At 41.9% G+C, this 576,716-nt stretch overlaps 2 protein-coding genes, 1 long non-coding RNA gene and 2 pseudogenes across 3 annotated transcripts; 3 read left to right on the top strand and 2 right to left on the bottom strand.

Annotated features, from left to right (window-relative positions):
* The first annotated feature begins 29,492 nt into the window (after positions 1-29,492).
* RBMX2 (RNA binding motif protein X-linked 2) lies at positions 29,493-39,401 on the top strand. The gene is given in 7 exon segments (XM_008153887.3): positions 29,493-29,568; positions 29,775-29,890; positions 31,608-31,659; positions 35,834-35,963; positions 37,680-37,857; positions 38,533-38,990; positions 38,992-39,401. Coding segments are annotated over 7 exon segments (1,044 nt in total). The 5' UTR covers positions 29,493-29,503; the 3' UTR covers positions 39,037-39,401.
* Positions 39,402-57,136: 17,735 nt separating this feature from the next.
* Positions 57,137-71,205, bottom strand: LOC129147178 (uncharacterized). Its single transcript, XR_008554507.1, has 4 exons — positions 71,152-71,205; positions 70,514-70,587; positions 69,397-69,526; positions 57,137-57,614 (listed from the first exon to the last, which is right to left on the bottom strand). It is a non-coding gene; the product is annotated as an uncharacterized LOC129147178 (long non-coding RNA).
* An 87,589-nt stretch (positions 71,206-158,794) lies between these two features.
* On the top strand, positions 158,795-160,130 carry LOC103297204 (nuclear prelamin A recognition factor-like; annotated as a pseudogene).
* A 49,181-nt stretch (positions 160,131-209,311) lies between these two features.
* Positions 209,312-531,009, bottom strand: ENOX2 (ecto-NOX disulfide-thiol exchanger 2). Its single transcript, XM_028128851.2, has 15 exons — positions 530,887-531,009; positions 529,075-529,134; positions 401,145-401,288; positions 292,603-292,737; positions 281,106-281,261; positions 272,826-273,032; positions 265,217-265,450; positions 262,394-262,606; positions 260,585-260,691; positions 244,861-244,975; positions 223,830-224,011; positions 221,411-221,518; positions 217,297-217,405; positions 213,432-213,517; positions 209,312-210,794 (listed from the first exon to the last, which is right to left on the bottom strand). Exons 4-15 carry the CDS (start codon positions 292,697-292,699, stop codon positions 210,663-210,665), a joined length of 1,746 nt encoding a protein of 581 aa, XP_027984652.1. The 5' UTR covers positions 292,700-292,737; positions 401,145-401,288; positions 529,075-529,134; positions 530,887-531,009; the 3' UTR covers positions 209,312-210,662.
* Positions 266,122-267,518, top strand: LOC103297225 (inhibitor of growth protein 1-like; annotated as a pseudogene).
* Positions 531,010-576,716: the final 45,707 nt, after the last annotated feature.

The following is a 576,716-nucleotide window of genomic DNA, read 5'->3' as shown; positions in this document are numbered from 1 at the left end:
TGGTGTACACTATCACCAGGCTCTCTCTCCTTTCACTGATGCTTCACAGACTTTGGAGGGACTGGAGCATCAGCAGATCGCATGTCTGGCAGATGATACAAATGACTAACCACACCTTTTCTTCCTCCACAGCTTGATGTTAAATTTCCACTTCTTTTCTTCCTCAGCCTCAAGCTTAACAACTAATCTCATCTTAATCAAGCATTTGCTCAATAACTGATTCTCAGTTACTATAATGACTGCTTTTAATGAAGCAAGATGATCATAATCAGTTGAAGTGGGAAGTGAGGGCAAGCAAGCTATTTCAGGGCCCAGCACACTTCCAGGGGATTTATCATACATTTAAGCTGTTTCTTATCTTTTGCTTCCTAATGCCTCAGATTCTAATTTTCTCAAACAGGGTGTTCTGTTTCCCTCTTTCTCATCCCTCGGAATTCAGTCAGTTTGGGATTTAGAAGGGAGAGAAAAATCAAGCTGAGAACTGTAAATAGCCTTCATTTCGTTTAGAATAGAGCCCATCCCCGTCTAAGGCTGTGTCTGTGAGATATATGCACTGAAAAATTTTCTGCACCATGAATGTCAGGCCATGTTTCTGGTCATGAGTAGTAGCTGCCAGCCTTGCCTTTATCTTGTAACCTTTTATTTCTTTAAAAGTTGTTTAAAATAGATTTTTGTTGATTTCAGAGAGAAAGGGAGAGGGAAAGAGAGATAGAAACATCAATGATGAGAGAGAATTATTGATTGGCTGCCTCCTGCGCACTCCACACTGGAGATTCAGCCCACAACACAGGCAAGTGCCCTGACGGAGAATCAAACCGTGACCTCCTGGTTCATAGGTTGACCCTCAACCACTGAGCAACACCAGCTGGGCTAACCTTGCCTTTCTTGATCTTTGTCTTTCTTGATCCTGTAGACCTAAGATATATCTGGGACAGGAGAAGAGGAGGTGGACTGCATTCTAGAAAGCATCTGCTCTAATGTTTGTGGAATTTTCCATTTTCCAGGGATAGAGTTAGGTCAAAGGGTGATAGTGTTGTTGAGGCAGGTGAGATAGGCTCAGGAAGGGCAGCTGTGTAGGTCACTCCTATTTTACCGTAGGTTGTATATTATCCATTTGCTCAGGTACATTAGAACTAACCTTTTGCCTGCTGCTCTCTTCTTGGATACCAAGAAGAGAGGGGTGGGGAGAAGAGTTGTTAGAAGCTTATTTACACAGTTCAGGTGACAGCACAAATGGGAAAGGTTATTTTAAGTGAGGGAGTGGAGCAAGGTGCAGAGTTGGAGGCAAATATATTCAGATGTTTTGACAGACTGAGTGGGCCTTTGGCAGATGTTTTTCTTACAAAGGATCAGAAAGGCTGTGGCGTGGGGACTTGATATTTCAGTTGCCAGCCTGAGAACTGTTCTTATTCTTTGTTACATCCATTAGGCGGCTGATTTCAGTTGCTTGGCACCTGGCCTAATTTTATACGTGGATCTAAGGTGTGCTTGTTTCCCCAGCCCTAGACTCCATTCATGGAGTCAAGATGGCCCAATATGCTCAAACCTGAGAGTGCATCAGAATCCCCTATGGGGCTTGGGCCTCATCCCCAGAATTTGGGATTAATTAGGTCTGCGGTGGGCCTGAGAATCTGCATTTCTAACAACTTCCCAGGTGATGCTGCTGCTGCTGGTTCAGAACCACTTTGAGAACCACTGCTCTAGTGAAATGATTCTTAACCTTAGCTGTGTAGTGGAATTCCAAAACAACTGACATTTGGGCCATACACCAAGAAGTTCTACTTTCATTAGTCTGGAATATGACCTATGCTTCTGGAGTCTCAAAAGTTTCTCAGGTGATTCACATATTCAGGCAGAGATGAGAACTACTGTCCAATGGCAAAAACACAGGCTTTGTAGTCAGGACACCAGGGGTCTGGCCTGATACTATCTGTGATTTTTGCTTGGCCAAATAACTTCACCTCTCTTAGATTTGACCACCTCATATGTATCATTGGAGCAATAATAGCTACATGACAGGGTTGTGGGGATGATAAAATGAGTATGATGGATGTGAAAGGGCTTCATAAACTGTAAAATGTTACACAGGTATTTTTATTGCATGTTTTCTAGTCTCTTGTTAATCAAAGTATTTATCAAATCAGGTATTGGTATGACATGAGATCTTGGTACAAATACAATTTCAGGTCCTACCCAAGACCTACTAAAGCAGAGCTTCCATTTAAATAAGATTTCCAGGTGATTTATATGCACATTAAGGTTGTACTTTTCTCTTTCTCACTCTCAGGTGCCTGTTTGTATTCATTTCCTCTCCTGCAATAACAAATTGCTGAGAACTTAGTAGCTTAAACAACACTAATTTATTTAAATTCTCCAGGTCAGAAGTCCAAAAAGGGTCTTAAGGGGCTCAATTCAAGGTGCTGACAGGGCTGCATTCCTTTTAAGAGGCTCTAGGGGAGGATAACTTGCTTGCCTTTTCAGCTTTTATTTTTTTTTTATTTTTTTTATTTATTTTTTTTTATTTTCTTTATTGATTAAGGTGTCACATATTTGTCCTCATCCCCCCATTCCCATCCCACCCCTCTCCCCACGCATGCCCCAATCCCCTGTTGAACTTAACCGTTGGATAGGCTTATATGCATGCATACAGGTCCTTTGGTTGAACTCTCCCCCTCCCCCCACACTCCCCCTACCCTCCCGTATCCTCCCTCTGAGGCCCGATAGTCCGATCGATGCCTCCTTGCTTCTGGTTCTGTTCTTGTTCCTCAGTCTATGTTGTTCATCATTTCCTCTAGATGAACGAGATCAAATGTCACTAGATATATACTAATAAGAACTGAATGTGAGACGAGCAATAATATTTATGCTGACAGGCAAATGAATCAATCTGTAGCGAGCTTCCCCCTGGACCAACAGTTCTTTTGAGACCCAATTTCGATGTCCAGTAGTTCCTTATGTGTACATGTCAGCACTGACCCCTCAGCTCTGGATGGTGGACAAATGGTGGTAATGGAGGTCTGACTCCCTCTGGTTTGGTCTCGGCCGATCCCAGGGGCATGGCGTCACCTGGACTAAGGGGCACGTGGCCTCACCCATATCCAAGGGGCGCGTGGTCTCACCCGAGCCTGGGACCCAGCCTCACCCGGATGGATCCAGGGGCGCACGGCCTCACCCGGACCCAGGATCTGGCTTCACCCGTACCCAAGGACACTTGGCCTCTCCCAGACCCAGGGGCACGTGGCCTCACCCGGGCTTAGTTGCACAAGGCCTCACCTGGATCCAGGGACACATGGTCTCTCCCGGACCCAGGGACGCTTGGCCTCTCCCAGACCCAGGGCCACTTGGGCTCACCCGGGCCTAGGTGCACGAGGTCTCATCCGGATCCAGGGACGCATGGTCTCACCCGGACCCAGGGACGCTTGGCCTCTCCCAGACCCAGGGGCACGTGGCCTCACCCGGGCCTAGGTTCACGAGGCCTCACTAGGATCCAGGGACACATGGTCACACCCAGACCCAGGAACGTTTGGCCACTCCCAGACCCAGGGCCACTTGGGCTCACCCGGGCCTAGGTGCACGAGGCCTCATCCGGATCCAGGGACACATGGTCTCACCCGGACCCAGGGACGCTTGGCCTCTCCCAGACCCAGGGCCTCTTGGGCTCACCCGGGCCTAGGTGCACGCGGCCTCACCCGGATCCAGGGACACATGGTCTCACCCGGACCCAGAGACGCTTGGCCTCTCCCAGACCCAGGGCCACTTGGGCTCACCCGGGCCTAGGTGCACGAGGCCTCACCCGGATCCAGGGACACATGGTCTCACCCGGACCCAGGGACGCTTGGCCTCTCCCAAACCCAGGGCCACTTGGGCTCACCCGGGCCTAGGTGCACGAGGCCTCACCCGGATCCAGGGACACATGGTCTCACCCGAACCCAGGTACGCTTGGCCTCTCCCAGACCCAGGGCCACTTGGGCTCACCCGGGCCTAGGTGCACGAGGCCTCACCCGGATCCTGGGACACATGGTCTCACCCGGACCCAGGGATGCTTGGCCTCTCCCAGACCCAGGGCCACTTGGGCTCACCCGGGCCTAGGTGCACGAGGCCTCACCCGGATCCAGGGACACATGGTCTCACCCGGACCCAGGGACGCTTGGCCTCTCCCAGACCCAGGGCCACTTGGGCTCACCCGGGCCTAGGTGCACGAGGCCTCACCCGGATCCAGGGACACATGGTCTCACCCGGACCCAGGGACGCTTGGCCTCTCCCAGACCCAGGGCCACTTGGGCTCACCCGGGCCTAGGTGCACGAGGCCTCACCCGGATCCAGGGACACATGGTCTCACCCGGACCCAGGGACGCTTGGCCTCTCCCAGACCCAGGGCCACTTGGGCTCACCCGGGCCTAGGTGCACGAGGCCTCACCCGGATCCAGGGACACATGGTCTCACCTGGACCCAGGGATGCTTGGCCTCTCCCAGACCCAGGGCCACTTGGGCTCACCCGGGCCTAGGTGCACGAGGCCTCATCCGGATCCAGGGACACATGGTCTCACCCGGACCCAGGGACGCTTGGCCTCTCCCAGACCCAGGGCCACTTGGGCTCACCCGGGCCTAGGTGCACGAGGCCTCACCCGGATCCAGGGACACATGGTCTCACCCGGACCCAGGGACGCTTGGCCTCTCCCCGACCCAGGGCCACTTGGGCTCACCCGGGCCTAGGTGCACGAGGCCTCACCCGGATCCAGGGACACATGGTCTCACCCGGACCCAGGGACGCTTGGCCTCTCCCCGACCCAGGGCCACTTGGGCTCACCCGGGCCTAGGTGCACTAGGCCTCATCTGGATCCAGGGACGCATGGTCTCACCCGGACCCAGGGACGCTTGGCCTCTCCCAGACCCAGGGCCACTTGGGCTCACCCGGGCCTAGGTGCACGAGGCCTCATCCGGATCCAGGGACACATGGTCTCACCCGTACCCAGGGACGCTTGGCCTCTCCCCGACCCAGGGCCACTTGGGCTCACCCGGGCCTAGGTGCACAAGGCATCACCCGGATCCAGGGACACATGGTCTAACCCGGACCCAGGGACGCTTGGCCTCTCCCAGACCCAGGGCCACTTGGGCTCACCCGGGCCTGGGTGCACGAGGCCTCATCCGGATCCAGGGACGGATGGTCTCGCCCGGACCCAGGGACGCTTGGCCTCTCCCAGACCCAGGAGCACGTGGCCTCACCCGGGCCTAGGTGCACGAGGCCTCACCCGGATCCAGGGACACATGGTCTCACCCGCACCCAGGGACGCTTGGCCTCTCCCAGACCCAGGGCCACTTGGGCTCACCCGGGCCTAGGTGCACGCAGCCTCACCCAGATCCAGGGACACATGGTCTCGCCTGGACCCAGGGGTGTGTGGGCTCTCCCAGACCCAGGGGTGCTTGGCCTCGCCCGGGCATGGGGTCCAGCGTCATCCGGGTCCAGGGGCACTTGGCTTCACCCGGACCCGGAGTCCGGCCTCACCTGGACCCAGGGGCATGTGGCCTCACCTAGACCCAGGGACGTGAGGCCTCACTTATACCCAGAGGCGTGTGACCACACCCGAGTCCAGAGGCGCGCAACCCCGCCCGCACCCGGGTCTCAGCGGGGCCCCGTCTTCCCGATCCCAATTCCTGCCGGTCAATCCCCCCTCAGCAATTCCCCTGGCCATCCTTCCAGAGCTCCAGTATGGCTGCTGCAGAACTCGTCGGGCGGCGGCTCGGCGAAGTTCCGGTGCACCCGGTGCATGGCGGTGGGCCAGTCTGGCGTCGCTGCGTCGGCCCTTGGGTCTGCATAGGTGGCCGGTCGCCGAGCATGCGCACCTGGCCGCTTCCGGGGCGTTGAGATTCTTGACGGACTCAGAGGTCAGCAAGCGCGGAGTCTCCCACCCCATGTCTCATAGGGGCTCGTCTGTCCGTGCTTGGCTGCCAGTGGAGCCGTCCCCTCAGCCGGAGACCGCCGGGGGAACTGCGCCGAGCACGTTCCAGGCCGCTGTTGTATCGCCTGAGCCATAGTTCTTTTGTGTCGCCTGAGCTGTAGTTCTTAAAGTGTGGTCTTTGGGTCACCGGCATCAGCATCATCCCACATACCCCTCTTTTATTCTAGTTGTAGAGCATCTACTCAGCCAGCCCTATGGTGGTCTTGGATGGTGTCTGCTCTGCTCTCTTGTCGTAGTCTCAAAGTTGTTGTGGTAGGCAACAATCAGGCTTCCGCCCTATGCCTCCATCTTGGTCCTCCTTTGTATAGTTAAGTTTTGATTGTTGTTGGTGTCACTGGGGGGGCTCTCTTTGTCTATAAAGGAAGAGTTGCTGTGCAGGAGACACGTTTATGGGCCGGGTCTTGGTGCAGCAAAGCTTTGGCGCTCACTGAATATTCCCGTTGAATGTGTCCCTTATGCACGTGGTTGAAATCTGGTGTCATCTCCCACAGACCACTAGATGCCCTCGTTTCTGGGTCTCCAATGGGGTGTAGATCAGCTACTGCCTTAGGCACTCAGCAAGGATTACAGCAAAAACTGTAGTTTCTTCCTCCTGTCTGAGTGGCCCTGGAGCAGTCCGACTAGAACAGCAGATCATCTGGTCCACTGCCAGAGGGCAGGCCACCCACATGCATAAGCCGTTGCTTGGGGCGCAGGTGTGCCTGCAAGACTTGCGGGGCAGGTCTTCAAAACATGTGGGGCGGGTCCCAGGGCGGGGCGGGGTCTCAGGGCGCCAACAGGCCATGGTGCGGCGAGCCTCGATGGCTGTGAGTCTGGTCCTTCTGCCTTCCATGTATCTAAGTCCCCTCGTTCCGCACTCCAGCGCAGCAAACACTGATTGCTGGGCGCACCTCTGCAAGAGTCCCGCCTCTCCCCGCAGGCATCTGGGTCTCCCGGGGTTCGCCAGAAGATGGGTTTCAGGGTGATGGAGAGCTAATCTCCCTTAGGTTTGGAACAAAAGCCCCTTTCCCCCGCCACCAGCCAGACCCACGCACCTCCACACCTCATCCCCTCCGATTTCGCTGGGTGCGAGGCAACAGAACAGCCTTTAACCTCCGCCGCCATCTTTTTCAAACTTCTCAATTTGTACTTCTTAATCCCTTCATTTCAGTCAACTCTACTGAAGTCTAGCGCCGCCGGGAGGTGCAGGGAAAGGGCGCCCGGGCCTCCGTCCGGTGCGCGGTGCGCGCGTCCCGCGGAACCAGGCGCGCGAGGGCTGCGCGGCTGGGACGGGCGCTGGGCGGCCGCCGAGCTCCAGGCACCGCCATCACCGTGTTCCGGACGTCGCCGCCGCGGCGTCCCCCCAATTTATACTTTTTAATCCCTTGAATTCAGTCAACTCTACTGAAGTCTAGCGCCGCCGGGAGGTGCACGGAAAGGGCGCCCGGGCCTCCGTCCGGTGCGCGGTGCGCGCGTCCCGCGGAACCAGGCGCGCGAGGGCTGCGCGGCTGGGACGGGCGCTGGGCGGCCGCCGAGCTCCAGGCACCGCCATCACCGTGTTCCGGACGTCGCCGCCGCGGCGTCCCCCCAATTTATACTTTTTAATCCCTTGAATTCAGTCAACTCTACTGAAGTCTAGCGCCGCCGGGAGGTGCACGGAGAGGGCGCCCGGGCCTCCGTCCGGTGTGCGGGGCGCGCGGCCCGCGGGACCAGGCGCGCGGGGGCTGCGCGGCGGGGACGGGTGCTGGGAGGCCGCCGGGCTCCGGGCGCCGCCGCTGCGGCGGCGTCCCCAGCGTCCCGGGCCGGGCGGCCTGCGGGGGCGGCGGAGTTGCGAAAGTGAGTGAGTTTCCCAGGGTTTCGCCCGGAATGGGGTTCAGTGCAATCGGAGCCGGTGCTCAGCGCACTCCGGAGCCTTTATCTCCTTCCTGCCAGTGAACTCCGGCCAGGTCATCAGCCGCCCCCTCCTCTCCGGTTCCATCCTCCCCGCAGGCGCGTGTGCTCGTGTCTCCGCCCGTTTCTCCATACCTCAGGCTTTTACGGCTTCCCCGACTGTCCCCGTGGCCTTCTCCTTCCCCCCAGCTGTGGGCATTTCAGTCCGCCAGCTCTCCTGTGGTTCTGGACGATGTCCGTTCTGACCTCTAGTTGTATTTTTGAAATTGTTGTGCCTGGCTGCAGGTTAGGTGTTTAACCTATGCCGCCATCTTGGTTTCCTCAATCCAGCCGCCTTTTCAGCTTTTAGATGCTTGGTACATTCCTAGGCTCATGGCACATCACTTTGATCTCTGATTCTTTAGTCACAACTCCTTCTCTTACTCTGATCCTCCTTCCTCCCTCTTTAAAGACCCTTGTGGTTACATCAAGCCTTCCTGGATAATCCATATCTTCCCCATCTCAAGACCCTTAACTTAAAATACCTTTTGCCATGTAAAGTAAAATATTCACAGGTTCTGGGTATTAGGACATGCACATCTTTGAGGCGGGGGAGCATTATTCTACCTACCATATCACTATTCTCTGCTGCCAGGTCTCTTCTCCCTCCACCCCATAACAGATGCTTTTCTCAGTCTGCTATTTCTTTGCCCATACCCTAAACATTTATTTCTCTTCCTTTAACCATAAACATATCCCTGTTTCTGTCTTGTCCTCTCAGGAACCCACAAGCTGATTCAAACTAGTATAGGCAACCTTGTAAAACACTGAGCTCCCTGTCATTGGGAATATGCAAGCAGAGGCTGAATGCTCACCTTCCTGGAGGACCTTAGATGGAATTCCTGCAGTGGTGCAAAACATCATTACTCTCATTGAGTTGTCTTTCAGTCCCTACACAATCTGTTTTTGATGGGCCCCTGGAGTCTTTTCTCTCCCTCAGCTACCTCCACTTCTATATCAGCCTTGGTCTTTTATACCCCTTTTCTGACACTACCACATGGTCTCAACTGTGCATCCTAGATGTGTGCCCATGTAGTGAGGTCAAGGCCACAGATAATGTGGTTCCTTCTTGGGAGGTTGGTGGCTGGAGCTTACAGTTCTGCTCCACTGGAATTAGCTGAGGGCTTTCACAGTCTCTGGAATGGAGTGTCAACGAGGCAAACAAATGGGGGATTGATAAAGGGAAGGAAGGAAAAGGATGAGAGGGTTTATTCTCTGGTCAAACTATCTCATAATGAATGCATTAAAGGCTGGTCATACTGGATTGTCACCAAGCATGCAAAAAGATGCTTCATCCACCCTGAGGGCTTGAGGCTGAGGACCAGAGGTTTTGGCTGGAATGGGAAAGGAGGAGACACCTGGCTTCAACACAGCCCACCTTCAGAGCCAGGCCGTTCGAAAAGGAGCTCTAGGAAGATATCCAAGGCAAGTTGTGCCTGATTTCTCATGGTTCCTAGACCAGCCATCTGCCTGTGATGGTTTAGTAGCATCTTGCCCAAGGACAAAGGCAGCAGTAACATTTAATATTTTTTTCTGAATGACTAGACTCCTACATCCATTACTATGAAATATTATGCAACTGTGTGAAAAATATGGGATAAGGTTTATATGCAGAGAGACCTCCAAGCTATGTTGTTGATTGATAAATCAAGTCACACATCAATATATAGATTCTGGGCTCACTTATGAAAATAAAACCCCAAACCCCATCTATATGTGTGTATAAATGCACAGAAAGGAGATTGTTAACAGACAGTGAATAATTTTTTAGGAGGGGAGTGGGATTGGTGAGGGAGGGTGAAGACTCACTGTCACAATTTACTTTGAATACTTTCTGACTTGTTACATATTTTCATAGTGAGAATGTAGTCAAGTAATTTCAAAAGAAAAAACCTCAAAACTCCCCCTTCCTATTCTAGCTTAGTCATTAATTTGGAAAGGCCTTTTACAGACCACAGAAAAATGCAGTGTATATTTATATCTGTATTTGTAGATATATTTATATACATGTGTATATATTTATGTGTGCATATATAGTTACCTATCCTACCTAATAAAATGGTAATATGTAAATTACCATCACTCCGCTATGCCCACGATTGGTCCAGCGGGAGGCACAGGGAGTGGGACTCGGGGTGGCCGGGGTAGCTGATTGGGCCAGCCAGACGCTGAGCTCGCGTTGCGTGAGCTCAGTGTCTGCGCCCTGGCTGTGCTGCAGAACAGAAGGGGCCTCTGGGGCAGCGAGCTCACATCCCACCGTAGACCATCAAAAGCGGGGGAGCTGGGTGCCTGTCTGCTCCGGCACCAGGCCTTTCAGAAGCCTCCGCAAGCCAGAGGCTTCTGAAAGGCCTGGTGCACCAGCGGACAGGCACCCAGCTCCCCCGCGATCAAAAGCGAAAGTGTGTAGGGGACCCTACACGTGCATGATTCAATCATGCACTGGGCCTCTAGTATTTATATATTCTTTGCTCATATTTTTACCTTTGTGTGTGTACTGGGAGAAAGGGTAGGGCAAGATAGGGTGGGAGAATCAGTATTTGAGGCTTTAGTCACTCCTTGAAGTGGGAAGTGCTTTGAGGAAACAGACCTAGCCTTCTGGGGTCATCTGAGCCTTCTTGTAGCAATGATGATACCAGCTAACATTTGTGGGGCCCTTAAGTGCTGAGTACTGTGCTAAATATGAAACATGGATTCTTGTTTCATCCTCACAACATTTCTAATACCTCAATTTTACAGTTGAGGAAACCAAGGCACAGAGTGAGTGAATTATTTGCCCAAGGTCACATAGCTTGTAAGCCATAGATATCGGAAATTGGCATACAAGCCATCAGCTTAGGTAGGACAGCCATCAAGAGTTTGTCCTAGAGGCCAAGCGTCCCTGGGTCCGGGTGAGACCATGTGTCCCTGGATCCGGGTGAGGCCTCGTACACCTAGGCCCGGGTGAGGCCACGTGCCCCTGGGTCTGGGCGAGGCCAAGCGCCCCTGGGTCCGGGTGAGACCATGTGTCCCTGGATCCGGGTGAGGCCTCGTTCACCTAGGCCCGGGTGAGGCCACGTGCCCCTGGGTCTGGGAGAGGCCAAGCGCCCCTGGGTCCGGGTGAGACCATGTGTCCCCGGATCCGGGTGAGACCTCATGCACCTAGGCCCAGGTGAGGACACGTTCCCCTGGGTCTGGGAGAGGCCAAGCATCCCTGGGTCCGGGTGAGACCATGTGTCCCTGGATCCAGGTGAGGCCTTGTGCAACTAAGCCCGGGTGGGGCCACGTGCCCCTGGGTCTGGGAGAGGCCAAGCGTCCCTGGGTACGGGTGAAGCCAGATCCTGGGTCCGGGTGAGGCCGTGTGCCCCTGGATCCATCCGGGTGAGGCTGGGTCCCAGGCGCGGGTGAGACCACGCGCCCCTTGGGTAAGGGTGAGGCCACGTGCCCCTTAGTCCGGGTGACGCCGTGCCCCTGGGTCCGGCCGAGACCAAACCAGAGGGAGTCGGACCTCCGTTACCACCATTTGTCCACCATCCAGAGCTGAGGGGTCAGTGCTGACATGTACACATAAGGAACTGCTGGACATTGAAATTGGGTCTCAAAAGAACTGTTGGTCCAGGGGGAAGCTCGCTACAGACTGATTCATTTGCCTGTCAACATAACTATTATTGCTCGTCTCACATTCAGTTCTTATAAGTATATATCTAGTGACATATGATCTCGCTCATCTAGGGGAAATGATGAACAACATAGACTGAGGAACAAGAACAGAACCAGAAGCAAGGAGGCATCGATCGGACTATCGGGCCTCAGAGGGAGGATAGGGGAGGGTGGGGGGAGGGTGGGGGGAGGGGGAGAGTTCAACCAAAGGACCTGTATGCATGCATATAAGCCTATCCAACGGTTAAGTTCAACAGGGGGTTGGGGCATGCGTGGGGAGAGGGGTGGGATGGGAACGGGGGGATGAGGACAAATATGTGACACCTTAATCAATAAAGAAATTTAAAAAAAAAAAAATAAATAAAAAAATAAAAAAAAATTTACCCCCCAAAAAAAAAAAAAAGAGTTTGTCCTATCTCATACCAACCATAGAGACCACATATTGTCCTCTTTTCTTGCCAGTTATGTGCTTCTGTGCCTTTGCACATCCTATTACCTGTGACCTTCAACTTGACACTTCTATGCTTTGGGTTTTTTAAAAATACATTTTTTTTAAACCTTTTGTAAGCTGACTTGGCATAAAGCAAAGCACTTACCATTTATTTTTATGGAAAATATTTTGAACATTCCAAGACAAAGCATAAGCCACCAATAAATACCAAATATGCTTCATTATGTCGTTTTATACTAAGCATAACACCTTTATGAGCTCTCTTAGGCTTTTCTGATACCTTAGGACACACCTTGCTAACAGATGCACAAAATAAAATCGAGGTAAAGCACAGATGTTCATAGATGCAGTTCAGAGCTATGGGGCTGGATGCTGAGATGCTGGGTGACTTCTGGGGGAGGAGCTTGGCGGGGTCACTCTCATTGCTTCTGGTACTTGCTGCCTCTATAATGAATGCCTTCCTGCAAAACAAATGCTGTTTTCTTTCTTTTTTTTTTTTAAATTTCTTTATTGATTAAGGTGTCACATATTTGTCCTCATCTCCCCATTCCCATCCCCCCCTCCCCACGCATGCCCCAACCCCCTGTTGAACTTAACCGTTGGATAGGCTCATATGCATGCACACAAGTCCTTTGGTTGAACTCTCCCCCTCCTCCCACCCTCCCCTATCCTCCCTCTGAGGCCCGATAGTCCGATCGATGCCTCCTTGCTTCTGGTTCTGTTCTTGTTCCTCAGTCTATGTTGTTCATCATTTCCCCTAGATGAGCGAGATCATATGTCACTAGATATATACTTATGAGAACTGAATGTGAGACGAGCAATAATAGTTATGCTGACAGGCAGATGGATCAGTCTGTAGTGAGTTTCTTTCTGGACCAACAGTTCTTTTAAGACCCAATTTCAATGTCCAGCAGTTCCTTATGTGTACATGTCAGCACTGACCCCTCAGCTCTGGATGGTGGACAAATGGTGGTAACGTAGGTCCGACTCCCTCTGGTTTGGTCTCGGCGAACCCAGGGGCACGGCTTCACCCGGACTAAGGGGCGCGTGGCCTCACCGGATCTAGGGACACATGGTCTCACCCGGACCCAGGGACGCTTGGGCTCTCCCAGACCCAGGGGCACGTGGCCTCATCCGGGCCTAGGTGTACGAGGCCTCACCCGGATCCAGGGACACATGGTCTCACCCGGACCCAGGGACGCTTGGCCTCTCCCAGACCCAGGGGCACGTGGCCTCACCCGGGCCTAGGTGCACGTGGCCTCACCCAGATCCAGGGACACATGGTCTCACCCGGACCCAGGGACGCTTGGCCTCTCCCAGCCCCAGGGGCACGTGGCCTCACCCGGGCCTAGGTGCACGTGGCCTCACCCAGATCCAGGGACACATGGTCTCACCCGGACCCAGGGACGCTTGGCCTCTCCCAGACCCAGGGGCACGTGGCCTCACCCGGGCGTAAGTAAACGAGGCCTCACCCGGATCCAGGGACACATGGTCTCACCCGGAACCAGGGACGCTTGGCCTCTCACAGCCCCAGGGGCACGTGGCCTCACCCGGGTCTAGGTACACGTGGCCTCACCCGGATCCAGGGACACATGGTCTCACCCGGACCCAGGGACGCTTGGCCTCTCCCATACCCAGGGGCACGTGGCCTCACCCGGACCCAGGTGCACGAGGCCTCACCCGGATCCAGGGACACATGGTCTCGCCCGGACCCAGGGGTGCTTGGCCTCTCCCAGAGCCAGGGGCACGTGGCCTCACCCGGACCTAGGTGCACGAGGCCTCACCCGGATCCAGGGACACATGGTCTCACCCGGACCCAGGCGCGCTTGGCCTCCCCCAGACCCAGGGGCACATGGCCTCACCCGGACCTAGGTGCACGAGGCCTCACCTGGATCCAGGGACACATGGTCTCACCCGGACCCAGGCACGCTTGGCCTCCTCCAGACCCAGGGGCACGTGACCTCACCCGGGCCTAGGTGCATGAGGCCTCACCCAGATCCAGGGACACATGGTCTCACCCGGACCCAGGGAGGCTTGGCCTCTCCCAGACCCAGGGGCATGTGGCCTCACCCGGGCCTAGGTGCACGAGGCCTCACCCGGATCCAGGGACACATGGTCTCACCCGGACCCAGGGATGCTTGGCCTCTCCCAGCCCCAGGGGCACGTGGCCTCACCCGGGCCTAGGTGCACGAGGCCTCACCCGGATCCAGGGACACATGGTCTCGCCCGGACCCAGGGACGCCTGGCCTCCCCCAGACCCAGGGGTACGCAGCTCCACCCGGGCCTAGGTACACGAGGCCCCACCCGGATCCAGGGACACATGGTCTCACCCGGACCCAGGGATGCGTGGCCTCTCCCAGGCCAGGGACACGTGGCCTCACCTGGACCTAGGTGCACGAGGCCCCCCCCGGATCCAGGGACACATGGTCTCACCAGGACCCAGGGGCGCTTGGCCTCTCCCAGACCCAGGGGCGCTTGGCCTCTCCCGGGCACGGGACCCAGCGTCATCCGGGTCCAGGGGCACTTGGCCTCACCCGGACCCGGAATCCGGCCTCACCTGGATCCAGGGGCACGTGGCCCCACCCAGACCCAGGGACGCGAGGTCCCACCCATACCCGGAGACGCGCGACCACTCCCGAGCCCAGAGGTGCGCAACCCCGCCCGCACCCGGGTCCCAGCGGGGCCCCGTCCTCCCGATCCCAATTCCCGCCGGTCAACCCCCCCCAGCAACCCCTCGGCCATCCTGCCAGAGCTCCAGGACGGCTGCCGCAGAACTCGTCGGACGGCTGCTCGGCGAAGTTCCGGTGCGCCCGGTGCTTGGCGGCGGGCCGGCCCGGCGTCACCGCGCCGGCTCCTGAGTCCGCAGCGGCGGCCGGTCACCGAGCATGCGCACCGGGCCGCCCCCGGGGCACCGAGATTCCTGAAGGACTCGGAGGCCAGCAAGCGCGGAGTCCCCCACCCCACGTCTCACAGGGGCCCGTCTGTCCGTGCTCGGCAGCAAGTGGAGCCGCCCCCTCAGCCAGAGACCGCCGGGGGGACCGCGCCGAGCACGCTCCAGGTTGCCCCTGCGTCGCCCAAGCCGCAGATCCCAAAGTGTGGTCCTTGGGTCATCTGCATCAGCATCATCCCGCATACCCCTCTTATTCTAGCTGCAGAGCATCCACTCAGCCAGCCCTACGGTGGTTTTGGGTGGTGTCTGCTCCGCTCTCCAGTCGCAGCCTCAAAGTTGTTGTGGCAGGCAACATCCAGGCCTCCGCCCTATGTCTCCATGCCGGTCCTCCCTTGTATAGTTAAGTCTTGATTGTTGCTGGTGCCACCGGGAGGGCTCTCTTTGTCTATAAAGGAAGAGTTGCTGTGCAGGAGATTCTTCTATGGGCCGGGTCTTGGTGCAGCAAGGCTTTGGCGCTCACTGAATCTGCCTGTTGGATTTGTCCCTTATGTGCGTGGTTGAAGTCTGGTGTCATTTCCCACAGACCACCAGATGCCCTCGTTTCTGGGTCCCCAATGGGGCGGAGATCAGCCACTGCCTTAGGCACTCAGCAGGGATTACAGCAAGAACTGTAGTTTCCTCCTTCTGTCTGAGTGGCCCTGGAGCAGTCTGACTAGAACAGCAGTTTATCTGGTCCGCTGCCAGAGGGCAGGCCACCCACATGCATAAGCCCTTGCTTGGAGCGTAGGTGGGCCTGCAAGACTTGTGGGGCGGGTCTTCAAAACGTGCGGGGCGGGTCCCAGGGCGGGGCGGGTCTCAGGGCGGGACGGGTCCCAGGGTGGGGCGAGCCACAATGGCTGCGAATATGCTCCTTCTGCCTTCCAAGTTTCTAAGTCCCCTAGTTCCGCGCTCTAGCGCAGCAAACACTGATTGCTGGGCGCACCTCCGCAAGAGTCCCGCCTCTCCCCGCAGGCATCTGGGTCTCCCGCGGGTCCCCAGAAGCTGGATTTCAGGGTGATGGAGAGCTAATCTCCCCTAGGTTGGGAACAAAAGCCCCTTTCCCCCGCCACCAGCCCGAGCCACGCGCCTCCGCACCTTGTCCCCTCCGATTTCGCTGGTTTCCTCTTCCCTCTTAGCTGTAAATCTCTCCTGTAGTTCTGGGCTGCAGACGCTCCGTCCTCCAGTCGCGCCCCTGAAACCGCTGCGCGCGGCCCAGCCGTCCTCTTGATTCTCCTCCGTCAAAATGGCTAGAGGATTTAAAAGTAGGATGAGATCTCTTAAGAATCCTCCAAATCGGTGTTGGCGGCGTCCGGGGCCCCGTGGATCTCAGTGCGCAGCTCGGCCAGGTCGGTGGCGCGGGTGAGCCCCTCCTGCAGAAAGATGGTCTCTTTCTTCACCGAGAGCCGCTGCGCGGAGTCCGCGGCCGCCGCCACAGCAGCTGCGGCCCCCACGAGCCCATGGCCCCGGCTGCGGTAATGACTGAGGGGAGCAGCTGCCCGGTCTGGGGAGACGCGAGCAGCAGTCGCCACCCTCAGCAGTCCATGTTTCAGTTGTATTTCCGAAACTGCCATGCGAGGCAACAGATCAGCCTTTCACCTCCGCCGCCATCTTTTCTCAGCTCCCTGCTCTTAAAAATACATTTTTATTGATTTCAGAGAGGAAGTGAGAGGGAGAGAAAGATAGAAACATCAATGATAAGTGAGAATCATTGATCTACTGCATTCTGTATGCCCCACACTGGGGATTGAGCCTGCAACCCGGGCATGTGCTCTGACTGGGAATTGAACTGTGACCTCCCGGTTCATAGGTCAGTGCTCAACCACTGATCCACACTGGCTAGGCATATGCTTTGGGGTTTTCTTTAGGGTGCTTGAGCTGAGATTAAATAGAAGCCCTTATTTTTGGTTGTTGCTAAAGCCCAGTGATTGTGGGAAATGAGGATAATTTTTACCCTAAGCCCAAGGAAATATATAAATCTGGACTCATATCTATATACCTCTCTGTTTATCTTCCTGCTCCTTCTTTCCACTCTTGCTATTGCCTCTCTTATCTTCATCCGCACTATGGTTATGATCTCTTAACTGCTCGTCCTGTTTCTCCCCATGCTAACATCCCTCTGCTAGCATGTTTATTGAGTGCTTACTCCATGCCAGTTACTATGCTTGGAAAGAGCTTTTCATACATTCAAGTAACATCTTGTGAGCTAGATGTTATTATCCCCAGTTTACAAATGAAGATGAGGCAAAAGGAACTGCCTGAGATTATGCAATGGGGAAGGAGTGACAAAACTGGGATTGAAATCTAGTTATCCTCACTCCTGGCCCAGGATTGGAATCCAGTTATCCTCACTCCTGGTCCAATGGACTTTTTGCTACTTGTGTTGCAGAAGCCTGTGTGTGGTAGGGTGAAAAATGACCCCCAAAGATATCCATGTTCTAATCCCTGTAACCTGTGAATATGTTACCTTACGTGGCAAAAGGGCCTTTGCTATTGTGATTAAGGCTCTTGATATTGGAGATTATCCTGGATTTTCTGGGTGGGCCCAATGATAAAATCATAAAGGTCTATATTAGAGGAAGGTGGGAGATCAGAGTGAGCAGTATTAGGGTATATGACCGCAGAAGCAGGATTTTGGAGTGATCAAGGAAGGGGTCACAAGCCAAAGATTGCAGGCAGCCTCTAGAAGCTGGAAAATCCAAGAAACAGATTCTCCCCTAGAGCCTCCAGAAGGAACCAGGCCTGCTGATACTTTGATGTTAGCCAAGTAAAACTGAGTTCAGATGATTGATTTTGAGAACTGTAAGCTAATAAATTAGTGTTGTTCTAAGTGCTAAATTTGTGGTGATTTGTTAGAGCAGTAACAGGAAACGAATAAACTGAGCTATAGGGTTAATATGAGGAGACAGTTACAAAAACTGTGTCCTGGTTATATTGCTGCTTGGCAGTGCTTACTGACTAAGAGACATTTGGTTGCAATACTACAAAAGTTCCTACTTAGCCAGGAAAGAGAAGCTTGAAGGCCAAAATGCCAATGACCAGGAAGCCCAGCAGAGGGCAGGCACTCTGTAGGGAGAAAACAATCCTTGGAGAGGCTTTGCTCCCATGTAGCTATATAAACAGGTAGGTCTCTAAAAGGAAAGATCCTTCCAGGCACTTCTGGATTTCTGTGATTGTGTTGCATCTTGGCCAAGCCTTCATGCAGGCCAGAGGAGCATGGTGAATATGAAAACCTTTTCATTTGCCACTCGGGTACAGACCTTTTTTTGCTCCTTTTATTTATTTACTAGAGGCCCGATGCATGAAATTTGTGCATGGGTAGGGTTCCTAGGCCTGGCTGGCGATCAGGGCCAATCAAGGGGGTGACCAGCAGGGCGATTGGGGGGGGTGGCACTGGCACCCACCTTGGCCAGCCTGGTGCCACCTGCTCGCCGGTCCCACCTCCCCACCGCTGCCACTGGTCACCTCCCTCTGCAGGGCGACTGGCGGGGCAATTGGTGGGGCCCCTGCTAGCATCCACGTTGGCTGGCCTGGGGCCTGCGGGCTGGGGGCAGCTCCTGTATTGAGCGTCTGCCCCCTGGTAGTCAGTGTGTGTCATAGTTACCAGTCGTTCCACTGGTCGTTCCTCTATTCAGTTAATTTGCATATTAGGCTTTTATTATATAGGATATTGTTGGGCTAGTACTTTGAAATCCTTTCCTCTCATGCAGAGTAGGAGTTGGGTAATGAAGCATACACATTTTTGATTCATTCCCATGGCTTATGGAATGGAGTGAGGCAAGAGTTGAAAATACATGTCCAATTAATACTTCTTGCATTTTTCATTGAAAGTAGTTTTTGAAAGCTATTCTTCCAAAAAGACTGCACTGAAGGGGTCATGCTAGCCTGAATTGTGTATTGCAGCCATCCATATCTTAGCTATTCCAACTTTTCCCTGAAGAGGTAGTGGTAAAATTTGGGGATTAAAACAATTTGGGGGTTATAACAATGGCTGGGGATATTTAGAACATGAGAAGGTTATTATTAATATTAGTAATACCTACCTCTGATCAGACAAACATTACATGCATGATATCATTTAATTCTCACAACATCCCTATGAAGTGATATTATCACCAATGCACCAAGAAATTATTGAAGCCAACTAAATTGATGAAGGTTTTACAGCTAGCAAATGGTGGAAGTGGGATTTGAACTCAAGTCTGTCAAGACTCAGAGTTTATATTCTTCTAATTTGCTACCTGTTCTCTCCGGAAGGTAAGTTGCTGAACAGAGATAGAATAAAAATGTGTGGCATCATCCTATAGCTTTGAAAAACTGTGTTCAGCCTCTTGAGGGATGCCAAACCCCAGCATCCACGAGAACAATGCTGCCAGCCAACATGCAATGTCATTGTGGCATGAGCTAAGACAAGCCTGCTCTGTGCTTCATCTCTGAGGGCTTCGCTTGCCCCTCAGCCTGTCTCTGACCACCTATTTGCTCTTCACAATGATATGTCTCAGTGATCTGGCTTCTCTGCCTCATGGCCCACTCACTCCTTTCCCTAATCTGCACTATCTCCTATTCCCTGGATCAGTGTTTTACCTGGCACTCCTGGTAACTGGCTTCTTTACCTTTGTATCAATATGGCATCCTATGATCTTTCTCAGCAATAGTACACCCCAGGAAAAGTCTGACTTGGGACAGTGAAAATGACTGAAAGGAGGGCAAAAGTTGACTATGTAAGGAATCTTTTAGAGAATAGGGGGTGGGGCAAGAGTCTTTGGCTTATCGAGTGCCTACTCTGTATTTACCTGCTTAGATGCAATTGTGATTACCATTTTGGAACTCCTGCTCTAGGAAGGCTCCTGTCATCCCTTGAATATTCTTTTCCATTCAGCTCCATTTAGATTGGCCTAGCTCTACTCCTCATCACACCTGCTCCGTTTATTCTACTCAGTTCAGTTTAGCACACATGCTCCATAGGCCTGCATGCCAATGGGGACTTCACATTATGAATTTAGAGTAAATGTGATTTGTGATGACAGGTAGATTCCATTTGACTAGAGCCATACACTCCTCAGCAACTTCTTCTCTATTCTGTCCTTTTCTTAGTTGGAACTAGATTCTGCCTTTTAAGTCAGCTCATCAAAAACTTTGGCAGCTTCTGAAATGTGTGCTGCTTGAGGTATGGCAAACTGCTGTTTTGGCCTGGACAGTGGAGGAAGGGTGAAAAATGATAGCCAGGTGGTATGAGAACATCTGTTGTGTGTTTTCTAGAAGGCAAACTTCCCCCTGGCCTCCTCCTCCTCAAGAGTTTGGTATTCTCTATCCAGCTCCTCAAGTTTCTACCTAAATGTCAGATTGCTGGGAGCAAGCAGCTGTGATGAGCCTGGAGGGGAGTCCATGGGGGTGCAGTTGTGCTTCCATTTCATCAATATTTGATTTATATAACTCATGCACGTTTTCCTGCAACAGCTTCCTGCTAAGCTTTGCAAACTGCTCTCAATTATCTGTGGATGACAGTATTCACAGATAATCCTTAGATGCTCTAAGGCAGTGGTCCTTGGCTGTTGTTTCTGAACCATGGAAACTTTTAATTTTTTTACTAGAGGCTCAGTGCACAAAATTCGTGCACTGGGGAGTGTCCCTCAGCCCAGCCTGCACCCTCTCCAATCTGGGACCCCTCGAGGGATGTCTGACTGCCTGTTTAGGCCCGATCCCCCTCACAATCCAGTACTGCTGACTCCCAACCACTCACCTGCCTGCCTGCCTGATTGTCCCTAACTGTTTCTGCCTGCCAGTCTGATCACCCCCTAACCACTCCCCTGCCATCCTGATTGATGCCTAACTGCTCCCTGCTGGCCCAATTGCCCCCAACTGCCCTTCCCTGCAGGCCTGGTCCCCCCCAACTGCCCTCCCCTGCAGGACTGGTCGCCCCCAACTGCCCTCCCCTGCATTCCTGGTCCCCCCCAACTGCCCTCCCCTGCAGGCCTGGTCTCCCCCAATGGCCCTCCCCTGCATGCTTGGTTCCCCCCCACGACTGCTCTCCCTCCCCTCAGGCCTGGTTGCCCCCAATTGCTCTCCCCTGTTGGCCTGGTTGCCCACAACTACCCTCCCCTGCCAGCCATCTTGTGGTGGCCATCTTTGACCACATGGGGGTGGCCATCTTGTGTGAGAGAGTGAGGGTCAATTTGCATATTACCTCTTTATTATATAGGATATTTTTTTATTGATTTCAGAGAGGAAGGGAGAGGGAGTGAAAGATAGAAACACCAATGATGAGAATCTTTGATTGGCTGCCTCCTGCACACCGTCTACTGGGGATCGAGCCAAGCCAGGCAAGTGCCTTCACCAGGAATTGAACGGTAATCTCCTGGTTCAAAGATTGATGCCCAACCACTGAGCCACGGTGGCTGGGCACATGCAACCATTTTAGAATCTGATGTAAGCATGGACCTTCTAAAAAATGTGCATGTTCATTACATGCACATCATGACTTTAGGTTTATATCCCTGGAAGAGATCCTCTGTTGTTAACACAATACATAATTTCTTACTCCCTTTATTTCTCCAGGTAACCTGTAATTAAGAAACAGATCTTTAAACAAAACATTTAATCAGTTTTTTTCAACTAAAGGAAAGTGTGGTCCACACCTACCCTTTTAGGTTTCTATTTTGCTTCCATCAGATAGCATTACCCCAAAGTCTTCAGTATGGGGGCAGGTAAGTACAGGATAGATATACCAGTATGGGTCCTCTGGAGTCCACTATCCTTATGGGGACATTGTTTGTGGATCAACTGAAATAAGTGGTGGAAACACTGAAAAATTAAAGGTGCTTATATCAAGAACACTTTTTTGCAGTTTGACAATATTGGTCACCTCTTGCTCTCTTCTTGAATTCTACTTTCTCATGATGCTTCATTCTCATTTTTCATCTTCCTCATCAGTCTCCTTTGTTGGCTCCTCAGGCACTTTTGACTCAACAATTTCCAAACTGAATTAATCAGTTTTCTCCCAGAGCAGTCTTCCTTCCTGCCTTTCTTAGTTTGGCAAAGAGGGTTACTGCCCAACTAGTCTCTCAAGCCAGAAACCCAAGCACCCTTCTCAGATGTTTTCTCACTACCCACATTTGATTTAGTCAACCTGTTATGCCACTGAAATCTGTTCACTTGGTTCCTGCTAACCACAGTCAACTGCTCTCCCAACATCAAGATTTGTGTGCATTAGTCCATCCTTTATACTGATTCCAAGGTGATCTAAAATAAAATGACCATTGTATTCCCAGAGTCAAGGGAGCATATTTGAATTGTCTTTTTTCACATATGTTTTCCCTTGAGACTGAGCATGTTTACCTTTGTAATCTCAGCATCTAATGCAGTGTTTGCATATAGCAGTTCCTCAACAAGAATGGCTGCCTTGTTGGTTGGTTGAATGACTGAATGATTGAGCTGTATGATTACTTATCATTGCCTATAAGATGGAATCTGAGCTTCTTGGCTTAATCTATAAGGCCTTTCATGAAATGGCCTGAATTCTTCCATCTTCCTGGGATGCCCCACCCCATTCTATCCTCTAGTCACACCATACATTTTTCACACTTTTATGCTGTTGCCTCTGGAGGCTCTTCTGCTGGTTCCTCTGCTCGAAATGTTCTCTCTGCATGGCACCCATCCTCTGTCTTCTGTCTACATGGTGACTGTCATCAAGACCCAATCCAACTGCACTTATCTCTCTAGCTCTCCCCCCCAACAATCTGCTTTCTACCCCCAGCTCCTTCTACCCTCAGTAGTCTGAATGAAATAATTTCTCATCTGGTTTTAATAGCATTTCACTCATACCTTCATTATGACATTCATCACTTTGTATTATATTTATTCACACACACACACACACACACACACACACACACACACACACACATACTGAGTGGCCAGATTATTATGACCACCTGACGTTTGTAGGCAATTAGCCATACACTGCATCCTATGGGATATGGAAGCCAAAGGCTTGTTCGGACACCTTTGCTGTCTGAAGTTACCAAGATAAAACGTCTCCAATTTGCACAGGAACAAAAGGATTGGACAGTCGAGCATTGGAAAAAAGTCATGTGGTCCGATGAATCACCTTTCCAGTTGCACTCCTGGAGTTCATGGAGATTGGCTCCAGAGCATGTCCAGCCAGTGTCACCCAGTCCCGCCCCTCTGGCCACCTTCTAATTAATTTATGGCAGAATGAGAATTTGGTGGAAACAGCATGAAAGCATGCACCCCACATGCATGAGTACAACCCTTCAAGCTGGTGGGGGCAGTGTTATGGTTTGGGGCATGTTTTCCTGGCATGATTTGGGCCCTTTAATTCGTGTGGAACAATGTCTGAATAGCATAACATACCTAAATATCGTTGCTGATCAAGTTCATCCTATCATGTTGATTGCGTATCCCAATGGAGATGGCTTCTTCCAATAAGACAATGCACCATGCCACGGTGCTCATATTGTGAAGGAGTGGTTTCAAGAACATGAGGGAGACTTTACCTTGCAGTCTGCAGCCAAGGTGATCCTGCTAAAATGTAAATCAGAATAAAATCCTTCCATGGTTTCTTGCCTCACATTGAGCAAAATACAAAGTTTCTACTCAACATGGCCCTGCCTTATCTGTTCCTCTGCCCCCACTTATCCTGTGCATAGTGGCTAAGGATGCAGATTTTGGGTGACACTACCTGGGTCCAAATCCTGGCTCTACCATTTACCATCTGTGTGACCTAGGGCAAGTGAATTAATCACTCTGTGCCTCAGTTTAATCTGCAAAATGGGGATAATAGTGTCTACCTTATAGGGTCATTGTGAGAAGTAAATGAGTTAATGTGAGTAAAATACCTAGAAAAGTGTCCGGTACATATTGGCTACTAAATTAGATTTTGTTAAATAAACAAAAATCTCCTGTCATTCTCCTCCTTGCCTGCTCCTCATCAGCCACTCTGGCTTCCTTATTGTTTCTCAAACACACTCCTGTCTCAGGACCTTTGCACTTACTGTTCCCTCTGCCTGGAATACTGTTCTCTCAGATATCCCATGGCTTGCTCCCATCTTCTTGCAGGTCTCTGCCTTCATGTCACTTTATCAGGGAGGCCTTCTTTGATTGATCACACTTTATAAAATAGAAACACTCTGTAACTGCCTGTATCCTTACCCTGCTTTATTTTTCCTTCATAGTACTTATCAACATTGAATATATATTTATACTAATGACTTGATGCACGGATTCATGCACATTGAAAGGAAATTAATTAGAAGGTGGCCAGAGGGGCGGGACTGGGTGACACTGGCTGGACATGCTCTGGAGCCAATCTCCCATGGTCCCTCCCTGGCTGGCCACACCTGAGGTGGTGCCATGGCTTGAAGGGCATCTGTGGAGTGAGTGGGGTCCCTCTGGCAGGTAGGGTCTCTTGGCCTGGCCTGCAGGGATTGGGCCCAAACCAGCTCTCCCACATCCCCTGAGAGGTCCCAAAGTGCAAGAGGGCACACTGCAAAGTTGTTGTAGTACAGGGTGTGGAATGCAAACATAAGTGTGTAGTAAACCAGATTTGGGGCCGACGGTGTCCCAGCAACAACATAACCCACGGCCTAAAGGTGGAATTGCGTGTCCTCACAAGGAATTGGACTACCTCCTTTCTGGTTTTGGGGTATGTCACCCAAGAACCACCCCTGCCAAGCCACTGCAGCTCGGTAGCTTCTGTGTTGAGTGTCTGTCCCCTGGTGGTCAGTGTGCATCATAGTGACTGGTCAGGAGGTTGGACACCTAGCATATTAGCCTTTTATATATATATATAGACTTGAGACCTGGTGCACAAATTCATGCATGGGTGAGGGCTGGGTGGCCCACCCCAACTGGGGCCAATCCGGCCAGGCCTGCCAGAGGGAGGAGATGCAGGAGGTTGGCTGGCTGGCCCCACCCCTGATTGGTCCTCCCCCCATCCCCCGATTGGGGATGAGGGTGGACAGGGGGAGGGGCCATGGGTGATTGGCCTGCCAGTCCCGCCCCCTGGTTGAACTCCCAGTCAGTCGAACTCCCACCCGAGGGGACAATTTGCATATTAGCCTTTTTAAAAATATATATATATTTTATTGATTTTTTACAGAGAGGAAGGGAGAGGGATAGAGAGCCAGAAACATCGATGAGAGAGAAACATTGATCAGCTGCCTCCTGCACACCCCCCACTGGGGATGCGCCCACAACCAAGGTACATGCCCCTGACCAGAATCGAACCCGGGACCCTTGAGTCCACAGGCCGACACTCTATCCACTGAGCCAAACCGGCTAGGGCCATATTAGCCTTTTATTATATAGGATGTTTCTTTTCCTTTTTCCCAACAAGAATGTAAACTGTAAGAAGACAGGAACTCTGCTTGCCTTGTTTACTGTTATAACCCCAGCACCTAGAACAGTATCTAGCATATAATAGCTGTTCAATAGATATTTGAATGAATGAGTGAAAGACAGAAGTGAGAATATAAAGTGTAGAGAGCACCTGGGAAGGCACATTGAGCATTTCTTTAATTATTTCTTTAGTTATTTCTTTAATCAACTGAGTCCAGTGGCATTGGCAGAGCCATGTCCTGGAGACGTACCATGCCAGAGGCAGGTACGTCATCAGCCTGACCCTTAGCTCAGGTGCCAGGGAGTGGGTTTCATTATCTAAGTTCAGCCAGTCGCAAGGAACACACATAATTATCTGCACTTAGCCAGGAGTGACGATTACAAAGAAGCCACAAAGAATAAAAAATAACAGCTTGATCTTTAGCCATGACTATAGCTTGATCTTTAACCATGATTTCACATAATTTCCTTTGTTTTAAACTCTAGTAAAACTTCCTGGAATTATACTGTATATAATAAACACGCTGCACCGGCTCTGGGTCACTGTCTCTTTATCAGAGGACAACTGTCCCACCCAGTCCCAGCATTCTCTACTGTCTCTGTGTCTGTCTCTTTCTTTCATTTTCTCAATCCTCAGCTGCCCCTACTCAGGATTCGTGGACCACTCTCTAGCTGCACTGGTCGCAGTCCAAGAGAGAAATACTTAATAATAAAGGTCATGATTTATCTTCCAAGATAACATGGCAATACAAATGTAAGCAATATCTGGATAAAGGTAAGAAAATTCTCACAGTATAGAAAGGAAAAAAGGGAAAATAAAAGTCTTTCTCCCCCTATGCTCATCTGTTTCCCTAAAGGTAACCATAGTTGTGTATATTTTCAAATTAATTAACCAACTAGTGGCCTGGTGCACAGATTCATGCACATTGAAAGGAAATTAATTAGAAGAAATATTTTAACATAGCTATTCACCCTTTATAATAGAAGTGTCAGAGATTAAAGAAAATTAGTAAAATGTATATGAAAATCCTATATAATAAAAGGCTAATATGCAAATTGTCCACATGGGCAGGAGTTCCACTGACCAGCAATTAGATGTTTGCTGACCACCAGGGGGCGGCGAGGAACATGGCAGGCATCAGGATTGCAGCGCTGGCAGTCGGCGGCAGTGGAGGCACTGCCGGCCCAATGTGCCCCAACGAGACCATGGCAGGATGGTGGAGTAGGTGAGCCGGCAGCACCAGGCCAAGGCAGGTTCAAAGGGAGGCCCCGGCCTGCAGCAGTGGCAGGCAGCCGGGGAAAGAGAGGCCCCGGCCAGCAGCTGGCAGCCACTAGGGACCCTACCCATGCACGAATTTTGTGCACTGGGCCTCTAATAATATATAAATTGATTAATAAATAAACAATAATATGATATAACAACAACAAAGACATGATATAAAAACAACAAAAACATGATATAAAAACAACATTGATAAAAAATGACTGATAAATTGATTAAACTTATTCTAATATCTCCCTGTATACCATATTAAGAGTAAAAACACTTTCAGAGTGCTTGACTAATTTCCCTTGTGATGAAGTATTTACAATTTAAACTTTAAGGTCACATGCTCTGCCAATAGTTGGTCTTCAGACATATTCTGTCGACAATGCCGCTTTCTTTCAGCTTCAGAATGTCAACAAAAACAACCAAATTCATGAACGACAATGACAGATCGAAATACATGCGTGCAATTGGTGCCAGTGAGAGCTTTATATGTATCGCACATGTGCGAGTCAACGTTTATTTTTAAATTGCCAGTGCACTGTCATATGTACCGGCTGGCCAGTCAGTCAGTTGGACAGTCAGATGGATGGACAATTTGTCACTTAGCCTTTTATATATATATATAGATAAGTGTATTGGATGCTTACTTTGTGTGCAGGAAAATGTTTGAGGGCTGAGGTGCTGAGGGCTTAAAAATGCAGAGTCTTTACCTTCTAGGATCTTACAGTCTTTCTGTGGGGAGAACATAAAAGAATTGGGATGTACTGCAGAATTCAGAAGTGGGAACCATCATTGTGGGCTGGCAAGGTCAGAAAAGGTTTTCTGCATGAGAGATGCCTTGATGTGAGTTTGGGAACTGGGGCAGGTTTCATTCAGCGGGAGGAGAGTGGCCCTGGGATATGGAGCTCTCTCAGCAGAGGTGTGTAGTTTGCATAATGAAAGGGGCCTTTGAGCAAATGAATAGAAGTGGAGTCTGGCTGAAGTTGAGGCTTCATGTTGGAGACCAGTGGGAGGAAAGACTAGAGAAGAGGGGCTGGGCAGTTATAAGAGTACTGAAAGAGTTAGGAGGCATGAGATAATAACTCGGAACAGAAGAACTATGAAGTGAAGAGATTAATTTGCTAGACATTTTGTTCAGCCTTTCCTTGAATGTGGGGACTGCATTTGGCTTCTTTAGCATTGTCTGCAGAATCTAGAACTGAGCTCTGCATACAGTGGGTGCTACATGGATATTATTGGTGGATATTACTAATAGCCACCTTGGGTGACAAGTTTAGAGGGCCCTATGGACCCTCACCTCCTTCCCATTCACTTATGAAAATCTCTATATATCATTTTTCATACCAATTCCTAAAAATTCCAAGCACATCCATTGAGACATCCCAGGCAAACTGGGACAGTTTTCAGCTCTCCTAGCTTCAGAAAATTTCTGCTGAACCCACCAACTGCATAGTATCAGTCTTGTCATATTCTCCTCAACTTAAATTGTCCTCCCTTTTAATTGGTCTTACTCTTCTCTTTTTGCTTCAGCTTCCTTTGGAACTGTGATGACAAAGGCACAGCTGGTTTGAAGAATCCAACCAGATAATGCTGCATCTGCAGGGGCTACTTCAACTGTACAACTAAGCAACCCAAGATTTCTAGGAGCAGATAAAACCCATGTGCAATCTGTCACTGTTTAGCTTTCATTGCCAAGATAATTTTAAAAAGTTAATGAATAGCTGGTTTAGAGTGGGGGAGAGGCAGAGAATGAATGAAGCCTCTGTTCTGCTTCTTGGCAGGACATTGAGTTAACATGGTGAGCCATTGAGGGTATAGTTGTCATCACCACTGTAATTATCAAAGTGCTTTTATGAAAGCCTTAGAGCTAAGTCTGCACAGAACTACATAGCTCTGAAACTTCACTTTTAGACCATGCATGGTTTGAGACAAGATATTGATGTGGACACATGCAATTTGTGGATTCAAATCTTTAATATGGCTTACATCACATTATATGCCACCATCTCTTTTATGGGTTCCTGATGACTTCTAATATGAAATTTATAAAGTAAGTATATCTTACCTCCTCTAGACTATTATTAGCTCCTTGAGGGCAGAGAACCCAACCTTACACTCATGTCTACAGATTTGCTGTACAGGACAAATATAGATTCCCAGTAAGGACTGATTAAGTCAACCAGAACCCATGGGTAGAGGCAGAGTACCTTTCATGCTAATGAATTCCATTGAACCTCAGTTTCTTCTTCTATAAAATGGGGATGGTAACTAAAGACTTTATGGGGTTATTTTGAGGATAGAGGGGTCAATACATGCAAATTACTTAGCACATAACCTAGCATTATCTGCTTAAGTGTTAGGTATTAATTTAACAATATTAACTTCTGCCTTCTGCTTAAGTAGGAGAGAGACTAAGGAAAAGGGTGAGTATAGCAGCTCTCACACAAAACTGGGTATTCAAGTAAGCCTATAGAGGACAACTGGTCAGTTATCTATGCATTGGAACTGAGGGACAAAAGAGATTTACCCTCTAACATATCTGCTTTATTTTTCTGCCTTAACCCCTGAACAGGGATGCTTTGATATATGTGTGTGTGCGCGTGCGCGCGCGCGCGCGCGCGCGCGAGCACTTGGCCCGAGTGGGGATTTGCACTGCAGCTAACTAAGGCAGGCGCTACAGTCCTTACAGCAGGCACCTTTTCAAAGTCTTCATTCAGCAAACATTTTTAGTTAACCGAATCACTGCCAGGTGTCGTCCGTCCAGGAACTGGGGGTTTTGTAATAGACCAGGCTCGCACCCTTGCACTACTTCATAGACGAAGGAAACTAGGTACTAGAAAAAATTCTGAGTCAGAATTTTTTAAACTTTAACCCAATCCAAAGAATAAAGTCGCTTCCTGCACTAGTGCGCAGGCGCTGAGCCCCGGTGAGGCGGAGCTAGTCTGGAGCAGCGGAACTCCGCCTAGTCCTATGGGCGGGTGGTGCCAGAGCCGCACATGCGCCCTGCAGCCTCTCCCGGTAGTGGATTCCTCTGTGTTGAGCGCGAAATCGCGGAGATGAAGTAAGACATCAGCTTCTTTCTGAGAAGTGGGGAGATGGGGATCGGTTGGGGGCGGGCTGTGGGGGTGACCTACTGGGCTGGGGTGGTCTGCTCGGCCTAGGGGCGGGAGAGGCTCGAATTCTAGAAAACTGGTCCCCTAGTTTTGCTCTCCCTCATCCCCGGACAGGCCGCACTTAATTTGTCTACTCTTCCACCCCCCTGTGCAGCCCTTTAACGAAAGTGAAGCTGATAAATGAGCTGAATGAGCGAGAGGTCCAGCTTGGGGTGGCGGATAAGGTGTCCTGGCATTCCGAGTACAAAGACAGCGCCTGGATCTTCCTGGGTGAGGTTCCCATCTTTCTCCAGCAGTGCTCCCCAGGCTCTACTGCCATGCTTCCTAACATTTCAGCTTTTCCTCCCTTCATACCTCCCGACATTCTTCACCCAGTTTTATTTCTTTCTGTTGTTTGCCTATAAATCTGTTTTCCATATTTCTTTTCTCCCCTGTCTAGTTTGCTCTCCCTGCAACTCAGTGCTGATAGTTACCTTCTGCCATTCACTGTACTAAGAGTCTTGCCACTTTGTTTCTCAGACCGTTATTATTTGTATAGTTGTTTTTTTTTATTTTTCAATTACAGTTGCCATACAATATTGTATTAGTTTTAGTTGTACACATAGTGATTTGACATTTATAATAACTTACAAAGGGATCACCCCATTAAGTCTGAAACCCATCGGACACCGTACTTACTTATGACAATATTATTGGCTATATTCTCTCTTTTTAAAAATATATATTTTTATTGATTTCAGAGAAGGGAGAGGGAGAGAGAGATAGAAACATCAAAGATGAGAATCATTGATTGGCTGCTTCCTGCACACCCTCTACTGGGGATCGAGCCCAAAACCTGGGCACGGAGTCTGAAACCCAGGCATGCGCCCTTGACCGGAGTTGAACCCAGGATCCTTCAGTCCCCAGGCCGATGCTCTATCCACTGAGCCAAACCAGCTAGGACTTGGCTATATTTTCTATGCTGTATTTCACATCCCCATGACAGTTTTGTAACTATCAATTTGTACTTCTTAATCCCTTTTCTTTTTCACCCATCCCCCACTAACCTCCCTCTCCTCTGGCAACCATCAATCTGTTCTCTGTATCTATGAGTCTGTTTCTGTTTTGTTTTTCCATTTTTGTTTTTTAATTCCACATATAAGTGAAATCTTATGGTGTTTGTGTTTCTCTGTCTCAGATCATTATTATCAGCTGAGGAAACTGAGGCACTGAGAAGTTAATGATATTTTTAAGGTCACATAGCTAGTAAGTGGAACAGCCAGAACTATGGGATTCTAGAACTCATGGTATTAACCACTATTCCATATTACTGCTAATTCCTTCCCACCCTAATCTCCTTTCTTCAGAATTCATTTTCCTCATCTGATTAGCTCTGGCCTTCTGTTCAAGTTCATATTACCATCTCTCTATTCACTTTGTGTCACATCCAGTAATTTGACAGTTTGTTCAAAGAGGTGATTGCACCAGTCATGGTGCTAAGCACTTTATATTCATTGTTTTATTTAATTCTTATAACAATTCTGTGAGGTAAGTACTAATATCCCCACTTTATAGATGAGGAAGGAAACTTTTGCAGGGGAATTTATTTCCTATGAAATGCTTAACGATTGACTAATCCTTAGTCTATGTGAGGTGGAGTTAATATTTGCATATTTAAACTGATTTTGGATATTAGTGGTAAATTTGTGAGTAAGGAGCAGATAAGTTCAAGATACGTTTGTGGAAGCTCTTCTTTTTCCGTAAGAGTTTACCTGTGAGGAGAATTAGTTTGGTTAGTGGCAACTTTGACCTTTCTACTCAGTCACTCCTTTTTCTGTACTGTTGTTGCAATCTATATGCACTTCTGTCATTGCATCAGACTATGAGTTCTCTGGCGGCAGACCTGGTGGCTTACTCTTTTTTGCACCCTCAGTGCCTGGCCTAGTGCATGGTATTAATAGACATTTGGTAAATGTTAGTTGAACTGAAATGTGTTTTTTTCTTCTAGGAGGACTTCCCTATGAACTTACTGAAGGAGATATCATCTGTGTATTCTCACAGTAAGTCTCCTTTCATGTCCTGCCTTCTGGGTTGTCAGACTAATTTGCTTCCATAAGGTATTTTTGTGGCATCACAAAAGCCATTTGTTTTCATTCTAGGTTGATGGCCGGCCTGCATGGTGAGGGCTGGAGTTCCTACTCTAGTCTAGGTCAATCACAGGACATGGTTCTAGAACTCTCCCAGTGTGGAAAATTCCAAGAAGTTGGATGTTTTAGGAGACTGTCTTGGGAATTCTGGTCTATTTTTACTTCTTTTTCACTGAGGATTGTTCAGTGTGGGCCTACAGTGGAACAGACTGCAACTCCCAGGAAGATACTATGTTGGCCCATCTCCTTGGGCTCTTATAAACTAGGGGTATTTCATGATCACAGGGCCCTTCTGGGCCCACACCTGTGTGGCCTTGTAGAATTAAGGCAAAGCACAGTAGAATTGGTGAAAAACAAAACAAAAGTTTTAGGCAGTAGTTTGCTTTCTTTGTTTCTAGATGAGTGTAAGGATAGTGAGCAGAGTCTGTCTCTTTACCCAGAGGCTGAGAATCAAAGGCTGATGAGGAACACAAATGAATAGGAGAACCTTACATTTTTCATTCTATGAGATGATCGCAGCAGCACTGGGTGGGAGAGGGTCTTGGCAGCTCACACTGGTAGTGGCAGCAGATTTAGGAGCAGGGCTGGGTACAACCCTAGAGCTACACAGAGTGATTAGACAGTCCTTAGAGCCAGGGGGCCTTGGCAGCTCACAGGAACAGAGGTCCATGGCCTCTGGGTTGTGTAGCAATCAGGGGCAGAGGACTATTGCAGGGAAGTTGGATAGCATTTACAGGTAGAGGACCATGGCAAACAGGATGTAGCAAGCAAACATAGCCAGCACACCCTGGCAGAGACATTGCCATGGCAGGGATCACCCCATAGGCAGAAGGCCATGGCTTAGTGGTTGGGCAGCATTCAGGGCAGAAGTCCATGGGAAAGACATTGGGCAATACATGTGAAAGGGCCATGGTGGAGGGCCTGGGCAGTCCACACAGGCAGAGGGCCATGGCAGGGATAGAGGTTGCTTCTTCCAACTTCTAAGCATCAGGAAGTTCACAGAAGGTGCAGCCTATAATGTCTACCTCTTCATGGTACCTCTACCTGCTCCACCCTTCCATCTAGGAGCTGTTTTTGTCTTATTTGCATTGATGATCAGCTAGTGTGTGGATTTATTCCAATTCTCTGCTATGGCTACACACATTGCTCTTCATGAAGATTGCCTTTGTCACTGATAAAGTGGCTTTCAAAAAATAGTTTGTTTTCTGATTATCAAGGTAATGTATGTCATTATAGAACATTTGGTGAAAAAAGGTATAAAGAAGATAATAGAATGTACTTTAAGGAAAAAATGTTAATTTTCTTTACTTCTTTATCATTTTTTAAAATTGCTGGGCATAATTTCCAATATTTGCTGCTATAAATTATACTGCTATGTTCATCGTGGTATCTATATCTTTGTATGTATTCCTGATGGTTTCCTTGGTGAAATTAGGGATCCATATGTTAGCATTTTTAAGATGTTTTATAAACATTGGATATTGCTCTCTGAAAAGGTTATAGCAATTTCCATTCTCACTAGAATGCCCATTTTTCTGACTCCTAATCAGCAATCATTATCTTAAAAATATTTTCCATGTGGTTTCTCATTGTTATTTTACTTTGCCTTTATTTCATCATCAGTGAGGAGTATATTTTTTCATAGATTTATAATCCATTATTGTTGTTTTTGTTTTTTTTTTGTCAATTGTCTGTTCATATCCATTGCCTATTTTTTTCTATTGGTTTGTTCCTCATTTTCTTACTGATTTTATAAGAGCCCTTCATGTATTAAGGATATTAACTCTTTATTATAACACTTTGTCATGTATTGTATTACTATGGACTTATTTTATTAAAGTTTGATGTAATATACTACATTGCCATCATTATTATTTCTTGATGTTCAAATTATTCCAATGTGGTTTGTTAGGAGTCCCTTCAAGCCAGCTTCTATGTTCTTTTTTTCTTTTGAAAGAATTTCAGGCTTAAAACTTAAAAGTTATAAAATAGTATACAGAATACTTTTATCCCTTTTATTCAGAGCTCCCAGATGTTAGCATTTTACCATATTTGCTTTATTGTTATTTTTCTCCACATATACATATTATTTTTTTCTGAACCATTTGAGAGTCAGTTGCAGACATGATGCCCATTTATTCCTAAATTCTTCAATGTGTATTTCCCAGAACCCAAGGACATTCTCTTGTTTAATCTCAGTATAATGATCAAATTCAGGAAATCAACACCAATACAGTATTATTATCTAAAGACTTTATTCAGCTTCACCAGTTATCTTGATAATGTTCTTTATAACAAAAGGGAAAGAATACCTTTCTGGTCCTTATCTGTGATGTAAATTGCAAATAATATTTTCTCCTAGTTTGTCATTTGTCTTTTGACTTATTGTGATTTTTATGCTATGCAGGATTATTATTTTTATGCATTCATTTGTAATAATGTTTAAATTATCTTATGGTAAAATGGGCTTTTTAGGAATTTTAATACATTTATAGATTTGTGTAATCACCCCCACAATTAGGATGAAAAGCAGTTCCAAAAACTCCCTCATGCTGTCACTTTATAGTCTCCTCCTCTAGTATTCTATGTGGCCAAATTTATCAGTCTTTTTTTTTTAATTGCTTCTGGATTATGAGTCATAGTTAGAAAGTATTTCTCCCTACCCAGCCATCTGTGTTCTTGTCTAGTACTTGTGTGGTTTCAATTTTATGCATTGAAATCTCTGATCCATCTATAGTTATCTGGTATATAGTGTGAGATAAGGATCCAATTTCATGTTTTTTTCAAGTGGCTATCTAGTTGTCCCAACAATATTTATAAAAATGCCCATATGTTCCCCAGCAAAGTGGGATGTCACCCTTATATATGACTAGAGGCCTGGTGCACAAAATTCGTGCACTCGGGGGTGTGGTCCCTCAGCCCAGCCTGCACTCTCTCACAGTCTGAGAGCCCTCGGGGTATGTGCAACTGACAGGGAGTAGGCCTAAGCCAGCAGTCGGACATCCTTAGCACTGCTGTGGAGGTGGGAGAAGCTCCTGCCACTGCTGCTGTGCTCGCCAGCCCTGAGCCTGGCTTCTGACTGAGCGGCGCTTCGCCCTGTGGGAGCGCACTGACCACCAGGGGGCAGCTCCTGCATTGAGTGTCTGCCCCCTGTTGGTCATTGCGCATGATAGCAGCCAGTCATTCCACCGTTTGGTCGATTTGCATATTAGCCTTTTATTATATGGGATTTTTCCATATATACATGAGTCCTACTTTGAGACCTATGCTATAGTCAATTTTTTAGAATATAATTTTTTTCTGATTTCAGAGAGGAAGGGAGAGGGATATAGAAATATCAGCGATGAGAGAGAATCATTGATTGGCTGCCTCCTGCACGCCCCTACACTGGGGATCAAGCACACAACCCGGTCATGTGCTCTTGACTGGAATCGAAACCGGGACCCTTCGGTTTGCAGGCCAGCGCTCTATCCACTGAGCCAAACCAGCTAGGGCTGCTATAGTCATTTTTAATACATGTTTCAAGGATTCTTGAGAAGAAATTATCATCTTTTTATAAGATTTGAATATATCTCTATATCTACTAGTCTGACATTAATATTTTGTTAGCAATTTAACTGTTATATTATTAATTGCATGTTTACTTGTATTTATGTTACATAACTATATATCAGTTACATTAACTCTCCTGGCCTTTTTTTGTTAACTTTGTGTTATAAATTTAAAGTGGTATGTTAAAATCTCTCATAACTTTCATTATGTTTCTCTTTGTATTTCTAAGTTTCATAATTAAAATTTTTTGATTTGTCAATTTATGCATAAAATGTCACAACTTGTACTTTTATTATGTATTAGGACCTTTTTGGGGGCCTTAAATTTATCTTCAATCTTAATATTACCACCCACTTTTTAATTGGGTGTTCTTGTTATATCCTTGTCTAACTTTCAATTTTTAACCTTCCTATGTTATCTTGTTCTAGATTTATTTCCTATACAGATTATATTATTTGAATTTTATTTTGTCATCCCATCTGAAAATTTTTGCATTTTAAATCAATAATGTTTTACTCTTTTATAAAATAAATAGATATGGGGAGATCGTTAACATTAATCTGGTGCGGGACAAGAAGACTGGGAAATCCAAAGGATTCTGTTTCCTCTGCTATGAAGACCAGAGGAGCACAATTCTGGCTGTTGACAATTTTAATGGGATAAAAGTGAGTGTGGTTACTAAGCAGGATTTGGCTGGACTTTTACCATGTAGGGGTTTGATTTCATTACCCACCTGATCTCCACAGGCTCAAGGACAGTCTGGTCAGCTGAGTATTTTGTGAGGGTTGTAGAGTTATGGGGACATACTGACCAACAAATGATCCCAGGAAATAATTCCATTGGCTCATGATCCTTCTATCCTATTCCCTTTTCCCATCTCATACCAACTTATCTCTCTAGGAGCATAGATACCATGCCTCCCTCCCCCCCCACACCCCCCCAAGCCTCTATTTCTCACCTTTTCCTCCTCACACTCCACTCTTATCTCAGGTGTATTGGAAAACAAAGAGACTAGCAAACACTGCTCTTCCATGCTGTCCTGTGTTAGGGGATTTGGTGCTCTATCTTGGTTGCATGACCTAGAACATAGCTGTCATATGCCTCTACTGACTTAGCAATCAATACTGGGCCCTGGATATTCTCTAGGTAAAATCTAATGACAAATTCTACAGAACTAACTCATTCTGAAGTTTTCTGTCCTCCTTTCCCCTAATACCAACCCCTATAAGTGAGACATTGGGCTGAGATCAGGCATACTTATGCTCCACATGGTCCCTACGCTCATTTAGGAAAAGCATTGCAGTTGAATGAGCATTGTCACAGGCTGAGAGTTGACACTTGACTTGGAGAGTTTGTCACTGATTGCACCAGAATTGAACAGTTGGCAACTATAGGATAGGGTGGAACAAGGTTCCATGCTTGATTTTTAAGAGAGTCAGCAGTCAAAGGGAGTCACTATAAAAGGTTTTCAAAGATGTTTTGAAATGGGGAACAGGATAGATGACAGAAGCTGATTAGGCCAAAGATAAGAATAAAAATCTGCTTTTGTATTAGAATTATAAAAGCCAGACATTTTTCAAATTTCAGATGGCTTTGCCTATAGAATAAGTATGTATCTGCCTGAATGTTTTTGTTTTAAGTGAGGGGTTAATGTTTTTGTTGCTCACCGGGAGAGTGATTTCAGTGAAAGTATTAGTGTGAGCCAGTTGTTCTGGTAGGGTGGGGGTGGGACAAAGTGTGAGGGCTTAAGAAAAAAAAAGAGTGGTCTTTTCAGGACTGGATGAAATAACCAAGTGGTTGAATAGAGCTAGAAAACAACAAAGTAAAACAACACAACGGTCTTTCTAGATTCCTCCCCCGCTCCCAACTGTTGGTCTGCCTTAGCCTCATTCTAATTGCTGTGTCGAGGAAGCAGCTGTAGCATTGGGCTCGATTACAGGAATTTCTTCTAGCTGCCATGGTATATTACACTATAAATTATTGTTACACATTGAAGGTAATTCACTGTTTGTGCATATAAATTATGTACTTTTCTCTGCTGCTTGTGGGCAGAACTTCCCAGTCTTTTTCACTTCACAGCACATGTAAAACATTAAGATATTTGTATGGCACCCTGGGGTAAGCTGAGGAGGCTACCTAGTACAACTGCTCCATGGGCTCCAGCTGCCCCAGGCCCCACTGGTTGTCCTGAGAGCTGAGGGAATTAATATCTAGGTATATGTGCATGACACACCAGTTGGGCAGGTCTGTTTAGAGATTTTTCCAGAAATAGAATTAGCAGTAAGGTAGTGGGTTTAGTACAAACTATGGTTCTCTGCAGCTGGGTTCAAATAGTTTGGTAGGAGTGATGTCTTTGCTGAAACATTGCCTGTCTATCTTAGATTAAAGGAAGAACTATCCGAGTGGATCATGTGTCTAACTATCGGACTCCTAAGGACTCAGAAGAAATGGATATTGTGACCAAAGAGCTCCAGGAGAAGGGCTGTGGGGCTCACACCCCCTCATCAAATTCATCTGAGGGCTCTGAAGAGGACAAACCCACCAAAAAACACAAAAAAGGTAAAGCGTTAGGGCCTAAGAGAAGATTCTGGGTAGTGTTAGTGTTTGATCTGACTAGCATTCACTGAGACTTGATAACCAATTCTTATATGTGGAGGGGGGAGGGAGGTGTGGGGAACCTTACTTTAATTGGGAAAGGAGAGATGGTATCATCAGAAGGCTAGTGCTATGGGTTGCACTGTGTACCTTGAAAATGCGTATGTTGAAGTCCTAATTGCTAGTACCTCAGAAAATGACTGTATTTGGATCTTTAAAGAGGTAATTAAGGGTGGGAATTGCCTTATACAGTGACTTGACATATCAAGGGTGACAGATCCAACTTGGCTTCCCAGAGGCACTTTTCTGGAAGGATAGACTGACTGCTTTATGCTACTGCCAAGGATGCTTTCCTTTTGCATATCCCCCATCTCCTCCAATTCCCTTTTCTTTTTTTATTAAAAAAATATTTTTATTGATTTCAGAGAGGAAGGGAAAGTAAGATAGAAACATAAATGATGAGAAAGAACCATTGATCGGCTGCCTCCTGCATGCCCCCTACTGGGGGTCAAGCCTGCAACCCGGGCATGTGTCCTGACCTGGAATCGAACTGTGACCTCCTGGTTCATAGGTCACTGAGCCATGTTGGCCAGGCAATTTCCCTTTTCTTATAGATTGTACCTCTTTTTTTCCCTCCAGACAAAAAGGAAAAAAAGAAAAGAAAGAAAGACAAAGAGAAGACTGATCAGGAGGAACTGGCAGAGCAGCCAGCCTCCTCTTCAACTCCTAGAAGCAAGATGATAAAGGAAAAGGAGGACCCTGGCTCTAAAAAGCACAGCAGCAAGAACTCAGAGAGGGGTCAGAAGCCAGAGTCTAGGGAGGTGCGGAAGCACCACCCCAGTTCCCCTGAGGTCAAGACAACCTGCCAAGGGAGAGTAGAGGACCATGAGCGGGAGCTGAAGAGGGAGAAGTTCAAGCACGAGCACAAGTCCTCAAGCAGGAGGGAAGAAAGAGAAGAAAAAAACAGGGATAGGGACAGAGGTCGAAGCTCAGACACACATTCTAGCTGGCATGAGGGGCATTCTGAGGGACATAGCCGTAGAAGTAGAAGTAGGAGCCGAGATAAATCTCATAGGCCTAAAAAGGCCCGGCACTCTCCGAGACCTGGACCCCTCAAATCCCAGTGACAGCCAGCATCACTGAAGCTGAAGCCTGGGCAGCTACTCAGTGGAGTTAGAAATGAACTACATTTTTAAAATGCAGTCAAATTCAATTATGCTTTATTGTTTCTGTGTGTAAAATCTCTGAGGTTGCATTCTTTAATCCCTAGAGTATTAGAGTTATTGAGAGTGCAGTAGTTTCAACAGCCAAATGTCCTGGAGTTTGACTTAAAACATTTTTAAAAAATACATTTTTATTGATTTCAGAGAGGAAGGGGGAAAATACATAGAAACATCAATGATGAGAGAGAATCATTGATTGGCTGCCTCCTGCATGCCCCACATTAGGGATCAAGCCTGCAACCAGGGTATGTGCCCTGACCAGGAATTGAACTGTGATCTCTTGGTTTACAGGTCGACACTCAACTACTGAGCCACACCGGCCGGGCTGTGCTAGAGTTTTGAGCAAAATTCATTGTCCCTGAGAATATGCTTGGTGTTTATCAGAGTATGTATCCTAAAATAGGGTTTTTAAGTATGGCCCTTGATTTTATGACTCCAATTAGTGAAATGTCCAGGAAAGAGGAAATACCAGGGAATTCTAGAATTCTAGTCTTTGTGATAGAAATTTAGATCTCTTGCAGTGACCTTTCCAGTTGACCGGTAGACCCATAGAGTAGAGAAGTGCGGCTTAACTAGGTTTAGATAGCTTGATGTGAATGTGATAATGATTCATAACATTAGCTTGCTTCTGCCCCACCCCTTCCCGATTTTGAAAATTTAAACATCTTTTGCTTTTTTGGTTGATAAATGTCTCCACATTTTTTCCTTGCAATTTATTTATTTTTATTGAGGCGAAATACACGTAACATAAAAGTAACCATTTAAAAAAAAGTAACCATTTTAAAGGGAACAATGTGGCACATTCACAGTGTTATCTAGTTCCAAAACATTTTCATCACCCTACTGTGAAACCCAGTACCCATTAAGCAGTTATTCCCAATTTCCTCCTTCTTGTCCCTGGCAACCACCAGTGTGCTTTCCATTTCTATGACTTTACCTATTCTGGACATCTCCTATCTAATAATAGACAAATATGCAAATTGACCATACCTCCAACACGCCCACAAGCCACGCCACCATCCAATCAGCGAGTATGCAAATTAACCCAAACCAAGATGGCTACAGCCACAGAGAGCAAGGTTTCCTAGGTAACAGAGGAAGCCAAGCTTTCTGCCTGCCCTTGCCAGGCCTAAGCCTCCACTCAAGCTACAAAGTTTCAATTATAGAAGGTAAACAAATTCAAACAAATGGCGGCAGAATGGAGCTTGAGAGAGCAGGCCAGGGTTGCCGCCGGCAACAGGGGAAGCAAAGCTTCCTGCACACCCTGGCCGGGACCACCCGCTTAAGGCAACAAAGTTTCAATTATAACCCCAACACAAATGGCTGCTGGCCTTGGAGGGAGCCCCAGGCTTGGCTCCGCTCCAGGCTACAAAGTTTCAATTGTAGAAGGAAAATAAATTCCAGATACCAGGGCCTCTGCTTGGGTTGCCAGGGGGTGTGGCTGGCCTGCAAACCACCACAGGCCCCTCGCTCAGGCTGCCCCACGCCCCAAGGAAACCCCCACTTGATCAGGGACTCCCCCCCTGTACCAGGCCTCTATCCTATCTAATAAAAGAGTAATATGCAGATTGATCATCACCGCAACACACAATATAGCTGCCCCCGTGTGGTCAAAGATCCTGCCCCCATGTGGACACAAGATGGCCAGCAGGAGAGGGCAGTTGGGAGGCACCCGGCCTGCAAGGGAGGACAGTTGAGAAGGACCAGGCCTGCAAGGGAGGGCAGTTGGAGGTGATCAACCCTGCAGGAGAGGGCAGTTAGGGGTAACCAGGCTGGCAGAGGAGGGAAGTTGGGGGCAAACAGGCTGGCAGCAGAGTGGTTAGGGGGTGATCAGGCTGGCAGGCAGAAGCGGTTAGGGGCAATCAGGAAGGCAGGCAGGCAAGCAGTTGGGAGCCAGCAGTCCTGGATTGTGAGAGGGATGTCTGACTGCCCGTTTAGGCCCGATCCCTAATTAATTAATAAAATTAAACAGGTTTTAGGTATACAATCCTACAGTATATTATTGGTATATTGCATGGTATGTTTACCACCCCAAGTCAAGTCTACTTCCATCACCATTTATCCCCCTTTATTTTCTACCTACCCTGATCCCCACTTCCCTCTGGCAATCACCATACTATTGACTATGTCCATGAGTCTTTCTTTTGTTTCTTTGCTTAGTCCCTTCACCCTTCTCACCCAGCTCCCAATCTCTTTCCCACTGACAGCTGTCAGTCTGTTTTCTGTATCCATGAGTCTCTCCACTTTATTTTGTTCATTAGATTCCACATGTAAGTGAAATCATATGGTACTTGTCTTTCTCCCTTTCCATGTTCCAGACAGATCAGGCTACTTTGAGGTTTAGTCTGCTTTTCAAGGAGCTGCTCTTGCTGAGATGAGAACACTGTCCACTCACTGCATATCTATATGGTCTGCTTGGCAGTTCTTTCCCATTTTGAGAGTGTTGTCTTTCTGTTTTAGCAATCAGTCATTTATGAGTTGGTAGGAACTAGTTCACAGGATCTTAGCACCCCTGCTGAATTATTAAATTGATTTTCTACCCTACAAAACAAGACTAGAGCTTTAATAGTGAATGAAGTTAGGGTCCTTGGTGTGTCAGTTGGCTACTAGATTAGATGTGCAAGAGGTTTTTTGGGGGGAAAATGCCCAAGAGGGAAAATGAGGAGGGAGCTGGAGGAGTCAGGGAAAGCTGTCTGACTGATGTAGGTCTGACCTCTGGAGAAGAGAGGGAAGGAAAGAAAGAAGGTTGGGTAGGAAAAGTCCTATACTGCTGTGGAGTTCTAAGAACATTTTAGCAAGACCAGTGGTGTGTCCTTGAGCCAAAATTACTTGTCAGAGGAATTCTGCTAGATCAGCCTTGTTAAGCAGGACCTTCATCAGCCATGTGACCACTTTGCTTGCGTGTCCATCGTGCCAGTTGTTTGGTAGCAATTAATGAAGGCCCATTCACCTGCCTGAATCATTTTGCCTGCTTGGTGGCTTAGAGCCTCTTCCAGTGGATGCTCTCTGATAGGTGTTATCATGTGATGCAGAAATCTTCACACTTAGCCTGCTCTCACATGTAAGTCCACAGCCTTTACACCAGACCTCCTTGTCTCTAATCTTCCACCTTTTTCCTTCCAGGCTAAACTGCCAGGCCATTCACTACTGCCCAGGAATCTATATATGCAATAGTCTCATGTCAGACCACTTCCAAACCAAGTCAAATGCACTGCTTGTGTTTCTCTTCAATTTTCCTTCACCCCTGAACGTGGCTATAATGCAGATACTATCCTTCATTTTTCACTCACAAACTGAGCTGACCTATCTGTAAACTAAGCTGAAGCTGATCTCTCCTTAATCTGGTCATATAGGAACTCCCAAATAAGTTTTCAATAGTGGCACTGATCTGCTCCATATCCCCTGGGATGTTATTTATATATAGCAAAGAATAGATCTTATGCAATTGTGGGGACTGGTGAGGCAAATCTGGTATTTATAAAGGCAGGCTGGCAGGCTGGAAACTCTTGGGCAGGAGCTGACACTGCAATCTATAAGCAGAATTTCTGCAAGGAAATCTCCATTGTGCTCTTAAGTCCTTTGACTGATTGGATGAGGCCCACCCAAATTATCCAGGCTAATCTCCTTTACTTAAAATCAACTGATTGTAGATGTTAATCTACAAAATACCTTTACAGTAACACCTGAGTTAGTGTTTGATTGACTAATTGGATGCTATAGCCTAAGCCAGTGGTTGGCAAACCTCGGCTCTCGAGCCACATGTGGCTCTTTGGCCCCTTGAGTGTGGCTCTTAGACAAAATACCACATGCGGGTGCGAACGTACAGTGCAATTGAAACTTCGTGGCCCTTGCGCAGAAGTCGGTTTTCGGCCTGGGTGAGTCTATTTTGAAGAAGTGGTTCTAACGCCCAGCCACACTCAAGGGGCCAAAGAGCTGCATGTGGCTCTCGACCCGAGGTTTGCTGACCACTGGCCTAAGCCAACTTGACACCAGAAAGTAACCATCACAATTTACTCTCATTGATGGTGATAGGGGGGCAATTTTAGAGGTTTCCACTTGGCTTTCCTCATTGTGACAGCTCTTAACCTATAGGCTAGGGGTGGGGAACCTTTATTTCTGCCAAGGGCCATTTGGATATTTAACATCATTCGAAGGCCATGCAAAATTATCACCCTAAAAATTATCCTGCTATATTTGGTCAAACATTTAATTAACTCACCACTAATGCCTTGGCAGGGCCAGACCAAATTATTTCATGGGCCTTATATGGCCCAGGGGCTGGATGTTTCCCACCCCTGCTGTAGGCCAAGAACCCACTTGGTGCCCTAACTGGTTTGGCTCAGTGGATAGAGCGTTGGCCTTCGGACTGAAAGGTCCCGGGTTCGATTCCAGTCAAGGGCATGCACCTTGGTTGCGGGCACATCCCCTGTGGGAGGTGTGCAGGAGGCAGCTGATCAATGTTTCTCTCTCATCGATGTTTCTAACTCTCTATCCCTCTCCCTTCCTCTCTGTAAAAATGAATAAAATATATTTAAAAAAAAAAAAGAAGAGCCCACTTGGTAGTTACTCTCAACCATCAGCTCAATTCCAGTTACACACTTAAGGACTGGGAAATAACACTGGTTAGGCCTGCAGGGCCACTGTGAGTCCTATTTTAGTCAGCACTTCAGTTATTACTCAGCCCTCAAAACCCCTATTCTAACAAGGGCCGTGATGATAATTTGGGTTCTGGTATCAATGTCAACTTTGATTTTGACTCCAGTATGCCTCAAATGTCTGGCTGTTCTTTCTCCAGTGTATATATAGCCAAGTGAGTGGCTATAGGTCCCTTTGGGAGAAGTGCTAGGGAAATCATCACCTACTTCATTGCCCTTCCTTCTAGGGACCCAGCTATCTCTTCCAGATCTGGAAATGGGCTGAAGTCTGGATATTGAGCAAGGAATTAGGCCTTTTTATTGACCTTCCTCAACCCCTTGCTTCTCTACTCATGTCTTTTTCAGCTTGTTGGTTGTATGTCTGTATTGTTCCAAAGGGTACCGTGGCCCACTTGCCATCTCCACAACTCCCTGTGGGTAAAACCCCCTTGGATGTCCTTCATACATGGTTCATTTTGGTATTTGTGGTCTCCTGGCTTCTGGTGAATAAGCACTTCTACCTAGTGTCTATTACTCTGGGATCCCATCTTTGTGATGGTCTCTTACTGCCATCTCTAGCCTGCAGAGGAGGCCACTTCTGGATGTAGTGATGTTAGTGCCCCTTTCACCAGTGACTTCCTGATGGAGTTGGTGAATAGTGTATCCTCTGGGCTATCCTGTGGAACAGGATCCTCTGGTGCACTTTTCAACCTCATAATTATCCATTCTATCATGCCCACTTCCTTCTGCCTTTTCATTCCCTTTTTCTTTTTCTTTTTCTTTTCTTTTTTTTTTTTTTGGCCATTTGTAAGGAAAACTCAGGTATTTCTACTTTGTTCAGTGGTGGCCATGATTTTCTCCGGGCCTTTAAGAGCCACCTTAGTGGCGATTTCTCCCCCCTTCTGGTTGTTGCCAGGGCATTAATCCTCTGTTTGGAGAAAGTGCTCCTAAGTCTATAGAATTCTCACTTTCTTGGCCCTCTTGATATAGCACCCTCAAAATCCAAACCCACTGTTTCCTTGGCTCCTGGCAATACCTGCCAGCTAATTCTTGCAGCTCTTCAGGATATACTCTTTATTAGGCTCAGGCGCTTTCCCAGCCACACTATGCTGGGCTTTAACCCTAGTTACCAGCTTAGTTAACAAGAGGGAGGAGCATCAGTGGGAGAAGCAGCTTCTGCAGCATCTACGAACACAGGGCAAGTGCTAGCTCTTCCTAGGGAAGAGTGGCCAGATGTTCCCACCCCATGCCTCAGGGTCCCAGGATTTTTCAACCACATGAAATCATGTTGTCCTGACTTGAGCAAAGCAGACCTGCAATCTTAAATATTGAGTGTTTCCCTGGAGTTTTGAAACTCTATTATGTTCTCTCATTGTTGCTCAGCTGTGTCTGCTGTACCACAAAGGGCCTCTTTGTAAACACCACAGAAACCCACTGGCTCTCACACTTAGTTGTTAGCTATTTATTAACTGTCATCCATTTCTCATTACCCTATTGTTGGGCAGTGTCCAGCCATCTCCACTGTCTCTGTAGACCTTATTCCTCTCATATTTTTCAAAAGTTTGAATCACCACTTCTGCAAGGCCATTTTCAATTTTCCCAGGTCATCTCCAAAGAAATCTTTAGCAGTTGGACTGTAACCCTATACCTGGGACTATCCATGTCCCACACACCCCTCAGGACAGTGTCCATTTTGCCCACCAGGCAATGACTGAATTAGTCCCAGAACCCCACCTCATCACAGTCTGGTTTTTTGGACCACCACTGGCACCATTTGTGTTAGTTTGGGTCCTCCAAGAAGTAGATGCCAAGATAGGACTAAACATAAGAAATTTATTAGGGTAAGCAGCTGTGAGGGAAAATGGGGAGGGAGTCAGGGAGATCTGTCAGACTAGATGCAAGTTTAACCCCTGTGGAGGAGAAAAAAGAGTATATAGGAAGAATCTTAGACTATGTGGTACAGTTTCAAGAATATTTTGGCAAATAGTCTGTCTGTATCCGGTGGGGGAGACATCCCTCCATGGACCCTGAGCATCCCTGTACGTTCTTGGTCAGGGTCTTTAAAGCAGGGCTTATCTGTCTCTTGTTACTGAACTATTTCTGTAGGGAAAGGTGACCACAGTGTGACTAACATTTAACGGCTCACTTCCTAGGGGAGGGGCATTGGCTTGATTGCTCATTGGTCAAAAAGTCCCAGGCCCTTGACCCCAGATTCCTCAGCTGTGTGGTACTTCCCACTGTATGGGTAGCATCCCCCGGAGCCTGTTGCATGGCCTGGGGGACTTGGGGGACAGGGAAACTGGCAAAACTACTCATATTCATGCTGTTTGTTGTGTTGTAATAAACTGTCTTGTTCTAACCCATTAAGTCTTACTATTTTCTACACCTGTGAAGCAGTGTCAAGTCTACTCTGTGCTATTCTTTGTGAGGTTGGGGTTCTTCCCTGACAGCATCTCTGACCCAAAGTTGCCTGTTAGGGGAATGATGTGTCTCATAGGAATGGCCTTTCTTAATATCTATGCCACATTTAGATATTGGTTTAGAGCAGCCCGTGGGAAATGTGGCCTTAGTGAAGATGCAGTGATAGTGTATCTCAGCTGCTGTAGTGTTGGATTTCAGAGCGCAGCAGCTGTGCCAATCAATCACTTATGTTCTCTGCAATTAGAGATCTGTGAGGCACGTATACACCCTGCACTAGGCCCAGCTTAAAACAACCAACTAATCAACGGTTTTAGTTGATCTTTGGGAACAGCAAATGCTTACTGTTTCTTTCCTGGGTTCACTTCACAGAAGATAGTTGGAATTCATTGGTGGAAAAATTCCTCAAAGCTGAATAGCCACATTGAATGAAGTGCTCCTTTAAGAATGCTTTTTAAGTCTAGCCAGCGTGGCTCAGTGGTTGAGCATTGACCTATGAACCAGGAGGTTACAGTTTGATTCCAGTCAAGGCAGATGCCCAGGTTGTGGGCTCAATCCCCTGTAGGGGGCATGCAGGAGGCAGCCAATCAATGATTCTCTCTCATCATTGATGCTTCTATCTCTCTGTTCCTCTCTGAAGTCAATAAAAAATATATTCTTAAACAAAATAATGCTTTTTAGTTCTTGGCATATCAATATTTCTCTCATGTGGCCTAATTAACACCCTAGTCTGTCTGTTCTTTTTCTTTCTTCTTTTAACCTATTGAGATATATATCTAATAAGTATCTGTCTTGGAAGTTTATGGACTCAATTGAATCCTAAATTGGAAATAATCCTTATTGGGTATAGGGCATCCCTTCTGTAAACATGTTTTGAAGCTCTTTGAAAGGAATAACCTGATTAATTATCTAAATGGCATTCTAGTGAAGTATACAGTGCTCCACAATGTAATGTTATGAATAAAGAATAAAGTTAAATATTTCCCCATGTCTTTTATTTTATCTGAAAATGTAAACTTGGAAGACATAATGTTGGGTGTGATTATTTGCACTAGAAGGATTTAACCTAGCACTCTTCCTTTACTAAATAAGTTTACCCTGATTTCTGTAAGTGTTGTTAGAAACTATGTCATAAAATAGATAAGAACAGGTTATATTTTTTTCAATAGGAAATAATCAGCAATTACATTTGTGATAAGCAATTGGTATTCTATAAATTATGACCAATAGTATGTCATCAAAGACATATTGGTCCCTAGATGAATCATTAACAATACTGAAATTATGTGCCAGGTCCTGGGACAAAACCATATGACACGTTAATTAAGTTACTTGGAAGTGTATGCTTGCACAAAGATATATAGTTGTTGTAATTGTAAATTTAGTTTAAGATCAATATATTCTCTATAATGAACATCAGTCAAAAATTTAGTTACTTTTTGCCAGCATAGAATTTAGAAGAGTACTTTGGAGATGACTGAAGATGACCTAGCCTCTTCAAAGAAGCCACTGAAAACATGTCTGAACTAGTGCTTTTTTTCCCTCATGCCTCATAAGCTGAGGCATTTGATATCATTCCATTCACTTTAGGTTATGGTTAGAATTGGCTTACGGAATGATGTGGATGATTATGATGATGTTTCTTCAAGATAAAGGCATTTATTAGCAAGCAGCTAACAATAGCCAAGAAAATCTTGATGATTATTAATTTAAATCTCTAAGTTTGGGAGAAAATGGGAGACATCTGTAATACTATCAACAATAAAAAATATATATTTTTAAAAATAAATGTTTTAAGTTCTTTGGATTTTTATTAGTATACCATATGATTACTAAATCATAAATATTGTTATCAGAGTGTATATCTTATTTTGTGAGATGATTTTTCTTATTTTATATGTGCATTTCTATGTGTTTATACTTTCACTATCCTTTTCATGTTCAGTGACTGTATAGCATTCTTCCCTATTATTAATACACCATACCAATTCCTCACTTGGATTGTTTTAATTTTTTATCGTAATTAATAGTACTTCTATGAACATTTTTATACAGATTCCTTTGTACAGTTTTCCTTTTTTTTTTTTTTTAAAGATTGATGGATTTTGTTGCTGGCCGACGCTCTATCTACTGAGCCAAACCAGCTAGGGCTCCTTTTGTATTATTCCTTTGGACCACATTCCCCAAAATGGAGTTACCAGGCCTAAAAGTACAGATAGAACCACAGCTTGTCTTATGATTATTAGATAACTTTTCAGAAAGGTCAAATTTGTGAAACTATCAGCACTGTAGAGTGCAAATGTAATTCTTTCCCTACATTCTGGACAATACTGGATTTTTATCATTTAACTCACTTTTTCTTCTCTGGAAGGAATACTGTGATACCTTCAGGTTTTTCTAATTTGCATTTTCTTTTATTGCAAGTGAAGCCATGCATTTTTTTCTTTTTATTGAACTTATTGGTGTTACACTTGCTTACAAAATTATACAGGTTTCAGGTGCACAATTCTACAACACATAATCTCTACATTGTACTATGTGTTCACCACCCCAAGTTAAGTCTTTGTCCATCAACATTTTTGCCCCCTATGCCCTCCTTCACCTCCCTGCCTCCCTCCCAGCAATCACCACACTGTTGTCCATGAGTTTTTTCTCTTATCTTTTTTGCTCAATCTCTCCACTTCCCACACCCAGCCCCAGCCCCCAACAGCTGTCAGCCTGCTCTCTATGAGTTTGTCACTATTTTGCTTGTTAGTTCATTTTTTTAAAATATATTTTATTGATTTTTTACAGAGAGGAAGAGAGAGGGATAGAGAGTTAGAAACATCGATGAGAGAGAAACATCGATCAGCTGCCTCTTGCACACCCCCTACTGGGGATGTGCCCGCAACCAAGGTACATGCCCTTGACCGGAATCGAACCTGAGACCCTTGAGTCCGCAGGCCGATGCTCTATCCACTGAGCCAAACCGGTTTTGGCCATTTTGTTAATTAGATTCCACATATGAGAGACATCATATGGTACTTGGCTTAGTTTACTTAACATAATGCTCTCCAGGTCCATCCATGCTGTCACAAAGGGATGAGGCCATGCATTTTTTTTAAATATATATTTTTATCTCAGAGAGGAAGGGAGAGTGAGAGACAGAAACATCAATGATGAGAGAGAATCATTGATCAGCTGCCTCTTACATATCCCCTACAGGGAACTGATCCCGCAACTCAGGCATATGCCCTTGACCGGAATCAAACCTGGGACCTTTCGGTCTGCAGGCCGACACTCTATTCATTGAGCTAAACCGGCTAGGGCCATTTTTATTTTTAGTGCTTTTGTCTGTTTATTTATTTTTCTTTATATTTAAATGGCTTCATCTCCAAGGATTATAGATACTAGCTTATACATTCTTAATGTATTTGGGCCAGCAGGCTTTGAACAGCTGTGATAGGCACCTTTCCTCCCATTTCAGTGTTTACCTTTTGAGATTTAGTTCATTAGACAAAACACATCTTTAAAAATGAGGACTTACTTAAATTGAAGCTCCAAATGCAACCATAGAAACAGATCAAAGCAGTGGCGCCAGGAAATAGTAGCCGTTAAATAGCACTCCAGCATTCTCTATCTCTTCTATGCTCACTTCCCTCCCTCTCTGCCTATCTCTCTTTCTGCCTTTTTGAGGTAGGATATTCAGTTAGACTACTTTTAAAATCATATGTCATTATAGTTGTTATCCATAGAATATCTTAGGAAGGATACTTGATCCATTTTAAAAGAGATTGCTTCTGGAGAGAACCAGGTAGCAGCTGGGTGAGGAAGGGGCAAGAGGCTTACTTTCCACTGTACTGTTTGTACTTTTGAAATCCGAACTAATTATTATTATTAAAATACTAGAGGCCAGATGCACGAATTCATGCACAAGTGGGGTTCCTCGGGGTGGCCTACGGGGTTAGGGCCCCAGTTTGCGCCCCCAGGTTCACAACCACAGCTCATACCCCCAGCCTCACAGCCCCGCAGCCCCGCCTGGCACCCCACCTTAGCCTGGCTCTGCCCGCTCACCTGCTCCACTATCCTACTGTGGTCCCGCTCTCGTTGGGGACCATTGGGGCTGGCAGCACCTCCACTGCCACCAACTACCAGCACCGCATTGCCAATGCCAGCCATGTTCTGCGCCGCTCCCCGGTGGTCAGCACACGTCAAATGACCGCCCAAGGGGACACTTTGCATATTAGGCTTTTATTATATAGGATGCTTTAGTTGGTCCTAGCTAGTTTGGCTCAGTGGATAGAGCGTCGGCCTGTGGACCAAAGGGTCTCAGGTTCAATTCCGGTCAAGGGCACGTACTTGGTTGCAGGCTCCTCCCCAGCCTGGCCCTGGTCAGGGCTCTTGCAGAAGGCAACCAAACGATGTGTTTCTCTCACATTGATGTTTCTCTCTGTCTTTCCCTCTCTCTTCCACTCTCCCTAAAAATCAATGGGAAAATATCCTTTGGTGAGGATGAAAAATAATAATTAAAAATATGTTTTAACTGATTTTTAGAGAGAGCGGAAGGGAGAGGGATATAGAGATAGAAATATTGATGAGAGAGGGACATCATTGATCAGCTGCCTCTTGCATGGCCCCCATGGGGGATTGAGCCCACAACCTGGGTATGTGCCTTGACTGGGAATTGAATTGGCGACCTCTTGGTTCCTGGGTCAATGCTCAACCGCTGAGCCCCACTGGCTGGACAGATTTTTATTATTTATTAACAAATTAAAGCTGTATGTGTAGGATCTGTGTTTGTCATTATTGTGAACCTTTAAAAAATGATTTTAAATGTTAGGCTGTTGCATGTGATGAACTTCAGTACATAAGGACAGGAATGACTGAGCAGATGAAGGCAGCCAAATTTATAGGTAATATTTGGGCAGAACTGCTTGCTCTTCTGTTTGCTAAAGTTCAGTTAACATTCATGGACTATATAGGTGAAGCATAGAGGGAATTTATTTGTCTAGAAGCATTTCCCTGGGAAGTTTTAGATAAGGCTGGGACCTTCCTCTGACCTAACTTCTTGGATAAACCTGGGGTATAAAAATGACTACTTTAGTGATCATCCTGTGCACTAAGGGGATAGAGGAAGGCCAGAGGGGTGGTTTCAGTACCATAATGGTATTTCTGTCTTATGGAAGTAGTTTCTCACTAATCTCTGTGTTTGAGGCTAGCTGGCACGTAAAAGTTCTGATTTACCCATTGTGATTCCTTGACTATGTGTCCTAGATGTGGTGTTCTAGATCCTTCCTCCATCAATTGAGTTTTGGCAAGTGCATGAGCACAGGTATTACTGGAAAGCATGAGTTTCCCCCAGCCATATGGGTGGCATGTGTGTCTTAAAGAGGCCAAGAGGATGTCTGGAGGCCTCAAAGCTCCTCTGAGGAGTTAGATCACTGAATTGGCTAGTGCCGGTGAGGCCATGTACTAACTTGACTGAACCACTAGCCCTATGTGGCTATCTAAATGGAAATAAAATGAAAAATTCAGTTCCTCAATTATACTAGTGACTCAGTAGCCATGTGGGGCTAGTGGCTACTGTACTGGATCATGTATTAACTATTTCCATCATGGCTATTAGACCTCATTGAATTAGACCTTTCAGTCATGGCAGCATTTTATGCAGTTGTGTGACCTGTAGTGAATGTCTCACTGGCGTTTTCCAGGCCTACCCTAATCCTCCCTGTCCTATGGAAACTTAACCTGACCTCTCCAGTTCACAGCGATGGCTCCCTTCTTTGAACCCCTATAGCACTCAAAATATGTGATGACACACTGACTTATTGGTATCACACTTCTGCTTCTAAGTTGGTCTTGTCTTCCCAGCAAGAGTAGAGCTGAAATCCCACACTGCTTGATAGATGTGTCTACATGTGAGGCACAGCCCCTCTTCTCATGCCAAAAACATTTATCAAACCCTCCTTTTCCCAGCTGTCTTTTTATACTATCTTTGCTTTTATTTATAGAACTAGTGGCCTGGTGCACAAAATTCATGCACAGGTAGGGTACCTAGGCTTGGCTGGCGATCAGGGCAGATCAAGGCCTCCTGGCTGCCGGCCGAGGCCTTTCTTCTTTCCGCACTGCCCTCTGGTGGTTAGCGCATATCATAGTGAGCGATCGAGCTACCAGTCTCCCAGTCGAACTCCCAAGGGGACACTTTGCATATTAACCTTTTATATATATATAGAAACCATTTATATATATAGATAAGCATGTAGGACACAAATGTCATGCTTCAAAAATCATTCATCTGTTGAGGAATTTCAGCAGGCTTATTAATGTCTGGTGTAGCAGCCTCAGCTTCTGTCCTGTGGCAGGGGCAAGGGTGAGGAAGATTTAGGAACATTGTTTTTAGATCTTGAGAATACTTTGGACAGAGCTGAAGATACTGTCCTCTTTATTTCAGATCCCAAAGTATTGGGCTTATCATTGTGAACAAATCAAATGAGAAACATGGTCATTTATTGGGTTTTCCAATTGAGGCTGTCAGGCTAGGGAACTGATCATTTATGATTCAGAAAGAAGCATTTACATAATACCTTTTGTGTTTTAAAGTGCTTTCAAAAGAGTTTTTATTTGCTCCCTCTGACACCCCTGGGAAGGAAGCAGAAGAAATTCGGCCAGGTCAAATGCCTCGTCTAAGGTCATATGGGTAGGAAGTGGCCAAGTTGGCACTAGGGCCCAGGCTTTCTGATGTGCAGCTCAGCTCTGCACTCCCTGCACTCTGATGCTTCTTCAGCCAGCTCAGCAATGCCTATCTGCCTCATGCTAGCAGATCACTATCTGAAAAAGCCGGATGAGCTAATTCCACATGAAACAGTAACTTTCAACTTTCATCACTGTGGGCGTCCATGTCAGAATGTTCAGGTAGAAGCAGCAGTGCATTGAGAAGGCTATCACTTCTCATTCACTTTGGGTAAATTTTCAATTGACTGAATCTAAGTGATCTGTTTGTTGTGTGAGCTATAAAGGACTTGTGTGGCCAGTAAGAGTCTCCATTTGACCCATTTTTCTGCACCACTTGTCTTATCCAAAGGGCTCTTAAAACATATCATAGTTGACGTTAATACAATGATTATTGTACCTGTAAGGACAGAAATGAGGATTTATCTATGTTGCTGATGCATCATGACAGGATGTCATGAAAAGGCAGAGGGCAATAAAGCATATACTTTATTTCCAATAAAAGACAAAGTTCTCCTATTCTTCCTGCAGTTACCTAGTTTTTATCTTATCCAGCAATAAAACCTTGAATCCATGATTTAAAGTAAGGTAGCACATAGCAAATTTACCCCCAAATAAAGGGAAAAAAGTTTAGTTTTCCAAATTAATGACTTCCTGGAATGTGCTGGTAGTTTTAAAAAAGTAAGAAAAACCATCCCTGGCTGGGTAGCTCAGTTGGTTAAAGCATTGTCAAGGTTGTGGGTCAGGGCACATACAAGAATCAACCAATGAATGCATAATAAGTGGAACAATAAATCAATGTCTCGCTCTTTCTCTCTCTTCCTCTACCTCTCTAAAATAAATAAAAATTAAAAAATAATAAAAACCTAGAAATCCTACCTAATAAAAGAGTAATATGCTAATTGACTGTACCTTCGCTATGTCCACAGCCAATCAGGGCACTATGCAAATTAACCCAGCAAAGATGTCGGCGCCCATATGCTGCCCCGCCCCCAATCGTGCGAGTCCAGCTGCCTAGGCCTCCCGCCACCCCATCGGCCACTGATGAGGGGGAACTAATTGGGCCAACAGGAGGCGCTGCTGAGGGGGGACCGATTGGGCCGGCGGGAGGCGCAGTCGGTGGGACTCTGGGCGGCCGATCGGGCCGGCAGGAGGCACGGGCGGCAGGACTCGCAAGTCCTGCCCCCCGCGCCTCTTACCGGCCCCATTGGCGACCGCTGAGGGGGGACTGATTGGGCAGGCGGGAGGTGTGGGCAGCGGGACTTGTGAGTCCCGCCCTCCCCCCCCCCCCGTGCCTTCCGCCAGTCCCATTGGCCGCCACTGAGGGAGGACCGATCGGGCCGGCGGGAGGCATGGGCAGCCCGGGAGGCGCAGGCAGCGGGACTCGCGAGTCCCATCCTCCACATCTCCCTCCTGCTACTCCAATCGGCGGGTGGCCAGAGCCAAGGCCTGGGTCCCCGGTGCAGGAGGAAAACTGGTGCCGGCAACCCGGTGAAAGAAGGTCTATTGCACGAATCTTCATGCAACGGGCCTCTAGTTAATAAATAAAAAGCAAAATCTGCAGAGGCAAAGACAAGGCTTGAATAGAGAGTTATACAGTATGAAAAAGCAAGACAGAGACTTAGTTACAGGATTGAGGCATGTGCTGCAAGGCCATGCTCTGAGAATCTCATTGGATTGGAAAAAATGAAGCTTTGATTTTGCAATTTGAATATCTTCTTAATAATGCAGATGTCTGGACACTATTTCCTGGGGATACTAACTGGGCAGATCTGGGATGGGGGCAGGATTCTACATTCTTAGTAAGCATCCTGGGTGATCCTTATGCAAGCAGTCCCTGAATGACATTTTGAGGCATTGCCCCCAATTTGCAGTAACTAGTAGATGCTGCATATTGTTCAAGATTGTCATTGGCTAGAATAATAGCACATGCGAAGTTCATCCCTAGGAGCACAGTGAACCATCTGGCTAATAATTCATACTTCTTTATAAAAATATACTTTTAATGATTTCAGAGAGGAAGGGAGAGGGAGAGAAAGATAGAAACACAAAGAATGATGAGAGGGAATCACCAATTAGCTGCTTCTTGGTTGCCCCCGAGCCCACAACCTGGGCATGTGCCCTGACCAGGAATCAAACTATGACCTCCTGTTTCATAGGTCGATGCCCAACCACTGAGCCACATCAATTGGGCATTCATACTCCTTTCAAAGCAAAACTGCTGAAAAGCTAAATCAAGCAATAAATGTGGTATTCATGTGTACTGGAAGTAGGAGTTAGATATGTCAAAATGAAGTCAGCTTGGTGAGACCAAAGATACTGCTTTGATCAGTTTGTGGGCAGTGTAGTGGGGTTACCTGGTTGGCACTGGTCACTGAAGAGAGAGAAAAGTGCCTGGGTGAATGGGCCATAAAACATGCCAAGTGCTACAAATGAACATTTTACACAATGAGCTGATTTAGAGTCCCAGTAAAACCATATTTGTACAAAATACACTATAAACTGCAATGGGCATATGTTAGTCCAGAAGTCAGTCCCCTTTGTCTTGTGGGTTTTCATAAACAGGCATCGTTGTAATCATAAACAGGCATCATTGTAATTTCTAATAAATTCTCCTCTGTGGGTCTTTTACTACTTTGACCATCTTGTGCAAGGTTGGGGTTTTTAGGGAAGGCCTCAATGAGAAAGTGACCTTTGAGCAAAGACTGGAAGGAAATAAAGCAAGACATGCAGTTACCTGGGGATAAAGTGTTCTTTGCAGAGGAAAACCAAGTGCAAATTGCACCTGAGGTGGGAGTGTACTTGTTATGTAAGAGCCATAAGGAGGCCAGTGTGGCTGGAACGAGTGACAGAGTTAGTATACATAAGGGTAACAGAATGATAGAGGGGTAACAGGGGATGTGGGAGAGAGGATAGGTAGCTCATATAAGACCCAGTAGACTATGGTAAGGACTTTGGCACTAAAGAAAACATGATGGCTTTTGTTTCTGTGTCTGACACTGGAGATCATTACGTCTTCAGATATACAGGGTGGGGCAAAAGTAGGTTTACAGTTGTTCATATGAAAATTAATATAATAATCCTATCTAATAAAAGAGTAATATGCAAATTAACCATAACTCCGCTACACCCACAAGCCACGCCCACCAGCCAATCAGGAGAGAGTATGCAAATTAACCCAACCAAGATAGCTGTGGCCACGGAGAGAGCAGGAGGGAGGCTTGGGTTTCCCCGGCGATGGAGGAAGCCAAGCTTTCCACACACCCTGGCCAGCCCAGGCCTCTGCTTAAGGCTACAAGATTTCAATTATAGAAGATAAATAAATCCCAACAGAAATGGCTGCCACCATGGAGGAAGCAGAAGGCTTGGCTCCGCTCCAGGCTACAAAGTTTCAATAGTAGAAGATAAATAAATCCCAGATACCAGGGCCTCCACTTGGGTTGCCGGGGGTTTTGGCCGGCCTGCAAACCACCACAGGCCCCTCGCCCAGGCTGCCCCACCCCCCAAGGAAACCCCCACCCTGATCCGGGACACCCTTCAGGGAAAACCAGCTGGCCCCCACCCATGCACCAGGCCTCTATCCTATCTAATAAAAGAATAATATGCAGATTGACCATCACTCCAACACACAAGATTGCTGCCCCCATGTAGTCAAAGATCCTGCCCCCATGTGGACACAAGATAGCCACCACAAGATGGCCAGCAGGGGAGGGCAGTTGGGAGGGACCAGGACTGCAAGGGAGGGCAGTTGGGGGCAATCAAGCCTGCAGGAGAGGGAAGTTAGGGGTGACCAGGCTGGCAGAGGAGGGAAGTTGGGGGCAAACAGGCTGGCAGGGGAGCAGTTAGACATCAATCAGGCTGGCAGGGGAGTGGTTAGGGGGTGATCAGGCTGGCAGGCAGAAGCGGTTAGGGGCAATCAGGAAGGCAGGCAGGCGAGCAGTTGGGAGCCAGCAGTCCTGGATTGTGAGAAGGACTAAACGGTGGCATCGGGCCTAAAGGGGCAGTTGGACATCCCTCGAGGGGTCCCAGATTGAAGAGGGTGCAGGCTGGGCTGAGGGACACCCCCCCATGCACAAATTTCGTGCACTGGGCCTCTAGTCAATAAATAATAATACAAGGATAAACTCTGTTTCATGTACTCACATCTGTAAACCTACCCAACATATATTAATTGGAATAAGTTTATAAAACTCTCTACTCTTTCCATAGAAAACCATTCACTGATAATCATATTTTTCACTTACACTTAGTTGTGTCTTTTTCTCCTAAAAGCAAGAGTCTGTGTCAGTCAAGGATTTTGAGGTACTCACATTAGCCTTAGGCATAATTCTTCTCATTTGTGTCTCCTCACATGCTGTCCATTGAGTTGGTGATTCTTCAGTATTTGTTGTAGTTACACTGAATTTGGGATGACAACATTTTCCTAGTGACAAAATATTTTTCAGACTGCTCTTGCACATCAGTAGCTTGGGAAAAGCCACCGTGCATTCAATGGGCTTCACATCTTCTTTTACTTGATCTTCTAATGGGTCTTCTGGAGACTCTTCTTTTATGACCTCTTGTAAAACAACTCCATTTTCATCAGAAGTTAAGTTCTCTTCTTTATTTTCTGAAATTTCTTTATTAATATCATGAGTTACCAACTGAATAAGATTGTTTTGCTTTGGCCATCTTTTTAAAGTTCCACTTTGCTGATATCAGGCTTTATTAAATTCTGAAGTGAATTCCTGCTAGCAGTCTGGAATTGAAGAGACAATGAATATTAAAAACAATTGCCTCATTTTTCCTGTAGTTTTACTGTAACAAGATAATTTTCATATAGTTTCTAGTTTCAATTTAGTACATTTACTTTTCAAATGCCATTTACTTATATATGAGTGATATGTATAAAAGAAGAAATAAAAACAAGCAATATTTACTCATTTCTATAATTTTTTTTTTGCATTCAAAAATATCACTCCAGTCCAAAGAAGAGAATCTGACTAAGGTTCTTTCTTTTGTTTCAAACTATTTTTAAAAATATATATATTTTACTGATTCTTTACAGAGAGGAAGAGAGAGGGATAGAGAGCCAGAAACATTGATGAGAGAGAAACATCTATCAGCTGCCTCCTGCACACCCCCACTGGGGATGTGCCTGCAACCAAGGTACATGCCTTTGTCTGGAATCGAACCTGGGACCATTCAGTCTGCAGGCCGACACTCTATCCACGGAGCCAAACCGGTCAGGGCGTCAAACTATTTTTTACTTGCCAAGAAATTCAAAGTACACAAATTATTTACATTCTGTTTCATCATTTATCTTGAAAGTTTTTTTTTAACAGATTTAGACACAATAACATGTTTTTCTAAACTTCTTAGTAGGGAACTAATTACAAAGCAGAAAATACAGATATTTTCATGAAAAAAGATAAGGTATTGCTGATCTGGATTTTTAAATATGAATAATAGCCAAAAGTGTGAAGGACTTTGAATGTTCAATTCTCACCTAGCCATACCCTAATCCTTTGAACATATTTTCCAAAGGGAGCTTCAAAGAGTAAATCTTAATTTATCCTCACCTCTCTAATCAAATGTCACTTTCCGTTTTTGTAGTGTTAAAGATAGATCAAGGAAAAGGCAGTTATAGTTACATGAATGACTTTCCCCATTTTTGTAGTCTTTGATGATGCCAGAGAACCTTTAAATTAATTTGAGTTATCAATCTTACATCTCTTTATAACACTGGAAACCAGATTTTCAGATAAATGCTGCCTTAAAGTAGTATCTTTTGTGCAAAACAAAATGAAACAAGAATTTATGTAGGAAATGGAAACAATAATTTTGATTATCTGTGATGATGGAGGTTAACAGTGGTTCAAAATAAATCACAAGTCATTCTACATGGCTTTGGAATATGTCACTGTATAAGCCTTTAATAGACATGGGTCTGGTGTGTTGGGAAGCCTTAGTATCTCAAAATAGCAAATGTAGCCCTGGTTGTGGAGTCCTGACTGAGGAATACCCTGGGAGTTGTCTGGGTTCCCTGAACTGATTTACTACTCTGTTTGCAACTGCCATCCACATCCTGGGGATGGATGGCACTGTTATCCAGATACCCACAAAACATCTGTCTTGGCTGATCCATCTATGTCTGCTTACAGAGGTAAGTGGTTTGAATTAGTTATTCTCTTCCAACTTCATCTGGGATATAAAGAAATAAAGTTCTGCTAAAGGATATAAAAGAAGAAATCAAGTATTCAAAAAGAACTGATGGATACTTCTGCAGATGACTAAGAGGTAATGAATTGGGGTAATGTTCTACAGTTTAGACACACAGATCTTATGCCAAAGAAACACTTATATATAAAAGAAGACTATTAAGTAAGGACCTATATAATTTTGGGAATCCAGAGAGAAAAGGACATTTTAGAACTGGAAAGGACCTTCATCTGGTCCAAGAGAATAAGGACCAAGGATATTTCATCAGTGTCTATGACAATCTCAGTATTTAAAACACACACAAAAGTACTCTTCAATGTATTCATCAGCTCTGAGACATAGTTCAATGGGTTGGAAAATAATGCTAAGGAAAACATATTCCTAGGCTTATGCTCTAGGTAGGTTGGTTCTATAAAATTTTGCTCAGTTTGTAAGCCATGGCTATATCATATCCCTAGCGTGAGTGCACACCAGTGCAAGAGGCTCATTTATACTGAGGGACTTTGGTATTAAATGAGAACGTGAGGCTGGTTCAGTGTAACTTCATCTCCTGGCAAGACCATCTCTATGCTTTTGTGCCCTAAGATCAGTAAACAGAACTAAGTACATTTTCAATAGATGCACTGTACCAAGGACAGTATTTGGCATTTCAAGTGCCCGTTATTTAAATACATTTGGATCCCAAATATGGGACTAAAGAGAACCTAGTTCACAGAAGTAGCAGCATGAAGACTGGGTTTAGGACAAGTGTAGTATAAGAAGGAAACTGGATATGTCCTGAGAATGTAATTGGGAAAGTGTTAAGAAAATGTAATGAAAGTGAAATAAGAAACAAATGAACTCTAAAAATCTTGTAGTCCAATGTTGTGGAAGACTGCTAAATAAAAACAATACTATTGTGGAAGCTTAAGTTTGAGGATTTCAATCTCTAAAGTGGCTGGTTTAGCTGATATTCTAACTGGCCATTTTGGACCCATATAATACTACTAGAGGCCCAGTGCATGATTGAATCATGCACGTGTAGGGTCCCCTACACGCTTTCGCTTTCGATCACGGGGGAGCTGGGTGCCTGTCCGCTGGTGCACCAGGAGCAGACAGGCACCCAGCTCCCCTGCTTTTGATGGTCCACGGTGGGACGTGAGCTCGCTGCCCCAGAGGCCCCTTCTGTTCCGCAGCACAGCCATGGCACTGGCGACATGAGCTCAGTGTCCCGCTGGCCCAATCGGCTACCCCAGCCACCCCGTGTCCTGCCCCCTGCGCCTCCCACTGGCCCAATCATGGGCATAGCAGAGTGATGGTAATTTACATATTACCATTTTATTAGGTAGGATGATAATGAATATCTATGAAAAAGAGCTGCGGGATTGTAAACATTGTGTTTATTCTGAGTTGCCAAATTAGGACTATAATTCCAGTCAGTCCTGTTTTCTGTTAAGGCTATTTCCTTGTATTCCCATTTTATAAGAAATGACAGTTCAGTCTGACTGACTAATGGGAACTAGCCTGCCACCTTTACACTGAGCCAGAAAGAGAAATGAAAACAATAACAATCCCATTACCATTGCAACTACAAAAAATAAGATACCTCAGAATAAACTTAGCCAAAGAGGTACTCAGAAAACTACAGGACACTGAAAAAAAGAAATAGAGGAAAATACAAACAAATGGAAGAATATACCATGTTCATGGATTGGTAGAATTAACATCATTAAAATATCCATACTATCCAAATCAATCTATAGATTCAATGCAATCCCTAATAAAATACCAATGGCATATTTCACAGACCTAGAACAAATACTCCAAAAATTTATATGGAACCAAAAAAGACCTCGAATAGCTGCAGCAATCTTGAGAAAGAAGAACAAAATAGGAGGAATCACAATACCTGATATGAAACTATACTACAAAGCCATTGTAATCAAAACAGCATGGTGCTGGCACAAGAACAGGCATATAGATCAATGGAGCAGAACAGAGAACCCAGAAATCGACCCAAGCCATTTTGCTCAATTAATATTTGAAAAAGGAGGCAAGAGCATACAATGGAGTAAAGACAATCTCTTCAATAAATGATGCTGTGAAAATTGTACAGGTACATGCAAAAAAAAATGAAACAAGACCACCCACTTATACCATACACAAAAATAAACTAAAAATGGATAAAAGACTTTAAAATGCCATGAAAACATGGAAATCATAGAAGAAACCATAGGTAGCAAAATCTCAGACATCTCCTGTAGCAATATGTTTGTAGATATATCTCTTAGGGCAAGGGAAACAAAGAAAAAAATAAACAAATGGGACTACATCAAAATAAAAAGCTTCTACAAAGCAAAAACAAAGCAAAACAAAAAACCATCAACAAAATGAAAAGGTATCCCACTGTATGGGAGAACATATTTGCCAATTATACATCTGATAAGGGGCTAATTTCCAAAATATATAAAGAACTCATGCAACTCAACAAAAGGAAGGCAAATAAATTTAAAAAATGGGTAAAGGACCTAAATAGATACTTCTCCAAAGAGGTCATACAGATGGCCAAGAGACATATGAAAAAATGCTCAATGTCACTAATCATCAGAGAGATGCAAATTAAAATGACAATGAGGTGTCTCCTCTCACCCTTCAGAATGGCTACCATCAACAAATGAACAAACAAGTGCTGGCAAGGATGTGAAGAAAAGGGAACCCTAGTACACTGCTGGTGTGAATGAAGACTGGTAGAGCCACCATGGAAAACAGTATGTAGTTTACTTGAAAAATTAAAAATGGAACTGCCATTTGACCCAATGGTTCCACTTCTGGGAATATATCCTAAGAATCCCAAAACACCAATGAGAAAGAATCTATGTACCCCTATGTTCATACCAGCATAATATACAATAGCTAAGATCTGGAAACAACCCAAGTACCCATTAGTAGAGGAGTGGATAAGAAAGCTGTGGTACATTTATACCATGGAATACTATGAATCAGTAAAAAAGAAGGATCTCCTACCCTTTGAGACAGCATGGATGGACCTGGAGAGTATTATGCTAAGTGAAATAAGCCAGTCAGAGAAGACAAGTATTACAGGATCTCACTTACCATATTTTCCAGCCTATAAGACGACTGGGCATATAAGATTTTCCTGGGTTAAAAAGTAATTTTATATGCTGGAAAATACGGTACCTTATAATTCTTTTGATGTATGTATTGAGACCATATTATTAGCAACATGTACTGTATTTTCCGGCGTATAAGACGACTTTTTAACCAAGGAAAATCTTATACACCCAGTCGTCTTATACGCCGGAAAATACAGTATGTGAACAAAATAAACTGGTCAACAAAATATATCCAGAGACATGGAAGCATGGAACACACTGAGGAAGGGGGGAGGCATAGGGCATGAAGAGATTAACCAAAGAATATATTCATAACCCATGGACACAATAGTGCAGTGAAGGCCTAGGGGTGGGGGCAGGAGCAGGGTAGAGAGGGTCAATGGGGGATAAAGGAGGACATCTGTAATATTTTCAACAATAAAAATAAATTTTTGAACATCAATAGAAATGGTTAAATTGTAGCTAGCAACTTTTGCCATATGATGGATATAAGCCATTCTAATGAAGACAAAATAATTTCTGATTTTCAAAAAATCTGATAAAACTATACTAATGATTCACAATCTTTCTAATGTTTACCTTCTCAAAGAACTGTTCAGTAAGATAAAAATAAACTGAGAGTAAAGTAGAATCAAAACTGAAAAATTACAAGATGCTGCTATAACTTATGTTAATGCAAGCAATGCAAGAAATATATTGAGTCCTTTCCATATCAAAAAGTTTGTATTCTTAAAAGAAAATTCTGGTGCCGACATTCTAGGAACTTCTACCTTCTTCTAACACTAAGAAATATAAAGAACTAAGGTGGCTAAAAACTAGCAACTGAATTCTGTACTGTTTTAAACTTCTCTCTGATATTCAAGTCAAAGCAAGTATTTGTCCCTTAAGTATTATTACAAAAAAGCTCAGTCAATGGACTCTACTAAAAGTCAGAGCCAATGTTTGATACAATAGTCAATAACTGTCACCATCAGTGTTTCCATTAACAAAGGAACATTGAAATGATGTTCCTTGAAGGCTAATCATGAAATAATAGAAACTGAGCATTAAATTATTAAAGGTTAATTTATAATCTCTTTAACCAATTCTGAAAAGCCACACTGAATAGAAAAATGCTTAAAAATACAGTTAAGGAAGATATATTAGTTTAATCTAATAAACTTCCCAGGTTGCTTTGAATATCTACCTATTTTTTCTTAATAGAAATTATAGTATAAAAAAGTAGGTTGACATTTGTATGTGTTTAGATCTTATATATGTGAATAATAATCGATACTCATGGAGAAGTCTATTTCATAAAGATAATATAGGCAATTGAAATTTTCCATAAATATTCATACACATGTAAATGTGTATATAAAATATCTCTATATGTAGAATAATTCCTGTTAATAAAAATTGATAAAGCCCTGAAAAAAAAGATTGACTTCAAAAAACAAGTAGATTTGAATTTCCTTTAAAAATATGTGGATACTGGCCTCTCTGTAATTTCCAATTCCTTGAACACCCTTTTATGTATAAACTAGTGGCCCGGTGCACAAAATTCATGCACATTAAAAGGGAATTAATTAGAGGAAATATTTTAATATTGCTATTTGCCCTTTCTCTATAATAGAAGTGTCAGAGATAAAAGAAAATTAGTAAAATGTATATGAAAATCTTCCTCCTGTCAGAGTCTGGGGCACACCGTGGGACCCAGAGTCAAGTCCCTGCCCACCCATGCGTGCCTCGAAATTGTGTGAGACCCAGACCTTGCCGGCCCCACCCCCATCAAACCCTGCTGGGCAGGGGGGCACAGCCTCAGGTCCCCTGGCACACCCTCAGGTCTCCCAGCCGGGGGCAAAGGGTGCGGCCTGAGGTCCCCCAGTCCAGCCCCAGGGGTGGGGCGTGTGCCTTGAGGTCCCCTGTCAAGCCACGCCAGGCAGGGGGCATGGCCTGAGGTCCCCTGTCAAGCCCCGCAGGTGGGGGGCGCAGCCTGAGGTCCCCCGTCAAGCCCCACCAGGTGGGGGGGCATGGCCTAAGGTTGGGGGGCACGGCCTGAGGTCCCCTGGCCCGGCGCTGGGGTGAGGGGTGTGGCCTGAGGTCCCCCAGCCCAGGGTGAAGGGCACAGCCTGAGGTCCCCTGCCCAGTCTGGGGCACATGCCTTGAGGTCTCCAGTCAAGCCCCGCTGGGCGGGGGTTGCAGCCTGAGGTCCCCTGTCAAGCCCCACTGGGCGGGGGGTGCGACCTCAGGTCCCCTGCCCTGGCCCGGCATCATGCAACCTCAGGTCCCTGCTGATCACTCATTATGGGAACCCCACCTCTGCTGTGGGCGCAGCCATCTTGTGTTATGGGAACCCTACCTCCGCTGTGGGTGCAGCCATCTTGTGATGGAGTGAGGGTTAATTTGCATATTACCTCTTTATTATATAGGATAGGTCTGCAGACTACCAGGCTGAGACTCCAGAGGATCAGTATGTATTCTGGCATATGACATGAATCCATGGAATATAAGAGTCAGGTGATGGAGAACTGGCCTTTACCGCTGATAAAGGAGAAAGAGAAAGAACTATAACTCATTCCTTTGCCTCCTGAGGCCTGGGTTTGGCCTCTGAATGGTAACATTGACTATGTGTGGGCAATAGCTCTATGAACATATACAGTTGGTTGGGGAAAACACCTGTTTATGTTAGCATACATTTATAGCAATTCTCCCTTTTTGACCTTGCAGTAATTTCCTTAAACATAAGGTTGAAACATGCTAAAGATACTTCCCCCCTCTCTGGTTTGCTACTATTGGTTTGTGTTTTCCAAGCTCAGGAATTTGTACATTGGATTTCTTCTTCAAATATCAGCTTACCTCTTGGGCTCCTAGTGACCCTAATTACTCAGGAAGAAACTCTCCTCCATAGCCTTGGAACCAAGGTTTCCAATCCCATTTACCTCTTCATTCCCTTTCCTTTCTCTCCAGGGTGAAGACTATAGGAAGTTAAAGAGTGTCTAATTGTTTTCATCTTGATTTCAATTCTTTCTAGTACTTTCACAACTTTCTGGGGTTCACAATATATCCCCAAAATGCGCATTAACTTGGATTGTACCTGTTCTATATTAATAGTTTTTGGTCTGGAATTGCTTGTGTTCTTTCCTGTAAAAGCCATTCATGGAACCGTGCATTTTTATGGGCTCTCTTGTCTTCAAAAATTTGTTTACTTGTTTTATAATTATTTTCTAAGAGAAAAAAAGAATTAAAGTTTTTATATTGGCCAGAAATAAACCTATCTTTTGATATGATTTCTTATGTTTAAGCCTAGGTAAACTTCCTGTACTTTACAAATGATTATTTTGTCAACTTGCATTTAGACTCCAGGGGCTCCATTCTAGACAAGTGAAAATTTCTCTCTGGAAATGAAAGGCAAAGGTCTTATTTTTATCTCTTATAGCTTTCCGGAGATCTTATTTAATTTGTTACCTTAATTTTTCTAGAATACTATAAGAAAATATTCTTCAGAGGACCAACTTTTTCTTCCAAATCCTACATAAAAACTTTTTTTACAGTCCCCCAAAACAAATTTAAGTATTTAATTTATGTGTTCTTTTATATAGTTTCTTTCAGTCTAATTTTAAACTGGTCAGATAGTGCCTGGACTCATTCAAATTCATTCAAGGTATATACAACCTATAAAAACAAACAAACAAAAAACCTCTCTCATAAATAGAAAGTTGTAATAATCATAAAACTTTCCAGAAAGTCATAAGAACATTTATTTAGTAATGATTTTGGAATCAAGGGTAACAAAAACACATTTTGGTAACAATTTGGAAGGCAGTATCTCTATACCACCAAGAAATTTCTATATAAATAATAATGGTATTTTTTCAGTAATATGATTCACATCATAATGAAGAATTGACTATTCCCTATGAATTTGTTATTTAAACACCAATATAATAATGAAGTTCAAGCCCAGCTGGTGTGGCTCTATAATTGAGTGCCAACCTATGAACCAGGAGGTCATGGTTCAATTCCTGTCCAGGTTGTGGGTTTGATCCTCAGTGTGGGGCATGCAAGAGGCAGCCAATCAATGATTCGCTCTCATCATTGATGTTTCTCTCTCTCCCCCTCCCTTCCTCTCTGAATTCAATAAAACAATATCCTATCTAATAAAAAAGGAATATGCAAATTGACCATCACGCCATAACAAAAATGGCTGTGCCCACAGCAGAGGTGGGGATCCCGTAATACAAGATGGCTGCGCCCACAGCAGAGGCCGAGTTCCCATAACGAGCCTTAACAAGCAATCAGCAGGGATCTGAGGCTGCATGGTGCTGGGCCGGGTCAGGGGACCTGAGGCTGTGCCCCCCACCTGGTGGAGTTTGACAGGGGACCTCAGGCCACACCCCCTGCTTGGCAGGGCTTGACGGGGGCTCTCAGGCTGCACCCTCCACTCAGCGGGGCTTGACAGGGGACCTCAGGCCATGCCCCCAGCCCAATGGGGCTATATGGGAGACCTCAGGGTATACCCCCTGCCCTGGCACCAGGCCTGGGGACCTGAGGCCACGCCCCCCTCCCAGTGGGGCTTGACGGGGACCTCAAGGTGTGCCTCCTGCCTTGGCCCAGGCTGGGGGACCTTAGGCCGTGCAACCCACCACATCGCCAGGCTGGGAGACTTGAGGCTGCGCCCCCTGCCCAGCGGGGCATGATGGGGGACCTCAGGCCGCACCCCCTGGCCTGTGCCTGGTGACTTCAGGCTGTGTCCCCCGCCCCGGTGCCAGACCAGGCGACCTGAGGTCATGCCCCCACCCAGCGGGGCTTGACAGGGGTGGGGTCGGCTGGGTCTGGATCTATCCCAATGGGGGTGGGGCTGGCCAGGTATGGGTCTTGCATGATTTCGAGGCACACGTGGGTGGGTGGGGACTTGATTCTGGTTCCCATGGCGCGCCCCAGACTCTGACAGGAGGAAGATTTTCATATACATTTTACTAATTTTCTTTCATTTCTGACACTTCTATTATAGAGAAAAGGCAAGTAGCAATATTAAAATATTTCCTCTAATTAATTCCCTTTTAATGTGCATGAATTTAATGCACTGGATCACTAGTATCCTATCTAATAAAAGAGAAACATGCAAATTGACCATCACTCTGCTACGCCCATCAGCCAATCAGAGCGAGTATGCAAATTAACCCAACTAAGATGGCAGCAGCCATGGAGCTGGAGCAAGCAGGAGGCTTGAGTTTCCCCCGGCGATGGAGGAAGCCAAGCTCCCCACCTGCCCTGGCCTCTGCTCAAGGCTACAAAGTTTCTATTATAAATGATAAATAAATCCCAACAAATATGGCAGTGGCCACGGAGCTGGAGTGAGAAGGAGGCCCGCCCTGGCCGGCCCTGGCCTCCGCTCAAGGCTACAAAGTTTCAATTATAGAAGACAAATAAATCCCAGTTACCTGCTTCCAGTCAGCCCTGGCCTCCTCTTGGGTTGCTGGGGGGCGTGGCCGGCCTGCAAACCACCACAGCTCCCTAGCCCAGGCCACCCCATGCCCCAAGGGAACCCCCATCCTGATCCAGGACACCCTTCAGGACAAACCAGCCAGCCCCCACCCGTGTACCAGGCCTCTATCCTATCTAATAAAAGAGTAATATGCAAATTGACTGTCACTCCAACACACAAGATGGCTGCCCCATGTGGTCAAAGATGGCTGCTCCCATGTGGACACAAGATGGCCACCACAAGATGGCCAGTGGGGGGGGCAGTTGGGGGCAATCAAGCCTGCAGGGGAGGGCAGTTAGGGGTGACCAGGCCAGCAGAGGAGGGAAGTTGGGGGCGACTGGGCCTGCAGGGAAGGGCAGTTGGGGGGGACCCAGGCCTGCAGGGGTGGGCAGTTTGTGGGTGGGGGGACCAGACCAGCAGGGGAGAGTAGTTAGGGGCGATGAGGCTGGCAGGGGAGGGCAATTAGGGGTGACTGGGTCAGCAGGGGAGGGCAGTTGGGGGGGGACCAGGCCTGCAGGGGAGAGCAGTTGGGGGGGACCAGGCTGGCAGGGGAGGGCAGTTAGGAGTGACCAGGCTGGCAGGGGAGGGCAGTTAGGGGCAATTGGGCTAGCAGGGGAGCAGTTAGGCATCAATCAGGCTGGAAGGGGAGTGGTCAGGGGTGATCAGGCTGGCAGGCAGAAGCAGTTAGGGGCAATCAAGAAGGCAGGCAGGCAAGCAGTTGGGAGCCAGGAGTCCTGGATTGTGAGAGGGATGTCCGACTGCCCGTTTAGGCCTGATCCTACTGGCAGTCGGACATCCCTGGAGGGGTCCCAGATTGGAGAGGGTGCAGGCTGGGCTGAGGGACACCCCCCCCATGCACGAATTTCGTGTACCGGGCCTCTAGTTAAATAATAATTATAATAATAATAATAATAATAATAATAACATTCAACACCCCCAAATAATTTATTTTCTCAAGCTGTATTCTGCAAGGTTTCCATTTTGTCTCTAGTCTTCTCAAAGGATATAGGAAATATTCCTTGATAGGTAAACTTTTAGAGCTATAGGAGAGGCACTACAATAAAGCTGAGAGAAAATATGTAAATAAATGTGTGTATGTATTTACATACTCAAATCATTTGGTCTTTATATTTTGCTGTTACCAAACAAAAAAGTTTACATGGGAACATTAGTTTAATTTAGAAATAAGTCCCTAGGTTTTTGCTGGTTAACAGGAAGTAGGCTTCAACCTATTTACATTAAATGAATGAAATTACATTTTGAACCTCAATTGGCGGAAATGATTAGGCTGTTCACTGAAAATAAAACATGCAAGAAGCATCTGAAGTGAGGGAATGCATACAATGGACTGATTGGAATAAATCTTACTGCCTTTCTCTTCCTCTCTTCTCTACCAGAGCTGTCTTTAGGCTGGAGGTCATAACCTCAACTTCAGTCCAATTCCTGAACACTGAGGTGTGGCCCTAAAACTACTTTACAAAGTAGATAGAATACTTCATATGTGGGCAGAGGGGCAGACTGAAAGGCACTATAGTGTTCTAGTTTTCTTTTTCCATTTAAAAGCTTCCTTTGTAAGTTTCTGACCACTTTATTGATGACATCCTCGTCTCTCCCAAGGGACCTACTTATATCAGGAAGCTGTATTCCCTGACAAGCAATGTTTCCTTAAAAAAGGTAAAGAAAGACATCCTTCTGGGCAATGATTTAATTTACAGTAAAATTAGACAGGAAGCCCATACCTTTTCTAGAAGAGAAACAATCATCAGTGATGGCAAAACAATGCTGCAATTATAGTGGATTGATTATTGCTTCTTTTATGTTTACTTTTGTCATTGACAGGCATATGTTGACCAAACCTGGGCTACTGACCTATCAAGAAAGAACAAATTCATGTGTTAAGGGCAGGGTAAGCTGTCTTGCATCAATTAAAATAATTGGTTTTCCTGAACTGAAGAGTGACTCTATTATATCATCACTACCTGTTATAGGGTAGTTTTTTAAAAGTATGCAAATGGATCGCCTGGCTGGTGTGGCTCAGTGTTTGAGTTTCGACCTATGAACCAAAAGGTCATAGTTCGATTTCTGGTCAGGGCACATGCCAAGGTTGCAGGCTCAATCCCCAGCAGGGTGCCTGCAGGAGGCAGCTGATGGATGATTCTCTCTCATCATTGATGCTTCTATCTCTCCCTCTCTCAAATCAATAAAAATATACTTTAAAAAAGCATGCAAATTTCCTTTTCACTTAATATTTTATCTTTCCTTGAAAGCAAAATGTTTATATTAATTGGAAAAATATTTATTAACTTTACAATAAAACAAATTTATGGAGTTTGTGAACAGTTGCTAACCAAGTATAGTAATACAAGATGGTAGAATATGATAATTTTTCTTCCACTTGCATTCAAAACAATGTGAAAGACCTTTATTTTTTATTTAAATATATTTTGTTGATTTCAGACAGGAAAGGAGAGGGAGATATTGAAACATCAATGATGAGAAAGAATCATTGATCTGCTGCCTCCTTCACGTCTCACACTGGGGATCGAGCCTGCAACCAGACCAAGAATTGAACCTGACCAGGAATTGAACTGTCACCTCCTGGCTCATAGGTTGATGCTCAACCACTGATCTGCACTAGCTGGACTTTAAAGACCTTTAAATTCCCATTTCTGTAGTGTTCTACTAAAGCGGTCTGCAATTCGGAGAGCAGGAGGGGCCAGGTGAAGGAGTTTGGCCAGGAGACTGTGATTTTTCGTCTGAACTGTGCTGTTATGTACCTGTGACATTAGATAAATCATAGCTTTAGGGTAAAACAAAATATTTAAAAAAATGAAAGGTGTAAATATAAAGTCTTACTTCCTTGAGGAGATCTTGCTAAAAGACAAAGAAGGATCCCAGAAAGTTAGTCTTCAGAGAAGCTGAAGTAGTGCCTGGTTAAGATAAAATGCATAAACTTGGGGGTAATCAAAATAATAAAGTATAGAGAGTATAATTAAGCATAGAAAAATCTGGAAAGAAGTAGCTAACAAGTGAATAACAGAATCACAGAATAGAAATATGGCAACTGAAGATATTTGAGGAAGCAACCAACAGATAGGGCTCCAGTTACAAACTAAAAAGGAGTGTTATTACTAGTAGTGAAATAGGTTCTGAGTATGTTTTAGGAAAGCTAATTTGTGGGAGTGTGACTCAATTTATGTGAGGTTGGCATATACTTAGTAAACATGTTGGTTTTCAAAAGAAATTATATTGTTTCCCAGCAATAAAACTTAAAAAATCATATGTATTAGGCAAGTATCAGAAATACCAAGCAGCCCCTACTCATACTTGATGACACCCTAGACCAGTGATGGCGAACCTATGACACGCGTGTCAGCACTAAATATTTAGTTTTTGGTTTATTAAAATACAATTATATGTAACAATTATACATTTATGTTATTTAAACTATAAATATCGCAAAATAATGTTTTTTCCTCAAAGTGACACACTACCTGAGTTATGCTCAGTTTTTTGGCGAAGTTTGACACACCAAGCTCAAAAGGTTGCCCATCACTGCCCTAGACAGTGGAAGGGTAAAGATGTCATAATTATTCCTGTAGAACCTTTTTCTTATTGTGATCAAAGCACACATCAACCAGAAAGTTCTAAACCTCTTTCAGGTTTGGGCTAGCTAAGGACAGGGTGGGGAGTATTAAGACAGAGGACTTAAAATGTGTACAATGTGAGTGAAGCACAGTGAATTACTAACAGTACTGATTCAGTGCTGAGTGTAGACCAACAGCAATGTAAATTCTAAGGAAAGATAATTGGGGGGGGGGGGAGGGTGACACCTGGGAAAGACTTCATATAGTAGCTCTTGAAAGATTGCTCAAATTGAAGGTCAGGAAGGAGAAATGGAGAGCGCATGCTAGATGTACTAAGGTACAGAAGTAGGAATTAGCATGGTATGTGTGGATAGGTAGAAAGACCCCAACCTTTTGAGCTAAGGCTCTGGGTTAGAGGTAAGGCTGAACTGGGTGGCTGAGGCGTATCATGGGGCTTTCTACCATTAAAATTAGGTTCAGACATTAAACACTTCAACTAATTTAATTTCACTTGGTATGTGAAATTGAAGATGACTCAAAGCAAAACCACAAAATTGTTTTCAAGTTTAATATCCAGCTGAAAAGGGTAAAAAAAATCACATAAGAACCATTAAAACTTAGTTTATCTTGTCACTTACATTTATAGTGTAAAATATATTATTGCTTCCCGGGAGAACAGGCAGCTTGACCTCAAGAAGCAGATCTAATAGATGAGATAGATGTTTCTACCCTGCAATGGTTCTCTCCCCCCACCCCCCCGCCCCAGATCTGTCGGATACAATTAGAAATTCTGTCTTTTTTTCTTGAACTAGTCTTTTAGTTAAACCAAAGAATCACACACTCTGGATTGACAGAACCCGCCCTGCGGACACCCGGGAAGACCTCCCAGCTTTCCGGGTTCACCAGCTCTCTCTCTTGGCCCCGCCCATGGCTAGTCAGGGCCAGAGAAACAGTCCCTGGCTGCCCTGGACCTGGGAATCCGAAGCTGAGTCCTCAAGGACCCGCCCTTCCCACAGTCCACCCACTTCTGAGGTCTCCGCCCCTTCCGTCAGCCCACCTTCCCGACTCTCCGCCCAAGAGCCTGAGGAGAGGACCAGGGACTAGCCGCCACTAACGAGGCCACACACCTCAGTGTCATGAGTTAGGCTGCTGGCGGCCGCCTTGGTGGCGGAGGCTTCGGCAGCCTTATGGCAGTTGCTGAAGTACAGATCCATGGCTTGCCATCAGCCTCCAGTAGGCCGGGGGCTGTGCAGCAAGCCGTAGTCTTTTCTCCTTTTCACGCACATCTTTACCATTCTAGGCATTGTTCAAGTTTGAGACACCAAGACGGTGGTCGCCACGGAAACGCATCATTTAGGCCGCGCCCCTCTTGCGGCCTGCCAAGCGCGGCCCTCTGACGTCATCGATCTGCGTCTACCCAACTGGTACCCCACCTCTAGGGAGGGGAGAGTGAGAGGAACTATCCACGAAGCCTGAACCTTCAGCGCGTGCGTAGTACCCAAGCTCCAAGATTTAAGTACCTGGGAGTTAGAAAAGTGGTCTAAAGGGCCTGGTGTCAGGGCCACAGCTGAGAGTCCATTTCTTTCTGAAACTGACATACCTTATTTAAACTAAACCAGAATGTATCAAGCTTTGCTAATGGTATCTAGCTGTAATTCTAATTCTTCCTGGCTCTTAAGGAGCTATGATTCTGTTCATCACATGTCCACGAGTAATTGTGGTAGTTTGTACAAGGGACAGAAAGCTGGCTTTCCACATCTGCCCCCTTTATAGACACTGTGACCCTCCCCTCCCTTCTCCTCCCCATACCACCCTCCAGGTCCCACTTAGGACACATTGTTTTTTCCAGGGCTCAATACTTTTCTTCCCATGTCTTGCTCTGTTTTGTCTTGAACTCTTCATCTGTCTACCTTCCTCTCCCTACCTTTACCTTTCTTTGATTCCTTTCTTTCTATCTTCACATTAGATTAGCCGACATTTATTGAGTGCTTGCTGTATGGCAGACACTGGGTGTGAGGGTACAACAATGAGTAAAAAACAGTCTGCTGCCTAGGAGGTCACTAGACTGTAAATACATTAAGTTCTGGGACAGCACCTGAAATTTGTGTTAGGGATAGAAATGGAACATTGGGGATTAGCTATGAATTATAAGAAAGGTTAACTATGCTCTATTAATTGTGATTGTTTTGTTTTGATTAAAGAAAGCACATTCTAACCTGGTTTGGAGTTAGTTGTTCGTGGGACCTAGGCGGTCACCCGGAAATACAGCACATCCTCCTCATCCTGGAGCTGCCTATTATGAAAAGATTAACAATCTTATTGTGGAAACTGGAGGCCCCAGCCCCTTTGCAAACCCTCGGCCCTTTGCAAACCTCCAGCTTGCATTGCCTGTAATCTGTAACCATTATACCCTTTTTAGTCTGCATCCCCATTCATATTCCTTTTGCTTACTTCCCCATATAATCTTTGTCCTTCTACCCCATGTAAGCATCTGGTTTATAGGGGGGAGGTTGTGCAGAGCAGACTTTTGTGGATGACCTGCTGCTCTCCCATGCTGCCAGCATTATTGGAATAAACCAATATACCGTATTTTTTCTGTGTATAAGATGCTATTTTTTTTTCTAAAATCATTAGACTGAAAATCAAGGGGCATCTTAAATAGGGAAGTCAGCAGAGGAGGGAGTAGCTGTCCATTCCTTGTCAAATAGGCTTCCTCCAATCATGAGCCTTATTGTTACTGATGTCAGCTGATGCCGTAATTGAAGGTGGAGGTGGAGAGTATGCAGATGCAACAGGGACCGGAGAGTTCTGAGCCCATAAAGATGTCAAAAAATAAAAAGATAAATACCAGTAAGCAATTGTCTTACTCTGCAAAATTCAAACTGAATGTAATCAGCTATGCAAAAGAGCATGGAAAAGAGCTGCAGAAAGACAATTTGGACCTTCTCCCACTGAGTGTATGATCATACAGTGGAGAAAACAGGAAGAACAACTCTTTAAGATGCCAAAAAAGAAGAAGGCCTTAAGAGGAAAACCAGAAAAATGGGCAAACTTGGAGCAGAGGCTTAAGACTTGGATTATGGAGCAGCACCAGAGTGGCTTATGTATGTTAACAAAGCTTATTCAATGTCAGGCAAGAATGTTTGCAAGCAAAATGAACATTGTGATTTTACAGGAAAGGCCAAATGGTGCTTCAATTTAATGAGGAGAGAAGGGTTGGCCATGAGAACATGAACAAAGTTAGCTCAGAAAATGCCACCAGTTTATGAGGATGATCTCACATATATAGACAGTGACTCAGAAGACAGCAGTGATACAATAGAAATTGAAGAAATTGATATGTCTGGAACTATTAGTGATAAAGAAGAGAGCAGTAATGCAACAGAGGCTGAATCAAGTGATATGCTGCATAATATCATAGTACTGGTATGTAAACATTACCTGCGGTAATCTATATATATAAAAGCCTAAGCGACTGGCTGACTGGCCAGTAGCTATGATGCACACTGATCACCAGGGGGCAGACGCTCAATGCAGGAGCTGCCCAGTGACAACAACTTTGCAGAGTGCCCTCTAGCACTCCGGGATCCCTCAGGGGATGTCAGACTGCTGGTTTCGGCCCGATCCCTGCAGGCCAGGCCAAGGAACCCCACCGGTGCATGAATCCATGCACTGGGCCTCTAGTTACTAAATAAAAATGTGTTCTGTTTTATGTTTAAAATATTGATTTCTTAATTTTGGGTTGGAAAAGTGTGTGGGGGGGATGTCTTATACACGAAAAAATATGGTATGTGATTCAACCCTGTCTCTTCCCATGTCTTAACTGGCTCAACTAGGGATAAGCAGCTGGAACCCATTGGTTGTTTGATTTCATTTGCACTTTGTCTCCTTGTTTTTAATGCATCTATTTATTGTGCTAAAAACTACAGAACATAAAATTTCTGTCTTAACCACTTTTAAGTGTACAGTTCAGTAGTGTTAATTATATTCACATTGTTGTTGTGCAACAGATTTCCAGAACTTTTTCATCCTGAAAAAATTAAACTCTATACCCATAAAACAACTCTTCTTTTCTCCCTTTCCTTCAGCCCCTGGTAATCACCATTCTACTTTCTGTTTCTGTGAACTTTAGTACTTTAGATACCTTATATAAGATGTATAGTACTTGTCTTATTGTGATTGGCTTATTGCATTTAGCATAATGTCCTCAAGGTTCATTCATGTAACATGTGTTAAGATTTCTTCCCTTTATAAGGTTCTGAATAATATGTATATACCACATTCTCTTTACCCATTCAACCATCATAGACATTTAATCTGCTTCTACCTCTTCACTATTATGAATAGTGCTGCTATGAACATGGATGTGAAAATATCTCTTCAAGATTCTACTAAATTTTTTTGGATATATACCCAGAAGTGTTGTTGCTAGATCATATGGTAATTTTATTTTTAACTTTTTGAGGAATATATTTTTTTTGAGGAATCTTTATACTGTTTTCCATAGTGGTTGCAACATCCACATCCCGACAACACTTATTTTATGTTGTTTTTGTTTATTGATTTTTTTGGATAGTAGTTCTCCTAATGGGTGTCAAGTGATATCTCATTGTGGTTTTGATTTGTATTTCTCTGATGATTAGTGATTTTAAGTATCTTTTCATATGTTTGTTTGCCATTTGTTGTCTCCAAGTTTTTGGCTCACATCTTTGTTATCTTTTAGCCATTTAGTAACAATACCTACCATTTATGGAGAACTTAATTTCAGATGCTATGCTAACCACCTCATTAAATCCTCAGAGCATCCCAGGATTTACTTTATCTCTCTAGTCAAAGAATTTACTCACAATGGCAATGGCTAATATGTGACAGAGCTGATATTTGAATCCAAGTTAATGGACCCCCCATAACTGTATTGTTAATCAATACCCTGACTCTTACATGTGTTGTTGTTTTGATTCAGTATGTATGATTATGGCTCCTGTATTTAATATTGTAGCCTGGTGATATACTCTAATGCTAGTCAAACAACTCTGTATGGTTGTCTGGCAAACAACTGAAATCAACTGAATTTGAATACTCAAAACTCAACTGAACTTCCCCGCACTGAAACAAAACAAAACAACAGCCTCATTATTTTTCCTGTATTTCTTCTCAGTGACAGGTACCACTTCTACCCAAGCCAGAAACCAGAGAATGCTCCTAGATGCCTCTTTCCCCTGCAAGCTTGACATTCAGTCAATCCCTAAATCCTACTCTTTTTTTTTAAATCCTACTCTTTTGACCTTTTAAGTATTTCCCACGTCTCTCTCTTCCTTATAATTTATTCTACCACTGTTCTGATAAGCCATTCATCAATTCTTGTCCACAGTAATATTACAGCTTTCTAATAACTTCCTTAAAATTTTCTCCTCTCCAATCCACCTTTCATATTGCCACCAAAGTGATCTTTTTAAACTGCAAACTGATCATGTCACTTCCCTGCTTGAAACCTCCAATGACCTCCAGGAAGAATGAAAACAAAGCAAAAAATATCTTTGTGACTTGGTTCCTGTCTACATCTCCAAGACACTATTGCTATACCACCTCAAAAACTTGACCCTACAGTAATATAGAACTGCTTTTAATATATATATATATATATATATATATATATATATATATATATATATATACTGAGTGGCCAGATTATTATGATCTCTGAATGCATAATAATCTGGCCACTCAGTGTATATACTATATAATAAAAGGCTAATATGCAAATTGTCTCCTTGACCAGGAGTTTGACCAGCAGGCAGGCCGGCCAACTGCCCATGTCCCCTCCCCCTGGCCAGGCTGGCTGGACCCCACCCATGCACGAATTCACGCACCGGGCCTCTAATATATATATATACACTGAGTGGCCAGATTATTATACACTCAGAGATCATAATAATCTGGCCACTCAGTGTATATTCTCTTATTGATTTCAGAGAGGGGAGAGGGAGAGAGAGGTAGAAACATCAATGATGAGAGAGAATAATCATTGATGGCTGCCTCCTGCACCTCACCCACTGGGGATTGAACCCTCAACCCGGTCATGAGCCTTGACTTGGAATTTAATTGTGCAACTTCATGGTTCATAGGTCTATGTTCAACCACTGAGCACACTGGCTGGGCAAGATAGAACTGTTTTTACTTGGTCCTCTGAACACAGCCTGCTGGTTCATGGCTCTGTTCATTGCTTATGCTGTCCCCTCTGCCTTGCATGACTCTGCCCCTTTTTTGCTTGGCTAATTCTGGGGCCTCACCTGGAATGGCTGTGATATTTGGACTCTCCATGAGACTTGCATTTTCTATGAGTTAAAACCATGCTTCTTCACAGAGTGATCTTAGGGCAAGAAAGGGCAAGCTCCAAAGTGGAAGTACATTCAAGATTTTGTTTGCATCACATTGGTCAAATAAAGTCACATGGTCAAACCCAGAGTCAATATTGGAGATAATTAACCAAGGGCATGGATACAGAGAGGTGTTGTTCACTGGAGGTGAGTAATATAACAATATAGCACAGTCTACACTCTGTTACCTATGATTTTTTTTAAAATATTTTATTGATTTTTTACAGAGAGGAAGGGAGAGGGATAGAAAGCTAGAAACATCGATGAGAGAGAAACATCGACCAGCTGCCCCCAGCACACCCCCCACCGGGGATGTGCCCACAACCAAGGTACATGCCCCCGACCGGAATCGAACCTGGGACCTTTCAGTCCACAGGCCGACGCTCTATCCACTGAGCCAAACCGGTTTTGGCTATCACCTATGATTTATATTTCTTCTATATGCAAAATATACTTACCTTTTTATCACCCCAAACGTTTTATCCAGATACAGAATCAGCTCAAAGTCCAAGATTTTGTCATCCAAAATCATATCCAGAGGTAGCTTCTTGTTATTTCAGAAAACTATGGACTCAAATAATTTGCATTAGTTATCTATTGTAACAAGTTACCCCATACTTAGTGGCTTAAAACAACACAAAATTGTTTTGGAGCCACTAAGTTAACTGGGACTCCTCACAACATAGTATCTGCAGTCCAAGGATAAGAGGAGAGAAGGAGGGAAGAGAGAGAGAGAGAGAGAGAGAGAGAGAGAGAGAGAGAGAGAGAGAGAGAGAGAGAGAGAGAGGAGCTATGTTGTCATTTATGACCTAGCTTCACAAATCATGCAGCAGCATCTCCCCCCATTTTATTGGTTGAGGCAGTTACAAAAGTCCATCCAGGTTCAAAGGGGAAGGAGGGAAGGATCATAAATGCCATCTTCTTGATGGAGGGCTATTAATGTCACATTGAACAGCATGTGGGATGCTCTATATATTGGTGTGGCCATCTTTGGAAAAATAGAATTTTCCATACAAGTTATCTGCACCACTCTGCAATATACAGTATAATGGTGATACAGGCACAGGATAACTGTAATAAACACTTCCATTTGAAAATGGAGGTACAAAAGAGGCATTGGCCCATAACAACTTTGGAATCCACCTGGAAATAGGACCCCTCCCTATTATTGCAGCAGAGAAATTGTTGATTAGATCCTGATTCTTCTCCCTGAGAGTGGTTTCCTTGTCCCTTGTTATCCATAGGTCTTATTTCCATCCTCTGGATTCTTGAGTTGGCCCTATAGGCCATTCTTTTCTATAAGAAATGGCCTGTGTTTGCAGCTGAGTGGCTTTCTCAGCCTGCTCCCTGCCTACAGAAATCTGGGGGCTCAGGGAAAATTTGCAAATTGAACAATCTCAGTTCTTCTTAGGTCAATTTTAAGGTGTTTTGCTAGTTCATCTCTCAAAAACTTTGTGGGTTTTATATGAATCTTATTGAGTCCACTACATTGGACTAAAGTTATACCCATAACTCTTGTTGATATGGGCTTCTCTACTTTGGGTAGCATACCAAGGGTTGTGGGACAATGTCCTTTGTCTATCTAAAAGGGCCTCTTCAACAGTGATATCTTTCTGGTGTTTTCACAAATGATCTTAGTACAGTTACACTCTTAATTTTTTCTGGCTTGGAAAACTAGAGATGTGAAACAGTTTTATTATCTGATCTAGAAAATTCTGGATCCTCTATATTTCCTCAAAAATTCTGCTTGCATATTCTGCTGAGTACCTCTCTCTTCTGTACATTATGAAGTGCAGCTAAAAGTCAAATGGCACTATCAACATTCTGCATGACCAGACGTTCTTCTTTGCCACATACATAAGTTCATTAGGTACATTATTTTCCATATTCCAAGTTATTGCATGTGACAGTTTTGTGAGTCACGACATGGAATGCCAATTTTCCAGTCTTCTATTGCAGTTTCCTCGTCACTTTTTACAGCTTCTACTACGGTTTATTCAACCATTTTCCAGCCTTCGCTAATAGTTTTCTTGCCACTTTTTTAGCCTCCAACCATCACTCAATCCCAAAGTTAGTGCACCTGCTTTAGGTTTTTCTGTGTGTGTGTGTGTGTGTGTGTGTGTGTGTGTGTGTGTGTTTTACAATAGCACCTTACTTCTAAATACTAATTTCTACTACTGGAAAGATAGAATAGATATACTTTTCCCTATTCCTCTTATTAAGTATAGCTAAAAACTTTGAACATCCTATATAATAAAAGGCTAATATGCAAATCAACTGAACAGCAGAACGACTGGTTGCTATGACACGCACTGACCACCAGAGGGTAGACGCTCAACACAGGAGCTGCCCCCTGGTGGTCAGTGCACTTTCACAGGGAGAGCACTGCTCAGCCAGAAGCCCTGATTAGGGCTCATGGATGGTGAGCGCAGCAGCGGTGGCGGGAGCCTCTCCCACCTCCACAGCAGCACTAAGGATGTCTGACTGCCAGCTTAGGCCCGCTCCCCATGAGGAGAGGTCCTAAGCTGTCATTCAGACATCCCATGAGGGCTCCCGGACTGTGAGAGGGTGCAGGCTGGGCTGAGGGACCTCCCCAAGTGCACGAATTTCGTGCACTGGGCCTCTAATTATATATAAAACAAACACGGGAAGACACTAAAAGATCTTCTCTGAAAGGGACTTCAAACCTTGAGGTGAGTTCGCTGGGTTTTCTTTTTTTCAACTTTACAGGAAAAGTTGAAATTACTCAAGTTAGTGTATTAGATTTAAGGTACCTGTTCATTTGTAAGTTGTTGCTATAATCACTAGAGGGCGCACTCTTATCAAAGACCATACAAAGTTCTGAAAATATTATAACGTTTTTGAAATCTTAAAAAAATGGCTTCAAATAAACTTGCATCCTTCATTTAAAACACCAGTATCATTTTAATTTATCTTATATCTACTTACTTTACTTTTAGAATAATAAGCTGTGGAATTTACTGTTGTGTACATAGTGGCTTTCAAAAGATTGGATTTTCTCTAAGTTTAATTCTACCTCTTTGTCCTAGGTAGTAGTACAAACCCTTTTGAGGTTCTGTAGTTTCTCCCTACAATTTCCTCACACTTCCAAAGAGGTGGAATTGTCAGAGCTACCCTGTCAGTGGTCCTGTCCTAGATATGTCACCCTCCATTTGGAGTTATGAGACCGGGTTTTATTTTTATAGATTAAGAGTTTTATTTTGTGAGTTTGATAGTTTTGAGAAAAAGGTAAAGGATTTTTTCCTTGTTCGAAAGCCAAATTAATCTTGATATTGGGGTGTGTGGGAGGAGAGTAGGATCTGGGTTTATTTGAGGATGTGTTTTGGGGTGGCAATGTTTGCTGGCAGATCTTTGGCCATGAAGCAAACTCTTTGCCAGACCCAAGATTGTGCCACTTCACTGTTGCTATGATGAATACATCATTGAGGCATGGAGGTGGAGATTGTCAGCAGTGAGAGAGACCTACACAAACAAATCATTTCCTATCAGTATTTAGTGAAGTCCTAGGGTTCCATAAATGTTTGGTGTGAATTTTAAGTTTTAAAGCCCAAACTTGCACTAAAGGACAATGTGTACACTCAAATGCCAAGCTAGTTTATTCTGGGGTATACCTCAAAATAATTACTCTTGGTATCTCAATACTCATATTTAAACTTCTTTTAAATTTCATTGATTAATAATCATAGCTGATATTTGCTGAATGCATACTATGTTGCAAACACTTTGCATTCATCATTGGATTTAATAGTGTGGTTAACATTGTTACTTTCCCACTTTGTAGGTAAGGGAACAGAGGCTCAGGGGGTGATTTTAAAAAGAATTTATTTTTCAATTATAGTTTACATTCAAGATTATATTGTACTAGAGGCCCGATACACAAAATTCGTGCAAGAGTAGGCCCTCGCAACTCCGGCTGCCTCAGACCTTGCAGCCCTCGCAGATCCAGCTGCCTTGCAGCCCTGCCTCCCACCCACTTGTTGTTCTGGAAGGTCATTCCACCATCGGGTCTAATTAGCATATTAGCTCTTTATTATATAGGACTAGAGGCCCGGTGCACGAAATTCGTGCACTGGGGGGGGGGGGGGGGGTGCCCCTCAGCCCAATCTGCACCCTCTTCAATCTGGGACCCCTCAGGGGATGTCCAACTTCCAGCAGTCGGACATCCCTCTCACAATCCGGAACCGCTGGCTCCTAACCACTCACCTGCCTGCCTGCCTGATTGTCCCTAACCCCACTGCCTGCCTGCCTGCTCGCCCCTACCTTGATCTCCTGCCAGCCTGATTGCCCCTACCTTGCCCTCCCCTATCAGCCTGATCACCCCAAACTGCCTGTGCCTTGGCCCCCAGTCTGGCCTCCCTCTGGAGGCACCACCCCCATAACCCCAATGCTGCTGCCACTGCAGCTGGTTATGGCTGCCTGAGCCTTGGCCTTTGTAGCCACTGCGGCTTTGTCTGGAAAGATGTCCGGAAGACAACCACTCTAATTAGCATATTACCCTTTTATTAGTATAGATTTGGGGACCATTACAACCACGCAGAACTTGAAGAAAACACATGGCCCTGGTCAGTTTGGCTTAATGGAGAGAGCATCGGCCTGTGGACTGAAGAGTCCAGGTTTGATTCTGATCAGGGGCACACGCACACATGCCTGGGTTTCGGGCTCAATCCCCAGTAGGGGGCCTGTGGGCGGCAGCTGATCAGTGATTCTTTTTTTTTTTAAAAATATATTTTATTGATTTTTCACAGAGAGGAAGGGAGAGGGATAGAGAGCTAGAAACATCGATGAGAGAGAAACATCGACCAGCTGCTTCCTGCACACCCCCCACCGGGATATGTGCCAGCAACCAATGTACATGCCCTTAACCGGAATCGAACCTGGGACCTTCCAGTCCGCAGACTGACGCTCTATCCACTGAGCCAAACCGGTTTCGGCTGATCAGTGATTCTTATCATTGATGTTTCTATCTCTCTCTCCCTCTCCCTTTCTGAAATTTTAAAAATATATATATTTTTAAAGAAAACACATGATCTTCACTTTGGGCTTTGTCATCTTACAATATCCTTTGTGCAGTGTTTTAACTTCCCTCAACTTTCCTTTACCCACCTTTAAAGTGCAATCTATTTTGGGGAAGATGATCAGGAAAGTGATTCCAGTGGGTAGAAGTTTTTTTTGGAGGGGATGGGTCATGAAGATATTTAAAAATTGAGCATGGTGATGGTTGTACCACTCTGAATTTAAAAAACCAGTTCATTGTACACTTTAGGTGACATGTACAGTATATGGGTTATATCTCAACAAAGCTGTTCTTTTATTTCTTTTTAAATAAAGACCAGTCTTATAATCAATTGCAGATGTTTTCAGAGGCCCCTCAAGATTTGCTCACCATATCCCAAATCACGGCTGTGATTCCCAGTTGCCTCCAGTCCTGGTGGATCTGGATGGTGTGGTTTGCAAAGGAGAAGGTGGCAAGAGGCTTATGGAATTTCGGCAACCCCATTCCCCCGGTCTCCTCATAGGGCACCAGGGCCATTCCCACTGTGCCAGCTCTGCTCCCTTTAACCTGTTGGGCAAAAGAATCCTGCGTGCTCTGGCCAGAAAGTGCATTCTTTCTTAGGTGGCCCGAATGCTTTTTTTAAGGTCGTTTTATGGATTCAAAAGAATAAACAGAGATGTGGAAAGTTTTTGTCAAAATCCTTTTACATGGTTCTTCCAGTCTCATGGGAAATGAGATGTGGCTCTGAATTCATCCCAAAGTGTGTCTTTGGGCAAAAGCACCCAGAACGGCACAACTCCTGCAGAATGCCCCACACACTTTGTTGTCAGGACTCAGGGGGGCTTGAGGGTGAGCGAGGCGGAGGTGCCAGCACAGGACCTGGGAGAAGGTAGCGCTTTCTGCACTGCCCAGGCCACGTGGACTACAGCAGTACCCGCCCAGGTGGGCAGGGTGTTTCTGCTGTTTTGTTTTGGTCTGGCCTCCACCCCGTCAGCCACGGACCTGTGCCTGCACTGAGACTGAATGGTTTGATGGCCCTACTTTTTGGTGGACAGTGGATGCACTCCCAGAGACTGGCAGTTAGACTCTGGCGGCTTCTGAGTCCCTTGCGGGGAGAGCCCGGCCCTAGGTCAAGAACAGACTCAGGCGTCCTCGGCCAGGAGGCCTCCTTGGGCTAGGGGCCGCCACAGTTTGAAGGCTGGCCATGACCCCAATCCTGGCAGGGGTCTCCTCTGGGGTGCTGGCAGGCCTGGGCTAGGGCTGCGGGCGGTTTAGAGGCTGGTCAAGCCCCCGATCCTGGCGGGGGTCTCCTCTGGGGCGCTGGCAGGCCTGGGCTCTGGCGCCGCAAAGGGAGAGGTTCCTGAACCTGCTTCCCACACACCTAGGCTAGGATACATCTTGTAGGAGGCGGCTTCATGCCGGGGGTCGGTGACCAGGTCCTCCGGAGCCTCGCTTTCTGGGCTGCAGTCCCACGTCTCCCAGTGCCCCAGCCTCGGATGCGCCCACGCAGTTGCCCCCACCACCAGCCACTTCAGCGCAGGCCACAGCAGCTGAAGCCAGCCTCTTGGAAGCCAGGCCACCACACCCACCACCTCTAGTAGCTCTCTGCTGCTCGCTCTCTGTGCCCTGTCCACTGGGGTGGGGGAGTGCTCCCAGCCCAGAGGCTCTCCCTCCCTCCGCAGCCTGGCTTGGGAAGCTGGCCTCATGCTGGGGCTACTATGCCAGCATGCCCACTCGGCTACTATGGGTGCGACACAGGCCCCACGAAGGCCAACCTGGAGAACTTGGACCCCAGCTCTGCATCCAGCTGCTGCAGATGGCCTCGGTGGTCAACTACCACCTGCTCCTTCCACTGGCCCTATTGATCCCTCTCAGCACCAGCCATTTAGGCCAGGGTGGCAATCACCCGGGAACCCCGCCCCGGGAACGGCCGGCTGGGCCCGGCCACGCCCCCCCCCCCCCCCCCCCCCCGGTCGCGATCCAGCCCGGGACCCCCGGGAGGCTTCTGGCTGTGCCCGGCCACGCCCCCCCGGGTCGCGATCCAGCCGGGTACCCCCGGAACTAAGAGGATTTGGCGCCGCCATCTTGGTTTTCTCAACGGCCAGATAGGCCACCCGGAGTCCCGCCCCCAGCCTCTCGCAGGCCCAATCATGGGCATAGCGGAGGTGCGGTCAATTTGCATTTTTCTCTATTCTAAGGTAGGATTAGTTTCAGATATATAACATATTGGTTAGACAATCACATACTTTACAAAGTGTTCCTCCTGATATTTCCAGTACTCACCTGGCACCATACATTAGTTATTACAATATTATTGACTACTAGAGGCCTGGTGCACAAATTCATGCATGGGTGGGGTCCCTCGGTCTGGCTGGTGATTGGGGCTGATTGGGGGCCATCTCATCCAGTCCCGATCAGGGCTGGCTGGCCGGCCAGGGGGAGGGACTGAGGGAGGTTGGCCGGCCGTGGGAGGTTGGCTGTGGGAGCACACTGAGTTGTCCCTGAGGCTCCTTATACTATTCTCATTTTTTTTGTATTAGTTTTTTTTAATGTTCTGATTGGGTATTTTTGGCTTCCTTATATTTCAGATATGCTGATTTGATTTTCAGTGTCTTCTACACTACTGTTGATTCCCTGTAAATTATTATTTTTTTCATCATCAAGTATTTCTTTTTATTATTATTATTGATTTGACATAGAGAGAAACATCTATTTGTTGTTCCACTTATTTATGCATTCATTGGTTGATTCTTCTTTTTTTAATTTAATAAATCTATATTGTTCAGATTATTACAATTGTTCCTCATTTTTCCCCCCATAGCTCCCCTCCACCAGGTTCCTACCCCACCCTCTGCCCTTACCCCCCCACTGTCCTCATCCATAGGTGTACGCTTTTTGTCCAGTCTCTTCCAGAACCCCCCACACCCCTTTCCCCCCAAGAATTGTCAGACCACTCCCTTTCTATGCCCCTGATTCTATTATATTCACCAGTTTATTCTGTTCATCAGATTTTTAATTTACTTGATTTTTAGATTTACTTGTTGATAGATGGGTATTTGTTGTTCATAATTTTTAACTTTACCTTTTTGTTCTTCTTCCTCTTCTTAAAGAATACCTTTCAGCATTTCATATAATTCTGGTTTGGTGGTGATGAACTCCTTTAGCTTTTTCTTATCTGGGAAGCTCTTTATCTGACCTTCAATTCTGAATGATAGCTTTGCTGGGTAGAGTAATCTTGGTTGTAGTTTCTTGCTATTCATCACTTTGAATATTTCTTGCCATTCCCGTCTGGCCTGCATAGTTTCTGTTGAGAAATCAGGTGACAGTTGTATGGGTGCTCCCTTGTAGGTAACTAACTGTTTTTCTCTTGCTGCTTTTAATATTCTCTCTTTGTCTTTTGCTCTTGGCATTTTAATTATGATGTGTCTTGGTGTGGTCCTCTTTGGATTCCTTTTGTTTGGGGTTCTCTGCACTTCCTGGACTTGTAAGTCTATTTCTTTCACCAGGTGGGGGAAGTTTTCTGTCACTATTTCTTCAAATAGGTTTTCAATATCTTGCTCTCTCTCTTCTTCTGGGACCCCCATAATTCTGATGTTGGTACGCTTGAAATTGTCCCAGAGGCTCCTTACACTGTCTTCAAATTTTTGGATTCTTTTTTCTTTTTGCTTTTCCAGAAGAGTGTATTTTGCTTCTTTGTATTCTAAATCTTTGACTTGATTCTTGCGATCCTCTAGTCTGCTTTTAGGTCTCTGCATAATATTTTTTATTTCAGTCAGTGTATGCTTAATTTCTAGTTGATCCTTTTTCATATCCTCAAGGGTCTCGTTAAATTTATCGGCCTTTTCTAGGAAATTCTTGAAAAACCTTATAACTGTGGTTTTGAACTCTGTATTTATTTGTTTTCTTTCCTCCATTTCCTTCATTTGTGACCTGCCTCTTTGTCTCTGCATTTTTGCTGCTTCCCTGAGTTGATGGAGTGGCTTTGTGTGCTAGCAAGGCCCAGTGGCTCAGCCTCCCCAGTTACCTGAGGTGGACACTCTTGGTGTGCCCCTTTGTGGGCTGTGTGTTCAGACTTGTTTTAGTTAAGCCTAGATTATTGTTAGTATCACTGGGGGGAGTTGACCTCCAGGCCAACTGGCTGTGAGGATCAGCTGTGTCTCTGCTGGAAGAGCTTCTGTGCTCAGCTTGGATGAGGCGGAGTCTCAGGGTGGAGCAGACAGACTTGGTTTCCAGTCAGCTCTGCCCTACGAGGCCCCTGTGTCTCAGTGTCCAGAGGCAATAGCTGCACACACCTCTGAGAGAAGGCTGCTTTTGAGTTTCGCCCACTGCCCGACAGTCCAGTTTCTCCCTGAATGATTCTGGGTATCCAAACCCTCACCCAGAACTGGATTTCAGTGCAGTAGGGAGGTTTTGTTTCTCTCCTGAACAAGAAAGCTAGCCATGCACTTGCTGCCCGCCCTCTCTGCACACCTTGAGAAAGCCAACTGCATATTCTGCCACCCACCCTTTCCACACATGTGGGTCTCCACACCTGTGTCCTCCACAGCTCCTCTGAGTCTCAGTTTCCTTTTCTCTTTCCTTCTAGTTGTAGAATTTCCACTCAGCCAGCTTTCCAGTGTTTCTAGACGATGTCTGCTCTGTCTTCTAGTTGCAGTTTTGAAATTGTTGTGCGAGGCAGCAGTATAGGTGTTTACCTATGCCGCCATCTTGGTTTCTCCTATAAATTATTTTTTATTTCAGTTAGTGTATCCTTAATTTCTGACTGGTTCTTTTTTATGCTCTTGAGGTTCTCACTAAGTTCCTTGAGCATCCTTATAACTAGTGGTTTGTATTTTGTATCTAATAGTTTTCTTGTCTCCACTTTCTTTAGTTATTTTTCTGGAATTTTGTTTTGTTTCTTTTTCTCCTCATTTTGGCAGCTTTCCTGTGTTTGTTTCTATGTATTAGGTAGAGTTGCTACATCTCCCAGGCTTTGTAATATGGCCTAATGTATCAGACATCCTAAAAGGTCCAGTGGCACACACCCCTGATTACTCAAACTGGGTACTCAAGGTGCACCCCCCATGTGACTATATACTCTCCTGTTGTTGTTGAGGCTTGATTGCCATTGGCCTGACAAGAGGAGGGATTTACCTAGGCTGACGAGCTGCAAAGAGTAGCTGTGACCACTGATCACTGACCTCCTACCACCTTGTAGGATCAGCTGTGAAGGGGTTCACCACACAGAGCAGTACTTACTTCAACAGAACTCTAGTACCCACTGAGTCTGTCCCTTGAGTGTGTCACTTGTGAAGGTGGTTGGGTGGTGGTGCTTCAATGTGGTCTGAAGCTTTCCAGTGAGAGCACTGCCTCTGTGACCTCCTGGAAGGTGCAGGCTAAGGTCATCTACCACCTGTGTTCTGCCCAGGGCCACCCAGTATAAGCTACAAAGTGATCTGATGATTGCTTCTTGTGCTGGGCTTGGAGGTACCCAGGAGAGGCCATGCTGTTTACCAAGGACAGCTGGTGCTAGTGCCAGGCCTGGGGCCAGTTATTAAGAGGTATAGGCTATGCAGAGTCCAGAGGCTGCTTGATTGAGATTTTAAGAAAGTCTGAAGCATGACCCAAGACAGGCTATTCCCATGGAAAAGCTACTGGAAACAGTTTGGGTGGGACCACAAGTTGGGTGAGGCGGACTCTCAGGGAATTACTGGAATGGGGCGGGGAGGGTGTGAACAATGTGAGCCAGATTGATGGAGAGTCAGATATGGTGCCCACTTCCAGCTATGTGGGAGGAGGGCTCAGCATAGGAACAATGGCCTCTTCCAGCACTTCTGTCTGGGAGAAAGCTGCTCCTCCATCTCTCGCCCTGATACCAGCAATTTAGTTCCTCCCTCTATGTCTCTGGTGCCTTTAAAACTGCTGTCCCAGCAATGGAGCTCAGAGTGAGTTTGAGTAAATCTGTTTACGGTCACTTTAAAAGGATCACCTGGCACTCTCACAACCTCCATCTCACTCAGCCACAATCCCCAATTGTTTTTATAGCCAGAACTTATGGGGGCTTCTCTCACTGGCAATGGAACCCTTGGATGCAGGGTCTGGTGTGGGGCTGAGACCCCTCACTCCTCAGGAGGTCCTCCACAGCCAAGACATCCCTCCCGATTTTTAACTTCCACACCATCCCATTCTGAGTCTCTGTCCCTTCTACAAGTCTCAATGTGGCTTATTTTTATATCCTAATAAGTCTTAGGACCCACAGGTTGAGAACCGTTGCTGTAGAGCCTAAGACCATCGGAAAACACAGATATTTACATTACGATTCATTAACAGTAGCAAAATTACAGTTATGAAGTAGCAACGAAAATAATTTTATGGTTGGGGGTCACCACAACATGAGGAACTGTATTAAAGGGTCGCAGCATTAGAAAGGTTGAGAACCACTGTAATAAGACATCTATTTATCTAGATTTCAGCAGTTCTGAATTATGGTTGTTTGTGATTTTGATGTGGTTATGGGAGGTTCTGAGTACTACATTTACCTGTGCCACCCTCCCAACCAGAACTCAAGGTATGACTACTTTTTAAAAAAATAGATTGCTGTTTTTTTATTTTATTTTATTTATTTATTTTTATTATTATTTTTATTTATTTATTATTTTTTTTAAATTTCTTTATTGATTAAGGTGTCACATATTTGTCCTCATCCCCCCATTCCCATCCCACCCCTCTCCCCACGCATGCCCCAATCCCCTGTTGAACTTAACCGTTGGATAGGCTTATATGCATGCATACAGGTCCCCTGGTTGAACTCTCCCCCTCCCCCCCACCCTCCCCCTACCCTCCCCTATCCTCCCTCTGAGGCCCGATAATCCGATCGATGCCTCCTTGCTTCTGGTTCTGTTCTTGTTCCTCAGTCTATGTTGTTCATCATTTCCCCTAGATGAGCGAGATCATATGTCACTAGATATATACTAATAAGAACTGAATGTGAGACGAGCAATAATAGTTATGCTGACAGGCAAATGAATCAATCTGTAGCAAGCTTCCCCCTGGACCAACAGTTCTTTTGAGACCCAATTTCAATGTCCAGTAGTTCCTTATGTGTACATGTCAGCACTGACCCCTCAGCTCTGGATGGTGGACAAATGGTGGTAATGGAGGTCCGACTCCCTCTGGTTTGGTCTCGGCCGAACCCAGGGGCACGGCGTCACCCAGACTAAGGGGCACGTGGCCTCACCCCTACCCAAGGGGCGCGTGGTCTCACCCGGGCCTGGGACCCAGCCTCACCGGGATGGATCCAGGGGCGCACGGCCTCACCCGGACCCAGGATCTGGCTTCACCCGTACCCAGGGACGCTTGGCCTCTCCCAGACCCAGGGGCACGTGGCCTCACCCGGGCCTAGATGCATGAGGCCTCATCCGGATCCAGGGACACATGGTCGCACCCGGACCCAGGGACGCTTGGCCTCTCCCAGACCCAGGGCCACTTGGGCTCACCCGGGCCTAGGTGTACGAGGCCTCACCCGGATCCAGGGACACATGGTCTCACCCGGACCCAGGGACGCTTGGCCTCTCCCAGACCCAGGGCCACTTGGGCTCACCCGGGCCTAGGTGCACGAGGCCTCAACCGGATCCAGGGACACATGGTCGCACCCGGACCCAGGGACGCTTGGCCTCTCCCAGACCCAGGGCCACTTGGGCTCACCCGGGCCTAGGTGCACGCGGCCTCACCCGGATCCAGGGACACATGGTCTCACCCGGACCCAGGGATGCTTGGCCTCTCCCAGACCCAGGGCCACTTGGGCTCACCCGGGCCTAGGTGCACGCGGCCTCACCCAGATCCAGGGACACATGGTCGCACCCGGACCCAGGGACGCTTGGCCTCTCCCAGACCCAGGGCCACTTGGGCTCACCCGGGCCTAGGTGCACGCGGCCTCACCCGGATCCAGGGACACATGGTCGCACCCGGACCAGGGACGCTTGGCCTCTCCCAGACCCAGGGCCACTTGGGCTCACCCGGGCCTAGGTGCACGCGGCCTCACCCGGATCCAGGGACACACGGTCTCACCCGGACCCAGGGACGCCTGGCCTCCCCCAGACCCAGGGGCACGTGGCCTCACCCGGATCCAGGGACACACGGTCTCACCCGGACCCAGGGACGCCTGGCCTCCCCCAGACCCAGGGGCACGCGGCCCCACCTGGGCCTAGGTGCACGAGGCCCCACCCGGATCCAGGGACACATGGTCTCGCCCGGACCTAGGGGTGCGTGGCCTCTCTCAGACCCAGGGGCACGTGGCCTCACCTGGACCTAGGTGCACGAAGCCACCCGGACCCAGGGGCGCGTTACCTCTCTCAGACCCCTGGTCGCGTGGTCTCACCCGGGTCCAGGGGCTCACGGCCTCACCCGTACTCGGGACCCAGCCTTACCCGGATCCAGGGGCCCACGGCCTCACCCGGACCCAGGGTTCAGATTCGCCCGGACCCAGGGGCACATGGCCTCACCCGAACCCGGAATCCAGCTTCACCTGGACCCAGGGGCGCGTGGCCTCACCCAAACCCAGGGGCGTGAGGCCTCACCTAGACCCCGAGGCGTGTGACCACATCTGAGCCCAGAGGCTCGCAGGCTCGCCTGGACTCGGGTCTCAGCGGGGTTTCGTCTTCTTGATCCCAATTCCTGTTGTTCAATTCCCTCTCAGCAATTCCTTCGGTCATTTTCTCAGAGCTCCAGGGCGGCTGCCGCAGAACTCGTTGGGCGGCGGGCTCGGCAAGGCTCCGGTGTGCCCGGTGCCCGGCGGTGGGCTGGTCCGGTGTCGCTGCGTCGGCCCTTGGGTCTGCAACGGTGGCCAGTCGCTGAGCGTGCGCACCTGGCCACTTCGGGGCATTGAGATTCTTGAAGGACTCGGAGGTCAGCAAGCACGGAGTCTCCCACCCCATGTCTCCCAGGGGCTCATCTGTCCGTGCTCGGCAGCGAGTGGAGCCGTCCCCTCAGCCGGAGACCGCCGGGGGAACTGCGCCGAGCACGTTCCTGGCCACCATTGTGTCGCCTGAGCCATAGTTCTTAAAGTGTGGACTTTGGGTCACCGGCATCAGCATCATCCTGCGTACCCCTCTCTTTTATTCTAGTTGTAGAGCATCTGCTCAGCCAGCCCCCCGGTCTTTCTGGCTGGTGTCTGCTCTGCTCTCCCGTCGTAGTCTCAATATTGTTGTGGTAGGCAATGATCAGGCTGCCGCCCTATGTCTCCATCTTGGTCCTCCTTTGTACAGTTAAGTCTTGATTGTTGTTGGTGTCACTGGGAGGAATTGTCCTCCAGGCCAATTGGCCGTGAGGACCCTCTTTGTCCATATAGGAAGAGTTGCTGTGCAGGAGACATGTTTGTGGGCCGGGTCTTGATGCAGCAATGCCTTGGCGCTCACTGAGTCTGCCTCTAGAATGCCTCCCTTATGCAAGTGATTGAAATCTGGTGTCATCTCCCACCAACCACTAGATGCCCTCGTTTCTGGGTCTCCAATGCAGTGTGGGTCAGCCACTACCTGAGGCACTCAGCAGGAAAAAGCTTCTGCTCAGCTTGGCTGGGGCGGAGCTACAGGGTGGAGCCTACAACCTTGGCTTCCTGTCAGCCCCGCCCTATGAGGCTCCTGTGTCTGTGTCCCTCTGTATTCCTTGCAAACACCTCTGAGAGAAACGCGCCCTGGAGTTTCGCCCACTGCCAAACAGTCCAGTCCCTCCCCTAATGAATCTGGACTCCCAGATTCTCGCCTGGAACTGGGTTTCAGTGCAGTTGGAACTGGGTCTCAGCGCAGTCTGGCGTCCCTGTCTCCTTCCCAGCAGGGCCACCCAGTGGCGCAGGCAAAAGTCCGTCCTCTGCGCACCTTCCAGTGCGCGCGTCTGGAGCCGCCGCTTCTCTGTGCCTCCGCCACCACAGCCCAAATTCATTCCCCCAGCGTGCGCCTGGCTTCCCAGGGTTTCGCCCGGAACTGGGGTTCAGTGCAGTCGGAACTGGGGTTCAGCACGGTCCTGAGCTTATGTCTCCTTCCCGCTAGGGCAGTTCAGTGGCGCAGGCAACAGTCCGTCCTTTGCGCCCCTTCCCGTGCGCGCCTCTGGAGCTCTGCCTTCCCCCGCTCCTCTGTGCCTGCGCCCCATAGCCCAGATTCTTTCCCCCAGCCTGCGCCTGGCTTCCCAGGGTTTCGCCCGGAACTGGCGCTCAGTGCAGTCGGAGCCGGCGCTTAGCGCACTCCGGAGCCTTTATCTCCTTCCTGCCAGTGAACGCAGGCCAGGCCGTCAGCCGCCCCTTCCTCTCCGGCTCCATCCTCTCCGCAGGCGCGCGTGCTCGTGTCTCCGCCAGTTTCTCCATACCTCAGGCTTTTACGGCTCCCCCCGATTGTCCCCGTGGCCTTCTCCTTCCCCCCAGCTGTGGGCATTTCAGTCCGCCGGCTCTCCTGTGGTTCTGGACGATGTCCGTTCTGACCTCTAGTTGTGCCTTTGAAATTGTTGTGCCTGGCTGCAGGTTAGGTGTTTCACCTATGCCGCCATCTTGGTTTCTCCTATTTATTTATTTTTAAAAATATTTTTTATTGATTTCAGAGTGGAAGGGAGAGGGAGAGAAAGAAACATCAATGATGAGAGAGAATCATTGATCAGCTGCCTCCTGCATGCCCCACACTGGGGATCAAGCCCATAACTCAGGCATGTGCTCTGACCTGGAATCAAACTGTAACCTCTGGGTTCATAGGTTGATGCTCAACCACTGAGCTATGGCAGCTGGGCAAGATATGACTACTTTTGAAGATGGTCTATAGCAAGGCTAACTATGGAAATGAATAAGAGCACATCCAGATTTGGGTTTCAGTCCTAGCTGTGTCATTCACTAGCTGAATGACCTTTAATAAATCATTTAATTATTCTGTCTCGGTTTCTTCCTCTGTAAAGTGGGGTGTGAATAGAATTTAATTTAGAAGTTCATGTGATAATACATATGAGATAATAATAAATGTGAAGTAACGTTAGAGTGTCTTCCACCTAGTAAATGCTGTTGTTATTATCATTAATATTCCAACCACACTACAAAGTAGGTATGAGTACCCCCATTTTACAGTTTAGAAAAATCAAGACTTAGAGGGCTTGTTCAAGGAACAATTAATAAGCTCACAGTGCCGAAACCGGTTTGGCTCAGTGGATAGAGCGTCGGCCTGCGGACTCAAGGGTCCCAGGTTTGATTCCAGTCAAGGGCATGTACATTGGTTGCGGGCACATCCCCAGTAGGGGGTGTGCAGGAGGCAGCTGATCCATGTTTCTCTCTCATCGATGTTTCTAACTCTCTATCCCTCTTTCTTCCTCTCTGTAAAAAATCAATAAAATATATTAAAAAAATAAGCTCACAGTTAGAATTTGAACTATGATTAAACTGCCCAAAGCCCGTGATGTTTCCAAGAAATGTTATTCTTATTAATTTTTAACAATCATAAATGAGAAGACAAGGTTAGTTATCACCTTAAGATAATAACTTCAAATCCCAAACATGCTCCTTAGCCTTTGAGGTACCCTGGCTGTTCATTTCACTTGCTTTCAACTCCAGGGTAAAAGAGCTATTTGTTATCTACAGTTTGGTGGCATTATTTTTTCTTCTTCTTCAAAACCCACTTCCCCTTTTTAGTAAATTAGTGTTATTTCCGTGAAACAGAAGTGTTTCTGATGTTTCAGCCTTTTCATCTCACTAAGCATCCACCTTTTGGCAGATTTTTATTTTCAGTTAGATGACTGACTGCTGCCCCAAACACAAGGGCCTCAGGTCTAAGGATTTTCTGGAGCCTCAAAATATTTGTGAGAATGATGCTAGTGCTGGGCTTGGATTATTGTCCCACTTATTTATTGGTCGATTCTTGTAATGTGCTCTGACTGGGGATTGAAACTACAACCCTGGCATGTGGGGAGGACTCTAACCAACTGAGTTACCTGGCCAGGGCAGTGGGAATCATTATTAATTGCATGGTGTGAATTCATTTGGCAGAAAATTATTGCATGTATATTATTAGAAAAGCATTATGCTAGATACTGCAGGGATAAAAAGATATGGTCTCTGTCCTTATGAGTTAATAGAGGGCTAAAACAACCTTTAAAACCTTTTTAGAATTTGAAGCCCCCAAGGAAAATACAAAAAAAAAAAACAAAAAAAAAGATTGGGAATACAGTGTCTGTAGGACCAGAGAAAGCCTCACAAAGGGAGTGATATCTGGCTCTGGCACAAAATATGTGCTTAAGAAATAGTTATTAAATTTTAGTTAGAAATATAAAATATGAAAAAGGGAATTGTAAATGGAGGGAATAGTGTGAGAAATATTGTTGAGGCAAGAACAGTTGTAATGTCAGGATGACTATTATAAAAAAAGTTAAGTGATAGAGAGGATGTGGAGAAAGGGAATCCTTGTGCACTGTTGGTAGGACTGCAAAATGGTGCAGCCATTATGGAAAACATTATGGAGTTTCATTAAAAAATTAAAAATAGCATTATCATAATGTTCAGCAATCCCACCTCTGTGTATTTATTTAAAATAATTGAAATCAGGATCTTGAAGAGATATCTGCAACCTCATCTTCACTGCAGCACTATTCACAATAGCCAAGAAGTGAAAACAACTTAATGTCTATTGACAGATGAATGGCTAAAGATAATGTGGTATATACACAAATGAAATGCCATTCAGCCTTTCAAAAAGAAGGAAATTCTGCAATATGTGACAATATGGATGAACCTGGAGGTTCATTTATGCTAAGTGAAATAAGTCAGTCATAGACAAATACTGCATGACTCCACTTATATAAGGTAACTTAGGAGTCAAATTCATAGAATCAAAGAATGAAATGTTGGTTGGGGGGTGGGAAATAGAGAGTTACTAATCAAACTGTGTAGTTTCATTTCAGTTAAGCAAGATGAATAAACTCAGGAGATCTGTACAACTTAAAATTTTGTTGAGGGTAGATCTCATGTTGAGTGCTCTTATCACAATAAAGTAAAATAAAATAAAAAAATGATCATAATGTATACTAAAAGTAGGAAATGGTTTTGGACAGTGTAAAAGGTGAGTGAGGAATGGGGAGGGAGGCTAGTAAGGAGGATCAGGCCCTGAAATACCAGGCTAAGAATTTTGGCTTTTATTTAGCAGACATTGGGGAGCCACTGAAGATTTTTGAGCACTAGAATAATAACATAGATTTATTTTAATAACATAGCTCTGATGACAGAATTGGTGGCGATTTTTTTAAAAAACAACAGTTAGAGAGAGGTCAAGAGAATGAGCATGAAGAAAAAGGCCACTATATTTGGTGATCAGGCTGCATTCAAGACTTCCCCTAAATAATACTTTTTGTAGAATGGTGGGAGTAGAAGCCAGATTTCAAAGATGGGTGTAACAGTGGAATTCCGGGAGGTGAGCTAGCCTTATCAACTTATGGACCCAGGGGCCCGAAGGGATGGCTTGTGGAGTTGAGCATCTTTGAAGGTGGAAAGGAAGGGGGCCTGTGGAGAGGGAGACCCTGGAAATGTGGGAGAGATTGGCTAATTCATACAAAGAGATCACAGGAAGATGGCTGAGATGGGAGTTAGTGGAAGTGTTTTCCTTAGATAGGAGCATTGCTTTCTTTTTGAGATATGGGACTAAAGAAAGAGAGATGAAATGTTTTGAGGAAGAGAATGAGCCACAAGAAAAGGAAAGATTAACAAAAGTTTTTCAGGCCTACATATAGAGCCTCACTCCTGGAAGAATGCTCTGAACACACTTCTCAAATCTTGCCCATCATGCAGGCTTCTTCCAAAATATTTATAGCCTGATTGATTCTCTTCAGGTCAGTCAGAGACAACTTGACAGCTGCAGTTAGCTTAGTCCTTCTTGCAGTGAGTTGACACCCTTTCTGGTGGGCTTCAAAGACAATATAAATAGCTCTCCCCTGAAAGCAGCCTATGTTCAACACCTAGGCAGCCTCATTACACAACTAATTAAACTGCTATCACTTGAAAGGAATCAATGGAAATTCAAGGTCTGCTTGAGTAGACTTTGCATTTCCACACTCACACATATTGCAGTCTTACAGTCAAGGAGTTCCCTACCACTGCAAGGGGAAGATGTAAACATGAGCTTAGAAACAGTAGATTCACTTTTTCTAAGGGGGAGTCTCAGAAGATCTGACTCATTATATGGTAGGCAAGATTCCTTTAATCTTTCTGAATAGAAAAGAATCCAGGAAACTCTTTAAATGGTGGAAAGCTCAAGTTTTTTGCTCTGTTACACCCATCTGGAACGGGCACATCAGTTCCTCAGTATTTGTCCTTCCTGGAGGTTTGTAAGTGAGGTCCCTGGTTGTTGAGCACAGTAAACTAAAGTTTGGGTTTTCCCTTTAGAAAGCCTGCAGTCTTCTTGCAAATATATCTTTCAGAAACTACTTTAGCTGGTTCCACTAAAATGAGCTGGGAAATGACCCAACAGAAGGAGGAGAGTAGGAGGATGTGTGTCAGTTATACCACTGAATCAGGAGCGGCCACACTGGGCCTTTTGCTTTCTGAAGGAGAATGTTGACTTTCTGAATGGATTACAATTTCCCATCTACTTAACTGTGTTAAAGTAAGTTACTTTGCTATTGAGGGACCTTTTACTCTTTGGCTCAGTAGAAGCTGGTGGATTGGAGACTGGAGGAGCTGTCAATGTGGAACCTAATAGAATTTCATGTGGGAATATTAGGGGTCAGGCACAATCTCACAGTTATCACATCTTGTCATTAGATGACATGGATATTACTATAAAGAGTAAATCTGTGGGGAGCATGAAGATTAAAGCTATAAATTGGCTAGAAGAAGTAGGAGGTTTCAATGTGCAAGCAAGCACTTCTATTCAAGACGTGAACACCAAACCACTCTGAGAGTGGCTCAAACTCCCTGCTTTACTCTAACCTCAAAGCACTTTTTACTTTTGAAATACTGAAAAGTTTAGCTATTGTAAATAACTCCGCGATGAATATAGGGTGCATATATTTTATCGGATCAGTGTTTCGTGTTTCTTCGGGTAAATTCTCAGAAGTAGAATCTCTGGGTCATAAGGCAGTTCCATTTTTAATTTTTGGAGGTATCTCCATACTGTTTTCCACAGTGACTGCACCAATTTGCATTTTCACCAACATTGCATGAGAGTTCCCTTTTCTCTACATCCTCACCAACACTTGTTGTTTGTTGATTTATTTATTGATGATAGCCAATCTGAAAGGTGTGAGGTGATAACTCATTGGGGTTTTAATTTGCATTTTTCTGCTGATTAGTGACGTTGAGCATCTTTTCATATGTCTATTGGCCATCTGTATGTCTTCTTTGGACAAGTATCTATTCAGGTCCTTTGCCCATTGGATTGTTTTTTGTGTTTTTGTTTTTGTTTTGGTCTTGCGTTTTGTAAGTTCTTTATAAATTTTGTATGTTAACCCCTTATCAGATGTATCATTGGAAAATATGTTCTCCCATTCAGTTGGTTGTCTTTTCATTTTGTTGATGGTTTTCTTTGCTGTGAAAAAATTTTTAGTTTGATATAGTCCCATTTGTTATTTTTTCTTTTTTTCTCCCTTGCCTGAGGAGATATATCAGAAAAAATATTGCTATGAGAAACATCTGTGATTTTACTGCCTATGTTTACCTCTTGTATTTTTAGTTTATTTGTTTGTTTAAAGTATTACATATGTCTCCTTTTCCCAACATCAACCCTTCCCCAGCCACTCCCATCCCTCAGGCAAGCCCCCACCACCCCAGTGTCTGTGTCCATTGGTTATGCTAATATGCATACATACAAGTCCTTTGGTTGATCTCTTACCCACTCCCCACCCTCCCCTGTCTTCCCTCTGAGGTTTGACGGTCTGTTCGGTATTTCTCTGTCTGGATCTATTTTTGTTCATTAGTTTATGTTGCTCAGTATATTCCACAAATGAGTGAGATCATGTGATCTTTATCTTTCTCCTACTGGCTTATTTCACTTAGCATAATGCTCTCCATGTCCATCCATGCTGGGATAAAAACAGACATAGATCAATGGAAAATAATTTGTCAACTGATTTTTGGATATTTATTTTGTATCCTGCTACTTTACTGAATTCATTTATCAGTTCTAGTATTTTTTATGGGACACTGTTTTTGCTGTTGAATAAGAGTGGTGAAAGTGGACATCCCTCTCCTTTTCCTGCCAAATTTATAAAAAAGAATTCCTTTTTTATAGCAGCACAGTATTCCATTGTGTAGATGTACCAAGGTTTTTTAATCCACTCATCTGCTGTGGGTACTTAGTCTGTTTCCAAGTCTTAGCTATTGTAAATTGTGCTGCTATGAACATAGAGGGGCATATGTCCTTTCTGATATGTGTTTCTGGTTTCTTGGGATATATTCCTAGAAGTAGGATTACTGGGTCAAATGGGAGTTCCATTTTTAACTTTTTGAGGAAACCCCATACTGTTTTCCACAATAGCTGCACCAGTCTGCATTCCCACCAGCAGTGCACAAGGATTCCTTTTTCTCTGCATCCTCACTTGTTGTTTGTTGATTTGTTGATGATAGCCATTCTGACAGGTGTGAGAAGGTACCTCGTTGTTTTGATTTGCATCTCTCAGATGATTAGTGACTTTGAGCATGTTTTCATATGTCTCTTGGCTTTCTGTATGTTCTCTTTCAAAAAGTGTCTATTTAGGTCCTTTGCCCATTTATTTTTTGTATTCAAATGTATTTTAATATTTTTCTAGTGGGGAATCTGCCTACTGAATGATTAAATTACATGGCGATAAATACAATATTCAACCTAAAGAGACAAAAAATACAGAAGGGCACAGAACAGTAGTCTTTTCAATGTGACAGATTTAAAAACTTACTTTCACATGCTTAATCAGAGGAATTTAAGCCTAAATTAAATTAGTTATTTTTATATCTACAGTTCTTTAAACTTTGAGTTATTTTTAAAGGCCAACAGCTAATATTATCAACATGCAATATTTCAAATCACAAATACATCTTAACTACTTGGATTCTAAAGACATGGGCCAATTAAAAATCACAGGCAAACACACTCACAAACACACATACCTACCACAGAAAGTTAGATTGTCAAGCTCTGACAATTATTTTAATTAAACAGTAGGCAAATTCGAGCTGATACATATCTTAATGAAAAATAAGCAGCCAGAAAGAAACCTATTTTAAAAATAGATTAAGGGACAACAGAGACTAAAATCTTTTAGTCTTGCCAATGGAAAAGAAACAGTTCCATCTATGCCTTGAGTAACAGGATGTTCCAATTAAAAGAGACTAACATCTTTCCCCCTGAAAAACTTCTCATTTACAATGGCATGGTGTTTTAAAAGGGTAAGGTAAAGGAGGAATTACACATACATGATTAAATTTTTTGTTTGTTAAATCAAGCTTTATTGATAAAATGGAATTCAGAATATCTTACTAGGAACAGCAGCAGGCCCAGCCAATCATGATAGCAAAATGTGGCAGTCTCCTACTATCTGTAGGAAGCTGCTGCTTATCAATTAATAATTAAATGTAAGGACTTGTAAAAGAGGTGCAAAGAATCAAGGCATTTTAGCCCCAAGACTGATATTCTTATGAATATACTGTATAACCTGCAATACTCATCCTTTGCCCATTTTTTTATTGGATTGTTTATCTTCCTTTTATTAAGTTGTATGAGTTACCTGTAAATTTTGGAGATTAAACCCTTATCTGTGATAACATTGGCAAATATGTTCTCCCATGCAGTGGGCTTTCTTGTTTTGTTGATGGTTTCTTTTGCTGTGCAGAGGCTTTTTATTTTGATGTAGTCCCATTTGTTTATTTTCTTCTTAGTTTTCATTGCCCTAGGAGCTGTATTGGTGAAGATATTGCTATGACATATGTCTGATATTTTGCTGCCTATGAATTCTTCTAAGATTTTTATGGTTTCCCATCTTATGTTTAAGTCCTTTATCCATTTTGAGTTTATTTTTGTGTATGGTGTAAGTTGGTGGTCTAGTTTCATTTTTTTTTGCATGTATACGACCAATTTTCCCAAAACCATTTATTAAAGAGATGGCTTTTACTCCATTGTATGCTCTTGACTCTTTTGTTAAATATTAATTGAGCATAATGGCTTGGGTTGATTTCTGGGTTCTCTATTCTGTTCCATTGGTCTATATGTCTGTTGTGCTAGTGCTAGGCAGTTTTGAGAACAGTGGCTTTGTAATATAGCTTGATATCTGGTATTGTGATCTCTCCAACTTTGTTCTTCTTTCTCAGGATTGCTGTGGCTATTCGGGGTCTTTTTAAATTATTTTTATTCCGTATGAATTTTTGAAACATTTGTTCCAGGTCTGTGAAATATACTGTTGGTATTTTAATTGGGATTTCATTGAATCTATAAATTGCTTTGGGTAGTATGGACATTTTAATGATGTTGATTCTACCAATCTATGAACATGGTATATTCTTCTATTTGTTTATGTCTTCTTCTATCTCTTTTATCAATGTCCTGTAGTTTTCCGAGTACAGGTCTTTTACCTCCTTAGTTAAGTTTATTCCTAGGTATCTTATTATTATTATTTTTTGGTGCAATGGTATCCTCTGGGATTTTTATGGTTTTGAGTCTAACATTTAAGTCTTTAATCAATTTTGAGTTTATTCTTGTGTATGGTGTAAAAAGGTGGTATAGTTTCATTTTGTTTTTTTGCATGTATCTGTCCAATTTTCCCAGCACCATTTATTGAAAGAGACTATCTTTACCCTATTTTATGTTTTTGATTCCTTTGTCAAATATTATTGACATAAAGGTGTGGATCTATTTCTGGGCTCTCTATTCTGTTCCATTGATCTATGTCTGTTTTTATTACTATGGCCTTGTATTATAGTTTGTATCAAGTAATATGATTCCTCCAATTTTGTTCTTTCTCAAGATTTCTGGGGCTATTCGGGGTCTTTTGTGGTTCCATATACATTTTTGAAATAATTGTTCCAGTTCTGTGAAATATGCCATTGGTATCTTGATAGGAATTGCATTGAATCTATAGATTTCTTTGGGTAGTATAGATACTTTAATTATGTTAATTCTTCTTATCCATAATCACCGTATATGCTTCTACTTATTTCTATCTTTTTCAATTTCTTTCTTCAATGTCATATAATTTTCTGAGTACATGCCTTTTTCATGCTTGGTTAAATTTATTCCTAGACATTATATTCTTTTTTAAAAATATATTTTATTGATTTTTTTACAGAGAGGAAGAGAGAGGGATAGAGAGTTAGAAACATCGATGAGAGAGAAACATCGATCAGCTGCCTCCTGCACAACTCCTATTGAGGATGTGCCTGCAACCAAGGTACATGCCCTTGACCGGAATCGAACCTGGGACCTTTCAGTCCGCAGGCCGACGCTCTATCCACTGAGCAAACCGGTTAGGGCGACATTGTATTCTTTTTGAAGCAATTGCGAATGGAATTATTTTCTAAGTTTCCCTTTCTGATAGTTCGTTATTGGTATATAAAAATGCAACTGATTTCTGGATATTTATTTTGTATCCTGCTACTTTACCGAATTCATTTATCAGTTCTAGTATTTTTTATGGGACACTGTTTTTGCTGTTGAATAAGAGTGGTGAAAATGGACATCCCTCTCCTTTTCCTGATCTTAAGGGAAATACTTATGGTTTTTGCCCATTGAGTATGATGTTGGCTGTGTATTTGTCATATATTGTCTTTATCACCTTGAGGTATGTTTCCTCTATGCCCACTTTGCTGAGAGTTTTTATCATTAATGGGTGCTGAATTTTATCAACTGCTTTTTCTCCATCTATTGATATGATCATGTGATTTTTCATCCTTCATTTTATTTATATGGTGTATTACATTTATTGATTTGTGGATATTGTACCAACCTTACATCCTGAGAATAAATCCCAGCTGATCATGGCATATGTTCTTTTTAATGTATTGCTGGATCTGATTTGCTATTATTTTGTTGAGGATTTTAGCATCTATGTTCATAAGGGTTATTGGCTTATAATTTTCTTTCTTTGTAGTGCCTTTATCTGGTTTTGGAATTAGGATAACACTGGTCTCATTAAAAGAGCTTGAGAGTCTTCCCTCCTCTTGAATTTTTGGGAATAGTTTGAGAAGGATAGATATTAGTTCTTCTTCGAATGTTTGATAAAATTTACGTGTGAAGCTCTGCAGTCCAGAACTTTTGTTTGTTGGGAGTGCTATGATTACTGTTTTAATTTAATTAGTTTCGATCAGTCTATTTAAGTTTTCTGATTCTTCCTGATTCAGTTTTGGAACATTGTATGTTTCTAGGAGTGTGTCCAGGTTGTCCAATTTGTTGGCATATAGTTGTTTGTAATATTTTCTTACAACCCTTTGTATTTCTTTGGTGTCCATTGCTACTACTTCTCTTTCATTTCTGATTTTATTTATTTGGGTCCTCTCTCTTTTTAACTTGTTGAATCTGGTTAAAGGTTTTTCAATCTTGTTTATTTTTTCAAAGAATCAGCTCTTGATTTCATTGATTTTTTGTATTTTTATTTTTCTACTCGATTTTACTTATTTATTCTCTGATCTTTATTATTTTCTTTCTTCTCCTCAATTTTGGTTTTGTTTAATGTTCCTTTTTAGTTTTTTTAATTAAATCTTTATTGTTCAGATTATTACAGTTGTTCCTCTATTTTCCCCCATAGCTCCCCTCCACCCGGTTTCCACCCCACTCCATGCCCTTACCCTCCCCCTACTGTCCTCATCCATAGGTGTATGATTTTTGTCCAGTCTCTTCCCATACCCCCCACACTTACACTCCTTCCCCCCCGAGGATTGTCAGTCCACTCCCTTTCTATGATCCTGATTCTATTACATTCATTAGTTTGTTCTGTTCATCAGGTTTTTTATTCACTTGATTTTTAGATTCACTTGTTGATAGATATGTATTTGTTGTTAACAATTTTTATCTTTACCTTTTTCTTCTTCCTCTTCTTAAAGAATACCTTTCAGCATTTCATATAATACTGGTTTGGCAGTGATTAACTCCTTTAGCTTTTTCTTATCTGGGAAGCTCTTTATCTGCCCTTCAATTCTGAATGATAGCTTTGCTGGGTAGAGTAATCTTTGTTGTAGGTTCTTGCTATTCATCACTTTGAATATTTCTTGCCACTCCTGTCTGGCCTGCATAGTTTCTGTTGAGAAATCAGGTGACAATTGTATGGGTGCTCCCTTGTAGGCAACTAACTGTTTTTCTCTTGCTGCTTTTAATATTCTCTCTTTGTCTTTTGCCCTTGGCATTTTAATTATGATGTGTCTTGGTGTGGTCCTCCTTGGATTCCTTTTGTTTGGGGTTCTCTGCGCTTCCTGGGCTTGTAAGCCTATTTCTTTCACCAGGTGGGGGAAGTTTTCTGTCATTATTTCTTCAAATATGTTTTCAATATCTTGCTCTCTCTCTTCTTCTGGCACCCCCATAATTTGGATGTTGGTATGCTTGAAGTTGTCCCAGAGGCTCCTTACACTATCTTCATATTTTTGGATTCTTTTTTCTTTTCCAGTTGGGTGTTTTTTGCTTCTTTGTATTTCAAATCTTTGACTTGATTCTTGGGATCCTCTAGTCTGCTGTTGGATCTCTGTATATTATTCTTTATTTCAGTCAGTGTATGCTTAATTTCTAGTTGGTCCTTTTTCATATCCTTGAGGGTCTCACTAAATTTATCAGCCTTTTCTAGAAAATTCTTGAAAAACCTAATAACGGTGGTTTTGAACTCTGTATCCAGTAGTTTGCTTTCCTCCATTTCTTTCATTTATGACCTGTTTCTTTGTCTCTGCATTTTGGCTGCTTCCATGAGTTGATGGAGTGGCTTTGTGTGCTAGGTGTCCTATAGGGCCCAGTGGCTCCACCTTCCCAGTTACCTGAGGTGGACACTCTTGGTGCACAGTCTTGTTGTAGTTAAGCTTTGATTGTTGTTGGTATCACTGGGAGGAATTGACCTCCAGGCCAATTGGCTGTGAGGATCAGCTCTGTCTACGATGGGAGAACTTCTGTGCTGGAGACATCCTTATGAGGCAAGACTTGCTTCAGTTGGGCTTTGGTACTCACTGAGTCTGCCCCTTGAGTGTGTCCCTTATGCATCTGAGGAGTTGTAATCTGAATGGTCCTACTCTGACCCCTGGGTACACTGGCTCTTGGATCTCCAAGGAGGTGCTAATTTAGCCTCTGCCTAAGGCCACCCAGCAGGAGCTAAGGAGAGATCTGCAGATTCTTCTTCTTTATTTGGGTTTTGGAGGCGCCCAGATGAGGCCCAGCTTTGAAGCAATGCAAGCTGCTGTGGGGTCTCGGGTCTTCTTTTGGATGTTCTGGGTCTCTCTGACTCAGCTGCAGTTTGTTAGGTAAGTTTAGATTTCAAAGGAACCGGCCATTCATATGCAAAAAATTCTGCGCACAACTTGGGTGGGGCGGAGTCTCAGGGTAGAGCAAACAGCAATGGCTTCCCCTCAGTCCTGCCCTAAGAGGCCCCTGGTCTCAGTGTCCCTTGTTAATCACTGCAAGGACCTCTGAGAGAAAGCCACCCTTGAGTTCCCCCCACTGCCACAGTCCAGTTTCTCCCCATATGAGTCTGGGTCCCCAGAGTCTCACCTGGAACTGTAGTTCAGAGCAGTTGGGAGCCTGTGTCTCCCTGCAGATTGAAAAAGCCAGCTGCGGGTCGAGAAACCAAGATGGCGGCATAAGGTAAACACCTAACTGTTGCCTACCACAACAATTTTGAAACTACAACTGGAAAACAGAGGGCACACCGTCCAAAACCACCGGAAAGCTGGCAGAGTGGAAAACTACAACTAGAGAAAAAAAAGAGAGGGGGACGCTGAGCCTCAGGAGCTGTGGAGGTGCGGAGATCTGTGAGCGTGGAAAGGGCGGGCAGCTGAATACGCGGCAGGCTTGCTCGCAGCGCGTGGAGAGGGAGGGCAGCAGACGCTGCGTGGCTAGCTTTCTCGTTTGGGAGAAAAACAAAACCTCCCGACTGCACTGAAATCCAGCTGCGGTCAGGGAGAAACTGGTCTGCTTGGCAGCGGGCGAGGCTCGAAAGCTGCCTTCTCTCAGAAGCGCGCAGACATTGATTAGGGCACTGAGTAACCGAACCTCTTAGGGCAGCTCGGACAGAAACCAAGTTTGTCTGCGCCACCCTGAGACTCCGCCCCATCCAAGCTGAGCACCGCCCTCCCAGTGACTGGATTTCTCATTCGGGAGAAAAACAAAACCTCCAGTCTGCACTGAAATCCAGCCCCAGCTGGGGAGAAACTGGTCTGTTAGGCAGTGGGAGAAGCTCGAAATCTGCCTTCTCTTAGAGGCGCGCAGCTATTAATTCAGGTGCGGAGAAACCGCCCCTCTTAGGGCGGAGCAGACTACATTAAAAAATTTTCAAAAGCCTCCTAATATTTAAATCAAAAAAAGGGGGGGATAGTAGAAGAATATCATGTAAGGAAAAATATCCTGTAAGTAAATTACATCTAGAAAATTTGTACTTTAGAAAATTAATTGTAATGCTAAAAGCAAGACACCCATGAAAAACACACATGGTGTCAAAACAAGCCAGAGGAAAATCATTTGGGCAAAAAATGAAAAAGGATCCCAAGTCAAATTTATAGGAAATATTCTTTTATTAACTTTTGGTCAAGAATATGTTTGTATATTTTCAGAAAACAACTCCGAGACCATGTGGATTCTGGCAACAGAGAGGAATCGACAGGACTACTCCAGCCATGAAGACAGAAAAGAAACAGTCCAGAGATGGAAGACACTGACGTCGCCTTGCCATACTAGCAGTCAGCATCTGTGAGCCACTGCAGGTTGCCCAGGACCAAACCAGAGAGGGTCGGACCAGCATTACCATCATTTCTCCACCATCCAGAACTGAAATATCATTGCTGACATGTGCACATAAGGAACTGTTTGACATTGAAATTGGGTCGCAAAAGAACTGTTGGCCCAGAAAGAAACTCACTACAGACTGATTCATTTGCCTTTCAGCATAACCATTATTGCTTTTCTCATTTTTGGTTCTTATAAGTATATTTCTAGTAGCACATGATCTCACTTATCTAGGGGAAATGATGAACAACATAGACTGATGAACAAGAACAGACCCAGAAACAAGGAGGAATGGATCAGACTGTCAGGCCTCAGAGGGAGGGTAGGGGAAGGTGGGGATAAAGGGGAGAGACCAACCAAAGGACTTGTGTGCATGCATATGAGCCTAACCAGTGGTTAAGGACAACAGGGGCGTGGGGGCATGCGTGGGGAGGGGTGTGGGATGGGAATGGGGGGATGAGGACAAATATGTGATACCTTAATCAATAAAGAAATTAAAAAAAGAAAAAGAAAAAACAAAAAAAAACCCAAAAATAAATAAATAAAATAAAACTAAAAAAAATAATAAAATAGATACCAACTATAGACCTAAACAGTCATCTCAACAGAAGCCAAGTGGCATTCTTTAAGACAAGGGAATAATGACCCCCCCTCACCCCGCAGCTCACCAAGGCAATTTAGAGATTCATCAGAACTGCCATTCCCAATGTGGTCCAGAGTGTAAGAGCCCAGGCAGAGCAGTTTCAAAGGATGAAGCTGCCTTTCTGGTTCAGGAGTCAGGGATGGGCCCCCCACAGAAAGCCACAGCATGGGCAGCACCCTGCCAAACTGTGAGGGTGATATTGCTACCCAAGTTGAGTCTGGAAGGCAGAGCACCAAGCCAAAGAGGATTACTTTTAAGTGTTAAGGTCTAATGGAATTTGCCTTCTTAGATTTTGGACATTATGACACCCAATATCCTTGCTTTCTTTTGTATTTCTCCTTTTTGGAATAGGAATGTATTTCTAATGCCTAGCATTATACTTTGGAAGCACATAATTTGTTTGGTTTCACAGGTTCACAGCTGTAGAGGAATTTTGTGTTGGGGTGAATAATATCTTGAACCTCATCCATGTTTTTTTTTAAGTATATGGATTTTTAATTGAATTTATTGGGGTGACATTGGTCAATAAAATTATATGGGTTTCAGGTGTACAGTTTTATAATACACTAGAGACCCGGTGCATGAAATTCGTGCATGGGGCGGCGGGGGGGGGGGGTGTCCCTCAGCCCGACTGGCACCCTCTTCAGTCTGGGACCCCTTGAGGGATGTCTGACACCCATTTAGGCCCAATCCCATCGGACATCCCTCTCACAATCCAAGACTGCTGGCTCCCAACCGCTCACCTGCATGCCTGCCTGATTGCCCCTAACCGCTTCTACCTGCCAGCCTGATCACCCTCTAACCACTCCCCTGCCAGCCTGATCGACGCCTAATTGCTCCCCTTCCAGCCCGATTGCCCCTAACTGCCCTCCCCTGCTGGCCTGGTCACCCTTAACTGCCCTCCCCTGCCAGTATGGTCACCCCTAACTGTCCTCCCCTGCAGGCCTGGTTCCCCCCAACTGCCCTCCCCTGCTGGCCCAGTCACCCCTAACTGCCCTCCCTTGCAGGCCTGTTCCCCCCCCAACTGCCCTCCCTTGCAGGCCTGGTCACCCCCAACTGCCCTCTCCTGCAGGCCTAGTCCCCCACAACTGCCCTCCGCTACCAGCCTGGTCACCCCTAACTGTCCTCCTCTGCCGGCCCGGTCACCCCTAACTGCCCTCCCTACTTGTCTGATCACCCACAGCTGCCCTCCCCTGCAGGCCTGGTCCCCTCAACTGCCCTCCCCTGTAGGCCTGGTGTCTCCCAACTGCCCTCTCCTGCAGGCCTAGTCCCCCACAACTGCCCTCCGCTACCAGCCTGGTCACCCCTAACTGTCCTCCTCTGCCGGCCCGGTCACCCCTAACTGCCCTCCCTACTTGTCTGATCACCCACAGCTGCCCTCCCCTGCAGGCCTGGTCCCCTCAACTGCCCTCCCCTGTAGGCCTGGTGTCTCCCAACTGTCCTCCACTGCAGGCCTGGTCCCCCCCTACTTCCCTCCCCTGCAGTCTTGGTCCCACCCAATAGCTCTCTCCTGCTGACCTGGTCTCCCCCAACAGCCCTTCTCTGCCAGCCCGGTCACCCCTAACTGCCCTCCCTACTTGCCTGATCACCCACAGCTGCCCTCCCCTGCAGGCCTGGTCCCTCCCAACTGCCCTCCCCTGCAGGCCTGGGTCCCCCCCAACTTCCCTCCCTTGCTGGCCTGGTCTCCCCCAACTGCCCTCCTCTGCCGGCCTGGTCACCCCCAACTTCCCACAACTGTCCTCCCCTGCAGGCCATCTTGTGGTGGCCATCTTGTGTCCACCTGGGGGCAGCCATCTTTGAGAACATGGGGGCAGCCATCTTGTGTCTTGGAGTGATGGTCAATTTGCATATTACTCTTTTATTAGATAGGATTTTCTGTATATTGTATTGCATGTTCACCACCCCAAGTCAAGTCTCCTTTCATAAACATTTATCCTTTTTTACACTCTTCTACCTCCTCCACTCCCCTTTTCATCTGGTAATCACCATACTGTTGTCTGTGTTTATGAGTTTTTTTCCTTTGTTTAATCCCTTCACCTTTTTCACCCAGATCTCCCAATGCCTTTCTCCTCTGACAGCTGTCAGTCTGTTCTCTGTACCTATGAGTCTGTTTCTATAATATTTGTTGGTTTATTTTCTCTATTAGATTTTTATTATATTGAGATGAGACTTTGGACATAGATTTTAGAGTTGATGCTGGAATCAATTAAGACTTTCTAGACCATTGGAATGTCTATGAACCAGGAGGTGGGCTCTCACCAGACACCAAATCTGCCAGCACATCAATCTTGGACTTTCTAGCCTCTTGACTGTAAGAAATAAATGTTGTTTGAGCTATCCAGTCTATGGTAGTTTTTCCAAAGGTATGAATGAACTAAGATAGCCTCCTTATGTTATGCAATATAAAGTACACACAACTATCAGTAAGGTTTTCTTGCCCAAAATGTTTAACCTGAATCTAGCTAAGTCCATACCAATGCTATCCACAAGAAATATAATGCCAAAAAAGGGAAATATAATGCAAGTCACACATGTAATTTTACATTTCTATTAGCCACATTAAAAGTAAAAAGAAATAGATGATATTAATGTTATAATATGTATTACTTATTCAAAGACATGAAAGTATTATTTCATCATATAATCAATATAAAATTATTAATGAGACAGTTTACATTCTTTTTTTTTACAACAAGTCTTTAAATTATATTGCGTATTTTATAGTTACATGTCATTTTACTTTAAGCACATTGCAAACACTTATTGCTAGCAGCTAACATATCAGATAGCACAGCTCTAGGTCTAAGTTCAAGTTTATAGGAAATTCAGGAGACAGAAGAACATATTAAATCCATTAGAAGGAAACAATTAGATAAATTCAGAATTGGGACATTCTTTCAGAAAATGTGCCCGGGCTCCTCGAAAAGTGAATGTGATGGGGGAAAAGATGGAGGAAATGCTCTTGAATAAAAGAGACTAAAGAAACAAAAAAATGCATTTTACGTACTTTGTGTCATGTTTTTACAAAAGTTATAAATATTTTAGGGACAATTGGGGAAATTTTAATGTGAACTGGAGAATATTGTGGTATGGAAGAGAATGTCTTTACTCTTAGGAGATGCATGCTGAAAAATTTGGGGGTGAACTCTCATGACCCCTGCAACTTTCAAATAGTTCAGAAAAACATAAAATGTGTACATCTACTATCTATATAAAGCAAATATGGAAAAATGTTAAAAATTGTTCCATCTAGGTACAGGATATATGATGATGCATTGTAAAAATCAACTTCTTTCATTTGAATTTTTTAAAAAATCTGGAAAATTGTTCTCTAAAAAATCTTCTGTACTAGATGGCTCTACTAGTGTTCTACCACATATTCAAAGAACCTAATTGTACTGGTATATGTAATTTTTCAAGGAACTTTGGAACATAGACCTCTATGTAAAGGGTAAAGAACTACAAAGACAGCTTTCCTCATTAGGTTTATTGTTAACTAGAGGCCTGGTGCATGAAATTTGTGCATGGGTGGGGTCCCTAGGCCTGGCCAGCAATCAGGGCCTATTGGGGCCGTCTCACCTAGTCCTGATCAGGGTCAGGCTGGCCAGGGCCTACCGGCTACTGGACAGGGCCTGCCTGTTGCTGGATGGGGCCTGCCAGACAGGGGGAGGGACCAGGGGATGAACCGTGGGAGGTTTGCCACCCCAGGGGAGGGACTGGGGGAGATTGGCTGGCCATAGGAGGTTGGCTGTGTGAGTGCACTGACCACCTGCATTGAGTGTCTGCCCCTGGTGGTCAGTGAACATCATAGCAACTAGTCGACCAGTCTTTCTGGTCATTTGGTCGTAATGGTCGCTTAGGCTTATATATATATGTTGTGTTTTAATTTTTGAAACAATTTTATCTGTGTCATAAGATAAAGCAGATAAGTAGGCTAACTGTATTAGGAACTGAGATTTTTCACTGTAAAAGAATCAGAAATATGAGTCATATTGTTGGAAGCTACCCAGAAGTTCTTGAGATTCACCAGGTTTTCCAGGTGAGCTCTTAAGAATCACTTGCTTTGGTTCAGCAGGCTGAGAACTCTGACAGCAAATTCCCTGACCTTTTTCCCCTTAGTTGTCCAACAAATGTATAAGTCTTTGTTTCCTTGTATTGATACTCTTTATAATTGGTATACATAAAGGGACTTCTTGTTTTTTGACTGATTCCTGATTGATATAGGGGGGACTATTTTATTTTATTTTTCACTCATTTGCAACAATTTAACATCATTTGTGTGGTGCATTCATGATGACACAAATAGCTACTCTGCTGTATAATATTCTCATTATATAATGTTATTGATTATCATTATTTAGTTTGCTTCTAGCTTTGGGGTATTATAATAGTGCTGCTGTTACCAGACTAAAGAGTTCCATTTGCCTGAGTGTGTCAAAACCCAATCAAATGCAAGTAGGAGTTTGCATCCAAGAAAATAAGGGTTTATTGAGGAAATAATGACAAGCCTAGAGTCACAGGTAACTAGTTCTCAAAGACCTGGCTCCCCAATGGCTTCCAGAAGATGGGTTACATAAGTTAAAAAAATCATTAATCATGGTGGCTAAAGGAATTGGGGCCATGGGCTCTACTGATTGGTTTGGACCAGGGTAGCAAGTAGTTGATCAGGTTCTGATATCAGTTATGGCATTGTTCTGTCTGGTTTCATGTAGATGAGGGCTGTAGGGTCATTCTGTTTTCATGGGCCTGGGGCTAAAACACAACTGAGGTCAAGATGATGTTAACTTTAGCTTAACTGAAACTCTGTTTCTGTGGTCAACAGTCCTGAGGTTTGGTCTTAAGACAGTTTGATGCTGACCAGAATCTGATGTCCTAAGGGCTTAATGCTACTTGGCCGGGGGGTGGGGGGGGGGCTATTTTAGTTGTGGTTCATCCATTCCCTAACTTAGAGCTCTTTAAAGTGTCAGTTTCATTGGGTCTCCTTTAGACTCCTTACCTTAGATGAACTGTGGGATTCAACTTCTCTGAACATTGTCCCTTGAGACTGAGGAACTGATGCTCAAAGTGTGCAGTACCAGCAAATGCTCCCAGGGCAAAAGTGAATTTGGTGTTCTGATACTCAGCTTACTTCACTGGGATCAGGTTTTCTCCTAAAAATGTGACCTGGCAGTTTCCACATTATTTATTTAAAAATATATTTGTATTGATTTCAGAGAAGAAGGGTAGGGAGGTCAATGATGAGAGATAATCATTGATCGATGGCCTCTTGCATGCCCCCCACTGGGGATTGAGCCTGCAATCTGGGCATGTGCCCTGACTAGGAATGGAACCATAACCTCTAGGTTCATATGTCAATGCTAAACACTGAGCCATGCCAACTGGACTCCCACATTGTTTTTTCTCCCCACATTGTTTTTTTAATCATGCAAATATTTTAAAGGAAATATTTTTATATATTTTCTAGCATTTTTGGTTATTTTTGGCAATTGGGTCCCTCTGAATAACCTAGCTTATCATTAAAGGAAATGGAAGTCCCCAGAAGCTTTTGAAATTAATCAAAGGAGGCCCCTATCATATGCTACCCTGGTAAACCAATGGAAGAGATATATTTAAGGCAAGTGGGCTTTACAGAGTTTCTCCATTGAAACCATTTATGCAGGTCTCTAATCCATACTGCTTACCTTCCTCATTATGGCTTTAAAAATCCAGTAACATTTTAATTTTTTGCCCTTATAAACTATACTAATGAGGAATGTAAAGCCACATCTTTCAGTACAGTGCCTGCTTTTTGGTTACGGTGTCTTTTGGAAATCTGATGAAAGCACATACACACAAAACTAGCATACCAGATTTGTGGGTTCATAGAACCCTTGAAGCCCATTAGTGGGCCCCAGGTTAAAAAGTTGTCACATAGAGAGTTTCTAGGCCACTTAACTCTGGAGACCAGCAATCCTCTGAAAAGGAACTAAAAGAAATGGGCCAATGTGTTTTACAAATCTGTTAGGCTACTAGGGGCATTGCAGCCCTGCAAGCAGGAATGGCCATGCTCCTCCAGTACTGGATTGAGCAAAACTGCCTTTTCCCCGATGCACTAACACTTGAGAAACACAAAGTAAATTGATGTGGCATTAGCCTAAAAGAACTGTTTCTTGTTGAATTTACTTTCTTGGATATTGAAAATGAGAAGAACAATGTGTGAAATTGAGCTTGTTCACATGAGAGGTTCCTGAAATCCAAGCAGGTTGGAAGTTAATTCTTTAGTTTGAGAGCTCCCTCTTTGCATTCTTCCTTCTCTTTTTAACAAGGGAATGAGTTGAAATTCAGAAATGTTATTTCTAAATAAAATAATGAATCCCCTTTAAAATTTCTCTCTCCTACATCTTAGATTCTTATGAAATTTATTTTTCTGTGTTTCCCTCACTGATTCCATTTTCAACTCTCTGCCTTTTTTCATAATGATCTTTAGCTGACAAAATAGATCCAGAGATGCAGAAGCATGGAACAGACTGATGAATCTCAGAGGGAAGGCAGGGGTGGGAAGAAATTAAGCAAAGAACTTGTATGCATAATCCATGGACACAGACAATAGTGTGGTGAAGGTCTGCCCTCCCCTTCCACCCCTTGTGGGTGTGGGGTGGAGGGGGTCAGTAAGGGGAAAAAGGGGGACATCTGTAACACTTTCAACAATAAAGATGAATTAAAAAAAAGTTTGTGAAAGTATAAAAAATTAGTAATAATAAAAATCAGTAAAATTGTTTTGTTTTTTTAAATAGAAGTGAGATTTATGTTAGGGAAAAGGAATATTACAAATGGAATTTCCTCTAATTTTAAATGTACTTATCTGTCTTCTGGGAAATTACAAAACTTTATGGGCCTCCCCTCATATTGGGACAACCTAATCCTGCACACTTTAAGAGTTATATATATCAAACTAGGGGCCCAGTGCATGAAATTCGTGCACTGGCGGGGGTGGGGGGGTCCCTCAGCCCAGCTTTCCCCCTCTCACAGACTGGGAGCTCTCAGGGGATGTCCTACTGACGGCTTAGTCCTGCTCCTGCGCCAGCCCCATCACCCCGCTGCTGCAACCACTGCCAGCCACCGCAGCTGCCAAGGTGTTTTCATCAACATGGACTCCAGTCCCTTCACCATGAAAAAAATGACAACTTTCTTTAGGCATTTTCAAGATGTGTCTTTCATAGGATATGACATTTCTTTCTTTTTTTTTTTATCCACACCTGAGGATATTTTCCATTGATTTTTTAGAGAGTGTGGAAGAGAGAGGGAAAGACAGAAAGAAACATCAATGTGAGAGGGACACTTTGATTGGTTGCCTCCTGCATGAGCCCTGACCTGGGCCCAGGCCAGGGAGGAGCCTGCAACCTAGGTACATGCCCTTGATCAGAATCGAACCCAGACCCTGCAGTCGGCAGGACAAGGCATTATCCACTGAGCCAAACCCTCTAGGGCAGGATATGACATTTCTTAGCCCTCCAGCAGCAGACCTTCGTTTTTTCCTTCAGGAGTGTGGTGGAAAAACCCTAGATCACCTTTTTGGATTCTTATTACCCAAGTTACCAAGAACATTACCAGTGGCGTACAGGGAGCTTAGCCAATGAGTGGTCAGAAAAGGTGTTTCCTCTGTAGCCTCCGGCTCTGCTCTGGCCCTGCTCAAGCCTGTGCCACAGCTTGGGCAGGCCACCCCGACTCTGCTCAGGCCCTGCTCAAGCATCTGCCGTGACTTGGGCAAGGCTCCTCCAGGTCCGCTCAGGCCCTGCTCAAGCCCTGCTGTAGCTTGGGCAGGGCCCACCAGCTCCAATCAAGCCTGTGCCACGGCTTGGGCAGGGTCCCCCGGCTCCTCTCAGGTCCTGCTCAAGCCTCCACTGCCCTGCCCCTGGCCACTTGGTGCCAATGCCTGTAAGCCAGGAGTGGCCAAGGTATTCTGGGACCCTGGCAGCTCAGGGCCCACACGTGGGCCTACAGGCTTGGAGAAGCCTGGGTCCTGAGGATGTTCCTGGGACCCAGGCCGCTGGTGCCTGCATAAGCAAATTAACCCACCATCTTTGTTGGGTTAATTTGTATACTCACTCCTAATTGGCTGGTGGGCATCACGGAGGTATGGTCAATATGAATCTTTCTCGTTTATTAGTGTAGATGACCATGAACTCACAATGGTCATTTAACAATAAAAAATGTGAAGGCATTTTTTTTATAGTATTCATCACCATTATTATTTGATAGTCAGAGAAGTTAAATGACTCACCCAACGCCACACAGCTTACAAATGGCAGAGCTAAGGGTCTGAACTCAGATCCACCTGACGCTTATTCATTGACATCCTACTGCCTCTATGGTGAGTCCAAGTCTTTCACATGCTTTACCCGCAAGATCTCTAACACTTATAATGCTGTAAGGTGGGTGTTACTTTTTTAAAATTTCTTTATTGATTAAGGTATCACATATTTGTCCTCATCCCCCCATTCCCATCCCAAACCCCTCTCCACACATGTCCCCACCCCCCTGTTGTCCGTGACCACTGGTTAGGCTTATATGCATACATACAAGTCCTTTGTTGATCTCTCCCCCTTACCCCCACTCTCCTCTACCTTCCCTCTGAGGTTTGACAGTCTGATCAATGCTTCCCTGTCTCTGGGTCTGTTTTTGTTCATCAGTGTATGTTGTTCATTATTTTCCCTAGATGAGTGAGATCATGTGCTATTAGAAATATACTTATAAGAACAGAAAATGAGACAAGCAATAATGGTTATGCTGAGAGGCAAATGAATCAGTCTGTAGTGAGTTTCTTTCTGGGCCAACAGTTCTTTTGAGTCCCAATTTCAATGTCAAACAGTTCCTTATGTGCACATGTCAGCAATGATATTTCAGTTCTGGGTGGTGGACAAATGGTGGTAATGCAGGTCCCCCGACTCCGATCAAGCCTCTGGTGGCTTGGGCAGGGCCCCCCAGCTCCAATCAAGCCTGTGCCACGGCTTGGGCAGGGCCTCCCCGGCTCCACTCCGGCCCTGCTCAAGCCTCTGCCACCCCACCCTGGCCACTCGGTGCTAAAGCCCGTAGGCAAGGAGTGGCCAAGGTATTCTGGGACCCTGGAAGCTCAGGGCCTACGTGTGGGCCTACAGGATTGGAGAAGCCTGGGTCCCGAGGATGTTCCCGGGACCCAGGCCGCTGGTGCCTGCATAAACAAATTAACCCACCATCTATGTTGGGTTGATTTGCATATTCACTCCTAATTGGCTGGTGGGTGTCACAGAGGTATGGTCAATATGAATCTTTCTCATTTATTAGTATAGATGACCATGAACTCACAATGGTCATTTAACAATAAAAAATGTGAAGGCATTTTACTTATTTGTCATTATTAAAATCAATAAGTTCTTTGTTTTTCTTTTTAGGTTTTGACACCTTCATCCATTTTTCCCACCTCCCACCCATGCCTCTGGCCACCACCCATCTGTTCTCTGTATCTATGAGCTTGTTTTTTTTTTGTTTTGTTTTGTTTTAAATTCCACATATAAGACAGTATATACAGTATTTGTCTTTCTCTCTCTGATTTATTTCACATAGCATAATGCCCTCAAAGTAACATCCATGTTGTTGCAAGATTTTATTCCTTTTTTATGGCTGAATAATATTTCATATATGCCATAATTTATTTTTATTTTTTATTTTTTATTTTTATTGAGGTATTATATGTGTACATATCTTACTATTACCCCCCCACCCCACACCCACACATGCCATAATTTATTTATTCATTTATTTATTCGTACACTTAGGTTGTTTTCATATCTTGGCTATTGTAAATCAGTGATTTTCAACTTTTTTCATTTCATGGCACTCATTAACTAATTACTAAAGTTCTGTGGCACACCAAAAATATATTGTATTTTTTGCCAATCTGACAAAAATAGGTATAATTTTGATTGATTTACAAAAAATAATAGTAATTACCTACCCTTTATGCTCCAAAGTGACATTTAAAAAAATCAGGTGCCTATACTTGTATATAAGAATTTCTGGTACCAAGAATTAACCAATCAGATACAACCTTATTATGCAATGTGACCAATAAGTTGCAACTCTATTGTATTACAAATATATTTATGGTTCATGACAGGGCATTCACACTGAATGACTATTGTTGTAATGGCTGTTGTCATTTCTTTATTTGGCAATCTAAGGGAAAAGAGTTCAGTGCCCCTGACTAAATAGTCAGTTATTGCATGTTTTAAATTTTTTGTGGTATATTTTAAAATCACTGTTTTTTTTTCAAATTAGTGTTTTTGTCTTCTTCAGATAAATACCCAGAAGTGGAATTGATGGATCATATATTTGTTCTATTTTTAATTTTTTGAGGAACCTCCATAATACTTTTCATAGTAGCTTCACCAATTTACAATCTCACCAACAGTGCACCACAGTTTCCTTTTCTTCACATCCTCACTAACACTTGTTATCTCTTGTCTTTTTTATGATAGCCATTCTAATAGGTCTGAGGTGATATCTCATTGTGGTTTTGACTTGTATTTTCCTGGTGATTAATGATATTGAACATCTTTTCATGTATGTGTTGGCCATCTGCATGTGTTCTTTGGAAAATTGTTCAGATTTTCTGACACTTTTTATTTTTTAATAGCTTATCAGCAGTGTTTATTGGTAATATTGAAATTGATAACTTATATCCATTCTCCTTAAGACCTTCAGAGTACCCCGCTGTTGTGTCTGGTTACATAGTAAAAATATGCCTACAGACCTAGCATGATAGAAGAAACCTTGCCAGTAAATCAATTTTTGGCTTTTGGGGTGTTCTGTGCACATGTTGGTTCTTACCTGACAGTGAAATTATACCTGAACAGTGAAGAAAAATGGGAGCTCATGCCTGGCCCTTATGCAAACCCATTGCTGTGGGGCAGCCTTTGGCACCGATGCAATGCACTTTTTTCCCTCAATAAATTGTAAATTTGTAAGTATTGCCATTTTGGGTCCTGAGTCTTCTATAGTAATTTAACTCACTGTCACTATTAGTGCTCCACATTTCTTGAAATGTGGCAGTTCTGTAGTTTTAGGCCTTGTGGCCATTTCTCAATGTATAACCTTTTTCTCTCTCATGAATTATCTATCCATAATCCATGTATAATCTAGTTTGCTTTTCATGTTGTTTGTTCAGTGGTCTCTTTCATTTCTTCCCTTATTTTCTCTTCCTTATTTTCTGTGCTGTCTCAGTGTGCTTTCTGGTTTCTATTTCTCTTGGATTCACAGTGAACTCTGGCCACCAACAATCTTCTCTGGTTTCCTGAGCAGTCTAACAATAAAGTCTTTTTTTTTTTTTAAGAATCTAAAGAGTACTTTTAATCTAACAGTTACTTTAAAACAAATATTTGTTTCTTGGCTGGGATAACATAGCATTATTATCCCAGTATACTGCATTTAAAAATTTAAATCACAATTTTTTTTCAGAACAGACACCCATTTATCTACCACCCAGACTTAACAAACATTTGTATTTTGCCGTATTTGGTATAATTAGTAGAAAAATAAAATAAAATATTACAGATAACAGTTTAGAGATGGGCACCTTCTACTCCAGAGGTTAATTGCAACCTAGATTTGGTGTGTAGCCTTTTTCTTAATTTTTTAAATTTTTAAATTTCTTTATTGATTAAGGTATCACATATTTGTCCTCATCCCCCCATTCCCATTCCATACCCCTCCCCACGCATGCCCCCACCCTCCTGTTGTCCTTAACCACTGGTTAGGCTCATATGCATGCACACAAGTCCTTTGGTTGGTCTCTCCCCTATATTCCCACCCTCCCCTACCCTCCCTCCGAGGCCCAACAGTCTGATCCATTCCTCCTTGTTTCTGGGTCTGTTCTTGTTCATCAGTCTATGTTGTTCATCATTTCCCCTAGATAAGTGAGATCATGTGCTACTAGAAATATACTTATAAGAACCAAAAATGAGAAAAGCAATAATGGTTATGCTGAAAGGCAAATGAATAAGTCTGTAGTGAGTTTCTTTCTGGGCCAACAGTTCTTTTGCGACCCAATTTCAATGTCAAACAGTTCCTTATGTGCACATGTCAGCACTGACATTTCAGTTCTGGATGGTGGAGAAATGATGGTAATGCTGGTCCGACCCTCTCTGGTTTGGTCCTGGGCAACCTGCAGTGGCTCACAGATGCTGACTGCTAGTATGGCAAGGCGACGTCAGTGTCTTCCATCTCTGGACTGTTTCTTTTCTGTCTTCATGGCTGGAGTAGTCCTGTCGATTCCTCTCTGTTGCCAGAATCCACATGGTCTCGGAGTTGTTTTCTGAAAATATACAAACATATTCTTGACCAAAAGTTAATAAAAGAATATTTCCTATAAATTTGACTTGGGATCTTTTTTCATTTTTTGCCCAAATGATTTTCCTCTGGCTTGTTTTGACACCATGTGTGTTTTTCATGGGTGTCTTGCTTTTAGCATTACAATTAATTTTCTAAAGTACAAATTTTCTAGATGTAATTTACTTACAGGATATTTTTCCTTACATGATATTCTTCTACTAACCCCTCCTTTTTTGACTTAAATATTAGGAGGCTTTTGAAAATTTTTTAATGTAGTCTTGATAGCTTTTAAATTTTATTTTTTGCACTATAATATGACTGCTTTAGGTTCATTACCTGTTATGCAATTTTATCATGAGATGAACTACCAATAAAAATTTTAGTTAACACTTTAGGAACTGTTTTTTGTCCAGTACTATTAATTTTTCTAGAATATTCACTTGCTTCAATTAGCCAATTTAAATTAGCCTGAAAACTTGACTACTATTTCACTGTCAAATTTATTATTCTAACAACAATCTTATTTTACCCTTTAAATATTAGTGGAAAGGATTATTTGCCTTCTTGAGTAGGCCCTGAGCATTCCTGATGGTAGGCTGGATTTAGATATCAAAAACCCACTTCCCCTCACCATGGGTTCAAGGCAACTCAAACAATTCTTGTTGCAGTGAGAGGGCAGCTGCTGTCGGCCAAGTCTCTGTCTGTTACCCGAGTCCCGATTTGAGCTGGGCATGGGACATTAAGCAGCCATTGGGGCAGGAGACTTCCTTCAGAAGGGGTGAGGATTCAGGCCCCTGCTGAGTTAGGGGGAGTGAGGGTCTGTGCCCCACCTCTGTTGACCCCCAAGTTCTCTCCTGATGGCCCCTCTGGGACTGTGCCTGTCTTAGGTTGTTCCTTCGCTGAGGAATCTTACCCATCTCTGGCTAACCAGCCATCCTCTGGGGCCAAGCAGGGTGATGTGAGGTTCAGTTCTGTCTCCTTGGTACCCTATGTCCCTGTGGCCTCCACGCCCAGCACCTGCCTTGGGATCCCTTCGCCTGCTGGCAGGGCCCCAGCACTGATCACATATCTTGGGGAACCCGGGTTTCTTCTCCAGGGAGGGCCCAGCTTGCCCCACTGGGCGAGAGACAGATCCATGGTACCAGCCATCACGAGGCTTCAACCTTGCCATGAACAGGAAACTCAGGCAACAGCTGTGTGCAATTGGATTGTGAGAAGAGGGTCCCTCTTGGCCAAAATGGCAAGAGGGACCTAATGATAAAGTCTTATTTCTGTTTATCACAATAGGGACATGATTACATTCTACCTGTGCTGTTGGGTTATTATCTTCTATCAGAGGTACATGTCTGTTTTGAGAGCATGTTATCATTAGAACTGTTCTCCACATGTACCCCAATTAATATAGTTCTCTCCCAGAGGTGTTGTTTTTATAAGAGTTCCTATTAGAATCTCATCCACACTTATGTCTAATGATACACATTGTATGTGTATAATAACATGTACACATCTATACATATGAAAGCCTCATATGCAAATTGTCCCCTCAGGAGTTCGACCAGGAGACCAGGAGTTCGATCACTCACTATGGCATGTGCTGATCACCAGGGGGCGGCACAGAACATGGCGGGCATTGGTGATGTGGCGCTGGCAGTGGGCAGCAGTGGAGGTGCTGCTGGCCCCAACAGGCCCTGAGGAGAGCAGGACTGCAGCAGGATGGTGGAGCAGGTGAGCACATGGTGCCAGGGCAAGGTGGGGTGCCAGGCGGGGCTGTGGGGCTGTGAGACTGGGGGTGTGATCTGGGGCTGCAAGTCTGGGGATGCAGGCTGGGGCTGCTGGGGTCAGACAGGGCCAGATATACCCTGAAACCCTCCTGTGGTCCCTTCCAGGCAGGCCAATCTCCCACAGTCCCTCCCCGGCTGGCTTGCCCCAATTATACCTCTGTGGCAGAAAGAAAGCAGCATCGTCACCAGAATATATCTGAAGACCAACTATTTGCACAACATACTTCTGCGGCTGAAAGGAAGCATTGTCATCGACATAATATGTCTGAAAAACTGTCATCAACAAGTACTACCAATACTGGTACGAACTGCCTTCACAGTGAAAATGAAGTAAATGAGGATGCAATTATCGAACATAGTTGTGGTGGAATGACTATTACATGTCAATTTTGCCTATCACTAAATTTCTCTGATGAAAAACCATCTAATGGAAAATTTATCGATGTTGCAGCAAAGGTAAAGTTTTTCCAAATGATATAAATTTTCCAGAATACCTGGCATATTTAAAAAAATTAACGATAAATGAAGATTCTGACAGTAAAAATTTTATGGAAAATATTAATTCCATAACTAGTTCTTTTGCTTTTGCTTCAATGGGTGCAAATATCGCATCACCATCAGGATATGGGCCATACTGTTTTAGAATACATGGTTAAGTTTATCACTGTACTGGAACTTTACATCCTTCAGATGCTGTTTCTCAGAAGTTTGCTCAACTCTACATTTTAGACATGGCAACGAGTAAAAGATTAGCAATGCCAGAAAACCAAGGTTGCTCAGAAAGACTCATGATCAACATCAACAACCTCATGCATAAAACAATCGAATTAACAAAATCATACAAGATGCTACATGAGGTAGAAAAGGAAGCCCAATCTGTAGCAACAGTGAAAGGTATTGCTGCCACAGAAGTAACAATGACAATTAAATATGATCATAATAGTGTTCCCCGTAGATATAATTATCCCTGTGTAACCGAAGTTGCCATCATATTTAGGAACAAAGATGGAGAACCTCCTTTTGAAAGGGACCTGCTCATTCATTGTAAATCAGATCCCAATAATCTGAATGCCACTAAAATGAAACAAATCAGTATCCTGTTTCCTACATTAGATGCAATGATATTTCCTATCCTTTTTCCACATGGTGAAAAAAGGCTGGGGAATGGATATTGCATTAAGACTCAGAGATGACAGTGTAATCTATATACAAAAAAACCTATTATGATAAGTGTCTGTCTAGGTAATGATGTCATGTAGCAACACCCCCTTCCTCTCCCTAGCAACTAGCCTCCTTGGAGTTTCTGCAGCCCAGGAACACTGGTGGAAACACTTTACACTGTAACCAAATGTCTGTGAAGTGTTTTCCCATGCCCCATCTCATTTGATCCTCACAGAAGTCCTGGAGTAGGTAGATGGGAGACTCGGTGGAATTCTATTTTCTTTAAATTAGCTGGAAAATGGAGATTTAGAAAGTTTAGAAACTTGACCCGACTGAAAAGAAGTAGAAATGGTGGATCTTGAAAATGACTTCAGGTTTTCTCACTGTGCAGAATACACTGACTGGTCAGATTATTGTGACCACCCCATCAGTACTTCATTGGGCTACCTTTTGCCTTCAATACTGCAGCGATTCTTCTTGGTATTGACTCCATGAGATGTTGAAAGGTGATGCGAGGAATCTGACACCATGCCTGATGAATAGCACTGTCCAGTTTTGTGAGATTTGATGGTTGTGGAACCAGCTGCCTGATGGCTCTTTTAACTTCGTCCCACAAATGCTCAATTGGGTTGTGATCTGGTGATTGTGGGGGCCAACTAAGCAAGGTAAAGTCTCCTTCATGTTCTTGAAATCACTCCTGCACAATACGAGCACCATGGCATGGCACATTGTCTTGTTGGAAAAAGCCATCTCAATTGGGATATGCCATCAACATGATAGGATGAACTTGATCAGCTAGAATACTTAGGTATGTTGTGCTATTCAGACGTTGTTCCACACAAATTAAAGGGCCCAAATCATGCCAGGAAAACATGCCCCAAACCATAACACTGCCCCCACCAGCTTGAAGGGTTGTACTCATACATGTGGGGTGCATGCTTTCATGCTATTTCCGCGAAATTCTCACTCTGCCATCTGCATGATGCAACTGGAAACGTGATTCATTGGACCACATGACTTTTTTTCCAATGCTCGACTGTCCAATCTTTGTGTTCTTGTGCAAGTTGGAGATGTTTTATCTTGGTAACTGCAGACAGCAAAGGTGTTCAAACAGGCCTTCGGCTTCAATATCCCATAGGATGCAGTGTACAGCTAATTGCCTACAAATGTCAGGTGGTCATAATAAGCTGGTCACTCAGTGCATAGTCAAACACTGCTGCAGTTACATATTTTACCCTTTGTTCTCCCTGCATAATCTACAATAATAATCTGCTTCGTGTTGATATTTACTGCTGTGTTGCTGACTGAAAGAGAAGTTGGGTGCTTCACTGGGCTGGAAAAAGTTTAGCTAAATCAGAAAGCAGGTCTAATTAAGCAAGTTTATTCTATATCTATAAAAGGCTAAGTTGACTCGCGCATGCACAATGCATATAAAGCTCTTGTTGGCACCAATCGCATGCAGGTGTTTCTATCTGTCATTATCATTATGAATTTGGTTGACATTTCTATTATGGAGAAAGGGTGCATAGCGATATTAAAATATTTCTTCTAATTAATTTCCTTTCAATGTGTATGAATTCGTGCACTGGGCCACTAGTTAGTAATAACATGCTTTGCTCATACTTCTTGATTCTCTGTAATTCTTTCCTGGTTTGACTATTAAATTATTATCTGGTAGTTATCATCTACTCCTAATATTTTTCTTAAATATTTTATATATCTCTCATGTCATCTGCCTATGACCTATTGGCCCAAATTTAACTTTCTGTCTAATGATAACATACCCATTCCTTTTAAAATCCTCTTATAGTACCATATACTTTATCAATGTTTTTTTCTTTATATCTTTATTGTAGAGAGTATTACAGATGTCCCCCCCCCCTTTAGTTTCACATTGTCCTCCTCTACCCAGATCCTGGCCCACCCTAGGCCTTCACCACCCTATTGTCTGTGTCCATGGGTATTGCATATATGCATATAAGTTCTTCGGTTAATCTCTTCCTATTCCCCTCCCCCCTTCCCTCTGAGATTCATCAGTCTGTTCCATGTGTCCATGCTTCTGGTTCTATTTTATTTATCAGTTTATTTTGTTCATTAGAGTCCTTGTTCATTTATTTTAATTTTTAGATTCAATTATTGATAGGTATGTATTTATTGCTATTTTATTGTTCATATTTTTGATAAGCAAATGCAAACATCCTAAGGTAGGAACACGCGTGGTTTTATGTTGTGGAACAGAAAGAAGGCCATTGTGGCTAGAGCAGAGTGAGTAAGAAAAGTGGCATAAAATGATGCTGGAAAGTTAGGGGCCAGTTCATGCAAGGAATTTTAGGTGAATGCAGGTATTTTTTTTAAATTTCTTTATTGATTAAGGTATCACATATTTGTCCTCATCCCCCCATTCCCATCCCACACCCCTCCCCACACATGCCCCCACCCCCCTGTTGTCCTTAACTGCTGGTTAGGCTCATATGCTTGCACAAAAGTCCTTTCGTTGGTCTCTCCCCTTTACCCTCACTCTCCCCTACCCTCCTTCTGAGGCCCGACAGTCTGATCCATGCCTGCTTGTTTCTGGGTCTGTTCTTGTTTATCAGTCTATGTTGTTCATTATTTTCCCTAGATGAGTGAGATAATGTGCTACTAGAAATACACTTATAAGAACCAAAAATGAGACAAGCAATAATGGTTATGCTGACAGGCAAATGAATCAGTCTGTATTGAGTTTCTTTCTGGGCCAACAGTTCTTTTGCGACCCAATTTCAATGTCACACAGTTCCTTATGTGTACATGTCAGCCATGACATTTCAGTTCTGGATGGTGGACAAATGGTGGTAATGCTGGTCTGATCCTATCTGGTTTGGTCCTGGGCAACCTGTAGTGACGCACAGCTGCTGACTGCTAGTATGGCAAGGCGACTTCAGCGTCTTCCATCTCTGGACTGCTTCTCTTCTGTCTTGATGGCTGGAGTAGTCCTGTCGATTCCTCTCTGTTGCTCGAATCCACATGGTCTCAGAGTTGTTTTCTGAAAATATACAAACATATTATCGACCAAAAGTTAATAAAATAATATTTTCTATAAATTTGACTTGGGATCCTATTTCATTTTTTTCCCAAATGATTTTCCTCTGGCTTGTTTTGACATCTTGTGTGTTTTTAATGGGTGTCTTGCTTTTAGCCTTAAAATTAATTTTCTAAAGTATTAATTTTCTAGATGTAATTACTTACAGGATATTTTTCCTTACATGATATTCTTCTACTACCCCCCCTTTTTGATTTAAATATTAGGATGCTTTTGAAAATTTTATAATGTAGTCTTGATGGCTTTTAAATTTTAATTTTTAGCACTATAATATTATTGTTTTAGGTTCATTAAATTGGCTAGTTGAAACAAGCAAATATTTTAGAAAAATTAATTGTACTGGACAAAAAGGTGTTCCTAAAGTGTTAACTAAAATTTTTATTGGTAGTTCATCTCATGATAAAAATGATAGTTTTTGTTTTTAATGAAGTCAAAGCCATTAAAAATTTTTAAATAGAGGAATGAAATGATTTGCTTTAATTTTTTGGAACAACAGTTTCATGATGATATGTAGAAGGTGGTGTGGGGAGAGCTAGAGTGGAGATAAAAAGACATCTTACCAAAACTGACTCAAGAAAGTACAGAAAAACCTGAAATTTTCTTATAAGCATTAAACACATTGAATTTGTCATTAAAAACCTTCCCTTAAAAAAACAGTTTTACCAGTGAGTTTTACCAAATATTCATGAATGAAATAATTATAAACTTGCACAAATAAAAGTGGACACTTTAAAACTCATTTTATGAAGCTATTTTAATCTTTTTTTCCCCATTTTTATTAAGGTATTACATGTGTACATATCTTCCCATTGTCCACCCCCACCCCACTCTCATACATGCCCTCACCCCCCAGTGTCTTGTGTCCATTGGTTATGCTTATATGCATGCATACAAGTCCTCCGGTTGATCTCTTATCTCCCCCACCTCTCCCTAACCTTCCTGCTGTAATTTGATAGTCTGTTTGATGCTTTACTGCCTCTGTATCTTTTTTTTTCATCAGTTTATAATGTTCTTTATTATCCACAAATGAGTGAGATTATGTGGTATTTTTCTTTCATTGACTGGCTTATTTCACTTAGCATAATGGTCTTCAGTTCCATCCAGGTTGCTGCAAATGGTAATAATTCCTTCTTTTTTATGGCAGCATAGTATTCCATTGTGTAGATGTACCATAGTTTTCTGATACAGTCATCTGCTGACTGGCACCTAGGCTGTTTCCAAATCTTAGCTATTGTAAATTGTGCTGCTATGAACATAGGGGTGCATATATCCTTTCTGATTGCTGTTTCTAGTTTCTTAGGATTTATTCCTAGGAGTGGGATTACTGGGTCAAATGGGAGTTCCATTTCTAGTGTTTTGAGGAAACTCCATACTGTTCTCCACAGTGGCTGCACCAGTCTGTATTCCCACCAGCAGTGCACGAGGGTTCCTTTTTCTCCACATACTCGCCAGCACTTGTCGTTTGTTGATTTGTTGATGATAGCCATTCTGACAGGTGTGAGATGGTACTGCATTGTCTTTTTGATTTGCATCTCTCGGATAATTAGTGACTTTGAGCATGTTTTCATGTGTCTCTTGGCCTTCCTTCTGTCTTCTTTTGAAAAGATTCTATTTAAGTCCGTTGCCCATTTTTTATTGGATCATTTATCTTATTTTTATTAAATTGTATAAGTTTCCTGTAGATGTTGGAGATTAAACCTTTATCAGTGATAACATTTGCAAATATGTTCTCCCATACAGTGGACTTTTCTTGTTTTGTTGATGGCTTCTTTTGCTGTGAAAAAGCTTTTTATTTTTATGTAGTCACATTGGTTTATTTTCTCTTTAGTTTCCATTGCCCTAGGAGCAGTATCAGTGAAGAAGTTCTTTCGGCATATGTCTGAGATTTTTCTGCCTGTGGTTTCCTCTAGTATTTTTATGGTTTCCAATCTTATGTTTAAGTCCTGTATCCCTTTTGAGTTTATTTTTGTGTGTGGTGTAAGTTGATGGTCTGGTTTTAATTTTTTGCATGTATCTGTCCAATTTTCCCAACACCAGTTATTGAAGAGACTGTCTTGACTCCATTGTATGTGCATGCCTCCTTTGTCAAATATTAATTGAGCATAGTGATTTGGGTTGATCTCTGGATTCTCTATCCTATTCCATTCGTCTATATGTCTGTTCTTGTGCCAGTACCAGGTTGTTTTGAGAACAGTGGCTTTGTAATACTGCTTGAAATCTGGTATTGAGATCCCTCCTACTTTATTCTTCTTTCTCAGGATTGCTGTGGCTATTTGGGGTCTTTTTTTATTCTAGATGAATTTTTGGAGAGTTCTTTCTAGGTCTGTGAAATATGCCATTGGTATTTTAATGGGGAGTGCATTGAATCTATGGATTGCTTTGGGTAGTATGGACATTTTAATGATGTTGATTCTACCAATCCATGTTCTTCCATCTGTTTATATCTTCCTCTATTTCTTTTTCCAGTGTCCTGTAGTTTTCTGCGTATAGGTCTCTTACCTTCTTAGTTAAGTTTATTCCTAGGTATCTTAATTTTTTTGGTGCGATGGTAAATGGGATTGCTTTTTTAGTCTCTCTTTCTGTAAGTCCCCTATTGGTGTATAGAAATGCCATAGATTTCTTGGCGTTAATTTTGTATCCTGCTACATTGCCGAATTCATTTATTAAGTCTAGTAGGTTTTTGATGGAGTCTTTCGGGTTTTTTAATGTACAACATCATGTCATCTACAAATAAGGACAGCTTTACTTCTTCTTTTCCAATTTGGATGCCTTTTATTTGTTCTTCTTGTCTAATTGCAATGGCTAATACTTCCAGTACTATGTCAAACAGGAGTGGTGAGAGTGGGCATCCCTGTCTTCTTCCTGTTCTTAGGGGAAATGGTTTTAGTTTTGCCCATTGAGTATGATGTTAGCTGTGGGTTTATCATATATACCTTTTATTATGTTGAGGTATGATCCTTCTATTCCCACCTTGTTGAGAGTTTTTATCAAAAAAGGGTGTTGGATTTTGTCTAATGCTTTTTCTGCATCAATTGATATGACTATGTGGTTTTTATCTCTCAATTTATGTGATGTATCACATTTATTGATTTGCAGATATTATACCATCCTTGCATTCCTGGGATAAATCCTACTTGGTCATGGTGTATGATCTTTCTGATGTACTGCTGGAGCCGATTTGCTAGAATTTTGTTGAGGATTTTGGCATCTATGTTCATGAGGGATATTGGCCTGTAATTCTCTTTCATTGTGTTGTCTTCATCGGGTTTTGGTATTAGGGTGATGCTGGCTTCATAGAAGGTGCTTGGAAGTGTTCCTTCCTCTTGAATTTTTTGGAATAGTCTGAGGAGGATAGGTTTTAGTTCTTTCTTGAATGTTTGGTAAAACTCCCCTGTGAAGCCATCTGGCCCTGGGCTTTTGTTTGCTGGAAGCTTTTTGATGACTGCTTCAATTTCTTCCATAGGTATTCACCTATTGAGCTGTTTAGATTCTTCCTGATTGAGTTTTGGAAGGTTATATTTTTCTAGGAATATGTCCATTTCCTCCAGGTTGTCCAGTTTGTTGGAATAGAGTTGTTCATAGTATTTTTTAACAATCCTTTGTATTTCAGTGGGGTCTGTTGTTATTTCACCTCTTTCATTTCTGATTTTGTTTATTTGGATCCTCTCTCATTGCTTCTTGGTGAGCCTGGCTATAGGTTCATCAATCTTTTTTATCCTTTCAAAGAACAAGCTCTTGGTTTTGTTGATCTTTTGTATTGTTTCTTTGGTGTCTATGTCGTTTATCTCTGCTCTGATCTTTATTATTTCCTTCCTTCTGCTTACACTGGGCTTTTCTTGTTGCTCTCTCTCTAACTTTTTGAGTTGTAGGATTAGGTAATTTATTACCATTGTTTCTTGATTTTTGCAGTATGCTTGTAGAGCTATGAACTTCCCTCTCAAGACTGCTTTTGATGTGTCCCATAGATTTTGGATTGTTGTGTTTTCAGTGTCATTTGTTGCCATGATGTTTTTTATTTCTTCCTTGATCTGTTTAGTCTCCAAGTGTTTGATTTTTTTGGATTGTTTTTATTGTAGTTGATTTCCAGTTTTATGCCACTGTGATCTGAGAAGATGCTTGATATGATTTCTATCTTCTTGAATTTGCAGAGACTTTGCCTATTACCCAACCTATGGTTTATCTTTGAAAATGAATCATGTGCACTTGAGAAGAATGTATATTCTGTGGCTTTGGGATGAAATGTTATGAAGATGTCAGTTAATTCCATTTGATCTAGTGAGTCATTTAGAATTGACGTTTCTTTGCTGATTTTTTTAAAGAGGATTTGTCCAATGGTGATAGTGGGGTATTAAAGTCTCCTACTATGAATGTATTGTTGTCAATCTCTCCCTTGATATCCTCCAGGAGTTTTTTTTATGAATTTGGGTGTGTATATGTTTACCAGATTTATTTCTTCTTGTTGGATTCCTCCCTTTAGTATTATGAAGTGGACTTCCTTATGTCCTTCACTTTGAGATGTAATTTTTCAGATATAAGTATTGCTACCCCAGCTTCTTTTTCATTTCCATTCGCCTGGAAAACCTTTTTCCATCCTTTCACCCTCAGTCTGTGTGCGTCTTTTTTTCTGAGGTGGGTTTCCTGTAGACAGCAGATATAGGGGTCATGTTTCCTTATTCAGTCCGTTACCCTATGTCTTTTGATTGGGGCATTAAATCCATTTGCATTTATAGCTATTATTGTTAGGTACTTATTTGTCACCATTTTCATTCTTTACCCCGGTGTTCCTTCTTCACTACCTATTTCTTTCTTTTCTTTTCTTTTCTTTTCTTTTCTTTTCTTTTCTTTTCTTTTCTTTTCTTTCTTTTTTTTTTACAGCAGACCCTTTAGCATTTCTTGCATTGCTGGTTTGGTGGTAATAAATTCCCTTAGTTCCTTTTTTGTCTGTGAAGCTCCTGATTTCATCTTCAATTTTGATTGATAGCCTTGCTGGGTACAATATTCTTGAATTCAGACCCTTCCTTTGCATGACTTTGTATATTTCATTCCATTCCCTTCTGGCCTGATGAATTTCTGTTGAGAAATCAGTTGCTAGTCTGATGGGGGATCCTTTGTAGGTAACTTTCTGTCTCTCTCTGGCAACTTTTAAGATTCTTACTTTGTCGTTGGTGTTTGTCAATTTAATTATAATGTGCCTTGGAGTCGGTCTTTTGGGGTTAATTTTGCTTGGGACTCTGTGAGCTTCTTGGATTTGTGTGCATTTTTTCTTTCCTATATCAGGGAAGTTTTCTGTCATTATTTCTTCAAACAGGTTTTCTATTCCTTGCTCAGTTTCCTCTCCTTCTGGAAACCCTATTATGCGGATGTTGTTTTGTTTTGTGTTGTCCCAAAGTTCCCTTAGGCTCTCCTCCTGCTTTAACGTTTTGCACTTGGATGTCAAGTGTGACTCGACATGGTTAGCATCGGTAGCAAGAATCGAGAAAAAAGCAAGTGAGTGCAAAGGGTTAAATTTTTTTTTTCTAGAAGCTGCTCCACTTGGGTATTTTTTCCTACCTTGTCTTCTAGCTCACTGATGTCATCCTCTGCTTCTTCTAGTCTACTCTTGATGCTTTCTATTGAGTTCTTTATAGCAGCGATGTCATTTTTTATTTCTTCTTGGTTCTTCTTCATTTCCTCTTGGTTCTTACTTATATTGTTGAATTTGTCTTCCATTCTTTTCTGCCACCTTATTACCATTTCTCTGAATTCTTTCTCTGACAGGTTGTTTGCCTCCATTTCATTTACTTCCTTTTCTGGTGATGCCTGCTTTTCTTTCACATGTGGGCTGTTTCTTTGTCTCCCCATGGTCTCTCTTCTCCAGGTGTCTGGTTATGTAGTTCTCTCTCTCCTGCATTGATTTAAAGGCACAAAATACAATACGACCAGGTACAACGCACAAGGCACTGAACAGGAATGTATTCATGATATTAATAACTCCAAATAAAGGTGACCACCAGAGAAAGGCAAATTAGGGGATAGGAGAGAAAGAAGAAGAGAGAAAAAAAAGAAAAAGAAGAAAGGAGTGCCAAAATGAAATTGGGACATGGGAAAAAAGTAAGAGAGAAAAGAAAAAAATAAGAAAGGAAAGGGGAACAAACTATATATATGGGGAGAAAACTCCAATGGAACAGCTACGAATTCCAACAAATGTCAGCAAGAAGTACCTGGAGATTAATACAAACTACAAAGAACAACTAATATCAAGCGAGGAGAGGGAAAACAGAAGCAAAAAACAAACAAAAAGAAAGCAAACAAGAAAACAAAACAAAACAAAAGAATAAGCAAAACAATCTCACAAAAAAGCATAAAAAATAAATATAATCAACATTCAGGCAAATAACAACAAAAGGACAGAGAGAAAAACAATTTTTTGGATAGTGAACACAGAGAAGAGAGAGGTGTGTATGGACTTGGAGCAGGGGATTGGAAATTAGATATATAAGTAGGGTGAAATTTTAACAGGGTGTAAAAAGAAAAAAATAGGGAAAATATAAAGCAGAAAAAGGGTAAGAGAAACAGGACACCAAAAGGGGAAAAGTTAGGAAGAGAGTGATGGCATAAAGGTAGAGTTGAGATAAAGTAAAAAGATGCTAAAGGAAAGATGAAAATAGAATGTAGAGCACTAATCCCAAAGTAAAATAAAGAGAAAATAAAATGACACTTTTTTTAAAAAAAAAAGGTAAAATAGTAGTAGTAATAATGCTGATTGAAAATAAAAATGTAATAATTAAAAAGGTAAAATCAAGTGAGGAAAAAAATAAAAAAATAGTTTCTTAATTAAAAGATGAAAAAAAGGGACTTCTGCCTTCCTCCTCATGGTGGTCATTGTAACGTTTTAGGTCTTTGTTCACAGAGTCACAGGCTTCAGGGCACTGGGCTGAGTAGGAGGAGGCCTGGGAGGCAGCTGCCTGCGGTGCAGGGTGTGTCTGAGGCTCCTGGAGCCCCAACAGACCAAGATCAGGGTCCCCCTGCCTCCCAGATGCCTCTCTGCTCACAGTGTTCCTGCAGCCTGACCCCACTGAACCCTCCACCCTGGGGACCAGTGCCGCTCAGGTCCTGCCGCCCAGGTCCCAGCGTCCAGAATGGATATGAACTTTGAGGACGTGGCCATTGCCTTCTCTCAGGAGGAATGGGGGCTCCTTGATGAGGCTCAGAGACTTCTGTACTGCGATGTGATGCTGGAAGTGTTTGCACTTGTGTCATCTGTAGGTTGTTGGCATAAAATGGATGATGAGCTGGTCTGTTCTAATCAGAGTGTATCTATACAAAGAGAGTCACATGACAGGGCTTCTAAGACAGCTCTAGCTATCCAGAAGACCCTTCTGTGTAAGTGGTGTTTCTCTGTGTTAAAAATTACTTTGGGGAGAAACTAAGATGGCGGCATAGGTAAACACCTAACATACAGCCTGGCACAACAATTTCAAAAATACAACTAAAAGTCAAAATGGACATCATCCAGAACCACAGGAAAGCTGACTGACTGAAATGCCCACAACTAGAAGGAAAGAGAAAACCACAAGGAAAATCAGAGGAGCCGTAAAAACCTGAGGTATGGAGACACGGGCGGAGACACGAGCACGCGTGCGTGCGGGGAGGACAGAGCCAGAGAGGAAGGGGCGGCTGATGGCCTGGCCGGTGTTCTCTAGCAGGAAGGAGATAAAAGCTCCAGATTGCGCTGAACCCCAGCTTTGACTGCACTGAACCCCAGTTCCGGGTGAAACCCTGGGAAGCCAGGCTCATGCTGTGGGAATCTGGGCTGTGGGGAGGAAACACAGAGGAGCGGTGAAAGGCAGAGCTCCGGAGGCGCACACGTGAATGCACGCAGAGGACGGACTGTTGCCTGTACCGCTGAATTGCCCTAGCGGGAAGGAGACAAAAGCTCCAGACCGTGCTGAACCCCAGTTCCGACTGCACGGAACCCCAGTTCCAGGCAAGACCCTGGGAAGCCAGGCTCATACTGGGGGAATCTGGGCTGTAAGGCAGAAATGCAGAGAAGTGGTGAAAGGCAGAGCACTGGAGGCGCGCACGGGAATGTGTGCAGAGGATGGTCTGTTGACTGTGCCGCTGAATTGCCCTGGTGGGAAGGAGACAAAAGCACCAGACTGTGCTGAGCCCCAGTTCCGACTACACTGAAACCCAGTTCCGGGCCAGAATCTGGGAATCCAGATTCATTGGGGGAGAGACTAGACTGTTTGGCAGCGGGTGAAACTCCAGGGCACTTTTCTCTCAGAGGTGTTTGCAGGGAGTACAGAGGGACACTGAGACACAGGAACCTCATAGGGTGGGGCTGACGGGAAGCCAAGGCTATAGGCTCCACCCTGAAACTCCACCCCATCCAAGCTGAGCACAGAGGCTTTTACAATTTTGCAAGTCTAGTTAAATAAGGCTGTCTCCCGGCATAGACACAGCTGATCCTCACAGCCAATTGGACTGCAGGTCAAATCCTCCCAGTGTACCAACAGCAATCAAGGCTTAACAACACCAAGACTTTGCACTCAGCCCACAAAGGGGGGTATCAAGAGCGACCACCTAGGGAGATTGGGGAAGCTGAGCTATAGGGAGGCAGCCAAAAGATGAAGACACCGAAGCAGGTCACGAATAGAAGGGATGAAGGAAAGCAAACTAATGGATGAAATAGTGTTCAGAACCACATTTATAAGGTTACTTAAGAATCTTCTGGAGGACCAAGATGGCGGCATAGGGCAGACGCCTGATTGTTGCCTACCACAACAATTTTGAAACTACAACTGGAAAACAGAGCAGACACCACCCAGAACAATGGTCGGAGGAATTGCTGAGAAGGAATTGACCAGTGGGAGTTGGGATCGGGAAGACGAGGCCCCGCTGGGTCCCGGATCCAGGTGCGCTTGCCTGGCGACTGGTTGCCGCTGCAGACCCGAGTGCTGCCGCAGCGACCTCGGACCAGCCCGCCGCTGCGCCCTGGGCACACTGGAGCTTCGCCGAGCCCGCCACCCAGCGAATTCCACGGCAGCCGCCCCGGAGCTTTGAGAAAATGGTCGAAGGAATTGCTGAGAGGGAATTGACCGACAGGAATTGGGATCAAGAAGACGAAGCCCCGCTGGGTCCCGGGTCCGGGCGAGGCCATGTGCCCCTGGGTCCGGGTGAGGCCACGCGCCCCTGGGTCCGGGTGTAGCTGGATCCCGGGTCCGGGTGAGGCCGCGTGCCCCTGGGTCCGGGTGAAGCTTGATCCTGGGTCCGGGTGAGGCCGTGCACCCCTGGATCCGGGTGAGGCTGGGTCCCAGGTCTGTATGAGTCCACGCCCCTGGGTCCGGGTGAGGCCACGTGCCCCTGGGTGCGGGTGTAGCTGGATCCCGGGTCCGGGTGAGACTGTGCACCCCTGGATTCAGGTGAGGCTGGGTCCTGGGTCCGGATGAGTCCACACCCCTGGGTCCGGGTGAGGCTGCGCTCCCCTGGGTCCAGGTGTAGCTGGATCCTGGGTCTGGGTGAGGTCATGCGCCCCTGGATCCGGGTGAGGCTGGGTCCTGGGTCTGGGTGAGGCCACGCGCCCCTTGTTCTGGGCTAGGCCGCACTCCCCTGGGTCCGGGTGAAGCTGGATCCTGGGTCCGGGTGAGGCCGTGCGCCCCTGGATCCAGGTGAGGCTGGGTCCTGGGTCCGGGTGAGACCGCGCCCCTGGATCTGGGAGAGGCCATGTGCCCCTGGGTCCGGGTGAGGCCACGCGCCCCTGGGTCCAGGTGTAGCTGGATCCTGGGTCTGGATGAGGCCATGCGCCCCTGGATCCAGGTGAGGCTTTGTCCTGTGTCCGGGTGAGGCCACATGCCCCTGGGTCCGGGCAAGGCCGTGCACCACTGGGTCCAGGAGTGGCCATGCGCCCCTGGGTCCGGGTGAGGCCACGCTCCCCTGGGTCCATGTGAAGCTGGATCCCGGGTTTGGATGAGGCCGTGCACCCCTGGATCCGGGTGAGGCTGGGTCCCAGGTCCAGCTGAACCTGGATCCCATGTCCGGGTGAGGCCGTGCGCCCCTGGATCTGGGTGAGGCTGGGTCCTGGGTCTGGGTGAGGCCACACGCCCCTGGTTCCAGGCGAGGCCATGCGCCCCTGGGTCCGGGTGATGCTGGATCCCGGGACCGGGGGAGGCTGTGCACACCTGGGTCTGGGTGAGGTCACTTGCTCCAGGGCCTGGGTGATGCTGGGTCCCAGGTCCTGGTGAGGCCACACTCCCCTGAGTCCAGGCGAGACCAAACCAGAGGGAGTCGGACCTGCATTACCACCATTTGTCCACCATCCAGAGCTGAAAAGTCAGTGCTGACATGTACACATAAGGAACTGGTGGACATTGAAATTGGGTCTCAAAAGAACTGTTGGTCCAGAAAGAAACTTACTACAGACTGATTCATTTGCCTGTCAGCATAACTATTATTGCTCGTCTCACATTCGGTTCTTATAAGTATATTTCTAGTGACACAAGATCTCACTCATCTAGGGGAAATGATGAACAACATAGACTGATGAACAAGAACAGACCCAGAAACTAGGAGGCATCGATTGGACTGTCGGGCCTCAGAGGGAGGGGAGGGGAGGGGAGGGGTAGGGGGGAGAGATCAACCAAAGGACTTGTGTGCATGCATACGAGCCTAACCAATGGTTAAGGACAACGGTGGGGTGGGGGCATCTGTGGGGAGGGGTGTGGGATGGGAATGGGGGGATGAGGACAAATATGTGATACCTTAATCAATAAAGAAATTTTAAAAAAAGATAAAAAAATAAAAATAGAAAAATTAAAAATAAAATGTGCAGTAGTGAAACTCATTCACTTCCTCTATTGTTATGTTTGGCATGCCTGTTTCCCAGTCAGGACAGTATTGAAGTTCCCTCCATTCCACTGCTCCTCAGTGTTGTAATCCAGTCCTGATTTTTAAGCAGGCATTGTGTCTTAATTTCTTGTATTCCCTTATTTGTGATTACACAAGAGTCAATTTGTGATTCATCCCCTGGGTGTCAGTGCTTCTGGATTGACCTCTGGGTCTATAGGGCCTCTCTAGCCAGTGCTTAGATCCTGCTTTCCCTGTGGCACTCAATACCGGTTTGTGGGAGTGGGCTGCCCCAGAGCTGGTTCTCCGATGGTCACTCCCCGCTCTGATCCCCAGGTTCCAGAAAAACAACTTTCCCCTGTAGTCTCCTAGGGTGTCCCCAACTGGGTGATCCTATGTATTGGGCTTAGTAATCAGAAGCAAAGATTTGAAGAGGGAAAAGCCCAAGTGTGCAAACGCCCTTTTCCCCCCTTGGGTCTATGCAGCCGGCATAGTTTTAAAATATTTTTAGGCTGTCCTTTTGCGTCAGATCAAAATGGGTTGCTTTTTAGAGATCCCTTCTGTTAGCAGCTCTGAGGACCCCCTTCCACACTCACAGATCACGCCAGCCCCAACAGCCATGGATTTTTCTAGGTGCGGACTTCCCCCGGTCCTCCAGCTCACGCAGTGCGCACGTTTCTCTCTCCTGCCAGGACCAGAGACTTCACCTTATCCCAGGCTAAACATGACCTTTCTTTGGTGGAATGTAGAGCTCCTCTGAATCTGCGTGTTTGCGCCAATTGGGGGCTGGTGTTCTGGGGTTTGCAGCTGTTCGGTGGGTGCCACAGTTGTAGATTTTCAGGCTTCCGATAACATCGACTTTCCCCTTCAAGATGGCACAGTCTCCTCGTCCGAGCCCGTAGCTCCGGGTGGGGACTCAGCAGCAGTGGGGGCTGCCCGGTCAGGCGAACCCCGTCCAGCAGTCCCCCACCCTCTCCTGGAGTATAGCTGTCCCTTAACTCGCCAACAAACACTCCCTGTGCGACCCTCAGCTGTTCTTTCTATCTGCTCCCGGACAAGGCTCAGGACACGTCTGTCTATTCTGCCGCCATTCCCTCTCCCCCCCCCTCCATTTTAATCTTAGTAACAAAATTTAACAAGGAAACTATGAAAAACTCATAGGCCAATCTCATTCATGAGCATTGATGTAACCATCTTAAGCAATATATTAACAAATTGAAAACAGCCATGCTTAAAAATATAATGACCAAATTGGGTTCATCCTAGGAATGCAAAATGGGTTTAATACAATAAAATAAATTGATGTAATTCTTCTACCTTGAAAATTCAAAGGAAAAAAGTTAGATGTAATCTTAATATATGAAAGATAACAATTCTCCCCCAAGTCAATCTACAGTTTTACTCTTATGAAGACATTATAGTTTCCAAAATGGTGGTGAATTAAGTGGATGCTACAGTGACACTCTCCCAGGGTGAAACTGGAATTACAACTAAAATATAGAAAATCTATTCTGAATAATCAACTGAAGACTAGCTGGAGAGAACCCTGATAACCAAGATTGGAAAGTGAAGACCACAGAGACTGGTAGGAAGTGCGGAGACGCAAGAGGCTTTGTTGGACTCTCACAGATAGCAGCTGAAATTCCAGAGGGATATCTCAGCTGTGGCAGGTTCCCACTGATAACTCTGGGGTCTAAACTTTAAGCTGGACTCCCAAGCCCAGAGCACCAGAATGAGAAAGGTGCCCACATAACATCTGGCTGTGAAAAGTAGCAGGCTGTGAAAAGTGCTACTTGCCACAGCTGTCTGCCAGGGAGAGACCACTGGAAATGCAGGCACCCTCTTAAAGGGCCAAAACACAAAATTTTGTGTGAAGCCACTCACCTTGGGCTATGGCAGAGTGGACTAGAGCTGTGTGAGGTGAATCCAGCACTGGGAGCTCTGAGGTTAGAGCTCAGAAGGTAGCTGCCCAGTTTCCTGTGCTGAGTCATTCCCTCATTATGAAGAGGTCATCTTTCTCAGGCAGACCTTTACCATCCAGGAAGCTTTTGCCTGGTGAGGGGGAGGGCAGAAATTGCCGTTCCTGGTTGGAAAATCTCTTGCCCCATCCTGTGGAGTTCACTGAGTCTCATTAAGAGACTGAGAATAACAATCAGCCTGCAGGCAGAGGAAGATCTCTGGATGCTTTGAGTCTGCCTGATCTGCTTCTGGACCCAGGGTTAGGAAAAGCAGACCTTGGACATCTTAGTCCTTTCCAAAAGCTCCCAGCCCCAGCAGAGGGAGCCACAAGCTGTGGATTGCTGATAGCTACAAACCGTACTCAGGGCCCATCACAAATAGTGTCTGATGTTGTCCTGCACCAGTGACCCCCCCCCCCCAAAAAAAAAAACACCTGGGAGTTGTAGTGGCATAAAAATATGCATTTTCCATTTTTAAGGAATGAAAAATACACAGCATTCATAAACACTTTCAGAAATAAAGGAAAAAGGATCATTTCCCAACTTATTCTCAAGGTATTACCTGATATCCAACTCAGACAAAGATATCCCAGTTAAAAAACAAACCAATATCTCTCATTAATATAAAAGGAAATACCACTAACAAAATATTAGTGTGATAGGCAGAATTTAATACAGTCTCCCAAGATTATTGGCCAGATCCCAGGGTGAATAGCCCTGAAGGAGGTTTTGTGTGTTGGCCCTTTAAGATGGCACCTGGATTACTAGCAGGCTCCCATATCTCCCTGGCAGACAGAATTCCTGCTGATTTTTATAGCCAGATGTTATGTGGAAACCTCTTCTCAGCTCTGGTGCTCTGGGCTAGGGAGCCCAACATGGGGCTATGAAACCATGCTCCTCAAAGGGAATTTTATTTTTCATAGCAGTATTATTTATTATAGCCAAAAGTGGAGACAAACCAAATATCCATCAACTAATGAACAAGCAAACAAAATTTATTACATCCTTACAATGGAATATTGTTTGACTATAAAAAGAAATGAAGTAAAAGAAAAAAAGAAATGAAGTATTAATACATGTTACAACATGGATGATCCTTAAAAACATTATGCTAAGTGAAAGAAGCCAGTCACAAAAGGTCACATATTGCATGATTCCATTCATATGAAATGTCTAGAATAGGCAAATCTATGAGACAAAAAATAGACTGGTGGTTGCCTAGGGCTGGGTGGGTTGGGGTGAAGTGGAGGTGACTGCTAATGGGTGCAGGGTTTCTTTTTTTTTTAAATAAATCTTTATTGTTCAGATTATTGCAATTGTTTCTTCTTTTTCCCCCCCATATCTCTCCATCACCTGGTTCCCTCCCGCCATTGTCCTTATCCATAGGTGTATGATTTTTGTCCAGTCTCTTCCCATACCCCCCACACAGACACCCCTTTCCCCCTGAGAATTATCAATCCACTCCCATTCTATGCCTCTGATTCTGTTATGTTCACCAGTTTATTCTGTTCCTCAGATTTTGAATTCACTTGATTTTTAGAATCACTTCTTGATAGATATGTATTTATTGTTCATAATTTTTATCTTTACTTTTTTCTTCTTTTTCCTCTTTTCAGCATTTCATATAATACTGGTTTGGTCGTGATGAACTCCTTTAGCTTTTTCTTATCTGTGAAGCTCTTTATCTGCCCTTCAATTCTGAATGATAGCTTTGCTGGGTAGAGTAGTCTTGGTTGTAGGTTCTTGCTATTCATCACTTTGAATATTTCTTGCCATTCCCGTCTGGCCTGCATAGTTTCTGTTGAGAAATCAGCTGACAGTCGTATGGGTGCTCCCTTGTAGGTAACTAACTGTTTTTCTCTTGCTGCTTGTAAGATTCTCTCTTTGTCTTTTGCCCTTGGCATTTTAATTATGATGTGTCTTGGTGTGGTCCACTTTGGATTCCTCTTGTTTGGGGTTCTGTGCGCTTCCTGAACTTGTAAGTCTATTTCTTTCACCAGGTGGGGGAAGTTTTCTGTCATTATTTCTTCAAATAGGTTTTCAGTATCTTGCTCTCTCTCTTCTGGCACCCCAAAAATTCGGATATTGGTACACTTAAAGCCATCCCGGAGGCTCCTTACGCTATCCTCACACTTTTGGATTCTTCTTTCTTTCCGCCTCTCTGGTTGGGTGTTTTTTTCTTCCTCATATTCCAGATCTTTGGTTTGACTCTTCAGATGTGGTGGTCTACTCTGTATATTCTTTATTTCAGACAGTGTATGCATAATTTCTGACTGGTCCTTTTCCATTTTTTTGGTATTCTCATTTAGGTCCTTGAAGGTCTCCAAGTTTCTCAGCGGTTTTTAGAAGATTCTTGAGTAACCTTATAAATATGGTTCTGAACACTGTGTCGTCCATTAGTTTGCTTTCATCTATCTCTCCTACTTGAGACATACTTCGATGTCTCCCTCCACATTTTGGCTGCCTCCCTGTGTTGATGGAGTGGCTTTGTGTGGTCGGTGACCTATAGGGGCCAGTAGCTCAGCTTCCCCAATCACCCTAGGTGGTCGCTCTTGGTACTCCCCTTTGTGGGCTGAGTGGAAAGTCTTGGTGTAGTTAAAAGCCCTGATTGCTGTTGGTACACTGGGAGGAATTGACCTCTGGTCCAATTGGTTGTGAGGGCCTGCTGTGTCTATAACGGAAGAATTGCTGTGCTGGAGACACAGTAGGGCTTTGGTGCTCACTGAGTCTGCCTCTTGAATGTGACCCTTATGAGAGTGGTTGAAATCTGGTGTTGCCCGCACCGACAGAAAAGTCACTCTCACTCTCCAACCGATGGCCGAGAGTCCCGTAGGCATCTGGGTCCCCTGCATGTCCCCAGAAACTGGAGTTCAGAGTGCTTGGGATTGTTGGTATCACTGGCGGGAATTGATTTCCAAGCCAGTTAGCTGTGAGGATCAGCAGTGTCTCTGCTGGGAGAGCTTCTGTGCTCAGCTTGGATGGGGCGGAGTCTCAGGGTGGCGCAGACAAGCTTTGGTTTCCCATCTGCTCCGCCCTAAGAGGGCTGGTTTTTCTGTGCCCTAATCTATGGCTGTGTGCCTCTGAGAGAAGGCAGCTTTCGAGCCTCATCCGCTGCCAAACAGCCCAGTTTCTCCCCGACCACAGCTGGATTTCAGTGCAGTTGGGGGGTTTTGTTTTTCTCCCAAACGAGAAAGCTAGCCACGCAGCATCTGCTGCCCTCCCTCTCCACGCGCTGTGAGCAAGCCTGCCGCGTATTCAGCCGCCCGCCCTTTCCGCGCTCCACTCTGCCAGCTTTCTGGTGGTTCTGGACGGTGTGCGCTCTGTTTTCCAGTTGTAGTTTCAAAATTGTTGTGGTAGGCAACAGTTAGGTGTTTACCTTATGCCGCCATCTTGGTTTCCTTCAAAGGGAACTTTTGAAGCTGAGTTTGCCTTCCAGTATTGTGTGAGTTGGGCCAGCCCTTTTTGTGTTTCCGCCCTTCCTACCAGTCCCTGGATGTGGCTTCTTTTGTAAATCCTTGGTTACAAGACTTCTCTTCAGCTAGTCTTCAGATGGTTATTGAGGATGATTGTTCTATATTTTAGTTGTAATTCTGGTTTGTGCATGGGAGAAAATGAGTGTAACTACCACATACTCTGCAGCCATCTTAGATCCCCTGTATTCTTTATTTCTGACTAGTTCTTTTTTATGGTTTCTATGTCCTTTTTTATGCTGTTGAAGTTCTCACTATGTTATTTGAGCATCCTTATTAACCATTGTTTTGAACTCTGTATCTGGTAGTTTGCTTGTCTCTATTTTATCTAAATAGAGACAAGCAAATCTGGAGATTTCACCTGTCCTTTCATTTAGGACTTGTTTCTTTGTCTCCTCATTTTGGCTGCTTCCCTGTCTTTGTTTCTATGTGTTAGGTATACTATGTCTCCCAGTCTTTGTAGAGTAGACTTATGTAGTAGGTGTCCTGCAGGTCCCACTGGTGCAGCCTTCTCATTCACCCAAGCTGGGCACTTCAGGAGCTCCCCCTGCCCCTGCTGCCCCTTGTGGCTGTGTGCACCCTCCTGTTGTAGTTGAGCCTTGACTGCTGTTGGAATATCAATGGGAGAAATTGACCCTCAGGCTGATTGTCTTCTAAGACTGGCCATGACTACAGTGGAGGAGCTTCTGTGCAGAGGTTAACCCCACAGAAAATGACTCACTTCAGTTGGGCTTTGGTGGCCCATGAGTTCACCATTATGTGTGTCACTGGTGTAGGTGATTCTATGGTCTGAAGCTATCCACCAGGTGTGCTAGCTCTGGTGTCTCCCAGAAGGTGTAGGCCAAGGTCAGCCACTGATCTTGCCCATGCCCTGCCCCTCTAGGGCCACCTGGCATAAGCCACAGAGTGATCTGCAGATGGCTGCTACTTTTGATGGGCTTGGAGATGCTGGGGAAAGGCCAAGCTGCAAACTGAGTCCAGCTGCTGCTAGTTCTGCGTCTAGGGCCACTTAGCAAGAGATGCAGGGCATGCTGAAGCTAGACACTGTTTATTTAAGGTTTGTGAAAGAATTTAGGAAAGTTTTCAGCATGAGCCAAGATAGACTGTGTGGAAAAGCCACAAGAAGTGGCTTTGGTGGGTTCGCAAGTTGGATGGGGTAGGATCTCAGGGGGTTACCATGGTGAGGAATACTAACATTGTTAGCCAGGTTGATGGGCACTCATACATGAAGACCACCTGGGCTCAGCAAAGGTAAAATGTTATTTCCAAGTATCATACTGGAAAGGTTCCAATTTTTCCTGGACATTAAAAATGGAGCTGAAGAATTCTCCAGAAGCTACCCTCAATGTAGACCCTCATGCCACTTTGGTGAAAAATGACTAAGATTCTTCTACAAGAAATTCTTAGTGGCTTTTTCCCCTCTTATAAAGCTTCTATCAACAATATACCTCTCATCTCTATTTCTCTATATTTCTACAGATGCAGCTCAGCCTGCTTGACATCTAACTGTGCTAATAGTATCTCAATGGCTTTTGGGGTTCTTTAGAATAAGTCAAGATGTTAGAAGCTTTGTCTGGGCAAGGTGTGTAGCTGACATCTAAAGGAACTATTTCCTGAGGCCAGGCACTCATCCCAACAGAAAGGGAGGAGCTGCCAAGCCTGGAGGCAGTGCAGAGTTACATGTTTTCAAAGCTTGATGAATTTCAAATAGAAAATAGAAAATCTGACCATGCATACAAAGAAACGTAACTTAATATTCTGCCTACTTCTCCCCATCCCCTAATGCCATCTATAACAGACACAGTATCCCTTCTCCTTTTTTTAATGAAGACTATTGTCTCACTATGGATCCTCATGCCTGGTCCCAGGATGCTGTGTGTTCCCCACCCAAGGCAAGTTCAGGGAAAAAAAAATGGAAGCAAGGTACAGAACACTTAGCAAGTAGGTTTATATTCAGGGAAGTGTGCAAAGACAAGTGAATCTGTTAAGGGTTAGATGAGAGCTGCAGGTCACCAGAACTACATGTGACCTGCTTGTGATATAAGCCATATAGTTTATGCCTTAATTGTTGTTCAATAATATAATAAACCAGGGGTGAGGTGGACAAAAATGTCCTCAGTGAGAGTGTATTTTGGTCATGTCTTCTGCCATTTTCATAAATCTGGCCATTACTGGCTTAGTTGATTGGAAATGTTGTGCATTGTTTGGCTATGTATGCACAGTACCTAGGCTCTGTCTCATTAGGCTCATGTTAGTGCAAATTACTGCATGTGAGACTATCATTTAGAGAGGGACAGAGGAAAGGAAAAATGTCACAGGAAAGGAAAATGAAGCTAGATGTCTACACATTTTCTCTACCTCATTTAAATAGTATAAATTCAGATGAACAATTGTAAACATAGCATTAAAGATTTTTAAAACATTTTTCTTGTGTAGAAGAGCACAGCTTCTGGAGTCAGATAATTATAAGTTCAAGTTTTAGTTCTGCCACTTACTACAATAGCTTGTAGAAGTTATTTAATCTCTCTGAGCATTGATTTCTTCATCTTCTGTGAAATGTTAGTCTGGCCCTAACCGGTTTGGCTCAGTGGATAGAGCATCAGCCTATGGATTGAAGGGTCCCAGGTTCCATTCCAGTCAAGGGCATGTACCTTGGTTGCGGGCACATCCCCAGTAGGGGGTGTGCAGGAGGCAGCTGATTTATGTTTCTCTCTCATCGATGTTTCTAACTCTATCTCCTTCTCCCTTCCTCTCTGTAAAATATCAATAAAATATATTTTAAAAAAAGAAATGTTAGTCTGACTCCTAAACCTGTACTCTTAACTACTAAACATATTGCTTCATTATACACTATGCAATAGGGTACTGGATTTTGTGGTTGGCATTAAATAGGATGCATTATACGACACACTTAGCACAGTGCTTGGCACATAGTAATTTTAAAAATATTAAAATTATTTTGTTTCTGAGGATAGTAATACCTGGAAAGAGGATATGGACTGTATTAAGTGCAGGAGAAGGTATTTTGGAGGGGGTAATTTGGGGGATGGGGAGGGAGCAGAATAGTCTAGTGGTAAATACCATTAGTGTTGACACTTTTTTCTATTATTAACTAACTGTGTGACCTTGGGTAGTCACAGCCTGACTTTTGAGCTTCAGTTTTCTTTTTCTTTTTTCAATTTGAAAGATCTTTTCAGGGCTTTATTTGTTTTAAGAGTTCTTTAAACATTTTATTGAATTCATTGGGGTGACAATGGTTAATAAAATTATATAGGTTTCAGGTGTACAATTCTATAATAAATCTATCTGTATATTGTATTGTGTGTTCATCATCCCAAGTCAAGTCTCCTTCCATCACCATTTAACTCTTTATTCTCTCCTACCTACCCCCCTTTTCCTCTGGTAATCACCATGCTGTTGTTTGCATGAGATGTGTGTGTGTGTGTGTGTGTGTGTGTGTGTGTGTGTGTGTGTGTGTGTTTAACCCCTTCAGTATTCTCATCAGTAAAATGGAGCTAATAATAATACCAACTTCACAGGTTTGTCATGAATACTAAATGACATGTAAAACATAAAATACTGACCACAGTGCTTCACACAAAATAAATGCTTAATTAATATTAGATTCTATTTTTTAAAATTATTTTCCCTTTGAAATTTGACACCTCAAGTCAGAAGTACAATAGCTACTTAGCTGGATGCCAGGATATTGGTTTGTAGAACATAGTGCATACACTGTTTATTAGGGCTCTGCAGAGCTCTATGATCATAGAGAGAAAGGGGTCAAACTATAAGATTCATCTTCACCAAGCTCATTGGTGCTCAAATTCAGCATGTTTTAAAGGACATCAAAATAACTTTTTTGGGGGAGGACATCAAAATAATTTTTGATAAGATATATGCACCCTTATGTTTATTTCAGAATTATTTACAATAGCCAAGACATGGAAAGAACCTAAGTGTCCAACAATAGATGGTCGAATATATATATATATATATATATATATATATATATATATATATATTCCCCAAAATGTATAAACACACTTTGAATAACTATAAAGACAGTGTTTATTAAAATACATTTCATTGTAAAAATAATAATAATAAATAAAATATATTTCATTGTCAAAGAGCTATCAGCTGTTAAAGTGTGTATAAATTTTTTGGGACACCCTGTATATTCAATGGAATACCACTCAGCCATAAATAAGATGAAATATGGTTATTTGCAGCAACATGGATGGACCTTGAGGGTATTGTGTGAAGTGAAATAAGTCAGACACAGAAAGACAAATAATGTATGATTTCACTGATATGTGGAATATAAAACAAAAAAAGTAACAAATGACCTAACATAGCAAACAAAACCAAACTCATAGATACAGAAGATAGAATGGTAGTTACCAGAAAGGAAGGAGGGTGTGTGGAGGGTGAATTGAGTAAAGGAGGTAAAATATGTGGTAATGAAAGGAAACTAGACTTTGGTGGTGAGCAGGAAATAGAGTACACAGATATCAAATTATAATATTGTACACCTGAAATTTATATAATATTATTAACCAATATTACCTCAATAAACCTAATTTAAAAAGTAACGTTGGTAATTGTGGGTCCTAGGACTCAGACATGCCATTTTTTAAAAATTTAAATCCTTACTGTTCAGATTATTACAGATGTTCATCTTTTTTCCCCCCATAGCTACCCTTCACCCGGTTCCCACACCACTCCAGGCCTTCCCCCCACCGCCACTGACCTCGTCCATAGGTGTAAGCTCTTTGTCCACTCTCTTCTCACACCCGCAGCAACCCCTTCCCCTTGAGAATTGTCAGTCTGCTCCCTTTCCATGCCCCTGATTCTATTACATTCATTAGTTTGTTCTGTTCATCAGGTTTTTTATTCATTTGATTTTTAGATTCTCTTGTTGATAGATATGTATTTGTTGTCACTTTGTTGTTCATAATTTTTTATCTTTACCCTTTTCTTCTTCTTTCTCTTCTTAGAGAATACCCTCCAGCATTTCATATAATACTGGTTTGGTGGTGATGAACTCCTTTAGCTTTTTCTTGTCTGTGAAGCTCTTTATCTGACCTTCAATTCTAAATGATAGCTTTGCTGGGTAGAGTAATCTTGGTTGTAGGTTTTTGCTGTTCATCACTTAGTATATTTCTTGCCACTCCCATCTGGCCTGCATAGTTTCTGTTAAGAAATCACTGACAGTTGTATGGGTACTCCCTTGTATGTAACTGTTTTTCTCATGCTGCTTTTAAGATTCTCTCTCTGTCTTTTGCCCTTGGCATTTTAATTATGATGTGTCTTGGTATGGTCCTCTTTGGATTCCTCTTGTTTGGGGTTCTCTGCACTTCCTGGGCTTGTAAGTTTATTTCTTTCACCAGGTAGGGGAAGTTTTCTGTCATTATTTCTTCAAATAGGTTTTCAATATCTTGCTCTCTCTCTGCTTCTGGCACCCCCATAATTAGGATGTTGGTAAGCTTGAAGTTGTCCCAGAGGCTCCTTACACTATCTTCATATTTTTGGATTCTTTTTTCTTTTCCAGTTGGGTGTTTTTTTGCTTCTTTGTATTTCAAATATTTGATTTGATTCTTGGGAACCTCTAGTCTGCTGTTGAATCCTATCTAATAAAAGAGTAATATGCAAATTAACCACCACTCCACTACACCCACAAGCCATGCCCAACAGCCAATCAGGAGCGAATATGCAAAGTAACCCAACCAAGATGGCTGCGGCCATGGAGAGAGCAGGAGGCTTAGGTTTCTCTGGCAATGGAGGAAGCCAAGCTTTCTGCACACCCTAGCTGGCCCAGGCCTCCACTCAAGGCTACAAAGTTTCAATTATAGAAGATAAATAAATCCCAACAAAAATGGCTGTGGCCATGGAGTGAGCAAGAGGCTTGGCTCCGCTCAAGGCTACAAAGTTTCACTAGTAGAAGATAAATAAATCCCAGAGAGCAGGGCCTCTACTTGGGTCACTGGGGGGCATCACCAGCCTGAAAACCACCACAGGCCCTGCACCCAGGCCACCCCATGCCCCAAGGGAGCCCGCACCCTGATCCGGGAAACCCTTCAGGGCAAACCAGCCAGCCTCCACCCATGCACCAGGCCTCTATCCTATCTAATAAAAGAGTAATATGCAAATTGACCATCACTCCAAGACACAAGATGGTTGCCCCTATGTGGACACAAGATGGCCACCACAAGATGGCCAGCAGGGGAGGGAAGTTGGGAGGGACCAGGCCTGCAAGGGAGGGCAGTACAGGGAAGTAAAGCCTGCAGGGGAGGGCAGTTAGGGGTGACCAGGCCGGCAGAGGAAGGAAGTTTGGGGTGACTGGGCCTGCAGGGGAGGGCAGTTAGGGGTGACCAGGCCTGAAGGGGAGGGCAGTTAGGGGAAAACAGCCTGGCAGGGGAGCAGTTAGGCATCAATCAAGTTGGCAGGGGAGTGGTTAGGGGGTGATCAGGCTGGCAGGCAGAAGCGGTTAGGGACAATCAAGAAGGCAGGCAGGCAAGCAGTTGGAAGCCAGTAGTCCTGGATTGTGAGAAGGATGTCCGACTGCCCGTTTAGGCCCGATCCTGGTGGGGTCCCATATTGGAGAGGGTGCAGGCTGTGCTCAGGGACACACACCCCCCTTCATGAATTTTGTGCACCGGGCCTCTAGTCTCTATATATTATTCTTTATTTCAGTCAGTACATGCTTAATTTCTAATTGGTCCTTTTTCATATCCTCGAGGGTCTCACTAAATTTCTCAGAGGTTTCTAGAAGATTCTTGAGTAACCTTATAACTGTGGTTTTGAACTCTATATCCAGTAGTTTGCTTTCCTCCATTCTTTCATTTGTGACTTGTTTCTTTGTCTCTGCATTTTGGCTGCTTCCCTGTGTTTGTTTCTTTGTACTGGGTAGCTGCTAAGTCTCCTTGAGTTGATAGAGTGGCCTTGTGTGGTAGGTGTCCTATAGGCCCCAGTGGCACAGCTTCCCCAGTCACCTGAGTTGCATGCTATTGGTGTACCCCTTTGTGGGCTGTGTGCACAGTCTTGTTGTAGTTAACCCTTGATTGCTGTTGGTATCACTGGGAGGAATTGACCTCCAGGCCAATTGGCTGTGATGACCAGCTGCATCTGCACTGGAAGATCTGTTGCACATGAGACACCCTTATGGGGCAGGTCTTGCTTCAGTGGGGCTTTGGTGTTCACTAAGTCTTCCCCTTTGTGTGTCTCTTATGGATGTGAAGAGTTATAGTCTGGTATGGTCTCACACTGACCACTGGGTACACTGGCTCTAGGATCTCCATGGAGGTGCAAGTTCAGCCACTGTCTGGGGCTGCCCAGCAGGAGCTACAGAGAGATCTGCAGATTCCTCCTCTTTGTATGGGGTTTGGAAGTGCCCAGACGAGGTCCAGCTGTGAAGCAAGGCCAGTGGCTGCTGCCGGGCCTTGGGCCTTCTTTTGGAAGCTCTGGGGCTCTCTGACCCAGCTGCAGTTTGATGGGTGGAGAAAGGACAGGCCATTCATATGCAAAAGCCAATGTGCACAGCTTGCGGGGGGGATATAAATTGGGTGGGGTGGGGTTTCTGGGAATCACCAGGGTGGAGCAAACAGCAATGGCTGCCAGTCAGCCCTGCATGGGAGAGGTTCCCGGGTCTCTAAGTCCCATGCCCCTATGCAGTAACAATGATCACTGCAAGCACCTCTGAGAGAAAGCCACCCTCGCGTTCATGTCCCGATGCCAGACAGTCCAGTTTCTCCCTGTATGTGTCTGGGTCCCCCAGAGTCTTGCCTGGAACTGGAGTTCAGAGCAAGCGGGAGCTTGTATCTCCCTCTTGGTTAAAAGAGCAGCACACCCAGGTGCCAGCACTTTCCACGTCTCCGCACCTCTTACTGGTCTCAATGCGCTTCCTTCACCTCTCTAGTTGTGGAACTTCCACTCAGCCAGCCTTCCCGTGGTTCTGGGTAGTAGTTGTTCTGCCTTTTAGTTGTAATTTTGATGTGGTTGTGAGAGGCATCAAGTATAGGTGTTTACCTCTGCCACCATCTGGGTTCTCCCAGACATGCCATTTTGGATAATATTCGGCAGGTCTGAGACTATTTACAACCACTGTTTATTCATGAATTCCAGCCACTTGGAAAGCCTCTTGAATCTCAGGGGACCAAACCAAGCCTTGTATAAAGGGGCAGATTGTTTTTCTTGATCTATCAGAACCATTTTCTTAAGAGATCCAAATATCTTGGGAAATATGATTAAAGTCATTGACTCCCTCCAAAAGAATGCACAAATATGTAAGCCTCCATCCCCCACAATTTAGCATATATTTTGGTGGAGTTTAAAGCCTTACTGAATAGTCTGCTATGGACCTATGATGGGAATCCCTGGATTAGTAGAACAGGACTTTTACTGATTATGGAATTTTGACTATAGAACATTTCACTCTTGGACTCTGGTCACATGAACCATAAATTCATGGACTAACCAATTTTATTTTCATGGTTTGCCTTTCTTTACCAGAATGGTGCTCATGTACATGAGGATGCATTAAAGAGACTGTTTCAAGAGCCAAAATGAAATGGTCATTTACACAAAGTGTGATGGTGGTGGGGAATACTTGTCAAAATTCTTTGATTTAGTTTTGTCTGTGGAGAGGTGACATGAAACTAGTCAAGGAAAATTTAATCAAATTCTGGGAGATTAACTTACAGACATAAGTATTTTAATACAACCTAGATATATAGTGTGGATTAGCAACAACACATCTGAACACATACACCTCTCCTCTAACATAAAGCAAAATCCTAATATAATGTAATGTGCTGAAGAAGTTCCAATGGTTCTGGTTTTCTGGCATGTAAATGGATCTCTGAAGAATATCTTTTTCTTGGTTTAAATCAAATCAGAATTTAATATGACTGACTAGCTGCTGGTGAATGGTGAATTTGCCATACAGATGTTTATGCATAATCAATGAAATTTTTTCAAATGCCACTATACCTTATAGCAGATTACCATTCATTGAGGAGGAAGAGAGGCACAGTTGGGCCAACGGGAGTCGATCCAGAGTTGAAAACAAAGCTGATTCCTTGAGGTTAGTCCACTGGTTTTCAGAGTTGGGAAAAACTTGTGTCAGGGACCTTATGTAGAAGGTTAACAGAACAAGGTTCATGGCTAAAAGTTGTGTGCCATTCTCATGGTTTGCTAGCCTCTGTATGTTTCTTCACAGGATCAGCTATACAGTCCCCCCAGATGAGAAGGGCTTAAATGCAGATGAATCCCAAGGAAGAGGGAGGCCAAACAGGCTGTGACCCCTTCCATAGCCACAACTATGGAGAGCTGAAGAGGTAGAAACTTTGGAGAGGAAATGATAGGAAACTGGGGACTTACAGCCTGTTGTAAAGAAAGAAATATGGAGAATGGTCTGGGAGTGAGAAGGGGCTCCTGATTCAACCTGGAAATAAAAATTGTCCATAAAGTTGTCTATGAAAGAAGGATTCTGTATGGATTTTCTTCTCAGTTCCTGAATACTTCCAAAGGCTACAATTAGAGATAAAGGTGATTTAACAGATGACATAGCTTTAAAATTATCTGACTGTAAAATACCTATTGTTAGATAAATTATTTCATTATTTATTTATTTTTAATTAAATTTATTGGGGTGACATTGGTTAATGAAATTACATAGGTTTCTAGTATACAATTTTATAATACATCTTCTGTATATTGCATTTTGCGTTTACAACCCAAAGTCAAGTCTTCTTCTGTCACCATATATTTGACCCCTTTTACCCTTTCCTACTTCCCCACACTCTGGTAACCAAAAATACTGTTATATGTGTCTATGAGTTTTTGTTTGCCTTGTTTGTTCATTTGTTGTTTTCAGTTTTATATGCCACATATGAGTAAAATAATATGGTTTATTTTTGCTGTCGGACTTACTTTGCTTAGCATTATATTTTCCCTAATATATATTTATTTATATTGATTTTTCACAGAGAGGAAGGGAGAGGGATAGAGAGCTAGAAACATCAATGAGAGAGAGACATCGACCAGCTGCCTCCTGCACATCCCCCATGGGGGGATGTGCCCGCAGCCAATGTACATGCCCTTGACTGGAATCGAACCTGGGACCTTCCAGTCCGCAGACCGACGCTCTATCCACTGAGCCAAACTGGTTTCGGCAGCATTATATTTTCAAGATCCACCCATCCTATCTAGTAAAAGAGTAATATGCAAATTGAACATACCTCTGCTACACCCACAAGCCACACCCACCAGCCAATCAGGAGCGAGTATGCAAATTAACCCAACCAAGATGGTTGGGGCCATGGAGAGAGCAGGAGGCTTGGGTTGCCCCAGGCAATGGGGGAAGCCAAGCTTTCTGCCTGCCCTGGCAGGGCCAGGCCTCCACTCAAGGCTACAAAGTTTCAATTATAGAAGATAAATAAATCCCAACAAAAATGGGTGCAGCCACAGAGCAAGCAGGAGGCTTGGCTCCACTCAAGGCTACAAAGTTTCAATAGTAGAAGATAAATAAATCCAAGAGATCAGGGCTTCCACTTGGGTCGCTGGGGGGCATGGCCAGCCTGCAAACCACCACAGGCCCCTTGCCCAGGCTGCCCCACGCCCCAAGGGAACCCCCATCCTGACCTGGGATACTCTTCAGGGCAAACCAGCTGGCCCCCACTGGTGCACCAGGCCTCTATCCTACCTAATCCTATCTAATAAAATGATAATATGCAAATTTACCATCACTCCAACACACAAGATGGCTGCCCCCATGTGGACACAAGATGGCCACCACAAGATGGCCAGCAGGGGAGGGCAGTTGGGAGGGACCAGGCCTGCAAGGGAGGGCAGTTGGGGGTGATCAAGCCTGCAGGGGAGGGCAGTTAGGGGTGAACAGGCCAGCACAGGAGGGAAGTTGGGGGCAACCGGGCCTGTAGGGAAGGGCAGTTGGGGGGGACCCAGGTCTGCAGGGGAGAGCAGTTGGTGGGGGACCAGTCCTGCGTGGGAGGGCAGTTAGGGGTGACCAGGCCTGCAGGGGAGGGTAGTTAGGGGTGACCAGGCCTGCAGGGGAGGGAAGTTAGGGGCAAATAGGCTGGCAGGGGCATGGTTAGGGGGTGACCAGGCTGGCAGGCAGAAGTGGGGGCAATCAGGAAGGTAGGCAGGCAAGCATTTGGGAGCCAGCAGTCCTGGATTGTGAAAGGGGTCCCATATTGGAGAGGGTGCAGGCTGGGCTGAGAGACACCTTCCCTGTGCACAAATTTTGTGCACCAGGCCTCTAGTGTTGTTATGAAAGCATAGTTAAGTATATAATTAGGAAGAGAATGTTCTGGGAGATTTCTAGGCCTGAAAAGGAAACAAACTGAGTGGAAAGCATGTGAGCTGAACCTAAGGCTTGCCTGGCATGGGGAATGTCCATCTTGGCAATCCAAGGGCCTGAGTTTTTAGGAGTTTATATAAGTACTAGAAGCCTGATGCACGAAATTCGTGCAAGGGGCTTGGCCCTCGCAGCCCCGACCTGGTCCGGAAGGTCGTCCAGAAGGAAGTCCGGAAGGTCATTCAGCTGTACAGTCTAATTAGCATATTATGCCTTTATTATCCTACCTAATAAAACAGTAATATGCAAATTGACTGCACCTTGGCTACGCCCAAGCCACGCCCACCAGCCACGCCCACCAACCAAGCCACGCCAATCACCCAATCAGAACGAGTATGCAAATAAATCCGATCAAGATGGTGGTTAATTTGCATACATAGGCGCCCTGAGCTGACCCCCTGTGATGGATTGCAGGGAGCTGGGGTCTGCTCTGGGACCATACTGGAAGCTCCTGGCTTTCGATGGCAGGGGGTTTGCTCACCACACCCACCATCCAATCAGAGCAAGGAGCTGGGTGTCCACCACGCCCACCATCCATCGAAAGCCAGGAGCTGGGTGTCCGCTCCGGAGGCTTTTGGCCTGGTGCACGAGCGGACCCCCTGCAATTGATCACCTGGGCAGGGAGCTGGGGGTTTCTTCGGCCTGGTACACCAGCAGACCCCCTGTGATTGATCACCTGGGTAGGGAGCTGGGGGTCTGCTTTCAGCCTGGGAAGGAGCGGACCCCCTGCAATTGACCGTAGGGAGCTGGGGGTCTGCTCCTGCCCAAGAGGCTTTTGGTCTGGGCAGGCCTGGGCAGGGGCTGAGCCGGTGATCAGAGGGAGCTGGAGAGGCCTGCCCAGGCCTAAAGCTTCGGCCAGGGGCTTTAGGCCTGGGCAGGGCCCAGCCCTCCATTGGTGTGAACTATAGAGGAAACACCTTTTCTGACTGCACTTTGGCTAAGCTCCCTGTACGCCACTGGTAATATTCTTAGTAACTTGGGTAATAAGAATCCAAAAAGGTGATCTAGGGTTTTTCCACCACACTCCTGGAGAAGAAATGAAGGTCCACTACTGGAAGGCTAAGAAATGTCATATCCTGCCCTAGCTGGTTTGACTCAGTGGATAATGCCTCAGCCTGCAGACAGCAGGGTCTGGGTTTGATTCTGATCAAAGGCATGTACCTAGGTTGCAGGCTCCTCCCTGCCTGGGGCCCAGATCAGGGCTCATGCAGGAGGCAACCAATCAAAGTGTTTCTCTCTGTCTTTCCCTTTCTCTTCCACATTCTCTAAAAGTCAATGGAAACATATCCTCAGGTGAGGATAAAAACTAAATAAAGAAATCCATATCCTATGAAAGACACATCTTGAAAATGCCTAAAGAAAGTTGTCATTTTTTCTTGGTGAAGGGACTGGAGTCCGTGTTGATGAAAACACCTTGGTGGCTGCGGTGACTGACAGTGGTTGCAGCAGTGGGGTGACGGGGCTGGTGCCTTCCCCTGACCAGCCCGGTTGCCTCCCACAAAGGGAGGCCAGACTGTGGCTTAGGTACACTCCCTGTGGGGCATGGGCCTAAGCCATCAGTAGGACATCCCCTGAGGGTTCCCAGGATGTGAGAGGGGGCAGGTTGGGCTGAGGGACCCCTGAACCCCAGTGCACGAATTTCGTGCACCGGGCCCCTAGTTATATATAGGAGATAAGCTTATTGGCCTGAGTGAGAGGAGGAGATATAATTGAGATTCCTATATATAAAACCAGAGCCCTCAAAGGGCTACACTCTCATAGTTACTTGAATAAATAACTGATTCCAGATCTGTGGCAGGGGGAAAGAAACAGGTGAGCCTGGAATAATTTATGGTGCCAGAAAGAAATGAAGAGCTCAAAGACTAGGAGGACATGGCAAAATTATATAAGAACTTACTCAAATGGGCTTTCACTGGTCAATCTTAGGACAATTTTACCATTATTTATAAAGGGAAAAAGATACTGTTACAGTGCAGGACATGGCAAAAGTATATAAGAACTTACTCAAATGGGCTCTCAGTGGTCAATCTTAAGATAATTTTACCATTATTTACAAAGGGAAAAAGATACTGTTACAGTGCAGAGTTCATTACCTTAAATGTGATCAAATTATCATTACTGATAATGGGACAAACCAATATGTGTCTTTGAATGTAAAGTGATGGAAAAAAACAGGCAAACACTTCACAGCAGCTGTTATATGTTCAAACAACCAAAGTGAACCATGATTAAAGAAGTATAATATGCCAATACTGTACTTCATCAAAGAGATCTAGGGCTGTCTGGAGAGTGTGATCCCAGGACGGGCTCTTCTTGGCTGTTTCTTTCTCAGATTCTATTAATTTTTTGACTGGTATGCCATTTTAGCAATTACTATGATGAAACTATAAGCCTCTCTGAAATGCTTGCCACCAAAATCTCCATTGTTTTGTTTTGTGTTTTTAAAAATATATATTTTATTGATTTTTTACAGAGAGAAAGGGAGAGGGATAGAGAGTTAGAAACATTGATGAGAGAGAAACATCGATCAGCTGCCTCCTGCACACTCCCTACTGGGGATGTGCCTGCAACCAAGGTACATGCCCTTGACTGGAATCAAACCTGGGACCCTTCAATCCACAGACTGACGCTCTATCCACTGAGCCAAACCAGTTAGGGAAAAATCTCCATTGTTTTAACAATGCCCTTAGGTATAAACTTCTATGATGCCCTTTTAAATAAAGTCCATCCTCTTGGGCAAAGATGCCAAGCTCTTAGTACTTATGACCAGCTTATCTCCCCCCTGGGCTGAACTGCACAATTGCATTGGAATGGCCTGCTTCTTCTGAAGTGACACTCTTGTTTACTAATGGTTACTGGGGATGATGTTAGCTTACCACTGCCAGAGTGCAATCTCTATCTTATGAATGAGCTGGGCTCAGCCTGTCTTTCTTCTGGCAGAGCCCTTGTACTATGAATGAGAGATGAAAGTGGAAAGGGAATTTTAGTCCTCTCAGACTCACCTCTTTAGAATAGAGCTTATGCAACATAGGGCTGGAGAGGAAGAAAGATACTAGTGAAGGGGAAAATAAGACATTTGGGGGTCTAGCTATCTGAATCTGTGCCAGTAACCTGCCTTTTGACGTACACCCTTGCTTGCTGATAAATGTACACTCTTGCTTGCCGATAAACTCCATTCTTATCAAACTCCATTCTTATCTGTGATGCCTGTCCTGCCTTGCAGAACCTGTTTCCTGGAATACTCCCATTTTACAGAGGCTATAAACCATGAACCATATACAATCCCCGGAGGGGCTGGCGCCAGTGCTGGCAGGTCTCTGGGTATAGTGTCACTTCCCCCATCCCAACTCCCGGGGGCTGCAAAGCCCATGAAGGGTCCGGAAGCTTGATCCATATTTGTGGGACAAAGAACTAAAGGGTATAAAGGGAAAGCTTTGTCCATATTCATCACTCAGGATCTGGAGACTGACTTCCCTGAGTCATGGCACTAGTGCAATCTGCAATAAAAGCTACTTTTCTGAATATCCCCTGAATGCCTAGCTAATTAATTCTCCCGTGCCACCTGGCAGCTTATCTGCAACACTAGCAGCCTTCCTTCCCCTCTCAGGGTGTAACTGAGGCCCTAGACTAGGAATTGTGGGGAAAGGGAGCACTTGACTTCCTGTCCACACCAGTCCTGAGTAGATATTTCATTGTATAGAGCTATGGGGTTGGTCATGGGAGCAGGTTGTGGCTCAGATACCACAGACTCTCACTATTCTTACTGAGATTTCATAGATTTTCTTTGATAACTGTTTCTTAATTTGCTGTATGTCATTAAGACTATTTCCAGAGATTTTAAATGTTTTTTACAAATAATTGTCCAATGCTTAAATGGTTATTTCACTGCAGAAAAATTCATTGAACTTCTCATATCACCATTCTGGAAGCTCTGCCTGTCCATGGGCTATTTTTTTATATATAAGGAAGGATGATGCAGAAGGTGCAGCCAATAGCTATGGACAATTATTCTCAGAGAGCAGGACTGGACCCTAATTTAAAAAAACACACACACAACAAAACAAAACCTAGTGATACATGCCCAGCTGGATTTCAGAATTGCTATATACTATTATATGTCTCCTGTTCCCCTCCTTTGTGAATGGGAATGTCCACTGTGGTTATCATATTTCTATTTCACTATTATATGTTGGATACATGGCTTATTTCTTTGTTTCACAGGTCAGATCTAGATGATCGATACTCAAGGAACTTCACTGGAAGAGTCTTATCTCCACCTAGACCTGATTTAGCTGATGAAATCATGGTCCTCAAACCTGAAACTGATTTCAAAATAGGCTGAGATTTCTGGAGGCCTTTTTGGGGGGTTGAGTGTATTTTGCATGTATGAAAAATATGAATAATTTAGAGGGGGGATGTGGTAGATTTTAAATGGTTGCAAATTTTTTGTCACTCATCCCATTGAATATGGGCTGGCTTTCATGACTTGGTTGGAATAATGGAATATAATGGATGTGATGTTCTAGGACTTTAGTCACAAGATCAGAAGAAACCTTGATCTTCTGTCTGGGACTTTTTGGACTCTATCTACCATCCTGGGAGGAAATCTAAGCATCCACATGGAGAGTAATATATAGGTGGAACTGAGATCTCTAGCTGATAGTACTAGCTGAGCTCCCAGCTGACACCCGACACCACTTTGCCAATAATGAAAAAGATTTGTTTTGGAAGTGATAACTAGTTTCAGTAGCTTAAATTTCAGTATCACCCAGTTGATACTGTGTAGTAGAAATGAACATTTCCACCCAATTTATAGATTCATGAGTAAAAATACATGATAGCTACTGTTTTAAGCCTACCCTAATAAATTCTTGTACATGTGAATATAAAACCATACATGAGGATGTTTATTAAGCACTCTGTATGAAAGTGAAAATGTTGAAATAATGTATCTGTGGCTTATAATGAATGAACTAGATCTATCTGTATCAACACATACAGTTTAAAAAACAATCTTAAGCAGTAACAGAAGTTTGCAAGAAGATACATGCAGCAGATTCTATTTATATTTATATAAAGAGCCAGGGTCCATAACGACCAAACAGATGACTGGTCCATCATCCCCTGGTCCTCAGGCTCCATTGATTAGAGGATGGCTAATGGGGGAACCAGGGTCCCTCAGGCTCCAATGAATCCGTGGCAGCAGTGACTGGTGAGCGGGCTGAAGGCAGACCGCTTGGTCCCTCCCCCAGCCCGCAGGCTCCCATTGATCAGGGGATGGCTAACAGGGAACCGGAGTGAGTGGCATGGGGACTGGTGAGCAGCTAGAAGGCAGGCCTCTTGGTCCCTCCTCCTGGCCCTCAGACTCCAATCAATCGGTGGTGAAGGCGGGGCGGAACTGGGTTCAATAGTAGTCCTGTAGGTTCAATCTCCAGAGGACAGGCCAGGCACCAATGGACCAGTGTCTCTGGCACGATCCTGATAGCACTGCTGGCCTCCTGGAACTCGGCCTCAGGCACTGCGGCCGCTTCCTCTCCCTAGACGCTCCACAAGGAAGAAAGGATACTGCCAGCAGCACCAGGGGTGACCAGCAGTGACTGACTGCTCTCCCTGTGCTTTTTCCAGGTCACTGGAGCTGGCCCCCTCTTGCCTTGCTCCAGATGAAGTGTGATCACTGCACACGGAAGGAATGTAGTAAACAAACAAACAAACAAACAAACAAAAATGACCAAGAGAATGCTGCAGTCAACGTCCGGAGTCCGGCTCAGGAGAACAGAGGGAAGTGAGAATTCCATAAGTTGGCCGATGCCAAGATATTTCTGAGTGACTGCCTGGCGTGTGACAGTTGTGTGACTGCAGAGGAAGGAGTTCAAGTTTCTCAACAGAACACCAAGGACTTCTTCTGTGTTCTGAACCTTAAAATGTGATACCTCACAGCACAAGGTGCTGGCAGTGTCCATGTGTCCTTAGTCTCTGCCTTATTTTGCTGCTAAATTCAGCCTCAGTGTCACTGATGCATCCAGAAGATTCTATGGCTTTCTCTAAAGCCTTGGGGCGCACTGTCTTTGACATGAAGATAGCTGCGGACTTCAGCATCCTGGAGAGTCAGAAGGAATTTGTGCTCATTGGTACTGCCAGCACCATGAGGAAGAGCCCCGGCTACCCATGCTGACCTCCACCTGCCCCGGCTGGGTCCAATATGCAGAGTGTGTGCTGGGTCACCCCATCACCCCCCACCTCTGCATGGCCACGTCTCTCCCCAGCAGATCATGGGCTCTCTGGTGAAGGATTATTTCACCAGACAGCAGAACCTGTCCCCATACAAGATTTTCCACGTCATTGTGGCCCCGTGTTATGACAAGAAACTGGAGGCCCTTTGAGAAGATGTTCCCACAGCTTTACATAGTTCCCAGGGTGCTAACTGCATGTTAACCTCAGGTGAAATTGTCCAGATAATGGAGTAAAGTGACCTTGCCTCGAATGACGCCGCCGTGGACACTCTGGAAACATGAAGGAGAAGGAGGTGAGGCTCCATGAGGGTGCCAGATCCAACGGGTACCTGGCACACATCTTCAGGCACATGGCCAAGGAGCTGTTCAACGAGGACGTGGGAATGCTCACCTCACCTACCGCACCCTGAGGAACAAAGAATTCCAGGAGGTCACCCTTGAAAGGGATGGAGAGGTTCTGCTACGCTTTGAGGCTGCTTACGGCTTTCGGAACATCCAGAAGTGGTCCTGAAGCTGTAGAGGCAAGTTCCCTTGGCACTTCGTGGAGGTCCTGGCCTGTGCCAGGGATGCCTAAGAGGCAGGGGTCAGGCCCAGGTGGACAACGGGTGTGCAGACAGGGCACTGCTGCGGCAGATGGAAGGCATCTACGTTGCCATCCCGGTGTGGCCACCGGAGACCAGCGCCCATGTGCAGGAGCTGTACCAGGAGTGGCTGGGGCGGGGGGAGCGACTCCCCCTGGGCCCAGGTGGCCCTGCACACCACCTAGCAGGGCTCAGGGCAGCCTCCCAGGACATCAAGTGGTAAAGGTCCAGCAGACGCCCAGCCTGCAGGCTGCCTGAAGAGGGGTGTCAGATACGTGAAGGAAAAGCTTAGCATCTCTGTCATCGCTTTGGTTTTCAGAATTCCCTGCTCCCCATCTGTTGGCTCCCTCCCTCTGAGTGGCGCTGTCATTCTCACATGGGTACAACTGGAATATTGTATCTTGAGAGGATTGCCCCAATGTACTCATCCTTTTACCCAATGATGAAAAAATCCCAAAAAACAAGAATGGAGACAGACTACTGTCCTTTAGGCTTAAAAAAGCCCCAGAAGTGTCCTGCGAAGAGCTGAGACTTGGTTCTGTGCACGTGCCTCAGAGAGCCTGGGTGAGGAAATGGCCGGGTTTGGCCCTGACTTTATCCACTTAAGTTACTCTTGAAGGTGTCTTTGCCACAATGTGAATAAACTGCCACCTTTTGGAATAGGGGCTCATACGAAAGTCTGCATTCCCAACTTTTCTTGAAACAGATCTATGTTCTGCAGCTGTGGCCACCGTCCTGAGATCAGGCCCTGTTGACCAGGTCCTGTCGCTGAGTATCAGGGGCACTGGGGTGGAGGGATGCCCCCCCCTGTGCCATTTTACATTCAGGGATTGAGCTGAACTCACTTTGGGGTAGGCCTGGCAAGGGTGACAGGTGTCACAGATGGAAGGGTGGAGAATGGAGAGGCAGACACCTTGCTCGGTCCCTCCCTGGGTGGGGTCAGGCAGACGAAGACCGGCCAGCCTGCCCCACAATTGGGTGAGATAGTGTCCTCTGTGTCCACCTCTTACCCCATGGGCCCGGCCACTCCCCTCAGCTCTGGGCAGCCCTCTGCGTTCCATGACAGTGCACTCTGCCCTCACATGCTGCTCGCCCTAAGTGAGAAGGAAGAGAGCAGTTGGCCAACAGACAACTACACAGAAAGATAGGGCTCATGGCTGGTGAGCACAGTGGCAGTGGCGGGAGCTTCTTCTGCCTCCGTGGCAGCACTAAGGAGCAGTGAGCTGAGTGGTAAGGAGCAGTGAGCAGGCGGGCGGTAAGGAGCAAGGGTTCCCGGACTGCGAGAGGGATTTCCAACTGTTGGCTTAGGCATGTAGACATCCCCTGAGGGTTCCTGGATTGCAAGAGGGTGCAGGCCAGGCTGAGGGACCCCCCACCTCAGTGCATGAATTTTGTGCACTGGGCCTCTAGTGTGTGTGTTTGTGTGTGTGTGCGTATTTTAAATATATACAAACAATGCTACACATTATTTATGGACATACATTGTTATAGTAAATGTATAAAACCAAGCAGCTGATGAATAAACATCAACGTTAGAAAAATAGTTCTCTCTGGGGAGGGGAGAGGGAGAAAGAAGGGTTGGAAGTGAGGTTGTACCTGTAGTAGTAATGTTTTACCTTTTTTAATCTTTTGTTATTTCTTTTTTTAGAGCTCCATAAGATAAAGTATTTATATCTGTTTTATGTTAGTGGTAGGCACAGAGGTAGGTGTATGCTATATTATTTTTTATAATTTGTGTGCCTGAATTCGTTCATATTTACAATTTTGCTAAAAAGAGGAATATTTGATATGCACTCATTAATCACTACAATATATGACTGCCATTTTGAGGGCCATGATTGACAATAAAGATTTAAGTCTTTGCATACTATAAAATGCACCCTTTTAAATTTTGCAGTTTGGCCCAGCTCGTATGGCTCAGTGGTTGAGCATTGAACTATGAACCAGGAGGTCATGGTTCAATTCCTGGTTAGGGCACATGTCCTGGTAGGGGATGTGCAGGAGGCAGCCTATTGATGTTTCCTTCTCACATCAATGTCTCTCTCTGTCTCTCTCTCTGTCTCTCTCTGTCTCTCTGTCTCTGTCTCTCTCTGTCTCTGTCTCTCTGTCTCTGTCTCTCTCTCTCCTCCCCCTTCCTCTTTCTCTAAAAATCAATAAAAAATCTTTAAATTTTACAGTTGGATGAGTTCTGACAAAATATACACCCATGACACCATCACCACAATAAAAATGTAGAACATGGACATCACTCCAAAAGTTCCCTCATGCACTTTTGCAGTCAATCCCACCACCTCTGGCCCCAGGCAATCACATATCTGCTTTATGTCACTATGAATTAGTTTTACCTTTTATAGCAAGGATATAAGTGAATCATACATTAGGTTCAATTTTGTGTTTGGCTTCTTTTGTTCAGCATAAGAATTTTGAGATCAATATATGTAATAAGTGCATCAGTAGTATGTCCCTTTGTATTGCTGACTAGTATTTCACTGTATGGATACACACTATTTGTTTATTCATCTACTGTTAGACATTAAAGTTGTTTCCTGTTTTTGGCCATCTATACTAATAAAAGGGTAATATGCTAATTAGACCGGGAGACCTTCTGGGAGACCTTCTGGAAGTCCTTCCAGACAAAGCCATGGTGGTGGGGCTGAGGCAGAAGCAGTTAGGGGCGATCAGTCCAGGGGGGGAGGGCAGTTGGGGGTGAGCAGGCTGGTGGGGGGCAGTTAGGGGTGATCAAGCCAGCGAGGGGGGCAGTTGGGGGCAAAAAGGCTGGCGGGGTGGGCAGTTGAGGGAGAGCAGGCTGGCAGGCAGAGTAATTTGGGGCGATCAGGCAAGCAGGCAGGTGAGTGGTTAGGAGACAGTGGTCCCAGATTGTGAGAAGGATGTCCAATATCCCCTGAGGGGTCCCAGATTGAAGAGGGTGCAGGCCGGGTTGAGGGACACCCACCCCATGCATGAATTTCATATACCGGCCCACTAGTTATCAATAAAACTACTAGGAACATTCATAGGTAAGGCTTTTTTGTGGACACTGGTTTTTATTTCTCTTAAGTAGCCAGGAGTGGGGTTTCTGAGACATATGGAAAGTGTATGTTTAACTTTACCAGATGCTATCAAAATTTTTCCAAAGTGCTTGTACCATTTTACATTTTCTACCAGCAGTATATGAGAGTTCTAGTTGATCTACATGCTTACCAACACTGGGTATTATCAGTCTTTTTAGTTTTAGCCATTGAAGTAGGTAAGTAATGGTATCTCATTGTGGTTTAATTTGCATTTTGCTAATGACTAACACTATTGAGCATCTTTTTACATGCCTATTGGCCATTCCTATATGTTACTTGTTAAATATTTGTTTATATCTGTTGTCTATGAAAAAAAATTAGATTGTTTTCTTATTATTGAATTGCAAGAGTTCTTTATATATTTTAGATAGAAGTCTTATATCAAGTATTTGGATTGTGAATATCATTTTGAGTTTATTATTGGCATGAAGTAAGGTTTGAGGTTCGTTTTACATTGTGTAGATACCCAATTGATCCAGTACATGATTGGACTGTGCTTGGAGTCTGCTCTACTTCTGGACTTCCTATTATGTGAAAGAATAAATAATAACTGTCATTAATTTAAGCCAAAAAGGTATCTGTATCAATCACCTCCCTGTTTTCTCAATAACATTTCCATTCATAAAAGCAGGAGAAGGCATAGGGGAAATTACCTAAGTGTAATAAAACACCACACACACACACACACACACACACACACACACACACACACAGAAAGATTCTCATTCCTGTTTACCAGAAAGCAAAGACATACAGCATTATTATAGTTACTCAGCAACCAGTGACAAAATTAGTTTAAATCAAAATTGTCTAATGCTTCTTCTTTCATCTCTGGTTCATTTTACCCTGCTAATTCTAGTTATCTTTTCAATTATGTAATCTAAGCCATCATATCTCCTTCTGGGTGCTCCATAATCACCTCTTTTCTGGTGGTTTCTCTCCTAAGTTCCTCCTACCTGACTAATTTTTTGCAACGTTGCTTTCCCTAAATTGTTCCTAACCTCATATGTTCATTACACCTTGTTCTCAACCCCTTTATGGCCCAGACTCTTCTGGCTGGCTCTCAAGGCCCCATATAATTTAACTATTTTGCTAATAGGATGGTGTCCTCTCTTTATCACAAATGCCTGTATTAATCCCTGTCACTGCACTTTTTGTTCACGCAGTTCTCCTTGTCTTTCTTCACATGCCATCTCCTTTACAAAGACTTCATTGATGTCTCTAGCCTGACCACTCTACTTTAATTGTGAATTCTTATCACATTTTTTCACTCAGCAGCTACATTTTCGTATTTTGTTTGCTATTATTGACTGTGTACATCTTGTCTCCCCAAAATGTATTAGTGGCTGTGAGTGCAAAGACTATATCCTATATCCTCTGCCCCCTGTGATGCTAAATAAATGCTTCCTGGCTTATTTTAGCATTTTTTCACTGATCAAAGTAAATGTCAACTTAAAATAAAAAGATGCCTTTTACTTTTAGAATTGCCTTATCATTTCATTTCATCTGTTGGCATTGATGCCTTTGTTTTCCTGGAAGAGGAAGGACTTCCGTGGAAAGACAACTATGGCAACTCCACCCAATTTCTCCATTCTCTTCATGGGTAGGAAGTGAATGGGAAGCCAATATACCTTAATTCCATGCTAGAAGTGTTTTTTTCTTTCTTTTTTTCTTTTTTTTTTTTTTTTTTCGTGCTAGAAGTTTGTCTCTAATTCCAGAGACAGATAGCTGGAGAGTGAATATTCTCTTTCTCAGACATCAGGAAAAGGCAAGAAACTGGTCCTCTAATTTAAACCATGGTTGCTCTGGCAAAGACAAAGACCACTCTCTTCAAAGGACTTTTTCCTGGCTGCAGTGGTTGCTGTTTTCTGACTTAAACTGAGTGAAGGAAGAAACTTCATTGGGAAGACGTTTTTAAAATTATTACTTTTAAAAAATTGAGGGTGGGAACAGCCAGGGAGAGGTAAATGGGGGGAGGGGGAGAAGGGAGACATCAGTAATACTTTAAACAATAAAGAATTTTAAAAAACTGAACTTATTGGGGTGACATTGGTTAATAAAATTATATACTTTTCAGGGGTGCCATTCTATAATACATCTATATATTGTATTGTGTGTTCATCACCCCAAGTCAAGTTTCCTTCCAACATAATTTACCCCCCCTTTACTCTCTTCTACCTCCCACTAACCACCCCCCTTTCTTTTGGTAATCACCATACTGTTGTCTGTATCCATAAATCTTTCTTTTTCATTCTTTGTTTAATTCCTTCACCCTTCTCATCCAGCTTAAGGGGCACATAGAAAATACATGAGGGAAAAGGTATGTAAGGAAACACAACACTACTTCACTTTTTCTATTCCCATGATCAATGGAAGAGGCTCTCACTGCACTCTCAGCACCCAGTTGAGCTAGTAAGGATAGCACACACCAGGGGCCTCCTCATACATCCATGTGGAGCTTGAAAGAGAATGATACTTAGTTCTACATACTTGGCCCCATATACATGTACACATGATCAATCTCTTTAACCTTGCCTTTCCCTAACCTTGTTCATTAAAATTTTAGTCTGATGTCATCAGTGATTTCATCTACGCTGTCTGTCTCCCAGAGAAACTGACTCTTGGGTTCCAACCTTGCTGGTGAGGAATTTTAGCTGTGCGTTGACATAACACATAAGCTTGGTAGACCAGGAATCACCTGTGATTTTCAATAGTAATTATAACAAACTTTCAATGATATTAAATTCAGTTTTAACATATGTGGAGTCTCACTCTTTGAAGGAAAAAAAGGCTATAAATACAATGTTTTCAAATGAAAGTAGTGATTAGTATTTGACTGTCATTCACTTTGTTCTGCTCTGTGGATTACTTCAGTTAGAATTTCTGGTGCTGCAGAAAACCAGTTGAGAAAATAACTATTTGTGAGCAATTTCAGGTTTACTAACCATTTTGTAGTCTTCTGCTTTAATTTCTTTTCCATTAGTACATGCTCAAGTGTAGTGAAAAGAAGGAGCACTAAGCTGGGAGTGGGAGATTGAGAATGTTTCAGCTCTGCTAGTCTCTCACTGTACGACCAGGGTCAGGTCATTTTCCTCTCTATGGGGCTCAGTTTTCTCATTTGTAAAAAGGGGGGCTTGAACTGGAGGACCCCTCCAGCTTTGGTATTTTGTGATTCCAATCAAATATGCTATTTTCATAGATATTTTTAGAGAAAACTGAATTGGTAACACTGGCAATAGCATGTTGTTTTTTTTTAAATCATTCTTTCCTTTCAATAATAAGCTTCAGAGATGGGATTTCAAAATTAGAATTTCCTACATGCTGCAGCCATAATGATAGAACCACCACACGAGAACTATCAGAGTTAATATTCTTTTTTTATAGATAGAGAAGCAAATGACATTTGAAGATATTTTTGCTGTTTCTCTGTGGGTTCTTTATCCAGAGGTGTTTATATAACTGATATAGCTTAGTGATAAAAAAGTGGAAATGTAATGAGTGAAGGAAAATAAAGTCCCCTCCTTTTATGCTTGTCCCAACCCATCTTGGTGATTGTTCTCAGGGAAGCCACTTGTATTTTACTATTGGGGGCATTAGTGTATGTGCTGGCACTCATTCACTGCTAATAGGGGCTGCTAATAGCATTCCCATCCCCTGTCAGGGCTGTCACAATTGATTTTTTTTTTTAGTTTCTGTGAGTTCCATCAAGTTTAACAGCTGAAAATCAAGCCCATTACGAAGCTTCCTAAGTATTTCAGAGTGAGCTAATTTTTTTCAAGGCCAGGCTTGGACACATAATCGGGTGAAGGTACTCTAGAAATGGATAAAATAAGAACCAAGGACTTTAATATTCCTGGAACTTTGCAAGGAGGGAGAAAGTTGAAAAGTAAATGGATGCCCCAAATGATGGCAAAATTGCCTGATGACCTCAAGTACTCCTCCAAATTCCATGCAACTTTTTAATATACTGACATGTACATAAAAGTAAGTTAAGAATAGTGAGACACCTATATGATCAATTAATATTTGACATAGGAGGCAAGAACATACAGTCTATTCAATGAATAGTGTTGAGAAAGTTAGACAGATACATACCAAAAATGAAATTAGACCACCTTCTTACACCATATACAAGAATAAACTCAAAATGGATTAAAGACTTAGTGTTAGACTCAAAACCATAAAAATCCTAGAAGAAAATATAGGCAGTAAAATCTTGGACATTTCTGAGAGCAGTATTTTTCCTGATATATATCCTTGGGCAAGGGAAACAAAAGAGAAAATAAACAAATGGAATTACATCAAACTAAACAGTTTTTGCAGAGCAAAGGAAACCATCAAGAAAAGGAAAAGACAACCTACTAAATGGGAGGCTATACACTGATTGGCCAGGTCATTATGATTTCTGAACGCATAATAATCTGGCCACTCAGTGTATATCCTATATAATAAAAGGCTAATATGCAAATTGTACCCTCGACCAGGAGTTTGACCAGCAGGCAGGCTGGCCAACCATCCATGTGCCCTCCACCTGGCCAGGCTGGCCGGACCCCACCCATGAATGAATTCATGCACCGGGCCGTGTGTGTGTGTATGTGTGTGTGTGTGTGTGTGTGTGTGTGTGTGTGTGTGTGTATCTATATATCTATCTATATATATATCTATATCTATGTCTATCTATCTATATCTATGTCTCTCTCTCTCTCTCTCTCTCTCTCTCCCTCTCTCTCTCTCTCTCTCTCTCTCTCTCTCTCTCTCTCTATATATATATATATATATATATATATATATATATATATATATACTGAGTGGCCAGATTATTATGCATTCAGAGATCATAATAATCTGGCCACTCAGTGTATTTGCCAATGACACATCCAGTAAAGGGTTAGTATCCAAAATTTATAAAGAACTCATACAACTCAACACCAAACAAAAAAACAAATAATTCAACTAAAAAGTGGGCAGAGGATCTGAATAGATAGTTCTTCAACTGAAAGACAAGTATCACATGATCGCACTCACATGAGGAATCTAAGTTAACAAAATAAAACCGATTAACAGAGTGGATCCAGAGACATGGAAGCATGGAACAGAGTGTGGAATCTCAGAGGGAAGGCAGGGGAGGGTGGGTGGGTGGGACGTAATCAACCAAAGATCTTGTATGCATATATGCATAACCCATGGACACAGACAATAGGGTGCTGAAGGCCTGGAACAGAGGTGGGGTTAAGGGGCGGGCTGGAGGGGGTCAATGGGGGGAAAAGGGGACACATGTAATGCTTTCAACAATAATTATTTTTTAAGAAGTGGTCAGAGGATCTGAATAGATACTTCTCAAAAGAGGACATACAGTTGGCCAATGAAAAGAAGTTCAATGTCACAAATCATCAGAGTTCACAAATCCACAATGAGATATTACCTCACACTTGTCAGAATGGCAATCATCAATAAATCAACAAACAACAAGTGTTGGCAAAGATATGGAAAAAAGGGAACCCTTGTGCACTGTTGGTGGGAATGCAGATTGGTACAGATGCTATGGAAGCCAGTTTGGAGGTTTCTAAAAAAATAAAAAAGTGGAACTGCCATGTGATCCAATGATTCCACTTCTGGATATGTATTTGAAGAAACCCAAAACACTAATTCAAAAGAATATATCCACCCTATGTTCATTGCAATGTTATTTATAATAGGCAAACTATGTAAGCAATCCATCAATAGACAAGTTGTATAAAAAAGTGGTAGTATAGCCTGGCTGGCATGGCTCAGTGGTTGAGCATCGACCTATGAACCAGGAGGTCACAGTTTGATTCCTGGCAGGGCACATGCCCCGGTTTCAGACTCAATTCCCAGTGTAGGGTGTGCAGGAAGCAGCTGATCAATGATTCCCTCTTATCATTGATGTTTCTATCTTTCTCTTCCTCTTCCTTCTTCTCTGAAATCAATAAAAATATGTATTTTTTAAAAAGTGGTTACACACACACACACACACACACACACACACACACACACACACTGAGTGGCCAGATTATTATGATCTCTGAATGCATAATAATCTGGCCACTCAGTGTATATATATAATGGACTATTACTCAACCATAAAAAGGAATGAAATCTTACCATTTGCAATAGCATGAATGGACCCAGAGGGTAAATAAGTCAGAGAAAGACGAATACCATATGATTTCACTTACGTTTAATCAATGCCTAGAATAGTTGTCAGCAGGTAGTAGGTGTTCATAAATATTTGCCAAATGAACAAATGAATAAATAAATGAATGGATTAGATATATGTACATGGTTATACTAAAAAATAAACAGTGGTTAAACCATGCATTGGAAGTACAGATAAAGTTTTGCCTTTGGGCGTGGTATGAAATGGAGTGGATATGAAGGTTATAAAATTGGAAATAAAAATTTGAGTCATAAATCAATAGTTTTCTCTGATTTACCTTTCGATTCTTTACTCAATTATCTCTTACTTAACTCTAAGTTCTTTGCAGGCTTGATGATGGCTTCTAATCTAGCACCGAAAAAAAATCAAAGAACAAAAAGGAGAGTTTTAATCTGAAAACAGATGATCTCCAGGGAGAGAAGGGCTAGATGGCTGCGTGGCCTGAAAGATTAAGATGGAAACCCTAAATTGTAGGCTTAGAACCTATGGTACTCTACAAGCTAATACTTTTTTTGGTTCTACACTTAAATATTCTTTTACAAAATTTTTCTGATTTTAATACTAATGCATATTCAATATAAAACACTTGGAAAACAGCAATACAGAAAAAAGCCCTCTCTTCCTAACCATCTGGAGACAGCCACTGCTAACAATTTTGTATTGGCTGTTTCATATCACACGTGTCCAAATATACATATTGCATACTAGTACATTTACATATTTTATTTTATTAAATTTTTAATTTATTTTTTATTTTTTTATTTTTTTTAAATTTTTTCATTGATCAAGATGTCACACACCTGCCCTCATCCCCCCATTCCCATCCCCCACCCCTCCCCACGGATGCCCCCACCCCCCCGCTGTCCCCAACCATTGGTTAGGCTTGTATGCATGCACACAAGTCCTTTGGTTGATCTCTCTCCCCTACCCCCACCCTCCCCCACCCTCTTTCTGAGGCCCGACAGTCCGATCGATGCCTCCTTGTTTCTGGGTCTGTTCTTGTTCATCAGTCTATGTTGTTCATCATTTCCCCTAGATGAGTGAGATCATGTGTTACTAGAAATACACTTATAAGAACCGAATGTGAGACGAGCAATAATAGTTATGCTGACAGGCAAATGAATCAGTCTGTAGTAAGTTTCTTTCTGGACCAACAGTTCTTTTGAGACCCAATTTCAATGTCCACCAGTTCCTTATGTGTACATGTCGGCACTGACTTTTCAGCTCTGGATTGTGGACAAATGGTGGCAATGCAGGTCCTATTCCCTCTGGTTTGGTCTCGCCCGGACCCAGGGGCGCGGCTTCACCCGGACTCAGGGGAGCGCGGCCTCACCTGGACCTGGGACCCAGCATCACCCGGGCCCCGGGGCGCATGGCCTCACCCGGACCCAGGTGTGCGCGGCCTCACCTGGTCCCAGGATCCAGCCTAACCCGGACCCAGGGGCGCGTGGCCTCTCCCGGACCCAGGGGCGCGGCCTCACCCCGACCGGCGATGCAGCCTCACCCACATCCAGGGGCGCACGGCCTCAACCGGACCCGGGATCCAGCTTCACCCGGACCCGGGACACAGCCTCACCCATATCCAGGGGCGCACGGCCTCACCCGGACCTGGGACTCAGCCTCACCTGGATCCAGGGGCGCATGGCCTCACCCGGACCCGGGATTCAGCTACACCCAGACCCAGAGGCGCGTGGCCTCACCTGGACCCAGGGGCGCAGCCTCACCCGGACCCTGAACCCAGCCTCACCCACATCCAAGGGCGCACGGCCTCAACTGGACCCGGGATCCAGCTTCACCCGGACCCAGGAGCGCACGGCCTCGCCCGGACCCAGGAGCGCGCGGCCTCAACCGGACCCGGGGCCCAGGCTCACCCAGATCCAGGGCCACAAGGCCTCACCCGGACCCGGGATCCAGCTACACTCGGACCCAGGGGCGCGTGGCCTCACCTGGACACAGGGGCGCATGGCCTCGCCCGGACCCAGGGGCGTGGCCTCACCCAGACCCAGGACCCAGCGGGGCTTCGTCTTCTTGATCCCAATTCCTGTCGGTCAATTCCCTCTCAGCAATTCCTTCGGCCATTTTCTCAAAGCTCCGGGGTGGCTGCTGCGGAACTTGCTGGGTGGTGGGCTCGGCGAAGCTCCAGTGCGCCTGGTGCTCGGCGGCAGGCTGGTCCGAGGTCGCTGCAGTGGCACTCGGGTCTGCAGTGGTGACCAGTCGCCGGGCGAGCGCACCTGGATCCGGGACCCAGAGGGGCCTCATGTTCCCGATCCCAACTCCCATCGGTCAATTCCTTCTTAGCAATCCCTCCAGCCATTGTTCTGGATGGTGTATGCTCTGTTTTCCAGTTGTAGTTTCAAAATTGTGGTAGGCAACAATCAGGCGTTTGCCCTATGCCGCCATCTTGGTCCTCCAGAAGATTCTTAAGTAACCTTATAAATGTGGTTCTGAACACTGTGTCATCCATTAGTTTGCTTTCCTTCATCCCTTCTATTCGTGACCTGCTTCAGTGTCTTCACCTTTTGGCTGCCTCCCTATAGCTCAGCTTCCCCAATCTCCCTAGGTGGTCGCTCTTGATACCCCCCTTTGTGGGCTGAGTGCAAAGTCTTGGAGTTGTTAAGCCTTGATTGCTGTTGGTACACTGGGAGGATTTGACCTCCAGTCCAATTGGCTGTGAGGATCAGCTGTGTCTATGCCGGGAGACAGCCTTATTTAACTAGACTTGCAAAATTGTAAAAGCCTCTGTGCTCAGCTTGGATGGGGTGGAGTTTCAGGGTGGAGCCTACAGCCTTGGCTTCCCGTCAGCCCCACCCTATGAGGTTCCTGTGTCTCAGTGTCCCTCTGTACTCCCTGCAAACACCTCTGAGAGAAAAGTGCCCTGGAGTTTCACCCGCTGCCAAACAGTCTAGTCTCTCCCCCAATGAATCTGGATTCCCAGATTCTGGCCCGGAACTGGGTTTCAGTGTAGTCGGAACTGGGGCTCAGCGCAGTCTGGCGCTTTTGTCTCCTTCCCACCAGGACAATTCAGCGGCACAGTCAACAGACCATCCTCTGCGCGCATTCCCATGCACGCCTCCAGTGCTCTGCCTTTCACCACTTCTCTGCATTTCCGCCTTACAGCCCAGATTCCCCCAGTATGAGCCTGGCTTCCCAGGGTCTTGCCTGGAACTGGGGTTCAGTGCAGTCGGAACTGGGGTTCAGCACGGTCCGGAGCCCCTGTCTCCTCCCCACCAGGGCAATTCAGCGGCACAGGCAACAGTCCGTCCTCTGCGCGCATTCACGTGCGCGCCTCCGGAGCTCTGCCTTTCGCCGCTCCTCTGTGTTTCCTCCCCACAGCCCAGATTCCCACAGCATGAGCCTGACTTCCCAGGGTTTCGCCCGGAGCTGGGGTTCAGTGCAGTCGGAGCTGGGGTTCAGCGCAATCTGGAGTTTTTATCTCCTTCCTGCTAGAGAACGCTGGCCAGGCCGTCAGCTGCCCCTTCCTCTCCAGCTCCGTCCTCCCTGCATGCGCACGTGCTCGTGTCTCCGCCCATGTCTCCATACCTCAGGCTTTTATGGCTCCTCTGATTTTCCTTGTGGTTTTTCTCTTTCCTTCTAGTTGTGGGCATTTCAGTCAGCCAGCTTTCCTGTGGTTCTGGATGATGTCCATTTTGACTTTCAGTTGTATTTTTGAAATTGTTGTGCCAGGCTGTAGGTTAGGTGTTTAAGCTATGCTGCCATCTTATTTTTCTAAATTTTTTATTGTTGAAAGTACTACATATATCCCCTTTTCCCCCTATTGACCTCTCTCAGCTTCCCCCCTCCCCCCAGCCCAGGCCTTTGCTCCCCTATTGTCTGTGTCCATTGGTTATGCTTATATGCATACAAGTTCTTTGGCTGATCTCTATAACTGTCCCCACCCTCCCACCATCCCTTGCCTTCCCTCTGAGGTTTGACAATCTGTTCGATGCTTCTATGTTTCTGGATCTATTTTTTCTTAACCAGGTTATGTTGTTCATTATAATCCATAAATGAGTGAGATCATGTGATATTTATCTTTCTCTGACTGGCTTATTTTGCTTAGCATAATGCTCTCCAGGTCCATCCATGCTGTTGTAAATGGTAAGAGTTCCTTTTTTTTTTTTTGCATATGCATAGTATTCCAGTGTGCAGGTGTACCATAGGTTTTTAATCCATGCATCTGTTGATGGGGACACTTAGGCTGTTCTCAAAATAGCCTAGTACTGGCATAAGAACAGACATATAGACCGATGGAACAGAACCTAGAAATTGACCCAAACCATTATGCTCAATTAATATTTGACAAAGGAGGCAAGAGTATACAATGGAGTCAAGACAGTCTCTTCAGTAAATGGTACTGGGAAAATTAGACAGAAACATGCATAAAAATGAAACTAGACCACCAAGTTACACCATACACAAAAATAAACTCAAAATGAATAAAGGACTTAAACATAAGATGAGAAACCATAAAAATCTTAGAAGAATCCACAGGCAACAAAATATCAGACATATCTCATAGCAATATGTTTACTGATACATCTCATAGGACAATGGAAACAAAGGAGAAAATAAACAAATGGGGGGGAGGAGCCAAGATGGCGGCGGAGGTGAACGGCTGTTCTGTTGCCTCGCATGGCAGTTTCGGAAATACAACTAAAAGATGGACTGGTGAGCGCGGCGACTCCTGCTCGCATCTCCCCAGGCTGGGCGGCTGCTCCTCTCAGTCAGCACCGCAGCCGGGGCCATGGGCTCGTGGGCACCGCGGCAGCTGCTGTGGTGGCGGCCGCGGACTCGGCGCAGTGGCTCTTGGTGAAGGAAGAGACCATCTTTCTGAAGGAGGGGCCCATCCACGTCACCGACCTGGCCGAGCTGCCCAGTGAGATCCTTGGGGCCCTGGAGGCCGCCAACACCGATTTGGAGGATTCTTAGGATTTCCCATCTTACATTCAAGTCCTTTAGCCATTTTGACAGAGGAGAACCAAGAAGGCGGCAAAGTTAAACAAATGAACTGCGCCGCACACAGCAATTTCAAAAATACAACTGGAGGACAGAGCGTCTGCCACCCAGAACCACAGAAGAGCTGGCTGAATGGTGGATTTACAGCTAAGAGGGAAGAGGAAAGAGCGAAATCGGAGGGATGAGGTGCGGAGGCGCGTGGGTCGGGCTGGTGGCGGGGGAAAGGACGTGCGGCTTTTGTTCCAACCCTAGGGGAGATTAGCTCCCCATCACCCTGAAATCCAGCTTCTGGGGATGCGCAGGAGACCCAGACGCCTGCGGGGAGAGGCTGAACTCTTGGTCTTCTTGTCGGAGAGTGGGAGTGGCTTCCTTGTGGAGGTGCGCCCAGCAATCAGTGTTTGCTGCACTGGAGTGCAGAACGAGGGGGCTTAGAAACGTGGAAAGCAGAAAAAGCAGACTTGCAGCCATTGTAGTTCGCCACGCCATGGCCTGGTGGCGCCCTGAGACCCCGCCCCGCCCTGGGACCCGCCCCACACATTTTGAAGACCCGCCCCACAAGTCTTGCAGGCGCACCTGCGCTCCAAGCAGCGGCTTTTGCATGTGGGTGGCCTGCCCTGTGGCAGCTTGATCAGATGAACTGAGGTTCTAGTCGGACTGCTCCAGGGCCGCTCAGACAGGAGGAGGAAACTTCAGTTTTTGCTGTAATCCCTGCTGAGTGGCCTCAGGTAGTAGCTGACCTACACTCCATTGGAGACCCAGAAACGAGGGCATCTAGTGGTCGGTTTGAGATGACACCAGATTTCAACCACGTGCATAAGGGACACATTGAAGAGGCAGACTCAGTGAGCGCCAAAGCCTTGCTGCACCAAGACTCGGCCCATAAACGTGTCTCCTGCACAGCAACTCTTCCTTTATAGACAAAGAGGGTCCTCACGGCCAATTGGCCTGGAGGACAATTCCTCCCAGTGACACCAACAACAATCAAGACTTAACTATACAAAGGAGGACCAAGATGGAGGCATAGGGCGGAAGCCTGATTGTTGCCTATCACAACAATTTTGAGACTACGACAGGAGAGCAGAGCAGACACCATCCAGAACCACTGGAGGGCTGGCTGAGCAGATGCTCTACAACTAGAATAAAAGAGAGGGGTACGCGGGATGATGCTGACGCCGGTGACCCAAAGACCACACTTTAAGAACTACGGCTCAGGCGACATAATGGCGGCCTGGAACGTGCTCAGCGCAGTTCCCCCGGCGGTCTCCGGCTGAGGGGACGGCTCCACTTGCTGCCGAGCACGGACCGATGAGACCCTGTGAGACATGGGGTGGGAGACTCCGCGCTTGCTGACCTCCAAGTCCTTCAAGAATCTCAACGCCCCAGAAGCGGCCAGGTGCGCACGCTCGGCAACCGGCCACCACTGTAGACCCAAGGGCTGACGCAGCGACACAGGACCAGCCTGCCGCCACGCACCGGGCACACTGGAGCTTCGCCGAGCCCGCCGCCCAACGAGTTCTGCGGCAGCTGCCCTGGAGCTCTGAGAAAATGGCCAAAGGAATTGCTGAGAGGGAATTGACCAACAGGAATTGGGATCAAGAAGACGAAACCCCGCTGGGACCCAGGTCTGGGCGAGGCTGCACGCCTCTGGGCTCGGGTGTGGTCACACGCCCCTGGGTCTAGGTGAGGCCTCACACCCCTGGGTCTGGGTGAGGCCACGTGCCCCTGGTCCGAGTGAAGCTGGATTCCGGGTCCAGGTGAGGCCATGCGCCCCTGGGTCCGGGTGAAGCTGAATCCTGGGTCCGGGTGAGGCCGTGTGCCCCTGGATCCGGGTAAGGCTGGGTCCCGGGTCCGGGTGAGGCCGTGTGCCCCTGGATCCGGGTGAGGCCACATGACCCTGGGTCTGGGAGAGGCCACGCGCCCCTGGGTCCGGGTGAGGCCACATGACCCTGGGTCTGGGAGAGGCCACGCGCCCCCTGGGTCCAGGTGAGGCCACGTGCCTCTGAGTCCGGGTGAAGCCGTGCCCCTGGGTCCGGCCGAGACCAAACCAGAGGGAGTCGGACCTCTGTTACCACCATTTGTCCACCATCCAGAGCTGAGGGGTCAGTGCCGACATGTACACATAAGGAACTGGTGGACATTGAAATTGGGTCTCAAAAGAACTGTTGGTCCAGAAAGAAACTCACTACAGACTGATTCATTTGCCTGTCAGCATAACTATTATTGCTTGTCTCACATTCAGTTCTTATAAGTATATCTCTAGTGACACATGATCTCACTCATCTAGGGGAAATGATGAACAACATAGACTGATGAACAAGAACAGAACCAGAAACAAGGAGGCATCGATCGGACTATTGGGCTTTAGAGGGAGGATAGGGGAGGGTGGGGGGAGGGGGGAGAGATCAACCAAAGGACTTGTGTGCATGCATATGAGCCTAACCAATGGTTAAGTTCAACAGGGGGTTGGGGCATCCGTGGGGAGGGGTGTGGGATGGGAATGGGGGGATGAGGACAAATATGTGACACCTTAATCAATAAAGAAATTTTTAAAAAAGCTAGCTGAATCCAAAAAACAAACAAACAAACAAACAAACAAAATACACAAATGGAACTACATCAAAATAAAAAGCTTCTGCACAGCAAAAGAAACCATTATCAAAAATAACACGAGAGCCCACTGCATGGGAGAATGTATTTGCCAATGTTACATCTGATAAAGGGTTAATCTCCAAAACTTATAGGGAACTCATACAATTTAACAAAAGTAAGACAAATAATCCAATGAAAAAATGGGCAAAGGGGCTAAATAGACACTTCTTGAAACTGGACATACAGATGTACCGGTTAATAATGCGGATTTTTTCAATAAATGGAGTTACACATATGTTGATATATATGCGATTTGATATGTATGCTATTTTGTTTTATTGACAACAAGCTTCAAAACTTCATATGTCAAATTTGCTGAAGGTGTTAACATCATAGATATTTTTACACTTAAAAATGTCGAATTTCGTGCCAAAAAAAGAGCATTTGCGGGAAGTCTTAATTCATTACTTTATTTTGAAGAAAAGTGCTGCTGAGTACTTCAGGAAGCTTATGGTGAACATGCTCCATCTCAAGATACTTGTGAACGTTGGTTTAAACACTTTAAAAGTGAGAGGCCAAGCGTCCCTGGGTCCGGGTGAGACCATGTGTCCCTGGATCCGGGTGAGGACGCGTGCACCTAGACCCGGGTGAGCCCAAGTGGCCCTGGGTCTGGGAGAGGCCAAGCATCCCTGGGTCCGGGTGCGACCATGTGTCCCTGGAGCCGGATGAGGCCTCGTGCACCTAGGCCCGGGTGAGGCCACGTGCCCCTGGGTCTGGGAGAGGCCAAGCGTCCCTGGGTCCGGGTGAGACCATGTGTCCCCGGATCCGGGTGAGGCCTCGTGCACCTAGGCCCAGGTGAGGCCACGTGCCCCTGGGTCTGGGAGAGGCCAAGCGTCCCTGGGTCCGGGTGAGACCATGCGTCCCTGGATCCGGATGAGGCCTCGTGCACCTAGGCCTGGGTGAGCCCAAGTGGCCCTGGGTATGGGAGAGGCCAAGCGTCCCTGGGTCCGGGTGAGACCATGTGTCCCTGGATCCGGGTGAGGCCTCGTGCACCTAGGCCTGGGTGAGCCCAAGTGGCCCTGGGTCTGGGAGAGGCCAAGCGTCCCTGGATCCGGGTGAGACCATGTGTCCCAGGATCCGGGTGAGGCCTCGTGCACCTAGGCCCGGGTGAGCCCAAGTGGCCCTGGGTCTGGGAGAGGCCAAGCGTCCCTGGGTCCGGGTGAGACCATGTGTCCCAGGATCCGGGTGAGGCCTCGTGCACCTAGGCCCGGGTGAGCCCAAGTGGCCCTGGGTCTGGGAGAGGCCAAGTGTCCCTGGATCCGGGTGAGACCATGTGTCCCTGGATCCAGGTGAGGCCTCGTGCACCTAGGCCCGGGTGAGCCCAAGTGGCCCTGGGTCTGGGAGAGGCCAAGCGTCCCTGGGTCCGGGTGAGACCATGTGTCCCAGGATCCGGGTGAGGCCTCGTGCACCTAGGCCCGGGTGAGCCCAAGTGGCCCTGGGTCTGGGAGAGGCCAAGCGTCCCTGGGTCCGGGTGAGACCATGTGTCCCTGGATCCGGGTGAGGCCTCGTGCACCTAGGCCCGGGTGAGCCCAAGTGGCCCTGGGTCTGGGAGAGGCCAAGCATCCCTGGGTCCGGGTGAGACCATGTGTCCCTGGATCCGGGTGAGGCCTCGTGCACCTAGGCCCGGGTGAGCCCAAGTGGCCCTGGGTCTGGGAGAGGCCAAGCGTCCCTGGGTCCGGGTGAGACCATGTGTCCCTGGATCCGGGTGAGGCCTCGTGCACCTAGGCCCGGGTGAGCCCAAGTGGCCCTGGGTCTGGGAGAGGCCAAGCGTCCCTGGGTCCGGGTGAGACCATGCGTCCCTGGATCCGGATGAGGCCTCGTGCACCTAGGCCCGAGTGAGCCCAAGTGGCCCTGGGTCTGGGAGAGGCCAAGCGTCCCTGGGTCCGGGTGAGACCATGCGTCCCTGGATCCGGATGAGGCCTCGTGCACCTAGGCCCGGGTGAGCCCAAGTGGCCCTGGGTCTGGGAGAGGCCAAGCGTCCCTGGGTCCGGGTGAGACCATGTGTCCCTGGATCCGGGTGAGGCCTCGTGCACCTAGGCCCGGGTGAGCCCAAGTGGCCCTGGGTCTGGGAGAGGCCAAGCGTCCCTGGGTCCGGGTGAGACCATGTGTCCCTGGATCCGGATGAGGCCTCGTGCACCTAGGCCCGGGTGAGCCCAAGTGGCCCTGGGTCTGGGAGAGGCCAAGCGTCCCTGGGTCCGGGAGAGACCATGTGTCCCTGGAACCAGGTGAGGCCTTGTGCAACTAAGCCCGGGTGAGGCCACGTGCCCCTGGGTCTGGGAGAGGCCAAGCGTCCCTGGGTACGGGTGAAGCCAGATCCTGGGTCCGGGTGAGGCCGTGCGCCCCTGGATCCATCCGGGTGAGGCTGGGTCTCAGGCCCGGGTGAGACCACGCGCCCCTTGGGTATGGGTGAGGCCACGTGCCCCTTAGTCTGGGTGACGCCGTGCCCCTGGGTTCGGCCGAGACCAAACCAGAGGGAGTCGGACCTCCGTTACCACCATTTGTCCACCATCCAGAGCTGAGGGGTCAGTGCTGACATTTACACATAAGGAACTACTGGACATTGAAATTGGGTCTCAAAAGAACTGTTGGTCCAGGGGGAAGCTCGCTACAGATTGATTCATTTGCCTGTCAGCATAACTATTATTGCTCGTCTCACATTCAGTTCTTATTAGTATATATCTAGTGACATATGATCTCGCTCATCTAGGGGAAATGATGAACAACATAGACTGAGGAACAAGAACAGAACCAGAAGCAAGGAGGCATCGATCGGACTATCGGGCCTCAGAGGGAGGATAGTGGAGGGTAGGGGGAGGGTGGGGGGAGGGGGAGAGTTCAACCAAAGGACCTGTATGCATGCATATAAGCCTATCCAACGGTTAAGTTCAACAGGGGATTGGGGCATGCGTGGGGAGAGGGGTGGGATGGGAATGGGGGGATGAGGACAAATATGTGACACCTTAATCAATAAAGAAATTAAAAAAAAAAAAAAAAAGTGATGATTTTGGTGTGAAAGACAAAGAACATCCAGGTCAACCGAAAAAGTTTGAAGACCAACAATTACAAGCATTATTGGATGAAGATGTGTGTCAAACTCAAAAATAACTTGCAGAAAGATTAAACATTGCTCAGCAAACAATTTCCAATTATTTACAAGCAATGGGAAAGATTTTAAAGGAAGGAAAATCGGTGCCACATCAACTGAACGAAAGACAAATGGAAAACCGAAAAGTCATCAGTAAAATGTTGCTTCAACGGCACAGAAGAAAGTCTTTTTTGCATCAAATTGTGACTGGCGATGAAAAGTGGATTTGTTTTGAGAATCCCAAATGTACAAAATCATGGGTTGATCCAGGTCAACCATCAACATTCACTGCAAGGCCAAATCGATTCAGAAAGAAGACAATGCTCTGCATTTGGTGGGATTAGGAAGGTGTGGTGTATTATGAGCTTCTAAAACCAGGTGAAACCGTTAATACTGATCTCTACCAACAACAAATAATCAATTTGAACCATGCTTTGATCGTGAAATGATCAGAAGGGGCCAGAAGACATGGCCAAGTAATTTTGCTTCATGATGACGCACCATCACACACTTCAAAACCATTTAAAGGCCTGTTAAAAGATCTTGCCTGGGAAGTATTAACCCACCCACTGTATCCACCAGACCTTGCTCCTTCAGACTACCAGTTGTTCCGATCAATGTCACACACACTTTCTGAGTAGCACTTCAAAACGTAAGAAGAAGTGCAAAATTGGGTCTCTGAATGGTTTGCCTCAAAACAAGAAAAGTTCTATTGGGATGGTATCCACAAATTACTTGAAATATGGGGGAAATGTGTAGCTAGTGATGGACATTACTTTGAATAAAGCACTTTTGATGTTTCTCTTGAAATTATCATGTTTTCTTTTATTACAATATCCACATTATTAACCGATACACCTAGTACAGAAGGCCAAGAGGCATCTGAAAAAAATGCTCAAAGTCACTAATCATCCAAGAGATGCAAATCAGAATGACAATGAGGAACCACCTCACACCTGTCAGAATGGCTATCATCAACAAATCAACAAACGATTAGTGCTGGTGAGGATGCAGAGAAAAAGGAACCCTCGTGCTCTGCTGGTGGGAATGTAGACTGGTGCAGCCACTGTGGAGAACATTATGGAGATTCCTCAAAAAGTTAAAAATGGAACTCCCATTTGACCCAGTAATCCTACTTCTAGGAATATATCCCAAGAAACTAGAAACACCAGTCAGAAAGGATATATGCACCCCTATGTTCATAGCAGCACAATTTACAATAGCTAAGATTTGGATATGTTTACATATTTTAAAACTTATATTGTTCTGTGCAAATATGAAATAACCCGATTTTCTCACTTAACAATAAGCATATTATGAATATTTCTTAAAAGTAACAGTTTTAATGGCTACATGCTCTTCTCTTAATCTTTATTTTGGATATCTGCATTGTTTCTCATTGTTTACTATTAAGTATTCTTGTTACAGCCCTGGCCAGTGTTTCTAAGTGGTTAGAACATTGGCCTGCATACCAAAGGGTCGTGCATTTGATTCCTGGTCAAGGACATGTATCTGGGCTGCAAGTTCGATCCCCAGCCCTGCTCGGGGCACGTGAGGGAAGAACCAATCAATGTGTCTCTCTCACATCGATGTTTCTCTCTCTTGCCCCACCTCCCTCCCTCCCACTCTCTCTAAAAACCTATGGGAAAAAAAATCCTGTGGTAAGGATTAACCAAAAAATATATACATTCTTGTTACATTTATCTTTGCACTTTTCTCACTTATCTCTTTAGGGATAGATTTCTAGAAGTAGAATTGTTAGAACAAATGATTACACTTCTTAAGGCTTCTCCCTTCTGAAAGGTTTTACTGTTTTCACACTCCCATCAGCAGAGAGGATATGCTTATTTCCTTATGCTCAGGATAACATAATTATTTTGTATTCGTTTTTATTTTTTCTTATCTTTTTCTTGGGAGTTTTTAAGGAAACTTTCAGAACCAAAGGACTCAGCTAATCCTGCCTGCCTTGCAATCCCTGGTTGAGAACTTGGCATTCCCTTTTTTTTTCTGTGCAGAATCATACCCTGAAGATGGCCCTGCTCATCTACATCAATCACTGATGTCTTGGGGACAGTGAGAATCACAATATGATTGTCCTGTGCTTCAGCATGTGCCAAGAGATCTGTGAGAACCAGGAAGCAGCTGCTTGCATCCAACTGAGATTGACTGTCTTAGCCCTGGAATGAGCAGAGGTCACAGCAACACCCCAGGTATAGTGGTGCTGGTTAGGAAAATTCTTAGGACTAAGAAGGGCAAGAGCCCATGAGATTGGCTATTAGGAGCTGAAGTGGGTATCATTCAGCAAGGACCCCGCTGGGTAGATAAGAGATTTTCATCTCTTGGCATCTGTAGCCTATGCATATAGGGTATCAGCCATCAGGAACCAATGTGTATATTGATGCCCTATAAGCCTATCTTGATGTTTCAGAGAGAAATAAAGAACTGAATCTTACAGTTTGTGCACTTTTGGCCCAGTAACCTTTATGTGAGATATATTTGCTTCCCGGTGAATATGAGCTGGGATGTTTCTATTCCAGCCCACTGTCACTATAAGTGAATGAGATGAGAGAAACATGCCTTGGAGTCAGACTCAACAAGTGTCCTTTACTCTCCTGTAGAGGATAGACTCAAGGATGGACACCAGCTGCTGCTGCAGCTGCTAAAAGACCCCAAGTTTGATGCTGGATGCATCAGAGAGTTATGCCAAGGTAATCGGAGAATTTTATTTTGGACTGGTCTGCGAGCTAGGTGTCTGTAGTAGGAATGGTTTTATTTGGGCCCTGTGTTCTTTAAGCGAATAAGGAGGGAGTCATGGGGCAACTGGGGGCAGAATGGGTGAGTACATTTGCTGGAGGTTCACATGGACGATGGTGGCAACAGTCTTTATGCCTTCTTCTGCCCTTGCCCTTCAGGACTCCTGCATGCCACAGGCCTTGTACTGTCAGTGGATCACCAAGTTGATAACAGTGCACACTTACTTTCTAAACACTGGCCAGAACACAATACTTATGAACTTGGGCCACCAGAAAAATCTAGCTAGCACTGCCAGTATCCTCTCTCCTTCTGTCCCACTCATGGGACTAGACGTTGAGTGACTTCCCTAAAGTCTCAGGGCAAGTGACAGAACTAGGAAGTCTAGTTCTCCTGACTTAGCTGTCTGATAAACAAAATTGTCTTTTATGGTAGTATTTATTACTATTGTATTTGGGCAATGGTTGGAGAATGATGAGACAATGCTCTCTCCTTTTCCCCATGTTGTTAGGCCAGCAGAGAGACAGACACCTTTGGCCCCATGGGGGGTCCTGGGAGCATCTCTTAGCCCTAGTGTTTCTAGAATGGTGTCTGAGTTAGCATAGGGAGTCAGTGTTAGTGGAGGCTGGTTCTAGCCCCTTAATGAGGAAGGATGTTTATCAGGGAATCAGCCCTTTTACTGTTTCATGTACAGTAGATTTAGCAGTAATAATGGATTTTCTCAGCATTTTTATCACAAATAATGTTCTTAGTGGCAATATGAAGTCATGATGGCAAGGTCAGGACCCTATGTCTAACAGCACAGGAAAATATATAAAACGTTTTAGAAATGTTTGCATTTAAAATAAAATAAAAAGACTGGTACTGGAAGGGACATGTTTCAGTTTTCTGGTCACTTATATTAAATATCCTGATGTCTTCTTTTGCTGAATAAGCAAGACATGATTGTAATACAGGCTTTACCAAGTGCTGAACACACTGCTGTATGTGTGTATGTGTGTGTGTGTGTGTGTGTGTGTGTGTGTGTGAGAGAGTGAGAGAGAGAGAGAGAGAGAGAGAGAGAGAGAGAGAGAGAGAAAGAGAAACTTATTAGTTGGAAAATATTGAATTAAACATTCCATGTGTTTCTCTCTTGGACTTTATGGTTCTGGTCCAGAGGGTAGAATGTGCTTTGTTAATGTATTAAAATCAACCATACTCTTGATTCTTTGATTTCCTCCTTAAATTCCTTAGGGGCAAGTACCATGTCATATTTATCCTTGCATCCCCTATTGGCTGGCAGAGTGATTTAGACAGAGTAAGCACTTGGATAACATCTTAATTATAATGAGTTTCGTGTTTTGAGGCACGGCCAAATGAAACACACTGTTTTCTTGGTGTGGATACAAACTTTTTAAAATAGGGAATAAGATAATGTCTTATATTTTTGTTTCTATTTTTTAAACTGTGTTTAGAATTTGTTGCCTTTTTATGATTCCAACCATACATCGGACAGATGTCTTCAGGGACTTCTCTCCAACAAATCCCAGATCCCTTTCCTGTGCCAGAACTGATGGCTTGGAGACCAGCTTCTTGTGAATAGTTTTTGTCTCATTTTCTCCTAAATGCAGTACATTGTATTTGCTCACATTAAAGTTCATCTGTCGCTTCTCTACCCAGAAGTTCAGGCTTGAGGGACCCTTCGGCCATTTATGCATTGAGTTAGAGTTTCAGTTTCAAAATGTGCAAAGAATCAGTATCTCTATCATTTATAAAATGTATTGTATAAAATATATTTCTATTTAATGAACATATATAGAGGTTACTATGTGATGGGCATTGTTGTAATTTATAAATATCAATGTATTTAATTAAATTAATCCTGACCCCATTTTGAGAGCGCTCACCTTACATTTCATCAATATCTTCTATCAGGGGTTCTTTATCTACAGACTTTGGGTAGAATTAGGAAGCATGTGAATTTGTAGGGAAAATTATATTTAGATTTTCACTAACCTCTAATTGAAATTTGGCATTTTATTCTACTATAAATGTAAGCAATGAAGTACAGAGGTATTGGTAGTAACTGTAACTTTTTCTTTTACCAGTATGACAGTATCACAGATACTATCATATCACAAGTTACTGCAGATTTCTTGAAATATTTATGTTCATCAGTACTTCAAAATTATAGTAGTTTTTAGATCTGTCATTACATATCGCTATTTAATGTGTTAAAGGAGTACAAGTGTTACTATATCACAAATGTGTTTGGATAAGTGTATAATTTTAATATAGTTGGTTTCTTTATTATTTTATTTCATGCTTTAAAATCTTATTCTGATAACACCAACTCAGATACAGAGAACAGACTGGTGGTTGCTAGATGGGAAGGGGGTTGGGAGGTGAATGGAAAAGGTGAAAGGATTAAGAAGTATAGATTGGTAGTTACAGAATAGTCACAGTGATGGCAAGTTCAGCATAGGGAGTATGCTATCTAATAAAAGAGCAATATGCAGATTGACCATCACTCCAACACACAAGATGGCTGCCCCCATGTGGTCAAAGATCCTGTCCCCATGTGGACACAAGATGGCCGGCACAAGATGGCCAGCAGGGGAGGGCAGTTGGGAGGGACCAGGCCTACAAGGGAGGGCAGTTGCGGGCAACCAAGCCTGCAGGGGAGGGAAGTTAGGGGTGACCAGGCCAGCAGGGGAGGGAAGTTGGGGGTGACTGGGCCTGCAGGGAAGGGCAGTTGAGTGGGACCCAGGTCTGCAGGGGAGAGCAGTTGGGGGGGACCAGGCCTAAAGGGGAGGGCAGTTAGGGGCAAACATGCTGGCAGGGGAGCAGTTAGGCATCAATCAGGCTGGCAGGGAAGTGGATAGGGGGTGATCAGGTTGGCAGGCAGAAGCGGTTAGGGGCAATCAGGAGGCAGGCAGGCGAGCAGTTGGGAGCCAGCAGTCCTGGATTGTGAGAGGGATATCTGACTGCCCATTTAGGCCCGATCCCATCAGGCCTAAACGGGCAGTTGGACATCCCTCGAGGGGTCCCAGATTGGAGAGGGTGCAGGCTGGCCTGAGGGACCCCCCCCCATGCACGAATTTCGTGCACCAGGCCTCTAGTAGTCAATAATATTGTAATAACTATGTATGGTGTCAGGTGGGTACTTGAAATACTGGGGGGATTACTTCACAAGTTATATAAATGTTTAACCACTATATTGTACACCTGAGATGAATATAATATTGTATATCAACTGTAATTGAAAAAATAAAAATGTTATTTTGATAAGAAGTTCACAGGCTTCACCAGACTTCCCAAGGGGTCCATGGCACTAAAAACTGTTAAGAACCCCAACTTTACATTCTCTCAGCCATACTAGGCAAAGGCTGGAGCTGAAGTGGGTGGAAATTGGGAGGACTCAGGAGTCCTGCATTCTCATCCCAGCTTCACTATCCACTTAGCTGTATGGCCTAGGGTATGGTGGATATCAAAGTATATTTCCCACAAAGGGTCATTTATGAGGCTTTTCTCAGTGTAAAGAACTCAGTAATTATGCCTGGAAAAATAAGTGCTCAATAACTGGATGTAATTATTATTCAACTAATAATAATATTAAGAATGCTTTAATGACACAAGAACTACTTGTCCACTACTGGGGATCCCATAGGCCACATGATAACTTAAAAGAAGAATGATACCTGCTACTTCAGAAAAATTCAGATTTTACTGAACAATGCTCCATCAGACCTAAGTAATGCATGGCCAAATCTGACATAGGGAAGAAACTTCCTTTTGTTGTGTTATGATATAGTGTCCAGTATCCTTCCTATTTCACCCCCTCCCATCACAGGGCAGACCACATCACATTAACAAGGAGGCCAGTGGGGCCCTATCTTCTCTCCCATATTCCAGGATTTATAACACCATTACATTCTTTCAGCTTGGCAAGAAGCTTTGAAGATCTCAGCTTGTCCTGAGTGCTCTATCTGGGTGGAAGGTCTCAAAGGCATACTGAAGCAATTACTTGGGGCAACAGAAGGAAGGAAAGAGAATTTATTGCACACAAAAGTATGGGCATTCAAAGCTATAGAACATTATGGAGATTATCTGAGATCTTGGGTAGAAAATGGGATGCAGGACATATTAAAGTGTTCTACCTAACTGCATTCATTCCAAGTCTGTTTGAATGTTAGACTACCCTAAAATTAATCATCCTCTGGAGTATCAGATTCCTGCAACCTTAACTCATTAATAGTCCTCAACAAATACCATATATTGTATTTTAAGTATTTTCAAAGCAACTCTATACACAGACATTATGTTATCTGATCTTCGCAACACCCTGTGAGCTAACAGGGGCAGGTGGTTCCCTCACCGTTGTTCCCTCACCTAAGGAAAACAAATCTCCGAAGGATGAAGAGCCATATCCTAGGCCATACAGCTAAGTGGAAAGTGAAGCTGGGATGAGGAATGCAGGACTCCTGAGTCCTCCCAATTCCCACCCACTTCAGTTCCAGCCTCTGCCTAGTATGGCTGAGAGAATGTAAAGTAAGGGTTCCTAACAACTTTTGGTGCCACGGACCCCCTTGGGAAGTCTGACAAAGTCTGTGAACTTCTTATCAAAATGACATTTTTTATTTTAATTTTTTTCAATTACAGTTGACATACAATATTATATTAATCTCAGGTGTACAACATAGTGGTACTTGCAGCACTTATACATGACTATCCTTTAACAGGTATCTCTTGAGGAAACTCTTGAGGAAAGAGGTCATGTTTCATTCCTCTTTGAATTTCTAGGACTAAGACTTGTACATATCAAGTGCTCTATAACGGCATTGGAGCGAACAATGTAGAGTTTATAATAACTTACCAATTATGTTGATATGAAGGTTAAATAAAATATGGATCAGTAGAATGTTTTGAGTTTGCAGGTGGACATACCAAGATTCAAATCTCATCTTTGCCTTTTAGAAACTTAAGCGTGTTATTTTACATCTCAGAGACTCAGCTGAAACAGAATAATGCTATCTGCTTTTCAATTATAGTAAAAATGAATGAACTTCTCTCTATTCATTAGTATCTGGAAAAATCTAAGTACTGTATCACCTAAAAATAAGAAAACAATATTTCAAAATTCAGGAGGAAAAACAACAATAAAGAGCACTGAACATTTATAAGAATTTCTATGCTGAAAAGTTTTGTGAGAGATGGTATGTGTTGAAATTTGATTATGTGATATAATAAAACACATTCTATTTTTACATAGTATAACAACTCTGGAATAATGTACTAGTCAGGTTTCTCCAAAGAACTGATGGTGTGTGTGTGTGTGCGCGAGAGAGATAGATATTTATTTTAAGGAATTGGCTCATTTGATTATGGGGGTTGCCAAGTTTGAAATTTGTAGGGCTGGCCAGCAGTCTGCAAACAATTCTGGCTGGTGTTAATGCTGCAGTCTTGAGTCCAAAGGCAAGCTGAAGTATCAATTAGGAAATTTCTCCTCACCCAAGGATATGTTTTTATTGATTTGAGAGAGAGAGAGAGAGAGAGAGAGAGAGAGAGAGAGAGAGAAACATCATTTGGTAGCCGCCTATATACATCCCATCCAGCGATTGAACCTGTAACCTAAGTTTTTGCCTTGACCAGGAACCCACAAACTTTTGATGTATGGGATGACCCTCCAACCAACTGAACTACCCAGCCAGGGCTAAAATGAGACCTTTTGTAGTACAAGTAGATTAAGTGAAGGAGAGCAAGGGGCCTGGATGTTGCAGTTGTTGCTTTACATTTTTATTTTATTTAACTTATTTAAAGAAGAAATAATTAATTTTTTTCTAAGATGGGTGCAGAGTAGGTGTAAATTACACCCACATGCTCTTGGCCCCAAACTTGATTTACAGCTAAATTATAGAGCAATCAATCTGAATAACCAACTGAAGGCTAGCTGAATTGAAATATAATAACTAAGTATTTACAGAAAATTCCACATAGACACTGCTAAGAAGGGCAAAGATGTGGAAAGAGATAGCCTTTACAATCATGTGGGGTGACGGCTGAGAAACCAGAGGTGCAAAACATCGCTCTGGTTAGGAGCGTGGGGTCTCAACCCCACAGAGGGATCTCCAACCCAGAGCAACAGAGATGGGAAGAAGAGCCCATGTCGCATTTGGTAGTGAAAATCAGTGGTGATTTAGTCTACCTGGGAGATCCAGACCATACTTTCCCAGGGACAAGAACTCCTCTTGTTATAGCACTAGCCTGAGGAGTGCACAGCCTGGATTTCGAATGCTGGCGAGGCCATGCTGCCTTACTCAGGTCCTGTGAAGGGGTCTGATGACTATACCCAGCAGTGATTTTAAGGGAACCTCTATTTTTCTGGGGAGGCTTTTGGTAGAGACCCAGGAAGTGAATAAACTGTGTGGCTTGGGGAAGAGGAAAGGTCTCCCCCACCTCAAGTGCAGAGCTGTCACCCCTCCCCCACCTGTTGAATCAATCACTTAGCCAGCCCCGTCCAGCTGAGTTCAGCAGTACAGGGGAAATGGAGTGCAACTCAGAGCTGGGATTTTCAGACAGTATCTCCTGGGGAAGATTTGTCTGGAAACCAGATAGGTGAGAGCTGGGATGTGTAGATATACTATGGAAAGGCAAATCCAATAGCCCCTGAGTTCAGCCTGCACTACCCCAGGAAAGAGAAGTGCCTGTCTCTCTTCCCAGCACAGGCTTGCCTGGTGCCACTCCCAATGGGAGACTGCTTGGATCAGCCCTGTCAAGTCCTGGACACCCCACTAGGTTCAGTCTCATAGCGGGGAGGGAGAGCAGCTCAGAAAGGGGACATTCAAAGTTTGAGACCCAGGCTTTTGTCTGGGACCAGGATGAAGTGCATATCCTCCTCCAGTGGGCTGGACTGGCATCATCCTCAATGGGAGCCTTTTACTTTTCAAATATATTTTTATTGATGAGAGAGAGAGAGAGGGAGAGAGAGAGAGAGAGAGAGAGAGAGAAACATCGATGTGAGAAACATAGATCAGTTGCTCCCTGAACACATCCCAAGTGGGGACTGAACCCAGGAATTAATTGAACCAGCAACCTTTTGGTGCATGGGATGATGCTCAGCCAATTGAGCCACACTGGCTGGGGCAATAGGATACTCTTTTGATCTATCTTCCTGAGCCCCTTATGGCTGAGCTTACTCCTACAGAGAATTCCTTCTAGGGGGAACTAGAATTGGAAAGTCTGGCAGAGACTGAATGGTTTGGATTTGAAGCAGGGGCCACTTTCCTCTCATTGAGTGTTTGACTGCATGATCTCCAGTTCAGGGACCCACTAGCCCTGTTCTCTCAACATCAGTTGCCCTACACTTCCAAGCTTGCAGCCTGTGGAAGGGACTGTGGGTTGTGGCCAGCACTGGCCCACTCTACAATCTTTATTCAGAAGGCTCTGGAGCAAGACCAGGCAAATTCAGGGGGAGGCAGAATAGCTTACAGGTGGAGGCAGACCTCAGCAAACGCAAGTCCTTATACAGGTCTTCCCTCAGCAGTATGCTAGAGGAATCTGACCGTTTTACACAGATTGGCCCCTCCCATGCACACCCAGGTCCAGTAGATGCAGACGCAAACAGTGAACAGTGTGGTAGCTTCAGACAGGTAGCTCAAGGCTGGTTACCCACACCAACTGATATCAATCAATATCTGAACGCCAGCCAAATGGACCCAGAACCAACATAATTAGTAGTGGGCTTCAGAGCATACCAGAGCTTGACTCAACTAGCCACCAAAATGGCATACCAAAAGGGGGATTCCAGTAGGCACCAGAATCTGCTGGAGATAACTCCACCTCAGGGGAGGAGGCAACCCAAGCAAAGCATCTCATACACAGTGATTGAGGTTTATCCTTATGATCATCCATCCAAGAAAGGGCCAACAGCATTCAAAACTCAACTACAACAAGGGGTGCGCATAACCCACAAGAACAATTCATGGAGCATGGAGCTCAGGTGATTTGGAAGATTGTGCCACTGAGCCCAATAAGACACCTTCATTATAAAGCTATCATAATAAGTTTGGGAGTAATAGCAGATCTTCCTAATAAACAGAGACAAAATGGGAAGACAAAGAAGAATTCCGCAAATGAAAGAATGAGAGAAATCCCCAGAAAAATAAGTAAATAAAATGGATGAAATGGAAGCAACAAAAATACCAGATACAGAGTTTAAAATTGTTTATAAGGATGTTCAAAGACCTTAAGGGAAGAATGGACGATCTCAGTGAGAAGTTAGAGAGACAGTAAGCATTAGAAAGGAAGTAGAAACTACAAAAAAGAACTAGTCAGAAATGAAGAATAAAATATCTGAAATGAAGAAGAGTACATTGAAAGGAATCAACAAAAGGCTAGATGAAGCAGAGGATTGAATCATCAAATTAGAGGATAAGATAATAGTTAGCATCTAAGCAGAACACTAAAAAGAAAAGATAATTTAAAAAATGAGGAAAGTCTAAGAAATCTCTGGGGCAACATTAAGCATAACAACCTTGGCATCATGGGGGTACCAGAAGGAGAAGTGAGCAAGGGATAGAGAACCTGTTTGAAAAAATAATGGGAGAAAACGTCCCTAACCTGGTAAAGGAAAAAGTCACATGAGTTCAGGAAGCACACAGAGTCCCAATCAAGATGAACCCAAAGAGACCCACATCAAGACACATTAAAGACAAAGAAAGAATTATAAAGGCAGCAAGAGAAAGACAGTTAGGTACCTAAAAGGGAGTTTCCATAAGGCTGTCAGCTGATTTCTCAACAGAAACACTCCAGGCTACAAGGGGCTGACATGAAATATTTGAAATGATGAAAAACAAGAACATACAACCAAGATTACTCTACCCAGCAAGGGTACCATTTCAAATTGAAGGTGAAATATAGAGCTTCCCAGACCAAAAGAAAAAAAATAGGCAAAAGGAGTTCATTACCACTAAACCAGTATTGCAAGAAATGTTAATGGGACTGCTTTTAGAAGAAGAACTCGAGAGAAAGAAGAACACAGATATAAAGAAACATGGCAATAAATATCTGTCAATAATAACCTTAAATATAAATGGATTAAATGGTCCCATCAAAAGACATAGGGTAATTAAATGGATAAGAAAACATGACCCATATATCATATATATGCTGTTTATATGAGTCCCATCTCAGAACAAAAGGTACACATATGCTGAAAGTGAAGGGATGGAAAAATATTTCATGCAAATGAATACCAAAAAAAAAAATCTGGGGTAGCAATACTTATATCTGACAAAATACACTTCAAAACAAAGGTAATTACAAAGACAAAAATGTCACTACATAATACTAAAAAGATTGATCCAACAAGAGGATCATATAGGCACCAAACGTAGAAATACCTAAATATATAAAAAAAATCTTGGTGTACTTTAAGGCAGATATCAACAGCAATACAGTCATAGTAGGGGATTTTAATACCCCACTGTAATCAATGCATATATTTTTCCAGACCAAAAAAATCAACAAGGAAACAGCAACTTTAAATGACACACTAGATTGGAAGGATTTAATTGATATTTATAGAACATTACAAAAGCTGCAGAATATACATTGTTCTCAAATGCACATGGTACATTCTCAAAGATAGACCACATGTTAGGACACAAAATAAGTCTTAACAAATTCAAGGAGACTGCAGTCATATCAAGATTCTTCTCAGATCACAATGGCATAAAACTAGAAATCAACTACAAAAAACTTAAAAAAATTCAAACACATGAAAGCCAAATTGCATGTTATTAGACAATGGATTGGTTACCAATGAGATCAAGGAAGAAATAAAACATTACCTGGAAAGAAATTAATATGTACACACACCAACCCCAAATCTATGAGACACAGAGAAAGCAGTCCTGAGAGGAAAGTTCATAGCATCACAGGCCTACCTCAAGAAGCAAGAAAAATCTCAAACTATCTAACCCTACACCTAAAAGAACTTGAAAAAGAACAAAAAACAAATCCCAGAATAAGTAGATGGAAGAAAATAATAAAAATCAGAGAGGAGATCAATGAAATACAGACTAAAACAACAACAACAACAAATCACCACACAACAAAATGTCAATGAAACCAAGAGCTGATTTTTTTAAAAATATAAACAAATTGATGAGCCTTTAACCAGACTGATCAAGAAAAAAAGAGAGAGGGCCCAAATAAATAAAACCAGGAATTAAAGAGGAGAAGTGGCAATGGACATCACAGAAATACAAAGGCTTGTGACAAATCCCATGAAAAACAAATTGGACAACCTGGGCAAATGGATAAGTTCCTAGAATCATACAATCTCCCAAAACTGAATCAGGAAGAATTAGAAAACCTGAATAGATTGATTACAACTAATGAAATTGAAGCAATAATTTAAAAAATATCCCAGCAAACAAAAGTCTTGGGCTGGATGGATTCACAGGAAAATTTTACCAAACATTCAAAGAACTAACACCTATCCTTCTCAAACTATTCCAAAAATTTCAAAAGGATAGAAGACTTCTGAGCTATTTTTTATGAGGCCAGTATTATCCTAATTTAAAAACCAGGTAAAGACACTACAAAGAAAATTATAGGCCAATATTCCTGATGAACATAGATGCTAAAATCCTCAACAAAATACTAACAAACTGGATCCAGAAATACATTAAAAAGATCATACACCAGGATCAAGTGGGATTTATTCTGGGAATGCAAGGTTGGTACAATATTCACAAATCAATAAATGTGATATAACACATAACCAAATGAAGAATAGAAAAATAGATGCATTGATAGAAAATGGCATCCAAATAGGAGGACGTGTCCTGTGCCTTCTCATGGAGCAGATAGAAGGAACAACTAAATCGAATAATATCCACCTGGAATTGGCAAATTAAACACAGCTGGTGAGACAATCCATAGCTGGAAAGGGCAGAGGACGCCTGGAGAATGGTAGGATCAGGGATCTGGGTTGGAGAGAGATGTGTGACCACTGGGATGAGAGGGTCAGAAGGAACCTACACTGCACCAAGTCCGCATCTCTTGGGGACACGTGTAACATCTATCTATGGAAGGGAGTTCCACAGGGCTGCTGGTGGCCGAGGAATCTAGATCTAAGTTCACTGCCATGAAAGGCTGAGCCCATAAAGGCAGCCTAAAGAACTGCCTGAGCTGCATGATACCAGGAGGAGAGAAACTCACAGTGGCGTGGTTGTTTTGCCTGTTTTGTCCTTGTTTCTATTCCCTAAATCCAGTTCATAGGACCTTTCAATTACAAACACTCAATGAGGCTGCGATGCAGGTGGAGGTGCAGTTTTGTGGAGGTTGGGGAGAGGCTGCGGAGGGGAGCAGGACAGGGAGAGGTGACCAGGAATCCAGCACTGACACATTCCAGACCCTCCAAAACTAAGCAGCCATTTTTCTCCTGAAGAGCCAATCCCTCTCAGCAGCCTTAGGACAGCTAGTGCAGCCGCACCCAGCCTTGAGCTTTGAAGAGGAAACAAAGACTCTGAATAGCCCCAGGGAGCCCTCAGGGACTGGGTTGAGGTGCTGTTTGGTCCTGGAAACCAATATAGCAACACCCCACCTAAAGCTCATGTCAGATATAGATGCTTGAGTAATTAAGACTGATAGCAGGCAGACAAAAAAAGTAGGCAGATTTCAACCAAGGCTGTGGAGACACAGAAAAGCAGTGGATCGCTTGGAACTTCAACACAGTGCTGACTACCTAACAGGAAACTGAGAATTGGCAGACAGACAGTAGAGTGGGGTCTTAATCCAGCCCCCATGGGGCATTAAAACTTGGCTGAAGCAAATGACACTTTACTTTTTTATTTTGTATCTTTTATTTAAAAGTTTTTAATTTTTCTTTTATTTTTTTTTATTTTTTCATTCTATTATTATTATTATTATTATTATTATTATTATTTTATTTTACCTTATTTTTTTCTTTTTCCCACCATTTTCTTCCTCACTTCTCTTTTTATTCTGTTTCTCTGCTCTGTCCTCACTTTAGTTTTTCTATCTTCTTTTTACCTCTTGTTAAAAATTGATCTTCTTTATCTGCTTTATTGACGTGTTATGATTATTGTAATCTCTGTTGGCTTACTCCTATATCTAATTTCCTCTCCCCTGCTCCCAAGTCCATGCACCCTTCACTTTTCTCTTTCTATACTAGCCAATTTTTTATGCTTTTGTTTTTCCTCTCTTTTCTTGCTCTCTTCTTCTAATGGCTTAATTAGTTTCACTCACTAAACTCAAGCCTATCTGCTCTCTCCTCTATTCTCCTTTTCCAAAAATAGAAGAATAAATAGATAACTTATAAAATTTGTTTTAAATATTATTTTTAATTTATTGATTTTGTTTTTTAATTTTCTTCTTCTCCACTCTTCTCTTTCTACTTCCTCCTTCATTTTCCTTCCTTTCCTTTTCTCTCTTACTTTTTTTTCCTTTTCTCAATATCATTTTTGCTCTTTTTTCTCTCTCCTAATTCTCTTCTCTGGTGGTCACTTTTATTGGGGTTACCAGTGTTGTGAGTACATTCATGATTTGCTCTCTTTCTCATGACTTATCAAGTTGTATTTTGTGCTCCTTGGTCAATGTGGTAGAGGGTGAGCCTCATAACCAGACACCATGAGAGGAGAATCCATCCATGAATGGGACAATAATACTCAAGATCCAACTATACCAAGAAAACCCAAATATCCCAAATAGGGGCATCCCAAGGATACCAGCCCAGAAGACCTGAGAGATTGCACTGCTGGGTCCCACAAAACATCTACTATATAAGACAAACTCAAAAAAATCTGGGTGACATAGAAGTTTGATCTAATAGATAGAAACAACCACAAAGAAACAGCAAAAATGGGGACAAAAAGAACAACCCCATCCTATATAATAAAAGCCTAATATGCAAATTGTCCCCTTGGGTGGTCATTCAACTAGGAGTTCAACTGGAAGACCAGGAGTTTGACAGCTTGCTATGATGTGTGTTGACCACCAGGGGGCGGCACGGAACATGGTGGGGGTCGGTGATGTGCTGCAACCTCTTGCTGGCTACCTGGGAGTGGGGGTGACGGGGAAAGAGGTGCAGTGAGAATGCGGGGTGTTTGCTGAGCTCACGCTCACTCCCACTGCTTCCTTCCCCCGGGACACCAGGGCTCATGCACTGGGGAAGCCCCCATGCTCAGGTGCTGGGCGCCTACAAGGAGACCACCCTGCACCTGTGTGGCCTCTTTTGGATAAGCCAGGCCGCAGCCACCAGGACCACAGGGGCCAATCAGGCACCCTGATCATATATATGGGCACAGGAGCTGGCCTGTGAGGCCGGCTGGGAGAGAGCATACTGCCTGCCTGATATCCATGCAGCACCACTGGGAAGCCCACAGGCCCATGCTGCATCCTGGCCTGCAGCGTCCAGCCATGCTCACTGTATCTCCGCATTGGGACTCAGGCGCCATAACTCAGGTGGAGGGTGGCATGTGGGGGCACTAGAGCCCCGGTGCTTCCCAGGGCCCGGAGGTCAGCTGGGACCTGCCCTTCAATGGCAGATGCTCACACTTCAATCGCTGGCCAGGCCTAGGGATCACATTCATGCACAAATTTTGTGCACCAGGCCTCTAGTATGAAACAAAAGGAGGAATCACTAGAAAAGGAAATAAATGAAATGGAGGCAAGTAATTTGTCAGAGAAACAATTCAGAACATTGGTTATAAGGATGCTGAAAGGGATGAAAGAAAAATTCAACAACATGTGTGAGAATCAAGAGGAAATGAAGAATAACATAACCACAATAAAGAACACACTGGAAAGTATCAACAGCAGACCAAAAGAAACTGAGGACTGCACCAACAAGTTAGAAGACAGGTGGTAAACACCCAAGCACAGCAGCAAATGGAAAAAAATGGAAAAAGCAGGAGGAGAGACTAAGGGAGCTTTGGGACAACATGAAATGAACAACATCCATATAATAGAGGTGCTAAAAGGAGAGGAAGTGGAGCAAGGAATAGAAAACCCATTTGAAGAAATAATGAAAGAAAGCTTCCCTGATTTTGGGAAGAAAAAAGCAACACAAGTCCAAGAAGCACATAGAGTCCCAATCAAGATGAACCCAAAAAGACCAACATGAAGTCACATCATATTTAAATTGGCAAACATCAACAAAGTAAGAATCTTAAAGGCTTCCAGAGAGAGATAGAAAGTTACCTACAAGAAATCTCCCATTAGACTGTCAACTGATTTCTCAACAGAAACACATCAGGCCAGAAGGGAGTGGAATGAAATATACATAGTGATGCAAACCAAGGGACTGAACCCAAGAAAAATATACGCAGCTAGGCTATCATTCAGAATTGAAGGTGAAATCATGAGCTTCACAGACAAAAAAAAAAAAAAAGGCTAAGGGAGTTTATTACCACAAGCAAGCAATGCAAGAAATGCTAAAGGGACTTTTATAAAAAGAAGAAATAGAAAGGGAAGAAGGGACACAGGCATAAAGAATAAAAATGGTGACAAGTACCTATCAATAATAACCTTAAAAGTAAATGGATTCCATGCTCAAATCAAAAGACATAAGGTAGCTGAATGGATAAGAAAATATGACCCATTATATGTTGTCTATAACAGACCCACCTCAGAACAAAGGACTCACAAAGACTGACAGTGAAGGGATAGAAAAACAATTTTATTGGGCAAATGGAAATGAAAAAAAAAAAAAGGTGGGGTAGCAATACTTACATCTGTGAAAATAGACCTCAAAGTGAAGGCCATAATAAGAGATAAGGAGGGCCACTTCATAATACTAAAGGGAGCAAATCAACAAGAGGATATAACTCTGATAAATATATATGCACCCAACATAGGATCACCTAAATACATTAAAAAACAAACAAACAAACAAACAAACAAACAAAACTTCTGGATGTCATCAAGGCAGAGACCAACAGCAATACAATCATAGTAGGGGACTTTAATACCCCACTGACACCCCTGAATAAATCCTCTAAATAAAAAAATCAGCAAAGAAACAGCAATACTATTAGATCAGATGGAATTAATTGATATCTTCAGAACATCTAACCCTAAAGCTACAGAATATACATTCTTCTCAAGTGCACATGGGACATTTTCAAAGATAGACCACATATTGGGACACACAGAAAGACTCTTCAACTTTAAGAAGATTGAAATCATAAGAAGCATCTTCTCAGATCACATGGGCATAATATTAGAAGTCAACTACAATAGAAACAATGAAAAAAATCAAATACTTGGAGTCTGAATAGCATGCTATTAAACAATAACTGGGTTACCAAAGAGATCAAAGAAGAAATAAAAAGCATCCTGGTAACAAATGACAATGAAAACACAACAATCCAAAATCTATGGGACACAGTGAAAGCAGTCCTGAGAGGGAAGTTATAGCTCTACAGGCCTACCTGAAAAAAAAAACACACACAAGAAAAACTGGTAATAAATTATTTAACCCTACAACTTAAAGAATTAGAAAGAGAGCAACAAGAAAAGCCCACAGTGAGGAGAAGGGAGGAAATAATATAGATCAGAGGGGAAAAAATGACATAGAGACAAAAAAAAACCAAAAACAAAAAAACACAAAACAATACAAAAGCTCAATAAAACCAAGAGCTGGTTCTTTGAAAAGATAAACGAGATTTATGAACCTCTAGCCAGGATCACCAAAAAAAAACAAGAAAGAGGACCCAAACAAAATCAGAAATGCAAGAGGTGAAGTAACAACCGACTCCACAGATATACAAAGGATTGTAAAAAAAAAAGGATGAACAACTCTACTCCCAACAAACTGGACACACTAGATGAAATGGGCATATTCTTACAAAATGCAATCTTCTAAAACTCAATCAAGAAGAATAAAAAAAAACCTGAATAGGCCAATAACCACTGATGAAATTGAAGTAGTAATAAAATATCTTTCAGAAAAAAAAAAAGCCCTGGTCAGGATGGCTTCACAGGGGAGTTTTTCCAAATATTCAAAGAAGAACTAAAAGCTATCCTCCACAGACTATTCCAAAAAATTCAAGAGGAAGGCACACTTCCAAGCTCTTTCTATGAAGCCAGCATTACTCTAATTTCAAAACCAGATAAAGACACTACAAAAAAAAAAAAAAAGAGAGAGAATTACAGGCCAATATCCCTGATGAATATAGATGGTAAAATTCTCAATAAAATTCCAGCAAATTGTACCCAGCATTACATTAGAAAGATCGTACACTATGACCAAGTGGGATTTATTCCGGGGATGCAAGGATGGTACAATATCCGTAAATCAATAAATGTGTTACATCACATAAATAAATTGAGAGACAAAAATAACATAATAAAAATAAATAAATAAAAACAAAATCACATAATCATCTCAATTGATGCAGAAAAAGCATTTGACAAAATCCAGCACCTGTTCTTGATAAAAAACCCTCAGCAAAGTGGGAATAGAGGGAGCATACCTCAACATAATAAAAGCCTTATATGACAAACCTATAGCCAACATCATACTCAATGGGCAAAAACTAAAACTATTTCTTCTAACAACAGGAACAAGACAGGGACGCCCACTTTCACCACTCCTGTTCAACATAGTACTGGAGGTGCCAGCCATAGCACCCAGACAAGAAGAAGAAATAAAAGTCATTCAAATTGGAAAAGAAGTAAAACTGTCATTATTTGCAGGTGATATGATATTATACATAGAAAACCCTAAAGACTCCATCAAAAACCTACTAGACTTAATAAAAATTAACACCCAGAAATCTATGGCTTTTTTATATACCAATAATGAACTCACAGAAAGAGAAACAAAACAAACAAACAAACAAACACACACACACAAAAAAACAAAAAAACAATCACATTTACCATTGCAATAAAAAAGTTAAGATACCTAGGAAAAAACTTAACTAAGAAGGTAAAAGACCTATACTCAGAAAACTATAGGACATTGAAAAAAAAGATAGAGGAAGACATAAACATGCAATAGAAGAATATACCATGTTCATGGATTGGTAGGATCAACATCATTAAAATGTCCATACTACCCAAAGCAATCTACAGATTCAATGCAATCCCCATTAACACACCAATAGCATATTTCACAGACCTAGAACAAACTCTCCAAAAATTCATAGGGAATTAAAAGACTGTTCTCAAAACTGCCTGGTACTGGCACAAGAACAGACACATAGATCAATGGAACAGAACAGAGAACCCAGAAATCAACCCACACCATTATGCTCAATTAATATTTGACAAAGAAGGCAAGAGCATTTAATGGAGCCAAGACAGTCTCTCCAATAAATGGTGTTGGGAAAATTGGACAGATACTTGCAAAAAATTGAAACTAGACCACCAATTTATACCATACACAAAAATAAACTCAAAATGGATAAAGGATTTAAATGTAAGACAGGAAACCATAAAAATCTTAGAAGAATCCATAGGCAGCAAAATATCAGACATATGTCGTAGCAATATCTTCACAAATAAAACTCCTAGGACAATGGAAATTAAGAAGAAAATAAACAAATGGGACTACATCAAAATAAAAAGCTTCTGCACAGAAAAAGAAACAATCAACAAAACAACAGGAAAGCACACTGCATAGGAGAACATATTTGCCAATGTTATCTCCGATAAGCGTTTAATCTCCAAAATTTACAGGTAACTCATACAATTTAACAAAAGGAATATAAACAATCCAATCAAAAAATGGGCAAAGGACCTAAGTAGACACTTTTTGAAAGAGGACATACAGAAGGCCAAGAGACATATGAAAACACACTCAAAGTCACTAATCATCTGAGAGATGCAAATCAAAACGACAATGAGGTACCTTCTCACACCTGTCAGAATGGCTATCATCAGCAAATCAATAAATGACAAGTGCTGGTGAGGATGTGGAGAAAAAGGAACCCTCGTGCACTGCTGGTGGAAATGCAGACTGGTACAGCCACTGTGGAGAACAGTATGAAGATTCCTCAAAAAATTAAAAATGAAACTCCCATTTGACCCAGTAATCCCACTTCTAGGAATATATCCTAAGAAATCAGAAATACCAATCAGAAAGGACATATACCCCCCTATGTTCCTAGCAGCACAATTTACAATAGCTAAGATTTGGAAACAGCCTTAGTGTCCACCAGCATATGAGTGGATTAAAAAACTGTGGTACATCTACACAATGGAATACTACACTGCTATAAAAAAGAAGGAACTTTTACCATTCGCAACAGCATGGATGGTACTGGAGAGCATTGTTTTAAGAGAAATAAGCCAGTCAGAGAAAGATAAATATCACATGATGTCACTCATATGTGGGATATAATGATCAACATAATTTGATGAACATGAATAGATCCAAAGACAAATGGCAGGGGGGTTTAGAGAGCAACCAAAGGACTTGTATGCATGCATATTAGCAAAACCAATGGACACAGACACTGGGGCAGTGGGGGCTTGCCTGGGGTGGGAATGGCTGGGTTGGGGGGGTAATCTGGGGAAAAGGAGACATATGTAAAACTTTAGATAATAAATAAATAATAAATAAATAAATAAATAAATAAATAAAATAAAAAACCAACAACTGTGGTACATCTACACAATGGAATACTACCCTGCTTTAAAAAAGAAAGAACTCTTACCTTTCACAACAGCATGGATGGACATGGAGAGCATTATGCTAAGCAAAATAAGCCAGTTGGAGAAAGATAAATATTACATGATGTCACTCATTTGTGGAATACAATGAACAACATAAAATGATGAACAAAAATAGATCCAGAGACAGAGAAGCATCAAACAGACCATCAAACCTCAGAGGGAAGGCAGGGGAGGTTGAAGGTGATGGGTAAGAGATCAACCAAAGCACTTTGTATGCATGCATATAAGCCTAATCAATGGACATGGACACTGGTTGTGGGGGTAGGGGTATGTGTTGGGGGGTGGGGGGCTGGGGAGGGGTAGATGGGGAAAAAGCAGACATATGTAATACTTTAACCAATAAATTATATATATATATATATATATATATATATATATATATATATATATATATACACACACACACACACACATATATATATACTAATAAAAGGGTAATATACAAATTGGTCAGGACACCCTCACAGTAACAAACCAACAGCAGGCTGTGTGGGGTGACAAGGCCGGCAGGGGTGTTAGTGAAGAACTACCAAACTATTGAACAGCAGGCTGCGTGGGGCAACCAAGCTGGCAGGGGGGCAGTGAGAGGCAAACAGGCCAGCAGAGGGGGCAGTTGGGGGCGATGAGGCCAGCAGGGGGGCAGTGAGGGACGACCAGGCCAGCAGGGGGGGAAGTTGGGGGCAACCAGGCCAGCAGGGGGTGGCAGTTGGGGGTGACCAGGTTGGCAGAGGGGGGCAGTGAAGAGTGACCAGGCTGGTGGGGGGGGCAGTTAGGAGTGATCAGGCAGGCAGGCACGTGAGCAGTTAGGAGCCAGCGGTCTCAGATTGTGAGAGGGATCAAGCCTAAACCGGCAGCTTGACATACCCCAAGGAGTCCCAGATTGGAGAGGGTGCAGGATGGGCTGAGGGGATCCCCCCCATGCATGAATTTCATGCACCAGGCCTCTAGTGCTTTATAAGATAAACTAAAGCAGAACTGAAACATGAATACATTGATTCAGCTGGAGTCCCTGGGGAAGAAATAGCAGAGTTCATTAAAAAATGAAATGGTTCGAGGAACCAAGATGGCGGCATAGGTAAACACCTGAACTTGCTGCCTCGCACAACCACATCAAAACTACAACTAAAAGACAAAATGGACATCATCCAGAACCATGAGAAGGCTGGCTGAGTGGAAATTATACAACTAGAAGGAACGAGAAAAGCTCATTGAGACTGGGAAGAGGTGCAGAGGAGCAGAAGTGAAGTGCGGAGGTACGGAGGTGCTCACGGAAACAGTCTAGCAACTAGGTAAGCTGTTGTCTTATTCAATTGGGAGGGAGATACAAGCTCCTGACTGCTCTGAATTCCAGTTCCGGGTGAGACTCTGGGAACCCAGATTCATACAGGGAGGAACTGGACTGTCTGGCATTGGGCAGGAACACGAGGGCAGCTTTCTCTTTGAGGTTCTTGTAGCGATCATTGTTCCTGCACAGTGCCATGGGACACAGAGACCCGGGGAACTCTTCGGGGCAGGGCTGATTGGCAGCCATTGCTGTTTGCTCTGCCCTGGTGATTCCCTGAGACCCCACCCCACCCAATTTATAACCTCATCCAAGCTGTGCACAGAGGCTTTTGCATATGAATGGCCTGGCCTTTTGCAATCTAAAACCTAACAAACTGCAGCTGGGTCAGAGAGCCCCAGAGCCTCCAAAAGAAGGCCCAAGGCTGGACAGCAGCTTGCATTGCTTCACAGCTGGGCCTCATCTGGGCACCTTCAAACCTCAAACAAAGAGGAGGAATCTGCATATCTCTCTGTAGCTCCTGCTGGATGGCCCCAGGCAGTGGCTGACTATAAACCTCCTTGGAGATCCAAGAGCCAGTATACCCAGTGGTCAGAGTGAGACCATCCAGATTACAACTCTTCACATCCATAAGAGAGACACTCAGGAGGCAGACTCAGTGAGTGCCAAAGCCCCACTGAAGAAAGTCTTGCCCCATAAGGGTGTCTCCAGCACATAAGTTCTCCCATTGTAGACATAACTGATCCTCACAGCCAACTGGCCTGGAGGTCAATTCCTCCCAGTGATACCAACAGCAATCAAGGCTTAACTACAACAAGACTGTGCACACAGCCCACAAAGGGCTGCACCAAGAGTGTCCACCTCAGGTGATTGGGGAGGCTGAGCCACTGGGCCCTATAGGACACCTAGCACACAAAGCCACTCTTTAACACAGGGAAGCAGCCAAAATGTAGAGACAAAGAAACAGGTCACAAATGAAAGACATGGAGGAAAGCAAACTACTGGATACAGAGTTCAAAACCACGGTTATAAGGTTATTCAAGAATCTTCTAGAAACCTCCGAGAAATTTAGTGAGACCCTCAAGGATATGAAAACAGACCAACTAGAAATTAAGCATACACTGTCTGAAATAATGAATAATATACAGAGATCCAACAGTAGACTAGAGCATCCCAAGAATCAAGTCAAAGATTTGAAATACGAAGAAGCAAAAACACCCAACTGGAAAAGCAAAAAGAAAAAAGAATCCAAAAATATGAAAATAGTGTAAGGAGCCTCTGGGACAACTTCAAGTGTACCAACATCTGAATTATGGGGGTGCCAGAAGAGAGAGAGCAAGATATTGAAAACCTATTTGAAGAAATAATAACAGAAAACTTCCCCTACCTGGTGAAAGATATAGACTTACAAGTCCAGGAAGCACAGAGAACCCCAAACAAAAGGAATCCAAAGAGGACCACACGAAGACACATCATAATTAAAATGCCAAGGGCAAAAGACAAAGAGAGAATCTTACAAGCAGCAAGAGAAAAACAGTTAGTTACCTACAAGGGAATACCCATACAACTGTCAGCTGATTTCTCAACAGAAACTATGCAGGCCAGACAGGAGTGGCAAGAAATATTCAAAGTGATGAACAGCAAGAACCTACAACCAAGATTACTCTACCCATCAAAGCTATCATTTAGAATTGATGGTCAGATAAAGAGCTTCACAGATAAGAAAAAGCTAAAGGAGTTCATCACCACCAAACCAGTATTATATGAAATGCTGAAGGGTATTCTTTAAGAAGAGGAAGAAGAAGAAAAAGGTAAAGATAAAAATTATGAACAACAAAAGTGACAACAAATACATATCTATCAACAAGTGAATCTAAAAATCAAGTGAATAAAAAATCTGATAAACAGAATAAACTGGTGAATATAATAGAATTAGGGGCATAGAAAGGTAGTAAACTGACAATTCTCAGGGAGAAGGGGTTGTGGGGGATGTGGGAAGAGACTGGACAAAAATTGTACACCTATGGATGAGGATAGTGGGGGGGGGTAAGGGCAGGGGGTATGGTGGGAACTGAGTGGATGGGAACTATGGGGGGAAAAAGAGGAACTGTAATAATCTGAACAATAAAAATGTCTTTAAAAAAATGAAATGGTTCAACAAACTTATTCAACTGAGTAATGAACAATCCTATCTAATAAAGAGGGAATATGTTAATTGACCCTCATGCCATTGCAAAGATGGCAGTGCCCACAGCCAATAAGGAGGGAATATGCTAATTGACTGCCCCACCCTCAAATATGGTGGCACCCAAAGCCAATAAGGATGGAATATGCTAATTGACTGCCATGCCCTCAAAGATGGCAGCGCCCACAGCCACAAGATGGCAGTGCCCAGTCCCCTCAGCCCCCCAGCCGCCCAGGGCAGTCCGAGGCACAGGCAAGCCTCGGATGGCAGCTGCCCAGCCACCCAGGGCCACCCGAAGCTCAGGTAACCAGGGCCGGCCAAGGCTTGCACTGCCGACAGTGGCAGCCTCAGAGGTGTGACGGGGCATCGCCTTCCCAATTGCTGGGTCACCTCCCACCCCTGAGGGCTTCCGGACTGTAAGAGGGGGAAGGAGGCCGGGCTGAGGGACCCCCCCTTGAGTGCATGAATTTTCATGCACCGGGCCTCTAGTATTCAAATAAAACATGAGCACTGCAAATTATATTAAATACAGTGCTAAAAATTTAGCTCCAGAGACACTAAAAAGGGAAGTAATTCATCTTCGAAAATGCTCAGGACTTTCTTTGGGGATGGAATAGGGTAGGTGGGGGATTACGCAGCTGGCAGTGGGAGGTCAGGGAGTGGAGGAGACAAGAAGAAAACCATTTAAAATATAGCTGTCCTGAATAATCCTCTGTGTCACCCCATGTAGCTAGTATGAACCCCCATCATACACTTGTTATTCTTTTTCCAGACATCTTTAATACAGACGGTGAGACTATAGTAGAAATGTGTCTTTGTATTTACAATAAAGTTGTATGTTCTCTCTGAGAATCACTTTTGTTTTCTTTTTTTCTACCCAGCCATTCAGAGAACCTGCTTACCAGCATAGCAGGAAAGAAAAGATAAATACCTATGGACAAGGCAAAACTCAAAGGAAACAACATTAGAAAATTGATATGTGTGGAGAGAACATTTGAGCATAATAACGTGGTCACTAGTAGGGAGAAACTGTTTCAGGTTTACATACTGAATTATCTCATGTTTCAGTTGTCATGGCTAATTAATTTTCATGTGCTAAAGCGAATTTGCATGTATTAAGCATGTACCAACTGAGAGTTCTATTGAAAATTGAAGAGCTAGATGGTTTTATTTCTGGTGTGATTGAAGCTATGCTTCCAGAAATGACTTTAAGCCATTTCTAGTTGCAAAGCCCTTGGGAAGCTTAGCTCATGAAAAAGCACCAGCTTTGGAATCAGAATGTATAGGTTCCATTCCAGCTTGGTTATTTTCTAGCTCTGGAACCTGTAACTAACCGAACCATTTAGGGGTCCTTTCCCCAATCAGCAGGTTAGGTTAGGTCTCCCTGTCATCCCACCCTATCCCACATCCCCCCAATTGCTCTCTTTCTCCATGTTAGCACCTACTACACTAGAAATGGTGTGCTTTGGATGGGGGAAGTAGCATGGGGGGATGTTTGTCCCCTTCACTGAACTGAAAGCTCCTCGAGGATCTGCTTTGAGTTCATCTCTGTATTACTAGCTCCCAGTTCAGTGTTGGTGGGTAGGTACACATAGTAGATTTTAGCAGATATTGGTGGAAATTTATTTAATTTCTCTAAGCTTTGGGTTTCCCATCTATAAAATGGAGCTACTACATGTGCAGTTTATGTTTTGAGAATATAAAGATCCTATGTAATAAAGAGGGAATATGCTAAATGACTGTCATTCCCTGACAAAGATGGCAGTGCCCACAGCCAATAAAGAGGGAATATGCTAATTGACTGCCATGCCCTCAAAGATGGCGGCGCCCACATCCACAAGATGGCGGCACCCAGTTCCTTCAGCCCCCCAGCTGCTCAGGGCTGGCCCTAGGTGCAGGCAGGCCTTGGATGTCAGCTGCCCAGCCACCCAGGGCTGGCCCGAGGGACGACCGAATGACTGAACAAGCAGGCTGTGTGGGGCAACCAGGCCGGTAGGGGGGTTAGTGAGGGACGACCAAATGACTGAACAAGCAGGCTGCGTGAGGCAACCAGGTCAGCAGGGGGGTTCGTGAGAGACAACCAATAGACTGAACAAGCAGGCTGCACGGGGTGACCAGGCCAGTGGAGGGGCTGTGAGGGGCAACCAGGATGGCAGGGGGGGGCAGTGAGGGGTGACCAGGTCCATGGGGGGGACAGTTGGGAGCAACCAGGCCGGCAGTGGGTGGCAGTTAGGAGCAACCAGGAAAGAAGGGAGGGGGCAGTTGGGGGCGACCAGGCCAGCATGGGGGGCAGTTAGGGATGATCAGGCTGGCACACAGAGGCAGTGAGGAGCGATCAGGTCGGCAGCAGTGGCAGTTAGGGGTGACCAGGCAGGCAGGCAGGTGAACCATTAGGAGCCAGTGGTCCAGGATTGGGAGAGGGATGTCTGACTGCCGGTTTAGGCCTGATCTCTGGGATTGGGCCTAAACCGGCAGTTGGACAACTCCCGAGGGGGTCCCAGATTGGGGAGGGTGCAGGCTGGGCTGAGGGGACCCCCTCCATATACAAATTTCATGCACCGTGCCTCTAGCATATATATATATATATATGCTAGAGGCACGGTGCATGAAATTTGTGCACTGGTAGGGTCCCTAGTGGCTGCCGACTGGGTACTCCATCCCTTCCCCAGGCCACCTGCCACCCCCAGGGCCTCCCTCCCTTCCTCTGGTCACCTGCTGCTGCTGTTACCACCACCACCATTGCTGCTGCTGGCCAGGGCCTCCCTCCCTTCCCCTGGCTGGCCCCGCTCCCTGGTCGAACTCCCAGACAACTCCAGGTTGAGGAGAAAATTTGCATACTATGTCTTTATTATATAGGATATATAAAACAAAGAAAAATAGATGCTGAAAAAGCATTTGATAAAATGCAGCACCCATTTATGATAAAATCCCTCAGAAAAGTGGGAATAGAAGGATCATACCTCAGCATAATAAAGGCCATATATGACAAATCTGCAGCCAACAACATTCTCAATGGGCAAAAACTAAAAGCATTTCTCTTAAGATCAGGAAAAAGATAGGGATGTCTGCTTTCACCACACTTATTCAACACAGCACTGGAAGTCTTAGTCACATCAATCAGACAAGAAGAAGAAATAAAAGGTATCCACATTGGAAAGGAAGAGGTAAAACTGTCATTATTCACAGATGATGTGATATTGTACATAGAAAACCCTAAGGACTCCACCAAAAAGCTACAAGATCTAATAAATGGATTCACAAAAGTAGCAGGCAGGATACATAATTAATATTCATAAATCAGTGGCATTTCTATACACCAATAATGAAGTATCAGAAAGAGAAACTAAGAAAAGAATCCCATTTACTAATTCAACAACAACAAAAAATAAGGTACATAGGAATAAATTTAACCAAGGAGATAAAAGACCTGTACTTGGAAAACTATAGGACACTGAAGAAAGAAATTTTGGAAGATAAAAAGAAGTGGAAGTATATACTGTGTTCATGGATTGGAAGAATTAATATCATTAAAATGTCCATACTACCCAAAGCAATCTATAGGTTCAATGAAATTCCTATTAAAATAGTAATAGAGAATGTTTCACACATCTAGAACAAATATATCCTAAGAATTCTGAAACACCAATTTGAAAGAATATATGCACCTCTATATTCATAGCAGTATTATTTACAATAGCTAATATCTTGAAAAAGCCTGTGTTCATCAGTAGATGAGTGGATAAAAAGGCTGTTGTACAATGGAATAGTATGCGGCCATAAAAAGCAAGGAAACCTTACCTTTTGCAACAGAATGAATGTACCTGGGAATTATTTTGCTAAGTGAAATAAGACTGTCAGAGAAAAACAAATACCATATGATGTCACTTATATGTGGAATCTAATTAAGAAAATAAACTGAAGAGCAAATAGAAACAGAGGCATGGATACATGGAACAAAGGTGAGGGAGACTGGATAAAAGCATGTGAAGGGATTAGCCAAAGAAAACCCATAGACACAGACAACAGTGTGGTGATGGCCAGAGGGAAGGAAGGGGGCGAGGTTTGAGTGGAGGTGGGCAAAGGGGTGGGGAATGGGGACATCTGTAATAGTGTCAACAATAAAAATAAAGTTAAAATATCTTTTAAGCATGTGTAAAAATGAAATAATTGATAAGTGGCAAATTTCCCTTGAGTTCATAGATATGGTTAAAATAATACATTCCAGGACCCTTTAGACAGATGGATAAAAGCCTTCTGTAGTATTGATGACAGAGATGCTTAAGTGAGGAAGCTAGTGTAAAAATAAACCTAGTTTCCTGCTGGTGCAACAGCTGGGTGCTTAAGGGTGAAGCCAGCTTCAGCATGAATGGGCTGTCATGGAACCCTATTTCTAGTTGTCAAGGCAGCAAGTTTAGCATCTTCTTCCAACATCCTGGTAACTGAAAGGAAGAAACCGAAATGATTTACTGAAGGATTTCTCAGAGAGCAAGTAATTCAAAACAGAATACCAAAGTGAGTTATAAAAAATGAATATTTATCTTTCAAAAATACAACTTTGAACACTACTGACATCTCATTTACAAAGTATTTTCCTGAAATACTCTTCATCGGCTTTGCTTACTTAGTACATTCAGTTATTTTGAATCAAAGCTCAAGGGAGGGCATGCTTATGTTCTTATAAGCACCACCAATACCAAAAAAGAAAAGATCATCTATGCCTCAGGATATTAGCCCCAAATCCTTATTTTCCCCTTTCTCTTCCACCAAGCAGGACCTCCTGACTGGTCCACCCACACTGACATTGCAATATGGAGGTATTCCTGACACTTCAGGTGGAGCTGACCTATTTGCAGGAAGCCTCACACACACTGGCCCAGTATTCATTCATTACCAAGAGTTTTCTACTAATACTCTTATCAACTCTTTGAAAACATTCAGCATAAAGTAAACATAGTATTTACAGCAGTAAACACTTTGCAATTCAACGCAATGACAGAAGAAAAGGGACCAACAGATTCTGTACGAAGGCCAGAGGGAAAACATATTAAAATAAATCCCTTTTGCTAATGTGTGTGTGCACATGCGTACATGCACACACGTGTTTTAACTTATAGAAAACTAAACATTCCCTCCTTTAAAAGCAGACTATTTACAGGGTGATTCTAAATAGCACACACACATGCCAGTCATACTGGAGACTTGCTTTCTGCACATACATGGAGATTTGTGTTTTTTTGAAAATTCTGAAATAAACTTTTTACTTGCTATATTAGAGAAAATAAGTTTGGAACAGTTGTCAACTTTTGTTTGACAGTAATTTGCAAAAGCCACATATCATGCTTTGTCTTTTAAAAGGTGAACCTGGTCAAAACCTTCTAGAAGACTGATATGTTATTCACTTACTAGACAACATCAGTTATGGAGTATCTAGTGCTCCTCACATTCCTCTCACCAGTAGCAACATTAATGTGAAGAGAACTTTTGAAACACAAACCACACACAAATCATCAAAATATTTCAGTTAACAGTGTTTAAAAAAATACCGAAGTCTACAACAGTAGTACAGACATCGAAAACACACCAAATACTCTTTAGCCTCAGGCCTTGTACAATACTACTAATAAAAAAGACAACTGACAGAAAGGGAGAAAGTTACAGCACTTGAGGTTTGAGTAAATTTCTTTTTAGGGCCTGTAGCTTGAGGTGCTGCTCTAGGATCCTTATTTTAAGTCAAAATAGATTCCAGGAATGAATGAACAAATTTAAAGCAATTTCCACTGGAAACCATTGAAAATACAAATCACTTTCTAAGCTTGTCCAACACACATTTATTTTCAGGATCCCAGGTTGTTAGGTAGATGAATTTAGGTCAGTTTCAAGCCCTCAAAGCCACAGAACTTCCATCTCTTCTCTAGACTGGCTCCAACTCCAGTCATTTCTTGCTTGAAGGTATGCTGAAGTCTGCTCATGAGACATTCCACATCACTGGTGCAGATCTGTGGGGAAGAGAGCACATCTCTATTCAAAACCAATTTTACCTTCCTAATCTGGTTCTTTCCCCCTCAATGTTGCTTACTTTAGGATGCTGATGCGTACATGTACATTGGAGTGGGGTTGACCTTGTCCCCCTCATTATAGATGTGTATGTGTTGGGTGAGTGGCTTCTGGATGGTAGCCTTCTTCTGTTGTGACCACTAGACATTTACTGAGCTTTCTTTTTGTTTATGCATTTCATAACTGCTTTACTAAATAAAGCATAAAGTATAATTCACATACAATAAATTCACTTATTTCACATATTGATTGATGAGTTTTAGTAAATTTATACTATTGTATAAATTTTTATATAAGTTACAATTTTATATATGTACCACCACTTTTTTATCCACTCATCTATTGATGGGCACTTGGGTTGCTTCCATATCTTGGCTATTGTAAATAATGCTGCAATGAACATAAGGGTGCATATATTATTATGAATTAGTGTTTTGAGTTTATTCAGATATATACCCAGAAGTGGAATGACTGGGTCATAGGGCAGTTCCATTTTTATTTTTTTCAGGAACCTCCATACTATTTTCCAAATCTGAGATTTCTGTTGGAAAAAGCTGGTATCAGTCATAATGGAGAGGCTTGTGTTTTTAATCAGCTGAATGGCAGCAGATCAATGTTAGTGATGCTATATGCAGGCCTACGAAGCTGCAAAGCCTTTTGGGAAGGGAGTGAAGCATAAATGGCTGCCACCAGACCGGAATTCTCCATACATGCATTGGTTCACAAAGGAAAAGTGAACTCATTCTGTGTATTGTCCCCCTCTCCCATCTCTCTCTCTCTCTCTCTCTCTCTCTCTCTCTCTCTCTCTCTCTCTCTCTCTCTCTTTCTCTCTCTCTCTCTCTCACACACACACACACACACACACACACACACACACACACACACACACACATACACACACACATTCACTCACATCAGTATAAAATCAAATCTGTGGACCCCTTTAGGGCTTGCTTGACATGGTAATGGTCATCTTTAAGCTGGTAGCAACATTCCTAACTGTGAACCTGGGCACTAGGGCTTGACAGAAAAGCAGCAGGGAATCCTTACAGAAACCCCAAATTGCCACCACACTATATATTCCTGGAGCTAGAGGGAGGGTCCTCCTCAGTTCTGTTGGTACCACTGTAGGCTCTCTTTGGGAGGGCCTGGCATTACTCTGGCAGGAAGCTGCTCAGGAGGACCTGGGTCTGGATAGGAGGGAGATCAAGTTTTCTTCCCAGTGCTAGTAGTAGATTGTATTCCAGTTAAGTGAAATCACATTGTGAAGTATCATATAGAGTTTAATACCCATTTCAGAAAACACAAATACTTAATGTTTACTCATACATACATATGATATAGGTGAGGCATATGTATAGAAAAGGGTCTGAAATAAAGATATGCCAAACTGTTAATAGTGGTTATCCTTGAGGGGTTGGGTTGTGAATAACTTTCCTTTTACTATATTTCTATATGAATTACATTTTTAGGTAATATGTATGCATTATTTTTACAATATAAAAAAAGAATCAGATCATTTGTACTGATATATAGTTCAATTTTATACCACTTCAACTGACCACTTGGTCCTGGTGCTCACATTCCACCCCTCCTTTCACTGCCAAATGGGCCATTTAATTGCAGAATAGCATCATTTCCCAGAGAGTAATAAGGGGAGAGCAAACTAGAAATGAAACAAATGCCACGAGGAGGATGTATCATCATAGCTAGATTCCCAAATGGGCCAGTGCCTCTGTTAGAGCACATATGCCTAAATGACTTAACATTTTGGACATCCAAGTGCAGGAGTCTGCATTCCAATGGCACTTCTCAAAAGGCCTGGATCCTGTGAAATAGTGTGTATAATCAATGAGCAGGTTTAACTGAATGCTGCTTCTGAAAAAAAAAATCTATCACGAGTTTATTTATCCTAAGGAGTCAAGAGTTCCCTCTTCCTTCAGTAAGGCATCCTTGACCTTCTAGGGAACTAGCACTTACTCTTGCTCCTGATGCTTTGTGAGTTCCTCCACAGGATGTCATCCAGGGAAGGAAGAAGCCTATGAGATTGGCTGTGAGCAAATATTTAGTCTGTGTTACAGACTTATTGTTCCACGTTTTGTTGTTTTGCCCCTGCCTTTATTGCTTCATCATAGACAACGGCAGTGGTGATGGTGATGGTTGGGGAGGTGGTTGGAGTAAGACTTCCAAATTGGAAAATTAACATTTGTTCATTGTTATAGGCCCAGGGCAAAAGACTGATTTGTGAGAAATATTGGTTAATTTATAGCTTCTAGTAAATTAAGAGAAAGGACATTAATTCTTTTAAGGTTTATCTTGGAAGTTGGGTGGCCAACTCATTCAGGATTTCCCCAGTTTTAGCATTGGAAGTCCCAAGTCCCAGGAAACCCTTCAGTCCCAAGCAAACAGAGATAGATGGTCACCCTACTTGCCAGAATGAGGCTCCACAATGAATCACAGTGATAGAATAGGTGAGAGACATTTCCTTAGAGCAATTACTAATGACTTATCTATGCTTGAAGAGAGTAAGTTCCCCTTTTCATAAAGAACTCTACATCCCATTCCAGGCTCCCACATACCTTATTATCTAGACGGTGCAAGTAGGAACAGATGTATTCAATGCTTGCTCCAAATGGGTGAACATGAAGGAATGTGGAGATAATCCCTATAAAGACAATACCATGGAGGTTACACTTGAGATGCCACATGATAATGTATAGCAAGAGCTAACTTATTATGTACAAGCATGTCAAACTCGTGGCCGGCGGCCCGCTGGCTGTGAGTTACAATAACTATGTACTGGGCACTATTCTAAGTTTACATCTATTTTACTCATTTAATCTTTACAACAACCTGTGAGATAGGTATTACCATCCCCATTTCATAGATGAGGATACACTGAGGCACAGAAAATTTAAGCAATTTGCCCAAGGTCATACAGCTCGTAAGTGGCAGGGTTGGTATTTGAACCCAGACAATCACTCTTAACATACTGCCTCTCACTACACTATATAACGTGTAGAAAAGCTGGCATTTGAGAATTAATTTCCATCATTTTTGATGGCTAAAGATGACCTGAGTTCTACATTTTACAAGGAACTTAGAATTTTACAATGAATTTAGATTTGCTGAGTTTTTAAAGTTCCTCTGCACAGTCTTTAAATTGGACTGTAGCCTCTTCTGCATTAATAATGTCTTGTTGTGGTAGAAGTACTTTGCCTGGCTACAGTGTGCCTCTCACAAGAGAATTTGCTGATTATACTTGAGTTTTATTCTGTGATTATCTCCATAAGAAAAGCCAAACTTTTTTTTTCTACCCAAGTGATCATTAATATTTTGTTTGTGTTCAAAGCCCTGAATCTCTGAATTCTCATGGCAGTTTATAGCTTTCAGGAATGGTCATAATTTCTACTCAGCATAACTATGGGGTGATTGGCAGTTATACATACTGTCTTGATTGTTCTGTCCACCAGGTTAATTGCTCTAATATTCCTTTTGTTCAAAAGTCTACTATTTCTTTCTTTACATTTTTTAAATTTACCTCCTTTTACAAGATCTTAGATATCTCAAATAGATCCAGACTTGAATTTACTGAAAACTTCCAGGAAATAAAAGCTAAATATGATTTAGTTTACAAACTGCAACTTATCTGTCCCTTTTAGAGATTGACAAAGAATATCATAAGTTTAAATTGTAGTTTGAAGTTCAAATTAGTTTTTTGTGAAAATCCTCCGAGTATTAGATGTCATAGGAATAGGTTGGGGGATCTAGAAGTAACTGATGGTAGGGCTCAAAATAGATGTTATTACTTTATAAAACTCCTTTATTCTTCAATGACAAGGCAAATTGAATTTATAAACACTGACTCAAGCTGAGAAACTTAAATTCTGAAGAAGACAGCCCATGTTCAAAGGAATTCTAGATGCTTTGGTGAAGATAGGCTGTCAAATGCCAAAAAACAACTCCATGGGTTTCAAAACACTGAGCAGTTTTTGTTGGTTCATACCCAAAGAAACAATTTAAAAAATAGATTTTCCATTTTCCCTGACAGCCCAAGACTTCTTTAGAAAAACAAAACAAGAAACACTTATCTTAAGAATCTTTGTTTCTAGAATTATCCATTTACAGAAGCTTCTTCCTACCCCTAGCTTTTCTCTGACTGGTCTCCCAGTTGCCATGCCAATTTGTTAAAGAACTTTGAGTTGGAAAACGAAAATAAGTTGTCACTTTTCTCGAAGGCTCAATGGCGGATCCCCCAGCACATCTTTATTAACATATCAAATTGTTAAATCCGAGTATAATATCCATTACCAAAGGAGGCAGTTATTTTAAAAATATGCAGAAGCCAATCAGTGTGAAGAACTTTTGAGATAGGGGTGGGGCTATTGTGTAGCTCAGCTTCCTAGAAGGCAGCTAGGATTATCTGCTGAAGCCCTAGATCAGCCTCTTTTAAATGACAAAATATTTCATAGGACCTCAATCTGCCACTGTTCTCCAAATGGAATTTAAGTAAATAAGCATTTGTGAATGGTGATGTTAAGTGCAAAATGGTTCACATTTATTAAGGTCTTAATATGGGCTGGGTACAATGTAAACTGATTTAGATGAAATGTTGTATTTAATACTCACAGCTGCCCTTTGAAATAGGTAATATTATTATGCCCATTTTGCAGATAGAAGAAATAAAGATCAGAATGGAAATGGTGCAGTCAAAACAGGAAGCTAGGTCTGCTTGATTCCTTAACGATTTGTGCTATCTTGCCTCTTTGAATGAATCCTATATAATAAAAGGCTAATATGCAAATAGACTGAACGGCAGAACAACCAAACAACCGGTCGCTATGACGTGAGCTGACCACAAGGGGGCATGCGCGGAACATGGCGGGCATTGGCAGCAGGCAGCAGAGCACGGGACATGGCAGCGTCAGGCACAGCGGATGCCAGAGGAAGGCAGGGCATCAGTTGCTGTCATTGGGGTGAGTCTCTGGTGGTTACTGAAAATTCTTTGCTCCCACTTGCCACTATCCTGCCAGGCGCTTGCACCTGCTGCTGGCGTTGGCCCCACTCACACCTGCTGATGGCATTGGAGTTGCCACTCACACCCTCTGCCGGTGCCCGGCGCCAGCCCTGATCGCTCAGTGCCATCAGCAGGTGCAAGTGGCGGCTGCAGGCCCCAATCACCCCTGAGGGCTTCTCCATCTCCCCCTACTCCTCCACCTGCACCCACTGACGACGATGCCCCCACTTGCATCCGCTGCTGGCGCTGGCTCCAACCACTCTGCACTATCTGCGCATGGGAGCGGCGGCAGTGGGAGCAGGGCTGCCAGCAGACAGGGGACTGGGAGCCATGGCAGGAGGGGCCAGGTGGGGGCGTGGAGGATGGGCCGAGACCCGCCCCTGTGCCCACTGCAGCCTTGCCATCCACAGTTCCTTTCAAGGTGCACAAATTCGTGCACTGGGCCCCTAGTTTCTATATAATGAGAGCAATTCTAACATTTATTGCATCTTAGTCCACTAGTGTCCAACACTCATAGACAGCCTTTTGAGTCATCTGCCTTTAACCTGGAAAACTTAAGAGAGGTATTGTAGAGAGTGCCTGGGAAGGCACATGAGCATTTCTTTAATTATTGTCAGCTGAATCCAGTGGTGTTGGCAGAGCCACGTCCTGGAAACACACCTTGCCAGAGGCAGGAGTGTTGTTAGCTTGACCTTCAGCCCAGGTGCCAGGGGGTGAGTTTCGTTATCTAAATCCAGCCCAGCACCAGTAATGAATATGACTCGGGCCCACCCAAGAATGCACATAATCTCCTTTGTCTTGACATTTAGTAAAACTTCCTGGTTTTTGCTGTATAAAATAAACATGCTATATTGGCTCTGGGTCCCTGTCTCTCCATCAGAGGACAGTGGTCCCACCCAGTCACAGCTTTCCCTACTATATTTGTGTCTGTCTCTTTCATTTTCTCAATTCCCTGTCACCCCTACTCAGGAACCAGACCACTCTCTAGCTGCGCTGGATGCAGAAAAGGGAGAATATTTATAAGGTACACACTTCCTCTGGAGGCTTACCTGGAAAAGCTCTCTGCTATGCAGTGTCTGCACTGTCCCTTGACTAGAACTTGGAAAGCCTCAGCTAACCTTGCATAGAGATTTAAAAAAATCTACAATATGTTTCTCTAGTGGACCCCCTATTGGCATAGTGCTTATACCTTCTTCACACTTGATGTGGCAGTGGCCACAAAAAGCTTGAAGAGGGCTGGGAGCTGCTGTTACCATTTTTTATTGAAATCTGTACTTGTTCTTATCCAGTAGTCTTCAGAACTCTGGGTTCTTGCACTGTCATGCTTCATAAATGCGTGGCGTGTGCTTATTCATCTTATGCAAACCCATTCTCCTCTGCACTGCACTCTAAACATTGTATGTGTGTGTGTTTGTTAGCTTCCTTACCCACTAGCAGTGCTTCACGTTCAGATTTGATAGGACTGCTGTTCAGGGTCTTCTCAATAGGGTAGTCACTATCCTGGCTCGATGCACACAGTCTAGAAGCACAGTTTTCCTGTGGAAATAATATGCTTCCTGAGTCAGTTCACCTTATTTGATAACAGGCTTGGTTTCAATTACACAACAGGAAACTTCTGTAACACAGCACCCTAAAAGCAATACTGTCCCATTTTGATTATTGAGTGGGAAGAAGGAAAACAGCATAAATTACAAAACCATCCCAGATAATCTAAAGCTCCTTTATACTATGGCTTCATAAAGGAGTGGAATTAGACATTCAGCTTTACCAGTTTTAGTTTTCTGCCTTCATCATTCACTCTATACAAGTATCTGGAGGACCAGACTCAACATTTACTGTTTCCTAGATGCCAGACACTATTAGGCATGCTTTATGACCATTCTACAAATGAGAAAAGTGGGGCTCAGATAAATTAGGTAAATAGGTAAATTGCCTAAGATCACATTGCTAGGAAGTGTTAGCCTAGATTTCATCCCAACCCATCCATTGTTAAAAGGACCATTTTTTTTTTCTTATCTTAGGTCCACATTCTGCTAAAGGTAAGTCCCATCTCTGAATAGAGAATCTACAATTTAGCTAATCCAGTTGCAGGTAATCAACTTTTGGCTTTTAAACTAAAACACAGAGTATTTATTGACTATCATCTCTCTCTCTCTCAGACATTATCAGTTAGGATATTCCTGACTTGACAGCAAGAAATGGCCATGACTAAAAATATCATTACTTAGTGGCATTCTTTACTGTTGCAAGTTTTCTTTTTCTGAGCACAGCAGGCATGTTTCTTAAGAGATATTCGTAAAATTCACGACAGGCATTAAAATTGAAAAATACCTCCAGATCTTTCATGGATCTTCCTTTCTCTCTTTGGGTACTGAGAGTATCTTTTTTGTATTATAAATGTGAAAGAAAGCCTTCATAATAAGGAATAAAAGAAATCACTGCTTAAATATCACTGCTATTGTAAAAGGAAATGCTGGGAATATGTACCTAGGGGAGATCGGGGTGGGAAGATCATGCCTGACTCAGATTATTTGTCACTTCTTCCCTTCCACAAGTCCTCAGCACTGACAGATTTCCTTCTGTTTTCTTTAGAGATGTCTTCAAAGCTTCCAGGATGCTGCCCCTGAACAAAACGAATGTTCTAGGCTGACAGGCATGTTGTTTTTTGGATTTACAGGCTTCCTGGCTGTAGTTAGACTGGAAACCTTTCTTGATGACCTACTCAATCTTTGGCCTTTAGAATACAACTCAGGCAGTAACTATCATGCCAAGTTTGATTTAGACTACTGGCTCACTTCTAAGTCATGGGCTGTACATCTGCTTCTAATCCTCTTAAACATTAAATGATCTAGTAAGCCATTTCTTAAATGTGAGTGTTTAACAGATCCTGGGTGATTTAAGATATGAAGACATCCTGAGAATTTCTAGCTATCTTGAATAGAAATGTAGCCTTACTGAAACTTGACTTCAGTTTTATTATATGGCTGGCATTTAAAAAATTAGAAGGCATATTGAATGGATGCTTATCACCTTAAATTTTACTAGCAGATTGAAAGAGGTAGTTCTTTTTGTAGTAAAGCAGATATAAGTTACATTGTTATATTGCAAAACACTGACAATAAGTCACACTGTGGTTTACTGTCAAGCAACCCAAACAAAAACAAACAAACAAAAAATCCCTTCTCACCAGAACTTATTGCTTTCCTTTCAACCTAAAATTACTTTTGCAATCTAATGTGATGGTACTTTGCTTCCTAACCTAATTGTGTCAGGTTGAAATATTTGATCACAAATCAGCTTCCCAGAGAAGAATAGTTTATAATGAACTGTTATGACTTTTTCTGAAAGTAGTTTTACTTAAAAAAAATCAACAACAGGAAAAACATATTCTGACTCACATTTTCCTGATTATCAGTTGGATTTCTTTCCTTGTCCTCTTCAGCTTGTATATCATGGTGTACCCAGTTTCAGAATGGGAAACACTTAGACACATACAATATGGCAAATTTCTTCTATGTAATTTGACCTCTTGCCTCTTTAAATGAAATACTTTACAAAGCAGAAAGCTGTTTACAATAAATCACTAAAAATGCCCTTAAGTCAATTTGTGATGCCAATCTTAAAGGGTGATTTTAAGCATAATGCCACTAGCATAATCCCATGTCTATCTGTAGTCTTCTGCCTACATACTCCATTTTATGCAAAAAGAAAAACAGTTATGTATCAGCTCTGGGACATTTTAGAAGCTCTGATAGTATAAGGAAAGTCCTGATAAATAGAGTTGCTTTGGTACTTTTCAATTAAAAGCTTAATAAACGAATTTCTCTGGGATTATGCTTGATTCTTTAATAGCACCCACAAACTGGAAGGTGAGTTGATATTATGAAATAGATGAATTATGCCGAAACTGGTTTGGCTCAATGGATAGAGTGTCGGTCTGCGGACTGGAAGGTCCCAGGTTCGATTCCGGTCAAGGGCATGTACATTGGTTGCGGGCACATCCCCTGGTGGGGGTGTGTGCAGAAGGCAGCTGGTCGATGTCTCTCATCGATATTTCTAGCTCTCTATCCTTCTCCCTTCCTCTCTGTGAAAAATCAAAATATATATATATATATATATATATATATATATATATATGAATTAAAAGCATATTGGCCAGGGGCGAGGGGTAAGGGAGGCTAGGGGAAGGTCAATTGGGAAAAAAGAAAAAAAGAAGACATATGTACTACCATTTGTAATATTTTAAACAATAAAAAAAGAAAAAAATTGAAAAAAAAGCATATTGCAAATGGTATCCAGAAGAAAACACTTTCAATCATTTGTTTCAATTACACCATGGTTGCCAGTTCTTAATGGTACTTTGTGGGAAGTCACTATGCTGGCACATGCACCCAGCGCACCTGTATGCATTGCATCTTTCGGAGCTGATATACAAAATAAAGAGCATAAGCTTTTGGGGATCTGTAGCATTGTTGATTTTTCACTCTTGATGTAAGATCCTAATCTTCTCTTCCTTCTTTTTATTTTAATTTTTAAATATATTTTTATTGATTTCAGAGAGGAAGGAAGAGGAAGAGAGAGATAGAAACATCAATGATGAGAGAGAATCACTGATTGAAATGTGGGGCTGATTGGGGATTAAAAGCCCCATCTCCAGGGTAATTCTTGAATCAAGGGCTCTGCTTTTACCAGTAAGTGTGAGTCCTTGACATTTCTAAGGGTTCTGGAGAGTGTACGCCCTCCTGCACACCCCCCCCCACCACACTGGGGATCGAGCCCAAAACCCGGGCATATGCCCTTGACCGGAATTGAACCTGGGACCCCCCAGTTCACTGACCGACGCTTTATCCACCGAGCCAAAATGGCCAGGGCTTCTCTTCCTTCTAAGACATTAAAATCAGTCAATTCTGATCAATGAGCCTTTTTTTTTTTTCCCAGAGAATAACTTCAGGCATAAAAGAATGTTCAGGCAAAAAAGAAATTAGAAAGGTATGATGGAGACATCATTAGTAGACTTTATACATCCTTAAATAGACTGGTCACCTCATTCATGGTTGTGATACAGTAATTCATCCGAGTTTGACATGCTTGCACTAGATGGAGTGTCTGAAAAACAATGTCAGTGTTCTAGTTGCTCTGTGTTTCTTCCTTTAATGAAATGCTTAATTAAAGGTACTCTGTGTCACAGGAGTTTTCTCTGTTGTTATTTGCTTGACAAGATGAAGTGTGCACCCTGGTCTTGACAAGATGAGGTGTACACTGGTCTTTTCCAAGAGGGAATACTGAGGAATTTTAGGGATGTAATGATTTTTTATTCATTGAAAGTACACTCTCCAGAACCCTTAGAAATGTCAAGGACTCACACTTACTGGTAAAAGCAGAGCCCTTGATTCAAGAATTACCCTGGAGATGGGGCTTTTAATCCCCAATCAGCCCCACATTTCAAATATTTTCCTATTGCAGCAACTTCCAGGGCATTTTTATTGTCACTGGAAAGAAGTGAAATGGGCAAGGGAAAAGGTTCACTTAGGACTCATGTACCTTTTCTTTAAGATTTTCCAACATTTTTTCCACCTGTAACTTTTCATCTTTGATTTTTTCAAGTTCAGCATCTTTCCTTTTGTATTCCTCTTGGACTTTGAGTAGATGCTACAAGAAAAACCAAAGACAATCAAATCTTAAGGAGTCACACTTCACTTTAAACCTTGGCTGAAATTATACATTAGGCTGGTCTACCTCACTTTACACCAGCACACATAATCATTTCTCCGTGCAGAGATACTAAAGGGAAAATCAAGATACTTTTTACTTAAAATTATTTTTATTTGGCTCTGATGAACTTTCTTTGTTAATATTTTAGAGTCTGAGGAACTGACTGATCTAATCACTTAATTTTCCCATTCCTGCCAGGTGTAAGGGAAAAGTGCAGTTAATTCCGTGTGGACAACATCTTGATTGCTGCACACACTGAATTAGATGCTGGAAAGCATCCTTGCAAATAGCCATTTTCTAAGCCAAATTCAATCTCTTTGAGAAAAGTAGTAAAAAAATCTAAATTTCAAAAATGTTAGTTTCCATAATGGTAGGCAAGGGGCTAGATTCATCATAATTTATGATTATAACATATACTAGCTATTTAGCATTTTACAGGTGCCAAGTATTGGGCAAAGGGCTTTACATGCATGATCTCATTTAAATCTCACCATTTTCTCATAATACATAATACTGAGGCTTAGAGAGGTTTAGTGGCTTGTCTAAGGTTATTCAGTGGCAAAGCTGGGATTTAGACCTAGGTTGCGTCAACCCTATATTCCATGCTTGCAATCCCCATATTAGACTATACATCATTTTTGGACAATATGGGCAAAATTTTATAATTGTTTACAAGGCTATTTTCTAATAAAAGTAACCAAAATGAGTGAAATTAATGTTTCAGTAGCTAGAGACCAAATTGTCTCACTGAGGTCTTTGAAGTGAGGAAATGAAAAAAAAAAAAAAGCTCATCATTTTAAAATTGCACTTAAATTGCAGAACTGTCCTTATGTGGAATGGTTTCAAAATCAAGGTAAGAGAAGAAAACAACAAGAAAATGTTTCCAAAGTCTTGCTTTTCAGAGGCTTGCAAAAGACCATTGGAAGGGCTGAAAGACACAGTAAAATGTACATTGTCAAAGTTTTTTGAAGTTTAGCTAAGGAGATGCAATTTTGGTGCAAAGATCTCTGATGTAATTTGCATGTTCTAATTGAACTCCATGGTGACAGTAAAAGAAAGGTAAGTGTTCCTTCACACATTTTGCTAATAGGAAAGGTGAAATATTAATGTGATATTGCTTGTCACACATGAAGACAATGATAGCATAAGTAATAGGAATATGGGGATCTTAGTGCCAGAAGAGACTACCTATTTACAATTTGTGATTTCCAACCAGCGGTAAGCTTTGCTCTAGATAATTCTAAGGCACACAATTAAAAATTATTGCACAATTTAAGTTGTAAGGAAAATGAGTGACAGTCTGGCAAGATAGAAGAGGATAGTATACTTAGAAGTACTACTCCTTTACTATAATGAGAACAGTTGTTGATATCTTTTAAATTGTAGGCTCACTGTGGTGATGATTACATGAAACTTCTAGATATTGAACATCTATTACACAATGTTGTACCGTATTTTCCAGCATATAAGACGACTGGGCGTATAAGATTTTCCTGGGTTAAAAAGTCGTCTCATATGCCGGAAAATACGGTAGTCCAATATATCTAATCCATTATATCTAATCCCATCAATATAGTCCAATATACCATATTTTCTGGCATATAAAATGACTTTTTAACCCAGGAAAATCTTATACACCCAGTCGTCTTATACACCGGAAAGTACGGTACTTATGCAATTACAGTGAGATGTACTTATTTAGTTACTTTTTATAATTGAAAAATGTGCAGGTAAACTCACTCACATAAATGACTGTGATAACAAAATAAAATAAAAGAAAATTTGTATTATATGCCTGAAGCACTGATACTAAAAAACCCATAACACCTCTGCTTCTATCCAAATCAAGGTTAGGATTCCTGCCATTCCTTCTAAAAGGCTATATTTTTCAGCTTTGTTTCAACTAGATACTTACCCACCAGCACTTTTTCATAACTAAGTATCTGTGGTTCTTCTTAAGGACCCTGAGGCCCTTCCCAGAACTCAAAGTAGATTATGTTCAGTGTACGTAGTTTTATTAATTTTCACTGAACTCTCATTCTTTAAAAATTGGTGATCCATTGCTATCACTGTATTAGCAGAATATATCACTTACCACAACACATAATCCCTTCCTCACCTATGCCAGAGAACAGAACATCAAGAATTATAAGAGATTTGCTCTTCTATTTGCTCGCAGGGGACCCTTTTACATGTGAGGAGCTGGTGCTGTTTATTCAAAAGGTTCAAAAAACCAGAATTCATTTACCTGTTGCATTCCTTGCAGGGCTTGTTGCAGGAGTTTCAACTGTTGTTCCTTGTTTGGGTCATCTTCTTTGTGGGCTTTGCCTTGTTCTTGCTTAAGTAGTTCTACTTCATTCCGATAAGCATCGAGCTGCCAACGGAGGCTGTCATTTTCTTCCTTCAGAGCTTCTGCCTGTGATACTAAGGCTAAACAATCAATTAAAAGTAGTGAAACCATATATCCAGATTACTTTGCGCCTCATCTTATTACCATGAAATTGACATGTATAAAAAGCCTCTCAATGAGAAACTTTGGGTCTGAGTTGGCCCAAGGGATGGACACAAGAGCACACAGGCCCATTTTTGCAAATGAACACAGGATTACAACACATGAAAGTTCTTATCATGCTTCATTTTCTTTACCCCAGTTATAACTAAGATATTTTCAGGTAACATCAGTTGCTTTTATTTGAATTGCACTAAATGATAGGAGTCTTGTAGTAAGAATATATTGAGCAAAATGTTTTGAACTAATGATTGTCCACACAATATTTCTGCTGATAGTTGTTTTGAAAAAAATGTAGCCTTGACTGGTCCTACAGAGGAAAGGTAAATATGAAACAAAGACATAAGACTTTGGTTTTTAGTATAGCTTAGATGTTGCCACTCCGTCCTAACAAGATGTAAAAAACTGAACAAACTGAAAACTCAACAGCTCTTCTTAGATTCATCAGGATAGTGAAGTAATAGGGCAAACTGCTACCCACAAAACTGGAGAGGGAGGTGAATACAGAGTATCTCAACTTACCAGACCAGAAACCCATGGACAAAAACCTCCACAGGAACCAGTGCCAAAGTAAGAAAATCTAAATTGGCAAATTGCTGGAGGCTCCACATGGACAAGTCTCAGACCTAAAATGTCAAGGGCAATTCAGTCATAGTGAGCTCCCTACACTTTTGTGAGCTTTATCTCCAGGAGCTCAACAAGATCCTCACAGTGAACAGCTGAGAAAAATCCCCTTGTACTTCCAGTCGGGTTTGGAGATAGAAACCATTTTGTACGATCAAACATTCTGTTCTGCTTAAAAAGGCCAGCCTTCAGAAGAAACTATTTTATCAGAGTCTAACCTGCTTGGGTTTTTCCAGAGCCTAAATCACCTGAGGAAGGAAAATATCCAACTCTAGCTCCCTCTGGTCATTCTGTCCTACCTAAGGGGGAAAAAGAACCCCAAAACACTTGTAAAGTTCACAGTCCAGAGACAGAGGCTCACTAAAGGACTGAGACGTAATCTTAGGACTGTGGAATGCTTCTCCTCCCTCACTACTGCTGCAATACTAAAGTCCTATTTACTAGTACATCATGTCCAGATTTTTTAAAAAAGTACAAGGCATGCTAAAAGGTAAAAAACAAAATTGTAAGAGACTAAACTGGGATCAGAATCAGAGTCAGATATAGCAGGAAAGTTGGAATTATCAGACCTTGAATTTAAAACAACTAATATTAGTATGCTAGGCTTTAATGGAAAAAAATAAATAACATGAAAAAACAGATGGCTAATGTAAGCAGAGTATTGGAAATTCTAAGGAAGACTCAAATAGAAATCTAGGAATAAAAAGACATCATAACAGAAATGAAAAATGCCTTCAAACAGGTTTATTAATAGACCTGTGGAAAAAAAATCTCTGAGCTTGAGAAGATGACAATAGGAACTGATTAAACTGAAAAGCAAAGAAGAAAAAAAAAACCCAATCAGAATATCCAAGAACTATGGGACAACTAACTACAAAAGATGTACCATACATGTAATGAGAATATCAAAAGGAAAAGAAATAAAGGAACAAAGCAATATTTGAAGCAATAATGACTGAAAATTTCCCCAAATTAATGTCAGACACCAAACCACAGAGATCAAATAGGATAAATGCCAAAAAAATTAGACCTGAACAGATACCTCATCAGAGATATATCAAAGTCAAGTTAAGTGTCATCATATGTCATATGTCATTAGAGAATTACAATTTAAAACAATGTGATATCACTACACACCTAATAGAATTGCCAAAATCCAAAACAAAGACAATGCCAAGTGCTGGTGAGGACGTGGAGCAAACAGGAACTCCATTGCTGGTGAGAATGCAAAATGGTGCAGCCGCTTTGGAAAACAGTTTGGCAGTTCTTTTTATTTTAATTTAAATCTTTATTGTTCATATTATTACAGATGTGCCTCTTCCCCCGCCCCCCAATAGCTCCCCTCCACCCAGTTCCCACCCCACCCCAGGCCCTCACCACCCTACTGTCCACGCCCATGGGTACTGCATACATGCATATAAGATCTTTGTCCCATCTCTTCTCCCATCCCCCCTTTCCCCAGAGAAATGTCAGTCTGCTCCATTTCCATGCCCATGATTCTATTACATTTACCAGTTTACTCTGTTTATCAGATTTTTCATTCATTTGATTTTTAGATTCACTTGTTGATAGATATGTACTTGTTGTCACTTTTGTTGTTCATAATTTTTATCTTTACCTTTTTCTTCTTCTTCCTCTTCTTAAAGAATACCCTTCAGCATTTCATATAATACTGGTTTGGTGGTGATGAACTCCTTTAGCTTTTTCTTATCTGTGAAGCTCTTTATCTGACCTTTAATTCTAAATGATAGCTTTGCTGGGTAGAGTAGTCTTGGTTGTAGGTTCTTGATATTTATCACTTTGAATATTTCTTGCCACTCCCTTCTGGCCTACATAGTTTCTGTTGAGAAATCAGCTGACAATTGTATGGGTACTCCCTTGTATGTAACTGTTTTTCTCATGCTGCTTTTAAGATTCTCTCTCTGTCTTTTGCCCTTGGCATTTTAATTATGACGTGTCTTGGTGTGGTCCTCTTTGGATTCCTCTCGTTTGGGGTTCTCTGTGCTTCCTGGGGTTGTAAGTCAATTTCTTTCACCAGGTAGGGGAAGTTTTCTGTCATTATTTCTTCAAATAGGTTTTCAATATCTTGCTCTCTCTCTTCTTTTGGCACCCCTATAATTTGGATGTTGGTACACTTGAAGTTGTCCCAGAGGCTCCTTACACTATTTTCATATTTTGGGATTCATTTTTCTTTTTGCTCTTCCAACTGGGTGTTTTGCTTCCAAGTATTTCAATTCTTTGACTTGATTCTTGGGATCCTCTAGTCTACTGTTGAATCTCTGTATATTATTCTTTATTTCAGTAAGTGTATGCTTAATTTCTGACTGGTCCTTTTCCATTTTTTTTGGGGGGGGGGCATTTTCACTAAGATCCTTGAAGGTCTTACCAAGTTCCTCAGAGGTTTCTAGAAGAGTCTTGAGTAACCTTATAACTGTGGTTTTGAACTCTATATCCAGTCATTTGCTTTCCTCCATTTCTTTCATTTGTGACCTGTTTCTTTGTCTCTGCATTTTGGCTGCTTCCCTGTGTTAAAGAGTGGCTTTGTGTGCTAGGTGTCCTATAGGGCCCAGTGGCTCAGCCTCCCCAATCACCTGAGGTGGACACTCTTGGTGCAGCCCTTTGTGGGCTGTGTGCACAGTCTTGTTGTAGTTAAGCCTTGATTGCTGTTGGTATCACTAGGAAGAATTGACCTCCAGGCAAATTGGCTGTGAGGACCAGCTGTGACTATAGTGGGAGAGCTGCTATGCAGAAGACACCCTTATGAGGCAGGACTTGCTTCAGTGGGGCTTTGGTGCTCACTGAGTCTGCCCCTTGAGTGTGTCGCTTATGGATGTGAAGAGTTGTAATCTGGTATGGTCTCACACTGACCACTGGGTACACTGGCTCTTGGATCTCCAAGGAGGTGCAAAGTCAGCCACTGCCTGGGGCCACCCAGCAGGAGCTACAGACAGATCTGCAGATTCCTCCTCCTTGTATGGAGTTTGGAAGTGCCCAGATGAGGCCCAGCTATGAAGAAAGGCAGGCTGCTGCAGTGCTGGCCTTTGCCTTCTTTTGATAGCTTTGGGTCTCCCTGACTGAGATGCAGTTTGACAGGTTTTAGGCTCAGAAAGGACTGGCCATTCATATGCAAAAGCCACTGCGCACAGCTTGGGTGGGGTTGTAAAATGGATGGGGCAGGGTCTCAGGGAATCTCCAGGGCAGAGCAAACAGCAATGGCTGCTAGTCAGCCCTGCACTGGGGAGGTCCCAGCACAGGAACAATGACTGCTGTGAGCACCTCTGTCTGGAAGAAAGCCGCCCCCGCATTCCTGCCCCTATGCCAGACAGTCCAATTTCTCCCCGTATGTGTCTGGGTCCCCCAAAGTCTCGCCCAGCACTAGAGCTCAGCGCAAGCAGGAGCTTGTATCTCCCTCCCGATTAAAAAAGCAGCATACCTGGGTGCCAGCCTGTGCTGCACCTCCGCACCTCCTACCAGTCTCAGTGTGCTTTCTTCTTTACTTCTAGTTGTACTTTCACTCAGCCAGCTTTCCCATGGTTCTGGATGATAGTTTTCTGTTTTTAGTTGTAATTTTGATATGGTTGTGGGAGGCAGCAAGTAGAGGTGTTTACCTATGCCACCATCTTGGTTGATCTCTCCTTGGTAGTTCTTAGAAAATTAAAAGTACTCTTATATATGATCCAGCAATAATTTTCCTTGGTATTTACTTAAGTGAACTAAAAACTTATGTCTCTACAAAAACCTGCACATGGATTTTATAGTAGCTTTATTCGTAATTGCCAAAACTTGGAAACAACCACAATATTCTTTAGTAGGTGAGTGGATAAACTAACTGTGGTATATCCAATGTACTATTACTCATGAAAAGACCTGGAGAATGCATAAATGCATATTATTTAGTATAAGAAACCAATGAAAATGGCTACACACTGTATGATTCCAACTATATGACATTCTGGAGAAGGCAAAACTATGCGTACAGAATTAAAAAAATCAGTGGTTTTGAGGAGTTAGAGGGGGAAGGGAAGGATAAACAGTCAGAGCACAGAGGATTTTAGGGCAGTGAAACTATTCGGTATGATACTACAATGGTGGATACATATATTTTGAGCATTTGTCCAAATACATACAAGGGAAAACTCCAAGAGTGAACTCTAATGCAAACTATGGACTTTGGGTGATAATGGTGTATACATTGATTGTAACAAATGTACTCCTGTGGTGCAGGATGTCAATAGTGGGGGCACCTGCATAGGGGGCAAAGGGTGCTTGGGAACTCTGTACTTCCTGTTTAATTTTGTTGTGAACCTAAAACTGCTCTAAAATTTAAAGTTTATTAATTTTAAAAAAAACCTAAGACACATGGGGAAACCTAGGTTAAGTTTAATTATTTATGGTTCTGGAACATTTTTCAAGGTCAAAAATCATAAGAGCTATTTCAAAAATATTTAATCAGATGATTTCTTTCATTCACCAAACATTTGTTGAGTACCTTTCATGTTCCAGGCTTATAACTATGGTAATAGATGCGATTCCACTAATCTCTATTGTTTACACTCCAAATTAATGGAAAAATTTATAGTTTATTCCTTTTATGATTCCTACACAGCATAGGCCCAGAAAAGAGACATTATCAAAATGGATCAAAATTACAAATTTATATATTCTCTATATATAAAACCCTATAATGCAAATAGACTGAACAGTGGAACAACCAAACAACTGGTTGCTATGATGTGTGCTGATCACCAGGGGGCGCATGTGGAACATGGCAGGCGTCAGCCGCAGCAGGATGGTGGAGCAGGTGAACAGGGGCACCAGACCAAGGCAGGGCACCAGTCGCTGTCATCAGGGTGAGCCTATGGTGGTTACTGAAAATTCTTTGCTGCCAGTGCCTGGCTCTGGTCCCAATTGCTTAGCGCTGTCAGCAGGTGCGAGTGGCAGCTGCTGGCCCCAATGGCCCCTGAGGGCTTCTCCACCTCCCCCTGCTCCTGAGGGGTGATCAGGGCTGGCAGCTGCCACTCGCACTGGCTGCTGGTGCTGGCGCCACTAGCACCCACTGCTGGTGCCAGCCCCAGTCGCTCCACACCGTCAGGGAGCAGCGGTGGCGGGAGTGGGGCTGCTGGCAGACAGAAGACAGGGGCCGTGGTGGGAGCGGCTGGGCGGGGACATGGAGGATGGGCCAAGATCCACCCCTGTGCCCACCACAGCCTCATGGCCCACAGTTCCTTTCAAGGTGCATGAATTCGAGCACTGGGTCCCTAGTTAGTTAAATGTATAAGAATGTTAAAAGGCAATTTGACAAAGGTGGGGATTTTGTCAGCTACCTATGGGAAGTGACTTTGGGTAGAAAAAAGTAAAAGAAAGTAATGAAAATCAAATCTTCAAGATTATTAGTTATAAATGGTGGAACAAGAGTTTTCTAAAGGGATTTCAAAGACTCATATTCTATACCATGAACGGAAAGAAGCTGTGCTTTACCAAGATTAAATATATAGAAGAAAGCCATATTCTGAGGGTAAAGCATTCATCATTCCTAAAAGGAAGCTGTCTCTTAGGGAGTTGCTAGGTTTAATTCAATGCCTTTAACTAGAGGGTCTTTCTAAAACAATCAGGTACTGATGTAGGATGATGTGATCAGATTGTCTGTCCAAAGCAAAGAATGCCCATGTAATAGGAAGGGCCTGGTGAGAAATATTTTCTGGTAGTGTTGAGACATGCTCTCAGTGTCCACATTTGTTTTCTGTGTGTTGCCACAAAATTATCCTGATATGCCTCTTTTAAAACTAATATTTTGTTTAAAAAATTGTAAGACATTTGGCATGACACATTCAATTTATGTTTGGTTTTAATTTCTGCTGTGATCACACAGATTTTGTGTCTTTGAGGATAAAGCTGTTATAAAGAGACTTGGACTCACAGCACTCCAAATAATAGCTATCCTTGTCATCTCTCCCAGCAGCTGGGATACTTGTCATCAGACAGCATGTTCCTAACAATCACAACACCAAAAGAAGATGGTAAAAGTGAAAATGACTGTACGTAGGAAACTATATGGAAAAAGGGACATTAACTGCCAAACAGGGAAAGAAATATTCGATTTCTTTGCTTGCTGGTTCAGTACTAAGGATAGTATCTTGAGCTGGAGTTTTGCTGAATAGCAGAGGTTAGTTACTCTGTAAATCAAGTGAATGCTACAGATGGAGTTACTTATTTTTGCTTTGGTTTGCATGTTTGTCCTCTGGCAAGCCACACGGTTCAATACAAAATAGCAATATTTCATCTTCCTCCTTTTGTTTCTTCTTGTACAGCAGGCCAGTAATTATGCTCAAGTCCCACAATTCATGTGGAGAAACATGGAAAGGAAAAGGGCAAAGATATGGAGAATGGTTTGAGGCATATTCTCCAGTTTAAATGTGAAAATATTTTCCCTCTGAGAAAATGAGGAGCAGATGCTTCCCTCCTGGGGAAAAGTGCATGTTGATGAGCAGAGATGGAGACCTGCCCACAGGAAGGAGCAGATAATAATCTCAGTTTGCACCTGTCACCAAGCAAAAGAAAGTATGATCTCCTATAATGCTACTAGGGGACCCCACTTACAAAATGTATTTCCCACTCTCTGAAATGAGGGCTTTTTTTTTTTCATTTTAATGAGGACACCAAGTATTCACTTTTATAGACTTAATATTAATTGGGCCCATTTCTGAAGTTGGAGTTCTTTGTATATTGCTTGAAAAGTTCAATATTACCTTTCAATAATATGTCTGAGTAGGTGAATCCATCAATTCTGATACTATAGAGCATAGTACACTGAATTAATCCATATCCTGCCATCATTACTTTTGGGATTATCATTTTTTACTATGTCTTATGTGGAAAAAACGTTCCACTTTATGGGGATTTCTCCTCAGTTCTGAAGGCTGTCAGTTCATCATGGAAATATGTAAGTATGAAGGCAGTTGCAAACTCCTTCTCTTAGAGGAGCCACTTATCGAGTAAAAATCCCAGACATGTTTTTCTATAACAAAAAAATCTAAAAGGAGTTTGTGCCATTAAAATATTAATGCCTGACTATGAAGATTACATTAATGGGAGGAAAGATGGCGACTAGCAGGAAGGTAGGGAGGGAGAGTGTGAGAGAGTGAGGGAGTGATAGAGGTGTGTGTGGACGTGTGTGTGTGTGTGTGTGTGTGTGAGTGAGTGAAATAGGGACAGTTAGACCCTGCAGTTCTTCCAGGGGGCTGCCAATCTGGTCAGTCTTAGACAGCAAAACCCCGCTGCCACCACAAACACTCCGGCGAGGACACCGGTGGCACAGAGACCACGCCATCTTGAAGAACAGAACTGCTTGAGACTAGAATCCTAGCTCGCCAACACCCAGTCTGATCTCAGAAACAAACCAGGACCCTACAGCCACTCTGGTAAAAGACCTGCGATCACTACTGCAGACTCAGGAACACCAAGACTCCAGGCACCACAGCCGCAGATTTCTGTGAGTCACAAAGTCAATCCCCCTCCATGCTGCCCCCGTGGCAGTGACATAGAAACTACCAGACCCCAGCCACACAATAGGGCTTTCTGCACACACAAAGCAGTGGAGACTCTGCCTGACTTTGAGCCTTGGTGTCGGACACGGGAAGTTTGTTTCCCGCAACTAGTCTCAGCGCCCAGGCAGGGAGACTGAGCTGAATCTGAGCCTAGCAGCTCATCCCTAGGGAGGTAGTTTTCTGTGATCAGATCCCGCGCCCACACAGGGCAGGGAGACAGTGTTAAACTTGAGCCCGGACTTGCAAACTCTGGGAATTTGTTTCCCGCGACTAGTCTCCATGCCCAGGCAGGGAGGCAGTCCTGAATTTGAGCATAGGCGCACGACCTTGGGGAGACTGTTTTCTGTGATCAGATCCTGCACCCACACAGGGAGACAGCACTGAATTTGAGCCTGGGGGTGCAAACCCGGGGAGTTTGTTTCCCATGACCAGACCCTGCACCTTAGCAGAGAGGATGCACTGAATTTGAACCTGGATGTGTGGATTTGGGGAGTTTGTTCCCCACAACCAGACCATGTGCCCACACAGGGAGGCAGCGCTGAATTTGAGCCTGGGTGCATGGACACGGGGAGTTTGTTTTCCACAGTGCACAACCGCATGACCAGACCCCACACCCACACCCACACTAAGTGGCAGTGCCACCTGACTTTGATTCAGGGCAAGCGCACACAGAAGGCTGTTTACTGCAGGGCAGAAGTGGACCTCCTGCCAACACAGTGCGACTGAGAAACCCAGTCTCACAAGCAGATCGGGGACCCTGAATCTCCACTCAAGAGGCAGCAATGAGCACCAGTGACTAGACTCTGTTCCTCATTGTGTGCACCTGGGATCCCTGATTCCCAGTACATTCACACTAAGAGCCAGTGACTCCAATTCTTGGCAAATGTGCACAAAGGAACCCTGATTCTTAGTGCAAGGAAGCACCAAGCAACAGAGACTCTGATACTCGATTCTCGGCATGGACACAGGGAGCCTATGACCCCTGACACACAATAGGGGACTTTGATTTTTGGCACACGCCAGTGGGTCCTCTGTTTCAATGTGGCACAGGCCACACTAAGTCCCTGATTCTAGGTGCACAGATGAGGCCACACTAAGCACCTGTGACTCTGACCCAGGGTAAGCGTGGCTCCCACCAACCCACAGCAACTGCACGTCTTGGTGTCAGAGCTCTTCAGTGACACTAGGGGGGGTGCAAAACTCCCACTGCACATGGCCCAGGCCCCGGCAACTTGACATTTGAACCTTCTGGTGATAGTCAGAATGGGGAGACAATGAAGCAATCCCCAGAGGAAAGAAAAGGAGGAATCACCAAGAAAAGAAATAAGTGAAACAGAAGCATGCAACATGACAGAAAAAGAATTAAGAGTAATGGTAATAAAGTTCATATACCAGATGGATGAAAAAATCAATAACCTATGCAAAAATCAGGAAGAAATGAAAAATGATATAGCAACAATCAAAAACACCATGGAAGGCTTCAACATTAGACTAGAAGAAGCAGAGGACCGAATTAGTGAGTTAGAAGATCAGGTACAGAAACAAGCCCAATCTGAACAGCAACTAGAGAAAAAAATTAAAAACCAGGAGGAGAGCCTAAGGGAGCTTTGGGACAATGAAAAACAAAATAACATACATATAATAGGGCTGCCAGAAGGACAAGAAGAGCAGCAAGGATTAGAAAATTTATTTGAAGAAATAATGACAGAAAACTTCCCTGATATGGGGAAGAAAAAAGTTACTCAAGTACAGAGAGTCCTAAGCAAGATGAATCCCAAAAGACCCACACCAAGACATGCCATAATTACAATGGCAAATTTTATTGACAAAGAGAGAATCTTAAAGGCTGCAAGAGGGAGACAGAAAGTTACCTACAAATGATCCCCCATCAGATTATCAAATGATTTCTCAACAGAAACACATCAAGCTAGAAGGGAATGGAATGAGATATACAAAGTGATGCAAAGCAAGGGACTGAATCCAAGAATACTCTGTCCAGCAAGGCTATCAATCAAAATTGAAGGGGAAATCAGGAGCTTCGCAGACAAAAAACGGCTAAGGGAGTTTATCACTACCAAGCCAGCAATGCAAGAAATGTTAAAGGGAATGCTGTAAAAAGAAGAAACAAAAAGGTAAGAAGGAACACAGCCTCAAAAAATAAAAATGGCTACAAACAAGTACCTTTCAATAATAACTTTAAATGTAAATGGACTAAATGCTCCAATCAACAGACATCAAGAGGCTGAATGGATAAAAAAACATGACCCATATATATGCTTTCTACAAGAGACACACCTCAGAACAAGGGACTCACACATACTGAAAGTGAAGGGATGGAAAAATATCTTTCAGGCAAATGGAAATGAAAAAAAAAGATGGGGTAGCAATACTTATATCTGACAAAATAGACCTCAAAGTGAAGGCCATAACAAGAGATTAGGAAGGCCACTTCATAATACTAAAGGGATCGATACAACAAGAGGATATAACCCTGGTAAACATATATGCACCCAATGCAGGAGCACCCAAATACATAAAAAATCTCTTGGAAGATATCAAGAGAGAGGTTGACAACAATACAATCATAGTAGGGGACGTTAATACACCACTGACATAACTGGATAAATCCTCTAGACAAAAAATCAGCAAAGAAACAAAAATCCTAAATGATTCACTAGATCAGATGGACCTAATTTACATCTTCAGAACATTTCACCCCAAAGCTGCGGAATATACATTCTTCTCAAGTGCACATGGGACATTTTCAAAAATAGACCACATACTGGGTCACAAGCAAAATCTCCACAAATTCAAGAAGATTGAAATCATACCAAGCATCGTTTCAGACCACAATGGCATAATATTAGAAATAAACTACAATAAAAACAATCCAAAACACTCAAACACTTGGAAGTTGAATTGCATATTATTAAATATTGACTAGGTTACCAATGAGATCAAAGAAGAAATTAAAAACATTCTGGAAACTAATGATAATAAACACACAACAATCCAAAACCTATGGGACACAATGAAAGCATTCCTGAAAGGGAAGTTTATAGCTCTATAGGCCTACCTCAAAAAACAAGATAAAATGGTAGTAAATCATCTAATGCTACAACTCAAAGAATTAGAAAGAGAGCAACAAGAAAAGCCCAGAGTGAGCAGAAGGAAGGAGATAATAAAGATTAGAGCAGAAATAAATGACATAGAGACAAAAAACAACAACAACAATACAAAAGATCAATGAAACCAAGAGCTGGTTCTTTGAAAGGATAAACAAGATTGATGAACCTATAGCCAGGCTCACCAAGAAGCAAAGAGAGAGGACTCAAATAAACAAAATCAGAAATGATAGAGGCGAAATAACAACAGACCCCACAGAAATACAAAGGATTGTTAAAAAATATTATGAACAACTCTATTCCAACAAACTAGACAACCTGGAGGAAATGGACATATTCCTAAAAAAATACAACCTTCCAAAACTCAATCAGGAAGATTCTAAAAATCTCAACAGGCCAATAATTATGGAAGAAATTGAAGCAGTCATCAAAAAGCTTCCAGCAAACAAAAGCCCAGGGCCAGATGGCTTCACAGGAGAGTTATACCAAAAATTCAAGGAAGAACTAAAACCTATCCTCCTCAAACTATTCCAAAAAATTCAAGAGGAAGGAACACTTCCAAACTCATTCTATGAAGCCAGCATCACCCTAATACCAAAACCAGATAAAGACAACACAATGAAAGAGAATTACAGGCCACTATCCCTCATGAACATAGATGCCAAAATCCTCAACAAAATTCTAGCAAATCAGATCCAGCAGTACATCAGAAAGATCATACACCATGACCAAGCAGGATTTATCCCAGGGATGCAAGGATGGTACAATATCTGCAAATCAATAAACGTGATACATCACATAAACAAATTGAGGGAGAAAAATCACATAGTCATATCAATAGATGCAGAAAAAGCATTTGACAAAATCCAACACCCTTTCTTGATAAAAACTCTCAGCAAGATGGGAATAGAAGGATCATACCTCAATATCATAAAAGCCATATATGACAAACCCACAGCCAGCATCACACTCAATGGACAAAAACTAAAGCCACTTCCCCTAAGAACAGGAACAAGACAGGGATGCCCTCTCTCACCACTCCTGTTCGACATAGTACTGGAAGTACTAGCCATTGCTATCAGACAAGAAGAAGAAATAAAAGGCATCCAAATTTGGAAAGAAGAAGTAAAACTGTCCTTATTTGCAGATAACATGATACAGTACATAGAAAACCCTAAAGACTCCATCAAAAAATTATTAGTCTTAATAAATGAATTTGGCAAGGAAGCAGGATACAAAATTAACACCAAGAAATCTATGGCATTTCTATACACCAATGGTGAACTTACAGAAAGAGAGACTAAAAAAGCAATCCCATTTACCATCGCACCAAAAACATTAAGATACCTAGGAATAAACTTAACTAAAGAGGTAAAAGAGCTATATGTAAAAAACTACAGGACACTGAAAAAAGAGACTGAGGAAGATATAAAGAGATGGAAGAACATACTGTGTTCATGGATTGGTAGAATCAACATCATCAAAATGTCCATACTACCCAAAGCAATCTATAGATTCAATGTAATCTCCATTAAAATACCAATGGCATATTTCACAGACCTAGAACGAACTCCGCAAAAATTCATCTGGAATAAAAAAAGACCCCGAATAGCTGCAGCAATCCTGAGAAAGAAGAACAAAGTAGGTGGGATCTCAATACCAGATTTCAAGCTGTATTACAAAGCCACTGTTCTCAAAACAGCCTGGTACTAGCACAATAACAGACATATAGATCAATGGAATAGAATAGAGAACCCAGAAAAGGACCCAAACCACTATGCCCAATTAATATACGACAAAGGAGGCATGAACATACAATGGAATCAAGACAGTCTCTTCAAGAAATGGTGTTGGGAAAATTGGTCAGATACATGCAAAAAAATGAAACTAGACCACGAACTTACACCATACACAAAAATACACTCAAAATGGATAAAGGACTTAAATATAAGATGGGAAACCATAAAAATACTAGCGGAATCCACAGGCAGCAAAATCTCAGACATATGCCGAAGGAACTTCTTCACTGATACTGCTCCTAGGGCAATGGAAACTAAAGAGAAAATAAACAAATGGGACTACATCAAAATAAAAAGCTTTTGCACAGCAAAAGAAACCATCAACAAAACAACAAGAAAGCCCACTGTATGGGAGAACATATTTGCAAGTGTTATCACTGATAAGGGTTTAATCTCCAACATCTACAGGGAATTCATACAACTCAACAAAAGGAAGATTAACAATCCAATCAAGAAATGGGCAATGGATCTAAATAGAAACTTTTCGAAAGACAGAAGGAAGGCCAAGAGACATATGAAAACATGCTCAAAGTCACTAATTATCTGAGAGATGCAAATCAAAACGACAATGCAGTACCATCTCACACCTGTCAGAATTGTTATCATCTACAAATCAACAAACGACAAGTGCTGGCGAGGATGTGGAGAAAAAGGAAGCCTCGTGCACTGCTGGTGGGAATGCAGATTGGTGCAGCCACTGTGGAGAACAGTATGGAGTTTCCTCAAAAAACTAAAAATGGAACTCCCATTTGACCCAGTGATCCCACTTCTAGGAATATATCCCAAGAAGCTAGAAACATCAATCAGAAAGGATATATGCACCCCTATGTTCATAACAGCACAATTTACCATAGCTATGATTTGGAAACAGCCTAAGTGCCCATCAGCAGATGAGTGGATTGAAAAACTGTGGTACATCTACACAATGGAATACTATGCTGCCCCCCAAAAGAAGGAATTCCTACTATTTGCAACAACATGGATGGAGCTGGAGAGCATTATGCTAAGTGAAATAAGCCAGGCAGAGAAAGATAAATATCACATGATCTCACTCATCTATGGGAAATAATGAACAATATAAACTAATGATCAAAAACGGATCCAGAGACAGGGAAGCTTCGATCAGACTGTCAAACCTCAGAGGGAAGGTAGGGGAGGGTAGCGGTAAGGGGGAGAGATCAACCAAAGGACTTGTATGCATGCATATAAGCCTAATCAGTGGACACAGACAACAGGGGGGCGAGGGCATCAGTGGAGGGAGGTTGGGAAGGTAATGGGGGGGATGAGGACAAATATGTAATACCTTAACCAATAAATAAATTAAAATGCAAAAAAAATTAATGCCTAAGTTTCTTTAATGGTAGAAAGAAAACAAAATAAAACAACATAATGGAAGTAAATTCAGGAAGTTGACTCTTACAAAGCCAGAATATAAGAGATACTAAAAAATTGCTACTAAATTAGAGAAGGAAAAATGGGTCACATTCCCTTAAAGGTTCATAAAAAATTTGAGTTGGAATGATGCACAAAGAGAAAATGACAAAAAGAACAAAGAATGTGAAGAAAGGAGAGGGAGATGATATGAGCATAATCCCTTGGGAGTGGCTACAGGCCAGCACAGGTAAAATCTCAAGTGAGTTTCCTGTCTCATGATGCTTTGCTTTCTTGACTCTGCAGGCCACTACTCCAATCAGGTTTCTATCATCATGGATCTACCTGGGACCTCATTGTTTCTACTCTGATATCTCTAAAGGCCCATCTCCAACACAGTATCTTCACCTATGAATTATTTCAATGCCCCTCATGACCCAAAGACACCGCTCTCTTCCTTACTGGAACCTCTAATCTCTAGGAGTGACCAACTTCATCCAGTCCATTAATTATTTTCTGCCTAAACAGATTCCACTGCAAATTCCTTAGTCAGCAAATTTCTTCATCCTCATGAAAACCGTTGGCACAGTTTACCATATCTATCTTAAATCATGGTCACTTGACTCAGGTTTCTCTGCTTCTTACCATGGGCTGCAGAAGACTCTCTCATAGGAAGTTGCAGAGCTGGGCATTCCTGGTCAATACAGATTCAAGGTGGTCCTTGCTCATGGGTCTTTCACTTCTTCCTTTTCTTTTACTTTACTGGGGGATAGCCCCCAAAGTTCTGTATTCAGCCCTTGGTTCTTCTTTCTCATTTGTCTTTCATACTCATTCACATTTGGCCAACATCTCTGTATTACCATTTTCTACTCCTACTTTCTTCAACCCTGATTTGTATACAAATCCTTTTTATTCATTTACTAACCATCAGCTCTGAAGCTGATCTCATCACATTCTGCAAATCAATTCCATCCATCAGTCCATTTATGTCAGTTCAACTATAATGGGTTGATATTGTGTCCCCCCTCCAAGATATGATGCAGTCCTCAGAATGTGACCTTATTTGGAAATAGAATCTTTACAGAGGTAATCAAGTTAAAGTGAGGTCATTAGGGTGGATTTCCAGACTTATATGACTGATGTCCTTATAGAAAGGGGAAATTTATACACAGAGACAGACATAGATACAGAAAGAATGCCATGGGAACATGAAGGCAGAGACTGGGGTGATGCATCTGCAACCCATGGAAGGCCAATGATTGCCAGCAAACCTCCAGAAGCTAGGAGAGAGGCATGGGGTAGATTCTCACAGCCCTCAAAAGGAACCAACTCTGCTGATATCTTGATCTCAGATTTCTAGCCTCCAGAACTAACTGAGAAAATAAATTCCTGTTGTTTCAACCAATCTATTTGTGATACTTTATTACAACAGTTTTAGTGAACTAATAAAACTACCAAGCTTCCAATCTCCAAGACTAGAAAAGCTAGGCTAATTCTGGGTTCTTTCATTTTCTTCATCATCTATATCCAATCTGGCACCAAAGACTTTCACTTATTTCCCCCAAATGACTCCTAGCATCTTTAATTCATATTTTCTATTGTTTCCTTTTCTTCTACCATTTTTAAAACAAGTTTCTGTTGCCTTCACTGTTGTCCCAACCTTCATCATGTCATATCTTAATTCCTATAAAAGTCTCTGGCTGGTCTCTCATAATCCAAAATTATCTTCTAAAATATATAATTCATGTTGCTTTTATCATACGAGTACCATTGTTGAGACATGCTTATAGTGCCATATTACCTACTATGCTAAATCTCAGCTTGACATTCATGGTCCCCCATAATCTGGACCCATCTTATCTACTCAATCTTTTATTCCTCTATATACATCATCCTTATTTCTCTCTTTAATCCATGCTCATTCTCCTTTCCCCTCTCTGCATGCTTTCTTACTTTTCTTCCTCTTATCGAAACCTATTCATCTTTCAAGGCCCTCATCAACTTTCACTGACTATGAATACTCTGACCCATGCTAATAATCTCTTACCTTTTACTACATTCTAATCAGTAACTTCCAGGTTAGCACCAAATGGTATTTCTTATATTTTATTTGGATTTACACATATTACATCTCTATTTCTATCAGTTTATAGGGTATAACGCTTGTTAATTAATTGATAAAACTCCTTAAGTGGGAATAATGGGAGGTTTGAGGACAGAAGGAAGGAGATTGGATACCAAAGGAAGAGAAAACTTGGTTAGAACAAAGAAGGAGAATTAGTCTAAGTCAATGATTGCCAGATGATGCTCTCTGGCATCTAAATTATTTAGGATGCCTGGTAAAATACAGATTACCAAACCCCATTACAGACCTAGTGAATCAGATTCTGCAGCCCAGAAACTGAAATTTTTAAAAGAAATCCAATGATTCTTATATGTGCCAAATCTGAGAACCACTAGTTTAAGTGAACAAGGCAGAAGATAGATATTGAAAGGAAACAGCTGTTCTTATGTTTACTGGGTCCATGTACTTTCCATCATGGCTAACAATAAAATGAAATAGTTTCATACTACGATGATTTTCTTTGATTTGATTCTCCCTCTTCAACCTATTGCTTTGAGCACAGTTATGGCAAGAGTATTTCCAGTAGTGCATCACAAATATGGACTGGCTAGTATAGAGTACTTGAAGAACAGAAATTCTGTGGCACTCCAAGGAAATGTGACTGAGACTGCTAGACTAGCTTTGGCTCTTAGTTTCTCTGGGAAGTAAAATTTAACCAGAAACAGGCTATAGACTCTTGGAATTCAACTTTGGTAGCATGGCGAGAGAGAAAAAAAATCAACTTGGGAGATCTAGTTGCTTAAGCTTTTAATTGGAACCAAGTGATAACTACAACATGTAATTGATTTAGATAAAAACTGAGGACCTGTTTACTAGCTCATAGTGAACAGGATTTCTGCAGTTGAATACTACAGAAGCAAGATAACAAAATTAGATATGTTATAGGGGAAGAAAAATGTGCAAAAGTCCTGGAATTAAAATGAATTGAAACCTTCTGGGAGAAAAGCTATTTGATAAGCCCCATTAAGTCTATTGTAGATAGCTTTATTTGACAAAGCATCCTGGCATGTGGAACAGGAAAGAAAATAGCTATAAGATGATCTGTCAGGGAGTTTCTTGTCTCTAAACGAATAAGATTCTGTGCAGTAGCCAATACAGCTTTTAACTCAAAAGAGATACAGAGTAAAATGCAATTATATAATCCTAGTAAGTGCATTCAGTCTGAATCTCCCATACACCACTCTCCTCCTCTAATGACTCCCCAAACTCAGCAATTTATCAAGTGGATGCTCAAACTTATGGTTGTACGCATTTAAGGGTAACACTGGATTAACACTGTATACAATATTGTAGGATTCTTAGGCAGAGACAATCCTACAAGTAAAAAATTAATCACCTCTAAAACATCCCAAGTACTTAAATAATTTGAATAGCTCAATTATCCTTAAATAAATTATTTTGTTTATCTTGGTTATAAGTTTATAGTATGTGTTTGCAGTAATTAGTATGTGTTAACTGTTCTGAAAATGCTAAGTATTCACTTAATACAAAGAATGTATTCAATGTATATGTAGGTTTATATGGTTAGGGATATAATATATGGCCTAAATATAGGAAATTCAGATGTAACAGCTAACGAATGCCTTTTAAAAAGCCTGTCTTGCCCCGGGCCTGGGTGAGGCCACACGCCCCTGGGTCCGGGTGAGGCCATGCGCCTCTGGGTCCGGGTGAAGCAGGATCCCGGGTCTGGGTGAGGCCGTGTGCCCCTGGATCCGGGTGAGGCTGGGCCCCGGGTCCGGGTGAGGCCACGCGCCCGTGGGTCCGGGTGAGGCCGTGTGCCCCTGGATCCGGGTGAGGCTGGGTCCCGGGCCCGGGTGAGGCCACACGCCCCTGGGTCCGGGTGAGGCCACGCTCCTCTGGGTCCAGGTGAAGCCGGATCCTGGGTCCGGGAGAGGCCGTGTGCCCCTGGATCCAGGTGAGGCTGGGTCCTGGGCCCGGGTGAGGCCGTGCACCCCTGGGTCTGGGAGAGACCACGCGCCCCTGGGTCCGGGTGAGGCCACGCGACCCTGGGTCCGGGTGAAGCTAGATCCCGGGTCTGGGTGAGGCTGTGTGCCCCTGGATCCGGGTGAGGCTGGGTACCTGGTCCGGGTGAGGCCACGCACCCCTGGGTCTGGGAGAGGCCATGTGCCCCTGGGTCTGGGTGAGGCCTTGCGCCCCTGGGTACGGGTGAAGCTGGATCCTGGGTCCGGGTGAGGCTGTGTGCCCCTGGATCCGGGTGAGGCTGGGTCCCGGGTCTGGGTGAGGCCACGCGCCCCCTGGGTCTGGGTGAGGCCACGTGCCCCTGAGTCCGGGTGAAGCCGTGCCCCTGGGTCCGGCCGAGACCAAACCAGAGGGAGTCGGACCTCCGTTACCACCATTTGTCCACCATCCAGAGCTAAGGGGTCAGTGCTGACATGTACACATAAGGAACTGGTGGACATTGAAATTGGGTCTCAAAAGAACTGTTGGTCCAGAAAGAAACTCACTACAGACTGATTCATTTGCCTGTCAGCATAATTATTATTGCTCGTCTCACATTCACTTCTTATAAGTATATCTCTAGTGACACATGATCTCGCTCATCTAGGGGAAATGATGAACAACATAGACTGATGAACAAGAACAGAACCAGAAACAAGGAGGAATCGATCAGACTATCGGGCCTCAGAGGGAGGATAGGGGAGGGTGGGGGGAGGGGGGAGAGATCAACCAAAGGACTTGTGTGCATGCATATGAGCCTATCCAATGGTTAAGTTCAACAGGGGGTTGGGGCATCCGTGGGGATGGGTGTGGAATGGGAATGGGGGGATGAGGACAAATATGTGACACCTTAATCAATAAAGAAATTTAAAAAAAAAGCCTGTCTTGGTGGTTTTCTCTCCTTAAGATTTTCTGCTCATGGAGTGAAGATTCTAGGATGACTCAAGTGGCTATAGAACTGCTGACTTCAATATGCAAGTACTGAACAAAGAAATTCTGATTTTCATGATAACCAATCTGGGGTCTCTCTCTCTCTCTCTCTCTCTCTCTCTCTCTCTCACACACACACACACACACACACACACACACACACACACACACAGTAGGGGCAGTATACTACCATATCTCTAATGTCTAGTACAGTTCTTGGCATATAATCATTATTAAATGAATAAATGAATTCTTATAACCACCATAAAATCCCTGTTTGTAATGTACTTCTTACAAGAGTGGAAGCTGAGGCTCAGTGAGAAAGAAGTCCTTTCTATGTCAAGAAGAACAGAATTGGCACTGGAAATCAGGTGTTCTAACTTTAGGTCTGGTGCTTTGTCCACTGTACATTTTTTACTCCTAAGATGACCTTTCGGCTGATATTTTAATCTCTCCTATGGTACCCCCTCAAAGATAGTTTGATATGAAATTGAAGAGTAGGGTGTTATATTGTTAAACAGGTCTGCCTTAAGAGTTCCACCGGGGACCCACACCATGGCTTCTGTCTGACAGTAAGGTCCTGACTATACTAGGCAAGAGCAAAAGTCTTTACCCAGACCAGTCTTTGTAGACTCCTGTTTGGTTCCCAATAAACCTCCAAGTAACCACAAGGGAAGGAATCAGATAGGTAGACTCATATATTGCAGATATTTCCCTTTAGTTTGTAAATTTTCTTTGATTTCTCTCTTTGGAGACCTTCATCCCAAATTATATAACCAAATCCTATATTTTCTGGAATTTCTTTTGCTATATGTATGTGGTTTGTTTTTTTTTACATTTGAATCTCAAATTTATTGTTATCGATTTTGGTGTAAGGTATATGTGATGTAGTAATCTAATGATTTTTCCTAAAAGTTTGGCTATTTAAACATCTATGCATAAGCTCTCTTATGGTTTCTACTTTATAACATATTATTAATAAATCCAAACCAAATATAGAACAATGCTGGCTAAATGTCCAGTGTTCCTAGGAAAAGAAAGTACAGTTTTAATTAGGTACTATGACGGAAGATTGGGGGGGGGGGGGATAACTGGAGACAATCCTGTACAGAAAATCCTGTAGCCACAGGGTTGATATTCAGCCAGTTTGTACTTATATGTCCTCACCAATTGTTTTTAGCTAGTTCCAATCTGATGGCTTTGTGCCCATCACTTACTGGGTATTAATGCTTTTAAAATACCATCCCTGCGAGTAGATGTTATTTAAATAAAACAAAGCAGAATTATCTTTACCTGATTCCTCAGTTTCTTTTGTTTCTGTTTTTTCTTCTATTTCATCATCAGACATCTCCATTTCTTCTTCTCTCCTGATTCCCATTAATTCATCATTATGTATGTTACGGATTTCCTAAAGTTAAAAGGTATGTTTTTTAGGTGGGAAAATCTTAAAACTGTTGATAAAATGACCAGAGTTAAGGATAAGATAAAGCAGGTTTGTTGACATTTAACAAAACTTCAGAGTACTCTTAAGGCAAAAGCAAAGGGTCATGTTGAGGGTAAAATAATCTCAATAGAACACAGCAGACTTTGTACACTCTGTCTTGCATTAGGCTTTCTTTCCATACCCAGATCTCTGTCAGTTGATGATTTTTATATCCCTCTCATGTCAGAAAGTACTTGTTTTCAAGTTTTTGGGTAGAGTATTCAACAGAACTCTTACTCAAACTTTTGCAGGTTTAGAAGTTACAGCAAAAATGAGTAGTCAGGAATGAGCTTCTACTAGATCAACCCTTCCATCTTACCTAATAATAGATAAATATGTAAATTGACCATACCTTCGCTATGCCCACAGCCAATCAGAGTGAGTGAGTATGCAAATTAACCCACCAAAGATGGCGGTTAATTTGCATTCGAAGGCAGGGCAGGCAGCACCATGGCCTGCTTCCGGGGGTACGGGTCCATTGGGGGCAGAGGAGGCCCTGCGGGCAGCACCAGACACTGCCCACAAGGTACCAGTCCATCGGCAGGGGAGGCAGTGGGGTGGGCAGCGCCACACAGCACAGGAAGGGTCCGGGTTCATTGCAGGCCCCTGGAGGGGCAGTGGCCCACCTAGCCGCTCCCGGGGGTCCCTGAAAGCATCGTCGCCCCGGGGAGGGGGTTCCCTGGGAGCATCGCTGCCCAGGGAGGCGAGGCCAGACCCACCTAGCCGCTCCCATGGGGCTTTGGGAACATCGCCGCCCCGGGGAGGCGAGGCCGGACTGCCTAGCCGCTCCCGGGGGTCCCTGGGAGCATCGCAGCCCAGGGGAGGCAAGGCCGGACTGCCTTGCTGCTCCTGGGGGTCTCTGGGAACATTGCAGGCATGGGGTTGCTGAGACCCAGAACTGGCCTCTGGCCACAGATTCATAGCTTCGCAGAGACCAAGGGGATCTGCCTCATCTGCAGAGAGACAGAGGTTCTGCAGTGGCCCCAAGACGCAGGTGGGCCCAGCCAGGGATCAAGGGGCATGGAAGGACTCCTGGGCAGAGGGGCAAGGACCCTCACCCATGAGGCGGGGGTTGAGGGGGGGGTACCACCTCAGTGGAGGGATGCTGCACTGCAGGGTACTGGACTGACTGATGTGAATCAGAGAAGCTCCCAGTGCTAACGGGCCTCGCTCAGGCAGCCTTCACACTTCAGAGGCAGTGACTCCTGCTCCTGCCTTGACCCCAAAGCAAGCTCGCGACACCCTGCCCCATGGCAGAGTATGCCTAGGCAGTGAGTGGGAAGCCTTCCACCTGCTTCGGAGAAGGGGAGGGCAGTAAAGAATGGGGGGCAGGGGACGGGGAGCGGAAAGAATGTGGAGCATCCGCAATGAAGAGGTGCTCGAGAAAGAGGCTCGGAAGCCTGACTGGAAGGTTTGTTCTGTTTGCTGGGCGGCTGCCCCTTAGGAAGCGCAAAGAGCATGGCTCTGAGGGCTTCCTGTGTGCTGATTCAAGTTCCACAGCCAACTGAAATTGGCCTGTTTCCTGGTCTGTAAAATGGATGAAGCGTGCCTTCACTGAGCTTTGATTGCCAATTGAGATACTATATAAAGAAAATGAGGGAAGAATTGAGAAAGAAAAGGAAGGACGAGCAACACAAAAGAAAGACTGAAAGGAACCTGTAAACCCATTGTCACTTAAATAGGGAATATAGACAATAGTGTTATAATGATGGTATGATGCCAGGTGGGTACTAGAAATACCGGGGAACACTTTGTAAAGTATATGATTGTCTAACCACTATTCTGTAACTAATATAAAACCTGAAACCAATACAAAATAATATTGAATGTAAAGAAATGAAAATTGGAGTGAAATTTTTATAAATTTCAAAGTTTAAATAAAAGCTGTAAAGGAAGGAAGGGGAAAATAAAAATAGTGTTTTTCATTTTAAAGAGTTGTCTTTATATGGTGCTTTTATACTTTTATACTTTTCTAAGTCATTATCTCATTTTAATTTCCGGGCAACTTAAAGACAAGATAATTATTCCCTCCACTATTCAAGGAAAGGAAATCTTGGTGTCTGGTCCTAATGATTCAATCGTCAAGCCCGTATTGTAAAGCAGGGTTAGTAAAATTTTCTGTGCAGGGTCATATCTATACTAATAAAAGCCTTGGGGGTGATCAGGCCAGCAGGGGAGGGTATTTGGGGGCAATCAGGCCTGCAGAGGAGCAGTTAGGTGTCAATCAGGCCAGCAAGGGAGCAGTTAGGGGGCAATCAGGCAGGCAGGTGAGCGGTTAGGAGCCAGTGGTCCTGGATTGTGAGAGGGATGTCCACAGGAATCGGGCCTAAACCTGCAGTTGGACATCCCCCGAGGGGTCCCATATTGGAGAGGGTGCAGGCTGGGCTGAGGGACACCCTCCCCAGTGCAGGAATTTCATGCACCAGGCCTCTAGTAGATAATAAATATACTTGCAAGCAAAACACAAAAACCAAAGCAAACCCCTAACTACTTAATGGCAGTGGAGAGTGAACAAAAGCAGGCATATTCTGAAGAGGAGCTAATACTTGGAAGAAGGGTGTGGGTCTCTCAGTTTTAAAAGGGCTTTTTAGTCTGGGAGCAGACCACCTCACAGGGCTGCTAAATTTTTAATAGAAAATCCATGGTTTTTATATCTTAAAGAAATAAAGAAGAGAGTGCAGGGTAACCACAGTCTCAGAAAGAAGATAGACAAAGATAGAGAAATTCAAATTCTGTGAATAAGATCTGTTCAAATTTCTGCATGACCCATGAATCATAGAAGCACAGTGCAGATTCCAAACAACACAGCTAAAGCTAAAAGAACTGAATTGAGATTTGAGCTGCCATCGAAGATAGATAATTTTTAGCTTAACTCTAATAAATAAAATTAACCATTTAAAACAAAGGAGGGCAAAGTCAACATTCTTTGGAAGAACATAAAAGAATCCATAGTCGTGAAAGAAAAAATATTCAGCCCAACCAGTGTGGCTCAGTGGTTGAGCATCGACCTATGAACCAGGAGGTCATGGTTCGATTCTGGTCAGGGCACATGCCCAGGTTGCGGACTGGATCCCCAGTGGGGGACATGCAGGAGGCATCCCATCAATGATTCTCTCTCATCATTGATGTTTCTATCCTCTCTCTTCCTCCCCCTTCCTCTCTGAAATCAAGAAAAATATGTTTAAAAAGAGAAAAAAATATTCATAATGTGCAGGATAAGCCCCAAATTACCTGACACAAAGAACTAGGGTGAGATGATCCATCTTCAAGAAAAAAGACAATAAACAGAGACCAAACTTGAAATTAACCAGATATGGCATTTAGCAGACAAGGAGTTAAAGCAGCTATTATAACTATCTCAGTGATATAAAGAAAATATATTTATAATAAATGAAAAGATAGAAAATCTTAGCTGAGAAATAAAAACTTTTAAAAAGAACCAAATGGAAATTCTAAAACTGAAAAAGACAATATCTGAAATAAAAGTAATTAGATAAACCTAACAGTAGAATGCAGATGACAGAATAAAGAGAGAACTTAAAGAGAACAATACACATTTACCCAACCTGAAGAACAGAAAGAAACTAACTGGAATCACAGAAATAGGGGAAACTAAATTATTCAAAATCTTTGAAGAAAAAATAGTTGAAGATTTCTCAAATTTGATGAAATACATTACTCTATATATTCAAAGAACTCAGTGAATCCAAAGCAGGATATGTGTGAAAAAGTATGTCTAGGAATATCATAGTAAAACTGCTGAAAACCTTTAACTCTTTAACTAAACTTATTGTGATAATCACTTTGCAATACATGTAATTAAAGTCATTAGTTACATCCTAAACTACAGTACTGTATGTTGTTTATGTCTTAATAAAAATTTAAAAAAAGAGAGAGAGAGAAATCTTCAAAGCAGCCAGAAAAAAACAACACATTAAATGTAGGGCAATAGCAATAGAATGTTTTGATGTTTTTTAGAAACAACAAAGGCCAGAAGTCAGGGGAATATCTTTAAAGTACAAGAGAAAATAAAAATATCTATTTACTCAGAGTTCTATATTCAGAGAAAATATCTTTCAAGAATAAGGATAAGATAAATATATTTTCAGACAAATGTAAATGCAAGAATTTGTCACCCAAACACTTGCACCATTAGAAATGCTAAAGAAAGTTTTTCAGGCTGAAGGGAAGTGCTACCAGATGTAAATGCAGGTCTTCAGGGAGGCATGAAAACATTGGAAATGATCAAGATCACACTGGGAAAGTCACTTTTTCAAAAAGAGTAAATATGAGAATTGTGTATTTTGGAGCAGCTTATAATCATTTAGAGGCCACTTGATGCCTGTTAAAGTCTCCTCAGCACTGAGCTGTGTATTCCTTGCCAGGTTAGCTCCAAATGGGCCATAATACAGGAAATATCCAAAGCTGTCTGGTGAAAACTACTTCCAATTAGAGGGATTATAAATATTTCAAATATATTTCTTAATAATTAATGCCATAGTTAATAACTATCTAAATTAATATTCTCATTTGTTAATCCTTTTATCAGGAAAAATAATGATTTCTATATCGTTAAGTTTTCACTAAAGATAAATAAAAGTAACTTTGAAAAAAGTGAGCTACTCAATGTTATCATTGATAGTTAAGAAGTAATAGAAAAATAAAAGTAATAAAAAATAGAAATACTAACATAGCATCCCTCATGTGCTACAGGGGCATTACATAAAATAGAAGAAAATAATGAGTTGTTTGAGAAAAATGAACCTTAAAGGGCTGTGACTAGAGAGAGATTTGTTATGTCTGATTTATACTCATTGTGCAGAGAAAAATAAATAAATTGCTCATTTCTAAGAATTTATTCTATCTCATGAGTCCGGGTTTTAGTTATCATCAAAGAGCTGTTCCTAGAAAGGTGATTCTAATAAGGGTTGACACTGACAAATTCAAGTATTGTAAAACTTACTACACCCGGAAAAGTCATGGCTCTCCTAGTTGTTTAACAAAAATGTAAACTGTTAGAGGGCATAAACAAAGACCAACTCTCAATTCACAAACGTGATGTCTAACTCTAGGAAAGTTATTGTGTTTTTCAAAAGAGTAGATTATGTTCATTCTAGGGAAATTCCCCAGGGCAAGAAGATCTTACTGAGACCTAAGACATGCCCTGTAGCTGCTCAGCATCCACATGGCATCTTTCTGCTTCCAGCTGGGCAAGAAAGCATAATATCTTCTTAGAAATATAAAAAGTTTAATAAATAAGTGATACAGCTTATCTACAGGTACCTCACATCTTTTTAAAAATCCCTAGAAATATACCATACCTATTGACAACTTTTACCTCAATGCCACAAATTACTTCATGAACAAGAGTTACTGGGGGGATAAGGACACATATATAATACTTTAATCAATAAAGAAATTTTAAAAAAAGAGTTACTGGTTCTTTCAGTTGATAATGAAATAAGGATAGGAAAAACTAAGAGGATATATGCTCTAAGTTATTTAGTCTGGCATGCAAAGTGGTTAGAGCCCTCAAACCACTAGACAATCTTCCCTTTTTTACATATTTTTTATTTATTTTAGACAGTAAGGGAGAGGGAGGGAGAGATAGAAACATCAATGATGAGAGAGAATCATCAATTGGCTGCCTCCTGCACATCCCACACTGGGGATCAAACCTGTAACCCAGGCATGTGCTCTTGACTGGAATCGAACCCGGGACCCTTCAGTCCACAGACCAATGCTCTATCCAGAGCCAAACCAGGTAGGGCTAGACAATCTTGCTTAGTTACAAAGAAACTAAGGCCTGTATCATGACTCTTCTATAAATATCTGATACTAAGTCACATGAATGTAATAGAAAGCAGAGAACATCAGAAGTTAAAAGGTACAATACTACAGGAAACTTATGGAGAGCATTAAGTAAATGATAGTACTCTCCTAAGTAAAGCAAGTGAGATTTTAATTCTTTGATCACCTTAACATAAAACCCCTTGACAGCTAAGATACCTGTTTTCTGTATTCTATGGTGGATCAAAAGACCTCTTCTTTGGGAAGCAAACCCTAACAAATACCTTCAGAGTGAAAGGGTGATAGGTAGCATTTACCTAAGGAAGGCATTCCATCAACCTTGGACATAGATGCAGGCAGGAGGAAGATTCTGAGCCACTGAAGTTTACGGAGCATTAGAAATAGTTGTGCCTCCCAAATTTGCCTCCTTTCCCACCCTGACATCTGGATTCAATGCAAAACCAAAAGAGTGGCAATGGCAGGCAAAAACATTTTCCAGACATGTTCATTTGTAAATCTCTACCTGAAATTGAGTGGGTCATGTCACTGACAGACTACATAAAAAAGGTAAGATAACCTTCCTAAAGTATCTATACCACTCTTTTGCTCATAGTAGACCTGTGATATTTTTCATCTAAACAGTGAACTGTTGGTGATTTCTGAAAATGTGTTATAATGACTTTGAGTCTGTTCTAATGGTGACTTTTCTGAAGCTCAGAAATACAAACACTTCTCCACAATGGGGGACAAAGCACTTTCAACATAGAATAAAACTGAACCCTAGACAGAGGAAATTACATGAAAAGAATAATCTGTGTACCTGCTCATATTCTTGATTCATCATAAAGCAAATCATAAATCAGTGCATGTTAATGATCTAAAACTACTAGTTTAAATATTTTTATGTGCACTTAAATTCAACTTTTATATACTCATGTTTTTATAGAAATGTGATTAGAAAAGCAAAATTCCTTGCTAATTGTGTAACAAAATTTTACTTACCCAGATTTTCAATATTATTAGGATACTAGTGGCCCGGTGCACGAAATTTGTGCACATTAAAAGGGGATTAATTAGAGGAAATATTTAATATTGCTATTTGCCCTTTCTCTATAATAGAAGTGTCAGAGATGAAAGGAAATTAGTAAAATATATATGAAAATCTTCCTCCTGTCAGAGTTTGGGGCGCACCATGGGACCCAGAGTCAAGTCCCCGCCCACCCATGAGCACCTCAAAATCGCATGAGACCCAAACCTGGCCAGCCCCAACCCCATTTGGCTACATCCAGACCCGGCCGGTCCCACCCCTGTCAAGCCCCACTGGGTGGGGGGCATGGCCTGAGGTCCCCCATCAAGCCCCGCCGGGCAGGGGGGTGCAGCCTCAGGTCCCCTGGCCCAGTGCCGGGAGGGTGGCACAGCCTTAGGTCCCCCGTCAAGCCCCGCTGGGCAGGGGGCATGACTGAGGTCCCCCGGCCTGGGGCGAGGGGAGCAGCCTGAGGTCCCCTGGCCCAGCACTGGGGCAGGGGGGGTGCACCTTGAGGTCCCCCGGCAAGCACCGCCAGGCGGGGGGCATGGCCTGAGGTCCCCTGTAAAGCCCCGCCAGGTGGGGGCGCAGCCTCAGGTCCCCGGCCTGGCCCCAGGGTGGGGGGTGTGGCCTTAGGTCCCCTTGCCTGGTGCTGGGACGGGGGGTGTGGCCTGAGGTCCCCCGTCAAGCCCCGTTGGACAGGAGTTATAGCCTGAGGTCCCCTGTCAAGCGCTGCTGGGTGGGGGGGTGCGGCCTGAGTCCCCCAGCCTGACACCAAGGTGGGTGGCGTGGCTTGAGGTCCCCTGGCCTGGTGTCAGGGTGGGGGGCATGGCCTGAGGTCCTCTGTCAAGCCCCATGGGGGAGGGGGAGGGCCAGCAGCCTCAGGTCCCTGCTGATTGCTCCTTAAGACTCGTTATGGGAACTCAGCCTCTGCTGTGGGTGCAGCCATCTTGTGTTATGGAACCCCTCCCCCGCCCCACCACCTCCTCTGTGGGCTTTGCCATCTTTGTGGCAGAGTGACAGTCAATTTGCACGTCCCCTCTTTATTAGGATGTGGTGTGAAAAGGGTGAGATGAAGGAATGGAAAAGAGCAGGGGATAGGTAGGTAGCTTCTACACTTACATAGAAATTTGATTCTGTGATATCATTCAATACAATGAAGCAAAGCACAAACAGATCCTTATTCAATGCCTATTGTATTATACATAATAGAAATAAAATTAGGTTGATCCAAATTTTGTTTTATGTGTTTTGATGGCTGAAAGTCAATAGCTAGTGTTAATGCAAATGGGCCCTAAAACAAGGGTATGCAGATGACTTGAACATCTATCTGTAAACAGGTTTTCAGAGTTTGGAATGGTAAACCTGGAAATCTAGAGAGAAAGTTATTTTAGCAATCACAGTATTTCATTTTACAAGAATGCTAGTAATCACCAAGTCCCTTTTCCTCTGGCTTAGTGGTATAAATCATATATTAGGGAGCATGCAATGGGTATCTTTTAGTGCCTACTGCCATTGCTCTAGTTTCGATATGTTATCCAAGGTTTAACTTCTAATCTAGGCCAGCTTCTCAGGAAGAGAAACATGCAGGTTTTAAATGATCTTGTAGAAAAAGAGTTCCCACAACACAGAACTGTCAGTAAAGTCATTACAGACACTAACTTTTAGAAAGGGGAAGGACTTTAGAAGTCTTTTATTAGCCTTTCCAATTGTATCAGCAGGAGCCTCACACACATGTAAATCAGGAAAATAAATCAATGAAAAAGACTCATTAGCAAACTTGTCTGCCTGGCATATGCTAACAAAGTGAGTGCCTAAACTCTCTGCCTTCAGGGACTTTTTATTCTTACTCCATAACCTATCTTTAACCAGAGTAAGTCAGTGCTAGCCACTAGTAGGAGGATGACAATTAGACCAGGAATAGGTACTTTGTGACACCAGGAGGTTACCAGCTGGCATATTCCCAGAGGCAAATGGTAAAAAATGCTCAATATCAGAAACTTCCAACTTGAAGACACCCCTGATTTAGGAGTTGTAGCTTCAATGCCTAGGGGGAAAAAAAGAAAGAAAGAAAGCAAAAAAAAAAAAAAGCAAGTCTAGTTGTTGAAGTCACTGAGATGTTCTGATTCTCAGTGGGGTGCTTTGTGGCAGCCTCAATTTAAGAGAACAGTTTTTTCACTTTCTATAGGATATCTCCTTTTAGTCCTCAGAGTTGCCTGTTATTAAGTGAAAGTATGTAGAGGTTAAAGAAGCTATGACTTAAAAAGGCACCAAAGCCCCAGCCAGTGTGGCTCAGTTGGTTGGGTGATGTCCTATGCAGTAAAAAGTTGCCAATTTGATTCCTGGTCAAAGAACATGTCCAGATTTTGGGCTGGATACCTGGTAGGGTATGTATGGGAGGCAGCCTAATGATGTTTCACTTTCACATCCATGTTTCTCTGTTCCTCTCACCTCCTCTCTTTAAAAATCAATTAAAAATCTTAAAAAAAAAATGAGGCACCAATATAATATAGAAGAGATCTTTTAGGTTTAAGGAATATAATACCACAGGAAAATGATGAGCTATTTCAACCACTTTCAGTTGTTTTACTTATCAAGATTGAGGTATTCTAGGTAGACCCTTAATTTAGTCCAATCTAATAGGCAGGAAGCATTTTTCTGGGCTTCTATAAATTCTACAAGGCACACTGTGAAACATGCAGCTCTTGGTAATTCCTGCTAGCCATATAGTTTACCCTCATCACTGTGCCAAGGAAGCTCTGCTACAATATTAAGTGATAGAGTATATAGCTCTAAGTTGTATACAGGCCCAGAGAAATGTTCAGCTCACTGGCATAGCTGTCTTTATTGAGAAGGTAATTAAAATGAAATATACGTATATCCACCAGATAGGTAAGTGTGATATAACTGCAGAGAGCCTTGATGACTAATATTAATGGAGAATATTTTATTGCAAAGTTGTTTACAAAAGAGTTGTGACCTAGGTACGTCGGTGCACCAGCCAGAGGCTGCCTTCTTCCAATGAGAAGGCAATACAGATGTTCCTCTACTTATGATGGGTTATAACCTGATAAACTCATTGTAAGTTGAAAATTTTGTATGTAAAAAATGCATTTAATACACCTAACCTACTAAACAACATAGTTAGCCCAGCCCACCTTAAATGTTCTTCGAACACAATATCCAAAAAAAAACTCTGGCAACACAATACATTGTAGAGTGTTGGCTGTTTATCCTTGTGATCATGTGGCTTACTGGGAGCTATGGCTGGCTGCTGCTGGCCAGCATCATGAGAGAATATTGTATCACATATCATCATAACGTAAAAAAATCTTAAGTTGAACCATTGTAAGCTGGCACCATCTGTATTGTACTGGCAGGGCTTCTGGAAATGGGTGGGGCAGTTCAGATAGCTTCTTTCACCCCCTAAAAGGTGGAGACTTAATACTACTTTTCTATAATTGTAAGACACTGAGTATTTTCTTTTAAATCTTTATTCTTCTGAACTATTCAAACTACACTTTAAAAAGTTTGGATATTTTTATTTTAGGGTACTAAACTCCACTCCTTCCCTTGATCCCTTTTGCTACCCTTCTAGCTCCCTGAAAGCAAATACCATCTCATCTTATGTTGCCTGTCATAATGCTTGAGACAGAGAATTGCTCAGTAAACATTTGAATTGAAATGCTGAATTTTGTTTGTTGAAGTTCAAGAACATGAGTTACACCCTAGGATTCAGTAAGACAATAGCTCCTTTTTAAAAATTTCTAATTCCTTTTAAAAAACAATTTAAACATTACTGGCTTTTTATGACTCTACCCATCCCTTGGGCTGATGTCTTCAGGAATTTCTCCCCAGTGACTCCCAGATCCCTTTGCTGAGCCAGAATTGATGGCTCAGAGATAGTATATGAACAGGGTTTGGCTTATTTTCCTCTAAATGCTCTTCACAGTTTTCATATTATTATCACACAAACTATGTCATGTATTCTCACAAAGACAGAATGAATAGATTATTATCTTCATTTTATAGGTTAGAAAACTGAGGTCCACAAAGATTAAATGACTTACTCAAGACTACAAGGCAGTTTATATCAAAGTAAGAATTTCTAGTCCTGAATTACCACTTACTAGCTGTGTAATTTTGTGTGCATCACTTAACACTTCTGTGTCAGTTTTCTCACATGTAAAACATTAATACTATGGAGTTGTTAATGATAAATTGAAATAATACTATTTATCATTTATATAGCATTTACATTTTCCAAGCTGTCTACACATGTCTTACCCCATTTAATCCTATAAGACTGGTTTCACTATTAACTCCAATTTACAGGTGAAGAAATAGTGACTGAGGAAGGCTCACTTGCTCGAAGTGACACAGCTATAACATATCAGAGTTGAGATTTGGATTCATGTTTGCGCCCAGGTTCAGTGTTCTTTCCAGCTACACCACATCTATTGGGAGGTAGGTGAGATAACCAATGTGAAAATACTTTATAAAATGTAAATGTCTTACAAATGCTATTTAAATGTGAAGGAATATGATAATCTGTCATTCATATATATATATACTAGAGGCCCGGTGCACGAAATTCGTGCACTGGGGGTGGGGGGGTGGGGGGTGGGTGGGTGGGTGTGTGTGTGCCCCTCAGCCCAATCTGCACCCTCTTCAATCTGGGACCCCTCAGGGGATGTCCAACTTCCAGCAGTCGGACATCCCTCTCACAATCCGGAACCGCTGGCTCCTAACCACTCACCTGCCTGCCTGCCTGATTGTCCCTAACCCCATTGCCTGCCTGCCTGCTCGCCCCTACCTTGATCTCCTGCCAGCCAAATTGCCCCTACCTTGCCCTCCCCTATCAGCCTGATCACCCCAAACTGCCTGTGCCTTGGCCCCCAGTCTGGCCTCCCTCTGGAGGCACCACCCCCATAACCCCAATGCTGCTGCCACTGCAGCTGGTTATGGCTGCCTGAGCCTTGGCCTTTGTAGCCACTTCGGCTTTGTCTGGAAAGATGTCCGGAAGACAACCACTCTAATCAGCATATTACCCTTTTATTAGTATAGATTTGGGGACCATTAAAACCACGCAGAACTTGAAGAAAACACATGGCCCTGGTCAGTTTGGCTTAATGGAGAGAGCATCGGCCTGTGGACTGAAGAGTCCAGGTTTGATTCTGATCAGGGGCACACATGCCTGGGTTTCGGGCTCAATCCCCAGTAGGGGACCTGTGGGCGGCAGCTGATCAGTGATTCTTTTTTTAAAAAAAAATATTTTATTGATTTTTCACAGAGAGGAAGGGAGAGGGATAGAGAGCTAGAAACATCGATGAGAGAGAAACATCGACCAGCTGCTTCCTGCACACCCCCCACCGGGGTATGTGCCTGCAACCAATGTACATGCCCTTAACCGGAATCGAACCTGGGACCTTCCAGTCCGCAGACCGACACTCTATCCACTGAGCCAAACCGGTTTCGGCTGATCAGTGATTCTTATCATTGATGTTTCTATCTCTCTCTCCCTCTCCCTTTCTGAAATTTTAAAAATATATATATTTTAAAGAAAACACATGATTTTCACTTTGGGCTTTGTCATCTTACAATATCCTTTGTGCAATGTTTTAACTTCCCTCAACTTTCCTTTACCCACCTTTAAAGTGCAATCTATTTTGTGGAAGATGATCAGGAAAGTGATTCCAGTGGGTAGAAGTTTTTTTGGAGGGGATGGGTCATGAAGATATTTAAAAATTGAGCATGGTGATGGTTGTACCACTCTGAATTTACTTTAAAAAACCAGTTCATTATACACTTTAGGTGACATGTACAGTATATGGGTTATATCTCAACAAAGCTATTTTATTTCTTTTTAAATAAAGACCAGTCTTATAATCAATTGCAGATGTTTTCAGAGGCCCCTCAAGATTTGCTCACCATGTTCCAAATCACGGCTGTGATTCCCAGTTGCCTCCAGTCCTGGTGGATCTGGATGGTGTGGTTTGCAAAGGAGAAGGTGGCAAGAGGCTTATGGAATTTCGGCAACCCCATTCCCCCAGTCTCCTCATAGGGCACCAGGGCCATTCCCACTGTGCCAGCTCTGCTCCCTTTAACCTGTTGGGCAAAAGAATCCTGCATGCTCTGGCCAGAAAGTGCATTCTTTCTTAGGTGGCCTGAATGCTTTTTTTAAGGTCGTTTTATGGATTCAAAAGAATAAACAGAGATGTGGAAAGCTTTTGTCAAAATCCTTTTACATGGTGTCTCATGGGAAATGAGATGTGGCTCTGAATTCATCCCAAAGTGTGTCTTTGGGCAAAAGCACCCAGAACGGCACAACTCCTGCAGAATGCCCCACACACTTTGCTGTCAGGACTCAGGGGGGCTTGAGGGTGAGCGAGGCGGCGGTGCCAGCACAGGACCTGGGAGAAGGTAGCGCTTTCTACACTGCCCAGGCCACGTGGCCTACAGCAGTACCCGCCCAGGTGGGCAGGGTGTTTCTGCTGTTTTGTTTTAGTCTGGCCTCCACCCCGTCAGCCACGGACCTGTGCCTGCACTGAGACTGAATGGTTTGATGGCCCTACTTTTTGGTGGACAGTGGATGCACTCCCAGAGACTGGCAGTTAGACTCTGGCGGCTTCTGAGTCCCTTGCGGGGAGAGCCCGGCCCTAGGTCAAGAACAGACTCAGGCGTCCTCGGCCAGGAGGCCTCCTTGGGCTAGGGGCCGCCACAGTTTGAAGGCTGGCCATGACCCCAATCCTGGCAGGGGTCTCCTCTGGGGTGCTGGCAGGCCTGGGCTAATGGCCGCCCTGGTTTGGAGACTGGTCACGCCCCGATCCTGGTGGGGATCTCCTCTGGGGCGCTGGCAGGCCTGGGTTAGGGTCACTGGCGGTTTGGAGGCCGGTCACACCCCCAATCCTGGTGGGGGTCTCCTCTGGGGTGCTGGCAGGCCTGGGCTAATGGCCGCCCTGGATTAGAGACTGGTCAAGCCCCCGATCCTGGCGGGGGTCTCCTCTGGGGCGCTGGCAGGCCTGGGCTCTGGCGCCGCAAAGGGAGAGGTTCCTGAACCTGCTTCCCACACACCTAGGCTAGGATACATCTTGTAGGAGGCGGCTTCAATGCCGGGGGTCAGTGACCAGGTCCTCCGGAGCCTCGCTTTCTGGGCTGCAGTCCCACGTCTCCCAGTGCCCCAGCCTCGGATGCGCCCCCGCAGTTGCCCCCACCACCAGCCACCTCAGCGCAGGCCACAGCAGCTGAAGCCAGCCTCTTGGAAGCCAGGCCACCACACCCACCACCGCTAGTAGCTCTCTGCTGCTCGCTTGCTATGCCCTGTCCACTGGGGTGGGGGAGTGCTCCCAGCCCAGAGGCCCTCCCTCCCTCCGCAGCCTGGCTTGGGAAGCTGGCCTCGTGCTGGGGCTACGATGCCAGCGTCCCCACTCGGCCACTATGGGTGCGACGCGGACCCCATGGAGGCCAACCTGGAGAACGCGGACCCGAGCTCTGCATCCGGGTGCTGCAGATGCCCTCGGTGGTCAACTACCACCCGCTCCTTCCATAGGCCCCATTGATCCCTCTCAGCACCAGCCATTTAGGCCAGGGTGGCGATCGCCCGGGGACCCCCACCCTGGGAGCGACTGGCTGGGCCCGGCCACGCCCCCCCGGGTGGCGATCGTCCGCGGACCCCCGGGGAGCACCTGGCTCGGCCCGGACACGCCCCCCCCCGGGGTAGCGATCGCCCCCGGGACCCCCGGAACTAAGAGGATTGTGCACAGCCATCTTGGTCTTCCCAACGGCCAGATAGGCCACCCGGAGTCCCGCCCCCAGCCTCTGGCAGCCCCAATCATGGGCATAGCGGAGGTGCGGTCAATTTGTATTTGTATGTTTATTATAAGGTAGGATATATATATATATATATATATATATATATATATATATATATGTATATACATATAATGGGACTGTTATCAGACTGGCAGGAAGGACTCAGAAACAAAGTTGAAGAAGTTGCTGCATACATGCTGCATACATAGATTGAATGTGTCAGTGCTGGGTAATGAAGCTGTCCATAGGAACAGAAAAACTTGACATATATGTAACATCATTCCAAAGACATATCAGTGAAAACAAACCTCTCATCTTGGTTTTTAATCTTGGATTCAGAATAACAATACAATCACATCAGATATACTCTAATCTTATGCTAAAAATTTCACTTCAGCACAAGCAGACAGGTATGTGTCAACCTTAATCTGAAATCAGAGTCCTCTGTTATCTTTAAAGCTGAGACCTACAGAGGTAGCTGAGCAGGTTTCATAAAAGAAGCTCAGAAATTTCAGTGCTTCAATGTAACACCAGGCAGCTTTAAGCCCAGTGTCAAGAAGCTCTAATAAATGTAAGACAGCCCTAATAATACTAACACTGAATTCACAGGTCAGTAATTATTGTTGTATCCGAGACCAGCTAGCACAGAGAGGTAAACTTATAATTATCATAGCTACATTTTCACTACTAAGATTCCATCTAGCACAATGTGCACATTTATTACCCTTTTGGTGGCTGGTGGTCTTGACACAGTGGCAGGTGATATAATATATCTTAGTGTTTCATTAGTGCCTAGTTGTGACCATGGGAGCTTGGCACTATTTAATTCTGGCTAAACTCCAAATCAATAACTTGTTAAAGGAAGAAACTGTTCCCCTGCGGGGCTATTAGAGTAAAGAGTTACCAACCTCAGCTTGTTTGCACCAGACGCTGATGTTTTTACGCTGGGCTTTTGTGAAGTGGTCCCATGCCTTTTGTTTGGAGGCAGAATGGTACACAGCAACTATCTGCTCAACTGCAGCGTCAGATCAGCAGTTGAATTAGGCCAGAGTATCATCCAAGATGGCAAAAAAGGGGACAAAAGAAATAAGAAAAGCATCAGGCGTGTTGTATCTTCTTATATGACACTATTAAGCTATGGTATGTGTGTTGGGGTACCATAATTTTAAAGGGGACTCAAAGACAGAGATATCAATATACAGAAAGAGAAAAGGGAATTCCAGAGGGCTTCAGGTAAAATGGGGACAAAGTTTTAAATACAGGCAGTTTGTATCCATTCAGGCAGGAAAGGAAAAAGTCCTGGGTGAATGTGATTTAGTGCTACTGACTCTGCACAGCATGGTGGCAAGCAGCAAACTGTAACAGATCCTTTTGACCACCTGCTTCTTTCATAAACCAGCCCTTCAAAATGAACCTGGATGCTTCACTTCAACATAATCCATCCTTTTACTATTCTGAGGTATGTTTAACCAGAAGCATCATATCAAAACCTAAGATGGATGGAATGCATTTTAAGCCTAGAGAAATATAAGTTTTATGAAAGAATACCATGTACGTACAGGCTTAGATAGTATTTTTCATGGTCTCTTAAAATGTCAAAAGGGGAAATGTATACAAATATCCTGGGGCTTTATCCTAACCAGTTTAAGAGAAGGGAAACGTAAACATGACATTTTTGGGAAAAGATAAGGACAAGAGCCTCTGCTTGGTTGGGTGTTCACAGTAAAAAAATCCAGAGGTTCTATTTATTTCTTTATAGCACAGTTTGCACTCTGTGTACTAATGATTTAAGAATTTATATTGCGATGATACTTGCTCTTCTCTTTTTCTATATTCTTTAGTCGTACAAAAATGTGATTTTTCCTTCTGGATTCTATGCTCATATATATTTTCAAAATAAAAATGGAAAATGATACAACTCTTCCTTAATTCCAATTACATATGAGTCAAGTAAGGGGAGTCAAGTATCAGAAGAGTGGGCCATAACTGTTTAAAGGCAAAATCATAAATCTGCACTCTTATTCTTAAGGTGAATATAGCTCCTAACTCAAAAGGTAGGAGTGCAGTATAGTGAAGTAAAACATTACTTGAGAATTTATCTGATGTTTCATTTAAGAGACTTCGAGTAGGTTTAGAATAGCACTTCTTTTTGAAAAATGGCCATTTCAGTGCTTTTAATCCTGTTCCAGTGTCTATGACATCCAGTAAAAAAAAATGTAGAAGAAGGGAAACTAAAAACAAAAGATTGAAATAGCAAATTTGGCTTTTATTCAATTACCTTGCCAAACATGGTTGGTTACATTGATTATTAAAAGTAGTTACCTAAAAAGCATATTATATACGATAAGAATGATGCAAATCTTACAAATGCTGCCTTTAACTTCAGCAAGGAAATCCTGAATGTTCACTGAGGCCTGAGGCTCTTATAACTTGGGAATAAGCCAAAGTAGAAGCACAGGATTGTGGTTTAAGTGTCAGTGTTTGTTTCTAAGGCGCTGAAGTAGATACGCCAGAGGACATACACATAGGAGGTCCCCACGTGTATCCTGTGAAATTGGAGCCTTGTCACTTGGCAATATAAGGAGAGCATACGACAATGAAGGAAGCCTTGCCCCTTGACACAGAATGGCTTCGTAGGCCTGGCTCCTGTGCAGAAAAAATGGTGACTAAGTGAAGTGCCCTCTCATCTTTTCAGCACAACTCTGATTTCCACTCACACTGAATGAGAATTCCAGAAAGGGCCTGCTTGAACTTCTCCTTTGCTTCCTCCATGTCTTTCTCATGGGCAACTTTCTCATTCACCAGGCGACGGATGTGGCTGTTGGCCGATTGGATCATGGAGTAAAAGTTGTTGGCACTGCGACGGTTCACCTCTCCTCGCTCAATCCAAGTGAGCAAGGTCTGCACGGCTTCTGAGAATTTGGAATCATCTTGAAAAAAAGAATTTATTTTTAGAATCATCAAAAGTAACCAAATCTTGATCTATTTTCCAAACATGCCAGCAATGAGGCCACCATGTGTTTTGGAAGTGGTTCTTAAATGAATTGCTGAGGATGAGGAGCCATATATGCATATACATGTACACACAGGTAGCAGGCAGGCAGACAGACTGAAAGAACCAAAGACTCATAAAATAGATTGGTTGTAGTCAATGAAGAATTTTCAGAAAGGCAATTGTTTATTCTCTTTTTTGAATTTTTCTCCATCACCATTTATCCCCTATACCATTTTCCACCTCCACGACCCCCTCAATCACCACACTGTTATCCATATCTTCGAGTTCTCTCTCTTTTTTCTTTTTCAATCCCCCACCCGTCTGACAACTGTCAGCCTGTTCTCTCTGAGTCTGTCTCTATCTTGCTTGTTAGTTCAGTATATTCTTTCCTTTAAAAAGTTTTCTTTACTGATGTAGTTTTCACATATTGCAAATTTCTTAATCTCTGATGGTGTATATGTATGCATATGTGTAATGTATGAATTAGCAGTGAGAACGTCAGAATTCTACAATCCTATTTTTTAATAAGAAAAAGTAAATTTGAGTCTAACTTGAATTTGATAGCTACTTTTTCCTTGATCTGGAGTTATAGTATAGGAAGGAGCCTTAGGGTGGAGTTAAATGGGTAATTCTTTAGGAATAAACACATCTTTGACCTTTTATAACATCACTCTTGCATTCATTCCATAACCACCTGCCTTCCACTCAGTCCAAGTCACAATCTATTTTGATGTAATTCATTCTGTTTCTACATTTCTTCACCTCCTATTTCACTTGCCTGAGGAAACCTCCAAGTATATTTCTGCAACTAGTTAGGAGTTATTCTCTAATGTTAAAATAGTAGCAGAGCTCTTCCAAAGCTTCTGGTACAGCTTCCCGATCTAGCCACTTACACATTCTGTTGTTAAAAACTCCTGAGAGGGTGAGTCCATTAGCATACCATTGAAAGACCGTTCTAGGGCTCCATATCCCTCTTTGGCCAGAAACCCTTATGTACAGTGGAAATATCTCACACTGCAATATGAATCTCTTGCTTCTTGACTTTTTTTAGTGTAGACATATAATGAGAGGCCAGCCTGCCCTGTATAGCAGGTTTTCATTTCAGTACTTGCATATAATCTTTATGTTAATGCTCACCTTATGCTTGAAGTCCACATGATGAGCAAATTCATTTTAAAAAATCAAATTGACCCATTTGGTGTCATGTGAACAGGTCATTCTTGAACTGGCATTTTTCCAATAATTTCATCTTTTCCAGTTTTTAAAAAATGTAGCATTATTTCTGTGTCTGTTCTATACTATGTTTTCTGCTTTTCTTTTACAGAAAGACAAAATCAATGCAAAGGGTTTCTTAAATGTGTGAATCTCTTAGGTCAGCAATTTTCGACCTTTTTCATGTCATCACACACATAAACTAATTACTAAAATCCTGCAGCATACCAAAAAATATATTTTTTGCCAATCTGACAAAAAAGGTATAATTTTGATTCATTTACCCTGGATGGCTATTGTTGTGTTGGTTGTTGTCATTTTTTTATTTGACAATCTAAGTGAAAAGACGTCAGTGCCTCTGAGTAAATAAGTATTCTTGCAGCACAACAGCATGCCTTTTGTGGCACACCAGTTGAAATTGCTGCCGTAGTTTATCTGGTGCAAACAAGTTTGGTAAATGAGGCCTATTGAAATTAGAATTAGCAGCACCTTGCTGAGCCTAGAGCACAGGAGACAGGGGAAATTCATACCTTTAAACCTGGTTTGGTGTCATCAATAAGATCAATGGGACACCAGCATTTATCTGATAAAATCAACCATACTCAAGAATGAAAAGACTGAATTTGAGCTACTAACACAGGAGAGTAGGCAGGCAATTAATGTTAAGTAAGCAAAATGCTTCAGAGGGTCAAGCAAGAGAAACAGGAATCAAAATTAAAAGAGAAGCAGTCTCATTTAGCAATGTCTAGAAATTTCATGGACACTGTATGAAATAAGTTGAGCATTTTAAGTGATGAAACAAGTCCTCTTTAGTTGGTGGTAGCTAAGTCTTTGAGTCATCTAAGGAAAATGTACACTCTGACTACTCTTGGGGCCTCCATTTTCTTACCTGTAAAATGGGGATTTTTACCAGAGTTTTCCAGGGTCACATCAAGTTCCATCATTCTAATTTATTCTGATTTAGAACTCAAACTAACTTGTTATCAGTGATGAAAGGGAGGGTGCTTACATATCCCAAGTCATGGATTACGGCTAAAATTCTCTGATGTGGAGACGGGGGGACACTTGTTTCTTTCTAGAAACCTGATGTGTTGAGAGAAAAGCACCATCCCTTGAGACAGTGAAGGAATGAAGACACAGGTAGGACGAACAGATTTTCTGGCTCTTGAATTACTTACATACAACTCTCTATCTGTAAGGTTCAAATACAAGAAATGTCTAGAATTTATTAGTGGAAAATTCAAAGGATAACTGCAAAAACTACAAATATTTTCATTAATTTTCCCCACAGGAAAGAGTTATTTTACTCACAAAGCTTAAATGCTTTCTATACCTTTTAGTTTTTCAGCAACAATACTGCATTCATGATCTGAATAGTGGACCACTGGGGGTGGGGATGGTGGGCGCAATCGTTCTTCTTCCATCCTTCTACGGTGGCGCTCCTCCCTTGCTAGCATACGCTGTTTGCATTCCCACTCATACAGATCATCTCGAGCTTGTGCAAAATCAACGTGGAGGCGGCCTGTGTCCTTCTTGTCAGTGCTAGAGCCCAGGCGAATGCGGTAACCTAAATGCACAAGAGGAAGACAGAGGAATACAAGAGCAGCCCAATGAATGAGCAACTGTAGGTACCTTTCCAAATTTAATGCTTCAGATGTGGTTGCAACAGTTTAAAGTGACTACATGATCCCAAATTCTCTCCCCACTATTAGCAAGGTGAACTATCAAAAGACTTGGATTATAGTCTCATTTCTGATAACAGTTTACTATTCTATGGGTTAGGTCAGTCTTGTTTGTAGGATATCCATTCCTCCATCTACAATCTTACCTCTGGCAGAGAGAGGCTGTGTGGGTAATGGTATCAAGAATGAGTCTTATGATGCCAAAAGCACAAATAACAAAAATAGGAATACATCACACTCAGAAGAAACAATAAAAAAAAAAGATAACTTACAGAAGGGGAGAAAAATTTTGCTAACCATACATCTAATAAGGGGTTAATATCCAAAATATATAAAGAACTCAATCAACTCAATAACAAGAAAATATCCCATTAGAAAATAGAACTAAATAGGCAATTCCCCAAAGAGGGTATCAAATGGCCAACAGAAACATGAAAAGATGCTCAATGTCCCTAATCATGAGGGAAATGCAAATCAGAACCACAATGAGATGTCACCTCACACATGTCAGAATTGCTATAATCAACAAGACAAGTGACAATAGGTGCTGGCAAGGATGTGGAGAAAAGGGAGCTTTTATACATTGTTGGTAGGGATGTAAATTTGTACAACCACCATGGAAAACAATATGGAGGTTTCTCTAAAAATTAAAAATAGATCGATCATACTATCCAGCAATTCCACTTCTGGGTACATACCCAAAAGGATTTTGATGAGAAACACGCACTCCCATGTTTATGACAGCATTATTCACAATAGTCAAGATACGGAAACAACCCAAATGCCCATCAGTGGATGAATAGATAAAAAAAGATGTGGTAGTTTTACATATGGAATATTTTTCAGCCATGAGAAGAGAAGATATACTCCCATTTGCAACAACATGGATGGACCTTGAGCACATTATGCTAAGTGATATCAGTCAAACAGAGAAAGACAAGTACTGTAATGTTATTTATATATAGAATCTAAACAAGTTAAATCTGTGAAAAAAGAGAGTAAAATGATGGTTACCATGGGGTAGGTTTAAATTAAACACTCAAGTGAGTCTCAAAAATACAGACAAGGAGGGGTAAGAGTGATGGTGTTTCAGGGTACAAATTTGTAACAAGTAGTAAACAAGCCATAGAGCTCTAATGCAGAGTATAATGAACATAGACAATTAATAGGGTGCCCGGGGCTTGTTAGCTATGCTGCAAGCTCTAATGAGGATGCAGCTCATGCCTCCCACCCTGGCCCTAGGGACCTGCATGACAGGCCAGTCATGAGCAATAGGGGAAGCAAATCCTGAAGGAACTAGATGAGTATTATGAGAAGTTTAAACAGAAGAGGAGAGTGCTATACTGCATTCAAAAACCCTGATCTGGAGTCAGGAGCTGGGCAACCAGAAGATCCAGATTGTGAATCAGATGGTGGAGCTGGTGGAGAACCGGACCAGACAGGTGGAAAATCACATGGAATTCTTTGAGATGCACCAAGAGGTCAATGATACCACTGGCCACAGTGGCAAACCAGCCATGTTAGGTACAAGAATGAGACAATCACACAGGCAGAAAAGCCCAATAATAAGAGGTCTCAGCAACAGTGCAACAGTGCAAATCAGGAGAATGCATTTAATAATCACGATCATGGTGACATCACCTCAGAAACATCCAAGGAGAAGAAAGCAAAGGCCTCTAAGAAGAAGAAATGCTCCAAAGCCAAAGCAGAGGGGGAAGCATCCCCTGCAGACCTTCCCATTGACCTGAATGAACCCATGTACTGTCTGTGCAATCAAGTCTCCTATAAGAGAAATGATTGGCTGGGACAACGAGGACAGATGCCCCATTGAGTGGTCCCACTTCTGTGTAGGACTGAAATCATAAACCAAAGGGCAAGTGTCAAGGGGAGAACAAGAAAACCATTGACAAAGCCCTGGAGAAATCCAAAAAGGAGAGGGCTTATAATAGGTAGTTGGTGGACCTTGCTGAACAGTGAGGAGGAGAACTAAGCCGGTGAGATGCAAAGACTGTACAATGCATATTTTTAAAGAATGTTAGAAAAGGAGCCATTCCTTTTGTAGAGATGGCAGTGATTCTCTTTGCATTTTTTTCCATTGGTACATATATGTAACAAGAAAGTGGTCTGTGGATAAACATTTTAGAAACTACATATATAGGTTTAAATTAAACACTTGAGTCTCAAAAATAGACAATAAATTGTACTATAAATATGTAATGTGATAAATACTGCTATATCAGCAATCACATAAAATATAAAAATATAACAAAGTAACACATTGTACACCTTAAACTTACACAATGTTACTTATAAAGTTTAAAAAATGAATGAGTCTTATACAGCACTATGGGCTGGGAAGAATGGAAAAGGTGGCCTCAAAGTATGGTGCCTTTGAATAACTTCAAGAGTGTCAGTCATATCACCACACAGAATTTTAATAAAATTTACTTTTTAAAGAACAAAATACAATTTTTATTGTGGTAAGAGCACTTAACATGAGATCTGTCCTTAACAAATTTTAAGTGCATCAGCTTGGCATTTCAATCCTGAAAAATGTTTCCTAGATGTATTTGGTGACTCTGAACCAATTTTTTGGGGGTGGAAAATAGATATGATAAAGAGATATATGATCCTGGTGACACATATTTTGGGATTCTTAAAATAAATGGTAGTGTGCTTGTAATATAGTGGTATAGGACTAAGATTCAGAAAAACCAGGGTTCAAGTTCATACCTCCACTTTTTGTGCCAGCTGTACTCCCAAGCTAAGTCAATTAACAAAAAATGAAAAAAATTAAGTTTTTACTAACTTTTTAAAGTTTCCGAAGCTAAGCTAGCTGCTTCCATACACATGTGTCTCATTTCATTCTCAGCACAAGCTTGCAGAGTTACTCCTGACTTTAATAACTAAAAATATGGGCAAAGCATACAAAACAATAGTTTTTAAGACACTGGACATCGGGCAATGAAGACAGAGATCATTGACAGACAAGAACCAAATGAAATGATCCCTATGATTTCCCCAGCTTATTGCCTGAAGAGAGATTCCAAGCCTCAGCACAGAAAGGGGAACTCAAGTAAAACACAGTGATCTCCCTGAGTGAGGGAGACTATGGTAGATAGAGTTTGTATGGCAGAATACTGGGGGGGGGGGGGGAAAGCCACACAGAGAAAGAACTTTAAAGATCTGAAGAGAGTCCTCTACTATTATTTAACTGGGTATTAGTGTGTGTGTGTGTGTGTGTGTGTGTGTGTGTGTGTGTGTGTGTGTAAACATTAGAGGTAGCAATCCCTGGACTTCAAATAGGGTTGGGAATAACACTTTCCCACCAGCCAGAGCAGAAAAATTAATAATTTACAGAGTAATCAGAAGGGTTTTGCCTTAATTAGTGAAAAATAAAAAAACTAGCCCTAGACTAAACCATGCTGCATCCCAGAACTAAGCTCAAGAATATTTACAGGAATAAAAATTATCTGGCACCCAATAAGTGAAATTTCACATTGTCTGATATTCAATAAATTACCCAATATGCAAAGAAGCAGGGAAATAATAAATATAAAAAATTAATTAATCAAAACAGCCCCAAAACGTGATATAGATAACATAATAATAGATAAGGACACAAAAACAACTATTATAATTGGATTTCATATGCTTAAGAAGCTAGAGAAATATTTAACAGATTAAGTAGAAACATAAAAGACATAAAAAAGAACCAAAATCAAACTGCTAGAGATTTTAAAAAATATATACTTTTATTGATTTCAGAAGAAGGGAGAGGAAGAGAGAGATAGAAATATCAATGATGAGAGAGAATCATTGATTGGCTGCCTCCTGCATGCCCCCTACTGGGGATGGAGCCCACAAACCGGGCATGTGCCCTGATGGGGAATCGAACTGTGATCTCTTAGTTCATAGGTCGATGCTCATCCACTGAGCCATGCTGGCCAGGCCAAACTGCTAGAGAGATTTAAACTACAAAGTCTAAATTGAAAAGAAAAAATAATCACTGAATAGTACCAATGGCAAATTAGACATTGCAGAAGAAAAGATTAATAAACTTGAAGACATAGCAATATAATCTATTAAAAATGAAGCATATAGAGAAAAATGACTGAAGAAAATAGAGTACTAGTGAGCTGTGGTTCAACTTCAAGGGACCTAATATATGCTTAATGGAGCCCTGATTGAAGAAAGGGGGAGGAACAGAAAAATATTTGAAGAAATAAGGGCAGGAAACTTTCCAAATTTTATGAAAACTCAAAGATCTAAGAATTTCAATGAATTTCCAAGCACAAGAAACATAAAGGATATTACACCAAAGTAAATCATCATCATTTTGCTCAACACCAGCTATAAAGAGAACATCTTAAGGCTGCTATAGACCAAAGACACATTATACACAGAAAAGCAAAAATATAAGGATAACATCATATTTCTTATCAGAAACAATGCAATCAAGAATATAGTGGAGCAACATTTGAGGAGGTGGGAACCTGTCAACCTAGAATTCTATACCAAGAGAATATATCTTTCAAAAAGAATGGTAGAATAAATTCTTTTTGATACAAATGCTGAAAGAATTCACCAGGAGTAGATCCATTATTTTTTAAAAGGTTAAAGAAAATTCAAGCACCAGAAAATGATACCACATGGAAATATGGATCTATACAAAAAGGAAGAGCATACATAATACATAATTACTTTAGAAAATGCACACTAATTAGATATAAAAAGGATCAGTGGTTGCCTAGGGAGGAAAATCAAAAGTCGTAGGAGGACAGGATTAAAGAAAGAAAGAGGCATAAAGAAAGGTTTTGAGAGAAAAAATAAAAGAAGCTTTTGGATGAGGTGGACATATTCATTATTTTGATTCTAATGATGGTTTCACAGCTGTATGTGTCAATGATATCAAATTATATTTTTGAAATATACTAAGTTCAATGTATGTCAACTATTATAAAGCTGTTATAAAGAATATCTATTAACACTAAAAATGCCACACATTCTTTTTAGAAATAGGAAGAATACATACATTTCATAAACAAACTTTGTTAGGGCCCTTTACAGTTTACAACCCACTTTCACACCCATTCATCTTATTTGATCATGTGAGCTGAGCCATCAGAAAAATGGAGCTATTAATGATTATACACATATTACCTATTTGGCTAGGATCATCAAGAAGATCAAATGAGAGGATGGTAGGAAAGCTTTGTGTAAACAAAAAAAAAAAATACTGTGATGCTATGATGGTGTCCTGTGCACAGGGCCAACTCCCAAAGCTGTTCAAACTCAAATAGAACAAAATTATTATTTCTATATTTCTAGCCCCTTTTTCTAAGAGATGTTTGTTTTGTTTTTTTAACCTCCTTTCCCCCCCTCTTTTTACAATGTGGGAGAACAGCCATCCAATTCCTAGCACTTGTGAACTTTTATTTAAATGGAACAATTTAGTTGTTTTCACATCACTGATTGCAATTCCCTTTCCTTCGGCAGTTTTGAGAATATTACCAGAGAGCTGATTTCAATGACATATAGATGGATGCCTTCTGAGCAGCATGTTGTCTTTTATGACACAAATGCTGAAAGAATTCACCAGGAGCACAACTGGTCAGGGCTTTTCAAAACCTTTAGGTTCTTATCAAAATAGTCTATTGTGGGAGGCTCTTTTATCATTGCTAAGTGCTGTCGAATCTTCAGCAGTTAGATTTGATAGCACCTAGAAAATTTAATCAGTGTATTCCACATCTGTCTCCTCCTCTTCTTTCCCATGTTATCAGTCCTACTTTTTCAAACCCTGATTACATTTTCCCGGGCCTATTGCAACAGGAATCTACTGACCTCCTCTCCTCTTTTCTCTTCTCTCCTATAATTCATTTTTATACAGAGCTTCCAGATTAATCTTTCAGAAACAATCATATTCCTTGTTCAAAAATTTTCAACAATTGCTATTACCCGATGAATAAAGACCCAACTAAGTCATTCAAAGTGTGCTAACAACTGATGTTTTTCGTCCTCCTTTCATGTCTACTCAATACACAAACCACTACTAATTGTTTCCTTGAATGTTCACCAAAACTTGCCACCTTTGTACCTTTGTTCATGCTGTATCTATGCCCCATTGCTTACATCCAAATGTTTTCTCTTTGACAAGGACTTGGTCTAAATGCTACCTTTCTTTCTTGCCCTGGTTGGTTTGGCTCAGTGGATGGAGCATCGGCCTGTGGACTGAAGGGTTCTGAGTTCGATTCCGGTCAAGGGCATGTACTTCAGTTGCAGACTCCATCCCTGGCCCTGGTTGGGGCTTGTGCGGGAGGCAACCAATCAATGTGTCTCTCTCACATAGATGTTTCTCTCTCTCTGTCTCTCCCCTCCCTTCCACTCTCTCTAAAACTCAATGGAAAAATATACTCTAAAAAATGCTACTTTTCTTGATATTCTCTCTCTCTCTCTCTCTCTCTCTCTCTCTCTCTCTCTCTCTCTCTCTCTCTCTTTCTCTCCTGCTCTGGTCTTTGCTGTATACTCAGCAACCTAGTATTCTGCCCAGCACTCAGCAAGTATTCAATAACTAACTGACTTCCATAGGTAATTTTGAGCATGTATTTTTGTTCCAGACTATGTGCTAGATGTGGTGGATTCAAAGTTAAATAAGACACAGTCCTTTACCCCAAGGAGTTCACACTCTGGTTGAGAATACAGATGTAGAAAGAGACAGTTCTAGCATGGTGTTATAAATGTCATGTTTGGAGAAAGCAGTGGGTGCTGTGGAATCATTGAGGAAGAGGTACCCAAACCAGCTTGGGGCAGAGTGGGGAGAGAAGTTAGAGAAAGCTTTCCAGAAGAGGTTATGCCTAAGCTGGAGTTTTAGGGTGTGAAGATGTGTGTATGGTGGGTGAGTGGGGTGTGTGGAAAAGGTAATTCTAGTCAGAGGAAAAGGCATAAAACACCACGGCACATTCTAGTGTTGTTGGGACATGTGTGTGAGCAGATTGCGAGATAACACTGAGAGGTAAAACAGGTAATTAAGGCCTTTAGATGCTACAAGTAAGTAGTTTAGAGTTATCCCATAGAAAACTGAGAAGTACTAAAAAAAAAACTTTAAAGAAAGAAATTGGATGGTAACATGCATTTTATTTTTCCGAAGGCAAGAGGAGTTATTATTAGGTCCAAACTTTAGTTGCCACAGATGCAAATACATTGATCACAAATCTCTGCATTGTGCCGTGATAGGCAGAGTCCTTATGACTAAATACCTACCAGAAAGATAAAGGGCTTTGTCCACCATGTACTCCTCAGCAAAGCGAATGTGACAAAAATTCTTTTTGCTCTTCCGAATAGCAATGATCTCTCCACACTGTTCAAACACTTCCACGATGATCTGCTCTGTCCCATTTTCAGGCAGGCCACCCACAAATACTGTTTTGCATCCTGGTGGTCGTTCTCGGGTTGCAGGAGGTGGAAGATCTAAATGTAAGTGAAAAAACATTTGAAATTAAAATGTGTCCTTGAGATAGACCTCTTTGAAACCTATCATATCCCAGAGATAGCCTTACTGTCCCCACCAGACTTTTGCTGAAGAGTGCCAGAAGCAAGTGGCCCCAAAGTGCTCATCTCTGCTCCACAGAAAATTGGTTGCATGAACCTGAAAATCATTTTATTCAATGGTTTGGTGCCCATAATGGCTACAGGATATAGACTCAGACCCGTTTGTCTGTCCCATGCAGAGCTTTTTAATTATGTTCTTTACTTTTGTTGTGACAACCAGCTATTCTCAACTTTCAGTACTTTTTATTAAGAAGACAGTTCTTTGGGGGAAATCACATTTAGTTAAAACTCTTTGTTTCAGGAATTCTCAGAACCAGGGTCCCTGAGACAAGGGTTTGTATAATTCAGTTTGTAGTTGCCATATTCTCTCTGTTCATCCTTACTAAAAGAACTGTTTTAGGATTAATTTGATAATGATGGGGTGAACATTTACAAAAATATTTATAGACCTCAGAATGATCTGATTGACAATGTTGGCCAGAGTACAAATGATCCTTTTAAGTTGTTGTTTTTTTTTAGCTTTTTTTTTTTTAATTTAAAATATATTCCATTGATTTTCTACAGAGAGGAAGAGAGAGGGACAGAGAGTTAGAAACGTTGATGAGAGAGAAACATCGATCAGCTGCCTCCTGCACACCGCCTACTGGGGACGTGCCCGCAACCAAGGCACATGCCCCCGACCGGAATCAAACCTGGGACCCTTCAGTCCGCAGGCCGACGCTCTATCCACTGAGCCAAACCGGTTTCGGCAAGCTTTTTTTTTTTTTAATACCAGTGAGTTCTTCCTCAAATTCCTTGATGGAGAGAGCTGAGGTCGAGAGCCAACCATGCAGCATTTAGAGGAAACTATGAAAGAAGAAAAAGTAAACCCACCTGGTTAATCATTAAAGTGACATAAAATTGGCTATAGAAAGACATTATAAACCTGATTAATGAGATGATGCTCTCTCTGCTTTAAATAAATGGGCTTCCTAGTCACTCATTTTATATATGAAGCCTGTTGTATTTGTCAGCTCCTTATTGCTATTTATAGGTTTCAAAGCATTTTCCAAGCAAAATCCTACAGTTTACAGTCCCCAATACAAAGCATGATGGTCAAGGTTTTTCTAGTGTTGTTTTTGGATCTGCAAGGATTTATTTTGTGTAATCCGTTCTCTCCACTTAGCTCTTAACAATAATTCTTTCAGCTCAAGATTTGGAGAGCTCAACAACTAGTGATTACAGCTCACATATAAAAATAAATGAGTCTCACTTGTGGATTAAGTCCAGGCCCCCACCTGGCTTTTATCCAAGTTAGCAAGCAGGTGATTTTGGAGCTTCCTTGGGTATAGGCATCTCTAGCTTTGTCATTTTGCTACTGCTGTCTGCCTTATCAGTGTGGCTCAAAATAATCAGGCTCTCATGATGTTTTCTTTCCCTCTGTTTAGTCAATAAAAGGGGAGATTCAGGGAACTTACAAAGTTTCTGTTAATTTTTAAAATGTCAGTAATTTTAAGAACTCACTGTATTGGTTTTTTGATCCATATGAGAAATTTAAAGGGAAAAAGAAGATAACCTAGTGAGCAGGAATCTGAAATGTCTTAGTCATGGACATTAGAGAGGTTATAGTTTTAATCAAAAGGGGAAGATGAGGTCAGAATCTCTTGAGGCTTATGCTTCTTAGTTTTTAAGAACTGGAAAGAATTCTAGGTATCATACTTCCAGTGATTCTCAATTCTGGCAGCACATGAAAATCAAGCTGGGAGTCAAACAAAGAAACACACAAAAATGCTTAGCCCCACTCTAATGAATCTGATGCAATTAGCCTGTAGAACAGCCTGCGTATTATTTTTTAAAGCTCCTCAGGCAAGTCTAATAAGTAGTAGGATTAAAAACCACTGACTTGGTTGAGATGCTTATTACAGAGCAAAAGTCTTAGCTGAGTGAGGTGGAGTGTCTCACTCAAGGCCATCAAGTTAGATAGAAAGATAAGGAGTATGAACTTGGAGCAGGCAAACCTGGATTTAAACCTTAATTTAATTACCCACTGTCTGTATGACCACGGGAGAACCTCTGAGACCTCATTTTTCATCTCTAAAATAAGGATACCTTATAAGGTGTATTGTAGAATAATTAATAATCTACTTCTATATTGCATGTGGTACAATGCCTACTACTTGATAGGTTCCCAATAAATAGTAGTTACTATAGTGTTATTATTATTTACTATTATAGAACCCAGGTTTCCTAATTACCAATCTGGGGCTTCCTAAAGCCCTACCACAAGTCTGGAGTAGAGTGGTAGCTAAGACCTGGACTACTAAACTCACAGCTCCTTGCTTTATCCAGATCTTTAGATAAGAATGGGCTTGGGAAGGAATGACTCTTACTGATAAAGGAATCTATAGCTGTGAAGACACATATGGTTTTGACCGTGGAACATAACCCAGTCACTGACTATATAGGTAAAGAATTTGCAAGAACATACATATAGTTAGAGCAATGTTTTCAAATAAAAGACTTTAGAATAAAATTCTGTTTCAGTATCCTTCTGAAATTCACTGTGTAAAGGAATTTGATGGTAAAGAATCGTGTTGTGAAACAAATAATCACTTTTTTATATTATACTAGAGGCCTGAAGCACAAAATTCGTGCAAGGGGCTCGGCCCTCGCGGCCCTGCCCCACTGCCTACTGGTCGTTTCAGAAGGTCGTTCCACTGTCAGTTCTAAATAGCATATTAGCTCTTTATTATATAGGATGAGTTTGCTTAGTTAGGTCTACCTTTAGATTTGTTGAGAGGCTCTAAGGAATATCTGTTTACTGCTGCAGTTATATGTAACACTGCAAATACAAAGGCTCTTTTCCTTGACTACATTGGTGGGATTTAAAAATTCTGTGATGGCCTAGCCTGTGTTAACTCAGTGATTGAGCACTGACCTATGAACCAGGAGGTCACAATTCAATTTCCGGTTAGGGCACATGCTCAAGTTGTAGGCTTAATCCCCAGTGTGGGGCATGCAGGAGGCAGTCGATCAATGATTCTCCCTTATCATTGATGTTTCTATCTCTCTCCCTCTACCTTCCTCTCTGAAATCAATAAAAAAATATTTAAAAAATAAAAAAATTCTGATGAAGTCATCATCTATTTAGATGCTATGATTATTCTGTGATGACTATCTGCTAAGTAAGTGGGCATAAAGGCTACTAAGAGTAGTGTCAAGAATGCTGGGAATTTATTTTTATTGTGTAAATGTAGAAAGACTCTTTGATAGCATTTGCTGAGATTTAGGTGTATGCCACCAAGCAAGGCAACAAGCTATACTATCTTCCTTAATGGATAGTGCTTGTTCTTTAATTAACAGCTCAAAGCACTTTGTTGTCTGGCCCTGATTTTGTAATAGCACTGAAATTCAGTGGTCTGGGCATAGCAATGATAACTCCATAGAAAAGCAAATTCCAAGTGCTAAGCTATTAATCAAGTAATGTGATAAGCTCTTGTAAGACCCCAATCAACACTCTGGATGGAAAAGAAAACTTCCATGTAAAAAGATTCCAGATAGCTGGGAGTATAAAGAACTATAATCTCTGGTAATGGAAAAGGAGGAGCTTCTAGCAATTCTAATTACAACTAAGCACCCACTTTGGGGAGCTGTGAGACAATTAGCACTAAGATCAGTCACTGCTGATATTTGAGGCAAGAAGCAGCATAGAGGACCTATAAACTACTTGCATCTTGCTTTTCAGAGGAGCATCGCAGATCACTCAACTGGTTTGCCAGAATTTTCATACTGCAAACCTTTGAATAGATTTTATTAGATATCCCCAAATTGAAGTCCCCCTAGACAATCTGCAGGAGTCAGATATATTTTAATGTGATCCCAACTGATTGGAAATAATCAGAAGGCTGGCAAATCTTTACTAATGCTCAATTTACCCATTTCCGCACATTTTTTTTTTTATAAAACCCATTCCTAGAAAAAAAAATGAATGAGGTAGGCCTGTTTTAAGATACTAAAATGAAAATAATTGCTCTTTTCTGGCTCCTGGGTGCTTTCCCACATGCTGGGACACAGATAGAAAGTGATATTCCACTATTTATTCCACATGTACTGTTATTTCACAGCAGACTTAAAATGTAACCTTATCCATACGGAACATCTATCAGCTGGAGTAAAAAACTCTTGGCAAAACTGAGTTTTCTGGAGAGATGGTGCTGCCTTCTTATTCCACCAAATGAAAACTGCTAATTGAGAATGCAGTAAATCCACCCTTGGCAGAGGCGGGCGGGGGCGGAGGGGGGCAGATAACTGTGTTTCAGAAAGCTTTCTTTTGCTATATCTCTGACTTCTGGAAATCAGGTGATTTTGCTTCTAGGACAATGGGGTACTTACTCACCATTTATCTTTAGAAGATTGGTGCAGAGTCAGTTCCAGTTTGACCCATTGCATTTTTAGACCAGAACTGATTTTGCCTAGTCCAGATCGGAGGGCTTATGTTACTTACCCAAGATCTCATGGTGATTTAGCGGTGGATATCTGAGATATGAAAGCAAGACTGTGTCACTTGAGGGTATATAACATATTGACTGCTCCAATGAAGGTACAAAGCTCTATGTGCTACCTACCAATTTCCCCTTGCTTTTCCTAGTACATTTTAGGGGTTTTTGCCTAGGTGAATAATTATTGTGGTGGCTACAGTTTTAAAGTTAAGAATCATATTTTTAGATCTGGATGAAACCTTGGAAGTATCTAGGTTAATCACTTCACAGACAAGGAAACTTAGACCCAAGGAGGTTATACAACAAGCCCAAGATTTGGTGACAGAGCTGGGAGTAGGACACAATTCTCTTGAATTTTAACCTGGTAGATTGTCCACTAATATATAATACCGTTTTTTTGCACATTTGATGTATATTCACCTAGAAAAGTCTAGTGGTTAGTTGGATATATGTGTCTGAAGCTCAGAAGGGAAATATGGACTGAAAATATAGATTTGGAAATTGTCAGCATGTGGGGTAATTACTCCAGGCTCTCTTGGTTTTCTTTCTAGACCTCTGACCTCTCCTTTTGCACCCATCCATCGATCCAACCATCCATTACTCTAGAAATATTTATTGAACACCTACTATATGTCAGATACTTTTTTAACTGCTAGAAATACATTAGTGGAAAAACACAAATATACTTACCTTTGTGGGATTTACATTCTATAAATTACATAGTTTGTTGAAAGATAACTGTTATGTAAAAAAATAGAGAGGGTAAGTAGGATTGGGAGTGTGGTAGGGAGGGTTGCATTTTTAAATAGGTTGTCAGAGTCACTGACAAAGAGACATTTGAACAAATACTTGAAGAAAGTGAGTTAGTAATGCAGCTATTTAGGGGAAGAGTATTTCAGGAAGAGGGAAGAGCCAGTTCAAAGGCCCTGTAATAGAAGATTGCCTGGTGTGTTTACGGAATAGCATGGGGGTCAATATAAATGTAACTGTGAGTGATGGGCAGGAGAGTAGTAGGAGACAAAGTCAAACAGATACTATGAGAGAGGGAGGAAAGATCATAAAGGGTCTTCTAATACATTAAATTGACATTAGCTTTTATTATGAGTAAAATAGGGAGCTATTAAAAGGTTTTGAGTAGAGGAGGGATATGATCTGACTCAGGCTTTTAAAAGGACTACTCTGTTTAATCTCTTGAGACTAGACTGTGAGGGGCAAGAGTGAAAGAGAAAAACAATTAGGAGGCTATTGCAATAGTTCAGAAAAATGTATAGTTGTATATATAAACTGGGTCATAGTAGTGGTTATCTTGAGGATAGAATTCTAGATTTATCTATATAAATTTGAAGGTAGATATGATAGAGTTTTCTAACAGATTAAATATAGTGTGTGAGGAAAATAAAGTAGGTAAGGTTGACCTTTAAGTTTTAACCTGAGCCACTGAAAGGATGGCGCTGCCAGTATCTGATATGGAGAAGGATACTAGTGGAAATGGTTTGAGAAAGAAGATTAGGAGTTTCATTTTGAACATATTAAGTTGAGATGTCATTGGAAATCTAAGTGGAGATAACGGGTAGTCAGTTGAATATAAATTTGGGGTTCAGAGACAATGTCTGAGCTAAACATATAATTTAGGGTCACTGGCATATATATGGTTTTGCAGCCATGAGATGATCAAAGGAATGAGTGTAGCTAGAGAAGAGGTCCAAGGACTGAGCCATGGGGCTCTCTTCAATGATAAAAAGACAGGGAGAAAAGAAGGGTATAGGCAAAGGAGACTGTGAAGAACAAATCAGTGTGGTGAGAGGAAAACCAATGTGATAAATGAATGATTAAGCCAGTAGGGCTCTACTTTTATACAAGCAGGAGGTTTTAACACTGTAATGCCTAAATTCATGGCTTTTGAAGTAAAAAAAGGTAGTATCAGGAATGCACAGCTTTCTCTATTCTAAAAGCAACAAGTAGAAGAAAGGGAAGAAAGTCCATTGCCCATTTGTTGGGACAGTGGCACTAAGAGTAAAAGACAAGGGTACAGCAATGCCATTCATTCACCGAGGCACTAAACACAAATCTAGAAATGGCCAAATGAGCTGGCAGGTAAGGTCTACTAGGGTCATCTTATTCTCCATTCCCTAATTCTCCTGTGACATGCTAATTATTCTCCTAATTCAGTCCTCTGAGATGCTGGACTCCTAAGTTTCTTATTGGTCTGGAAGGAATACCCTGCTGACAAGTTCAAAGATTGGAAGAAGGTATAAGAACATTTTTCACTAGCAAGAAAAGGGTCAAGATGATTTGTTCAACCAACTCTGACCGATTCTAAAATCCTCTCAGTTTTGAGCAGACCATACTAAGTAGAATCTGGGTCCCTGCCAGGGCCTGATTCCATGATTAACTGGTTCCTATGTAAAGTAGGAAATAAAATAGTTGTCTGAAGTCACATGTGAAAGATTCATGTTTATTGTGTTAGGCAAGTTCATTTGATCTATGGTCTAGACTCTTGAGTGTGTCCCTTAACAGTTAAAAAATATATTTTTATTGATTTTTAGAGAGAGAGGAAGGGAGAGGGGGGAGAAACATCAATGTGAAAGACTGGCAGTGTTTCAGTGCATGGTCCAATGCTCAACCAACGGAGCACACTAGCCAGGGCCCTTGACAAACAGTTTTAATAGCACTATAGTGGTGGCTGTCTTAAGTAGGCCACCCAGTATCACTAGAACTGTGGGAAAAGCTTTAAGGAAACTTGAATTATGTGAAGATATAGCTTTTGATCATTTAAAGTAAATAAAACCCTAAGTAGATCTGAAAAAAAATGATTGAGTCAATTATTATTGCAGCTACATTTACTAGTAAACTGAAAAATGGCCACCATATATTTGAAGATTTTTTTAAGAGTCTAAGGAGAAACCTATTAATTACTGGCAAGATAGCCATATAGATTATTTCCACATGAACTGCATTGACTGAATAGCTGCAAGTAGTTTGACTCAGTCTCAATATTACTCTTTGCCCTCACAGTAAATTGAACCTGACCTCACTGCATACTGCAGTCTATCAGTTGAATAGCAGTAGTTTGAGTGATGTGTGAATAGCTCGTAGCAGTGGAGGATCTTTAGCACCAGATTTACATTCTCATGTGACTCAGGTAGGCTTAGAACACATTCTATTTATGCTATCATGAGAATGTAAGCCATTTATGAAAAGGAGAGACTGCAAATGACAGTGTTGAGCAATTTGTGTCAGGTGCCTCTTTCTGTTCCAACACACTACAATTCTTTACTAGACGATATTAAAAATATGCTTTATCATTTGTACTGCCACCAGTACATAGAAATCTACTGCTCTGTGCATAAAATTCAGCCTTGCCTAGTAAGAGAAAATTTTCCTGTCTTCAATTTTCTAGGTGAAGCTTCTATACATACATCTATAAATCGCTTGAATATTCTTTTGAAAAAGAAAAAGGTGTTCCTAGACAAGAAAACACAATGATTTGTGTGGAGAAAAAGCAGAATATTACTTGGATTTGGAGGGAAAAGTGTGCAGCTTTTACAGTGTATGATCTCTTTTACTACTGGCATATCTGGTGGAATTGGAGGAGGTACTATTCCCAAGCCAGGCATCATTGGAGTTATTGGTGGAATTCCGGTCATCATTCCAAGAGCAGGATCAAAGTCTAAAAGAGGAGAAGGAGAGAACAATAAATGATACCAGGAAAAGTCAAGTGGAGGCAGAATTTTAATTTATAAGCTTCATACCAAAGATCTCTCTAACTAACACAGAGGCAGAATATTTAAGAAAACATGGTATTAGCACCAGGTCTTAAATACTGTATTAAAGTATACTTGTGCATTTTCCTTTTGGGATGGGGCTTTTAAGTTATATTTGACTAGTGCCTATTTATCTCTAGACCTCATTTTGACATCCAAGGCCTTTAATAATATGACTGTGCCTTGACTATTGGTCTTGCCTTCCACTGGTTTCCAACACACACCCTCTGTTCTATTCACACAAGGCTTCTTACTGTCCCTTGTAACACTCCCTGGCTTTCTGCAATATAGCATGGTGTTAAGAGCATGCAGTTTTGGGGATCAGGCAGACCTGGGTCCTAGTTCTACCATATGTTTAGCAGAATGAATTATCTGAACCTCCATTTCCTCTTTTCCAAACAGGATTAATTCTATCTATTTTATAGAGTTGTGAGGACTAAATAAAATGATGAATGTAATGTGCTTAACATAATGCATAGCACAAAATGCTCAATAAAGAACTATTTTATGTTTTTCTTCATGTTGACCTCCCTGTGTGAAATCATTTGAGCCTCCTTAAATTCTACTCATGCCCATAGGCCTGGCTTAAGACCCAACCTCCTTAAAGAACCCTTTCCAGATAATCCTGGTTCATTTTTAACTCTATGTCTAAAACTATTTGTTCTACACATGTTGCCACTGAATTTTATTTTATACCATCCTTTGTTTCATTCAAGGATGCTTCTAGGATGTATGGGGGTCCCCAATAAAATATTTTTGTGGGGCTTGTCTATATACACAATTTGATTCACTCCAAATGAGCATCAACACTATTCTGTTGGCACAATCTCCTGTGATACTATTAAAGAAACTAGAGGCCCGGTGCATGAAATTCATGCATGGGGGGGGGAAGCTGTACCTAAGCCCAGCCTGAACCCTCTCCAATCTGGGACTCCTCGAGGGATGTCCAACTGCCCGTTTAGGCCTGAACCTGGTGGGATCGGGCCTAAACGGGCAGTCTGACATCCCTCTCATAATCCAGGACTTCTGGCTCCCAACCTCTCACCTGCCTGCCTGCCTGATTGCTCCTAACCACTTCTGCCTGCCAGCCTGATCACCCCCTAACCACTCCCTTGCCAGCCTGATCGACACTTAAATGCTCCCCTGCCGGCCCGATTGCCCCTAACTACCTCCCCTGCCAGCCTGGTCACCCCTAACTGCCCTCCCCTGCAGACCTGGTCACCCCCAACAGCCCTCCCCTGCTGTCCTGGTCACCCCTAACTAGACCTGATCACCCCTAACTCCCCTCCCCTGCAGGCTTGATCACTCCCAACTGCCCTTCCCTGCTGGCCTGATCGCCCACAACTGCCGTCCCCTGCTGGCTATCTTGTGGCGGCCATCTTGTGTCCACATGGGGGTGGCCATCTTTGACCACATGGGGGCAGCCATCTTGTGTGTTGGAGTGATGGTCAATTTGCATAATACCTCTTTATTAGATAGGATACCATACCAGCAGCTGGAGTGATTTACTTGCCAGGCTTCTCTCCTGGAACCAAGACTATGGGAGAACCCCATAGGCATGAATTCTGGGGCTCCTAGATGACTACACATGTTGGATAGAGGGTTGGAGAGTACCTCCAAGAGGAGATATGGGAACTGGTGTCCATGTGGGTTCATTTTGAGATTGGGGCTCCTTGCTTAGATGACACTGCAAGTCCTGGTCAGTTCTAGACACTGGAGGGGAACTTAGAAAATTTCAAGAAAGGTGTTTCTTGCTATAAAACCCCCAAACAGGACCTGATCTTGATGGACTTGGGGCACTTACCCTGATGGCACTACTTTCCTGGTCAATGCTCAGTACTGGAAGGGGACTTAGAAAATATCAAGAAAGGCATTCCAAAGAATGAAGTCCCCTAAGGTGTGGGCCCAGGGAAGGGGCCCCACTTGCCTGGATTTAAAGGTGGTACTTCACTGTTTACATTTTGTCTCTATATCCAAATGCAAGTTATTCAAGAGAAGGGCATGCATTTTACCTCTTTATTGTCTCACCTCTCAAGCCTGCCCTCTGCTACAGAATGCACAGTGGACTGCAAACAAACTATTGAATAGTGTAAGGACAGTTGCATTAGCAGTAGCAGGTCCTATGCTTGAAAATTTGACTCTGCTCAACACACACAGGTCTGAGGGGCAATGCCTATAAGCATGACCCCAAGGTGGCTCTGAATCCCCTGGGTGCCTAAGATTTTGAAGGAAGTAGATCTAAGCAGTGGGAAGAATCTGTGGTTCTTACAAAAGCAGAACTTCAGATACAATGTTCCCAATGTGAGGGAGTCTTGTTATTAGGCAGATAGGCAGTAGGGGGTGACACATGGGCATCCCCCATTGCAAGCCAGCCAAGAGAGTTTAGGCATTCCTCATCCTCTTATATGTCTGTCATGCTGAGTGGTCAAGACCCTAGACATGTATGGTATTAAAAAATTTTCTTCTAAGAGTAAATCTTATTTTTCTGAAAACAAATTTACTTTTAGCCAGCATATGTCACCTCACCCAACATACATGTGTACACACACATACTCCTTCCCTTCTTCCCTGTGACTCTCATATCCCTACTCTCCTCCACATACTAGTGATGTGACCTTGAGGCAGGTTTCCTAATATCTGTGTGCCTCCATTTCCTTTTTTTTTTTTTTTTGTAAAAGTGGGGATAAATAATGAGGTTTATCTCAAATAATAAAAGGACAGAACAGATAAGAAAACTTCTGGCATGGTAGGTGTTAGTCCTGATAGGTAACTTTCCTTCTTGTCATTCAAAGCATGCATATATACACTAATAAATTCACTTATTCAGGCATTCATTACCACAGTCCTCAAACATTTGTGACAGCCTTCCATATTTCAGGCTCTAGGCTGATGGAGATGGGGGTTCAGGTCTTCCTTTGAATTTTGAGAACTTAAGGCCCCTGATACTTTGTTCCTGTGCTGTGGAATATGAACACTGAAAATTTCATTCATTGTGTATAAGATTTTGGAAAAACTGTTAACATTACTTTACCCATTTACAAACTGTTAATTTTCAGTAGGAAAAGATTAGATTAGATTGTGTGCCAACTAAACAATCCCATCTATTTTTCCCTCCTACTGAAATGTTTGTCTTTCTTTTATTGTTCTGCCTGCCTCCTCATTGTTATTCATATAGCTCTGTCACTCACAGCTCTACTTTAACACAGATTACAGAAACATCAGTTCATTAAACAAGTTCTGCCACTTTGACTGAGAAAGAAATGCCTATCTCCATGTACTGTCTACTAATAAATGGAGACAAACAAAAAACAAATACACAGGATAAATATAACTCCTGACTAATGTACTCACCACTCTGGCGTTTGGTATGATTACATTAATATTTTATGAAATTCATTTAAAAGCAAATGTATTCATGACATATGGCTAAAGCCAGAGTAGATAAACTCCCTTTCTTCCTTGTGTTCAATATGCCAAGAGTTCCACAGACTACACTGCCCGGCAGAGCTTGCTAGAAGGCAAGTTGTACATGACATTTCAAAGGTTCCTAACACATTAATTACTTCTTTATTTTCAACCATTAAGCAGCAAAGGAGACGTGAATTTTCAATGCCAACTAAGAAAATAATCATGGGTCTTTTAAAACATTGAAGAACCTGAAAAATCCAAGAAGTCCAACAATTTAAAACACCTTGGGAACAGAACACTAGAGAAATTCTCTTCCTTTTCCAGGCCCCTGACCTGGCTTGAGGAGTACTATCAGCAAGTACTTAGTACTACCACTTATGTTAGGAATTTAATCTTATGAGGGAGATTTGAAATCACTTTATAAAATATTGTGGAAAAGGCCAAGATGTATTCCTTCAAATTCCTTTTCACAATAAATACCCTGTTCTGTTTTGCTTTTACCATTTATTTTTCTAGCACTTTCCCTAATGCTTTATTGACTCTTGCCACAGTCATTGGTGGCAGTGTCATAAGATGTTGGTTTGTACTCCCTTTTCTGAACCGTGCACTTCCCCAAATCCCAGCTTACTGGAAATGCTGCAAATGCTGTGTGTTAGTTGGGCTAGCTAGTTCCTCAGAGTTAAAATCATGTAATGTTTCAGTGTAGCCTTAACCCTTCGTGCTGGCTAGGGACTTGTACTTACTCAGCCTAGAGTAGATAGTTACCTGGCAATATTATCAGCCTCCATTCTCTGTACACATATGAGCTAGGGAATTACAAAGGAGGCAAATGGCATTTCTATGCTGCAGTTCAATCATCCATTTGTCCATCCATTCAATATTTTGATGTCACACTCTCTACCAGGTGTTCGGTTTGGAGAAACGAGTAAGACAAAATCCTTGACCTCATAGTTTAGTTTGGAAAAAGTCAAGCAAACAGTTGCAATGTTGTATCATCAATAAATGTGATCAATATAATTGTTTATTGGGTGCTGACAAGGTGCTAAGCATTATGCTAAGTATTTTATATAATCTCACTCCAAAAGACCTGTGAGCTAGGTATTTTTCTTTTTTTCATTTTATAGATAAAGAAACATGGGCTCAGAGGGGTTTAGTTACTTGCTCAAGGTTACACAGCCAGTAAGGGGCAGACCAAGGATTCAAAGTCAGGTTAGTCTAACTCTGATGCTCTTAACCACTGCAATGCCACTCAATGTACTATGACAATTGTTTTAATGAATTAATTTAATTGCATGTATAAGGTAAAGCAGATGTACTGCAAAAACATGGCAGATGAATAACAAAATACTTCTATATAATTAATTTCCCTAGAGCCACTGTATTGAGCAATTGTTGTCACTGTACTATAGCTCTGTGGACCGGCCAGTAGGAACAATGCCAGATGATTGACACTGTACTAGATGTATAGTACACTGCACCCTCTCCAATCCGGAACCCCTTGGGGATGTCTGACTGCTGGTTTAGGATCGGGCCCAAACCAGCAGTCGGACATCCCTCCCACAATCCGGGACAACTGACTCCTAACTACTCACCTGCCTGCTTGCCTAATCACCCCTAACTGCCCCCCCTGCTGGCATGGTCACCCACAACTGCCCCCCTGCCAGCATAGTCGCCCCCAACTACCTCCCCTACTGGCTTGGTTGCCCCCAACTGCCCCCCCTGCCGGCCTGATCGTCCCCAACTACCTCCCTTACCGGCCTGGTTACCCCTTAGTGAACCCCCTGCTGGCCTAGTTGCCCCTCACTGCCCCCCCACCAGCCTGGTCGCCCCTAACTGCCCCCCTGCTGGCTTGGTTGCCCCACGCAGCCTGCTGCTCAGTTGTTTGGTCGCCCCTCACTAACAATCCTGCCAGCCTGGTCACCTCACGCAGCCTGCTGCTCAGTTGTTTGGTCGCCCCTCACTAACCCCCGACTGCTGGACTGGTTGCCCCATGCAGCCTGCTGCTCAGTTGTTTGGTCACTTATCACTGCCCCCCACCTGCCAGCCTGGTCACCCCCAACTGCCCCCCCCTGCCAGCCTGGTCGCCCCATGCAGCCTATTTGGTCATCTGTTTGGTTGTTTCAGATGCGATGGTCACTTAGCCTTTTATATATATATAGATGATTCCAATTCAGGTATACATTTCCAGGACATTATTGCTATTTCTTTAGAGTTGCTACAAAATTCACTGGAAAATTAAGAATTATGCCTGGGTATCGAGATGTTTTAACTCACTACAGTACTGATTGTGTCCTCTCTACGCAAATCCTTAAAAAGACTTTTCAGGCAGTCAACCTGAAGAGAGAACACAGATTTCTAAGGACAGCTTGGCTGGGCTGCAATATGACCTTAGACTTATCACCAGCCCTTTTTGAAATAGAGCAAAGTTTCCAAAGTTTTGCACAATGAGACTCAAAATCTACCAGCAACTATCCTGCTTCTCCAGGAGGTCATAAAAACCCTTGTTTCAGACCAGCTGAAAAGTTAAGGTAGGACCTGGCTCATGTAACAAGTTAGCAAACTGAGCATGGGTATGCCCTCAGGAATTATTCCCAATAAAATGTTTTGAGATAAAAATATGAGAATTTATAATGGACCAAACTCTGGACTAATTCGGTGGGGGTGGGGAGAGAATGATCTAAATTACCAGTTTTTTTTAAAGGACAGCAAAGTATTACTATTTTCAAAATATATATTAATTCAAAGTACCTATTAAATGTTAGCAAGTAAAGTTCTTGCTAGGATTGTTTACATGAACAGACAAGGAACATATGTAATTAACAGCATTATTTTGCTACAACGAACTTGGTTCTTAAATTCATAAGGAGTTCTGCCTTAATTGTCTTTCTCATCTCCCTCCCCTCCCCCAACAGTTATCTCTACCTGTCAAATCCTACTCATTTTTCAAGGGTTATCTCAGTGTCACTTTGCCTGTGAAAACACCTCACTGGAATTAATTACTCCCTCCTATGTGTTCTCATAATATTGTATCTAGAATTTGATTTTCATATGCTTGCTTATTCTCTCACTCCTCCCCAAACCAAACTTTTATCTATACTAATAAAAGCCTAGGTGGACCTCATACGCAATGTCATCACAAGATGGCCACCACAAGATGGCCACATGCACAGCGGAGGTGGGTCTCTGAGGAGGAGGCGGGTAGCGGCAGGGGAAGGCAGTTGGGGGCGATCGGGCCAGCAGGGGAGGGCAGTTGGGGGCAATCAGGCCAGCAGGGGAGGGCAGTTGGGGGCAACCAGGCTGGCAGGGAAGCAGTTAGGCATCAATCAGGCTGGCAGGGGTGCAGTTAGGGGGTGATCAGGCTGGCAGGCAGAAGTGGTTAGAGGCAATCAGGCAGGCAGGCAGGCAGGCAAGCAGTTAGGAGCCAGTGTTCCCAGATTGTGAGAGGGATGTCAGACTGCTGGTTTAGGCCCTATTTACTGAGGGGTCCCAGATTGGAGAGGGTGCAGGCTGGGCTGAGGGACATTGCCCCGTGCACAAATTTTGTGCACTGGGCCACTAGTTTTACTATATGCCAGTTTCTGTGCTAGTAACTAAGAACACATAAACAAAAAAAAACAAAACAAAACAAAAACCTCATTAGCTACTATGGAAGAACTCACAATACAATGAGGGCTAGAATGCTTGCACCATGAATCTCCTTGGGGCTTGAGGGGGCAGGTGTGGGATGGAGGGGGTCAATGGGGAAAAAAGGGGGCATATATAATACTTTCAACAATCAAGTTTTTTAAAAAAAGAACTGCCTTCTTAAGAAGTACAATGCTCATAGAAGGGCAGGGTCTTGCTCTGGAAATCCTATCTAATAAAGAGGGAATATGCTAATTGACCTTCACATGGTTGCAAAGATGGCAGCGCCCATAGCCAATAAGGAGCAAATATGCTAATTGACTGCCCCGCACTAAAAAATGGCGGCACCCACAGCCAATAAGGAGGGAATATGCTAATTGACTGCCACACCCTCAAAGAAGGCAGCACCTATAGCCACAAGACAGCGGTGCCCAGTCCCCTCTGCCCTGCCGGGGTGGCAGGCATTCGGCAAGGCCAGGCTCATCCCCAGGTGGGCCCGGGCGCTCTGCGTGCCTGCCTCCAGAGTCCCCCAGTCCCCTCCGCCCCCCAGCCACCCAGGGCCGGCCCAAGGCGCAGGCAAGCCTCAAATGGTGACTACCCAGCCGCCCAGGACTGGCCCAAGGCACAGGCAAGCCTCAGATGGTGGCTTCCCAGATGCCCAGGGCCACCCGAGGCACAGGTAACCAGGGCTGGCCGAGGCTTGTGCTGCCGGCAGTGCAGCAGCAGCAGCAGAGGTGTGATGGGGCGTCGCCTTCCCCTGATCGCTGGGATGCCTCCTGCCTCTGAGTGCTTCCAGACTGTGAGAGGGGGCAGGCCGGGCTGAGGGACCCCCCCTCCAGTGCATGAATTTTCATGCACCAGGCCTCTAGTAAGTTCTATAAGTCCATATTTTCCAACATCTCTCATTATGGATGAGGCATAGTCAATACAGTGGAATCACATAATGAGGGACTCTTTTCCTCCTGGGACTTCACAAGCTCCACATTTAAATGCTAAGGATATTTTAATATAGGGAAAATAAAGGAAGCAGCACAAAGTATTCAAAGGGTACCCCTTAATTGGTCCATCCTTGGATTTATCTGGTATGATGGGGATAACAATGATTCCTAAACAGAAGGCTTAACTCTTTTTGGTGCATCTTTTCATGTGAAATCTAACATTAGTCTTATTTGACTAGCTTGGAAAAACAAACATCCTTTCAGGAAAGAAAGCCAGCAGCCAGAGGAGACCTCCTAATCTGCCATCATTGTGGATTAACTTTATTGAACAGCAGCTGTACAAAACACCATTTTAGATGAAAGGAAGCTCCACACCACACCCTAGAGATGGTCTGTTTCTGCTCCCCATTCAATGAATATAATAAGCCAGACATTAGTCTGATGACAGCTATGAGTCCAAAAGACTCAGCATCCATGTTAATATGGATTTGAGCTCTGGGGGAAGACAAGAAAGCTTATCTATCATTTGTTTTAATCAAGGCCAAAAGACTTTTCTATTGTTACAGATAGGCCAGATAAGACATGACAAAGAAAAGACTACTGGCTCAATAGAAAATCTCCTAAGGGACAGAAAAATAAGCTGAATTATGGAGCCATGCATGGTGACCTCAGGGAACAATTCCATGTGGCTCATTGCAGCTTTTTACATTTTAAGGAATTTTATGGGTGGGAAGAGAATTGGGGAGATGTTTTATCCTGTTCAGTTAAAATATCTATAAAAATAAAAGTGTATATGCTAATTAGACTGGGTGACCGGCCATCTTCCGGACATCTGACTTCCTTCTGGACAAAGCCACAGTAGTGGAGGTCGAGGCAGAGGTGGGTAGGGGTGATCAGGCTGGCAGGGAAGGACAGTGGAGGCAATCAGGCTGGCAGGGTAGGGCAGTTGGGGGCCATCATGCCAGCAGGGGAGGGCATTTGTGGGCCATCAGGCCAGCAGGGGAGGGCATTTGTGGGCCATCAGGCCAGCAGGGGAGGGCAATTGGGGGCCATCAGGCCAGCAGGGGAGCGGTTAGGTGGCGATCAGGCTGACAGAGGCAGTTAGGGGTGATCAGGCAGGCAGGCAAGCGAGTGGTTAGGAGCCAGCGGCCTGGATTGTGAGAGGGGTGTCAGATTGCCAGAGTGAAGAGGGTGCAGGCCGCTGAGGAACACCACCCCCTGTGCACAAATTTTGTACACTGGGCCTCTAGATACTTAATAAAGATTGCAGGGATCCTGTTCCTCAAACTTTGGCAAGAAGAAAGGTAGGCAGTATTGGAGTATGGTGCCAATCTTCCATTTCTGAGAAACCACCACATTTATAGGGAACAGTCGTTAGCACTGTCAGACATACACTGTTCTCTTCACCTGCCATTGTCTAGTGCTTCTCCAGGGGGAAAAAATTCACGGCTGCATTCATTATACTTTACTGTTATTAAGAATACAAATGAGCCATAATTCAACTTTTTGTGAACTATATATAATTTGTTTATGTTTTGTGAACTTAAAACATAAACAAATTCATTGAGAGATTACTGTGAGCCAGACATCATTCTAAGACTTTACATGTATTAACTCATTAATCCTCATAACAACACTGTGACAATGGGGCTATTATCTCCATTTTATAGATAAAGAAAACTGAGACACAGAGAGGTAACTTCTAAAAGTTACAGAGCTACTTAATGGCAGAGCAGGGATTTACTTGAACCTACACAGTATAGATTCAGAGCCCATGTTCTAATCTTGATGGTAAAATTGTCTTCCTAAAATAATACAGAGAGGAGAAAAATCAGTTCACTCATACCTCAAGTTGATTTTACATGTAGCTTTACAAAGTATGTCTCAGTCTAGTCTAGCTATATTGTCACATGTACTTTTATGACAAGAAGGACACTACTGAACTAAATATCAATATTTCTAAGACCAGGTTTTCAAAAAGTCAGTAACTTTTCCTGAAGCAAAGCTCAAAGATCACTAGATCACAAGGTTGAAGGGGCTGCTGAGAAACCATTTCTTCATAGTCCTTAAGAAAACAAGATATTAACAAAGGGGGCTAGTCACCTACAGTTCATGGTATGAATTATAGTTTGATGAAACAGTTCTTTGCCTCTGCTACATATAGAATCCAAGCTCCTTTTTTATCTTCACCCATTTCTCTTGCACATATTTTCCTTTATGTTTGGCTGCTCTGATGCCTGTTTCAAAGCTTTCAATGTAATCATGTTTCTTAATTGATTATGAAGATTATTATGTATCATTGTTGCCTACCCTACCTTACCATCATTATAACCTACAAGAATTCAAAATCTAGTCTGGAATTGTGAAGTTATTTTTTTGGGGGGTGGGAGTTGCTAATTATATAAACAAATGGAACAACAAAGTGGTATCACTCTAGATCTGTTTCTCAGCTTTTACGTGCTTATGAATAACCTGGGGAATATGTTAAAATGCAGCTTCTGAGTCAGTATGTCTGGGCTGGGGCCTGAGATTCCGGATTCTCAACAACTCCCAGGTTATGCACAGCACATCTTGAGAAGCAAGGTCCTAGATTGGCCTGATCCTGTCATGCTTTAAAGTAAGACCACAATTAAATGAATCTGGGGAGATTAATATTTAGGATGTTTACAAAGCATGCCAAGTTTCCTGAGATGGTAATTCCCTAATAAATGTCTTCACAAATCCATTCCAATGGTTAATTGCTCTGACAGTCCAGGAAGATTTTTTTTTGTCTAAACTATAAACCCTTCAGGTGCTGGGCATTTCTTTCTGATTTTATCTTTATGAAGATAGATTTAGGGACACCATGACCATTCTCTTATGGGTTAACTTGTTTAAAAAATATGAAAAGTTACCAAATGTTCCTTTCCTTCCTTTTAGGAATCTCAGATTTTTGGGGATGACTCAGTCAGTTCTTATTCCAGCTCCATGTTTATTTGCCTCCTCTAAGAAATCCATAAATTTAGAGAAGCTGCATAATCTCTTGCCAAATCCTGTTGTTTAAATGTTCAATGACCATGCCATGCCTCAGATATACCCACAACTCGCTCATAGGGCAATAGGGAGTACACTAGTAAATACTGGCCACTCAGCCTTGATAAAGCTCATGTTACAAAAAAATGCACACTCTAGGCAGAATCTAGTAAATGTCAACATCAAAACAAATTGTCATACTGTTATATTTATGACCACATGGTCAATAAAAAGAAATACTTGTCAGGTGATTAAAATAGCATACCAGGTAAAATTGGTTGTCCAGCAATTCCCAGTGGTGCCATTCCAAGATTATTCATTGCTGTGGCCCACGCAGTTGGATCAGACATAGGTAGCGTCATTGCAGTGGAATCCACATTCACAGTTCTACTATTATCACCTAAAAAGAAATGACAAGCAAAATAATTTGTTGTATTACAGTTTCACTGTCTAGATTACTTATCACTGTACACTCTGGAAAACTGTTTACAGAAATTGATCATGGACAAATGGTGGGTAAGGCCTAAATTCCAGCTCTTTACAAGAGTTAAAACTGGCAGAAGTCATAGAATCTGAAAACAGTTTACCAGATGGCATTTTAGTGTGTTTCTTTCTCTCCTCTCTTGCTGCTCCTCTCTTCACTCCCTCTATCCCTCTTTTTCTTTCCTTCTTCCCTCCTGCTTTTTCTTAAATAAAGGCTATTTTTAGAGCAGTTTTAGGTTTACAGCAAAATTGAAGGGAAGGTACAAGGATTTCACATATAACCCCTGCCCCCACATATATATAACTGTCCCCATTATCAACATCCCCCACCAGAGTGGTACACTTGTTACAACTGATGAACCTATATTGACACATCATAATTACCCAAAAGCCCTACAGGTTTCATGCTGATGTTGTACATTCTATGGGTTTGGACAAATGTTCATCATTATAAGTATAATACAGAATATTTTCACTTTTCTAAAAATCCCCTGCTTATTCATTCTTCCCCAACCCGACAACCACTGATCTTTTTCACTGTCCCCATAGTTTCGCCTTTTCTAGAATGTCATATTGTTGGAATGGTGCAGTATATAGCCTTTCCAGATAGGCTTTTTCAACTTAATAATACACATTTAAGGTTCCTCCATGCCTTTTCATGGCTTGATAGCTCATTTCTTTTTAGTGTTGAATAATATTCCATTTTCTGGATATATCATATTTTATTTATCCATTAATTTCCTAAAGAACATTGTGGTTGCTTCCAACTTTTGGCAATTATGAATAAAACTGCTGTAAACATTTATGTGCATGTTTTTGGGTGGGCATAAATTTTCAACTCCTTTGGGTAAATACCAAGCAGCACAATCACTAGATCATGTGGTAAGAGCATGTTTAGTTTTATAAAAAACTGTCAGCCTTTCTTCCAAAGTAGCCGTACCATTTTGCATTTCCACCAGCAATGAATGAGAGTTCCTGCTGCTCCATATTCTTACCAGTATTTAGTGTCAGTATTCTGGATTTTGGACATTCTTCTAGGTATGCAGTGGTAACTCGTTTTAATTTGTATTTCCCTGATGACATATGATGTGGAGCATCTTTTCATATGCTTATTTTCCATCTGTATATCTTCTTTGGTGAGGTATCTATTAAAGTCTTTGGCCACGCCCTACCAGTTTGGTTCAGTGGATAGAGTGTCAGCCTGTGGACTGAAGGGTCCTGGGTCTGGGCACATACAAGAAGCAACCAATGAATGCATAAATAAGTGGAACAAAAAATTTATTAGATGTTTCTACTTCTCTCTGTCTCTCAAGTCAATAAATAAAAATTTAAGAAAAAAAAAAGAATAGCTGAAGAGGAGTTTTATAACCAAGGATTTACAGAAGAAGCCACATTGAGATTGGCAGGAAGGGCAGAGATGTGAAAAGGGCTGGCCCCACTTCCATGGGAAGGGGCTGAGGTTCCAAAGGGGTATATCACCTATAGGAGGGCTCCCTTTGAGAAGTGTGGAGCCTAAACCCCAGGCCAGGCTCCCAAGCCAAGAGGACCAGAGCTGGAAAGAGGTGCCTACATAACATCTGTCTGTAAAAAGCAGTGGGGTTTCTGTCCATTAAGGAGACATGGAATCCACTGGAGACACATGCATCCCCTTGAAGGGCCAATGTGCAAAATCTCCTTCACAGCCACTCACTCTGGACTCTGGCAGAGAGAGGGTGGTGTGGACTAGAATTACCTAAGGAGAGTCTAAAAGAGCTACAAGGGATCAAGAACTTATTTGAAGAAATAATGACTGAAAACTTTCCTAACTTGGTGAAGGAAAAAGACATACAAGTCCAGGAAGCGCAGAGTCCCAAACAAGATGGACTCAAAGAGTCCCACACCAAGACACATCATAATTAAAGTGGCAAAGTTAAAAACAAAGAGAGAATCTCAAAAGCAGCAAATTATAGTGGAACCCCAGTTCTCGAACTTAATTCATTCTGGAAGGCTGTTTAAGAAGTGACTTGTTGGAAAACTGAATTATTTTCCCCCCATTTATTGTCAAAGCTATTTGAGAAAATCTCAAAAGCAGCAAGATAAAAGCAGCAAATTATAGTGGAACCTCAGTTCTCAAACTTAATTCATTCTGGAAGGCTGTTTAAGAAGTGATTTGTTTGAAAACTGAATTATTTTTCCCCCATTAGGAAAAAATGCACATTGAATTAATCTGTTCCAGACCCACAAATGATTCCGTTTTAACCTTTCTTATTTACAGTACACATCTAATGTACTGTTTAATCTATACATAAATACTTTAAAAACAAATGGACATGAAATGTAAATGAAAATTTGACAAAAAGGAAATGAACAGTAAAAAAATGAAAATTTATGTACATACTAAAACTTATCTTTAATGTTCAGAACTACTGATGACTGATTGTGGAGAGGAGGGATAGAGGGATGGAAGAATGTTATTGTTTGAAGGGGAGTCCTCTTCCATAAAAACGTCAGGTAGCTGTTTTTCTGGGTTTATTTCTCTCTTTTGTCTGTGCTGCACTAGAACTTGTTTCAGGTTCACTAGGCTTCTGTCTCACTAAAAACCTATCCATTGATGTTTGTTTTGCCTGTGTTTTCACACTTGCCTGAAATGAAACACTGCATTGTCATTGAACAAGTTTATCATACAGTTTGCTGCTTCTTTGTCAAGGTGATATTTCTCAACAAAACTTTGCATTTCTCCTCATTTCCCGTGCATTTCTTTGATTAGTAAAGTAGGAATATCCTCCCTTTCCTCCTCCTCCTCTGAAGAGAGCTCCTCAGCTGCCATCTGTTGTTACTCCCACTGAAGGTCTTAGAGTTCCGTGGTGGTCAGTTCAGTGTTTTGGTCCTCCACCAATTCCTCCACATCATCATGATCCACCTCCAAGCACCTAGACTTGCACAGAAACACAATATCCTCCACATCAGACACAGGCTCATCCTCAAAGTCTCTTTCAGCCACCGACTCAGGCCACAATTTCTTTCAGGCTAAATGCATGGTCCTGGAAGACACTTGCCCCATGCTTTGACTCTGATCCTCAAACAAGTGAAGATATTTAAATGTTCCCTCCAGAACTCCCTGAGAGTTAAATTAGTTTCAGCGGTCACCTCAAAACACCTCTTTTTTTGTAGATATTCTTAAAATTAGAAATGACCTGCTGGTCCATGGGCTGGATGACAGGAGTTGTGTTAGGTGGTAAGAACCTAAGAGTGAGGAAGCTATACTCCTCCACCAACTTGGCCTCCAAGCCTGGATGTGGGCAGGAGCAGTGTCCATTACAAGAAGTGCCCTGACTGTAAGTTTTATCCCGGAAGTATTTCTTCATACTTGGGCAAATACTTCAATAAAACTTTTGCTGGCTACCCAAGTTTTGATATTAGCTCTTCAAATCATATTCAACTTGTTTCAAGATATTATTTTTCTTGAAAAGTTGTGGGTTTTCAGAATGGTAGACGAGTCGAAGATTCAATTTAAAGTCCCTACTTGCAAAAAAAAAGAACAATATTCACAACACAATTTCCTGAGATATTAACAACATGAGGTTTAGAGGTAAACGAACTCAAATCCAGGCATTCATTCCTTTGTCACCTGACAGATACATCACTGATAGTACGGGTATCAGCATGAAAGGTTTGTCGGATTGAGAACTGAAGTTTTGTTCAATAACCATTTTTCCCCATGAAAAACTTGGTCAAGACCAGAACTGTTTGAATGGGAGATGTTGCAGAACTGAGGTTTGATTCTACCTACAAAGGAGCACCCACAATACAGTCAGGTGACTTCTCAACAGAAACATTTCAGGCCAAAATGAATTGGCATGAAATGTTCAAAGTGATGAAAAGCAAGGACCTACAACCAAGACTACTTTACTCAGTAAGGCTATCATTTAAAATTGAAGGAGAAATGAAGAGCTTCCCAGAGAAGAAAAAGCCAAAGAAGTTTGTTACCAGCAAAACACTATTACAAAAAAATGTTAAAGGGTCGGCTTTAAAAGTAGTAGTAGTAGAAGAAGAAGAAGAAACAGAGGAAAAGAGTTAAAAGAATAAAATGGTATTAAATACAAACCTATCAGTAATCACTTTAAATGTAAATACCTTAAGTGCTCCAATTAAAAGACATAGGCTAGCTGAATGGATAAGAAAGCAAGACCTATATATATGCTGTCTACAAGAGACCCACCTCAGAATGAAAGATATACACAGACTAAAAGTAAAGGAATGGAAAAATATTTCATGGAAATGAAATAAAAAATTGGGGTAGAAATACTTGTATCTGACAAAATAAAACAAAGGCTACATTAAGAGACAATGAAGAACACTGCACAATCATAAAAGGAGCAATATAATTCTGGTAAGTATTTATGTATCCAACATAAGAGCACCTCAATATGTAAAGCAATCTTGATGGACATAAAAGGAGAGACTGAGAGTAATACAGTCATAGTATGGGATTTTTAACACGCCATTTACATAAATGGATAGATTTTCCAAACAGAAAATCAACAAGGAAACAAATGATGGCCTTAAATGACACACTAGATTAGATGGATTTAATTGATATCTTCAGAACATTTCACACCAAAGCAGCAGAATATACATTATTTTCAAGCATACATGGAACATTTTCTAGAGTAGATCACATGTTACAACACAAAATAAGTCTCAATAAATTTAAGAAGATTGAAATCATATCAAGCACCTTCTCTGATCATAATGGCACGAAACTAGAAATCAAACACAAGAAAAAAAGGAAAAACACACAAAATCATAGAGGCTAAATTCATATTACTAAACAATAAAAGGGTTAACAATGAAATCAAGGAAGAAATAAAAAATTACCTGGAAACATACGAAAATGAGAACAAAATAACACAAAATCTATGGGACTAGTGAAAGCAGTCCTAAGAGGGAAATTCATAGCATTACAGGCCTCAAGAAACAATAAGAAATTCAATAAACTAACTTTACACTTGAAAGAACAGAAAAAAACCCTCAAAAACAAACAAAAAAACACACACAACAAAGCCCAAAGTGAGTAGAAGGAAGGAAATAACAAAGATCACAGTAGAAATAAATGAAATAGAGTAAAAAAAACAATACAAAGAATCAATGAAACCAAGAGCTGGTTCTTTGAAAAGATAAGCAAGATTGATAAACACTTAACCAGACTCATCATGAAAAAAGAGAGGACTCAAATAAATAAAATCAGAAAGAAAAGTAACAACTGACACCAAAGAAATACAAAGGATTGTAAAAAAATATTATGAACAACTATATGCCAATAAATTGGAGAACTTGGACCAAATGGAAACATTACTAGAAACATACAATATTCCAAAACGGAATAAGGAAGAATCAGATAATCTGAATAGACAGATTACAACAAGTAAAACTGAAGCAGTAATAAAAAAAAATCCAGCCGAAACCGGTTTGGCTCAGTGGATAGAGCGTCGGCCTGCGGACTCAAGGGTCCCAGGTTCGATTCCGGTCAAGGGCATGTACCTTGGTTGCGGGCGCATCCCCAGTAGGGGGCGTGCAAGAGGCAGCTGATCGATGTTTCTCTCTCATCAATGTTTCTAACTCTCTATCCCTCTCTCTTCCTCTCTGTAAAAAATCAATAAAATATATTAAAAAAAAAATCCAAAAAAATACCAATCTTGGACCGGATGGCTTCACAGTCAAATTTTTTTCAATCTTTCAAAGATGAACTAACACCTATCATCAAACTACTCCAAAACATTCAAGAGGAGTAAAAACACCCAAGCTCATTCTATCAGGCCAGCATTATCCTAATTCCAAAACCAGATAAAGACACTACAAAGAAAGAAAATTATAAGCCAATATCCCTGAACATACATGCTAAAATACTCAACAAAATATTAAGGAACATGATCCAGCAATACATTATGAAGTTCATACTCTATGTTCAAGTAGGATATACTCCAGGGAGGCAAGGTTGGTACAATATCCACAAATCAATAAACATGATATATCATATAAAATGAAGGATAAAAACCACATGATCATATCAATAGATGTCACAAAAAACATGTGATAAAATCTAGCACCCATTTATGATAAAAATTCTCAGATAAATGAGAATAGATGGAACATACTTCAACATAATGAAGGCCATGTAAGAAAAATCTATAGCCAATATAATACTCAATGGGAAAAAACTAAAAGCATTTCTCTTAATATCAGGAACATGACAGGGTTGTCCATTTTCACCACTCTTAGTCAACATAGTACTGGAAGTTCTAGCCATAGTAATCAGACAAAAAGAAGAAACAAAAGGCATTCGAATTGGAAAGGAGGAAGTAAAACTGTCGTTACATGATATTGTACATAAAAAACCCTATAAGTTTCCACCAAAAAGCTACTAGATCTAATAAATGAATTTGGCAAAGTAGCAGGATACAAAATTAATATTCAGTGGTATTTCTATACACCAATAATGAAAAACAAAAAGAGAAATTAAGAGAACAATCCCTTTTACTATTGCAAGAAAAAAAAGGTATATAGGAATAAATTTAACCAAGGAGGTAAAAGACCTCTACTCGGAAAACTATAGCACATTGGAGAAAGAAACTGAAGAAGATGCAAATAAGTGGAAGCATATACCATGTTAATGAGTTAGAAGAATTAAATCATTAAAGTGTCCATACTACTGAAAAGTAATCTATAGATTCAACAGAATTCTTATTAAAATACCATAGCACGTTTCACAGACCTAAAATGAATATTTCAAAAATTTATAAGGAACCAAAAAAGAGTCTGAATAACCTCAGCAATCTTGAGAAAGAAGAACAAAGTTGGAGGTATCAGAATACCTGGTATCAAACTATACTACAAAGCCACTATAATCAAAACAGACTTGCACTGGCATAAGAACAGACAAATAGATCATTGCAACAGAAAAGAGACCCCAGAAATAAATCTACAACTATATGGTCAATTAATATTTGACAAAGGTGGCAAGAGGATACAATAAAATAAAGACAGTCTTTTCAATAAATGGTGTTGGGAAAATTGGACTGGTACATGCAAAAAAAATGCAACTAGACCACAAACTAACACTATACATGAAAACAAACTCAAAATGTATAAAAGACTTAAATGTAAGCTGTGAAACCATAAAAATCCTAAAAGAAAATATTGGCAGTAAAATCTTAGACATTTCTTGCAGCAATATTTTTGCCTATATGTCTCTGAGGGCAAGGGAAACCAAGGAACAAATAAACAAATGGGACTACATCAAACCAAAAGGTTCTGCACAGCAAAAGAAACCACCACAAAATGAAAAGGGAACCCACTGTATGGGAGGACATATTTGCCAATGACACATCTGATAAAAGGTTAATTTCCAAAATATATAAAGAACTCATACAACTCAATAAAAGGGAGACAAACAACCCAATTAAAAAATGGGCAAATGACCTGAACAGACGCTTCTCCAAAGAGGACATAAAGATGGACAATAGACATGTGAGAAAATGTTCAACATCACTAATTATCAATGAGATATAAATTAAAACCACAATGATATATCACCTCACACCGGCCAGAATGGCTACCATCAATAAATTAACAAACAAGTGCTGGCGAGGATGTAGGAAAAAGGGAAACCTAGTACACTCTTAGTGGAAATACAGACTGGTATAGTTATTATGGGAAACTCTACTTGGAGTTTCCTAAAATAATTAAAAATGGAATTGCCTTTTGACCTAATGATCCCATTTCTGTGACTATATCCTAAGAATCCTGAAACACCAATTTGGAAGAATATATGCATCCTTGTTCATAGCAATGTCATTTACAATAGCCAAGATCTAGAAACTGTCCAAGTGCTCATCATTACATGAGTTGATAAAAAAATTGTAATACACTTACATATAGAATACTATGTGGCCATAAAAAAGAAGGAAATCTTACCTTTTGTGACAGTGCAGATGGACCTGGAGATTATTATGCTAAGTGAAATAAACCATTCAGAGAAAGACAAATACCATATGATCTCACTTTTATGCGGAATCTAATGAACAAAATAAACTTGCAAACAAAATAGGACTAGAGGCATGGATTCATGGAACAGGCTGACAGTTATTAGAGGAGAGGGTGGAGGGGGGAACTGGATGAAAGAATACAAAGGGATTAACCATAGAAGATATATGCATATCCTATAGACACAGACGACATTGTGGTGATAAACAGAGAGAAGGGGGAGGTGAGGACCAGGTGGATATGGGTAAAGGAGGGGAAAATGGGGACATCTTTAATAATGTCAACAATAAAAATAAAGTTGAAAAAAGAAACAAGTTTAGTATGTTGGTATTATCTCACCCACTATATTCTTTATTAAGACAAAAGATCTACTTCTCCAGCAATTTACTCTTTATAATTCTCTTTCTTCTGTCCAGGGTTATATCCATTGGTTTTTATGCTTCTTGTAATTTTGTTACATAGTATTGTACAAAGTTGAGAGAGGATTTTGTCAACAAGCATCTACTGAAAGTCTGCTAAGAGCAGGAAGCAATCCTGGGTAGTGATGAAGAACATGGATTCGGGAGTCCGATGGCTCTGGACTAGAGTCTAGCTCTACTACTATAATGTGCTCATTCTCTTTCTCTCTTTTCTTTTCTTCTCTTTTTGCTGGTCTGCATTCCAGACTTCTTTTCATATTTACTGTTCATTAGTTGAATATTCTCTATGTGTCAGACACCATTCTAGTTGTTGAAAACATTATGGCGTGTCAAACAGGTTTCATCTTTGGTCTTACCAAGCTATACTCCAGTGGAGGAGGGAGACATTAAAATACAAATGAATATAAAAGAAATACATATTATGATAAGTGCCCTGAGTAAATAACTGGGTTTGATAAGAAAAAAGGGAAATGAAAAAGTTAGGAAAATGATAATATCTACCTGGTAGGTTTGTTGTAGGTTAAATTAGATAATGTGGGTAAACAATTTAGCATGGCTCCTGGCTCATACTGAACCCTTGGTAAGTGGTAATAATAACATGGTAATAGTTAGGATGATGACAATGAAGTGGCCTCAGCCCTTAAAGGGCTTAAAGTCTACTGAAAGATACAGTATATACATGAATTATTATAATTCATCATATGGATATGAAACTGAGGCACAGAGCTTAAGTAATCAGCTCAATATCACACAGCTAAAAGTGGTAGAATAGAAATATGAACCCAGGAAGCTCTGATGCCAATGACCAGTGTTATCTGTCACACTGAACTCCCTCCCAAAGAGCCCCTTTATTTTCTCTGTTCTCCTAGCTCACTGAGCACATACTATTATAATCATTACCATATTATATTTTTATCAACTCTTTCTATATCTAAATATCCCCCTAGACTCTGGAATCCCTTATTTCTCCTTGTTATTCATAGTATCTAGACACCCATGTCTGACATGGAGATGTTCAAGAAACTATTTTAAACAAATGAATGAATAAATATATGAATATATAAGAAAGTCCTGCACAGACATTCTTCATCCCAGAAGCAGGTGCCAAGCTATTCAGAATGGGATACTAATCTGTTGTTGTATTAAGATAAAATCTCTTTTGGTGGTTTTCTTCTGAGTACAGAATATTAAACATTTTAAATGAAGAGTGAGAAGAAGATAAAATGGTGATAAATTGAGGTATATTCTAACATGCTGATAATATGAGAAAAATCACATTACAGAGATACAAAATTTAAGGTAGTAGATAAATTTGGAGATGAGAAAATAATTTTCACAGAGGAATTCTTCATGGGTAAGAAGGAACTGACTGGAATTTCTTTGCGAATTTAAGGTAATTAAATTTACTAAAATAAATGTGCATGTAGCAGCCATATTTGTTAGTTCCTTAAAGGCAGAGGATATAAACCTCATTTACTTTTGTATATTCTACAGTGACTAGCTCAAAGTAGGTGCCAATAAGTGTGCTTTTAAATAAGTTAACTCTGAAAGAACTTAGCAATTGTACAAAGTGTGGCTTACCTGCAATGCCTATTTCATAGACCCACATCCACATAAAATCTCTTTGCATTGTGCGGTCCTGAACCATGCACTTAGGGCTCTAGAAGGAAGATAGTGGTCCAAAGCTGGGTGAGACATTAGACCTCTGGAATATACCAGGACTTATATAAATGGTGAATAATAGTATTAATGATAGTAATTATAGCAAGACTAATAATAGTTAATACATTTAATACTTATATATGCCAGGCATTCTTCTAGGTACTCTATGCACATTAATTTAAAACTCACAGCAATTTATAAAGCACAACCTCTCATTATTCTTGTAATTATCCCAATTTATGGCTAAGGTACCAGAAATAGATAATTTAATCAACCTGTTCATGGTCATATAGCTAGATTGCAGTGGAGCCAGGATTCAAACCCAGGCAGTTTGGCTCCTTAGCTACTATGCTATACTCTTAACTACTATGCTATACTAAACTAGGGAAGTCATGAAGTTATAGAATATTTGAGCTGGGAGGGCTATAGAACTCATCATTATAGAGATGGGGGCTCCAATCTATTGCAGTGGTTCTTAACTGGGGCTAATTTTGCATTCCAGGGTATATTTGGAAAAATCTTTGGTTGTCACAGTTAGGGGCTGGGCACAGAGGCCAGGGATACCATTAAACATCCTACAATGTATAACACAGCCACCCCCACCCCCAACAGCAAACAATTACCTGGTGCAAAATGTCAATAGTGCCAATGTTGAGAAACCCTGTTTTGTTGCAGCAATTTTCATGTGTTCTTCCTGGAGAGTCCCTTATATCCCTGGTTTCTCACAATCCCTTCCCATCCACCACATGTGCAGCCAATCCCAACATCTACAGTTTATGCTCTACTCCTTTATGCTATCATGCTAAAACTAAACTGATTACCTCCTCCCAACCAAGAACATGTTTAGCATGGTTACTTTTATGCTTCACACGAAAGAAATGATCTTCTTGGTAGGGAGTCTAGGAGCCATGGAAGGCTGACAGGTACTTGTTTATAGAGTGGTCCTGGGAATGGCACTAGGAATATCATGACAAGGGAAAGAGAGAGGAAGTTTAGAAAATGTTTGCATGGAAGACAGAAGAAATCCCCATCTCTAGCATATCACATTCATACTGTAGGCACACAGGAAGTATTTCCTGTGAAAGATTACAGCACAAGGGCACGATTTGGTGTCCTAGAACTAATAACAGTGTGCTTCCTGTCTCTGGTTAAGAAAAAGGAAACAGCAGGATAAATCATGTTTTTGGTCTGCATTAAGCCTAGGGCTCAAGGTTTTATCTTCTGTTTGGTATTTATTGCTCATGAAGCAATATATTGTGCATTGTAGGTGTTATTTTGAACCCTTCTTCATTTTCTTTGAAAAGTAACAATCTATCATGGTTTGTGATCAATGCACTGCAGCTACACTCTTTCTTTGACCACAAACGTCACCAGTAGTGACACCACAACTTGCAACATCTCTATGCAGGGTGAGACAACTGACAGAGGCTTTTGTAAGGCATGGTTCCCTGGTGACAAGGTTCCCAGGTGGTTTAAGAGAGAAGATACTATTAGGCAAGCAAGGGCTTTGTCTCCTTGTGGATGTTACCAAGGAAATATCAAGGAGCCCTCAAAGGTGTCCAGATGTTACAGTGTGTTCTTCCTTGGGGAAGGGGAGGGGAAAAGAAAAGGCAAAGGAAAAATAAAAGGAAAAGGGAAGGTTTTTATACTAGCCTATATAGTAGAGAATCATTCTCACATGGACTGTGAGTATGGCGGGTGCAGGGTGGGAGACAGCAGCTTGATCCTCATGGTATGCAAATGAAAACCTCCAGGTAGAGGGTACTTTCACAAACTGAGACTCGCCCAACTGGGAAGATTCACTATTCTAGTCTATAAGCTGGAGGATCCTAGAGATAGCCACATCTATATTAGAGCAGTTATAAGGATGTTCAATGCTTTTAACTAGATCTATAAGAAGCTAGGGCACCAAGCCAGACTTCCAGATGGCAGTTAAGGGGAGTGGGACTGTATCAAGGAAGAAGTCCGTAGGTTTTGGCATGTGCCTCTCCAAGGAACTCACAGTATATACTCTAAATTTATGAAGGCAACAGGGTATAGTGGAAAGAATACAGACCTTGGGCCAGACAGATCTAAAATCAAACCTGGGATCTATTATTTACTGGCTTTGTGACCTTAGTCAAATTCTGCAAACTTTATAGCCTGTTTATTCATCTATAGTTGGAGATAATGATGCCTATCTCTCAGGCACTAAGCTAATGATAATAATGTTGATTTCTAATATTGACTTAAATCCTTATTATGTGCCAAACACAGTTTTAAGTTTTTATATGTTTATGTAATATAATCCCCACAAATCCATGAGAGATAATATTTATCATTAGACCTATTTTACAGATAAGGAAAAGGAAACACAAAGAAGTTAGGAAGTTGCCCAAGGTCACAGATAGAGTTAAAACTGGAGTTGAAATTAAAATTCAGGCAATACTGCTCCAGAGCCCACACTTCCAGCCACTGAGCTAGATATCATCACTACAGTATAAAGAATGCGGAGCTGGATATCTGACATAGAGCAAGTACTCAATCATGATCTTAGTTACACTTCCTTTATCTTTCCCTTCCTTTTTACCAATTAGGGAAGAAACCATTCATTTGCCCTATGGGGGTAGCTTCTCTCTGAACTGAAACCAGGGGCCTCCTCTGTTATTTTGGGGTGGGCTGGCACAGGTTGAAGAATCTCAAGGATAGTCCTTGTCACTTCCTAAGGTCATTACCTAAATGTGAGCCAGGTGAATAGACTTAGGTTGGATGCAGGCATTCTGGAATGCTGGTAGGCTCAACCATGGGAACCTTGGAAAGCTTCTTCAATAAGAGTAGTGGCTAACTGCACTAGAGAAGTTCTCTGGACTAAGGTCCAGAATTCCCTACTCCTGGCTCCTTGGGCTTCTGAAATACCAGTGAACTCACACTACCCAGCTCAAGGGTGAATGGTTGACTGTGGCCCTCTAATCTTTAGGACTGCATCATCACATCCATTCCATATTTCCTCACTTAATATTTAGATAAACAACACTGAAATAAAAAAATGGATGGCAAAAATGCTACCTTACCCTAGATATTTTAACATCTGCATTAATTGCCTAAGTCACATAGTCATTTTCCTGGTTTTGAAACAGAAATATTAATATTACTGTCAGGACCCCAAATGTTGTAGCTACTGGTTTTCAACTAGAAATTTTAATATTTATCAAATCAACTAATTGCATTTCACATTCTGAGCATGCTCTTTAAGTTAATGGCATGCCTGGTGGTAAAGGGGGGATTGAGAAAGGAGTGATAGAAGAATGAGCTCTGTAAGTTCCCAAAGTTCCGTAATCTATGCTTTTCTAAGGTAGGTTGACTTGGTAACCCTGCTGCTATGCTATTTGAAGTTTGGCAAGATGTTTGGAGGGAAAAAACTAATAATATTGGGATGAATCCACAAGCCATTTCCCTTTAGCTATTATTGCTGATAATCTTTCAAACATGTCTCAGTCCACTTCCTAGCCATAGGAGATAGAGTACAACAAAGAAACAAAGAGAAATATAGCATGGACTAGATATGGAATTAGGAGGGCTGAGTTTGAACTCTGGCTTGACTATTCACTTGCTGTGAAACAATCACCCATACCTGTGTCTGTCAAAATGCAGTCCCAATATGAACATCAGAATCACCTTAATATTATATTAACAAATATAATATAATGTGTTAAATTCATCACTATTGGGTGGTATCAAGGTGAAAAATCCATGTTTTCCTGCCCATTGAGGGGCTCATAGACTAGCAGGAGAGACAGACATGAAAAGAAAAACTATTACATAGTTTGATAATGACTAAACAGGAAGATATGAAGAAGGGAGAGGTAGTTACTCTGCTAGGAGGAGAGGTGGTAGTGAAGGATGAAGAGCATAGAGGAAGTGATGTGAAGCTGGAGAAGGTGACTTTAAAGTGAGTTTTGAAAGATACGTCAATTATTATGGTACTCTGGCTATCTTAAAATGTGTAGGAGATAAGGCTGTATTTGTGCTAAGTCTAAAACCTGGAATAGAAATTGTTCTTGTTTGGGGGATGAGCATTGGTGGCAAATATTTTTCATATCATTTTACTTATTATTTCTCTCTCCTACAAGTAGAATGTTAAAAATCTGGAATAATTTTGTATTTTCCAGCCAGTTGGACTTTGAAAGGGTGAGTATGAGACTATACTGTTAACTGGCTTTTCAAGTCACTAACTACAAGGCCATGGTCTAAGTCATTGGGGTGCAACACTGGCCATGACCACTATAAATAAGTTAAGTGTTAAATCCTACTGATAAAGGGAACTTTGGCTTGAGAACTAGCTGCCTCAGTAAAGTCATCCTCAAATATTAAGAGCAATGCTATATATACACATACAGACACAGGAGGCAGTGACTAATAGCTCTGCGTTGGCCCAGCAGGCCTGGCCCCTTTCTAGAATCTTTGTCTATATAGGCAGCCTAACTCGAGTTTTCAAATTCTACGTCAATTTGACAAATTGACGGAACTTTTAGTATACAGAACTTCACACTGCCTCACCACCCTTTATGTTTTAAAGTGACTTTTTTTTTCTGCAACACACTTCCATCAAATCTATTATGTCTTTGGCTAGACCAAGCACGATAAACTCTCAAGCCTTAATGCTATGTGACCCTGAAAGAAGAAAAATGTGGTTATAACAATAGTTAAGATCATGGTCTTTGGATTAGATATGAGTTCTAATCCTGATCTGCCACTTATTAGCTGAATGATGCTAGGAATGTGACATAATGTCTCTGTTCTTCATTTTCCACATCTGAAAAATGAGGACAATAATAGTACCTATCTCACAGGGCTGTGGTAAGGAGTAAAGGAGGAAAATGTGAAAAAGGGGCCCATTACAGTGACTAGCTTCAGTAAGTAGTTGTAGAATACCAGTAATTATTATTAATATATTAACCACATTATACATTACATCTGATAGCTTATGGAAAACAGGGGCCACTGCAGGTGGAGACAGTGTTATAATTCCTTCAGGTGAAAAGTACAGGACAGTACCAATATGGGAACCAGCCATTAATAATAATGGGGAATGCATTTAAATAAAAAAGAACAAGGTAGCTTTTCTTTAACTTGTTCTTTACCAAGAATTCTGCCACAAAGAACAGTGGGACTAATTTATATGCCTCTTATATGACTGATGCATTTCCCAAAAGTGGTACTGCAAATAAAATCCTCAAAATATTTTTCTGGTGTTACCCTCACCCTCCATTCTATATATCCCCCAATCCACCAGACCAGCTGCCAAAATCAATTTTGCTTTTTTCTCCAAAAGCATGCATGGCATTTGCATCTGTGCTTTTTCTCTTGCAATCACCCCATCTGATAAGGACGGGAGGCAATGGGGTAGGCAAGAGAAGAAGTTGTTATTCATCACTAGCTTTCCAATAAAACAGAGTAAGGTTATAGCCATGACTATGATCTCTGTAACAGCTGGGCAGAGGATATCCACTGTATCACTCTACTTGAGGAGCAATCCACATGCAAGTGATGTGATTGTTAGTTTGTGATTCTGAGACAGTATTAATAACTAGAGGCCCGGTGCACAAAATTCGTGCACGGAGGGGGGTTGTCCCTCAGGCCAGCCTGTACCCTCTCCAATTTGGGACCCCTCAAGGTATGTCCGACTGCCCGTTTAGGCCCAATCCCTGGGATCGGGCCTAAACGGGCTGTCGGACATCCCTCTCACAATCCAGGACTGCTAGCTCCCAACTGCTCGCCTGCCTGCCTTCCTGATTGCCCCTAACCGCTTCTGCCTGCCAGCCTGATCACCCCCTAAGCACTCTGCCGCCAGCCTGTTTGCCCCCAACTTCCCTCCTCTGCCGGCCTGGTTACCCCTAACTGCCCTCTCCTGCAGGGTTGATCACCTCCAACTGCCCTCTCTTGCAGGCCTGGTCCTTCTCAACTGCCCTCCCTTGCAGGCCGGGTGCCTCCCAACTGCCCTCCCCTGCTGGCCATCTTGTGGTGGCCATCTTGTGTCCACATGGGGGCAGGATCGTTGACCACATGGGGGCAGCTATATTGTGTGTTGCAGTGATGATCAATCTGCATAGTACTCTTTGATTAGATAGGATAGAGGCCTGGTACAGGGGTGGGGGCCAGCTGGTTTGCCCTGAAGGGTGTCCCTGAACAGGGCGGGGTTCCCATGGGGCATGGGGCGGCCTGAGCGAGGGGCCTGTTGTGGTTTGCAGGCCGGCCATGCCCCCTGGCAACGCAAGCGGAGGCCCTGGTATCTGCAATTTATTTTTCTTCTACAATTGAAACTTTGTAGCCTGGAGCAGAGCCAAGCCTGGGGCTCCCTCCGAGGCCCGCAGCAATTTGTGTTGGGGTTATAATTGAAACTTTGTTGCCTTAAGCGGGTGGGCCCCGCCAGGGTGTGTGGAAAGCTTTGCTTCCCCTGTTGCCAGCGGCAACCCTGGCCTGCTCTCTCAAACTCCATTCTGCCGCCATTTGTTTGATTTTGTTACCTTCTATAATTGAAACTTTGTAGCTTGAGTGGAGGCTTAGGCCTGCAACGGCTGGCAGAAAGCTTGGCTTCCTCTGTTACCTAGGAAACCTTGCTCTCTGTGGCTGTAGCCATCTTGGTTTGGGTTAATTTGCATACTTGCTCTGATTGGATGGTGGGCGTGGCCTGTGGGCGTGGCCTGTGGGTGTGTCGGAGGTATGGTCAATTTGCATATTTGTCTATTATTAGATAGGATAGTGCCTAGCCAGAAAATAATTCTTACATATGATGTACTTTGCCACATTTAATTCAATAGTTCTTCTGAATATTTTTAAATATATTTTTTATTGATTTCAGAGAGGAAGGAGAGAGAGAGAGAGAGAGAGAGAGAGAGAGAGAGAGGGAGAGGAAGGGAGATGGCAACATCAATGATGAGAATCATTGATTGGCTACCTCCTGCATGCCCCCTACCAGGGACCGAGCCTGCAACCCACCTAGGTATGTGCCCTTGACCGGAATCAAACCTGGGATCCTTCAGTCCATAGGCTGAAACTCTATCCACTGAGTCAAACTGGCTAGGAGTCTTCTGAGTATTTTAATACAGCAACATAGCAGTCCAAATAACAAACACATGTGAGTTATTGATTTTCCTTCTTTTAACCCATTTTGCCATAAATTACATTTTCTTCTTGAGTGAATTTCCAGGCCACTAGTGACATAATTTTTTATCTATTGGTGTTTTTTTTTTAATTGGTAACCACAGCTTATGTTAAAAAATAATGCAACTAGGTTGGTGATGCTCTTCAGAGCAAACCTTCCAGGGAATGGTTGAGCAAATTTGATTTGAAAATGATTACAAAGGGTGAATTCCCTATAAATAATGAATTGGAAAGAAAATTAGGCTGGGAGTATTTGCTTATGCACTTATTTCCACATGGAAGAAAAGCAATAATTCCTGTCAGCCTGTGCTTACAGCATGCCTAGACTGGCCAGATAGAAACCAACCAGTGATGAAAATAAATACACAAGCCCACCTGTTCACTGCATTTTTTTGTCAGATCCAACACCAAGGAAAGCCATTAAGATAATAAGTCTTTGGGTAACAACTCATAAATCCATGGTTATAGTTCAAGAACTTAACTTCAAATTCCCAGATTATCATGCCTCTGTTCTTTGCTCTCTCATAAGCTAGAAGTTCACTGTCAGAAAGGGGGAGGAAAAAGGGGGATGCAAGGCAGCTGGAGGAAACATAAGCTGTTAAAAATTAAGACAACTAAGTTGGTGTTGATCTTCAGAGAAAACCTTTCAGGTATTGGTAGAAAAGCCATATTCATTGACCCCGGGAAAATTCTGGGAAAGCATGCTCTCCTCACAAATCACAACATCTTGAGAAACTAACTGATATGTCACTTGGAAACACAGTCAGGGCAAATAGGCTGAGGTGTTTATCAAAGTGCACCTAGCTTTCAAGAGTACCATTCCTTAAAAATGTAAAACTAATTTCTGTATATCAAATCCTATTTTCCACTGAATCATGCTGTCTTTTTCTCTTTGCTTATATTAAATATTTAGTAGATACAAAGGGGAATTTATGTTATAAGTGTAAAGTAAAAAATAATGATGCAAAGAAAATTGTATATTCAACATGCAGTTTAAGGAAAATAATATGACCATTACCTTTAAAGGTCACCAGGTGCCCCTCCCTGATTTTGTCAATTTCCCCTCAGAGATATCCACTGTTCTGAATTTTGTGCTAATCATTTCTTGCTTATCTTTATAGTACTAATAGAGGCCCTGTGCATGACATTCATGCCCGGATGTGAGGGGTTGTCCCTCAGCCCAGCCTGCACCCTCTCCAATCTGGGACATCCCTCTCACAATCCAGGACTGCTGGCTCCCAACTGCTCGCCTGCCTGCCTGCCTGATTGCCCCTAACTGCTTCTGCCTGCCTGCCTGATTGCCACTAACCACTTCTGCCTGCCAGCCTGATCACCCCCTAACCACTCCCCTGCTGGCCCAATTGACACCTAACTGCCCTCCCCTGCAGGCCTGATCGCCCTCAACTGCCCTCCCTTTCAGGCCTGGTCCCTCCCAACTGCCCTCCCCTGCTGGCCTGAATGCCCACAACTGCCCTCCCCTGCTGGCCATCTTGTGGCGGCCATCTGGTGTCCACATGGGGGCAGCCATCTTTGATCACATGGGGATGGCCATATTCTGTGTTGGAGTGATGGTCAATTTGCATATTACCTCTTTATTATATAGGACCAGAGGCCCGGTGCACGAAATTTGTGCATGGGAGGAAGGAGTCCCCTCAGCCCAGCCTGCACCCTTTTCAATCCAGGACACCTTGGGGGATGTCCGACTGCCGGGGATCAGGCCTAAACCGGCAGTCAAACATTCCTCTCACAATCCAGGACCACTGGCTCCTAACTGCTCACCTGCCTGCCTGCCTGATCGCCCCTAACTGCTCCCCTCTGCCAGCCTGATCACCCCTAAACACCTCTGCCTGCCAGCCTGATTGCCCCTAACTGTCCCCCTGCCAGCCTAGTCCCCCCCCACTGCCCTCCCCTGCAGGCCTGGTCCCCCCCAACTGTCCTCCCCTGCAGGCCTTGTCCCCCCTAACAGCCCTCCCCTGCAGGCCCGGTCACCTCTAACGGCCCTTCCTGCTGGCCTGATCGCCCACAACTGCCCTCTCCTGCAGGCCTGGTCCCCACCAATGGCCCTCCCCTGAAGTCCTGGTCCCCCCCAACTGTCCTCCCCTGCAGGTCTGGGTCCCCCCAACTATCCTCCCCTGCAGGCCTTGTCCCTCCCAACAGCCCTCTCCTGCTGGCCTGGTCTCCCCCAACAGCCCTCCCCTGCAGGCCTGGTCCCCCCAGCTGTCCTCCCCTGCAGGCCTGGTCCCCCCCAACAGCCCTCCCCTGCAGGCCTGGTCCCCCCCAACAGCCCTCCCCTGCTGGCCTGGTACTCCCCAACAGCCCTCCCCTGCAGGCCTGGTCCCCCCCAACTGTCCTCCCCTGTAGGCCTAGTACCCCCCTAAAGCCCTCCCCTGTTGGCCTGGTCCCCCCTAACAGCCCTCCTCTACAGGCCTGGTCCCCCCAACTGCCCTACCCTGCTGACCTGGTCTCCCCCAACTTCCCTCCTTTGCCAGCCCGGTCACCCCTAACTGCCCTCCCGGCTTGCCTGATCACCCACTACTGCCCTCCCCTACAGGCCTGGTGCCCCCTAACTGCCCTCCCCTGCTGGCCTGGTACCCCCCAACTGCCCTCCCTTGCTGGTCTGGTTGCCCCAACTGCCCTCCTCTGCCAGCCTGGTCACCCCCAACTGCCCTCCTCTGCTGGCCTGGTCACTCCTAACTTCCCACTACTGCCCTCCCCTGCAGGCCATCTTGTGATGGCCATCTTGTGTCCACATGGGGGCGGCCATCTTGGTCCACATGGGGGCGGCCATCTTGTGTCTTGGTGTGACAGTCAATTTGCATATTACTCTTTTATTAGATAGGATTACACATGATGAGGCTGTCCTTTCAGAAATGTTTTATCTGAATTTCTGAAGGATTCTTTAATTGCCAGGAGCTTTAATTTGTGCTGTTCTCCCTCACATTCCTCCCCTCTCCCTCAATTCTCCCACCTAGCTTGTCTAGAAGTTAGTGATCTATGAGCAAACACGAGTGTCAAAGGTATCATTTTGTACTGAACTCACATGTAAATTCAGTAATTCTTTTGTAACATGGCTATTTTCATTTTGTTTTTCAAGCAAATCCATGCATAGGCCTTAATTTGATTACCTGAAGGTTTGGAGATATGGAAGTGGCAGTGGGCTAGAGACCAGGGAGGGTGACAGGGCTGTATATATTTCCTAGCATGGTTACTTGAGGAGTTTGGAGTCAGAAGATTATGATGTGTGACTTTGGGCATGTCACTAATTGTCTCTGAGCCTTGGTTTCCTCATCACAAAAATGCAGACAACAATAATACTGCTATTATATGGTTGATGAGATGGTTAATCAAGAGATTATTAATTATAAAAATGTTTTTAAAGCTGTAAGGTACTCTATAAATGTTAGTTGTTAATGATTCTGCTTCTCTTTTGCTGTTGTTGATGCTGTATTATCAGTTCTGTTAAAGTCAAGGTAAAGGACTAGATGGTTATGAATTTTCAAAATCTGAAGCTAATTCACAGATTTATCCTGGCAAGCTATCTGACAAAGCGGGAACAACACAGGCAAAATTAAATTTTCTTTTCCAAATCTGTTTACCAGTTTATGTGGAAACTTTCTGCCTAGTGAAACATCTTTCTTAAATCCCATTATACCTGCCCAATTGGCATGTGTGGGAATTGTGTTTGTTCTAAACTACGTCAGTGCTGGAGCCTAGGGGAGAAAGTAAGTCACATATTACAGGCATCTAACATTATCTCTTCTTAGTCATTTCTCAGAGGAAGGTGCTAGCTGGTAACTCAAATAGAAATGTATGCAATATTTGCTCATCACCTGATCAGTTTAAGCCTGAGGAACCTTATGAAGGTCCTGACTTTTGCCTGTGTGATATTATCATAATCATTTGCGATTTGCGGGTCATTTCCTTTTTATTTTTAAAAGAGTTTCTCCTTGAAGACCTACAAGAATGAGAGTAAACAGTGGAAAAAGCCACGTTTCCGTTCTGCAAAAGAAATATTCAAATCTGTAAATGGTCAAAAATATATACGAGACATAAAACTGCTTGTAATTATTTCAGTGAACAGATATAAGTTGTGCATGATTCCTCACCACTGCCACAGGTATTGAAGGAAGAGCTTCAAACAGCAGAGGTGAAATATCCATCATCTTTTTTAATATGGAGCTAGGCTACCTGCTTGGGTGCCCAGGAGGGGGTAAGGGAGGAAGAGTGTGGGTAATGTTCCCACATATTTCCCAGCCTGGAGGCTAGATAGCCACATGTCCATCTGCTGCTAAGAAAAATAGATAGGCTGTTTGACCTCAGAGGTTTCAAGGCTCTTGCCCTCCGCCTAACAGCTGATGCCTGGAACAAGCAGGCCAGCCACACATGGACTCTGCAGGGGCTAGCACTACACTAGGGCTCCAGCTGAGTAGGCGGCTGCAGCTATGGCAACAAATTCCCAGGAATAAATTAATACCAGCCAAAGGGGTTAATGGGAGAGGCAAGGGCTTTTATACAAATGCATTAAGGAGACACTCAATAGAACAAGAATGAGGTCCATTAATAAAGTTGAGTGATAAAATCCACCACCATTCTTAAATTGGACTTGGCTACTTAAACTGTGTATCTAAATCAGTCTCCTGGAGTAGGAAGATGGCTGCCGATGGGAAGGCAGACTGCAATATAGTGTGTGAGTGAGAAAAAGAAAGGAGTGTGTGGTCACACGGAGAGTGTATATATGTGGTTGAGGGACAGCTACACTCCAAAGGACTGTTGGGGATTGCCTCCACTGCTGCTGAAATCTCTCCCAGAGCAACTGGCTCTGACACGGAGACTGCACCATCTTGAAGGGGATAGTGGCTGTTATTAACACCCAGGGACCAGCTGCAAACCCAGGAACACCGGACCTCAAGCAGCGAGAATACGTGGACTCGGATGTGCTCTGTACCCTCTCACGGAAAGGTCAGATTTCGCCTAGGGAAAGGTGATGTCTGTAATCCAGGCAGGAGAGAGAAACACGCACAATTGGAGCTAGAGGTTCCGGGGAAGTCTGCGCCCCACAAAAATCCGTGGCCTTTGGGGCTAGCGGGATCTGTGAATGTAGAAGGGGATCTGCAGTGCTGCTAACAGAAGGGAATTCTAAAAAACAACCCATAGCTGGACTGGGCACAAAACGGCAGCCTAAAAATTTAACAGTGTGCCGGCTGCTTAGTGCCAGGGGAAAAAAGACTGCACGGACTTGCACACAGCGCCAGAGGGTAAATGTCACAAGTTCGTGCAAGTTACTCCAGCTCTTTTTTTCTCTCTTTAAATCCTTGCTTTTGATTACTAAGCCCAGTACATAGGATCACCCAATTGGGGACACTCTAAGAGACTGCAGGGGAAAGTTGTTTTTGTGGAACCTGGGGGTCAGAGCTGGGAGTAATGATCAGAGAACCAGCTCTGGGGCAGTCCATACTCCCAAACCAGTGTTAAGTGCAACAGGGAAAACAAAATCTAAATACTGGCTAGAGAGGACTTACAGCCCCAGAGGTCAATCCAGAAACACTGCCACCCAGGGGTTGAATTACAAATTGACTCTTGTGTAAACACAAATAAAGGAGTCTAAGAAACAAAGAAATACTGCCTGCTGGAAAATCAGGACTGTGGTTTACAACACAGAGGAGCAGTGGAATGCAGGGAACTTCAATACTGTCCTGACTACCAGAGAGGAAACAGGCATACCAAACAGAACAGTAGAGGAAGTGAATGACCTTCATTACTGCACATTTTTATTGTTTCATCTTTTACTTAAGAAACTAAATTTTTTTAATCTTCTTTCCTCACTTTATTTTACCTTTCTAATTAGTATATTTTTATTTTTAATCAGTATTATTACTACTACTATTTTACCTTTTTTTTAAAGTGTCATTTTATTTTTTTTACTTTATTTTATTTTGGGATTAGTGTTCTACATTTTATTTTACTTTTTCCTGTAGCATCATTTTACTCTATCTCAACTTTACCTTTATGCCAACACTCTCTTCCTCACTTTTCTGCTTTTGTTGTCCTGTTTCTCTTACCCTATTCCTGCTTTAGATTTTCCATATCCTTCTTTTTATGCCCTGTTAAAAATTTACCCTATATATATATCTAATTCCTGATCCCCTGCTCTAAGTCCATACACACCTCTCTCTGCTCTTTCTTCACTATCCAATTATTTTTCTCTCTGCCCTTTATTTGTTTGTTTGGATTTTTTTTGTGGTTATTGTTTTTTTGTTCTGTTTTGTTGTTCTAGGTTTTTTTGTTTTATTTTGTTTTGTTTTGTCTTGCTATCTCTCTGTCTTATTGTTGTTGTTTGCTTGATAGTTCACTAGATTGGCTATTGTTGTGCTTGTTGGTGAGATTGTTACTCTTTTGTTTTTGTTTTTTGTGGGTTTTTTTTTTTGCTTCTGTTTTTCCTCTACTCGCTTGTTATTAGTTGTTGTTTGTAGTTTGCATTCATCTCTGGGTGTTGTTTACATTTTTTGGGATTAGTGGTTGTTCCATTGGAGTTTTCTCCCCATATAAATAGTTTCCCTCCCTCCCTCTTTTTTATACTTTTTCTTTTCTCTTTTACTTTTTTTCCTTTTCTCAATATCATTTTTGCACTCCTTCTTTTTTCTTATTCTCTAATTCTCTTTTCTCCAGTGGCCACCTTTATTTGGAGTTTTTAGCATCATGAATACATTGGTATTCAGTGCCTTGTGCGTTGTGCCTTGTTGTGTTTTATTTTGTGCCTTTAAATCAATGCAGGAGAGAGAGAACTACATAACCAGATAACCAGAGAAGAGAGATCATGGGGAGACAAAGAAACAGCCCACATATGAAAGAAAAGGAGACATCAACAGAAAAGGAAGTAAATGAAATGGAGGCAAGCCATATGCCAGAGAAAGAATTCAGAGAAATGGTCATAAGGTTGGTGAAAAGAATGGAAGACAAATTCAACAATATGTGTAAGAACCAAGAGGAAATGAAGAAGAACCAAGAAGAAATGAAAAATGATATCGCTGGTATAAAGAACTCAATAGAAAGCATCAACGTAGACTAGAAGAAGCAGAGGACCGCATCAGTGAACTAGAAGACAAGGTAGAAAAAAATACTCAAGCTGAGCAGTATCTAGTGAAAAGAGTTAAAAAACAGGAGGAGAGCCTAAGAGAACTTTGGGACAACACGAAATGAAACAACATCCACATAATAGGGGTACCAGAAGGACAGGAAACTGAGCAAGGAATAGAAAACCTGTTTGAATAAATAATGACATAAAACTTCCCTGATATAGGGAAGAAAAAACAAATACAAATCAAAGAAGCTCACAGAGTCCCAAGCAAAATGAACCCCAAAAGCCTGACGCCAAGGCACTTATCATTAAACTGGCAGACACCAAGGACAAAGTAAGAATTTTAAAAGCTGCCAGAGAGAGACAGAAAGTTACCTACAAAGGATCCCCCATTAGACTAGAGACTGATTTCTCAACAGAAACACATCAGGCCAGAAGGGAATGGAATGAAATATACAAAGTCAAGCAAAGGAAGGGTCTGAATCCAAGAATACTGTACCCAGCAAGGCTATCAATCAAAATTGAGGGTGAAATCAGGAGCTTCACAAACAAAAAAAGGACTAAGGGAGTTTATTACAACCAAACCAGCAATGCAAGAAATGCTAAAGGGTCTGCTGTAAAAAAAAGAAATAGGAAGCGAAGAAGGGACACAGGGATAAAGAATAAAAATGGCGAGAAACAAGTACCTATCAATAATAACTTTAGCCGAAACTGGTTTGGCTCCGTGGATAGAGCATCGGCCTGTGGACTGAAAGGATCCAGGTTCGATTCCAGTCAAGGGCATGTACATTGATTGCGGGCACATCCCCGGTAGGGGGTGTGCAGGAGGCAGCTGGTCAATGTTTCTCTCTCATCGATGTTTCTAGCTCTCTGAACCTCTACCTTCCTCTCTGTAAAAAATCAATAAAATATATTTAAAAAAATAATAACTTTAAATGTAAATGGATTAAATGGCCCAAATAAAAGACATAGGGTAGCTGAGTGGATAAGAAAACATGAACCATATATCTGCTGTCTACAGGAAACCAACCTCAGAAAAAAGGATTCACACAGACTGATGGTGAAGGGATAGAAAAAAGTTTTTCAGGCAAATGGAAATTTAAAAAAAGCTGGGGTAGCCATACTTATATCTGACAAATAAGATCTCAAAGTGAAGGCCATAACAATAGATAAGGAAGGCCACTTCATAATATAAAGGGATAAATCCAACAAGAAGAAATAACACTGGTAAACATATACACACCCAATACAGGAGCACCTAAATACATCAAAAAACTTCTGGAGGATATCAAAAGAGAGATTGACAGCAATACAGTCATAGTAGGGAACTTCAATACCCCACTATCACCATTGGACAAATCCCCTAAACAAAAAATCAGCAAAGAAACATCAATCATAAATGACTCACTAGATCAGATGGAATTAACTGACATCTTCAGAACATTTCACCCCAAAGCCACAGAATATACATTCTTCTCAAGTGCACATGGGTCATTTTCAAAGATAGACCATATAATAGGTCACAGGCAAAGTCTCTTCAAATTCAAGAAGATAGAAATCATATCAAGCATCTTCTCAGATAACAATGGCATAAAACTAGAAATCAACTACAATAAAAACAATAAAAAAATTGAATACGTGGAGACTAAATAGCATACTATTAAACAATGACTGGATTACCAGAAAGATCAAAGAAGAAATAAAAAGCATCATGGCAACAAAAGACAATGAAAACACAACAATCCAAAATCTATGGGACACAATGAAAGCAGTCTTGAGAGGATAGTTCATAGCTCTACAAGCCTACAACAAAAAACAAGAAACAATGGTAATAAAGTACCTAAACCTACAACTCAAAGAGTTAGAAAGAGAGCAACAAGAAAAGCCCAGCCTAAGCAGAAGGAAGAAATTATTAAAGATCAGAGCAGAGATAAATGAAATAGAGAAAAAAAATACATAAGATAAAGAAAAACAAGAGCTGGTTCCTTGAAAGGATAAACAAGATTGATGAACCTCTAGCCAGGCTCACCAAGAAGCAAAGAGAGATAACCCAAATAAACAAAATCAGAGGAGAAATAACAACCAATCCCACAGAAATACAAACGATTATGAAAAAATACTATGAACAACTCTATTCCAACAAAATGGAAAACCTAGATGAAATGAACATATTCCTAGAAAAATACAAGCTCCCAAAACTCAACAAAGAAGAATAAAAAAACCTGAATAGGCTGATAACTACTGAAGAAATCAAACAGGGATCAAAAATCCTCCAGCAAACAAAAGCCCTGGTCCAGATGGCTTTACAGGGGAGTTCTGCCAAGCATTCAAAGAAGAATTAAAACATATCCTCCTCAGACTATTCCAAAAAATTCAAGAGGAAGCCACACTTCCAAGCTCTTTCTATAAAGCCAGCATCACCCTAATCCCAAAACCAGATAAAGACATTACGAAAAAAGAGAACTATAGGCCAATATTCTTGATGAACATAGATGCTAAAATCCTCAACAAAATCCTAGCAAATCGGAATCAGCAATACATTAGGAAGATCATACACCATGACTAAGTGAGATTTATACTGGGGATGCAAGTATGGTACAATATCCGCAAATCAAGAAATGTGATACATCACATACAAACTGAGAGACAAAAATCACATCATCATATCAATTGATGCAGAAAAAGCATTTGACATAATCCAACATCCTTTCTTGATAAAATCTCTCAGCAAAGTGGGAATAGAGGTATCATTCCTTAACATAATAAAAGCCCTATATGACAAACCTACAGCCAACATCATACTCAATGGGCAAAAACGAAACTCATTTCCCCTAAGAACAGGAACAAACAAGGATACCCACTTTCACCATTCCTGTTTGACATAGTATTAGAAGTAATAGCCATAGCGATCAGACAAGAAGAAGAAATAAAAGGCATCCAAATTGGAAAAGAAGAAGTAAAACTGTCCTTATTTGCAGATGACATGATACTATACATAGAAAACCCCAAAGACTCCATCAAAAAACTACTAGACCTAATAAATGAATTTGGCAATGTAGCAGGATACAAAATTAATGCCCAGAAATCTATGGCCTTTTCATACACCAATAATGAACTCACAGAAAGAGAAATGAAAAAAACAATCCCATTTGCCATTGCACCAAAAAATTTAAGATACTCAGGAATAAACCTAACCAAGGACGTAAAAGACCTGTACTCAGAAAACTACAGGACATTGATAAAAGAGATAGAGGAAGACATAAACAAATGTAAGAACATACCATGTTCATGGATTGGTAGAATCAACATCATTAAAATGTCCATACTACCTAATGCAAACTATAGATTCTAAAATACCAATGGCATATTTCAAAGATCTATAACAAACTCTCCAAAAATTCATCTAGAACAAAAAAAGGAACCAAATAGCCACAGCTATCCTGAGAAAGAAGAACAAAGTTGGAAGGATCACAATACCAAACATCAAACTATATTACCAATCTACGGTTCTCAAAACTACCTGTTACTGGCAAAAGAACAGACATATAGACCAATGGAACTGCATAGAGGACCCAGAAATGGACCCAAGCCATTATACTCAACTAGAGGCCTGGTGCACGAAATTCGTGCACTGGGGAGGGTGTCCCTCAGCCCAGCTTGCACACTCTCTAATATGGGACCCCTCGGGGGATGTCCAACTGCAGGTTTAGGCCCGATCCCAGTGGAATCGGGCCTAAACCTGCAGTTGGACATCCCCCTCACAATCTGGGACCACTGGCTCCTAACCGCTCACCTGCCTGCCTGATTGCTCCCTAACTGCTCCCTTGCTGGCCTGATTGCCCCCTAACTGCTCCTCTGCGGGCCTGATTGCCCCCAAATACCCTCCCCTGCTGGCCTGTTCACCCCCAAGGCTTTTATTAGTATAGATATGACCCTGCACAGAAAATTTTACTAACCCAGCTTTACAATAAGGGCTTGACGATTGATTCATTAGGACCAGACACCAAGATTTCCTTTCTTTGAATAGTGGAGGGAATACTTATCTTGTCTTTAAGTTGCCCGGAAATTAAAATGAGATAACGACTTAGAAAAGCATAAAAGCACCACATAAAGACAACTGTCTTTTTAATGAAGTGGCAAAATTAAAAACACTTTTTATTCTCCCCTTCCTTCCTTTACAGCTTTTATTTAATCTTTGAAATTCATAAAAATTTCACTCCAATTTTTATTTCTTTACATTCAACATTATTTTGTATTGGTTTCAGGTTTTATATTAGTTACAGAATAGTGGTTAGACAATCATATACTTTACAAAGTGTTCCCCGATATTTCTAGTACGCACCTGGCATCATACCATCATTACAACACTACTGACTATATTCCCTATTTAAGTGACAATGGGTTTACAGGTTCCTTTCAATCTTTCTTTTGTGTTTTTTTGTCCTTCCTTTTCTTTCTCACTTCTTCCCTCATTTTCTTTATATAGTATCTCAATTGGCCATCAAAGATCAGTGAAGGCACTGGAACACACTTCATCCATTTTACAGACCAGGAAACTGAGGCCAATTCCAGTTGGCTGTGGAACTTGACTCAGGAAGCCCTCAGAGGACACAGGAAGCCCTCAGAGCCATGCTCTTTGCGCTTCCTAAGGGGCAGCGGCCCAGCAAACAGAACAAACCTTCCAGTCAGGCTTCCAAGCCTCTTTCTCAAGCACCTCTTCATTGCAGATGCTCCACATTCTTTCCTCTCCCCCCATTCTTTACTGCCCCCCCTTCTCCGAAGCAGGTGGAAGGCTTCCCACTCACTGCCTAGGCATGCTGTGCTATGGGGCAGGGTGTAGCGAGCTTGCTTTTGGGTCAAGGCAGGAGCAGTAGTCACTGCCTCTGAAGTGTGAAGGCCGCCTGAGCCAGGCCCATTAGCACTGGGAGCTTATCTGAATCACGTCAGTCAGTCCAGTACCCTGCAGTGCAGCACCCCTTCACTGAGGTGGCTCCATGCCTCAACCCCCGCCTCAGGGGTGAGGGTCCTTGCCCCTCTGCCAGGAGTCCTTCCATGCCCCTTGATCCCTGGCTGGGCCCACCCACATCTTGGGGGCACTGCAGAACCTCTGTCTCTCTGCAGATGAAGCAGATCCCTGCCCTAGGTCTCCGCAAAGCTATGAATCTGTGGCCAGAGGCCTGGTCTGGGTCTCAGCAACCACATGCCTGCAATGTTCCCAGGGACCCTGGGAGCAGCTGGGCAAGTCCTGCCATACCCGCCCCGTGGCGATCGCTGCCTGGATCACTCACGGAGCGCCCGGCTGGGCCAGGCCACGCCCCCGCGGGTGGCAATCGCCGCCTGGATCACCCCGGGAGCGCCCGGCTGGGCCCGGCCACGCCCCCCCGGGTGGCGATCGCCGCCTGGATCACCTGCGGAGCGCCCGGCTGGGCCCGGCCACGCCCCCCCGGGTGGCGATCTCCGCCTGGATCACCCGCGGAGCGCCCGGCTGGGCCCGGCCACGCCCCCCCGGGTGGCGATCTCCGCCTGGATCACCCGCGGAGCGCCCGGCTGGGCCTGGCCACGCCCTGGATCACCCGCGGAGCCCCCGGCTGGGCCGGGCCACGCCCCCCCGGGTGGCGATCGCTGTCTGGATCACCCGCGGAGGGCCCGGCCACGCCCCCCCGGGTGGCGATCGCCGCCCGGACCCCCCGGGAGTAAGAGGATTGGGCGCCGCCATCTTGGTCTTCTCAACAGCCGGAAAGGCCACCTGGAGTCCCGCCCCCAGCCTCTCGCAGGCCCAATCATGGGCATAGCGGAGGTGCGGTCAATTTGCATGTTTCTCTATTATAAGGTAGGATTCCCTATTTAAGTGACAATGGGTTTACAGGTTCCTTTCAGTCTTTCTTTTGTGTTGCTTGTCCTTCCTTTTCTTTCTCACTTCTTCCCTCATTTTCTTTATACAGTATCTCAATTGGCCATCAAAGCTCAGTGAAGGCACTGGGACACGCTTCATCCATTTTACAGACCAGGAAACTGAGGCCAATTCCAGTTGGCTGTGGAACTTGACTCAGGAAGCCCTCAGAGCACACAGGAAGCCCTCAGAGCCATGCTCTTTGCGCTTCCTAAGGGGCAGCGGCCCAGCAAACAGAACAAACCTTCCAATCAGGCTTCCAAGCCTCTTTCTCAAGCACCTCTTCATTGCGGATGCTCCACATTCTTTCCTCTCCCCCCATTCTTTACTGCCCCCCCTTCTCCGAAGCAGGTGGAAGGCTTCCCACTCACTGCCTAGGCATGCTCTGCTATGGGGCAGGGTGTATCAAGCTTGCTTTTGGGTCAAGGCAGGAGCAAGAGTCACTGCCTCTGAAGTGTGAAGGCCGCCTGAGCCAGGCCCATTAGCACTGGGAGCTTCTCTGAATCACATCAGTCAGTCCAGTACCCTGCAGTGCAGCACCCCTCCACTGAGGTGGCACCACCCCTCAACCCCCGCCTCAGGGGTGAGGGTCCAGGCCCTCTGCCAGGAGTCCTTCCATGCCCCTTGATCCCTGGCTGGGCCCACCCACATCTTGGGGGCACTGCAGAACCTCTGTCTCTCTGCAGATGAGGCAGATCCCTGCAAAGCTATGAATCTGTGGCCAGAGGCCTGATCTGGGTCTCAGCAACCACATGCCTGCAATGTTCCCAGGGACCCTGGGAGCGGCTGGGCGAGTCCCGCCTCACCTCCCCGGGGTGCCGATCTCCCCAGGGACCCCTGGGAGAGGCTGGATGGGCCGGCTACGCCACCTGGGTTGCTGATCTCCCCAGGGACCCCCCTGAGAGGCTGGATGGGCTCGGTCACGCCCCCCCACGTTGCTGATCTCTCCAGGGACCCCCAGGAGAGGCGGGATGGGCTCGGCCACGCCCCCCCCCAGGTTGCCATCTCCCCAGGGACCAACCTGAGAGGCTGGATGGGACCGGCCACGCCCCCCCAGGGTGCCGATCGACCCGGGACTCCAGGCAGGGGCAGGATGGGCCAGGCCACGCCCCCCCAGGGTGCCGATCGCTCCTGGGACCCCCAGCAGCGGCGGGATGGGCCCAGCCACGCCCCCCCAGGGTGCCGATCGCCCCCGGGACCCCCGGGAGGGGCGGGATGGGCCCGGCTACACCCCCCCAGGGTAACGATCTCCCCGATACCCTCTTGAGTGTCTGGGCAGCCAGGTCTCGCCTCCCCGGGGCAGCGATCTCCCCAGGGACCCCCGAACTAAGAGGACTGGGCACCGCCATCTTGATCTTCTCAACGGCTGGATATGCCACCCGGAGTCCTGCCCCCCAGGCTCCCGCCGGCCCAATAGTGGGCATAGCGGAGGTGCGGTCAATTTGCATGTTTCTCTATTATAAGGTAGGATTAGTATTTGACAAAGGAGGCAAGAGCATACAGTGGACTCAAAACAGCCTCTTTAATAAATGGTGCTGGGAAATTTGGTCAGATACATACAAATAAATGAAATTAGATCACCAAATTACACCATCCTACCTAATAAAAGGGTAATATGCAAATTGACCGCACCTTTGCTACGCCTAAGCCACACCCACCAGCCATGCCCACCAGCCAATCAGGGCGAGTATGCAAATAAACCCAACCAAGATGCCTACAGCCACAGAGAGCAAGGTTTCCCAGGCAACGGAGGAAGCTAAGCTTTCCGCCTGCCCTTGCTACGCCTAAGCCTCTACTTAAGCTACAAAGTTTCAATTATAGAAGGTAAACAAATCTTAACAGAAATGGCGGCAGCCACAGAGCTGGAGAGAGCAGGCCAGGGTTCCCCCCGGCAATAAAGAAAGCAAAGCTTTCTGCACACCCTGGCCAGGCCCAGGCCTCCACTTAAGGCTACAAAGTTTCAATTATAGAAGGTGAATTAACCCCAACAGAAATGGCTGCCAGCCATGGAGCGAGCAGGAGGCTTGGCTCTGCTTTAGGCTACAAAGTTTCAATTGTAGAAGGTAAATAAATTCCAGATACCAGGGCCTCCAGTTGGGTTGCCAGGGGCCGTGGCTGGCCTGCAAACCACCACAGGCCCCTTGCTCAGGCTGCCCCAAACCCCAAGGGAACCCCCATCCTGATCCAGGACACCCTTCAGGGCAAACCAGCTGGCCCCCACCCGAGCACCAGGCCTCTATCCTATCTAATAAAAGAGTAATATGCAGATTGACCATCACTCCAACACACAATATGGATGCCCCCATGTGGTCAAAGATCCTGCCCCCATGTGGACACAAGATGGCCACCACAAGATGGCCAGCAGGGGAGGGCAGTTGGGAGGCACCAGGCCTGCAAGGGAGGGCAGTTGAGAGGGACCCAGGCCTGCAAGGGAGGGAAGTTGGAGGCGATCAAACCTGCAGGGGAGGGCAGTTAGGGGTGACCAGACCAGCAGAGGAGGGAAGTTGGGGGCAAACAGGCTGGCAGGGGAGCAGTTAGGCATCAATCAGGCTGGCAGCAGAGTGGTTAGGGGATGATCAGGCTGGCAGGCAGAAGCAGTTAGGGGCAATTGGGAAGGCAGGCAGGCGAGCAGTTGGGAGCCAGCAGTCCTGGATTGTGAGAGGGATGTCCGACTGCCCATTTAGGCCCGATCCCACCGGAATTCTGACTAAACGGGCAGTTGGACATCCCTCGAGGTGTCCTAGGTTGGAGAGGGTACAGGCTGGGCTGAGGGACACTGCCCCCCTCTCCGTGCACGAATTTCATGCAACGGGCCTCTAGTAAACAAAAAAAAAAAAATTCAAAATGGCTAAAGGACTTGAATGTAAGACAGGAAACCATGAAAATCCTACAAGACTCCATAGGCACCAAAATTGCAGACATATGTCATTGCAATATCTTTACAGACACAGATCCTAGGGCAAGAGAGACTAAGGAGAAAATAAACAAATGGGACTACGTAAAAATAAAAAGCTTCTGCACAGCAAGAGAAACCATCAACAAAACAACAAGAAAGCCCACTGCATGGGAGAACATATTTGCCAATGTTATCTCTGATAAGCGTTTAATCTCCAAAATTTAAAGGGAACTCATACAACTTAACAAAAGAAAGATAAACAACCCAATAAAAAAATGGACAAAGGACCTAAATAGATACTTTTCGAAAGAGGACATTCAGAAAGCCAAGAGACACATGAAAACATGCTCAATGTCACAAATCATCAGAGGGATGCAAATCAAAACAACAATGAGGTACCACCTCACATCTGTCAGAATGACTATCATCAACAAATCAGCAAATTACAAGTCCTAGAGAAGATGTGGAGAAAAAGGAACCCTTTTTTACTGCTGGTGGGAATGCAGACTGGTGCAGCCACTGTGGAGAACAGTATGGCGTTTCCTCAAAAATTTAAAAATGGAACTCCAATTTGACCCAGTAACCCCACTTCTAGGAATATATCCCAATAAACTAGAAACACCAATCAGGATATACGCACCCCTATGTTCATAGCAGGACAATTCACCATAGCTAAGATTTGGAAACAGCTTAAGTGCCCATCAGCAGATGAGAGGATTAGAAAACTGTGGTACATCTACACAATGGAATACTACACTGCTACAAAAAAGAAGGAATTCTTACCATTTATAGCAGCATGGATGGAACTGGAGAGCATTATGCTAAGTGAAATAAGCCAGGCAGTTAAAGGAAAATACCACATGATCTCACTCATTTATGGATAGTAAAGAACATTATAACCTGATGAACAAAAAGATAGATACAGAGGCAGAGAAGCATCAAACAGACTGTCAAATTACAGCGGGAAGGCTGGGGAGTGTTGGGAGGGGGGGTAACAGATCAACTGAAGGACTTGCATGCATGCATATAAGCATAACCAATGGACACAAGACACTGGGGGTGGGTGAGGGCATGTGCCGGGTGGTAGGGGAGGCTGGGGGAAGGTCAATAGGGTAAAAAAGGAGACATATGTACTAATATTTGTAATACAGTTTAAACAATAAAAAATTGAAAAAAAAAAAAATCAGTTTCCTGTGTTCTAGCTGTTCATTGAGAAACTATACTTGTTTAAAGAATAAAAACAATGCCTTAATATGCAGTATAATAGGAGAAAATAGGATAGGGAAAAAGGTGTAAAACTATACTTGCCAACAATGATAGGAAGAAAAACAAGAGATGTGTATGTTTTGAACATGTTCAAACAGCTTGTTATTACTACCACCACCTGACAAATTATCCCCCTATATGTGGATTACAAGGTGCAGTATTATGATGCATTAGAATCAATCTGAGAACTAATGATAATGCGTGGTTGGGTGGCTAAACATGGCCCTCAATTACTGCTGAGTGCCCTCTCCTTTTGTGGCTACAAAATAACTGTCATCAATATTCTCCCATAGAGAATGTTTTCTTATCAGCATTATGTCTTCAAAACATCCCTGGAAGGCAGGTCAATATTGATGGACTTTTTAAAAAAAAGAAAACAGGGAGGCATGGTGAGGTTAAGTGAAAATTAGCAGAGGCAGCACCATCATTTCATAACAAAATATGGGTTATAAAGGGAGCCAAGGCACAGAGGCAAAGGGCTTTGTGCTGTTCTTATAGTGATGGCAGTGCCTACTGAATGCAGTGGATCAGATTTTCAGTCACTCTTTCAGCTACAGAGAAACTAGAGACAACTTAATCCACTACAGTAGGAATTTCTGATTGTAGCTAAAAGCACAGAGGCACAGAAGTACATTTTTACTTCTGGAAGAATACAAGCTCAGAGTAAAATGTTACTTCGGAGAAGGAAAAAAGGATACATTGGAATTCAAAAACAAGTATAATCCATTTGGTTAGTATTTCCTAGTTTCATAAATTAACAAATGGAACTTAGTGAGCCTCTATTATGCTTTTTGTTAGTGTCTGAGAGGACACAAGAGAAGCAAAAATGTTACCTCTCTCAGAGAGCTTATAATTTACTAGAGGCCCAGTGCATAAAATTTGTGTATTGGGGGGGGGTTGTCCCTCAGCCCGGCCTGCACCCTCTCCAATTTGGGACCCCTCGGGGGATGTCCAACTGCTAGTTTAGGCCCGATCCCACAGCGGGATCGGGCCTAAACCAACAGTCGGACATCCCTCTCATAATCCGGGACTGCTGGCTCTTAACCACTCGCCTGCCTGCCATCCTGATCACCCCCAACTGCCCACCTCTGCCAGCCTGATTGCTCCAACTACCCTCCTCTGTCAGCCTGATCGCCCCCAACTACCTTCCCATGCCAGCCTAATCACCCCCAATTGCCCTCCCTTGCGGGCCTGATTGCCCCCTAACTGCTCTGCCCTGCTGGCCTGATCACCCCCTAACTGCTTGCTTCCCCGCTGGCTTGATTGCCCCTAACTGCTTGCTCCCCTGCCGGCCTGATTGCCCCTAACCGTCTCTGCCTTGGCCCCCCGCCACCGTGGCTTTGTCCGGAAGGAAGTCAGATGTCCAGAAGATGTCTGGTCAACCCGGTCTAATTAGCATATTACCCTTTTATTAGTATAGACTAGGGGTGGAGGTGGGCAAAGTCACACACAAAATAAAGACCAAACAAGACTCCATAGAAGGCCTAAGTACAATCCTCTTTGTCCTACTGGTTAGAGAAAAAGAATGAGAAAACCTGAAATGTGGTAAGTTGGTAAGTTCTTACCAGAATATTACTGGTATAACTTAAACTTGACACTTCCATCAGCAGTGACTGTACTCACAAATATGGGTGGCCAAAAAAAAAAAAATGATCAGGAGAGAGCATGAAGTAAATTAGAAGGACAACTAAGGTTTAAGAGAACCAGATGGAGGTGTCTGCCATTATTTGAACATGATCATGTCATTTTTTAACCAAACTCCACTGATAGGCCCTGCTTCCCTGGGGACAGTGCTTCTCAGGTACCACATCTGATTGGCATATCCCTATATACAGCTAAGAGCTAGAGGGCAGATAAATCAAGATGGTGTGCACTGGTGAACATATGAAAGGCAGATCATCGGTGTTGTATGCTGAAGAGAAGCCTACGTGTTTTAGCTATCAGACATACGAAGTGGCTAAACTGTTATTCTGTTTCAAAAATTAAGGCGTTTGATTTGTGTGCTTGTCCAGATGAACTGTTAGCCTCCTCCAGGAGGGATTACATTTTCCTAGAAAAAGTATTTTGAATCTGTTTTAGTGACTTAGCTGTATTCATTGATATTCCAGATGATGCCTTCCTAAACCACTTCACCCTCTACTTCACCCCTCCCCCGCACCACAGCCTCAGGCTATACACCTCACCTGCCTTGTCTTGCAAACACAAGTAGCTGTAGGAGACTTGGGTAGGGGATGTGGATCCTATCTAATAAAGAGTAATATGCAAATTAGCCACCACTCAGCTACACCCACAAGCCACGCCCACAAGCCAATCAGGAGCAAATATGCAAATAAACCCAACCAAGATGGCTATGGCCACAGAGAGCAGCAGGGAGGCTTGGGTTTCCCCAAATAGAAATGGCTGCCACCACAGAGCAAGCAGAAGGTTTGGCTCCACTCCAGGCTACAAAGTTTCAATTGTAGAAGATAAATAAACCCCAGATACCAGGGCCTCCACTTGGGTCGCCAGGGGCCGTGGCTGGCCTGCAAACCACCACAGGCCCCTCGCCAAGGCCGCCCCACACCCCAAGGGAACCCCCACCCTGATCCGGGACATCCTTCAGGGCAAACCAGCTGGCCCCCACCCGAGCACCGGGCCTCTATCCTATCTAATAAAAGAGTAATATGCAGATTGACCATCACTCCAACACACAATATGGATGCCCCCATGTGGACACAAGATGGCCACCACAAGGTGGCCAGTAGGGGAGGGCAGTTGGGAGGGACCAGGCCTGCAAGGGAGGGCAGTTGTGGGCGATCAGGCCAGCAGGGGAGGGCAATTGGGAGGGACCAGGCCCTGCAAGGGAGAGCAGTTGGGGGCAATCAAGTCTGCAGGGGAGGGCAGTTAGGGGTGACCAAGTCGGCAGAGGAGGGAAGTTGGGGGAAACCGGGCCTGCAGGGAAGGGCAGTTGGGAGGGACTCAGGCCTGCAGGGGAGAGCAGTTGGGGGGCACCAGGCCTGCAGGGGAAGGCAATAAGGGGTGATCAGGCCTGCAGGGGAGCGCAGTTATGGGCAAACAGGCTGGCAGGGGAACAGTTAGGCATCAATCAGGCTAGCAGGGGAGTGGTTAGGGGGTGATCAGGCTGGCAGGCAGAAGTGGTTAGGGGCAATCAGGAAGGCAGGCAGGCAAGCAGTTGGGAGCCAGCAGTCCTGGATTGTAAGAGGGTCCCAGATTGGAGAGGGTGCAGGCTGGGCTGAGAGACACCCCCGCCCCCCTGCCCATGTACGAATTTCGTGCACCAGGCCTCTAGTTACTCTATAAAACCCAATCACTGAATACACATTGTCCTGCATACAGCGGGTCAGCAGTCTGACTATCACAGGTGAAAGCTGAACATTATAAGGAGCAACAGGCTACAGAGCTTTCCTAGATCTACTAGTACAATTCTCCTTGAGATGAATCAAATTCAAAATTGAAACCTGACTATATCTCCATCTATAGAACCTACTCTCTGGAATAGAAAATTGACCATTGTTATTTCTTTTAAGGATATTTTAAAGAGACCACAACTATGCCCAAAGGAACCAACATGCTATAAGAAGTTTGTGACCCCAGTCCCTGTAAACTTAAAGGTATTATAGCTCTTATAATAGCCTGGATGCTACTTTATAGCCTCAGAGCCCACCCTTGCTGTTTTGCAGGAATATAAATGGAAAGTTATCACATGAATGTTACTTGTAGAACATGAATTGACGAGTATATTAGACACATACATCAGGAGAATGCGAACTCACAACAGGTTTGGCCAAAAAAGGAGAGCTGGAAAGAGAGCACATGGTAAATTAGGAAGACAGGTGAAGGTTACAGGAAACCAGGATGAAGGTGTCTGCCATTATCTGAATATAATTATATCTTTTTTTCAGCCAAACTCCGCTGATAGGTCCTGCTTCCCCAGGGGCTGCATCTCAGGCAAACAAGCTTGGAAGTCATTTGGTAAGAAATATTTCTTTCCTCTGACATGAGCAGTTAGGTGTAAATGATGACAGACATTTGCTTTGGGAGCAAGAGGTGCTGAGCTTAATGCCCATCATCCCAGAGATGATGATGTACTATATATACACATAAAATCACTGCAGCTGCTTGCTATTTCCAGGGGGTCAGAGTACACAGTCTTTTATCTCCAAATGTCTGGTTTTCAATCTGGATATATTTTGAAATCTGTTTTGAGTACAAGAACAGACAGGGAGGTTTTGGTCAAGCATGCAAAGATTAACCTTCAAGCACAACAGAATGCTAGGAGAGCAGCCTGACCTTTGTAGTAAAATTAATTTGATGCTTACAATCTAACCCAGAGTCCATAGTCTTTATTCATATGACAGAGCCACAAGACAATTTAGCAGGGATTATTAAATTCCACTTAAGCTCATCAGAGGGGAGAATTGAGGTTGATGCATTTCAGGGTGCCAGCGAATTGGCTAAACCAAGTGGAAAAGAAAAGGAAGATAGACTTCCAGGAATAAAGTGAAAGGGGCTACACTTGGTGCACAGCAGGCACTCAGTGAGAACTGATTCAATGAATGAGGCAAAGGGTAAGCCAGATCTGATGTCTGACAGCTAGGGAGTCCCTTCTCTAGCACCCACTGATGCAACATCAATCCCTATGAGCTTCTCATATAGGGAAGCCATTTGGCAAGTGCCAGAGACTCCATAGTGAGCCTGGAAGGTGAATGGGTTAGGGATGATACAAGACATGCCATCTTGCATTCCCCTACCAATCCAGCTGGTGGTAAGAAGTGTGGGGCAGGAAACTTCTAATTAGAAATGAAGAAAGTTAAATGGATACCAACAAATTAAGGATGCATCCTCTCCAAGATGGCTAAGATAAGAATACTTCAAATAAGAGAACTCTGTTGGGTTTTCAGAAAGCCTTTGCAACAAGTAGTACCAAACTCCAGCATTACCCAAGAGAAATCAGTGTTCTAGTCAGTGCACTTTAACAAGTGTGTTATACACAAAGGCCTGTTGAGAGTGGGATATCTTGGTTGGTTTTATTTAGGCAATATAATAATGTAACTTTCTGAATCTGATGCTTTTTATTTGAACATTCAATATAATGACTCATCTCTGCTCTTCTTTCTTTACCAATGATATTTGCATTTTATTTGCAAATATAATTTCATGTGGCATGATAAGGGAATCAAAATTACCCAATTTGCTTCATCATAGGAGAAGGAATCCTTCAATGGTCTATTTTGCATCATTCTACTGATTTCAAAAAGTTTTACCTTTTTTTGTTTGTTTGTTTTGTTAATCCTCACCTAAGGATATATTTCCATTGATTTTTAGAGAGAGTGGAAGGGAGGAGGAGAGCCAGAGAAAGAGAAACAATGATGTGAGAGACACATCGATTGCTTATTTCCCACACAGTCCCTGACCAGGGCCGGGGATTGAGCCTGCAACCAAGGTACTTGCCCTTGATGGGAATTAAACCCTGGACCCTTCAGTCTGTGGGCTGACGCTCTATCCATGAGCCAAACTGGCTAGGGCAGAAAGTTTTGCTTTAATATTAATTTAATATCACAGAGATAATCTGGTTTTGTCTAAATGAGCCCCCTCTTATATTTTTCCTACAGAATGATGACTTGTACTTTTCTATAAGACAGCACTAATATGATTCTCTAAATGGTTATCAGCATTTTACCTTATATGAACAGTTAAATGGGTGCTTGTGATATTTTCCCTGATTGTAAAAACTTTGAGGGCAGGGTTGGTAACTTATATACTATTTACTTACCCCCAGATTATGGCATAGTGAATGAACAAATACCAAATATAGCACTATTAATTTTTACCTTGTTCCATTTGCTGATAGCACTGTAATGCCTAACAATAATTGTGGCTCAAGCTTTTGTTTAAAGTAGAAACACTTTCCCCAACTTTTATAAACATTTTCCCCAAGTTAATCCTGCTAATATTTTCCATATTAATTTATTCTTTCACTAACTGAATTTAGCCTACATAAGAGCTATAAACTCTATTATGGTCCTCTGGTAAGCTAGTTGGTTCTGTGTACAAAAATGACTTATGTTTTGGGAATAAGATTAGAGGATCCAAGAGTGATGTTTAAAATATTCAAACACCAGAATAGCATGAGCAACCAAACACAATTGGACACCAAACCTTAGCACCGGAGCAGGGCCTGGGAGAACATTTGGTTGTAACAGAGGTCAATCCATTTTTGTTAGAAGTATGGGGAAACCTAGAGGATACTAGGACAATCAGGGTGGCCTGGGTGACAGACAGTCACTTATTCTGGACAGTGGCTATTTATTGGCCTGGATGGCCAATGATCATTAAGGGGGCTCCTGGCAGTACCTGTTTACCAACTGGCATAGACGTTTTTCAATATTTTAAAACTGTATGTCCATCCAGTGCACATAGGCTTAATATAAGCCTGGAGGATAGAGAAGTATTTTCACCTGAACATTCAGCATAAATAAACAGATACTTTTACCCACAGTTGTAGTCTCCTGAAGTAATTGGTCTTGATGTTCAATGAGACCATTGTGATCAAAGTTATTCCTTATATTAAACCCAAATGCAAAAACCGTTTCTACAGAAATATTAATCTACTTTAATTCTGTTTTTATTTTCTCCAGGGAATGATCTGCTGATCACTTTTTATCTGTTAAATGTGTTTTTTAAAAATATGTTTTTAATTATTTTTTTAGAGAGAGAGGAAGGTAGAGGGATAGAGAGAAACATTAATGAGAAACATCATAAACATCATCAACCAGCTTTTTCCTGCATGTCCCCTACTGGGGATCGAGCGAGCAACCTAGGCATGTGCCCTGATTGGGATTTGAACCAGTGACCTCTGGGTTCATGGGCTGACACTCAACCACTGGCTGGGGCAATTATGCTTTTTTTTTCTTAAATAAATTAGTTAAAACTTTCCTCCCAGTAGAGTTTTAAGCAAAAAACAAAAACAAAAAACCCACAAAAATATAAAACAGATTCCAAAATCTATAGCTTTTCCACCTCATACAATAGAAGGTGAGTCAGGCAGGGGTAGCTGGGAAGAAGAGACATATGGTAGGAGACTGAGTAGTTGTCTTGCTGTCTCCTACTTGAATAAAGAAAGCAAAAAAAATTTTTTTTTTAAAAAAGGCAGAGAGTAGACAATAGGGAGTTCTTCCTGCAATTCAGCAGAAGCAATGAAAAAAGTGATATGCTTTTATGACGTTTAAAAATCCTTTGTTATCCTAGTTCAATATCCAGGTATCTGAGTGGTAGATATATTCCACCTCAATACACAATAGCTGCTTAGTTACCTCATTATCACCTATCCCTACCTGCTCTTCTATTCATTGGGGCTGTGTCACAATGAGTAGTAATTGCTGCTCTTCTGGGGGGACTGGTTGGATTACAAGACCTTCATTTGGGTAAGCCTGTGTTTGACATTCAGTGTTAGTTTTAATTTTTAGTAATGCTAGTGAAACTGGTCAGAAAGTTGGATAGAACATGCAGGACATTGATGAGGTGACTAATTCCTGTTTCCATGGGTGGTGGCTGAAGCTATACTAGCTATTGTGAGTAGATGCTAGTTGCAAAGTTCCTTTGGTATAGGCTGGGTAAAGGGGTTAGTCAAATTCATAATTTCTGCCTGGAGGGAATATCTAAGCAAAAATATTTGGCATGAGGTGTTTAGCACACTCTAGTGCTGGGGAGTCAAACCTGAGATTCTCTCTTATTAATAACACCAAATAAGTAGAAATAAATAAAATAATGCAATCTACAATAATAAAATTAAAAAGTATGAATTCTCACAGATATATGTTTAAAAGAAGAGCGCAAGAGCACCATCTATACCTTACTTTCTGGGACACCATTCAGGTTGTAAGATGCATAAACAAAGGAACTTGGGCCCTGGCCGGTTTGGCTCAGTGGATAGAGTGTCCGCCTGCAGACTGAAGGGTCCCAGGTTTGATTCCGGTCAAGAGCATGTACCTTAGTTGCGGGCACATCCCCAGTATGTGCAGGAGGCAGCTGATCGATGTTTCTCTCTCTCATAGATGTTTCTAGCTCTCTATCCCTCTCCCTTCCTCTCTGTAAAAAATCAATAAAATATATTTTAAAAAATAAAATATATTAAAAACAAAAAACAAAGGAACTTGGAGTACTCACTAATGAACAGTTTCAAATACCATGTCACATTGTAGCTCCAAGGCAGAGGACTTACAACAAGTATTTACTTGTGAGTTCCAAGGATATATCCCAGAAATGGACATTTACTTCTTATCAAGTATAAAGTAAAGAGATCAACAAATCTCTTTCCCTTATGTGTAGGATTTCCTTGAGAAGCAAAGGCTCTTTGGGTAGTATTGATGCCTATGGAATATACACTGAAACTAATGACTGGGGGTCCACAGTATAGAATAACTCTGGCAAGCTCTCCCAGTGGTATAGGCTGATTGGACAGTTACAGATTTCTCAAACTTTCACATCTATCCTTGCCTCCTGCTAAGTTGCCTGAGCTTCAACAACAAAGGCTAAGATACCTTATTCAGGAATTTAGCTTATGTAATAGTCTAACCAAATATTTATACATGAATATAAATGGATGCTTGTGAAGCATCTGAAGTGTTTTCAATAAAGGAGTTTGTATGTGTCACTTGGTCTGCACCCTGCCAGGGGCACATTGTGCTGACATTAGAAAAATGTGTTCTTTTCAATAAGATTTATTCTCATTTCCCTTTTCTTCCCAGTCTCTTTCTAATGACTGGAAGTAGAATGAGACTTCGATTTTAGGATGATTTAGAGTTCTGTGAGTTGGCTTTTTCTTCCCTTGGTATGTGGCCAAGTTCAAAGAAGCAATTGTGTAACTATTAAGGAAATTAGTTATTTGCCAAAGGACAGAGACCTTTTGTCATAAGCCAGAATGAATAACTAAGCCCTTCTGTCTCCATCTGAAGAGGGCCTCTGGGCTGAGAGGAATATCTGGCTGGTGGTCTAGGGTTGCTCACTGAAGCAGCAGACAGCCAGATGCTCAAGAATATTGGAGTTAGGAGGCTGGAGTGGGTGTTGGGAAAGACAAAGGAAATAGGACAGTAAACAAATGAACAGACGTAAAGTATATAGCATGGGTGTGACTGCCTGATGGGCACACCTCTACATATAGCTACCGCTTATTGAGTACCTTCTCTGTCTAAATTACTGTACTAAACAATTCATATGCATTTTATCCTTACAACACACCTCTACATATAGCTACCACTTATTGAGTACCTTCTCTGTCTAAATTACTGTACTAAACAATTTATATGCATTTTATCCTTTAAGAAAATGACAAATATTATGAGGTAGGTATTATTATCATCCCCATTTTATGGAGGAGCAAACTGGGTCTTGGAAGTTGAAGTAACTTATTCAAAGGCTTCACAACTAGTAAAATATAGGCCAAAATTTAAACCCAGGTTTCTTTCTTTTGACCTCAGGTGTCAGGCATTATGTTTGGCACATTACATATGCCTAATCATCACAATACCCTTGAGCTGCAGGTATGATGATCTCCATGAACAGTTGAAGAAATGGTTTTTCAAATAAGTTAAGCAACTTGCCCAAGATCACATAGGAAGTAAGTTACAGAGCAAGGATTGTAATCCAAGCCTGACTCCAAACCCTATGCTCTTAACCACTAAAATGTCACTTCCATTGCAATCTGATATATGTTAGACATTTGGTAACTGTCCCTATCCTGACTGGTACAGTGAAAGTAGTGGAGGACAAAGAGTTGAGGGTAACTTGAATTTGGTAATCAGAGCAGGAGAGGTTGAGTAATGGAGCTGGAGGTAAAGCATCTATTTACTTTGGTATACATAGGGTGTCGGATGGGCGATGAAAGACCTAGGGAGACAAAGGGTAACAGATTTCTATTCCCTCGGGCCCAAATTATAAGAGGAACAGAGGCCACTTAGACCATGAGCTGGGGCTAGGAGCTAAAACTATTTAAGAATTACTATTACCTGAGCTGGTTGCTTCTTAGCTCCAAAGTCACCCTTGTTGCTTGCTTTGTGAAAGGGTTCTGGGCCCTTTAAATATTTTACCTTTACCAGCAGGCACAGTGTTAAGCTTTGCCAGTAGGGGACCCAAGAGACACATTTCAAGAGGAAGGGGCTCTTCTTCCTGGTTCGGGTGTGCTGGAGTGCTTGCTTTTACCATAGCAGGCTCCTGCAATGCCAGCACCTACCTTTCCCAGTGTCTAGTTCTAGCAGCACACACATCTTCCCTAGCACCAGGTTCATGTAGTGCAGTGGTTCTCAACCTTTCTAATGCCACGACCCTTTAATACAGTTCCTCATGTTGTGGTGACCCCCAACCATAAAATTATTTTCGTTGCTACTTCATAACTGTAATTTTGCTACTGTTATGAATTGTAATGTAAATATCTGTGTTTTCCAATGGTCTTAGGCGACCCTGCTAGCGGTTCTCAACCTATGGGTCGAGAACCACTGCTGTAGAACCTAAGACCATTGGAAAACACAGATATTTACATTACAATTCATTAACAGTAGCAAAATTACAGTTATGAAGTAGCAACGAAAATAATTTTATGGTTGGGGGTCACCACAACATGAGGAACTGTATTAAAAGGTCGCGGCATTAGAAAGGTTGAGAACCACTGCTGTAGTGCCTGCTGCTTTTCCAACATCCGGTTCCTGTGGTACATGGTGCTCAACAGCACCCAGCAGCTTCTCCCAGTACCCCTTGCTCAGGTGTTTTTGTAGTGGAGTGCCTATGCTGAGATACCTCCCTGTGAACAGCTTTCTTTGGCACTGTAGTGGGTAGATTTACTACAAGTTGCAGAGGGCAGATTTCTAGAAAGTTTTAGAAGGCAGAATTCCAGCAAGTTCTGCTGGCACAGCACCACAGTAATTTCTCTGCTATCTAGTGAGCCACAACTGTGACCTTTCCTCTAAGTTGGATCTCATCCCTGGGAGAAGGGTTGTCCTTTGGGTGTCTAACTCAGCCCTAGGGTTAGAGGATGCTCCTTATATCTGCTATCCCTACATCTTTACAATTCTCTTTAATTCTTACTAGCCAATCCCGTTATACTTAATACTTACATTAAAATTTCTCTGTTCAAATTACTGTATGGTTTCTCTTTCCTGATTTATCCCAGACCAATACAATTAACTCTCTTCCCAGATCTCAAAGTAAGGTGATTCCTAGGGCAAAAGAATGATTCTAGGAGAAGAGTGCAGGTAAGGAGGATAGCCTTTTCCCACCGACAAGGTTGAAGAGAAAAGAACAATCTTATTTATTTAGGAGGCAGAAGATTACTTTTCTGTCTTGCTTTCCAGTACAAGAAAATTAATTGAACAGCTGTGGCCTCTCAGTTGCTGGAATTCATTCAATGAGGAGAAAGAAGCTGCTAGATAGGAGAGGAAACTGGAGTCTGAGGACTGCTTGGACCATGAGACTCAAAGGGATTTCACCTTTCCTCTTTTTCTCGCTCCCCATATATATACACACACACATATACATATACACAGAGGGATCACATAGTCAAGAGTAGAATTCCTAGTCCAAATTGTACTTGAAGTTCTTTAGCTTGGGTGCTCCAAAGGGAAAATGGGTATTTATGATGACAGCCTTAGAATAACCACACTCTTTAAGAAAATGATAAATATTGAAGTCAAAATCTTTATAATTGCCCACAGAATCCCTCTTCAAATTTAAGGGTATGTTCCCTCCACTGCCAGAGAGAAAATATTTTCTATTTTGACCTGGATTTCCTGTGCACATATTTATAGAAATTTTCATACAGCTTAAATGTCATGAATTCTGGAAAAACTTGAAACGTCAGGATAGAAGACAGGTGTTTAGAGTTGTTGTGTCAAGATGTTTTCCAAGTGCCACAAAGAGAAATGGTTTTCACCAGTGAAAAAGCACCAACATAATTTTTATACTACTCATGAATTTTTGCAGTTGAGTTCTTTTTGAATTTAAATAAAATATTTTCTGAAACACATGCTGGTAATTAACCACTACCTTTGTACTTTTGTTCTCTCTCTCTCTTTTTTTTTTCAGTCCTCACCCGAGGCTATGTTTATTGATTTTGGAGAGAGAGGAAGAGAGAGAGAAACATCAATCCACTGCCTCTTACATGCACTCTGACTAGGAATGGAACTCACAATTCAGATATGTGCCCTGACTGGGACTCAAACCTGCAACCTTTTGGTGTAAGGGACATTGCTCCAACCAACTGAATAAACCAGCCAGGGCTACTTTTGTTCTCTTTATGCCTTCATGCATCCTCCTTCTTCCAACCACCTCAAACTACAATACTGCCTCCCCAAAGCTCAATAAATGCAAAATACAAGGTAAGCATTTAAGAAGGAGAAGAATAAGGAAATGCAAATCTCAAGGTCTGATAATTAACTAAAATGCTCCCTGTACATGATATAAGGTCATCTTTGGAGAATTTAGGAAACACTGACCCTGATAAAATTCAGAGACACTAAAAGCATCATAGTTAATCAGCCAGCCTGTTTAATTGCTAAGAAGTTTCCAGTATACACTTCCCATATCTTAGAGGCCTCACAGCAACAACTACATTTGGAGTTGTAGCAGCTTTCAATAAAGGGTGTTTATTCAGAGTTGCCTGTAATACCAATGGACTTTGAAAGGCTTCCAGGTGGCTCACTAGTTAACGTCAGGGTACCATGTGTTCATGTTTTGGTGAAGATACCAATCAGCATGGGTGAAAGAGAGAAGTTACAAACCTTCCCTAGCCTTTCCTCTTTTTCTTGCTCCCCATATATACACACACACATAAACATATACACAGAGGGATCACATAGTCAAGAGTAGAATGGGAAAAGGAGTAGTGCCTCAGAGCAGTTTGATAGTTTATACTGTAGCAACTGGTGGTGTAAGGTAGAACTGATGATATGTAGGGTTTTTTGCATTAGTTAGAACTTCTTCCTGTAAAGTCAGAAAGACATTGATATAAACCAGGGGTCGCTGTAAAGCAGTGCTGACTTGTTTTCACTTTCAAAATAGGAATCTCTCCTCTGTTGCTGTCATTATAATGATTATAGATTAGAGCACCGGTTCTTACCCAGGGTGCTTGGACGGTTTGGCACATGAAGAACTGGTTTTGAGAGAAGTGATAGCCTAGTGTTTATGGTGGGGTCTAAGATCAAGTCCTGGATATGACTCCCAGATTCACCACTAACCATGAATAAGGTAATTAACCTCTGAGTCCGTTTTCCCATCTGTAAAATAGTGATAATAGTATGTGTAATATAGGATGTTGTGAGAAATAAATATAATAAGGTGTATAAAGTTTTTGGCATACAACAAAAACTTAATATATGTTATCTACTGTGGTTTCTACAGTGTTATTTACTAAAAAGCACATTGTCATAACATCCTTGATTGACTTGCTCTCTTTTGCCAGTTTTAGAGGTATAGATGGAGTTGATGTTGCCAGGAGTAAAAATATGTGACCCACACAGATATTCACAATTGATTTTTTACCTTAGTGCAAAACTAATTCAAGGATTTTCAACAAATGTTGCTGTGGCAATTGGACATCTTAGGGGGGGGGGGGGAAACTTGACCTAAGTCATATACCTTATATAAAAATTAACTTAAAAGAAAACTTCAGGAAAAAACAAGGGGGAAATCTTTGGAATCTGGTGATAGGCAAAGAGTTCTAAGACTTGATTCCAAAATGAAGACCCATAAAGGAAAAATTGATAAACTATACTTCATAAAAATTAAAAACTTATCTATGAAAGACCCTGTTAAGCAGATGAAGAAATGCTACAAAGTGGTAGAAAATATTTGTAAGCCACATATTTGACAAAGAACTGGTATCTAGAATATACACTGAGTGGCCAGATTATTATGATCTCTGAACGCATAATAATCTGGCCACTAAGTGTGTGTGTGTGTGTGTGTGTGTGTGTGTGTGTGTGTGTGTATATATATATGTATATATAATATATATATATTAGAGGCCCGGTGCATGAATTCGTGCATGGGTGGTGGTGGGGGGGGGGGTCCGGCCAGCCTGGCCAGGGGAAGGGGACATGGGCAGTTGGCCGGCCTGCCTGCTGGTCGAACTCCTCGTGGAGGGGACAATTTGCATATTAGCCTTTTATTATATAGGATATACACTGATTGGCCAGATTATTATGCGTTCAGAGATCATAATAATCTGGCCATTCAGTGTATCAAGAACTCTCAAACCCCAACAGAAAAACAAAAAAACAAAAAAATGGGCAAAAGATGTGGAGACATTTCACCAAAGAGGAAATGTAAATAGCAAATTTGCACATGAAGAGATGTTCAACATTATTAATCGTTTGGGAAAAGCAAATTATAACCACAATGAGAGATCACTACACACTTATCAAATGGCCAAAATTTAAAAAATAAAAAAGACTACATAAAAAAATGGTGAAGATGTGAAGAGACTGAATCACTTATACTGTATATTGCTGATAGAAATGTTAAATAATATAGTCACTCTAGAACTGTTTGGCTGTTTCTTTAAAAAATTAAACATGCAGCCCAGCCGAATTGGCTCAGTGGTAGAGTGTAAACCAATGAACCAGGAGTTCAAGGTTTGATTCCTGGTCAGGGCATATGCCTGGGTTGCAGGCTCCATCCCCAGTAGGGAGCATGCAGGAAGCAGCTGATCAATGATTCTCTCTCATCATTGATGTTTCTATCTCTCTCTACCTTTCCTCTCTGAAATCAATAAAAATATATTTTTAAAAAAATTAAACATGCAACTACCAAACAAACCAGGAACTGTGCTCTGTGCACTTATCCCTTCCAAAATAAAGACTTATATCCACACAATAATATATATTTGAATGTGTATAGAAGCTTTAATAGTAGCAAAAAACTAGAAGAAAATAAGATACTCTCAACATTTGAATGCTAAATTGTGGCACATCCAAACAATGGAATACTACACAATCAACTATTGAGACACAATTATATGAATGAATCTTGAATTATGCTGAGTGAAAAAATCCAACCCAGAAAGGTTACATACTGTGTGATTCCATTTACATAAAATGATTGAAATGCCAAAATTTTAGAAATAGAAAACATATTAGTGGCTGGTGTAAGGTAGAAGGGAGTAGGGCAACATGAGGGATCCTTGTGGTGATGAATTGTTCTGCATACTGACTATACCAATGTCAATATTCTGGTTGTGCTATTGTACTACAACATTACAAGATGTTATGGATGAAGAGTATATGGGGTCTCTCTGTATTATTTCTTACAACTGCATGTGAGTCTTCAATTATCTCAAAATAAAAAAAAAATTTAACAAAAGAAAAGAAAAAAAGATGTGGATAGAAAAAGTAGAGTAGAAATGTTCTTTCCAATACAGTTCATGAATGTGTCTTAGATTATGGCAGGGGTTCAAGCTTGGCAGGCTACTGCAGAGACCCACTGGTATAGGAAAGCAAGACAGAGTTTTCCTGCAAAGATAGCACTTGCTCCTCTAACTGGGACATTAGATATTGCTCTTACAAATTTGGAAACTGGGGGGCATACAACACAATTAATGAAAGTTAAGAAGCTATGGGTTAGAGTCAGAACAAGTAAAGTTCCTGAAAGTCCTCCAAGCAGCTCTGTTGCTAGTACCTAGGCTGCTACTGAGTAAGCCTCCTTTCAGATCATTTAAGCAGAGGGGACCTCAGAGGAAACAGTATTCTTTTGCTTGGCCTCTGAAGAAGAGAGACAAGGTAGAATAGCCATAGGGTGGTTCTCTTCTTGAAGACAGTGTGGAGAAGGAAAAGTGAGGCCTGAGAGTGGTAGCAGAGAAAAGACTAAGGATCACAGGCCTGACAAGGAAGAAAGCAAAGATTTCTCTGACTCCATGTATTTGGGTAATTGGACATCTCTTTATCTATCATGGATGTCATGCAGTACTTCAGGCAACGTGGAAGAAAAATGTTGGGTAAAGACCAACTGAGTGTTGACATTTCATTTTTAAAAGCTAACTGTTCACACGTGAATGTGCAGAATATTGAAGACCAGTCTGCTTTTCCATCTGGACAATGGATCACTACAGGAATAATGCATTTCTACCACTTGCTGAGCACTTTCAAATGGACACACTAGTTTTTATTGCTATACTCTTCTGTGAAGTCATTAAACTATTTGATTTGATTAGCACTGACTTTAGGCCTCCTCACATACTGACTTCCCTTAATAAGTTTACCAATCCACGAAAATGCCCAGTTCAGGCAGTCTACCTACTATTAGCAGAGTTCCTTGGGGTCAGCTGAATATCCAATGTGTCTGAATTAAGGTATTCTAAGGTGAACTGAGAGCCCACATTCATGTATATGCCTTCTGTAGCAATCCTATCTAATAAAAGAGTAATATGCAAATTGACCATCATGCCAACACACAAGATGGCTGCCCCCATGTGGTCAAAGATGGCTGCCCCCATGTGGACACAAGATGGCCACCACAAGATGGCCAACAGGGGAGGGCAGTTGGGAGGAATCAGGCCAGCAGGGGAGGGCAGTTGTGAGCGATCAGGCCAGCAGGGGAGGGCAGTTGGGAGGGACCAGGCTGGCAGAGGAGGGAAGTTGGGTGCGACTGGGCCTGCAGGGAAGGGCAGTTGGGAGGGATCAGGCCTGCAAGGGAGAGCAGTTGGGGGGCACCAGGCCTGCAGGGGAGGGCAGTTAGGGGTGACCAGGCCTGCAGGGGAGGGCAGTTATGGGCAAACAGGCTGGCAGGGGAGCAGTTAGGCATCAATCAGGCTGGCAGGGGAGTGGTTAGGGGGTGATTAGGCTGGCAGGCAGAAGCGGTTAGGGGCAATCAGGAAGGCAGGCAGGCGAGCAGTTGGGAGCCAGCAGTCCTGGATTGTGAGAGGGGTAGGATTGGGCCTAAATGGGCAGTCAGACATCCCTCGAGGGGTCCCAGATTGGAGAGGGTGCAGGCTGGCCTGAGGGACACCCCCCCACCCCATGCACGAATTTTGTGCACCGGGCCTCTAGTCAGGATATAGTTGTCTCACAGGAGAAGGATGGGATAGCTCTGTTTCTATGCTCATTTCCCATCTTCTCTAATGCTCCAAGGGGAGAGAGGAGCTTCTTATGTTTCAAACTGCATTTTGTGTTCAGCCCATTTTCACAGCGTATAGTATCTTATGGCCTTTCCTACCTTCTTTTCTGGCTTCCAGAGCTAATATTTACATCAGAAATTTAATCCTATTAGAAGTGCTGTAGTTTTTTTGTTTGTTTTTGTTTTTGTTTTTAGGGGGGAGTCTATTACTTAAATAGAGCCTTTCAGTTTCCTTTGGGCCATTATATTCTCCTGAAGTAATGCTTTGTCATCAGTCATTAATATTTAATGTGACTAGAAGCTTTCACAAAATCTATTGAGGTGCACATGCTTTAAGTGGCAAAGCTGTTATTCAATGATATTGGGTGGGTACACTAATTCAACCTACCCATGAGAGAAGGTGACCTCCTAGTCTCTCTGGCTCTGTGTATATATTAATATAACTGAAACCTGATGCCAGTATGAAAACATCTGTTTGCCCTAGAAGTGAGGGCTGTAGGATTTTTTTCTGACATCATCAAAGTAACTGATGATTTCTAAATACATTGGAAAAATATAAAAAATACAAGTGTGAAAAGACCTACATATGACAAATGTCTATTATGGTATTTCTGTAAGAAGAAAATAAACTAGGAACAACTCAACTGTCCAATAATAGAGGATTGGTTAAATAAATTAAATGATATATTTATATAATGAAATACCTTATAGCCAGTAGGACTGATGATGTAGATCTATGTTTACTGACATAGGAAGATGCCAAGATACATTAATAAGTGAAAAAAAATCAGGCTAAAAAACAATATAGTCATCTCTTCTTCTTTGCGGGGGATATATTCCTAGGACCCCCAGTAGATGCCTAGATAGTACCAAACCCTATATATACTATGTTTTTTCCTAGACGTACATACTATGATAAAGTTTAATCTACAAATTAGCACCATAAGAGATTAACAACAACTTATAATAATAAAATAGAAAAGTTACAAAATATGCTGTAATAAAAGTAACATAAAGTGGTCTCTCTCAAAATATCTTATTGTACTGTATTCATCCTTTGCTTCTTGTGATGATGTGAGATGGTACAATGCTGAAATGCTGAAATGAGGTGAATGACGTAGGCATTGTGATGTAGCATTAGGCTACTATAAGTGTTACTTGAACACAAGCACTGCAATACTACAGCAGCTGATCTGATAACTGAGATGGCTACTAAGTGACTACTGGTGGGTAGCTTATACAGTGTGGATATGCTGGACAAAGGGATAAATCATGTCCTGGGAGTGACAGAATGACACAGCACAAGATTTCATTACACTACATAGAATGGAGCATAATTAAAAATTTAGGAATTGTTTATTTTTGGAATTTTGCATTTAACGTTTTTTTGGACCATGGTTGGCTACAGGTAACAAACCATAGAAAGTAAAACTGTGGAGAAGGGGGTACTATTGTATATACAATATGATTAAATTATTTTTATTAAAAAATAGACACACTGGCCAAAAAGCCAGAAAATGTATATACCAAAATGTTACTACATATTCTCTCTGAGTGTTGTGATTTTCATATCTTTCTTTACTGTCTCAATTTTTTTAAAAGCATGTAAACCAAAATTATTTTGTTAAAACATACTATGGGACAACTCAACTGTCCAATAATAGAGGATTGATTAAATAAATAAAATGATATATTTATACAATTTAATACATTATAGCCAGTAGGATTGATGTTTTCATACCTGGCAACAGGTTTCAGTTATAAAGCAAAATTATTTTGTTAAAACATACTATGGGATTATAGCTATACAACTTACAAATTACTTAAAATCACAATCCAAGTGTCCTTTCTATTTCCATTCAAGCCCCAGGGTTTGTTTTTGTTTTTTTGTTGTTGTTGTTTTATTTTTATTTATTTATTTATTTAGTGTGTGTGTGTGTGTGTGTGTGTGTGTGTGTGTGTGTTTTAAATATATTTTTTTATTGATTTCAGAGAGGAAGAGAGAGGAGAAAAGAGATAGAAACATCAATGATGAGAGAGAATTATTGATCGGCTGCCGCCTGCACGGCCCCCACTGGAGATCGAGCCCACAACCCAGGCATGTGCCCTGACAGGAAATCGAACCATGACCTCCTGGTTCATAGGTCCATGCTCAACTACTGAGCCATGGTGGCTGAACTAAAGCCCCAGTTTTTAATCTGAGTAGTGGTTGGCAAACTTCTCTGTAAAGGGCCAGATTGTAAATTTTTAGGTTTTGTGGGGCATGTAGCCTCTGTTGTAATTACTCCACTTTGTTCCTGTAGTGCTAAAGCAGACAATATGTAAATGATTGGCATGGCTATGTTCCAATAAAACTTTATTTATAGAAATAGGCAATGGGCCGGCTTTCACCCACAAGTTGTAATTTACTGAACTCTGCTCTAAAGAGCTAAAAGAGGAGGCTGAAGTCCCATGTATGTTGAGAATTAATGTTTTCCTCTGTTCTCCTGGGTCAAGACAAGCTATACTACTAGTTGCTGCTCTCTAAAGTTGAGGCAAAAACAGCATGGAGACATAACTGGAAGTTCCTATTTTTTTTGTTTTGTTACTTGGGTGGAGAATTTTCCTACTTCATACATGGGGCTTGCTTTATTTAGGGCCACCCTATCCACCAAAGTGAACCTTAGATCTGCCATAGTTAAAGCCATGGTTACAGAAGCCCACTAAGCAACTCAAAGGGGTTGAAGAATTCACAACCACTATCTGAGTGACTTTAGCTAGAACCAGAAAGCCCAAAAGAATTGGTGCTTCCTATAGCCTACCAGTATTAACAGACTCCATAAACCAATTTTCTGAGGAGATGGATTATTATAATCTGTCCACAGGAAAGCTTTTAAAGTCTTAAAATGTTCAACAACAGCTTAATTTAGGAGTTTAAAAGACTTACATAGCTGAAGCAAAATATACATGAGGAAAAAAGGGAAGTTTTAGCTGAAGATGGTCAGAAGATGGTCAGGCACACCTAGACACAGACAGCACCCCTGATTCCCAGAAGAGCAATGGAACCAGGTTAACTGTGTGGAATTAGTTCCTGAAGCTATTTTCCTAAAGGTGCCTTTGCCTTAAATTACAATCAGTAGTGTGATTTCTCTTTTTTTAAATATGTTTGTATTGATTTTAGAGAGAAACAGCGATCTCCTGTATACACCCAGACTCGGGATTGAACCTGCAACCTGGGCAGATGCCCTGACTGAGAATTGGACCAGCGACCTTTTGGTGCATGGGAAAATGCTCAACCGAGACATACTGGCCAGGGTAGTGGTGTGTTTTAAAGCAGTTTATTTGACATAGATAATCTATAAAAAGTATTTTCTACTTCTTTACTCTTCAAAGTAAGGAAGATTAAATTATTGCTTACACACACACACACACCTGAAATACTTCCAAATTACATCACTTGCTGTTATCTAAAATATTTTTCAATCACACTTAATGGTCTGGCCACTCAAAGGAAGTCATGTAAGAATAGAATGTATTAGGCATTCGATCCAGAGAACCATAGCCATATACTCAGGATTCCAGGTTACAGCAAAGCTATGTATTCCGAATTCCTAACCTGGGAAAATCTGACATAAAGCACCAACAATTTACTAACAGACTCTCAGGAATTGGAGGCAGCCCAGGGCACTTGTGGAACAGTCCATCGCAACAGGTCATTCAGAAAAGTGGGGAGTTGGCTATGTTGGGCGGGGGGGGGGGGGCGCGTGAAGGAAGCAGGAAAAAGTCTTTAAGAAAACAACAACAAAAAAATTGAATGGACAGTGTTTTGAAGATTCAAAAAGGAGTGGAGGAATGGAGTGAAGGTGCTGGTTGAGATAAATGTGATCTCAGGGCGAAAGGAAGGACCAGAGAAGGAACACAGACATATAGCTACTGTAATTTCTATTTGACAGAGGCAGGGTAAGTGACTTGTCCAAGGTCCCTGTTAGTTATCTTGAAATGTAAATTCACTCAGTTTCTACTCTGATTTTATAGCCCACCATGCCATCCAGCTGCTCACTAAGTTGGTGCCTGTTCATTTCCCTGAAGATTTAAACAACTTAGAAATACTATGCAGTATGTAGGTATGAAATGATTACTTGACTCTATGGAAATGGCAGAAATGTTAAGATGTGCAAACTGCTTTGAAGCCTGTATCTTATTCTGAATAATGGGGATGGGACATTCCAGCTGTTCCATGCTAGTAGATTAGAGGTAGCATTTCCAATTTAGAGAATGACATTAAAATTGATATCACTTCTTAGAATGTTTCAAATGTTTAACTTAAATGAACTGATGTAGATGAAAGTACAGTGGACAAGAAGTGTGGAGGCAAGGAATCTGACTTCTAGTGACAGCTCTGTCACTACTTTTATTGTGTGATCTTGACTACTAAGTCACTTTCACTTGTTAGCTTCTTCACCTGTGAGATGAGGAGGATGGACTCCATAATCTTTAAAGGATCTTTCCCTTTCACATTTTATGATTCTATAATTCCTGGTGGGTTTTCTCACCTGACATTTATTTGCAAGGGCCATTCTGCCATCTACACAATTTAAGTTTTCAGTAAATCACAGATGGTCTTAAATAAAATTCTCCCCCTTGAACAGGATATTTGTGTTGAAATGGCTCATGTCAGGTATGACCTTTTTAATTCAGAACAGCTCTCTAATGGTTCATTAACTCATCCCTTGGGCAGCACAGCAAGCAAGTACTATTACAAAAGGCCCCAACTGTGCAGTCAGAAAGAGCTGCCCTATTACTTAGTGAAAACAAAGTGGTTTCCTCTTTGTGCCCACACTGGTCAATTTTTAGATCAGAACATATGATTCTAACACTGAAGGAATCCTGGACAACTCACAGAAACCCTGTGCCAAGTCTAACACTTGCTTTGAGGACTAAGCTGAAGTTCTTTCCATAGGAAATGATGGAATTACTTCTAAATAATTGATAAGAGCAGCTCTCTTTCCTAGATAATTAAAAATGCTTAGAAGATATAATCCTACCTAATAAAAGAGTAATATGCAAATTGACCATCACTCCAACACACAAGATGGCCGCCCCATGTGGTCAAAGATGACCGCTCCCATGTGGACACAAGATGGCCACCACAAGATGGCCAGCAGGGGAGGGCAGTTGTGGGCGATCAGGCCTGCAGGGGAGGGCAGTTGGGAGGGATGAGGCCTGCAGATGAAGGCAGTTGTGGGAGACCAGGCCAGTAGGGGAGGGCAGTTGGGGGAAACCAGGCCTGCAGGGGAGGGCAATTGGGGGGGACCAGGCCTGCAAGGGAGGGCAGTTGTGGGGAACCAGGCCAGCAGGGGAGGGCAGTAGGGGGTACCAGGCCTGCAGGGAAGGGCAGTTGGGGGGGACCAGGCCTACAAGGGAGGGCAGTAGGGGGGACCAGGCCTGCAGGGGAGGGAAGTTGGGGGGATCAGGCCTGCAAGGGAAGGCAGTTAGGGGTGACCGGGAGGGCAGTTGGGGGGGGGGACCAGGCATGCAAGGGAGGGCAGTTGGGGCAATCAGGCCTGCAGGGCAGGGCAGTTAGGGGTGACTGGGCTGGCAGAGGAGGACAGTTGGGGATGACCAGGCCTCCAGGAAAGGACAGTTGGGGGGGGGGACCAGTCCTGCATGGGAGGGCAGTTGGGAAGGACAAGGCCTGCAGGGAAGGGCAGTTGGGGGAGACCAGACTTGCTTAGGAGGGCAGTTGGGGGGGACCAGGCCTGCAGGGGAGGGCAATTGGGGGGGACCAGGCCTGCAGTAGAGGGCAGTTGGGGGCAACCATGCCAGCAGGGGAGGGCAATTGGGTGGGACCAGGCCTGGAGGGGAGGGCAGATGGGGGGGGGGGGCCAGGCCTGCAGGAAAGGGCTGTTGGGAGGGACCAGGCCTGCAAGGGAGGGCAGTTAGAGGTGACCGGGTCAGCAGAGGAGGGCAGTTGGGGGTGACCAGGCCAGCAGTGGAGGGCAGTTTGGGGGGACCAGGCCTGCAGGGGAGGGCAGTTGGGGGGACCAGGCCTGCAGGAGAGGGCAGTTGGGAGGGGCCAGGCCTGCAAGGGAGGGCAGTTGGGGGCAATCAGGCCTGCGGGGGAGGGTAGTTGGGAGAGACAAGGCCTGCAAGGGAGGGCATTGGGGGGGACCAGGCCTGCAGGGGAGGGCAGTTGGGGGACCAGGCCTCCAGGGGAGGGCAGTTCGGGGCAACCATGCCTGCAGAGGAGGGCAGTTGGGGGGGACCAGGCCTGTAGGGGAGGGCAGTTAGGGGCAATTGGGCTGGTAGGGGAGCAGTTAGGCATTGCAGGGGAGTGGTTAGGGGGTGATCAGTCTGGCAGGGCAGTGGTTAGGGGTGATCAGGCTGGTAGGCAGAAGTAGTTAGGGGCAATCAGGCAAGCAGGCAGGCAAGCGGTTAGGAGCCAGCAGTCCTGGATTGTGAGAGGGCAGTCGCGCATTCCTCGAGGGGTCCCAGATTGGAGAAGGTGAAGGCTGGGCTGAGGGACACCCCCCTCCCCGTGCACGAATTTCATGCACTGGGCCTCTATTGTAATTATCATAGCCCATTTTTTTTCATATACTTCCATATTTTATAACCAGGCCAATAAATTTATTTTTTCATTTAAGTTTTCTTAATAATCCACTGAGGTAAATAAAATAGGTATTATCCCCATTTATCAAATAAAGAAACTAGGGCTCAAGGAGGTTAAGGACTTCTCTCAGATCTCTTAATAAGTGGCCGAGCCAAGAATAAAACCCACATATCAACTGGTTCAGCTAATTCACCAAAACATTTTGTCAATTCTCCCATTACATTAATCGTGAGGTGTTGTCAAGAATGCAAGTAAAAAATCAGAAATTATAGTACTGTGTCTAAATATTGCAAAATAAATTTCTACTAATCTGAAGACTTCTGACATAGGTTTAATTTCTCACAATGGGATCAGTAGCCAGGAGAACTCTCTGAAAAAATACATATTACTCAATTAATTCAATTGATCATTATATTTCTACTATAGTCAAAACAAATATTTTTTGAACATCCATATAACTGGCTTTGTACAAGGTGATATGGAGATATACAAAAGTATAAAACATGATTCCTCATCTCAAAGAGATTCACAAACACTAAATAGTATATAATAAATAGCTCAATATTATAATCACAACAATCTACATTAATAAAGGAGAAAGATGCAAATTGACTGTACCTTCACGACGCCCTCTAGCCAATCAGGAGTGAGTATGCAAATTAACCCAACAAAGATGGAGGGTTAATTTGCATACACAGGCACTGAGCAGCTGGGGGCGGGACGCTTGCGTCGTCACCATGGCAACGATGCAGGGGTTACACACTGCCCCAGCCGCTCTGGGCCCCTGGGCAGCGTGGGAAGGTGGAAAGGCGGCTCCAGCTGGAGCAAAGGCAGTGCCGGCAGCCAGGGGAAGGAAGGCCCATTCTTGCACGAATCTTCATGCATTGGGCTTCTAGTAAGTGCTATAGGGATATGGGTAAGGGAGAAGTCAGTGAGGAACGTCTTCATGAAAGAAATAGAATTGAATAAAGCATTTAAAAAATGGGTAGAATTTTACTGGCAGAAAGGTGGAAGAGGATAATTTCAGATTAAAGGGTGAGTGAAGGGTGTAGAAGAGAATAGCATGAGCTAAACCCAAGGGATGGCATATATGAGACTGGACATCTGTGAGTGGAGAGTAGTAGGGTAGGATAAACCACAGTTCATCCTAAGTGTTTAGGGAGAGGGCTGCCAGCCCTTTTTAGTAAGTATTCTATTCACCCATGAATAAAATGACATTGAAGGTAGAAATAAAAATTTGTAAGAGTTTGGCTCTGGAGGCAAACAGACCTGGGTTTGAGTACAAGGATTATCACTTACTTGCTGTATTACTTTGGGTTAATTAATTAACCTTTTGGGGATTAGTTTCCTCCTCTGTAAAATAAGGCTATAATGTGGATCCTATGGCATAATGCCCACCAAGTCTCAGCAATATTTTGTGACATGGTAAGTATTATTAAATAGAATCTGTAATGAAGGTGATCCATTGAATGAGACTTCATTTGTATACCTTCCTTAAGTTCTTCATAGGGATAAATTATAAAGTGAAAAGTGTTTTTGGTTCAACCACTTGTTTTAATTTTTTGCTCAAATTTATATTTAAAAACATGATGACCATAGTAGTGAGGACAGAGTGAGAGATAATGTTGAACAGGAAGTTAAGATCAGATCTGGCAGGACCTTCATGGTTGTTTTGAAGAAATTGCCCTGTGGGGAACGCATGTGCCTTCTGACTAAGGAGAAGGAGCCAGAGGAATCAGTTCAAGGGCACTTAGCCAACTGCTAGCAAAAGTATCCCAAACGTGTAAACTGCTTATCCTTACTTTCATCTACTCATCCATTTGAGAATCTCGGCTCCTCTCTGTATGTTGAGCACATTTGCCTTCCTTCATATGCTTTCTGATGAATGGAAATTTTGGATCAGCATTTTGTCCTGGAGGCCCTGGGTATACTCACTTTCTAATAAGAGGTCAGAGACATCTAAGCAAAGGGTCAGATTCACATAGGAGTAGTCTGAGTAACCTTAGAGAAGTAAATCCCTAGCTTAACTAAATCATGAAGAAATAACATGTGCCAACAATTATCAGCAACAGAATCCCAGGAAAGAACAACTGTTACCTGAGCCTAGAAGGTCATGAATGAGGGCGCATTTTCAAAATAGGAGCCCAGGGACATTGCTGTAATTACCAACCAATGAGCCTCCCCTTAGTACCAGAAAAACAGATGGATACATTAATTAAAGGGGGATAGAGGGGGAGAAACAGAGAACAATGTAATTTTTAAATGTGAGAAACTCAAGAGAGTCAAACTACCATTGTTTCTGATAAAGAAAATTATCATGTTAACTCCAGGTAGCTCTAACCATCCCCTAAATACCTATGCCAAGTTAAATGTTTTCAAGCAGTCCTCATATATAGTTTTCCTTGTTCCAGGGTGGAATACAGTGCTGCTTTTGAAGTAAATAAAGCTTGGGAAGCCACCCTCTATAACCACATACATGCACCATCTTTCTTATGTTTTTTTTTCCTGTTTCTTTTTCAAAGGGAGGGCTAAGAGAGTCTAAAAATGACAGCTCGTTGAGCTTGTTGACTGTAACTGTTAAAGATAAGTGAAATAAGCCAGTCAGAGAAAAAGAAATATCACATGATCTCACTCATTTATGGAATATAATGAACAACATAAACTGAAGAACAAAAACAGATCCAGAGACAGAGAAACATCGATCAGACCATCAAACCTCAGATGGAAGGTCGGGGAGGGTGGGGGTAAGGGGGAGAGATAAACCAAAGGACTTGTATGCATGCATATAAGCCTAACCAATGGACACAGACAACAGGGGGGTGAGGGCATGAGTGGGGGGGTAATGGGGGAATAAGGACACATATGTAACACCTTAATCAATTAAGAATTTTTAAAAAAGAATGACTTATTAAACAGATGATGTAGAAGCACTTAGGAAAGTAAGTGGTGACTAGAGAAGCCTGTGTAAGAACATGTCTAATTAAGTAAAATAATTTTGTTTATTTTTCCTTTGAAAAAGATACTATAATGACAGCTTTATGGCAAATCTTTCACAATTGCCTTATAAAAACAGTAAAATATGAATCAGATGATAACTTAGCTGGACTCCTAGTTGGTTGAAGAATTGCACTCAAAGAGTGGTGATGAATGGTTGACAACAATTTGGGTGGAGGTCTATAACAGTTGCTATAGGGCCTTCTATTTGCCCAGGTCCTGTTCAATATTTTAATCTGTGCTATTTGGATGAGGTGTATAACAGGCTTGCTTGTTGAAACTGTAGATAAGACAAAGCTAGAGAGTATACTTAACTTGATGATAGAATTGAGTTTCAAAAATAATTGTCACCACCATTTATTGAGTATTTTCTAGGCCCTACTGTACATATGCTATCTCATTGAAATCTTAAAGCCACAGTAAACTAAGTTTTAGAGAGACTTTAAGTAGCTTGTCCAAAGCTACACAGCTAATAAGTGGCATTGCCAGGAGTTAAACCCAAATCTGTCTGCTAGCAAAGCTCATGCTTCTTCTCATATACTACACTGCCAGCCACTATTCTACATTGTCTTAACAAACCAGATTATAATGATTTTTCCTGAAGATAGGACAGAACAGAGTAGAGGTTGAAAGCTCTGGGAAACAAGGAAGACTCAATCAGATTTACTATGGCTTTCTTGAAGGATCAGAGTGGTGCTAAGTTGATGGTGAAAAACAGCACTTCAACTAATAAACTGCTGGGAATATTCTGAGCTAGAAGACAGTGACTGTCACTATTTCCTGATTTTGTTATTATATCTATCTTTATTTGTATGAGAAAAGTGGCTGGAATGATGAGCCCAAAACTATGAAAATGGAATATAATACAAGATAAAAAGGGGGTAGCTGTAGAAGAACAGAATGGAGGAAATATAACTTCACTGTAACTCGTATTGCAGACAGAGATCTATGGGTTTATTTTCAACTTTAATATGAAATAGCAATATGAATGGCTTCATAAAAATCAGATGTAACTCAGGGTATAGTAGAAGCGGCATTAAGTTGACTTTAGATCCTGAGAACTTTTTACACACTACTTCTGCTCTGGCCACTGTGTTCTGTTGTAATGGGCAGGCAGGCAATAAGAGCAACATTGAATATTACCAGAGGGAAATGACTGAGATGAAGTGTTTGGAAATCATCTCTTAATGAAGTAACTAGAAAATTTAGTTTAGTGAGGAGAAAACATGGGAGCTGTATTCAAATATTGAAAGGACAATCATATGGAAAAAAAAGATTACACTTGGTCTGATAAATTTTATAGTGAAAAGCTAGAACCCAGGAGGAAGCTTAAGGTTCAATATAAGGAAGAAATTCATAATAAGTAGAGTGGTCCAACCATGTACTGATAATAGATAAGATTTAGATACCCAGTACTATGGTCTACTGTCAAAATATCATCTCATGGGATCCCCAAGAGCACATGAGGTTCATGGAGAGGAAGTGGCTACATTGTAAAGCAGTGATCTTAATGTTATTTGGAGCATTTAAACACATGTTTGATGAATGTCTGTCAGGAATATGTCACATGCAATTTTGTATTGAGATGGCAGGGTAAGGAGTGGCAGTTGAATTAAATAATTGTATAAGGCCTCATCCAATCTAAAACTCAGTAAATCTTATACTTTCCCTGTTTTCAACTTCATAATATTAAACACTGTAATCTGATGGTCCAAATATAGCATTTTGAACTATCAATATATTGCTATGTATCTATATGCACACACACATATACGCACAATATACATTTATTTTTTAATCATACACACACCAGAGTTTAAAGAGATAGGGGTCTGGATATGTGGATGTTTTGAATAATTTGTATGCCTAACAATACTAAATCTATTAATTAACCCCATGCAATAAAGTGAGAAAATAGAATATGCTGCATTTATGATGGTCAGGAATTGAAATACACCTCACATTTTCAAAAACAGACAATGAGAAAAAATACAAAATGTAAATTTCAAAAGGATTTAATTTCAATGGCTGAATCACAGGATGGTTCTCTTGCTCTGTCTTTGTAAATCATAAATATAATAATTTATAGAGCCTTAACTTTGACTTTGTGTCCATCACTGTGCTAGAGGACTTTAGTGTATTGTCTTATTTTAAACTTTCAACAATCTGACAAGGTTAGTATGAATATATTATTTCTATTTTAAATTTGAGGAAGCAGATTCTCAAAGAGAAGCAAGTAATTCAATATCACACAGTTAGGACATAGCAGTGCCAGGATTTGAGCACAGGTATTTCTGACTACATACTGTCTACTATGCTGAAGCAATACCATTTTCCCCTTTTCTTCCCTCTGCTAGCAAAAAGCAGTTTGAAAATTTAAAGTATAGCACAAATGGTAATGGCTATCATTGATAAATAAATATAACATCCAACATTCATATTCACATAATCTTTGCCATGAAAAAAAAAATGTTCATTCTAACAGAAAGCTTGGTTACTTTAGCACAGATGGGGAGAAATTTGGAGATTCCTGACCTGATCTATGGGCTTAATTTTAAGATCAGAAGAATGTACTTGAAGAACTATTAGAGGGAAAAGGCATAGTAATAAGTACTCCTTTATTTCCATAATCTAGATTCTAAATTGGGGGAGCTAACTGAGGGAGCTCCCAGTCAAAGGTGCCATTAATGAATGTTCAAAAGCAATGCAGTGAATTTCCTGATCAGTCTGAGGTCTAATGCTACAAAGCTAGTTATCCTTTTGATGAAGCTTCATGATAACCCTCCTTCCCCCATTAATATAAATGAATAAAGTTTAGAGGAAGTCCTGAGTTCAACTGATTCTTAAGTAAGGGTTAAAACAGACACAAAAGATGGTAATGAAGTACTAAAAACTGCTAGGAAAGATTTGGTTGACTAGCTCCAACTTTAAGCCCTTTTTCAGAACCTGTCACTTGTTCTCCACAGCCTGTGATGAAATAGAATCCCTGAATCAAACAGACCACAAGTTCTCATTTCTGAGAAGGCATAAGTGGTGTGAAGAGTAATTGCCACTGTGACAATTCAAGCAATTGGTGAAAGGGCAGTGTGTTTCCCAGCTTACACATTCCTCTTAAGCTTCCCGTTAATGAGAGTCAATGGGCTTGCCAGCAGACACTGTTTATACTCACCGTTTTTCCCATCCAGACCGGACATTCCAGGAACAATTACTGAATAATGAACTTAAGCCACACCCCTACCCTCACATAGCTTCATTTCCCTGGTGGACTAATGTGTAACTGCTTTACTTCCAACACAAGAGTCCTCATAAACTTACAGCCTCATCTTTCTTTATATTGGGATCTTGCTTTTTGCCTTTTCTTATGTTTTAGGTAAACTGCCTCATTGTTTTAGGTAGTGAGGATAGTAATGTAACAGCTGCAAACCAGTTCTTGGTGGATACCAGAGGCCAGATTTCTTCCTGCCTTAACTAGCCCTGCTTTTAAATATTCCTGCCATAATCTCCAACTTGATATGAACCTAGGATCCCCATTTCTCTCCAATAAGGATTTCCCATGCCAAAACTGCCTACCATAAGGGAAAGCCTAAACAATTGAGCTAGACTCTAAGCATGAAGCAATCCCATTTCCAACTAGCTGTTAAGGATTGTGAAAATAAGACTCAGGTGAAATCAAGGGAAAATAGGGAAGATGATTATATTTGGTTGTGTCTACATGGGGCAGGCACTGGCGCTCCTATAAATTACATGTAGTCTTAGCTTGTATTCTCCTAGAAGACAGAATACAAGTCTACCATGTTTCAATTTTTTTCCAATACACCTAAGACAGCAATTAACACTTAGCAGAAAGTTTGAATTCCCCTAAACCTCTTTATACAAGCAATGGCCTTTCAAATGAAAAAGACTGAACTATAAAAAAAAAAAAAAGCACTACTAGAATCAATTCCCAGCTTAAGACCCTTTCAATACTAAGAGTTTCAACTCATTTTCAGAATTTAATTCCCCTGTTCAACTTTGTAAATCCATGCAGATAAAAGGAACCCACGTGCCTCCTGGTTTCAGCAGAATATTGACCATTATCTCCCTGAATTTATTTTGGATTTTCACCCCTAAGGTGACTCTGGACACAGTGTACAGATGACCTGTTTTCAGACACAATGCAGCTCTGAGCTGTGGGGCTAGTGCCCCTGAAGCAGGGCTTTTCAAAGAGCTTCACAGCTGAACAAGCTCTTTGCACACTGCAATTAGGCCCAACCAGCAGTTCCCCATTCTATGTGTCTTCCAATAATAGAGATTTGCAGCAATGTGTACCAGACTTGGAGTATTACTCAGATCTACCAAGTTCTCAATTGGTCAAGTGGCTCTCTTTAAGTCTGGAGTCTTCAGGTTCTTTAGACAAATGTATTTATTCAACATTTGGAAGCTCGTAGACAATTGAGATTCTAGCTCAGGCTGTAGCCACCACTTAAGAAGGCCTGCAGACAATACCCAAAGATTAGAAGCAAATGTGGAGTGATGTATTTAGAGGAAAATATTCATTATGATCTTGTTTCCACCAAAGTTGTGAGAATTCTGAATAACAGTAACAAAGGGCACAGAAGATTGCTGCTGCAAAGATGGAGTGCATATTAAGTACATCGCTACACATTCAGTGTGTACCCCTTACAATCTAGTTTTCAAAGAGAACTGAACCAGAGATCGAGAGGCCATAGTTCTATCATGTCACTTCTTTCTAAGCTAATAAGAGCTAATATATTAAACTCCTATTATGTGCCAGATATTGTGGGAAGCACATTAATCTTTGCTTACATTATCTCATTTATTTCTTCACTAGAGGCCCGATGCATAAAATTCGTGCAAGGGGCTATGCCCTTGCAGCTCCGGTTTTGTCCGGAAGGTCGTCTGGAAGGTTGTTTGGCTGTCCAGTCTAATTAGCATATTATGCTTTTATTATTATAGATAATCACACCATAAGTCCTGTTATTTTCACCATTTTACAGGAAGCACGGAGAGGTCAAACATTTGCTCAACATAATGCAGGTTAACCAGAGCCCAGGTTAAACTGATGCCTAACCTCTTTGTATCACTGCCTGTCTTCCACACTAAAATAACTACTTATGAGGCTACACTGACTATTTACTATGTTGTTACCCTTCCTTAGTTTTCTCACTTATAAGTGGGGCTTATGGACTGGATGATGTTAGAACCTTCCTAATTCTAAAAATCCAGTAATTTCATTGAGAGTAAAGAAAAAACTATCTTTTTTTTTTTCTAGGTAAGTTTGGATACAGTTTCAGTATACAGGATTCCAACATGGATCTTAAATCATATTCTGTGTGACTTTTTCTCCTTTGAACAGTAGGCGCTTGATGCCTTAGAGGATCCTGTTCATCTCTTTATAGGGTGAGTGATGTCCATAAAGCAGGCTGGGGAACTTTCCAGGAGGCCAGGCTAATTCTGCTCCCTGTACCCACCTTAGCAAAGAACAAACCATGCATACTCCTTTTCCCTCTTCAGTTCCCTCAGGCCAATTGACAAATGCCCAGTGGTTCTAGGAGGGAGGCTGAGCTGGTCTTCATCTATTTCACTTTCCAAAGCTTTCTCATGGGCAGTGTCTGGACTGACTAAAATCACCTGAGTGTCTGAAGCAACAAAAAGGCCACCTATGGAGTCCATATTATTTATTTGCACATTGTTTATCCATTTGGGGCAGCCAATATCAGATGCCAGTCATAATTAAGGAAAAGTCAGAAGTTCCTTGAAGACATCTAAGGTTAAATGCCTAGAAGAAAAGTTTTTCCTAGATTTTTCATTTAAAAAATGAAAATAATGTAAAACTCCTTGAAGCTACAGCTGAATATTAAATACTAGAAACATCTTAGAAAAACTTGCCCAAGAGCTATGTGAATTCTAAACTATGAAAACAAGACACTGAATAGAAACCTGTAAAAGTGATAAGTTTGCTTTATCAAAGAAACAGCATTTTCCTCCAGGGAGGAAGGAAGCATGATGGGAAATCTGCAAACAATGGGATTTCATGTGTTTGCTTAAAAACAAAAATAACAAGTCAAACCTCAGGGTATTGACAAAGGACAAAAGCTCACAGTATTAACATGGGACAAGTGCTTTCCTACCACATGGGCCCTGGGATATTTTCAGAAGGCAAAGTTAAGATGTCACCCCCTTACCAGCATGATTTGAACCTTCCTCCAAATCTCTACCATGTTACAAATACTGTGCTAAAATTCCTCCCTGTTGTCTCTCATCTAAAGCTAAACAATAAAGGGCATTTGTGGTGATGATGGCGGGGAGAGTTGGGGTAAAGCATGAAAGGGTGCCTCTCTGTTTTTTAGTTTGGTTCTTTGCCTGTCTCTATATCAGCATGTCTGTTTTTCTATTTTTATTTGTTCTGTCTCTGTTCCCCAATTTCTCTATTGTCTCCCAGTCTGTCCATCTTTTCTTGTCTGTTATGACACTCTGCCAAACTTCTTGCTTCCTGATTGTATGTCTGTCTTTCAGGTTCTGTCTCTCTGTTAGTCTTTGTCTGCCTGTTGCTGTGGCTGGCAGTCTTCATTGTGCATTTTCCTTTCAAGTTCTCCTCTTCTCTTCTTCCTCCTCCTACCCCTCTTCTTCCTTCCCTCCCCCCTCCTTCCTCATCCCTCCATTCCTCTGCCTGTTTTCAGCCCACTTTGTCTCTCTGTCTGCTACTCTGTCTTTGCCTGCCTGCCTTCTGGTCTGTCTCTTGTTGTCTGTCTCTGACTAATGACCTTTGACCATCTCTTTCTATTTCTTTTTCTCTCTATGTTTGAATATCTTTCTCTGTTTAACTGCCCATGTCTGGTTCTTAGTCTGTCTGTCTTTCAGTCTGACATTTTGATGCTGTATATACACCTTCCTGTCTCTGTCAGTATCTCTGCCACTCTACCTCTTTCTTTCTGTTCATTTGCTTCTTTGTCTCTGTTAATTATTTCTGTTATTCTATCTCTACATATGTCTCTTTTTGTTATTCTCTCTCTATGTCAGTTTCTTTCTATACCTGTCTGTCTGCCTCTCTGTGCTCTGGTTATCTGTTCAATCTGTCAGTCTGTCTCTCCATAAACTGGTCTCTGTCTGCTTGTTTCCTTGATTGCATGTATTTATATCAGTGTCTTTCTCTTCGTCTAACTATATTTCTCTGTCTTTTTTCTCTTGCTCTTCCTCCCCCTTTATCTGCATCTCTGCCTTTTTTTGGTTGCTGTTTCTCTTTCTGTAGGCCTCTCTATCACGCTGTTTTGCTCTCAACTCCTGTATTTGTTATCCTTTGGTCTATCACACATTGTCTCTGTTAGTTTCCCTCTGTCTGTCTGTCTTCCTATCTCTGTCACTCTCTTCTCTGTTGCTCTCTCTAATAGTCTGTTTTACTCTCTTGGTCTGTTTCTTTCTTTCTCTCTGTCAGTGTGTATGTTTGTTAGTTTTCTCTCTCTCTCATCTGTATCTGTCTGTTTCTCTCTGCCTGTGTCCCACTCTTTGTATCTCACTACATTAGTTCTCTCTGCATTCTTCTGTTTTTACATGTGCTGTGTCTCTATATCCCTGTCGTTTTACTCTCTCTACTTGTCATCTTACTCCATCTATTTCCTTCTCTCTGCCTGCCTGGCTGTGTATCTGTATGTGTTTCCCTTTCCCTTTATTAGTTTGTCTGTCTGCCTGGCTCTCCTCAGGCTGTCTTCCTTTCTCTCTGTCAATGTGTCTATCGTTTCTCTCTGTGTGTCTCTCTGTCTCCCTCACTCTTTTACTCTCACTTTTTCTTCTGTCTCTCTTTTCTGAGGTGAGCTTCAGATAACATAAAATTATTCATTTTAAACTGAATAATTCAGTAGCATTTAATACATTCATAATGTTGTATAACCACTATTTTATCTAGTTCCAAAATGTTTTCATCACTCCAAAAGGAAAGCCAGTACTCATCAAACAGTTGCTCCCCATTCCCTCCTTCCCAGCCACTGGCAACCACCAATCTGCTATCCGGTTTGCCTATTCTGGATAGTATATATAAATGGAATCATATAACCTGTGAATTGTGAGTCTGGCTTCTTTCTTTTTTTAATTTCTTTATTGATTAAGGTATTACATATGTGTCCTCATCCCCCCATTAACTCCCCAACGCCCCCACTTATGCCCTCACCCTCCTGTTGTCTGTGTCCATTGGTTAGGCTGCTTTCATTTAGCATAATGTTTTCAAGGTATTTCCACATTGTAGCATGTAACAGTCTTTCTTTTATTTCCCCTTTATTTTATTAAGAATTTATTTTTTGAGATGTTTAAGGTTCACAGCACAATTGAGAGGAAGATACAGAGATTTCCCATACACTCCCTGCTCCCATATATGCATAGCCTTCCCTGTTATCAAAATCCCTCATCAGCTGTACAACCAGAGTAGTAGAATTTGTTACAATTAATGAACCCACATTGACACATCATAGTCATCCATAGCCCTTAGTTCACATTAGGGTTCACTCTTGGCCTTGTATATTCTAAAGGTTTGGACAAATGTACAAATGACATGTTTTTATCATTAGGTATCATTTTCATTTACTTAAAAATCCTCTATACTCTGTCTATTCATCCTTAACCACCCCAACCCTCTGGCAACCATGGATCTTTTTACCATCTCTATAGTTTTGCCTTTTCCCAAGTGTCTTAGAGTTAGAATCATACAGTTTATAGCCTTTTCAGATTGGCTTCTTTCACATAGTAATATTCATTTAAAGTTACTCTATGTTTTTTCATTGCTTGATAGCTCATTATTTTAAGCACTGAATAATATTCTATTGTCTGGATGTACCACAATTTATTTATCTATTCATCTATTGAAGGACACTGAGGTAGCTTCCAAGTTTTGGCAAATATAAATGTAACTGCTATAAACATCTAACTTGTTTTTAAGACAGAGTGTCAAATTCTAAGTTCCCTACATTCAGAATTGAACACTGAAGTCCTAGTTCATTTCCTTTCATTTCTTTCCATTGTAGAGATATATCACAATTTGTTTATCCACTCATCCATTGGTAGACATTTGGGCTGTTTCTACCTGATAGTTATTGTGAATATTGCTGGCATGTACATGTATTTGAGTGGTTATTTTTAATTCTCTTAGGTATATACTAATACCTAGGAATAAAATTCTATGTTTAACTTATTTAATAAAAAAATAATTTATTAATTTGAGAGAGAGAGAAAAGGAAAGAGAAAGAGTGGGAGAGATATATTTGTTGTTCTACCTACTTATGCATTCATTGGTTGATTCTTGTATGTGCCTTGAACAGAGATCGAACCCCTAACCTTGACATATCAGGACAACACTCTAACCAACTGAGAGCTACCCCGCAAGGGATATGTTTAACTTCTGAGGAACCACCAAACTTTTCCACAGTAGCTAAACTATTTTAAATCCTCACCAGCAATTTAGGGAGATCCAAATTTCCCACATTCTCAAAAGCAGTTGGTATTTTCCAGTTTTTAGGTTGTAGATACTTTGTGGTTTTGATTTGCATTTCTCTAATTGCTAATAATGTTGAGCATCCTTTCAAGCACTTAGTGGCCACTTACATATCTTTTTTGTCAAAATTTCTATTCAAGTCTTTAACCTATTATTTGATTTAGCTGTCTTTTTGTTGTTGTTGTTGAGTTTTAAGAGTTCTTGATATTTTCTGCACGCTAGACCCTTACCAGATATATGGTTTGCAAATATTTCTTCCCAATCTGTTTACCCTTCTCTCTTTTTGCTTTTCATACTTTTTTGAGATTTAATTGACATATAACATTATGTTAGTTTCAGGTATACAGAATAATTCAATATTTGTATATATTGTAAAATAACCATAATAAGTCTAGTTAACATCCATCTCTCTTTCTCATTTTTTCCTCTGTGTCTGTCTGATAGATTGAGTTTCTCTATCTGATTTTTCTGATTACTTTTCTCTTGGTCATTTTGTATTAATCTATCTCTGTTGTGTCTCAATTTGTTTGTTCTTTCTCTCTCTCCCTCTCCTCCCTCTTTGTTTCCTTTCCCCATTCTCCCTCCTCTCTTTTTCAGTTTCTTTGTGTTCCTGTCTCGTCTCCATGTCTGTCACTGGCTCCCCTTTGCTCACTATTTTCCTGCCCTCCCCCCCAATTTTTCAGTCTCTCTCTTTCTGACTGTCCATTTAGTTAGTTCTCTTTATATCTCTCGATCCACTTTTTGTCTTGCTCTGTGGCTTTCTGATGATCTCTCTGTTGGTTTGTCTGCATGTCAGTTAGTTGATCATTCACTTTCTCCTGTTTCTTTTGGTCTGTCTCTTTCCATGTACACCTACCTTTCTCTGTTTGCCTTTCGCTCTGTCTCTGTCTACCTAAATATAAGTCTCAGTATGTCTCTCAATCTTGTTCTTTGTCATATTCCTTTTGATTTTCCAATACTGTTTTTTCTCTCCTTGTATCTGTTTCTGCCTCTATGCAAGGGTTTCTTTTTGTCTCTTTCTGTTTCTCTCTCTTTGACTATTTCTCTCTCTCTTTCTATTTCTCTATCTGTTAGCCTTAGTCTATCCCTCTATCTCCCCATCTCTCTTTCACTATCTCTCTCCTCTGCTTTTCCAATGTATCTGTCTGGCCACTATCTCTGTCTGACTGACTGTTTCAATGGGCATCTCACTATTATTTTCTCTCTTTTACTCCCTGTCTGTCTGCTTCCTTGTCTTTCTGTCTCTTGTAGTGTCTCTGGCTCTGTGCGCACCTTACTCTCTTCTTTCTCTGCCCCTTGCTCCTTCTCCCTCACTCAATCTGTATATTCTCTCTGCGTCTTCCTATTTTCTACTCTATTTCCCTTTGTCTCTGCAACTCCCCTCCCCATTTTTCTATCTGTCTTTCAGGCTGTCTTTATTTATGAGTTTGTGTCTCTTCCTTCTCTTTCTGCATCAGTTTCATTGTCTCTTTTCTTCTGGATTCTCTTCATTCCTCAGTTTCTGTCTCTTTGCTCCCTCTGGTTCTTTTTCTGTTTCTGGGACTCTTTTTTTCCTCTGTACTCTTCTCTCTCTCTCTCTGACTCTCTCTCTCTCTCTGTCTCTCTCTCTCTCTCTCCCTCATCTTATCTTTTCTGTTTCAATCTCTCTCCCTGTTCCCCACTGCTATTTCTGTCCCTGTTTACTTTTCCCCCTTTCCTTTTCTGTCTCCCCATTTATCTACATATTCTTATCTAGAAAAATAGAATATCTGTCTCTAGTTTTTCCACCTCTCCACCTGTCTGCCTCTGTGTCTGTCTATCCATCTCTTTTGATATGCTTCCATCTCTCTGTATTTGTCTGTTGATATCTATCCCTTTATCTATCTACTAGTATGTTTTCCCTCTGTCTCTATCTCTCCCATCTGTCTGTCCCTTTCTCACTTGGTCTATTCTTCCCTGTCTGCCCACCCCTTCCTCTGTCCAACTCTATCCGTTTCTATGCTTATTTGTCTATCTCTCTGGCCATCTGTCTGTCCAACTCTGCCTCCCCTTTGAAACCACTATGAAGATTGATGTTAATGGCACTAGTCTTTTATAAAAGCTGAACTGTAAATCTCTTCTGAACCTCTGCCAGTTGAACACATGCATCTCAGAAAAATGACTTACACAGTCCCTGGCTTGCCAAAAACAAATGGATTATACTGATTTTCTGAAATATAAGTCTAATGTCAATTGGGTACTTTAAAGCACAGGTATACACTAATTGATATCATTCAAGCAGTATTACTTATCTGGCCATTATTGAAAACTATAACAAAATCTATGTGCTCTAAGCACATCTTATAATCCTTTCACTGGGCTGATATCTTAAATAAGCTTCTGGAAGTCAAGAAGGATGAGAAACTCCATTCTAATGGGAACAGGAGTTAAGGACAGGTCACATAAAAATATAGACCTTGAAAATTATAACTTCACTGAAACATAGAGAAATCCAGAATTTGGAAGAGTGTATTACATCAGAACAATAACTTGATCTTTGCCTGACAGTCTACTTTGCTAATCTTATGATCTAAGCCCCAATAATAAGGAAATCTTTAGAAGCATTATGGAACAATGACATTAAACCTCTCTGCATCTCAGTTTCTTTGTCTATAAAATGGGGCTTATGATAATCAATTACCTCAGAAAGTTATGAGGAATAAATGAAATAATCCATGTAAAACTCTTAGGACAGTGCCTGGCATAATAGGAACTCAAAAATGTTAGTTATTATTACTTCGTTATTGTTATTATTGCAGTTGTTGCCATTGTTATTTCTTCAAAATATTTTTATTTATTTAACTAATGTTATTTTTTAAAAATATTTTATTGTTGAAAGTATTACATATGTCCCCTTTCCCCCTGCCCATTGTCCTCTCTCAGCTTGCCCCCACCCCCCAGGCCCCGGCCTTCACCCCCTCCCATTGCCTGTGTCCATTGGTTATGTTTATATGCATACAAGTTCTTTGGTTATTATTATAATAGAGGCCTGATGCACGAAATTTGTGCAAGAGTAGGCCTTCCTTCCCCCAGATGCCAGCACCAGCTTCTCTCTGGCACCCGGGACCTGGGTTTCCTCTGGCTCCCAGCAGGCACCTGGGATCCGGACTTCCCTCGCAGCCCTGGCTTCATCTGGAAGTTCATCTGGAAGGATGTCCAGAAGGATATCCGGTCTAATTAGCATATTACACTTTTATTATTATGGATAAGCATCCCCACAGCAAGTCTGCTCTCTGGACAGTTCCCTTATCTAACAAATAAAAATGTACCTTTAAGGTTGTTTGGTTCTGAATCCCATGTGCCTTTGAATACTAAGTGCATGGGGTCATATCTTAGATAAGGCTCCATGATATACTTTTTATCCTCAAAAGTTTGTCACAGCTGTAAATTACAAAGGAAAGAAAAAAGCACGAGGATAAACTTTTGATTTTTCAAACATTTCTAAAGTCAACCTGACATCTGCAAACCTCTGTTTTCTCATTGACTTATCTACCACTCACAGAATCATAAAAAATCAGTTAACATATTTCATTATAATTCTTTTGCCAATGCTGCCCATATAAGACAGTTGGGGTTCCTGACATTTCCACAAAGAGATGAGGACTTAGATCTCCACATTAACTAGAGTGACATATTTTTCAATAGGGATGTAGCACTTTGCTTCAAATTGCCATAATAGATCCAGAGACATGGAATTATGGAACAGACTATGGAATCTCAGAGGGAAGGCAGGTGGGTGGGAATAGATAAACCAAAGAACTTGTATGCATATGTGCATAACCCATAGTTACAGACAACAGGGTGGTGAAGGCCTAGGGTGGGAGTTGGACTAGAAGAGGTCAATGGGAAGGGGGAAAGGGACATATATAATACTTTCAATGATAAATATTTTTTAAAAGTTGCTATCTGTGGATGTTATACTTTTCCTAGGAACTGTATTCATAGATGCTGCGTGTCGTTCTTGGAAATGTTATTTATGGATATTCTACCTTCTCCAGAAATGTATTTTATGGATATTATACTTTGCTTTGGAATACTGTTTGTGGAGAGTGTACTTTACATTAGATACAATTTGTGTCTAAATCATCTCCCAAGCTGAAGGACCCTTGAACATGGTTCAACATTGATTTCCTCTTCAAAGCTGCCTCTCTTGTGCAGCTTATGAAGAACTGTATTAGTATAAACCTATGTTTTATGTTTCTGATATTTTGAGTTTGTAACTTGACTATTGGCAAGCTCATTAATGTTTTCTCTAGACTGAATGAATCTCATTCTTAAAACTATGTTCAAGAAATATAATCTCTTGCACACTGTGCCCATTTTGGGGAAGAATATTAATCAGCAAATTGACCTTGGGCCTGGGAAAAGAGCCTATGGCATAAAAAGTCTAACTTAGTAGCTAGGCAAACCAAATGGCAATAGTTGCCTCTAAAAAAAGATGAAAACTGTGGAAGCAAAAAACATATTTATTCAGTCAAAAACTCTTACATTGAAATGTCTTGGCATAACGTACCTGCACTGTGGTAAATGAATTTTCACCTTTGGAGGCATAATGCTACAATTTTTTCAGAATATTTTCTATGACTAAAGCATAATATTTCCATACATTTTATAGGAAGCCTCAAATCTAAATTACCCACTTTTCTATTTTCTTCATCTTCACTATTTTCCTTGGAATGAGGAAGTCAAATTCCCTGTGGGTATGTGGCAACATACACTTATCCTTAACACCTATCTGTCTTGTCCCTGCTCCTCTAATCTTGCCAGCATTAGCATACCTGTGCTTATTTATATACATGCTTGCTCCCTTACAAATTCATGTCCCTCATCTCTGCAGTCAGTCAGAATGCATTTTGTCCAAGCTGTACAGGTTAAAGAACAAGGCCATGTACAAAGGGATATTGGCTTTAGGGGACAGATCCATACAATTTACACAGAATACCTCCAAGAAGCATCCTGCTTAGTTCCTACAGCCTCACATTTGCTGCAATAAGGCTAGACAGGCAACAGCAAAATAACTGTTGTGGCTGAATTATTTGTCCATGTCTTAAAGTGGACAAAAGAAGAAAAGTGAAGAAGTCACCAATTCAAAAATAGTTCTGTCCAATTCTTGTTTCTTTTCTTTTTTTTATCACTGCTTTTCAGATAGGTGATTTAACTGTACTTAAGTATTCTGACCCTTGGGTGGTGATTCATTTGCTTTAAATTTTTCTTTTTAATTAAAGATTTAAATTGGAGATAATTGTAGATTCACTTGCACTTAAAAGAATCAGTACAGAGAGATACTATGTATCCTTTACCCATTTCCCCCAAATGGTAGCATCTTTCAAAACTATAGCATAATATAACAATCAGGATATTGACATCAATGTGTTAGGTACAGAACATTTCCATCACAAGGATCCCTCATGTAGATCTTCTATAGACATACACACTTCCCTCTTTCACCAACTCCCTTCTTAACCCCTATCAACCACCAATCTGTTCTCCATTTCTATAATTTTGTAGTTTCAAGAATGTCATATAAATGGAATCACATAGTATATAACCTTTCAGAATTGTTTTCTTCCCCACTCAGCATTATCCTCTGGAGATTTATCCATGTTGATGTATGTATCAATATTTTGATTCTCTTTATTGTTGATTAGTATTCTATGGTATGAATATACCGCCATTTGTTTAACCATTCACATTGAAGGACATTTGGGCTGTTTGTCATTTTGAGTTATGAGCTATTAGAAATAGGTCTGCCATAAACATTCATGTACAGTTTTTTGTGTGAACATAAATCTTCATATCTCTTGTGTCAAGGCCCAAGAATGCAATTGCTGGATCTTGTGGTAGTTACATATTTAATTTTTTCAAGGAACAACCAAATTTCTCCACAGTGGTTGTACCACTTTACATTCCTACCAGCAATTTATTAGTGATTAAGTTTCTCCACATCATGGCAAAAATTTGGCGTTGTCATTATTTTTATTTTATTTTAGCCATTCTGATAAGCGATATCTCATTGAGAGTTTGCATTTCCTTAATGGCTAATGATATTGAGATATTTTCAAGTACTTATCTACCATCTGTATATATTCTTTAATGAAATACATTAACGTCTTTTGCCCATTTTTCAATTGGATTATTTCACTTTTTATTGTTGAGTTTGAGAATTCTTTATATATCCTAGATATTAATCCTTTGTTAGATATATGGGTTTCAAATCTTTTCTCTTAGTCTATAGCTTGTCTTTTCATCCTATGAAAAAGGACTTTCATAGAATAAAAATGAAATTTTGATAAACGCTAATATATCCATTTATTATTTTATGGATTGTGCTTTTGGTGTTATCTAAGTAAATTTTTTGTTTGGCCCTAGGTTTTAAAGATTTTTATCCTATTTTTCCACAAAAAGTTTTAAATTTTACATTTTAAAATTAAGTTCATTATATGGTACACAATTTTATCGTGAGATGAAGTACTAATAAAAATTTTAGTTGACACTTTAGGAACACCTTTTTGTCCAGTACAATTATTTTTTCTAGAATATTCACTTGTTTCAACTAGCCAATTTAAATTTGCCTGAAAACTTGACTACTATTTTACTGTCAAATTTATTACTCTAACAATAATCTTGTTTTACCCTGTAAATATTGGTGGAAGGGATTATTTGCCTTCTTGAGTAGGTCCTGAGCTTTCCTGGTGGTAGGCTGGATTTAGATAAAATTGTGTACCATATAATGAACCTAAAACAGTAATATTATAGTGCAAAAAATTAAAATTTAAAAGCCATCAAGACTACATTATAAAATTTTCAAAAGCCTCCTAACATTTAAATCAGAAAAGGAGGGGATAGTAGAGGAATATCATGTAAAGAAAAATATCCTGTAAGTAAATTACATCTAGAAAATTAATACTTTAGAAAATTAATTGTAAGGCTAAAAGCAAGACACCCATGAAAAACACACAAGGTGACAAAACAAGCCAGAGGAAAATCATTTGGGCAAAAATTGAAAAAGGATCCCCAGTCAAATTTATAGAAAATATTCCTTTATTAACTTTTGGTCGAGAATATGTTTGTATATTTTCAGAAAACAACTCCGAGACCATGTGGATTCCAGCAAGAGAGGAATCGACAGGACTACTCCAGCCATGAAGACAGAAGAGAAGCAGTCCAGAGATGGAAGACGCTGATGTGGCCTTCCCATACTAGCAGTTAGCAGCTGTGCATCACTGCAGATTGCCCAGGACCAAACCAGAGAGAGTTGGACCTGCATTACCACCATTTGTCCACCATCCAGAACTGAAATGTCAGTGCTGACATGTACACATAAGGAACTGTTGGACATTGAAATTGGGTCTCAAAAGAACTGTTGGCCCAGAAAGAAACTCACTACAGACCGATTTATTTGCCTGTCACCATAACCATTATTGCTTGTCTCATTTTTGGTTCTTATAAGTGTATTTCTAATAGCACATGATCTCACTCATCTAGGGGAGATAATGAACAACATAGACTGATGAACAAGAACAGACCCAGAAACAAGGAGGCATGGATCAGACTGTCGGGCCTCGGGGGGAGGGTAGGGAAGGGTGGGGATAAAGGGGGAGATCAACCAAAGGACTTGTGTGCAGACATATGAGCCTAACCGGCGGTTAAGGACAACAGGGGGGTGGGGGCAGGTGTGGGGAGGGGGGTGGGATGGGAATGGGGGGACGAGGACAAATATGTGATACCTCAATCAATAAAGAAATTTAAAAAAAAATTAAGTGCATCACCCATTTGAGTTATTATTATTTTTTTGTATAAGGAGTTAAATTTAGATATCTAGGTTAGGTGTTGTTTTTTTTGCAAATTGTTTGAAAGTTTCCTGCTTCTTGGTATGATGGATGATTATCAACTGAAACCTGTACATTTTTATTCTATGTTATAAAGCTCTAGAGCTTATATAAACCTTATGTTTTAGTTGGCATTATATAATATCATTCTAGCAGAAGGAATGGGGTGCTGCCTCATTACTACCAAGTGGAGGTAGAAGTCTAGGTTCCCCATTAGCCTCCATTGACATCTGAGGAAGGTAGTCTCCTCATTACTGATGAGCAGTGGTGTGAGTTTCAGCTCCCTATGTAGTCTTCATTGACACCTGATGGGGATGGCCTTGTTACTGCTGGGTGGTGATGACAGTCATGAATCTCTACTACCTGTTTCAAAAATTAAGGCGTTTGATTTGTGTGCTTGTCCAGATGAAGTGTTAGCCTCCTCCAGGAGGGATTACATTTTCCTAGAAAATGTATTTTGATTCTGTTTTAGTGACTTAGCTGTATTCATTGATATTCCAGATGATGCCTTCCTAAACCACTTCACCCTCTACTCCCTCCCTCCCCCGCACCACAGCCTCAGGCTATACATCTCACCTGCCTTTTCTTGCAAACACAAGTAGCTGTAGGAGACTTGGGTAGGGGATGTGGATTACTCTATAAAACCCAATCACTGAATACACATTGTCCTGCATACAGCGGGTCAGCAGTCTATCATAGGTGAAAGCTGAACATTATAAGGAGCAACAGGCTACAGAGCTTCCCTAGATCTACTAGTACAGTTCTCCTTGAGATGAATTAAGTTCAAAATTGAAACCTGACTATATCTCCGTCTATAGAACCTACTCTCTGGAATAGAAAATTGACCATTGTTATTTATTTTAAGGACATTTGGAGGAGACCACAATTATGCCCAAAGGAACCATCATGCTATAAGAAGTTTGTGACCCCAGTCCCTGTAAACTTAAAGGTATTATAGCTCTTATAATAGCCTGGATGCTATTTTATAGCCTCAGAGCCCACCTTTGCTTTTTTGCAGGAATATAAATGGAAAGTTATCACATGAATGTTACTTATAGAACTTGAACTGATGAGTATATTAGACACATACATCAGGAGAATGCGAACTCACAACAGGTTTGGCCAAAGAAGGAGAGCTGGAAAGAAAGCCCATGGTAAATTAGGAAGACAGATGAAGGTTAAAGTCAAAGAAAGACAAGTATCACATGATCTCACTCATATGTGGAACCTAATGAACAAAACAGAGACATAGAAGCATGGAACAGACTGTCGAATCTCAAAGGGAAGGTGGGGAGGGAGGGTGGGTGGGTGGAAAGAGATCAACCAAAGAACGTGTATGTATATATGCATAACCCATGGACACAGACAATAGGGTGGTGAAGGCCTGGGGTGAGGGTTGGGGTTGGGCTAGAAGGGGTCAATGGGGGATAAAGGAGGACATATGTAATACTTTCAACAATAAAGGTTTTTAAACAAATCTCTAGATAGAAAGGCTACTCATCCTAGGGATGACCCTCACAGTAAATGACTCACATGATGCCAGGGAACTAATTTGGGGGAAAGAAGGCAGATTCTTAACTTGATCTCTCCTCTTCCAAGTGAACATAACCAAGCATCTTCTGAAATTTTACCTCCCTCCCTCCAAAAGCTTCCATGATTGACCAAAGAAGCAAAGATGTATTCATTTACCTCACCTTGATCTGAAATAAAATTCCATGAAAATGCTTCCATTCTTCATCCAATTGTGCACTTGCATTCAATTCTCTACCTGGCATAGTACCCAGCACTTAGCCACTGAGTAAACATTTGCTGTTATTTACTGAGTATTCACTATAAGCAGTCATTCTTTCATTGTACTTAGCATAATTGCAAATAATTATTTGCTTAATGACTGTCTCCCTCACTAGACTGTGAGCATCACAAGGCCAGGGTTGGAGTTTGTCTTATTCACAGCTGTCCTTTTAATGCTTACTGCAATGCCCCACACCTATTAAGACTAAATAAATATTAACTGAAGACAAGAACACCATGCAGCAATCACTATTTATTCATTTTCTCACTTAATCCCTAAACAACCTGTACACTTGGTAGTATTATCACTATTTTATAGGTGAGGAAATGAGGCTCCAAGAGCTGCAATAACTTGCATATGTTATCCTGTTTCCCTCTTTTTTTTTTAAATCCTCACCTGATTTCCATTGATTTTTAGGGAGTATAGAAGAGAGAGGGAAAGACAGAGAGAAACATCAATGTGAGAGAAAGACATCAATTGGTTGCCTCCTGCACGCACCCCGACCAGGGCCTGGGCTGGGGAGGAGCCTGCAACCAAGATACATGCCCTTGACTGGAATTGAACCTGGAACCCTATGATCTGCAGGCCCGCTCTATCCACTATGCTAAACCGGCTATGGCCTGCCTTCCTCTTTTTAAGTCCTGTTCCACTACTTACTAGTGGCAGCCTAGAAAAGTTTATGAAGTCTTTTAAGCCTCAGTTTTGTTATCTATAAACAAAGAAAAAATGCTATCTATTTTATAGATTGTTTGTGAAGCCTGCTTGAGTTTATATATGTAAAGCACCTAGTTGTAGTGGTTGGCATACAATCAATGTTTAATAAAAGCTGCTACTCCTGTATTGTTATTGAATCAAATATGCAGACGAAAGTGTAGCTAGGGAATGCCACCTGCTTGCAAGCTCTCCCCACCCCTAAGATGGTACATTTCATTTCAGCAGTTGGACATATCTCACATAACTTTCTGTGCCACTCTCGTCAACTTTCACTCACCAAGTTCCATAAAACAGCTTGTTTTTGCTTAAAACTCAAATATAGAATAAGCAAAATATTTTAAAATTAATTCAATTACACAAGCAATTGTTCAATTTGAAATACTACAACTTGCATGGTTTAAATGGAATAGCTCACATTATCAAGGAAATTGAAGGTTAGGAAAAAAATGAAGATTGTTTCCTAGCCCATTATAAGAGGGAATTTCATCATTATGGATTTTTATTTTAATAGATAATAAAAATAAAACAGAGAAGAAGAAAATTGCAAATTAGGCAGTCTCTTTCTGTGTTGAAATACAATTTCAACAATTACACAACCACTTTATTTGCCACCTTTTGATCTACATTGTTACTTCAGTTCTTGATAGAATATTCTAGACATACTCAGTCATAGACTATTACAAACAGTCAACATTTTGAACCACAGTGGACTAGGTACACCTACTTACTCTAATGCAGTGGGGTTGCTGCACTAGTTTTAGCCTGGCTGCATATTGGAATCATCTGGGGGTGCTTTTAAAAACAATGATGCCTCCCTACATCTGAATTTCCATTCTGATTCAATTGATTATGAACACTGACTTTAGAGCTACTCTGCCTGGGTCTGGATTTCATTTCCTCTACTTACTATTTGGACAAATTCTTAACTTCTCTGTATTTAAGTTTCCTTATCATTAAAATGAGGATAATCATGAAGTTGCTGCAATAATAAAATAATGTAATACATTGTCTGACACACAGATGTTTCATAATATTAGCTATTATTAGTAGCAGTAATCAAGTATTTTAATTATTATACTTTGGTGTCTTAGAAGAGAAAGGAAGATTTGTAGAGTTTGCAACCCTATGTGAATGACAATGCTAAAATGGCAGCGGAGGTGTTCCATGCTTGAAATTTGTGAAAATGAAATCTCTTCACCATAAGGTACTACTTTCAGGTAAATCAGATGATATGAGGTTGGCCATCTGGAGTCTGTCTTGATTTTATACATGAAAAACTAAAAAAATCTAAATGCAACACATTTATATTAGAACAACCCTATTTATTTGTACTGTCATTCCTAGTTTCCCCTGGTTAAAAAAAAATTCTAAGGAAAGGACTTTAGAATCAAAAGTCATGTTAATCTTCAAATAAAGAGCAATGTTGTAACTGTGGGAGTTCTTGTCACACTTGTCACCATTTCAGGGGGAGAAGGGAATAAACATTCCATTTGTGAGAGGGAAGACAGTACTATAGAAACTTCTCTGGGCTTTCACACCACCCCTGCTTGCTCCTTGACATAGGAGGAGGATTTACTTAATCTGATTAGTAAAATTAGAATAAAATAAGTGCTCATGCATGGCTTAACCTCTGCATTCTGGCTTTCAGGTCAGAATGTCCTTGAGTTGAGATGACTGTTTTTCTCTTACAAAGTGAGTAGAGCTTAGTTGGGGCACAGGCACTGTTTTCCAGTAGCAGACCCACAGGCCCACCTTGCTCTTAATTTATAGCTTACAACTGAATTGTGATACAGGCCATCACTCTCAGTGACACAGGCAGGTTAAGTAGTCTGCTCTGAGGACTCAATCTTCCCCACAGGTAGGTATGAAGGTATAGATTTGGAGCTGGAGGTGGTAGGAAGCATCATTAGACCTTAGCCTCAAGCCACGTTCTTCAATCCAGCTTTACTAATAATAAACACATATTTCCCCCTCACATAGATTTTTATGTTAGTTCTCAGTTTGATGCAGAATTGGGGGAAGAAAAGCACTCACACTCACACTCTCAAACCCTAACAAGTAGCAACAGTAACTGTAAGAATAGTATCTGAGTTTTCAAAACACTTCATTTAACAGATGTAGAAACTTGATTTGGGGTGGTCAACACACAATACAATATACTGATGATGTACACCTTATAGAATTGTACACCTTAAACCTATAAATGTTATTAACCAATGTAACCCTAATAAAGTCAATAAAAATAAAAATGAATTAACAGATGTGGAAACTGAGGCTTTAAAAAAGTTTTCTGTGATTTACCCAGGGTCAAAATAATAACAACTAGTGGTATATATAGTACTAAAATTATAATCTTCAGTATTCTTTTTACTATATGTCTGAGTATGCTCCTTTCACTTATTAAGGCCATTGAGGTCCTTACAAACCCCAAGGTCAAGAATGACAGCAGCTTTGATAACTTTACTAAACTAACAGGAGAGAAAAACAAAATCTAAGAATCCTCTTACTCTGAAATTGAGTTTTACTGATCTAAAACAGATTTTTTTCAGGTAAGTCTTACCTAAAAATTGAAAGAGATCATTAGGTGATATTTGAAACAAAGTTTAAATCACAGATAAAATATGATTATAATTTTTTTCCTATCTAGATGGAGTGGCCCTAACATTGGGCTTGGATGGGAACAGAAACTTTCCCCTGGCAAGTAAGCAGGTGTTACAAAGAGTTTCTTCTGTGATTTGCTGAGCTGTTGGAGTTTAGCTCCACAGAAGCAATTCCCTCAAAGGTGTGTCCCAGTCTCAAACTACATTTCTAGCTTGAGATCAAAGGGTCTTCCCCTGTGTAACACACAGAAGAGATATTAGACCACATATACACCTGGGATAGCGTGCTACAATCATGTGATACTATTAGCATGAGAAAGGCAGCTCCTCTAGGATATACATATACTTTCTGGAGTTCAAATGAATCAATCACATGCCACAGTGCTAGCCAAATTGAAATGATTATATAGGTCCGGTAATAATTAGTTCTGGTTCTGCCACTAATTAATCATGTGACTTGACACAAGTTCCATCTCTGGGTCTCAATTTCTTCATTTGTGAAAATGATGAAGTTAGACAAAGCTGCCTTCAATTCTACAATACTGTGATTCAACATCTAGCAAAAGACTCTATATTACCAACACATGAAGCTAACTCACACTTCGAGTCTGCTGAGAGAAGAACTCCTAAAGACTTAGGTGGAATGAAGTCACAAAATCATTCCAAAGCCATGCCATAGTTGGAGTAACTTAACAAAGTATTTGTACTTTTCTATCCTGCTTCTTTTGTGCCACTCAGTCACCTCTCCTACTGACAGTTCTATTTTAAATTTGATTTATTGTTTAAAATATTACAAATAGAACATATATCTCATTTTTCCCCTATTGACCTCCCCTTGGTCTCCCCCACCGACCCAGCACATGCTCTCACCCCCCCTAATGTCTGTGTCCATTGGTTATGCTTATATGCATGCGTACAAGTCACTTGGTTGATCTCTTACCCACTCCCAACCCTCCCTGGCCTTCCCACTAAAGTTTGACAGTCCATTTGATGCTTTGTCTTTGCATTTACTTTGTTCATCAGTTTATGATGCTCATTATGTTCCACAAATGAGTGAGATCATGTGATGTTTATCTTTCTCTGACTGGCTTATTTCACTTAGAATAATGCTCTCCAGTTCCATCCATGTTGTTGCAAATGGTAGGGATTCTTTCTTTTTTAGCACAGCATAGTATTCCATTGTGTAGATGTACCACAGTTTTCTAATCCACTCATCTGCTGATGGGCACTTAGGCTGTTTCCAAACCTTAGTTATTGTAAATTGTGCTGCTATGAACATATGGGTGCATATATCCTTGCTGATTGGTGTTTCTGTTTTCTTGGGATATATTCCTAGAACTGGGATTTCTGGGTCAAATGCAAGTTCCATTTTTAAATTTTTGAGGATATGCCATACTGTTTTCCATAGTGGCTGCACCAGTCTGCATTCCCACCAGCAAGGCAAGAGGATTCCCTTTTCTGGGGATCATCTCCAGCACTTGTCATTTGTTGATATGTTGATAGCAATTCTGACAGGTGTGGGAAGGTACCTCATTGTTGTTTTGATTTGCATCTCTCAGATGATTAGTGACTTTGAGCATGTTTTCATATGCCTCTTAGCCTTCTGTATGTCCTCTTTCGAAAAGTGTCTATTTAGGTCCATTGCCTAATTTTTGATTAGATTGTTTATCTTCCTTGCATTAAGTTGTATGAGTTCCCTATAAAATTTTGAGATTAAACGCTTATTGGAAATAACATTGGCAAATATGTTCTCCCATGCAGTGGGCTTTCTTGTTGTTTTGTTGATGGTTTCTTTTGCTGTGCAGAAGCTTTTTATTTTGATGTACCGTAGTCCTATTTGCTTATTTTCTCCTTAGTTTCCATTGCCCTAGGAACTTTATTGGTAAGGATATTGCTACACCATATTTCTGATATTTTGCTGCCTATGGCATCTTCTAAGATTTTTATGTTTTCTCGTCCTACATTTAAGTTTTTTATCCATTTTGAGTTTATTTTTGTGTATGGTATAAGTTGGTGGTCTAGTTTCATTTTTTTTTTTTTGTTGTATCTGTCCAATTTTCCAAAACCATTTATTGAAGAGGCTGTCTTGACGGCATTGTATGCTCTTGCCTCCTTTGTCAAATATTGATTGAGCATAGTGGCTTGGGTCTATTTCTGGGTTCTCTGTTCTGTTCCACTGGTGTGTATGTCTGTTCTTGAGCCAGTACCAGGCAGTTTTGAGAACAGTGGCTTTGTAATATAGCTTGATATCTGATATTTTGACCCCTCCAACATTGTTCCTTTTTCTCAAGATTGCTGCAGCTATTCAGGGTCTTTTCTTATTCAAATGAATTTTTGGAGAGTTTGTTGTAGGTCTTTGAAATATGCCATTGGTATTTCAATGGGGATTGCATTGAATCTATAGATTGCTTTGTGTAGTATGGACATTTTAATGATGTTGATTCTACCAATCATGTTGATCCATGAACATGATATATTCTTCCATTTGTTTATGTCTTCCTCTATCGCTTTTTTCAAGTACAGGTCTTTTACCTCCTTAGTTAACTTTATTCCTAGGTATCATTACTGGTGTGTAAAAAAGCTATAGATTTCTTGGCAATAATTTTATATCTTGCTACATTGCCAAATTCATTTATTAAGTCTAGTGGTTTTTTGATGGAGTCTTCAGGATTTTCAATGTACAATATCATGTCATCTGCGAATAATAACAATTTTACTTCTTCTTTTCCGATTTGGATACCTTTCTTCTTCTTGATCACTATGGCTAGCACTTACAGTACTATGTCAAACATGTGTGGTGAAAGTGGGCATCCCTGTCTTGTACCTGTTCTCATGGGAAATTGTTTTAGTTTTTGCCCATTGCCCATTGGTGTCAATGAAGTTGGCTGTAGGTTTGTCATATAAGGCTTTTATTATGTTGATGTATGCTCCCTCTATTCCCACTTTGCTGAGGGATTTTATCAGGAAAGGGTGTTGGATTTTGTCAAGCTCCTTTTCTGCATCAATTGATATGATTATGTGATTTTTTGTCTCTCAATTTGTTTATGTGATGTATCATATTCATTGCTTTGCGGATGTTGTACCAGCCTTGCAGCTCCGGAATAAATCCCACCTGGTCATAGTGTATGATCTTTCTAATGTAATGCCGGGTACAATTTGCTAGAATTTTGTTGAGGATTTTACCATCTATATTCATCAGGGATATTGGCCTGTAATTCTCTTTTTTTTTGTAGTGTCTTTATCTGTTTTTGGGATTAGGGTAATGCTGGCTTCATAGAAAGAGCTTGGAAGTGTGCCTTCCTCTTGAATTTTTTGGAATAGTCTGAGGAGCATAGGTTTTAGTTCTTCTTTGAATGCTTGGTAGAACTCCCCTATGAAGCCATCTGGTCCAGGGCTTTTGTTTGCTGGAAGTTTTTTTATTACTATTTCAATTTCATCAGTAGTTATTGGCCTCTTCAGGTTCTTTGATTCTTCTTGATTGAATTTTGGAGGCTTGTATTTTTCTAGGAATATGTCCATTTCATCAAGGTTGTTCAGTTTGTTGGAGTAGAGTTGTTCGTAGTTTTTTTTTTTTTTTTTTTTTAACAATCCTTTGTATATCTGTGGGGTCCAATGTTATTTCACCTCTTTCATTTCTGATTTTGTGTATTTGGGTCCTCTCCCATTATTTCTTGGTGAGCCTGGCTAGAGGTTCATCAATCTTGTTTATGCTTTCAAAGAACTAGCTCTTGGTTTCATTGATCTTTTATATATATACTAGAGGCCTGTTGCAGGAAGATTCCTGCAAGAATAGGGCTTCCTGTGGCCATCTCCGCTGCCCTGCCTGCTTCCCTCCCATCTCCGCAGCCTTGCCTGCTTCCCTCCTGTCTCAGCCACCCATGTGCTTCTCCACAGCTTTGCTCCCTTCTGCAGTGCTTGGCTTCCTTCTACGCTGTCTTCAGTCTTCGCTCTGTGCCTGGATATGCAAATTAACCGACATATTGGTTGGGTTACTTTGCATACTCGCTCCTGATTAGCTGGTGGGTGTGGCTTGTGGGTGTAGTGGAGGTACAGTCAATTTGCATGTTTCTCTTTTATTAGTGTAGATATATATATTTGGTCTCTATGTTGTTTATTTCTACTCTGATCTTTATTATTCCCTTCCTTCTGCCTAGTCTGGGCTTTTCTTGTTGCTCTCTTTCTAATTCTTTAAGTTGTAGGATTAGATAATTTATTACCAGTTTTTCTTATTTTTTGCAGTAGGCCTGTAGAGCTATGAACTTCCCTCTCAGGACTGCTTTCACTGTGTCCCATAGATTTTGGATTGTTGTGTTTTCATTGTCATTTGTTACCAGGATGCTTTTTATTTCTTCTTTGATCTCTTTGGTAACTATCATTGTTTAATAGCATGCTATTTAGCCTCCAAGTATTTGAGTTTTTTAATTGTTTTTATTGTAGTTGATTTCTAATTTTATGCCATTGTGAACTGAGAAGATGCTTGATATGATTTCAGTCTTCTTGAATTTGAAGAGACTTTGCCTGTGTCCTAATATATGGTCTATCTTTGAAATGTCCCATGTGCACCTGAGAAGTATGTATATTCTGTAGCTTTGGGGTAAAATGTTCTGAAGATGTCGCTTAAGTCCATCTGCTCTAGTGAGTCATTTAGGATTGCTGTTCCTTTGCTGTTTTTGGTTTAGTGATTTATCCAGTGGTGTCAATGGGGTATTAAAGGCCCCTACTATGATTGCATTGCTGTGGATATCTCCCTTGCTATCTCCCAGAAGATTTTTTATGTATTTGGGTGCTCGTGTATGGGTGCATATATGTTTACGAGAGTTATATCCTCTTGTTGAATTGATCCTTTTAGTATTATGAAGTGGCCCTCTTTATCTCTTGTTAGGGCCTTCACTTTGAGGTCTATTTTGTCAGATATAAGTATTGCTACTCCAGCTTGTTTCTCATTTCCATTCACCTGAAAAATTTTTTGCCCATCCTTTCATTATCAATGTGTGTGAATCCTGGGTTCTGAGGTGGGTCTCTTGTAGACAGCAAATATATGGGTAATGTTTTCTTATCCATTCATCTACCCTATGTCTTTTGATTGGAGCATTTAATCCATTTATGTTTAAGGTTATTATTGACTACAGGCCCAGTGCACAAATTTGTGCACTGGTGGGGTCCAGCCGGCCTGCCCCGATGGGGGCCATCAGGGGCAGGCTGGCCGGGGCAGGGGACTGATCAGGGGCGGGGCCAGCATGGGCTAGGAGTCGCGAGTGGTTTGCTGGCCAACCCTACCCCTGATCAGGTTTGGGGTGCCTGCTGGAGTGTGGGGCCATCCAGGGTCAGGGGCCCCAGGTAGTTTGCCGGCTTGCCCCACACCCGATTGGGGTTGGAGGATATGTTGGGAGGTGTGGCTGGCCCAGGTGAGGGGCCGTGGGCGGTTTGTCGGCTGGCCCTGCCCCCAATTGGGATGGGAGGGCCCACTGGGGGTTGGGGCTGGGCAGGGCAAGGGGCCACAGGCATTCCAGTCATTCTGCCATTGGGCCTATTTGCATATTACCATTTTATTATATAGGATGCTTATGTTCTTTCTTCACTTTCTGTTTCTTCTATTTACAGCAGTCCCTCTAGCACAGGCATCCTCAAACTACAGCTCGTGGGCCACATGTGGGTGTTTTTGCCGTTTTGTTTTTTTACTTCAAAATAAGATATGTGCAGTGTGCATAGGAATTTGTTCATAGTTTTTTTTAAACTATAGTCCGGCCCTCCAATGGTCTGAGGGACAGTGAACTGGCCCCCAGTTTAAAAAGTTTGAGGACCCCTGCTCTACCATTTATTGCATTGCTGGCTTAGTGGTAATAAACTCCATTAGCCTTTTTTTGTCTGTGAAGACCCTGATTTCTTCTTCAATTTTGAATGATAGCCTTGCTGGTTATAGTATTCTTGGATTCAGTCCCTTGCTTTGCATCACTATGTATATTTCATTCCATTCCCTTCTGGCCTGATTAGTTTCTGTTGATAAATCATTTGATAGTGTAATGGGAGATCCCTTGTAGTTAACTTTCTGTCTCTCTCTGGCAGCCTTTAGGATTCTTGCTTTGTCATTGATGTTTGCCAATTTAATTATGATTTGTCTTGATGTTGCTCTTTTTGGTTTCATCTTGTTTGGGACTCTATGTGCTTCTTGGACTTGTGTGGCTTTTTTTCTTCCCAATGTGAGGGAAGTTTTCTGTTATTATTTCTTCAAACAGGTTTTCTATTCCTTGCTCTGCCTCCTCTCCTTCTGGCACCCCTATTATGTGGATGTTATTTTGTTTTGTGTTGGCCCAAAGCTCTCCTCCTGCTTTTTAAGTTTTCTTTCCAGTTGCTGCTGTGGTTGTGTGTTTTTTTCTATCTTGTCCTCTAGCTCACTGATGCAGTCCTCAGCTTCTACTAGTTTACTGTTGAAGCCTTCCATTGTGTTCTTCATTGCAGCTATGTTATTCTTCATCCCCTCTTGATTCCTTTTCATGTTGGTAACATTCTCAATCAGCTCCTCATAATTCTCATTGAGTTGTATTTGTCTTCCAGACATTTCAGTATCCTTATATCCATTACTCTTAATTTTTTCTCTGTCCAGTTACTTGCCTCCATTTCATTTAATTCCTTTTCTGGTGATTCCTCCTTTTCTTTCCATTGGGGATTTTTTTGTCTCCCCATTTTTTTAATTATTATTTCTTTTGCTGTGCTGTGTTAATTGTTTCTATGTCTTAGACCCAACTGCTTTGCTATCCAGATATTTTGGGGGTGATGCTATGTAGTTGGTGATTTTGGAGACCCAGTGGTACAGTCTTGCATATCCTCTGGGCTTGGTGATCTAGTGGAGCCCCCTACTTGAGCTATTTGTGTTCTCCTGATGTAAGTGGGGTTTGAATGTTGGTTTCTTGTTTGTGAATGACATCTCACCACAGATTGTCTGGCAATGTGACTCACCCCAGGTTTCATTGTGCAAGCTGTTGTGGATGTGATAGTGGTTTTGGCTCTGAGGTCTCCCTGGTATGTGTTCACTGTGATTTCCCAGAGTCCATGGCCTGGGAAGAAGGTGTCTCAGGGCCTGAGGCTCAGGTACTGTGACTCTGGCCAGTCTGTGACTCTTTCTGGGGTAGTGTCACTGTGCAACTCACTATGAGGGTCCTAGGGCCTGTGACTGTGGGGGGCAGCTGTCTCATAATCTGCAGTTGAGGCAGTGGGACGCTGGCCCAAGTGATTTCCCTCTGCAAATTGTGAGGGGGTCCAGAAGCCAGCAGCTGGGGAAGTGGTAGTCTCAATGTCTGTGTCTGAAGCCGTGTGACGTTGTCCAGGAGGCAAGTCCTCAGTAACTCACCAAGGTGTCCAGAAGAAGGCAGCCCAGAGGAGGAAGTTGCGGATCCTGCTGAGGGGGCTGTGCACCCTTGGTTACGAAGGCATGCCCCTAGTGGCAGCTCACAGAGGGGTCCAAAAGCTGCCTGCTGGGGTGGTGTGCTCAAGGGGCCTGCGTGCTAGAGTGGTGCAACCATAAAGACCGGATGCTGGTAGCCGGGGAGGTGCAAGATCCAGCTTCTGCTGCAGGATCCCTGTACCCTTGGTTGGGTATGCTTGTGCCTTGCAGAAGTTCACAGAGGTACCCAGGAGCTGCCTACTGAGGTCACAGGCTACAGGGGACCCGTGCACTTGAACAGCACAACCGTGGCATCTGAGGTTGGCAGCTGGGGTGGGGGAAGTCTGAGACTTTGCTACAGGAGCCGTGTGTCCTTGGTTGGATGTGCGTGTGCCCAGCGGCAGCTGCCAGAGTCCCGGGAAACCTCCTTTGGGGGAAGGGAGTCAGGGAACCCCGCATGCACTGGTTCTGTGCGACTGTGGTGTCCAGAGGTTGGCAGCCAGAGTGGGGGGAAGTCCCACTTACTGCTGTGGGAGCCATGCACCCTAGGAGATGGACGTCCTAGGGTCTGCAAGTCTGTGGGCCAGGCAACAGGACTTTGGCTGGTGTGGCTGCAGAGTCCCAGGCAGAGTCCAAGGCCAGTCTGGGTGATGGTGATGATGAGTTCCTAGAGGAAGCCACTCTCCCCTTCAACATAGTGTGGGCTCTGAGCCCAGCAGCCCGGGTAATGCCCACAGCAGTGGCAGGGGCTCTCTGTCCAGGAGAGCCTAGTCTGCCATCCCCTGATATTCCTGCAGGATCTAACTCTCCCTCACTCATTCACACACACACCACACACATCCACACACTCCCCTTTCTCCCACTCACTCACTCAAACCCTCTCCCTCACCTCTATCCTGCCACCCACCATCTTTTTAGTCTCCTGACAGTCCTTGAAGATGAAAAAATTCACACTGAGTATCTATCAGATTTCAGAAAGGAAGAAGTCAGAATACCTTTTTGATCATCTAGCTATCAAAATATGGCTTTGAGACTGTAATAAGATAAAAATGTCCAAAGACTAAAGAAAATATATAGGGTTATTAGTCTATCTACTATTTTTCTTATTTTAATTTGATCTGAAGGAACAATAGGCCCTTCTTGCCTTTGGCAATATAATAATTCAGCTTACGTTCTATAAATAGTACACACCAAAATATAAAATGTTGACATTTTTCTCACTTTAAAAACAATAAATACTTTCATTTATGGATTTCAAAGTACATCTATATATATAAAAGCCCAGCGACCAGAACGGTGGAACGACCAGAATAACTGGAATGACCAGTGGCTGTGATGTGCACTGCAGCAGCCAACCAGCCTGATCTGGGCCTTGCTCACCCCCGCTCCTGCCGGCCCGGCCCCCGATCAGCCCCTAACACCCCAATTGGGGTCAGGGCTGCTGGCCAACCACCTGCAGCCCCTCTCCCCAGCCGGCCCCACCCCCGATTGGCCCCCAACACCCTGTTTGGGGGTGGGGCCAGCCGGCCAACCACCCATGGTCCCTCTCCCCCACTGGCCAGGCCCAATGGGCCCCTATCGGGGCAGGCCAGCCAGACCCTACCCATGCACAAATTCATGCACTGGGCCTCTAGTGTGAAATAAAAGTCTCAGCCCTGTGATTCTGAGTTAAATCAAAGGGCTGTATGTATCATAGAGAAGTTTCTGGGTTCACTGTCCCTCTTTTAGGTAAAAAAAGGAAAAAAGTACTCCCAGGCCAATGAGTGCTCATCTCATTTTTATATTTCTCTTCCAAGTGAACTTAAACAACTTTCCCTGATAACTCATTTCAATATAATTCTTCCTTCTGTCTGACTGAAATTCTCCATGCTGCTCTACAGTCCCGCTTCCTTTTATTAATCTAGCATTAGCAGTACTGGAACTGTTCACTGTCTTTCATATTGTCAACTCTCATTTTGAAATTCTAAAGGAAATCTTGAGAACTGAGTTAGGGGTCTATAATCAAGTTTAGATACAACCTAGTGGTCCTTATCATATCATAACATTCCAGGTGATGCTAGTCCTCCTTAGTCAAAGTCATTTCTCCTCTCTGGTTATTAGCACCTCATCTGTAAAATGAAATTAATATGAAAAGAATCACCATAGCAATTAAGAGAAAGAGTCACCACAACAATGAAAATTATTATTGCATCAAAAAGTCTTCCTGCAGATATTTAACTCTTGGGATTCAATCATTATTACAAATTGAAAATGGTTGAAGATCCCTCTTTTCATACTGAGTTATTAATCATTTACATGAACTTTGCAATTCTTCTTAGTACTAGGCATCACGCATTTAAGTGAAAACCTATCTTTCAATACAGGCCTATGAGAGTAGACAACAGAAATAGGACTATATTTACATCTGGATGATTACTCTGGTATCATAATTATCCCCATGTTAGTTGCCCCGCTTTTAAGAGAATTGACACCTTCTTTGAGTATTAGTGATGTTGCTTAAAAGAATGTATTCAATTTTAGTCATCATCTGGTTGGCCTCATGGATTCTTCCACTTTGTGTGGAAGTATTTGAGAAGAGGGTTGATATCTCTTATTCCTACAAATCCATGTGGAGATCAAACCAGGAGACAGCTCAAATCTTATGGACAGGGACTTGGCATTACAATTTGATAAGGGTTTAACAATCTTCTACTCTTTGGCCATAAAATATATCATCCGTATGAGTGGAATCATTGCAATCATTGACAATTTGTGTAGCTGCAGCATCACTGAGGAAAACTTTCCATGGGGAAAAATGAAATTTGAGCAAATAAACTTTGAAGAGTTCTGAGCTTACCTTAAGATAAAAGCTGCAAAGCAGCCAGATCCACAAAGAAAGAGATTTTGGTCAAATATTGCAGTAATATCTAATCCAGATTACAGATCTACTTCACAGAGGAATTGGGACAGGACACCCAAACTCTACCTATCAGATTCTCTTGGCCACTTATGAAGTTTCATCTAGTAAAGAGCCAAGGAACCCATTAGGGCCAGGTATTCCCTTCACAAGCACCAGATTTGATTTGTGGCTGTTCTAAGGATGTAATTTCACAAATGTCTGAAGTTTGACCTTTAGGGAGAAGTGAGTCAGTCAGTTGATCAACAATAGATAGCAAGTGCTCAGTTTTGCGCACAGCTCCACCTTGGGAGTGACAAGAGAATAATAGAGAAGATTAAGGCAAAGAGAAAGCAATTCTTCAGCCAAATATGTGATCAATCAACAAATATTTCTTGAGCATCTATTGTGTTCAAGACATATGAGTCAGGGGCTTTTCTAATAAGGGGCTGAAGACTGAGTTGAAAGACTAAAACATATTTGTATGAACAGAAAACCAATAGTTCAAGGTGGTCTATAATCAATATCAAGTGATTGGTATGAATATAATGATCAGGAGGTTTCAGAGATACAAGTGAAAAATTCACACTATGATGATCAAGAAGGCTTCCTGCCCAGCCGATATGGCTCAATGGTTGAGTGCTGACCAACCTATGAACCAAGAGGTCGGGGTTCGATTTCTGGTCAGGGCACATGCCCAGATTGCAGGCTCAATCCCCAGTAGGGGGCATGCAGGTGGCAGCCAATTGATGATTCTCTCTCATCATTGATGTTTCTCTCTCTCCCTTCCTCTCTGAAATCAATAAAAATATATTTAAGAAAAGCAGGCTTCCTGGAGATGGTAGGATGAATACTAGATGCTGTCAGCTGGACAGAATTTTCATAGGTGAAAGAAGAGGAAGGGCATGCTAGGAAAAGGAAATGGCATGAACAGGTACTGTAGTAGGCAGGCAGTGTCCTATTTGAAGAAAGTAGCAGATAACCTTGGCTGAAATAGAAGACTTGTTTAGATGATTAACAGAGAGGGTGGGGAAGCTGAATTGAAAGAACCATGGCATCTAAGCATTTTGAGGGATCTTAGAAATGATCAAATGCAAGCTCTGCTCACTTTATTCTCACACGAACATAAATTTCCCTATTGTGACACCAATGTTTAATTTACATTTTAGTAATGGATCCAGATTCATAATATCTACAGACATACTATGTCTGTATGCATAACTAGAGGTCCGATGCACGAAAATTCATGCAAGCGTAGGCCTTCCTTCCCCCGGCTGCTGGCACCAGCTTCCCTCCGGCACCCAGGACCCAGGCTGGCTTCTCTCGGGCTGCCCGCAGGCACCAGGACCTGGGCTGGCTTCCCTCAGGCCCTGGCTTCATCAGGAAGGATGTCCAGAATGATGTCCAGTCTAATTAACATATTACCCTTTTATTATAATAGATAGTTAGAGATAGGTTTTGGAGTTGGAGGCTTGGCCAAAGTACTTGCTAGGTGTTCATATTTGGGTATTATTTAACCCTTATTTCTTCACCTATAAGTATGAATAATAATACTTAAAGTGGAGGTAGGAAGGAAAGGAGAAAAAATGCTTGAAGGAGACAAAAGAAAGATGATTCTGCAAAGTGTATTGCCAAGGAAGGCAGAAGTAGAGAGAATTCAAAGGAGAGATTAATAGCATCAAATTTAGCAGGCAGGTCAAGGTGGTTGAGACCTGCCAAAACGCCACTTACTTGGACAATTTGGAGGTCACTTAGTGACCTTTAAGAAATTACTTTTAGTATAAAAGAAGAGAGGCAGTTTGCAGAAAACTGAGAAAGGAGGGATGGGAAAGGAAGGAAAAAATGTATAGTGAATGACTGGAGCTGCAGGCAAAGACTCCTCCCTAATTTGCAGTGAGGACAGAAAGGGAGAGGGGGAGGAAGAGGGAGAGGGAGAAGGAGAGGGGGAGGGGGAGGGAGGAGGAGGACAGGGAGGGGAAGGGGGAGGGGGATGGGGAGGAAGAGGGAGAAGGAGGGGGAGAAGGAGAGAGAGGAGGGCTTTAAGTTCAATGGCTACATGTGTATCTCATCTTAGAACTGAAATGGCTTATACCTCCTGTAAGAGCTTCCAACCCTAGCTTTCCTCCTTGCCAAGGTGCAGTGAATGGTGACAAAGGAAAAAGGAGTTTCTACTTACAAAATATCTTTCCTCTTCCTTTTCTCAAGCATTACATAGGAAGAAAATACTATTATAAAGCAATCTGCACATATATAATTCCATAGAATTGCCAACTGAACTCCCTGTATATTAAAATCTCATATATTTGGGCTACAGTAATTTGAAATTTGTGGTAATTTAACCTGGGCCAGTTACCTTTGTACTTACAAAGAAAGGGTTCAGTAAACAAATAGTGTGAAAAAGATTTATAGGGAGCTAATTTTGCCTGCCAGGGGCCCATTTCACCTATTTTAAAGAACATACTATTTTTTAAGAACTTCAGCCTATTTATTATTTGAAAGCAAACTGATTCTGCTTATTATAGATTAGAATAATTTACTGCTAAAATCCTATATCAGCAACAGATACTTTGGAATATGCTCATTAGAAATAAAACTGCAATTGTTTAAAGTTAGTTCATGGTTCAGATTAATGCATATCCTCTTTCCCCACCCTCATGAGTTAAATACAGTTCAGGAGGTATTACTCTAGCACATCATTTATCATGAACACAGTGGAGAAACTAATAAGTGATCAAAAAAGATCTTAGAGCAACCAAGACAGATATCTTAAATTCTGTAACTCTCTCCATAGCAAGTTATCTTACAGCTGATTTAACTCTTAACATACTAATCTGTCACACCAACTTGGGGAGATGGTGGGTTGTTCTTTTTTAAGTTCCTAACTGATTAGGAGAAAACAAGTTGCTACTTGAAAGGACATGGAGAGAAACTAGAAGTGACTGCAGACTGCAGAAAGGAGACAGGACATGTGTAAAATGTGCCTGTAAATAAATTTAAAAACACCAGCCTAGGACAATTTAGTGTAGAGTTACAAGACTATATTCCTTACAAAACCCTGAAAACTGTAATACAGTATTATAGTGCAGTACAATAGCTAATAACTAAAATTATGCCTTGAAATGATCAAGCAAAATTTAGATTATGTTAAATATATGCTTTAAAAAGGCATATAAGTTTATAGTGGGGTGATCACTTAGTAAGGTATATAAATGTCTAATCACTATATTGTACACCTGAAATTAATATAATAATACACTGAGTAGCCAGATTATTATGATCTCTGAATGCATAATAATCTGGCTACTCAGTGTATATCCTATATAATAAAAGGCTAATATGCAAATCCACAAAACAGGGGAAGAACCGGTGATGCGCACTGACCACCAGGGGGCAGATGCTCAATGCAGGAGTTGCCCCCTGGTGGTCAGTGAGCCAGAAGCCAGGGTCATGGCTGGCGAGCACAGCGGCGGTCCCACCACCATGGCACCACTAGGAGCAGGCCTAAGCTGTCAGTCGGACATCCCCCAAGGGCTCCTGGACTGCAAGAGGGTGCAGGCCAGGCTGAGGGATCTCCCCCGAGTGCACGAATTTCGTGCACGGGGCCTCTAATATATATATATGTAGATATACACACACACACACACACACACATATATGTATATATATGTATATATGTATACACACACACACACACACACACACACACACACATACTAGAGGCCCAGTGCATGAATTCATGCATGGGTGGGGTCCGGCCAGCCAGGCCAGTGGGAGGGAACATGGGCGGTTGGCTGGCCTGCCTGCTGGTCGAACTCCTGGTCGAGGAGACAATTTACATATTAGCCTTTTATTATATAGGATATACACTGAGTGGCCAGATTATTATGCATTCAGAGATAATAATAATCTGGCCACTCAGTGTATATGTCAACTGTATTTGAAAAATACATTTATTTTAAAATGACAGATACGTTTATACACACATATGATTTGTAACCATAATGGTTCACCTGGAAATGTTAAATGTGTTGCTATTTAAAAAGATGATGATCAGATTCCGGGAGCTTGAAAGATGGCAACCGACAGGAAGGTAGGGAGAGAGAGTGTGTGAGAGAGTGAGGGAGCGATAGAGCAGTGTGTGGACCTGAGTGGGGGTGTGTGTGTGAGTGAAATAGGGACAGTTAGACCCTGCAGGTCCTCCAAGGGGCTGCCAATCTGGGCAGTCTTACATGGCAGAACTCTGCTGCCACCGCAAACACTCCAGGGAGAACACCAGAGGCACAGAGACCACGCCATCTTGAAAACCAGAACTGCTTGAGACTAGGATCCTAGCCTCGCCACCACCCAGTCTGGTCTCGGTAGCAAACTGGGACCCTATGGCCGCTCTGGTAGAAAATCTATGACCACAGCTGCAGACACCAAGACTCCAGGCAACCAGGCTGCAGATTTCTGTGAGTCACAAAGCCAATCCCACTCCCCCACTGCCCCCGCGGCAGCAGATAGGAACTGCCAGACCCCTGCTGCACAATAGGGCTTTCTGCACACACACAGCAGTGGCAGCTATACCTGACTTTAAGCCTTGGTGTCAGACATGGGAAGTTTGTTTCCCGCAAGCAGGCTTCACGCCAAGGCAGGGAGACTGCTGACTTTGACACTAGGCGCACATCCTTGGGGAGACTGTTTTTTGCGACCAGATCCCGCGCCCAAGCAGGGCAGGGAGACAGCCCTGAATTTGAGCCTGGATGTGCGGAATGGGGGAATTTGTCTCCCGCAACTAGGCTCCACACCCAGGCAGGGAGACTGTGTTGAATTTGAGCATAGGTGCATGACCTTGGGGAGATGGCTTTCTGCTACCAGATCCTGCACCCACGCAGGGAGACAGCTCTGAATTTGAGGCTGGGGGGCGCAAACCCGGAGAGTTTGTTTCCCATGACCAGACCCTGCACCCTAGCAGAGATGCTGCGCTGAATTTGAACCTGGACATGCGAACCCAGAGAGTTTGTTTCCCTCACCTAGGCTCCACGCCCAGGCAGGGAGGATGTGCTGAATTTGAGCCGAGGTACGCAACCTTGGGGAGATTGTTTTCTGAGACCAAATCCCGCACCCACGCGGGGAGACAGTGCTGAATTTGAGCCTGGAGGTGCAAACTAGGGGAGTTTGCTTCCCAAGACCAGACCCTGCATCCAAGCAGGAAGGCTGCGATGAATTTGAACCTGAACATGAGAACTCGGGGAGTTTGTTCCCCAAGACCAGACCCTGTGCACACACAAGGGGGCAGCGCTGAATTTGAGCCTGGGTGCATGGACACAGGGAGTTTGTTTCCCGCAGTGCACACCCACGGGACCAGACCCCACACCCACACTAAGCAGCAGTGCCACCTGACTTTGATTCAGGGCAAGTGCACACAGAGGCTATTTTCTGCAGGGCAAGAGTGGACCTCCAGCCAACACAGTGCGACTGTGCAACCCGGTCTCCGAAGCAGATTGGGGACCCTGAATCTCCACACAAGAGGCAGCAATGAGAACCAGTGACTAGACTCTGTTTCTCATTGCATGTGCCTGGGATCGCTGATCCCCAGTACATTCACACTAAGAGCAAGAGACACCAATTCTTGCCGCATGCACACACAGGGATCCTGATTCTCGGTGCGAGGCAGCAACAAGCAACAGAGATTCTGATACTCGATTCACAGCGGGGACACAGGGAGCATCTGACTCCTGACACGCAATAGGGGACTTTGATTTTTGGCACACCCCAGCAGGTTCTCTGTTTCAACGTGACGAAGGCAGGGCCCCAGATTCTAGGTGCACACACGAGGCGACACTAAGCACCTGTGACTCTGACCCGGGGCAAGCGTGGCTCCCAACACCCCATAGCAGCTGCATATCGTGGTGTCAGAGCTCTTCAGTGACACTTGGGGGGTGCAAAACTTCCAGTGCACACGGCCCAGGCCCCCACAACTCGACATTTGAACCCTCCGGTGATAGTCAGAATGGGGAGACAACGAAACAATCCCCAGAGGAAAGAAAAGGAGGAATCACCAAGAAAGGAAATAAGTGAAACGGAAGCATGCAATATGACAGAAAAAGAATTCAGAGTATTGGTCATACAGTTCATACACCGGATGGACGAGAAAATCAACAACCTATGCAAAAATCAAGAAGAAATGAAAAATGATATAGCTACAATCAAAAACACCATGGAAGGCTTCAACAGTAGACTAGAAGAAGTAGAGGACCAAATTAGTGAGTTAGAAGATAAAGTACAGAAACAAGCCAAATCTGAACAGAAACTAGAGAAAAAAATTAAAAACCAGGAGGAGAGCCTAAGGGAGCTTTGGGACAATGCAAAAGAAAATCACATACATATAATAGGGCTGCCAGAAGGACAGGATGAGCAGCAAGGATTAGAAAATTTATTTGAAGAAATAATGACAGAAACTTCCCTGAAATGGGGAAGAAAAAAGTTACACAAGTACAGAGAGTCCCAAGCAAGATGAATCCCAAAAGATCCACATCAAGACACACCATAATTACAATGGCAAATGTTAACAACAAAGAGGGAATCATTAAGGCTGCAAGAGAGAGACAGAGAGTTACCTACAAAGGATCCCCCATCAGATTATCAAATGATTTCTCAACAGAAACACATCAAGCTAGAAGGGAATGGAAGGAGATATACAATGTGATGCAAAGCAAGGATCTGAATCCAAGAATACTCTATCCAGCAATATTATCAATCAAAATTGAAGGGGAAATCAGGAGCTTCACAGACAAAAAAAGTCTAAGGGAGTTTATCACTACCAAGCCAGAAATGCAAGAAATGCTAAAGGGAATGCTGTAAAAAGAAGAAATAAAAAGGTAAGAAGGAACACAGCCTCAAAAAAATAAAAATGGTTACAAACAAGTACCTTTCAATAATAACTTTAAACATAAATGGACTAAATGCTCCAATCAAAAGACATCGAGTGGCTGAATGGATAAAAAAACATGACCCATACATATGCTGTCTACAAGAGACCCACCTCAAAACAAGGGACTCACTGAACAGACTGAAAGTGAAGGGATGGAAAAATATCTTTCAAGCAAATGGAAAGGAAAAATAAGATGGGGCAGCAATACTTATATCAGACAAAATAGACATCAAAGTGAAGGCCATAACAAGAGATTAGGAAGGCCACTTCATAATACTAAAGGGATCGATACAACAAGAGGATATAACCCTGGTAAACATATATGCACCCAATGCAGGAGCACCCAAATACATAAAAAAAACTCCTGGAAGATATCAAGGGAGAGATCAACAACAATACAATTATAGTAGGGGACTTTAATACACCACTGACTTCACTGGATAAATCCTCTAGACAAAAAATCAGCAAAGAAACAGCAATCCTAAATGACTCACTAGATCAGATGGACTTAATTGACATCTTCAGAAAATTTCACCCCAAAGCCGCAGAATATACATTCTTCTCAAGTGCACATGGGACATTTTCAAAAATAGACCACATATTGGGTCACAAGCAAAGTCTCCCCAAATTCAAGAAGATTGAAATCATACCTAGTATCTTCTCAGACCACAATGGCATAATATTAGAAATAAACTACAATAAAAACAATCCAAAACACTCAAACACTTTCAAGCTGAATAGCATGTCATTAAATATTGATTTGGTTACCAATGAGATCAAAGAAGAAATTAAAAACATCCCAGAAACAAATGACAATAAAAACACAACAATCCAAAACCTAAGGGACACAATGAAAGCAGTCCTGAGAGGGAAGTTTATAGCTCTGCAGGCCTACCTCAAAAAGAAGAAAAAATGGTAGTAAATCATCTAACTCTACAACTCAAAGAATTAGAAAGAGAGCAACAAGAAAAGCCCAAAGTGAGTAGAAGGAAGGAGATAATTAAGATTAGAGCTTAAATAAATGACATAGAGACCAAAAAAAACACAAAAACAATACAAAAGATCAATGAAAGCAAGAGCTGGTTCTTTGAAAGGATAAACAAGATTGATGAACCTCTACCCAGGCTCACCAAGAAGCAAAGAGAGAGGACCCAAATAAACAAAAACAGAAATGACAGAGGCGAAATAACGACAGACCCCACAGAAATACAAAGGATTGTTAAAAAAAATACTATGAACAACTCTATTCCAACAAACTAGACAACCTGGTGGAAATGGACATATTCCTAGAAAAATACAACCTTCCAAAACTCAATCAGGAAGAATCTAAACAGCTCAATAGGCCGATAACTATGGAAGAAATTGAAGCAGTCATCAAAAAGCTTCCAGCAAACAAAAGCTTCACAGGAGATTTATACCAAACATTCAAGGAAGAACTAAAACCTATCCTCCTCAGACTATTCCAAAAAATTCAAGAGGAAGGAACACTTCCAAGCTCATTCTATGAAGCCAGCATCACCCTAATACCAAAACCAGATAAAGACAACACAATGAAAGAAAATTACAGGCCAATATCCCTCATGAACATAGATGCCAAAATCCTCAACAAAATTCTAGCAAATCGAATCCAGGAGTACATAAGAAAGATCATACATCATGACCAAGCAGGATTTATCCCAGGGATGCAAGGATGGTACAATATCCGCAAATCAATAAACGTGATACATCACATAAATAAATTGAGGGAGAAAAATCACATAGTCATATCAATTGACGCAGAAAAAGCATTTGATAAAATCCAACACCCTTTCTTGATAAAAACTCTCAGCAAGGTGGGAATAGAAGGATCATACCTCAACATAATAAAAGCTATATATGACAAACCCACAGCCAACATCATACTCAATGGGCAAAAACTAAAACCATTTCCCCTAAGAACAGGAACAAGACAGGGATGCCCACTCTCACCACTCCTATTCAACATAGTACTGGAAGTGCTAGCTATTGCTATCAGACGAGAAGAAGAAATTAAAGACATCCAAATCGGAAAAGAAGAAGTAAAACTGTCCTTATTCGCAGATGACATGATACTGTACATAGAAAACCCTAAAGACTCCATAAAAAATTATCAAACTTAATAAATGAATTTGGCAATGTAGCAGGATACAAAATTAACTCCAAGAAATCCATGGCATTGCTATACACCAATAGTGAATTTACAGATAGAGAGACTAAAAAAGCAATCCCATTTACCATCGCACCAAAAAAATTAAGATACCGAGGAATAAACTTAACTAAGGAGGTAAAAGACCTATATGCAAAAAACTACAGGACACTGAAAAAAGAGATAGAGGAAGACATAAACAGATGGAAGAACATACCGTGTTCATGGATTGGTAGAATCAACATCATCAAAATGCTTATACTACCCAAAGCAATCTATAGGTTCAATGCAATCCCCATTAAGACCTAGAACGAACTCTCCAAAAATTCATCTGGAATAACAAAAGAGCCTGAATAGCTTCAGCAATCCTGAGAAAGAAGAACAAAGTAGGTGGGATCTCAATACCAGATATCAAGCTGTATTACAAAGCCACTGTTTTCAAAACTGCCTGGTACTGGCACAAGAACAGACATATAGATCAATGGAATAGAATAGAGAACCCAGAAATCGACCCAAACCACTATGCCCAATTAATATTTGACAAAGGAGGCATGAACATACAATGAAGTCAAGACAGTCTCTTGAATAAATGGTGCTGGGAAAATTGGACAGATACATGCAAAAAAAATGAAACTAGACCACCAACTTACACCATATACAAAAATAAACTCAAAAGGGATAAAGGACTTAAACGCAAGACGGGAAACCCTAAAAATACTAGAGGATTCCACAGGCAGCAAAATCTCAGACATATGTCGAAGGATATGCTGATACTGCTCCTAAGGCAATGGAAACTAAAGAGAAAATAAACAAATGGGACTACATCAAAATAAAAAGCTTTTGCACAGCGAAAGAAACCATCAACAAAACAACAAGAAAGCCCAGTACATGGGAGAACATATTTGCCAATTTTATCACTGATAAGGGTTTAATCTCCAACATTTACAGGGAACTCATACAGCTTAACAAAAGGAAGATAGACAACCCAATCAAAAAATGGTCAAAGGACCTAAATAGACACTTTTCAAAAGGAGACAGAAGGAAGGCCAAGAAACATATGAAAACATGCTCAAAGTCACTAATAATCCGAGAGATGCAAATCAAAATGACAATGTGGCCGAAATCGGTTTGGCTCAGTGGATAGAGCACTGGTCTGCGGACTGAAAGTTCCCAGGTTCAATTCCGGTCAAGGGCATGTACATTGGTTGCGGGCACATCCCTGGTGGGGGGTGTGCAGGAGGTAGGTGATCGATGTTTCTCTCTCATCGATGTTTCTAGCTCTCTAACCCTCTCTCTCTCTGTGGAAAATCAATAAAATATATATCTTAAAAAATGACAATGCAGTACTATCTCACACCTGTCAGAATGGCTATCTTCTACAAATCAACAAATGACAAGTGCTGGGGTGGATGCGGAGAAAAAGGAACCCTCGTGCACTGATGGTGGGAATGCAGACTGGTGCAGCCACTGTGGAGAACAGTATGGAGTTTCCTCAAAAAACTAAAAATGGAACTCCCATTTGACCCAGTGATCCCACTTCTAGGAATATATCCCAAGAAGCTAGAAACATCAATCAGAAAGGATATATGCACCCCTATGTTCATAGCAGCACAATTTACCATAGCTAAGATCTGGAAACAGCCTAAATGCCCATCAGCAGAGTGGATTAGAAAACTGTGGTACATCCATACAATGGAATACTATGCTGCGCTAAAAAAAGAAAGAATTCCTACCATTTGCAACAACATGGATGGAACTGGAGAGCATTATGCTAAGTGAAATAAGTCAGTCAGAGAAAGATAAATATCACATGATCTCACTCACCTATGGAAAATAATGATCAACATAAACTGAGGAACAAAAACATATCGATCCAGAGACAAGGAAGCATAGACCAGACTGTCAAACCTCAGAGGGAAGGTAAGGGGAGGGAGGGGATAAGGGGGAGAGATAAACCAAAGGACTTGTATGCATGCATATAAGCCTAACCAGTGGTCACAGACAACAGGGGGGTGGGGGCATGAGTGGGAGGGGGGTGGGAAGGTAATGGGGGGATGAGGACAAATATGTAATACCTTATTCAATAAAGAAATTTAAAAAAGATGTTCATAATATCATATAATAACCACAAAATAAAAGCAACATTTATGCAGTAGGTAATATGTGCAGATATCATGCTAAGCTCTTTTCCTGCATAATTTCTTTAAATTCAACTAACAATGCTAAGAGGTAGCTTTTATTTTTATTTTCACTTTTTAAAAATTAAATTATGGGGGTAACATTGGTTAATAAAATTAAATAGGTTTCAGATGAACAATTCTATAATACATCATTTGTATATTGTAATGTGTGTTTACCACCCAAATCAAGTCTCCTATCATCACCATTTATTGCCCCCATATCCTCTTCTACTTCTACCCACCCCCCTTTCCCTCTGGTAATCACCATACTGTTGTCTGAGTATGAAGTTGTTGTTTTTCTCCTTAATCCCTCCACCTTTTTCACAAAGCAACACCCTCCCCTCTGAGAACATTATGCTAACTGAAATAAGCCAGTGAAGAGGAAGACCAGTACCATATAATTACATTCATATGTGGAATCTAATGAACCAAATAAACTAGCAAACAAAATAGAAACTGACTCAGATATTTTTTAAAGTAGGTTTTAGTATCATTTCTACTTTAGAGTTGACGAAAGTGAATCTCACAGAGGTTAAGGAACCAAACCAAAGCCACAGAGATAGACCTAGGATTAGAACTCAGGCCAGTTTCTTGGCTATACACTATGGCTTTCCAGTGGTCCAGAAAATACAGCTTTCTAAGAAACATTCTTTTCTTGAGGTCTGCAGCTCGCTAATGTTTTACTGTATTTTTGTTTTCCAAGTTTCTATTTAACAAAAATCTTTATTTATACCTTGGTACTGGCACAAGAACAGGTATATAGATCAATAGAACAGAATAGACACCCCAGAAATCGACCAATGCCATTATGGTCCATTAATATTTGACAAAGGAGAAAAGAGCATACAGTGCAGTAAAGATACTCTCTTTAAAAAATGGTGCTGGGAAACCTGGAGAAGTATATGCAAAAAAAAAAAGAAAAAGAAAAAAGAAATTAGACCACTAATTTATACCGTACACAAGAATAAGCTTAAAATGGATAAAAGACTTAAATGTAAGTTGTGAAACCATGAAAATCCTAGAAGAAAGAGTAGGCAGCAAAATATCAGACATCTCACATAGTAGAATTTTTGCTGATACATCTCCTAGGGCAAGAAAAACAAAGGCAAAAATAAACAAATGGGACTACATCAAACTAAAAGAAGCTTCTGCACAGCAAAAGAAACCACCAACGAAATGCAAAGGGAATCCACTATATGGGAGAACATATTCACCAATGATAGTCCTGATAAGGTGTTAATTTCCAAAATATATAAAGGACTCATACAACTCAACAAAAGGAAGAGGAACAATCTAATTTAAAAATGGGCAAATGACTTAAATAGACACTTCTCCAAAGAGGACATACATACAGCCAACAGACATATCAAAGAATGCTCAATGTCACTAATAATCAGAGATGCAAATTAAAACTACATCCCTGCCAGAATGGCTACCATCAATAAATCAAGAAACAACAAGTTCTGGCGAGGATGTGGAGAAAGGGAACCCTCATGCACTGTTGGCGGGAATAAAGACAGGTCCAGCCACAATGGAAAAGAGTATAGTTTCCTCAAAAAATTAATGATGGAACTGCCATTTGACCCAGTGATCCCACTTCTAGGAATATATCCTAAGAATCCTGAAACACCAATCAGAAAGAATATATGCACTTCTATGTTCTCAGCAGCATTATTTACAACAGCCAAGATATGGAAGCAGCCCAAGTGCCCATCAGTAGATGAATGAATTAAAAAGCTGTGGTACATTTATACAATGGAATACTACACAGCTGTCAAAAAGAAGGAAATTTTACCCTTTGTGAAAGCATGGAAGGACCTAGAGAGTATTATGCTAAGTGAAATAACCCAGTCAGAGAAAGACAAATATCACATGATCTCATTTATATGTGGAATCTAATGAACAAATTAAACTGATGAACAAAATAGGTCCAGAGGCACAGATGCATGGAAAGACTGACAGATGTCAGAAGGGAAGAGGTTTGGGGGAACAAGAAGAGATTAATGAAAGAACTTATATGCATATATGCATAACCCATGGACACAGATAACAGTGTGGTGAAGGTTTGATTCCTGGTCAGGGCACATGCTTGGGTTTTGGGCTCAATCACTGGTAGGGGCATGCAGGAGACAGCTTATCATTGTTTTCCCCTCATGTTGATGTTTCTCTCTCTCTCCCTCTCCCTGTCTTTCAAAAATCAATTAAAATAATTTTTAAAAAAATCTTGATTTATAAGTAGAAAGACCTATGATCTTTAAGTCAGATTTGATGTTATATGTTTGTAAACATGTTTCATGTTGTAAGTTGAATGTAAAAATAATAGTAAATAGTGCTGGCTGGGTGGCTCAGTTGGTTGGAGCCTTGTCCCATGTACCAAATGACTGCAGGATTAGATTCCCTGTCAGGGAACATACTTAGGTTGTGGGTTCGATCCCTGGTTGGGGCAAGAACAGGAGGCAACCAATCAATGTTTCTCTCTCACATTGATGTTTCTCTCCCTTTAAAATCAACAAAAACATATCCTTGGGTGAGGATTAAAAAAAAATAATGGTAAAAAATACAGAACAAAACAGAAACACCATGAATGAGCCCATCCCAAATTCTCAGATCAGTCTCTATATAATAAGGATACTATTTTCAAATGAATAGTCAAGCAACAGAGATAAAATTTTAAAATATCAACTCATCAGTTAAGATCTGGTTCTCTTATTGTTTGCCCCTTCATTTTGGAGAATTTAACATGAAAATAGGCCATTGGAGCATGAAGGAGAGGAAGGATTGCAGGGGTAGCTATTATGGAGGTTCTAGGAAAATCTGTCCATCAGCTGTTCTAAGAGAGCAATGAGGGCACAAAATGCATGCAGGCATAGTGTGTACCAGGGGAAAGAGAGGGAGGGTGGAGAGAGGCAAATGTCTTTATCAGAAGTAAAAGTGAGGGTAGCCTGCCACATGTACATATAAAGAAAAATGTACAGTGAAGCCATTTACTCATACAATTCCTTCTACCTAAATCAATGTTCTTTACTTATCTCTTCCTGTCTCAAGCCAAATCATTCAAGGGCCAACTACAAATGTCACTTCTGCACGATGCCAATAGTTTTTTTTTTTTCCCCCTTTTACACATTTATCTCACACTGATGATTTTTTATTAGAGTTATTTATGTATGTGTCCCTGCTTCCCCCATCTCACCATGAGTTCCTTGAAGGCAGGGGACTCTTTCTCATTTCTGTAGTTCCTACAAATTCTAGCACAAGGCCTGCCACATACTAGGCTCTAGGAAAATGTTGAATCACTAGCACTGGCTTCAGAGAGTGCATTATCGCCTAGCTTACCTGAAGGAGCATTTGTTCTCTTTCTTTTCTTGCTTGATTCCCCTCCATTCTCAATGAGGCCTTCTGTGACCAGAGGGCCACTGGCACTAGCAAACTGCAGGGGTTCGTTGTTGTTGGCAGGGTCAAAGGGCAGCTGGTTCAATCCTAAAGAAGAAAGAGAAGCCAAATTCCAGACTCTATTAAGGACTGGGATGTCTCCAGATTTTATTTTATGAGCCACTAGAGTAAAACTCTATATCTTAAGAGTCTAGGAGTAACCAGTGAATTCCTCAAACTAAATGCCCTCTGCAATTTTTATATATCTTATTGACAATTAAAATAAAGGTTTTTAGCTCTAGCCTGTTTGGCTCAGTGGATAGAGAGTTGGCCTGCAGACCAAAGGGTCCTGGGTTTGATTACTTGGTTGCAGGCTCCTCCCCAGCCAGGCCGGCAACCAATCGATGTGTTTCTCTCACATCGATGTTTCCCTCTGTCTTTCCCTCTATCTTCCAATCTCCCTAAAAATCAATGGAAAAATATCGTTGGGTGAGGATTAACAAAAAATCAACAACAACAAAAAAGGTTCTTATAAGACTGTGGCTCTGTCAATTGTAAGATCCCTCCTATTTCTTGGAAATTAACATGTTTGGTCAGTTATCTTCTACCTTCACCCTTAAATATATAGAATCCTCTTCAAATGTGGCTATATATAGTTGGACTCACTCTTTCTTTGGAAAAGCTTAGCCACGTATATCTTAGATTATCTCTTGACATTTTCCCATGTTTTCATCACAAGGGCTGTTGAATTGATGCAGATATACTCATTAGACTATCCTGGTGTCAAAGCCTCTTACTATGATGATATAGAGGTTTCCAAAAGAGAAAACCATAATTACATAGCAAGTGAGAAAATGGAACAAAGACATAGACCTTGCAAAGAGGGATTATTTAGTAGATGAAGTGTTGTGGAGTTATGACTCAGGTTTGGGGACTGTTAATCACATCCTTCTCAAATGATGTCAGAAGCATGATCACTTTACTAGTAGCTGTTATATCACATAAAATGGCAAAAGGTATTTTCTACTCTCTAAGTCTTACATGATTCAGCCAGGGATGAGCAGAGTTAGTTTGTTACTCTTCTGCCTGGATTCTCAAGTGCTTCAATTTAAAACTCCCTGCAATGTGGAATCAAAAGCTTTTCTAAAGCCCAATGTTAGGGTATCTCTCCTGAGCCTTTTATTCACTGATTCTCTAATCCTATCAGAGGAATTAGGTTGGCCTGCCATGGCTCATTCTTTAACCCTCAATATTTCTATGACCCAGAGCTATATAATAATTCTCGAGGCAATGTTGTGAAATATCCATACAATCTTGGGATCCAGTCAGGTAAAGGTCAATCAAGTTTTAGTAAAATGAATGCTAAGGTTCTAACAAAATGACTTTACATTATAGTATTTAATAATAAGTATCCCTATTCAAATGTTTCAGCCCACATAACAAGTACTATTTCTTCAGCAATCAGACCACTTGGACCACCTCTGTTAAATGTCTTCTGGGACTTGTCAAATATTCTTCCTTTATATCATCTGAGTAACTAAGTGAAATAATGAAAATTTGTGTTTGCATCTTAAGTCAACTATTCACTGCATCACATCTATATCCTATTAAATCTCTACCATGACTAGAATTAAAGAAACAAAACCCAATAACTTTGTATTAGAAAACATCCAGATCATAACTATTTTCAAAGAACACTACACATTTATATAATTTACAAATAAAGATGTTTCCTTCACCCAAGTAGTTCCAGAGTCAAATATGATTAGTGTACTATTCCAAACATTTCTCAATATTTCTTTCTGGAGTATCATGCTGACAGAAACAAGTTCCATGGAAGACTGAATGGTATAGTGGAAACATTATGTGCTTCAAAGCCTGATATATCAGGATTCAAATACTGGCTCTGTCCTTTACTAGTTGAGTGGCTTTTGGCAATTCTTATAATTTCCCTTAGTCTTAATTTTCATAATGTATAAAAGGGGGTTTATAACATTGCATAGGGTTGTTACAAAGAAACATACTATATACATATATAATACTTTGTATAACATATATACATATTTAAAGTTATGATTATCTTATTATTCTAAGTAAATTAAAAAAAAAGATTTTTTTTTCTCTCTCTCTCTACACACACACACACACACACACACACACACACACAACCGTATCCTTGGTGCCCAGTACCATGTCTGCCACATGTGAGTGTTGAATTAATTAATTAGTACTCAATATTGTCAGGAGAGGTGACTCATTCTGTTAACTCATGTAGTGAGAGTAAAGACTTGATGGCTGATAATCAAGAATTAATGCCACAATTTAAAAGTTCTGATGCTGATTATATCAACATTACTTGAAATAATTATATTTCAAATGCATCCTCATCACTTGAGTACTATGCTGCAGGATGGTAAAATCTTGATCAAAAGGAATGCTCAGGAATTAGGAGGTTCTGATTAATAATGGTTAATCAGGAAATGTTTTCTAATTTTGCATATGTTAATTTTACAGAATAATATATTAATTCATTTCTCTAGCTTATTAAGTAGATGAATAAGGATCTTACAGAGATTCAGAGCCAGAGCCATGATCTGTAAAAGGAGGTTAATAGCAGTACCTTACTCACAGGACTATTAAAAATATCAAATTAGATCATGTACACTAGTATAGAACAATCTTCATCTAATCTGGCATATAGCAGATGCTCAATAAATATTAACTATTATTATAATTTTGAATTTCCATTTTTAATTTATAGAATTGTTGTATAATATGAGGAGATTGGTCTGAGTTGGTATATACTGATTTAAGAATATACTCTACCTTCCTCATTAAACCTTTTCATTGTTGTTTGTACCTTTTTTAAAATATATTGTATTGATTTTTTTACAGAGAGGAAGGGAGAGGGATAGAGAGTTAGAAACATCAATGAGAGAGAAACATTGATCAGCTGCCTCCTGCACACCTCCTACTGGGGATGTGCCCACAACCAAGGTGCATGCCCTTGACTGGAATCAAACCTGGGACCTTTAAGTCCACAGGCCAACGCTCTATCCACTGAGCCAAACTGGTTAGGGCTGTTTGTACCTTTTTCTAAAGGTTAAAGGAGTCCAGGAAAAAAAATCTGATGAATTAAAAGTATTCAGTTATAGACACTTGACTATTTACTTAGTCTTGCCTTTTACTTAGTCCCAGGGATTTCGGTATTTTGTTCCTCATACAGAACTTTTGTTAGGCACTGAATAAGATTTTCAAGTACTTTCTGTGTATCCACCCCACATATGATACAGATCTTGATGATTCAGCATACCATCTCAGGCCTTGTTTCTTATAGGAGAAGATCTCATATCAAGGAGAAGGAGACATACCACTCAGTAAGCTGATTCACTTCATACAAATTCATATTTTATGTTGTCCAGGACCCAATACAGTTTCCAAAGATTTGCAGTTGGAGAACAAGGGCTAGAGAAATAGCAAAATCATATGATACTGATGTTTCCCAGTTACTTTCATTTTATTGTTTCATTCCTCCCTTAGGACAGCACTAAATAAAGCAATAAATCAGGAAATCAATAGGTACTAATAGGATCTTTTCTGTGTCATGTATATGTGATTAATGCTGAATGTTATTTTAAGTAAAACTGCACCATTAAAACTATTTAAATTCTAAAAAGAAAACCACCACTTTAATTTCAAGAATCCTTGTTGTTAAAATTTCAATTATGATTTAAACTTAGAATATTATCAATTATATTGTACTTCTCACTCAAACTATAGAACTGATCTTTAAATCTCTTATGGCAGCTATTTCTACCATTTTCTATTATACACAATGAAACTGAAAACATATTAGATTAGGAAGAAACTTTTGAGGTTATGTATGTAGTTCATTCTTCTATGCAAAACAGGAATCATCTCTGAATTCCTGACAGGTCTAATTCCAGGGGGCACTTCTTAGCCTGGGGATTCCTTGCAATGCTCCTGGGAATTCAGCTTGCTTTCTTTAACTTTGAAAAAAAAAGTTACCACCTATTCTATTTTGAGGGGTCCTTCCAACTTCTAAAAACTGCCTAGGATGCATTTTGTTTAAGTGTTAACTCACTTGCAATCCTTAAAATGAGCACATGAATGTCTAACTTTTTAAGGGTTCTACTGCAAGCAAAATAAATGAGGGAGTCACAAATAATTAACAGAGCAAAGTTAAAAATTTTCTAAATTATTATATATTTCTCACAGTTCTTGCTTTTATTCCTGAGGATAAAGTTAATAACACTTTGAACCTTGATCATTCATTTCTCCTCATCTCTTGTGCCTTCATTGCCAAAGCCTACAAAATGTACAGTTTTCTAAACAGAAGCACAAATTGATATGATAAAGGAAAAGGGACAATAAATATTAGTGTTATAGATTTCTGTATCTTATTATGTTCACAATTAAATAAGTCCATGTGGTAATATAATTTGATCTAAAACCAGGTTGACCAGTTGTTATTTCATGCCATGTCAAAATACAGATTATCTGAGTTAACCTTTTGAACTTGGATGTCAAGTGTGACTCGACACGGTTAGCATTAGAATAAAGGAATCAAGAAAAAAGCAAGTGAGTGCAAAGGGTTAATAACACATTTGAAGCCACCTTAGAAAGTACTTTATGTATATTGGAGAAGGATGGGGCTGGGGACTTGGATAATGACATTTCTTATCCAATGGAACCAGGGGATTTAAGATCTCAGAATGAAGTGTGGTTCTCAGTGAATCCTCCAATCTGCAGGTCAAGGAGTTCATAAGCAGTGATATCTGCAATACAGATGCAAATTATTCCTAGGCTTTGAGGAAAGCACTGCAGAATTTTCATCATTCTTATGAAAGATCAATGATCTCTTTGTGCCCAGCTGCTATAATAGTTAATGTCACAATTCACTTTACAGAGCTTTCTACTATCAGGTCAAATTAGGACTAACCTTCATGATTGAATCTAACACTTTTAATGACTGCCCCAGGTTATATTACAGAAATGTGACCCTGAGGGTCCCTGCCACTTTTCATTTGCATCTGTTGCCCACAGACTTAAGATGGTATATCCTTAGCATAAAAAAAGGAACACAATTCTACTCTGGATTAGTTCCCTTTAAAAAAAATGGTAAGGTCCTGAGAAATCTGGTAAATTCAATTCAAGGCAGAAATCTCCCAACAGATATTTATGTTGAAAAAATATAATAACAATTTTTGTGCAAAAGGAATATTATAAGTAATTTGTGTATAAAATAAACTTACATAATGTGAGTACTATTTTCCAATTGACTTCAGTTTAAAATCAGGTATGGAACTCCATGGTAAGGGGAAGAAGAGGGTCTCCAACTTAGTTTTTTAATTCACAATGCTTATTTTTATAGAAATAAGCATTAGGATAATGGCCAGGTGCTTAATGTGCTGGAAGAAGCTCTTATAAGATTTATCCATTTCTGGGAGCCCCTCCTCCTTCCTCAATCTAGGCAGGAAAAACTCTGATTCTCTATTTTCAGCTCTCACTACCCAGTGGCTCCACCTGCTATTTCTGAGGGAATATTTATAATGTCTAAAAGAGTTGAACTGTAATATCACTTTCTAGCCACAGAGGTTAGTGGCCAAAACAAATAAACATTTCTCAGTTCCAGGTCTGAGCTGATATCAAACAAATGAAACTTTGTCAATTTCTTGAGTTTAATATTCTGTATAAGTGGTTTAGCTGCAGCCAGGTTAAATTGTAAAAGATTAATGGGTAAGTGAAGGTGAATGGAAGTGATGAGACAGAAAAGGGCCAAAGTCCTCTTCTACTAAGAGGCTTGCTTGAATGGTGGTGAACATAAGACCTTCAGAGCAAAATTTAAGCTTAAGTGGCCTTTTTCAAGGTGTGATCAGGTCATGGTGGATTTCACTGACAGTGATTTTTTGGCAACTTTTAGTGACTCCCCAAACTATGTAGTCAGGTATTCAGGTCCTTCATAATAAAGCTCTATGCATTTCAAGCCTTGTCCCCTACCATGCCCCAGTTTGTACTCTACCCCAACAATTCTTGAACTTTAATGAGCACACATGTTCCCTGGGGATCTTATTAAAATGCAGATTTTTATTCAGCAAGTCTGGGTTGTGGTCTGCTTTTCTAACAAGTTGCTAGATGATGCTGATTCTGGTGGGAATCACACTAGAGTAGAAAAGGCTGACACTTTAGCAAAATGGGACTACCTAGAATTCATCCAATCATTATAGTACTTTCCTACCTCCACACCTTTAGCTCACACTGATCCTCTACCTTCTTCTTGATTTCCAACCTTCAAAATACTACCCTTCCTTTAGGGTTTATCTCAGATGCTATTTCCTTCATGATGCCTTTCTTTATCCACAGCCACCCAATCTAACACATACACAGCAATGGGGCAGGGCCACTGGGGGAACTACCATTCACTGGCTATTAAAAATGTGCCCTGTTTACATGCATTATCCCATTATTTTATTTTCCAGTAATTATTCCCATTTTACAACTGTATGTAGAAACCCCATATATGGATCTTCTCTTAATAGGTCTATGGACACAAGGTTCAGATTCCTGCATTATAAATTTCAGTCAAGAAAAGGCAATCCCTAGAGATGTACCGTCTAACACAGTTGACTTATCTGCATGTACCCATTTAAATCTATTTAAATTAATTGAAGTAAAACAAAATGGTCAATTCCCCAGTTATACTAGCCACATTTCAAGTGCTCAATAGCTACATGTGGCCAGTAGCTACTATATTAGACTGCACAGAATAGAATATATACTTCCATCATCACAAAAAAATTTTACTGGAGAGCGTTTCTCTAAATTCAAACCCAAATCTACTACTTATTAGGTATGCCACTTACAAGGGGTATAAAACAATTCACTTGAAATCTCTGAGACTGTTTCCGTACTGTAAATGGGGATGATAATGCCCCCCCCCCCACTCCGCCTTATAGGGAAGTGAGAAAAATTAAATGAGAATGTATGTTTAGGGTCTAGCACATACTAGGCATTAAATGAATGCTAGCTCCCTTCTAACTCAATCAGGGAGTTATATGAATTTGCCTCATAAATGGAATAAGAAAATTTGAGTAGTGTGGCTTCTTAGGCCCCCAGACTAAATCCTATTTACAGCTTGGAAGATGTTAGCTTTGCATTAGTTTTATAACTTTTTCTTTCAGATAATACACAGTCATCAAGGTAAAGCATTAATAAATAATGCTGGTAGTAGTCAGTGATTGCTCTTTGCTTGTACTATTTTTAGAAGAGACTATATTTGTCACCACCTTGAACTTTCCAACATGAAAGAACCACATTTTCCCCTTACAACTGAAATGCCTCCCCCCAAAGCTTTAATCAGTGCTCAGTTTCAGCTGGGCATTTTATAATTAGAACACTGCTAACAGTGACACTAGAGCCGGAATGGAGAAGGAATATTTCTCTCTAAATCCATATTTTCCTAAGCTCAAACTGTTCTCTGTGTTTTCCTATGGGACTGAAATATCCCAGCCCTGGAAAAGGTGAATTGTTTGAGAAAAGTCTAAACTAAATCTGTTAAGGTATTTGAGTTCCATGAGCAGAAAAACAAAATACATATTTCCAACTTCAAGAAGAATGCTTCAGACTCTTTTCCCCTGTACAATTCAAGGCTTGGAAAACAAAGCACAATCATATTCCTCAATGAAAACAAAGTTCAAAAAATGTTGATTTGATAGAAGTTCAAAGTGACAGATGGTAGACAGGCGATGTATCATTTTCCTTAGGATAAAGTCTGGCAGTCTTCAGAGGAATTGAGAAAGCCTTATTTTTCTGTAGTTTAGCCCTGAAAACAGTTATAGCAACTACTCTCCTCTCTATATCGTTGGGGGTGGGGGACTAAAAAGATGGTTTTTCATCAGTGCCTATTTTGTGCTGGCTCTATGGCATGCTACAATTCCTTTTGGCCAGTTTTCCATTTGAATGACAGGAATAGGGCAGGTTCTTAACACACTGACCGTTAAGTTATCTGTTTACTACTTGTATGAGAATGTGCCCAGAGGTATTGTATTATGGGTGTCTCTGTCTAAATAAAATAAATAATTGCAGATTTCAGAGCCTGAGGACAGAGAATTGTTCTGGTATTGAAATTGGAGTCTATCTTGAAAGATCTGTAATGAGGTCTTCCCTTCAGGCTGATTGATTTCATAAAGCTGAGGTAATTATCAAAAGCAAGCACAGTTTCCCTGTAGAAACCACTCCACTCCTTTTGAAAACTAGGTAGTCAGCTGGATCTGGTCAGGAGCCTAGGCTGAGCCAGCCATTTCAGTAGGAACAGTTACACACATACAAAGTATAGCAACCCACTGTAATAGATTCTTAAGACAACAGTAAATAAGTGGTAAATAAGGCTCAGCAAAATAATTTCATATGCTGTGAGCAGCAGTCAGATAAAACTGCATTTCAGTGCAGGATGCTTTAAAGGAGAGAATGAGAGCTGGAAATCTTTTTGGTTTTGGAGAGTTAATTTTAGGAATTAATGCTAGGATATGTGTATCCTTTAAGACTGGCGCACTGCACTGCATGAATAACATTTGTATCTTTGCTTTCCCCAAAATGTACACAATAATTTCACCAGATTTCCTTTCTTCATTCATTCAGCCTTCATTAAGTATTTATCCAATCACTGTGCTACAATTTTAATTATCTTCTAATTAACCAATGAGTTTGTGATTTAGCAATCCCTAAAGATAGCACTGCATAAATACAGTAAATCTTCATTTACATGTTCAAAAATGCTATCCTCCCTCCTTTCCCTACCACATTAATTTTACTATACTGTATCATTAATGTTCTGGAGTTATGCTTTCTGCATTCCTAATCTTAGATTTCTATTTGGACTAGTTTCCAAGAATGTATGATAAACAACTCTGCTTTTGGCTGTGAAATTAAACACGCAGGAGGGAACAGAGATTACTATAATATGCCAATGCATCTTTGTAGATCTATATCTCCCCTATAATAATTCCACTTCAGGAGTATCAATATAGGGCACTGACAAGTGATTAACTTATTTAGAGAGGTCCCTGGGCTGAAGTCAAGCTACTACTGAGGAGAAAGTTAGAATCTACTTGAGAAGACATGTGACTGTAAAGAAAAAGCCTGCAAAAAAAGAATTAATCTGTGTTTAAAATAAGTCTTACTATGGTTGTTGTATAAAATAATATGTAGGATCTTAATTTTGCTCCAGGCTGCAGTCTAATTGAGTATTCAATATGTATTGGAATAAATGAATCAATGGAATAAAATTGACAGGTAGTCTCTCTCCTTATTCATCCAATTCATTCAAACAATTCTGTGTGCCTGGCAGTATGCTGGGTCCTCAGTTTTCAAGAGTTAATAAAACACAACTTTCTTTCCAAAAGATCACAAAGGAAGGCAGATAAATACACAGAAATTCTGGCCCAAATTATTTTATCAGCTTTATCTCTTGCACCTTCCCGCAAATACCATTTACTTCATTCCTACCAAATTTCTCAAATTCTTCAAATACACTATGCTTTTTCATGTCTCTGTGCTTTGAAAAATTATCCTAATATATAAACAGCCAGGGGCCTGTTTTGTCACAACCAAAACAACTGGATGGACGACCAAACAGCAGGCTGCGTGGGGCGACTGGGCAGGCAGGGGGGTTAGTGAGGGACGACCAAATGACTGAACAGCAGGCTGTGTGGGGTGACCAGGCCGGCAGGGGGGCAGTTAGGGGTGACCAGGCCAGCAGAGGGGGGCAGTTGGGGGTGACCAGGCCTGCAGGGGGGACAGTTGGGGGGTGATCAGGCTGGCAGGCAGAGGCAGTTAGGGGTGATCAGGCTGGCAGGGGGGGAAATTAGGGGTGATCAGGCAGGCAGGCAGGTGAGCAGTTAGGAGCCAGCGGTCCCAGATTATGAGAGGGATGTCTGACTGCTGGTTTATGTTCGATCCCTGGGATGGGGCCTAAACCGGCAGTCGGACATCCCCCGAAGAGTCCCGGATTGGAGAGGGTGCAGGCTGGGCTGAGGGGGACACCCCCCACCCCCGTGCACGAATTTTGTGCACTAGGCCTATAGTTTATGTGATAATCACACTTAACATGAGATCTACACACTTAACAAATTTTTAGGTGTAAAATACAATATTGTTAGCTGTAGGCATGATGTTGTATGGAAGATCTCAAGGATTTATTCATCTTGAATAATTCAAATTTTATGCCCATTGATTAGCAATTTTCCATTTCTCCCACCCCTCAGTCACTGGTAACCACCATTATACTCTCTGATTATATCAGTTTGACTATTTTAGATACCTTTTGTGTCTGGCTTATTCCACTTAGCATAATGTCTTCAAGGTTCATCCATGCTCTTGCATATTGCAGGACTTCTTTTTTTTTTATGGCTGAATAATACTATTGTATGTATATACCACATTATTTGTATCCATTCATCTGTTGAACATTTAGGTTGTTTCCACATCTCAGCTATTGTGAATAATGCTGCAATGAACACTGGGGTGCTAATATCTTTTTGAGATCCAAACTTCAATTCTTCTGGATAAATACTCAGAAGTGGCATTGTTGGGTCATATGGTAACTCTACTTTTAATTTTTTGAGGAAACTCCATATGTTTTTCAAAGCAGCCATACAATTTTGCATTCTTACCAACAGTGTACAAGGCTTCCAATTAATTTACATTCTCACCAACACATCTATCTATACATATAAAAGCTTAAGTAATTGAAAGACTGAATGACCGAACAACTGAACGACCTGTCTCGCTATAATGTGCACTGACCATCAGGGGGCAGACGCTCAATGCAGGAGCTGTCCCCTGGTGGTCAGTACACTCCCAGAGCCAAACTCCCATAGCCAGCCAACCTTCCGCGGTCCCTCCCCCTGGCTGTCTGGCCCTAATGGCCCTGATCAGGCCTGCCGGGCAACTCCCGTGGCCCCTCTCCCCTGCCAGCCAACCTCCCGCAGCACCTTCCACCAGCTGGCCAACCTCCCGCAGCCCCGATCAGCCCCAATCGCCAGCCAGGCTGAGGGACCCCACCTGTGCACAAATTCGTGCACTAGGTCTCTAGTTTTTTATAATAGCCATCCTCACCAGTGTGGTGATATCTTATTGTAGTTTTGATTTGCATGTTCCTGATGATTAGGGACATTAAACATATATTCAAATACATGTTGGCCATTTGTATATCTTCTTTGGAGAAATATCTATTCAAATCTTTAGCCCATTTTTCAAAGTACCTGAATAGATATGTCTCCAAAGAGGACATACAATGGCAAATAGACATATGAAAAGATGCTCTACATAACCAATCAGCAGAGAAATGCAAATTGAAATCCCAAAGAGAATAACTTCACACTTGTCAGAATGGCTATCATCAATAAATCAACAAACAAGTGTTGGCCAGGATGTGGAGAAAAGGGAACCCTCATGCACTGTTGGTGGGAATGCAGATTATTGGTACAGTCACTATGGAAAACAGTATGGAGATTTCTCTAAAAAATTAAAAATGAAACTGCCTTACGCCCCAGTGATTCTACTTCTGGGTATATATCAGAAGGAATTCCAAACACGAATTCAAAAGAACATACGCACCCCTATGTTCATTGAAGCGTTATTTACAATAGCCAAGTTATGGAAACAACCCAAGTGCCCATCAATGGATGAGTGGATAAAAAAGCTACGGTACATATACATAATGGAATATTACTTGGCCATAATGAATGAATTTTACCATTTGCAACAGCATCGATGACCTAAAGGGTATTATGCTAAGAGAAATAAGCCAGTCTAAGAAAGAGAAATACCATTTTAATTTCACTTATATGTAGAATCTAAAGAACAATATAAATAAATAAACAAACAAAAACCAGACTAATAGATACAGAGACCAGCCTGATGATGGCCAGAATGGAGGAGGTTTGAGAGACTGGGTGAAAAAGGTGAATGGATTGAGAAATACAGATTGGTGGATACAAAATAGTCATTGGGGACATGAAGTACAGCATAGGAAACATAGTCAATCACATTGCAATAATTATGTATGGTGCCAGGTGAACAGTGGAAATATCAAGGGGAACACTTTTTAAAGTATATTATTGTCTAACTAGTGGCCTGGTGCACGAAATTCGTGCACATTAAAAGGGAATTAATTAGAGAAAATATTTTAATGTTGCTATTTGCCCTTTCTCTATAATAGAAGTGTCAGAGATGAAAGAAAATTAGTAAAATGTATATGAAAATCTCCCGCCTGTCAGAGTCTGGGGTGTGCCACGGGACCCAGAGTCAAGTTCCCGCCCCCCAACATGCACCTCGAAATTGCGCGAGACCCAGACCCGGCCGACCCCACCCCTGTCAAGCCCCACAGGGCAGGGGGTGCAGCCTCAGGTCCCCCGTCAAGCCCCACAGGGCAGGGGGCGCAGCCTCAGTTCCCCTGTCAAGCCCCTCTGGGGGGGGGGCGCAGCCTCAGGTCCCCTGGCGCAGCCTCAGGTCCCCCAGCCTGGTACCGGGGCAGGGGGCACAGCCTCAGGTCCCCTGGCCCCAGTGCACGAGGGTGCGAGGGCGCGATGACCATTTGAATATTAGCTCTTTATTATATAGGATACCTATGTTGTATACTTGAAACTAATATAAAATAGTATTGACTGTAAACTGTAATTGAAAAAAATTAAAAATTGTCAACCCCCTTTTAAATTGAGTTATTAGGATCTTTTGTTTTCTATTGAGTTGTAGGAGTTCTTCATATTTTTTGGAAATTAACCCCTTATGTTTCCTCCCATTCAGTAGGTTGCCTTTTCGAAATTTATTGTTTACTTTGCACTGCTAAAGCTTTTTACTTTGATGTGATACCACTAGGCTATTTTTGCTTTTGTTGCCTGTTGCTTTTATGCCATATCATGAAATCACTGTAAAGAGCAATGCCATGAAACTTTCTCTCTGTGGGGAATATAATGAACAACATAGAGAGAGAAACATCAATGTGAGAGAGACACATCGATTGGTTGCCTCCTACAAGAGCCCCAACTAGGACCGGGGATCCAGCCTGCAACTGAGGAACAAAATTTATATTTTTAGAAGAGGGAACATGGCGGCGGGAAGGGAGTGAGCAGTCTGCGCGGCCCCGCACCCGCAGGAGGAAATAGAGGGAGCAGCTGAAACGAGAGGAATCCAGCCCGAATTGGCGAAGGAGAAGCGGCTGGTGAGACAGTTTGCAGCTGGGAAGTGCAGAGATCTCCTGGAAAAAGGTAAAACAAGGTTCTGGGCATTAGAATCTGCCGGATCTCTAAACCCAGAAGGTCAGGGGAAAACTACACGGTGCCAAGCCGCGTCCCTGAGGACAGGCAAAGTGTCTGAACTTGAGAAAAAGGGTCCACAGGACTGCGGGAGGTAGTAGATTTTAGACCTTGGAGTCTGATTTGAGATCTGAGCTCAGAGGCAGCCCTGAAGAGCTAACTGCCCGACCGCGCAGTGCTGGCAAGAGAGGAGATTGCAAAGACACGGTCCCGCTTCGCGCCGGGGCCTGCGTCTTTCTCCACTGAACCTAGTTCTTAGGACCTTTCGGATACAGACACCTACCCGTGCTGAGGTGCAGGAGAAGGGGAGGAGTGGTGGAACCTGGGGAGAGTGGGCAGAGGTGGAAGCGTGTCTGGGGCTGAGTCACATCGGATCCCCGGTCGCCATTTTCTCCTAAGAGATAACCCCTCCCTCCAGTCTCCAGGCAACCATTATAGCCACACCCAGATACCACTCTGATTAACACTATAGGATTTGAATACTCCCTGAGGCCATAGGTACCGCCCAAAAGAAAAACCTTTAGTATCTATTAAGCAGTTATACTACCAGAGCTCCTCAGAGTGCTTCAGTGTGCCTCGCTGGCAAACTTACCGAGGGTGCTCCTCTGAGCTGCCACTGGGAGTAAGCACCTATCCACCACAGGTACAGCATTAAAAGCTGAGTCTGCCCACCCCACAACTACAGAACTCTGGGCAACACAGTCACGCCTTTCCAGAGTGCAGGCCCCCCCGAGCCACATCACCCCGACAGACGGTTCCTTGGAGCCACTGTGAGTCCCCACTGGGCAAGTGTAACTTCAATTTAGGGTGCAAGACAGAAAAATTTGAATACTACCCTCCACGACTGCTGACCTCTAGACACTGCAGTTGTGCCTCTCAAACTCGCAGGCCTACATCAAGAGAACCCAAATAGTTCAAGTAGGGAACTACATTTGATTACCAAGCCCAGGAAAACTGAGAGATTATACCAGTAGCACCATCACCAAAAGATCCTGGGTAGCAAAGCAATTGGAACTACAATCAAAACATTACAGGAAAACATGGGGAGACAGAAAGGAAATTCTCAAAGGAAGGAACAGGAAGAATCACCAGAAAGGGAGTTAAATGAACTTGAGGCTAGCAGCTTAACAGAAAAAGAATTCAGAGTATTCGTTATAAGGATGTTTAAACGGATGGATGACAAATACACACAACTCAATGAGATCTATAAGGAGCTGAATGAAAACGTCACCAACATGAAAAGAAACCAAGAGGAGATGAAGAACAACATAGCTGCAATAAAGAACACAATGGAAGGCTTAAAGAGTAGAGTAGAAGAGGCTGAGGACCGCATCAGCGAATTAGAGGACAAGGTAGGAAAAAACACACAAACTCAGCAGCAACTGGAAAGGAGACTTAAAAAGCAAGAGGAGAGCCTAAGGGAGCTTTGGGACGACAAAAAACGAAACAATATTCGAATAATGGGGATAAAAGAAGGAGAGGAAGAGAAGCAAGGACTAGAAAACCTGTTGGAAGAAATAATGACAGAAAATTTCCCTGATATTGACAAGAAAAAAACTATCCAAGTCCAAGAAGCATTCAGAGTCCCAAACAAGTTGAACCCCAAAAGACCGACATCAAGACACATCATAATTAAATTGACGAACACCAACGACAAAGCAAGAATCTTAAAGGCTGCAAGAGAGAGACAGAAAGTTACCTACAAGGGATCTCCTATCAGAATATCAACTGATTTCTCAACAGAAACACACCAGGCCAGAAAGGAATGGACTGAAATATACAAAGTGATGCAAAACAAGGGACTGAATCCAAGAATACTATATCCAGCAAGGCTATCGTTCAAAATTGAAGGTGGAATCAGAAGCTTCACAGACAAAAAAGGGCTAAGAGAGTTCATCACTACCAAGCCGGCAATGAAAGAAATGCTAAAGGGGCTGCTGTAAAAAGAAGATAGAGAAAGGCAAGAAGAAACATAAACACTAAGGAAAAATATGTCAACAAACAGGTACTTATCAATAATAACATTAAACGTAAATGGATTAAATGCACCAATCAAAAGACATAGGGTAGCTGAATGGATAAGAAAACATGACCCATATATTTGCTGTCTACAAGAGACCCACCTTAGAGCAAAAGATTCACACAGACTGAGAGTGAAGGGATGGAAAAACATTTTTCAGGCAAATGGAAATGAGAAAAAAGCTGGGGTTGCGATACTTATATCAGATAAAATAGACCTCAAAGTAAAGGCCATAATAAGAGATAAGGAAGGCCACTACATAATACGAAAGGGAGCAATCCAGCAAGAAGATATAACTCTGGTAAACATTTATGCACCTAATGCAGGAGCGCCCAAATACATAAAAAATCTCCTACAAGATATCAAGGGAGAGATCGACATCAATACAATCATAGTAGGGGACTTTAATACACCACTGACATCAATGGATAAATCCTCTGGACAAAAAATCAGCAAAGGAACAGCAATTCTAAATGACACACTAGATCAGATGGACCTAATTGACATCTTCAGAGTATTTCACCCCAAAGCCATGGAATATACGTTCTTCTCAAGTGCACATGGGACATTCTCAAAAATAGACCACATTTTGGGTAACAAGCAAAGTCTCCCCAAATTCAAAAAGATTGAAATCATATCAAGCATTTTCTCAGACCATAATGGCATAATATTAGAAATAAACTACAATAAAAACATTCCTAAAAATTCAAACACTTGGAAACTGAATAGCATGCTACTAAACAATGATTGGGTTATCAATGAGATCAAAGAAGAAATTAAAAACATCCTGGAAATGAATGACAATGAAAACACAACATTGCAAATCCTATGGGACACAATGAAAGCAGTCCTGAGAGGGAAGTGTATAGCTCTACAGGCCTATCTCAAAAAAAAAGAAAAAATGCTAATAGATCATCTAACTCAACAACTCAAAGAATTAGAAAGGGAGCAACAAGAAAAGCCCACAGTGAGCAGAAGAAAGGAAATAATAAAGATCAGAGCAGAAATGAATGACATAGAGACCAAAAAAACAATACACAAGATCAACAAAACCAAGAGCTGGTTCTTTGAAAGGATAAACAAGATTGATGAACCTCTAGCCAGGCTCACCAAGAAGCAAAGAGAGAGGACCCAAATAAACAAAATCAGAAATGAAAGAGGTGAAATAACAACAGACCCCAAAGAAATACAAAGGATTGTCAAAAAATACTATGAACAACTCTATTCCAACAAACTAGACAACCTGGAGGAAATGGACACATTCCTAGAAAAACACAACCTTCCAAAACTTACTCAGGAAGAGACTAAAAATCTCAATAGGTTGATAACTATGGAAGAAATTGAAGCAGTCATCAAAAAACTTCCAGCAAACCAAAGTCCAGGGCCAGACGGGTTCACAGGGGAGTTTTACAAAACATTCAAGGAAGAGCTAAAACCTATCCTCCTCAGACTATTCCAGAAAATTCAAGAAGAAGGGACACTCCCTAGCTTCTTCTATGAAGCCAGCATCACCCTAATACCAAAACCAGATAAAGATAACACAATGAAAGAGAATTACAGGCTAATATCCCTCATGAACATAGATGCCAAAATCCTCAACAAAATTCTAGCAAATCGAATCCAGCAGTACATCAGAAAGCTCATACACCATGAACAAGTAGGATTTATCCCTGGAATGCAAGGATGGTACAATATTCGCAAATCAATAAACGTCATACATCACATAAACAAATTGAGAGATAAAAACCATATAGTCATATCAATTGATGCAGAAAAAGCATTTGACAAAATCCAACACCCTTTCTTGATAAAAACTCTCAGCAAGATGGGAATAGAAGGATCATACCTCAACATAATAAAAGCCATATATGACAAACCCACAGCCAACATCATACTCAATGGGCAAAAACTAAAACCATTTCCCCTAAGAACAGGAACAAGACAGGGATGCCCACTCTCACCACTCCTATTCAACATAGTGTTGGAAATACTAGCCATTGCAATCAGACAAGAAGAAGAAATAAAAGGCATCCAAATTGGAAAAGAAGAAGTAAAACTGTCCTTATTTGCAGATGACATGATACTGTACATAGAAAACCCTAAAGACTCCATCAAAAAATTATTAGACTTAATAAATGAATTTGGCAGAGTAGCAGGATACAAAATAAATGCTAAGAAATCTATGGCATTTATATACACCAATAATGATCTTACAGAAAGAGAGACTAAAAAAGCAATCCCATTTACCATCGCACCAAAAAAATTAAGATACCTAGGAATAAACTTAACTAAGGAGGTAAAAGACCTATACACGGAAAACTATACAACACTGAAAAAACAGATAGAGGAAGACATAAACAGATGGAGGAACATACCATGTTCATGGATTGGTAGAATCAACATCATCAAAATGTCCATACTACCCAAAGCAATCTATACTTTCAATGCACTTCCCATTAAAATTCCAATGGCATACTTCACAGACCTAGAACGAACTTTTCAAAAATTCATCTGGAATAAAAAAAGACCCCGAATAGCTACAGCAATCCTGAGAAAGAAGAATAAAGTAGGAGGGATCTCAATACCAGATTTCAAGCTATATTACAAAGCCACTGTTCTCAAAACTGCCTGGTATTGGCACAAGAACAGACATATAGACCAATGGAATAGAATAGAGAACCCAGAAATCGATCCAAATCGCTATGCTCAATTAATATTTGATAAAGGAGGCATGAACATACAATGGAGACAAGACAGTCTCTTCAATAAATGGTGTTGGGAAAATTGGACAGATACATGCAAAAAAATGAAACTAGACCACCAACTTACACCATACACAAAAATAAACTCAAAATGGATCAAGGACTTAAACATAAGACAGGAAACCATAAAAATACTAGAGGAATCTACAGGCAGAAAAATCTCTGACATATGCCAAAAGAACTTCTTCACTGATACTGCTCCTAGGGCAATGGAAGCTAAAGAGAAAATAAACAAATGGGATTACATCAAAATAAAAAGCTTTTGCACAGCAACAGAAACCATCAATAAAACAACAAGAAAACCCACTGCATGGGAGAACATATTTGCCAATGATGTCAACGATAAGGGTTTAATCTCCAACATTTACAGGGAACTCATGCAGCTTAACAAAAAGAAGATAAACAACCCAATCAAAAAATGGGCAACTGATCTAAATAGAAACTTTTCGAAAGAAGACAGAAGGAAGGCCAAGAGACATATGAAAACCTGCTCTAAATCACTAATCATCAGAGAGATGCAAATCAAAACAACAATGCGGTACCATCTCACACCTGTCAGAATGGCCATTATCAACAAGTCAACAAATGACAAGTGCTGGCGAGGATGTGGCGAAAAAGGAACCCTCGTGCACTGTTGGTGGGAATGCAGACTGGTGCAGCCACTGTGGAGAACAGTATGGAGTTTCCTTAAAAAACTAAAAATAGAACTCTCATTTGACCCAGTGATCCCACTTGTAGGAATATATCCCAAGAAACTGGAAACATCAATCAGAAAGGATATATGCACCCGTATGTTCATAGCAGCACAATTCACCATAGCTAAGATTTGGAAACAGGCTAAGTGCCCATCAGCAGATGAATGGATTAAAAAACTGTGGTACATCTACACAATGGAGTACTATGCTGCGGTAAAAAAGAAGGAGCTCTTGCCATTTGCAACAACATGGATGGAGATGGAGAACATAATGCTAAGTGAAATAAGCCAGTCAGAGAAAGATAAATATCACATGATCTCACTCATTTGTGGAATATAATGAACAACATAAACTGATGAGGGGAAAATAGATCCAGAAACAGAGAAACATCAATCAGAATGTCAAACCTCAGAGAAGAAATTGTGAGGTAACCAGAAACCCAAGAATGCACGAGAACGCCTTTCCAGCCATGCTAGCAATCATCAGATGTAAGAAAACAACTCTGAGACATGTGGATTCCTGCAATAGAGAGGAATTGACAGGAGTGCTCCAGCCATGAAGTCAGAAGAGAAACAGTCCAGAGATGGAAGACGCTGACGATGCCTTGCCATACTAGCAGTCAGCAGATATGCGTCACTGCAGATTGCCCAGGACCAATCCAGCGAGGGTCAGACCTGCAATACCACCATTTGTCCACCATCCAGAACTGAAATATCATTGCTGTTATGAACACATTAACAACTGTTGGACATAGAAACCGGGACTCAAAAGAACTGTTGGCCCAGAAAGAAACTCACTACAGACTGATTCATTTGCCTCTCAGCATAACCATTATTGCTTGTCTCATTTTCAGTTCCTATAAGTGTATTCCTAGTATCACATGAGCTCACTCATCTAGGGGAAAAGATGAACAACATAGACTGAAGAACAAGAACAGCATCCATCAGACTGTCAGACCTCAGAGGGAAAGTAGGGGAGGGTGGGGACAAGGGAGATAGATCAACCAAAGGACTTGTGTGCTTTCATATGAGCCTAACCAATGATCACGGACAACAGGGGGAGGGGGGCTTGCGTGTGGGGGGGATTGGGAAGGGAACGGGGGGAGGGGGTTGAGGACAAATATGTGATACCTTAATCAATAAAGTAATTAAAAAAAAACTTTCTCTCTGTGTTTTCTTCTAGGAATTTTACAATTTTAACTTTTACAGCTAAATGAGTTGATTTTTCTGTATGGTATAAGATATGGGTCCAAATTCATTTTTTTCTTTTTGCATGTAGATAGTTTTCTTAACACCATCTTTTGAAGAGGCTATCTTTTTCCCATTGTGCATTCTTGACATCATTGTTGAAGATCAATTGAAAATATATGCATGGATTTATTTCTGGGCTCTCTATTCTATGCTTCTGTACATACCATTTTCTTGGCTTAAGGTACAGGTTTCCATTTTTCTACACGAAGAACTTTTACTCATCCTTCAAAACCCTGCTCAAATGTCACTTGTTCAGTGAACTGTTTCCTAATCTCCAATGGCTCTCTCCCCAGAGACTTTTTATCAGAGCACTTATTGCAGGACCTCAGCATTCATGCTGGATGTTTATGGATTTTTTTGTGTTCTGGGTGGGGGGAGGGGGTTGTCGACATCTGATCTGTGCACTAGAAAGCTCACACTTATGGCAGAATAAAGAATGCATTGGAGGTGACAAGGCACCAGAGGCAGAGAGGCCAGTTAGAAATCACAGTGATACAGTGGATAGATAACAGTAGTGTCACCTGAGACAGTGGCAATGGATGGGAAGAAATGAATGGATTTAAGAAATACTCATGAAGTGGAATCATCTGTATTTTATCTCTGATTGCATTTAGAAGTTGGTGGGGGAAAGCAAAGTCTGAAATGACTCCATTTTAAAACTCTTAAGTCACAATCCTGAATGTCTTACAATGTTTGTGGGCTTTGGTATGAGAAAAAAGTACAGTCCATTGGAAACATATCCACAAAGCAATGAAGAAAAATAAAACTGCTTCCAATCTCTATTGGCCATGACATAAAGGCTGCCAGGAAACACCAGCAAATGGTGTACACTTGACCTTTACTATGTATTCTTAACAAAGCCTGTCAAAAGATAGAAATTTCTCTGGAAAAAAATAAAGCATAATCATCTCAGAGACAGGATAACATACTATTGGGCTAAGGAGAGAGAAAAACATTTTATTAATAGGTCTCAGCATTCACTGACAAAAGTGTCTTTGAAGGTCAGGAATACTTAATAGATTCCTTCCCTTTCTCCCCTCATACCTTTTCCTTTTCTCCTCCTCCTAAACAACTCCTTAAAATGGTCTTATTAGAAAATCTTGCATCTTAATATCAGTTGTCTTTTGGTTATTATAGTATGTTAGATTACGCTGATAATTCTCCTTTTAACAACACCCGAAGAAAGCTTGGAAAAATTAATTTAATTGTCTCCTGGAGAAGAAGCACTCTAATCATCTTAACTTTAAAGTAAATTCATTTCAGGAACATGCTTCAAGACAAACAACTAACTGACAAAGCAAATTAGGGCTCCTAGGGGATTGTGAAGTGATGAATTGAGTAGAACATACCCATTCAAATCCATGAACATTTTAAACTTGAGTTTCTCTGCAACAAAATAGCATTGTATGGGAATTATAGTCATGCTATATCGTGGGATAGAGGTTTTAAACATTGCACAGATTCGTAATACCTAAGAGTTCGAGGCACCCCAGAGACAGCAAGCTTACAACCCAATTATTCAAATTAAACAATAGAGGAAGCTACTGTGCCAGGTGAGTCAGACTGTGAAAGCATAGTAACTTTCCAAAACTGCCTTTTAGTAGAGTTCAGGACCAGAAAAGACCTAAAAATCCTTTTAATCGAACTAATGTCACTGGAATCTTGGAATATATTCCAAAAGCCAAAGTATTACTCTTATTTTGAAGATCATTTCAACTTTCATGCCCTTCCTAATTGAATTCATCTCCATCTTCCATTGTACTTGTTTTATTATTTTTTGAGCCCCTCCCCATTAGGTTTAGAGAAATGCATCCCTTGAGAACAGATTTTGATTGGTGAGTTTATAGCCTTGGGAAATTACAGGTTCAAAATTTTCTGGATATTGGGCACTTGCCTAGCATGATGATGAAAGGAAGAAATGGAATAGCAATGAACTAAGGCCCTAAATATGTGACCAAGCAGCCTAATCTGGGCAGATGAGAAGCATGAATATGTAGCTGCAGTGGAGTAAACCCATTTTATTTAGGAGTCCTCCTTTTTGGCTTCTAGAAGGCAATTGTTTTCTTTAATATGCATGTGACTCAAATGTGATTTTCTATAAAGGGAACAGTGCCAAATGCAGCTCCCTTATTCTTTTGTTCTTCACCAGCTATTGCCTGCCTCAACCAGACCTCAATCTCACAGATTTGTTAGGAATGTCTGCAGAAGAGAATGAGACTTTAGGGCAGTGTGTCTCATCCTGACTACACATTAAAACCAGCCAAGGAACTTTTTGAAAATACCAATGCCTGGGCCCCACCCTCCCCCAGAAATTCTGATATAACTGCTCAAGGTGAGGCCTAAGCATCTAGTTTTTAAAAACCACCAGGTGATTCTAATATGCAGCCAGAACTGTATACCACTGATATAAATGAAGCAAAAGAGTAAGTATGCACTGTCCAAAGTGTTATTTTTACGTTAACATCAGGTAACACTTAGAGGGTAAGTTCATTTACTCATTACCTACAATATGCAGGGAACTGTGTTAGTTGTGTAATATAAATAGTTTAGAACTAAACTTAGCCAGTTTATGATGCCTCTCTGGACAAGATAGAAAGATTATAAGGGTTGCTGGCAAAAATAAAAAAAGCCTGAAGTCTTGGAAAAATTTAGGCAAATTATAATTACAAGATTATGTTCTTTTCCTTGATCATCAGGAGATACCAGCTAAAATACTTCAGAAATATTGTGTCTGCTTTCTTATTTTCAGAGAAAGTTTCCAAACTGCCTTTAGGATTGGCCTCAAATCTCACAACACTTGGGATCCCAGGCCAGTCACTCCGGCCCTCAAGGAGATCATTAATTTACTCCACTACATGTACAATATCATGAAGGATGTTGGGAAGCAGTCCATCTAAACTACAACTACATTTAATAAAATCGGTCTGCAATGTGGTTTGCCTATGTTACCTGTCACCACAATGATTCCTCAGTGATTCCACTGAACTTTAGGAAGGATCTGGCAAAATATTTAAAATGCAAACGAGACAGTTAAGTATAGTGGAAGAACAGGCCACAAAGACACAGGCTCTTTGCTCTGCTCTTCCATCAACCCAGTGGGGAAACTCTGGCAAGTCATTCTTGGTTGAGGTTTTTTCATCTGTAAAAAATGAGACTTGAATCATATGAACTCTAAGCTCTGAGCTTAAGAAAAACAACAAAAAGTCTAGAGGGAAGAAAGTAATAAAATCCTGAAGAGGGAACCAAGATGGCGGCATAGTTAAACAACTAATCTGCTGCCTCACACAACAATTTCAAAAATACAACTAAAAGACAAAAACGTCTACCACCCAGAACCACGGGAAAGCTGGCTGAGTGGAAGATTTACAACTAAGAAGAGAAAGAAGCACAATCGCTGAAAAGCTGAGGTACGGAGGCACGCGAATCGGGCTGGCGGCGGGCGGATGGGTGCGCGGCTTTTCTTCAACCCGCAGGGAGACAAGCTCCCGATCACTCTGAAATCCAGTTTCTGGGGACACTCGGGGGACCCAGGCACCTACGGGGAGAAGCTGGACTCTCGGCCATCGGGTCGGAAAGTGAGAGTGACTTTTTTGCAGTGGTGCGCCCAGCAATCATTGTTTACTGCGCTGGAGCGCGGGGCGCAGGGACTTGGAAACGTGGAAAGGCAGAGATGGCTGACGGCAGCCATCGCTGTTGGCCACGCCCCAGCCTAGTGACGTCCTGAGACCCCACCCAGCCCTGAGGCCCCGCCCTAAGGCCCCGCCCCGCACATTCTACAAACCCGCCCCGGCTCCACACAGCAGCTTTTGCATATAAATGGCCTGTTCTGGAGCAGCTTAACCAACTGCAGCTCCAGTCAGACTGCTCCAAAACCGCCCAAGCAAAGGAGGAGAAAACTAGCCCTTGCTGTAGCTCCTGCTGGGGGACACACAGTACACAAGGGTACACCAAGAGTGTCCTCCTCAAGTAACTGGGAGGCTGACCCGTTGAACCAATAGGACACCTAGTACACAAAACTACCCTACCAACTTAGGGAAGCAGAGAATATGAGAAGGCAAGGAAACAGATCACAAACCAAAGAAATGGAGGAGAACAAGCGACTGGACATAGAGTTCAAAACCACGGTTATAAGGTTTTTCAAGAATTTCATGGAAAAGGCTGATAAATTCCATGAGGACCAACTAGAAATTAAACATACACTGACTGAGATAAAAAATATTATACAGAGACCCAAAAGCAGACTAGAGGATTGCAAGAATCAACTCAAAGATTTGGAATACAAAGAGGCCAAGGACACTCCTCCAGAGAAGCATGAAGAGAAGAGAAATCAGAAAGTTGAAGATAGTGTAAGAAGCCTCTGGGACAACTTCAAGCGTACCAACATCAGAATTATGGGGGTACCAGAAGAAGAGAGAGAGCAAGATGCTGAAAACCTATTTGAAGAAATAATGAACGAAAACTTCCCCCACCTGATGAAAGAAATAGACTTACAAGTCCAGGAAGCGCACAGAACCCCAAACAAAAGGAATCCAAAGAGGACCACACCAAGACACATCATAATTAAAATGCCAAGGGCAAAAGACAAAGAGAGACTCTTACAAGCAGCAAGAGAAAAACAGTTAGTTACCTACAAGGGAGCTCCCATACGATTATCAGCTAATTTCTCAACAGAAACCATGCAGGCCAGACGGGAGTGGCAAGAAATATTCAAAGTGATGAATAGCAGGAACCTACAACCAAGACTACTCTACCCAGCAAAGTTATCATTCAGAATTGAAGGGCAGATAAAGAGCTTCACAGATAAGAAAAAGCTAAAGGAGTTCATCACCACCAAACCAGAATTATATGAAATGCTGAAAGGTATTCTTTAAAAAGAGGAAAAAGAAGAAGAAAGATAAAAATTATGAACAACAAATACATATCTATCAACAAGTGAATCTAAAAGTCAAGTGAATTAAAAATCTGAGGAACAGAATAAACTGGTGAACTTAATAGAATCAGGCATAGAATGGGAGTGGATTGATAATTCTCAGGGGGAAAGGGGTGTCTGTGTGGGGAGTATGGGAAGAGACTGGACAAAAATCATACACCTATGGATAAGGACAGCAGGGGAGGGGGGGAGGTAAGGGAAGAGGGGGGGGTAGGAACTGGGTGGTGGGGAGATATGTGGGGAAAAAGGAGAAACAATTGTAATCTGAACAATAAAGATTCATTAAAAAAAAAGACATAAAAAAAAAGAAAGTAATAAAATCCTGATATTAAACTTAGTAATGGGGTAGAAAATGAGAGAGGAGGGAGGCCTGGAAGAATGTTTTCCTACTACCACCTAATCAAAACTTATTTCACTGTCAGTAAATGATTTGATAGTAGTACAGTTAAAGCATCCTGAAAAAAAAATCAAAGAATTTCCAATACTGCTCCAAAACATCTTCTTCAGAATTTTGCTAATTATAAACCAGAACTTGTAAAGAAGTGCAGAAAGTTGTTTTTTAATAAGATGTTCAAATACGAATATATGTTCTCAGTAACTTGTTATCAATTAATATTATTTAGAGCACAAGTATTGCAAAAGTCAGAATAAGAATATAATGCTGAAATGCTAAAGGCATGTCCTGCATGTTAGGAATAAATTACCTTAACTGACCAAAGCTTTGCTCACATGAGACATTTAAAAATGTAATGATGCACTAAGAAATCTTCCTGTCTCCCTCTGCTATAGCTGTAGGGAATGCTATTAAATCCAAGCACGGTATTTGTGTACATATAAGAGCAGGCAACAATTACAATCTAGAGATATTTTAAATTTAATTTTTATTTGTTAGTATTGTTATACAGCAGTGAACATTCAGTAAAACACACACACACACACACACACACACACCTCATCAGTGTGCATTATGCAACAATCAGACAAAATACTCCTAATCCTCCGTCATTCTTTTACGTTGGCCCCTGGGTACTCATTAAAAGTTAATTTATTTAAATCTCTCCAACATTCATTACAATCTACTTTAATAAACTAATGAATCTTTGGAACTTTGCCTAATCAGTTTGTTTTCTATTTAAATGTATCTACAAAATGTCTTTTTTCCTAAGCTCATTCTTAATAGTTATCTACCCTCTTGGGATGGGATTTTGCTTCAGTAACAAGCTGATTTGAGCATTTGGTGACACACAACCTCATCCAACATACAGATGATGGCTGTGGCTTGCCTAATGTCCTTAAATAGACCTTTTAGAACAGGGGTGGGGAACCTTTTTTCTGACAAGGGCCATTTGGATATTTATAACATCATTTTCAGGCCATATAAAATTATGAACTTAAAAGTTAGCCTACTAATATTTGGTCAAACATTTAATTAACTCACCCCTAATGCCCTGGCAGGGCCAGACCAAATGATTTTGAAGGACTTTCTTGTCATTGCAAACCAAAGCAATGCATGATATATTCCATGTGGATTGACAAATACAAGTGAAGTTCGGAGAAGTTTTCAAAAGAGTGGGACCATCTAAATAGAGTCTAAACTTGTACCTTACCATCTATTTAACTATTATATTAAACTAGTGGCCCGGTGCACAAAATTCATGCATGGAGGGGGGGTTCCCTCAGCCCAGCCTGCACCCTCTCCAATCGGGGGCCCCTTGGGGGATGTTAAACTGCCGATTTAGGCCCGATCCCTGTGGGACATCCCTCTCACAATCTGGGACCACTGGCTCTTAACCGCTCGCCTGTCTGCCTGATCGCCCCTAACTGCCTTTGCCTATCTGGCTGATTGCCCCTAACTGCCTCTACCTGCCTGCCTGATCGCCCCTAACCTCTCTGCCTGCCTGCCTGATTGCCCCTAACTGCCTCTGCCTGCCTGCCTGATCACCCCTAACTGCCCTCCCTTGCCGGCCTGATATCGCCCCCAACTTCCCTCCCCTGCAGGCCTGATCTCGCCCCCAACTGCCCTCCCCTGCTGGCCAATTTGGTTCTGATTGGTCAGTTTCTATGCCAGTTTGTGTCAAAAGCTCCACCTCCTAGACAGCCATTGGATCCTCACAGTTCACCCAGATTTGGTTCTGATTGGTCTCTTTCTATGCCGGTCAGCATCCCTGGGCCTATCTCCAAGCCTGATCAGAGAGGCTGGGCTGATCAGCAGCCCCTGCAGAGGCCCAGAGAGACACAGAGGTGCGGCTGCTGGCGAAGCTGGGAAAGAAAGAGAGAGGCAACAGCTGATCAACAGCTGCCATGGAGGCTGTGGATCAGATCCTGCCTCTCTGGGCCTGATCCGCAGCCCCCTTGGCAGTTAGTGCTGGGTGGCCATGGCAACCTAGCACTGACTGCAGGACTGACTTCCGGTGTTCAGTCGAGCCTTCGGTTGTTTTGGACATTACTGACCCTGGCTCTTTATATATATATAGATAGATTTTCTTTAATAGTAACTTTGAGAAATCTTTTATATTATGATCTTTAAGTTAAATGCACTCAGGTTGGTGGCCAACATTCAGGGACTCCACTCCACCCTCTACATCAGAATGCCAGAAACTAAAGTCTTAGAGCATTCAGACATTATTTCTAACCCCTTCCCTAACATAACTGAAACTATTATAGAATTTTACAGCTTACCAAGTGCTTTCACAACATTCCAAAGATGGAGGAAGGGTTACAAAATTACAGCTCAGAGGAGCTTCAGTGATTTACCCAAAGTTATAACATGTGTGTGGGAGAGCGGAATCTAGATCTTCTGACTACAAAATTTCCCCCTGTACCATGTTACCTCATCTGTAGGTTTGTGTTGGGATTAATGTTTTTACTGATGCATGGTTCACAGCTGATGAAAGAAAAAGTGTAAATGTTGCCTCCAAGATGTTTTGGTAGGAAATAAATCAAATTTATTAAAAATGAGTATGATAAATTATTCAACATAACTTATATCTTCATAATAGAGGCATTCACTGAGTGTAACTTCACATATAAGAACGAGTTCTTAGTTTTAAAAATTTCTTTCATTTTACATACAAGTTAATGAAAATAATAAATGGTCTATATTTCAAGTATTTAAATTTCTAGTGGAAGTAGATGCTTGACTCTAAGTTATATGCTAAAGGTTTTCAAGTTGTCACCTCTGCTTTTCCAAATAGTAAATTCAAGAAATTGCCTTTCAAAATTCATTGTTCATTCATTACTTGTCTGTCCACCCAGTCATTCATCCATTCATTCAAATAACATTTATGGAATGCCTACTTGGAGCCAAGTAACAAGACAGATGTAGATTCTGCCTGAAGTTCCTGCTGCTGCCATACTTCCTTAAACTAAGAACTCTTTGAAGACAGGAATCCTGTCATTCTGCACAGAACACAGCCAGTTCTATTTGCAGAAAATCACTTAAACTCTTTTTTTAACAGTGAGATTTCTGGCTCCCCCCACCACCTTCATGCCCCTCCAGACATGAGAGTTATGGAAGAAAAAGCACAGTCTGCTTATCAAGTCTGACCTTTGGATAATGATCACAGTTCTCCCCTCTAAACTTGCTGTCGTTCTGCCTTGTGGTCAACAAATTGATTTGGCTCAAAATGGCAACTTATCTGTTGCTGCTTCCCAGATAACTTCTAGCTAAGCTACATTTTTTAAATGGTTGCTTCTGCCCCTCAGCATAGTAGTGAACTGTATCACCAAGTGTACAGTCTATATGATTCAGTAAGAAGTTAGAGCTTATAGATAAGATGTAGATAAATTTGAAAAAGCTGCAAAAGCAGGAAAATTCCCTCACTGCTATCAATATGTAGATGCCTGGTTTTCTTATTTTAATAATAACATACTCATAAACTGCTATTACCTTCTCTTTTTTAAAATGTTTTTAATTTTTCAATGAGAGTTGACATAATAGTGTGTTAGTTTCTAGTGTACACCTCAATGATTAGATATTATATAACTTACTAAGTGATCATCCCGATAAATTTTGTACCCATCTGACACCATACAGTTATTAGAATATTTCCTATGCTGCACTTTACATCCCTGTGACTATTCTGTAACTACCAATTTGTACTTCTAACCCCTTCATCTTTTTATTTCGATTTTGAGATTCAATTGTTGATATGTATTTACTAGAGGCCTGGTGCACGAAATTCATGCACTCGGGTGGTCCCTCAGCTGGGCCTGAGCCCTCTTGCAGTCTGGGAGCCCTTGGGGGATGTCTAACTGCCATCGGTCGGACATCCTTAGCACTGCCACAAAGGCAGGAGAGGCTCCCGCCACCGCCACTGCACTCGCCAGCAGTGAGCCTGGCTTCTGGCTGAACGGCACTCCCCCTGTGGGAGCGCACTGACCCCCAGGGGGCAGCTCCTGCATTGAGCGCCTGGCCCCTGGTGGTCAGTGTACATCATAGTGAGTGGCCTTAGCATATCATTAGCATATTACACTTTGATTGGTTGAATGGACAACTGGACACTTAGCATATTAGGCTTTTATTATATGTATTTATTCCCATTTTATTGTCCATATTTTTTAACCTTTTCTCCTCCTCCTTCTTCTTCCTTCACCTTCCCCTCCCCCTTCTCCTTCTTAAAGACCATTTAACAATTCATGAAATACTGGTTTGATGGTGATGAACTCCTTTAAGGGATTGGCAAGAAATATTCAAAATAATGAAAAACAAGGATCTACAACCGAGATTACACTACCCAGCAAAGCTATCATTTGAAATTGAAGGGCATATAAATAGCTTCCAAGACAAGAAAAAACTATTACCTTTTCAACTCTTCTTCACATCAACCTGACAACTACCTGGTGAAGTGACCAGAGAAGGTATGATTATACAGTTCACATATGAAACTTTCATATGTGAAAGATTCAGAAGGCTAAGTGAGTTGTTTAAAGCTCCACAACAAGCCAGTGGCAGAGCTGGATCTCCCAACTACCACTCCAGGGATCAGGCTATTAGGGCTTCTAGTCATCAGGAGAATTGTATTTTTAAGAATTACTTGGAGTTGAAAAAAACTAACCAGTTACCTCAGTTTGTGCCACTGCCTAGTTAATGATTGAGAAATGATTTCCTAGAAATAAAAAGGTAGAAGACCATCATTGTAAGCAGGAAATTCTGAACAAGAAACTTTTTTTCAAGCAGACTTAGACTTAATTGCAAATCTTCCAAATTGAACATTAATTAAACTGGAAAAAGTAGGATTTAAATAAAGAAAAAAAAATGGGCCCTGACTGGTTTGGCTCAGTGGATAGAGCATTGGCCTGCAGACTGAGGGATCCCAGGTTCGATTCCAGTCAAGGGCATGTACCAAGGGCAGCTGATCGATGTTTCTCTCTCATTGATATTTTTAACTCTCTATCACTCTCCCTTCCTCTCTGTAAAAAAAACAATAAAATATATTTAAAAAAAGAAAAATGGTACAAATAGTTTCTCTGTATTAGAATACTTTTTTATTCTGTAAGAATGAATCTAGTTATGCCTTGATAAATCTTTTACTCACAAATAATGAAAACATGGCTAATATCACTTATGAGGCATTTCTGTTGTTTCTAGATGCCCTCTAAAATATGAGTATTGGATTCATGTATATTTGACACAATTTTCTGTTGGTGCATATATAATATTTTTTAAAGTTGAGAATTTATTTTTATAAACCCTTAATGTCTATTATTATCATTTTTATTTGATTCTATAAAATAGTTTGGCCCAATACAGTTTTTAAAATGTTTAATTAAACACAATTACACTTCTTCATCTTTCTAATCTTTTTCTTCTTGAAGATTATCTAGGATTTTATTAACTAACTAGAGGCCTGGTGCACGAATATGTGCACCAGTGGGGTCCCTCTGCCTGGCCTGTGGGATTGGGCCAAAACCAGTTCTCTGACATCCCCCAAGGGTTCCTGGATTGTGAGAGGGTGCAGGCCAGGCCAAAGGACCCCACTGGTACATGATCAGGGCTGGGGAGGGATGCGGGAGGTTGGCCAGCTGGGGAGGGACCGCGGGAAGGATCCAGGATGTGTCCAGCCCATCTCGATCAGACTTGATCGGCCAGATTCCAGCAGCAAGCTAACCTACTGGTTGCAGCGTCTGCCCCCTGGTGGTCAGTGCACGTCATAGCAAGTGGTTGAGCGGCCTAAGCATATCACTAGCATATTATGCTTTGATTGGTTGAACAGCCAACCAGACAACCAAACACTTAGCATATTAGGCTTTTATTTTTTTTTTCTTTATAAAGGTATTACATATGTGTCCTTATCCCCCCATTGCCCCTCCCACTCATGCCCTCACCCCCCTGGTGTCTGTGTCCATTGGGTAGCCTTATATGTATGCATACAAGTCCTTTGGTTGATCTCTCCCACTTACCCCCACCCTCCACTACCTTCCCTCTGAGGTTTCATGGTCTGATCAATGCTTCTCTGTCTCTGGATCTGTTTTTGTTCATCAGTTTATGTTGTTCATTATAATCCACAAATGAGTGAGATCATGTGATATTTCTCTTTCTCTGACTGACTTATTTCGCTTAGCATAATGCTCTCCAATTACATACATGCTGTTGCAAATGGTAAGAATTCCTTCTTTTTTACAGCAGCGTAGTATTCTATTGTGTAGATGTACCACAGGTTTTTTTAAATTTTATTGTTTAAGGTATTATAAATAGTAGTACATATGTTCTTTTTTTTTTTTTTTCACCACTGAACTCCCCCCAGCCTCCCCTACCCCCTGGCACTTGCTCTCGTCCCCCCGCCCTCAGTGTCTTGAGTATGTTGGTTGTGCTTAGATACATGCATACAAGTTCTTTAGTTGATCTCTTCCCCCCCCCCCCCCGAACCTTCCCCTACCTTCCCGCTGTAGTTTGAAAGGATGTTCGATGCTTCTTTGCCTCTATTTTTGTTCAACAGTTTGTAATGTTCTTTATTATCCATAAATGAGTGACACCATGTGGTATTTATCTTTCACTGACTGGCTTATTTCGCTTAGCATAATGCTCTCCAGGTCCATCCATGCTGTTCAAATGGTAAGAATTCTTTCTTTTTTACAGCAGCATAGTATTCAATTGTGTAGATGTACCACAGTTTTCTAATCCACTCATCTGCTGATGGGCATTTAGGCTGTCTCCAAATCTTAGCTATTGTAAATTATGCTGCTATGAACATAGGAGTGCATATATCCTTTCTGATTGGTGTTTCTGTTTTCTTGGGGTATATTCCTAGAAGTGGGATTACTGGATCAAATGGCAGTTTCATTTTTAATTTTTTGAGGAAATGCCATACTGTTTTCCACAGTGGCTGCACCAGTCTGCATTCCCACCAACAGTGAAGAAGGGTTCCTTTTTCTCAGCATCTTCTCCAGCACTTGTCATTTGTTGATTTGTTGGTGATAGTTGTTCTGACAGGTGTGAGATGGTACCTCATTGTTGTTTTGATTTGCATCTCTCGGATGATTAGTGACTTTGAGCATGTATTCATATGTCTCCTGGCGTTCTGAATGTCCTCTTTCGAAAAGTGTCTATTTAGGTCCTTTGCCCATTTTTTTATTGGATCGTTTATCTTCCTTTTGTTAAGTTGTATGAGTTCCTTATAAACGTTGGAGAATAAACCCTTATCGGATATAACATTGGCAAATATGTTCTCCCATGCAGTGGGCTTTCTTGTTGTTTTGTTGATGGTTACTTTTGCTGTGCAAAAGCTTTTTATTTTGATGTAGTCCCATTGTTTATTTTCTATTTAGTTTCCATTGCCCTAGGAGCTGTATCAATAAAGATATTGCTACAACAAATGTCTGCTATTTTGTTGCCTATGGCTTCTTCTAAGATTTTTATGGTTTCCCATCTTATGTTTAAGTCCTTTATCCATTTTGAGTTTATTTTTGTGTTGGTGATCTAGTTTCATTTTTTTGCATGTATCTGTCCAGTTTTCCCAACACCATTTATTGAAGAGACTATCTTGTCTCCATTGTATGCTCTTGCCTCCTTTGTCAAATATTAATTGAGCATACTGGCTTGTTCAATCTCTGGGTTCGCTGCTTTGTTCCACTGGTCTATATGTCTGTTCTTTTTTCAGTATCAGGCAGTTTTGAGAACAGTGGCTTTGTAGTATAGCTTGATATCTGGTATTGTGATCCATGCAACATAGGTTGTTGATTTTCTCATCCATCCGGTGTATGAACTGTACGACCATTACTCTTAATTCTTTTTCTGTCATGTTGCATGCTTCCATTTCACTAATTTCCTTTCTTGGAGACTCCTCATTTTCTTTCCTCTGGGGACTGTGTTGTCCCCCCATTCTGACTATCACCAGAAGGTTCAAACATTGAGTTGCATGGGCCTAGACCTTGTGCAATGGGAGCTTTTCACCACCCAAGTGTCATTGAAGAGCTCCGACACCAAGAGTTGTGGCTGCTGTGTTAGTGGGAGCCATGCTTGCCCAGGATCAGAGTCACCGGCGATCAGTGTGGCCTCGTGCGCACACCTAGATCGGGGGCCCTGCCTGTGCCGCGCTGAAACAGAGACCCTGCTGGCATGTGCTGAAAATCAGAGTCCCCTAGCACGTGCCAGGAGTCAGAGTTCCCCTGTGCTCACACCAAGAATCGAGTATCAGAGTCTCTGTTGCTTGATGCGGCCTCGCACCAAGAATCAGGGTCCCTTTTTTTACATGCGCCAAGAATTGGAGTCACTGGCTTTAGTGTGAACGCAATGGGAATCAGGGGTCCCAGGAGAACGTGATGAGACACAGAGTCAAGTCACTGATGCTCAGTGCTGCCTCTCACATGGAGAATCAGGGTCCCAGTCAGTTTGGAGGACCAGTTGCACAGTAGCACTGTGTCCACAGGAGGTCCACTCCTGCGCTGCAGAAAACAGACTTCCGTATGCACTTGCCCATAATCAAAGTCAGGTGGCACTGATGCCCTGCGTGGGCGTGGGTGTGGGGTTTGGTCACCCAACTGCATTGCGGGGAACAGATTCCCAGTGTCCGTGCACTCCCAGGCTCAAATTCCTGTAGCTGCGCTGCACCCGTGCAAGGGGCGGGTCTAGCAGTTCCTATGGTGGTGGCGCGAGCCTGCAGGGAGGGGAGTGGTCTCTGTGACTCACAGAAATCTGCAGCAGGGATGTCTGGATTCTTGGTGTCTGTGGGTCTGCAGCTGTGGTCGCAGGTCTCTATCCCCAGCGGCTGCAGGGTTCTGGTTTGTGTCTGAGACCAGACTGGGTGGTGCTGAGGCCAGGATCCTAGTCTCAAGCAGCTCTGTTTTTCAAGATGGCATGGTCTCTGTCTAGGCTTTCATTATATAGGATTTTTCTAACCCTCTGACTGCTTTTCCCCTCACCATAAGTAAACCACAAGCTATATTGTACATGTACATTTATTGAAATAAATGTCCACTTTTATTGCTTCCTGGACCACCACAAAGGATAGCCCTCTGAGATCCAAGTCAATTTATTGATGCTGAAAACCATTTTATTTTTCAAAAACACCTATGTTTATAGCAGCACAATTCACCATAGCTAAGATTTGGAAACAGCCTAAATGGCCATCAGCAGATGAGTAGATTAGAAAACTATGGTACATCTACACAATGGAATACTACGCTGCTATAAAAAAGAAGGAATTCCTACCATTTGCAGCAGCATGGATGGAACTGGAGAGCATTATGCTAAGTGAAATAAGCCAGGCAATGAAAGAAAAATACATGATCTCACTCATTTATGAAAATAAAGAACATTATAACCTGATGAACAAAAAGATAGATACAGAGGCAGTAAAGCATCGAACAGATTGTAAAATTACAGTGGGAAGGCTGGGGAGTGTTGGGGAGAGGGGGAAAAAGAGATCAACCGATGGACTTGTATGCATGCATATAAGCACAACCAATGGACACAAGACACTGGGGGGGTGGGATGAGGGCATGTGACGGGGGTAGGGGAGGCTGGGGGAAGGTCATTGGGGGGGGAAGGAGATATATGTACTACTATATGTAATACTTTAAACAATAAAATATTTGTTTAAAAGAGAAATATGCAAATTGACCATACCTCCTCGACACCCGCCAGCCAATCAGGAGTGAGTATGCAAATTAATCCAACAAAGATGGTGGGTTAATTTACATATGCAGGCAAGGAGCGGCTGGGCAGGGCAGGATGCCTGCTATGATGGGGAGGGCGGGTGGGCGAAGGGAGCTATAGGAGAGGCACTCCGGCCAGAGCAAACACTGAAGGCTCTGGCCGGAGCGAAGGCCTGGGTCCCTGGTGCTGGAGGAAAAACAGTGCGAACAGCCAGGGGAAGGAAGGCCTATTGCACCAATCTTCATGCAACGGGCCTCTAGTGTATTATAACATGATTAGATCTGTACTTCATAAATAAGCCAAAAATGACATATATGTCTTAATTACCAACTCCAAATAATTAGTGTGGGATATGGAAATAAATTAAATGGAATATAGCCCAGTCATCCTAGCAAAAGTGATTACAGATTGAAGCTGGGGTAACTGTGAGAGTTATCAAACATGTATGATAGTGCTAATGAATATAAATCTTATTAGAAGTGAGTCAGAAAAATAAAAGTGCTGACCACTGCCACCAAAAAAATAAAATCTACAATATATTTATTGTAAATGTCACATTAAATTGGTTAATTTACAACCCCCCCAAGGACTGATGGAAGCTTTCTGGTATAGTAGATTTTCTAGCATAATATAGTGACAAAAGGGCCTGAAAAGAGAACTTTCAGTACTTTCTTTAAGGGGCTGACTTGTCTCTCTTGCTGGGGAATTTTTGCCAGAAGCTATTCAATTTATTCATGTTTTCACAGGGTATAGAGCTTGTGAAAAGAATGAAATTTATATAGTTCTCAAACCTCTCATTTTGGCCCTTGGTTTCTGCCTCCTTCCCTATCAGAGTCTTCACTAGAGCATTAATAGGTAGCAAAATTGGCTGATAAAAGTGTCACTCTACTATTCTTTCCTTGACCACCCTCTGGTAAAAGAACTAATGAGCAGCAAAAGTACCAAAAGGTAGACAGCAGAATAGAGAATAAAGAATACCAAGGGCATGGATAACCTACAAATCAGATAATCAGCTCCTAAATAATCAAGATTTAACTAAAGCTCAATTATTTCTTACTTAGACCCATCATCCTATACTTTTCTTTAGTATCTTAAACAGAATTATAATTTATCCCTAAGTCCTTGTTTAGAGGAATGAAGTCAGGGAGTGATGGCCAAACTTTGGTACTTGGACCATTGTTAGTAGAGTCTCTTGACACTTCCTCTGTTGTTTCCCTTATCTCGGGCACCCAAATATATTGCTAACCTTTGTAAGTGCTCTGAACAATATAAGAGGTGGTTTACAACTAGAGAAGTACCTGTTCTTCCCTTAAGCAAGGGTGAGTGGATTCACTACGAATCAACATTTCAGGAACATCAGTATATTGGTATATTGGCTAATTGCCTTTTAAGAATTAAAAATCAGATTTCCCCCTTAGTGCATATACTAGACTTCCGCTGTGGAGTATCTGTTCTTTTGCATTCACCAAAAATACTTTTCATTGATTTTGCTTTAAAGCTTTTTTCCTTCTTCTACTTCTCATTCCTTAATGCACAAAGTACTATCTATCCCTGCTACTAAGTAGTTGATTTCATCTTTAGCATTCATGTCAATCTATGGCAGCCTTCCTACTTTACTCATTTCTCAAGTACATGTTCTCAAACCCTGCTACATAAGCCATTAACATCTTTATTCCCATAGATCTTACACTTCCTGGTAAAACTGTCTGTTCCACTACAATGATGGGTCTCAATGCAGCTTTGGACTTCAAAAATGCTTTTTCACATTTTAAAAAATGTTCTTTTTACAAATAATGCCATCAGTAAAAGGAAAAGTTTCTTCTGGAAGAAATTTAATCTGAATACGGTGGAAGTGCAAGGAATAATAGTCCCAGATTCCTTAATTTATAGAAGTGCAGATTCTTAGGGAAAATGTCTGAGATGGCATCAGTAACTAAGTATTTCTTATGACCATGCTGACCCTATTAGGAACTTTTACTACCCTGACTGCCCATTTCATGTCTACCTGCATCCCTTTTCATTTTATAATTGTTGCCAAATCATCCTATATAAGTAGTTTCTTTCTCCTAAAGAGATGATATTTTGCCTGCTCCCCATGCTCCCAAACCCAGCACAGGTGTCCACACACACACTCACACATTACAGTACATCACACCACATTCAATACATGCCTAGTGACATATTTTATAATGGTTCTTTGGACACATTTTCCTAGTAATAATTCCTTCTCTTCCTACCACTCCTTATTGTCATTTCCTTAGAGACCTGGAACTAAGGTAGACATAGTGAATGGATTTACTGTCTCCTTCACTTAGGAAGCAATGTCAATGTTAAAACCCAAAGCAGAGTTCTATTTTGTGATTACAATTACTATTCCTGCTTACAGTTGAAGGGGAGGAGAAGAAAAGCAAATTGGAAATGTTTATCCCCAAGGCAGTTTTACTGTAAAAAAACAAGCAATTTCATAAGAAACAAGTGATCCATAATTTGCCATACATCAACTGCAGTAATATGTTTAATGGTAGACTTCACATGGACATACTAGCATCTATAAATGATTCCTTTTACCAGACTGAACAGGGTGTGGTCCTCCAGTACATAATCATTTTTAAAAAAGATGTTAATGTGTTACAGTGGATAGAACCAGCCAAGTTTCTGTTCTAGCAAACAAATTTTCACTGATATTTAACCTTTGCTATTGGAAGAAGAAAAATTTACAACTAGTCATGCCAGCAGCCTATATCACACTTATTTATGTCATTCAAATCTTTCTACTGTTACAGAGCATCACCATTGTTAATACTGCCATTGTGTGACTGACTAGGGAATTGCTATCTATGACTTACTGAAAAAAGCATCTTCCACTTAACAGATTTAAATAAATTTAGCACCATGTACAAACTAAACAAACGTAATTAAAAATACATGAATAATGAATGCATAACTGCATAAATATTTCTATTATTCCATGGGGAAAAGAAGATCAATGAGTAGTCCATAAAAATGTTAAAATATTAACAATGCATCGTAAGGATTTTTTAAAGAACTCTTTCCAAATCATCAAGGGATACATATGGGTACTCAATATTTGTTGACTGACTGACTGATTAAATGAATCATACTACCTCCCCTCACTACATTTTCTCATTTACAAACAGTGCTATTGCTACAATCCAGAACAGTTGACAAGGTCATTTACTTTCCAATAAAGAAGCAGAAAAACATCGTGAAGATTAATGCAGCCATGTATTTGGTAGCATAAGTCTTGTCAGCTGAAGAAACACAAAATTCAGTGTCCAGCCATTGTGAAGTTTGGAATAGAGTTGGTGAAAATTTTGTAGGGTGTTTAAAAAATGATGAACCGACTATCATTATTTTGTGGCAATGGGACTTTTCAACAAGACTGAACAGGAAAAGTAAAAGTTGGAAAGGCATTTGAGCTCCTGATATGAAAGTAAACAATACCTCTTAATTTTTATGCCTTCCATTCATTCACAATCAGAGAAAAGAAGTCTTAGAGTTGGCAGGGGCCTTGACAGTCACCTGATCTAACCCCCACAACCATCTGGGGTAGTTGAAAGGGAAGTCATGGCTCATTAATGGCAGATCCAGGACTAGACTCATCTCCTTACTGAAAGACCTCCTAATGAAATGAGTTGGAAATCCTATCTTCTCTACAAGTGTCCTCTAAAGAGATTTCCTGTCTTCTAAAGTCTTTCCCTAACCAAGGTGACCACTTTATAGCCCTACTTGGGAACATATGATCCCCTTAGAGTACCACATAAGTGGTAGCAGGTTATATTATAGATAAACTCTTCCCTGGCCTTTCCAGAAGATCAGAGTAGTGTGGTAGAAAAACAAAGACTCTGGGGTCAAATTGTCTAGCATAACAAACCAACCCTGCTAACGTACTGACTGTGCAACTTTGAGCAAGATAACTAGCTCCCTGAACATTAATTTCTTTATCTGTAAATGAGAATATAATCTACTTCAGAGAGGTTTTGAGATAACCTAGTAGAACATAATCAACAAGAGGATGTGAACTAGAGCAAATTACTCAGTGAAAATGAGTTAGTAACATTTTACTCACTTTTCTTTATTTGTAGTTACCTTGGCTAACGAAGCTAACATTGGCCTCAGTGATACTTGGATAACTTTCCTTTCATTCAATTAAGATATTTATTGAGCAATTATTATTTACTAGGCTCTGGAAATAAAACAGTCAACAAAAGAGATAAAACCTACTGCCCTCATGGAGCTCACATTCTAGTAACAGACACAGAAAATAAACAAAGTAAACAAGTAAAATATATTGTATATAAAAAAAGTGATGAAGTGTTTTGTTCAAATATAGGAAGTAAATTAGATTAGGTTTATTAGGAAAAACATTGACTAGGAAACATTTGGTGTCTCTTGTCTTCTTCACTTGTATTTTGTTTTTTAAGAGTAGGGCAACAAAAAGCTAAGACTTATTTACATACTCCCTTTTAATCTTGAGGTGTAAAGATGAATGGGATAGCATATGAATAAGTGAATTATATATGTGAACAGATTAGAAAATGTTTCTGGTGTACTCAGTTAATAGGAAAGCAGATTCCATTATTTAGCCATAAAATTGGAATAAACAAAATGTGCACAAAACCCCATCAATTAGGTATAAAAAAGGGCATATGCAACTTTAGAGATAAATTTCAAAATTTGTTAACATCCGCAAAGCTCTCAGCTATCTGCTTTTTCATTGTAGCAGAAAGGGTAGATCCCAAACTTTGGCAAATATGATTTGGGTGGCAAAGTAAATAGCTTAAAAAGATGGGGAAAAAAGCCTTCTGGGAATAATCTTGCATCATAATTTATATTCTCCAAGCACTTGCAGTTTCAATCACCTTACTGAGCTGAGAAATGTTCAGATTTTGTGTATTGTTGCCCACTTCACAGAACTAGAAACTAAACTATTGTTACAAAAGAGATAACAGGTCCAAAATAAAGTCACTTTTGCTAGGCCCCACATCACCAAATCAAGATTGAATACTTAACCTATTTCAGCTTCCAAGGAATGCAAACTTTAGCAGATCAGCATGGAATTACCTGGTCAGTACTAGTGAGATAATCTACCCAATAGACCCATTCTGTTCCCCTAAGAATCCTGACCTTGCCTGAAATAATGCATTCTTTGCTAATCCTCCCCCACCCACCCCCACCCCCGCCTCCTTTCTGCCTTTATAAACCTTTCATTTTCTACAGCTCTGTGGATCTCCTTTCTATTTGCTAGATGGGATGCTGCCTGATACATACATGAATGGCTGAGTAAAGCCAATTTGATCTTTAAATTTATCTAATTGCATTTTATTTTTTAATACTACCAATTTTATACCTCTCTTAGCATACCATGGAATGCACAATTATGGTAGGTTCCTACTTTCCCTGGTGTGTGATATAAAGGTAAGCAGGTTTTTAGTTGTTTTTGATTATCTAAGACTGGTCAATATTTTCTCCAGAATTCCCTGGCCTTGGAATTCCTGTTATGTTCCTATTGACCAACAAGAAATGGTGATAAAGGTGACAAAAGAAGCAAGTGAAAATATTCATGAGACTTTTAAGTTTATTAAAAGACATATACTACTTTAGTTACCTAAAGATATCAGAAAAGTATAATTTGTTTCATCTTTATTGGTAGCTGCACTAGCTATTCCATTAGAGGAGGAGTTGATTTATGTGCAGCTGTTGCAAACACAATGAAGCAGTCACCACAATTTAAAGAAGTGTTGATACTTGAATACCTACTTCAGATAGCATCTATAACACTGTCCTGAGGAAAGTTTACAGTACACTACCTAAAGTAACGATAATAGTTCTACATTTGCCAAGATTGGTGTCACTCCTATAGCATTGGGTTCTACTGGAGTGGCAATGAAAATTCATTGTTTCATGGTAATTTAAACAAGGCCAAGGTATATGTCCAAGAATGCTGTTTTTTATTTTAATTCTCTTCTCAAGGTATAACTTTTATACCATTTGGACTGGGCTAACACGAACTTTGTTTTGATTGTCAACTAAATCACTCCTTATATCTGTCCCCATTTTCTCATTCTTTATGTATTAAAATTGTGGATAGAACAATTTACAAGGAAGATCATAGTTACTATTAGGAAACGGGTACGTTTTTATTACAAGTGGAAATTAAGTCTCCACCCACAAGAAGTTTACAGAATATGTGCAGTGTGTGTTGGCGGACCTGCAGAACAAATGTAAACAAGTAGTTTTAATACAATGTAACGAGTATTAACAAAGTATCCCAAAATGCAGTGACTAATTCTTCAGTGATTTCTTCACTTAGTTATACTTGAGCTGGTTCTTAAAGAACAAATAGAGCAGATGGGGGAAGAAAAAAGAGAGAATATTTCATGCAAAAGTGATGGCTGGAGCAAAGACCCAAAAGGCAGAGAGTGCAAAAGTAAATTCAAGAAAAAGTTAGGGTCATGTGGAGCTTGATTATAATATAAAAGGATGTTGAGGAGCAGAGAAACCATGCCTATCTTTTTATTTTGCTACCAGACTTGGATACTATCTGATTTTCTTGCATAGTTATATTAGCATCAACCTAGAAGTGTTACAGAAGAATGTCCCACACACTAAGATTCTTTAATGAAACCAGGCTACTGGCAGATAGACAAAGGGGTAGAAAAAATGTGAAGTGAAAAGGAATCAAGAAAAAGAAACTGGACAATGGAAGTAGGAGAATGATTTAAGGATGATCAGATCAAACACACCTGAGACATCATTGGTGTGTAGCAGCAAATCTTAGGGATAGGATGGTTGTTTCTGAGCCAGGATTTGGGACGAGTGTATCAGAAGCACAGTCACATAAAAAAATCTAGTAGTGGTTTTGGCTTCAAATTAGGGGCTAGTTTTCACATTGAAGCAGCATCTGCAAAAGGCAGTCATTTGCCAACAGTGATCAGTAGCCATGATAAGGATAATCTTTAAATATCAAGGGCAATGCTTTTTAAATCAGATACTGCTGATGAATGCATTTGACCAAGATCCACATGTTTGACCAGTTCACTTCCACATAGTAGACCTTGTGTTCTTTATCAAAGTAAAGGCATTTTTTTTCTGACTTTTGGAACATAGGAGACAAAACGATAGCTTTGGTGTTACAGAATCCTCCTGAGGCTTCCCCTACAAATACACATCTCACTAACTTCACTCTCTCTTCCTTTTTTGATCTTCTATAACTTATCTTTTCTCTTTATTCTTTTCTCTTCTCTTCGCTTAGATCTTCCAAGAGCATGTATGGGAATTGTTTTAACACTATCAATGCTACATCTAAAGTCCCCAGGTTCGAAAGGGACTACAGATGTGTACTAGAAGGCCTGCAAGAAATACTAGTGGAATTATTGAAAATCTGTATGATATGAACTTAGGAAAATCAGTGGATAAACTCAAGCCATTCTTTATTTATACATACCATAGAATTTTTAGAGCTGGAATGGGTTTTAGAGACCATATAATACAACTTCCTAACTTTATATATGAAAAAAATAGAAGAGAGCTGAAATAACTTATCCAAGGAATATGGTTATTGATAAAGGAACTAACACTTAGATTTCCTATAAAATTGCTGTCTTTAAGGCTGAAAAAACATGTACTAAATTATTTTGTTTCTTTTTATTGTGACAAAAACATTTAACATAAAATCTACCCTCTTAACAATTTTTAAGTGTACAGTGCAGTATTGTTAATTATTATACAACATATACATTCTTGGACAGCAGATCTCTAGAAATTCTTCATCTTGCATAACTTTGAGGAGACTAAAAGGGCTAATTCCAATGTAACCCTGATATTTGGGGCTAGTGATCTGAATCCAAGCCAGTAAGCTCGGTGTACATTCCTGATAACCTATAATTAAGTCACTACCTCTTTCCCAGATACTGGTCTTGCAGAACCAGTTACAGAGGCCATTGGACTGTGGACAGTACACTGCCCAGAGGGAGGGCTCCTAACTCTGACGCCAGGCCAGACCACCATATATGGCCTGGAGACCCCCAACACCTGGGGGCCTTCTTGCAAGGCCCGAGAAAAGGACTGGAAGCATGATCCATGCTTGTGGGACAAAGAGCACAGGGAGGGAGGTATAAGGGAGGGCCCCATGCGTGTTCTTTCACTCAGATTTGGAAGGCTGTTCCCTGAGTCCGCTGGTGTTATTAAACAGTGTCCCTCCAACTTCCTCAGAAGTGTCCTTGATCTTCTTGGTCTTCTGCAACAACTTTACTAAGTTTCTTTAATGGTCTGTTGAAGTTACATTTTGAGTGATGGAAACTCCTATGCATTTCTATATAAACTCCAAAGTTTACTTAACCTATTTGACTCCATATTTATATGAAGTCATCCTATCTAATAATAGACAGATATGCAAATTGACCATACCTCCGACATACCCACAAGCTACGCCCACCATCCAATCAGAGCGAGTATGCAAATTAACCCAAACCAAGATGGCTACAGCCACAGAGAGCAAGGTTTCCTAGGTAACAGAGGAAGCCAAGCTTTCTGCCAGCCGTTGCAGGCCTAAGCCTCCATTCAAGCTACAAAGTTTCAATTATAGAAGGTAAACAAATTCAAACAAATGGCAGCAGAATGGAGCTTGAGAGAGCAGGCCAGGGTTGCCGCCAGCAATAGGGGAAGCAAAGCTTTCCTCACACCCTGGCCGGGCCCACCTGCTTAAGGCAACAAAGTTTCAATTATAACCCCAACACAAATAGCTGCGGGCCTCGGAGGGAGCCGCAGGCTTGGCTCTGCTCCAGGCTACAAAGTTTCAATTGTAGAAGGAAAATAAATTCCAGATACCCCGGCCTCCGCTTGCATTGCCAGGGGGCGTGGCCCGCCTGCAAACCACCAGAGGCCCCTCGCTCAGGCCGCCCCACGCCCCAAGGGAACCCCACCCTGATCAGGGACACCCTTCAGGGCAAACCAGCTGGCCCCCACCCCTGTACCAGGCCTCTATCCTATCTAATAAAAGAGTACTATGCAGATTGATCATCACTGCAACACACAATATAGCTGCCCCCATGTGGTCAAAGATCCTGCCCCCATGTGGACACAAGATGGCCACCACAAGATGGCCAGCAGGAGAGGGCAGTTGGGAGGCACCCGGACTGCAAGGGAGGGCAGTTGAGAAGGACCAGGCCTTCAAGGGAGGGCAGTTGGAGGTGATCAACCCTGCAGGAGAGGGCAGTTAGGGATAACCAGGCTGGCAGAGGAGGGAAGTTGGGGGCAAACAGGCTGGCAGCAGAGTGGTTAGGGGGTGGTCAGGCTGGCAGGCAGAAGCGGTTAGGGGCAATCAGGAAGGCAGACAGGCAAGCAGTTGGGAGCCAGCAGTCCTGGATTGTGAGAGGGATGTCCGACTGCCCGTTTAGGCCCGATCCCCGGGATCGGGCCTAAACGGGCAGTCAGACATCCATTGAGGGGTCCCAGATTGGAGAGGGTACAGGCTGGGCTGAGGGACAACCCCCCTCTGTGCACGAATTTCGTGCACCGGGCCTCTAGTGTAAATATAATCTAGTATTTTACTTCAAGTTGGTTCATTTTCATTTAATAGGCACTCCAGGTTGTATGAAAATGATACTGTCTTCCACACAGCTTCATAAAGAATAGGGACCTTGGTAATTTTTATTCAATTAAAGTTTTTTTAAAACTTCTGTTCAACAGAGGAAGCATAACAAAACTTAAAAGACAAGATGCAGGCTGGGAGGTGATACTTACAAAGCATAAGGGAATAATATGCAGAATAGGTAATTCCTTCAAGTCAATAAGAAAAGACTAACAACCAAGCAGAATAATATGAAATGATATAAATAGGCAATTCATAGAAGAAGAAACCCACATGGCCAATAAACACATGGAGGGTTATTAAACCTCATTAATAAATGAGAAAATGAATATTAAAACAGTGAGGCATCATTTCATACTCACAGACTTGACAAAATATTTTAAGTCTGACAATACTGAATGCTGGAGGATGTGGAGAAGCAGGAACCCCCATACACTACTTGTGCAAGTATAAAATAGTTGTTATAGACTGAATGTTTGTCCCCCCCATTCATATGTTAAAATCTTTACCCCCAATATGTTAGTGTTAGAAGGTGGAGCCTTTGGAAGGTAATGAAGACCTAAAAAAAGAGCCCTCATCAATGGGATTATTGTCCATAGAGAGCTCTCTAGCCCTCTTTTCTGCCAGGTCTCTGAAAACTGGAAGAGGGCCCTACCATGCTGGCACCCTGATCTCAGACTTCCAATCTCCAGAACTGTGAGAAGTCAATTTCTCTCGTTGATAAGCAACTCAATCTGTGGTACTTCATTATAGAAGACCAAGCTGTAAGACAGTGGTATGACAATGGCACTTCAAGGTGAAAAATATTGCACAGGTACACAGAAGCAGACATGTACAATGATGTTTATTTAGAGTACTTTTTGAAATAGAGAAAAAATCTAAAGAGTCCATCAACAAGGAAATAGATAAATGTGTTGAGAAATAGTCATTCATAAAATGAATTATTCTACAGCAATTAAAATGAATAAGTATATATGTCAATATAGAGAAATCTCAGAAATACTAATATTTAGTGAAAAAATCAAGTTGATTCATTATGTACATAATTATATACAGTACCATATAAATTTTGTAAACATTAAAACTATACTAAATTCTGTTTCTAAGTGCATATATGTGTAGAGACATACAAATGGGAAAGACACATACCAACCTCAAAATGGTAGTGCCTCTGGGGAGAAAGGGAGGAAAGTGTAACCACAGAAGGGCAAAAAGTAAACTTCAACTACTCAACCATATCTGCATTCTTAAAGGACTGGAAATAAATGTGGAAATATTAATGTTTAGCAAATCTGTATGATGGATATAACTATATACCATGTTTTTTCTCTATATTTGAAGTTTTTCATAATATAATACTTTTAGGAGAGAATAAAGAAGTTCATTTCCTTTACAACTATCAATGGCTCACATTCAACAACTAAAGTTAGCCTTATATTAGACATTATGTCAACTCTGAACCCTTTTATGTCAGCCAGCAGCTTATGCAGTCCAAACTGAAAGAGCTGGACTTAGATGTTCTTTTTTATTTTAAACAAAATACCACAAAGAGATAAGATATGTAATTACAAATCATAAAGTTTCACTATATATACTGTCAAGTGCATACCACAATCACATTTTTAATCATTCATTTGTTATGCTTCAAAAGTGACAGCTCACACCTGTCAGAATGGCTATCATCAAAAAATCAGCAAATGACCAGTGCTGGCAAGGATGCAGAGAAAAAGGAACCCTCCTGCACTGCTGGTGGGAATGCAGACTGGTGCAGCCACTGTGGAGAACAGTATAGAGCAGTGATGGCGAACCTATGACATGCGTATCAGCACTGACACGCATAGCCATTTCTGATACATGCGGCCGCATGCCGAGGATGAAACATTTGCTGCTCCTGAGGATGAAACATTTGCGACTAGAGTCTTGGAGTTAGTTTTTTCCTCAAAGTGACACACTACCCGAGTTATGCTCAGTTTTTTGGCGATGTTTGACACACCAAGCTCAAAAGGTTGCCATCACTGGTATAGAGTTTCCTCAAAAAACTAAAAATGGAACTTCCATTTGACCCATTAATCCCACGTCTAGGACTATATCCAAAGAAACCAAAAATACCAATCAGAAAGGATATATGCGCCCCTATGTTCATAGCAGCACAATTTACAATAGCTAAGATTTGGAAACAGCCTAAGTGCCCATCAGCAGATGAGTGGATTAAAATACTTTGGTATATCTACACAATGAAATACTATGCTGCTGTAAAAAGGAAGGAACTCCTACCATTTGCAACAGCATGGATGGAGCTGGAGAGCATTATGCTAAGTGAAATAAGTCAGTCAGAGAAAGAGAAATATCACATGATCTAACTCATTTGTGGAATATATTGAACAACATAAACTGATGAACAAAAACAGATCCAGAGACAGAAAAGCAGCGATCAGACGCTCAAATCTAAGAGGGAAGATAGGGGAGTGTGGGGGTAAAGGGGAGAGATCAACCAATGAGCTCATATGCATGCACATAAGCATAACCAATGGACACAGACACCAGGGGGTGAGGGCATGAGTGGGAGGGGGGGGAGAATGGGGGGATAAGAACACATATGTAATACCTTAATCTATAAAGAAAGAAAAAAAAGTGACAGCATCTGCAAGCATTAGCTCCATATTCAAACTAGGGAAATGAGTCACCAAGCCCTTTGTTAATTACACACAGATTCTCTACTTTCAGGTGAAATTTGCTGTGCTTGGATTAGGTCCAGACATTAATTTGGACAATAAACAGTTTTTAAATTGAGGTAAACACAAGGCAGTGGCCTGATGCTTTGCAAATGGTATAGAAAAATTCTTAAAAGTCAACAAGAAATAGTTCAAACATACACAATTGAAAGCTCTTTAGTAGCCAGAGCTCAATGAGGAAGAAAATCCTAGAAAGTGTGAGAGGGAAATGACTTCAACTAATTTAGAAAATGATATACATGGTCTTAAAAATGGTTTATAAATAAATGGTCACTATGCAAATCACAAGCTAGTGATTTCTGAGTCTATGTTAACATCAGAAAATTATACATGCTTGATGGGTCTTAAATTGATAAAACAGACTGTGTGTTGATGGACACAACTCTCTACTCATAGACTAGCCCAGCCAAAATGCAGACACTCATTAAAAGCATTTAAATTCATGGTAAGTGCAAATGTGCAATTATCTGCAATTGTGGTAACCAAAACAAACAACACTCAGAACCATAAAGAGGCCCTAATAAAACATTTGCAATTGAGAACTTGACTTTTAGGAATTAAAAAAGTAATCAAAGGGCAAAACCAGTTCATGGTAGGACAGGGTTTTATTTATGCAGCACAGCCAGGAACAGAGCCAATAATCCACAAGGTTCAAAAAGCCATGAAATTCCACCATATTTAGGCAGAGACACAGCTACTTACAAACGGGATGAATTTTAAATGTGGATACACACTCCAAAATACTGAAAAGCTTTGCAGTGATATTGTCCCCTCTGATTGGAATACTCTTTGTCACTCCTCTTTGCTAGACTATAATTAATAATTATTTAAGTCTCAGGATGAACATCACTTCCACAGGAAGTCTTTGCACCTTCTCCACTCTCCACATCTCAGGTTCAGTACTCCTGCTAGGTATGCTATTATACTCTGACAATCACCCATTATAGTACTTAAACTTTATTTTAACTGAATGTTGTCTTCCATACTTGATCACAAGCTCATGGACCAAAAATCAGTCCTGTCTCGACTACTATATTTTTCCCCCAGTACAGCACAGTACCTGAAACATAGTAGGAACTTGACAAATATCTGTTGAATATATTATTGAATGAATACATGAATGCATAAACAGATATAAGTCCATTTATGTATTGATCAAATTCTACACAGCATGTGTTTCTTTAAATTTGATGGTGATGAAGTGTATTATGCACATGTTTATGAGAGGGAGGGAGTTTCTGAAAACATAAATACCAGTACACCTAAATAATTCCTTAGGAGTCATAATATTTAGATTTATGTATTTATGCTCAAACTGCTTCCATCCATGTTTTATTTATTCTTACAACACCTGAGTAAAACAGATAAGGACAGATACCATTTTTTTGAAGGGGAAATGGTTTAAGAAGTGATATGAACTTGCCTAACTGCAAATGGTATCCCAATATCGGAGTTGATGCTCGAGCCACTAGAAGAGTGCACCCTGGTAGGATCACAATTATTATCACAATCTTTTTAGAGTGGTAGAAACAGATATGAGCAAATATCTGAGACAGAAAGAAAGCCCATAATTCAAACTGACTAATCTGTTTTGCAGGCTTTAGTAAAGGTAATTCAGGCTCTGAGTTCAAGTTACTTAACTAGCATGTGTAAAGGAATATTAGGGCTGAGGTGAAAGTTTATAAAATTTTCTATCAACATCAGTCATTTAGTTTAGTAGAAGAAATCAGCAATCTGGTAATATTAAATGCATTTAAGAAGAATGAACAAGATTTCAGCTAGAAGAATTAAATCTAATATTTTTTCTGAAATATAATTAATAAGAAAATTTTGACTCTGATTTATCTTTGTAATTAATACCATGGAAAATAACACTGAGATTATAACTATCTATAGCCCTAGCTGGTTTGGCTCAGTGGATAGAGTGTCTGCCGGCGGACCAAAGGGTCCCAGGTTCGATTCCGGTCAAGGGCACATACCTTGGTTGCAGGCTTCTCCCCAGCCCGGGGCCCTGGTCGGGGCTCATGCAGGAGGCAACCAATTGTGTTTCTTTCACATTGATGTTTCTCTCTGTCTTTCTCTCTCTTTTCCACTCTCCTTAAAAATCAATGGAAAAATGTCCTCGGGTGAGGATTAAAAACAAACAAAAAAACCCATACCAATTTATAGTAATTGAGCTCCTTATTGAATCCTATATGTTCTAGCTTGATTACCATTCCTTAAAAGCATTAAAATTAGCTGCCCTCCTCCATATTTATTTCCCTTTAAAAAAACCACAACAACAATACAACTCAGTAGGGTGTTTTCAAACACAGGAAGCAAAGTAGGTGTGGCTTCCAAATCAGTTCTGAGGGTCAGCTATGAATGAGATTTTATTACATTTTTAGACTCACATGATACCTTTCCATCAAGGAGCTCAAGGGCCTCATGGGAATGAGAGTTTCCCAGAGCTTGATCAGCAGGGATCCAAGGAAGGTGCCTTTGTCCAAAAGTGAAAGGCAATGGTGACCTTAAACTGAGAGTAGAGAAGATCGGGCATATTATTGTCTTGGGCTCTATTAAGCTGTTCTCACTGGAAGGCAACATTTTAACTCTAACAGAAGATTTGAATTTTAAAAGAAATCTATGTGTTTACAATATTTCTTGTAACAAATCACAATATACACCTCTTTATTCTAGCCCTTCTAGCTTTACTCCGTCTCTAATACACTGGCTGATTCTGCTATTTTTTCAGGTCTTTGTCTCTTATGGGCTATTTATTGCTCCTCTGTACTCCAGGAAAATAACAAGTAACAAGGATAAAGTTGCCTGTAAGTCAAGAACTGATATATAAAGTAAATATGAGAGCAGGGTACTATAATCATAATAATTATTTTGATTAAATGCCTAATTCGTGCCAAACCTTGTACTATCAGGTACTTTAAATGCACTGATTTAATTTGTGCCACAATCAGATAAATATTACTATTGTCCTGATTTTATATAAGAGGAATTTGAATATTAGCTCGTTAATTATTTACCCAAGGTCTCAAGGCATAGCAGACTCAGAATATAAACCAAAGTTCATCTGGTTCCAAAATCACTTTTTCTAAGCCACACTACCAAACCTGAAGCAAAATGATGTACTCTAAATGTGGTGTCAGGTGGTGTGTATGCCTTCAAGCAGAAGAAATGCCAATCTTTCAGATGTTTTATTGCCAAAGGGATGATGTAGAATCTGAGGTAATAATAATGCCTAACATTTTTTTGAGGGTGCAGTATAGGCACTGTTCTAAGAGCTTCACAGGCATTGGCTGATTTAACCCTACAACAACCTACTGAATAAGGTATTTGGTGTTTTAATGTCCATTACAAAGATAAAGAAAGTGGCAGTGAAAGGTGAAACGTCTTACTAGTACTCAAAATCACACAGCTGGGAGGTGGTGAAGCTAGAATTCAAATTCCAGTGGTATAGCTCCAGAGTCTACACACTTATCCACAACACTATATTAATAAAAAACTGGTTACAATTAGGAACTGGCCCAAGAGAAAAAAAATAAGCATATAGCTTTAGATTTGGAAAGAATCTTAAAGATTATTTAGTCTAACCTTATTTTACCAGTGATAAAAAGAGAGGCAGAATAAGGTTAACCAACTTGCCTAAGGTCACATGGTTTTCAAGTAGCTTGAGCCTGCATTACAGTCCAGGTCTTCTAAAACCTAGTCAAATGTTTGTTGCATTATATCATATTATGCTCTCCCAGATATACTCATATGGGAAAATATGAGTAGGATGCAGTTAAATTGCCCTTTCAGGGCCTGCACCTGAGCTATTGAACAAGGCTGGAAAAATTTACATAGCTGAGTTGGGCTTCACTTTCGCTTAAAGTATTTATGATCACAAGCCTCAACTGAGCACTCATCTTTGCCCAGCAATGCTGCTTCTGCATTAAACTTGCTTTCCCACTCTTCAAAATGACTGTGATATATCTTCACCTTTCTCCTCTATCTTCTTACATCTTCCCCACTCCTCTTCTACTTCCTGCCTTTAGCTGATGATCCTGGCTCATACTTTATGGAGAAAACAAAGGCCATCAGAAAGAGCTCTCTCATCCTCCCACCACAAAATCTACAAACTGGCCTACATCTTTATTCACAGTCTCTTTCTTCTTTTCTGTTAAAATGAAAAGAGTGTCCCTGAATCCCACCCTCTCTTGCCTACTCAAAGACATTGCTCTTGCAAATATCCCTTTTCTTTTGCATCAACATTTTTCCCTTTTTACTGGAAGTCAGACTCAGCTCCTACTTTTTCAACATCCTATATTTCCCAACCATCAGTAAATCCTGCCTTTTGATCCTAAATTCAAAATACATCTTGAATCTCTCCATTTCCCTTCATCTTTGCTAACCTCATCTTTATCCAAGTCACCATTTTCTCTTATCTAGATTCCTGCAATAAATAAATAGCCTCCTAATAGGCTGTCATTGTTCCATTCTCCACAGAGGTTCCAAAGTAGTCTTTACAAAAGTACGAAACAATTTATATTACTCCCATGCTTAAAACCTTCCTATGGATGCCAACTGCATTTACAATAAAATTCAAACTAATTGAGGCCCAAAAATCTTGTATGATTTGGCCCGTTTTCCTCTCCCAACTTGTTCTCATGCCATGTTCTCTTTCACTCAACTATGCTGGCCTTTCCACTGTTCTTGTAACACACTCATTCTTATCTTGCCTCACAAAACTGTGCTTGCTCTTTCCCAGGCACTTTGTGCAACAGATGCCTTCTCATTCATCATATCTGAAATGCATCTTTTTGGATAAACCTTCCTTTCATGATATCTAAGTAGGTCCTGCCTAATTTTCTTATCCATAACTGTTCTAGAAATATACCAACACCATTAAAAATTTTATGCATGCATGTATTTATTTATTTATTTGTTCACTTATCTGCCTCAAAACTCAATGAGGGCAGGGACTTTGTATATCTTTTCTTCATTGTTGTGTTTACAATATCTAACGGAGTATCTGGCACCAAGCAGGTGCTCAATATACTTTTGCTGGATTATAAAGTGAATTAATTCCTGGATCCCATTGAAAACTATCTGAGACAATGGTCAAATGAGGATAAGACATAGTCCTTGGAATAAATTTTTTAAAAAGGAAGAAGTTGCCTAGCTGATTTGGCTCAGTCTCAGTGGTTGAGTGTTGACCTATGAACCAGGAGGTCATGATTCGATTCTTGGTGAGGGCACATGCTTGACTTGGGGGCCCCATCCCGAATTGGGGTTGTGCAGGAGGCAGCCGATCAATGAATCTCTCTCCCTCTCCCTTCCTCTCTGAAATCACTAAAAATATATAAAAAATAAAAAAGAAGTCCATAAGTGCCATCCAAAATATTCACCTGGGACTTCTTCTTTAGGTCCCCTAAATCACTTATCAACACACTGCTATAAAATAAAAACACTCTAATCAGGGGAATAAAATTCTGACTTCTTTTGTAAAAGAATCTGGTCAGTTTCATAATCCAAAACCTTTTGCCAAAATGTAATCAGCAAATTCTGATCTCCTTCTGTGGTGGTGATCTCTTTCAGAATAATAATACAAAAAGAATATTTGCAAAGTTGACCCAGATGAGGGATAGGACCTTGAGAATGATAACTATTTAAGGCTTTCTTTGTCAAATATGCTCTCTACACACACTTGAACAGAAAGTGGGAGTTACATTTTACTGTTATTTTTACCTCAAGTCATTTATCTCTCTGCTAAGTACTTTATCGATTCTTTAACATCAATTTAGATAGCTAGAGTTTACAGCAGTCCCATCAGAAATCTTTTAGTGCTCAAAATGAATGTCTTGCCCAAACAATACCATGTCAGTTGTTGAAGATGTAACTCAGGAGAACAAATGCACCTAAGGTAGAAACTAAATATAGATACCTTATACAAACACACTTGAGTTATGATCTTTCTAAGAACAAAAAAAATAAAAGAGAAAAAATCTATAACATATGAAAAATCAGTAGTATAATAAGTCTAATAAGGAAAATGTTAGAATTCAGCAAAGCCTACTACCTCCTACGAATGTTCCATAACAGTTATTTCAGACAGGAAGCACAAAGTTGCCAAATGTTCTTGTTCTACATTTCCTGTACAAATTTCACATCCTACACATCTACTGTAGTATTAAAAATATTGTCCATGATATTTTACTTCCTGGCCTCTAGATCAGGAGCCTTCAAGGCTTACCTATAAACCTTTTGAGATTCAAATTCCAACTTTCATCCTGTAGAAAGCACATCTACCTACACATACCATCCTCTTGTAACAAAATGTTGCCTAGGAGTAAGGAAATATTGAATTACATATCTAAATATAATCCATTAATTGATATACCAGAGAAAGACAAGAAAGATACAAACGTTTTTAAAAGTGTCATCCCAAGTGTAAGTATTCATGTATAATGACATATACACACAGCACTAAATTTCTTTTCACCCTATAAGGAAAGCAGGTGCTAAATTTTCTTCAGTCTTAGCATTGACATTTAAAATAGCTACTTTACATGTTGATTTGAAGTTGCAATTCATCTGACAGACACTTAGGAAATTCCAAAGTGCACCGGAATTTGAGTGTGTATCCTACCTAATAAAAAGGTAATATGTAAATTACCATCACTCCGCTACGCCCACGATTGGGCCAGAGGGAAGCGCAGGGGGCAGAACTTGGGGTGGTTGGGGTAGCCGACTGGGCCGGCAGGACGCTGAGCTCGCGTTGCCAGTGGCAGTGCGAGCTCAGCGTCTGCACCATAGCTGTGCTGCGGAACAGAAGGGGCCTCTGGGGCAGCGAGTTCACGTCCCACCGCGGACCATCAAAAGCGGGGGAGCTGGGTGCCTGTCTGCTCTGGCACCAGGCCTTTCAGAAGCCTCCAGCTCGGTGACACCTGCACCAGTGGACAGGCACCCAGCTCCACCGCGATCGAAAGCGAAAACGTGTAGGGGACCCTACACGTGCATGATTCAATCATGCACTGGGCCTCTAGTATATATATATTTGTAATTATTTTCCATTCATTTTCTTCATTTTCCTCATAATTGCACTCCCTGATATAGCCCTATGTTCTTTGGGGACAGTGGAAAGAGGCCCAACACTCTGGGTGGTCTTTCAAAACAACATGAACAGGCAGAGTCATTCATTCAATAAATATTATATTGAGTGCCTGCTAGGTGCCAGATACTGTTTTAGAAACTGGCATAACAAGCCCACAGAGGAACTGTATAGGTTTAAATGAGCTTAATATAGTAATGAGGAGAGATGGAGTTCTGATTTCTAAGGCTGTTTTTTTGTTGTTGTTGTTGTTTTGTTTTTTAATTTCTTTATTGATTAAGGTGTCACATATTTGTCCTCATCCCCCCATTCCCATCCCCCACCCCTCCCCACGGATGCACCCACCCCCCTGTTGTCCTTAACCATTGGTTAGGCTTGTATGCATGCACACAAGTCCTTTGGTTGATCTCTCCCCCCTACCCCCACCATCCCCTACCCTCCCTCTGAGGCCCGACAGTCCGATCGATGCCTCCTTGTTTCTGGGTCTGTTCTTGTTCATCAGTCTATGTTGTTCATCATTTCCCCTAGATGAGTGACATCATGTGTTACTAGAAATATACTTATAAGCCGAAACCGGTTTGGCTCAGTGGATAGAGCGTCGGCCTACGGACTCAAGGGTCCCAGGTTCGATTCCGGTCAAGGGCATGTACCATGGTTGCAGGCACATCCCCAGTAGGGGGTGTGCAAGAGGCAGCTGATCGATGTTCCTCTCTCATCGATGTTTCTAACTCTCTATCCCTCTCTCTTCCTCTCTGTAAAAAAATCAATAAAATATATTTAAAAAAAAAAAAGAAATATACTTATAAGAACCGAATGTGAGACGAGCAATAATAGTTATGCTGACAGGCAAATGAATCAGTCTGTAATGAGTTTCTTTCTGGACCAACAGTTCTTTTGAGACCCAATTTCAATGTCCACCAGTTCCTTATGTGTACATATCGGCACTGACTTTTCAGCTCTGGATGGTGGACAAATGGTGGTAATGCAGGTCCGACTCCCTCTGGTTTGGTCTCGCCAGGACCCAGGGGCGTGGCTTCACCCGGACTCAGGGGCACGCGGCCTCACCCGGATCTGGGACCCAGCATCACCCGGGGCCCCTGGGCGCGTGGCCTCACCCAGACCCGGGTGTTGTTTTGTTTTTAATCAGGCAATGGATCAGTACCTGCCATAGGTTGTCAGTAGTCAAATAGGGAGTCTCTTCCTCAGAGCAATCTGACTTCTGCTTACCTCCTTTCTAATTCTACCATAGCACACCTCAAGCTCCAGAAAAAAAAGATCTGTAAAATGAAGGTACTTTTGTACTGAGTAATTGAGACAAATGGAACACTCTTTCAAGGCAGTTCTCCAAACCATCCCTGCCCTGAGCCCAGGTCTCCACTGTCTCTTGCTTTACATCTTGGGTTCAATGTCCTTCTTTACCTTTTTCTCCCCATCACTCCAATGCAGCACAGGAAGGCAGTTCAAGTACACAATGATCTTCACTCGGATGGGAAGAAACCTTAAAGTAAGTTTACTCATCCATTCAACAAAAATTTAGTGAGTACTTACTATATAACCCAGGGATGGCTTTTGGTGCTGGGGATATATCAGTAAACAAACAGATAAAAAGCTATACTCTCATGGAGTTTATATGATAAATGGAGTTAAGATAAGTCAGTCAATCTTGCAATAATCACATAGCTTTATACTGGTTTGGGTGATTAAACAGTCCCTTCCTGTTCCTCCTTTCTCTAGTTTCTACTCTAGAGGCCAACCTTTGGGCCTATATCTTCTTGATACTTTTGATGTTTCTATACTCCACTTCCACTCCTAGGTCTAGCCTTTATGCTCTCTTTCAGTTGCCTCCACTTCCCTCTCAGGTCCTCAGGTATGCCCCCTTTAGTTGTGATTATCCCTAATGAATGGAGTTCCCCTTACAATGATACCCCCATATTTTTTAAATCCTGGTGACAGCAATTTGACCAAAATCACCAGGGCATTAGGCTCTGGATTCTGGTCTTGGAAATCTCTGATTAATCTTTTCTTAGCCTCTTAGCTGAGCCTCCAACTCCACTGACAAATCATTGTTTTCCTTAATGCCTGCCTAATCTTTTCTTTCTGCTTACTTTTGTACCTCTGTTTCTCCCCTCCCTCCAAAATACTGCTCAACAAAGGTGAGAAAGGAAGATAGTTGGAAGTATGAAAGAGCAGGGTTCAACTTAAATAAATATATTTGTCTTAAAAATTCTGGATTGTCAAAGATGATTTCAAAAAGAAAGCTTCTGGGGCCAGGTACCATATATATACTACTAGAGGCCCAGTGCACAAAATTCGTGCACTCGGGGGGTGCTCCTCAGCCTTGCCTGAACCCTCTCGCAGTCTGGGATCCCTCCGGGAGTGGGGAGCAGGCCTAAGCTGTCAGTCGGACATCCTTAGTGCTGCCACGGAGGTGGGAAAGGTTCCCGCCACTGCTGCTGTGCTCCAGCCATGAGCCTGGCTTCTGGCTGAGTGGCATTCCCCCTGTTGGATCACACTGACCACCAGGGGGCAGCTCCTGCATTGAGCATCTGCCCCCTGGTGATTAGTGTGCGTCATAGCAACCAGTTCTGCAATTCAGTCAATTTGCATATTAGCCTTTTAATAGATAGGATATATATATATATATATATATATATATATATATATTTGGTTAATATGCAAAGTGTCCCCTTGGGAGTTCAACCGGCAGTTCGATCGCTTGCTATGACATATGCTGACCACTAAGGGGTGGCATGGAACAAAGGAAGGCCCCAGCAGCTGGCAGCCAGCAGCCAGGGAAGGGAAGCTCCGGCCGGCAGCCAGAAAGCCCTGATCACTGGCCAGGCCTAGGGACCCTACCCATGCTCTAATTTCGTGCACCGGGCCTCTAGTGTTTTCATAAGACTCTAATATAATATATACACTGTTGTTTCCTGTGGAATTTCTCCAAGCTGTTCTTTAAAATAATTGTGTTGTGTGTTCCTAAGATTCGTATGGGGTTTTAACATTTTGAAACCACTGGGGCAAACAGGAAAATCTTAAAATATGATTACTCAGTAGTCAAATAAAATGTTATAAGACATTTCTCCATCTTACCCAATCTCCATTTTCATCCCATCTGAATAGAAAAGAAATTGAAAATATTTCAGTCCAAAGGGTAATTTTGTGAAAAAGACAAGCACATAGGAACAGAGGCTTATAATGGAAGTGTCTCCTCTACCACAGAACACCAACAATGTAATTCAATAAACTTTATAAAACCATCCCTGCCAATCAAAATCTAAAAAAGACAATTTCCTGTCTGTGGAAATAGATGTTATACTGAACAAAACCAAATCAGGATGCAATTAACTTAGAAACAAACCTGATATGCTAGATTCAGGTTAGCTAGAAAAATGTTGCTGTATTTTAACACATTTGCATACTAGTTAAATAAAATTAAGATTTCCAAGAGACTTCTTATCCTAGGGAGTGGGGAGGGGGAACTGAATGAGTTATTCAGAAAAAAAGCTACACAATAAGAATAGCTATTATTCATGGAGAGTTTATACTATGTGCAAAGTACTTTGCGAAGTGATATATCTTCTCATTTAATTCTCACCATAATTTTAACAGATGGGTGTTCTTATTATCTCAGTTTCACAGATGAGGCAAATGAATCTCAGAGATTGTTGTATGTGTAAATTCACATGAGTAATAAGGGTAAAATTCAGACCCACTTTTTTTTAATATATATTTTTATTGATTTCAGAGAGGGAGAGGGAGAGAGAGATAGAAACATCAATGATGAGAGAGAATCATTGATCAGCTGCTTCCTGCATGCCCCCCACTAGGGATCGAGCCTGCAACCTAGGCATGTGTCCCAACTGGGAACAGAACTGAACCTCCTGGGTCATAGGTCGACACTCAATCACTGAGCCATGGCAGCTGGGTCCACGTTTATTCTTAATTGGTAGGCGATGTTGTTGCTTATCTTATATAATAAAAGGGTAGTATGAAAATTGACCCTAATGGTGGAATGACCAGAAAGACCACTCAACCAGTCACTATGAGGCACACTGACTACCTCTCGGTCCCTCTTCCCGGCTGGCGAACAACAGGGAACCAGGGATGGATGGTGACAGGGGGCTGGGCCGGCTGCCAGCAGCTGGGGAAGATGGTCCTGATCACAGGCCAGGACTAGGGACCGTACCCACACAAAATTTTGTGCACCAGGCCTCTAGTAGAATATAAAACATAAATATCTATCCATATTCATGTGTACAATGATGGGGATACATCCTTAGAAATGCATTATTAGGTAATCTCATCATTTTGCAAACATCATAGAGTGCACTTACACCTAGATGGTATAGCATAGTTACACACGTAGGCTAATTTATTATTGAAGAAAATATTTTTTAAATTTAGTGTATATGTACAGTATTTATAAAGTCTACAGCCTAGTTCAGTGATGGGCAACCTTTTGAGCTTGGTGTGTCAAATTTCGCCAAAAAACTGAGCATAACTCGGGTAGTGTGTCACTTTGAGGAAAAAACATTATTTCGCAAATGTTTCATCCTCAGGGGCAGCAAATGTTTTATCCTCGGCATGCGGCCGCCTCAGCGGCCGCGTGTCATCAGAAATGGCTACGTGTGTCAGTGCTGACACGCGTGTCATAGGTTCGCCATCACTGGCCTAGTTAAACACTTAGGCTATATGATATAGCTCATTGCTCCTAGGCTATAATAAAGAATTAAAAAAAAACCACCTTAGCCAAGTTATTAAAAAACAAAACAAAAGAGTATGGTGATTATAAGAGGGAAATGGGAATGGAAGAAGGTAGAAGAGGGTAAAGGGGGGATAAAAGTTCATTGAAGGAGACTTGACTTGGGGTGGTGAATACAAAATATATATACAGATGATGTTATATAGAATTGTATATGTGAAACCTATATACTTTTATTGATCAATGTTACTGAAATAAATTCAATAAAAATTGTTCTAGTAATATAAGCCTCATACATTGTTTCTGAAATATTATTGGTGCTTTAAGTAAAGTTGCATTGAGAGAAGGGCTAGTTGTGAAATGAAACCACAGTTAGGCAATTCCCTTCTCTAGGGCATTGAGCATCTGGGAATTTTATAAAACCTTCATATAACTTTGTCAAGACACCTGGACTCACAATCAGTGTAGGTTGAATCTAACTTTTGATTCTTAGTACAATGCACAATGCCAAATTCATCAGGGAGTCTCCAGAAAGAATGGGCACATTCAAAGATTCAACTGGCCTACTACAGGGATTCCAGCCACTTAGAGGAGTAACTGATTGAAAAATCTTAAGCTTTTATGTTTGTATTTCTCCAGAGCAGTTCTTGACTAACTTCTCTCTGCACCGTTGCCTTCCCAAGTGACCCACCACTGTCATCTTTGCCATAGGAAGTAGTGATAAGCCATACTAGCTGCCTTTCAAATTCTCTCAAGAGCCACTGAGCAAAGGAGTTAATGATAGTGTCTTCTTACTTCTAACAATGGCAGTAACTGAATTCCACAACAGTTCATTTTTCTCTTGAAATACTTTATTTTTTTTAGAAAGGTAGCCAAAGAAAGGCTGAGAAAGAGGGAGAAAATGTTAGCTACTTAGCTATATTTGTGGGGTATTTTCCTTGTGACATGGGACATTTTATTTTTAAATTAAATGCAATCCTTTGTGCTCTAGGTAAAAATGCTATATAAATCACAGATGGCTTTTATAATAGGCCAATATTATAAATACAATAGTGTCTGAATGAGTAGATAAATGACATTATCACAAGATTGGGAGGAAAGAACCATATGGCAGGTTAATGCAAGGAATTTTTATGATAAAGTGAAGGAGTTGGAATTTGAATGTGGGTACTAAATTCATTTAGATTATAAACTCTTACAATTAGAAAGAGAATCCTAGAGACTAATCAATTTTCATTAATAGATTTCTTTTGACCTTGTCCAGTGATTTCTAAATTTGTTCTTGCAACAGATCCTTGGAATAGCTTCTCTCCATTTGATGGACCAGGGCATAAATGCATACTTCTGTGCTAAAAGCTTATATACATAATAAAAGAAGTGAACCTTGTCCATCTATGAGATATGAGTACCCATCTAAGTCCCTAAAAGGCCTAGAAAGAGCACAGCTGCTTGCAAACTAGTAGATGTGCCAACTTAGATTCATATAATTTTAGAATTGGAATTGGCCTCTGAGTTTATCTTACAGTGAAGAAATCTTATGCATAGCATGCCTGTCTAGTAGCATCTAGACCTTGATTACTTAAGCAGGTCTTACTTTATCAGAAAACTACTGTACTGCCTGCCATACAATTTGAATAGAAAGGTTTTCTCTTTGTGCTAATGTAAAATCTGCCTTCCTGCCCAGCTGTTGTTGCTCAGTGGTTGAGCATCAACCTATGAACCAGGAAGTCATGGTTCGATTCCTGGTTGGGGTACATGCCTGGGTTTCAGGCTTGATACCCAATAGAGGGTGTGTAGGAGGCAGCCAATCAATGATTCTCATCATTGCTATTTCTGTCTCTTCTCCCTCTCCCTTCCTCTCTGAAATCAATAAAAATATATTAAAATCTGCCTTCCTATGGCTACCTCATTTAAGGTTGGATGCGTTACTTAATCTGTGCTTCAACTTCCTTACATGTAAAATGGAAATAATAATACCTATATCATAGGATTATTTTTAAAATATATTTTATTGATTTCAGGGAGGAAGGGAGAGGGATAGAGAGACAGAAACATCAATGATGAGAGAGAATCATCGATCGGCTTCCTCCTACATGTTCCTTACTGGGGATCGAGCCCGCAACTCAGGCATGTGGCCTTGACTGAATTGAACCTGGGACGCTTCAGTCTGCAGACCAATGCTCTATCCACTGAGCAAAACCAGCTGGGGCATTGAAGGGATTAAACATATTAATATAAGTCAAGTGCTTAGTACAGTTCCTGACACAAAATAAGTGCTCAATATATGTCAGCTATTATTTTTATTGATAATGCTATTTTTACTTTTACAACTATTACTATCATGACCACATCAACCCTCAATCCTCTTATTTATATCAGCTCTTCAAATATTTGAAGACTCCTATTTAAAGCATGAGCTTTAGAGCTGTGTTTCAATCTCTGCTCCTTATTAACTCTATAATAGGCAAGTTATCTGATGAGTTTAAACCAGATACCTCCAAGAAAGGTAATAGAAAGATAAATATTACTTGATCTCACTCACATTTGTAATCCAATGAACAAAATAAACTGATGAACAAAATAGATCCAGAGACATAGAAGCATAGAACAGACTGCAGAATTTCAGAGGGAAGACAGGGGAGGGAGGGTGGAAGGGGAGAGATTAACAAGGGAACTTATGTGCATATATACATAGCCCATGGACACAGACAATAGTGTGGTGAAGGCCTGGGAGGAGCGGGTGTGGGGTGGAGGGGGTCAATGGGAAAAAAGACAAAGGGGATATCTGTAATACTTTCAACAATAAAGATAAATTTTAAAAAAAGAAACATCAGTCCAACGAGTGTGGCTCAGTGGTTGAGCGTCGACCTGTGAACCAGGAGGTCAGGGTTCAATTCCCAGTCAGGGCACTTGCCCAGGTTGTGGGCTCTATCCCCAGTGTGGGGTGTGCAAGAGGCAGCCAATCAATGTTTCTCTCTCATCATTGATGTTTCTATCTCTCCCTCCCTTCCCCTTCCTCTCTGAAATCAATAAAAAAAATATATTAAACAAAAAGAAACATCAAAAAAAGAGAAAGTTAATACCTCCTGCATAGGATGGTATGAAGATAAAATGAGATAATATATGCAACATGCCTGACACACAGTAGGTACTTAAAAATATATCCATTTCCATACCCTTCTTCATGCCTAAGTTTTCCCTCTCACAGGTATTAAAAACCCCAATTTCTAACAGTTCTTTATATGATAGGGTTTTCTAGTCTCTGACCATCTTTGTTTTACTTTAGTTTGTCAAGTGTCTTTATTAAGATGTAGTATCCAGGATAGAAAGGCTTATTCCAAATGTGTGACCCAAGTATGCCAGAGTAGAGTGGAACTTCAATCTTAAGATTCTTTAATCTTGGGAAGATACAGCTCAGCTAAAGGCATTTGTGGGCAAGACAGGGATTAGGTACATTCTCTTATCACCATGATTCTTTTGCTCATTGATTTCCTTTTTCCGGGCTCACAGGCTAATGAGTGATCGATCCCATCAAAACTTCAAGTTACTTATTGAATTAGAGCAGTTGTCCTGGCCCGCTCTAGTAGCTCTCTCCCAGGAATCTGCCTTCTTAGCAGGCTGCAATGCATGCATAATGCAGAGAATCTAATTCCTGCCACATATATTGAGGGGCATTACTGCCAAAGTGTCTCTTCCAATCCATTTCATGTGGTTGCTTTCCAAAGCAAACTATTGAATTAAAAAGATAATTTTAATCATTTTGGTTGGTACTGATTAAGTATCTCTAGGCATGTAGAGAGATAGAATACATGCGTTGAAAGTATAAAGAGATAGTCCACCTTTCCAATTTTCTGGAGGCAATATAGAATATTGAGATCACTAAGATTCAAGAAATCTAAGATAGAGCCCTATCTATGCCACTAATTGTATAATTCTGGATAAATCACTTGGCCTATTTAGATCAGTTTCCTTATCTGTAAAATGAGAGAGGGTAGGATTAAATTTTAATATCACTTCTGGGCCAAACAATGTGTAGTTCTATTCTCTAGCCTTATATCTAATTACATAATCATATTTTTCCACACCACAATTGCCTTTTTAAATCAGTTATTGCTGAGGAATAGCCCAGACAAAATGGGATATTTAAACAAATTTTGTAATTTTAATAGAAAATTGAAACAGTTGAACACTTCTTTTCCCAACCTCTTGCTTATATAATTTAAAGCAGTTAATTAAATTGCATTTTACAAAGATTATCATGATATATCCAAGCTGAAGGGAAGAGTTCAACATCTATAATTGAGGTACAACAGAGAGAGCTGTATTGATTAAGACCATTTATAACATATTAACCATAAGAAATAGCTTGAAACCTGACCTTGAGTATACACAGCTCAACTTAGTAATATGCTGTAAGAATGCCGGAGAACATACATCATCCATGACTTTGCATCAGCAATCATACCCTGAGCACGTTTAAAAATGTTGTTATTCATTTAACTGTTAAGGTAGTAGTCAAAACTACTGTGAAGCAATGCTTTAGGCCCCTAGTGCATATAAAATTATTGGGTTACTAGTATAAGAGGTTCCCATATGCAGGCTTATCTTTCAGATAGGCTACACTCTTTTATGCAATCCTTTAAAAAAAAACAGTCTATTAAGGGAAACCAAGATGGTGGCATAAGTAAACACCTGAACTTGCAGCCGTGCACAACCACTTCAAAACTACAACTAAAAGACAAAACGTACATCATCCAGAACCACAGGAAGGCTGGCTCAGTGGAAAGTCTACAACTAGAAGGGAAGAGAAAAGCACACTGAGACTTAGAGGAGCTGCAGAAGAAAAGTCCAGAGGTACAGAGGTGCATGCGCAGAGAGGGCTGGCAACTGAGTATGCAGCTGCCTTTTTCAATCTGCATGGAGACACACGCTCCCAACTGCTCTGAACTCCAGTTCTGGGCAAGACTGGGGACCCAGACTCATACGGGGAGAAACTGGACTGTCTGGCAGCGGGCAGAACTCGAGGGCGGCTTTCTCTCAGAGGTGCTTGCAGCGACTACCGCAGGACACTGAGACACGGGGGGCCTCTTAGGGCAGGGCTGACGGGAAGCCATTGCTGTTTGCTCCACCCTGAGACTCCGCCCCACCCCAGCTGTGCAGAGAGGCTTTTGCATATGAACAGCCTGGTCCTCTGAAATCTAAACTTACCTAACAAACTGCAGCTGGGTCAGAGAGACCAGAACATCCAAAAGAAGGCACAAGGCCCCACAGCAGCTTGCATTGCTTCACAGCTGGTCCTCATCTGGGAACCTCCAAAACCCAAACAAAGAAGAGGAATCTGCAGATCTCTACATAGCTCCTGCTGGGTGGCCTCAGGCAGAGGCTAAATTAGCACCTCCTTGGAGATCCAAGAGCCAATGTACCCAGGAGTCAGAGTAGGACCATCCAGATTACAACTCCTCAGATCCATAAGGGACACACTCAGGGGGCAGACTCAGTGAGCACCAAAGCCCCACTGAAGCAAGTCTTGCCTCATAAGGATGTCTCCAGCACAGAAGTTCTCCCATAATAGACACAGCTGATCCACACAGCCAATTCGCCTGGAGGTCAATTCCTCCCAGTGATAACAACAACAATCAAGACTTAACGACAACAAGACTGTTCACACAGCCCACAAAGGGGTGCACCAAGAATTTCCACCTCAGGTAACTGGAGAGGCTGAGACACTGGGCCCTATAGGACACCTAACACACAAAGCCACTCTATCAACTCAGGGAAGCAGCCAAAATGCAGAGACAAAGAAACAGGTCACAAATGAAAGAAATGGAGAAAAGCAAACGACTGGATATAGAGTTCAAAACCACGGTTATAAGGTTTTTCAAGAATTTTCTAGAAAAGGCCGATAAATTTAGTGAGACCCTCGAGGATATAAAAAAGGACCAACTAGAAATTAAGCATACACTGACTGAAATAAAAAATAATATACAGAGATCCAACAGCAGACTGGAGGATCACAAGAATCAAGTCAAAGTTTTGAAATACAAAGAAGCAAAAAACACCCAACCGGAAAAGCAAAAAGCAAGAGGAATCCAAAAGTATGAAGATAGTGTAAGGAGCCTCTGGGACAACTTCTAGCGTACCAACATCCGAATTATGGGGGTGTCAGAAGAAGAGAGAGAACAAGATACTGAATACCTATTTGAAGAAAACATGACAGAAAATTTCCCCCACCTGGTGAAAGAAATAGACTTACAAGACCAGGAAGCGCACAGAACCCCAAACAAAAGGAATCCAAAGAGGACCACACCAAGACACATCATAATTAAAATGCCAAGAGCAAAAGACAAAAAGAGAATATTAAAAGCAGCAAGAAAAAAACAGTTAGTTACCTACAAGGGAGCACCCATACGACTGTCAGCTGATTTCTCAACAGAAACTATGCAGGCCAGAAGGGAGTGGCAAGAAATATTCAAAGTGATAAATAGTAAGAACCTACAACCACAATTACTATACCCAGCAAAGCTATCATTCAGAATTGAAGGTCAGATAAAGATCTTCACAGATAAGAAAAAGCTAAAGGAGTTCATCACTGCCAAACCAGTATTATATGAAATGCTGAAAGGTATTCTTTAAGAAGAGGAATAAGAACAGAAAGGTAAAGATAAAAATTATGAACAACAAATACATATCTATCAACAAGTGAATCTAAAAATCAAGTGAATAAAAATATGACGAACGAATAATCTGGTGAATAGAATAGAATCAGGGGCATAGAAAAGGAGTGGACTGAGGAAATGCTCGAGGAAAAAGGGGTTTTGGGGGTGTGGGAAGAGACTGGACAAAAAGCGTACACCTATGAATGAGGACAGTGGCGGGGGGTAAGGGTAGAGGGTGGGGTGGGAACTGGGTGGAGGGGAGCTATGGGGGAAAAAAAGAGGAACAACTGTAATAATCTGAACAATAAAGATTTTAAAAAACAAAAGAAAAAAAAGTCTATTAAAGATTTTACTGTGCTTTAACAAAACCTATAGCTATATTACCAACAGAAGTCTTAAGAATCAAAGTCACTGGTTATATTTATTAGTAAAAATGTCCCATAAAATACTGATAAAACTTGTTGTTGGTTTTTTTTTTTTGGCTTCTAACTTAAGAAACACCATATTGAGTCATGGCTATGAGTTCTGGTATTTGGATTCTGATAATGGCATCATAGGACTGTTTTGGAGAGCATTATTCTTTCCCTCTATGTGCATGCTCCTAAATGTTAAGAATGCGCGCGCGCGCACACACACACACACACACACACACATATACTGGTTGGGTAGGAGCTCATATAGTATTTTGCAGAGTATATTCTATTTGCTATCACCTATTTCTCCATCAGACTAAAAAGGCAGCACACAGGAAAACAAGAAAATCTTGAAAAACATCCATTTTCTATATTCTGGCATTCCTCACTTAGATTCATGCAGTGGCTAAAAGACAAATGTAAAATAGTGGGGGGCGGGGGGGATAAAAAATAAGTAAAATAAAATAGTGGGGGAGATAGAAACATTGGTTCACCGCAGCATCATTTATACTATTCCTAAAGGTGAAATAATTTAGATCCCTGCTCAATTCCAATAATTAATTTACTCCAACATGACAACATACTTCCATGATGACATAGTTTCCTAATAATCTTATTCGTGGCTAGAGGAGAAGAAATAGCAGTTTCCAAATGCCTATGATATTACTATGCTTTTCCCAGATGGGATTCTTGCTGTTATCTTGAACTGTGACTGAGAGGCCACTACATAGCAGATGGTAAGAAAAGAGAACCAAAGTTTAAATGAACAACCATCATCACCAACATTAAGCCTTCCTTTGAAACAATAGGAACTGTGAAATCTGGGTCTACATTTCTGTTGACTATAACAAAGCAGGGCATTCTTAGTAGAGACAGGGTTTACTGTCTTTCTTAGCATAAATATACCAAGTAAGAATACATCAAGCAGAAGATAATAGTGCATCCCTAATTGAGTAATTGTCATAGGACTCTTTCCTTCTCCTTAATTAAACAGTTAACAGGGAGCTGAGATTCATACAAAGAAATTCACTCCTCCTGCCCTCTTTCCCAGTTTGATTTATGCATAGCCCCTAGAGACGCAAAGTAATGTCTTCATAGACTAAAAGCCCCAGCTGTTTTTGGAAAACCTATGACAAAGCTTAACTAAGGTTTACACATGCAAACATAAAACCCCCACAATTACTAAGCTGGGTATTAGAAAAGCTGGCTCTTCAATCAAGAGTCTACAGCCAGCCTTATTGCCTCTCTCATCCCTAGCCAATCTGACATGAATACACGTATAGTGCTAATTTAGTACTGCCTGAGGCATTGTGGCTTCTGGGTAGATAGACACTTTATTAAAAAGCTGAGAAAGAGATATAGAACTGAAAGGATTTAAAACAACATGTCATTGTTTATTAATATCTGACTGAAGCATTGGAAATATGTGAAATTCCATTTTTTATGGACCTGATTTCTTTAGTTTATTTTTCTTTTTCTAGTGGTAAGAAATCAGAAAATGGCATGACAAGTTAAAAGAAAACCTGAAAGACCCTCAACATCCTCAGTTTGGTCTTAAATGAACAAAGGACTTCATGGACTTCTCTTCCTGTACCCATTTCTTTATTTTATTTTTTTTATTATTTTTTTAAATAAATCTTTATTGTTCAGATTATTACAATTATTTCTCCTTTTTTACCCCCATATCTCCCCACCACCCGGTTCCCACCCCCCCTCTGCCCTTACCTCCGCCCCATTGTCCTTATCCATAGGTGTATGATTTTTGTCCAGTCTCTTCCCGTACCCTCCACACAGACACCCCTTTCCCCCTGAGAATTATCAATCCACTCCCATTCTATGCCTCTGATACTATTATGTTCACCAGTTTATTCTGTTCCTCAGATTTTTAATTCACTTGACTTTTAGGATCACTTGTTGATAGATATGTATTTGTTGTTCATAATTTTTATCTTTACTTTTTTCTTCTTTTTAAAGAATACCTTTCAGCATTTCATATAATACTGGTTTGGTGGTAATGAACTCCTTTAGCTTTTTCTTATCTGTAAAGCTCTTTATCTGCCCTTCAATTCTGAATGATAACTTTCCTGGGTAGAGTAGTCTTGGTTGTAGGTTCTTGCTATTCATCACTTTGAATATTTCTTGCCATTCCCGTCTGGTCTGCATAGCTTCTGTTGAGAAATCAGCTGACAGTCGTATGGGTGCTCCTTTGTAGGTAACTAATTGTTTTTCTCTTACTGCTTGTAAGATTCTCTGTCTTTTGCCCTTGGCATTTTAATTATGCTGTGTCTTGGTGTGATCCTCTTTGGATGCCTCTTGTTTGGGGTTCTGTGCACTTCCTGAACTTGTAAGTCTATTTCTTTAACCAGGTGGGGAAGTTTTCTGTCATTATTTCTTCAAATAGGTTTTCAATATCTTGCTCTCTCTCTTCTTCTGGCACCCCAAAAATTCGGATAGTGGTACGCTTAAAGCCATCCCAGAGGCTTCTTATGCTATCCTCACACTTTTGGATTCTTCTTTCTTTCTGCCTCTCTGGTTGGGTGTTTTTTTCTTCCTCATATTCCAGATCTTTGGTTTGACTCTTCGGGTACAGTGGTCTACAGTTGAGTGTCTGTATATTCTTTATTTCAGACAGTGTATGCATAATTTCTGACTGGTCCTTTTCCATTTTTTTGGTATTCTCATTAAGGTCCTTGAAGGTCTCTTCAAGTTTCTCAGCGGTTTTTAGAAGATTCTTGAGTAACCTTATAAATGTGGTTCTGAACACTGTGTCGTCCATTAGTTTGCTTTCCTCCATCTCTCCTACTCGTGACATACTTCGGTGTCTCCGCATTTTGGCTGCCTCCCCGTGTTGATGGAGTGGCTTTGTGTGGTCAGTGACCTATAGGGGCCGGTAGCTCAGCTTCCCCAATCACTCTAGGTGGTCGCTCTTGGTACACCCCTTTGTGGGCTGAGTGGAAAGTCTTGGTGTAGTTAAAAGCCTTGATTGCTGTTGGTACACTGGGAGGAATTGACCTCCAGGCCAATTGGCTGTGAGGACCTGCTGTGTCTATAACGGAAGAATTGCTGTGCAGGAGACACAGTAGGGCTTTGGTGCTCACTGAGTCTGCTTCTTGAATGTGTCCCTTATGAGAGTGGTTGAAATCTGGTGTCTGAGGCCTCCCATCAGGAGCTACAACAAGAGATACAGTTTTCTCCTCTTTGCTTGGGCGGTTTTGAAGCAGTCTGACTGGAGCTGCAGTTAATTTGGTTGAGCTGCCACAGAACAGGCCATTTATATGTAAAAGCCGCTGTGTGGAGCCTGGGTGGGTTTGTAGAATGTGCGGGGCGGGGTCTCAGGGCGGGACGGGGTCTCAGGACATCACTAGGCTGGGGCATGGCCACCGGCCATGGCTGCCTTCAGCCGTCTCTGCCTTTCCGCCTTTCCAAGTCCCCGTGTCCCGTGCTCCAGCGCAGCAAACCCTGATTGCTGGGCGCACCTCTGCAGAAAAGTCACTCTCACTCTCCGACCGATGGCCGAGAGTCGAGCTTATCCCCGTAGGCATCTGGGTCCCCCACGTGTCCCCAGAAACTGGAGTTCAGAGTGATCGGGAGTTTGTCTCCCTTCGGTTTGAAGAAAAGCAGCGTGCCCAGTCACCCGCTGCCAGCCCGCTTCACACGCGCGTCTCCGTACCTCAGCTCTCCAGCCTTTGCACTCCCTTCTCTTCTTAGTTGTAAATCTACCACTCAGCCAGCTTTCCTGTGGTTCTGGGTGGTAGACGTTTTGTTTTTTAGTTGTATTTTTGAAATTGTTGTGCGAGGCGGCAGTTTAGTTGTTTAACTTTGCCGCCATCTTGGTTCCTCTCTGTACCCATTTCTTTAATCCTAGTGTTTCATTTTTATGTCTCTTTTCTTCTATTCCACAACCAGGGGTTCTTAATCTAAACATCATAAGGGTTCATAGATATGCTTCAAGAGGTCTATGAGCCTTCTAAAATTGCAGGCAAAATTGCATATGTATAATTTATGGGGAGAAAGTCTATAGTTGTCAGATAATTAAAGGAGTCTAAGGCCAAATAAAGTGTAAGGGCAATTTCCTCAGACTTGCTCTGAGTGATCTCGTGACTTCAAATCAAATCTTATATATATTCTGATAAGTCTGATATCTATATCTTCAGTCCAAATTGTTCTCAGTCTGGGCATCTAAAGAGTACCTCAAAGTTAACCCATGTCAGTAAATAGCACACAACCAACCTAGCTGCTTAGTCCAAAAGCCTGGGAGTTATCCATATTTTTCTCTCTCCCTCATTATCCACATCCAGTAACCAAGACCTATGAACTCTACTTCCTATCTCAAATATGAACCATTCACTTCATCTCAACCACTATTATCTCAGTCCAGGTAGATTACTACAACAGCCTCCTCACATGTCTTTCTGCTTCAATCAACTCTTCAGTTACAGGTAGAGTGAGAAAAATATGATCATGTCTCACCCTGACTTAAAATTTTTTCAATAACTTCTTTATTGATCTTAGACCACAGAACTTCAAATTCCCTGTCATGGTAAATAAGGTCCTTTATGACCTGGCTCCTACTTAACTCTACAGTAAATACACTACAGTCTCCTTAACCAACCCCCTAGCCACCCTTTCCTTCAACCCTTAACTATGCTAAATTTTCTGGCCATACTGAAGTATTTTCAATTCTTGCCTCAGGGATTTTCATATACTTTAACATGAGCCTGGAACACTCTGCCCCATCTTGGCCCAGATAAACTCTGCCAGGAAGCTATCCTTAGCCAACTAAAGCTGGGTTAGGGGACACCTCTTATATGCTCTGCTAGTTCCTATGTGTGCTATGGAAAGATATGATTCTATGTTATTATTGCCTACTTCTCTATTTCCAACTAAAGTTTGGTGAATAAACTATAGCTCCTTGAGGTCAGGGGCAATATGATATCCTGAGTACCTAGTACAGTATCTGGCACATCATATTTGGTCAACAAATACATATTAATTAATTGAATGAATAAATGCATGGATGGCAAATTCAGGACTTTGACATTGTACCCTCTATCCCCACAATCGTTGCCTTCAGCTTGATGTAGGAAACAAAATAGTGGGCCTCAGAGAAGTCAGCCAATTTAGGCATTAATTCCCTGGGCCTCATTTTCCTCATTTATATAACGAAGGAAATGTTTTCCATGATCATGACTTGGGAATTTTTGAATTCACTGCTTCCTTAGCATATCTGATTCTCATGCTCCAAATCGCACTTCAGGTCCTCCACTCCATTTCCTACATGCCCAACCCCATCCATATGGCACCGTGAATATCTGGTTTGACATAAGGCCAGTGTGTGTGTGTGTGTGTGTGTGTGTGTGTGTGTGTGTGTGTGTGTGTGTGTAGAGGAAGGAATAAGGATGGATGGAGGGAGGGAGGGACGAAGGGGAAAAGGGAGAGGAAAAAGAGATATATTGAGACAATTCCTGGACATCCTTCTCTTCCCATTTCTATCCTTTGTAAAAAACGATAATAGGTTTCAGTGACTTAATTTTAAGATGTTAAATTACTATATGGTAACAAAATTCCTAAAATTGCTTAAGAACACTCAGAATAGGGGGGGGGGGGGAACAAGAAAGGAAAGAAAAATGTTAGATAGGGCCAAGTAGACACAAGTTATCTTAAAAAGGCTGAATCCCAGTAACTTGACGTAGTTTGGTAGAATAAGGCTTTCCAAAATTTGAAAAGGAAACCTCCTTTGAAATGAGATATAACCTGAACTTTTCTGGTCAAGAGAAGTGGAAGAACTATGGTTGCAGAAGCATTTGAAGTTACCGCAAAGCTATGTGAATATGTAACAAAAATAACCAGCACCAAGAATATAATAATAGAAGGACCAATTATCTACTGGTCCCTGGGGGCAGGAACCAGATGGTCTAAAAGACCAATTCTCATCTCTTCATTTCTTTGATAAGGATGGATACACTTCCATTTAGTTCTCATAAACAGTGACCCCTTTTCTCCTCTGTAGATAAAGTTGATACACTACCACTTTTGCTTCCAGATATTAAACTCATATTTAATGATATGTGTGCTTGGTAATGTATGAATCCAAAAACTTCCACTGACAAGAATGGCCCTGCATTCATCTATTTGTCTTTCAGTTGCTATACACAAATGCAGCAGGGAAGTGGAAAATTTAAATGCACAGCAGACAGCTGATGTATTTCTCTATAAAGTAGTCTACATATCATGGCAAAAGTAGAAGCAAAGAAAACCTCAGGTGAATTCTTCCTCATAAAGTGGCAAATGAAGCCAAGGGGCAGAGTAGTAAGGAGGAAAATGAAAGGCTAAAACAAGATTACTAGTGCATTAAAAACAAATCAAAATTACCATTATCCTTGCCAACATTGGAGATGAATTAAACTCTTTCAGTGCAAAAAAGAAGAGTGTCCACTTTTCATTATAAATAAAACCAATAGCATTTTCAATACTGTTAGATAAGATGTCATTTCACTTCAGAAGTAGTTACACTTCAGGAGTGAATAGAGTTAGTATGTCATGTAAAAGGTTAAGAAGAAAAATAAGAATATTTAGAATAAAGAGCAACATAGAGAAATAAAATAGAAAACTCTAGCAATATGGACTGTGTCTCCTGGTCTTGGAGATCATGGAACTTGGATAAATAGGTAAATGCATATGTTCATAGGGCTTCTATACAAATTACTGCTATATCTCACATATAAATATATAAGTATATAATTATTTTTATATGCATATATGATAGCTAAGCAGAGATCAGGGGGCAGAAAAGTATACCTGAGTCACTGAGCTAATGAAGATGAAAGAAACCACAAGATACTGTGCAAGATCAGGTTCAGAAATCAGGCTTTAACAAAGAGGTAATTCCTTCATAAACTCTATGTGAGGACACAGAGTATAGGTGTGCCCTATTTTAAGAAAACCCATTATTCCCACCCATATCCAATCTAACATTGCACATTTAAGTAAGATTTGTTTTTAAAATATGGAAGTTACCTATTCAGTTTCTTAGAAACATATTTTTCCTTTTATTGGGGTGACATTGGTTAATAAAATTATATAGATTTCAGGTGTACAATTCTATAATACCTCATCTGTATATTGCATTGTGTGTTCACCACCCAAAGTCAAGTTTCCTGCCATCGCCATTTATCCCCTCTATACCCTCTTCTAGCTAGCCCCGCACCCCCCGCCTTTTCCTCTGGTAATCACCATGCTGTTGTCTGTATCTATGAGGCTGTGTTTTTTTTCTTTTACTTAATCCCTTTTTTATTCAATTCATTGAGGTGACATTGGTTAATAACTTCATATACTAAGTTTCAAGTGCACAATTATATAATACATCATTTGTATACTGCATTGTGCTAGACTCATAGTCTAGTCTCCTTCTGTCACCGTATATTTAACCCCCTTATGCTCTTCATCCTGTGTACCTCCATTCCCTCAGAAGCACATTTTAAAGAATAAAGTTAGGTATCCCTATACTACCAAGCTTCAAGTAGACTTGCTTTTGATTTTTCTTTTTTAAATTTGAATATTGGCATACTGCATATCCTTAAAGCTTGGAATGCCTAAACTTTGCACTGTAGGAGGCAGGCAGAGAAAGGAAATTAATAATCCAATACTAGGAGGCTGAGACTATGTTCAACAAGTCACTGTCCCTATTGAGGAAGTAGAGTTTCAAGACAAAAGTGAGTTAGAAAACATTCTTGAAACATTTTAAAGACCTGAGGGCAAATGCAGGAGAACATAATAAATTAAAGTTAAGGTCTCTAAAAATCTTCTGAAAAGGGTGGATTTTATTGCCTATATTTAGAAAGAAGTGTATATTCACATATCATTTAAGAAGAATCTCTGTGAGAACTCGAAGTGAGGTTTGCACTGAGGTCTAGTTTAATGAAAGATAAAGTGTTTTTTACACTCTATCTAAATATAGGTCTGACATACTTAAGGTCTATGAATGAATGAATGAATGAATGAATATAAATAAGATTGTTTTGAGGAACCCCTAAGTCTGTCCTTAATTGTCTCTCTATATATTAATATACAAGCATAATCTCTGGTTGTGTGTGCAGCTGGTGGCTTCTATCTGATTACAGTATTTTTTAAATGTCTTAAGTTTTAAAAAATATACCATTTCCTTACACAGAGAGAACACTTAGATATTAATTCCATTTGTGATACATTTTTCCTTGAGTACAATTATAAGAAGTAGTCAAGCTAATGCATTAGCAAAGTGGTATTTATTAGGTGATCTCTAAGAAGAAAAATCTTAACTAAAACCCAGGCAGCTGCCTATTCTTCTGCCTAACCCAGACACATATCTTAAAGAATAATCTATTTAGCCTGGCCGGCGTGGCTCAGTGGTTGAGAGTCGACCTATGAACCAGGAGGTCGTGGTTCAATTCCAGGTTAAGGCACACGCCGAGGCTGTGGGCTCGATCCCCAGTGTGGGGTATGCAGGAGGCAGCTGATCAATGATTCTCCCTCATCATTGATGTTTCTATTTTTCTCTCCCTCTCCCTTCCTCTCTGAAATAAGTAAAAAATATATTTTAAAACAGAATAATCTATTTACATAAACAATTTAAAATCTTGAATTAGTAATAGAACACATTTAAACCAGCTATTGTAAAACTAATACCTTAACTGTGAAGATGAAGGGTCATAGGTAATACATGTTTCAGGAGTGGATATGATAAATGCAAACTATTATTTTACATTATATAATGTTCAAGAATTCTATTGTGTTAAAGATAAAAGCCATTCTAAGTAAATCTTAGTTTCAATGTGATTTTAGGGTAGAACTTCAGGTTTTAGTCTGATAAACCACCCAAGTTTGTAACTCAGTCATAGTTTCATACCTTTAAGTCATCAAACAACCCCAGTTTCAAATCTCTTCTAAAAAATACCTGGGTCACCATCTATCTGGAAATGATGAAACTAGTTCGGGTTTCTCCAAAACACATGATTTAAAAGATAACTGCACAATAATTACAATTAAATATAGTTAAAAGATCTTATCAGTATAAGATAGCTCTATTTATCAATGTCACCAAATAAAAATGAACACCTGAAAAGGCTGAATTATAAACTTGATCCATAATATCAAAATCTACACACAATAGATACACTGCTCTATGAAAATCTATGCCTTTAAAAATAATGGGCAAGGATAGGATGTACTCGTTATTCACTATAACAAAGTCAACCCCAAGGCAAAAAAAAAAAGTGGAGAGCAAAGAAAACTTGGAAAGTAGCCTTAAATTAAGTATTACAAACTAAGCATAAACTTTTAAAGTGGAGTTCCTATTTTTTTTTTACCAAATGGAGACTGAAGTTCTACCTTTGAATTCTAAACTTTTGTTATAATGCTTTTCTCTATTATTAGAGTGCTAATAATAAAGAGGTAATAGACAGAGGGAAAGGGGAGTGGAGGTAGGTGAGGTGGGCAAAGGGGACATAAATGGGAATGGAAAGAGACTTTGCTTTAGGTGACAGGCACACAATGCAGTATGCAAATGATGTTTTGTTGTTGTATACTTGAAACCTGTATGGTTTTGCGAACCAATGTCACCCCAACAAATTCAATTATAAATTAAAAAAAAAAGAAAACAAGAAAGAGGCAACAGCATCCAAAAGTAAAAATAAACTGGAATAACAAGCAAAACCCAATTCTGTCTGGCCACTAAGCCAATCCACTATTTCCCATTGCACTGGCAATAGCAATAGCAGCAGTGGCCGGTGGCAGCAGACTCTCCCTAAAGCAGTCTTCATATCTGTCAGAGAGGAAACATTCTGGCCAAACTGGTTATAGAGGATCTGTCTGCAAAATGTGAAAAACTGCAATCCTAAGTAACCTCCCCTTGAGGAAAGCTCAAAATCCTTGTCAGTACTATTGGTAATCTAGACTGGAGAAAGCAAGCAACTGAAAAACAGAGTGAGCAGGCAACAGTGGAGGCAAAGTAAGAAGGAATCAACTAAACCCACAAAAGTAGAGAAGCTACCACAGGAAGAGCTAAAAGCACTAATTAAAACTTGCATCTGTAGAGATGCTGTGAGAAGGATAAAGTAAAATGATGGTACAACAATATTTAAGTTTTAAAACAAACACTCAACCTAACTCTCAAAAGAATTTTTAATCCAACTCATGTTTTACAGTCATTTATTTTCTTAATCTCGACAATAGGCAACTATTAACTTTTGCATAATTAAACATGTAAGCTAAAAGCATTTCAGTGGTAGCTGTGGTTACAACCAGTTTCCACATCCAGTCCACCCCAAGGACTGCAGTCAGAGAACAAGAGCAGGAAAGCATTTTTAGGGAATGGTGGTGAGGCAGGGCTTGGGGGGAACTATAAGAACAGACTAAAAGGATTAGAGTGCATTAATCTGGAAGGATGAAACAATCAGTCATGGATAATCACCACCAGTACAATTCCCACCATTAAGCATTTACTGTGCTAAGTGCAGAGATACTGAGCTATGTCCAAGGAGAAATTAAGTACTGTCAGTTTAACATTCCTTCTGTCAGTTATGTCATCTATGTGTTAAGCATTGCATTTATCATAAAACAGCTGTGAACTAATAAACAGTAAAAGGACATAGAAATAATCTCAGACTGGAAATTAGAAGGTTTAAGTTCTAAAAATGTTAATAACTTTATCTGTGACCTTGAACAAATCACCTAACCTTCTTAGGCCTATCCAAAAGATCTTTAAAATGGGGTGCTAGATCAATCAGTGGTTTTCGGGTGTTTTTAAGTTGTCAACCCATTATTCAAATAGATGGGATACCCTACATATAAAGAAGTTGAAAGTACAAATCTTATGCTTGAATCACAGTGGTCATTACAGTCCTGCAATTCTTCTCCGGGGCCTCCCCCATTCTCTGGAAACAGCTCTATACAGATACTAGTACATTTTGAAAATCTATGGGCTAGATGATCTTTAAGGTCTCTTATAGACCTAACAGTCTATGACTGACTCTGAAATTTTCCTCACTTACCTCTTCAAAAATCTTTACTTAATCTAATCCAGCAAGTATTTGTTGAATGTACCAATATAACATCATAGAAAACACAAGACAGAATTTCTACTCTGGAAGAGCTCACCATCTTGTGGGGTTAAACAAAATAAATAAAATGAGGATGCACTTCAAAGGAAAGAGTGTTTTAAGGATCCAGACACCACCAAGCGCCCCCTAGAATAGAAGATCAATTTCTCTATTTTTTGTATGGCTGTATAATCAGTTCCTGTGGTAGCAGGTGCTTAATAAATACTGGATGAATGAATGGAGGTACAAATAAATGGATGGATGGATGAATGGATGGATAAGGCTGTTATCGTACTCATATTCATTGAAATTCAGCCAAATGATATAGTTAAAAGTACTTTCCATATTTTAGAGAATTTTTTCTTATAAGCACAGTGTTACAAGAAAAGCAGCCTAATTTCTTAATTATTCACTCTACTATACACTGCCTATAATTACTTATGAATGATGATAGCTTATTAGAATAAAACCAGAGCAAAAAAGTGCATCCCATTATGGTAGGCCCCAACTAGAGTCAGTAGAGCAAATAAAGACAACTTCTATCTAATCATTTGAAATATAATTTTGTGGGAGCAAATAATGACACTAAATTTTGCTTTGGCAGGAAATCATTTTTTCAATGAACCTGTTTTCATGGAGGTCATGCATGTGCTGCAAGTAAGTAAGTCTCCAAAATAGGTAAATCAAGTTAGAAATGAGGGCCATTTTCTCTCTCCTTCTCATCCCCATTAGTACTAGGAAAAAGCCAGGGAGGTCAAGAAGGAAGCTATTTCTCTTTTTTCATCCCAAGCTTAAATTCTGTCATGTAAGATATGCTTTGTCTTTTTTAGAGTCAAAGTCAGCCAGCAGGCACTTAAGTAAAATTAAGGAAACTGCACCAATGACAGAAAATTTGATAGAAAGCTTGTTGGAGACAGCTCATTTGTATAAAAGCTTTGCCTGATCAAAGAACGATATAATTTCTGGAAGAAATCTTTCTGGAAAGGGCCAGGTGGCTCTGTAGTTTTATAGCTCCTGTGATATCAGTTAACCAAGACAAGTGTTATATATAACTTCTGTTCTCAAAACTGAATTGTGTTTCCCTAGAAGGCTATTACATTTGAAAGGGCATTACAGTGGATTTAAATTCCATTTTTGTTTTAGCATAGCACTAATATTTTATTATGGTATACTATTCCTATTCTGAATATACCTTATGAATAGACATATATTTATAAACATCCTGGGAAGGTTTAAAATGTGTTTTTTTTTAATCTATGGCACTTGATACCTGAGTTGCTTAGAGAGATATCAAACTAATAAAGTGAAAAATATATCCCCCATAGATTGGGATCTATGTGGGGCTCCATAAGTAGCTGCAATGAAAGTCATTGAGGAGAAAAATATGGCAGCCTTTGACTGCACAGAGATTACATCACTGCTTTCTTCTATTCGTTTTAGCCATTCCTCTCTAAATGAATCTCCTCTTGAGATTCATTTAGAAGGCTGGCATTTGGAATGAGTCCAGTTACTCCAGGGACCACGTGAGTTTTAATGTACCTGCGACAGCTGGCCCAATTGTCATTTGCTTCCATCATCTAAGCAAAATGTGGAAATCTCTGGTTAGGAGTGTTCAAATTTTGAAATTGTCATTTTCCATCAGAGGGCTACAACTGTCAAACTTTAGAAAGATGTTGCTCCTATACTAAAGTATTTCCATTTGTCAGTTTCGTAAAAACGGATGGAATGCCTATCCACTATCATGGTATCCCACATAGAATCCCTTTTAATCAAGGAATTTATTCACAGCATATGAAGATGGTAATAATCCCATGCTCCTGAGGTTCATTAGTTGTACCATATTCCACACCACATGGTATGCTCCAGACTTGCTACAGTGGTGGAATGGCCTTTAAAAGATTGAACTACACAGTACTAATTTGGTGGTGATGCCTTCTAGGATACAGTATGTTTTTAAATCAATGTCCAATATACGGTGTCATTTTTTGAATAGTTTGGATTTATGACTCCAGGAATAATTTTACAGGTGAAAATGGGAGTGGTTTGGCTCACAATTATTCCTGGTAATCCATTAAGCAAATATTTTGCTTTCTATCCCTATAACCTTAGGCTCTGCTAGTCAAGTGATCTTCTTAGTTTCAATGGAAACTAAGGTCACAGTTCCTGGAACATTCTCCATGATAAAATGTATTCAAGTCCATAAAACAAGTCTCAATAAATTTTAAAACTACTTCAATCATATAGAGCATCATCTTTGACACAATGGAATTAAATTAGAAGTCAATAACAGAAAGATACCTGAAAATATAAATAATCCATGTGTCAAAGAAGAAAGCACATAATATATTAAAAGTATACTGAGTGAATATGAAAACAGACCATGTCAAAATCAGTTCTTGGAGTGGAATATATAGAATTGAGTACTTACATGTTTATAGGAGACTTACTCATAATAGACAAAAATTGGAAACAATCCAAATGTGCATAAACTGGTGAGTGGATAAGCAATTGTATTTAATTCATACAATAGATTACTCAACAATAAAAGAAACATACTACTGATAACAGTAGTATGGATTAATCTAAAAAATTAAAATGCTGAAGGAAAGAAGCCAGACACAAAAAGTACATAGTGTATGATTCCACTTATGTGAAGATTAGTAACAGACAATTAACGTATGGCAATAGGAGTCAGAATAGTGGTTGCCTGTGTAAGTTGGAGATGGAGTGGAAGGGGTTATAGGTAATTTTCCTGATATGATGCAAATTATTTATGTTTTCATTGTGGTGATGATTACAAGTGTATGTGCATTTGTTAAAAGTCATCCAAGTGTACACTTAAGCTTGTGCATATCACTATGTAAATTTTATCTCAATATTTAAAAACCTTTTTAAATAGCAAGATGTAAGTAGAGAACTCTTTTGTCTCAAATGTAGAAGTAAAAAAAATTACAAGTTGAAAATTCAAATAATTTGAGATAAATTCACAGACAATAGATTCATAATGCACTATGAAAAGAAATTATTTTTTTCCTCCCAGGGAGACATAATATGATTTCCTAGTAAAGCTCTCTCAGAAACAGAATAATGCACAGGCTGGATAACAGATACGCCTCATCATGAACATTTTTACATTTCTACCTATGAATTAAAGTCTACCAATGGAAAAAAATCTAGCTTTATCCTTTTAGCTTGTGATAAATGAGTAATAAATACCCTTTAAAAAGTCCATGATGGCAGTACCTTCTTCTTTCTCCCCAGAAGTACAAATTTCAGTCTTCCCATAATAACTTATTTTACACAGTAAAAGTATTCCAGATCTAACTGGTGAGGATTGGCTGTACTACAATAACACAGATGTATATTGATTACCCTGGGGGAGATGATATCCCAACACTATCAAACCCATAGCATATTGTTATTCGGTATGTTGCTCCTGGTTCTAAGATGCAAATCACGTTATTCTGTTCCATAACTAGTAATATTAGAAATATAAATGGAAGAATTGGAAACACTTCAAAGTTGTAGAGAAAAATTTATAACTCTCTAAACTGAAACTGACATAAAAAGTAACCACTCATTCATCTCTTAAGTATTTATTAAGTGCCTACCATATGTCAAAACCTGTGCTAGGTGTCCAGCATTTAAAGATGGGTAAAATAGCATCATTGCCTTCTAAGAAATAATAGCCTAAATGAGAGAAACAAATAAATGAACAGATAATTATAAAGTAGTATCATCATGGCAACAATAAAAATATGAACAAGACATAACCAAAGTACAGAGGAATGACCAGGGAAGGTTTTCTGAAGGAGATAGTACCTGAACAGACTTTGAAGAATGAGTAGGTGTTAGCTAGGTAGGTGATGAGAAATGTAGAGAGGTCCTTTCAGGCACAATGGGCTACATAACAAAGGCAGAGGCATGGAGGAGAGAAGCAGAATAAACTACAAATAGATTAAGCATTTTAAGAAAGGGAGTGACAGGATTCCATTTTAAATAGAAAAGTCTGGCAATGTGAGGGATGCATCAGAAGGGACAAAAGGGGAGGCAAGAAGAGCCAACTAAGAGATTGTTGTAGTTTAGACAAGCAATAATGTGATGTTGAACTAGAGAGGGCAATAGCAATAGAGAGAATAGAGCAGATTATGGTCAATGGTGAATTTACTTAATTTGGCTTTCAAGATGCCATACTCTCTTGATTTCCCTCCTACCTCTCACTGGCCATTCCTTTTCAGTTTTCTTAGCTGGTTTCCCCTCTTTTCCCCAACTTTTAAAAAAGAGGATTAACTCAGGACTCAGTCCTTGGATCTCTTTCTATCTTCACTCTCTTGACTTTAAATGCTATATATGTGCTAAAGACTACCAAATGATGGTTCATGCCCAGATCTTTCCATCACACTCCAGACTCATATACTCCCCTACCTGCTTGACAATTCCACTTAGATGTCTAATCAACATCTCAAACTAACATGACCAAAACTGAACTCCTGCATGTCAGGCTTATTCTAACTATAGTCCTTCCCATTTCTATAAGTGTACCTCCTTCCTCAGGCCAAATAACTTTGAATTCATCCTTGACTTCTTCCTTGCATACCTCATATCTGATCCATCAGCAAATCCTGTTTATTGTACCCTCATAATATATCCTGAATCTATCCAATTCTCACCATCTAATACTGTTTCCACCCTGCCTCCAGCCACCATCTTCTCTTGTTTGGAATTTTACAGCAGCTTCCTATCTGGTACCCCTGATTCTACCTTGCCCTTATACTTATAATCTCTTTCCAATATAGGAGCCAGCACAATGCTTTGAAATGCCAGATCATAACACGGTTGTGCTCAAAATCCTCGGAAGTTTTCTAGTTTTACTCAAAGTAAAAACCAATGTCCTTACTATGGTCTCAAGGCCCTATAATATCTACTCTCTTGTCCAATTATTCACTTCTAAATTAACCTCCTATCATTCCCTTGCTCATCTGCTCTATCTAGCCACACTAACTCCTTGACTGATAGTCCCTTAAACAACCCAGACACTCTTGACCAGTGGTTCTCAACCTTTCTAATGCCGCGACCCTTTAATACAGTTCCTCATGTTGTGGTCACCCCCAACCATAAAATTATTTTCGTTGCTACTGCATAACTGTAATTTTGCTACTGTTAATGAATCGTAATGTAAATATCTGTGTTTTCCGATGGCCTTAGGTGACCCTGATAATGGTTCTCAACCTGTGGGTCACGACCCACAGGTTGAGAACTGCTGCTATAGAGCCTACCCAGTCCTGATTGGGCCAATCAGGGCCGACTTGGGGGAGGGACCACGGGAGGTTGGCTGGCCATGGGAGGTTGGCTGTTGGAGCACACTGATCACCAGGGGGCAGCTCCTGCATTGAGTATCTGCCCCCTGTTGGTCATTGCACATCATAGCTACCGGCTGGTCATCCAGTCATAATGGTCAGTTAGGCTTTTTTTTTTTTTAATATATTTTATTGATTTTTTTACAGAGAGGAAGAGAGAGGGATAGACAGTTAGAAACATCGATGAGAGAGAAACATCGATCAGCTGCCTCTTGCACACCCCCTACAGAGGATGTGCCCGCAACCAAGGTACATGCCCTTGACCGGAATCGAACCTGGGACCCTTGAGTCCGCAGGCCAACGCTCTATCCACTGAGCCAAACCGGTTTTGGCTAGGCTTTTATATATAGAGATATGCATAGCCCATGGACACAGGGGGCTGGGCAGAGGGAGGAAAATGGGAGACATGTATAATATTGTCAACAATAAAAATATATTTTTAAAAAGAATGTACTTTAGGAATGTATTTATTTTTAAATACACATACATTAACACATCTCTTTTAAATATTATACATACAGTTTTAAAGAGGCATCTGATTTTGTTGTGATTAATAAAGCACTTTTCTCACTTATCTTATTCCTTTGTCTCTGTAGACAAGAACAGGCTTATATCTTTTATTTGGAGTAAATGGGATATGGTTTATGAATCTAAATGAATACCTATAATTTCTGGACTCAGATAGAAAAACCTAGACTTCATGAAATTAATTTAGATAAAACTGAATTTAAAGATCTGCTGCAAGACCGTATTGTTTTGCTTCCTGGTACACTATCATTTTGTCATCAAAAATATGTATTTTTATAATTTCAGTTATTAAACTAAAATGTAAGAGAAGAAAATGTAAGAGGAAAAGATGGATAGTTCTGACATATGAACTATGAAAAAATCAGTAATTTCTGTATTTATAATCCAATTTCTCACTCGTTTAGTCTACTTTTACTATCTCTGCCTTGAAATATGCACTAAAATAATATATGGGGCTACATTTAACTGTAGTTTGTATCTTATTCTATATTAACTTATACTAATTGAATTATAGCACTAAAATTAAAATGTAGTTACAATTAATGTTAAACATTTTCTGCTGTCGTTCTGGATGGTTTTATAATTGTAGGAATCATAGATAAATTTTACCTTTTGATGTTAACTTTTGTTCTCACTTGGCTTTTCAGTTTCTTCTTGTACTGTTTCAATAAACACAATGTCTTTAGAACTCATATGTGTGTATATAATTACATATAAATAAATATACATGTACTTAAGCTTTGACATTTTTCTAAAACTCTTTAATTATGGAAGAAGATATAAATTTTCATACTTTAAGAAGGGTATGTTCCTGGTTTCATAATTAAAAAGTTGGCTTTAGCTCTGTACCTTCCCTCTTTGTACAACTTCAGTTGTCTTTTGAAGATAAAACAGGTATCAAAAAATCTTTAATAGGAAGTTTCTAAGATGATTCCCAATAGTTCCTACCTCCTGGTATTCACAAACCCTTCTGCAATTAGCTCCCCTTGAATTTGATCTGAATATATTGACTTCTCATAATTATATGGCTGAAGTGATGGGATGTTACTTCTGAGATTATGTTTCAAATGACTGTATTATGATTATAAAATGAGCATTCTTTCTTAGTCTCTTGGATTGCTCTCTCTGGGGTAGCCAGCTGCCATGTTATGGGGCAGCCCTGTGGAGGTCCATGTGGCTAAGGGCTGTGGTTGGCTAACAAGCACACTAATGAACTTGAAAGCAGACCCTCCTAACCATCCAAGCCTTCAGATGAGACCACAGTCTCAGCCAACAGATTGACTACAGCCTCATGAAAAATCTTGAGCCAAAGGCATCTAGCTAAATCATGTCTAGATTTCTGACCCACAGAAATGGTGAGATAATGTTTTCTGTTTAACATGATAAGTTTGGGGGTAATTTGTTACACACATGTTGATAACTAATACAAAAGTCCAAGCTCAATAATCATTACTATATAACTACTTTATGAGGAAATTCACAAATATCAAATAACTTATTTTCTCCAGTAAAATAACCTATATTACTCCTTTATAGTAACTTATGCAAAAAACTAAATAAAACTATTTTAACCATCAAATGGACATAGTCTTTTCAATCCAACCAACACACTGGTCTTCTGAGGGACTTGCAACTAAATTTTATGAAACAAGACCAAAACAAATGAAAAGTAAATCAAACTTCTTATTGGCTATGATTATGACTGTTTAAATTCCAAAGTTGTTATTCATTTAGATGCAAAATTATTGCACCAGACACCACCAGAAAAAGAATATATCCTATACAGATTAATAGCACATCCTAACAGGACTAGAAGGTAAGGCTATCAGTAGTGTTTTGGTCTATAGAGTTCTGCAAATACACATACATCATTTACCTCCCTCTGGCTGCCTCACATGCAAGTTGGCAAAGCTAAACAATCCACCTCCATTTTCAATGTGCATATCTACAACATTATGCTAGCTTCCAATAATAGTGCCTGAGAAGCATTTAGAGAGAATCGATATATCTACAGATCTTTGTGTCTGAAGATATGGATCATTAATTATTTTCCTTCAATGTGTTTATATTTATAAAATTTGCAAAACTTTTAGCAGCATTAGCCAAACATCTTCATTTAGTTATTGATCACCTACTATGTGCCAAGTACAATTCCAGGTACTTAGGAGACATTGAGTAAAACATACAATACAAAGATCCCCGCTTTCACAGAGCTTGCATTATTTTTTAAATCTCTTTTCTATGAAATGTGACATGGTTGATTTTCATCTCCTTCTTGAAACTCTATCCTCCCTTGGCTTCTGCAATCTGATATTATTTTGTTCCCCTAATAGACTTCAATTGTTTTTGTAGTCTTCTTCACTTGCTCCTCCTATCAAAACCTACTACCTTTGGATCATAAGGTTTAGTTCCTGGGCTTCTGATTTATATAATTTGTTCCTCAGAAAATGCATTCATTTCCTTAAGCCCAGTGATCATCTCTCTAATGTAGCCTCTCAAGTTTATAGTTCTTGTCCAACTTCTTATCGGGTAAGTCTTTATGTATACATACTAGTATTCTATTAGGATAATCCCACATCTTCAACAAAAAAGTTAATAACATAATAATCTACTACTTAAAATGGATTTTCTCATGCTCTTTTATAATCCATCAATGACAGCACTATTCTTTCTGTCATGTAGTCTTAAAATTAATCCCCCCTTTCTAATCAATCAAGTCCTATTCATTTTGCCTTCATAATATCTCTTATAGCCATTATTTATTTTCCATTCCCAAGACTAGGTCCTCATCACTTCATGCATGGATGGCCATGATATTGTCCTAATTGATTTCTAGTATTTCTATTTCCAATCTCTCCTTTACATTACCTCTAGATTTATTTTAATAAAATATCACTTTTATCATGTCATTATCCTGAATCACAAATGTTTACTACTTTCACATTGTCCATAAATTCTAAATTCCTCATCCTGACATTTAAAGCTTCATAATCTGGATCTAGTCTATTTATACAACTAATTTCTTGTTATTCACCAGTGAAAACTATTTACTCCAGTCAGGATGACCTCCTTATTGTTCCTAGAGCATATTATGCTTGTTTTGTCCTCTAGGATTGCTCATAATGGTCAGCAAGCTTGGAAAGTGTCTTCTCCACTCTTGTTCTACAAAACCCTAGCTATACTTAAGTCTCTCATTTCAACAAATCCCTTACCACTTTAGTTCACACTCTTCATTCTTATGGTTTAGTGTTTTCTGTCTATGTCATTTGCTTTGGCACTTAGTCATATTTTCCCATTTTATGTTTTTCATTATTTCAGTTTCCCTTACAGGAGTTTAGGATACTTAACAGTAAGAAAACAAGTGTCCTCGTTTGTTCTCCCCATCATGTTTTTAATAGTCATAATAGCAGTTACAAAACTTTTTGGTTAAGATGCCTGTAATTTTTTTTAAAGTACTGAGGATCTCAAAGATTCTTTTTTTTTAATTTCTTTATTGATTAAGGTATCACATATTTGTCCTCATCCTCCCTTCCCATCCCACACCCCTCCCCACACTCAAAGATTCTTTGATTTTAGTCAGTTATATCTATCAATACCTTATACTAAAAATTATATCTGTGATTTTAGAGTATTGTTTAATTCATTTAAATATAACAATAAATCTAACACATTAACATAAATGTTTAGAAAATAACTATATTTTCCCAAACAAAATTAAAAAATGTCTTTATTTTACAAATTTGCAAATCTTTTTTACAGAGGTTTCCTAGAAGACAGCTGGATTCTTATGTCCACTCTGCATTCAATCATTTGTGATATGTTCTTTGGTATATGAAGAAAATCTGGCCTCATGTAAATATGTAATTGAAAATGGGGGAGTACTTAAATACTCTTTTCAGGTAATTGTGGATATTCTTCTTTAAAACTGCACCAAAATTTGACAATGATAGTGTCTTTAAGATAAATGGAATGGGGAATCTGGATCCACATTAATGAACTTTTGGAACTTTGTTATATTAAAATCCACTGATCAATCTTGTACTTTTAATAGATCTTTTATCCAGGCATGATTTTACAACACTGATCATTTAACAAACACTGTTTCACTGAGTTATGCAGATTTTCCAAATGGAGACACATTTCACCATATATTTTAAAAATCACGTAAGTTAATATCACTGCTGATCTCATCAGAAAAGGCTGTAAGTATTGGTAAACTCATAAGCTTATGGTGACAGACACAAGTGTTTGAAAATTCTTATTTTTACTTTAAATCTCAAATTTCATCATTGACAACAAATATTGTCAGCTATTTTTCTTAAAATAATGGACTTACTCTATTTTTCAGAAATGTCTGCCAAACAGCCAAGTCTGAATAACCATAGTTCATCAGTTCTTTCAAGAAAATTGGAGTTCTATGTAAAAAGGTGTTAGTTCAGTTTGCAACTCAATCATGCAAGTGCTTTACCTTAAGACACTATCATGCTTCAGTATGTATAAGAAGTGCTTTATGCATACTTCCCATTTGAGGCATACATTATTTTAAAACATATGAACTCATCAAATTATGTACATTAAATGTGTATAGTCCTTTGTATATCAATTATACCTCAATAAAGCTGTTAAAAAGATATGTACCCAAGGGTCAAGATTTAATGAAATTAATAATATTTACTGTTTTATCAAAGACATTATTAAGTGAAAATGTCTTTCTCTTTTAACTGTAAGTGTGGTGGTAAAGAATATAATTACTAACTAGTACAGTTTGTTGCCACTCCCTTGATTTGTGCCAAGACACCAGCAGTTTTCCCACCATTCTCTTGCACTATCAGTGAAAACGTCAACACAGGGAAAAATGGCAAGTAATGCCTTAGAATTATTGTGAACATAGTTTTGATCTCTCAGACTCTCTGACAGTCTTTTTTTCTTTATTGATTAAGGTATTATATATGTGTCCTTATCCCTCCACTGCCCCCCACCCCCCAACTCATACCCTCACCTCCCTGTTGTCTATGTCCATTGGTTAGGCTTATATGCATGCATACAAGTCCTTTGGTTGATCTCTCCCCCTTATCCCCACCCTCCCCTACCTTCCCTCTGAGATTTGACTGTCTAATCGATGCTTCTCTGTCTCTGGATCTGTTTTTGTTCATCAGTTTATGTTGTTCATTATATTCCACAAATGAGTGAGATCATGTGATATTTATCTTTCTCTTACTGGCTTATTTCCCTTGAGGATACCAAAGGGTATGGACACATACTGGGAACCACTCACAGTGGTTCTACACTTGAATCTACACTTTGAGGTTGACACTATACCTGGAACTCTTTCCTTCTTCAGAATTACCTCTGATCACTCTACTGGTTTCCTGTTGAGCTCAGTCCTCTTCTTTTAGCATATACTCTATGACTGATATCATTTACTTAATGGTTTTAGTTACCACCTATGAACTAATGACTTCACCAAATCTATATCTCTAATGTAGATCTGTCTTCAGTTCTACCGATCTATATTTCTGATTAATATCCTGTAGATACTTACAACTTGATATACTTAAAACGTAATTCATTTTTTCTTGTAAATTCATTTATATTCCTGAATTTTCTATCTAGGCTGTTAGCACCTTTGTTCTTCCAGTCACCCAAACTAGAAATCTAGTGGTCATCCTTAACTCTTCCTCACTTTTACCCATAAAGGGCCAGCCAGGTAACATCAAATTGTGATATTGTGATAACATCAATGTTGTAATACAATGGGAAGTGGTGAAGCATAAATCAAACTAGAGAATGCATGTTACATTTAAGAGATATTCATATTCAAACACTGCATGGGCCAAACAAAACATTTGTTAGTTGCCAGCTTGTGATACTTGGTAACTCTGAAATATCTCGATTTTGAACCTGTATTTCCATTTCCACTGCTATTTTTCTAATTTAGATCCACATCATCTCTTGCATAGCTTATTCCAATAGCCTTATAACTGACCCTTCTGGCTCCAATTTCTACAAATACGTCCAATTACTGAATTATCCAGATTTATCTTTTAGGAGGCAAAGAGAGTGGTCTAACATGCAAATCTGGTCACTTATTTAAAACCCTAGCTTAAAATCCCATTATACTTCCCAATCACCTATAAGGAAAAAAGTACATATTCCTTAGCACAATGTTAACCTATAATATGTTTCCCTTCACTTACTACTTCAATTTAGCTTTTCTCTACTTTTCTATTCTGAGCTATAGAACAAAGACTTACTAATTGGTTCTTATATGCCAAGCACTGTTACAAATTACGTATATTGACTAATTAGTCCTTACAACCATGAAGATATGTATCACTATGAAGCCCATTTTACAGATGAGGAAACTGAAGCACAAAGTTAAATTGAACCACTGGGAGTTCATCACATGTTGTTTCAGGATTCTGTGTCTTTGCATCTGCTATTCCCTCTCACTGAAATCGTTTTTGTTTTCTAACAAACTTCTAGCACCTTTCAAGATTTAGATCAAATGTCATCTATTTGAGCTACTTCTCTGGCTAACCCATTCCCCAGGTAAAATTAAGTACTAGGTGTACCAGTTAATAATGTGGATTTTTTCAATAGATGGAGTTACACATATGTTGATATACCAGTATATGAGATTTGATATGTATGCTATTTTGTTGTATTGACAGCAAGCTTCAAAACTTCATGTCAAATTTGCTGAAGGTGTTAACATCATAGATATTTTTACACTTAAAATGTCGAATTTTGTGCCAAAAAAAGAGCATTTGTAGGAAGTTTTAATTCATTACTTTATTTTGAAGAAAAAGTTATTTTATACTTCGGGAAGCTTATGGTGAACATGCTCCATCTCAAGATACTTGTGAACGTTGGTTTAAACACTTTAAAAGTGTTGATTTCGATGTGAAAGACAAAGAATGTCCAGGTCAACTGAAAAAGTTTGAAGACCAACAATTACAAGCATTATTGGATGAAGATGCATGTCAAACTCAAAGACAACTTGCAGAAAGATTAAACGTTGCTCAGCAAACAATTTCCGATCATTTACAAGCAATGGGAAAGATTTTAAAGGAAGGAAAATAAGTGCCACATCAACTGAACGAAAGACAAATAGAAAATCGAAAAGTCATCAGTAAAATGTTGCTTCAACGGCACAAAGAAAGTCTTTTTTGCATCGAATTGTGACTGGCGATGAAAAGTGGATTTGTTTTGAGAATCCCAAATGCACAAACTCATAGGTTGATCCAGGTCAACCATCAACACTGACTGCAAGGCCAAATCGCTTCGAAAAGAAGACAATTCTATGCGTTTGGTGAGATCAGGAAGATGTGGTGTATTATGAGCTTCTAAAACCAGGTGAAACCATTAATACTGATTGCTACTGACAACAAATAATCAATTTGAACCATGCTTTGATCATGAAACGACCAGAATGTGCCAGAAGACACGACAAAGTAATTTTGCTTCATGATGATGCACCATCACAAACTTCAAAACCAGATAAAGACACGTTAAAAGATCTTGCCTGGGAAGTATTAACCCACCAGCCGTATTCACCAGACCTTGCTCCTTCAGATTACCACTTGTTCCAATAGATGGCACACACACTTTCTGAGCAGCACTTCAAAACATACGAAGAAGTGGAAAATTGGGTCTCTGAATGGTTTGCCTCAAAACAAGAAAAGTTCTATTGGGACGGTATCCACAAATTACCTGAATGATGGGAGAAATGTGTAGCTAGCGATGGACATTACTTTGAATAAAGCACTTTTGATGTTTCTCTTGAAATTATCGTGTTTTCTTTGATTACAAAATCCACCATTATTAACTGGTACACCTAGTATTCCTTCATACCTTTGGAAATACAAACTACATATTACAACTTACCAAAAATAAACATCTGCCTAGCACATAGTACCACAGAACAGTGGGTTACCAGTAGCAGATGGTCCTTGCTGTAAACAGTACACTACAATTTCTACTTTTTATAAAAAAGTGAGAACAAGGTAAGGGTGGTTTTGTTCCTGCTTGCGCCCCATTCCCAACCTCACTCTTCTGTAATCCCTATCACATACCCCATGACAGATAATCCTTTAGATGACTTGAAGCAAAAGTCATAACTTTTACATATTGGATAACCCTTATCACAATCCAGGAGGCTTAACCCCACTACATAATCCCTCAATAAGGTGATATTTATTTGGATAATTGGAACTGTCAAAATCAATAAGAAAAGTTTAAAAACAGTCATGACAAGACATTCTGAAATGAGGAAGAGAATATAAGTCACTGATTACTATGATTTTTACAGAGAAAGCTATATAGTTTTTCCTAAATTGAGCATTAAGGTATAAAAGCTCCTTATTCTCTAACACATTTAGAGTTTGAACACATGTAATCTAGCATCTTCCACTAGGCAGGAATTTAATGAACATTTTGTGAGAACATCTGTTTGTTATTTATCTTTGTCTCATTTTACACATCACAAATCCCTTTTTACCACCAGGACAGAATAAAAATCACCATTTTATTATATAGTGTTCATAAATTTAAACGTCAACTAGCTAAAGAGAAGCAATCGTCAGCACTGTATTCTACTTGATGTTACAAGGAAGTACAAAGGTGAGGCAGTAGAGGGAAACGATTAAATATATAAATCCTTTTAACACACACTCCACCAATGGCTACTATGTTTTACTGTTCCAGCTATTGCTAAGAAGAATTAAAAGCTGCTCTATCTTTCTAGAAGGGCATTCTTTTTTGCCCTCTTGAGTCCATGTCAAAAAAAAAAAAAAAAAGAATGGTTTTGTCTTAATAACTGTTTTTTGCTCTATGTTCTACAGGGAGAAATTTAACAAAGAAACAACTGAGATTATCAGGTATTGATCTTTCCCCCAAAGCTTTATTGAGATATAAATGACATATAACATTCTGTAAGTTTAAGGGGTATAAAGTGATGATTCGATATATGTGCATATTATAAAAAGAATGCCACAATAAGATGAGTTAACACTTTGAAAATCTGGGAAACAAGAGAGAGCTACTATATTTTCTTCAATACTTCTATCTTATTTTATGAAGCTACTGAATGGAATTTCTAAGTGCTCCCACTACTCATTTTTGAGAAGGAGCCAGAATCAAGGCCTTTGTCATCAGGAATGGCCAGTGTCATGAGCTGAGGCTAGTGCAAAGCTTAGGTAGAGTGACTACAGCCATTTCTGGAAATATATCCATCATAACATCTACCTGCAAATGTTGTGTGTTTTAAGGTAGTTAACAGCATAGAATAAAATCTTCAGTAAAACAGTAGTTATAGTTGATTTTCCCTAGATTCAAATATACTATCCTATATGCTACAAAGAATAATAAAGTAAGGAAAAAGAAAGGCACAGTCCTTGCCTTGAAGAACTTATAATCATTTCCTTCCAATATCCATTTATAATACACACACATATCACCAGTTTTATATAAGAAGAACAAATTTAGCACATGTAAACTCACTAAAGAATAGGGAGAGATATAATACCCAATCAAAAATTGATTTTGATGGCACAGCAAATAATATTGCAGATCATAGAAGGGGAAAATCATAGTATGCTGGCAGAAGAGGGGTGCTTTCTGTGATGTATAGAATTTGAATTTGGTACATTGGATAGGATTTAGAAAGATAAATGTGGAGGACAAACTAATCATAAAATTAATCTATATCATACACTTTAATTCTATCCCAACACTTAAGTTCTTTACTACAGAAGTGTTTTGAAAGTCCCTCCGCATAATACCATCAAACAGGTAAGGAAAGCGATAAGGAAGTGCACACATCTTCCTTTCTAAGCCACTGGGGAACAGAAACCTCAGATAGGAATTGATCTGAATATCTGATTAAAGTAATTGATGTTAAAATATGATTGAAGCTTAATCATTCCATGAGACATTTGTATCTTAAAAGCAGAGATCATCAACCAATACAGAATCTCTAATTAGTACAAATTTTCTTTTTGTTAATCCTCACCTGAGGATATTTTTTCCATTGATTTTTAGAGAGAGTGGAGGGCGGGGAGAGACACACAGAGAGAAACATTGATGTGAGGGAGACATATTGATTGGTTCCCTCCAGCACACTCCCTGACCTGGGCCAGGAATCGAGATGCCTGCAACTGAAGTACATGCCCTTGACCTGAATCAAACTATGACCCTTCAGTCCACAGGCTGATGCTATAACCACTCAGCAAAATTAGCTAGGGCTCTAATATTCCCCCAAGGTGGCATATCCCCTTTCTACTTGATTTTAACATCAGCCTATACTTAACACTTACCAACTATTACCTACCCACATTTCCAACCTACCTCTGCCTGTGAGATCATCATACAAACAGGGGCAATGAAGAAAGGAAAGAAATGAAAAGAAGGAAGAAAGGCAGAGAGAATTTATTTTAAAAGCTAGATGAAACCTATAAAACCACTTTCTAGTTAAAATCCTGATTGAATTCGCTTTAGTCTTAAGGACTGGCTTCTCTCCTCCATAAGAAGTGTTTGTCATGGTCTAGAAAGGTAAACACTGTTCCATTTGTAATGGGGAAACACAATCTGGCACTTTTTGCACCATCTGAGTCATGGAATGTGAGGGAATTAGAAAGGCTCTATAGAACAACTGACTTTTTCGTAGTAAAATTTGGGAAGAAAGGACAAAGGCTAATAAAGCAGCATAGCAAGATTGGCAGCATAGGCAATTAGAGCAGTGCACGAAGGTAGGTCAAACAATGGAGATAATATAGATCTACATCTCAAGAACCAAAAAGAAAATTTAGAAACTAGTGTCAAGCAAGGGAATGAAGTAAAATAAGGAAAGCAGAGAAATAAAAGACAGATTATAAACACCTGGTTCAGGTGGGAGGGCCAGATTCATGTGTAGCTTTGAAATCTCAATAAACTTATTTGTAACACTCTAGTCCAGTTTCAAAAGGTATCACTACTAGGGTTCAAAAGCAAAAACAAAACAGAAAACACAAAAACAATACACACATACATACACATGCATACTTGCATACATACATAGATATGCACATATATGTGCATAAGCATTATAACAGAAGTAAATGCACAGACTCATGTACACAGCCCCTCAGCACACACATGAATACACACACACACACACTACACACACATGCCCTCCAGGATGAGAGTGAACAAACAATAGGAAGCAATCTCTGACTTAAGTAATTTTCTCCTTTGACTTTATTTCTTGGCTTCTTCACTTAAATAGGAATAACCCTAATCAATGCATTATGTGTGTTGGTCTATAAACAGGGCTCTTCATTTTGGTTGTCTTATATTACATATTTACACCATGGGGGTTCTGGCTACTTCAGAAATAAAAAGGTAGTTGTAAAAAATATAGGCTTTAATTTTGAAGTGGCATTACTGGTGAGAAAAGGCATATAGAAATTATATATGGAGTCCACCCCCCTCATTGGGTCCCATTCTAAGTGAGGTTTGTGCCTTCTAAAAATTAGTAACTCTATAGATTCAATGCAATCACTTTCAAAAGCCAAGCTGGCTTTTTTTTTTTTTTTTAAGAAATTGATACACTGCCTGGTCTGTGTGGCTCAATGGCTGAGTGTTGATCCCTGCACCAAGAGGTGGCTGGTTCAATTCCAGTCAAGGCACATGCCAGGGTTTCAGGCTCAATCCCCAGTAGGGGGCGTGCAGGAGGCAGCTGATAGATGTTTCTGTTCCATCAATGTTTCTATATCTCTCTCCAGCTCCCTTCCTCTCTCTCTCTAAAAAAAGAAAATCAATAAAAACATAGTTTTTTAAAAATAAATTGACACAAAGATTCTAAAATTCATATGAAAATACAGACAGTCCTCGGGTTACATCAGACTCAACATACTTCGTTTTGTGGTTATGTTGCCATTTCCCATTTATTTATAAAAAAGAAAAGTTCAATCATTTCGATGTATGTACATATGTGATTTACGTTTTTTATTATTTATTTACCACAAGGACAAGAATTGTTATCTTTCTTTTAATTTTTTTTTACTGTTTCACTTCATTACTGCTGTGTATGTGCTCCATGTGAGTGATACAGGTGCTTATGTAGGTAGGTTCCAACTTATGGCGAAAAGCACATTACGTTGTGCCATAGGAACAGATCTCCAATGTAACTCGAGGACCTACTGTATAAGATACCCAAAATAATCTTGAAAAAGAAGAACAAAGTTGGAAGACTCATACTTTCCAACTTCAAAAATCACAAAAAGCTATAGTAATCAAGACAATATGGTACAGGCATAAGGGCAGGTATGCAAAACAATGGAATAGAATTGAGTGTCCAAAAATAAACTCATATTTGCCATCAGTTGATCACTGACAAGAATGCCAGAATCATGCAAGGGAGAAAGAATAATACTTTCAATGAATGGTACTGAGACAACTGGACTTAAATGTAAGTTGTAAAACTATTAAACTCTTAGAAGAAACCATAGACAGAAAAATCTCAGACATCTCTCATAGCAATATGTTTTGTGATACATCTCTTAGAGCAAAGGAAATGAAGGAGAAAATAAACAAATGGGACTACATCAAAATAAAAAGCTTCTGCACAGCAAAAGAAACCATCAACAAAATGAAAAGAGAGACCACTGCAGGTGAGAACACATTTGCCAATGATACATCTGATAAGGAGTTAATTTACAAAATATATAAGGAACTCATACAAGCTTAACAAAAGGAAGATAAACAACCCAATAAAAAAATGGGCAAATGACCTAAATAGACACTTTTCAAAAGAAGACAGAAGGAAGGCCAAGAAACATATGAAAACATGCTCAAAGTCACTAATAATCCGAGAATTGCAAATCAAAATGACAATGCAGTACTATCTCACACCTGTCAGAATGGCTATCATCAACAAATAAACAAACAACAAGTGTTGGTGAAGATGTGGAGAAAAGGGAACCCTAGTGCACTGCTAGTGGGAATGCAGATTGGTGCAGCAACTGTGGAAAATACGGAGTTTCCTCGATAGATTAAACTGTGATTTGACCCAGTGATCCCACTTCTAGGAATATATCCTAAGAAATCAGAAGCACCAATCAGAAAGGATATATGCACCCCTATGTTCATAGTAGCACAATTTACAATAGCTAAGATTTGGAAACAGCCTAAGTTCTCACCAGAAAATGAGTGTATGTAAAAGCTGTGGTACATTTACACAATGGAATACTACGCAGCTGTACAAAAGAAGGAACTCTTACCATATGCAACAGTATGGGTGGACCTGAAGAGTATTATGCTAAGCAAAATAAGCCAGTCAGAGAAAGCCAAGTATCACATGGTCTCACTCATATGTGGAATCTAATGACCAAAATAAACTGATGAACAAAGTAGATCCAGTGACATAGAAGCATGGGACAGATGACAAATTTCAGAGGGAAGGTTGTGGTAGGGTGGGGAGTGATTAACCAGGGAACTTATATGCATATATGTGTAGCACAGGGATACAGACAATAGTGTGGTGCAGGCCTGGGAGAGGTGGGTGCTGGATGAAGGGAATCAATGGGGGTAAAAAACAAAGGGGACATCTGTTATACTTTCAACAATTAAGATAAAATAAAAGAAAAATATAAAACTTTTAGAGGAAAACATAGGAGTAAGTCGTCTTTGGAACCTTTTGATAGGCAATGGTTTCTTATATTTGACACATAAGCAACAAAGACAAAATGGATAAATTGGCTTCATCTGAATTGGAAATTTTGTGTGCTGCAAATGATACTATCATGAAAGTTAAAAGACAGCCTACAGAGTGTTATAAAATATTTGCAAAACCATGTGATACCACTTCACACCTATTAGCATAACTTTGAAAAAACAGACAATAAGTGTTGACAAGATTGTGAATAAACTGTAAACCTTACTCATTGCTGATGATATTGTAAAATTGAGCGACCACTTTGGAAACAATTTTGAGGCTCTTCAAAAAATTTTACACAAAGTTACCATATGACCCAAGTATATACTCCTAGGTATATAACCAAGAGAAATGAACACCTGTGCCCACACAAAAACTTGTGCATGAATGCTCATAGCAGCATTATTCACAATAGCCAAAAAATGAGAATGATACAAATGTCCATCAACTCATGAGTAGGTAAACATAGTGTGGCACAGCAATACAATGGCATGGTATGCAGTCTTAAAAAGGAATGAAGTACTGATACATGCTACAACATGGATGAACCTTGAAAACATTATGCTAAGTGAAAGAAGTCAAATGCAAAAGGACATAGTTTTTATGATCCCATTAATACGGAATATCCAGAATGGGCAAATCCATAGAGAGATAGATCAATGGTTGCCTAGCTGTGAGGAGATTGTGAGATAGTGGCTAAGGGGATGAGGGTTTATTTATTTTGTGGGTAATGAAAATGTTATAAAATTGGATTTTTTTTTATTATGGTTGCACCACACTGAATATATTAAGGTCATTAAATTATATCCTTAACATGGGTAAATTGTATGGTATGAAAATCATGACCCGATAAAGCTGTTAATAAAAAATCAGTCACTCGGGAAGCACATGATGATTGTTTCCTAACATTTGAGGGGTTACCATATGGAAGTGGGAAGAGGTTGCTTGGTGTAAGCCCTAAGGAGTAAGAATCAGGGCCACCACACAATACAACTAACTCCAGAGGGCTCAATTCATGCTGTAGTTTGTGTGAATGGTACTATGCCTAAGAGTAGGAGCAATGGGTGGAGATTGAAGGAAGAGATATTTGGGCTTATTTATGCAAACATTCAATAACTGGAGCTATTCAAAAATCAAACTGCTACCTCACAGTGTAAAGTGGAAAATTATTAGAAATATCCCAGCATAATCTGGATGACAACTTGAGAATGGATTAGACAATTTTACATAACAGACTGAATATGTAGGTGGTAGAGGGGGGAAGATATGACTGGATAGACTTAAAGGTTTCTTATAACTCTAACATTCTATTGGAATACATATATTACAAATATTCATTGTAAACTATTTTTTCATTCATAATAATTTCCTCATTAGCCAGGAATAAATGAGTACTTACATATTCCCAGTAGATTCACAAGTCCCAATAGTGATAGTCAAAGAAAGAATAAAACTTAATGCTGTGGTTTGGGCCATTTCTATTTGTATATGCTGTCTCTGGCTCAATCATTTAACGATGGGCTTACATTTCAATTACTTTTTTTTTGTAGATAGCTTTGAGGGTAAGCACTTAATAAATATTAATAAGAACAGAATCTTAAATTGTTCTTAATACTGATCATTAAGTTACTGAATACAAATCATTCTAGACTTTCTTTTTTTAAAATATGTTTTATTGATTATTTTTTTTTACAGAGAGGAAGGGATAGAGATAGAGAGTTAGAAACATCAATCAGTTGCCTACTGCACACCCCTACTGAGGATGTGCCTGCAACCAAGGTACACGCCCTTGACCGGAATCGAACCTGGGACCCTTCAGTCCGCAGGCCGACGCTCTATCCACTGAGCCAAACCAGTCAGGGCCATTCTAGACTTTCTTTTCTCCCTTTCTGCCCTCCTCTGTCCTTTAATCAGATATGAAATATGCAGGCAGCTGATTTTTACAAGTTGCTTCCAAAGCTCCATCCAGAATGAACCTTTTGGCTGAAGGTTTTAAATATTTTGGCCTAAGTCCACAAATGTCATAAGAAACTGGAACTCCATTCTGCAATGCTTTTCTCTCTGACAATAACTTTAGCTTGGAATCATAAAGTGGAACCATTTGTCAGGTAGTCCATTATGCTCTAGATTAAAAACCTCATGGGGTATCAGCCCTCTACATTTTACATTTTAGAACTACTGGGAATGATAATATACTGAAAAAGAGAAGTTCAGATACATTAAGAAAAGCTGCTATCCATCATCATTTCACAACAGCAAGGATCAGTTTAATATCCTTAGAGGGGCAGCTTACCAATAGACAAGGGATCAGAAATGACTAAACGGCTTCAAATCAAGTACCTCCCTTATTGAACTGGTCAAGTACAAGCAACACATATAGTAGGTGTTAGCTAAGTAGTGTTGACTGACTTATCCTGGCTCATAGCTATCTTAGGCATATATAAAAACACTATACCGAAAATTTCAAATGCAAAGCATCTGCAATGAAATTATATTCATTGTCTAGCTAGTACACTGGAGCCTTAACATAAATCTCAACCTCAGAGTTCATGCCTTGAAACTGTGTACTAATGTTCTAACATAGCCTTTCTGTTACTTCCAATAATAAAGCCCCATGGAGAACTTCGAAGAAGGGCATTTTGCCTTAGATCATATTCCATGTTAGAGTGAGGTTCTTCTCCACAACTTGTGCGTCATTGGGTCTTGATGTGAGGCCAGCAAAGGAAATGTTTTGGAGAGTTTGCTGTTAGGAGCAGGTTCTTTTTATTTCAATAGCTGTAAATATTTGATGAACAATTATGCCCTTGTCACTTTAATTTCTTTAGACCATTTGTTCCCAGACCATTTCTTTCCCTTCTTGTTAAAAGTCTCACAAAGTCTATGGGTAGGCACGGCACTCGGGGAATGCTACTTGGGAGGGAGAAAGATACTATTGGAATCCCAGGCTCATTCCTCCAATGGTCATATTTCTGTATATGCTTATCCCTTTTTCTGCCAGATTGTGCTCTTTATTGCTCAGACCACTCAAAATAGCCATGAGCGCCAATATTCAGAACTACTCAATCTGTCTTTTTATATTTACATTGTATCCCACCCTCATAAACCACTCTCCCTGATTCCTTAAGTACTTCAATTGCTCTTTTACATTTCAAGCATCTCAATTCCTGAGAAGGGAAACTTGGGCATAGTCTTATTACCAATTAAAAAGAGATTGTCACTACTTTTTTCTAAAAAGTTATTTGTCCATATCCATGTCAATTATTCAAAAACATATTGGCTTTTTAAATGCTATATCATATTGTATACTCTTAATATATTTTACTACCTCCTGTCAACTATAGATTTTTTAAAGCATGAATCAAATTCACTTTCAATGATGATCTATTTGTATGATATTTATAACCAAGAAAAATATGTCACCCAAAAAGCTTTTCTGGAATAGTCTAATTTACTTGCAGAATATTGTCATTTTATTAATATAGATTGTCACAATTATTTCATATTCTTTATGCTCCTTATCACAAATTTAGGTGGATGCACACTATACAACTTCCACTGAATAAGCTAGGCAAATATCCTTGACTGAGCAGAGCATATCAGAGTTGTAGCTCTTTACAGTTTCCCCCACCTCCAAACCAAAGGGCAGAGTTTGGGAAAATGCCAACCATATTTAGCAGAAAGAGTTAGAAGACTATGGTACAGTATGGGAGTGGCAATGAGTAAAGTGTATAAAGAATTTAAAGAAGGCTTTCTTTACAACCTCTTCATCAGAAGCGTCAACTGTACATGCCCCAATTCCTATTCTCTGCTAACATAAGGAGCATTTTCTTTACATTCTCCCACTGTACACTGATCTAAGATTTTTGTGAAGGAACACCCTAGTGATGTGAAACCCTCCCCTCTCTCACACAGAGGTGTGTGTGTGTGTGTGTGAGAGAGAGAGTGAGAGAGAGAGAGAGAGAGAGAGAGAGAGAGAGAGAGAACAACCATTTGGAGTCTGGACACAGAGCTATAGACAAATTAGTGGTATATACAACCTTGAGTAGGAAGGGCAACCAATATTTATTGAAAGGGCTAATGAGAATTAAATGAAATAACTTATATAAAGATCCTACCATAGTCCTATAATATATCTTTAAAACACATTTTCCTTCTTTTCCACCCTGGCTTGAATTATGAAGGGTCCTGATCAGAGTGAGCTTTTTCATTGAAAGTAAAAATGTCTAGCTTCCTAAACAAAATAAAAATGTTACTGAAAATTGTAGACGCAATTTGGAAAAAGAGAGAGGTAAAGAGTTTAAAATTTATTTTAGATCCAAATGGGTTTTGTCTTTACACATTTCTTGAAACTCTAGCTGTGGTACTATTAGTCCTCAAAACAAAAGAACCTATTTTTGGAGTGCTCCAGGGTGGCCCTTCAAAACACCAGTTTTGAACTCTAGGCAGTTCGGTGGGGCTGGATACAACAATAGATTCTGGGAGTGAGTTTGAATAGTACAAAAAAGAAGGGGTGGTTTGCTGTCCATTGAAAACAGAAAGCAGAATAAAAGAATGTGAAGGGAGAGAAGGGAATTTCAGGATGCACTAAAATTTGTAGCAACTGAAAAGAGTACAAACAACTGGGATCTAGGCAATAGAGGGCAGGTCAAGCAGGCATAATTATTTATCATATAGTTTCCACAGATAGCAGTAATCAAGTACATTATTCTACCTATGTGCTTTTTCTAATATTATAGATTATAACACTGGGTTCTTTGCAGAAAGAAACCAAGGACAACTAATACACATGATGAACTCCACACAATAAAACAGAGTGCCTATGTTTATGTCTCTTTATGTAAAGACTACACTCCATTTCTGATTCAAAATCTTCCAAAGCATTAATGCTATTTTAAATAATGAAATCACCCACAAAAGGTTACACTATTGGTTCAAGAAAGATCTGTCAGAGAAATAAATGAAAGCTGAAAAGTAGTGAATAATGAGTGGCTAAGTTACTTATGATCAATCCAAAAGAGAGTAAAGGTTCTATGAGAGCTAAAATGTATAAAGGTGTCTATGAACTAAACACCGGAGCTAGGAACTTTTTCTTCTGATTAACTCAACTTTCTTATCCCTAGCTCAGACATCAAGGCTTAATAGTCACCTCTGAAAAGCAAGCCAATATGATTAGAAAAACAGTACTTATGAGAAATGCAGAGCGTAGGCCTCATTTAAATTTAATTGAAATCATAATTTGTTAAATTACTTCTGAGTATAACTCACTTTAGGCCATTTTTAAAATGGAAATTATTCAAAATAAGAAATGCAGTTTTCTATATGCCAAAGTAAACAAGGTTCCTATTTTATTTTCCATAGATACAATGATCACTGTGGCCATCCAGAACACTAAGAAAATTATTCCTCTAAACAGTCAAGGTTTCTGGACCTGTACTTCTAATACTGCATCCAATAACCACATGTAACTATTTTAATCTTAATTTAATTAAACTTAAAAAAAATATAAAATTCCATTCCTCAGTTGCATTAGCTACATTTCAGTGCTCAATAGCTACATATGGCTATTGGTTCTGTGTTGGACAATGAAAATATAGAATATTTCATCATCACAGAACATTCTATTGGATAGCATGGGGTCAGACACCAGGAGACCAAGATTTTCAGTTTCAGATAAAAATATTCACACCATTTTAATGATAGTTTTCCTACAATGTTATTAATATTCATATCAAGACAATATAAATTAAGATTAAACATTTTATTTTTTACTTGGACCATGATTTTCAAAGGTCAGTTTTACAGAATAATCATCTGGGGAGTTTTCTTAATGCAGATAACTCAGAGAGTGATTCAGTAGGTCTGGGATAGGTGCCCAGGAATCTGCATTTTAAGCATATGTCCTAGGTAATGATGACATGGATAGTCCTTAAACCACATTTTGAGGAACACTGTGATTATGCATCAAAAAATTCCAATGACCGGTTTACACATTCTGATTCACTTTCTTATATAAATATTATGTGTACATAGGCAAGCCCTTGTCTCTCTATAAAAGTGAAAAGTCAGGCAGGGGAGGGTGGGGGGTAAGAGATCAACCAAAGGATTTGCATGCATGCATATAAGCATAACCAATAGACACAGACAGTAGGGGGTGAGGGCATGTGCTGAGGGTGGGAGTGGCTAGGGAGAGTTCAATGGGAGAAAAGGAGACATATGTAATACTTTAAACAATAAAGAATTTATTTTTTTTAAATGCAAAGTGTTCCACAAAGGCAAAAGAAGGAGCTTTCAAGATATCATAATCTGATCAAGGATGAATATAGAGAAAAAAATCAAGAAGACAGTTGCACTAGAAACAAATCTTTCAACATAATATTCCAGAATTTCTATACAGGGCAGAAGCTAGCTAGCTATTCAGCTTCTGGAACTCTCATATTCTAGGAACAGCTTTGAACGTTGAGCTAGCAGGAGAGGAAAGGAGAAAAACTCTTTGGTGGTACAGTTTTTGAAGTGCTGAATATTGCATGTAAGTGCTAATTATGTACAAGGCACTAGGCTAAGTGCTAAGAGACAAGTACAATAAGGATTTTCATTTAATGGAACTCAGTCTAGTTAGGGAAGACATACCAAAAATAAGTATAACAAAGTAGAAGGTGACATTTGAGCTTAACCTCAAATGTTGAGTAGCTCTAGGGTTGTTGGAGATGTGGAAGAATATCAATTAAAATGTAGACAACAGCTTGAGGAAAAGCACAAGAGCTGGACAATTTGGGGGTGTACCTGGTGACCTATCTTCCACCATACAACCTTCTGTAAAACCTATTCACCAACCACTCTAGATCACTTCTAAGTTACCAGACAGCTTGAAAATTCTACTTTCTTTGTCACCCACATTGCTGATACTCTCTATTGCCAGAGACAATGTGGATCACTGCATCTCTAGCAGCTTCTGAACACTGCCACTACTCATGGTTTTTCTTCAGATGGTCAGCCTTAAAAAATTTCTTTCATATTCCATTGCTTCTCTTTCAATTCTCAGCTTCTTGCAAGAACAAACATTGCCAACCAGAGTGTGGTTTTTCTTTCATGCAGCCAAATGGCCAAATTATAGCACATCTTCCCTGCATCTACTCTCTCTCCATTCCATTTTACGCCTAGCTGTTAGAGCGTTCTTCCTAAATGCAGACCTTTACATATCACTACTCTCCTCAAACACTTTCTTAAAAAAATTTTTTTTCATCCCTGGCCAGGTGGCTCGGCTAGTATCATCTCATACACTAAAACTTTGCAGGTTCAATTCCAGGTCGGAGTGTGTGTGGAAAGCAAATGATTGATGTTTCTCTCTCATGTCCATGTTTCTTACTCTCTCTCTCACCCTCCCTCTCTCTCTAAAATCAATTTACTTTTTTTCCAAACAGCTTCCAAGCCATTCATAGTCTTGTACCAGGCACCCAGAACTCTACACTGTCTATGTCTTCTGAAGGCATGGACAATGGGATATCTGCTCCAGGAGGCAGACAATTGGGCAAATGACTTCTTTCAGTGAAGTGCCCTAAAAGGCATACAACATATTATATACTGGTTAAGGACAGAGGTTCTGGAGACAGACTTCCTATGATTAAATTCTGTTTCTGCTACTTAGTAATTAAATGACCTAGTATAAAGGTTACTTAAACTCTGTGTCTCAGTTTTTCTTTTCTTTTTTTTTTTTTAAGCCTCATCCGAGGATATTTTTCCATTGATTTTTAGAGAGAGAAAGACAGAGATAAATATCAATGTGAGAGAAACACATCGATTGGTTGCCTCCTGCATGGGCCCCAACCAGGGCCCAGGCTGGGGAGAAGCCTGCAACTGAAGTACATGCCCTGGACCGGAATCAAACCTGGACCCTTCAGTCCACAGGCTGATGCTCTATCCACTGAGCCAAACTGGCTAGGGCTGGGTCTCAGTTTTTCTATGCTCAAAATGAAAAGAATACTACCTACCTCAAAGGGGTGTTGTGAAGGTTGATGAGTCTATACAGATAAGGTATGTATACCATGGCCTGACACATAGTAAGCACTCAATAAATGTTAACTATTATGTATGTACTAGTGGCCTGGTGCAGGAATTCATGCACATTGAAAGGAAATTAATTAGAAGAAATATTTTAATATCGCTATTCGCCCTTTCTTTATAATAGAAGTGTCAACCAAATTCACAATCGACAATGACAGATCGAAGCACACGCATGCAATTGTTGCTAGCAAGAGCTTTATATGTGTCACACATGCACGATTCAACTTAGCCTTTTAGAGACATAGAATAAACTTGCTTAATTAGACCTGCTTTCTGATTTAGCTAAACTTTTTCCAGCCCAGTGAATCACCCCAACTTCTCTTTCAGGTAATTGCCAGCAACACAGCAGTAAATATCAACACGAAGCAGATTATTATTGTAGCTCACACAGGGAGACGAAAGGGTAAGATATTTAACTGCAGCAGTGTTTGCCTATATTCTGTGCAATGAGAAAACCTGAAGTCATTTTCAAGGTCCACCATTTATTACTTCTTTTCAGGCGGGTCAAGCTTCTAAACTTTCTAAATCTCCATTTTCCAGCTAATGAAAAGAAAATAGGATTCCACTGAGTCTCCTATCTACTTACTCCAGGACTTCTGTGAGGATCAAATGAGATGAAGCATGGAAAATGCTTTTACAGACATTTGGTTAAAGTGTACAATGTTTCCACCTAGCTATAAAGCAAGTCATGTTCCTGGGCTAAAGAAACTCCACAGAGGCTAGTCTCTAGGGAGAGTAAGCCAGGTGTTGCTACATGACATCATTACCCAGTGCCCACAGTGACCATTTCCTGGCTGGGCTGGACTGTGGGATGCATTTTGCGCCATGGGTCTTGGCAGTGTTGGCTGCGATTTGGTGGGCTGTCACTCTGGGGTGGTAGCAGGGCCTGTGTCCCACTTGGGGGAAGCCGAGTATTGCTTTGTGGGCACCAGGACTGCAGTGCCGTTTCTCTGTAATTGGCCAGTGCGCATCACAGAAGCTCCTACGTTGAGCATCTGACCCCTGGTGGTCAGTGCATATTATAGCAACCAGTTGGAAGGTCAAACAAACACTTAGCATATTAGCCTTTTATATATATACTAGAGGCCCAGTGCATGAATTCGTGCACAGGTGGGGTCCCTTGGCCTGGCTGGCGATCAGGGCTGATTGGGGCTGTCTTGCCCAGTCTGGAGGGAAGGAACCATGGGAAATTGGCTGGCCAGCCAGAGGGGAGGGACCATGGTAGGTTGGCCGGCCGCAAGAGATTGACTGTGGGAGTGCACTGACCACCAGGGGGCAGCTCCTGAATTGAGTTTCTGCCCTCTGGTGGTCAGTGCAGATTATAGTGACCAGTCATAGCAGTTGCTTAGGCTTTTATAGAGACAGACTAGAGGCTCGGTGCACTAAATTCATGCACGGGGGAGGGGGGGTGCCCCTCAGCCCAGCCTGCACCCTCTCCAATCTGGGATCCCACAGGGATCAGGCCTAAACCGTCAGCTGGACATCTCTCTCACAATCTGGGACTGCTGGCTCCTAACCACTTGCCTGCCTGCCTGCCTGATTGCCTCTAACCACTCTGCCTGCCAGCCTGATTGCCCCCTAACTGCTCTTTTGCCAGCCTGATTGATGCCTAACTGCTCCCCTGCCAGCATGATCATCCCCAACTGCCCTCCCCTGCCAGCCTGATCACCTCCAACTGCCTTCCCCTGCGGGGCTGAGGGGACTGGGGGAACTCCGGCTGGATGAGGCGGGGCTGAGGGGACTGGGGGACTCTGGTTGGATAAGGCTGGATGCTGAGGGGACTGGGTGAGGCAGGGCTGAGGGGACTGGAGGACTGAGGCTGGTTGAGGCAGGGCTGAGGGGACTGGGCACCGCCATCTTGTGGCGGTGTGTGCCACCATCTTGTGAGGGTGTGGTGGTCAATTAGCATATTCCCTCTTCATTAGATAGGATAGATATGTGGGGGACACACTTAATTGTGCTATGTTCCATAACCATTGAAGACATCAGTGCTATATCTAAGGGATGGCAGTTAGTATAGTGTAGTAGCCCTTGGGGCACCTGTAGTATCTTGTCCTGCATAGATAGCATACCTTTACTATTACTCATACTGAGTATCCTAAGTCCTTTGAGAAAAAAAGACAGACAGTAAATTTTTAAATTTATAAATATTCTTAGTGATTCCCTTCAGTTGTCTCCAGCACAACACTAGCTGGTGTATACTACCCCTTACCGGCCTCCCGTCCCCCAATCTCTAAGACTTGCCTTTCACTCTCCTAAAACACACTCAGATGTGTACTGAAGGGAAAACAAATAATCAGAAAACCAACTTCAGTTCCCCTCAACAACCAGAACCTAGAACGCTACTCCCTCTAATTTATCTTGGCCTCAAACAAAAACATGATTTTGCCGATGAAAGACCTTTGCTTTCACCAATCAGAAAATGTCAATCTCTTTAAAAGCCCAAATAAACTCTTTTTTTTTCCATTTATTTTTAGAGTGTCTATTCCCAGAAAAAGGAATAGAATTGTGATGGAAGGAGTCTTGACTAGGGTGAACAAACAATACAGAGTACAGTTGATGTGTTGTGAAATTGTGCACCTGAAACCTATATAATTATTAACCAGTGTCACCCCAATAAATTCAATGAAAAGGAAAAAAGAATGAAGGGTGTTAGCCAGAGTTGCCAACTGCACAGGAAATTTGCCACCTGAAACCAAGTTTAACATGGAGCTTCCACACACGTGCCTAATTCTCCCAGCTGTCCTCCCTCTAACTCTGACCCATTCCCCAAAGTTCCTGCCTGTATTTTTTTAGTGTCAATTTCCATTTAGGTCTAAAGAATAATAAAAGGGTTTATATAAGTGATAGCGAACCTATGACACGAGTGTCAGCACTAAAAGGTCCCAGGTTCAATTCTGAGGCGGCCGAATGCCGAGGATGAAACATTTGTTGCTCCTGAGGATGAAACATTTGCAAAATAATGTTTTTCCCTCAAAGTGACACACTACCCGAGTTATGCTCAGTTTTTTGGCGAAGTTTGACACACCAAGCTCAAAAGGTTGCCCATCACTGGTTTATATCATCATCCTTTCTTTTTGGCTAGAAGGGAATAATAAAAGAATAGCTTTATTTTAAGATACGTTAAAGTATAAGGATATCCTATCTAATAAAAGAGTAATATGCAAATTGATCATCACTCCAACACAAGATGGCTTCCCCAGGTGGTCAAAGATGGCCGCCCCCATGTGGACACAAGATGGCCACCACAAGATGGCCTGCAGGGAAGGGCAGTTGGGAGAGACCAGGCCTGCAGGGGAGGGCACTTGGTGAGGACCAGGCCTGCAGGAGAGGGCAGTTGGAAGGGACCAGGCCTGCAGGGGAGGGCAGTTGGGGGCAACCAGGCTGGCAGGGGAGGGCAGTTAGGGGCAATCGGGCCAGCAGGGGAGCAGTTAAGCATCAATCCGGCTGGCAAGGGAGTGGTTAGGGTGTGATCAGGCTGGCAGGCAGAAGTGGTTAGGGACAATCAGGCAGGCAGGCAGGCAAGCAGTTGGGAGCCAGCAGTCCTGGATTGTGAGAGGGATGTCCAGTGGGATCGGGCCTAAACGGGCAGTTGGACATCCCTCAAGGGGTCCCAGATTGGAGGGGTGCAGGCTTGGCTGAGGGGCCACCCCCACCCCCCCGGTGCACGAATTTTGTGCACCAGGCTTCTAGTCATCTTAGATAAGGATAAATTCTAATTACATTATATCTGAGACAATATATCAATTACCAGCTTTCTAAGTCTCATAAACAGATCATAATATCTGCCCCATCTTTGGCACATTTGGTTGACAATGTTCTCAAATATTCATTGTCAAATGCTGAAGAGTTGTCTATGGTGTGAGCATCCAATCATTTCCCCAGAACCTGAGGATACTTACTAATAAATTCAGATCTAAGAATGACTGCTTTAAGAATGTTACCTGAAGAGGTTTTAAAAGACATTTTTCCAGAGAACTAATATGAGCTATGCATTTATCTGGGTTCATCTGCTGAAATGATAATGTAGTTTTAAACAGTATTCCTTTCTTCAGTGGTACATAAAGTGTTTTTTTCCCCCTTTTGCCTAATGAGAAACCATTATAATTGAAAAACCATTTGGGAATTTACAAAGATGGGAAAGCTGGAGGGAAGGAGAAGGGGAAGGGGAAAGGGGAGGGAGAGGAGAAAGTGGAGGGGGGAGGAAGAGGGGGAGGGGAGGGAGGGGAGGGGAAGGGGAAGGGGAAGGGGAAAGGGGCGGGAGAGGGGGAGAAGAAGGGGAAGGGGAAGGAAGAAAAAAGGTGTGAAACTGAGTTAGCCTATATATTTTTTTCTGTTTTTAAAACATACAGCACCTCACATTTATGGCCAGTGTATTTAAAATGCACATACTTTTATGAAAACAATCATATACTTTTTGCACGGAATATTAAAAACAAACTAGCTTGTTTTAGAAGGAAAATATTCCAATTAACCTTTTGATTGGACATTTTACTTCCCAATAACTTCGCAAGGCTCTCCCTTCACTCACATTAAATTATAAATTAATCAAACTACTAATGTTTCTTTATATATTTGTAAAATTAATCTGGAAAGCACTCACATATTAAAATGTTGGTTTAAAAACAGCTTGAAAAAAATCTCTAGAGTTCTATAAATAACACATTTCTTAGTAAATGAATGAATGTAATCTTCCTGGCTAGTAGCTTAAGTCAAATTTACCCTGGATCCATCAAGTGAGGGTCAGCCTGGTGTAAGGGGGAGAAAATGCTCAGATTATTGAATCAGATTGTCTAACCTATGAGTTCGACCTCTGCCACTCATTAGATGTGGGACCTTTGGCTAGTTACTTATCCTTTGAGTCTCAGTTTTCTTACCTATGAAATGGAGATCATAATGCCACTGACCTTACACAGGGTTGTTATGAAGATAAACTCATTAAGTATATGTTAAATCACTGTATACATGTTTTATTCCACATCCCCTATGAGTCAATAATCAACAACTATACCGCACTTGTAAAACCATGAAGAAATTAAACATGTATTCACTATTAGAATACAAATAAAATTTAGTCATAAAAGCCACCTAGTTGGATTTGACATTACTCATTAGGTCACTCCGGAATTGAGATATGGCAAGGAGAAAATGTCACTATTTTTTAAACATAAACACTTTTATTAGCATAGACCAGTTCTTCCCAGAGATAGTAATTCCTATAGCATAATAAAATCCAACATTTTTCACTGCCAGAAATTTAAACAAGTAACACAGGTTCACGAGAAACCTCTATTTATTGAACACAGCAATATTTTCCATGAAAATATATCTATTTACTTTTATAGTGGATAAAAAGATTCATTCTCTGGTTTTAATCCAAAGACAAAAACCACAACAACTTCTCACATTAAAAATGTACACAGACCGATCTTCTAGAGCCAAGCATGCATTGGAGTATGGGAAAAACATCAACAAGCACAGCTCTTCAACACTTAGTGAAACAAACCATCCGCGACCCAAAGAAGAAACTGAAGCTATAAATTCAAATAAATGGACTGCAGGGAGACTACACAAACCTGCTGTTGCTTTAATTGTGGACAATTCAATTCAGCAGCTGTTGGTCCAGGCACTAAGGTTCACTGTATGCTCTTCAGCGTAACCTTGAAATATTGTCACTCACTCACTTCTCCACATCATCTGCATGCTGTCCAATTAATGAGGAGCGAAATCAACTGTCAAACCACGCATCAAAACAGAACATGATCTTTTAGCTCTTAAGAACAGGAGCACAATATTTTAAGGACAATAAAGCAAGAATGGAGGTGAAAGTTCTTCACAATAAATTAGAGTCAAACTTATTAAAACATGTGATTGTAGGAACTAAGCTTCTGCTCTGTTCAGCAAGAAAGTGAAACTTTCTCAAGGTTTTTTTTCATTTGGAAAGATCCTTTCTGTCTAATGCTATAAGTATAAAAAGCCCTTTAAACAACATTTACCAAAACCTGATCAGTCTTCAATTTCTTCATTAGTATGGACCAGTATATTTCTGAAAGCTTAAGAAATACTGGAACACTTCTGGTTCAATGATATTTTACAATACAAATGATTTTGAGCTGGCATTTTACCCTTGCTGTTTCTAGCACTTTTTTTTTTTCCTATGAGGAGAAAAAATAATAATATACAATGTTCATCAACCTGAGTTAAATAATGAAATAAAAATAAATTTACTGAAAAAAAATGTGTTCTGGAATATTTCCCATTTGATGTTTCCTTACTCTTAACAAATCAAGACAATCAATTAAGAAATACAGGAGTTAATAAACTCAAGAAAAACAACATATTAAGTGTTTAAAAATTGCTTTTTTTTTTTTTTGCTTCCAAAGCACTGTGTCTTCTGTGCAAACACCCTAGGCGCTATCACATACTACCAGTTGCAGACATGAGACTTGATAAATTCAATACAAGAATACAGCAGAGAAGCGTGCACAATTAAGGGATCGGGACTACTAATTTAACAGAAACCCCAGATTTCACACAGCAATCTGCTACAAACATTATAGCTAGGGAAAGCATGTTTTATGCAGATATTTTACTTAGCTAATTAGGACCTTATTTGTCCTTCAGTATAGTTGAACTGGAGGCAAAAAAAGGAGAGGAATGCACTTTTAAACAAAAGGTAAATTTCAGATTAAATAAAACATACTATACCTGTATACTGAACCAGGAACATCGTGATACTCTTCAAGGAACTGTTTCACGTTGTATCCTATCGTGAGTTATTCTCCCTTTACCCTCTTCTCTCCACAAAAGAAAAGCCAAAGCACTCTAAACCCTCACTACATACTACCTCTAAGCCCAATTGAGGGGGGGGGGGGGAATAGCTACAATTCAGCTCAGATCCAATGCTTCTGTTTAGCTCAGCTCCAGCCGAGCAACTGAGCTCTAGCAACGGAGCATAGGGAGGTGGATTCTGATGCCGGTAGCACTTCCATCCACTTCACTTACACAAAAGCAGGCAGTGGAAAATCCAGGAGCCTTGAAGACAAGGGCTGGAACGGGCTTTTATGAATTGCTATTACTGCATGTGTCACCATCCATCTCCACTGACGGACACTTATAGGCTGAATTGGGAGTGGAGGGGGTGGGGTGTAAGAGGTTGGAGAGCAGGTGGAGAAGCAATTAGCGGTATGTTCATTGGAGAATTTTTTCAGGATTTCATACATCAGTGCCTAAAGAAACAGCATGCAGTTGACAAATCAGAACTTTACGATTTGCATGCCTTAGAAGAAATCTTAGCTCGCAGCACCAAACAAAATAATGCTTGCCCATTCTTATAGAACATGAAAAGTCACCCCTCTGCTTTCTCTTTCCTCCAGCTACCCTGGTTCCTGAGGAATCAACATTCAAAATGAATATTTGCTAATTTTCCCTAAAGAATTGCATTTAAAAGGCTGGAAGCAAAGGAAGTATAAAGAAATTAAATTCTATTGAACATGACATCTCTTAACAAAAAGGCAAGAAGCTAATTATTTTAAGTCAACTTTTCATCTTTAGTCCATTTCCCCAGGTGCATCTTTCACACCTATAATCAGTGGATCACAGAACTTTTGTGCATGTATTTAGTACTGAAACACAATCTCTGTATACCTAAAAATAGTTCAATTAAAAGTCAAGGTGAAAAGCTAAGAGCTATGTACAGGACTCTCCAGGTGACCTTAAGAAGACACTTCACCTGTAAGAGCGTCAGTTTTATTCATCTGCTAAACTGAAGCATATTTTTCTAAACCAATATCAAAATTAATGATGAGTATGAACAAAAAGGAGACAGAAAGGAAACATCACACAATTGAAGGAATACTTGGGCTGAATATCAGGAAACCTGGATTTAAGATCCAGTTCTATAACTTTTTAGCTGTGTTACCCTAGATAAGTCACTTAACTTCTCTGAGCACAAGTTTCTTATTTATAAATTGGACAAAATATTACCTCCCCCTACGGCTTTATGGGATCACTATGAAGCGCTAATGAGATCATAGAAATGAAAACCCTTTTGTAAATTGTAAAGTGCTATAAAATTATATGGGCTTATTAATATTATACCCCGAAACAAATCTTGACTAAATGACTGAATTGAGCCATCTCTACCACATAAGGAAAATAAAAAGAAAAAATCAATATAACCTTACAAAACATTCTCCAATTTTTCCAGTTTTAAAATTAGAAGGAAGCACTCTTTACTCTTAAAATTCCACAGAGGATATTTTTTGAAAAGAAAAAAAATCTGATATATAATACATCAAAAGTTTATTAAAGAGGAGGCTGAAGTCATTTGATTCTTTCTTTACTTTCTGAGAAGTTGTTCCATTTGTATTTATATAATTGAATATTATGTCCCATCTAAAATGCAACTCCTGGACAATATGCATCTACTTTTGTTAAATCTTTCTTTTAACCTGGTACATCCTCACTGCCCAGTGCGAGAGGAAGAATTCAGGTTGATTAGCTAAATCTAAACACACAATGTAAAAACCCAAAGTAATGCTTTATGAGTCTCTAATCTGTCTTGATATTATATATACAGTAACCAGCTGGCTTAAGCTGGGACGCACTTTTAGCACATGAAGTCCTGGGGTGGCCACACCTGGGGCACTAAATGATCCAGGCAATGTTTGGGGATGTTTGGTTCAGCCAAATCCCACATGTCCTGATTTCCATTTGTATGGTGGTTACCCAAGTGTGTGCCTGTCCACATGGCCAATTCTAAGGCAGCCAAAAGAAAGGTGGGAGCTATAGCAGAAATATCAGATGTCACTCCCCTTGGCCCCCTCCAATGCCATCTGTGTCTTCAAACAAATGCCTAGCCCACTTCCTGTGAGAAGAAAGAAAACTTTCTAATTGCCCCTTCTAATGTCACCACCATGACAGCAAAGTCTATATGTAAAATCTATGTTAAATCAATGGGGAAAACAGATATTATAAGTGACAAAGAGTTAGGTGACTTGTAGCTAAGAGCAAGTTAGCTATTAAGAGAGGAATGGGAAGGAGAGGATTGGAAGGATAGAAGAGAAATAAGGAGAGGGGAAGTGAAGGGAGGAGAAAAAAATGAATCAAAAGTGAGAACTTTTATTTCTAAACAGAAACAAACACACTTGCTGGAATCATCCAAAAATCTCATCCCTTAGACAGTGGTCGCCAATCTTTCGGACCTCACAGACCACCAGTGGTCCATGGACCACTGGTTAGCGACCACTGCTCCAAAGGTTTCCTTGTGCTTTGAGTTTCTAGGAATGGCCCTTTTACCATCAAGCTGTAATTCTACCCTTCCAAATGCTTAGGTAAACAGTCAAGAGCTTGAAAAAAATCACTGACATCTCTAGCACCAGAACTTACTTTCCTTTGACACGTGGAAAGCCATCTAGGTGGGATACCATTCCCTAGGGGCTTTATCACTCCAACCCGCCACCACAGGCTTACCTGTGGTATGTCTGGCCACAAATAAAGCTGTCAACCCAATTTCAGGTTCAGCAAAGGAGGCTTGCCTGATTTTTAAAACCACATTGGAAAGAAAGGAACAGGGGCTGTATTTCAGAACCAGGCTGTTCTGCCTTTCAGCATTGCACCTAAAATGCTTCACATATTTAAGCTTGAAATTCATATTCCCCAAGTTCCTCAAAAGGGGGCCATTCAAAGTAAAAGGGGAAAGAGAGGGAAGGTGATTTTTGTTGTCTCCCAGAGTGAAAAGATGAGAATCATATCAAGAATATGCCTGACATTGTGTCACAAAAAGCAATGGGGTGAGAGGCAGCAGTTTCAACCCAGATTAGCAAGAAGAGAAATGAAAGCATCAGAGAATCCTGGAAAAAAAAAGAAACACACAAACACATATACCAAAAACCATTACAATGTTTCCATTATCCTGATCTCAAACTGCAGAATGTAAGCACTAATGGTTCCCTAATCAGATGAGTTCCTTTTCAGCAGCCATCACCAAGCCTGACTGATCTTTTCAAATGAATTCCCATTGTTAACCACCTTGGATTCTGAGTAATTTTGTCAAAAACAAAAATCCCAATGAAAGATTGTATAGAACCAAAAACTTGAACCAAGCTGTGAAGCTAAACAAAATCAATTTGTTAAACCCCAAACAGAAATGTTAACAGTTTGAAAGGAACAACTAGTGAATCAAATTGAACCAGAACAAAACTTCATATTTTCTGAACCAATCAAACTTGTACCAAACCCTGCAAGTCCAATAAATTCAAGCTCCTGAGAAGAGCACACACCAAGACTTGGTTTCACCAGCCTTAGAGCCCACAAAGGAACCACAGAATCAACACTGGATAAGGAGTTGGGAAAACTGGATTCTCCTGAATTTTTTGCTGTTTGTCCTTAAACAAGTAACTTACTCTTTTAGCCTCGTTTTGCTTGCCTTGAAATGGCTGGAATTACCAATATCCCAGGTCTAATAGTCTATGTCAATTGTGAAATTTGGTCTAGTGACAAAATAGATGATGTCACAATTTGGCCCTAATCTCCAGGAGGCAGAGAGATGGACCACCTCAACTCTCCTAAGGGTTCATGTTTCTAGTTTATTTTGAAATAAAGTTCACATAAGAATTAGGCAACTGTCCTTGCTCATCCTTGGGGATAGTCAGCCTAATACTATTTTTCAGAATAATTTTCTTCAAAATAATGTTTCAGGAATAGTTTTTTTTTCCTCAAATGAAAGATACAGTTGAGTGGTCTGGTCCTAAAAAGGAAGAAGGAAAAGAAAGTGATCTAAAATATGCTGAGCACCTACTGTATGTCAGACATAGCATAATACTTTACATTTTTTTAATTAGTCCTCACAACACAGCTATGTGGTAGGTATTATAATCATTTTATAGTTGAAGAAACTGAGACATAGATATGTTAAGTGACTTTCTTACAATCACTCAACTGGTAAGTGATGAAACTGGGACTTAAATTCAAGCAATCTCAATCCATTACTTTGCCAACATTCTAATGATTACAGTATGAACGACTAAATTTCTTCTTAAGTCAGTGATTCAATTGGACTTGCTTAGTGAATAAATCAGTGTAAGTTAACTTTCTTGAATTTACACTTAGTTGACAATTTTTAAAAAATTTTCTTCTGACAATGTGGTTAAGCCACTGGGCTCTGGAGTCAGATAAACCAGAGTTTCTTGAATACTGTCTCATACACAAGGTACTTAATCATGCTGTCTCAAGTTTTCTTATCTGGCAAATGGGGAAAGTAGTACCTACCTTATTGAGTTATTGGAAAGTGTTAATGATGTGATAGCAGCTAGCACGGTGCTTGGCACAAGATAATTATTTAATCAATGCATATTAGAACTAACCTTGCATTCATAAGCAACAGATCAATAAATAAAATGTTATAAATAAAAATAAAAATAGGATTCATTGAACTCAAGAACTCTTTCGTCTGTAGCACAGATTTGGTTTGAAAGAAGTTTCAGTAGCCCACCTATACCCTCTAAAACTAAGGCCCACCTTGCAGTAGATAAGCATATTCATGAAGCAACATGAATATAATAATTGGTGATGCCTAAGCAGTAGCAGGAATAGTTGTCATGAGCTCTGCTGAGTGGCAATTGTTCCAAATTTCCTAGAACCTATACTTTTAAAGATGTGAGTGGATAAAAAAAAAAAAGTTGTAGTACATTTATACACTGGAATACTATACAGCTATAAAAAAGAAGGATCTCTTACCCTTTGAGACAGCATGTTGGGACCTGAAGAGTATTATGCTAAGTGAAATAAGTAAGCCAGAAAAAGACAAGTATCACATGATCTCACTTATATGTGAAATCTTATGAACAAAATAAACTGATAAACAAAATAGATCCAGAGACATAGAAGCATGCAATAGACTGAGGATCCTCAGATGAAATGGTGTGGTGGGGGGAGGGAAGAGATCAACCAAAGAACTTATATGCATATACTAGTGGCCCGATGCACGAATGAAGATTTGTGCAAAAATGGGCCTTCGTTCCCCTGGCTGCTGGCACCGCCTTCGCTCTGGCCAGAATAGCCTTTCCGCTCTGGCCCGGAGATGCATTTCTGCCTTCCCACCCTGCCCAGAGGCCAGGAGCCACTGCGGGTGGTGCGGAACACCTGCGTCACTGCCATGGCGACGACGCAAGCGTCCCATCCCCGGCCGCTCAGTGCCTGTGTGTGCAAATTAACCCGCCATCTTTGTTGGGTTAATTTGCATATTCACTCCTGATTGGCTGGTGGGCATCGTGAAGGTATGGTCAATTAGCATGTTACTCTTTTATTAGGTAGATGAATAACCCATGGACACAGACAATAGTGAGGTGAAGACCTGGGGAGGGGATGGGAGTGAGGAGGAGAGGGGTTAAGGGAGTGGAAAAGGGGGACATCTGCAATACTTTCAACAATAAAGATAAATTTTTAAAAAAAGAATATCCAGAAAAAAGTTAAAAAAATAGAGGGTTGGAAAGTAGCAGGTAGAAGTACTGCTGAAAGTACAAGGTGGGCTAAGTAAAGCCCCCTTTTCCCCAGTTCTTCAAGCCCTAGCTTCCTTTCTGCCATCTACTTGTGGCCCTCTTCTCATATATACACCACCTTCCTCAGTTTAATCTAGTTTTATTGTGATTCTTCCCCCTGGCTCTAGCTCTGTTTCTGCTCATCAGCATCAAGTGGTATTTATGGAATTGTGTGTCTGGCACTGTACTAGATGAAGTGATGGAGCATCCAAAAGTTAATCAAATAGACATGTGTTCTATGGCCAAACACATCTAAGATACACAGGTAGACCAGAGTTTTGACAAGACAGTAAATGCAGATATAATTGGATGATTTGGTTGATTTCAGAGCATAAAATAGTTTGTTCATCTAGTTAATGATATGCATACTAAATAAGAAGTATACAGTTGTCTGCAACTTAATTTGAAATGCATGAAAGGATCGATAGGTGATAAAGCAAATTAAAAAACTGTTAATTATAGAATCTAAATGGTAGGTATATGGGTGTTGACTGTACAATTCTTTCAACTTTTCCGTATATTTAAAATTTGTCATCATAAAATGTTGAAGAAGAAATGAGAGGGGTAAGAGTTACACCTTTTTCAATCTCAAATGTTTCAGAACAAAATAATCGTATTTATATAGAGAACTAGAAGCCCAATGCACGAAGATTTGTGCTAGAATGGGCTTTCCTTTCCCTGGCTACTGGCACCGCCTTTCCACTGCAGCCCAGCCCCTTTCTGCTCAGGCCTCGCAGCCGTCTCTTTCCACTCCATCCCTGCCTTCCTACACTGCCCAGAGGCCCTGAGAGACTGGGGGTGGGGCAGAACGCCTGCGTCGTCGCAACGACGCAAGTGTCCCGCCCCAGTCACTCAGCGCCTGTGTATGCAAATTAACCGCCATCTTTGTTGGGTTAATTTGCATATCACTCCTGATTGGCTGGTGGCATAGCGGAGGTACAGTCAATTTACATGTTTGTCTATTATTAGGTAAGATAATAAGTCACATAGGAATAAATGTTAAAAATTGATAATTCTGAGTGAATGGTATATGGGAGTCCTTACATAATTATTTTAATTTTTCTATATTTAAAATTATTTCAAAATTAGAAGCTAAAAGATAGTTTGTTGAATGCTGACCCCTTTCACCTAGTGTTGCCCTTTTCAGTAGAGAGGGTATTAGGTCAAAGAGTAATAGAGAAATTGGAAAGAATTGGGGGAACAATAATCAACCCATATGTATACCTTAGGTGCCTACTATATGCAAGACACTATGCTAGGCACTGTGGGGGATTCAAAGAGGTAAACAAAACATAGTCCCTGCCCCAAGAGGGCTTATAGAGTAGGTGAGAAAATGCTAGAGCAGTGTCTGAAAGAATAATTGGCTAGAGCAGAGAAATTTTGTAAGAGAGAACTATGAAAATTAGAAAAGTAGGTTAGAGCCAGACTTCAGAAAGAACTGAATGCCAGGCTAAAGAGTTTGGACTTCATCCTATGGATAATGGGAAGCCATTTATGGTATCTGAGTTAGAGAAAGAACATGTTCTAAAACTGGCTAGATAGTACAATTTGTTTGGGCATAGATAACTTCAATATGCATTTTTTTTATATCATACTAGTGTCCTGGTACACAGATTCGAGCATGTTGAAAGGAAATTAATTAGAAGAAATATTTTAATATCGCTATTTGCCCTTTCTCTATAATAGAAGTATCAACCAAATTCACGATCGACAATGACAGATCGAAACATACACATGCGACTGGCACCAGTGAGAGCTTTATATGTATCGCACATGCATGAGTCAACTTAGCCTTTTATAGATATAGAATAGACTTGCTTAATTAGACCTGCTTTCTGATTTAGCTAAACTTAGAGGAAGCTGGGCATTGCTATGTGATGTTATTACCCAGTGCCCACAGCCACCGTTTCCTGGCTGGGCTGGGCTGTGGGACGCATTTTGCACCATGGGGTCTTGGCAGTGTTGGCTGCAATTTGGTGGGGTGTTGCTCTGCGGTGGTGGCATGGCCTCTGTCCCACTTGGGGGAAGCCGAGTATTGGTTTGTCGACACCAGGTCTGTGGTGCTGTTTATTTTTAAATGGCTAGTGTGTGTCATGGCAGCTCCTGTGTTGTGCCTGCCCCCTGGTGGTCAATGCGTGTCATAGCTACTGGTCAGACGGACATTTAGCCTTTTATATATATAGATGGCCAGTGTGCATCATGGCAGCTCCTTCGTTGAGCATCTGCCCCCTGGTGGTCAGTGTGCATCATAGATAGTGGTCAGATGGACACTTAGCCTTTTATATATATAGTTAGTTCGGCCTCATCTCTAGTTCCCATATCTGGATATGATCTTTAGGGGTTTCCAACATTCTGGATGCAACTGTAAAACAGCCACTTCTTGCCATCTTTTCAGCCTCTGTCCTTTTCCTTTCCCAGCCCCCAAAAGGAGCTGACCAGCAATCATGTTAGCCCTGCTGACTCAGTAAGCAATACATAAGCCTCATACAGTTTAACTAAGCTGCTATGCTTTGAAAGTCTGATTTTCTTCATGATAATCAAGGCCACAATTCTACTAGGATCACTGATTTGAGCTTGAAAGAATGAATATTCAGTGAAGCAACATGAAAAGGAGCACAGGAAGGTGTGTCCCATCTGTAGAAGGAAACAATTGTTCAAAGTGATCTTTGCATGCTAAAAGAAAAGCAAGCAGATATGGCACTGATGAATAGCGTAGGACCTCTCAAAGACTGCCAAATTAACAGGTTGACTTTTTCTGTCTCCAGTCTTCTCCCCATAAAGTCCATCCTCCAGTCCAATCCTGATACTCGCCCATTTAAAACCCTGTGTTGGCTCACCCCTGCCTATAGGATTAAGGCCAAGCTCCTTAACAAGCAGACTTCTTTCACTAACTGGCCACAGGATACCTTTCCAGATTCTTATTCTCTCCCCTCTCCCACATTCCCAGCGGTTTATACACAATATATTGCTTTTCTGAACTATCCATTTTTACATGTGACTGCCTCACTTGTGTTGGTGGTAATCCTTGTCCACCACTTCTTTATCCACCTAGATTCTAGGCAATTCCCAGTCATCCTTTGTGATTCAGCATAGTTAGACTCCAGTCTGTAAATTGCCCACACTTAGCAGTAATTCCCTCCATCATGATCCCAGGGCACCTTATACATACCTCTTTCTCTAAGTACCTTCCCTACCGTATATAATTATTGGTTTGAGTGTCTATCTCCCACACTTGACTGTAAGCTACTTAAGGGCAGCCAGGGACTACTTCTACTTCATCACTGTATTCCCAGCACTTAGCATAGGGTCTGGTTCTGTATATGTGTTCAAATGACTTTTGAATAAATGATCTTGACTATCAAGTGCTCCTTGAATTCAAACTCAGCATCTCTTGAAAGGTGAAAATTACATTATGTGACCAAAGTAATCCTAGTGAAGTGTGTTGGAGGACTTGACTGAAGAACTGGTAGGAGGGCATATTATGGGGCCTGAGGGATAGTTTCGACCCCAGAAAGCTAAATGGTGGTTGTTGCTGGCTTAAAAGAAGAGCAGCTGGAGCGGATAAAAAGGGCCCTTACTGGGGATTTCCCCATCATTATCTTTCACAGTTCACCACTGAGACTATGTTGTTTATATAACATTCTCCACAAAGCGTTTCAACTATTCTGCATTACAGCCAAATTTTCATTTGTGCTCTGCCTACAGATAGGTACCTTTGGAGCAGCCTTGTTATGGGAAATCACTGAAAGTTCTCCAGTTCTTATTCTCACTTATCATTATTATACCAAGGAACAGCATTTTGTGGGTAAGGCACCCTTGAAAAGCTGAGCCAAAAGGGAGCAGGGTGGAGCTAATAAAAAACAATTCTTTTTTTTTCCTCCTAGATTGCCAATATATTTCACCACACCTCCCATCCTACATTGTTTTAAACTATGCGGCAGTAAAGTCAAAAAAGGAAAATGAATAATTTAGCAAAAGTTTACACTTTGTAGGCAAGTAAAAGAGGAAGCAACGGGGAAGCCTGGAATATGAATCTATAGACATATGATCAGTCGCCACTTCTGGAAAGTCAACATTTTGGCTGTTTTAAACAAATAGCAAAAGCAATTAGCTTTATTTGTAGACTAAACTGAGGTGTATGATGAATTTTAAAAAAAACTGAGTCTGTTTTGATCTTCAAAAATGTCAAACTGGTAAACACTTCACTTTTTTGTACATATAAATCTAAGAGCCAAGTCTAGCTTGAGGAAGATTTAAGACACACAAAATTTGTCTGAGGTGTCTGCCAAATCTCTGTAGCAGAAACAGAAACCCTGGGAAAGCTGACAAAGTCATAACTCTCACAACATCATCAGTAGGCTTATGCAGGGCTGGACACACCGAAAGTCACTGTTCCATCTCTAACACTGTTTGTAAACAGGCAAGTAGATAATTTGCTTATCAGCTATCTGGTAGCTCATTTTCTCCTATATATCCCACAGAGAAAAGAGACAGGACAAAAAGAATAAATCCCTCCTGGCACATATCCCAACTTTCACCTGGGTAAGTTTTCATTTCTAGAATGGGCCTGATTGTTAAAAAGTCTTCTTTTTTATTCACTTATTTCTCTTGCACAATAATTCTTGTATGTACACAAGATTCATCCTCTCTCTCTCTCTCTCTCTCCTCTCTCTCTCTCTCTCTCTCTCTCTCATCATTAAAGGGGGTGTTAGTAAATACCTAGTACAGTGCCTAACAGAGTGCTTTGAACATGGTAAGCCCACAATAATTCATCAAATGAATTAAAATTCTATTTTTAATTTATATGTGCAATTTATTCGACCATGGAGTAGGAAAATATAAATTATTTTTTCTAGAGTATTTAAAAATAACCATTTCTTACAAGGTAATGTTTTATTCAGATGATTCATGCTTAGGACTTCTCTACTTTAACGAGCATCCTCTTTTTTTCTCAATGGGTATTGTATTTATAAGGAAAATGTAGGAAAGACAATATGCAGGATCCTGAATGACAATGAAAACTGATACATTTTTGTCGAGAAAATCAGATATCCCATATTTACTTGATTTATGTCATTATGGTAATCCACTACATATGTCTAAGATCACCTAACAATGCACACATGGGCTGCATTCTGAAAATAGGATTAATAGTTGAATTCAACTTAGGACTTCCCTGGGGACAGATAGCTAGAAAATACATCTACATGACATTTAAAAAAATAAATTAACCAATGACATTGACTCCCATGAGACACATTGTTTCTTGTACATTCAATTCTATAATAGATTTCTGTAGCTCTCTGCTGACATCCCCATCCCAAAAGACACAGAATTTCTAAACAAAGGAAAACAGCATTTGGAGCTATTCCTTCTCTCCTGCATAAAGTGTTATGTGCACAAAGGAAATAACTCTGTACATTAGCACAATGTGAAGGGTGACATGGTGAGATCATGTCAGTCTGAACTGTGCTTCTTACACTGTGGTCACATATAACTTGCTCAAGGGAAAGAACAAAGTCTCTTTCCCTGCACAATGACAAAAACTGGCAGGAGCTTCAGGAAAAAAAGGAGAGCTGTGTTATGGCAGATGGTTTGGATTTTTCTCTAAAAAATGTTCTTTTGTCCCTTCCCACTTTTTATTTAATTTTCCTCATCTGTAAAATAAAGATAACTTTTATGTATTTTTAACACTTTTACTCTGAGGATGAAATGAAGTACTAGTGGATTGCCTGGCACGTAACAGTTAACCCATACAATCCGCATCGACATTTGGCTAGCATTAATTAAACACCTATTATGTGGCGGGAAGTGGACTAAGACGCCAAGAAAAGGTAAATTGTAGGAAGAAGAAGTGATATTGGAGAGAAAAGCAGGGAGCCAATTTTCAAAGGTTTTATAAGCCAATCTAAGAAGTTTGGATTTTATCTTGAGGACAATGGGCAGCCTTTGAACTATTTTATAGAGCCAAATAGCTTCAGATTTGCAACTTAGAAAAATCATTCTGTCAGCATTGGTGGAGAATGCACTACAACGGAAGCAGGCTAGAGGCAGTAGACATCCAAACTGTAAGTCATGCGAATGTGTGGGCACGGTACTGTGTCCCAAACTAAGGCAATGATAATAAGGGTGGACACAGGGAAAGTATTTTTAACTAACATTTAAAAATTGATCAATGTATAATTATAGCAGATTAGAAAGTAAAATTTGCAAAAGGTTAAAAATAGAATTCATATGTAATCTTAAGATTTACAGCAAACTTCTATCAATTTTTTGTTTCCCATTGCAGGATTTTTCCTATTTATGCATGCAAAGATGTGTGCACTTATGTACAGTGTCCATATGTGTATGTGTGATATGTGTGTATTTAAACTGGGATCTCTTATCACCGATAAGGGTTTAATCTCCAAGATTTACAGGGAACTCATACAACTTAAAAGGAAGATAAACAATCCAATCAAAAAATGGGCAACGGACCTAAATAGATACTTTTCAAAAGAAGACAGAAGGAAGGCTAAGAGACATATGAAAACATGCTCAAAGTCACTATTATCCGAGAGATGCAAATCAAAACAACAATGCGGTATCATCTCACACATGTCAGAATGGCTATCATCAACAAACGACAAGTGTTGGCGAGGATACAGAAAAAAAGGAACTCTTTTGCACTGCTGGTGGGAATGCAGACTGGTGCAGCCACTGTGGAGAACAGTATGGAGTTTCCTCAAAAATGGACCTCCCATTTGACCCTGCGATCCCACTTCTAGGAATATATCCCAAGAAGCTAGAAACACCAATCAGAAAGGATATATGCACTCCTATGTTCATAGCAGCACAATTCACCATAGCTAAGATTTGGAAACAGCCTAAGTGCCCATCAGCAGATGAGTGGATTAAAAAACTGTGGTACATCTACGCAATGGAATACTACGCTGCGGTAAAAAGGAAGGAATTCTTACCATTTGCAACAGCATGGATGGAACTGGAGAGCATTATGCTAAGTGAAATAAGCCAGTCAGAGAAAGATAAATACCACATGATCTCACTCATTTATGGAATATAATGAACAACATAAACTGATGAACAGGGACAGATCCATAGACAGAGAAGCAGCGATCAGATTGTCAAACCTCAGAGGGAAGGTAGGGGAGGGTGGGGTAAGGGGGAGAGATCAACCAAAGGACTTGTATGCATGCATATAAGCTTAACCAATGGACACAGACACCAGGGGGGTGAGGGCATGAGTGGGGGTGGTTGGGGGGTTAATAGGGGGATGAGGACACATATGTAATACCTTAATCAATAAAGAAATTTAAAAAATAAAAAATAAACTGGGATCTGACAACTTTATAAGCTAAATTTTCTCTTAATGTATCAAACAATTTTCTACATCATTAAATATTTTTTGGTAACAGCAACTTACATGGGTAATTAGTAATTCATTGTATAGGTGTACTATAATTGATTTTATTTAAACCTTTAGTATTGGACATTTAAAATGTATTTTTTTCTTTTAAGTTTTTGCTATTATAAACTTTTTTTGTTTGTTTGTTTTTGCTATTTTAAAAATATCCTGAGAGCTAAATTTTTGGAGAATCATGTCTATTTCCTCAATAAAGAACCCTATAAGTTGAAGTGGTAGGTTGAAAGCTATGTTAAATTTTAATTTTTTTTTACACATATTGACAAATTGCTCTCCCGAAGGGCTGTATAAAATTATAGTTCCACTAGCAGTGTCTACAACTAGGAGGAGACCCATTTGAGAGTAATTTCAAGGATGGAGTAAAAAGGACTTGGTGGTTGTAGAAGAGGGATGGATCCTTGGCAGAGTATCAGGGCAGGAGCAATGTGAACTCTGTCAAGAGGAGCAGACCAATGGGCAGGCCTAAGGAACAGGCAGCTGGGTGGATAAATGATGAGGAAAAAGAAGTAACTATAGGAGAGTGAGTCAAAAAAATGAAGAAAAAAAAGTGATCTGTAGTAGAGTTGTGCATTCAGGTCACTTTAATTTACTGCTTTATTCAGCAAAAGTAGCAAATGCAGCAAACAGCTAATCTTTTTTGTAGCACTTGGTACTACAAGGTCCAGAGTTACTCATGTGAATATGTGGGTCCATTCTTTTCATCCAATAATCATTTATTAGGTGTCTACCATGTGCCAAGTGCTGTTTTGGATGCTATGGGTATGGAGATGAATGAGAGCTGGTCCCTCCTTTCAAGGAGCTCACAGTCTAGGGGGGACACAGATATCCACAGATTGATACACTACAATGTGGTACAGACTAGGACAGAGGTAAGTGCAGGGTCCTATTGAAGCCAGAAGCCTAGCATTGCTTCGTGTATGCATGCATGTGTGTTGGAGGGGGCAAGTTGAGGAGTTGCAAGGAAGGATTAACAGAGGTATTGATATTTGAGTTGAGTCTTGAAAGACAAGGAGTTCCTCAGATCACTAAGGGTCACAGATCATACTCATATTCCTTAACAGCATCTCGAATATTTGTGCTGCCACTCTCAAGGACACTTGAGATGCTTGTGTGCAATTCAAACCCACTTATGACAATAGTTTCCACTGTTACCTTAATGAATATATGTACACAATCTGTTTGGGCAATACTGTGCTCACCTTAGAATATGAAAGATAACAAACAAATGTCATACTGACTTTTAAAATCATTTTGATGACACTGATAGAATAATAATATTCATATCTACCAAGTCCTATTAATTCTACCTCCTAAATGGCTCTAAAATCTGTTCCCTCCTCTATGTTGCTCCCTCAGCTCCTGAGCACCAGCCTCCTAACTGGTGCATTCAGTTTTATCTTTTATAAGACACATTAGTAAAATTTAAAATATTTGTGGGAGTTCAACATAACCACTGATGGTAGATGCCCTACATTTTGAGAAACACTGGCCTGTGAGAGCACATCCAAACTTCTTAGCCTTGCATTCAAGGTTCTTCACAAATCAGTCTCAACCTATCTTTCCAGACTTTTCTACCATTATACTTTCCTTTTCCCAAACAATCTGCACCCCGGTCATGCTAAATTCCTCAATAGTGAATGGCTATGCACTGCTCTTCTATAACCATATGTCTCTTACAGACTGCTCCCTCTATCTGAAATGCTTCCCTTCCACTCTTCTCTGCCTATCAAATTCATTATCCTTCAAGACCTATCATGTCACCGCCTCACAAAAGCCTTCTGCCTAACTCTCTCTTACAGTTAGTCACTCCTTCCTATCCTTCCAAAGCACTTCGTACCTATCTCTACTATACTAGACACTACATTATCTCAGAATTATGGACCTCTATTTCCCCAACTAGAACCAGGGAGAGCACACCAACACTTCATGTGGGCAAAGGTCATGGAGGAAACCTAGTGACCCAGGTCACTTAAAATAAAAGCAAAAATAAAACCTAAAGCCAGTCCAGGCCCAAAGAGCTTAAAGGAATGGCGTTTTACAAAGTGAATCATCTTACTCAGAAATAGCCATACTGACTATAGTTTTGGCAGACAAAATTAGCTACGGCTGCAATAGCAGTTAAGCTAATTTGGTTTTGGCAGCTACTTTCAGCAGACACACACTGACATAAAAACTAAGAGTGAATCATTTGGGTTTCTGCCAAGATGATCAACTATAACTCACAATAATCTCTCCTTACCACAAGCAGAAAATCAAGAATAAAGTGAACAGCATTAACAGCAAACCATGGTAGACAGAACCTGGGCTCTATAGTCAGAAATCTATACACCCAAACCCCAAATCAATTCATTAAAATCTACATGGCTTTAGGTAGGTTGTTTAACTTTGCATTTTAGTCTCCTCTTCTAGAAAAATGGGAGGAATGGTACCTACTTCATAAGACTATTAAAATAATGCAACAAAATGCTTATGACAGTGCCTGGAACATTATTATGGGCTCAATAAACATCAGTCATTATTGTAACCCAATGAAATGACTACAATTCAGATAATGTGATGCACAGAATAGCAAATGCATTTTTAAAGAAATAAATATGAGCCCTAACCAGTGAAGTTCAGTTGGTTGGAGCATCGTCCCATGCACCTAAAGGTGGTGGGTTCAATTCCAGGTCAGGGCACATACCCAGGTTGTGGGTTCGATCCTCACGTGGGGCATGTGGGAGACAACCAATCGATGTTTAACATTGATGTAGTTTCTCTCTCTCTTACAGTTAGTCACTCCTTCCCTCTCCCTCCTTCTCTCAGAAATTAATTTAAAAACAAAGAAATTTGCCACCAGGCTTTAAAATTGACAACTATAGAGTGTATCTAGCCACAAACAAAACAGTGTATATGACAAAGTTCCTCTGGGGTTTAAACTCACACCTGGAACACACCACCACACTTCTTTGTGTTCTCCAAGAATTGATCTCAAAACAGGTTCCCCTAGGATGAAAAAACAAAAATCGCCCAATCTTAATTTTTTCTCTTTAATTTTATTTGATATAGAATAATATCCAAATCATGTGGATACTTCAAAGTGTCATATTATTATGACCCCAAGCTTTTTAATACCATTTCTTTCCCAATCTATCACTGCTGACATCTTTTTTAAAAAACTGAATTTATTTGGGTGACACTGGTTCACAAAACCAGTGTAAAGAGTCTGCTTTTGGCCATGGGTGCACAATGCAGTGTGAAAATGATGTTTTGTTGAGTTGTACACTTGAAACCTGCTGACACCTTTTATTCCATTCAGGTAAGCCCACTTGTCACAAGTGCTTCCTCTTCTATCTATCCTTCTGAATTCCAATCCTAGTATTATGGGGAAGCATTTTCTCCCTCCTCTTTGCCCATTTCAAATTTCATCTGGAGCCCAAGTTAAATTCGCCTTTTTCACAAAGCCTACCAGAATTGATCTGAAGACAGATAAGTTTCAAACCTTCAACACTTCCAGGTTTGGCTTGACACTACATAGATCAGCCCCCACCCTCCAACCCATTAGTATACCCTTCCACTAACGCCTCAGAACTTTTTGTTCACATTTGTTATAATGAAATCATTAATAGAGCCTGTTTCGCACAGCCTATTTTATTCTGTAGTTGGTGTGCCACATAAAAAATTGCCCATTTTAGTGCTATCAGTCCTTGCTGGAAACCCCTAAAGCACGGTTTTAAAAATAGGTATACAGAGGGAAGAGACTAACCAATGAACTTATATGCATATATGCATAACCTATGGACAGATAATAGTGAGGGGAAGGCCTGGGGAGGGGGAAAGAGTGGGGTGCAGGGGGCTAGTGGGGGGAAAAGGGCACATCTGTAATACTTTCAACAATAAAGATAAATTTAAAAAATAATAAATATAAATAGGTCTAACTTGCCCTTTACTCTCATCAGAATATTGCACTGAATCTTAAACACATATCTCAAAAGTGAAATTCCTTCCCTCTTCTGTTCCCTATCCCTTCTGAGAATTAAAAGGAAACCCTTTCTACTGCAAAGATCTGGTTAGGGAAGGGGTGGGTGGCTGGAGGGGACAAAAAAGAGACGGCGACTATCTCATCTCACCACCAATGAGACAGAAAGTAAAAATTTGACAAAAGTAACGTCCTGGGCGTGGCAAGGAATTCCCCCGCCTCCAGAGGAAATGGAAAGTGTGTGCCTTGGGAGGGATATGTGACCAAACCTGAAATATAGTGCAGTGAAGGCCTGGAAAGGGGGCGGGAGTGGGGAAAGGGGAGTCCATGGGGGGGGGGGGGAGATCTGTAAAACTTTCAACAATAAAGATAAATTTTGTAAAAATGTAAATTGAGGGAAAAGAGAAAAGAGATCACCCAACTCTTCCAAGCAGTAAGGAGAGTCCAGACGCCACCTAAGGAAGACGCTGGTCGAGAACCCTAACTTCAGACATCTGGGGAGGCACAAGGCAGGAGTGCGGGTGTGTGGAAGAAAAGAACAGAAGGCAAGCTGGAGAAAAAAAAAAGAGAAAAAGAGCGCGCTCCCGCGGCTGGAAGGAACAGGCTTGGAGAGCTCAGAAACCCACCCCCGACTGGCAGTCCCAACGCCCCCACCTCCGCGAAGGCGGAGCTGGGCGGAGTTAACCGCTAAGGGCAGCAGCCCCGGAAGCACCCTCCTCCCTAGACTCCCGGTCCCACAGTCCCCAGCCACAGCCACTCAGGCATTCTGCCTCACTGACCTCCAGCTCCCCGGCTACCGAAGCAACTCCGTATACAGCCGCAGAAAGTCGGACGGCGTGGAAGCTCCTGGGCAGGAAGTGTCCTCGCTGCGCCAAGCGCCACGCAACTGTCTTCTATGTTCCCCGCCTCGCTCTAGCCGGCTTAGGCCCGACACTGGGGCCCAAGGCTGGACTCTCACCAAATATGGCGTCTCCTATTGGTTACTGGTCACCAGGGAAGCGAGCCCCCAGTCGTTGTCCTCATGGGAAATGTAGTTTGGGGTCGCTTGAGGCTCTTACTCCTGGAGAGGATCCCATACTGGCATTGGTGGAAAGACTTAAATGAAGATAGAGGATTGTGGGAGATGGAGTTGAGACAGTAGTTTCTATATATACCCACAATTCCCATCACCTCCCACCCCCTGGCTGTGATTATGCCCAGAGTTCAAACAGAGAAGAGCATTCTGGGTATTGTAGTTTGGCGTGCACCGGCTAACAAAATCCTTAGATTATGGGGTTGTACTTGTGGAGGCATTTGAAGGTTCTAGATTTATTTTGCTGTTGGCTAAGCTATTAGCATTTGGGGGGAGCACTTCATATCGTGATTTGAAATTCTCATTAAGTTTTGATTGAGTGACTTATTTTTGCTCTGATAAGCTTACAATTTTAACTGGTCCTTTAAAACTGTCAGAAGTGTGTTCTGTGTGAACCATCTGCATTAGAATCATTTCAAGGGATCTGGAAAAAATGTATATATTTTTTCTAATTGGGAGACATATTTTTCCTTTGAAATGGTGCTATAAATAAAAAGTATAGAAATGTGATATAAGCCCTAACTGGTTTGGCTCAATGGATAGAGCATCAGCCTGTGGACTGAAGGGTCCCAGGTTCGATTCCGGTCAAGGGCATGTACCTTGGTTGCGGACACATCCCCAGTAGGGGGTGTTCAGGAGACAGCTGATTGATGTTTCTAACTCTCTATCTCTCTCCCTTCCTCTCTGTAAAAAAATCAATATAATATATATTTTTTAAATGTGGTTTAAGCCAGCCCAGAAGAAGCCTATTTAACCCATAATAAAGTTATATTGTTGCCATGAATAACAGTTGCCACATATACTGCTGTAATGCAACAATTTAGAACATATAAACAATATAACCTGAATAATAAGAAATAACTACATTTCTTTAAGAAGCTGTTATTCTTTCTAGTAAAATTATGTTAAATGAAGTGGATAAAGAAATAGATGGGGACACCTAAGCACTTTTAAGTGATTTGAATGTTGAGGAAAATGGTTGTTTATTTGGGCTAATTTCATTTCTAACTTTTGACTTTTCTTTGTTAGAGATGAATCCTTATAGCTGAATGGATCATTACAGTTGCTTTAGTACACTTCTACTGATCAGAACAACTGTTTCAATCACAAATGGAATGAAGGGAAAGAAAAATAAATTGCATTCTCCTAAGGTAATTGCATAAAATTTTTAAAAGAGTAGTTAAGGAGGAAGGGGATTTAATAGATTCAATAGTTTATTCAAAACTGCTTTGTGCAAAGCACTGGGATAGACAGTATTGATGCTAATAGGAAAACAGTCCTTGCCCTCAAGTACCTTACAATCTAAGAGGGGAGAAAGAATATACAATGTGAAAAGTGTTCTAAAAAGATCTAGATAGTGTTCTATAGAACCATAGAGGAAGAAGAACTCATTTCACCTCTGGAGGAATCCATGCTTGAATGATGAAACTTGAAGAACTAGTAATATATTTGTCAGATTTGGGGCAGGGAGATCAACCATATTTCATACAGAGAAATAAGGACATGAGAGAGTGCAGTGGACAAAAAAAAAAGTTTCATATTGCAGGAACTAGATCAGGCAGGAATAAGGGACCATGCCAAGGATTTAAAAAAGGAAATGGTAGGATCATATGGACTTAGTGATAATTTGGGTATGGAAAGTGAGGGAAAAGAAGGAGTCTATTGTGACTCCAAAATTCTGATTTGGAAGACTGAGTGTATGGTTGTACCATTCATTGAGATAGGGAACCCAGAGAGAATTACAAATTGTGTAAGGGATAGGAGGAATCCAGTTTTGACAATTTAAAATTTGAGGAGTATGTGGAACATTTGGGCAGAGATGCCTGATATGTTGCAAGGAAATGTAGGTCTGAAGCACAGTAGAGAAGTTTGGGTTGGAACTAAACATTTGGGAGAAATCAGATTATAATTGGTAATTTAAAAAGTAAAGGTGGATTAAATTTTACTTAAGAGAATGTTTAGAATAGCAACTTTTAAAAGGACAAAGATTAAGAATGGGACCCTAGAAGATAAGTTCGAGTAGTAGGTGCAGGAAAAGGTACCTTTAAAGGATGCTGAGAAGGAATAGACAGATAGATTAACCAAGAGAAAACAAAGTAGAATTACTAGTATACCATACAGAGGTCAAGTAAAAGAAGGACAGAAGAGTAACAAGGAACTACTAATTCATTCAACAAGTATTTATTGATTATCTACAATATTCCAGTCATAATTCTAGCTGTGGAGAATAGAGAAGTAGAAAAAAAAAACACAGACAACATCCCTTCCCTTTAGGGCTTATATTTTAGTAGGGAGAAACTATCAATAAATAAGATTAATAATTAAAATACTTTGCTGTGGATCAAAAAAATGGCAGTGGAATAGACAGCCTTGTCCCGGAGCAGATAGAAAGAACAGCTGAGGGTCGCATGGGGAGTGTTTCTTGGTGAGTTGCGGGGACAGCTATACTCCAGGACCTTGGTCGGCAAACTGCGGCTCACGAGTCACATGTGGCTCTTTGGCCCCTTGAGTGTAGCTCTTCCACAAAATACCACGGCCTGGGCGAGTCTATTTTGAAGAAATGGCATTAGAAGAAGTTTAAGTTTAAAAAATTTGGCTCTCAAAAGAAATTTCAATCGTTGTACTGTTGATATTTGGCTCTGTTGACTAATGAGTTTGCCGACCACTGCTCCAGGAGATTGTGGGGGACTGCTGGACAGGGCTCCCCTGACCGGGCAGCCCCCACTGCTGCTAGGTTCCCTCCCAGAGCAACCAGATCAGATGCGGAGACCACGACATCTTGAAGGGGAAAGTGGATGTTATCAGAAGCCTGAAAATCTACAACTGCGGCACCCACCAAACAGCTTTGAACCCCGTAGGAGGTGTGCAGGAGGCAGCTGATCGATGTTTCTCTCTCATCGATGTTTCTAACTCTGTCCCTCTCCCTTCTTCTCTGTAAAAAAATCAATAAAATATTTTTTTAAATACTTAAAATAAAGAGAGAGAGAGAGAAAGCAACATATAACTGACCATGTCAAAAAACGGGTTCAGGTAGGAATATTCCTACTCTGTCTAGAGTTCGTCCTTGTGATTTATTAATAGTCATCACAAATGCTGGCATAACGGGAAACTATCTTCGAATTAATTTAAATGGGTGGCCAGTGTCAGATGGGGACAAATCAATTCTTGGAATCAGAACAATCTCTCCCTCTGCAGATCCTGTTAATATTTCAGCTTTGATAATGTTAGGTCGCAATCTTTTGATAATAAATCTGGTACCATTACAAAGACCCCATTTACTATTAAGATTTCTCAATAGCATGATGATTGCACCCACTTTCAATTTTAATTTATGACACGGCATTCCAGAAGGAGTAATACTATTAAGAAATTCAATAGGAAAATTTTCCTTTTCAGCATCATCTGTTGAGTCAATGGAATCATCACTCAAATAGGTGTGAAAATCTCCATCAAGTATATCCAAAATTTCTGCATTTAATTTTTGAACGTGCTCATTTTTTGAACAAAGAATTGCACGTTTAGATATATTTTTAATATTATCTATAGATATACTATTTCCAAAGGTGGCTTTAATAATAGATCCATTAAAAATAATTTCATGGGGAATTTCAATAATATCCATTCCTAAATGAAATGAAAACTGCTATCAAGTTTGCCATCTCCAAGTTTTACTAACCATTCACTATAAGCAGAATCCTCTGATCTCATATTTGTTTTAAGAGACAACTATCTGAAACATCCCCAAACACTACAGTACTTTAAACTTATTTGTACTATGGCCAATCGTATAGCATGGTGGCACAAAAATCCCCCCTGAATAGAACTTTCCCACCAAATGCAACATTCAAAGTAGCACCAGCGAGAGCTTTATATGTATGGCACGTGTGCGAGTCAAAGTTTTTATTTTTAAATTTCCAGTGTTTGTTATATGTACTGGTTGGTCAGACGGATGGACAAATGTCGGTCACTTGGCCTTTTATCTATACAGATTATGAGTCATGATTTTACCTTTTTAAAAAAATTATCCTTTAATACCTCCAAAGCACAATGAGGAAGAATCTGAAGGTTTATGTGGCTTCTATTTGGTTTCTAGGACAAAGTTCTTTCCTTTACCCATCACCCACTTCTCTCCTTTTATTCTTGAATGTTAATTCCAACATAATTTTTGTAACACCTCTTGAAAAGGATCCCACCAAGTTTTTGATAGTCCACATGATAAAACTTACAGAAAAACTACAGCATGAGACTTTCATTCTATCACTAACTTCTTCATATAACTGTAATTCCTCAGTCTCTACAGAATGAAAAAGGAAAATAAAAGTGCCTTCTCTCATTCCAACGCCTTTCTCACTCAGGCAACCACAAAAAGAATGAGCCTACAATTCATGCCATGTAATCTCTATCAGGCATAATTCAAATCAAATCCCATTAGGCAAAGTCTGGGATAATTAAAATGTATAAGAGAACAGTGGTGACCTGGAGGAGAACTTATGAAACCTTGTCTCCTGCTTTTGCTGAATATTATTTTTGTTATGCTAGACTCCAAGTCCCTATCGGGGACCTGGTCAGTCGGCTGCGGGCGCTAACCCACGCCGCCTGCCCTGGTCCGTGATCCAGGATGGCGGACCTGGGCAGGCAGCTGCCAGTGCTAACCAACACCGCCTGCCCTGGGCCATGATCCCTATCCAGGACCTGGGTAGGCGGATGCCGGTGCTAACCCACACCGCCTGCCTTGATCCGTGATGCGTGATCATGGACCTGGGCAGGTGGCTATGGGCGCTAACCCACGTCTCCTGCCCTGGTCCTGATCCGTGATCACGCCGCTTGCCCAGGTCCGTGATCCATGATGGTGGAGGGGCAGGTGGCTGCGGGTGCTAATCCACACCGCCTGCCCTGGTCCATGATCCGTGATCACGCCGCCTGCCCTGGTCCATGATCCGTGATGGCGGACCTGGTCAGGCAGCTGTTGGCACTAACCCACGCCGCCTGCCCTGGTCCGTGATCCCTGATCGAGGCTTCGATGATCGGGGCGGCGGCTGACGAAGCCTCTATCCAGGACCTTGTCAGCCGGCTGCCAGCACTAACTGCCTGCCCCAGTCTACCATCATGGCTTTGATTCCACCGGCAGCGGGCGCTGCCCCCTCCCCCTGCCATCTTTGCTGGTTTAATGTGTATATTTGCTCCTGATTGGCTGGTGGGCGTGGCTGGTGGGTGTGGCTGGTTGGGCGTGGCTGGTTGGGCATGGCTTATGGGTATAGCGAAGGTAGGTCAATTTGCATATTACTGTTTTATTAGGTAGGATTTGTGTTTGGACATATGTATATACCTTTGATACCATCACTACAATCAAGGCACTAAACATATTCATGACCTCCAAAAATTTTCTTTTGTGGGTTTTTCTTTGTGGAAGAACATTTAACATGAGATCTATACTCTAAACATATTTTAAAGTGCACAATACCATATTTTTAACTATAGGCACCAGGCACTATACTGTAGAGCATATCTCTAAAACTTTTTTTTTGTTGCAAAATTGAAACTTTATACTTATTTATCAATAACTCGCCATTTCCCTCTGCCCCAACCCAGCCCTTGGCAACCACTATTCTGATCTCTGCTTCTATGAATTTGACTACTTTAGATGCTTCAGGTAAATGGAATCATGCTATATTTGTCCTTCTGTGATTGCCTTTTTCACTTAGCATAATGCCTTCTATGTTTATCTGTTGTAACAAATGGTATTATTTCCTTCTTTTTTTTTAAGGCTAAATGATATTTCTTTGTATGTATATGCTACATTTTATCTATTCATCTGTTGATGGACATTTAAGTTTTTTCCATATGTTGGTTATTGTAAATAATGCTGCATGAACATGAGAGTCAAAGGTATCAATTTGAGATACTGATTTCATTTTCTTTGGATGCAAACCCATAAATGATATTGTTGAATCATATAGTAGTTCTACTTTTAATTTTTTGAGGAACTTCTATATTGTTTTCCATAGTGGCTGCATCATTCTCCATACCCTATAACAATATATAAGAGTTCCAATTTCTCCACATACTCACCAACACTTGTTATCTCTTGCTTTTGGTAATAACCATTCTGACAGGTGTGAGATGATTTCTCACTGTGGTTTTCATTGCATTCCCCTTATTTTTAGCATCTGTTCAAATACCTGTTGGCCATTTGTATATATCTTTGGAGGAATATCTATTCAGAGCTGTATGATTGGTTTTCTATTTCTGTTTAAAATACCATTGGATTTTTATAGGGATTTCATCAGATCTGTAGATCACTTTGGGTAGTATGTACATTTTGACAATATTGATTGTTTTTCAGTGGAATGGGATGCCTTTCCATTTATTTGTGTCCATTTTAATTTTTCATCAGTGTTTTATAGTTTTCAGTGTACATGTCTCTCACCTCCCAAGTTAAGTTTGTTGCTATATATTTTGTTATTTTTGATACTATTGAATATGAGATGTTTTCTTAATTTTATTTTCAGATAAATCAATGTTAATGTATAGAAATGCAACTAATTTTTGTATCTGATTAAGCTTTTACCAGAGTTTGGGGGTTACCAACGGCTAAGTTAAGGCTTATAATGGAGAAGGTTTAGGGGCTAAGAGTATAAACATGTTTCTCAGATCGGCTGTTGACATTATAGGTCAGTCTGCAAATAATGTCAGTGTGAGAATGGACAACACATAGAATCCAGCTTGAGTTCAGGTTTAGAGACTCAGGCTGGAATCAGGATTTTGGGCTCAGGCTGTTGCTTGGGTTTGAGTTCAGAGTGTTCATGTCCTATTGTTGGTATGGGACTTTGACTCTGGCTAGTATAGCAGGCATTCTGGTATCAGCAGTTGAGTTCAATTTGTGCTAATTTTTAGTACCCTTATGCCCAGTGTCATTGTACATCTCTCCCAGATTTAGAGATAGGCTTGTCACCAGACTGATTGATTGCTCAACCTCAATGTGCTAGAACTTAGTCTGTGGCCAATAATATAGTGAACTTTGTTTATGGGTTTAAAACTCAGTCTGTGTTAGCCTTATTGTTAGGTCTAATAATATGAAGAGGATCTTGATTCAGCCCTGTGGTGTTAGGAGTCATTTTTTATTCAGGCTCAGGGTTAGTCTCAGATTGTGGGAAGAATTTACAGTCTTTTTCCCAGGGCAGTACTCATTGTGGCCTAGAATAAGGCTCAGATCTTTGTGAGTTGCATCTGTTCTCAGGGTTAAAGTTAAATCTTTTGCTAGATTTTAAGCAAAGAATATGAAAAGTATTTTTTTTTGTTTTATCCTTAATTCATATTTAAGGTTTGGGTTTAATCCTTGACCAGTGTTAAAGAGTTCAGTTTCTGATATTGGGGATCTGTCTGTGGCTGAGGTTAAGAATATAATCTGGGGCTAGCAATTAATGAGAGAGTTTAGTGTACCTCAAAGTTTGAGGATCAGTCATTAACCATATTGGGGGATCAGTTTTATTTTTAGGTTGAAAGTTCAGGTTTGAGGTTAGGCTTACAGACTCTGTCTGTGATGAGAGTTGGAAATTCAGTCTGTGGCAAGAGACTCAGTTTGTAAGCAGTTTAGAAGCTATAAGACTTAGGGGCCGAATCCGTAGCCACTGATGGGGCTCAGTATGTACCGGGTTCAGTGGATTATTCCATGGCCAGATTTACAAACCCAGTACCTGTCCAGGTTTAGAACTTGGTCTTTGAACAGAGTTAAGTCTCAGCCTGTGGCTATGTTCAGGGTTCTATCTGTGAACAGGATTAGTGCATATGCTGTGGTCAGAATACAACCTCAAATTAGTAGATTTGGTTTCACTTCTTGGCCAGGATTAAGGCAGTCCTTGGCCAGGTTTATATTTCAGTCTCTGTACATGTTTTTGTCTCTGTATGAGGCCAAGTTTAGTAGTCATTCTATTGCCAATGTTGGGATCATTTTCTGGTTAGTGCTAAGTCTGTGGATATTATAGCTGGGTTGGTTTCCAAGATCATATATCAAACTATCACCAAGTTAGAGACTCAGTCTGTGGTCAGGGTTGAGAGCTCAGTCAGTATCTATGCTAAGCATTCATTTTGTGGTCAGTGATGGATATTAAATACATCCCAGAGTTAGATCAGTTAGCTCAGTCTTGAATCTCAGCCTGGAACAGGTTTAGGAGCTATGTCTGATGATATGTTTGATCTCGATATCATGAATTAAGGGCTTATTAATGGCCATAGTTAGGGTTCAATAGGACATCAGGGTTAGAGACTTAGTCTGAGACCAGTCATAGATACTTCCTCTTTGACCAGACATAGGCAGTGAGTATGTAACTATACGCTGGGGCTCAATTTAATCAGGTTTAAGACCTAGGAGTAAAAAGAGGCTCTGTTTATAAATACAATTAAATTAAGGTCTCCATACAGTGTTAGGGTTAAGGGCTTAATTTAATATTAGGGTTTAAGTCTCTAAGTCCAGAGTTAGGCACTCAGACTACATCTTGGCTTAAGTGTTTGGTTGGTGCCCAGGGTTAAACACAGGTACTGTATTAAGTGTGAGCAGCTTGTCTATGACCAGACTTAAGAGACCTGCTGATCAGTGATAGTGGTTTGTTAATTATAGTTGAATAAAATTGTCAAATGGTTAAAATAAAGAGGATTCTTACAAACAAAATACCAGGCATGATGCAGAGAATGAATGATGGAAAGAGGCTTATTACTGAATAAGGGCCAGCAATGTCCTTGGTGTCTCAGAATTTTATGCTTAGGAGGGACAGGGAAAACCCAAAAAGACTGCAGGAAAGGAATTGGTGAACAGGCAGCTGATACCCTAGAGCAGTGGTCGGCAAACTCATTAGTCAACAGAGCCAAATATCAACAGTACAACGATTGAAATTTCTTTTGAGAGCCAAATTTTTTAAACTTAAACTTCTTCTAACGCCACTTCTTCAAAATAGACTCGCCCAGGCCGTGGTATTTTGTGGAAGAGCCACACTCAAGGGGCCAAAGAGCTGATGTGGCTCGCGAGCTGCAGTTTGCCGATCACGGCCCTAGAGAAATAAGCACATGCTTCTTTAAAATATATGTATTTGTTGTTGTTGGTTTCAGAGAGGGAGAGGGAGAGAGAGATAGAAACATCAATGATGAGAGAGAATCACTGATCAGCTGCTTCCAGCACATCCCCTACTGGGGATTGAGCCCGCAACCTAGGCATATGCCCTTGACTGGAATTGAACCCAGGACCCTTCAGTCTTCAGGCTGACACTCTAGTCACTGAGCCAACCCGAGTAGGGCAGTACATGCTTCTTGAAGGAGAGAAACTTGTACAAGTTTTCTAGGTAGAAATAGTGAAAGTTGGAAAAATTTGCAAAGGGTGAAACTCCCATTTTTAAAACTCTTCCATAACATTCTTTGTGCCTATAATGGGCTTTCCTGGCACCCTTCCTAATGCATTCCCCCACACTACAGTGATCATCATCATATCATGTTTAATAAATATTTGTAGAATGTAAACAATAGTGTTTGTTTCCACTTATATTCTCTCATTGAATCTCATGATAGTCCTTTAGGATAAGTGTTCTTACCACCATTATACAAATGAGGCGACCACCACTGGCCTATATTAAGCTTGTGAGATTTACATTTCACCTTCACCTCTTGACTATAAACATTGTTGTATTTAATTCTCACAACAACTCTTTGAAGAGTTTATTATTATTATAATCATCCCCTTTTTATATTTGAAGAAAAATGTTGAGAGAGGTTAAGTGATTTTCTCAAAGTTATACAGCCACTAAGTGGCAAGCTGTCATTATAACCTAAATATATCCACTTCTCAGCTGAAGTTTTTTCTGGTTTATCATGCTGCCTCAGAATACCTCAGCCTCCAAGAATGACATTTGATGAACATTTTGGACTTTAGTGCGGAATAATATAGGGAAGGACTTAGTGGTGGAGATATGTTAGGCCTCCACTATGCCATTCATTACAGTGATTTGAATCTGTGAAGGATTGAGAGTATATAGAATGGGGTATACCATGAGCTTCATGGAGGTACATGTATCTGTAGGTTACACCTCCATGAGAATCACTGAGTGTAAAATGAGAAATAATGATGATATGTTCCTGCCAACAGTATCTCTAAGGGAACTTACAGTCAACTTCCCTTCATTTCCAGTCTTCTCTTGACTTTGTTTATCTACATTGTATCAGGTATCCACAGCTTCTAGGAAGTTTATATGCTGAGGTCAAGAGGGATTGATTATGTTTTTGCCTTTAGTATGGCTGAGTATGTTCTTACTGGACCTATAGGACATCATCAAGTACACTAACATAATCATAATGGGACTCTTGGAAGGAGAAAAGATAGAGAAAGGAGCAGAAAGAATATTTGAGGAAATAATGGTCAAATCTTCCCTAATTAGATGAAACGCATGAATTACACATCTAAGAATTGAACAAACTCAAAGTAAATTAAAAGACCCCACTTTTCTTTTGATTATCTGCTTTATTGATTTATAATTGACAAAATTGTAAGATAGTTAAAGTGTATAATGTGGTATGTATGTATATATATATATATATATATATATATATATATATATGATTCCCCCTATTGAATGAACATATCCATCACATCACATGTTTCCCATTTTCCTTTTCTTTTTTTGGTGACAACATTTAAGTTCTACTTTCTTAACAAATTTCAATTACATAATCCAATGTACTTTTCAATGCTATTGTCAACATATTTTCTTGAGCATGAACTCAATATATTAAAACAGCAAATCAGAGCTGCTTCAGTCCTTCACTTCCTGATGCCACCTGTTATTAACACTTGGCCTTGGTATACGCAATGCTGCTATCCCAAAGTCGCGTTCTCTTCATGTTTAATGTGCATAACTTTGCCTTAGGTCAGTGATGGGCAACCTTTTGAGCTTGGTGTGTCAAACTTCGCCAAAAAACTGAGCATAACTCGGGTAGTGTGTCACTTTGAGAAAAACAACATTATTTCTCAAATGTTTCATCCTCAGGAGCAGCAAATGTTTCATCCTTGGCATGCGGCCCCCTCAGCGGCCGCGTGTCATCAGAAATGGCTACGCGTGTCAGTGCTGACACGCGTGTCATAGGTTCGCCATCACTGCCTTAGGTGATCTGCAACCTGACACTCAAAGTGATATACACTTTGGGGCATCAGGCTGGAAGTAAAGTACAATCTGTGTCTGGAGAAAGTGAAAAATTGATCCCCAACCACCAACAAGAAGCCTTCAGTATTGCCTCATTAAAGTGGGTCTCAACTACTTTTTTTCTTTCCCATCCTTGAACTACATGACCATAGACCATGATCCATCGCCTGTAATTAAAATATTCAGTAGTCTTTAAAAACCAAAAGTTTTTATATCTTTGCCACCAAAATTCATTAGGCAACAAGACTTGACCTGAACTGACGTAAGGCTATTTGTAGTATTTATTTAAATTATTTATGTGACTGTCTACTTTCCTATGAAATACTAATGTGTTTGTAACATCTACTAGGGGTGTTATTTACTATTCCATATATTTACCATATTACCTGTATAAAATATCCCAAATTGTGAATTTCAGAAAACATCTGACCCTAAGAATTTTGTATGAGGAATTTTGGACTCATATATCCTTTTTTTTCTTGCTGCTTCATTCTGATGTCACATTTTTCACTTTATCCCACATCTAGAAGCATCTGCCAAAGCCAGGAAATGGGATTTTTTTGCAGTAAAGCTGCATATCATAAAATAATGATAAGTTAAATTAATATAGCAGGGAAGGAAATGCTAAGCAAAATAAAATTTTTTTTTCTTCCCTCCCAGATTTATATCCAAAAACAATTCTGCCACACCATGTTAATAAATTCTCCAGGGTCCTCTACCTAAAGACCCACTTGTAATCAAGCTGGAAGTAGGGTATGATGTATAGTGGGCATAAGATCAAAACCTAATAACTACTACGACTATACTAACATTGAGCATAACTTGCCACATTCTGTTCTAAGACTTAGAATTCAAGCTCTTTAAATGTATTGGCTCATCTAACCTTCATAATAATCTTTAAAAAATGGGTATTATTATTATCATTATCTCAATTTTATAAATGAAAAAACTAAAGCAAGGGAAATTAAGCAACTTATTCAAGTCTACACAGCTAAGAATTAGCCAAGCAAAGATTTTGATACATCTTCTGGCTCTTTGACCCTTCCCTTTCTTTTGAAATTGGCTTATGGCATAACCTAATGGACAGAGTCATAAACAGTGTTGGGGGAGGGGCAGGAGATAGGATGGGATATGAGTCTGGGCAGCCAGCCACCTACCCTCCACTTCCATGATTCAGCAAGGCCAACATATTTTCATACTATTTTTTCCTGTAGAGACAGGAATGTGAAATTTATTATACAATTTCTTGATGTGATGATTTGGCTGTAAAGGCAGACTCTATGGAAATGTTCCCTTGTTGCAGAAGACCAAAGAAAAACCAAGTGATGCTCTAAAGAAAAGGAGTGACACTTTTTATATATGCCAGCAGACTCAGGGAATAACTTTTCAAATCTGAATAAAGTAATGTGCAGGGGGCTTGTCTTTTATATCTTTCTGGGGTCTTTGTCCTGCAAATATGGATTATGCTTCCGGTCCTTTTCTCGGGCCTTGCAAGAAGGCCCCCAGGTGTTGGGGGTCTCTAGGCCATATCTGATGGTCTGGCCTGGTGCCAGCATTAAGAACCCTCCCTCCGGGCAGTGCACTGTTCACAGTAACAGGTTCTGAAAGACCAGTATCTGGGAAGGAGTTAGTGACTTAATTATCGGTTATCAAGAATGTACACCGAGCTTGCTGGCATGGATTCAGATTGCTAGCTCCCCCCCCCCCCCAAATATCAGGGTTACATTGGAATTAGCCCTTTTTAGTCTTCTCATTCCCCCGCCCCCTTGTCCCACAAGCTTCTCTTAGTCTTGTGGTACAACGACTATGGGATATTATGGTGAACATGGACAATGACCTCTCTTTAGCTGCTTCCTGCTGAAAAGGGGCAATGACCAAGGGGTTAGCATCCTGTTTCTTCCTCTCGGAGAGGGTTGTAGGGAATCCTTCTGGATTGTAGGACCATCTGAAGTTTAAAGGCATTCTCGTCCAGTTTGCAGGCAGGCAGAGGTAAGCAGCAGTCCCACACACGTAGAATGTTCTTGCAGGGGGGGACCAGTGGTAGGTGGTGTTTTCAGCCTTGAGGGTAGAGTTGCATAGTTCATCTGGGAGGCGACCTGTTGAATGTTGGTCCTGGGTACTGCTAAAACAAATAGGAGCAACATTAGTTAGCTGCACATTGGCCGTGACAGGTCCTATTATTTTGTCCATCCAATACATCCCCCCGCCCCCCCACGACGTGCATTTGGTAATGGAGTCGTAACATGCCACAGGCTGGTAAGTATAGCTAACAAAAATCTGGCTTAATTGGGTTTTCCCATAGACTGTAGAGGGCCGCCTGGGAGGCACCTGGGCACTTCCTTAATTATCATCAGCTGAACTCAGCGGGTAGTCCGATCGTCACACCCTGGGAACATGCTTCCCCAATCATAGCAGCCCAGGTGTTGGCAGGGGCGGGACTAGATATGTAAATCTAGGCCTTTAAAATAAACGCACTGCGGGGCTCAGGGTCCTCTCCTTCAGAGAGGAAAGATGGTGTCTTACCCAGCCCCAGCTTCATGAATCTATTTCTGCCTCTTGGTCTCTTTCTTTCTTTAATTTCTTAATCCCCAGCTCCTCCACTCAGCAACTGGACCAGTACCTTTTCCGTGATGGAGATGGACGCGGAAAAGAGAGAAATACCACTACAATAGACTACCTGGTCTAGCATATTTGGGTATTGAGTTTCTAAGCAAGGACACGTGGCAGTGGCCCCTGTGGGAGGCAAGTATGTGCTAGCTAATATTATTATCAGGAGCATGTTATTCCCTCTATTCTGTTCAGTGGGGGTCCACAACAGTGAACCGCTAGGACAAAGAATAGTATTATGACTATTCCTGAAAGGCAGATGTAGCCAAGGATGGCATAACAAGGTGTCGTCCAATGATTCATGATGAGGCCTTTGTTTCCTTTCTGTGTGGGAAGCAGTAATTTTATGGTGCTTCTGTGTCCCAGCAAGAGCAGATGAGTTCTCCTCCCGGCACTAGTCTTGGATTCCAGTGGCACTCATAAAAAGACAAAATAAGAATTATTAGAAAGATAAAACCAATGATTATCCAGAAATATCAGAGCATATTACCTTTAGGAGGAGATAAGAAAGAAAGATTAGTGTTAGGGAGAATTCAGCAGGGTGTTTCTGAATTCCTTGGAGCAGGTTGATGATCCAGGTCCCCCATCCTCTTGACCGGGGTGTTTCTGGCTAGAGGTCACCTTCCACTCAGGCTGGGCGTCACTCAGCTGGTGGGCTGCCTTTACCCAGGAGTGGTGGATCCAGGTGTTTAGTTCTGCAACCTTGAGAGCTGTGGGAGTGGTTAATATGACTGGATAGGGTCCCTCCTAGGTAGGCTTGAGGGGCTCCTTTTTCCAGTCTTTTATCCAAACCTGGTCTCCAGGTTTATAAGGATGTACGGCTGTTCCTAGAGAGATGGGTAATCATTCAATAACCCGTCTGTGGACCTCAAAGACAGTTTTTCCAAGTCCTTGTAGTTGTTTCTGGATTTCTAAGTTCCCTATTTCCCCCAAATCTCTCTTTGGCTGAATTAAGGGAGGGGATCCTCCATATAGAATTTCAAAGGGAGAGAAACCTACCCTGGCCCTTGGGGCATAGTGTACCCACAGGAGTACAAGAAGCAAGATATCTATCCAGGGTAAGGTTGTCTCTTGGCATAGCTTAGCCATAGCCTGCTTTAGAGTCCAGATCATGCGCTTTACTTTCCCTGAACTCTGAGGCCTGTAAGCTGTATGTAGATTTAATTTAATTCCTAAAGCCTTAGCTACCTGTTGTACTATTTCTGCTACAAAGGCTGGCCATTATCCGACCCTATGGTCAGAGGCATTCCATACCATGGAATTATATCCTTCAGCAATGCCTTAGTGACTTCTCTCACCTTTTCCGTGCTAGTGGGATACGCCTCGACCCAGCCTGAAAAGGTGCAAACAAAGACTAGCAGGTATTTATTTCCTCTGCTAGGGCCTATTTCTGTAAAATCTACTTCTACGTCCTCAAAAGGAGCTTGCTCACAGCACTGAACTCCTATCGGTCCCACAGGACCCTGTTTGGCATTGTTCTGAGCACAGAGGAAGCTACACGCTACACTGAGAGACTGAGGCAGACAAGGAGGGAAGATGGGCAATTAGGTAGTATCTGCCTAACAATGCTTCTAGGGCAGTCTTCCCTAAATGAGTAAGTTCATGCTGCTGGAGGACTACCTTATGGGCTAACTGTTCTGGGACATAGACCCTATGATCTGGGAGTATCCACCAGCCTTCCTTCGTTCTCTTGCTCCCTTCTTGCTGGGCCCATTCCTCTTCCTGAGGAGTGTATTTTGGAGGTTCAGGTAATTCGGGGGCCAACATGATCAGTGATGGTGCCACTTGTTCTTTAGCAGCCAGCCTGGCTTCAGTGTCAGCACGTTGGTTTCCTTCTGATACTGAGTCTTTCCCTTTCTGGTGACCTTTGCAATGGATGACGGCTATTTCCTTGGGCTCCCAAACTGCTTCTAGTAACTTTAAAATCTCATTCTGATTTTTTATTCCTTTTCCTCTGGCCGTCAAGAGCCCCCTTTCCTTATATATGACCCCATCGATATGCAGGGTAGCAAAAGCATGGCTTGAGTCAGTGTAGATGTTGGCACACTTATTCTTACTGAGTTCTAGGGCTCTTACTAGGGCCCAAAGTTCTGCCCTCTGCACTGACCATCCTTCAGGAAGGGCCTGTGCCTTGATTGTCTCAAAGTTTGATACCACTGCATATTTCCTTCATCTAAGAAGCTGCTGCCATCTGTGAACAATACCAAGTCTGGGTTTGGTAGGGGCCTATCCGTTAGGTCTGGCTGGCTGGAATAAACCTCCTCTAGAACTTCCAGGTAATCATGCTCAGGGGCCCTCTCAACAACGGGTAGAAAGGTGGCAGGATTAAGAGTTCTCACATAACAGCCCTTGATACTGAGTCATTCAAGAATGAGTCAGCCAGTGCTGCCCCCTTGCTTCCATCAGGGTGACAACAGCATGAGGTACTTTTACACTTAAATTTTGTCCTAAGGTAAGCTTATCTGCTTCCTTGACTAACAATGCCGTGGCTGCAAGGTCCTTGAGACACGGGGACCACCTGGAGGCAACTGGGTCAATCTGCTTGGAGAGGTAGGCTACTGGTCTTTGCCAGGGTCCAAACTCTTGGGTTAGAACTCCTAGGGCTACCCCGCTGTTCTCCTAAACAAAAAGATTATTAAAGTCTCGCATCACATCTGCTAGCCCTAGTGCTGGGGCCTCAGTGAGCTTTGCTTTTATGGTGATGAAGGCTTTCTCCTGTTCGGGACCCCAATTGATGGGTGCCTTCTCTTCTCCTTTTAAAGTTTCATATAGAGGTTTAGCCAGGTCTGCAAACTCTGGGATCCAAATTCGACAGAACCCTGCCGCTCCCAGGAATTCCCAAATCTACCAGGGATTCCCAAATCTGCTGCTGGGTGCAAGGGACTGGGATGGCACATACTGCCTGCTTTCTTTCAGTCCCTAGCCTCCGTTTCCCTTGGAATTGGATATTGGCGGATTTTAACAGGCTGTGCCCCAGGCTTTAAGTCGATTAGCACTGGGGCATAGTCCTTAGCCAGGCCTGGACGATTCTCTTCTGTCCAGATCAGCGGGAATTCTTTCTCTAAATTCAGGTTCTAATGGTGAGGCCTTTGACTGGGGGTATAAAGTCTCCATTCTTCCTGCCTTCACACTGCTAAGGACAGGATCATTGGGGAGGTCTCCTCACTTAGGCGAAGCTGTGCTGAGCCATCTGGAGCAAAAGTGATTTATGCCCCCTTTTTGGCTAAAAGGTCTCTACCCATTAGAGGCACTGGAGAGTCTGGCAAGTACAGGAACTCATGAATTACTTGATGGCCATCAAGTTGGCATCGGCGAGGGTGGCAGAATGGCCTACAGGTCTGGTCCCCAGTAGCTCCAATAATGGTGATCTTCTTTCCCGAGAGAGGAGCTGCTTTCTGTGTGACTACTGAGTGCTCAGCTCCCGTATCAACCATAAAGTCCACAGTCTGGCCCCCAATTTTCATTCTGACCATGGGCTCCTGGGGGCCTAGCTGAAAAGAGCCCGGTCTGTCCTAGTCAGAATCAGCCAAAGTTAGCCCAAATGAGATCTGCTTTGAGTGGCTCTGGTGGATAGCGACTGGGTGGAAAAGGGGGTCCAGTTTTCTTACTTTGTCGTTTGGGACATTCATTCTTCCAGTGTCCTGTCTCCTTACAATAGGCACACTGGTCTCATCTCAGGCTCGCTCTTCCTTTTCCCCTGATCTGTATTCTTGCTTTCCTTTCTGATCTGTCTGGGATCCTGAGCCTCTAAAAGCTGCTGCTATTATATTGGCCCTTCTTTGTATTCTCTTTTCTTCCTCCTTCCTTGCCGCACTGCCTCGGTTGATGAAAACCTTGTTAGCTATCTCTAGCAGTTCGGTAGCATTTTTTCCTGCAAACCCTTCCAGTTTCTGTAATTTTCTCCTGATACCAGGCTGGGCTTGGCCTACAAAAGTGGCATTTACCATGGTTTGATTTTCTGGGGCCTCAGGTTTAAAGGGGGTGTAGATCTGGTATGCCTCACATAGTCTTTCAAAGAAAGCTGCTGGACTTTCATCAGGCTTCTGGAAAACCTCAGAGATTTTAGCCATATTGGTGGGCTTCTTGGCTCCAGCCCTGACCCCCTGGAGGAAAGCCAGCCAATATCTTTCTAGCCCGGCCCTTCCATCTTCTGAGTTTGGGTTCCTCATCTGGGAAGGCCTCCCTGACCCATCTGTCTGTATCTAATATCCTGCTGGGGCCTGGGTCTAGAGCCACTTCCAAGCCTTTGTCATTACTCTCATGCACTCCTCAGTGTTAAAGAACGTGAAAAGGAGCTGCTTGCAGTCCACCAGGTGGGCTTCTGGGTCTGGAAGATCATTTCTAGGAGGTCTACCATGGCCTGAGGTTTTTCAGAATAAGCTGGGGTGTGATGTTTCCAATTCAGGATGTCACTTGTGGTAAAGGGCTGATAATAATAGACCGGCCCTCCCTCCTGCAAGGTTCCATCTTCACCAAGCACTTGGGCACCCCGAATCTCCCTGAGAGGCATCTGACGTGCCGGTTGTGGCTTGGGCCCTTGATCGGCTGAACGCAAGCGCTGCCCAACTGGCTCTGGAGAGCCTGGTTGAAGAGAGACGGAGGGGGGTGATGTTTCCAGACTTTCCAGACCTTCCAGACCAGCGGGGGGAGCACTTGGTGCTTCCTGTGGCACATATGGAGGTGGTACAACTGGCGGGACTTCCTCAGAGGATCCTGGCTGAACAGGGGGTTGGGTTCCCTTCTGAGGGACCTGTTTCTTTTCTCCTGCCTGCTCCTCTTCTGCTTTCTCCTGTCCTGCCTGCTTCTTTTCTCCTGCTACTAAAACCTTACTCTCCCTTCTTATTCATGCAGAACCGGACCCAAGAAGGCAAAGTTTGAGCAACTTCTAACCAGTTGTTTATGTAAGGAGACTGATCTGGGTATCTGAGATCATTCATGACTACATTCCAGACCGTCCTGACCAGTCCTTCATCTAAAGAGTCTTCCGAGGGCCAGCCGACCCTGAAGGCTGGCCATTCTAATTCACATAATTTCCTCAGTGTTTTGGGGTTTATTTTAATACCATAGTACCCATTGAAACTCTTTTTTTAAATTTTTCAACATGCAATTGAGAACAGTGTGCTTACTTTGTGCTGACCCCATGATGATCAGTGGCGAGAGACAGACAAGGAAGGGGGCGACCTGTTTTCACAGATCTTCACTCAGATGCCCTCCTGGCCACATCCCTTGGGAGCTTAGATTTGTCTTAGCTAAGGTGCACCTGTATAAACCCCGGGCCTGGTCATCTCCATGTGGGGGTGAGTCACCGTTATGCCTTATGACAAATCGTGGAGCCACAGGTTGGGGCACACTCGGACTCCGTAACCAAGGTTGTGGAACCACACAAAGGATAGGAGAGGGCAGACCCTCTCCCTCCACACTCACACACTTTCACCAGACATTCACTCAGAGTTTAAAAAAAACAGTCCACCCGACTCCTGACTAATTTACCTGACAAAGTCCTATGACTTCCGGGGAGGTGATCAAGCTCCCCCTTCCACTCACTTGGAGTGGGCCAACTGACTGGGGCCCCTACCTTACCGTTTCTGTTGACAGGTCCAGAGGTGTCTGTCCACTTTCTCCAGATGCTGGCCAGGTCCTAGGCTGAGGTCCAGGAGCACCAGGAGTCCCCTGGTTCAATTCTGCTAAAATCAGCAGGGTGCGTCTTCTGGAGGCCTATCTCACGCCCCCAGGCCCCAAACCTGGTCCACTCACCAGAGGCCAAAAAGTCCAAGCAGGGTTGGATTCCCGGTCTCAGGGAATCAGTTGCAGAAGACCAAAGAAAAACCAAGCGATGCTTTAAAGAAAAGGAGTGGCACTTTTTATTTACACCAGAGGACTCAGGGAATAACTTTCCAAATCTGAATAAAGTAACATGCAGGGGGCTTCTCTTTTATATCTTTCTGGGGTCTTTGTCCTGCAAGTATGGATTATGCTTCCAGTCCTTTTCACGGGGTTTGCAAGAAGGCCCCCAGGTGTTGGGTGTCTTCATGCCATATCTGATGGTCTGGCCTGGAGCCAGCGTTAATAACCCTCCCTCTGGGGCAGTACACTGTTCACAGTTTTATGGCCTCTGTAACAGGTTCTGCAAGACCAGTTTCTAGGAAGGAGGTAGTGACTTAATTATAGGTTATCAAGAATGTACACTGAGGTTGCTGGCATGGATTCAGACTGTTAGCCTCCCAAATATCAGTGTTACATTGGAATTAGCCCTTTTTAGCCTCCTCACCCTCACTGATCCCTAAGGACAACTCTGATGTAAAATATTATGTGTTGATGGGTATGTTTTTATTTACTTGCATACATGAGTATGCATATAGATGCATGATTCTGTATCAGTTATCATGTATGTGGTCTGTATAGTATATTGGTTCTCAAACTTTAGTCTAATGTCAAATACCTGGATAAAATCTCAAAATCCTTGGAGCCTATCCTCAAAGATTCTGATTCAACTCAGCTGAGATGGAATGCAAATGCTTGATATATGCACCTGGATTGGTTCTGCATGTGGTTTATGAGAAACATTTGGTTAATCATTTAGAGTGAGTTCTGTAGCCTCTCTTAACCTCAGTTTTCCCACCTTTGAGAAATGAAGAATAGCACCTGCTTCAGAACCTGTGATGACTGAATGACACATATTTATTTAAAGCATGTCTCATTTGATGAGTCTGACCCATCATAAATGCTCATTAATAGTAGCTCTTATTATTCCTGTAACATTATTTATATTAATCACTAGACTATGGGGAATCTAAGACATGGTCTCTGACCTCTAATATTTATAGTTAAGGAAATAAGACTGAAGTGCATGAAGAAACTAGAGAATATTTACCATGTTAAATTGTTGGATGCTGACTTTAAGGGTGAGTAGTAAATAGTAATCTTGAGACTGAAGTGACTGAGAGACAGGAAAAGTTTAATACCTTGTCTGAAGGGTTTCATTGTGACCAAGGACTGCTGAATATAAGTATAGTACTACAATTATATAAACTGGGATAGCTCTTTCAACATGTCAGGTGTTATAGAAGCAAAAGGCTTTCTTGAACTAGAGAAATCAAAGAAAGCTTCTTGGAGGAGTTAGAAGTTGAGCAGGACCTTAGTGGATGGGGAGCATTTGAATGGGTGGAAAGGAAAGGAATAGGGCATTCCAAGTGAAGGACTGTGTGTGTGTGTGTGTGTGTGTGTGTGTGTGTGTGTGTGTGTGTGTGTGTGTAGAGACAGGAATAGAGAGTGCACACAAGGGTCACTAGGCACATTCAGTTCCTGGAGTTGTACACCAGAGGATATTAGTCACACAGACCACAATGATAATAGCAATCATCATGTTGCAGACTGTCCCCCAATCCTGAATGTGCAAAGCATGCTTGTAAATAGTGAAGAGGTAAAGGAGAGGGCCAATTCCTAGGGGGCTACTATAATAAAAAATTTTGCTTGTCACCTAACCTCTAACCTCACTCCCTAAGGGGAATGTAAAGAACCTAGAAATCTGAAAAAATAGAAGGTGTTGCAGACAATGTGAGTGGAACTAAGAGTAGGTTTGGGACAATGGGTCTTATGTTCTAGAAAAACTGGAGTTAGGTGCTGCTCTTCTATCCCTTTTCCAGGATAGGAGACAGAGACACAATTACCCAAGACTCTGTACACCTTGTCTGTAACCTTGCCTTCTGAGGTAATAGCCACTTTAATGGTGGCCCTATGGCAGGATAAGTTTTCCATTCAATTATGGAGCATGTATTTGGTAGTTTACTAGTATGCCAAGCTCACATCTATTAAGTGCCTCAGTTTGGATGACACTTCATAGATTATAAGTAACATCTGTGTCCATTCTCCCACTTTATTCTCACCATGATCTGTGAAGATGAGTCAGAAATAATTAACCCCAAATTACACAAAAAAGTAAATCTAAGGAGCATGATGTCTCTACCTAGGTCATTCAGTTAGTAAGTGATGTCTGCTCATAACCCAAGTCTTCTGACTTTAAGAAGAGTTCTATTTCTAGAATATCATTTGTCATCAACCATATAAGATGCTATGTAGAGAGAAATACTAATCAAGTAGAAATTATGATCCCTGCCCTCAAGTAGGTTAGAGTCTTTGGAAGAAACAAACACACTTGCATGGCGACTTTAAGCAAGCCCATTCCCTTTTCTATTGAAGCTTTTCCTATAAGATGATGGTTTGCACTATATGACCTCAAACATTTACATTTCTCATCCTCCTAGTAATAAACAATTATTGAGTCACAGGAAACAGTGCTTGATGACACAATGTGGTGGGGTTAGGAAATAATCCCTCAGGCCAGGGAAGCTGCAGAGTCCAATGGCTAAAGCTACTGCTTTAGGAAGGAAGGAAGGGGGGGATGGGACTGAGAAGAAGACCTAGCTCTTTACTAGTGATAAAAATTGCTCACTCTACTTGGAGGCTGGTTCCACCAATAGGCCATATATTGGCTCTTTGAGACACCTCTCTACTCATTTGTTACCAGCCCCTTTATTGCTCATTGATTTTAGCTAATGGTGGGGGTTAATCAACAAGGACATCTTTGAGGAGGATGTCACAGATCTTATATGTCAGAAAGAACTCAGGGTAAGTAGGAACCTGGAGTCAATGAAGTGATGGAGAATTAGGAGTGTGTTAGTCTCCTAAAGCACCCTGTCTGAGGGCTTCAGTGTGACCAAAGACTGGTAATAATAAGATAATTATAGTACTATGATTATATCAATTAAATATAGCACTTTGCCCAGCCAGTGTAGCTCAGTTGGTTGGGCATTGTCCCATGCACCAGGAAGTCACCAGTTTGATTCCCAGTCAGGGCACATGCCCACGTTGCTGGCTCAATCCTTAGTAGAGGGTGTGTAAGAAGAATCCGATTGATGTTTCTCTCTCTTTGATTTTTTAAAATATATTTTTATTGATTGATTTCAGAGAGGAAGGGAGAGGGAGAGAGAAGTAGAAACATCAATTATGAGAGAGAATCATTGATTGGCTGCTTTCTGCACTCCTCCTACTGGGAATCCAGCCTGCAACCCTGGCATGTGCCCTTGACCAGAATCAAACCCAGGACGCTTCAGTCCACAGGCTGACTCTCTATCCACTAAGCCAAACCAGCTAGGACTCTTTGATGTTTTCATCGCTCTCTCCCTCTGTGCTCATCTCTCTGAAAGCAATAAAAACATATTTTTAAAAAGATAGCACTTTCTACATGCCAGATGCTGTTACAAGTGCTTTACAATGAGTAACTTCCCCCCTGTTATAATAACATTTTATAATAATTATTATTTTTCCTATTTTACAATGGTGGAAACTGAAGCAATTAAGCACTGTCCACCTCTTTTTCTCAGAGCTCTATTTTCTTCTTGATTCTCTCCTTCTGTGCTGAACTTCACTAATGTTCTGCCTTATTTTTGGATAACATTTTATTTCAATAATGTTCTAGTGTATAAAGACCTTCTGGTCCAAAGTCTAGAATTTTGAGGATGCTAGAGTCAAGATGCCTTGTAAATCTAGCCACCCATAGCTAAGTAATCTCCTCTTCTGCCCCTCCCATCCTCATAGAAATGTCCTGAATGGGACACATTCCAGAAAGTACCAGCAAGTCACTTTGGAGAAACAGGGAGAGGTTAGAAGTGCAAGTGGAGTGGCTGCCTCTCAAAGTGATTAAAATGATTAAGACAAACTTTGATTTTTGTTTGTTTTTCCAGACAGGAAGCCAAGAAAACACTGTAAATTAAAGCTCCAAATAGTTTTAAACCTATTCCCACAAATTTTGTGATTTCCATGTCCCAATTCTTTTACATAAGGAGGAGAAATAATGTCCATCTCCATCGATTTTACATAATCTGAATTGAAAGAAATCTCAATAGAGACCTTTCATTTCCTAGAAAGCCTCTTGTTTTCTGTTTTTCCCCTCTGATGATGTTAGATGTTAGCTCATCCATGACTGCCCACTGGAACAAGAAGTCCCACAGTGGTTTTTGCTTGAAAAGCTTTTTGCAAACCCATCCACCACCAAGACTTTTGATGTTTCAGTGAGAGATGTCAAGTGTAAACACTTGTGAGTGGCAACTGATGATGAGGTTAAAGTTCAAGGTTGAACTCACAAGGAACAGTGAACAAATTACCAAGCTTCTCAGTTGAACAGGTAACTTGTGATTTCACCTTTTTGAAAATTCCAGCTATTACACTGAAAAAAGAGATAGAGGAAGACATAAACAGATGGAAGAACATACCGTGTTCATGGATTGGTAGAATCAACATCATTAAAATGTCCATATTACCCAATGCAATCCCCATTAAATTACCAACTGCGTATTTATTTATTTATTTATTTATTTAATTTAATAAATCTTTATTGTTCAGATTATTACAATTGTTTCTCCTCCCCCCCCCCATAGCTCCCCTCCACCCAGTTCCCACCCCACCCTCTGCCCTTACCTCCCCGCCACTGTCCTCATCCATAGGTATACTATTTTTGTCCAGTCTCTTCCCATACCCCCCACACCCCCCTTTCTCCCTGAGAATTACCAATCCACTCCCATTCTATGCCCCTGATTCTATTATATGCACCAGTTTATTCTGTTCCTCAGATTTTTTAATTCACTTGATTTTTAGATTCACTTGTTGATAGATATGTATTTGTTGTTCATAATTTTTATCTTTACTTTTTTCTTCTTCCTCTTCTTAAAAAATACCTTTTAGCATCTATAATAATAAAAGCGTAATATGCTAATTAGACCAGATGTCCTTCAGGACGTCCTTCCGGATGAAGCCGGGGCTGCAGCCGCAGGATCGAGGAAGCTGCTGCGGCTGCGAGGGATCCAGGCAGCCACCGTGACTGCGAAGGCCTACTCTTGCACGAATTTCGTGCATTGGGCCTCTAGTTTCATATAATACTGGTTTGGTGTTGATGAACTGCGGGGGCCTGATGTGGCGGGGACCTCCCTTTTCCGTGGCCAGCACGGAGAGAGATGAAACTGGTTCTTGATAGAGGCGTCCAGAGATTGAGAAATAAAGAGAGACACAGAAGTAGATGCAAGCTGGGTCCCGGGTGGGTCGCTGACCTCTTCTGCTGGAGAGACAGACGACTCCCTGAGCCACGCAGCACATTTATTTATACTCCCATATACAAGGGGGGTTCACTGGAAAACTTAAGATTAAAGGAGCTTGGGAGGGCCCAGGTCTATTTCATTTCCTCTTTTCCGGTGCTAGACTGGTTCCATATCTCAAAGTCCTCTTCCGGAACCTAGACAAAGGTAAGCCAGGAAATGACAACACCTCCGCACTCCTGGGGCGGGGTGCAACTGACATGACTCTGTCAAATATCTTGGGCTTAGTCAACAGCAAGCTAAAGAATGTCCATGTGTCTTCCCAGGGGGCCCTCTACATCTCCCCCATTTTTAATTTTTAAAAAATCTTGCATTTACAGACCAGAAATAAACATATAAGAATGAAAAATGTTTGAGTCCCAATTTCAATGTCCAATAGTTCCTCATGTGTACATGTCAGCACTGATATCTGGATGGTGGACAAACGGTGGCGATGCAGGCCTGATCGTCTCTGGTTTGGTCCTGGGCATCCTGCAGTGATGCACTGCTGCTGACTGCTAGCATGGCAAGGTGTCATCAGCGTCTTCCATCCCTGGACTGTTTCTCCTCTTGTCTTCATGGCTGGAGCATTCCTGTCAATTCCTCTCCTGCAGGAATCCACATGGTCTTGGAGTTGTTTTCTGAAAATATACAAACATATTCTCGACCAAAAGTTAGTAAAGCAATCCTTTCTGTAAATTTGACTTGGGATCTTTTTCATTTTTTTTGCCCAAAATGATTTTCCTTTGGCTTATTCTGATACCATGTGTGTTTTTTCATAGGTGTCCTGCTCTTAGTATTATAAATGAAAATTAGTTTTCAAAGTAAAATTTTTTTCTGGATATTTTTCCTTACATAATATTTTTCCACTACCCCCCCTTTGTTTTTTATTTAATTATCAGGAGGCTTTTGCAAAATTTTTATAATGCAGTCTTGATCACTTTTAAGTTTTAATTTTTTGCACAAAAATATGACTGCTTTTAGGTTCATTACATGTTAAGTAATTTTACCATGAAATGAACTACCAATAGAAATTTTAGTTAATACTTTAGGAACAGCCTTTTGTACAATTAAATTTTCTTGAATATTCAATTATTTAATTTAGCCAATTTAATCTGATAATTTGACTATTTTACTGTTAAAATTTTAATACTCTTAACAACAATCTTAGTTTATCCTGTAAATGTTAATGGAAAGGTTTATTTGCATCCTTGATAAAGCCCTGAGCATTCCTGGATTTAGGCTGGATTTAGACATAGGGCAGCTGCCATGGGCCAACTCTCTGTTGCCTGGGTCCCAATCCAAGCTGGGCCATGTCTCTCTGTTATATGGGTCTCTTTCCGATTTGAGCTGGGCCAAGTCTGTGTATTTTGCCTGGGTCCCGATCTGAACTGGGCATGGGAAGCGCGAAGCAGCCATGGGGCAGGAGACCTCCCTCAGAAGGGGCGAGTGTTCAAGCACCTGCAATGTTGGGGGGGTGAGGTTCTGTGCCCCACCTCTGTTGACCCCCAAATTCTCTCCTGATGGCCCCTTGTGACTGTGCCTGTCTTAGGTTGTTCCTCCCTTGAGGAATCTTACCCGTCTTTGACTAACCAGTCATCCTCCGGGGCCAAGCAGGGTGATGTGAGGTTCAGTTCTGTCTCCTTGGTAGCCTATGCCCCTATGGCCTCCATGCCCAGCACTTGCCTTGGGATCCCCTTGCCCGCTGGCGGGGCCCTGGCATTGATCACATATCTTGGGGAACCCAGGTTTCTTCTCCATGGAGGGCCCAGCTCATGCCATTGTGCGAGAGACAGATCCGTGGTACCAGCCATCACGAGGCTTCAACCTCAGCATGAACTGAAAACTCAGGCAACAGCTGTGGGAGGGTCCCCTCTTGGCAAAAAGGACCAATATAGAATGCTCAATTGCCTTCCCAAGGGGGCCTTCCACACAGTGGAAGGGATTAAATCCTTTCATGTCCTTTTTAAATTGCTGCCAATCATTCAAAGAATTAGTTTGTAAGTTTGTTTGGTATATGCTGTTGTAAAATATCAAAAATTTTAATGACATTGTAGAATAATAACATGTAAGGATATCCTTTGCTCTAGGCCATGGCAATCCAATTTCAGACTGGCTGTCAATTATTTAGTTACTCTGTTTTGCCATTTTTGGGGCCAAAACCTTCATAACATTTAAAGTATATTTATTAATTTTTATTTGATAAGGCTTTCCATGCAATTTCAAGTATATTAGATCTTTTTTAAAAAGATTTCCTTTAAGAAGAGAGGATAAATTTCTTGTATTACTCCGGGCCCTTGGAGCTTTCCAAGAATCATCTCTGTTAAGACCTTGAAATTTTAACATGGTAAAAAAACCATCAAATATATATATATATCCGTATATGATTTAAAGATTATAATACTTTTTTATAATTATGTTAATATATCAAATTTAAACTTTTAGAGCTGGCCAGTCAAATATTTTTAGCATGTCCTAGATTAATAACACAATAACACTTTATATTTCTAAGAATAAATACAGACATAATCAATTAAGAGCTTCAATTCTGTTCTCTAGGTTTCATGCAATGCACACTCAGATCAACATTTCAGTATTATAACAATTCAATACATTTAGATCATTTAAATTTATCATTTGATTTAGTAAACTTCCAAGTTCTTTTAAATTTCCAGCCGATAGGCCTGGCACAGCCTCTAAATTTCAAAATGGTCACAATTTTCCTGCTGGGGAAGTCAAGAAGCAAACTCTCAGCCATGCATATGTAAACTTGACTATTTTCTTCTTGCTATTTACTTGCCTCTGGTGGGAAATTTCAAGAGTTACTTTAGATGTCTTGGGAAACTGGCCTGTATTTCTTTCTCTGGTTCATCTTTGCCATTTTTAAGGCCAAAACAGTCTCGGGTTTTTATTCTGTACACAGCAAAAAGTCAAGTTCAGCTCAAAACCATGCGCACTCGTTTTTAAACTGGCCTTTTCCCTTTACATGTGCACAGAAACCCCAGATGCATTTATGAATTTGTAAAAGCTTTAAGTCATTAGCTGGAAAATAAATAAAGATGGCGAAGATGAGGCCTCTCAAAGTGGCCTTTCCCCCACCTCCTTGTTTCTTCGGGGGAAGTTTCAGTAATGGTCTGGCATCTACTGTTTTTATCTTATTTATTTTTTCAATTTTTATTGTTATTTTTTTTTTTTTAAGGAAAGAAAAGGATTTTTTAAGATAAAGAATGATTGGCAGTTGCTGAGAACTTCCTTTTAGACTTGCACCCTTCCACTGCAGGAGGCAGAAGAGGTGCAGATGGTATTCACACAACTGCTTTCTAACCTTTTCCCAGGTTTCATCAACAAAACTTAAGAAAGAAATCAAGAATCTGACTACGCTTAACAGAGCATAGTTTAAAGCATTTTTGAGGATTACCCACGTTTTACACCCGGCTAATTCAAATTTTACAACAATCCACTCCTTACCTTAAGTCTGTGGTGTGCGCACACTTCTAGGAGCAATCCCTTGCCTCTTGCCTCTCATTGGGCGTCAATATGCGGGGGCCTGATGCGGCGGGGATCTCCCTTTTCCGTGGCCAGCACGGAGAGAGATGAAACTGGTTCTTGATAGAGGCGTCCAGAGATTGAGAAATAAAGAGAGACACAGAAGTAGATGCAAGCTGGGTCCCGGGTGGGTCGCTGACCTCTTCTGCTGGAGAGACAGACGACTCCCTGAGCCACGCAGCACATTTATTTATACTCCCATATACAAGGGGGGTTCACTGGAAAACTTAAGATTAAAGGAGCTTGGGAGGGCCCAGGTGTATTTCATTTCCTCTTTTCCGGTGCTAGACTGGTTCCATATCTCAAAGTCCTCTTCCGGAACCTAGACAAAGGTAAGCCAGGAAATGACAACACCTCCGCACTTCTTGGGCGGGGTGCAACTGACATGACTCTGTCAAATATCTTGGGCTTAGTCAACAGCAATCTAAAGAATGTCCATGTGTCTTCCCAGGGGGCCCTCTACAATGAACTCCTTTAGCTTTTTCTTATCTGTGAAGCTCTTTATCTGACCTTCCATTCTGAATGATAACTTTGCTGGGTAGAGCAATCTTGGTTGTAGGTTCTTGCTATTCATCACTTTGTATATTTCTTGCCACTCCCGTCTGGCCTGCATAGTTTCTGTTGAGAAATCAGCTGATAATCTTATGGGTGCTCCCTTGTAGGTAATTAACTGTTTTTCTCTTGCTGCTTTTAATATTCTCTCTTTGTCTTTTGCTCTTGGTATTGTAATTATGATGTGTCTTGGTGTGGTCCTCTTTGGACTCCTTTTGTTTGGGGTTCTGTGCGCTTCTTGGACTTGTAAATCTATTTCTTTCACCAGGTGGGGGAAGTTTTCAGTCATTATTTATTCAAATAGGTTTTCAGTATGTTGCTCTCTCTCTTCTGGCACCCCCATAATTCTGATGTTGGTGTGCTTGAAGTTGTCCCAGAGGCTTCTTACACTATCTTCATATTTTTGGATTCTTTTTTCTTTCCTGGTTGAGTGTTTTTTGCTTCTTTGTATTTCAAATCTTTTACTTGATTCTTGCGTTCTTCTAGTCTGCTGTTGGGTCTCTGTATGATATTTTTTATTTCAGTCAGTGTATGTTTAATTTGTAGTGGTCCTTTTTCATATCCTCGAGGGTCTCGTTAAATTTATTGGCCTTTTCTAGGAAATTCTTGAAAAACCTTATAACTGTGGTTTTGAACTCTATATCCAGTCGTTTGTTCTCCTTCATTTCTTTCATTTGTGATCTGTTTCCTTGTCCCCACATTTTCACTGCTTCCCTGAGTTGGTAGGGTGGCTTTGTTGAAGGCCACCCAATAGGAGCTACAGCAAGAACTACAGTTTTCTCCTCTTTGCTTGGGGTTTGGAGGTTTTGGAGCTATCTGACCAGAGCTGCAGTTTGTTAGGTTAAGCTGCGATAGGGAAGGCCATTTATATGCAAAAACCACTGAGCTTGGGTGGGTTTGTAGATTGTGTGGGGCGGGGACTCAGGGAGTCACTAGGATAGGGCATGGCAAACAGTGATGGCTGCCAGTCAGCCTTCTCTGCATCTCCGTGTTTCCAAGTCCCCACATTTCCAAGTTCCTGCGTCATGTGCCCCAGCACAGTAAACAATGATTGCTGGGCTCACCTCTGCAAGAAAGTCACCCTCACTTTCCAATTTGACGGCAGACAGTCTAGCTTCTCTCTGTAGGAGTTTGGGTCCCCAGTGTCTCCCCAGAAACTGGAGTTCAGAGTAATCGGGAGCTTAGCTCCCTTCTGGTTGAAAAAAGCAGCGCACCCAGACACCCACCACCAGCCCGATTCGCGCGCCTCCGTACCTCAGCTTTTCAGAGCTTGTGCACATCTCAATGCTCTTTTCTCTTTCCTTCTAGTTGTAGAACTGCCACTCAGTCTGCTTTCCCATGGTTCTGGGTGATAGACGTTTTGTCTTTTAGTTGTAGTTTTGAAATTGTTGTGCGAGGCAGAAGTTTAGGTGTTTACCTATGCCACCATCTTCGTTTCTCCCCAACGGCATATTTAATAGACCTAGAATGAATGTTCCAAAAATTCATCTGGAATAAAAAAAGACCCCGAATAGCTGCAGCAATACTGAGAAAGAAGAACAACGTAGGTGGGAATCTCAATAGCAGATATCAAACTGTATTACAAAGCCACTGTTCTTAAAACAGCCTGGTACTGGCATAAGAACAGACATATAGATCAATGGAATAGAATAGAGAACCCAGAAATTGACCCAAAACACTATGCCCAATTAATATTCGACAAAGGAGGCAAGAGCATTCAATAGAGTCAAGACAGTCCCTTCAATAAATGGTGTTGGGAAAATTGGATAGATACATGCAAAATGATGAAACTAGACCACCAACTTACACCATACACAAAAATAAACTCAAAATGGATAAAGGACTTAAACATAAGACGGGAAACCATAAAAATACTAGAGGAATCCACAGGTATTGAAATCTCAGACATATGCCGAAGCAATTTCTTCACTGATACTGCTCCTAGGGCAATGGAAACTAACAAGAAAATAAACAAATGGGACTACATCAAAATAAAAAGCTTTTGCACAGCAAAGGAAACCATCAACAAAACAACAAGAAAACCCACTGCATAGGAGAACATATTTGCCAATGTTATCACCAATAAGGGTTTAATCTCCAACATCTACAGGGAATTCATACAACTTAATAAAAGGAAGATAAATGACCCAATAAAAAAATGGGCAACGGACCTAAATAGATACTTTTCGAAAGAAGACAGAAGGAAGGCCAAGAGACATATGAAAACATGCTCAAAGTCACTAATTATCCAAGAGATGCAAATCAAAATGACAATGCTTTATCATCTCACACCTGTCATAATGGCTATCATCAACAAATCAAAAAACGTCAATGTTGGCAAGGATGCGGAGAAAAAGGAACCCTCGTGCACTGCTGGTGGGAATGCAGACTGGTGCAGCCACTCTGGAGAACAGTATGGAGTTTCCTCAAAAAACTAAAAATGGAACTCCCATTTGACCCAGTGATCCCACTTCTAGGAAAATATCCCTAGAAGCTAGAAACACCAATCAGAAAGGATATATGCACCCCTATGTTCATAGCAGCACAATTCACCATAGCTAAGATTTGGAAACAGCCTAAGTGCCCATCAGCAGATGAGTGGATTAAAAAACTGTGGTACATCTACACAATGGAATACTACACTGCTATAAAAAGTAATTCTTATCATTTGCAACAGCATGGATGGAACTGGAGAGCATTATGCTAAGTGAAATAAGCCAGTCAGAGAGAGATAAATACCACATGATCTCACTCATTTATGGAATATAATGAACAACAGAAACTGATGAACAAAACAGATCCAGAGACAGAGAAGCAGTGATCAGACTTTCAAACCTCAGAGGGAAGGTAGGGGAGGGGAGGGGTAAGGGGGAGAGATCAACCAAAGGACTTGTATGCATGCATATAAGCCCAACCAATGGACACAGACCATAGGGTGATGAGAGCATGAGTCGGGGGGCGGTTAATGGGAGGATACATATGTAATGCCTTAATCAATAAAGAAATTAAAGATTGGAAAAAATTCCGGCTATTTATCTTTGAAAAAAGCGAGTGATATACAGAAGTGTAACTTTGGACTAAGCCTTTGTCTTAGGCCCTATTTCTGTTCTGTTGGCTAGAGTAATTTATCTTAGAGCTCTAAATGAGCAATCAGGAGACACTTTTTCTTTAAAGAAAGGCCTTCTGGTCCAAATGCTGGGAAGGAGGGAAGATAGAAATACATGGATGAAAAGTATAGGTGGGCTGTTACCTGACTTATGGGCTTAGATGGTCCATGCATTGTGGTTTTTGGCAGGCTTTAAACAAACAAAAAACAAACCTTCTCCTTTCACAAGAAAAACTTGTTTCGTTCTAGAGGAAGCCCCTTCAATTAAAAATCCTCTGGAAAGTTTGCACAGAGCTCAAGGGCTTCCCACATTCTCTGGTGCCACCTGGTGGAGAACAATAAATAATAAACAGGATATAGGAAATTGGGTAGTTAAGTTTGGAGTGGAAGAAGGATCAATAATGCTGTGGTGGGCAGACACTTTGGGGGTCCAGGATACCCTAAGGATAATTGGGTGCCTGGTGAGGCTGATGGCACATGAAAAGGGAGCTGAGGAGAGTAGAATGTTAAAGATAATATGTGTAAAACTCCTGGCCTTCAGACCTAACTGCATCAAAAGTCACTTACCACATGCTGCGACCAAGCTAAGAAATTTACATGTTTTAAAAAATTTAATCCGTACAGTTATCTTTTGCAGTAGCCCCATTTTGAATACAAGTGAAGAGAGGACCAGAAAGGTTAAGTAACTCACATAATTAGTTATAGGCAGAGACAGTGTTCAAGTTTTCAATAATCATGTCATAAATTGTAGCAACTTCCAATGGAAATTAAATGATGTGACATTAGAAAGACCATGAGGAGCTTAAGTACTTTGAGTTTGGTACCAGATTGTTGGGAGCGGTTATAGGGTTAAGCCTCGGATTGACCTGCTGGCAAAGTCACAAACAAGTCCCAGCTTGATCTTGTGACTGCTCCCTAGATCTTTCCTGGGTAGCTAGTGGGCTATGGGAGGGGCAGTAAGTGCTGCCAAAACAAGTGAAACTTATAAGAACATTGTCAATTGCCTTGTTTGTCCCTGATTATAAATAAAGCCTCAGCTTTGCAGTCTGGATATGTTCTGTGGCCTCAGCCAGGCACATAAAGATTCACCTAGACCCAGCTTTTTCTCTTTGTCTATCATTTCTCCATCCTTCACCACCTCCCTCAGGCTCGCTGAACCCTTGTCTGTGCTGGCGCAGCCCACCAGATCTAGGAAAGTGAAGGAGTACTATCGTGCATACCACCTGCTCTGTCATCTTTACCTTGAAATATGGGGAAACCAAACAGAGGTTGATCCGGAATTCCCCCACCTACCCTCTCAATCAATAAGTACATTTTAGGTACCTGCTGTATCCAGGGCTTTGTGGGATATAAGAGCATATTTTCCTAGGAGTTTTGGTATGCTGGCATTACTTGTGTTTCTCCTCTCACACACATTCTATGTCTTTTAAAGACCTCAGGTCAATGATTGTGTTGGTGTATCTTTCAGAAAACACTGTCTCATAGGGAACAAAAGACCAAAAGGAGATGTCATCTATATTGATCAGGAAATTAGGGAATAGCTTGGTAAAAAGGAAAATAGGGAATCAGCAGGCACTGAGCACTTGCTATATGCTGAGTGCTTACCTGCAGAATCTTAGCAACCCTCCCAACTTCTGTGAGGCAGATTCTATAACTGTCCCCTTTTAAAAATGAGGATAACTGAGGTTCAGAGAGGTTAGTCAAATTTTCCATATTCACACACTAATCAGTAGGAGAGCTCTGTATGACTATAAAATCTATGCTCTTTTAGAATAAAGGGGTGCCTTTTTTATAATATAAAAGTTCACTCAAATGAAAAGTGGAGATAATAGTGTAATGAAATCCCTTTTACCAATAATTGAGTTTCAGTAATTATTACCACAGTAGAGGCCTGATGCAAGAAGATTCATGCAAGAATAGGCCTTCCTTCCCCTGGCTGCCAGCACCGGCTTCCCTTCAGCACCCGGGACCCGGGCCTTCACTCTGGCTGGAGCCTCCTTCCACCTTCCCTCTGGCCCTGCCACCCTCCTGTAGCTCCCTCCACTCCCCGCCCCCCCATAGCAGGCGTCCTGCCCCGCCCCAGCCTCTCCGCGGAGAGGTCAGAAGTGGCCCAGCTGCCGCCATCTTTGTCCTGACAATTTGCAAATCCCTCCTTATTGGCTGTGGGTGCTGCCATTTTTTGTGGAGTGATGGTCAATTTGCATATTCCATCTTTATTAGATAGGATACACAGCCTTATTTCATCTGTACTCCCATGTACTGCCTCCCACCAAACTGAATTTTTTAAAGTAAATTCCATATGTAATGTCATTTTATCCACAAAATTTTCAGGATGCACCTCTAAAAGGTATGCACTTTTAACAAAGCATACTGTTCTCAAATCTGCAAAATTAATACTAATTTCTTCATATGAGCAAATATACATGTTTGCAAATTTTCACTATTTTTTCATGTCTTTTTATCATTTTCTGTTTTTTTTCTTGTTTATTGAGATGTAGCACAGAAATGGTAAAATGCAGAAATTTTAAGTGTACACTTTGACAATTTTTTACATGCATATACTTCTGCATCACCAAGGCATATTCCAAAGTGATTGCATTAACTTTACACTTCAATAGCAATGTATGAGAGTTCAAGTTGTTTCACATATTCACTAACACTTACTATTGCTGGTACTTTTAATTTTGAGACATTCTAATTGGGAAGGGGGTAGGATAAATGTCTCTCTTTTTTATTGATTCACTTTTGAGAGAGAGGAAAGGAGAGAGAGGGAGAGATAGAGATTTTTTGTTCTGCTCACCTATGCATTCACTGGTTGACTCTTATATGTGCCCTGACTGGGGATGGAACCTGAAAACCTGAAACCTTGGCAGATTGGGACAATGTTCCAACCAACTGAACTACCCAGCTAGGGCCTAAATGTATCTCTCTTTATTACTTTATTTTTCTCTGATAAATACAGCACCCTTTTCCATGTCCATTTTGTATGTCCATTATTAAATCTTTGGTTTGTCAATTGTTTTTATTGATACTTAGAAGTTCTTTATATGTTCTGAATATCTTGTCCCACTTGGCTGGCCCTTCTGTGTTTATTTTTATCTTGTGTCTTGATTAAAAGATATTATTAGGTTTAATGAAGTCTAATTTATCAATATGTCCTTTTTGGGGGGAGGTTAGTGTTTTTTGTGCCTTATTTAAGAAAAATTTATCTTCCTGAATGTAATAAAAATTCTATATTTTTTATAGAATTAATGTTTGTATATGATGTGAGGTAGAGGTGAATGTTAACTTTTCCATATGAATATTCACTTGGTCCAGCATTATCTTTTCACCACTCAGTAGCAATAATGCCTCTGCCAACAAAGCAGGTTACTGCATGTAGAATTTTTTCTTGGCTCCCTATTCTATTTCACTGAACTCTTTTCCTATGGTTTCACTAACAACACACAATTTAGTTACTATGGCATTACTGTATATTAATTACTAGAGGCCCAATGCATGAAATTTGTGCACGGAGGGGGTTTGTCCCTCAGCCCAGCCTGTACCCTCTCCAATCTGGGACCCCTCGAGGGATGTCCGACTGCCCGTTTAGGCCCAATCCCTCTCACAATTCAGGACTGCTGGCTCCCAACTGCTTGCCTGCCTGCCTTCCTGATTGCCCCTAACCACTTCTGCCTGCCAGCCTGATTACCCCCTAACCACTCCGCTGCTAGCCTGTTTGCCCCCAACTTCCCTCCTCTGCCGGCCTGGTCACCCCTAACTGCCCTCTCCTGCAGGGTTGATCACCTCCAACTGCCCTCCCTTGCAGGCCTGGTCCTTCTCAACTGCCCTCCCTTGTAGGCCGGGTGCCTCCCAACTGCCCTCTCCTGCTGGCCATCTTGTGGTGGCAATATTGTGTTCACATGGGGGCAGGATCTTTGACCACATGGGGGCAGCTATATTGTGTGTTGCAGTGATGATCAATCTGCATATTACTCTTTTATTAGATAGGATAGAGACCTGATACAGGGGTGGGGGCCAGCTGGTTTGTCCTGAAGGGTGTCCCTGATCAGGGTGGGGTTCCCTTGGGGCGTGGGGCGGCCTGAGCGAGGGGCCTCTGGTGGTTTGCAGGCGGGCCACGCCCCCTGGCAATGCAAGTGGAGGCTGGGGTATCTGGAATTTATTTTCCTTCTACAATTGAAACTTTGTAGCCTGGAGCAGAGCCAAGCCTGGGGCTCCCTCTGCAGCCGGCAGCCATTTCTGGTGGGGTTATAATTGAAACTTTGTTGCCTTAAGCGGGTGGGCCTGGCCAGGGTGTGGAAAGCTTTGCTTCCCCTGTTGCCGGAGGCAACCCTGGCCTGCTCTCTCAAGCTCCATTCTGCCACCATTTCTGTTTGAATTTGTTCACCTTCTATAATTGAAACTTTGTAGCTTGAGTGGAGGCTTAGGCCTGGCAAGGGCAGGTGGAAAGCTTGGCTTCCTCTGTTACCTAGGAAACCTTGCTCTCTGTGGCTGAGCCAGTTTTGATGGGTTAATTTGCATACTCGCTCGGATTGGATAGTGGGCGTGGCTTGTGGGTGTGTCGGAGGTTTGGTCAATTTGCATATTTGTCTATTATTAGGTAGCATTGCTATGTGTTAGTGTAAGTACTCTAGCTTGGTGGTGAATGGAGGTGGTGATTTCCAGGAAGCCATCCATTGTCAATACTATCATGAGAGTGCATCAAGGAACTTGGAAGGCTGATGAACCTTGAACTTTAGCAGGGCTCAAAGCTATGCACCAATAGTTCCATGTTGAGATAGCGATGGCTTGAAGCAATTTCCTGACCTGATAGCCTCAAAATAAATCTTTACTAATCTTTACTGACCTTTGAGACTGTCTGCTACCTGTTTTTTGTGCTTTACTGAGGGAAAGATGTGTATCTAAAATTAAATAAAAGTGAGCAAGGCCAGATTTCAGTGTGCCTTTCCTAGAGAGAGGTTTCCACCTGGCCCCCCATGCCTTCTAAATTCATATTTCTTGTCTAGTGTTTTCATTTGTGCGTGGCCCCATCTTCAGATTCCAAACCCTAGCCGTAAAAGGTTGCAGCAGTGATTCTTTCTCTTTCTCCTTTATTATCTTGGGTTCTTTAAATTTTCATATACATTTTAAAATTAGCTTGTAAATTTCCAAAAACCTGCTGAAATTTTGAATGCTATTACATTGAATGTGTGATCAAATTGTGAAGAATTGAGGTCAATATTGCTTTCCTGTTCATAAACCTGGCCCATTATTACATGTATTTAGATATTCTATTTTAAAATTTTGCTTGATTTATTTTTTATTATTGTCTAAAGTTTTACATATGTCTTCTTCCCCAATTGACCCCCCTCCAGCCATTCCCACCCTGGGCAAGACCCCACTGGCCCAGTGTCTGTGTCCATTGGTTATGCTAATATGCATGCATAAAAGTCCTTTGGTTGCTCTGTAGCACCCCCCGACTTTGTCTCTGGATCCATTCTTGTTCAGCAAATTAAGTTGATCATTATATTCCACATAAGAGTGAGATCATGTGATATTTATCTTTCTCCAACTGTCTTATTTCGATTAGCATGATGCTGTCCAGGTCCATCCATGCTGTTGCAAATGGTAAGAGTTCCTTCTTTTTTATAGCAGCATAGTATTCCATTGTGTAGATGTACCAAAGTTTTTTTATCCACTCATCTGCTGATGGGCACTTAGGCTGTTTCCAAATCTTAGCTATGGTGAATTGTGCTGCTATGAACATAGGGGTGCATACATCCTTTCTGATTGGTGATTTTGGTTTCTTGGGATATAGTCCTAGAAGTGGGATTACTGGGTAAAATGGGAGCTCCATTTTTAACTTTTTGAGGAAACTCCATACTATCTTCCACAGTGGCTACACCAGTCTGCATTTCCCCAGCAGTGCATGAGGGTTCTTTTTTCTCCACATCCTTGCCAGCACTTGTCATTTGTTGATTTGTTAATGATAGCCATTCTGACAGGTGTGAGATTGTATCTCATTGATGTTTTGATTTGCATCTCTCAGATGATTAGTGACTTTGAGCATGTTTTCATATGTCTCTTGGCCTTCTGTATGTCCTCTTTTGAAAAGTGTCTATTTAGATTCTTTGCCCATTTTTTGATTGGATCATTTATCTTCCTTTTGTTAAGTTGTATGAGTTCTCTGTAAATTTTGGAGATTAAACCCTTATCAGAAATATAATTGGAAAATATTTTCTCACATGCAGTGGGTTTTCTTGTTGTTTTATTGATGGTTTCTTTTGCTGTGCAGAGCTTTTTATTTTGATGTAGTCCCCTCCCCCTTTTTATTTTCTCCTTAGTCTCCATTGCCCTAGAAGCTGTGTCTGTAAAGATATTGCTATGACATATGTCTGCTATTTTGCTGCCTATGGAGTCTTGTAGGATTTTTATGGTTTCCTGTCTTACTTTTAAGTCCTTTATCCATTTTGAGTTTATTTTTGTGTATGGCATAAGTTGGTGATCTAGTTTCATTTTTTGCATGTATCTGACCAAATTTCCCAGCAGCATTTATTGAAGATACTATCTTGACTCCATTGTATGCTCTTGCCTCCTTTGTCAAATATTAACTGAGCGTAATGGCTTGGGTAGATTTCTGAGTTCTCTGTTTTGTTCCATTGGTCTATATGTCTGTTCTTGTGCCAGTACCAGGCAGTCTTGAGAACCATTGCTTGGTTATATAGCTTGATATTTGGTATTGCAATCCCTCCAACTTTGTTCTTCTTTCTCAGGATTGCTGTGGCAATTTGTGGTCTTTTTTTTTTTTTTATTCCAGATGAATTTTTGGAGAGTTCTTTCTATATCTGTGAAATATATCGATGGTATTTTAATGGGGATTGCATTGAATCTGTAGATTGCTTTGAGTAGTATGGATATTTTAATGATGTTGATTCTACCAATCCATGAACATGATGTGTTCTACCATATGTTTATGTCTTCCTCTATCTCTTTTTCAATGTCCCGTAGTTTTCCGAGTATAGGTCTTTTACATCCTTAGTTAAGTTTATTCCTAGGTATCTTAATTTTTTTGGTGCAATGGTAAATGGGATTTTTTTTCGCTTCTCTTTCTGTGAGTACATTATCTTGTATAATAAAAGCCTAGGTGGCATGACGCCCTCGCGTGACATCATCACAAGATGGCCACCACAAGATGGCCAGCAGGGGAGGGGAGCTGGCTATGACCAAGCTGGTAGGGGAGGGCAGTTGGGGGGGACCAGGCCTACAGGGGAAGGCAGTTGGGGGCAAGTTTAGGCTGGCAGGGGATGGCAGCTGGGGGCAACCAGGCCTGCAGGGGAGACCATTTGGGGGTGACCAGGCTGGCAGGGGAGGGCAGTTGGGGGCAATCAGGTTGGCAGTGAAGGGCAGTTAAGGCGATCAGGTCAGCAGGGGAGGTCATCTGGGGGTGACCAGGCTGGCAGGGGAGGGCAGTTGGGGGCAATCAGGTTGGCAATGAAGGGCATTTGGGGTGATCAGGTCAGCAGGGGAGGGCAGTTGGGGGTGACCAAGCTGGCAGGGAACGGCAGTTGGGGGCAATCGGGCCAGCAGGCAGAAGTGGTTAGGGGCAATCAGGAAGGCAGGCAGGTGAGTGGTTAGGAGCCAGCAGTCCCAGATTGTGAGAGGGATGTTGGACTAACGGTTTAGGGATTAGGCCTAAACCGGCAGACAGTCTTCCCCAAAGGGGTTCCAGATTGGAGAGGGTGCAGGACAGGTTGAAGGACAACCCTGCCTCCCCATGCACAAATTTCGTGCACCAGGCCTCTAGTTGGTGTATAAAAAGGCCATAGATTTCTGGGTGTTAATTTTGTATCCTGCTACATTGCCAAATTAATTTATTAGGTCTAGTAGTTATTTGATGGAGTCTTTGGCCTTTTCTATGTACAATATCATGTCCTCTGTGAATAAGGACAGTTTTACTTCTTCTTTTCCAATTTAGATGCCTTTTATTTCTTCTTCTTGTCTGATCGATATGGCTAGCACTTCCAGTACTATATCAAAGAGGAGTGGTGAAAGTGGGCATCCTTGTCTTGTTCCTGTTCTTAGAAGAAATTAGTTTAGTTTTTGCCCATTGATTATGATGTTGGCTGTAGGTTTGTCATATAAGGCTTTCATTATGTTGAGTTATGATCCCTCTATTACCCCTTTGCTGAGAGTTTTTTATCAAGAAAGGGTGTTGGATTATGTCAAATGCTTTTTTCTGCATCAATTGATATGATTATGTGATTTTTGTCTCTCAGTTTGTTTATGTGATGTATCACATTTATTGATTTATGGATATTGTATCATCCTTGCATCTCTGGAATAAATGCCATTGGTCATGGTGTATGATCTTTCTAATGTAATGCTGAATCCAATTTGCTAGAATTTTGTTGAGAATTTTAGCATCTATGTTCATCAAGGATATTGGCCTGTAGTTCACTTTTTTGGTGGTGTCTTTTCCTGGTTTTAGGTTTAGGGTAATGCTGGCTTCATAGAAAGACCTTGGAAGTGTGCCTTCCTCTTGAATTTTTTTGAATAGTCTGAGTGGGATAGGATTTATTTCTTCTTTGAATGCTTGGTAGAACTCCCATGTAAAGCCATCTGGACCAGGGCTTTTGTTTGCTGGAAGATTTTTATTGCTGATTTAATTTCTTCAGTAGGTATCAGCCTATTTAGGTTTTTTTATTCTTCTTGATTGAGTTTTTGGAGGTTGTATTTTTCTAAGAATATGTCCATTTCATCTAGAATGTGTATTTTGTTGGAATAGAGTTTTTCATATTATTTTTTTGTAATTGTTTGTATTTCTGAGGGATTGGTTGTTATTTCACCTCTTTCATTTCTGATTTTGTTTATTTGGGTCCTCTCTCTTTGCTTCTTGGTTAGCCTGGCTAGAGGTTCATCAATCCTGTTTATCCTTTTTTTTTTTCATTTTCATTATTTATTTATTTTTTAAAATTTCTTTATTGATTAAGGTGTCACATATTTGTCCTCATCCCCCCATTCCCATCCCACACCCCTCCCCACGGATGCCCCAACCCCCTGTTGAACTTAACCATTGGATAGGCTCATATGCATGCACACAAGTCCTTTGGTTGCTCTCTCCCCCGTCCCCCCAACTTCCCCTATCCTCCCTCTGAGGCCCGCTAGTCCGATCGATGCCTCCTTGTTTCTGGTTCTGTTCTTGTTCATCAGTCTATGTTGTTCATCATTTCCCCTAGATGAGCGAGATCATGTGTCCCTAGAGATTTACTTAAAAGAACTGAATGTGAGACGAGCAATAATAGTTATGCTGACAGGCAAATGAATCAGTCTGTAGTGAGTTTCTTTCTGGACCAACAGTTCTTTAGAGACCCAATTTCAATGTCCACCAGTTCCTTATGTGTACATGTCAGCACTGACCCCTCAGCTCTGGATGGTGGGCAAATGGTGGTAACGTAGGTCCGACTCCCGCTGGTTTGGTCTCGGCCGGACACAGGGGCACGGCTTCACCGGGACTCAGGGGCACGTGCCCTCACCCAGACCTAGGGGCGCGTGGCCTCACCCGGACCTAGGTGCGTGAGGCCTCACCCGGATCCAGGAACACATGGCCTCACCAAGACCCAGGGGCGCGTAGCCTCTCCCAGACCCAGGGGTGCGTGGCCTCACCTGGACCCGGGACCCAGGCTCACCCGGATCCAGGGACACATGGCCTCACCTGGACCCAGGGGTGCGTGGCCTCTCCCAGACCCAGGGGCGCGTGGCCTCACCCGGACCCTGGACCCAGCCTCACCTGGATCCAGGGACACATGGCCTCACCAGGACCCGGGGGCGCGTGGCCTCTCCCAGACCCAGGGGCGCATGGCCTCACCCAGACCTAGGTGCGCGAGACCTCACCAGGATCCAGGGACACATGGCCTCACCCAGACCCGGGGGCGCGTGGCCTCTCCCAGACCCAGGGGCGCGTGGCCTCACCCGGACCTAGGTGCGCGAGGCCTCACCCGGATCCAGAGACACATGGCCTCTCCCAGACCCAGGGGTGCATGGCCTCACCTGGACCTAGGTGCACGAGGCCTCACCCGGATCCAGGGACACATGGCCTCACCCGGACCCGGGGGCACGTGGCCTCTCCCAGACCCAGGGGCGCTTGGCCTCACCCGGGCCTAGGTGCGCGTGGCCTCTCCCAGACCCAGGGGCACGTGGCCTCACCCGGACCCAGGGGCGCGTTACCTCTCTCAGACCCCTGGTCGCGTGGTCTCACCCGGATCCAGGGGTGCACGGCCTCACCCGGACTCGGGACCCAGCCTTACCCGGATCCAGGGGCCCACGGCCTAACCCGGACCCAGGGTTCAGCTTCACCCGGACCCAGGGGCACACGGCCTCACCCGAACGCAGAATCCGGCTTCACCTAGACCCAGGGGTGCGTGGCCTCACCCAGACCCAGGGGCGTGAGGCCTCACCTAGACCCAAGGGCGTGTGACCACACCTGAGCCCAGAGGCTCGCAGCCTCGCCTGGACTTGGGTCTCAGCGGGGTTTCGTCTTCTTGATCCCAATTCCTGTTGGTCAATTCCCTCTCAGCAATTCCTTTGGTCATTTTCTCAGAGCTCCAGGGTGGCTGCCGCAGAACTCGTTGGGCGGTGGGCTCGGCGAGGCTCTGGTGTGCCCGGTGCGTGGCGGCGGGCTGGTCCGGTGTCACTGCATCGGCCCTTGGGTCTGCAGTGGTGGCCGGTCGCCGAGCGTGCGCACCTGGCCACTTCCGGGGCGTTGAGATTCTTGAAGGACTCGGAGGTCAGCAAGCGCGGAGTCTCCCACCCCATGTCTCCCAGGGGCTCGTCTGTCCGTGCTCGGCAGCGAGTGGAGCCGTCCCCTCAGCCGGAGACTGCCGGGGGAATTGCGCCGAGCACGTTCCAGGCCGCCATTGTGTCGCCTGAGCCGTAGTTCTTAAAGTGTGGACTTTGGGTCACCGGCATCAGCATCATCCTGCGTACCCCTCTCTTTTATTCTAGTTGTAGAGCATCTGCTCAGCCAGCCCTCCGGTGGTTCTGGATGGTGTCTGCTCTGCTCTCCCGTCGTAGTCTCAATATTGTTGTGGTAGGCAACGATCAGGCTGCCTCCCTATGTCTCCATCTTGGTCCTCCTTTGTACAGTTAAGTCTTGATTGTTGTTGGTGTCACTGGGAGGAATTGTCCTCCAGGCCAATTGGCCGTGAGGACCCTCTTTGTCTATATAGGAAGAGTTGCTGTGCAGGAGACATGTTTATGGGCCGGGTCTTGATGCAGCAATGCTTTGGCGCTCACTGAGTCTGCCTCTCGAATGCATCCCTTATGCGAGTGGTTGAAATCTGGTGTCATCTCACACCAACCACTAGATGCCCTTGTTTCTGGGTCTCCAATGTAGTGTAGGTCAGCTACTACCTGAGGCACTCAGCAGGAAAAAGCTTCTGCTCAGCTTGGCCGGGGCGGAGCTACAGGGTGGAGCCTACAACCTTGGCTTCCTGTCAGCCCCGCCCTATGAGGTTCCTATGTCTGTGTCCCTCTGTACTCCTTGCAAACACCTCTGAGAGAAACGCGCCCTGGAGTTTCGCCCGCTGCCAAACAGTCCAATCTCTCCCCTAATGAATCTGGATTCCCAGATTCTTGCCTGGAACTGGGTTTCAGTGTAGTTGGAACTGGGTCTCAGCACAGTCTGGCGCCTTTGTCTCCTTCCCAGCAGGGCCATTCAGTGGCGCAGGCAACAGTCTGTCCTCTGCTCGCCTTCCAGTGCGCGCCTCTGGAGCCGCTGCTCCTCTGTGCCTCCGCCCCACAGCCCAAATTCATTCCCCCAGCATGCGCCTGGCTTCCCAGGGTTTCGCCCGGAACTGGGGTTCAGCACGGTCCGGAGCCCTTGTCTCCTTCCCACTAGGGCAGTTCAGTGGCGCAGGCAACAGTCCGTCCTCTGCGCGCCTTCCCGTGCGTGCCTCTGGAGCCGCCGCTCCTCTGTGCCTCCGCCCCACAGCCCAAATTCATTCCCCCAGCGTGCGCCTGGCTTCCCAGGGTTTCGCCCGGAACTGGGGTTCAATGCAGTCGGAACTGGGGTTCAGCACGGTCCGGAGCTTATGTCTCCTTCCCGCTAGGGCAGTTCAGTGGCACAGGCAACAGTCAGTCCTTTGCGCCCCTTCCCGTGCGCGCCTCCGGAGCTCCGCCTTCCGCTGCTCCCCCGTGCCTGCGCCCCACAGCCCAGATTCATTCCCCCAGCCTGCGCCTGGCTTCCCAGGGTTTCGCCCGGAACTGGCGTTCAGTGCAGTCGGAGCCGGCGCTCAGCGCAATCCGGAGCCTTTATCTCCTTCCTGCCAGTGAACGCCGGCCAGGCCGTCAGCCGCCCCTTCCTCTCCGGCTACATCCTCCCCGCAGGCGCACGTGCTCGTGTCTCCGCCCGTTTCTCCATACCTCAGGCTTTTACGGCTCCCCCGACTGTCCCCGTGGCCTTCTCCTTCCCCCCAGCTGTGGGCATTTCAGTCCGCCAGCTTTCCTGTGGTTCTGGACGATGTCCGTTCTGACCTCTAGTTGTATTTTTGAAATTGTTGTGCCCGGCTGCAGGTTAGGTGTTTAACCTATGCCACCATCTTGGGTTTTTCCCTGTTTATCCTTTAAAAGAACCAGCTCTTGGTTTTGTTGATCTTTTGTATTTTTTTTTTTTTGGCTCCATGTCATTTATCTCCGCTCTGATCTTTATTATTTCCTTCCTTCTACTTATGCTGGGCTTTTCTTGTTGCTCTCTTTCTAACTCTTTGAGTTGTAGGTTTAGATAATTTATTACCATTTTTTTAGATAGGCCTGTAGAGCTATGAACTTCCCTCTCAAGACTGCTTTCACTGTGTCCCATAGATTTTGTTGTGTTTTCATTGTCATTTGTTGCCATGATGCTTTTTATTTCTTCTTTGATCTCTTTGCTAACCTAAACATTGTTTAATAGCATGATATTTAGCCTCCAGGTCTTTGTTTTTTTATTGTTTTTATTGTAGTTGATTTCAAGTTTTATGCCATTGTGATCTCAGAAGATGCTTGATATGATTTCTATCTTCTTGAATTTGATGATACTTTGCCTATGTCCCAATATGTGGTCTATCTTTGAAAATGTCCCATGTGCACTTGAGAAGAATGTATATTCTTTGGTTTTGGGGTGAAGTGTGTTCTGAAGATGTCAATTAATTCCCTCTGATCTAGTGAATCATTTAGGATTTATATTTCTTTGCTGATTTTTTTGTTTAGAGGATTTGTCCAGTTCTGTTAGTGGGGTATTAATGTCTCTAACTATGATTGTATTGCTGTCAATCTGTTCCTTGATATCCTGCAGAAGATTTTTTATGTATCTGGGTGCTCCTGTATTGGGTGCATATATGTTTACTAGAGTTATACCTTTTTGATGAATTGCTCCCTTTAGTATTATGAAGTGGCCTTCCTTATCTCTTGTTAT

This window comes from Eptesicus fuscus, chromosome 1 (assembly GCF_027574615.1).
Source record: "Eptesicus fuscus isolate TK198812 chromosome 1, DD_ASM_mEF_20220401, whole genome shotgun sequence".
Taxonomy (NCBI): Eukaryota; Metazoa; Chordata; class Mammalia; order Chiroptera; family Vespertilionidae; genus Eptesicus; species Eptesicus fuscus.
Note: the sequence above shows the minus strand (reverse complement) of the source record. Positions and strands in the feature narration are given on the sequence as shown.

What these genes read in the sequence shown, in the direction of transcription:
- ENOX2 (XM_028128851.2), bottom strand. Translation starts at nt 292,699, where the DNA reads ATGACGCTACCTATGTCTGATCCAACTGCGTGGGCCACAGCAATGAAT. An exon ending in ACGTGAAGCACTGCTAGTGG is followed by an intron (nt 213,518 to 217,296) that starts GTAAGGAAGCTA and finishes TTGTCTTTATAG; the next exon opens with GGATTATCTCCACATTCCTT. An exon ending in TGCACCGTCTAGATAATAAG is followed by an intron (nt 210,795 to 213,431) that starts GTATGTGGGAGC and finishes TCTTCCCCACAG; the next exon opens with ATCTGCACCAGTGATGTGGA.